The 527,020-nt window shown below is 38.9% G+C and overlaps 3 protein-coding genes, 1 long non-coding RNA gene, 4 other non-coding genes and 1 pseudogene across 13 annotated transcripts; 2 read left to right on the top strand and 7 right to left on the bottom strand.

Moving 5' to 3' along the window:
• Positions 1-23,898: 23,898 nt before the first annotated feature.
• On the top strand, positions 23,899-213,784 carry CRH (corticotropin releasing hormone). 3 transcript variants are annotated; one of them, XM_032591932.1, is made up of 5 exons: positions 23,899-23,998; positions 85,588-85,828; positions 101,397-101,541; positions 211,653-211,954; positions 212,731-213,784. In XM_032591932.1, exon 5 carries the CDS (start codon positions 212,745-212,747, stop codon positions 213,339-213,341), a length of 597 nt encoding a protein of 198 aa, XP_032447823.1. In that variant the 5' UTR covers positions 23,899-23,998; positions 85,588-85,828; positions 101,397-101,541; positions 211,653-211,954; positions 212,731-212,744; the 3' UTR covers positions 213,342-213,784. The 3 variants fall into 3 exon arrangements, with proteins under 3 accessions (XP_032447823.1, XP_032447824.1, XP_032447825.1); XM_032591933.1 differs by having other exon boundaries at positions 85,588-85,773; XM_032591934.1 differs by lacking the exons at positions 23,899-23,998; positions 85,588-85,828; positions 101,397-101,541 and having other exon boundaries at positions 210,713-211,954.
• On the bottom strand, positions 42,870-44,169 carry LOC115506276 (annotated as a pseudogene).
• Positions 213,785-215,479: 1,695 nt separating the features above from the next.
• Positions 215,480-258,703, bottom strand: TRIM55 (tripartite motif containing 55). Of its 4 annotated transcripts, XM_030304178.1 has the most exons (11): positions 258,205-258,703; positions 257,450-257,622; positions 251,113-251,278; positions 248,818-248,913; positions 237,130-237,363; positions 236,762-236,784; positions 236,534-236,658; positions 234,993-235,261; positions 233,356-233,643; positions 231,961-232,048; positions 215,707-215,772 (listed from the first exon to the last, which is right to left on the bottom strand). In XM_030304178.1, the coding sequence occupies exons 1-11, from the start codon at positions 258,370-258,372 to the stop codon at positions 215,762-215,764; spliced, it is 1,641 nt and encodes a 546-aa protein (XP_030160038.1). In that variant the 5' UTR covers positions 258,373-258,703; the 3' UTR covers positions 215,707-215,761. The 4 variants fall into 4 exon arrangements, with proteins under 4 accessions (XP_030160037.1, XP_030160039.1, XP_030160038.1 ...); XM_030304177.1 differs by lacking the exon at positions 231,961-232,048 and having other exon boundaries at positions 215,480-215,772; XM_030304179.1 differs by lacking the exons at positions 231,961-232,048; positions 233,356-233,643 and having other exon boundaries at positions 215,480-215,772.
• A 9,660-nt stretch (positions 258,704-268,363) lies between these two features.
• TRNAA-AGC lies at positions 268,364-268,436 on the bottom strand. The gene has a single exon. It is a non-coding gene; the product is annotated as a tRNA-Ala (tRNA).
• A 137-nt stretch (positions 268,437-268,573) lies between these two features.
• Positions 268,574-268,664, bottom strand: TRNAY-GUA. Its single transcript is given in 2 exon segments — positions 268,574-268,609; positions 268,628-268,664. It is a non-coding gene; the product is annotated as a tRNA-Tyr (tRNA).
• A 529-nt stretch (positions 268,665-269,193) lies between these two features.
• On the bottom strand, positions 269,194-269,286 carry TRNAY-GUA. Its single transcript has 2 exons — positions 269,250-269,286; positions 269,194-269,229 (listed from the first exon to the last, which is right to left on the bottom strand). It is a non-coding gene; the product is annotated as a tRNA-Tyr (tRNA).
• Positions 269,287-269,644: 358 nt separating this feature from the next.
• On the top strand, positions 269,645-269,717 carry TRNAR-ACG. The gene has a single exon. It is a non-coding gene; the product is annotated as a tRNA-Arg (tRNA).
• A 12,405-nt stretch (positions 269,718-282,122) lies between these two features.
• On the bottom strand, positions 282,123-344,889 carry DNAJC5B (DnaJ heat shock protein family (Hsp40) member C5 beta). Its single transcript, XM_030304180.1, has 5 exons — positions 344,779-344,889; positions 338,820-338,947; positions 304,099-304,312; positions 300,018-300,189; positions 282,123-283,351 (listed from the first exon to the last, which is right to left on the bottom strand). Exons 2-5 carry the CDS (start codon positions 338,936-338,938, stop codon positions 283,257-283,259), a joined length of 600 nt encoding a protein of 199 aa, XP_030160040.1. The 5' UTR covers positions 338,939-338,947; positions 344,779-344,889; the 3' UTR covers positions 282,123-283,256.
• A 72,605-nt stretch (positions 344,890-417,494) lies between these two features.
• Positions 417,495-448,079, bottom strand: LOC115506266. Its single transcript, XR_004343187.1, has 3 exons — positions 448,047-448,079; positions 445,328-445,380; positions 417,495-420,688 (listed from the first exon to the last, which is right to left on the bottom strand). It is a non-coding gene; the product is annotated as an uncharacterized LOC115506266 (long non-coding RNA).
• Between the last annotated feature and the right edge of the window lie 78,941 nt (positions 448,080-527,020).

Here is a 527,020-nt window from a genome sequence, read left to right on the forward strand (position 1 = left end):
TTGCCACTTGAAATTCGCAGTGGCATAATGTGTGGTATTTGTAAGAATTTTGAAGTATGAAATGTGATGGGCCAAATATCAACTCAGCAACTTTGGATATCAGCAGTATTTTTATTTTTTGCTAGTATTGTGATAAAAAATGGTATTACTTTTTAATTTGCATTTTTCTGATTAGTAGTGAAATTAACATCTCATGATATATTTATTATCTGTATTTCTGTATCCTTTGACTATTTTTCCATGGATTTTTTTCTTTTCCCTGTTTTGAAGAAGTTTCTATTAATGTATATGTGTGTCTGTGTGTTTAGGTGTGTGTATATGTGTATGTGTGTGTGTGTAGTCTAGCTTGTGGATTATGTTTTAACTTTCTTTTTTTTTAATTCTTTTTAACATTTATTTATTTTTGAGAGACAGAGAGAGACACAGCATGAGTGGGGAAGAGGCACACAGAGAGAGAGACACACACACACACACACACATACACACACATACACACACACATACACACACATACACACACATACACACACACAGAATCCGAAGCAGGCTCCAGGCCCTGAGTTGTCAGCACAGAGCCCGATGCGGGGCTTGAACCTGCAAACGGTGAGATCATGACCTGAGCCGAAGTCAGATGCTCAACCAACTGAGTCACGGCGCCCCTGTTTTAACTTTCTTTATAGTGAACTTTATGGGCCATTCTTCATTACTGTATAGTCATATTTATCATTCTTTATGTTTTATTAGTGATTTTTGTGTCTGGTATAATAAATCTCTACTCTGAGGTCATAGATTTACTATATTTTCTTTGAAATGTTTAAAGTTTTGCCTTTTATACATGAATATGTCTAGAAGTGATTTTTGTGTTTGGTGTGAAATAGGAATCCAATTTTATTGTTTCCTTATAATCAGTTGTTCTAGCACTATTTAATTAAAAGTCCATTCTTTCCCCTTATAACCAACAGTGCCATCTCTGTCTTTATCATTGTAATGTATACAGAGTTGTGTTTCTTAGTTTTCTACTGTTTCGTTGTTTATTTTATCTCTCCCTGTGTCAATAGCAATACTATCTTAATTAGTATAACTTCCAAAAAAAAAAAAAAAAATCTAACCACTAGGAAAAATCCCATTTCATTCTTGTTAGCAATGCCTTGTCTAATTTTGGGTTTTGCTCTCTGATATATATTTTAGAATTGGTTTTTATAAAAAAGCATTGTTGAAATTTTTGTTGTAATATCTGCATCAGTTTGGGAAGAAGTCATGATATTTCAACATTTTTGAATCTTTCTATGTAGTAACATGACACATCTCTCCATTTACTTAGGCTTTCTTTAATGTGTCAACAATTCTTCATAAATGTCTTATTCAGCTTTTTTCAGATCTGTTTTTAGGTACCGTATCTATTTGTTTCTATTATAAATGATATTAATAAGCTATGTTTGAAAGTTGCTGTTGTGTAGAAGTACAGTTGATTTTTGAATATTTTATATCCAGCAACCTTGCTAAATTCTTTATTAATTCTAATAATTTATTTTTATTTATTATGTATAAAGTAATATCTTCTGTGAAAATGATTATTTTTGTTTCTTCCTTTACAAACTTAAACTTTTTATTGTTTCTTATTTTACTGCTGTTGTTAGGACCTTCAGTAAAATGTTTAGTAGATGGATAATTGTAGGTCTGCTTGTCTTCTTCCTGATTTTCAGAAGAATTCTTCCATAATGTTTTACCATAAATAATCATGCCCTGTACAGGGTGAGGAAATTCTACTCCTAGCTTACAGTACCTTTCTTGATGAGTTAGTGTTGAATTTTATCAAAACTTTTCTGTATTAATTAAAACTTTCATATAGTTTTTCTTCTTTTAATCTGTTAATGTGGTGAATTATATATATATGTATATATATATTTATATATATATATATATATATATTTGATAGATTTTGCATTCTGGGATAAACCCAGCTTTCTCATGATATACTATCTTTTTATACTGCTAGTTTGGGTTTGCTTACATTTTGTTTACATTTCTACATCTATGTTCATGGGTGAGGTGGGCCTGTAATTTTTCTTCTTTGTATATCCTTGTTTTCTTTGGATATGACTATTATATAGTAACTTCACTGGCTAAATTGGGGAGTAGTCCTCTTTTTCTGATCTCTGGTGGAGTTTGTGTAAGATTGGAACATCTGATTATTTGGAAGTTTGGTAGAATTCACCTATGAACTTAGCCACCAAGGTGCCTCTTAAAACAGTTTTAGTAGGATATATATTTCTAGAAATTTGGATATTCTTACATCTCAAATTTATTGGCATAAAATTTTTATAATAGTCCCTTTAAAAAAATTCTTCTCTTTATCTGAAGTTACAGCCATCATCTCACTCCTAATATTATTTTATTTATTCTCTTTTTTTCTTGATCAATCTTACTAGAGGATTTTCTATTTTATAAGTTTTTACAAAGATCTACTTTTCAGCTTAATTGATACTCTCCACTGTATCTTCATTTTCCATTTTATTAATCTTCATTCAACTTAGATTTTATTTTGTTATTTTTTTAATTTAATTTTTTTTTTTTTTAATTTTGAGAGAGACAGACAGAGACAGCATGAGGGGAGGAAGGGCAGAGAGAGAGGGAGAGAGAGGATCTTAAGCAGGCTCCACGCTGCCAGCACAGAGCCCAGTATGGGGCTCAAACCCACAAACTGTGAGATCATGACCAGAGCTGGAACCAGGAGTTGGACATGTAACCAACTGAGCCACCCAGGCGCCCCTTGTTAATCCTTTTTTTTTTAAACTTCTAAAGTTCAACTTAAGTTCTTTAGTTTTCACACTTTATTTTTTAATATGTAAGTATTTGAAAGCTGTATCTTTCCCTTCAAGTAATGCTTTCACTGCTTCTTATAGCATTTTGATTTATGATACTTTGAATTTCATTTATTGCTCTGTATTTTCCTGGAATATATTTTTGTTCCTTTTATATTCAGTTTTTCTATGTCTTTATGATTTAGGTATGTTTCTGGTGAGTAGTATATAGCTGGAATTTTAAAATCCACCTGACAGTCTTCATCTTTTAACTGGGAAATTTAAGCCATTAACATTCAATGGAATTTAGTATATATTTGCATTTGTCTTAATCTGCCTTTTAAAAATTTGTCCTATTTTTCTCCTTTCTTATCTCCTCTTGCTCTTCATTTTGAATGATAGTGTATTTGTTTTCATTTTTCCATTTTTTCTCTAATTATTTAGAAGTTAGGCATTGTTTTTCTTTTCAAGGTTTTATTTGGATTTTTTCCATTTATATGTATTAATGAAGTGTGAGGTTAATCAATGTCTTAACACTCCTGACTGAATAGTAGAAGGCTCTGAACTTTGATCACCCTCCATCAAATTATTTACTATTCTTGGCCAGTATTTTTGCTTGCTTGCTTGATTTATTTATTTATATGTTTATTTATTTTGAGAGACAGAGAGAGAACACATGTGAGCGGGGGAGGGGAAGAGAGAGAAGGAGGGAGAGAGGATCCCAAGTAGGCTCTGCGCTGTCAGTATGGAGCCCAACATGGAGCTCAAACCCATGAACTATGAGATCATGACCTGAGCTGTAACCAAGAGTAAGACGCTCAACCAATTGATCCACCCAGGCACCCCTTAGTTTTATTTTTTTTAAACTCCTAAATTAGAGATTATTGTATTAAAGATGATATGTTTAAATTTATCAGTTTGTTTAGATGTTTACCAATATCTTTGCTCATTTTTTTCCTTTTGTCTCTTAGAACTTCTTTTGGGTCCATTTTCTTTCTTCCTGAGTACATTTTTAAAAATTCCTTCATTAAGTTTTTCTAATGGCAAACTCTTATATTTTTTTAATCTGAGAATGTCTTTAGTTTACCCTAGCTAGTAAAAGATAGTTTAGTTGAATATGCAAGTCTCAATTGACAGTTACTTTCAGCTCTTTGAAGATATTGTTCACTTTGACTTTTGGTTTCATTCTTGTTCTTGAGAAGTGTGCTTTCTTATACAAACATAATACCACCATGTATTTTGACATAACTATATATTTTGCTAGGTTCATGGGCCCCATTATTTCTTCTACTTTAGACCCCTACAATGAATTTATTATTTAGTTTTAATTGTCTTTAAATTGAGGTATTCTGTCATTAATGATTTCCTCAAAAAGTATACTTATGTGGTATAAATTCTGAATCCTTTTATGTTTGAAAATGCCTTTTTTCAACTTCTTATGGTTTGGCACTGCCCACTGCTAGGCCCTCTCTTCCCTCATTTAAAGGGATTCATGTCAAGACATACCCCACCAGAGCCACAACAGCAAGTAATTCAAAGGTTTATTACTCACTCAGGCATAGGCAGGTTGAGGGAGGCCCCAGGGAGAGGGGACCCACCAATGAGAACTCTCTCCAACTTCCATATAAATGATATTCTGGCCAGGCATAGAATTCTTGGATTACATTCACTTCTTTCAAAAGTCTCTAAACAGTATTCCTTTTCTTTTTATTCTCCTGGACTCTAGTACTATCAATGAGGATTGTGATAGCAGTTCTGATTCTCTTTCCTTTTTAAGTAAACTGATCTCTCTTTGAAAGTTTATATAATTTTTTAAAAAAATCTTTAAAGTTAGGAAATGTCACCAGAATGTGCCTACATGTGTCATTTTTCATCAATCCTGTCTGGTACTTGGTGTGCTCCTGCTATTTGAAAAGTCGTTTTTTTTTCAGCTCAGGAAAACTCTCATTTTTCCTTTTTATTTGATTGTAGTTTCTCTTCTATTCCTTTTCTTCCTTCTGGAATGCCTTTATTTTCTTAAAAAACTTTTTTTAATGTTTACTTTTGAGAGAAAGAGAGTGTGAGTGGGGGAGGGGCAGAGAGAGAGGGAGACACAGAATGTGAAGCAGGCTCCAGGCTCTGAGCTGTCAGCACAGGCTTGAACTCAAGAGCTGTGAGATCACGGCCTGAGCCGAAGTCGGATGCTTAACCAACTAGGACACCCAGGAGCCCTGGAACGCATATCAGGCTTCTTGAAACTGTCTTCCATGTTTGTTTTCATGAATGATTTCCTTTTATTTGTATTTTTCTTTTTGTCATATTTTTTCCATTTGATCTCATAGATCTTCTGGCTTACTACTCATGATGACTACTTTGTATTTCAGCAGTACTAGTTTTTGGATTATTTTTGTAGGTGTTAAATTCAAAAGTGATGTTTATTTTTTAACTTGCGCAGACATGTTTCTTTCCTTGGAATAAATCTACTCAGGAGTTGTCTTCATCAAAATAAAAATCTTCTGTACAGTGAAGGAAACAGTCACCAAAACTAAAAGACATGGAATGGGAGAAGATATTTGCAAATGACATATCTGATAAAGGGTTAGTATCCAAATTATATAAAGAACTTACAAAACTCAACACCCAAAAAACAAATAATCCAGTTAAAAAATGGGCAGACATTTTTCCAAAGAAGGCATCCAGATCGCCAACAGACACACGAAAAGATGCTCAACATCACTCATCATCAGGGAAATACAAATCAAAACTACAATGAGATATCACCTCACATGAGTCAGAATGGCTAAAATTAACAATACAGGAAACAACAGTTGTTGGCGAGGGTGTGGAGAAAAGGGAACTCTCTTACACTGTTGGTGGGAATGCAAACTGGTGCAGCCACTCTGGAGAACAGTACGGAAGAGTTGTCATTATGTTTTTATTAAAATTCTTCTTAGGTTTCTTCTGCCATTAAATCTGCCTCAATAGGAGCCACCTATTCAGGTATGGTCCACAAACTCTGCTCATATCAGCTGTGGAGGGAGATGGAGTTGAATCCAGTGTGGGTCAGGATTTGAAGTCTCTTTAAGCAGTGTGGTTCTCAATGGTGGAGAGGTTCAGTGGGTTCCAGCTCTGGTTCTTCCTTAGGCATCCTAGCATTGCCCCATGCTTGGTCAGAAAAGCCAATTTCCTCTGCAGTAGCTGGGTCCTCCTGGAGTTATAAACAAGATGTGTCCTACACTGGCTGCTCTGCTCAGTTTCCTTGGGAGCTAAATATCTCAGATGAAGGTAGGATTGCCTCTGTCTTTAGCACATAATCACATACACACACCCTCTTCCCCCATTGGCTGTTTTGCTTATTAAATGATACTGAATGAAGCATGACACTTGGATGTATTTATAAGCCACCCCAAACCTACCTTTCTGGTCTCTTTTCCTGCTTCTCTTTTTATGATACAAAGTGTTTCGTAAGTACTGATTTATCCTTCTGTTTCCTGAACACATGGTATAGTTTATCAAAAGTGGGAGAGATAACCATGAGAGTGTTAGAAACATACACCCAGGCTGAAATTATCCCAGAATCTATTTTTCCAAGCACATTTTTACAAAACATAAGGAAACATAGTCTTGTTCAGGATCACATAGCTAATTTTAGTTAATATTAAGTAGTGGAATGTGAATCTTGACAGGAAGGAGACTGGGGGAACAGTGTTCATAGAATATTCCTGCCAGTGAGATGCAGAAATAAAGGCAAGGTATTTTGTGAGGGTTGTTTGTTACGCATTCATTTAATATGTATCAGTCAGAAGAACTTCACACATGAATTAGGAGGTGACAGTAGAAATGGGTGAGAAATATTTTAAACAGGGTAGCTCCATTAAAGACCAGAAATGTGAAACGCATTGTGTGTTTGAGAAAACAACAGTTTTGCTGAAACACTTGAGGGGATAGCAGAAAGTGAGGCTGCGAAGGTTAGATGGAGCTAGATTGTAAAGGGGTTTTCATGTTAAACGTTGTGCTACATTTATTCGGTCATTTACTGAAAACTTGTGTGCCAGGGGCCATGACAGCAATGGGGATACAGGAGTGAGAGAGACAGTGTTTCTGTTCTCTGGGAGCTGTAGGCATTAGGGAGTTGATGCAGTGAGGTGATTTAAGGTCTTGCTGCATCTCAGGTCTTGTTTCTGCTTCTGATGGGCTTTTGGAGAAAGAGAGACAGAGAGAGAGAGAGAGAGAGAGGGAGAGAGAGAGAGTCTGTGTGTGTGTCTAACTACCTATCTTGCCTCCCATTGCTTGAAGCATTGCATCAGTATTTCCAGTAAACACAGGATGTTGTTAGCTAGGTTAGAGTTCACATTCAACTAGTTAATCATAATTGACTTATTGGATATGGTCCTGTGGAGAAATTAAATTATTTTCAAAGTTTCTACTAGAGCAGTTGGAGATTCCTTTGAGGTAGTTCTGTGAATTATTTCACAAAGCTGTTGTAAAAAGAATTGCTAAGTAAGGCAATATTGTGTAATTGTATGTATAAATATATATAGTCTGAAATTTTTAATGACTACTAGTTTTTGTTGTCTCTGTTGTCTTTTATTTATTTATTTTTTTTTTTAAATTTTTTTTCAACATTTATTTATTTTTTGGGACAGAGAGAGACAGAGCATGAACGGGGGAGGGGCAGAGAGAGAGGGAGACACAGAATCGGAAGCAGGCTCCAGGTTCTGAGCCATCAGCCCAGAGCCCGACGCGGGGCTCGAACTCACGGACCGCGAGATCGTGACCTGGCTGAAGTCGGACGCTTAACCGACTGCGCCACCCAGGCGCCCCGTCTCTGTTGTCTTTTAACAGCTATAAAAATAAAGGGGAAATGGCAACTGCCATTTTAACAAAGTATATTTTACCAAATATCCTTTCCCCTTTCTTTCCTTCCTCTTGGAATCTTGTATAAATCTGTTTTCTTATAATATGCAACGAACGGATTTATTTCTTGACAATATATTTAATAACAAGATGATTTAGCAGACACTATGGATACCTTCTAAATCGTAATTTTTCAATTTCTTGTAAGCAAGTAAGTGTTGAGAACATTTTGTTACATTCTATTTTTCTTCCTGTTTACAGCTCCCAGATTAGCCGTGTATGTAAACTGCGCACCACAGCTTTTCCATTTAACATTCATGATAGCATCCCATGCTACTTGCAGCTTTGAAAATGGACACATGATAGGTGGGATATCTTTATTTTTTACACTTTCTAGTTTGCACCAGTCATGAATCAACAAATACTTGGTGAATGTCCAATGCAACAGAATACCAAGTGCCATAGAAAGATAATAAGATGCCTATATTGCAGGGATTGTTAATCCAATAGAAAAAACAAAATGCCATTATGGGAAGGCATATAAAAAGTGTGGCAGTAACTCCCAAATAATGTAGTGTACCGTGGTGCATGTATTTGCTCCGTTCCTTACATACCCCCTTACTGGTCCCAGTACTCTTCATGGCCACGTGTTTCCTACTTGTCATTTGTGGAAAGAAGGGAAGTCACGTACCTCACTATTTTGGAAATAAGACCCAGTACCTACCAGGAGGAAACAAGATCTGAATGAAGTACCATCTAAATAAAGTGGAGGATAGAAGTTTGAAAGGCTATCTCAATATTTATGAAGTCCTTTCTGATCTGTTCAGTAGTAGCCAGTGCAAAATAAAAAATGATATAACTTATAAATTTACTGCCTGCTAAGAGTGATAAACTTGTAAGTTTAAGTAGAAAAAGTCAGTGTTTCCTTATTTGATGCTGCTGCCCCTTCTGGTTACGTTCAGAGAAGAGGAATGACTTCCCCAGGGAACCTTGTCCTCTAACTATTGTCTTTGGCCTGGAGCCTCCACTGTGCTCTCCTCTCACCTGCATCAGGGCCCAGGCAAGAGCAGGTGCTTAGGATGCTGCCAGAGAGTCATCAGCACTTTCTGACTCTGCAACATTTGCCCTCCCCCTTCCTGGGTCCTGTTCTCTTTGGGTACAAAGGTCAAGTCTGAGCCCATTTGGGAGATGCTCTGGGCCTGCAGTCTGGGACTCATATACCACATGGTCATACATTCTTAGGAACTCTAATTTCTGTTTTGGACTTTCAGTCTTTGTATACTCTTGCTGCATTTAGGTGCAACCTATCAAACTTACTAATGTTTTCTGTAATGAAATTATAAAAATTTAATGTGATATCATTTTAGAATTGAGATAAATGAAAGTGACAACTGTAATTTAAAATGTAAACTATCTGTCCAGTAGAACTGAAATCAGAGATACACAGAATTTTAGAAAATAAAACCTTGAGATACCACAAATACGGGTTTTATAATTTAAAAATGGTCTAAGACCTTTTGTAGCAACGTGGATGGAACTGGAGAGTGTTATGCTATGTGAAATAAGTCCTACAGAGAAAGACAGATACCATATGTTTATGTGGATCCTGAGAAACTTAACAGAAGACCATGGGGGAGGGGAAGGAAAAAAAAGTTAGGGAGAGAGCCAAACCATAAGAGACTCTTAAAAACTGAGAATAAACTGAGGGTTGATGGGGGGGTGGGAGGGAGGGGAGGGTGGGTGATTGGCACTGAGGAGGGCACCTGTTGGGATGAGCACTAGGTGTTTTATGGAAACCAATGTGACAATAAATTTCATATTAAAAAAAAATAAAAATAAAAATGGCCTAAGAACTTTCTAAAGATTCTCTGATACCAGATTCTCCATAGCATAGCATACTTAGTGTTTTTTTGTTTTTATTTTTGTTTTTTGATACAGTGTATTGAAAATGTAGCTCCAAGATCTTGAACCTATGAGAACAATTGATGTAGGTTAGGAATGGTAACTCTAGTAACCACAGGGCCATTCAGCAATGGACCTGAATGAAGCCCTTTGCTCACACATTATTACAATCTATTTGAAGTGATCTTTGGTTTATGGCTTTCTTGGTCTAGAAATTTTGAAAATATCACTTAGTTACTATAGGTTAATCTGGGCCTGGAAATGATTACTCAAGAAACCTCTTAAGTGTGTTAGCACAATCTCCTAGAACTAGCATTTCTGTGAAAGGGTACCTGGGTAGGCCTTCCAAGTGTCTCGTGTGTTTTTTTCTCTGAGTAACCAATCACTTTGAAAGGACCTTTCCAGTTTCTGAGACTATAATATAGTCTCATGTACTCTTAAACTTTATCAGCAAGTAAAAAATAATTTAAAAAAAAATCAAGATTACAAAGAACTGAAAAACTGTCATGGGAATACAGGTTGTTGAATGTTGACACCAGAAAATCAGATATGGTGAGAAACAGCAGCATCTTTCCTGAAACAATGCTCATATGAACCAAAGTTGTTAGAACTTAGAGCAAGAGAGATCTTTTTTTTTTTTTTTTTGATGTTTGTTTATTTTTGAGAGAGAGAGAGAGAGAGAGAGAGAGAGAGAGAGAGAGAGAGCCCACGAGCAGAGGAGGGGCAGAGAGAGAGGGAGACACAGAATGCAAAGCAGGATCCAGGCTCTGAGCTGTCAGCACAGAGCCCAACGTGGGGCTTGAACTCAGACAGGGAGATCATGTTCTGAGCCAAAGTTGAATGCTTAACCAACAGAGCCACCCAGGCGTCCCTCAAGAGAGATCTTTTTTTTTTTGTAAATGTACAAATGTATCACTATTTTTATTTGCATTTAAGCCAAATTTCTGTGAGCTAGAAAGTTAGACAATGTATAATCCATATTTTATACATTAACACAAATTTCAAAACATAAAGTATAGCAATATTCTCTATTATTCAAATCCACATTTTTTAAAATCTAGAATACAATATTTATAAAACTTAACACCTCCTGCAACAAAGCCGACATTATTAGGAGAGTTGTTTGAGGAGTTTTTAGTGGTTGCAGCGGAGACAATTTTCCTCATTAAGTAACTGTATAGGGATTTAACACATTCTTTTTTTTTTTTTTTTTTTTTTTTGGATTTAACACATTCTTTAAGTTGCTTGAATGCAACCTAGAATGTGGTAATGGTAACAAAATACATATCAATTCAAACATTCAAGACAAAAAGACTTATTTTTTACTTAAGCCAATAATGAATTTTGAAAATACGTTAAAAAACACCCTCCCAGCCACTGTTAACACACTCCTTTATGCTTTCACAGCATGTTCCAGGAGTTACCATTTTCTGTGCCTCCACAGGTCTTTCTATTGGGACAGTTATCAATCACCTTTCTCATCTTTGCATTAACCTGTCCGTCTGCCTAGCTCGGTACCTATCTCTAGCCAGCATTACAGTTTCTTCATTATTTTGCCTTGCAGACTTGTTCCTCACCTCGTGTGGTCCCTCTTGTTCTTTGCCCATCTCTTGGCATTCCTCTGTGAATCTATGTTTTGCTGCCAGTGATGTTTCAGAACTGGAGGGTTTCTCTGAGTTTCTTTCTTTGTCTCTGTTTCTCATTTTATTGGATCTTTCCCAGTCAAGAAACCCAACCTTTGCCCTAGAATTCGGGCTGCTTTCTTTTTTGTCTCGGTTTCTTTCTGGACTGAACACTTATTTCTTGTTGTTCTCTATGTCTGTACGTATCACTGTTTTCGTATCTTTCTTTCCTTGCTTTCGCATGCTCTTCTTTGCTTTTCTCAAGAGAGATCTTAAAGGCAAACAATCAAGGTTTCAGGAAATGATTCAGAATATTACCCATGAATATATTTCTTTGAATATTGATAAATTCCATGCAACATGAATCAGTCTATGGCTATTACAAAATGAATTGGATATCAGGGATTCCTGGTGCCTCTGTCTTTAGGTTCTTTCCATCATGTGTAGCCTACACTTATTGCCATTAAAGTGGAAACTACCAGATAACACTATGCCACACACACAAAGTGTTTGAGTTACATACACAAAGTGGGTGTTTTTCAGACTTGCATATGTGTGAGAATCACTAAGAGTGTTTGTTACAAAGGTTGGTTTTATTCTGATTCAGGGGATCTGCAGACCACGTTTTGAGACACATTGCTTTAAAATGAAAGAATGAGAAACAGCATAGAGGTTTCGGTTTGTTTTTTTGGTTAAAGGTCTTGTTCACACTCTTTGGAAGTCATTCTTGTAGTTGCAAAATGTTAGTATTCGTTCAGGAAGGGAAAATAGGTTTTTTCATTGTTCAGAGCCCATTTTTCATATTACATGATGAAGTTTATACTCCTAATCGAGAACTTTTCTTTGAACTCTAGGTGTGTATATCTAGCTGTCTGCTGGAACACCTCTACCCAAATGTCTAATAGACTCCCACCTCACTCAGCCACACTAAAATCCTCCTTTCAGGCCTGGTTCACATGCAGTTTTCCCAATTTTGTTTAATGGCAAAATCAGTCTTCCAACTGTCGAGGCCAAAATACTTGGAATTATTCAAAGGATTATTTTTTTAAATTTTATTTATTTTGAGAGAGAGAGAGAGCAAGTGAGGGAGGTGCAGAGAGAGAGAGGAAGAGAGAATCCCAAGCACACAGCCAGCACAGAGCCCAGCGTGGGGCTCAGTCTCACAAACCATGAGATTATGACTTGAGCTGAAATCAAGAGTTGGACGCTTAACTGACTGAGCTACTCAGGCACCCCCCCCCTTTTTTTTATACTCCACATCCAGTTGACTGACAAATGCTTTTGCTTCTACCTTCAGAATATATCTAGAGTATGATCATTTTATCCCTACCTCTTGCTACATCCTGGCTCAAGCTTTTAACTATCTTTCATCTGAATTATTGCAAGTCTCCTTACTATTGTTGCTTCCATTCTGATTCCTTTATAATCTGTTCTCAACCCAGCAGCCAGAGTGTTCTAAAATTAAAACCACATCATGAACTCTGCAGTGGCTTCCTGCGTCACCCAGAGTAACAGCCAAAAAACTGAGACCGACCTACAAAGTTTGAGATCTCTCTGATCTTTTCTTACATCTCTCTCTTTCCTGCTTACTTTCTTGTAGGTCCACTCTGTTCCACATTATTTCTTGAAGCCACAGGGCCTTTGTACTAGCTGTTCCCTCATTGTACTAGTTGCCTGGAATGATCTTCCCCTGGGATATCTGAATGGCTCCCTTCCTCACCTCCTTCAAGTCTTTGCTTTAATGTTGCCTTCTCCAAGGACCAACTCTTACTCCTTTATTTATTTAAAACTGTGATCCCTTTTTCCTCCTGCCCATCTTTTCTACCATGAGTCCCCTAATCCCCTTTGTCCTGCTCTGGTTTTCCAAAGCACCTCTCCCCTGGTAAAATTCTAGATTAGCTTTTTTTTTTTTTTTTAATTGATTGATTGATTATTTTTCTTTCTCCCACACTGGAATGTAAGAGCCACAAGGAAGCAATTTTTAGCTATTTTGTTCACTGAGGTGTCCCAGTTCTTAGAAAGGTACTCAATAAATATTTGCTGAGTAAACTCAATGAAATGTTTATGGAATAGTTACTGAAAGTCAAGTGCTGCTCTGAGTTCGAGGAGCACCACTGTGAATAGACAGGACAGTTCTGCCTTCTTGGAGCTTACATTCCTAGTGGGAACTAACTGCACAATAGCAGAACTGCAGAATGTGCAGCATTTTGTGTGGAGACCAGCACAGTGGGGCTGATAAAGTAGCCACAGCAGTCAGAGATGGAGGAGAATACCTAGTAGCGCCCTCTGCAAAATACAGAGTGGACCGCAAAAGCTGTGGTATGCAGGATAGTGAAAACTTCCAAAAAACAGAGAGTGAATTACAGTATACGAAAGCATAAGAATTACAGGAAAAAAAAAAAAAGTGAACACAAACAAGAAAGCATTTGTGGGGGAAAAAGAAAGAAAGCTATGTAAACAGCATATAATAGAAACTCCAATAATAGTGGCTTAACCACACAATGGTTTATTTTATCACATAAAAGAAATCCACATGAGGGAGCCAGGTGCCGGGTGGAAGCTTCAGGATTCCACCAGTGACTGAGTGTCCCATCTCTTCCACTACCCTCAACACATGCCTCTGTCCTCAAAATCACTTCCTGGAAGGAGGCAAAAGGAAAGGCCAAAGGAACCTTCCAGAAAATGACATAGTTCTTATGGGCTAGAACTTGATCACCTGGCCACACCTAGCTGCAAAGGAGTCTAAGGAAACTAGTCTTTTATTTTTTTATTTTTTATTTTTAATTTTTTTTCTCTTTTTATTTTTTTAATTTTTTTCCAATATATGAAATTTATTGTCAAATTGGTTTCCATACAACACCCAGTGCTCATCCCAAAAGGTGCCCTCCTCAATACCCATCACCCACCCTCCCCCCCTCCCACCCCCTATTAACCCTCAGTTTGTTCTCAGTTTTTAAGAGTCTCTTATGCTTTGGCTCTCTCCCACTCTAACCTCTTTTTTTTTTTTTCCTTCCCCTCCCCCATGGGTTTCTGTTAAGTTTCTCAGGATCCACATAAGAGTGAAACCATATGGTATCTGTCTTTCTCTGTATGGCTTATTTCACTTAGCATCACACTCTCCAGTTCCATCCACGTTGCTACAAAGGGCCACATTTCGTTCTTTCTCATTGCCACGTAGTACTCCATTGTGTATATAAACCACAATTTCTTTATCCATTCATCAGTTGATGGACATTTCGGCTCTTTCCATAATTTGGCTATTGTGAGAGTGCTGCTGTAAACATTGGGGTACAAGTGCCCCTATGCATCAGTACTCCTGTATCCCTTGGGTAAATTCCTAGCAGTGCTATTGCTGGGTCATAGGGTAGGTCTATTTTTAATTTTCTGAGGAACCTCCACACTGTTTTCCAGAGTGGCTGCACCAATTTGCATTCCCACCAACAGTGCAAGAGGAAAACTAGTCTTTTAATCCAGAGCATCGTCACCACAACTATCTTTGCCATAGTAATAAATGGGTAAATTGCAATTTATTTGAAGAGAATTCAAGATTAAAATACAGCACATACAAGAGCTGGAACCAAGACCTTGATTAAATCATATCTGGTAGGAAGGGTTGGTAGTTAGAATTGTACTGTGTGCATAACTTGATATGCATAACTTGATATATCACTAGTTCTTTGTATTAGAGTGTTGAGGGTGATTAACAAGGAGGGAGATTTAAAAGTTACGAAACTGATGTCCCTTGAACAGATGGTGAGAATTTCAAATTGAAATGGTGCTTTTGTAGTTATAGGCTTTATGCCACTGACATGCAACATTGACTGTTTTTATGTCCTTTGAATAAAGGAGTATAGAAACCCAAGAATTGGTGTATCTTTTGGATCACATTTAGGGAATGTTTGTAAAGAGTATCAGAAGTCCTTTGTTTTAAAATTTAATATTAGTATTTTTTAAAAAAGGAATGAATGTACAGTGAAAAGTACATCATTTCCTACCCCAGATCATTATATCCCTAACCCTCCAGACTTTCAGTGTCTCTCCCCAGAAGCAACTACTCTCACCAGTTTCTTGTATAAGAAGTCACATAAAACTCATGAACCTTGAGAAAATGAATGCTTGGTTCTTACTGGTAACAGTGATGACTCTGATATGTAGGCATTAAGAGGAAGAGCAACCTGAAATGATACCAGCTCTAAGAAACCCATCCTTGGTTAGGCCAGGCAGATGTTATCACTGCCTCTGAAACTCCTTCGCGTCTTTTTATAATTATCATCATTTTTTGCTGTGGTAAAATATAACAAAGTTTGCCATTTTAACTGTTCTTAAGCATACAGGTCAGTGGCATTGAGTGAATTCACGTTGTTGTGCAACCATCACTGCTATCCATTGCCAGAACTTTATCCTCTCCCTCCCTCCCAAGCCCCCCACCCCCACCTGCTGAGCCCCTGGTAACTACCACTCTATTTCATTTCCTGTCTCTATCAAGTTTCCTATTCTGGGTATTCATATAATTGGAATTGTACAGTATTTGTCCTTTTGTGTCTGGCTTATCTTAGTTGGCCTAATGCTTCAAGGCTCATCTGTGTTGTAGCATGTGTCAGCATTATCTTCTTTTTAATTCCATTGTATTGATATTCCGTGTTTTGTTTATCTGTTCATCTGTTGATAAACATGTGGGTTGTTTTCACCTTTATACTGTTGTGAAAATTGTTGCTATGAACATTGCTGTACTAGATTTGTTTTGAGTTCCTGCTTTTAATTCGTTTGTATCCTTTATGTCTTTTTATAACGTACTGTGGTTTATTGTAGTTGATACACAGATGCTTTAAGTTACCCATTAGATTCCAATCCCTTGAGAGCGGGGCCCATAATTTTTTTCCACTCGCAAATGTACTCATTTGGTCATTCAGCAGTTATATATTGAGTACCTGCTGAGTACCAGGCATTGGGGTAGACTCTGGGGACACAGAGTGCTATGACAAATATGACCTCTATCTTTTTGCAGCAAAAATCTAACGAGGGACATTTTTTTTTCTCATTGCATAGAAAAATGACTTGTACATTGTAAATATTCAACAAATATTTGTTGACTTGGTTAACTTACTGACTTCACATGTCCTCAGTGATTCTTGAGGGTATCATATCAGTGACTGGATAGCAGTAAACATTTGGAACAAATGTAAGCTCTGTGAGATTAGGAATCATGCCTTTCTTGTTCACTGTTGTATTTCTAGCAAATAGGATGGTGTCTAATACACAGTATGGTCTCAATAATTTTTAAACAAATACTGATGACATAATTTGTTCTAATGAACTCTGCCAAGTTCTAATGAACTCTGCCCATATATTATGGTTGGAAAAAAGTGAGGCATTTAAGAAAGCCATAAGAGTAGTGACCAAGTCAGGAATAGAACCTGGGTGTCCTGACCTTCAATTGATGCTTTATGCCCTTGATCACACTAGTATATAAAATTAGAACTGATGTTCCACCTTTCTGCGAAAGATGTGAACTTTAATTAGCTATACTCACAGTATGGAGGTTTAAGGTCTTTACATTTCCTAAAAATGATAATGAATCAGATTCCAAAATAGGCTTGTTAAATGCTATTCTTAAATAAAAAAGATAGTAGCATATGACGATGAATTGCTATTTCTGCTATGAAGGATGAGGTGTTACTGTGCCGTCTGCTTGGGAAGGCCTCACCAAGCCATGTCTAACTTGATATGTCATTTCTTTGCTCATCCAGCTCAACCCCATTTTGGGGGTTTGGAAATGATACCCAATTCCTGGCTGTCAATTAATTATTTAGGCCTTTTGGATCTTTTGAGCAACCTGGTTTGGAAATATTTAATCCTATGTTATAATGAGTTAAAGTTTATCTTGTTAGGAATTCTTGTTACATTTTTCATGAATGAGAAGGCTGAGTCCTTTGATTATTTTTAAGTTTTTGGATTTTTTGTGGATCATAAAGCCAAGCTATTTTTAACATTTCAGATATTTCCATTTCCAAGAAGCCTCCATTATTTGAAATGTGCAAATTCATTTCATAATAAAATCTAAGAAGAGTATAGACTAAATTTACACCCAGCGTTAGCTGATCAAGCTCTGAGACCCTCAGAATCTGCTGATAGTACAGGAAATAGAGGACCTTAATTCATAAGGTAAACAATTTTGTGTAAATATGTAAAGAGTTTGACAATTTAATAAGAATGAATTGAGTAGAAATTCTCCAGAAGAACTTGAAGAGAGTAGGAATTTGTCCATTTCTTCCAGGTTGTCCAGTTTGTTGGCATATCATTTTTTCATAGTATTCCCTGATAATTGCTTGTATTTCTTAGGGGTTGGTTGTAATAATTCCATTTTTGTTTGTGATTTTATCTATTTGGGCCCTCTCCCTTTTCTTTTTGAGAAGCCTGGCTAAAGGTTTATCAATTTTGTTTATTTTTTCAAAAAAACAGCTCTTGGTTTCATTGATTGGCTCTACTGTTTTTTTAGATTCTATATTGTTTATTTCTGCTCTGATATTTATTATTTCTCTTCTTCTGCTGGGTTTGGGGTGTCTTTGCTGTTCTGTTTCTAGTTTCTTTAGGTGTGCTGTTAGATTTTGTATTTGGGATTTTTCTTGTTTCTTGAGATAGGCCTGGATCGCAATGTATTTTCCCCTCAAGACTGCCTCTAGTCTTGAGGGGACCCTTTGCTGCATCCCACGGGGTTTGGATTGTTGTATTTTCATTTTCATTTGTTTCCATATATCTTTTAACTTCTTCTCTGATTGCCTGGTTGCCCCATTCATTCTTTAGGAGGATGTTCTTTAACCTCCATGCTTTTAGAGGTTTTCCAGACTTTTTCCTGTGGTTGATTTAAAGTTTCATAGCATTGTGATCTGGAAGAGTGCATGGTATGATCTCAATTCTTGTATACTTATGAAGGGCTGTTTTGTGACCCAGTATGTGATCTATCTTGGAAAATGTTCCATGTGCACTCGAGAAGAAAGTATATTCTGTTGCTTTGGGATGCAGAGTTCTAAATATATCTGTCAAGTCCATCTGATCCAATGTATCATTCAGGGCCCTTGTTTCTTTATTGATTCTCTGCCTAGATGATTTGTCCATTGCTGTAAGTCGAGTATTAAAGTCTCCTGCAATTACCACATTCTTATCAACAAGGTTGCTTATGTTTGTGATTAATTGTTTTATATATTTGGGGGCTCCTGAGTTCGGCGCATAGACATTTATAATTGTTAGCTCTTCCTGATGAATAGACCCTGTGATTATTATATAATGCCCTTCTTCATCTCTTGTTAGAGCCTTTAATTTAAAGTCTAGTTTGTCTGATATAAGTATGGCTACTCCAGCTTTCTTTTGACTTCCAGTAGCATGATAGATAGTTCTCCATCCCCTCACTTTCAATCCGAAGGTGTCCTCAGGTCTAAAATGAGTCTCTTGTAGACAGCAAATAGATGGGTCTTGTGTTTTTATCCATTCTGATACCCTATGTATTTTGGTTGGAGCATTTAGTCCCTTTACATTCAGTGTTATTATTGAAAGATATGGGTTTAGTGTCATTGTGATGTCTGTAGGTTTCATGCTTGTAGTGATGTCTCTGGTTCTTTGTGGTCCTTGCAACATTTCACTCACAGAGTCCCCCTTAGGATCTCTTGTAGGGCTGGTTTAGTGGTGATGAATTCCTTCAGTTTTTGTTTGTTTGGGAACGCCTTTATCTCTCCTTCTATTCTGAATGACAGACTTGCTAGGTAAAGGATTCTTGGCTGCATATTTTTCCACTCATCATATTGAAGATTTCCTGCCATTCCTTTCTGGCCTGCCAAGTTTCAGTAGATAGGTCTGCTACTATCCTTATGTGTCTGCCTTTGTATTTTAAGGCCTGTTTATCCCTAGCTGCTTTCAGAATTCTCTCTTTATCCTTGTATTTTTTTCCAGTTTCACTATGATATGTCGTACAGAAGATCGATTCAGTTACGTCTGAAGGGAGTTCTCTGTGCTCTTGGATTTCAATGCCTATTTCCTTCACCAGATCAGGGAAGTTCTCAGCTCTTATTTGTTCAAGTACACCTTCAGCCCCTTTCTTTCTCTCTTCTTCTTCTGGAATTCCTATGTTACGGATATTGTTCCCTTTGATTGAATCACTTAGTTCTCTAATTCTCCCCTCAGCCTCCTGGGTTTTTTTATCTCTCTTTTTCTCAGCTTCCTCTTTTTCCAAAATTTTATCTTCTTTCCAACGTTTATTTATTTTTGGGACAGAGAGAGACAGAGCATGAACGGGGGAGGGGCAGAGAGAGAGGGAGACACAGAATCAGAAACAGGCTCCAGGCTCTGAGCCATCAGCCCAGAGCCTGACGCGGGGCTCGAACTCCCGGACCGCGAGATCGTGACCTGGCTGAAGTCGGACGCTTAACCGACTGCGCCACCCAGGCGCCCCCCAAAATTTTATCTTCTAATTCAGCTATTCTCCCCGCAGCCTCTTCAATCTGTGCTGTGGCTGTCTCCATTTTATTTTGCACCTCATTTATAGCATTTTTTAGCTCCTCATGACTATTTCTTGGTTCCTCAATCTCTGTAGCAATAGATTCTCTGCTGTTGTCTATGCTTTTTTCAAGCCCAGCAATTAATTTTATGACTATTATTCTAAATTATTGTTCAGTTATATTGCTTAAATCGGTTTTGATCAATTCGTTAGCTGTTGCTACTTCCTGGAGTTTCTTTTGAGAGAATTCTTCCATTTCATCATTTTGGCTAGTTCTCTGTCCTTTATGCATTTTAAAAACTTGTTGTGTGCTCTACACCTGGGAGCATTGCTCTATTAAAGGATGGTCATACACCATCCAGGGGCTGGCCCTTCAGGAGGTGTTTTTTCAGAGATTGTTACTTGCTCTCTGTTGTTGTGACTTTGGTTTTTTTATTACCCTACTCATAGTGATATTTTGGACCCTCCAACAGGTGTGCTTTGATTTGTTCCTTGGAGTAGCCCTGTAAAGGAAAACAGACAAACAGGAGACAAAAACACGCAAACACACAAACAAATAACACAATAAACAATAGACAAAAACAAAAAACTAAAGACTAAAAACAAAGAACCCAAAACACCAACTACAAGTAAAGAGGAGGGTGGAGGTGGTGCTGATGGAAGAGCACATACAGGGAAATGAGGGTGCGGGGGAGAGAAAAAATAAACATCGATTAGGCCGGGAGACTGAAAGGCTTAATCCAGAGAGAGAGAAAGGATAATAAGAAAGGGGGCAGGGAAAACGAAAGGAGGATAAAGTTACCCAGACAGAGAAACTATATGGCTTGATTATTCTAGAGAGAGAAAAAGGAGGGTAAAGAAGGAGGTGTAGAACACTATCAAGACAATGGATTAAATATGTCTGTTTAGACAGACCAATAACCAGAGTAACCAGCCTAGGGATGGGAAGAGATAAGGAGGAGAAGTGGGGGCGGGGGGAGGATATATCTATATATCCAGAATTGATCCAGAGTCAGTCCAGGCCATGCTGCAGAGTTTGTCGGGAGTAGCTGTCTGCAGGGTCTGTGCCGCTCTGGTGGATGCGCAGTTACCCAGTGTGAAGGGGCATGGTGTGGTGTAATCTGGACCCACCTCCACTGTGGGCCCTGGGAGTGATCCCTGAGGCCTCGCCTTCCTTGGGGGGGGGGGTGGGGAATGGTGACCCCTCAGTCTCTTCTCCATGGAGCTGACCCGGAGGACTCCGTTTGAGTCATCCTCCCTGTGCCAGGGGCGCAGACAGGGCAGTCCTTCTCGCTCCGCCAACTGCCCTGACCCTAGGCTTGGCTAGGATTCAAAGTCCCGTTCCGTGTGTTCTGGCACTGGGGAAGCGCCTCTCAGTGTGGCCAATGTGTGGTCCCGGCTGGCTTTGTCTGTGCCACCGCACTTCAGGGAGGACCGCCTTCTCCTGCGGAGTGAGAGCTGCCACCCTTGCCGTGAGCCCCTGGGGTTGGTGGTTGTGTTTTCCCACAGCACTCCAGGGAGACGGCTGCCTTTTCCTACTGCAGGCTGTGCCCTTGGCCCAGCCACTGAGGACGCAGGCAGGCTTTGTACTATCACGCAGCCCTCCGGGGAGGGAACTGCTTTTTCCAACTGTGGTCTGAGCCCCTGACCTACAACTACACCCAGGCCCCTGGCTCCCCTCCTCCCCAGGTGCGCGAAAAAGGAGCCGGCCCCAGTCGGAAGAAAGCCCCGCAGTTAGAGATCGGATCCCTCTCAGTCTCAGTCCGAGGTCTCTCTCCTGTCCAGATATGGTCCTACACTTCCCTAGCCGCTCTTTCTCTTCCCTTTGTCTCTCCCCAGAAGGGGGTTCCTCCCCTCCGTGCCCATGCGGCCTTTTTTTTTTTTTTATCTCCCCCAGTTTGGAGTTACCCACCCATCTTTTTTCCAGCTTTCCCATTTTCTTCCTAGTAGATTCAATCTCTTTTCCTCCCAGGCTCTGGTGTTCAAAGTCCTTTGGCTTCTGCACTTCTTTGAGAGACGAGGCAAGTATGGATCCCCCAACTTCTCTGCCATGTTGGCCCCTGCTTTCATCTCCGGGCCCTGCTCGAAGCTCTTGGGGCATCCTCCTCTGACACCCACACCTGCACCTAGGGCAGTGCAGGATCCAAGTGGTACTTGAAGATAATAGAGTACTACCAGTGCTCACCCCAAAGTTAAAAAGGACTGGGATGATGTTGGAAAGAGAATAAGCCTAAATATCAGACTTGTTGTCCTTGCTTGTAATATTTTTTTTGCTTAAAAAAATTGAGATATAATTGACATATAACATTGTGTGAATTTAAGATTACAGTATGTTGATTGGTACATTTATATATTGCAGTATTATTACCACTGTAGCATTAATGAACACCTTCATCATGTCACATAATAATCATTTCCTTTTTGTGGTGAGAACAATTAAGATGTAGTCTTTTAGCAACTTTAAGTTTATAAAAAGTCAACAATATTGTTGGCTAGAATCACTATATTGTGCATTAGATCTCCACGACTTGGTTATTAGTTGCAAGTTCATATCCTTAAACAGTATCTCCCCAATCCTGCCCTTCCCCTCCCCCCACCAAGCCCTCACCCGTGTGGTCTCTGTTTTTATGAGTTCAGCTTTTTTAGATTACAGGTCTAAGTGGTATCATGGACTATTTGTCTTTCTCTGTATGTCTTATCTCACTTAGCATAATGCCTTAAAGGTCTATCCATATTGTTGCAAGTGTCAGGATCTCCCTCTTTTTCATGATTGAATAATGTTCTGTTTTGTATACATATCACATCTTCTTTATCCATTCATCTGTTGATGGACACTTAGGTTGTTTCCATGTCTTGGCTGTTGTGAATAATGCTGTAATAAACATGGGAGTGCAGATATTTCCTTAATTTCCTGTTTCATAACTCCTAGAAGAAAACATAGGGAAGAAGCTCCTCGACATTGGTCTTTGCAATGATTTTTTGACCATAATACCGAAAGCACAAGTAACAAAGAAAAAAATGAACAAATAGGACTACATCAAACTAAAAAGCTTTTGCACAACAAAGGAAACCATAAAAAAAAAATGAAAAGGTAGCCTATGAAATGGGACAAAATATTTGTAGCTGTATATTGGATAAGGGGTTGTTGTCCATGTTGATGTTCAGACTTTTCAGATAATGAAATTTGTTTTTGCCTTTATGACAACAGGAAATGCCTAAAACCTTCAGACTTGCTATCATTGTCATAAGAATGCAGGTATTCCATCAGTTTTGTTTTTGTTCTTATTGTTGCTTAAGAATTTCCATTCATACACTTTTTTAGAGTCAAGAGTAGAAAGATAAAATGACCAAATGGTAGCTCATGATGTTTGGTCCTTTACTACCAACCTTACATGATTTGGAAGAAATATCTACAAGTATTGTTATAGGGAGGGCCAGAGCAATAACTAGAAGCCATAAGGTAAAATCAAGGATCTGAAAATGGATTTTGATCAAGTTGTCTTTGTAACTTACTCAGTATTGGTGTATTGGTTTTCTTGGTACTGTCCCTGTTTGTGTTCCAAGAAGGATGGGGGATCTTCCTCTAGTAGGCCACCTTTCTCCCTGCCCAACTATGTGTTAATGAAAGCAGGAGTTGAAGTGGAGAGCCTTCTTGCCAATAAGCTCCTCTCCTGATCCTGCCAGACAACTATCAGAGTCCTTGAGAAGAGATATCAGTAGTTCCCTTTCTTTCTTTTCAGTAGTTCCCATTATTTTGGTCACTTACATATATCCTTCAGAAGAAGGTTTGACTTTTTTTAATACAGGTGGAGAGAAGCTGTCAGGATAGGGTGAATTGCAGCTGGAGGTGGGAGGAACATATGGGATTACAAATCTAGGGTGGAGTATTTTCACCAACATCTAAGACAGTGAACAGAGTCTAGACTAGTAAACAGAAAATTAATGCTTTGGCAGTCCTAGCCTCTACTAACACGAACAACTTATTGAGGGCTTGTATACTATGCTAAGTGCTTTGCAGCTAGCACCTCACCTCATTAAATTCTTATAGTACCCCACGAAGTAGGCGTTATCCTGTATCTTTACTTTATAGATAAGAAAATTAAGATCTGCAGAGACTTACTCTGCTAAGATTATGCAGCAAGAAAGAGTAGGAACCCAGAATTCATACTCAGTTATGGTCTGTCTATAAAACCACTCTGCCATTTTGCATCTTCCAGAATAAAATCTGTCCTTTCCTCAACCTGTACAGCTTCACAAAAAAAGGCCACTTATGGTCTGAAGACTGCCTCCCTAAGATTAGTCAACTGGCCAGCTGGAGCCCCAGGCCAATCTTGTGCCTCCAAAGGAGTTTGGTAAGTATGGATGACTAGGTTTGGATTCTGAATATATGATTTTTCTTCACATCGTGAGAATTGATTTTTAGAAGATCTAGGCTCCTACTGTCCAGCAGAGATTGTGCTCCTGTTAGAAGAGAGAAGTTTGCCAGACCTCTATTTCACAGTTTCACATATTCTTGTGCAGTTGTCATCAAGTTGTTATTTTAATACCACAGTCAGTCATACATAATGTTACAGCAAAACACACCTGACATGCTCATTAAAACAAATATCACATTTGCATAATCGCTGTTGATGGAAAGATACACACACAGAGGCAGCTGGAAAACTAATGAGGTTTGTTTAAGCAGCAGCCGCCCTCCTCATGCACACACATTCTAGGAACTTTCATGGGACTTCCTAGTCTCCTCCTACCTTCCTACCCTCAATTCTCTTAGAAGAGTCTGAACTAGTATCATTACTTGGAAAATTGTAGCAGAGAATGGAGGGGAGTAATCTGATAGAAACTGAAGCTAGTAGTGAGAGGAAGTGACATTGGAAAAAAGGGGTAATTCAGAGCCGACACTAAATAGGAGTGAGGCCAAAGGAGGGTTTTCAGATAGGGCAGTCTTCTGATATGATGATACGATGGTTTCATATATTTGAAGAAGGGGGTGATTTATTTATTGTAGCTCCCAAGAGCAGAAATGAGCCTGTCATACCAGGGCTCATCCACGGTGGAATGGGCTGGAAGGTCTAGGGCCTGCCATATGATTACTGGAAATGGAGAATGCAAGGAGGCCTAGGATATGCAGAATGATTTCCAAAGTGCTTTTAATAGGTCATCTCATTTGATCATCCTGACCACACTGTGAGATAGTTATTACCCTACTTTTTGGATGAAGACTCTAAGGCTGCAAGCAGTAAGCAAACTGCCCAAGCTCACATAACCAGGAAGTATCAAAATGAGGACTGGAACTTAGGACTTCTGGCTTCAAGACCAAACTGATGGACATTCTAACAGTGTGCAAGCCTTACCTGACTTTGGGAGGAGGGTGGAGCTCTATCAGCAGGAAATAAAGGGTGAGTTATGGAAGTAGGATTTGGTGGTAGGTTTTGAGTCTCTAGAAGGGTCCCAGGTGGCAAGTAAGTATTCCAAAATCCCATAACCATATCCTGGGACCAAGGTGGGAAGAATGGAGAACGTGACAGCTGTCAGTTTGATAAAGTGCTGTGCTGGCTTTTTAACAATCTTGTGAAGGCAGGATTATGATCTCTGTCTAAAAGAGTAGTTCAGCATTGAGGCAGGGCTAGATTTATTTGGGTAGTAGTAAAGTGGCCTCTGCCACAGTGGCAGGAACATAAGCAGATCATCCCAAGTCTACTGAAGTAGTTTATTGACTGGGCTCCGTGTCTCTGATTTGATCTCTAGTCCAGTCTCCACAGTGAGCTTTCCAAAATACATCTCTGATCCCATCACCCCCTTGCTTAAATCTTCAGTGGATTATATCCTACTGCTCTGAGGGTAAATATCAGAATCTTTGAGGAGACCCACAAGCCATGGTCTGGCCCTTTCCTACAGGGCCAAACCTCATATTTTACTTCTTCCTCTGTGTTCCAGCTATGCTGATAGGAGCCACGTGCTCTCCTATTCAGTTCAGTCTCCAGATATTATAGATGAGACAACAGAATGAGGGATATTAAATGGTTTGCTTAAGGTCAAAGCAGACTCTTGTTTTCCAGGTCAGTGCTCTTTCTACCACACAGCCTTCACTGCTTTAGTTCATGAGTGTTATCCTATTCTAATGTGACCAACAGAGCCCCACAGAAAAGAAGGAAACAAATAGTGTGTGACTGCTTATTCAACTCTAGTGGAACCATTAATTTTACCTAATTAAGTTCTTTTTAAAAATTCAGGGTAGAGTCAGAGTCTGGTAAAGCTAATAATAGTGTCTTTCTTTGGATGAAAAGTCTTTAGAACACCTTCAGTCCATCAAATCATATTTGAAAAATGCTCGTGTATTATCCTTGGCTAATGATAGGATGATAATGTGAAGTAAAGATTAAAGGTCAGTTGTCAAATGTAGCTATTAGCCAGAAAAAAAGTCTTCCAGACAGTGTTTCCTGAAACCTTTTGAGCCCTGACATGGTTGATGAACAGAGCGGGTCAGAGCTGTGAATCATCAGAGCCTCCTGTCCGACAGTGTTTCCTTGGGTAGCAGCCTGGATCTGTTCAAGTCCTGAGTTATCTGACGTTCCTTTGTTAAACTGCTTCAGAGTGTACTTTGTCACCCTATTATTGATGGAAGACCAAAAATGACACTGCTCAATTGTGAAAAGCTTTGGAGACTATTATAGGAAGTGCTTATTTCATGATTTAATTCCCTTTGCTGCCACGGAGAACTGAGTTAATACTTTCACTCAGTTGGGAAGATATGGACAGTCTATAAGAATGATCTTGAGGTAGGAAATGATGAAGTGATCATTGTCAGAGGTGTAATGCATGTCGTATTGTGAATAGCTGTGCTCTATTCGATTGAGTCCACGGTAAGGCATTGAAGAGAAAAGCATTTTCAGCTCCTTTATCCTCTACAACTTGTAAAAGTTCTAGAATTTTAAAAATAAGCTTTGGAAATGACCCCTCCAAAGTACATTTCAAGTTTACTAAAGATTACCATGGCAACTAAATTACTGAATGACTAAAGGAAGTGTGTTTAATGATGTTTTCTCAGCTCATGTACGAGTTCCCTGTTTATTAAAGAGGAAATGCCAGGTATTGATACAACCATGCTCTTTGTAAAGGCAGAGAATGAACATTCTCTGGGGGAGGTATATTGCTTAGCAATATGAAGGAAGTGTGTCAAAAGCCTCCGTATTCATTTTTACAAAAGTACCTGATGAAATTGTTCAGTGGGACACCATTGCTTCTTACATGAGAGTCACAAAGGCAGAGTTTTTACTTTTTAATTGAATTAATTATTATTATTATTATTATTATTTTTTTTTTTTTGAGAGAGAGGCAGAGAGAGAGGAAGAGAGATCATCTGAAGCAGGCTCCATACTCAGTACAGAGCTCAACACAGACTCTGTGGCACCTGAGATTGTGACCTGAGCCAAAGTCAAGAGTCAGATGCTCAACCAACTGAGCCACCTAGGTGCCCCAGATAGGCAGTTTTAACTATAGGAATAGCTTTGAGATGATCTGGTGGTAGCTTCTTTCTTACATGCATTTTTGTGTTCACCTATGCTCACTGCATTGAATTTCATACGTTACTGGGTGATTTCTTTCCTGGTCTGAAGGTGAAAGGAGGAACCAAAATCAAGCCCCCCCCCCTTTTTTTTAATTTAAACTTCCAGTATAGTTAACATACAGTGTTATATTACTTTCAGGTGTACAACGCAGTGATTCACACAAAGTCAAGCCTTGTTACACGTTTTCAGAGGACATTATATAATTGCTGTTCTGGGATTTCACTTAAGCTTTTATAGACCCAGTCTTTTGTTTGTTATTTATGTATATATTCTTAGAAAACTTGTTTCTTTGTAATATACTGTAAGCATTTATCATTAAAATATCCTGCTCTATTACTTAAAAAAAAATGAAATCTTTAAAAGATTTCATAAAATCTTCATAAAAGAGCATGCAACTCTTGATGTCAGGGTCATGAATTCAAGCCCCACGTTGGGTGTAGAGATTACTTAAAAAGAATCTTTAGGGGTGCCAGGGTGTCTGGGATTTATTAAGTGTCTGACTTCTGCTCAGGTCATGGTCTCACAGTTCATGAGTTCAAGTCCTGCATCGGGCTCTGGGTTGACAGCTCAGAGCCTGGAGCCTTCTTCAGATTCTGTGTCTCCCTCTCTCTTTGCCCATCCCCTGCTCGTGCTCTCTCTTAAAAATATATAAACATTAAAAATTTTTTAAATAATCTTCAAAATACAATACCTTGGTGAAGAAAATAGCAACAAAACCATTTGAAATGGATGTTTTCATTTTACTTTCTAAATTAAAGTGTTTATAGTAAGTACACATGTGTATCATTTCAACCTGGGTTCATTTATTTATATACTCAAGTGATGTTTCTTCCTTGACTCCATTTGAAATTACCATACCATTGTATAGATAGAAGTATAGATTCTTGTGGTTGGCAGGGACTTTAAAAATAATCTAGTTTAACTGCCCACACCCACCTAACTTCAGTTCTGATACTTCCACTGACAGGGCCATTGCTATCCCCAAAGACACCCCACCCCATTACTAAACAGCAATAATGGTTAAAAAATTCTTTCTCTTATTAAACTAAAAATGGATACCATAAAACTTCACTCTGCTGAACTTGCTTCATTCTCTGGACAAATGAAAATACAATATGTCCCAAACAGCAAAAATGAGAAGACTCCCTTTGGGTTATTTAGCTGCCAGTGGGACAGAACTTTTTAAAGCCTTATGTAAAAAGAAGTGAGATTCCCCTAGAAGAAAATTGGGCTGCCTTTGGGCTAGACATTGAAGGAGGTGATAACCTTGTTTTGTGCTCATAGCTTCCTCTTCCTCTTTCCCCAAATGAGAAACATCTTTGGCTATTTCCGTTTTATGAGAGGAGAGAAGGGCAGTTGGCATAGGGAATATAGGGCAAAAGTTGAAAGCTCCGATGATCCTGGAATTTGGAGATACAGGATTTTGGTCTTTAGATTTTTGCAGCCTTGGAGTAAACTTAACTAGTGAGACATTCAGAGAGAGACTCCACAGAGTGGAGGGGGCATTAGAGGATTTTCACTGATTCACAAGAGTGTCAGAGTAGTTATGGAACTTCCCACCACTAAAAGATTCACCACTTTCCATGGCAACAGCATAACTTTTGAACTGCTTATTGAGCATTCTACCTATGTTGAGTTAAAACCATTTGTCCTCTTGTAACTTAGAGTTATTGGTCTTCGGTCCTTCATCTTTGTGACAACCTTCAAATGTTTGAACATAGCAACCCCATGTTCTTTTCAAGATAACTCTTCTCCCAGCTAAATCTTCGTGGTTTTATTAATAATTTTTATATGAAATGAAATCAGGGAAAATTCACTGTCTTATATCCTTCATTGCATTTAAAAGTGTTTAAACTATTTTTTGGGAATCTCACCTTGGCTAAACATTGTGTTCAACGTTTTACCTTTAGATTACAGTAAATATTACTGGGTATTTTCTGATTTAATTTTCACAACACTCTCATGAGATACACATTACTAGTATCAGCACTTAGCCAGTAAGGAAACTGAAGCCCAGAGTGGTGAACCAACATGCCTGAGGTGCTGGAGCTGACATTCTAATCCCTATCTTTTGAATTTAGGATTCCATGTTATTAGTCACCACAATAGATCGGTTCTGATTTACCAATGAACCTATTAAAGGGCCATATCTGGTCCCAAATACATGACTTTCGGTATGATCTCACTTGCATGGAGCAGAGCAGAACTCACTTTATTTTGGAGACTTTGCTTCTGATATTGTAGTCAAGATCTTATGAGTTCTTTGGCAAACACATATCATGCTATTGACAAACAATTCTTTGGTTCTTAAAATATGTGCTCTTATCAGGGTATGTCTTCCTAGTTATACTTGTGTGGTTTATCTTTTGGACATAAGTGTAGGAATTTGCATTTATATTAACTTTAATTTTATTTAAATTCTGACATCTAGCACCATTGGTTTTTTTCTTGGCTTCCCACAATAGGTCAGGGTGCCCCTGTAAGTTTCAGTGGTATGTTCTTTATTATATTTTTATTTTGATGATAATTTAACAAATAGGAATACACATTTTCTGGCTAATGCCATTGACCATCTTTTTGCCAAAAACAGATAAGTAATCTCAGAGCCCGCCTTTGTGTAATACTTTGTTATAAACTGATGGGCATAGAATAGAGGAAGACAATGGACAAATGATGCATTTCACCTCAGGAAAAGGTCATAGCCGTCCTGGTGGACTGGGCAAATGCAGTTTTCCCAGTAGTCAGAATATGATGGGTAATCTGAGTCATCATACAGATAGTAGTATAGGTATGTGAGACTCAGCCTGTCATGGCTCAGTACCATATTCATGTTGGTTATTTGGTTTCAGCAAAATATCATGTGTCACATTATATTCATTCAATTTGCATTTTATCTGATTTCATAATAAAAGTTATTGATTTTGTAATAACATGAATCATTAATACTTTACATGGATTATTTAATTTAATCTGGAAGCAACCTATATAATAGGAATTATTGCTCCTATTTTACAGTTGAGGAGACTAAAGCCTGAAGAATTTAAATAACACTCAAAAGATATAATTTATAACAGGTAGAATTAGAGTTTGAACTTAGACATTCTGATTTTTTTTTTCAACGTTTTTATTTATTTTTGGGACAGAGAGAGACAGAGCATGAATTGGGGAGGGGCAGAGAGAGAGGGAGACACAGAATCGGAAACAGGCTCCAGGCTCTGAGCCATTAGCCCAGAGCCTGATGCGGGGCTCGAACTCACGGACCGCGAGATCGTGACCTGGCTGAAGTCGGACGCTTAACCGACTGCGCCACCCAGGCGCCCCTAGACATTCTGATTTTAAGTGCCCAGTCTCTTAGCTGTTCTGTTTTATTTCATGAATTTATTTTGTTTTTATAGTTGTACAGGAGATAGGATATAATATACTTATAACTAGTTTTGTATTTGTATATATTTAAGTAATGTATAATCAAAATAGTTTAATTCAGCTTTAAGTATTTACAAGCACTTTTTTTTCCCCACCCAGGAGAAGTCATTATATATATTTGATAAACTCTGTCAAGTGCATATTTCACCAGAATTCTCTCTATGACAAGCAGAGCTCAGAGTATGAGACTTGGGTGGGGATTGGAAGTCAGGGCCATGCATTGGAGAGACAAGGGACTGGCCATGGCCACAGACTGTGCTTTCCAGGGAGATGGTTCATTAGGCCATACTAGGCCATACTAGGTCCTGAGCCTCCTGAAGTCAGGACCATAATGACAAAAAAGGACTGGAATGAAGGTGGGAATTCTTTGCTGATTAAATGATCAATCAGAATCAACAAGGAGAGGTTTACTCTATATAATTTGTGAAGGCATAAAATATATTTTAGAGGGATTTAATAGGGACTAAAACATTAAACATTTTATTAATAAAATAAAATTCACATACATAAAACAACTTGATCCACCTTTGGTCCACCAAAATTTGTGTCCTACACAAGTTGTAGCATTCTTTCTTTGGAAGGAACCTTGTAGCTATTCTAGTGGTGTGAATCTCAGGTACACAGTTTTGGATAGGTTTCAGGCTGCCTGCAAGGGGTGTTCTGTATTCCCAGCCTCCACTGTGGACATTACTATTTTGTAGATATGGGGTGGGATCTGGGAATTTGTACTAAAAACCAAAACTCCTCAGGTAATCAAGATGTGTAGCCAACCTTGGGAGCCCTTGACCTTGCCTATCCTTCACTAGCTATGACTGAGATTCGTACAATTCATCAAATATTTTCATTTCTTCCTCCTTCCTGATTACATGGTGGGATTGCCATTTCTGGCCTTTTTGTGATTATGGTGAGTAAACTATGAGTAGAAATGATCTGTGCCACTTTAAAATGGGAACGTTTAATATGTGGTACTAGACCTTCAAGGGTCTCTCTTTGCCTTTGGATTGAGAATCATAAGCATTCAAGAGGATGACTCTCTCATCAGTCTGGGTTCCTGAGGGACCACAGTGAACAAAGCCACCCTAACACCTGCAGAGAACATGTATCATGGGCAAGAAATTCATCTTTGCAGTGTTTAGCCGCAAAGCATAAAATAAATCCATTCTGATGATATCATAGTATTTATTTGAATAATGTTAGAATTTTTTATTAAAGCAATCCATACATAATTAAAACATCAAATGGTGCTAAAAAACATATTTTTAAAAAAAAAACCTTTCTTTTGGGGTGGCTGGGTGACTGTCGGTTGAGTGTCTGACTTCAGCTCAGGCCATGATCTCACGGTTCGTGAGTTTGAGCCCATGCATCAGACTCATTTGCTGTCAGCGCAGAGCTTCAGATCCTCTGTCCCCTTTTCTCTCTGTCCCTCCTCCGCTCTTTTTCTCTCTCTCAAAAATAAACATTAAAAAAAAACACAAACAACTCCTTTTTTCTTCCCTTCTCAATCTCCTAGTCTGCTTCTGAGAAACAGCCATTTTAATCTTTCACCTTGTTATATCTGTTTTTTTCTTTGCTTTCATCTATCTAAACAATGTTTATCATGTCTTTTCTTGATTTGCCCTGTGTAGATGTTAATCTTTTGTTTCAGTTGTTGAATACTTAGCTCTCTTATATCATGATCATCTCATTTTTTTTTGTGCCCCTAAGCTCCTATATTATAGATTTTGATTAAAGAATCAGTTTTTCATTATAAGATTAGGAGCTAAGAAGTGTTGAGCTAAGAAGTGTTCTTCAATTGTATTTCCTTTCTTAAACAATGGTATCTTTTTCTCTCTGGAGTTGATAACTACCTAAGTTTTTTTGTTTTTCATTTGCTTAGTTTTCTATGTATCTATGTCTATTCCTGCCTTCTCCCTTTTTACAATACTCCATGTATCTGGCTTAGCAGTAGTTTTTCCAAAATCTCTAGCATATTAAACAATATTTTAGTTTCATCCCTGCTCAAGGTCCCTCTCCCACAGTCATTTGGCCTCTTGCTCTGATTAGGACTGATGTTCTCTAGATCTCATCTACCACAGTCAGCCTGGGACTTCCTTTGCCATTTTCTTGTGTTGGATATGGTATCTTCATTTTTCTTGGAGCTCTCTTAAATTGCAGAAGACCCTACTTGAGTTGCTTCCCAAGAAGAGGTGCATGAGAAGTAATTTTTTGAGTGCTTCTTTGAAAATGTCTTTATTCTGCCCTTACATTTGTATAATAATTTGGCTGGGTATATAAGTTTAGGTTAGATTTGGTTTTCTTTCAGAACTCTAAAGGTACTTTACCTTCTAGAATACAATGTTGCTGTTGAGACTTTAATGAGTTTTGATGATTCCATTCCTTTGAATATGATTTTATAAGGAACTTTACCCGTGATATTCTGAAATTTCATGATGATGAGCTGTAGATTGGATTTTTTTGAAAAATGCATTGTGCTGTGTACTCTCTGGTAGACTTCTGCCTAATTCTGGAAATTTTTCTTGTATTCTTTCTTTGATAATCTCCTCCTCATTGTTTTCTTTTTGGGGAACTTCTATTGGTTGCAGAGTTTCTGAACTGATCCTCTGAGTTTTATTTTTTCACTTTTTATTTCCAATGACTTCTCTTTTGGCCCCAGTTTTAATTTTCTGAGTGATTTTCTTCCTTCAACACTTCAATTAAAATTTTCACCTGGTTATAATTTTTAATTTCTAGCGGTGCTTTCTTATTTTCTGGTGCTTCCTTTTCACAGCCCAGTTTTACTTTATAAATATGATGGATTCTCTTATTCTTTGAAGATATAGATTTTTAAGGTTTGTTTCATTTTCCTCTATTGCTGTGTGGTTTTTTTTTTCCAGTCTTCTTTTCCCTTTTGTTTGCTTTGAGTTTTCTTTCCTTAAGTGTTTTAAATCTTTGGCTGTTCATTTTTACTTAAAAGGGAAGCAATGAAACGATGATTAAATGCTCTGGGTGCTTGTTGGGGGCTTGTCAACTGGTGAGTTTCATTTCAAGAGTGAGTTCCAAATGGCAGCATATTAAAGTATTTCAGGAGGAGACCTTCAGTTCCCTCACAGAATGTTACAATATCTTCCTTTCTTGATTGTGTGTGTATGTGCATGTGTTGTGCATGCATGCGTGTGTATGTATACCTGTCTAAAGATATTCTGGGAGTGGGGCGGGGCAAGGGGACTTTCATTATTTTCCTTCCCTCTCACGGTGTTTCTTCTGTCATAGCAGTGTGGCAGGTATACCCAAGATTAGAGCTTCTCAGGTTGTTTCTCTGGAGAATAATCTTCCTGTTTTCTTTGGGGGAAGGATTGTCACTGATAGGGCTGTTAGTGAAGGAAGCTAGAGATCAGCTAATTAGCACAGGTTTTTAAGGTATATACCTGTTTTTAACCATACCTCCAACTCTTATTAAAAAAATTTTTTTTCTAATCTTTTTTTATTTTTGAGAGAGAGAGAGAGACACAGAGTGTGAGTGGGGAAGGGTCAGAGAGAGAGGGAGACACAAAATCTGAAGTGGGCTCCAGACTGTTAGCATACAGCCTGGTGCAGGACTGAAACTCACAGTGAGATCAGACCTGAGCTGAAGTCAGACACTTAACTGACTGAGCCACCCGGGCATCTTCTTCCCCAACTCTTACTTTTAAGTGCTGAACTTTGCAGGGGCTATGCAAGGCACATGGCTCATTTCTGGCCATATTCCCTTTCTGTGGGTTCTAAGGTTGGAACAGCATCCACTCTTTAACATAGTTTTAGACAGTTGCTTTCCTCCTGATTTCCATCTTCCAAAAATATGTTGAAATCTCTCATCTGCTGTTGTTTTCTCTCATTCTCTTTTTTTTTTTTTTTTTCTGATCGGATATCATTTTATTTTTTTTTAAAGAATTACTTTATGGGCTTTGGGAGGAGCAGAGATCAATGCCAGTCCTCCAGGTTTAATGGGAAGTCTACCACTCCCTCACTTTTCAGAGGAAAAGGAAGCCCCGGGAGGTTGAGGGACTTTCACAAGGTTATGCACTCACTGTAGCAGAGAGGAGAGCACAGACTTGAATCAGAAAGCCTGATTTTGAATCCTGTATCTGTGGAATACTACTTATTTGATTACTCAAAATTTTAGTTTCTCATCTATAAAATAAGGATAATAATAGTGCCTGCCTTTTAGGGTTGTTGTGAGAATTAAATGAACTATGTCATATAAAGAGTTCAAAACAGTGCCTGACTGAGTAATTTGTGCCTAATATATGTTAGCTATTGTTATTATTACTATATCTTTGTAATTATTATTTACCCCTGCCTTCCCAAAGCTCAAAAACTACTGACAGGAATGTAAAATTCATTGGACATCGTTAGTCCTTTTTCTACTGATAGAATTAGAAATATACATGTGGACCATCTTTTTTATTTTAGTGCATTTTATTTTTTACTCATTATAACAGAGCCAGAGTCATTCCCTTTTGTTGAGCCAGTCATAATTAGTTTTAGACTTCTGTTTTGTGAATGTATATGGGTACTAATGGATAAAATTACCTTCAGAGTGCAACTAAAATTAAGTGTGATAGAAGAACACACAAGGCATGTAAGGATTTGGGCTTAAACTGTCCCTGGCTAATAGGTGACTGTAAGCAAACTGGGCTGGTCTGCTTGATGTGCTGATCTGGCCTGCCCTCCTTACAAGGTGCTGAGGGAAAGAAGGTGTTTCCTGTGCAAGCTGTCTGCAGAGGTGGAGGGACTTCTTTTCTTACCGAAAGGTCTGAGGGTGGTGTCGTACTTCTTGGAAGGCATGCTCTGGCACTGAGTGCTTGGTCTCTATGGTGAGTCTAGCTGAGGCCAGAGGAGATCCTGGATGCCTGACTGGGAGAATTAATCCAGTATTGGTCAAAAATGTTTGCCCTTAGTAGTGAAGTCCTGAGGTATTCAATGAAATACTAAAAACAACCCTAGCCTGCTAGGGAATGGAAGTTCCTGGGAAAGGCAGTAAAGGAGAGATAGGATTAGAAAAAATCAGAGAATCCCCCAGGGAAAAAACGGAGCAGGAGTGGGATGCTTTTTGCTTCTTGTTCTTTTTACATTTGCTCCCACAGCCTGGGCTTCATTCCCCTGCCCTGGTAAGGAAACATAGGAAGAAAAAGCTGAAGACTCATGATGAGTTTGGAAGAGCCAGGAAATGGTCCTTGTGTCATCTGCTACTTGAAGAGATTATTGCTTTCACTTTGTTTGTTGGTTTTAACCTCATGGTTTTGGCATGACTGACCATCTTAATGTAGGAATGATTCCGTACTCTAATATCTAATTCCCCTTTCCTTTACCAGCACATTTCCTAAAAACCAATGATAATATTCTGACAAAATCAGAACCCATATGTTATTCATATTCTGTATCGTGGTATATTATCTGTAGTGCTAATATTTGATTCTTGACCCTTGAGGTCATGGCATGAAGTATTGGTCTGTTTCTCATCAAAGAACCTCTCTGGATGTAGAATTATTCTTCCCTGACAGCAAAGCCACATGTGGGCTCCTTGTCAGTGAGGAAACAGAAATCATAAGTGCCTTATTTGTGCTCTCCTGGTGAACCATCAAGAATAGATACCAGGGGGGCGCCTGGGTGGCGCAGTCGGTTAAACGTCCGACTTCAGCCAGGTCACGATCTCGCGGTCCGTGAGTTCGAGCCCCGCATCAGGCTCTGGGCTGATGGCTCGGAGCCTGGAGCCTGTTTCCGATTCTGTGTCTCCCTCTCTCTCTGCCCCTCCCCCGTTCATGCTCTGTCTCTCTCTGTCCCCCAAAAAATAAATAAACGTTGAAAAAAAAAAAAAGAATAGATACCAGGACCACTAGCATTTATTTTCCTATTTGAATTATTAGTATAAATATTAGAAATATGGAATCCAAAAAAATTCATGTGTATTGAAGAATAAGTTTTTTTTTAAGATTCTCATCCATATGCTACACTTTATTTATTTATTTATTTATTTATTTATTTATTTATTATTTTTCTATGTAAATATGGTACACTTTAAACATGTATCAGTGCTGAACTGACAGTTCCATTAGAAGTTGGGGGAGGTCGTGTTTGTGTGCCACCTAGGAGCTTGTGTACTGAGAAAACTCTCTCAGAACTTCTGGGTCTGCACTGTTCTTACTAGCTTTTGTTTCTAATTTGCCCCACTGATACATCGTAAGAAAGCCAAGAGAAGGAGAAGGACAAGTGAGAGGGAGAAATGGAGGGAAGGAAAGAGAGATACTGATTCATTGTTATTTTCCTTTGTGTGCTGTAATTTTCCCATAGAAAAGTTAAAACTTCTGAGTTACTTGAATAAGGACATTGAGTGTACAGTCAGCCATTTAGAGGGAATGGAAACCTTCAAATTTGTCAGCATGCCTACATTCAGCCCACACTTAAGCAGTGAGTGATGGAAGATGAACAGGAGAGAAAAGCATATGGATTGGTGGGTTAGTTATGGAATTATGAATAATGAATAGGTATATCTCAGGGTATTCAAAGTACAGAAAGCTGTATTTTGGGGCCTAATGTTAGTGTATCTACACTACACTAGTGTATCTACAGATATTAGCCAAAGTTTTAATTTTTTTTTCTCCTTCCAAAATTTGGGCAAAAGCATGGCACAATGTTACTTATGCTTAACAACAGTTCTTCTTCTTCTTCTTCTTCTTCTTCTTCTTCTTCTTCTTCTTCTTCTTCTTTTAAGTTTATTTATTTATTTTGAGAGAGAGTGCAAGCTGAGGAGGGGCAGAGAGAGAGTCCCAAGCAGGCTCCATGCTTCATCATGGAGCCTGACACAGGGCTCAATCCCATGAACTGTGAGATCATCCCATGAACTGTGAGAACAGGGCTTGATCCCATGAACTGTGAGATCCCGTGAACTGTGAGATCCCATGAACTGTGAGCTGAATTCAAGAGCTGGATGCTTAACTGACTGGGAAACCCAGGCGCTTCTATGCTTAACAGTTCTAACAAATGTTTGGTGTAAGTGGAAGCAGAAATAAATAGCTAAGATGAGACTATAGAGTGATTTGCAGCTTTCTTTCTGTCTGTTGTTCTTCCTGGGAAGACAGTAGAGAGTCCAGAGTAAGAGCTTGGAGTCAGACAACTTGGTCCAATCCTGGTGTTGTGGGTGGAGGGGTCTCTGGATACTGTTTGGTGTGCAGAGTATTTATTGCTACCAACTCTTGTGGACAGGAGAGGGAGGAAGCAGGATTGGGTAGAGGGAGGAGTGGAACTATAGCGTAGGTCCAGCATAGCATCAGTACCCGCTGGTCTGTTGGGGAGTCCTTGAGTGTGTATGAGCCATTACACCTGTCCCTCAGAGATCCCAAAAGGTCAGACCTTTATACCTCAGTGGTACTCAGCCATCGGGCTTGGGCTGCCCTGGGAAGGGTGTGGTTTTGAGTGAGGTACTGTCTGCAGCTGAGGAGTATCCTGAAGGAGCTGACAGCTTGAGGCTGTCACTGATAGCACTCTCAGGAGCTGGGAGAAGTCCTTCCTTGAAGGGAAGGGGTGGGGGGTGTCTGGGTGGCACAGCTCCATGTCTGCTACACATCTCCCTTTTTAAAAGGTATACAATCTTGGACATGTTACTTAAAACCTCAGTGGGGACTTAGTTTCCTTATCTGTTAAATAGGGATAATAACTACCTCTCTCTTAAAGTTTTTGTGAGGATTTAGTGAATTATTGAAAAGCCCTTAGAACTGTGACTGGCACATAATAAATGTTAGCTATTATTCTATTTAAGTAATCTTCCCCTCCCCTAATGGTGTCCCATTTAATGGAGAAAGGTTGTAGCATTTTTCAGACTTTGTAAGATATAGTTCACACTCTGGGGAGAAGGTCACAGCAGCCCTTTTTAAAAGAAATCATAATTGGGATACTTCATGTTCTCTCCTTGTCACTTGATGTTATGTGATCTATACTGCTAGCAGAATGTGCTAATGACCTCTGAGTAATAGAATATTAACAATTCCTAATAAGCTGAACATCATAGAGAGCTATTTAAAAATGATTTGTAAATTACATGATTCTGTTCTTAATACTTGTGCATTCCCCTCATAAAATAATATTTTAGGATTGATAATTAAAGGATTTGGTCTTTAACCCTCTAATGATTCATAAATGCTCATTTTTACTGTTTTGTTAAAGTCTAAATGGAAATTTAAGGCCTATTGGAGTTTTTTTAGGTCCTATAGTTTTGAATTTTTCAAATTTTCTTTGAAAAGCACTGAATATGAAAAAAAAGAAAAGCACTGAATATATCAAATAAAGCCCTTTAAATTCCATTCATGACTGAATTTGAAAGGATTATGCTCTCATCTGAGAAGTGGCAAATTACCAATGATGATGATGCTATTGAATTATCAACTAGGGAGAACTACTGAAGAAAATGGGTGGGGGATAAGGCGATGGGGAAAGGAGAATCTGCTAGAAATAAAGACCAGTTACTTCTTTCCATCTATTTGTTCACTGAAAAGATATTAATCTAGCACCCAGTGTACCCTAGGTAGGATGCTGGGTGCTGAGGTAAATAGAAAACAAATCCTTCTTTTGAGGAGTTTATGGCCTATTAGGGATTACAGTTGGTGGGGGTGCAGCAGGGAGATGTGCACAGTGTTATAAATGTCGTAATAAAGATACAAGGTGACATTGAGGTGGGAGACCTGCATTTAGGGTCTCACCTGGGGAATGGCAAAGAAGGAAGTGATGTCAGAGATACCATGGATGAAAAACAAGAGGTACTTGACCATCAATCTGCTGATGGAATAAGACAAGGAACTGACTACTTAATAAGAGTTAGACTTTCAAGCCCAGGTGGTAGGAAGAATGGGAATATCCTTGGAAAAATAGGATATTTGGGGAAGATGACAGATTTGGTTTTAGACATGTTAGTTTTAAGCACATTGGAACATCCAGGTAGAACTACCTATCAGGCAGGTATATCGGCTTGTGAGGGAATTCATGGATCAGAAAAGAAAAGAAAACAAAGTTTGCATTGATGAGTCAAAAACAAAGTATATATTCAGTCGAACAGTTTGAGATCAAATGTGTATTGTGCATCCCAAAGTAAAATTTTCATAATTCTATTTTTTATTACATTGAATTTTGTTCAGTTGAAATGCCTGAAATGAAGCACAATGATTATATGCTTAATGCTTCATTTGCTAGTATGTCTGTATCTGATTTGCTTCATTATTCTGTGAGTGGCTAAGCTGAAAAGTATGAGGCCTGCTAATCTTTCAAAAAATATAAAATATCACTTGCTTGTCAAATTCAACTAATGGAGAACTATATAAAGAGTGAAAGTCTGCTTTCTTCAGGCCCCAGCCCATCTTGCTCCCCAGAGCTACTGACTGCTAGTGTTTGGTTTATATCATTATGGTCTTTTAAATGCAAATATAAATATGTGTCTGAATATTTTATATAAATGGGTTCATACAGTATATGCTTCCTTGCATCCTTTTTTTTTTTCACAGAATAGTATATCATGGATCTGTTACCTTTTTGAAACATATATATCTTATTCTTCTTACTGCATAATATGTACCTGTGTACAGATGAATTCTAACTCATTTGACCATTCCTCTATGGATGTATGTTTACTTTGCTGTTTTTCCAGTTACATAGTATATCTGCAAACATCTTTGTGTATACATCTGTATACTTGTTCCAGTGTCTTAGAAATGGAATCACTAGTTCAAAGGGAATCCACATTTTTTTAAAGTAAGCTCTATGCCCAACGTGGGGTTCAAACTTACAATCCCAAGATCAGGAGTTGCAAGTTCTATCATTTAAGTCAGCCAGGTGCCCCAGAAATCTACCTTTTAAATTTTGATATATTCAGCAAATTGAATCTAAAGAGGTTATACCAATTTATATTCCCTTAAAAGTTTCTTTTTTTTTCTTTCAGTAATTACAGCTGATTTTCATTGTGTACAAAGGAATTTGTATACATTATTTCATTTAATCCTTAAAAGAGTCCTTTGGGGTAGGTGCTATTATAATCTTCATTTTGAGGCATAGGGAACTGAGGCTCAGAGAAATTAAATATGATGCCCAAAATCACATAGCTTGTAAGCAGTAGAGCCAGTATTTGAAACCAGTTTGATATGGGAACTCATGCCCTTAACTACTTCCTGCCCTGCTTCTCCAAAGGAAAAAAAGACCACAAATTGCAGACAATAGGGACCTCTAGAATACTGTGCTTGAGCCTCAAATTCGGTTGATTTTCTTGGGTGCCAAAAAGAAAGGAAAACAGTTCTTTAGAACTAATGTTAAAGACTTCTTTTGAGTCAGATTGTCATTTCCCTGTACCTGTACCTTTCCAGTCATCTTGTCTTGCATCCTGCTCTAGAAAAGCTCAAAGATTCTTTATCTAATCTCATCCCCAAAGATTTAAGTTACTGAGGGACTAGAGGGCTCAGGCCAATGTTGGCTGTATTCACTGCAACTGTCTTCAGCATCTGCTGACAGTGGCATAGTTTGTGTTCATTATTCTGATGCAGTGGGGTATCTGAGCAAGGGGCACAGAGGAGAGGAACATGGCCAAGACCCAGTGGCTCTCCTTGTGAATATTTAAAAGCCATTTAAATAGATTTCTTTTTATCTCCTAATTTCCTATTGATGACAGCACTGAAACTACTTGTCTCATTTTTCAAATTAAAGCTTCCTAGAGCAAAATGGCCTGGAGACTGAGCAGCTCTTGAGGCTCTATTAATCACACGGGTGAGGGTGGGGAGCCCAATAAATTGTTCAGGGAGTGGAAAAGTACTTGAGACTTATTAAGACCACCTTTCCCTTCAGCCAACCTCTTCACACTTGCTTCTTTGAGGCTGGTTTCTTGTGAAGGGTCTTTTCGTTTTTTTCTTCAGAAATGATTTCATAAGTACCTTTTTTTCAACATACACCTACTGATTTCTCTCAAAGACCTTTGCTGGAGTCAGGCAGCTGGCCCTGGGCCCTTCTGATGCATCTGCTCTCAGAAGACATGACTCTGAGAAGGCATCATGAAGTCCTAAGCTGTAGTCTGCTCTGGGCCATTGTCTTCCTTGGGTTTAGGAACCAGAGTGATGTGGGATGGAATCCTGACTCAACCACTGTTAGTTATATGACACTGGACAAGCAACTTAACTTATATTTGCTCATCTGTAAAGCCTTGGTGTGTCCCTATTGGGATAATATCTGTCTCCCAGGGTTATTTTTAGGATGAGTTATAAGTTGTCTCTCTTTTGTCTGTAACTGGAAAATCAAGTACCAGCTTTGTCCTTCATCTATTGTGTAGCTATAGAATTTCCAGAGCAGTTGAGCTAGGTTGGTAAGTGTTGGGGCTTTGAGGCTACTTTTCAGAGCTCTATACATAAGATCCTGAGAAAGCACCATTTACTCATTTCAAATCTAGGATTGGGGTGCCGGTAGAGATATCAGTGGGTAACAGTGGTTATCCACTGTTTATCAATGTTAGCTCCATAAAATTTGTGCAAGTTACTTAACCTCTCTCAACCTCTTTCCTTTGTATTTAGATTTTTTCCTTTGTATTTAGATATTTAATGATGTACAACATAATACCAAAAAAAAAAAAAAAAAGAAGGAGACTAATTTCTATGACTTGATGTTGCTTATTGCATCATCCTAGAGCAGGGAGCTGGAGGGAGAGGCTGTTCTCCAAGTAGAACTGAGGTGGAGTTAGTGCTGGACTACTGAAATCACAGCCTGTTTCTCCCCCACTCAATGTACTGGGAAAGGGCCAATGATTTCTTAAACTGATGACTGTTTCCTAAATCAGAGGGCTCCAGAATCTTAGTAGCAGAGGATTGTTGTCCAAACCAAGCCAAAAGAAAGACTGAGGCGTGGAAGCATAGTAACTGACTGGCAGAGAGGCAAACTCAATACCCCATGGGCAAAAGGACATTCTTTGCATCACAGAGACGTTGCAGGACCAGTGTAGCACTAAGAGACTTTGTTAAAAGGAGAAAAAAACAAAAACAAAAAAATGCTGGGAGAACCTTTCACTAGCACTAAACTTAGGTTAGAGCTCAGTCCATCAGTGCAGGGGAGGGAAACATCTAGCCCTAAAGCAGCACTGAGTCTGGCCCTCCCACCCCTTCTCCCTGACTCCTTTTAACAGCTGGGCCAGGTTTCTGTTCAGGATGTACAGACCCCAGAAGGACCAGGAAATCTCTCTGAAGGGCCGAGGTGGCGAGGACACTTCTCAAAATACAAATACCTTTAATATGGAAGGAGCCAGAGCAGTTCTGGAGGCTTTCATATATCCAAATCTTTCCTACTTTCTCCCCAGCTCAGAGACAGGCAAGCACAGTCTCCATACCTTACCCTCCACCCTCAAAAGAAAATGGTAAGTGTGCTCCTTCCTCCTTGTACATTCTGTGCACCTAGACAAGACAGAGAGGGAAGGCATCCGGGAGATCAGGTCTGAGGGAGTCAGGGTTGGCACCTCTGTGCCACTGTCTGTGTTGAAAGCTGAAGCCTAAGAGTATAATGCCAACTGAACTCACTGGCACTACTTTGGGTGCAAGGCTTTAGGGAATTCCAGAAGGTGCCATTATGGAGATTGGATGTGTTATGGAAAGTGCTTGTCGGCTTGGCTGTCTTCTGTGTGCTATCATCAGAGTCAAGTTTGGGGAAGAACAGGGATTTGATATTGCTTACTGCAGGAATTGGGGGGAGGGATACTTTGAAAGATAGTGACATCTCATAGTTGCCCAACTGTGTTAAGGTTATAAAGCCACTGGATGTGTGAAGAGGCTTGATATCTAGGGTTGCCTGCTCCAGGGATGCCAGGACTTCCTCATCCTCTAACACCGACCCAGAGCCTCCTCTGGGCAAGTTATTGTCCAATAACTGAGCCATAACGGGTTCAGTGGTTCCTACTAGAATGTTTCTCAGCTCTTCCCTTCTCAGTAGTTTTAAACTCCAGATTGTCCAAAGGGTCTTCTTCACACTTAAAGTCAGCAGGATTGAAATCTGTCTTTATGTGAGGTGGGCTGACAACTTTTTGTTTCGTGATATTGCTGCTGACCCAAGGCAGGGTGAGGATGCTATGTTGTAAGCTGTCAAGGAAGGGGGTAGATAGGAGACGGCAGTGTGGCTGTACTGTATGTCTCGGAGAAGCTCGTTTTGCTGTCACCCGCTGGGCCACTCTTAGAATTCACTTTAGCTACTATTTCCTCAGTCTTGTATACTCTGCTTCCTGCTGGTCTTCTTGGATTTTCTTAATATCTTCAGCCCATTCAATAGTTTTCTTTTACGAGGAGAAGTCATATACTGTACTTCTCCAACAATGTGTAAACAATCAGGCAAGGAGGAGCCAATAGGTAGACCAACTTTAGCTGGTGTTTTGAATTTGTCTCCTGTCTTAAATGGGACATCATCAAGGTAACTGAAAATCTCATGAAAATCTGTGCCCAACTTCTTAGAAGCCATTTAGAACCTGAACGCCGCTGCCATCCCACAAGCTGAAAGGTGCTGGCACTGGCTGGCCTCCCAGGCTCAGTCTCCACTGAGCTCCTGATGGTCCCTAGGGAGAATGACCACCACCACCTCCAACTCTGTCCACCCTGGGCTAGGCCATCACCATTGCCAGTTCTGCAGCCACCATGTTGAAGTCCTCTCAATTTTTTCTTTTTTCTTTTTTCTTGGAAAAAATGATATAGTACAAGTCTCTATTGGATATAGTTGCTGTGAGGTTTAATGAGAACTTCATATCCCAATTGCCTGCTTTATTTTTCCATTTAGGTACCTTTCATGATTTTACGTCACAGTTTCCTTGTTTATCTTCCTTGTTTATCTTCACGACTGTCTCTCTTTTCCAGTGTAAGTTCCATAAAGCCAGAGATTTTGTCTGTTCTTCTTTACTCCTCATTTTGCCTTACAAAGTGCCTGGCACATAACAGATACTAAAATATTTTGTTGAATGAATGAGTATGTAATGCATGGAATAGTGCCTGAAACATAGTAGGCACTCCATTAATGTGAACTTTAAAAAAAATCAGTAGCTACTATCTATAAATTGAGGGTAATAAAATACCTATCTCATAGAATAAAATAGAATAGAAGAGCAGAGCACACAGTAAGCCTTCAATTAGAGGCAACTGGATTATGTATGAATAAGTTTTAGTCATTTTCAGCTAAAATATTTTGTGAAGAAAGCACTCCTACTACTCTGTGTTTCAGCTTACAGCTTTTTAAAAGCTTGACTTCACCCTTGTGTGAGGGATGAAGAAGGGTTCAGGAAGAGGCTTGTACAGGCAGTGGGTGTTAGGCAATTTTATTTTATTTTTTTAAGTTTTTATCGAAATTCCAGTTAGTTAACATACAGTGTAGTATTAGTTTCAGGTGTAGAATTTAGTGATTCTTCACTTACATACAACACCTGGTGCTCATCACAACAATCTTTAATCCCCACCACCTATTTAACCCATGGCCCCCACCTACCTCCCCTCCAGTAACCTTCAGTTTGTTCTCTATAGATAAGAGTCTGTTTCTTGGTTTGCCTCTCTTTTTTTCCCCCCATGTTCATTTGTTTTGTTTCTTGAATTCCACATATGAGTGAAATCAAATGGTATCTGTCTTTCTCTGATCAACTTATTTTGCTTGGCATAATACTCTCTGGCTCCATCTATGTCATTGCAAATGGCAAGATTTCATTCTTTTTGATGGCTGAGTAATATTCCATTATATATATGTACACCACATCTTCTTTATCCATTCCCCAGTCAATGGACATTTGGGCTCTTTCCATAATTTGGCTATTGTTGATAATGCTGCATGAACATTGGGGTGCGAGTAATCCTTCAAATCAGTATTTTGTATTATTTGAGTAAATACCTAGTAGTGCAAATGCTGGATCATCAGGTAGTTCTATTTTTAACTTTTTGAGGAACCTCCATACTGAGTGGCTGCACCAGTTTGCATTCCCACCAACACTGTAAGAGGGTTCCCCTTTCTCCACATCTTTATGTTAGGCTATTTTATTTTATTTTATTTTCAACGTTTTTTATTTATTTTTGGGACAGAGAGAGACAGAGCATGAACGGGGGAGGGGCAGAGAGAGAGGGAGACACAGAATCGGAAACAGGCTCCAGGCTCTGAGCCATCAGCCCAGAGCCCGACGCGGGGCTTGAACTCACGGACCGCGAGATCGTGACCTGGCTGAAGTCGGACGCTTAACCGACTGCGCCACCCAGGCGCCCCTATGTTAGGCTATTTTAAAGTGAATTCATTCATCCAAAAAATATTTAGTGAGTTTTTAATTATATTCTTAACACTGTACTGGGTATGGAGATTGTGACAAAGAAAGATGACAATGGCTTTCTTTCACAGCTAATCAGGAATCAGCAGCTTTTCAGAGCTGCAGTGCCGGTTCTCAAGGGCAGCTGTTGGAGGTATTGTTTCTGGAAGGCTTAAAGTAACCTAGCAGTTCTTACATAGGAATTTATATTCTAGATATCATCAGTGATACATACAAAGGTACATACTCACCTACCTACTCATGAATATTCATCACAAGATTAAAAAAATTTAAACCAATCTAAATATCCTGCAAGAGGGGGTTGTATAAATAATGTGTTCAAATGGTGGGATATTATTTGGCCATTAAGATAATATGTGGGGGGCACCTGGATGGCTCAGTCTGGTTGAGTGTCTAACTTTTGATTTCAGCTTAGGTGTGATTCTAGGGATGTGGGATCAAGCCCTATGTTGGGCTCTGCACTGAGTGCAGAGCCTGCTTAAGATTCTCTCTCTCTCTCTCTCTCTCTCTCTCTGTCTCTCTCTCTCTCTCCCCCCGCCCCCTGCTTCTCTCCCTTGTTTGTGTGCTCTCTCTGAAAAAGGGGGATAATATGTGGAAGTATCTATTACTATGGAAATATGTTCACAATATATTTATTTAAAAAGGTTATAGTATGATCTGAATTTTGAAAGAGTGTTTGCAGAAATAATTGATTTTTATAGATACTAAAATTTTTATCATTTTATTTATCTTATTCTAATATTTAAGGTATACATAACTATTAATGTAGGCACATAGAAATCTGGTATGACACACCTCATGCCAGTCAGAGTGGCTAAAATGAACAAATCAGGAGACTATAGATGCTGGCGAGGATGTGGAGAAACGGGAACCCTCTTGCACTGTTGGTGGGAAGGCAAACTGATGCAGCCACTCTGGAAAACAGTGTGGAAGTTCCTCAAAAAATTAAAAATAGAACTACCCTATGACCCAGCAATAGCACTACTAGGAATTTACCCAAGGGATACAGGAGTGCTGATGCATAGGGGCACTTGCACCCCAATGTTTATAGCAGGACTTTCAATGATCGCCAAATTATGGAAAGCGCCTAAATGTCCATCAACTGAAGAATGGATAAAGAAGATGTGGTTCATATATACAATGGAATACTACTTGGCAATGAGGAAGAATGAAATCTGGCCATTTGCAGCAACATGGATGAAACTGGAGGGTATTATGCTAAGTGAAATAAGTCAGGCAGAGAAAGACAGATACTGTATGTTTTCACTCATGTGTGGATCTTGAGAAACTTAACAGAAGACCATGGGGGAGGGGAAGGGGAAAAAATAGTTACAGAGAGGGAGGGAGGCAAACCATAAAAGACTCTTGGATACTGAGAACAAACTGAGGGTTGATGAGGGGGTGGAGGAGAGGGGAAAGTGGGCGATGGGCATTGAGGAGGGCACCTGTTGGGATGAGCACTGGGTGTTGTATGGAAACCAATTTGACAATAAATTATATTAAAAAAAATAAGGAAATGTGGTATGACATACATCCAAAAGTCAGTAGTGTCAGAGGGATGATTCTATTGTCTTCTTATTTGTTGCTCTTGGTTATTTGTATTTTCTAAACTAAATTTTTCTTCATTATGTATTAAGTTTTAAAAATTATTGCTCCATCCATAATTGATCTCTAGGTGGTTACGTAAGAAATTGTTAACATTTGTTTCCCCCAGGGGAGGGGGCTGGGTGTGGGGACAGGGGTTTGAGGAGTTTTCATTATATACTGTCTGTACTTCGGAATTTTAAAATACATGAATTCAGTACTTATTGAAAAAAAGAACAAAATAAAAAAGATTATAAATAGTGGCCTGAGAAATTGTGGTGGGTCCCTTGGCTGGACTTTCTGTATGGGTAAAGGAACTCTCTTAGGCAAGTGGCAGCTCCCACAGGTGGGAATGGTGGTTGGGACCATAGAGACTGGCTTGGGAAAGACGTATATGCTCCTTGTGGCAGGAGAGACAAGGCAAACAGGCAAACCAAATGTCTTGAATAAAACTATGCTGCTGACTCTGCTAGTCTCTTCTTCCCTTTGAAGAATCATCCAGAACTTTGGGTATGTCTGAGAGCCCAAGATATGTATCTAATAAATTTATTAGTTTTTTTCTTAATACAAAAATAGTACATGTTCATTGTAGAAGTTTTATAAAGTAAAGACAATGAAAAAATACTTGTAATCCAGTTATAAATATACTATTATGTTTTAATGACAGCCCTTGATTATCAGTATGTATAAAATATGTGTGTATACACACATGTGCATATAGGAGGTTACACAATGAATACTGCTTTGTAACCTTCCTTTTTCCAGTGAAGATTTCTTTTTTGAGGGGCTGGATAGAGAACAATGACAAAAAGTATCCTAGGATTTCTTCTTTTAATGTTGCTTCTGAAAGATATAAATATTAGGATAGAGAATTTTAGTCATTGAACAGATTCAGTCATTCATTCACACATGTATAACCTAGTCTTCCTCCATCTTGATTAGCCAGCGTCCATGGTCTCAGTTCTCATTTACTTAATAAAACTGAGCCCTCCAACACCAGAGTTTGTGACCCTTGGGCCCCTGAAGACTGATTCTTTTTTTGCCTTGTATCTTCTATCACTTCCTCTCCACTGGATCATTTCCATCAATATTCAAATATGTTCAAACTTCTCTCATCTACCAGTCATCCTCCTAAACCTGCTCTGCCTCAAACATTTTCCATATCAGTCAATGCAATATGCCCAGTTGCTCAGGTCAGAAAGCTAGGAGTCATCCTTAATGCCTCTTTTTCTTTCTCCTTACATGTAATCCCTTGACAGCTCCTATGGACTTTATCTCCAGAATGTACCCCAGATTCATCTACTTTTCTCTATCTTCACTCTCATTGTTTGACTAGATATGGGAACAGCCTCCTTATCTGGTCTTCCTGTAATACATTCTCTACACAGTAGCCAGTGAAAACCTTTGGAGACAAATCCGAATCCAACTATCCCTTTCCTCTGCATAAAGCCCATTGATGGCTTCTTCACATTTAAAAGAATATCCCCTTTCTTATGATGGCCTACAAGGCCCCTGGCCCTGTCTGCCTCATCTACTTTCCCCCTTTAGCCACTCTGGCTTTTTCCTGTTTCTTGAACACTCTTGTATCTCTTGCTGCAGAGGAAGCTTCATGAAGGCAGAGACTATGACTATCTTGTTTATTGCTGACTTTTCAGTCTGTCTTGGTTCCTTGAACATAGTAGTAGGTATTGCATACTTATATTGAGCAAGTAGGTGAATTTATGAGCTAATGAGGATGATGAAGACAAATACGCTTTAAATGAAAGCCAACTGTGGTAAGAGAGGCTTGAACTAGGTGCCTGGAGTTCATGGAGGGGATACTTACTGTAGTCAAGGAGGTCACGGAGGTCATATAGATGAGGAAATGTTCAAGATGGACATCAAGCTTAGACGTAAAGATTTTCTAGGTTTAAGAAAAGGAGTAGGGTCTGAAGAGAATGATGAGTAGTAATTCTGTTGAATTGGGACATAAGGTATATGTAATAGACCTACACAAGTTAGGGATGCAAAAGTAATTCTGGATCTGATCATGGGGGATCTAGAATGCCAGGTTAAAGTGTTTAGATAGTTTATCTGACAGGAGACCTACCCCTACATTCCAGGAAACAAAATAATCAGAGTCTTCGGAAGGTAAATTGGTCCATGGTCTTAGGTGGTCAACAGTGGAGATGAATGAAAAAAAGAGGGAACAGATGTGAGGAATACCCTAAATAAACTGTTGATACAAATTGATAACTGATAACTGAATATGAGATGAGGAAATCAATGCAGATTTGAACTTGAGTGATTCAAAGAATAGTGGGACCAATAATAGAAATAGAAAATCATAAAAAAGAAGATATTTTTTGAGGGGATAGATAATGAGTTTGGTTTGTAACCTGTTGAATTTAAGGTACTAATGGAACAGGAACCTGCAGTTTGTGATGGAATTTGGGACTAAAGACAGGATTAGAGATGTAGTTTTCACTTATTCGTTTGTCCAGTAAATATTTATTGAGTACCTAGCATATGCCAGACACTGTTTCAGACATTGGGAATACAAAGATGAAAAGCATAAACCGTGACTCTGCGATTTCCTTTTTCCCATACCCAGCTTTTTAACCCAAGACCAAGAGAAGACACTCCTCTGTTGATAATTATAAATTATCAAGATTGACAATATAACTGTTGTAATATGCATGATTGTTTATATGTTTAACCTCTTTTATGATTATAAGCTTGTATTAGAAGGGGTTTCATCATGCAAACACAATTGCTTATAATTTATAACCTAGGGTTCAAGGAAATGCTGACATGATGATTAGAGGAAACAGTTTAAGGATGTATAGGTGTCTTTGATTTTGACCAATGATTAGGTCATTTCATCTGCATATCTAACACAGTAAACTGGCACTGGGAGAAGAGCTAAAAATACCAACTCCAATATGCTGGAATTTGGAAGAATTCTGTGTCTCAAAGGGGTAAATTCTGTGGATAGTTTTAGGAGGAGTGTCAGTCTGAAGCCATCTTCAAAGGGGAAACAGTAGTACCTACATTCAACCTTGGATGAAGCAGGGACGACTATTTAATGAGGTTCTTGTTACTGTTTTTCTGTTGGGTGAGGATGGGGTATTGAAAGCAAGGTGAGGAAAACTGTAGGGAGAAATGCAGAGCAAACAGGGAGAAAAGTCTTAAGAAAAGGGGATACAAGTTATTTACAATCATGCACTTTAACTGCTTTATTATCCTATTTTATTTCCACAACGGCATGCAAGTTTGAAAAAGAATTATCTTTTCCACTTTATAGAAGGGTTAAAAGGACAGGACTAAAAGCCAGCAAAGCTGGGGCTTGACCCAATGGTTTTGAGTCCAAATCTACGATTCTTTGCACTGTACTGAACTGTTGGGAGATGCTGTATGCTCTGGTGTTCTGTCCCACTGCTGTATTTGCTCAGGCTAGTGGTTGAGCTTAAATGTCCTTCACTCCTTCTCTGAGGTCTAAACCCTACTTATCCGCACATGTCAGCACATGTCACCTTCTCTGTGAAGCTTTGTCAGATTCTGTCAGCCTTCCAACAGCTCTTTGTCTTTACCTCTCTTATGGAGTCTTTCTTTCTCTATGGATTGCCTCACATTCTTTCTTGGCATTATAATGTTTATTTATATGCATGTTTTATCTCTGCTTGTAGACCTTAAACGCCTTCAGGATAAGCCCTGGATCTGAATCATCTTTATTTTCTAACAGTACTTAGCACAATGCCTCACAGGCATTTAGTAAATATACATTGAATGAGTGGATGAGTGAGCGAAAGAGTCTTCAGGTCTCCTGAAGCAAGTGTGAATCAGCTGGATAACTGCCAGGAGTCTCTTTGCCTCTCCAACTGGAGGCAGGACTGATGTCTCCTGCGTGTTATGGAGGGGGATAGCCAGATGAAAAAAAGAAGGTAAAGTTTGATTTGCTTTATGCAGGTGAAAATAGGAAGATGTAAAAGTAGTGAATGGATAAGTTGAGAACTGAGATGTAATCTGTATGATTGTCTGAAGGTTTTAGGAAGAAACTTCCAGTCCCTTAGTTCATGTAAATTGGAATAATTGGTACTCTCGGCTGTGTAGATGTGCTACTTGGCACAAAGAGAATAAAAATGTATTAAGTGTGTTATAGGGAGATGAAAAAAGACTGAGAATAAATCAGGATTGTAGTCTTTTCCAGTCATTTTCACTTTGGGCTGAGGTCTGAATTATCCATTTTGGAGTCACATGTTTCTGTCCGCTGCTAGACTGCCCGGTATGCTTGGAGCAAAGTCAATTAATTCAGCGACTCCATGGCTCACTTCTAACAGACTGTAGTGGAGAAGTTTAATTTAGCATTATCAGTGAGAGAGAACTGAAGATTAAGGATGAGGAAACAAATGGAACTATTGCCACATCCCTGGATGAAATCATCCTTGTGCCAAAAAGGTATTACTCTCTCAGCTGTCAAGGGGAGATGCCCAGGGGAGCAACTCAACTTTAGCCTCTGCTATAACAGTTTTGAAGAAGAATGAAAGACTACTACTTAACTTTAAAGCATGGGACCAAGTAATGTGGGCTTGAAGTATGAGAACATGGTAGCCATGCTTTTAAGGAATCCATAAATGTGTTGTGAGATACTTTGTAAGACTTAAAATATTACATAAATTCTATTATTAAACATTATTAATGTTATATTAATAATGGGTATATTAATTTGAGTGTTCTATAAAGCCTATACAAAATAGAAGTTTGTTATGTTAAAAATTTGAATTATAGTTAATATGCTACTTAGAATAAACAATATTAAATATCTAATTAGTGATCATTTTTCTTGAAATTCTAAGCTTGCTTTGTTATATTTTCTTTTCTTTGAAAAAGGGGATAATTTGGGGGCACCTGGGTGGCTCAGTTGGTTAAGTGTCTGACTTTGGCTGAGGTCATGATCTCTTAGTTTGTGGGTTGGAACCCCGCACTGGGCCTTGTGCCGACAGCTCAGAGCCTGGAGTCTGCTCAGATTCTGTATCTCCCTCTGTCCCTGCTCTTCCCCACTTGTGCACTCTCTCTCAAAAATAATAAACATTAAAAAAAAATTTTTAAGGGGGGATAATTTGAATGATTTATTTCATTTTTTAAGTAATTGTTTTTATTTTAATGTTTATTTATTTTTGAGAGAGAGAGATATCACAAGCTGACTGAGCCCTCCAGGCGTTCCTAGGTCATTTCTAAAAACTAGAATTACTGTTTCCTTTTTTTCTTAATTTCTGATGGTAAAGTTGATAACTTAAAATAATTTGGTTAGGACTATAGTTTAAGTAGCATATGTTCAGTTTATATGGCTACTTTTAATGCTCCCCCCCCCCATTTTCTGAAGTAGAAGGACTTTCACTCCTTACTACCTGCAGTCTTTTCAAATGTACAGGTGTTATCTAGGCTAGTGTATTGAGAGGACATTCATTCATTCAGCAAGTGTTTTATTGAACATCTACTATATGCCAGACACTGTAGCTAATGGCATGTAAGAGTGAACAAGATGGACAAGGTGCCTACTTTATTAAAGTTTATGTGTCAAGAAGGAAAAAATGTCAATGAGATAGAGTGACTGGGTTAGGGAAAGATGTGTGTGTTGGGAGCCATGCAGATTAGGAGACCAGAGAATGATTCCTGAGGAGGTGGTATTTACTCTGTTATTTGAAAGACAAAGAAAGGTCAGTCATATGACAATGATCTGGTAGTAAGGGACTCCAGGAAAGGGAACCACAGCGAGTACAAAGGCATTAGGACAAGGATGAGCCTTGCCAGATAAAATACAGGATGCCTAGTTAAATTTGAATTTCAGATAAATAATGAGTATATACTATCTTAGTATAAGTATGTCCCAAATATTGTATGGGTCACACTTATACAAAAAATAATTCATTTTTACCTGAAATTCAAATTTAACTAGGCATCCTGTATTTTTATTTGCTAAATTTGACAACGGTAGCCTGAGGTATTTAAGCAACAGAAAGAAGTCCAGTTTTGTTGAAAAAGAGTAAGTGGGTGGTAAGTTTGGAGATTTTGGTAGCAGCTGGATTGTTCAGAGCTTTATCAGCTAAAGTAAAGAGTCTGGATTTATCCTAAGTGGAAAGAGAAGCCACTGGAGTATTTTAAGCAGGGGAGTAACAGTCTATTAAATACATGGATAGATAAGAAAAGGATGGCCACATATTAATTATGTCTTAAGTTTTTCTCTTCTTGGTATATGTAGGGGGATACCTTTACAAATGAATTTCTTTTATGAAAGGGAAATTTATGCCCTGCTTTTAGTCAAATAGGAGTGCAGAGAACTCCTCCCGTGTCTACTGCTTCTCAGTTACCTTCAGCTCAAAATAATCCTTACGCCAAAGTGGCATATTTTGAGGTGGCATATTCTGATCCCCTTCAGTACATTTTATAACCAGTAAGTCCCTGTGCATCTTAAGGTGTTTTCTTGGTAAGAACTCTTTCAGGTTTGAGATCCTGGCCCTTTTTAAATTCAAGGCAATCTGTTGTTTGAGGCTAGCTAGTCCCTCTCTGCCCTCCCCACCCATACCAGTTCTCCTAAAGAGTCCTTATTAAAAGCAAAAGAATTAAGTTATCAGAAAAGGATTTTAGTAGTCTGGGGAACCTGATTATATAGAGTCAGTCTGTCTTTTTGGAGAGTTACTGAGTTATCTTAAATGACATAAAAATAAGTTTCTAAATCAAAGTCACATTCACTGCCCATTGTCATCACTCTCTCCCCTCTCCAATGCTTCCTCTTCTGATTAGATTGTATCATAGGCACTGAGTCAGGACACTGTCCCTGTAATCTTAATTCCTGTTGAATACTTGCACTTGATTCACTGCAAGGGGGAAAAGCCATGGTTCTCTTTGACACTTTGAGTCCCTGAGCTCTTTCATCAACTAATTATCAGCAAAGGACCTGAGGAAGGAAACGCAGTTCATTGGTTCATTAACTCGCACCCTGTAGATCTGTGGGGCAGATGGGGAAAGCTCCAATTAAAGCCTGGGGATTTAGGAAGGCTTTCCTGTCAGTCGTGAGCTGGAGCAGCAATGGTGATGGGGAGTGGGACTGCTCAGTGTGCCTGGGCTGAGGCTTTCTCCTTAATGAGGGTGAGGTTCCCCGGCCTCCCACAGTGCAGGAAGGAGGCAGAGCCCAGCAGCTCTACACACCCACTTCCTTTCTGTCCTTAAAACTTGGTTCAGTGTTTCTTTGTGATATATACATCACTTCTCCTACCAGCTGTGAGGGCAGGAGCAAGAGCAATTAAGGGCATTATTAATCACCAAGTTCTCAGTGAAAGGGGTCAAACTGCAGCAGGATTTGACAAAGCAACAATTCTATCAGCAGCGGAGTTATAAAAGTAGATAGCTCAACATTTTAGAGCTATATTTGGGCTTGTTCTTTCTTGGCCCTAAAAAATCTTATTGAAAGTGAACAACCCAGAGGTGATTAAAAACTTGCCTTCCTTTGAGTTTTGGAATTGTTTGAGTTCTAACAATATTTGAGTTTGGCAAGCTTTGAGTCTCCTTTGGGAGGTTGCAGCAAAGTGAATTGGAAAATGTATCTGTGCTTTTACAGAAGAGAAAGGGTCTCTGCCTTTTATTGTAACATGTGTACTAGAATTTCTTCTTCACTAAAAATCCGTGGAAAATGAGAAAAACATTTTATGGAATTTGTTTTGTAAATGCATTTAAAATATCTATTGAAATTTTGTTGATTTTATAGGATTAATACTATTCAACATTTTTGAAGCAGGCAGTGTTTTTCTTGGTGACAACCCTTCACCCAAAAACAACACTCACAGAGGGGTCCGCTGATGACTGCCTCTGGGTGATCAGACTGTTCTTTGTGCTGCACTTTGTGTGGTTCTTTCATATTAATTTTCTCATTTAATCAGTCAAGAAATGTTTATTGAGCATCTATTATGGGCCAGGGATACAGTAGAGAATAAAGTAGACATAGTCTCCTTCCTAGTAAAGTTTATAATCCAGCAGGGAAGACAAATACTAAATGATTAGACTTATTTAAACATAAATTATAGCTATCACATTATTTTATCTTTAAAACTGTGAGTATGTACATCTAAAAAATAATCTCACATTTTCTTACCTGGGCTTCTAATTATATATTATCTGTGATACAGGCAACAAATAGGTGGTTGGCTTATATGCAAAAGACCAGTCACTTCTCAATTATATCAGTGGCTCTGATATGCTTGCCTCAACTGGGGTGAAAGCCTTGGCAATATATGTTTTGCCATGTGAGAACACTGGTTAAGGTTTTTTAAAGAGTATTTTTGGGAATTGTTTCTGTTGAGATGGTGGAATGGGGAGTGGGGAAGAAGGAAGAAAACTAAGTATGAAGAACTTTAATTTTATAGCCTCAACCCAAATACCCTAAAAGCAGATGGACTTGAGGAAACATGAGAAGGGAAATCCCAGGGAGAGTCAAACAAGTGTTCACTGGAGCAGCAATTACAGCCCTAGGCAGGAGGAGGCTCAAATTTCCCCATTACTAGGGCTTTTTCTTTAATTTATACCCTAAATGACTCTTTTCTGGTCTCAGAGGGGACTTCACAGGGGACTATGAGAAGTAATGAAGTGTTTCAGTAGCCCCTTGAGATCTACCTAGGGAATGTACAAGGTAAAATATAATAGTTTAAGGTTGAGATCAGCCAACAATTTAGCTGGGGCAACCTTTGAAAAGCAACTTACCCAATAAGGAAAAAGTGTTAGCAGAATGCCTAGAGAGAAGCTCAAAAGACAAAGGGTTGAATGGACATTGTTAAGTCCTAGGCTACATCTGGATTAATACTTCCTTTCCATGGTGCCCCAAACCACCTCCTTTGCACAGTGTGCAAAAAGAAAACCACAGGCTCAAAATGGAGTCACTTATGCTAGGCAAAATCACCAAACCAGGGCTTAATACCTAACCTAATTGCAGTTTCAGTCTGCAGAAATAGATCTGGTCAGCAGCAATGAGTAATCTGTTGCATGAACCTTTCCATCCTTCAAAGGAAGATGAGGTCGTCTACCTAATAAGACCCCTGTTTTTCCCCCTAAGGGAAAGTGACCTTGCCTGGAACAATCCTTTATTTTCTTTTACTAATAACTTCCTTATACCATCCTCCTTCCCATAAAAATCTTCCATTTTATACAACTCCTTGGTGTATCTCTCCATTTGCCAGATAGTATGCTGTTGGATTCATGAATCATTGAATAGAGCCAATTAGATCTTCAGTTGAATTTTTGTTCTTTAACAAGGGCCAAACAGAATAACTCAGCCAAAAAGTACTTCTCTTGTTTCTCCTAAAATAATAGTAATTTTGCTCAAATCTTAACCATTGCACAACGTTTAACCAGAAGTGTTAAGATCAGTTAAGCCTGTCCCAAACCCTGGTATTGAAAAAGTTACCAAGAAACCTTTTACTCTTTGGTAACATTGGCTCCTTTAGATCATTAGTGACCAATCAATACTTGCTTATTTCTTTGTGAGGAGGATCAGTACTTTTGACATGGGATTTGTCAGTTTGTATTTCATATTATGGCTTGATTCAAAGACATTATGTTATGATGTAGTGGTTAAAGGCATGGTCCTCAGAGCAGACTGATTGGGCTCACTATTTCTCAGCTGTGTAACTTTGGGAAGATTGCAAGATGGGATTAGCTATAGTACTATGGTATAGGGTTATTTTGAAGACTGCATGTGCGTGTGTGTGCGTGTGTGTGCACGCGCATGCCTGCGCTTAGAACAGCACTTGGCGCGTGGCCAGTCCCCAAAAGGGTTAATTAAATATTATCATTTGAATTGTTTAGAGTAACTTTTCTGCTCTTTGGAACAGACATGGTCCAACGTTAATTTGGCTGGTAGTTGTGACTTCTGTCAGTTGCACTGATGGGAGAGGTGTGGTCGTGTGGATGAATCTTTCCTTAAGGACCATTTGTTTGGTTTGTAATAGAGTAAATGTATCCTTTGGGTCTCTTGAAGGACCCACCCAGGCTACATCATAATAAAAACACTTACGTGTCAGGCACTTTATTTGCATCATTTTATTAAATCTTTACAGTGGGCTCCAAGAGGAAGTACTATAATTATTCCCCAGTTTACAGTTAAGGGAACTGAGACATAGAGAGGTTAATGAAGAAAGTGCACAAGATCAAACAGCTGGTAAGTGGTAAATGAATTTTCACGCCAAAGCCATCTGATTCCAAAGATTGCTCTTAACAGTGATGCCATGCTGCCTTGACCTCTTCTGAGCAAGCCCTTGCCCAGAAATATGAGAGAACACCTTCTCTGGGACTCTTGGAAGCCAACAGCAAGGCCTCCACTTGCAAATAAAATGCACATAATGTCACAAAAAGAACTTGTGCCATTTAATGGAGGAGAATCATAAGTTGAGGACATGCAAGGACTAGAGATAGTTCCTCAGGTAACTTTAAAAATTAAGTCCTTGGGGCACCTGGGTGGCTTCGTTGGCTAAGCATCCAGTGTAGCCGACTTCAGCTCAGGTCATGATCTCATGGTTTGTGAGTTCGAGCCCCACCCACATTGGGCTGTCTGCTGTCAGCGCAGAACTTGCTTCAGATCCTTTGCCTCCCTCTCTCTCTGCCCCTCCTTTGCTGTCTCTCTCTCTCTCAAAAATAAATAAACATTAAAAAAATTAAATCCTGAGATGGTATGCAACAGATTTCAGTAATCCCAGTCTTTCAAGTAGTCATCAAGGTCACTTGCTGCTGGGCCTGGGGGTGACCTACCACAGGACTGTCCAGGTCTCCTGCTGCTTGGGATTCCCTTCTGAGCTTCTCTAGCAGTGTTCATTCACTCTGTGCTCAGCTGGTCCCTTCCAGCTCTTGCCATACAATTCTGAAGCTAGTGTCTTATGAGAGTTTAGGAATTCTCTTTGAGCAAGGCCCTTATTAGTAATTGTTTCCAGTGCTGCTGTGATAAATTTTCACAAACTCGATAGCTTAAACAACATAAATGGATTATCTATAGTTCTGGAGGTTATAATTTCCAACATGGGCCTGCCCTAGGCTAAAATCAGGGTGGTGGTAGAACTACATTCAGTTCTGAAGGCCCTAGGGGCAAAATCTGTTTCCATACCTTTTTCAGTGTCCTTGGCACGTAGCCTCCTTCCTCTGTCTTCAAAGCCAGCAATGGCCTGTGGAGCCTTCCTCATATAGCCTCTCTCTGCAACTGTTGTACCATCCGTCTCTGACCATAGCAGGAATGATGCTCTGCTTTGAGGATTTGTGCAATTAGATTGGGCCTGCCTGGATAATCCAGGACAATTTCCTGAGTTTAAGGTCCTTAACTTTAATCACATCTGCAAGTGACCTTTGCTATGCAAGGTACCACATTCACAGGTGCTAGGGACTAGGACATGGACATCTTTGGGAGGTCATTATTATGCCTACCACAGGAATGAAATTGAAACTGGGGTGTATAATGCCATCAGTTTAGAATACGAAAAATGTCACCCTGTACTGGTTCCCCAACTGCTACCCTTGAACCCCCACCAGCCTTTTTAGCCAGAGATCCTGGGTGAGGTGAGGCTGGGAGTGGGCCCTCCTGTGATCAGTCCATGAACACCAGGAATTTAATCCAGGGGGTCAGCCTCAGTTAATATACATGTATTTTATTCAGAGAGAGTGTGCATATGCGTGCAAGCAGGGAAGGGGCAGAGAGAGAGAGAGAGAGAGAGAGAGAGAGAGAGAGAGAGAGAATCTTAAGCAGGCTCCATGCTCAGTGCGGAGCCTGCAGTGGGGCTCTATCTCAATACCCTGAGATCATGACCTGAGAGGAAATCAAGAGTCTGATGTTTAACTGACTGAGCAACCCAAGCACCCCAGTCTTAGTTAGTATTGCCTTGCAGGGAGGAGGGTGGTCAGTACTATAAGAGTACTGTTCTAGCCTGCTGCTACTCCTACCCACTGGTGGTGTCACTGCCCTGTCCTGGGCATCCATTCTGCTTATTCAGGGGCTCTGCCACAGAATGCGTGGCAGTATTGAAGTTGCCAAATACAGAGCTTGCTGCCATGGCCATTGCTGCACTGGCCAGAACTGACTAGCACAGGATGGGGAAGGAATTCTTCCCTCACCCATGGGTGCCCCATGCCCAGGCAGCCCAGGTTCTCAATAATTTCCTTTAATGAAATGGTCTTTTCCATCTGTACTTGTATCAATAGGATTAGTTGGGGTTAGCTGCCTTCAATACCTGGTGAGATCCCTTTACCTGAGCCCTGACCTCAGGGCGATCTTGAGGAGTATTGTTGAGCTTACCTGCCTCCCAACACAGGTGACAATTATGGTAACTTTGAAGCAGGAAGCAAAGGAGGTAAGGTTCTCATTTCCTTCCTAATGACCCCCACCTGAAGCCTTCAGGCTTCTTACACAAATTCACTACCCCTCATCTTGGGCAGTGTTTAAGCTTAGTCTCTCAATGGGGTGACGGTGAGGGTGAGGGAGTTGGACCATGTTGCCAGAACAATGTCTATTAGTAATTCAAGGGCATTTTGGTGACTTGGCCAGGAATGTGAAGGCTTCAAGGCAACTCCTTGTGGCTACCATCAGAAACCAAAGAACAACTAGCAATTTCCAAATGGCAATTTTTTTAATAAAAAAATATTTAAAATTCCATTTCACTGGGCATAATGCCAGGGTTATCAGTCTTCAAACATTTTTGTTTCAGGACCCCATTACACTCTTAAAAATGATTGAGTCTCCCAGTTTTGGTTGATGTGTGTTCGATCTATTGATAGTTTCCACAGTAGAAATTAAAACAATTATATATCAATTCATTAAAAAAAACCCATTAGGTTAATATAATTAACACATTTTTATGAAAACTAGCTATGTTGTCCAAGACAAAAACATTTTTTTTATTAAAAAAAATTTTTTTTTAAGGTTTATTCATTTTTAGAGACAGAGAGCATGAGTGGGGAGGGGTAGAGGGAGAGGGACACATAGAATCCGAAGCAGGTTCCAGGCTCTGAGCTGTGGGGCTTGAACCCATGAACTGTGAGATCATGACCTGAGCTGAAGTTGGACGCTCAACCAACTGAGCCACCCAGGTGCCCCAAGACAAAAAAAAATTTGAGAGAAGAATTGCCTTGTTTTACTTTTTTTTGCCAATTCCTTATGTTTGACTTAATAGAAAACAGTTGAGTTTTTTATATCTGCTTCTGCCTTCAGTCTGTTCTGATATCACAGTTTGGACCAGCTATCCTGGGGTGATTTCAAATCCTATGTGCAAAAACGCTTTGGAGATGGTAAAGCACCATAAAAAATGCTAGGTGTTTGCTGTTTCTATACAGGGCTGCTAAAAGAGGGAGTAACAGGAAATTCCTTCTCTGAGGCTCATCACACCTCTTTGATTAAACACAGGAGAACTCAGCCCACCCAGAGATGAGGTGTTTCTTTTTACAGAGTTTCAGAAATAACATTCTCACAGAAACTTACATGGAAAAAGTCCATCAGTTTACCAGATACTAAAGTAAATCTGACTCCATACTAGAGAAACTGTAGTTCCAAGATCCAAGAGATACAGTTGGGAAAATTGACATGACTCTATACTACATTTAAAAAAGAGTTTTTACATACTTTCTTTTTCCCTCCCAAATATGTATACCTTTGAGAAGTAGGCATTCTGAGGCCAGAGAGATTAATGGCAAAATGACTTACCAAAATGTCACACAGTTCTGATAAACGGTAAAACTGGGAATCCAGTCTAGGTTTTCTGATTCCAAAATCAGTAACTTTATTCCATTGCATTACAATGCCTCTGGGTAGTTTATCTCATGCTTATGGGGCCCTAAAGAAGAGGAAAGTAGGAAAGACATGTCTACTTTGGAGGGAAGAACATAGGGAACATTTTTAACCATGGCTGCAGCACACACAGCTATGGGAACTATTGCTTTCAGGGATAATAGTGTCTTGGGAGATGGAATGGGAAATTGTAGGACACTAGATCATTGGCAGCGGGTAGGATAAGGATACCTGAGTCAGATTTTCTCCTTCACAATTATATCAAACTCTGTCTCTGATTGTAATGTGGTTTCTTCAGCAATCTCTGACAAAAAAATAACCTGAAGATAGAAAATTAGCTCAGCATTAGGTATTATTATCTGAATGCCCCCAAATAGAGTTGAAGATGCTATTCTTTTGCTGCAAGTGGCCCCCAAAGATCTTGAGTGGTTTATCCATCCAGCTACCAGCCAGGCCTACAATAGTGAAGGACAAGAAATGATTGTTGAGTTTTTTATTTCTCTTTAGATGGCTCTCTTTTGTCTTCCTCAACAACCCTTAGAAACGAGTATTTTACTTTTCCAGTATGGCATAATCAGATGGATACTTCCTAGTCATTGTCTTAACTGACTTATCTACATCAGAAAATCATGTGAAAAGACTGTCTTTAGTTTCCTTTGAGTTCTCTGATGCCTATGTGCCTTAGCTCCTTCTTACCTCTTTAATGAATCATTTCAGCTTTTTCTGCAGGCTTCTCTTCTAGGCTAGCACTTAAATGATGATGTCACATGAGACCCTCTGCTGTTTTCTTTGATTCACTGTTCCTAGTCAATGCATTTAGTCTTTTGACTTCTGTATCCATCTATTTACTGGTAATTTACAAAGCTCTATTTCGGGGTGCCTGGTTGGCTCAGTTGGTTAAGCATCTGATTTTTGGTTTCAGTATGGGTCATGATGTCACAGTTTGTGAGTTTGAGCTCTGCATCGGGCTCTGTGCTGACAGAATGGAGCCTGCCTGGGATTCTCTCTCTCTCCCTCTCTCTCTGTCTGTCCCTCCTCTGCTTGTACTCTTGCTGTCTCTTTCAGAATAGAATAGAATAGAATAGAATAGAATAGAATAGAATAGAAACTCTATGTCATGTCCAGATTTCTTTCTAGCTTCAGATCTATTTATTCATTTGCGTTTAGGAAGACCTACATTCTCTTAAAACCAAACATGTCCAAAATGGAACTTATTACTGCTGTCCCTCAACTTGTTTCTACTCTGGTGTTCTCTACCCAGCAAATGGCACTACCATTTATCTAATTGTGTAAATCAGTGGCTTAGAGTTACGCTGGACACTTCTCTCTCTTTCACCCTGTAAGGGTAAACTATTTTTCTCCTCTGTTCTCAATACTTCTGATACTAGATGTGTGAGAGTTTCACACCATGCAGTTCTCTAATTCTCAATGATACTGACAGGGTGTCCTACAAATTTAATTCTGACACTATTATCTGAAGATAGATTTTGGACTCTGTTTCACAAGATTTTCCACACTTGCCATGGAAAGTATTTTTCCATACTTTCCATACATGCCAACCTCAAGTCTAGGTTGCTACCTGTACCTCTGGCTGATTGGCTGTAAATTAGGGTTCCTAGTGGAGCCTGGGTGGCTCAGTTGGTTAAGCATCTGACATTTATTTATTTATTTAATTTAATTTAATTTAATTTAATTTTATTTTATTTTATTTCATTTCATTTCATTTCATTTTATTTTGAAAGGATGGAGGGGCAGAGACAGAATCCCAAGCAGGCTGTGCCCTGAAGCATGGAGCCCAATGCAGAGCTGACAGCACAGAGCCTGCTTGGGATTCTCTCTGTCCTCCCCTCCGCCCACCTTCTCTGTTTGTCTCTCTTGCGTGTGCGTGCTCTCCCTCTCATAAATAATAAAAAAATCAGGGTTCCTATGGGCGCCACCCCCCAGCACCTCCATATGTTCACTAACCCAGAAGCTCACCAAATCTTGTTCAAGAATAATCTACAGCTCCTCCTTCCCAGTATTGGTGGGTGGAGCTGAAAGTTTCAAACCTCTTATCACTTGGTCTTTCTGGTGACCAGTCCCATCCTCAGACTATCTAAATAGGTCCTAGCCTAAATCACTCATAAGCATAAATCTGGTGTGAATAACAAAAAGACACTCCTGTCACTAAGGAGGTTCCAAGCGTTCTATGAGTTCTGCCAGAAACTGGACACAAAGACTAAATATATTTTTTATTATACCACACACCCTATATACACAATTAATCACTAAGCTTAATTCTGACATAATATTAAGCTGGGATTATTGCAGTGATTCCTAGAGTGGAGAGAGAGAATTCTGAGACTCTGGTCTTCTTCCCACCAATCCGTGCTCTATGGCCTTGTGTTCTGAATGTAGACCTGATCATGCTACTTTACCTTCTAAAACTCAGTGGGTCCTCTTTCTTAGGGCATAAGAATGAGGACATAATGTTATTTTCCCACTTCTTTTCTTGCCACTCTATTTCCTTGCATTCTTCACACCAAACCATACTAAATTTCCTTTAACTCCTAGAATGAACTGTGCCCTTTGTCTTGCTTCCTGATTTTACAAGTGCGGTTTACTCTGTCTTGGAACAGTTTCCCCTTTTCTCTACCTCTGTGCGTGTCTAACTTGATCTTCAGGTTAAGCCAAAATATCAGTCCTTCAGGAAATCTTTTCAGCATCCCAAGGGAAAGCTAATTACTCCCTCTATGTGCTTGCATAGCACACACAACTTTACCTTGGCTCTTATCACAGTGTGTTGCAATTGCCTATTTCCTTGTTTGTGTCCCTATCTGTGGTATAAGTTCAGTTAAGGCAGGAACCATGGTTACGTCATTCAAGGTTATATCTCCAGCATTTGGCATTATTTTTGAGATACATTATAAGTGATTTTAGGCAAGTTTTTAAACCTTTTTTTGTCTTTCAGCTTATCAGACTGTAAAATGGGAATAGAAATAGTACCTGTTTTACAAGGTTGCTCTGAGCAATGTCCATATATTTAGAGCTTAGAGTGAAATAATACTCAGGGGCTGTCTCAGTATTCATGTTTGAACAAATTCTGTCATCTAACTTTGGAAACCTCCCACCTTGGCTCACAAAATCAATGTAGAGACAGCAGAGCCTAATAGTTAAAATATGGATTCTGAAGCCAGGTTGCCTGGTTCAAATGCAGGTTCTTCTGTTTACTAGCTTTGTGACCTTGGGTGAGTTATGCCTTCAGTGCCTTCTGATTTACTCATCTATAAAATGGGAATAGAAATTGTATCTACCTCATAGCGTTGTTGTGTCCCTGGCACAGAGTAAGGACATTGTAAATTTTTAAGTGAAGTAAAAAATAGTAGTAAAAGTACACAGACATTTGGCATCATGTGATTATCAGTGACAGTTGATATGGAATGACTTCTCCCTGGGTCATTGAGCTCCTGCTCGAACACCAAAGCAGGCCAACATCAGTGGCTCATTTATTGGCTATCCACACCTGCCATTGAATAGGTTCCAAGACCCAAACTTTGTAATGGAATGCAGCCAGTTCTCTAGGGGAGTACAATGTCTGTGAAGCGGGTGGATGAGTATTGATGACTCTCAGGTCAGGATTCACATAATTGCAACAATTTGCAATGCCATTTAATGGCAGCAGGTGTAGGGGATAGAATAGGTTTGAAGGGGCCACCACAGGTGGGCTCTCCACAGATGTGAACTTTGTGTCTGGGGCTTGACAGACTTCAGGATTATTTCTGACAGTGGGAAGAACAACTGCCCTTTGCCTAAACTCTTGTCACACTAAGTCTGAAGACAAATGCTGACATATTTGTGATAGCTCAGTTCATTTACCTTGGAAAGCACAAATGTTCATAATTAGCTCCCAGTTATTCAACATGTGGCCTCTCTTCTGTTCTCCCTCCTACTGTCTAGCTTTTGACAGTTTCTGTATGAAGTAACTCATGCATAAGGAGACCTTAAATTAAATATGTCCCTCTTACTGTTCACTGATAGCTTTGGTGAGAGGATTTTAGGCCAGAAAACTAAAACCATTGGCCAGAACAGAGTTTGAACTAGCCTTGTGTTTTAGGTTGAATTGTATGCACCTCAAAAAGATATGTTGGAGTCCTAACCCCCATTACTTCAGAATGTGATCTTATTTGGAGATAGGATCTTTACAGAGGTAATGAAATTAAAATGAGGTTATTAAAGGGCATCTGGGTGGCTTGGTTGGTTAAGTATCCGACTTCAGCTCAGGTCATGATCTCACGGTCCATGAGTTTGAGCCCCACATCAGTCTCTGTGCTGACAGCTCAGAGCCTGGAACCTACTTCGGATTCTGTGTCTCCCTCTCTCTGTGCCCCTCCCCCACTCACACTCTGTCTCTGTCTCTCTCTCTCCCTCAAAAATAACCATCAAAAATTTTTTTAAAAAATAAAATAAGTTTAAAGTAAATAATAAATGAATTAATGAATTAATAAATTAATTAAAAATTAGGTTATTAGAGTGGACCCTCATCCAATGACTGGTGTTATTTAGGAAAAAAAGGGGAAATTTGGGCACAGAGATAGACATACATAGAGGGAATACAATGTAAGGAGATACAGGGAGAAAACAGCTGTATGTAAGCCAAGTAGAGGAGCCCAGATCAGATCCTTCCCTCTCAGCCCTCAGAAAGAATCAACCTTGGCAAAACCTGACCTTGAAAAATGTAGTTTCCAGAACTGTGAGACAGTACATTTCTGTTTGGTACTTTGTAATGGTAGCCCTAGGAAACTAATACTGGATTTAAATTGTTACTTAGGTAAGTTCTGTATAAAAGGAACCTATATATCTGTTGGGCCAAACATTTATGAAAGGTGTTTCACCACAGAACAATTTTGTCATATAACACATGGAACATCCTTTGGGAATTACTACCCATAGTGTTTTTGATGTTCTAGGAAAAGATCAAGGAGACTGTTCAAGTGGAAATCAGGATTAAGACAGTGGGGTGGGAGACAGAGTCCTTAGAATTTCCTTAGGATGGACATTATAGTCATTAATCTAAGGCAGGTGATGTCAGACTAGATAATTCTTTGCTGTGGGGGGCTATCTTATCCATTATAGGATATGTAGCAGCATCCTTAGCCTGTATCTGGTAGATGCTAGTAGTGGCTACCTCCCACTCATGACAATATAAGTGTGCCTAGGCATTGCCAAGTGTTCCATTGGGGAGCAAAATTTCTCCTGGTTGAGAACAGGTAATCTAAGGTTACTTAAAAAGTTGGCAAATTAACACTTATTTTCCATATTAAAAGCACCAAGATTTAGAAGTGAGTCAGGAGGTTGAATTGAGTGTGTGTGTGTGTTTGCATGTGTCTTGGGGAGGGATAAGGTAGAAAGATGGGAACCTTCATGGAGTCATTTGCAAAGAGATGCAGAAAAGAGGTACAAGACAAATCTAGGCCCCTTTTACTTTGAGATCTCTGTGAGTTTACTGGTATCTTAGTGACTTTCTCATTTTTGTTGATTTTGTTATTGATTGGGTATGCCTCATTATAGCAAGTGTTAGTAAAACTCTTATGACAAAAAGAATATGTGTGTTTTAAGGAACAAAAACGATGAACAAAGGTACACACATAAATAATCTAGACTTGGTAGAAGACTTGAACCAAACCAAGCTCCTTTTTGCCTCAGAATCTTTGCATGGGCTACTCACCTACCTGGAATGCATTTATCTTAGGATCTTCTCAAACATTGCTTTCAAGGAAAGACTTTTCCTGACCCTTCTCTCTAAAGTAATGCTCCCTGAGGCATAAATTTATTTCCTTAACCTCAGTGGTTAATTTTATTCCAATCAAGGGACAAAGATTTTTTTTTTGAATTTTATTTTATGTACTTTCCTGAAAATATTTTCTTGTCTGTTGTGTGTATGTTAATTTCACCCATGTTACTAAAAAAATTGGTATCATAAAGTTATGTATGAAATAAAGAAAATCCTCTTAAACCTAACATCTCGGGGGAAAATATCAAGTGGGCCATTTAGTAATTTATATATTTTTAATAGACTATAATACAATTTCTGGTTTGAATCAAACATACACACATTTTGCCATTAGTGTGTTTTTCATAAATTAACAATCAGTTATTAGGTATAAAACATTGTGTTTTTCAGAACCAGGCTCAGTGATTTGTTAAAATTATAACCATGTCAGTTTATATTTTTTTTGTGTATCATTTTATATAATTTTCATAGTAGTTGCACTGAGTGTGTCAGTATGCAAATGTGACTTACCACCATCTAATGGTATCAGCATTTACCACTTCCCAGTGAAGTGTCGAACCCTCACTTCTGTTTAGGTCCCTTTCCCTTTTCCCCTTTTAAATATCATCGTCTTGAGTATCAGATAGTGTTATCATTTTTGTCTTAATTACCAAATATAACTTAGAAAACTTGTAAGAAGGGTAATCTATTCTGTTTGCCCATATTTCTGTTCTTTATATTGTTTCTTCTTCCTTCCTGATGCCACAAGTTTCCTTCTTCTGTCATTTCCTTTCTGTTTGAAGAACCTGCTTTAGCTGTTCTTTAAGGGTAGGTCTTCCAGCAACAATTTTTTGTTGTTGTTGTTTTCTTTCATCTGAGAAGGTCTTTATTTCCCTTTTTATTCCTGAAGGATAGTTTTTGCAGATATAAAATTCATGGTTGACAGTTCTTTTTCTTTCTCAGCTCTTGAAATATGTTCTCCTTCCTTCTTGCCTCCATGGTTTTAGATGAGAAATCTGAGAGATATTCTGCCATTTAAGTTGGTGTCCTCTATAGGTAATATAATTTCCCTCTGCTTTTGGTTTTTCTTTGGCTTTCAGTTTTCAGAAATTTGGCTTCAGTTTGCATTTATTTTATTTAGGATTCACTCACCTTTTTGACTATGTGGCTTTATTTATTTACTTTCATTACCAAATTTGGGATTTTTTTAAAAAAAAATTTTTTTTTTCAACGTTTATTTATTTTTGGGACAGAGAGAGACAGAGCATGAACGGGGGAGGGGCAGAGAGAGAGGGAGACACAGAATCGGAAACAGGCTCCAGGCTCTGAGCCATCAGCCCAGAGCCCGACGCGGGGCTCGAACTCACGGACCGCGAGATCGTGACCTGGCTGAAGTCGGGCGCTTAACCGACTGCGCCACCCAGGCGCCCCCAAATTTGGGATTTTTTTAGCCATTATTTCTTGGAATACCCTTTTTAAAATTTTTTTTTAATGTTTATTATTTTTGAGAGAGAGACAGAGCATGAGTTGGGGAGGAGCAAAGAGAGAGAGGGAGACACAAAAACAGAAGCACACTCCAGGCTCTGAGCTGTCAGCACAGAGCCTGACGTGGGGCTTGAGCCCACAAACTGTGAGATCATGACCTGATCTGAAGTCGGACACTTAACTGACTGAGCCACCCAGGTGCCCCTTGGAATACTCTTTTAGCTATTCTCTTTATTGTCTCCTAGGACTCCATATATTGGATCTTTTGTTGTTGACCCACAAGTTCTTGAGACTATTTTTTGTTTGTTTTTGTTTTGCTTTATTTTTAGTCTATTTTCTGTTCATATGGGGTAATTTCTATTAATCTAGTCTCAAGTTCACTGATTCTGTCCTGTTGTCTCCACTTTGCTACTGAATCTATCCAGTCAGATTTTAAACATTTGGTTATTGTATTTATTAGTTCTATAATTGCCATTTGGTTCTTTCCTTTAACTTCTAGTTTTTTGCTGAGATTTAAAATTTTTTTATTTGTTTAAAGAGCATTTTTAATTGCTTACTGAGGCATATTTAAGGATGGCTGCTTTAAAATCCTTGTCGGATATTTCCAACATCTAATTCATCTAGGTGTTGGTGTCAGTTGATTGTCTTTTCTCAAGTTGTGATTTTCTTATTTCTTGGTATGATGGTTTGTATACTGGATATCTTGGTTATTACATTAGGAGACTTTGAATCTTATTTAGTATTTTATTTTAGTGGGTAGTCACCCTTTTTAGGTTTAGCATGAAAGTCCTGGCCTACTTTTGTAGGCTGTGATTTCAATGAAAATCTAATTTTCAGAGCCTTTGTTGTACTATTTTTGGTCTGATTGGTGCACTTGTAGTTTTAACAGAGCCCTGCTGGTGCTGCCTGAGTGGGTTGAAGAAGCTTCCCCAGGCTGCAAGGATTCCTGGTAAAGACAAAAAGCACTTCCTGGGTTGACCACTTGTGTCAGAATCCTGTCTCCTTCAGAGAAGGTTGTCTTAGGCCCAAGGAGGAAGGAAAGTCCTTGCCATTAATGCCAGTATAGCTCCAGATAGATTCTTCTTGCTGGTTCTGTAGGTTTGCTCAACCCAGAAATTTTGTATCATAACACCCTATTTCCTTCATAGCACTTGCTGTCTGAAATTGTATTTATCTATTATTTTGCTTTTAGTGTCTGTTTCCCATACTAGAAATAGCTCAGTGAAAGCAGAGTTTTTATTTTTATTTTTTAAAAATTTATTGCTGTTTCTCAGAACCCAGACAAAATAAGTTCTCAATAAATATTTATTGAAGGAAAGAAGAAATCCTAAGAGGTAGAGAAGATAATGACAGCTATAAGGAGGAGGGAGAGCATACTGAAATCTTAAAATATATTGTCCATTTGGACAAGAGGGCTGAGATTTTTTTAAAAAATTGTTTTTATTTTATTTTGTTTTTTTTTGAGTAGGGATTTAAATTTTTATTCTATTTATTTCTTGATTAGCTCAATAAATACTTATTGAGTACCTATTAGGTACCAAGCACTGTGCTGGGGATTTAAAGGTGAGAAAAGAATTCTGTGCTCTGTTGGGCACCACAGACTATGGAGGAAAGACAGGAACTGAAAAATAAATGACAATGCAGTGTAGTTTATGAAGGAGAAATGCAAGTTGTGGGGCAGCAGGTCTTATCAGGCTCCTGTGGGTGGGGAGGGGTCTCCAGTCTTTGACATCCGCATAGTGGATGGAACACTGGGAACTCCATAATCTTAGAATCCTCACCATCACTAACGCTGTTTGAACACTTTTTAGGTGCCAGGCACCCAGCCATTGTTTTCCAAGTCCTGGCATCTTCTCTCTCTCTCTCCCTCTTTTTTTTTTTTTTTTCCTTTTTTTAAGTAGGTTTCACACCTGGCATGGAGGTGAACATGGGGCTTGAACTCATGACCCTGAGATCAAGACCTGAGCTGAGATCAAGAGTCACATGCTTAACCGATGTAGCCACCCAGGTGTCCCTTTAAGCCCTGGGTTCTTTAACCCCCACACCAATCTTTTATCAAGGGTTCTCTTATTGTTACTCCCCTATTTTATAAACAAGGAAACTTGTCCCTTGCTCCCTTGTTCAGGGAGGTCACCTAACTGGTAAGGAGTGGAGCCCAGTGGCTGCTTCCAGGGCCCATGCTCTTAAACCCCACCACTCCCCCCCACCCATGGGGGAGAGCTCATCTCTACCTCTCCTCAGCCTTGTGCACTTAGGTCAGATTCCCCCTGCCTCCTTGGTGTGCTGGTTGCCTGAATTGCCTTTCTGTAGCTTCATTTGTACAGAAAGAGTGACATGAACAGGTTCTCCTGACCCAGGATGGTTTTGATGGAAAACAAAATGCTGTTCATAGTCAATGCTGGGATCAAGAGGATCCTCTTCTCTAGGAACTGAGCCCTGGATAATGGTCCATCTGAATTGCCTGAGGTTCTTTACCCCTCTAATGTCCATAGGTGTGGAGTTAGTACTGGGTGTTCCCAATCTAATGGGCTATTCATTTCACTGATGGCTGCTCCCTTCCTTCCTCAGGTTCTTAGATTCATCTTTTTTTTTTTTTTTTCCAACGTTTATTTATTTTTGGGACAGAGAGAGACAGAGCATGAACGGGGGAGGGGCAGAGAGAGAGGGAGACACAGAATCGGAAACAGGCTCCAGGCTCTGAGCCATCAGCCCAGAGCCTGACGCGGGGCTCGAACTCCCGGACCGCGAGATCGTGACCTGGCTGAAGTCAGACGCTTAACCGACTGCGCCACCCAGGCGCCCCTCTTAGATTCATCTTTGAGACAACCATTCCAAAAGAGGGATTTGATGATGTAGAGATTAAGAGGGCAGACTCTGGAGCCACATAGATGGGCTCAAAACCTGGCTCTGTCACTTATTGGTGATGTGACCTTCTGTGGCCATGTGATTACACAGCTCACCTGCAGGTGATACTCTATGTGGTTCCTGTGGCACAGGTGGAAAGTGAAAGGACCACTTCAATACTAATACAAAAATACCTATAGCTGTTGTTTATTGAGCACTTACCATGTGCCAGGCACTGGGCTAAGTAAGTACTTTCTATCACTGTTTCATTTTATATGCATAGTCATCCTAGGTAGGTGGCAATTTTCAAAGATAACTACCCAGTGTTTTCCATCCCACATGCTGTTCTCACAGGGTGGTAGTATCCCTTCTCCCTGAAATTGGGTGGACCTTTGTGATTTGCCTTGACCAATAGAGTACAGCAGAAATGATACTATGTGACATCCAAAACTAGATCATAAAAATGCCATGTACTTACTTTGCTCTCTTGGGTCACTTATTCTTGAAACCTGACCACTTCATTGTGAGGAAGCCCAGGTCACATGCAAAGGCCCCGTGTAGGGTATTCCAGCTGATAGCCCAGATTATATCCGACTAAAATGCCAGCATTAATTGCCAGATTTGTGAATGAGGATGCCTTCAAGGTGTTTCCAGCCCAGTCACTATCTGATTGCAATTGCATAAAAGACTTTGAGTGAGAACTACCTAGCTGAGGAAACTGAGGGTCAGCAAGGTGAAGAAGCCATGGTCACGTGGCCAGTAAGTGGCAGAGCTGGGATAAGAACCCAGGATCCTTAAAGTCTTGACTGGAGAAATGATGCAAGGGGATGATTTATGCACAGACGCAGACTTCATCTGTTGTTCCAGAGTGATCCAGCTGGGACCCCAACCTCAGGGGCTATTGACAGATTTATTTCTACACATTTATTGAGTTTCTCTTCTAAACCAGACACTCTGTTATGACCTGTGAATTCAAATTCAAAGTGAATAAACAACGGCTTTTGTCCTCAAGGGGCCTATGATCTAGGTGAAGAGACAGACTGTTGATTTCTTCATTCTTGTGTATTTTCCAACATTGGCAAAGACCAACGGGTGGCTATATAAAACATCGAAAAGATTACCTGGACCAAGACAGTCTGTTCTACCTCCTCAACTTTGAATTTCTACAAAGATATCAAAATGAAATAGGAGTAGCTGTTTATTTCCGTATTTAAACAAAGGTTCTTCTTGCATGACTGCTCTGAAAAGGAGTTCTAAAGACCTTAAGCCTTTTTACTTGAGTGGAAGAAATGGTGTCTAGTATACCAGTAGCCATCAGAAGAAGGAGGTAGGTGGATTCCTTCCTCTCTGCTGTATTTTCACATATATTTGTTGGGTAGCAATCATATGTACTAGGCTAGAGATACAAAAATAAGACAAGATCCTTGCTCTGAGTCTAATGTGGAGGGAGATGTGAAAAGTGTTATGAGACCGTAAGATGGTCACTTCAGTGGAGGTAAGGATAGGTGTTGGGGAAAGACAGAGGAAGAAGCTCCTCCATCTGCGGTGGAGTCAGGAAAGGCTTTCCAGGGAAGTTAGGCTTTGAACTGGCCATAAAGAATGACAACTTGCCAGATATCCAACCAGGAGAATGGCAGCCTCCTGGAGGCTGGAGGAAGGAGGAGCCTGTGTAAATAGTCAGGGAGGCATGACATGTTTGAATATCTATAAGAAATTTAGTATTGTTGGTTTAAAAAAATGTAAGAGGGCCAAGAGGTGGAAAAATAAGTGGAAAGTGAAGTCTGGGACCAGAATACAAGGTCCACTGTGTAGGTACAAGTATTTGTCTTTTATGGTTTGGTGTGCTGGTTCTCTAGCTGCAATTAATCTGGGAGCCTTTTTAGAAAAGACGAGTGCCTGGTCTCAGTTACAAAGATTTTTATTTAGTAGGTGTAGGGTGAGGCCTGAACATTAGTATTATTTTCAAACATTTTATTGGAATGAATTATACATGTTTGTCTCCATTGTGCTGTTCTTGTTTCTCCCCATGTATCTTTTCTTTTGTGCATTATTTTTGACCCTGTTTCCCTAACTCTTTTTTTTTTTTTTTTTTTTTAATTTTTTTTTTTCAACGTTTATTTATTTTTTGGGACAGAGAGAGACAGAGCATGAACGGGGGAGGGGCAAAGAGAGAGGGAGACACAGAATCGGAAACAGGCTCCAGGCTCTGAGCCATCAGCCCAGAGCCTGACGTGGGGCTCGAACTCACGGACCGCGAGATCGTGACCTGGCTGAAGTCGGACGCTTAACCGACTGCGCCACCCAGGCGCCCCTGTTTCCCTAACTCTTGATTGGCCATCATGACTCCAATCTAGCATCACTTACTTCAGGAAGCCTTTCCTGATCTTTCCTGGCTGAGTTATGAATCCTTTTTTGTTGTTCCATAGCACCTTGTACATAATTTTCAGTGAGATTGGTGTCCAGTTGACTTAGTTTGGTTTTGGACATAATACCATGACTGAATTATTACATCCAGACTGGCTCCAGTGGAGGAGGCAAAATTGGATGCTAATATCAGAAGGGTGGTGGCTACTAGGCATCAAAATAGCAAATATATTTTTCAGTCTTATATAAACCTGCATTGTTCCTGAAAATACTTAAAATGGTTGTCTTTCTACTGGAGTAGGAGTTCCCTAAGCACAAATACTATGTAGTACTGACCTTTGTAATTTTTTAAATGTTTATTTATTTTTGAAAGAGAGAGAGAGAGAGAGAGAGAGAGAGAGCGAGCGAGCAAGCACGCAAGCAGGGGAGGGGCAGAGAGAGGGAGACACAGAATCCCAAGCAGGCTCCAGGCTCTGAGCTGTCAGCATAGAGTCCGACGTGAGGCTCAAACTCATAGAACCATGAGATCATGACCTGAGCTGAAGTCGGACACTTAACCAACTGAGCCACCCGGGCAGTCCTGTGGTATCGACCTTTGGATACTTAGCTCCAAGTCAGGTTCCTGGCCCAATAAATGTTGAATAAATGGTTCCTGCTCTCAGATTCAAAAATGTAGTTTATTCTGAAGTCTGCTCTGAATACCATTCATCCTTTCTAAAAGTTAGTTTCCACTTTATTCTTTCATGCCCCCAGGACTTCAAGGATGGGGGAAAAATTTGCACAATGGCTTTTGAAATTATCATCAACCAGAAAACATCTCTGAGAATTTTATTAGCTCCTTTCCGTTTGGCCTCCTGAGAAATGCGAGGATCAATGATAGGAGAGAGGCAGGCAGGCCCAACAGTTGGCATCCAAACCCAATAATTCCATGGACAAGTACCCTTTGTCCTGGCCAGAATTCATGTGATGATAAGCAGGAAAGTAGAAGTTCCTGGACTCAGGTTGAGAGGTGCCCAGCACAAATTAAATTGATTGGGTCAGCTGGCACTGTGGAGGTAGAAAATGTTGTTTTACTTCTGCCTTATCTGCTGAACTTTCTCTAAGGGTCTCTTTTAACTTATATTTTAAAATTGGAGGGAGAAAAAAGCTGGCAGGCAAGGAAGTTTACATTTAATTGCTAGTTTGTAAGCAATTTTCCTAAGTCCTAGGTCATTTCAAAGTTGCCATTTAATGGGTATCGTAGTGTTTCCCTGGAAAAAGCAATGTATTCCATCAAACTCACTCTCCTTCGGGGCAGATTGGATTTGGTTTTATGAATATAATGAGTTTTCCATAAGGTTTACTTTGCTTTCCACATAGGGTAGTATGATTCATAAAATAAACTTTTTATGCTTTCATTATTCTTTCCAGAATAAACCCTATTTCCTACAGCTATAATTCCCATTGTAAATCAGCTAGGTCCTTGTGCATAATACTGTGCATTGGATTGTTATCTTGTGTAGCCACATTAAATGTCACAACATGCATTGGAATAAGATGAAAGGGAAGAAGGGAGAGGAGTAGGAGGAGAGAATAGATGGCAGAGTAGCACCTGGGGGACTGAATCTCCCCCTGCTCCACAAAGACAATGTCTCCAACACCCAGATATCCACTGGAGCTCTGGCAAGGAAGATGGAACAGATGGTTGAACTTTTTTATTGAACTGACCATCTCCAGAGACGTTTCCTCCGAGTGATCAAATCACTCTTTCCAGTGCTAAAGAATGAAGGGTTTACCTCAGAGCTACTGTCTCCTTTCCTCCTCTGTCCCTCATTGGCCAAAATTTATCTGGGCAGATTGGATTGCTGGACTGCTTATTTAATTTGATAGAAATTATGAGTGCTTTAGTGGCCTACCTATCATTCATTCTTCATGTGCCCTCTCACCCCCATGGTAGCAGCACCTTTATTTTCCCTTGGAGTAAGGGAGGGAGGCAGGTAACCAAGAAAACTGCTTACCTGCATTTCTCCCATCTGAGACCTCACAGCTGGCTTACAGGAAAGAGTCCAAATTCTTTGGCATGGGTTACAAATAGGCAGCATAATAAAAGGATATTTTGGGAATAATAATTTGGCAGCCAAAACCAGAGACAGGGAGTAAATTAGTACTCAATTAGAACAGTTTGGCAGGATATGGGCCTCAACCAGGAAGATGTTGTGCCAGAACTATTATTTATTATTTAGAGAGAATTTGGCCAAAGAATATACATACACTGAGAGCCCGTTAGGAACCAGGCCCTATGCTAAGTGCTTTACGTATATTATCTCATTTATGACAAAAGTAATTCCCTCTTTAAGAGCACCCACACTTTTTTGCTGTGGCACCTTTTACAACTGGTAACTATATATTTATTTGTGTGCTTAGTTTTAATGTCTCGCTCACTCACTAAGTTTCTTTTTTCTTTTTTTTAATATAATTCATTGTCAAATTGGCTTATATACAGCACCCGGTGCTCATCCCAACAAGTGCCCTCCTCAATGCCCATCACGCACTTTCCCCTCTCCTCCATCCCCCATTAATCCTCAGTTTGTTCTCTGTATTTAAGAGTCTCTTATGGTTTGATCCCTCCCTCTCTGTAACTATTTTTTTTCCCCTTCCCTTCCCCTATGGTCTTCTGTTAAGTTTCTCAGGATCCATATATGAGTGAAAACATATGGTATCTGTCTTTCTCTGACTGACGTATTTCACTTAGCATAATACCCTCCAGTTCCATCCACGTTGCTGCAAATGGAATGATTTTATTCTTTCTCATTGCCAAGTAGTATTCCATTGTATATATAAACCACATGTCCTTTATCCATTCATCAGTTGATGGACATTTAGGCTCTTTCCATAAAAGCACTGCTGTAAACATTGGGGTACATGTGCCTCTATGTGTCAGCACTCCTGTATCCCTTGGATAAATTCCTAGCAGTGCTATTGCTGGGTCATAGGGTAGTTCTATTTTTAATTTTTTGAGGAACTTCCACACTGTTTTCCAGAGCAGCTGCACCAGTTTGCCTTCCCACCAACAGTGCAAGAGGGTTCCCATTTCTCCACATCCTCTCCAGCATCTATAGTTTCCTGATTTGTTCATTTTAGCCTCTCTGACTGGTGTGATGTCGTATCTCAGTGTGGCTTTGGTTTGTGTTTCCCTGATGATGAGTAATGTTGAGCATCGTTTCATGTGTCTGTTGGTCATCTGGAAGTCTTCTTTAGAAGAGTGTCTATTCATGTCTTCTGCCCATTTCTTCACTGGATTATTTGTTTTTTGGGTGTGGAATTTGGTGAGTTCTTTATAGATTTTGGATACTAACCCTTTATCTGATATGTCATTTGCAAATATCTTTTCCTGTTCTGTCGGTTGACTTTTAGTTTTGTTGATTGTTTCCTTTGCCGTGCCAATGCTTTTTATTTTGATGAGGTCCCAATAGTTCATTTTTGCTTTTATTTCCCTTGCCTTCAGACAAATGTCGAGTAAGAAGTTGCTGCGGCTGAGGTCAAAGAGGTTGTTGTTGTTTTCTCTCCTAGGGATTTGATGGTTTCCTGTCTCACATTTAGGTCTTTCATCCATTTTGAGTTTATTTTTGTGTATGAAAGTGGTCCAATTTTATTCTTCTGCGTGTTGCTGTCCAGTTCTCCACCATTTGCCAAAGAGACTGTCTTTTTTCCATTTGTCCTGCTTTGTCAAAGAGTAGTTGGCCATACATTTGTGGGTCCAATCCCAGGTTCCCTATTCTGTTACATTGATCAATGTGTCTATTTTTGTGCCAATACTATACTATCTTGATTATTACAGCTTTGTAGTAGAGGCTAAGTCTGGGATTGTGATGCCTCCCGCTTTGGTTTTCTTCTTCAGTATTACTTTGGTTATTTGGGGTCTTTTATGGTTCCATACAACCTTTAAGATAATTTGTTCTAGCTTTGAGAAGAATGCTGGTGAAATTTTGATTGGGATTGCATTGAATGTTTTAGATTGCTTTGGGTAGTACTGACATTTTAACAATATTTAGTCTTCCAATCCATGAGCATGGAATATTTTTCTATTTCTTTGTGTTCTTCTTCAATTCCTTCATATTCCTTCTTCAATTTCCTTCATAAGCTTTCTATAGTTTTCAGCATACAGATCTTTTACATCTTTGGTTAGGTTTATTCCTAGGTATTTTATGGCTCTTGGTGCAATTGTAAATGGGATCAGTTTATTTCTCTTTCTGTTGCTTCATTATTTCCACCCACTAAGTTTCTATCTATGTGCCTGTCACATAGTAGATGCTTGAAAATGACTATGTCTTAGTTACCACTCTTGTGCAACCTAGATTCATGAGAAGAAACTTCATGGAATTCTAGGAAAACTGAATAAGGACACAGAAAGGGGCTAAGCCAGGCAGCTCTGGGAACCTCACCAACTTGATCACTAGAGAATTTGGCCATTAACTTGACAGCTCCTAATGCTTCCACACTAGCGCTTTCAGTTTGAATTCTTGAGAGAAAGATTCTGACTGGCCCAACCTAGGTCAGGTGTCCACTCATGATTCAATCAGCTCTGATAAAAAAGGTGAAGTAACATAGTAGGTGCGTGTTGGCAAGATTCTGCCTGTGTGTGTGTGTGTGTGTGTGTGTGTAGGCATTTCTCAGAAGAAGAGGGTTACCGGGGCTGTGAAGGTAACCTAAATGGTGTTTACTATGATACAGTACTGGAAGGAAGAATGTGACAACAATGTATAGAGATGTTTTTGAAAAGAAATGCATTGCAGCACTGTGTCTGGATTCCAGGGTTCCATTCCTAGACCCGGTACTTCCTATGTGATCCTGGGCAAATTACTTATCTCTCAGTCCTTCATGTCCTTATCCACAAAGTGAGGATCATGACAGTATTAGCTACTTGGACTTGTTACAAGTTTTAAAAGAAATAATGCATGTAAACCATTTAACAGTGCCTAGCGCTGTGAGCACTCAGCATATGTTAGTGAGCATCATTCTTGCAACGGAAGATTAGGAATATCTTTTTTCCTCTTAATGAAATAAAGAATCCCATCAGGACTCTTCTAGGGTAGTTGACTTCTGGGACAGAGTAGGGCTTAGTGTGCTGAAGAATTTCAAATTTGGAGAGAGAGGATTTCAACAAGTCCCAAATGTTCATAAGATCATTTGCTCTTCAATTTTAACTGTTTATTAAAACTGCAGAGCAGATTTAACATCAGTCTCCACAAAAGCCCTTAAAAAAATCGGTTTTCTTACTTGCTGGATGCACTGGCAGCAGAGGACAGAGATTGCAGTTCAAAAGCATAAGCTCTTCACCCAGACGCAAAATTGAAGGCCAGGACCCAGAGACCTGTGCTAATAGGGAAGTGATTGAGTTAACCATTTTGGCTGTTCGAGGCTCCTGACCTAATCACCTACTAATGCTTTTTTTTTTGTTTAATGTTTATTCATTTTTGAGAGACACAGGGGGCGGGGAGGGGCAGAGAGACAGGGAGACACTAAACCCGAAGCAGCCTCCAGACTCTGAGCCGCCAGCACAGAGCCCCCAGCACAGAGCCCTACGCAGGGCTCAGTCTCACAAACTGTGAAATCATGACCTGAGCCACCCAGGCGCCCCTCACCTACTAATGCTTTATGTACAAGGTGAAAAATCTCGTAATCTTGTAGCTGTTATAGCAGGCAAAACAGGCAATTGGATATGCTTATGGATCTATTTGAATTAAAGATCATTGCTTTTATTTTTTCACATTTAGCAACATATTATAACCTGAAACACATATTACAAATGTCAACCTGCACTTCTCAAAGCCTAATGAATTACTTTATGAAGGTCACAAGGGGCAGTGAGAAACAGCTTGGATAAGGGCCCTTCAGAAACTTTGTGGAGTGACTGTACTATCAAATGTGTGGTTTTCTTTCAATTTAATCATGTCCTGCTTTTTGTTCCCTAAGGTCTGAGTTCTTGTTTTACATGCTGAGGGATTTATTGATAACAACCTGCATTTTAGGTCAATTTACATAAGGGAGATTAAAATTATGATAATTCCTTTGCAATTCTGATTGTTGTTTTTTTTTTTTTTTTTTTTTTTAAAGTAGGCTTCATGCCTAGTGCAGAGCCCAGTGCAGGGCTTGAACTGACAACCTGAGATCAAGATCTGATCTGAAATCAAGAGTCACAAGCTTAACCCACTGACACCCAGGTGCCCCCGATTGCCTTTTGATTATATTATTTTCTTTGGTTGTCAGGTCATTTATCATTTAAATGCAGGTCAACGCAGGTTGAGCATTAAGGTGAAGGATTCTCCTTTAAAAACATTTCACTCGAGGGGCGCCTGGGTGGCTCAGTCAGTTACGCATTCCACTTCAGCTCACATCATGATCTCTTAGTTCCTGGGTTCAAGCCCTGTGTCGGGCTGTGTGCTGACAGCTCAGAGCCTGGAGCCTGCGTCTGGCTCTGTGTCTCCCTGTATCTCTGCCAGTCCCCTGCTCATGCTCTGTCTCTCTCTAAAAAATAAACATTAAAAAAAACCCTAAAAAAAAACCAAAATAAAAACATTTCATTCCAAGTTTCAGTGTTAGTACTGGAAAGCAATTTAGAGATTGCTGGCCCACACCCTATGTACTGAAGATGAGAAAACTAGACACCTGAGAAGTTACATGATTAATTCAAGGTCACTCATCTGTGTAGGGCAAGTGATGGACTCTGGATTAATAGATGAAAGGTGAATCCGCTGAATGTCATGATCAAAAAAGAAGTTATACATCCTATAGAAAAGTTGGTTACTGTGACGATTGTTTTGTTTTACACTTTGTGGCTTTGATGTTGTGTAGACAATTCAACTTTTTGTATTTGTTCTCCAAGGTGCTTAGAGATCTCACGAGTATACTTCTATGTAGAAGGTTCTAGATACTTCTACCAGATACAATTTTATGCATTAACTTTTGTGGCTCAGATATGGTTTTGTCTAACTTCATGATTCCCATCTGCTAGTTTAAACCAAAAAACTCAGTATTAGTTACTGGATTGACCAATATAATCTCATTTGGTTACTTCCATTTCATGGATGGGTGTAAATACATTGTATTCATTACAGCTTTTGCTTATTTAATTGTGAGATAAATAAAGCCCTCCAACTCAAATATAATATTAAGAAAAAGCAAATGAATTGATGTATGCTCTTATTAAAGTGGTAATCATTGGGAAAAGCTAAAAAGCCTCTTTGCAGATAGGTCTTGCTTGCCTTCCTTTGCCCATTTCATATAGAAATCTTACTTGGGGAGCATTCTGACCCTTCTAAAAAACATTAAAATTTTCTTTTTATTATAAAGTATACCATATACGCAGAACAATGTATATAAACCTATGTGCATAGTTCAAATAATTGTAGTAGTTTTGCCTTTTTAAAAATGTGTTTAAAAGATTTTTTTAATGTTATGGGGTGCCTGGGTGGCTCAGTCGGTTAAGCGTCTGCCTTTGGCTCAGGTCATGATCTTGTGGCTCATGAGTTCAAGCCCCATGTCAGGCTCTGTACTGACAGCTCAGAGCCTGGAGCCTGCTTCGGATTCTGTGTGTGTGTCTCTCTCTACCCCTCCCTGGCCCTCACTTTCTTTCTCTCTCTCAAAAATAAATAAACATTAAAAAAATTAAAAAAAATTTTTAATGTTTATTTATTTTTGAGAGAATTTTTTTTAATGTTTATTTATTTTTGAGAGACAGCGCCGTGTGTGCGTGTAAGTGGGGTAGGGGCAGAGAGAGAGACACAGAATCTGACACAGGCTCCAGGCTCCAAGCTGTCAGCACAGAGCCTGACACCAGGCTCCAACTCAGAACCTGAGCTGAAGTCAGACACTTAACTGACTGAACCACGCAGGCACCCCCAAAAATGTTTTTCTTTTTAATTTATTTTGAGAGAGAAAGAGAGTGCACACATGCAAGCGAACACACATGGGGAGAGGGAGAGAGAAAGAAACCCAAGGAGGCTTCATGCTCTCAGTGAAAAGCTCAGTGTGGGCTCCTTCTCACTAACCATGAGATCATGAGCTGAGCCGAATGAAGAGGTGGACACTTAACCGACTGAAGCCACCCAGGTGCCCCATTTGGCTTTTCTTTATAGAATCACACCTGTTTGTATTCTTCAACAAAAAATGAAGTATTAAAAACTCTGTGTTTTATAAAATGGGATCATGCAGTGAGTATTCTTTCATTCTACACTACATTTGCATGTTATCTTTCATTCTACACTAGTGACAGTCATTTGTATTGTTGCATGCAATTGTAGTTTAAAAAAAATTGCTGTATGGTATTGCAGTTATGTAACTGTTCTACAATATATTTACCCATTCTACTAAGGATGGGTATTTAGGTTGCTTTCAGTTTGTGTCTATTATGAATGATGTATTACAAATAAATCTGTATATATCTTCTGCTGAACACATACAAGGATTTCTTTTATTTTTTAATTTTAATTTATTAAAAAAATTTAATGTTTATTTATCTTTAAGAGGAGAGAGAGAGTGAGCAGGGGAGGGACTGAGAGAGAGAGGGAGACACAGAATCCAAAGCAGGCTCCAGCTTCTGAGCTGTCGGCACAGACAGAGCCCAATGCGGGGCTCGAACCCACGAACTATGAGATCATGACCTGAATCAAACTCAGATGCCCAACTGACTGAGCCACCCAGGTGCCTTTACACGATTTCTATAATGTTTACATCTAGGAGGGAATTGCTGGGTTACAGTGCATGCTCATAATTAAATTGATTTATAATAATTATTATAAATGCTCTTTTCCAAAGTACAGTTTATCTTATTTGCAGAGTCTGCATTTATGATTTCTCCTACTTGACAGAATTCATCTGTAACTCCAAAGTCTATACTCATGCTGTTTTCATGGTGAATTACAGACAGGTGCAGGGTGGTAAAATATTTTGAGTTGCCAGTGTGCACACTCCCAGCTGAGGCTAAATAAGGTGACACTGCCTTCTTGTTTCAGCCCTCTTACTATAAACAAGTATCCTTTATATGTCTGTTAGTGCCAAGTTTTTCATATTTTTGTGCTTTTCATTGATTTCACCATTTAAAATGGCCCCCAAGTGTATGCAGTGCTGAAGTACTGTCTAGTATTCCTAAGCACAAGAAAGCTATAATATGCCTTACAGAGAAAATATGTGTTTTAGATGTTTCCTTTAGGCATTAGTTATAGTGCTATTAGCCATGAATTCAATGTTGGTGAATCAACAATATATATTAAATAAGGTGTCTTTGAACAGAAACACACATAAAACAAGTTTATGTATTGATTGGTTGACAAAAACATTGTGACTAGAGACTTGCAGGGAACTATTCCTTTCCTTCCCCCAGGAGCAGTGGGTTCACCATTTGCTAATTCAGTGTTTGTGGCAACTTTATAGAACATAACTACTCCCGATAATGAGAATCAACTGTAGCTGGATATATTTGCACTTCTACCAGCAATGGATGAGAGTTCCCAGTGAGCCACATTCTTTTATTTTTTCCAATGGGCCACATTCTTGAAAACATTTCTTAATGTCAGATTTTTAAAAATTTTTCCCATCTTGTACATGTGCAATAATATTCCATATATATGTCCTTTTAAGTTTATTTATTAATTTTGAGAGAGAGCATGAACAGGGGAGAGGGGCAGAGGGAGGGAGGGAGGGAGAGAGAGAGAGAGAGAGAGAGAGAGAGAGAGAGAATCCCAAGTAGGGATTCTCTCAGCAGGAATGTCAGTGGGAGCCTGACATGTGGCTCAATTTCAAAAACTGTGAGCTATGTCCCGAGCTGATATCAAGAGTCAGACCCTCAACCAACTGAGGCACCCAGGGGCCCCTCCATGTATATATGTTTTGTGATAATTTCTCCCAATCTGTGACATGCCTGTTCATTCTTACTAATTATGTGTGCGATTCTCTTCCTTTTCCTTCCTCTTCTAATGGTAGCAGTTATTCCCTTATGAGGCTGCCATAAAACAGAAAATAGAGGGTATAGAAATCAGAGACTATGCATGATTCACCTCCTGTAGGTTTCTGTACTCCTTCAAAATAAAGATTCTTATATGTCACAAATTCACTTTATAGACAGTAAATTCAGATTACATATTAGAGTTATACTGATCCACAGCCTCAGTGTTTTTTGTTGTTTTTTAATGAGCTAGTCAGGGGCCAGGCACAGATCTCTAGTGAAATTAACAGTGAGCATTTTCCGTTTTTGGATTCGTGGGTTTGATCTCTTTATTCATGGATCTTGTCAGTAGCACCTGTGCTTTAATTTATTTCTATGACCAACCAGGTAGTAACTGAAATCCTGCTGTTCTACCTATGCTAGGTGACATGGGGTAGGCAAAAGACGTATAGGATTTGGCTTTTGCCTGCTGTAATCTGATAGCACACTTGAACAGACAGGACCTGTGTGACTGCAACATACTATAGAATATCAAAGTGCATAGTACAGACATTTAGAAGAGAATTTAGATTTAAACATGTGTCAACCATTGATACACAACAAGTGCACAGTAAGTAAAAAGGGAGATTCTTATTCCTTATTTGGAGATTGCATTATCCACCTTTTTTCAGCTTTTATCTGAAAGTACTATTTATGTATTTATTTGCTTTCTTACATTTTTGTCTGTCTACCCATATGAATGTAAATTTCATGAGCTGCTCAGGTTTGCTATGAGGAGAACACGTTGTAAACAAATAGTTACACGTTTGTGGGATAAACGATATATGAAAGGGGTATTCTTTGTGCTATTGAAACATGGGCGAGCCTGTGGCCTGGCCTCAGCGTACAGAAAGAACTTTCTAGATGAGCTAACGTTTGCCCTGTGCAGGAAAACCTCAAGCATACATTTACTGAAGTGGGTAGATGGATCAAAAGGAGTGCATATTTAACATTTTGTTAGATATTGCTAACTTGCTACATTGTGTTTTGAAGAAAGAGTAGGAGTTTATCTGGCAGAGAAAGGTACAAGAAGGATGCTATTCTAGGTGAAGGGAACAGCAGGGGCGAAGACATGGCGTGTACAAACAATTGTGCAGTTTGGTGGGATGTGTGGTGGGGAATGGCCAGACACAGGACTGTAAAAGAATTTAGGGCCAAGTTAAGACTTGGGTGCGCTAAAGGCAGTAGGGGCAGATCTCTCAGTGGAAGTAATTTACATCAAACTTTAAAATGTGAATAGGATGTGAGGTAAAGATGAGCAGGGACATGGATTCATTTCTGTGGATTGTATCTTACCTCCCCCCCCCCCCCTTATTTCCTGGATGCCTGCCTTACCTTCCCACCATTTATTGAGTACCTGTTACATGCCAGTCACTATTCTAGGCACTGAAGAGAACGAGGCAAAGTTCTGCTTTCATGGAACTTGCATTCTAGCGGAGGAGATACAGAATGAACAGGTGAAAGAAGGAGAGGAAGGAAAGAAGGAAATCCAGATGATGCCATGGAGGAAATTGTGAAGTGAAGTTCGAGTGCAGGGTGAGAGGAGAGGAGGGTGGCTCAGACGGCCTGGAGGGCAGATGTGGCACTTACCTCCTGCCACAGCCCTGCCCTGCCCCAGATGGTTGCAACCTCACTGATCGGCCAGGATATGATTTCTCTCCTCTCTGAACTCACCTTCTGATCTCATGATACCATCTCTTGCTGCCTTCTACTTTTCATTTTTCATCTCCTGTTCCTTGTAAACTCCTTGAGGACAGGCTGAGCTTTTCCATGTTTGATCCCACACTAGAGCACAGTGCCTTGAAGCACAGAACTCTAATTTTAAAACCATTGCCGAGAAACTTAGCAAATTACATTTGTGTTTTTTTTCTCTTCTCTTGATTTTCAGGTCATTGCATGAAACATGGTCACTGTTGCATCCTTTTGCTCCAGCTGAGTCGTGCCCACCTGCGTCTTCAATCTTTGCGTTGACAGCTACATTGTTTCACTCTCCAAAAGACGAAGGACCTCTCAGATTGTGCTCCTTACCTCATAATGAGAATTAGCAGCAGGCCTGGATGGATTCGTAAGCAATGTGAGCCTGCTCTCCTGCAAATGTCTTTAATAATAGATGATGAGAAAGGCAGAAGGTGCGATATATTCATTTCTTTATTATAGAATGTCCCTGTGGGTTTTCAGTGCCTAAATTTAAACTAAAAAAGAAAGAAAGCTACAATTTTGGGCACTTTGTTTGCAAGGAAACACTTTCAGTGTGGAGTGCAATAATGGCTCTTTTGGTTTCAGATGGATTTCCAGAGTTTATGGAGGCAACTTGTTTCTTGGTTTAATTGGAGATATTTTTAATAAGGGTGATGTGAGATTATTTGTGACCAGCTGATTTAAGCAGGAAATGGATTATTATTAGAAATACGGGTTAGATCCATCTTGAAACCTTCAGAAAATTATAACTCTAGGCCTTTGTAGGAGAAGTTATTTTTTTCTAATATGGCAGTAAAGATGTGGTGGTACCAGCTTTTAGAAACATGGGGTGTTAGAACTGGAAAAAGCATTACTGATCCAGCCTCTTCATCCAGTAGATGTGAAAATGAGATCCAGAGCCATAAAAGGACTTACTGAGGATCGCTTGTCCCAGGCAGTGATTGAGGCATGCTGACAACTTAGGTCTTTTAACTTGTGCACATTTCCCTCCATCTTTGATATGTGATAAGTAAAAGAGCTTGGTGGACTGTAAGATGTTATACATATGTGAACTGCTATCATCCCATCATCTCAGTGTGCTGCCTCTTATCCTCATTTGACCACTGTGGGCCTTAGCTTACTTGTGTATAAAATAGGTGACCTTAGTTGATATCCCACTTCTCTTCTATGCCTAGAATTCCATTCTTTCATGACTCTTTTTTAAGAAAATAGAGATTGTGATTGGGAGAACCTTGGAATTCACCAAGAACCTCTAGACTTTTGCCTCCATTGACTCTTCTTCTGCAGTCTCACCTCTTGCCACATCATGCCTATCTCATTCCCTGACCTACTGGCTGAACTAAAAGTACAGCTCCCCAAGTGTCCCAGGTTTTCTCATTATCTCAGACCATCTGCACATGATGTGCCCTCTGCTGTCTCTGCCCTGCTGACTCCTGTTTGTTCTTTAAGGCTCGGTTTGAGCATCAGCTTCTCAGGAAGCCTTTTCCGATGTCCTCTTATAAGCTTCTCCAGAACCCAGTGCTTCCTGTAGTAACTGTCTACTTAGATCTCTCATTCTCTCTCCTTCCAACCTGTGAACTCTTTGGTCTGAATACCAGTGTCTGCACTGTGTCTGGAATATAGGAGAGGCTCAATAATTGTTTGTTTTTAATAATACGTAGATAGATTGCTGATTGGTTTTCTCCAGGAGATGACGAGCAGTTCCACACTAATGCCCATGTCTTGTTTTTCAGCAGAGTTTGATTTCTGGGTACTGGATGGTGGGCACAGCCCATCTATGTCTTGGATGGAATAATGAGGGTATTACGATTCTTTTTCATGAGCCACCTCTGAACATTGCCCCTGTGAAGTCCTTTGGTACCATTTATTGGTGGAAGAAGCTCAAGGTGAATGAATTCTGAACCTTCATCACTGAGGATAGCATGAAGCTAGTCACTTGCCATCTGGCATGGCCTAAGCCCATGTTTCATGGAGGGGGGCTCCGGAAAGATATGTTGCAGACCCAAAAAATGAATGGCTCCTTGTGAGTTTACAAGATCTAGTGTACATTAGCAGTCTCTTTAGAATGCTGAGGAGATAGGTATAAGGCTTCTCTCTGCAGCTGGAGGATGGGGAAAGGTCAGCCATTCTCCAAAATTCTGAGATTTCTCCGTCTGAGTTTGCTGAGTTGCTTCTAAAGTATGTTAACTCAGGCTGCTGCTAATTGCTGCTAGTTACTGGTAAATTGCTGGCAGTAGCAAGTGGCTGTCCTGGAAGAAGCAAAGGCATATCTTAAGACAGCAGGAGTGGGGATAGAACACTGTAAATGGCACTAAGGTGCTAGAAGACCCAGAAGCCTAGTCCTAGGCAGCCCAACAGGCCCATTAGCAGGGAAGCCTAGAAGGAAAAGCCCAAGGCCACTGAGATTATGGGAATGGTGTGATTCTGGGAGGAACGGGGATTCTGGTGTGTTAATTTTCACACAATGAATGAAAGCTGGCCACTAAGCTTGAGGAAAGTTGTTTCTCAACACCTTAGTGTGTCTGAATTCTGAAGGAATCTAGAATAAAATAAGATAAATAATACCAGATGGAAATAAGGAAATTCAAGATTGTGAAAATTAATGGAGGATATGTACACAACATGCAATATAAAAGTAATTCCAGACTGTTGAAATTACTTAATTGTTGGCTTTCTCCTCCTCTCTCCAGCATAGTTGTGAGGGAAGCTTTTCCCCTTCATCTCTTCTTTTCTAGGCTGGGGTGGGGATGTGGATGTGGGCATTCCTTTCTATTAACAGAGGGAGAGAGAGGGAGAGAGAGAGAGAGAAGACAAATGAACATTGCTAACCCAGAATTCAAGCAGTGAGGCTCTTCTACCCTATCTGTACCCTATCTAAATGTGTTAAATTACCCTGATCACTTTTCTCTTCTTTCTCTCTGTGTGTTATAAATGGATTTTTAACAAACCATTCCACGACTTCCTCATAGTATTTTTGGCATTTTTGGTAGCCTGAAATGGCATCAAGATAATTTTCTATAGGACACTGGTAGATATTGGCTATCAGAACCTCAGTGGGACCCTTGACAATTGTGCATGAGATCCTTGTGGGCAGAGATAAGCTGGGAAGTACTATAAACAAAGAGACTTCTGTTTGCTGTTGGAGCAGTAATCTGTGACTGGTGCTCCAGGTAGGAGGTTTCTGGTCATGCTCCATCTCTATGGTCTGTTCTGGTGATTAGGTGAAGACACACAAGATAAGCTAATCAAATTTAAAGATGTGGTAAATATTGAAAGGTTTTCATGTTGGAGAGAGATTTCATCTGTTCTGATTCTGAGTTGAGTTGTGGGAAATCAATTCCATTTTGGGCCCAATGATGGGATGTAATGGGGAGGGGCAGTGTGGGGACTGGTCATGGAATAGAACAAGGTGCTGTCGAGTCCACAGAACTCTGAGTGAGGTGAGGTGGGGAAGAATGAGAACAAGGCTCAGTCCTAAAAGGTGTGTATGGCAGAAGGGAGGTAAGAAAACAAGTCCCAGATGAGGAGTTCCACAGAGCAGGTGAACAAAACCCAAGGTACCCTAGTAGAGAGGATCAGTGATTTCCCTGGAGAATATGAAGGAAACTGCTAACCCCCAGCATACTGGGAACCAGATCTTTCTAGTATTTAGGGTCTTCTATGCCTGTGATAAGTCAGCCTGGCTCACTACATACTATTCATAGATATAGGGAGTATGGATACCCCAAACCTGTTCCAGCAATCACTAGAGATTCTGCCCTCATACTGTTCCTAATCAGTTCCCATCCTGATTCCTTCAAACGCTGAATCACTGTGATGTGAACCTTTGGGCTGAGATTTTGAAACTTGGCTTTTTTAAAGAAGTGTTTTTCAAAGTTGTTTGACCTTGACCCTCAGTAATATATATTTTCACATCACAATCCAACATACATACATTAACATATACATATATATGAAACCAAACCAAGAGTTTAATGAAACTAACCCTTATCACATTAGATGAACTCTAATGTAGTCGATTCCATTTCACTTAAAAAACTGCTAATCACAGCACAGTAAATTGATGTGCATCCCACTAATAGGTTGTGACCCATAGTTGGGAAAAAAATAGTGTTAAAAGATTCAGGCTTGACTTTTGCTCTTTTTGCTGTGAGGCTACTGTGCGGCCTTGGGTAGCAACCTCTGACCTTTATCTCATGGAACCCAATCCCTGACACCAACCAAATGCCTAAATTTCTTCCTCACAGATGACCACAGATGAATGGGAACTTGCTAGGCAACCCAAACACTTATGACCCAAATAATTTGCATGTATTTCTTCATGTGATTCTCTTAATCATCTATCCATTTGAATATTTTTTATTTTTCAAATTGTTTTCATTTATTTATTTATTTTTAATATTAAATTTATTGTCACATTGGTTTCCATACACCACCCAGTGCTCATCCCAACAGGCGCCCTCCTCAGTGCCCATCACCCACCCTTCCCTACCTCCCACCCCCCATCAACCCTCAGTTTATTCTCAGTTTTTAAGAGTCTCTTATGGTTTGGCTCTCTCCCTCTCTAACTTTTTTTTTTACCTTCCCCTCCCCCATGGCCTTCTGTTAAGTTTCTCAGGATCCACGTAAGAGTGAAAACATATGGTATCTGTCTTTCTCTGTATGACTTATTTCATTTAGCATAACACTCCAGTTCTATCCATGTTGCTACAAAAGACCATATTTCATTCTTTCTCATTGCCAAGTGGTATTCCATTGTGTATATAAACCACAACTTCTTTATCCATTCGTCAGTTGATGGACATTTAGTAAGTGTAGGGAACCCAAACACTTACGACCCAAATAATTTGCATATATTTCTTCCTGTGATTCTCTTAATCATCTTATCCATTTGAATATTTTAATTCTTCTTTCACAAATGAGGAAAATGAGGAGCAAAGATGTTGTGTGATTCATCAGTGTTTACAAAGGTAGTAAGTGGGATAATTGGGACCCATAATTGTTCAACTATAGTTTCATAATGTGCCTCTCCTTGTACCAATGAGACTCGTACCCACTAATCTCTCTTATAGAGCAACTCTGGAGCTTGAATTCCTTTTCTATTTTCCCTCTTGAATCTCAAACCCTCTCTTTGCTATATATGCCACTGGAGTAACTCAAGAATGAAGATATTATGTAGCAAATTTTTTTTGTCTTGTACACATATGTTTGGTGACTGTCCTCAGTCCTGTGGGTAACGGTATATATAACCTTGTCTTATCCTGACAAGTATTTCCTAAGCAATATTTTGACTAATGCAAAAGGTGGCATCACAGAAGCAGCTGTCTGTTATGTTGTCTCCAATGACATATGCCAATCTTCTTCCTTATATTAGGAACAGGAGGTATATATGATTTATATCCTCAAGCCATGCCTCTCCAACAGGTGAAGTCTCAGTTGTTAGTATTTGACATATCCTTTATAAAGCCTAATGTAAGTACAGCAGAATGTGAATGGTAAAATGGCAGACAAACCAGGATCTGGTAAAATTACTTATTATCCTATATCTTCTTTTTTGTTTTAATGTTTTTATTGATTTTTGAGAGAGAGAGACAGACAGACAGACACAGTGTGAACTGGGGCGGAACAGAGAGAGAGGGAGACACAGAATCTGAAGTAGGCTCCAGGCTCTGATTTGTCAGCACAGAGCCGCATGTGGGGCCCAAACTCATGAACTGTGAGATCATGAACTGAGCCAAAGTTGGAAGCTTAACTGACTGAGCCACCCAGGTGCCCCCCTATATCTTCTTTATGGATGAAATAAATGTGCCAATACATGGAATATGGAGAGATCTAGAATTTTAGAGCTTCAATGATTTGTGTTCAAATTTGGGGTCAATGTCTTTGTGCTTTAAGGATATGTGGTGGTTGGGAATGGTTTTATTGCTAAAAAGGACATGAATAAGTAGACAAGATTGTAGAATTATTTCAAGAGAATGGAAGCTTGGTCACTTAGAAAAAGACAACCTTTTTTTCTAATAGAATGAATAGACATTTATTATAGACAATTTTGAAACAAAAAAATATAAAGTAGAAAATAATATACCCTTAACACCCAAAGTTGAAATAAATGTATTGGCACATTTATTTCATCCATGAGTCTTTTTTTCAGTTAGTCAGAGAAAGACATGTATCATATGACTTCACTCATATGTGGAATTTAAGATACAGAATAGATGAACATAAGGGAAGGGAAGCAAAAATAATATAAAAACAGGGAAGGGGCAAAACATAAGGGACTGTTTTTTTAGAGAGAGAGGGAGCAACTGAGGGTTGAGGGAGGGGTTTTGGGTTGGGGGGATGGGCTAAATGGACAAGGGACATTGAGGATGGCACTTGTTGGGATGAACACAGGGCGTTATATGTAGAGAATGAATCATTGGATTCTACTCCTGAAATTACCATTGCACTATATGCTAACTAACTTGGATATAAATTTCAAAAAATAAAAAAATAAAAAATAAAAATAAAAAATATATACACATATGTTTGCAAAATTGGATCAAACTGATCATTATACTGAAATATAGTTCTGTACCTCTGCTTTTTAAAAAAAATTAACATTCTATAAAGAACTTTCCCCTATGCCACTATATATTCTTTGGAAATAAATATTTTAAAATTTATTCCTTCTTGGACATTCTGGCTTCTTTTTAGGACACTGAAAGTATAGTCAATATTGCTATGCTTTTACACACAAAATTGTGAAATCCCTACCTATAGGAAAAGCAATATGAGAAGCTGGAAAACGTTAAAAGCATAAACAGTTCATGTAAAAGCAGTGTTAACATTAACATTGCCTGCTTCCCGTGGTTTGACTTACGAGGGCTCTATAGGTACACTGTTTTGTTTTGCTTTTTGACAGCATAGGTGTTTGTTTACTGTACATATATTTGACTTTGTGCAGCACACTTCCTCCAAAACCTTTCCTTCTGTTCTCTGATTGGAATGCTACCCAAGTACCCTCAGTGATTGATGCTAGCTGATGATGCTGATCAATTAAACTATTGGTGTCAACTTTAGAAAGTGCACCTTTCATTAATTAGCATTTGTTGACTAATAGATTTCTCTTTAAATGTCATGTTTCCATAGTAAGATGTTTAAGTAAGATATAAAATGTTTCAATAAATTACTCTTTTTAAGAAAGTTTATTTCATAAAAAAGGGAATTTCCCCTACCTTTTCCTATACTGTATTACCATTCGCCTTATGACTCAGTGAAGCAGACACAATAGAAATCACCCTGGCCTGGGCTTCGTCTTTGGCATCCTAAAGACTGACACTCATGCTCTGGATCCCAGGACCGCCTGTGGTGGCTGCCCTTTAATTGTTTACCATGCCTGGAGACTTTTGTGCTTCTGTTTCCACCTAGTATTCCCCATAGAGATCTGATTTTCTCTCTGTGTTATGCTGTTAATCTAACCATAGCACAGTGATTTTCAAACTATGTTCCACAAAGTACGAAGGCAGAGATCTCCCAAGCTACTACAAGTTTGTTAAATATGCTAGTCCTGGACCTTAATTCTAGAGATTCTGATGTAGTAAGTCTGGTATGGGGTCCACATTTTGAGAACCACATTTTGAGGGGACTAGGTCGTGGTAGGCAGATGAGTGGGCTTTAACAATCCTTCCCTATTTTCTACCAGGATATAAGTTTTTTAAAAAGCCTGAAAACAGCCTTTGTAAAGAATGCTGTGTTTATCCCACCCTAATATGACTTTCAGAAACTCAAAGAGACTTGAAGAAGTGACTCTATAACACACGGTAGTTACCAGCTGCTCCACTTCTGGAAAAACTGTAAAATGCTTTGTCCACTACTTCTTTCTTCCCCCTGTCCTTTATTTCTCAATGGTTGAATTCTCTGTGATGTGTAGGGGGATGCTAATGGGTATTTTCATGAAACGATTGATTAAAAAATTTTGGAGACACTCTCCCACTCTTGCATGAAAGGGGTATCAGAAGCCTTCCCCCTCACATATGGGGTTGGTACCTGAGACTTGAATACAATAATTGTGTTCCTACAATTTAGAAGATTCTGGTCACTTGAGGCTGATTGAGAGATTAACTGAATTTTGCCTCTAGAATTCATATGTTACTGGAAAAAAAATACAAGGTATGGTTAGAGCATTGAGGAAGACAGAGGCTGGGGCTTCATCCAGCTAGAAAACAGGTTGCTTTCTTGCTATCTGCTATTAGATGCTTGTATTTTTATCAGAAGGTAATCTGAAAACTTTATCTATAACCTGCCACAAATTAAAGGATTTATTAACAAGCTGATACAAAAGTACTTTCATATAAGAACATTTATATTATCAAGATTACAATTGATCAATCTTTTGAATTATTAAAATGAATCATTTCACATTACAAGAAAACTCCTTTTTGTCTTAAAGATAAACCAAATTTTCTGATAATAATCAGAATAAATAAAGGTTCAATTTAAACTTTATGATAACTAATATATATTTATCTAACAATAAATATATTTATTTGATAATGAATATATTTATATGACAGTGTAATGGCTAGCTGGTGCTTTGTCTTTTCAAAACATCCATGCCAATAGTCCTTCAGTTCTTTTAAGTGTTCTTTATTAAACAGCTAAGGAAGAAGCACTTAGCACTTCTGGGAAGATGGAATAGACATACTTTCCCCTATTTCTTTGATTAAATATAATACAAACCCTGGACAGTATATAGAAAATGCACATAAGGAGATTATGAAAGGTAGAAGGAAGAAGGCAGAACAGTTAGGAACCTTAGTACTCAAGGACAGCGTAATGGTAAATTCCCTGGGTCTTCTTTTTGTCTCGTAAGTCTCATAATTGGAGCTTGATAAGCCAGTAACCTAGAAACACCAAATGCAGACAAAGAAATCTCCAGTAGAAGCTTGCTGTCTGTAGCCAGAAGACTAGGAGAGGGACAGTTTAGGAAGACAGAAAATTCTTAATTATTTATTTAAGAAGAAAAGTTTTAGATAATAATTGCTCTACTCTAGTCAAACATCACAGAAAAACTATGGCCCTACCTTAACCCATACTGGAAAAGACTCTGACCTTCTTCACATTTTAACAAGGAAACCCCTTTGCTGGAGTGCTGTCAGAGGAGACCTAGTGGAGAGTTAGGATTTTCATCACTCCTCAGTGGTAAGGAGACCACCTCCCTGCCCCCATGGTATCAGTAGAGGTATAAATTATCTATATATAATGTAATACCTTGAGCAACCACTAAAAAACTCTATAACACTAAAAAATGTTTAAGACAGTCAAGAAAACAAATGGAAAAAGAAGAACAAAGAGAAACAAAAGATATAATGGCAGCTTTAAGCCACAACATATCAATAATTACATTAAATGTCAATGGTTTAAATATACCAACTATAAGTCAGAGATTGACAGAGTATATTAAAAAACAGCCCAACTATATGATGTCTGTAAGAAACTCATTTCAAATATAATAAAATAGAAACATTGAAATTAAAAAGATGTATTATGCAGACATTAACCAAAATAAATCAGGAGTGGCTATACTCATGTCACAAAGTAGAAAGAAAAGAAAATATGGATCAGAAAGGAACATTATATAATTACAAAAGGTCAGTCTCCCAAGAAAAGATAGTAATCCTAAAAGGGTATGCACTATGTGACAATAGAGCTGTAAAATGTGTGATGTAAAAATTGATAGAACTATAAGGAGAAATTGTCAAATCCACAATTATAGTTGGAGATTTCAGGACTCCTCTATCAATGTTGATAGAATAACTAAATAGAAAAATTAGCAAGAATATAGAAGAATTCAACATCATCATCCAAGAAAATCTAATTGACATTTATAGAAAGCTTTGCCCAACCACTGCAGTATATACATTCTTTCCAAGTGTCCATGGAACATATACCAAAATAGAACATATTTTAGGCCATAAAACAAACCTCAACAAATTTAAGAGAATAGAAGTCATAAGTATGTGCTCTGTACACACAATGGAATTATCTAGAAATCATTAGCAGAGGAATGACAGCAAAATTTTCAAGCATTTGGAAATTAAGCAGTGCAATTCTAAGTAATCCATGGGTCAAAGATTATATTGAAGTAAAAAGAAATTGAATTGATGAAAATGAAGATAGAACATAATAAAAATTTGTGGGGCATAGCTAAAACAGTACTTAAAGGGAAATTTATAGTACTTAATGCTTTCTTTCATTAGAAAAGAGGAAAAGCATCTCAAAAAATTAAAAATAGAGCTACCTTATCACCCAGCAATTGTACTACTGGGTATTTATCCAAAGGACACAAAAATGCTAATTTGAAGGGGCAAATGCACCCCAATGTTTATAGCAGCACTGTCAACAATAGCCAAGTTATGGAAAGAGCCCAAACGTCCATTGACTGATGAAAGGATAAAGAAGAAGAAGATGTGTGTGTGTGTGTGTATCTATATGTATATAAGTATACATATATATATATGCATACCACATCTTCATATATATATGTATACATATATATGTATATATACACACACACATGAAGGAATATTACTTGGTGATAAAAAAGAATGAAATCTTGCCATTTGCAACAACATGGATGGAACTAGAGTGTATTATGCTAAGGGAAATAAGTCAGAGAAAGATACCAAATGATTTCACTCATGTGGAATTTAAGAAACAAAAGAGATGAACATAGGGGAAGGGAAGGAAAAATAAGACACAAACAGAGAGGGAGGCAAACCTTAAGAGATTCTTGAATACAGAGAACAAACTAAGGGTTGCTGGAGGGGTGTTGGATGGGGGGATGTTGGCTAAATGGATGATAGGCATTAAGGAAGGCACTTGTTGGGATGAGCACTGGGTGCTATATGTAAGGGATGAATCACTAAATTCTGCTCCTGAAACCATTATTACACTATATGTTAACTAACTTGGATTTAAATAAAATGAAAAACAAACAAAATTAAAATAAAATACTAACAATGATTCTAAGAAAAAAAAAAGAGGAAAAGTCTCAAATCAACAATATAAGTTCTCAACCTCATGAACCCAGAAAAAAAGCAAAATAAGTCCAAAGCAAGCATAGGGAGTGGATAACAAAGATAAGAATAGAGAAATCAATGAGATTAAAAACAAAAGAAGAGAAAACTAATGGAACAAAAAGTTAAAATTGACAAATGTCCAGCAAGATTAATAAAGAAAAAACAGAAGATGCAAATTACCAAGAGCAGGAATGAAACCAAAAATATTTTTTTAAGTTTTTACATTTTACTTATTGTATTTATTTATTTTGAGAGATATAGACAGAGGGAGAGAGTGAGCAGGGGAGAGGCAGAGAGAGGGAAAGAGAGAATCCTAAGCAGGCTCCATGCTGTCAGCGCAGAGCCAGATGTGGGGCTCGATCTCACGAATTGTGAGATCATGACCTGAGCCAAAATCAAGAGTTGGTATGCTTAACTGACTGAGCCACCCAGGTGCCCTGAAACAAGAAATATTACTAAAGGTCCTGCAAAAATTAAAAGGATAATAAAGGACTAATAACAAGTCTACATACATACATTTGACAATTTAGGTGAAATAGACCAATTCCTTGAAAAATACAGACTACCACAACTCACCCAATATGAAATAGACAAGGCCCAATATGAAGGTCCCTATAACTATTCAGGAATTTTAATTCATAATTAATAACCTCCTAAAATAAATCTCCAGATCCAGAAGTTTTCACTAGAGAATACTAACAAGTGTTTAAAGAATTAATGCCAATTCTACAAATCTTTTCAAAAATAGAAGAGAAGGGAACACTTGCAATTTATTTTGTGAAGCCAATATACCTGATACTAAAATCAGACAAAGATTGTGCAAAAAAGAAAAAGAAAACTATGGACCTATTTGCACTATGAATATAGACATAAAAGTCTTTAATAGAATGTTGGAAGGAGAATTTGGCATTCCATAAAAACAGTTATGCACCACAACCAAATGGGGCTTATTCTAGTTATTCAAGACTGGTTTAACATTTGAAAATCATATAATGTAATCCACCATATTAACAAGCTAATGAAGACAAATCACATGATCATATCAGTAGATGCAAATAAAAAAAACCTCAACATAAAATTTTTTTTTTTTTAATTTTAGAGTGTGCAAGCAGGGGAGAGGGGCAGAGGGAGAGAGAGAATCCCAAGCAGGATCAGCATGGAGCCTGATGTGGGGCTTGATCCCACAATCCTGGGACCACGACCTGAACCCAAATCAAGACTCAGACGCTTAACAGACTGAGCCACCCAGATGCCCCCCAAATCAACATTTTTTTATTTTTTATTTATTTATTTATTTATTTATTTATTTATTTATTTTCAACGTTTATTTATTTTTGGGACAGAGAGAGAGCATGAACGGGGGAGGGGCAGAGAGAGCGGGAGACACAGAATTGGAAACAGGCTCCAGGCTCTGAGCCATCAGTCCAGAACCTGACGTGGGGCTCGAACTCACGGACCGCAAGATCGTGACCCGGCTGAAGTCAGACGCTTAACTGACTGCGCCACCCAGGCGCCCCAACATTTTTTTAAATTAACAAAAGCCCTCTCAGAAAAAACAGTACTAGTGGGGAATTCCTCAGCTTGATAAAATGAATCTACAAAATCCTAAAGCCAACATCAAAGTTAATAGTGAAAGACTGTATGCTTTCCCCCTAAACGTGGGAAAAAGGCAAGGATATGAGCTCTCACCACTCTTATTTAGCATAGTGTTGTAAATTCTAGCTAGTGCAAAAAGCAAGAAAAGGAAATAAAAGGCATACATATTGGAAATGAAGAAATGATATATCTCTATATGTAGATGACCTAATTGTCTATATGAAAAATCCTGAAATCTGCCAAAAAAAGACTCCTTCAAAAGACATGCTTAGATAAATGGGCTGTGGCACAGAGAGAACTAAAATTCCTAGGGGATGTATTAGAGTGTCTGGGTCCTTTGGGTCCTTCGGGTTCTGCCTGGTTGCCTGACCTCCAAATCCAATAGCGGTTCCAGGGGTATCTTTAAGTGTGAAGTGACTACCTGGAGTGATCCCTCCTCCATGGAACCCACACCTTCATGGGCTCTTGAATCCTTCCTTGGGATTTAACCAGACATCGGTCCAAATCAAACCGGTAGCATCCATAGCCCCAAATGATGCTGCCCTCTCAGTAACAGTGCATTTCTAACAGGAGATGAATGGTGGTTTTGAGGCAAGGGAAGGTATTTAATGTGTGCTCTCTGCCTGATTGCTTTTGAACCCTGGGGGTCTGGGCTCTTGCTATTTGTCTGGCTGCCCTGATGTCTTAAGCTTCAGGAGTGACGAGTACAATGTACTGGATTGGAAAGGTCAGCCTTGCCAGAAAGAGATTCTGTCCTTGTTAACATCTTGGCTTGATTAATCTCTGCTGTTTCTGTTTTTCCCTGCATTTTTTGTTCACTGAATCTTTGGTTCACCAATTATTTTATTTACTGAAATTTGCAGGGTGGAGACAGAAGAAGAAAAGATTTTTAAACCTCGAATTCTCTCTGTTTGGGGTTCAGCACATGATTTTTTGATTCAGATTGGAAGTATTTGGATAAGGCCAAATTTTAATTTTCTCTTTAGTAGATATCCTTTTTAATTTATCATTGCTAAAATTCACTGTAAGTTTGTGTGTATAAGGATTGCTTTGTATTGCAGAATTCTTCAGGCATGAGTATGCTTATTTAGTCAATTGTCTTCAGTATCCATAATACACATATAGATATTAAGTCTTTCTTTCTTTTTTTTTTTTTTTTTTCAACGTTTATTTATTTTTGGGACAGAGAGAGACAGAGCATGAACGGGGGAGGGGCAGAGAGAGAGGGAGACACAGAATCGGAAACAGGCTCCAGGCTCCGAGCCATCAGCCCAGAGCCCGACGCGGGGCTCGAACTCACGGACCGCGAGATCGTGACCTGGCTGAAGTCGGACGCTTAACCGACTGCGCCACCCAGGCGCCCCTAAGTCTTTCTTTTTAAGTTTATTTATTTTAAGAAAGACAGAGACAGCACGAGTAGGGGAGGGACAGAGAGAGAGAATCCCGATGCAGGGCTCAAACTCATAAAGCCATGAGATCATGACCTGAGTGGAAACCAAGGGTCAGACACTTAACTGACTAAGCCACCCAGGCGCTCCAGTATTCATTTTTGATGGTAAAGCTTCCTAGGATGAAGAGTGGCATAGCTGTTCATTGTGGGAAGTTCTGGTTGGTGGAAAATAAACTTCATTTCTGTAACAATAAAACACCAAAGAAAATAACCACCTGTCATACTTATTTATAAACTACAATCCCTTATAGGATCTTAAACAATAATGAAAAGAAAAACAGAAATGAGAACTTGCCCCTCCAGAGAGTTAACTTTTTTCACTCTACATTCCCTAGCCGGAAACCTCAATTTTTTAATCGTGAGTTTTTAAGAAGAGCATCATTTTGCATTTCCTGGACAATATATCATGCAGTGACTCACAGAACTGGGGTGTACAGGGCAGGCACATCAGGTTGCTCTACTGAGAACAAGACGGCATGATGTCACAGAGTCATCTCCGTGTAATGCGTCATCCACACAATATTACCAAGCAGTTCTTGGCTTAAGTCTGAATCTCAGAAGATGCTGCAAAATGCTGGAGGGAAAAAAAATCTGTCTAATGGGATTGTCTACTTCACGCATAACATAAAAATCATTTTGATCCTTTGGAGGTACCTTTATTCCCAAAGGATCCCAATGTACTCGGCTCCTGCCCCAGGAGTATTAGTCATACATCTCTGAAACATCATCTCCTCTGTGCTAGAAAAGACAGGCCCCCTCTGAGGCAGCCTTCTCTGCAACAGGTTTTATTTTGAATGGGATATTAAATAGTATTTCCAAATAAATGATGGGTAATTATATGGTGGCAAAATACAGTTTCCCCTGTTGGAATTTGAACAAGACCTTTTGGTTAATAATCCTCCTTTTCTTAGAGGACTGTATGGTTTAAGAGGAAAGTCCCTTCTTTATTGCAGAGAACATAGTGTGAGTTCACAGGGACTTGGATGGGATGAAAAGGTCAGAGGAAACAGGTGAGAACAGTTGAAGGAAAAGTAGACAGTAGTCAGTAACTCGGAGAGGAAATCAACCAGTAGGTTTAAATGGATGAGAAAGCTATTAGGTCATTGCCTATAGGAAAATAATGTGTCAAGTGTTTCAGAAATGTTTGTTAGAATTGAATTGGCCATCAAATGACAAAGTACAATTTCCTTTTGAAGCTCTTAAATGTCCAGCTTCTTGAATATGGAGAGTCTTTAAAAGACCATCTGCTCCATCTTTTGCATTCAGGTTAAATTTAAAAGCATCTCAGCAAGATGAGTGTCTACCCTACCTAAAAAACAGTTCCTGGGAAAGAATACCAGAGAACAAAAGTTAACATATTATCTAACCTAAATTCCTCAGGTTTCAACTAAAACCAGGCTCTCCTTGTTCTTTGTTAAATGAAAAGTAGCTTCTCGCTGTGTGAAAGCCATTCCTACATTTGAAAGATATTATTGTGTGGCTCTTTGCTAAACTCTAATTCCATTTCCTTAAAGGTTTTTCTAAGTTTGTTTCTTAATTCTGACTGTGAAAATTAATAAGAGGTTCTGACACTGAATGGGAAAGCACTTGAAACCTGCCAGAACTTCACTTATTTAAAGCACTATTATCATTATTATTATTATAACTATTATTATTATTACTATTATTGTTATTATTTTATTATTTTGTATTCATTCTAAAGAATCCACAGAGCCCTTCATAGAGAATATGACTGAGAGCTGAAGAACTTGACCGCATATGAAGGAGCCAGTGTAATCTTTGAATTTTCTTGTCTGTGTAGCATAAGAATCAGAGACATGTTGTAAACTAACTATAGGAAATGTAGCACAAAACCAACTTTGATTGAATTGGGCTTTCAATTTTTGATAGGTGGCACCTGCAAAGTGCATCAGACACAGCATCATTGGAGACTCTTGCCAACACCAGTTCTCCTGGTCCAGTCACCAGTTGTGACGTTTCAACATGGCTGCTCCTGTTTTCCTCCCAGCGCTGGTACCAAATGGCTGTCCCACATGTACTCTTTCCGGCAGTGGTTAGGATCAACTCCTCATGGAACAAGCGCCATCACTCCATGGGTTCAGGTTTGCCAGGGTAATGTTCCAGAGGCTGTTGATTTCCTCCTTTGTAATTTGTCTGTGATCCACATAAGTTGCACTAGGTGGCTGGTAGTGTCTGGCTTTGGCTTCTTTCTCTTGTGTGTAAATAACTGTGTTAAAGGTGACACCACATGTTAATTTGGCCAATTTTAAAACCAATTAAAAGAGTACAGTTATTTGTCCAAATAACATATAGTCATAAATTAAAAAGCCCGGTGCCTAAATATGATAAAATATAATTTTTACTAATTTAAACTCACTTCAGTTTCTACTAGGGCTAATCCTGATTATAAGAAAATATTTAAAAACCATTCAACAAATTGCTTGAAGCATCCTTTGGTACCATGTACTATGCTAGGCATTGGGGTTGCAGTAATGAATAAGATAAAGTTGAAATTTGTCCCCAGAGAGATGATAGTATGCAGGAATGTGGTCTTTTTTAGGGATTGGAAACCTTCTCTGGAATTGCAGCTCTTTAAGGATGTGTATGGTGCCTGGGGTCTGACTGTAGTTCCCAAGAGTTTCAGAGCAGAAAGTGTGCTAAAACCCTTGTAAGTAGGAGAGGAGTCAAAAATTAAAAATGGACCAGGTGAAGGCAGGCTTCCAATGGTCTGCTTCTAGTTCTCAGAAGATAAGTGTTGTGTGATCCTTTGTTTCCCTGTAATAAAGCAAAGAAGAGAAAGGAAAAATGTGGGGTCATATCCACAGCATAAAGTCTCATGATTTCTTTTTTTTCCAGAGGGCACTTGCCCTAGTAGCTTCTAAGTCACTTCAGCTTTCCCTCATCTTTCATTGGATGACCGGCTTAGTTTCATATAGTGATTTTCTTACCTACTTTTTTCTGATTCCATGTAATTTTTATAGTGTATCCTCTGAGGCCACTTACTTATATTTTAAAATAAGTATCTATTATAAAATATGTTCATTAAAAATTTTACATGTTCATTAGATTTGGAAAACACAGGTATATAGAAAAAAAGGAAAGAAGTGTATACTCCCACTACCTAAACATACCCACCATATGTGTTGCAGTGAACTGTCTGCCAGACTATATTTTAAAATGTGAAATCATAACATATATTATGCATTCTTTGGTTCCCTTTGTCATTTGACTTAGCATTTCATCTTAAGCCTTTTCCATAGTATAACATTCTTTTCAGAATCCTTGTTTTAATTATGTCAGTATTCCATTGAGTGAAGTCACCTTATTTTAACTATGTTCTCTCATATATAGACTTCCAGTTTTTCATTACAAACAGTGCTAAAGTGAACATTGCTGTGCACATTATTTTAATCTAAAGCTAAGAAGATATCAGTTTATATAAAAACTAATTCATCAAGGGGCACCTGGGTGGCTCAGTTGATTAAGTGTCCGACTTCAGCTCAGGTCATGATCTCGTGGTTTGTGAGTTTGAGCCCCAGGTCGGACTCTGTGTAGACACCTCAGAGCCTGGAGCCTGCTTCAGATTCTGTGTCTCCCCTCTCTCTGCCCCTCCCATGCTCCTGCTCTGCCTCTCTCTGTCTCTCAATAATAAATAAACATTAAAAAAATTTAAAAAAAACCTAATTCATCAAATGGTTTTGAATAAGACATAAGGCTTTAAAATAGAACTCTAAACTTTCCAAATACCTACTGTAAGCTTCTCTCTGGTCCCCCTCTCTTTTCTATGAGGGGGGAAGTCTTGCTGCTCCTATAGGTTTCTCCTTTCTCCCATCAACTATGTCATTTCCCCAATCCAGTCTTGCCTGAATTCAGCCCTTGACAGTCAGGTTTTTGAATGACCAGACCATCTTTCTGGAATGGTTCAATCAGACTGTGTGTTGCTGCCTCTAAGTGAAGCATAAACTTTGGCAACTGTCTGATAAATTTGCCTCAAGCTTCCTAGAAAAAATTTAGGTCTGAAATATCTAGTTTGGTTGGTGTCAGAGACGTCGTAATTTAGTGATAATTGATGTTTTGTCAAAGGAGGGGGCCAGGACCTCTCTTTGGCACAGTGTGGAGGAATGGAGTGAGATGACTGGCAGGAACAGTGGGCACGGAAGCGCCAAGAGATGTAGCTTGGAAGAGGGGGGACATCCTGGGAGAAGGTCGATGAAGGAAGGCTCGGTAATTAGTCATCTGAAGTCAGCTTGCAGCATGGCCATGAATGACAAGTTTAGACATGCTCACATGCTTGGTTGAATGTCTTGTTGAGGATCTGAATTGGAAAAAGAATCTCATGCAGCATATTATCTGTTTTGGTTGATATTTCCTAAGATGCTCAATTGGAACCTTAAAGATTTGGGGGGCCAATCTCATGCTTTAGAGCTATACAATGGCATATAATTAATATGATACGTTGAAATGGAAAGTAAGATACACATGATTTAGATAATTTTGTCATTTGATTATAAGTTTTGAGCTTGACGGTTTAGGCAACAACCAAGACCAATGAGTAAGAGGATGTGAAACATCACTGCCATCTCATCTACCCGTGACTATCCAGGACTTCTTCCTATGTACCATAGCACCACACACAGGAGCTGCTTCAGGTTCAGGAGGCAAGAACAGGGTGTGTGTGTGTGTGTGTGTGTGTGTGTGTGTGTGTGTGTGGTGCATGTTACTCTGCTCTGAGTACCTAGAGGCCAGACCCTCCTGGGCAGAATCTTAGAATGGGTCATTACTACTGTTCTATGTGCCCACATGCTGATTGATGGGTGTGACTCTGTAGACCTGTGTACCCAACTATCATTGGAGCTTCCTTGGAGGTATCTGGATTTGGTCAAGGGTATTGCTTGGCCCCATGTAAATTGTCACTTTTACCAGTCAGGGCGTCCTATGTCTTCTCTTACCCATCTGCATGATCTCCTTGCTTAGAAAGAAGTGGGCAGTAGTTGGACACCAAAGAGACTGATTTTCAAGTACCAAACAATTTCAACTCCTTACTTTCTTGAGGTTATGCTAGGGCCCTGGAAAACATGTGAAATTGTATCTTACCTGCCATGTTGGGTATACAGCTTTTCCTCCCACAGCTTCTGCTTCAAGCAGGGAATCACACTACTGACCTGCTCTGTGACTGTGTGGGAGGAAACTCTATTGCTTTCTACATACACAGCTCTTATGTTACACAGAGACCAAGAAATAAAAGGGGGTTGAAGTGAGGTGCAGGCTCAGTTATACACATGTGTATAATTGCAGTTTTCTTTGCAGTACTTCTTCCCATTAGGATTTAATTGCTCAGAGATAATTGAGTCATATACAGGTTATGAGGGCCTTATAAAGGGAGACTGGATCACCCCACCAACAGCTGTTGTCATTCCTGAGGCATCTTCTTTATCCTGACTCTGTACAGTGGGGAATAAATGAACGATGTTATGTTTTGGTGCTAATAGAATATAAAGAATCTGGGATATTATTCATGGTGCCTAATAAATTGTCTTAGAGAAGTGCCAAAAGCTGTAATGTCCGCTCAGTTCAATTTTAGTGAGGAATTAAGGCACTCTACTAGGGTACATTCTAGTTTAGCTGCTTTCATGAGCCAAACTGACCAGAATTGACTCAATTCTCCTCTTTACTTAGCATATGAAATCTCAGCCATGTAGCTACCCTGAACCAGATATCACTTCTCACCAAGCCATTCCCAAATGTTACCCCAAAATGGATTCTGTGTAACTCTGAGGAAGAATTACTGATGATTGGAATTGTACCATGGGCCGATGAAGGTCCAATGTAAGATGGGGAGAACTCATTTGAGAAATGCAGCTGAGATGGGTGGATGACTGTGATGTCACACACCTTGGAGAGGAATAGCTGCTGCTGGCTTTTTGTTTGGGTTTGTGTTTTTATAAGGGAGGAGGAGTGGTGTCGGAAGCAGCAGTAGGAAGTAGGAAAGGAAGAATGTCCACCTGTCTTCATGGTGTGTGGGAAGCAAGTGAATGAGCAGCCTCCACTGAGAGGCCTTCAAGTAAGACGATATCATTACTCATTCAGTAAATAGGTGTTGAGCATATCCAAGTGCTGGGGAAGCAATGTGTCTGTGCACTCGTGATCTGGGGAGGTAAATGTGGTATAGTACTGAAATTGATGCTCTTCTGATCCAGCTTTCATTCAAGTCAGGGAGGATCAGTCAGGCAGAAGCCCATCTCCATGGAGTCTGAAGGTGTCCAGTAATTCATTTACAATGGACAGGAATCTAGACCAGGAGGGAAAGTGTTAGAGAAAGGGAGCAGTGTGGGTCTAGGTGAGGGAACCCAGCAGGTCCCTCTCTTGTCACTGTTACTTACACAGCTGCTTCCAGCTTCTTTTTTCCACACACTGGCTTGCTCTGCTCCTCAGAAATTGGCTGAAAATGGGTGTCCTCAAGGCCCTTGGACGTTGTCTGCTCAAGGGACCAGCCCAGATTAAAACTGGACACTCTTAGCCCCAATTCCAAATATCCAGCTCTGGCCCAACACAGGTCACCTGTAGCCAGGAGGGTAGGGCACAGAGTACAAATATGCCTGAATGCCTAGCTTGGCAGAGGATGTTTTCTGGGGAAGGGAGACTGTTGAGAACTTGGTGAAGAGCCTAAAGGGTATCTTCTCTCGACCACTTTTCAAGGTTGGGGAGGATGCTGGGTGTGAGTCCTCTAGTGTAGAGTTTGTGCAAAGGTGGCTGCCACAGTTGGGTTCACTGGCACATTGTCAAACAACTCCAAAGGCGGAAAAATGCCAAAATATTCTCCAGTCTAATTAGATTAACCTTAATAAAGAGACAGCTTACTCCACCGCTCTAGTATTATAAGGAATCTACATCGGGTTTCCATTTCCTGAGCAGTCGTTGTTAATTGGCAGCATGGTTTTGTTTGTAAAGAAAATGTAGTGTATCTTTAATCCAGATGAAAAATGCATATACATCTAAATGACAAAGTAGCAGTTTACAAATTTCTCTCAACCTGTGAGAAGCTAAGCTTCATATCTGTGCAGTTCTCATCTTGCTGAACAGGAGACCTCTTTGCTTCTTAGGCATGCTCTTTGTGCATCCAAGGCAATCCATCAGAGCTGGTGCAGCTGCTGGTGTCCCTGAGCTACTGGGCCTGCATCACTCTTCATTTCCTGGTGCTGACGGCACGATCAGCCCTGTTATTGATGATGTCAGGCTTGGCCTTTGGTGTCTGATGGATGGAACCTTGGCCTGGGTTTATGGATTATATTTTTAGTGGGAGAGAGTCAAAACTCAAAGAATTTGAGTGGATCCTTGTCTTGGCACTCCCTGCTTGGACAGACCTGCCAACAAGATAAGAGGGATCCATTTTTAGAGCAGATGGAAGAGACCTCTCAGAGGCAGAGAGAATAAACCAAGCTTTATCCCTAAATTCATTTACTCCATTCATTTATTAATTTGTGTTTTCAGTATGATATTGCTCACTTGATGCACAGTAATGACACAGTGATCTGGCTCCTACCCTCAGGGAGCTTTCTGTCTGGTAACAAGCAATTTCCATCAGCATGAGTGCTTCAGTAGGGAGCAGAGGTGTTAGGAGAGAACTTAGAAGTGTCTGACCTGCACATGGAGGGAGCTCAGAGGGCTCCAGGAGGAGGTGGTAAGTAGAGATGTGAATGACGAGCAGCTGTCAGCTGGTAAGGCGGGCATGGAGGTAATGTTCTGGGTACAGGCACAGCTACTTTGCAGACAGGAGAGCAAGATGTGTTAGGCATATATGGAAGCTCAGGAGCATGGGCATGGGGTGGCTTGAGGTTAGGGTAGGAGCCACATTGTGCAGGCCAAGATGCTGTGACTTCCACCCAAAGAGAATGTAAGCCATTGAAAGGCTTTAAGCAAAGGAGATGCAGGCTCTTCTCCTCCTTTAGTGCCTCCAGCTTCTCCTGCAGGGTCAACAATGCTTTAATTAAGTGTTATGATTCCAGTGTGGTAAATGTTCCCAGGCCCATAACTATCTTATCCACATGCATGAATTAGAAGTGAATTAAAAAAAATATCTGTTTGGTCCTGTCCGCTGGGGTCAGCTGAGGCCATGTCTCAGCTTCCTCTCTTTATGTACCCAGTTCCTGCAGACCTTTGGGACTCAAACCCTGGACTGCTGTCCAGACTGGCATCTTGCCTTGGTGGGAGGATTGACTTCTGTAGGATCCCATGACATATGTTTGCCTTTACTCGCCTGGTGGGAGCTGGGTTACTTTCCTTGTGAGGCATATAGGAACCTGTGTCATTTCTGCATAGTCTGTAGAAAGTGTGGGGACAGGAGCCTGTGGGGACAGCTGTTCCATTGCGGCAGTGCAAGTATCCCCACAGGGTCCAATATGCTGGAGGTTTACTTTGGTGCAGGGAAGTTATTTTCATCTCTTTGGAGCTGCTTCATTCTCTGCTTCCACACAGTCTCCTTGCCTCATCCCACCATGTGCGTCAACAACTGGGGGTGGCAGGGGATGGAGGAGACAATTGAGGGAGATTCCAGTTATGTCAGTAAGATCAGTTTATGTGCTCTGTGCTGGAAGTCCAAGAGGACAGAGTTAAGTTTTGTTCCATTCAAAGTTTTATTTTTGACTGTGTTCTGAAGACCTGAAGGTGTAAAAGGTGAGTTAGCAAGAATATGGGCCCAGGAATTGAACACATCCAGGCTGGCCTGCTGGCTCTGCCACCTACTGACCATATGTGCATTTGGCAAATAAGCCATCAGTTTCTTTTCTAATAGAGTGAGGACAAAGGTTCAGAGAGTTGCTGTGAGGGCTTTTCTTTTCCAGTTGTACTGAGATATAGTTGACATACAATATTGTGTAAGTTGAAAGTGTACCATGTGATGATCAGATCAGTAAAAGAAAGGACAAGAACCATATGATCCTCTCAATAGATGCAGAGAAAGCATTTGTCAAAATACAGCATCCTTTCTTGATAAAAACCCTCAAGAAAGTAGAGATAGAAGGAGCATTCCTCAATATCATAAAAGCCATGTATGAACGACCCAACGCTAATATCATCCTCAATGGGGAAAAACTGAGAGCTTTCCTCCTAAGGTCAGGGACAAGACAGGGATGTCCACTCTCACCACTGTTATTCAGCATAGTATTGGAAGTCCTAGCCTCAGCAATCAGACAACACAAAGAAATAAAAGGCATCCAAATCAGCCAGGAGGAGGTCAAACTTTCACTCTTTGCAGATGACATGATACTCTATATGGAAAACCCTAAAGATTCCACCAACAAACTGCTGGAACTGATTCATTAATTCAGCAAAGTTGCAGAATATAAAAATCAATGCACAGTAATCGGTTGTATTCCTATACACCAACAATGAAGCGACAGAAAGAGAAATCAAGGAGTCGATCCCATTTACAGTTGCACAAAAAAACCATAAAATACCTAGGAATAAATCTAACCAAAGAGGTGAAAAATCTATACACTGAAACTATAGAAAGCTTATGAAAGAAATTGAAGAAGACACAAAAAATGGAAAAAGATTCCATGCTCCTGGATAGGAAGAAAAAATACTGTTAAAATGTCGATACTAACTGGAGAAATCTACATATTCAATGTAATCCCTATCAAAATAACACCAGCTTTCTTCACAGAACTTGAAAATTTGTGTGGAACCAGAAAAGACCCCGAATAGACAAAGCGATCTTGAAAAAGAAAACCAAAGCAGGAGGCATCACAATCCCAGACTTCAAGCTATACTATAAAGCTGTAATCATGAAGACAGTATGGTCCTGGCACAAGAACAGACACTCAGATCAATGGAACAGAATAGAGAACCCAGAAATGGACCCACAAATGTATGGCCAACTAATCTCTGACAAAGCAGGAAAGAATATCCAATGGAATAAAGACAGTCTCTTCAGCAAGTGGTGCCAGGACATGCATAGTGACATGCAGAATGAACCTGGACCACTTTCTTACACCAAACACAAAAATAAACTCAAAATGGATGAAAGACCTAAATGTAAGACAGGAAGCCATCAAAATCCTCGAGGAGAAAGCAGGCAAAAACCTCTTTGATCTTGGCCGCAGCAACTTCTTACTCAACACGTCTCTGGAAGCAAGGGAAACAAAAGCAAAAATGAACTATTGGGACCTGGTCAAAATAAAAATCTTCTGCACAGCAAAACTAAAAGGCAACCGACAGAATGGGAGAAGATATTTGCAAATGACATATCAGATAAAGGGTTAGTATCCAAAATCTATAAAGAACTTCTCAAAGTCAACACCCAAAAAACAAATAATCCAGTGTAGAAATGGGCAAAAAACATGAATAGACGCTTCTCCAAAGAAGACATTCAGATGGCCAACCGACACATGAGCATGAAAAAATGCTCAACGTCACTCATCATCAGGGAAATACAAATCAAAACTACAATGAGATACCACCTCACATCTGTCAAAATGTCTAACATTAACAACTTAGGCAACAACAGATATTGGTAAGGATGCAGAGAAGAGGATCTCTTTTGCATTGTTGGTGGGAATGCAAGCTGGTGGAGCCACACTGGAAAACAATATGGAGGTTCCTCAAAAAACTAAAAATAGAACTACCCTATGACCCAGCAATTGCAGTACTAGGTATTTATCTAAGGGATCCAGGTGTGCTGTTTCGAAGGGACACATGCACCCCCATGTTTATAGTAGCACTATCAACAATAGCCAAAGTATGGAAAGAGCCCAAATGTCCATCAAGGGATGAATGGATAAAGAAGATGTGGTATGTACACACACACACACACACACACACACACACACACACACACACAGACACACACACACACAATGGAGTATTACTTGGCAATCAGAATGAAATCTTGCTATTTGCAACTACGTGGATGGAACTAGAGGGTATTATGCTAAGTGAAATTAGTCAGAGAAAGACAAATATCATATGACTTCACTCATATGAGGACTTTAAGAGACAAAACAGATGAACATAAGGGAAGGGAAACAAAAATAATATAAAAACGGAGGGGGACAAAACAGAAGAGACTCATAAATATGGAGAACAAACTGAGGGTTACTGGAGGGGTTGTGGGAGGGGGGATGGGCTAAATGGGTAAGGGGCATTAAGGAATCTACTCCTGAAATCATTGTTGCACTATCTGCTAACTAATTTGGATGTAAATCTTAAAAAATAAAAAATAAAATTAAAAATAATAGATTTTAAATATAAAATAAACTAAAGTATGATGGCTGGACAAGATGATTTTTAAGATTCTTTTAACATCTAAAATCCAAGGGATTTTATTTGCATTTCTCTGATGATTAATGATGTTGAGTACATTTCCATGTACTATTGGCTACTTTGTATGTCTTTTTTGGAAAAATGTCTACTCAGATTCTGCCCATTTCTTAATCAGATTATTACTATTATCATCATCATTATTATTATTTTGCTATTGAGTTGTATGAGTTCTTCATATATTTTGGATATTAACCCCTTATCTAGTATATGATTTGCGTATATTTTCTCCCATTCCATAGATTGTCTCTTCATTCTGTTGATTGTTTCTTTTGCTGTACTGAAGATTTTTAGTTTGATATAGTACTACTTATTTTAGTTTTGTTTTTGTTGCTTGTGCTTTTGGTGTTGTATCCCAAAAATTGTTACCAATACCAATGTCAAGGAGCTTTCTCCCTGTGTTTTCTTATAGGAGTTTTACAGTTTCTCATATATAAGACTTTGATCCATTTCAAGTTAATTTTTGTGAGCAGTATAAGATAGAGGTCTAATGTCATGTTTTTGCGTGTGAATATCCAATTTTGCCAGTACTATTTATTGAAATGACTGTTTTTTCCTCATTGAATACTCTTGGCTCTTTTGTGAAGTATTAGTTGACCCTATATGCATAGGGTCTTGATTCTGTTGTATTGATCTATGTCTGTTTTTATGTTAGTACTATACTGTTTTGATTACTGTAGCTTTGTAATACAGTTTTTTCAATATATGAAGTTTATTGTCAAATTGGTTTCTATACAACACCCAGTGCTCATCCCAAAAGGTGCCCTCCTCAATACCCATCACCCACCCTCCCCCCCCTCCCACTTCCATCAACCCTCAGTTTGTTCTCAGTTTTTAAGAGTCTCTTATGCTTTGGCTCTCTTCCACTCTAACCTCTTTTTTTTTTCCTTCCCCTCCCCCATGGGTTTCTGTTAAGTTTCTCAGGATCCACATAAGAGTGAAACCATATGGTATCTGTCTTTCTCTGTATGGCTTATTTCACTTAGCATCACACTCTCCAGTTCCATCCACGTTGCTACAAAGGGCCATATTTCATTTTTTCTCATTGCCACGTAGTACTCCATTGTGTATATAAACCACAATTTTTTTATCCATTCATCAGTTGATGGACATTTAGGCTCTTTCCATAATTTGGCTATTGTTGAGAGTGCTGCTATAAACATTGGGGTACAAGTGCCCCTATGCATCAGTACTCCTGTATCCCTTGGGTAAATTCCTAGCAGTGCTATTGCTGGGTCATAGGGTAGGTCTATTTTTAATTTTCTGAGGAACCTCCACACTGTTTTCCAGAGAGGCTGCACCAATTTGCATTCCCACCAACAGTGCAAGAGGGTTCCCGTTTCTCCACATCCTCTCCAGCATCTATAGTCTCCTGATTTGTTCATTTTGGCCACGCTGACTGGTGTGAGGCGATATCTGAGTGTGGTTTTGATTTGTATTTCCCTGATGAGGAGCGACGTTGAGCATCTTTTCATGTGCCTGTTGGTCATCTGGATGTCTTCTTTAGAGAAGTGTCTATTCATGTTTTCTGCCCATTTCTTCACTGGGTTATTTGTTTTTCGGGTGTGGAGTTTGGTGAGCTCTTTATAGATTTTGGATACTAGCCCTTTGTCCGATATGTCATTTGCAAATATCTTTTCCCATTCCGTTGGTTGCCTTTTAGTTTTGTTGGTTGTTTCCTTTGCTGTGCAGAAGCTTTTTATCTTCATAAGATCCCAGTAGTTCATTTTTGCTTTTAATTCCCTTGCCTTTGGGAATGTGTCAAGTAAGAAATTGCTACGGCTGAGGTCAGAGAGGTCTTTTCCTGCTTTCTCCTTTAGGGTTTTGATGGTTTCCTGTCTCACATTCAGGTCCTTTATCCATTTTTTTTGTGAATGGTGTGAGAAAGTGGTCTAGTTTCAATCTTCTGCATGTTGCTGTCCAGTTCTCCCAGCACCATTTGTTAAAGAGACTGTCTTTTTTCCATTGGATATTCTTTCCTGCTTTGTCAAAGATGAGTTGGCCATACGTTTGTGGGTCTAGTTCTGGGGTTTTTATTCCATTCCATTGGTCTATGTGTCTGTTTTTGTGCCAATACCATGCTGTCTTGATGATTACAGCTTTGTAGTAGAGGCTAAAGTCTGGGATTGTGATGCCTCCTGCTTTGGTCTTCTTCAAAATTACTTTGGCTATTCGGGGCCTTTTGTGGTTCCATATGAATTTTAGGATTGCTTGTTCTAGTTTCGAGAAGAATGCTGGTGCGATTTTGATTGGGATTGCATTGAATGTGTAGATAGCTTTGGGTAGTATTGACATTTAGACAATATTTATTCTTCCAATCCATGAGCACGGAATGTTTTTCCATTTCTTTGTATCGTCTTCAATTTCCTTCATAAGCTTTCTATAGTTTTCAGCATACAGATCTTTTACATCTTTGGTTAGATTTATTCCTAGGTATTTTATGCTTCTTGGTGCAATTGTGAATGGGATCAGTTTCTTCATTTGTCTTTCTGTTGCTTCATTATTAGTGTATAAGAATGCAACTGATTTCTGTACATTGATTTTGTATCCTGCAACTTTGCTGAATTCATGTATCAGTTCTAGCAGACTTCTGGTGGAGTCTTTCGGATTTTCCATGTATAATATCATGTCATCTGCAAAAAGTGAAAGCTTAACTTCATCTTTGCCAATTTTGATGCCTTTGATTTCCTTTTGTTGTCTGATTGCTGATGCTAGAACTTCCGACACTATGTTAAACAACAATGGTGAGAGTGGACATCCCTGTCATGTTCCTGATCTCTCAGTTTTTCCCCATTGAGGATGATGTTAGCTGTGGGCTTTTCATAAATGGCTTTTATGATCTTTAAGTATGTTCTTTCTATCCCGACTTTCTTGAGGGTTTTTATTAAGAAAGTTTGCTGAATTTTGTCAAAGGCCTTTTCTGCATCGATTGACAGGATCATATGGTTCTTATCTTTTCTTTTATTAACGTGATGTATCACATTGATTGATTTGCAAATGGTGAACCAGCCCTGCATCCCAGGAATGAATCCCACTTGATCATGGTGAATAATTCTTTTTACATGCTGTTGAATTCGATTTGCTAGTATCTTATTGAGAATTTTTGCATCCATATTCATCAGGGATATTAGCCTATAGTTCTCTTTTTTTTACTGGGTCTCTGTCTGGTTTAGGAATCAAAGTAATACTGGCTTCATAGAATGAGTCTGGAAGTTTTCCTTCCCTTTCTATTTTTTGGAATAGCTTGAGAAGGATAGGTATTATCTCTGCTTTAAACGTCTGGTAGAACTCCCCTGGGAAGCCATCTGGTCCTGGACTCTTATTTGTTGGGAGATTTTTGATGACTGATTCAATTTCTTCACTGGTTATGGGTCTGTTCAAGCTTTCTATTTCCTCCTGATTCAGTTTTGGAAACGTGTGGGGTTTAGGAATTTGTCCATTTCTTCCAGGTTGTCCAGTTTGTTGGCATATAATTTTTCATAGTATTCCCTGATAATTGCTTGTATCTCTGAGGGATTGGTTGTAATAATTCTATTTTCATTCATGATTTTTATCTATTTGGGTCATCTCCCTTTTCTTTTTGAGAAGCCTGGCTAAAGGTTTATCAATTTTGTTTATTTTTTCAAAAAACCAACGCTTGGTTTCGTTGATCTGCTCTATGGTTTTTTTAGATTCTATATTGTTTATTTCTGCTCTGATCTTTATTATTTCTCTTCTTCTGCTGGATTTAGGCTGTCTTTGCTGTTCTGCTTCTATTTCCTTTAGGTGTGCTGTTAGATTTTGTATTTGGGATTTTTCTTGTTTCTTGAGATAGGCCTAGATTGCAATGTATTTTCCTCTCGGGACTGCCTTCGCTGCATCCCAAAGCGTTTCGATTGTTGTATTTTCATTTTCATTTGTTTCCATATATTTTTTAATTTCTTCTCTAATTGCCTGGTTGACCCACTCATTCTTTAGTAGGGTGTTCTTTAACCTCCATGCTTTTGGAGGTTTTCCAGACTTTTTCCTGTGGTTGATTTCAAGCTTCATAGCATTGTGGTCTGAAAGTATGCATGGTATGATTTCAATGCTTGTATACTTATGAAGGGCTGTTTGTGACCCAGTGTATGGTCTATCTTGGAGAATGTTCCATGTGCACTCAAGAAAAAGTATATTCTGTTGCTTTGGGATGTAGAGTTCTAAATATATCTGTCAAGTCCATCTGATCCAATGTATCATTCAGGGCCCTTGTTTCTTTATTGACCGTGTGTCTAGATGATCTATCCATTTCTGTAAGTGGAGTGTTAAAGTCCCCTGCAATTACCACATTCTTATCAATAAGGTTGCTTATGTTTGTGAGTAATTGTTTTATATATTTGGGGGCTCCTGTATTTGGCACATAGACATTTATAATTGTTAGCTCTTCCTGATGGATAGACCCTGTGATTATTATATAATGCCCTTCTTCATCTCTTGTTAGAGCCTTTAATTTAAAGTCTAGTTTGTCTGATATAAGTATGGCTACTCCAGCTTTCTTTTGACTTCCAGTGGCATGATAAATAGTTCTCCATCCCCTCACTCTCAATCTGAACGTGTCCTCAGGTCTAAAATGAGTCTCTTGTAGACAGCAAATAGATGGGTCTTGTTTTTTTTATCCATTCTGATACCCTATGTCTTTTGGTTGGCACATTTAGTCTATTTTCATTCAGTGTTATTATGGAAAGATATGGGTTTGGAGTCATTGTGATGTCCGTAGGTTTCATGCTTGTAGCGATGTCTCTGGTACTTTGTCTTACAGGATCCCCCTTAGGATCTTTTGTAGGGCTGGTTTAGTGGTAACGAATTCCTTCAGTTTCTGTTTGTTTGGGAAGACCTTTATCTTTCCTTCTATTCTAAATGACAGACTTGCTGGATAAAGGATTCTCAGCTGCATATTTTTTTCTGTTCATCACATTGAAGATCTCCTGCCATTCCTTTCTGGCCATTCCTTTCTGGCCTGCCATTCCTTTCAGTAGAGAGATCCGTCACGAGTCTTATAGGTCTCCCTTTGTATGTTAGAGCACGTTTATCTCTAGCTGCTTTGAGAATTTTCTCTTTCCTTGTATTTTGACAGTTTCACTATGATATGTTGTGCAGAAGATCGATTCAAGTTACGTCTGAAGGGAGTTCTCTGTGCCTCTTGGATTTCAATGCCTTTTTCCTTCCCCAGATCCGGGAAGTTCTCAGCTATTATTTCTTCAAGTACACCTTCAGCACCTTTCCCTCTCTCTTCCTCCTCTGGGATATCAATTATGCGTATGTTATTTCTCTTTAGTGCATCACTTAGTTCTCTAATTTTCCCCTCATACTCCTGGATTTTCTTTTCTCTCTTTTTCTCAGCTTCTTCTTTTTCCATAATTTTATCTTCTAGTTCACCTATTCTCTCCTCTGCCTCTTCAATCCTAGCCGTAGTTGTCTCCATTTTATTTTGCAGTTCATTGATAGCATTTTTTAGCTCCTCCTGGCTGTTCCTTAATCCCTTGATCTCTGTAGCAAAAGATTCTATGCTGTCCTTTGTACTGTTTTCTTGCCCAGCGATTAATTTTATGACTATTATTCTAAATTCACTTTCTGTTATATTGTTTAAATCCTTTTTGATCAGTTCATTAGCTGTTGTTATTTCCTGGACGTTTTTCTGAGGGGAATTCTTCCGTTTCGTCATTTTGGATCGTCCCTGGAGTGGTGTGGGACTGCGGGGCACTTCCCCTGTGCTGTCTTGAATAACTGCGTTGGTGGGCGGGGCTGCAGCCAGCCCTGATGTCTACCCCCAGCCCACCGCCAGGGCCACAGTCAGACTGGTGTGTGCCTTCTCTTCCCCTTTCCTAGGGGCGGGATTCACTGTGGGGTGGCGTGGCCCGTCTGGGCTATTTGCACACTGCCAGGCTTGTGGTGCTGGCGATCTGGCGTATTAGCTGGGGTGGATCGGCAAGGTGCACAGGGGTGGGAGGGGCAGGCTCAGCTCACTTTTCCTTCGGAGATCCATTTTGGGAGGGGCCCTGTGGCACTGGGAGGGGCCCTGTGGCACTGGGAGGGAGTCAGACCCGCCGGAGGGATGGATCCACAGAAGCACAGCTTTGGGGTGCAAGCAAATTCCCTGGCAGGAACTGGTTCCCTTTGGGATTTTGGCTGGGGGATGGGCGAGGGAGATGGCGCTGGCAAGCGCCTTTCTTCCCTGCCAAGATGAGGTCTGTTGTCCGGGTCTCAACAACTCTCCCTCCCGTTGTCCTCCAGCCCTCCCATTCTCAGAGCAGAGCTGTTAGCTTATAACCTTCCTGATGTCAAGTCCCACTTGCTGTCGGAACACACTCCGTCTGGCCCCTCCGCTTTTGCCAGCCAAACTCGGGGGCTCTGCTTGGCCGGCGGGCCGCCCCTCCGCCCCAGCTCCCTCCCGCCAGTCCGTGGAGCGCACACCGCCTCTCCGCCCTTCCTACCCTCTTCCATGGGCCTCTCGTCTGTGCTTGGCTCCAGAGACTCCATTCTACTAGTCTTCTGGCGGTTTTCTGGGTTATTTAGGCAGGTGTAGGTGGAATCTTAGTGATCAGCAGGACGCGCGGTGAGCCCAGCGTCCTCCTGCGCCGCCATCTTCCCAGGATCCTCCTGTAATATAGTTTAAAATCAACAGGGGCGCCTGGGTGGCGCAGTCGGTTAAGCGTCCGACTTCAGCCAGGTCACGATCTCGCGGTCCGGGAGTTCGAGCCCCGCGTCGGGCTCTGGGCTGATGGCTCAGAGCCTGGAGCCTGTTTCCGATTCTGTGTCTCCCTCTCTCTCTGCCCCTCCCCCGTTCATGCTCTGTCTCTCTCTGTCCCCAAAATAAATAAACGTTGAAAAAAAAAATTAAAAAAAAAAAAAATAAAATCAACAAGTGAAATACTTCCAACTTTGTTCTTCTTTCTCAAAATTGCTTGGAATATTCAGGGTCTTTTGTGTATCCATATAAAATTTGGAATTTTTTTCTCTGTATCTATGAAAAGTGCCATTGGAATTTTGATAGACAGTGCATTGAATCTATAGATAGTTTTTGGGTAGTATGGACATTTTAACAGTATTAGTTCTGATCCACAGACATTGGATATGTTTCCATTTATTTGTGTCTTCTTCAGCTTCTTTCATCAGTAAGTTAAAGTTTTCAGTGTAACAGATCTTTTACCTTCTTGGTTAAATGTATTCCTAAGTATTTTATTGTTTTTGATGCTGTTGTAAATGGGATTATTTCTTTTTCTTTCAGATATTTTCATGTTGATACATAGAAATGCAATTGATTTTTATGTTAATTTTGTATCCTGCAATGATACTGAATTTGTGTATTAGTTTTAACTATTTTTTGGTGGATCTTTGAGTTTTCTATATATAACATCATGAATTCTGCAAGCAGAGACAGTTTTAGTTCTTTCTTTCCAATTTGGATGCATTTTATTTCATTTTCTTGCCTAACTGCTTCATTTAGGACTGCTGCGAAGGCTTAATGGTACTTAACAGATACTTAATAAATGACCACAATTATTATTAATGAGATGATACACAATATAAAGCTAGCCATTATTAGTATCACAATAAGTGGTGGGAAGCAAAGGCTCTAAGGATGGGGAATCCCTATTCTGGAGAACATTAAAGAATCTGCAGCATGGAAGTGGCAGGATTCTTCCTGAATGACTGTGTTTCCACCTTTGTTGCACTGGTCCTCTCAACCTGATCACATCCTTTGCCATCACCATAGGGGATCTTAGCACATCAAAAGGATGTATATAAGAAAAATTGGAATTACGCTGCCACAAACCCACCAGAGCACACTGGGAACAAAGGAGTGCATTTAAACAAATGTTCATTAACTAGACTCACTTGGGTGAGAAGCCCTGCACAGAGGCAACAGCCCTGTTTCACAGTCCATTTAGTTGGAAATGAGAGAGTCAACACAGGCACAATCTTAGGCATGGCAGTTGTTGAAGGACAGCTGTGACCCATGCTTCCAAATGAATCTTCACTACTATTACTGTAACCGAGGTGGAAGATAGTGGTTTTTAATTTCAAAACTTGCTTTGAGGAAGCCAAGTGCAACATACAGAAGCAAAGGAGCTGGCACCAAGCACTGCTCTTGGCTGCTCTAGCCACAGCAGGGACTGAGGCCAGCTCCAGGTAGCCTTTGGCGTACAGGGGGTGTGGATGTGAAGAAGCAATGACTTCTCCATATGCTGGAGGGGAAGTGAGCTGCACATTGTAGTCCTGAGCCTACAGTTGCTGTTCTACCTGAAGGATCTTTGTCTAGAAGAATGGGTCCACAAGGCTCAAAGAAAGGTCAGTAAGAAAAACAACCAGAAAAATAAATCCTTCTTTGTTTTTGGCAACCATTCATGAATAGAGCTTGAAAGATGGCGTTCAAGGCAAAGGTTTGGAGATCCTGAAGTTTCACCCCATAGGTCCCTGTGTTTGCTGAAGTTTCCAGCTGTCAGGACCATGCTGGTATGAGACAAATGGACTGAATTTTCCAGCTCACCTAGTTGCCCTTGAGGCTGGAGTCTGGACAGAGGCCACTCAAGCCTGCTGACCATGTGTTCCCTTGCACTCCTGTGGTGAAGGAAGGTAATGGGGCCAGCGGCACAGCTTGCAAAATCCATCACCATCTGTGTTCATTCATCAACGAACGTTTGATGCCCATGATGTACCCAGCAATGGGCTGAGGAGGACCTGGAACTACAGAGAGGAGGCTCTTGGTTCCTTTTCTCAGAGTCGTGGTAGGGTGGAGGACACAGACAAGTAGACTTTACAGTATGATATGACAGGGACTAGAGAAGCATAGGGGCAGGGGCACCGAGCCCGGCTCAGCCAGGAAATGACGCCTAAACTGTGGCTTTAAGGACTGGTATGAGTTGAATAGTGTCCCTTCTGCAGAAGATATGTGGGAGTCCTAACCCCCAGTACCTTAGAATGTGACCTTATTTGGAGTTAGGGTCTTTATGAGGTAATCAAGTTAAATTGAGGTCATTAGCATGTGCCCTAATCCAGTATATATCCTGATAAAAGGGGGAAGATTTAGACACAAAGACACACACACACATACACACAGGGGTAATGCCACAGGAAGATTGAATTATGCCGCCACAAGCCAAGGAGCTACCAGAAGCTAGGAAAGAGTCCTGGAACTGTTCCTTCCCCTAGCGCCTCCAGAGAGAATACAGCCCTGCTGACACCTTGATTTCAGACTTCTGGTCTCCAGAACTCTGAGATAATAAATTTCTGTCCTAAGCCAACCAATTTGCAGTATGTTGTTATGGCAGTAACAGGAAACTAATACCTGGACTTGGGGTTATCCAGGTGGAGAAAAAGGGGGAGGGAGGCCCCAGCCCAGGCAAGGAGACAGGGACATGATATATTGCTTGTTGGTACAACTGGGGCATAGGAACAGGGTAAGGCCATGGTAGGAGCGGAAGTGTAAGAAGACTGAAGGGGCCCTTCCCTGCCTTCTCCACCTGGATAATCTCTGATTCCTTGAATTAGTTTCCCACTTCCTACTATAAAAAGGCTGGAGAAGAGGGTGTATTGCTTAAATCATGAAGATCTTGGCCTATGCCATACTAAGGAGTTTGGGTTAATTCCAAAAGTGATGGGGAGCTATGAAGGAACTCTGTCACGGCCAGCATGGCAGCATTGCAGAGATGTATTGTGGCCTGTGGGGCTTAAGGAGGGAGGTTGCTGTGGCAACCTTGGCAGGGAGCGATGAAATCCAGAATCAAGGCAGTGGGTAAGAGAAAAGGGACCAGGAGGAGGTGCTGCTGAGGAGATGGTGACTGGCTGTCTGTGGCGCAGAATGGAGGGGTCAGGGAATACCAAGCATGGTGGATGCTGCTGGTCTTCACTGAAATAGGGAAGACAGAAGAGGAGCACTTGCCTGCTGGGGAAGATTGGTGCTGTTCTAGGCCTTGCTCAGTTTGAGGAGCCAGTGAAACATCTCAGTAGAGAAATCCGGGAGGCGCCTGAATGGCTCAGTCGGTTAAATGTCCGACTCTTGATTTCAGCTCGGGTCATGATCTCACAGTTGGTGAGTTCCAGCCCTGTGTCGGGCTCCTCACTGGCAGTGCAGAGCCTACTTGGGATTCTCTCTTTCTCTGTCTCTCTGCCCCTCCCCTGCTTGCTCGCTCGCTCTCTCTTTCTCTCTCAAAATAAATAAATAAACTTAAAAAAAATTGTGCAGAGCGCACTTGTGGTTGTGTGGTTGTGTGGTAGGTGTGGTCCCTTAGGGGACCCTGTCCAGACTCTTGCCTGGTGTAGAGTCATCTGTGAAAAGTGTGGAGAGGAAGACAAGGCTGAGCGTGGCCTAGAGGATTCTCCCCACCCTTTGCTGTCGTCAGAGGGGCTGTGTTGCAACCTGAGGGGGCCCCACTCTGGGATCCCTGGTTCACAGCAGACAGACCTCATCTGGCCACTCAGTCTTGCTGACCCAGGGCTGGGCTAAGAGGTGGATGTGTTTGGTCATAGGGCGGTCTTTGGGGAACGCATCTTAGAGATCTGAGCTAGTCTGGCAGTCTGAGCCTAACACCTCCTAATCCAGATACCTCATTCTTCTGATCTTACTGATCTATACTATCCTTCATCACTATAATTTTGAGACACAGGCTAATGTCAGTGGACAGAATCCTGAGCTGTAAATCTGGAGACCCCCTCGTGTAGGGTTTGACTTTTACCAGGTGGATTGTGCAGGCAGCTTCATTTTGCTTAGTCTCCCTATGCCTCAGTTTCCTTACCTCAGTCACAGCCGTAGTCATCCAAACAGATTGTGGAGGGCAGATGTGAGACAATATAGAAAAATACTTTGACCTCTCTGAAGGAAAACTACCTCACAACTGTACATTTTTAATCTTATCAGTGGTATTAGGTATATCTTGCCTGCTAGAAGGACCACTGTATTGTTTTGGGCTCTCTGCTGGGAGGTCAATGCTTGGTATTTGGTACCTTACATTTTCTCAAACTGGCCCTCTTTTAAAACTTACTTTCAGATTACCTTAAGACAGGTTTTCCATTGGTGTTTTTCTGTCACCTTTTCAAGTGACTCTTGCAGCACTTGATATGCTTTTTTTGAAGAACTCACTTTCTCCCAGCCTGAGCTGAGGGCCTGGCCTCTCTCCCAGCAGCTGCTGGCTACATTCAGGAAGGTTATACTCATTTTCCTGCCTCATAACTAGGTGAATTATATTATATTCAGCTCAAGACCTGTAAGCCAACCATTCACAGTGAGATGGCAGGACTAGATTCCTCAGTAGAAGATACTCAGAAGGTTTAAGGGAAAGGCTTTATTACTGTTAATATCAGCTAACATCTACCAGATGATCACAGGGCACAAGGTTCCGTACAGCACAGAGAATGGCACAGCTTTGTCATTATCCAGAAATTCTGGGCCATTGACCAAATAAAAGAGAAAATCCTCATATGGATTCCAATAATCAAGAAATCCTTAATATTGGATACTGTGATTCCCCAGCCTGGCTGTACATCAACTCCCTAGCCTGGACGTACAGAATCTTGGAGGCTGAGATCCAGAAAATCAATATTTTTAAGAAGTCCTCCAGGGTGATTCAGGTGCATGTTTAAGTTTGAGCCCTGCTGTAGTACTCTCCAAGTACTCCAAAGTCCACACTTTGATGGACTGTGCCATAAGGGACTTCAAGCAACTTGATTGCCCTCACCCTCACCTTCCGCTGTGCTCACTCTTATTTACTTAGTCAACACGTATTTATTTTATTGAGGGCTGGCTCAGGTCGGATGCTGTGCCTCATGCTCAGTGCTCCAGACAATACTCCAATGAGTAGAAAGGACGTATAGTCCAGGCTCCCAGGAATCCAAAATCTTCTGTTACCTCACTGAGGCTTGGCTAGATGAGAGAAGGCCTGGAGTTTTACAGATGGGAGGCAGAGTCTTTGTGGCTTGAAGCATGAGGAACTGTACAAATAGGGGAGATCCAGGCAACTCCTCTATTCTGCCTTTCTTGCTTTTGCCTTTCTGCCACAAATATTAACAGAGGCAACACTTTATGATATGGAGGTTCTGGGTCGAAATGTCATCCACAGGCACTGTGGTGCCAGGCCAGTCCCTTCTGTGACATGGGGCCTCCTAGTGTAGGGAGGATAGCATGAAGGTGTGGTTGTGTGGTATGAAATCAATACTGGGACACAGTAAGAGCTTGATGAGGTAACGGGACAAGGTCCCCCTCTCATGGAGCTCACATTCTGGCAGGAAGAAGCAACATAAACAAGAAAACAATGAGGAAAAAATAAGTTCAGATGGTAATGCTTCCATGAAAGAAATAAAACCAGGTGGTGAGATGGACAATGTATCTTTGGGGTTTGGGGTGTTAAGGGTGACACTACTGAGGAGGTACTGGCCTAGCTGAGATCTAATAGCCAGCCTTGCAAAGAACTCAGATAGGGGACATCTCAGGCTAAGGAAGAGCAGGGTGAGCTCAGCCCTTTAGGTCATGAGGGGGCTCTGGTAGCTGAAGCACAGTGATGAGGGGAGAGGGTTGGGAGGTCACTCAGACAGAAAAGGGCCATACCCTTGTAAGGTCTGGTAAACAGGGGATTTTATTTCAAGTGAAATGGTAAGTGATATATTTTTTTAAGCCACCTAGGCACCCTGGTTTATTCACTTATTTATTTATTTTTTATATAATTTATTGTCAAATTGGTTTCCATACAACACCCAGTGCTCATTCCAACAGGTGCCCTCAATGCCCATTACCCACTTTCCCCTCTCCCCCATCCCCCACCAACCCTCAGTTTGTTCTCAGTATTTAAGAGTCTCTCATGGTTTGCCTCCTTCCCTCTAACTTTTTTTCCCCCCTTCCCCTCCCCCCTGGTCTTCTGTTAAGTTTCTCAGGATCCACATATGAGTGAAAACATATGGTATTTGTCTTTCTCTGCCTGAACTTATTTCACTTAGCATAATACCCTCCAGTTTCATCCATGTTGCTGCAAATGTCCAGATTTCATTCTTTCTCATTGCCAAGTAGTATTCCATTGTATATATGAACCACATCTTCTTTATTCATTTGTCAGATGATGGACATTTAAGCTTCTTCCATAATTTGGCTATTGTTGAAAGTGCTGCTGTAAACATTGGGGTACAAGTGCCCCTCTGCATCAGCACTCCTGTATTCCTTGGGTAAATTCCTAGTAGTGCTATTGCTGGGTCATAGGGTAGATCTATTTTTAATTTTTTGAGGAACCTCCACACTGTTTTCCAGAACAGCTGCACCAGTTTGCCTTCCCACCAACAGTGTAAGAGGGTCCCCATTTCTCCACATCCTCTCCAGCATCTATTGTTTCCTGAGTTGTTCATTTTAGCCACTCTGACTGGTGTGAGGTGGTATCTGAGTGTGGTTTTGATTTGTACTTCCCTGATGGGGAGTGATGTTGAGCATCTTTTCATGTGTCTGTTGGCCATCTGGTTGTCTTCTTTAGAGCAGTGTCTATTCATGTCTTCTGCCCACTTCTTCACTGGATTATTTGTTTTTCGGGTGTGGAGTTTGGTGAGTTCTTTATAGATTTTGGATACTAACCCTTTACCCAATATGTCACTTGCAACTATCTTTTCCCATGCCATTGGTTGCCTTTTAGTTTTGTTGATTGTTTCCTTTGCCGTGCAGAAGCTTTTTATCTTGATGAGGTCCCAATAGTTCATTTTTGCTTTTGTTTCCCTTGCCTTTGGAGATGTGTCAAGTAAGAAATTGCTGTGGCTGAGGTCAGAGAGGTTTTTTCCTGCTTTCTCCTCTAGAGTTTTGATTCTATTCTATTTCATTGGTCCGTGTGTCTGTTTTTGTGCCAATACCATGCTGTCTTGATGATTACAGCTTTGTAGTAGAGGCTAAAGTCTGGGATTGTGAGGCTTCCTGCTTTGGTTTTCTCCTTCAATATTACTTTGGCTATTTGGGGTCTTTTGTGGTTCCATACAAATTTTAGGATTGCTTGTTCTAGCTTCGAGAAGAATGCTGGTGCAGTTTTGATTGGGATTGCATTGAATGTGTAGATTGCTTTGGGTAGTATTGACATTTTAATAATATTTAGTCTTCCAATCCATGAGCATGGAATGTTTTTCCATTGCTTAGTATCTTCTTCGATTTCCTTCATAAGGTTTCTATAGTTTTCAGCGTACAGCTCTTTTGCATTTTTGGTTAGGTTTATTCCTAGGTATTTTATGATCCTTGCTGAGATTGTGAATGGGATCAGTTTCTTTGTCTTTCTGTTGCTTCATTATTGGCGTTATGAAAATGCAACTGATTCTGTATATTAATTTTGTATCCTGTGACTTTGCTGAATTCATGTATCAGTTCTAGCAGACTTTTGGTGGAGTCTGTCGGGTTTTCCATGTGTAGTATCATGTCATCTGCAAAAAGTGAAAGCTTGATTTGATCTTTGCCAATTTTGATGCCTTTGATTTCCTTTTGTTGTCTGATTGCTGATGCTAGCACTTTCAACACTATGTTAAACAACAGCGGTGAGAGTGGACATCCCTGTTGTGTTCCTGATCTCAGGGGAAAAGCTTTCAGTTTTTCCCTACTGAGGATGCTATCTATTAGCTGTGGGCTTTTCATAAATGGCTTTTAGGATGTTTAAGTATGTTCCTTCTATCCCGACTTCCTCGAGGGTTTTTATTAAGAAAGGATGCTGAATTTTGTCAAATGCTTTTTCTGCATCGATTGACAGGATCATATGGTTCTTATCTTTTCTTTTATTAATGTGATGTATCACGTTGATTGATTTGCGAACATTGAATTGGCCCTGCAGCCCAGGAATGAATCCCACTTGATTATGGTGAATAATTCTTTTTACATGCTGTTGAATTTGATTTGCTAGTAGCTTGTTGAGAATTTTTGCATCCATATTCATAAGGGATATTGGCCTGTAGTTCTCCTTTTATGCTGGGTCTCTGTCTGGTTTGGGAATCAAGGTAATGCTGGTTTCATAGAATGAGTCTGGAAGTATTCCTTCCCTTTTTATTTTTTGGAACTGTTTGAGAGGGATAGGTATGAACTCTGCTTTAAATGTCTGGGAAGCCAGACCCCTGGGAAGCCGTCTGTCCCAGGACTCTTATTTGTTGGGAGATTTTTGATAAGTGATTCAATTTCTCTACTAGTTATGGGTCTGTTCAAATTTTCTATTTCTTCTTGTTTGAGTTTTGGTAGTGTGTAGGTGTCTAGGAATTTGTCTATTTCTTCCATGTTGTCCAGTTTGTTGGCATATAATTTTTCATAGTATTCCCTGATAACTGCTTGTATTTCTGAGGGATTGGTTGTAATAATTCCATTTTCACTTGTGATTTTATCTACTTGGGGCCTCTCCCTTTTCTTTTTGAGAAGCCTGGCTAAGGTTTAACAATTTTGTTTATTTTTTCAAAAAACCAGCTCTTGGTTTCATTGATCTGCTCTACAGTTTTTTTAGATTCTATATTGTTTATTTCTGCTCTGATACTTATTATTTCTCTTCTGCTGGTTTGGGCTGTCTTTGCTGTTCTGCTTCTATTTCCTTTAGGTGTGCTATTAGATTTTGTATTTGGGATTTTTCTTGTTTCTTGAGATAGGCCTGGATTGCAATGTATTTTCTTCTCAGGACTGCCTTTGCTGCATCCCACAGGGTTTGGATTGTTGTATTTTCATTTTCATTTGTTTCCATATATCTTTTAATTTTTTCTCTAATTGCCTGGTTGACCCATTCATTCTTTAATAGGATATTCTTTAACCTCCATGCTTTTGGAGGTTTTCCAGACTTTTTCCTGTGGTTGATTTCAAGTATTGTAGCATTGTGATCTGAAAGTGTGCATGGTATGATCTCAATTCTTTTATACCTATGAAGGGCTGTTTTGTGACCCAGTAAGTGATCTATCTTGGCGAATGTTCCATGTGCATTCGAGAAGAAAGTATATTCTGTTGTTTTAGGATGAAAAGTTCTAACTGTATCTCTCAAGTCCATCTGATCCAATGTATCATTCAGGGCCCTTGTTTATTTATTGATTCCCTGTCTAGATGATCTGTCCATTGCTGTACGTCGAGTATTAAAGTTTCCTGCAGTTACCACATTCTTATCAATAAGGTTGCTTGTGTTTGTGATTAATTGTTTTATGTATTTGGAGGCTCCTGAAATCGGTGCATGGACATTTATAATTGTTAGCTCTTCCTGATGGATAGACCCTGTAATTATTATATAATGCCCTTCTTCATCTCTTGTTACAGCCTTTAATTCAAAGTCTAGGAGCGCCTGGATGGCTCAGTCGGTTAAGCGTCCGACTTTGGCTCAGGTCATGATCTCGCGGTCCATGGGTTCGAGCCCTGCGTCGGGCTCTGGGCTGACAGCTCAGAGCCTGGAGCCTGTTTCAGATTCTGTTGTCTACCTCTTTCTCTGACCCTCCCCTGTTCATGCTCTCTCTCTCTCTCTCTCTCTCTCTGTCTCAAAAGTAAATAAACATTAAAAAAAAAAATCAAAGTCTAGTTTGTCTGATATAAGTATGACTACTCCAGCTTTCTTTTGACTTCCAGTAGCATGATAGATAGTTCTTTATCCCCTCACTTTCAATCTGAAGGTGTCCTCAGGTCCAAAATGAGTCTCTTGTAGACAGCAAATAGATGGGTCTTGTTTCTTTATCCATTCTGATACCTTATGTCTTTTGGTTGGAGCATTTAGTCCCTTTACATTCAGTGTTATTATTAAAAGATATGGGTTTAGAGTCATTGTGATGTCTGTAGGTTTCATGCTTGTAGTGATGTCTCTGGTTCTTTGTGGTCCTTGCAACATTTCACTCACAGAGTCCCCCTTAGGATCTCTTGTAGGGCTGGTTTAGTGGTGATGAATTCCTTCAGTTTTTGTTTGTTTGGGAAAGCCTTTATCTCTCCTTCTATTCTGAATGACAGACTTGCTAGGTAAAGGATTCTTGGCTGCATATTTTTTCCATTCATCACATTGAAGATTTCCTGCCATTCCTTTCTGGCCTGCCAAGTTTCAGTAGATAGGTCTGCTACTCCCCTTATGTGTCTACCTTTGTATGTTAAAGCCTGTTTATCCCTAGCTGCTTTCAGAATTCTCTCTCTTTATCCTTGTATTTTGCCAATTTCACTATCATATGTCGTACAGATCAATTCAAGTTACATCTGAAGGGAGTTCTCTGTGCCTCTTGGATTTCAATGCCTGTTTCCTTCCCCAGATCGGGGAAGTTCTCAGCTATGATTTGTCCAAGACCCTTCTGCCCCTTTCTCTCTCTTCTTCTGGAATTCCTATGATACAGATATTGTTCCATTTGATTGCATCGCTTAGTTCTCTAATTTTCCCCTCGTACTCCTAGATTTCTTTATATCTCTTTTTCTCAGCTTCCTCTTTTTCCAAAATTTTTTCTTCTAATTCAGCTATTCTCCCCTCTGCCTCTTCAATCTATGCTGTGGCCACCTCCATTTTATTTTGCACCTCATTTATAGCATTTTTTAATTCGTCATGACTATTTTTTAGTCCCTTGATCTCTGTAGGAATAGATTCTCTGCTGTTGTCTATGCTTTTTTCAAGCCCAGCAATTAATTTTATGACTATTATTCTAAATTATTGTTCCGTCATATTGCTTAAATCGGTTTTGATCCATTCGTTAGCTGTTGCTACTTCCTGGAGTTTCTTTTGAGGAGAAATCTTCCGTTTTGTTGTTTTGGCTAGTTCTCTGCGTTTTATTTTTATTTTTATTTTTTATTTTTTATTTTATTTATTTATTTATTTATTTATTTATTTATTTATTTTATTTTTTTTTAATTTTTTAATGAAATTTATTGTCAAATTGGTTTCCATACAACACCCAGTGCTCATCCCAAAAGGTGCCCTCCTCAATCCTTATGCATTTTAAAAGCTTGTTGTGTTCTCTGCACCTGGGAGCACTGCTCTATTAAAGGACGGTGATACACCCTCCAGGGCCTGGACCTTCAGGAGGTCCTTCAGGAGGAGATTGTTATTGGCTCTCTGTTGTTGTGACTTTGTTTTTTTTATTACCCTACTCATAGTGATATTTTGGACCCTCCAACAGGTGTGCTTTGATTTGTTCCTTGGAGTAGCCCTGTAAAGGAAAACAGACAATCAGGAGACAAAAACACGCAAACATACAAACAAATAACACAATAAACAATAAATAAAAACAAAAAACTAAAGACTAAAAACAAAGAACCCAAAACACCAACTACAAGTAAAGAGAAGTGTGGAGGTGGTGCTGATGGAAGAGCACATACAGGGAAATGAGGGTGCGGGGGAGAGAAAAAATAAACATCGATTAGGCCGGGAGACTGAAAGGCTTAATCCAGAGAGAGAGAAAGGATAATAAGAAAGGGGGCAGGGAAAACGAAAGGAAGATAAAGTTACCCAGACAGAGAAACTATATGGCTTGATTATTCTAGAGAGAGAAAAAGGAGGGTAAAGAAGGAGGTGTAGAACACTATCAAGACAATGGATTAAATATGTCTGTTTAGACAGACCAATAACCAGAGTAACCAGCCTAGGGATGGGAAGAGATAAGGAGGAGAAGTGGGGGCGGGGGGAGGATATATCTATACATCCAGAATTGATCCAGAGTCAGTCCAGGCCATGCTGCAGAGTTTGTCGGGAGTAGCTGTCTGCAGGGTCTGTGCCGCTCTGGTGGATGCGCAGTTACCCAGTGTGAAGGGGCATGGTGTGGTGTAATCTGGACCCACCTCCACTGTGGGCCCTGGGAGTGATCCCTGAGGCCTCGCCTTCCTTGGGGGGTGGGGTGGGGAATGGTGACCCCTCAGTCTCTTCTCCATGGAGCCGACCCGGAGGACTCCGTTTGAGTCATCCTCCCTGTGCCAGGGGCGCAGACAGGGCAGTCCTTCTCGCTCCGCCAACTGCCCTGACCCTAGGCTTGGCTAGGATTCAAAGTCCCGTTCCGTGTGTTCTGGCACTGGGGAAGCGCCTCTCAGTGTGGCCGATGTGTGGTCCCGGCTGGCTTTGTCTGTGCCACCGCACTTCAGGGAGGACCGCCTTCTCCTGCGGAGTGAGAGCTGCCACCCTTGCCGTGAGCCCCTGGGGTTGGTGGTTGTGTTTTCCCACAGCACTCCAGGGAGACGGCTGCCTTTTCCTACTGCAGGCTGTGCCCTTGGCCCAGCCACTGAGGACGCAGGCAGGCTTTGTACTATCACGCAGCCCTCCAGGGAGGGAACTGCTTTTTCCAACTGTGGTCTGAGCCCCTGACCTACAACTACACCCAGGCCCCTGGCTCCCCTCCTCCCCAGGTGCGCGAAAAAGGAGCCGGCCCCAGTCGGAAGAAAGCCCCGCAGTTAGAGATCGGATCCCTCTCAGTCTCAGTCCGAGGTCTCTCTCCTGTCCAGATATGGTCCTACACTTCCCTAGCCGCTCTTTCTCTTCCCTTTGTCTCTCCCCAGAAGGGGGGGTCCCTCCCCTCCGTGCCCATGCGGCCTTTTTTTTTTTAATCTCCCCCGGTTTGGAGTTACCCACCCATCTTTTTTCCAGCTTTCCCATTTTCTTCCTAGTAGATTCAGTCTCTTTTCCTCCCAGGCTCTGGTGTTCAAAGTCCTTTGGCTTCTGTACCTCTTTGTTTGAGAGACAAGGCAAGTACGTATCCCCCTATTTCTCCACCATGTTGGCCCCCGATAAATGATATTTTAAGTGAAATCACTGTAGGGTTTTAGGCTAAGGGGATACATATATGATTTAATTTATGTTTTAAAAATACCCACCTTCCCTTGTGCAATGAAAATGTCACCAGCACCTGCCTAGACCTGAAGTTAGGTTTGTTTCTGGCAAAATTTAGGTTTCACCATGCACTGGTGACACTTGCCTTGAAAAGGCAGCAAGATTTAAGGTAGACTCTGTGTCTCTGAAACAATGCCTAAATCTTGCTCCCTGTTGTTTCTTGGGATGGGGCACCTCTCTTCTGCCTTGGGAGGTGCTGGTGGCTCTTGGGTAGGCACTGGCCTTCTGAGAAGCCTCTGGACCTTCTTTCAAGCCTGTATCCACCTGTGGTCACTGGTTCTATTTTCCTGCCCCAGTTGTACTGTTGTACAAAGTTAGGTGGTGGCTTCTTCTTCTTCTTCTTCTTCTTCTTCTTCTTCTTCTTCTTCTAAGTTTATTTGTAATGGGAGAGAGAGAGAGTAAGAGAGAGAGAGAACACATGAGAGCTGGGGAGGGGTAGAGAGGGAGGTAGGGAGGGAGGGAGGGAGAGAGAGAGAATCCCAAGCAGGCTCCATGCTGTCAGGACAGGGCCAGATGTGGGGCTCAAACTCAAAATCTCACTCCATGAGATCATGAGCTGAGCTGTAATCAAGAGTTGGATGCTTAACCAACCGAGCCACCCATGTGCTCCATAAGGTTAGGCTTCTAAACCTCTGTTTCTTCTCTGTCTCTGGTTTGCCTGGAGACCTGTGTCCAGGACAGTCACAAGCTCATTCACAACTTCTTGAGGCTCAGTGAGGCAGTTTGGTGTAGCTTTGTTGTGAAGGTGTGCAGTTTTCCTGTGTAACTCACCTGGCACTCAGCAGGGACTTGGGCTAGGATACAGGGCTTCTGTTTCCTATTACAGTGCTTTTGTTGTGAAGTGTTCTCTCTAGATTTTCCTGGGGCATTCAAGTGAATCCTCTGTGGTATATGTTTGTTGGCTTATATATCATACTCCTACCTTACTCCAAACATGCTTTAAGATTTCTAACAAACATACATAAAGTACAGACCAGAAAAAGTTGAGAAAAAAGAAAAAGGGTAGAAATAACATGGTACAAAAATGAGGCCAATTTAAAATGCAGACTGGAAATTCTTTACACTTGCTTATGAGTGGGTGACAAATTTGCTTCTATTACAAGCCACATGAAGGACAGCCCTGCCCCTGCCTACCATGGGCAGTCTCCGTGGCTGACAGATTCATGAGGGGTGGAGGTGTGCTGGGTCTCAGCCCTGACATGCAGGGTAAAGTTCTTTCCAATACATGTCCCTCCAGGGGACAATGCAGACAGGGTAGGCAGGTGTTCGTGGGTCAGGGCTTGCAAAAGTAGCAGGACTGAAACAGAAAAGATTGTGTGCTGTGGGGCAAGGTACATGTCAGTTTTAATCCTACTGCTCTGCTTATTAGCTGTGTGATGTCAAGCAGGTTTCTTATCCTTTATAAGTATCAGTTTCTACATCATAAAATAGGGCTAATAAAGCTTACCTTATGAGGACTGAATGATCTATGTAGACTCATAGAATGTGTACCACAAGCGCAGCCATTAACATTGTCATCACCAATAAGAGCATGTTGATTGACAGTTGGCTGATCTTTATTGAAAGTCACCTATATGAATATCTATGCTACCTTACTTATCCCCACAACAACCCTGGAAGGAAGGCATGACTATAGACTCAGCGAAGTTAAGGAATTTGCCTGGAATAACCAGCTTTCATCTACCTTGCCTCTAAGGGCTTGAAAAAAAAGTACTTCTATGAGAAACTTCCTGCCCAGGGAGTACTAACAGTAAAATTAATTATAAAAATGGGGGCTCCTGGGTGGCTCATTCAGTTAAGTGTCCAACTCTTGATTTTGGCTCAGGTCATGATCTTGTGGTACATGGGTTTGAGCCCTGCATTTCATGACAGCATGAAACCTGCTTGGGATTCTCTCGCCCCCTTTCTCTGCCCCTCCCTCAACTCGTGTACTGTCTCTCTCAAAATAAACTTTAAAAAATTATTAAAAAATCCTTACTGGACACTTTTTTTGTGTTAGGGGTTATGTTAATGTATTTTACATGAACTATCTTACTTAAGCTTTAAAACAACTCTCTGGTATATGTATTGTTGTTATTATCTTTAAAGTACTGCAGCTTAGAAAAGTTACTGTAGCAAGTTGAGAATCCAGAATTCTTTAGACAAACACAGGAGACTTTGTTCATTTCTTTGTTCAACAGCTAGTCATCAAATAGCTACTATGTTCCAGTCTGAGAATTCCATGATATACAAAGCAGAAAGGGTCAGTGCTCTCAAGCAGCCTGGGAATCTTACGGGGGAGACAGTCACATCCAGTAGAGCAGGGCTCAGATATTAGTCTCTTGTCTCTAATTTTGGGTTTGTTTCTCCTATACTACATTGGGAGCTATAGGTCACCTTCCAGCCTGCTGGTCTGATTTTAGGCCATTCATATTTTTGTAAAACTAGATGGAATTTCATCAAAGCAAATGGCCTCATTTTATGGGTTGGTGTTTTGTTTGTTTTTATTTGTTTGTTTTAGCTATAGACCTCTTCCTTCAAGTCGAATCTTTCATAGAAGCCCTCTGTAGGCACAAGCAGTTGTCCATGTGACTATGTGTATATAGACATATATATACACATGCCTGTATGTATACGCATACACTATATATGTGTATAAATACAGTATACACACGTATAGATTAGTGTGTGTATAGGGGAGGAAAAAGTTTGCCTCTACCCTCTTAGGTTCAGTGTTTGGAGACCTTCAAAATTGAACTGGCAAGACAGATTAGTGACAGATTACTCATGTAAGTATATGCATGGGAGTTCACAGAACAATGTGACTCAAAGTGGTCATTAGAATTTGGGGCTTATTTACTATCTTAATAGGGAAAAGTAAGAGGAAGAAGCGCACTTATGGAAAACAAATGACTTCTTAATAGGGGAAAGGGTGGGGATTAAAGGGCATTTAAGGCAAAACAAATGACTTTTTGGAAAGATAAATGGGCTTTTGGGAAAATAGATAGGAGATACAGTTTTTTGACAATGTCTGTTTGGGTGGAAGAGTGAATCTTCCATGGCTGCTTCTGGGGAGAGGATTTATGACAACTGAGTTCTTTTGAGTCTTTTTTAGTAGTTCTGCTTTTAGCCAGAAAAAGCATTTCAGGAATTCAAATGCTTTCAGCTCAAAATAATTTTTATGCCATAGTGGTGTATTCTAGATCCCTTCATGGTATATATGCTTCCATGATTCATGCCCATATCCCATCAGGCGCAGAGATAAGGATTGGTGAGAGGGCATCGAGAAATGGTATCATTTCTAGGTTTCTTTTCTTGGTCAGGGGTTTAGGCCTACTTTGAGCAGAGGTCATCCATTTCCATAGTGTGGGATTCACAACCTTCCAGGTGTGTGGGAGAGCTGGAAAATCCATACTTACCACATTTGTCTCCCCTTCTGTTCATTCCATAAAGACTTCTTGATTACTTGCCAATTGCCAGCCATGGTGCTAGCAGCTGGGAATATAAGAATGAAAAACATCCTCACTTTAAAGGAGCTCACAGACTAGTGGGGAGACAGTAATGAAATTAATAAGTAACTGTTATGTGATAAATATTAGGATAGAGAAGGGCCCCATGGTGCTATGAGAACTAGCAGACAGTTCTCCCCTCTGCTCAGGATGGGGGAGAGAAGTGAGAGACTTCACAGAGGAGATGGCTGAGGAGATGAACTGAGTTTGGAAGGATGGGTGGGAGAGCACCAGGGGTACAAAGAAGTTGCAGGCAGAGGGAATGTGTGCAAAGGCCTGGGAGCAAACACCCCACAGTGTGTTTGGGAATTGCTAGTGATTAGAGCATAGATATGTTACTGGGGTTGGGTGTTATGGGGATGCAGATGATGAACCTAGAGGGCTGTCCGAGGCAGGCCAGGAGAAACCTTAGAACACCCTAGCAAGAGAGTAGGTTGAAGGGAGAAGGTGCTGTAGACAAGAGGCTCAACAGCAGAAGTGAGAACGCATTAGGATTAATCCTATGAACAGGCAGCATTTTCATGCAGGCACTTTCACTATCCACCTGGCTGGGCCAAGGGGAAGGCTGAAAGTTAAATAGCCTCCTACAGCATGTTGGAAAAATGCTCTGGAATATCTTCTTTGGCATCTAGCTTTGATTATTTTTATGGCACATGTATAACCAGGAAGAAATTACACATATGCATTTCCCAGTGGCTACTGCTAAGCCAAAGGGAAAAGAACATTTGCATTTCTTAAAGAATTGATTGAGATTCTAAAGCTACACTGGAAAGTTAATAGTAAAATGCACAGCTTGAAAGACTGCTTTTTGGCACGAGAGTGCAGACCAGATTGACGCTAACTGTGACACAGTTTTTAATTAAGTGTTTATAAAGAGACATTTATAGCCACTCAAGAGGCCTTTTTGGTCCTTTAGAAAGGAGACATTAAGGAGGAGATGTTTATGGTTCTAACAGAAATTAATATATAAACAGACTTCAATGGGGGTGCCTGGGTGGCTCAGTTGGTTAAGTGTCTGACTTTGGCTCAGGCCATGATCTTACAGTTTGTGAGTTCGAGCCCCGTGTCAGGCTCTGTGCTGACAGCTCAGAGCCTGGAGCCTGCTTCGCATTCTGTGTCTCCCTCTCTCTCTGTACTTCCCCTGCTCGCTCTCTCTCTCAAAAATAAATAAACATTAAAAAAATTTAAAACTAATAAACAGACTTCAATGTATATTTAGGAAGAATCAAATAGGAGGAAGCACTTTGTGAGGTGAAACTTGTCACACAAATTAAAATTGAATACAATGGGGAGAAAACGTGGGAAACATACTGGTTAAATGTTTTGCTCCAAAGTGTTTGGTACTGGAAACCAGCGTTATTACCGTTAAGAAAATTAGATAACATTTCATGTTCATTAATTCACATTATTTTTGATTTGATAAGCATTGTTAAGTAAACACCAAATGTTTTGTTAAAGCAGTAGAACTAGAAATTAATTGCCACGAAGTAGGTGCATCTCTATTTCTGTGAATTCATTAAGCTCTGGCCGTGGCTTGCATCCACAGTGACAGGACAGGCCAGTTAAACAGGGATTTGACTAAGGAAACTAGTCAAATTAGTTTCAAATCTAAACTAGTCTAGATTAGGAAGTTAGACTAAGTTACGTTATTAGTAGCAGGAGTGAGCTATAAAATAGTAACTAAATTTCCTCCTCCTTGCTTCATACCTCTAAGCAAATGGTTTCAAGCTCTGCTTACTGCTCTTATTTCTAGGTATGTCTCTCTTTTTTTTTAATTTTTTTTTTTCAACGTTTATTTATTTTTGGGACAGAGAGAGACAGAGCATGAACGGGGGAGGGGCAGAGAGAGAGGGAGACACAGAATCGGAAACAGGCTCCGAGCCATCAGCCCAGAGCCTGACGCGGGGCTCGAACTCATGGACCGCGAGATCGTGACCTGGCTGAAGTCGGACGCTTAACCGACTGCGCCACCCAGGCGCCCCTAGGTATGTCTCTCTTAAGCTGGGCTGTGTCAATGAGAGGAAGGATCGGTGTCCAAAATTTGTGCTTTGTTTTGTATTTGGCATTTATGCCTATTTAGGAATCATAGTGTTGGCTCAGTTCTTTCCAACTAATACTTGGCTGCCTTTATGAAGACCTGAGGTTAAAAAACAAACAAAAAGAAAGATATTATTAAGGAAAGCTGCTTGAACTGGCTAGACCAACTGATGTTTGTAATTATTACACTAGTTCCCATTTCAGACACAGCAAGAAAAATAGACTATCTTCTAGAAAACAACACCACAGTGAATTCCCATTTGTGTGGCCACACAGTGCTAATATTCTGGGAAATAAGTAAATATCCACTTCCTTCAAAACTGTACACCCTGGCTATGGTCCTTCCTACTCTTTTCTTTCCAGAAGCAACCTGCCTACTCCTGGAGGGTTCTCAAGGGCTTAGAGCATTCTTATTTGTCCTAAGTTGCACTTTCTCTGCCCTAGTGCAGGGGATGATTAGGACCTGAGAGCCATTGGGAAGTGAACACTGTTTTTATTTGTTTGTTTTGTTCTGTTCTGTTTTTTGTTTTTAACCTCTCAGAAACACAATTTTTGAGAGTGCACCAGTGTCTTTCCCTGCCAGATTACTGACCAGAGCTCAGCAATGAGATTGTTTACCTCCCGCCTCAACATTGAAGTATACACAGAATGAGATAACCGGTATAAAAAAGCCACAATTCTCTCTCCTCTTTTCCCTGCTCCCTGGGTTAACATACGCCATTAGACAGCAGGTTCTGCACTGAGCTCAGGTAGAACAGCTCAGGGAGTTTTCACTAGATCTTTAGAGAAAGTTCTGTTCAATTGGAATTGCACTAAGAAAGCTACCCTGTGGTACCCTGCACTTCCTAGTACTGAGGGCCTGGAACGCTCTTTCCTCTAAGATGTTGGAATATGCTTTCAAGTCTTTGCTCTGCTGAGATCTTATCACTCAGTATAAAATTGCATCCTCCCAGCACAGCTCCTTCAGCCTACTGGACTTTTCTCTTTCCCACAATACTGTCATTTTGTAACATATCATATAATTTCTTTATTATACTTTTTCCTCATTATCTGTCTCTTTCTCCTGACTCCTATCATGAAAACAGGCATTTTTCCTTCTTCTCGTCTTTCTCTTCCTCTTCTTTCACCTTCTTCATTTCCTCTGCTTATGCTGCTTCTTTTTTTGTCTGTTGATGTATCTCAAGTACCGAGAATGGACAGGCCAGTATGCAAATATTTATCTTGAAAAATTGTATGCCTGTGAAATTATAACCTCAGTGAAGACATAGAACTTTTACTTTGCCCCCAGAAGTTCCCTTATGTCCCTTTGCAGTCAACCCAGAGGCAACCAATACCACATGTCTTGATTATTGTAGCTTTATAAGAAATTAAAGTCAACTAGTGTGAATTCCCTAACGTTTTCTTCTTTTTCAGTGTTGGATTGACCACTCTACATTATTTATATTTTCATAGCATCAAGTTATTGAATCTTACAGAAAAGCTGGTGCAGATTTTGATGGGGATTGCATTAAATCTATAGACTAGTTTGGGGAGAATTGAGATTTTAACAATATCAAGTCTTCTAATCCATGTACATGGCATCTATTTCTATTGATTTAGGACTTCTTTAATATCTCTCAGCAATATTTTATAGTTCCAATATGAGGTCTCACCCAACCTTTGTTAAATTTATTCCTAATTATTTTATGTTTCTGATGCTATTGTAAATAACTTTTTTGCTTTATTTTCTAATTATTTGTGACTGCTATATAAAAATATAAATTTTATATTTTGACCTTCAAACTTTACTTATTCTAGTAATTTTTGTAGTTTCCTTAGGATTCTCTATTTACACAATCATGTCTTCTGTGAACTAAAATAGTTTTCTTCCTTTCCAGTATTTGCCTTTTTATTTTCTTGCCTTTTTGTTTTACAGTACTTACTGGAGTGTGTTTTTTTCCCCTTAGATTTACTGAGATATGATTGACATATAACATTGTATAAGTTTAATATGTACAAATGTGATGATTTGATACATGTGTATATTGTGAAATGATTACCACAAATAAGGTTAAATAACACATCTATGACCTCATATAATTACAAATTTTTCATGTGGTGAGAACATTTAAGATACATTTTCTTCCTTCCTTCCTTCCTCCTTTCCTTTCCTTTCCTTTCCTTTCCTTTCCTTTCCTTTCCTTTCCTTTCCTTTCCTTTCCTTTCCTTTCCTTTCCTTTCCTTTCCTTTCCTTTCCTTTCTTGTTTATTGTTTGTTTTTGGGAGAGAATCCAATGGAGGCTCCACAATGTCATTGCAGAGCCTGATGTAGGGCTCGAACTCATGAACGATGAGATCATGTGCTGACCCAAAGCTGGACACTTGACTGACTGAATCATCCAGGTATCCCTAAGATACATTTTCATAGCAACTTTCAAGTATATAATACAGTATTATTAACTACAGTTACTGTGCTGAATGCTAGATCCCCAGAACATATTCATCTCATAACTGGAAGTTTGTACCCTTTGACTGCATCTCCCCAATTCTCCTACACTGCAGTCCTTGGCAACCACCATTCTACTCTCTGTTTCTATGAGTTTGGCTTTTTTGTTTCTATATATATTTTTAATATATTTTATTGTCAAATTGTCTAACATACAGTGTGTACAGCGTGCTTTTGGTTTTGGGGGTAGATTCCTGTGGTTCATGGCTTACATACAACACCCAGTGCTCATCTCAACAAGTGCCCTACTCAATACCCATTGCCCCTTTCCCCCTTCCCCCCCCCATCTACCCTCAGTTTGTTCTCTGTGTTTGAGAGTCTCTTATGGTTTGCCTCTCTCCCTCCCTCCCTCTCTGATTATAACTATTTTCTTCTCTTTCCCTTCCCCCATGGTCTTCTGTTAGTTTCTTAAGTTCCACATATGAGTGAAAACATGATATCTGTTTCTCTGAATGACTTATTTCACTTAGCATAATACCTAGCAGTTCTATCCACGTTGCTGCAAATGGCATGATCTCATTCCTTCTCATTGCCAAGTAGTATTCTATTGTATATATGAACCACATCTTCTTTATCCATTCGTCAGTTGATGGACATTTAGGCTCTTTCCATAATTTGGCTATTGTTGAAAGCACTGCTGTAAACATTGGGGCACATGTGCCCCTATGAATCAGCACACCTGTATCCTTTGGATAAATTCCTAGTAGTACTATTGCTGGGTCATAAGGTAGATCTATTTTTAATTTTTTGAGGAACCTCCACACTGTTTTCCAGAACAGCTGCACCAGTTTGCCTTCTCACCAATAGTGCAAGAGGGTCCCCGTTTCTCCACATCCTCTCCAGCATCTGTTGTTTCCTGAGTTGTTCATTTTAGCCACTCTGACCGGTGTGAGGTAGTATCTGAGTGTGGTTTTGATTTGTACTTCCCTGATGGGGAGTGATGTTGAGCATCTTTTCATGTGTCTGTTGGCCATCTGGTTGTCTTCTTTAGAGCAGTGTCTATTCATGTCTTCTGCCCATTTCTTCACTGGATTATTTGTTTTTCGGGTGTGGAGTTTGGTGAGTTCTTTATAGATTTTGGATACTAACCCTTTACCCAATATGTCACTTGCAACTATCTTTTCCCATTCTGTTGGTTGCCTTTTAGTTTTGTTGATTGTTTCCTTTGCCATGCAGAAGCTTCTTATCTTGATGAGGTCCCAATAGTTCATTTTTGCTTTTGTTTCCCTTGCCTTTGGAGATGTGTCAAGTAAGAAATTGCTGTGGCTGAGGTCAGAGAGGTTTTTTCCTGCTTTCTCCTCTAGGGTTTTGATGGTTTCCTGCCTCGCATTCAGGTCCTTCATCCATTTTGAGTTTATTTTTGTGAATGGTGTAAGAAACTGGTCTAGCTTCATTCTTCTGCATGTTGCTATCCAGTTCTCCCAGCACCATTTGTTGAAGAGACTGTCTTTTTTCCACTGGATATTCTTTCCTGCTTTGTCAAAGATGAGTTGGCCATACATTTGTGGGTCTAGTTCTGGGGTTTTTATTCCATTCCATTGGTCTATGTGTCTGTTTTTGTGCCAATACCATGCTGTCTTGATGATTACAGCTTTGTAGTAGAGGCTAAAGTCTGGGATTGTGAGGTCTCCTGCTTTGGTTTTCTCCTTCAATATTACTTTGGCTATTCAGGGTCTTTTGTGGTTCCATACAAATTTTAGGATTGCTTGTTCTAGCTTCGAGAAGAATGCTGGTGCAATTTTTATTGGGATTGCATTGAATGTGTAGATTGCTTTGGGTAGTATTGACATTTTAACAATATTCTTTCAATCCATGAGCATGGAATGTTTTTCCATTTCTTTGTATCTTCTTCAATTTCCTTCATAAGCTTTCTATAGTTTTCAGCGTACAGCTCTTTTGCATTTTTGGTTAGGTTTATTCCTAGGTATTTTATGATCCTTGCTGAGATTGTGAATGGGATCGGTTTCTTTATGTGTCTTTCTGTTGCTTCATTATTGGCGTTATGAAAATGCAACTGATTCTGTATATTAATTTTGTATCCTGCGACTTTGCTGAATTCATGTATCAGTTCTAGCAGACTTTTGGTGGAGTCTGTCGGGTTTTCCATGTGTAGTATCATGTCATCTGCAAAAAGTGAAAGCTTGATTTGATCTTTGCCAATTTTGATGCCTTTGATTTCCTTTTGTTGTCTGATTGCTGATGCTAGCACTTTCAACACTATGTTAAACAACAGTGGCGAGAGTGGACATCCCTGTCGTGTTCCTGATCTCAGGGAAAAAGCTCTCAGTTTTTCCCCGTTGAGGATGATATTAGCTGTGGGCTTTTTATAAATGGCTTTTATGATGTCTAAGTATGTTCCTTCTATCCTGACTTTCTCGAGGGTTTTTATTAAGACAGGTTGCTGAATTTTGTCAAACGCTTTTTCTGCATCGATTGACAGGATCATATGGTTCTTTTCTTTTATTAATGTGATGTATCACATTGATTGATTTGCGAACATTGAATCGACCCTGCAGCCCAGGAATGAATCCCACTTGATTATGGTGAATAATTCTTTTTACATGCTGTTGAATTCGATTTGCTAGTAGCTTGTTGAGAATTTTTGCATCCATATTCATAAGGGATATTGGCCTGTAGTTCTCCTTTTTTTGCTGGGTCTCTGGTTTGGGAATCAAGGTAATGCTGGTTTCATAGACTGAGTCTGGAAGTTTTCCTTCCCCTTTTATTTTTTGGAACAGTTTGAGAGGGATAGGTATGAACTCTGCTTTAAATGTCTGGTAGACTTCCCCTGGGAAGCCGTCTGTCCCAGGACTCTTATTTGTTGGGAGATTTTTGATAAGTGATTCAATTTCTCTACTAGTTATGGGTCTGTTCAAATTTTCTATTTCTTCTTGTTTGAGTTTTGGTAGTGTGTATGTGTCTAGGAATTTGTCTATTCCATGTTGTCTAGTTTGTTGGCATATAATTTTTCATAGTATTCCCTGATAACTGCTTGTATTTCTGAGGGATTGGTTGTAATAATTCCATTTTCACTTGTGATTTTATCTGTTTGGGTCCTCTCCCTTTTCTTTTTGAGAAGCCCGGCTAGAGGTTTAACAATTTTGTTTATTTTTTCAAAAAACCAGCTCTTGGTTTCATTGATTGGCTCTACTGTTTTTTTAGATTCTATATTGTTTATTTCTGCTCTGATCTTTATTATTTCTCTTCTTTTGCTGGTTTGGGCTGTCTTTGCTGTTCTGATTCTAGTTCCTTTAGGAGACTTTGCCATTTGTATTTTTCTTGTTTCTTGACATGAGCCTGGATTGCAATGTATTTTCCTCTTACGATAGCCCTTGCTGCATCCCAAGGGTTTGAACTGTCATGTTTTCATTTTCATTTGTTTCCATATATTTTTAGATTTCTTTTTTAATTGCATGGTTGACTCATTCATTCTTTAGTAAGATGTTCTTTAACCTCCATGCATTTGGAGGTTTTTCCAAACTTTTTCCTGTGGTTGATTTCAAGTTTCATAGTATTGTGATCTGAAAGTGTGCAAGGTATGATCTCAATTCTTTTATACTTATGAAGGGCTGTTTTGTGACCCAGTATGTGATCTATGTCTGTCGAGTCCATATGGTCCAGTGTATCATTCAGGGCCATTGTTTTTTTATTGATTTTCTGCCTAGATGATCTATCCACTGTTGTAAGTGGAGTATTGAAGTCCCTGTAATTACCACCTTCTTTCCAATAAGACTATTTATGTTTGTGATTCATTGTTTTATATATTTGGGCGCTATGAATTGGGTGCATGAACATTTACAATTCTTAGCTCTTCTTCATGGATAGACCCCACAAGTTATAGACCCCACTTGTTATTGCCTTTAGTTTAAAATCTAGTTTGTCTGATATAAGTATGGCTATTCCAGCTTTCTTTTGACTTCCAGTAACATTATAGATGGTTCTCCATCCCCTCACTTTCAATCTGAAGGTGTCCTCAGGCCTAAAATGAGTCTCTTGCAGACAGCAAATAGATGGGTCTTGTTTTTTTGTTTTTTTGTTTTTTTAATTCATTCTGATACCCTAGGTCTTTTGATTGGAACATTAATCCATTTACATTCAGTGTTATTTTTGAAAGATACATATTTAGAGTCATTGTGTTATCTGCAGGTTTCATGCTTGTAGTGATGTCTCTGTTACTTTGTGGTCTTTGCAACATTCCACTCACAGAGTCCCCCTTAGGATCTTTTGTAGGGCTGGTTTGGTGGTGATGAACTGCTTCAGTTTTTGTTTGTCTGAGAAAACCTTTATCTCCCTTCCTATTCTGAATGACAGCCTTGCTGGATAAAGGATCCTTGGCTGCATATTTTCCTGTGCAGCACATTGAATATTTCCTGCCACTCCCTTCTGGCCTCCTTTCTGGCCTGGCCTTGATCTACTGAAATCAAGTTTCAGTAGATAGGTCTTCTGATCCTGTTATGTCTATCCTTGTAGGTTAAGGCCCATTTGTCCCTAGCTGCTTTCAGATTTCTCTCTTTATCTTTGTATTTTACCAGTTTCATTATGATATGTTGTGCAGAAGATCTATTCAAGTTACATCTGAAGGGAGTTCTCTATGCCTCTTGGATTTCAATGTCTGTTTCCTTCCCCAGATTGGGGAAGTGCTCAGCTGTGATTTGTTCAAGTACACCTTCTGCCCCTTTTTCTCTCTCTTCTTCTTCTGGAACTCCTATGATACAGATACTACGTTTCATTGAATTACTTAGTTCTCTCATTCTCCCTTCGTGGTCTAGAAGATGGTCTCTTTTTCTCAGTTTCATCTTTTTTTATCTTCTATTACACTTATTCTCCCCTCTGCCTCTTCAATCCTCGCTGTCACCACCTCTAGTTTATTTTGAACCTCATTTACAGCATTTTTTAATTCATCATGACTATTTTTTAGTTCCCTGATCTCTGCAGCAATAGATTCTCTGCTGTCTTCTATGCCTTTTTTCAAGCTCGGCAATTAGTCTTATGACTATTATTCTAAATTCTTGTTCAGTTATATTGTTTGTGTGTTTTGATCAATTCTTTAGCTGTCATTTTTTCCTGGAATTTCTTTTGAGGAGAATTCTTCTGTTTCATCATTTTGGCTAGTTTTCTGTCTCTTATGTGTTTTAAAGGCTTGTTATGTGCCCTGCACCTGCAAGCACTACAAGGCATGGCCCTTCAAGAGGTGTTTTTTTGGCATGTGTTACTTGCTTCTCTGTTGTTGTGACTTTGGTTGCTTTAGAGCCCTACTGGTAGTGATATTTTGGACCCTCCACCACGTGTGCTTTGATTTGTTCCTTGAAGTAGCCCTGGAAAGGAAAACACACAAACAAACATACATACAAACAAACCAAAAACAAGAAACCAGAAACACCAGCTATAAGTAAACAACAGGGTGCAGGTGGTGCTGATGGAAGAAGCCTTATCCCATACAAGAAGAGAAATGACAGGGTTGGGGGAAAAGAAGAAGAAAATTGACCAGAGAACCTCTAACGGTTAATCGAGAGAGAGAGAGAGAGAGAGACAGAGAGAGAGAGAGAGAGAGAGAAGAGGAAAATAAAGAAGGAGGTGTAGAACCGGTATAAAGAGAATAGATTAAATATGTCTGCTTAAACAAACCGACAACCAGAATAAGCAGACTAGAAGAGGGAAGAAATAAGAAAGAGAAAAAGGAAGGAAAAAATAGATATATAATAAGAATTGTCCGAGAATTAAATAAGAAATGCAAAACCACTGGGTGCCTTGGAACCGGTGGCAGTGCTGGTCTGGAGGTCAGCGTCAATCAGGCTCCAGTAGATATGCACCGAGGGGCGTGGTTTCATGTAGGTGGGTCTCGCCTCCACTTTGGACCTGCTGACCGTTCCCTGAAGTCCGACCTTGTTGGTGATGGGGAGAAAAATGGTGACACCCCAGTCTCTCCTCCACAGACCGGGTATCCCAAACCACTCTGTTCAGGCTGTCCTAGCAGTGCTGCAGGCAAAGATGAGGCGGTTTGTCCCGCTCCACTGACTCTCATGCCTCCCTGGCGCTCAGCTGAGATTTAAACCTCAGTATCTTAAAGGGTCCTGCTCCGTGCAGCCTGGTTCTGGGGAAGAGCCTCCCTGAACTGCCTCACAGTGCCACAAGTGTGGTTTGTCTCACTCCACTGACTCCCACGCCTCCCTGGGGCTCGGCTGGGACTTAAGCCCCCATGTCTTAAAAGGTCCCGCTCTGTGTGCCCCAGTTCCAGAGAAGTGCCGCTCTGAGCCACGGATATACGGCCTCTGGCTGGTGGGCGCAGGCAGTCTTTTTCCTTTGAATGGTTATATACCTTCTTCCCATAGCACTCCAGGGAGGGGATTGCTTTCTCCCACTGTGGACTGTGCCTCGAACTAGTAACTGAGACTGGGACTGGCTCCCTTCCTTCCCAGGTGCACAAACAGGGCAGCTGGCCCCAGTCTGGAGAAAGCCCCACAGTTAGAGATTGTATTTTTCTCCTTCCCAGTCTGTGGTTTTTCTCTCGTCTGGATAGAGTCCTACCCTTCCCCAGCCTCTCTTTCTCTTCCCTTTGTCTCTCTGCAGAAGGGAGTCCCTCCCATCCGTACCTATGTGGCCCATTTTATCTTTCCCAGTTCCCATTTATGCACCTATGGCCCGTCAGGTTGTCCCCGTGGGTCCTTGGAGGTGTTTCTGTCACTTTGCAGTCTGGATTCTTGGAGTTAAAAGTCCTTTGGCCTTAACACTGCTGTGTTTGAGGGACAAGGGAACTTTGGGTCCCCCTACTTCTCTGCTATGTTGGATCCTGAGTTTGGCTTTTATAAAAAAAGAGTCCACACACAAGTGAGATCATATAGCATTTGTCTTTGTCTGACCTGTTTCACTTAGCATAATGATTTCAAGGTCTATCCATGTTGTCACAAATGGCAGGATTTCTTTCTCTTTTATGGCTGAATAGTATGCCATTATATATATATATATATATATATATATATATATATATATATATATATATATATGTGTATATATATATGAAATAAATGTTTTATTATTACTTATATAATAATAAATATATACAATAAAACATTTATTATATCATATTTTTGTATATATATCTTATGTGTGTGTGTGTGTGTGTGTGTGTGTGTGTGTGTGTGTGTGTATCACATTTTCTTTATCCATTCACCATTCACACATTTCTATGTCCTGGCTGTTGTAAATAATACTGCAATGAACATGGTATGAGGATGCAGATTCCTCTTTGAGATAGTGATATCATTTGCTTCGGATATGTGCCCAGAAGTAGGATCATATGGTAGCTGTATCTAAAAATTTTGAGGAACCTCTGTACTGTTTTACATAGCAGCTGCATAGGATCCTTTCAGGATCTCTGGGTGCATGGATGGGAGTGTCTCTTGCTGGGACTTTGGACCCTCAGAACTTCTGGCAAACTGGCAGACTATGGCTGTAAGGAAAGTGCAGCCATATAGAGGGCCGTCTCTGGATCTCCGGAAATGCAGATAGGAGCATCTCGTATGAGGTCCCTGTACCAGCAAGACTGTTAATGGACCTGTGGCTGGGTTGAGCTAGAGTCAGTTACAGGTACTTTTCAGAATTTACAGTCTGTGATGAATGTATAAAGAAGATGTGGTGTACACACACACACACACACACACACACACACACACACACACAATGGAATATTACTTGGCAATCAAAAAGAATGAAATCTTGTCATTTGCAATGACATATATGGAACTAGAGTGTATTGTGCTAAGCAAAATTAGTCAGAGAAAGACAAATGTATGACTTCACTCATATGTGGAATTTAAGATACAAAACAAATGAACATAAGGGAAGGGAAGCAAAAATAATATGAAAACAGGGACGAGGCAAAACATAAGAGACTGTTAATACAGAGAACAAATTGAAGGTTGCTAAAGGGGTGTTGGGTGGGGTGATGGGCTAAATGGGTAAGAGGCATTAAGGAGGACATTTGCTGGGATGAGCACTGGGTGTTACATGTAGGGGATGAACCAGTGGATTCTACTCGAAATCATTATTACACTATATGCTAACTAACTTGGATGTGAATTTAAATACATACATACATACATACATACATACATACATACATACATACGAATCTGCAGTCTGACTGAGTTTGACAGGCTCCAGGGGTTCCTGGGTCATGGCCTAGATGGAGTAGGGCTGGTTCATGGACCACTTCAGGGTCCACAGCCAGGACCAAGACCTGTATGTCTATTATGATACACATGGGTTGGCACGACTCCTCCCAGATCCCTTGGCATAGGGTACTGGTGACAGAACCAAATCTAAATGGGACTATATTTGTGTTCTTGGGGGTACAGAGCAGTGTCTGAATCTGTAGCCAGGACCCTGGTAGGTGTGAGGAGAGCTCACTGTACTTAGTATTGGACTGCATTGGGGTTTTACAGTCTCCTACCTGGATCTCAAAGCTCCACCAAAGGCCCTTGTGTGTATGAATGGATGCCAAATTTTTTTTGTTGAGGAGGGTATATGTAGGAGGGACTGTCATAGACTCTGGGTCTGGAGGTCTCTCTTGTCCAGCAAGACAGCAGGCACAGGATTAAAATGCGAGAGAGGCTAATGTCTGGGAGGAGACAAGAGACCCAGGTAAGGGTCCTTGCTCTGTTTTTATTAGGATCCGAAGGCTTACAAGCGTGATGCACGTGTACAAAGAGACAATGAAATAGTGAACATTAACTCTTGGGTGTGAGGGAAAGGGGGTTTTGAAGATATGCAGTGTTAGGGGTTTGGGTTAATGCAAAACAAAATCCTGGCACCTGATGGATGTTTGTTTACAGCAGACATGAGACACCACCTCTGCTTACCTAACCTTGCCTAGGGGACAAGAAAGAGCATACTACGTCAGGGTCAACAAGACACCTTTCTTTTGCTAATTAGCTCTGCTCTGGGCAACTTTGCCCTGTTGCTGTCTAAAGTCATGTTTTCCTGTTTTTGTCCTTCCTTCCTGTGAAAGCAGCATTCTGCTATTGTACTAAATTGGGGGGTGTTTCTGCCCTGAATACCTAATCTTGTTTACCTAATCTTGGATACTTTCATCCTGATATTTCCTGTTCCTATACCTTTTTCCTATACTGGGAGCCTCTGCGCGGTTTACCTAATCTTGTTTGCCTATCTTGTTTACCTAATCTTGGATGCATTCATCCTGTGGCTATTTCTTTATGCCTTGTGAACCCATCAGGGCAAGCTCAGGGAATTCCTAAGTTTATTCCCCACAAGGGTCATCTTTTTTTTTTTTTTTCTTTAGTCTATATTTTAAAATACTGAGGTACAAATGATGTATAATATTATATTAGTTTAGATGTATAACATAATGATTTGGTATTTGTATGTACGGTAAAACTTTGGTTTCTGAACATATCCATTTAGGAAACACGCTTGAAATCCAAAACACTTGCATATCAAAGTGAATTTCCCCACTGGAAACTCAGATGATTCGTTCCACAACCCAAAAATAGTCACATAAAAATGCTTCCAATACTGTAATATAATACAAAATAATAAAGAAAATACAAAACATAAAAAAATATAAACAATTAGCCTGCATTTAACCTTTGAAATTCTTTGCGGCTGGTGTGAGGGAGACGGGAGACGAGAGAGGAGGGTTATAGTGTAGGACTACTTTCACTATCACTAATAGAATCACTGTTGTCTATTCGCTCAATGGAATCTTTTTCTTTTCATGCAACTTTAACAAGGAACCTATCCAATGACACTTGCTTTTGTATCTTTTTGAGGATTTTGGGGAAATGTGGCATTGCATTGTCTTTAAACAGATTCACTACTTGAACTGCTACAGGCTTTTTTGGGTGGTGCTCTTCTACAAAATTTTCACGGTTTCCCACATTTTACACATCTCCCTAATCTCATTTGAAGGGAGAGATTCCTCTGCCTTTTTCTCCTCTTCCCCTACAGAGGAGATGCAGACATAGACTTATAAAATCTTGTACTTTTGGCCACTTGCATACCTCGTTTGTATTTCTTGATGATTTCCTTCTTCCATCGTAATCATCTCCTTCTTCTCACCTCCTTTCTTTTCAACCTTTGTCCGCATGGGGGACATTGTATACACTCACATGGATGTTGATTACAGTACAGTATTAACAAACTCTTGTCATATACTACATTTAATGTGACTGGCAGTAAGGCAGCAGAGGAAAGGCTCTGTATCTGCAGGCAGCCTGACCTAGAATGAAGCAAAGCATTCCTAAACTTACTCTTGTATGGAAAAGCAAAGGACTGTTCATAGGCGCTGTGAAGTCACAAAAAATACACTAATGCCCGTTGTGGGCACCTTCCAATGTTCTGAAGAATCACTGATTTCTGCCAAACACCACGGACTGAGACTGAGCATCCAAGTATGGGAGATGATCTCCCACAATCCTGCAGTGAGAGAGAGAGAGAGAGAGAGAGAGAGAGAGAGAGAGAAGAACCATTGGCTTAGTTGTGATTATGTGATGTTCAGCATCACATACTGCTCTTATTGCAAGACATTGCTCATTTATCAAGTTAAAACTTATTAAAACTTTGCTCATCTTGTGGAACACTCACAGAACAAGTTACTTGTAATCCAAGGTTTTGCCATATTGTGAAATGGTCATCACAATGAGTCTAGTTAACATCTATCACCATACATAGTTACAATTTTTTTTCCTGTGATAAGGACTTTTAAGATTTACTTTCTTAGCAACTTTCAAATATCCAAAATTAGGCACTATACTATTAACTATATAACTATGCTGTAAATTACATCCCTATGACATATTTATTTTATAGCTGGAGTTTGTACTTTTGACCACTATCACATATTTGTGCCCTCCCATCCCCACCCAAGCCTGGTTCTGGCAACCTCCAATTTGTTCTCTGTTTCTGAGTTCAGTTTGTTTAGATTCTACATATAAGTGAGATAATGCAGTATTTGTCTGTCTGATTTACCTCATTTAGCATAATGCCCTCAAGATCCCTCCATGTTGTCACAAAAGGCAAGATTTCATTCTTTTTTATGGCAAGATAATATTCTTTTGTGTATGTATATATCTATTCATTTGTGTGTATTTATTTATTCATTTATCAATGGACACTTTGGTTGTTTCCCTATCTTGGTTAGTGTAAATAATGCTGCAATCAATGAATATGAGGTGCATATATCTTTTTGAGTTAGTGTTTTCATTTTGTTTGGATAATATCTGGAAGTGGGATTGCTGGATCTTAGGGTAGTTCTGTTTTTAGTTTTTGGAGGAATCTCCATCCTGTTTTCCATAGCGGCTATACCAATTTACATTCCCATAAATAGTGTATGAGAATTCCCTTTTCTCCACATATCTGCCAACACTTGTTAACTCTTACCTTTTTGATAATAGCCATTCTGTTAATCATGTGTGAAGTGATATCTCATTGTGGTTTTGCATTGCATTTCCCTGATGATTAAGTGATGTTGAGCACCTTTATGTGTACCTATTGGCCATCTGTATGTCTTCTTCAGAAAATGTCTTTTCAGATACAATGCCCACTTTTTTAATTGGATTTTTTTTTTTTTTTTTTTTTTTTTTTTGCTATTGGGTTGTATGAGTTCTTTATATATTTTTGGATAACTTCTTATCAGCTATATGATTTGCAAATATTTTGTTCTCATTTGGTAGTTTGCCTTTTCATTTTGTGGACAGTTTCCTTTGCTTTGCAGAAACTTTTTAGCTTGACGTAGTCCCAACTGTTTATTTTTGCCTTTGTTGCCTTGGATTTTGGTATCAAGCGAGGAATATCTTATTTGGCCATTTTGCTCTGTAATGTTGAATGGAATTAGGAAGAGTGGATATTCCTGCTTTGTTCTTGAGCTTATGCACTCTTTCCATTTCCCCAACTGTGTGTACCTCAGAAGACATTTCTTCCTTTCTCTTCCTATCTTTGGGTTGGTGCTTTTAGCTATTGCTGTTGATGGCTAACATTCCTGCTTTAGAAGTAATGGAAATTCTGCTTAATCCTGGAATTTCTGCCAGTAATACAAAACTGAGCTCAAATATTCATGGAGCCTTCCCTGATGTCTCAAAACATAGTTTAGAGACTCTCTTTTGTATGTTTCCTCATAGTTCTTTACATATCTGTGCTTTGTCAGTAATCATATTGCATTGTAATTATTTGTCTCTCTGTCTCTCTCACTAGACTGTGTCCTTGAGGCACTGTGTCTTACTCACCTTTGCATTCCCAGAATTGTGCTTAGTGCCCCCCAAATGCCCACGGATGAATATATGAAGAGATGGAAGTCAAAGTTTTATAGGTGAATATATTTTCTCTTTTCTATTTGCAGTGAAAATGGTTCCTTCTCTTTCTGATGATACGTGTGTGTGTGTGTGTGTGTGTGTGTGTGTGTGTGTGTGCACGCCTGTACACCTCTACCCCTGGAGATATTTCCTTCCAAATCTTCTCCTCTTACCTTTACATTGGTAACTATGTTGCAAATTTCTGAATTTATTGAAAAGAAAAGATTCTGTGTAGAACAGAGTGTAGATTTCTTTTAGATGGTGACAAGGTAAAGGGGCCAAATTTGCTGTTTAACTGAAATAAAAGAAGAGGTATTTGTTCAAGATTTAATTTGCTTCCTTTATTTCTTTGTTATGGGATGTCATGTGATATTGATGTTTACTTTAAAATGAAATGGACTGGGGCGCCTGGGTGGCGCAGTCGGTTAAGCGTCCGACTTCAGTCAGGTCACGATCTCGCGGTCCGTGGGTTCGAGCCCCGCGTCGGGCTCTGGGGTGATGGCTCAGAGCCTGGAGCCTGTTTCCAATTCTGTGTCTCCCTCTCTCTCTGCCCCTCCCCCATTCATGCTGTGTCTCTCTCTGTCCCAAAAATAAATAAACGTTGAAAAAAAAAATTAAAAAAAAAAAATAAAAAAAATAAAATGAAATGGACTGAAGAATGTCTTGCTGAAATAGGATACAAATTGTATTTGGATTCTAAGTGACAAGGTAGTTTATTTATGAAGGTAGAACTCTTCACTGATGAACCTACAAGTTCTTTTTTTCTTTCCTTTAGTATTCACTACCACGGTAGCGATGATCTGGAGAAAGTTCTAGGTGAATTATTGAGGCAATTTTGCATGAAAATACTTTTTTCTCTCTAAGAAAAAAAGTTCTTTTACTTTTGTCTCAATACCTTGAAGAATTGAGAACATATTTTCTTAAAAGATTTCAAATTAAGGGCATTTTTTTTCTAGCTTAAACTCTCTCTTTACTTCTTCTAGAGAAGGGCCTGTCTTCTCTTATGGAAATTTTACATTATGTCATTTTCTTTTCTCAGACTTAAAGAATAGAACTGAGAGAAAGAGCTTAAGAAAGTCAAATTAGCCATATATCTTCCCAACAAGAACCATTGTCTGATTTGCATCTTTTATTTCATTATAATATTCATTGGGCATGTAGCAATTTTGATATGATAAAGAACTTATCATTTAAAAAAATTTTTTTTAAGTTTATTTATTTTTGACAGAGAGAGAGAGTGTGGGAGTGTGAGCTAGGGAGGGGAAGAGAGAGAGGGAGACACAGAATCTGAAGAGGCTCCAGGCTCTGAGCTGTTAGCACAGAGCCCAATGTGGGGCTTGAACTCACAAACCGCAAGATCATGACCTAGGCTGAAGTCGGACACTCAACTGACTGAGCCACCCAGGCTCCCCTAAACTATCATTTTTAAATATAGAAATTAGTTAATCATATTCATGGCAGACAAAATTTACTTAGACAAAAATTTAATTATTTATTACATTGGTAATGTATCTGTAAAATTGATGTATTAATTGTTAAATACAAATTAAAAATAAAGTATAAAACATAAAGTGAAAAATACTTAATTATATTTTATGGGCTCATAGAAATGTAAAGTTTATTAGGGAAATCAGATAATCTAGTCAAAATCCTCATTTTATAGATAAGGAAATGATAATCCAGAGACTTTAAGAGGCAGAACTAATATGTTCCAGGGCTTTTTATGCTATTGTATTTCTCCCAAAAGGAGATAAAATTTTGATTGTTTGAATGTTGTTGTTTATGAAATTATAGAATATTGTATAAGTGGTACATAATTACATTCTTGTAAAAGATTAAAACAATAAATAAGGATGTAGAATAAAATATGGCAATCTTCCTTTAAAACCTCTTCTCACCCGAACATACACATACACACATACATTCCCCTATTCACAGTTGAGAACATAATTCTCTAGTCATTTCACTGTTCTTTAATACATGTATATGTACATACATACATATGTCAGTATAGTGATTGTTTTGTTTTTGTAAGGAAGCATCTGACACTTGCTCATTTCCAGGTGATCTATTTTACAGATCTTTTATTCCTGTACAATTGGTCCACTTTGTTCTTTTTAATAAGTGTATAGTATTCCATAGCATAGATTACTGTAATTTGTTTAATCATCCTCATATTGATAGATACTTAGTTTCAGGGCTTCCCCTTTAAGTTCTTTCTATTACAGATGGTGTTGAAATATTCTTTTACATATGACAGGGTTTAGGACATGCTATCACAAAATATGGTAGGTTGACGTTTTGAAAATTTTAAGTCGAAAAAATATGAGAAATGGCAGGTGCGTGAAAAACTCTTTGATCAACCCTTTCTACCTCAAAGCAAGTCATAAGGTCCTCATGTGAGAGGTGCTCTCCTTATCCTTGGAGGAAAGACACTCTTATCTCTGAAGATGGACGGATGCCAAGAGGAATCCAAACAAACTGGCCTTGTTGAATTTCTCCTGGTTTACTACCCTTCTGTCATACCCTTTTGTCCTCTATTTTCTTACAACTTCTACCCTTCAAACCTAGTGTAAAAACATTCATATTTAACCACTTCTTCAGGTCTTCATTCCCTATGAAGGCTTCTGTGTCATACACGATTTATATTAAATACATTTGTGCTTTACTCTTATTAAGCTCTTTTGTCAGTCCAATTTACACGGCCCCAGCAGAGAACCTGAGATGGGTAGAAGAAAAGATCTTTCCTCCCCTACATCTCACATTCTCAACTATTTATTTATTGAATATTCTGTTTCAGTCCTCTGTCCCTGATATGAAGTGTCACATCCAATAGTAGCCAAACTCAAGAGTGTGCTCATGCACACAGGTATGTGTGTGGCGAGGGATGGGAAGGAGTGACAGAGCCTACTATATCTGCATTTGTTATTATTCTCCATTTATTTCTTAACCCATGCTATACTATTTTAATATTAACAACCTTTTAGTGTTTTTTGAAATCTTATAGGAAAAGCTGTTGTTTTCTGTTTCAAAAACATGTTGGCTGTTTTTATATTTTTTTCTTTCATGGGAATTTTTCCAACCATTTTGTCAAGTTCCCTTAAAAATATTCTGTTGGGATTTGTATTGAGATCACATTGAATTTACAGATTGATTTGGGGGGAAACTGACAATTTTAAAATAATGGTTTTTCTCCTTATTTATTCCAATCTTCTGTTATGTTGTTCAGTTAATTTTTATAGATCCTATGTTAGTTTATTACTAGGTTTGTTTGTTTATTGGTTGCTAGTTTGAATAGAATCATTTTTTAATGACCTTTTAAAATTGATCATTGTTAATATGTAGGGTTGGGGGATTGTTTATATCCTGCAATTTTAGTGGTTTCATTAATTCTAATAGTTTTCAGTAGATTCTGTTGCATTATATAACATTATTTTGTACAAATAATGATAATTTTCTCTCATTCTTTCTGCCATCTTAATGCATTGGGTAAAAGCTGCAGTATGATATTGCCTAACTGTCTGCATTTTTGTCTTCGGATTTTAGTAAGAATTATTTTAATATCAACTCTAAGTGTAATACTTGCTCTATATTTCTAGAAGACATATTTTACCTTAAGAAAGTCCCCCCCCCATTGCTAGTGTATTTTTTTTAATTCAGAAGAGGTTTTTGCTTTTATCAAAAACTTTTAGAGTAATTTGAAATTATTAAATTTTTCCATATAATTTCTTAATCTTGTTAATTTCATCAGTAGACTTCCTAATAAGGAATTTTTGCAATCCTGGGATAAAGTCTGCCTGAATATGATGCATATTCAATAATTATCTTGCTGATTATGTTTTCCAGTATTTCACACAGGAATGTTTATTGTCACATTCATCAGTGAGAATGGCCTGTAGGGTGTGTGTGTGTGTGTGTGTGTGTGTGTGTGTGTGTGTATGTGTACGCGTGCATGCATTTGTTTTTGCTATTTTTACCCAATTATGGTATTAGGGTTAGGATAGACTAGCAGAATGAGTTGAGAAGTTACTTATTTATGCTCCGAAATAGTGTAAATAACATGATATTGTCATAGACTCTATGTCTAAAGTTCCCTTTTGTCTAGCAAAAGAGCAGACACAGGATTAAAACGAGAGACGGCTAATGTCCTGGAAAAAGAAAGGAGCCCCGAATAAGGGTCCTTGCCCGTATTTATTCAGATCAGAAGGCTTGCAAACGTGATGGGCATGTACAAAGAGACAAACTAGGATGTGAGGGGGAAAGGGGGATTTTGAAGATATACAGTATTTGGGGTTTGGGTCAATATAAAACAAAATCCAGGCACGGGGCAGATGGGTAGATGGTTTTTAACAGCAGACAGGAGGCGCCGCCATGCCTGTTTATCTTTGCTAGCCTAGGGATGAGACAGATAGGGGGAATAACCTCAGGGTTAACAAAACACCTTTTATTTTGTTAACCATCTCCACTCAGGGCTGCTTTGCCTGCAGTGCAGCAGTCCATAGTCCAATTCACCAATTTACCTAACCTGGTCCTGTTCTCTTATGAAAGCAGCTTTCTGCTATAGTACTAAATTTGGGATGCTTTCACCCTGAATATCTAATCTTGTTATTCCTATGTATTGGGCACCTTTGCGTCATTTCTATTTCAGGCCTTTGCCTCTCCCTCTCTATTCTGGGGGCTCTGCACCCCCTCTCTATTTTGGGGTGCCTTTGTACCTCCCTATTCTCAGGGTGTCTTTGCACCCCCCTATTCTTGGGGTGCGAATCTGGTTTACCCAAACTCGGGTGTGAGCATTTTATTGACTTTGTATTTCTTTGTCCTTGTTAACCCATTGGTGTAAGCCCGGGGGATTCCTAAGCTTATCCCCCACATGACATTAATGTGTTCCTTAAGCATTTTGTAGAACTCAAACCTTGTCGCTTTAGTACCTTTTTATTAGGGTCAGATCTGTGACTGCTTTTTCATTTTGCCCCAAAGTTACCTATCTATGCAGGTTTCTGCTTCCTGAGTTAATTTTGATAATTTGCTTTCCTTAAAAATGACCCATTTCATCTAGGTTTTTACATTTATTTCCACAAAATTTTTTATAGTATTTTCTTATAAATTTAATATTGTTCTATATATCTCTATTTATAATTATTTTCTCTTTCTAATTTTTAATATTTTTATTTATGTCCTTTTTTGTCATCATACTGCTAAAGGTTTATTTCATTTGTTTGTTGAAAGAACTAATTCTTGATTTAAAAAAAATTTTTTTTAAACATTTATTCATTTTTGAGAGACAGGGAGAGACAGAGTGCAAGGAGGAGTGTGGCAGAGAGAGAGGGAGACACAGAATCTGAAATAGGCTCCAGGCTCTGAGCTGTCAGCACAGAGCCTGATGTGGGGCTTGAACTCATGAACCATGAGATCATGACCTGAGCCAAAGTCAGACACTTAACTAATTGAGCCACCCAGGCAACTCTAGTTCTTGATTTTGTTGATCATTACCACTCTTTTGTATTTTCCATTCTATTAATTTACCTGCATTATACTATTTCTTAATCCTTTCTACTTCTATTGATATAATTTTTATGCAAAATTTTTTGTGTGTTTATTTATTTTTGAGAGAGAGAGAGAGAGAGAGAGAGAGAGAGAGAGACCATGAGCTGGAGAGGGACAGAGAGAGAGAGAGGGAGACACAGAATCCAAAGCAGGCTGATATGGGTCTTGAACTCTTGAACCCTGAGATCATGACCTGAGCCTAAGTCGGAGGCTTAACTGACTGAGCCACCAAAGAGCCCCTATTGATAACATTTTTTAAAATGTTTAATTTATTTTGAGAGAGAGAAAGAGAGAGCAAGCAAGCACAAGTGGGGGAGGGACAGAGAGAGAGAGAGAGAGAAAGAGAGAGAGAGAGAGAGAGAGAGAGAGAGAGAGAGAGAATTCCAAGCAGGTTCCTCTCTGTCAGCACAGAGCCCAACACAGGACTCAGACTCACAAACCTTGAGATCATAAACTGAGCCAAAATCAAGAGTCGGTCAGTTAATCAACTGAGCCCCCCAGGTGCCCCCGGTATTTATTTTGTTCTATTTATAGTTTGTGAATTTGATGCTTAGTTGATTTTTTCCCCAATATATAGGAGTTTTAAAAGAATATATATTCCCCTTTGTGGTATATGAAGTGATATTTTATTAGATTTAGCTTGTTATTCCATGATTTCCAGGCTTATTTTTGTCTGTATGACTTGTCAACCTTTTAGAGATAGACTCCTCCCACTATGATTATAATTTTGCTATATGTTTTTATTTTCTCAAGTATATATATGTAGATATTTTAATGAAGAGTTGGCAGAAATTGTGATAGGACCTTTTAGCCAGGTGCTATTAAAAACTCTGTTTGGCAAGTTATTTCTTAGTGACTCCACAAATATTGTTGTTTTACCTAGAAGTAGTTTCTACTAAATCATACCAATTCTTTAGATTTAAATAAATCACAATAGTGTCTTTTTGCTTAATAACCTTGTCTCTACCTTGGCATTCCACCCTATCACTATGGATAATTTGTGATTTTTGTTTTTTGCCCTGCCTAGATTGTATGTCCTTAGAGCAGCTTTTAAATGCTTTTAAAAATTAGTTGGGTCTAAAGACCCAGAACACATATATATAAATTATAATTGTAAATATAAACATAAACATATATATATATATATAGTCTTTTAATTGTTCTCTTTGCTCTCTCTTATAACCAGTTCTTAAAGAGCTGATGAAAAGATGATGTCCTCCATCCTCTCTCCCTTGCTTCTTTCCTTCCTATTATTATTATTATTATTATTATTATTATTATTATTTTGGAAAAAAAACCCAGTTTATAGAGGATAATAAAAGATACAGATCAACAGCCAGATGAAGAGACACATAGGTGGGGTCTGGGAAGGTCCCAAGCACAAAAGCTTCTGTCCCCACAGAGTTTTGAGTGTTTCCCTCTTGGTATGTGGATGTGTTCACCATTCCAGAAGCTCTCCAAACCCCATTCTATTGCGATTTTATGGAAGCTTCTTTACATAACTACAATCAGTTATTAACTCCATTTGTAGCCTCTTTCCCTTCTCTGAAGCCTGTTTAATTGGGCTGAGAAATCTAAGTTTCTCATCTTGGCTTAGTCTTTCTGGTGGTCAGCCCCATCTAGGAGACATCCAGGAGCTCACCCAGAGTCACCTCATGAGAACAGAAGATGCTCCTAGTATTCTTATCACTTAGGAATTTACAAGAGTTTCAGGAGCCCTGTGTCAGGAACTGGGGTCAAAGACCAAATATAAGAACAAAAGATGCTCTTAGTGCTCTAATCACTTCTGAATTTTGAGAGTTTAAGAACTCTGCCAGGAATAGGGAAAAGACAAAATATATTTATTTCTTATTATAAATCATGCATCACAGGTGTATAATATCATGATAGTTTTATTCAACTTATCATTGGCTTGGGTGCTTTATTTTCAGGCTTTGTTTTCATTTTGCTACTTGTTACATTCTGTCATCTTCTACATAAGAATTCATAATGCAATCATATTAGCTCAAATAAAATATATGTTCTCATTATTATTTATATAAGACGGGGAGCTGGAATGTGCCATTGCATTTATTATAAACATTTCCCCAATTAATATTAATGACTATTTTATTGAATTTACTGTGTGACAGACACCCATTTTATAGCAATTCTCACAAAGATTTCCTTGTGTTTCTCAAATTAAGGTAAACTTATATTCTTATGGGCATAAAAAGAATAATCACTATGAAAAAGAAATTTGGATAGGACTTAAACCTGAATTCTTCTCTTGCCTTCCCAAATCACGGTTTTTATCACATTCTCTCTTACTGGAGAATCAGCAATCAGGATAGAACTCAGTTTTTGTTTTGTTTTAAGTTTATTTATTTATTTTGAGAGAGAGAGAGAGAGAGAGAGAGAGAGAGAGAGAGAGAATAAGTGGGGGAGGAGCAGAGAGAGAGCAAAAGAGAGAATCCCAAGCAGGCTCTGCATTGTCAGTGCAGAGCCTGATGCTGGCTCAAACTTACTAAGGATGAGATCATGACCTGAGCCAAAACCAACAGTTGGAAGCTTGACGGACTGAGCCACCCAGGTGCCCCTAGAACTCAGCTTTGAAAGGCCAAAAGCTTATATAATTTTGTTATTTCTTATTAAGAAAAAGAATACAAAACTAGAAATTCAAAATTAGATACAGAATTATGTATACCAAGAAATCATAGCAAAGTACAGATTTTAAAAGAGCTGATAAAAACAAATGTCACAAAATTAAATGCCTAACACATTGCTATGGAACTTTTCGCCTACATTTTTGGCTGTAAATTCTTTACCATTTCTTCCTATGACAACAATTTTGTAATGTTTTCTATAGCAAGAATGGAAAGACAATTCAGTCTTTTTATCATGGTTGTTAAAATGTGTTGTTATTATTATTATTATTACTGAAAAGTTTCTCTCAGCTTCACAACTTGTTGTCATTATCATGTAAATTTTTAGAACTGTTGACAAATATGAGAAGCCTCTGTCAATTTTCTTTCTATGAACTGTCACAGATGTGCTTGCTCTGTGTAGTATGCTCTGCACCATAGATCAGGGACTTTGTGTATTGTTTTAAGGAAGCTGGGTATACGTGAGCTAGGGGAGCTGTTCCGAGCACAGGGATTGATGCTGACCCTTGAATGCAGTGCCAGCATTCACTGGATGTTCTCAACTTTGGGTTATTAAACTGTTCAGATAAAGATTAGACTACAAAGGGCTTTGAAGCCAGTTTCTTTTTTATTTAAATAAGCTTTTTATTTTGGAATAGTTTGATTTACAGTTTTAAACCACTTTTCACTGTGTTATCTCATGTAATCCTCTTAAAATTGTGAGATGAGTATTTTGAAGTTTAAAGGGATATAAGGATCTTACCTAAAGTGACAACACATGTCAGTTATGGGCTCCCTGCTAAAGAGACAACGTCTGTGTTAACAGCTTTTATACAACAAACATGATTAAGGGGCAGTAGCAATAGTTAAAAGATCATTATGTGACTAATAAAAGCAATATCTTTTTTTATTTAAAAAAAAAAAAGACCCTCTTTCTTTTGGTCAATCCATTTTAGTTGGGTCAAGTTCTCTTCATGAATTTCATGAGTTTCCTTGACAATTTATTTCTCTGTCCAGACTTTAAAGTGCTTAATAAAGTCCTCAGAGGATCACACACCCCACTTCTCTTAGAATGACTGTCTTTGGGCCCAGGAGAGCACTGAGAAGCTGATCTGACCTCTTGCAGATTGGCATTATTTAGTGACCACCCAGGAAAAGAAGGTACCTTTGCGGCTGACATTGTGCATCTGTTTTAATGCAATAACTTTCTCTCAATAGACCTACTATAATTGGTGAAGGAAAATCAGTTCGAAAGGAGGAAAATATATTATTAGAACAAATCGACATGTACAGGAATGGTAATTGTCTGTTCTCTGTCACCTAAAATGATATTAATACTAATGGAGTGAAGAGTGAGAGGGAAGAAAAGGATAGAAAAGTTGGCAGAGCTGTTTGTTCCAGCTTTTGAAAAATTTTAGATCATTAAAAAAAACAAAACGTACTCACTGTGCTAAGATGTCTTTGTCTTCAGCAGCATGACAGGAGAATGAGCAAAGGCTTTGGAGTAAGACAGAACTTGATTCAAATTCTGGTTCTGTTGCAACTGACTATATGATACTGGGTAAGGTATTACAACTATTAGAAACCTTAATGTTTTTAGTAGTAGAAGAGAGACAGTTGCAAGCTGGCAGGATTGGTGGGTGTTATCATGGTGAATGTATGCAAAATACCTAGTATACTATCTGGTATATTGCATTCATGTAACAGTATTAACTATATTATCATTCACACGAAGTTGGAGTCTTTTTTTCCTTTAAAAAAAAATAAATGAAAGGGATCTACCAATTCCTTATTGTGATTGCAGTAGACAAGCAGAACAAAGCAATCATTGTTTTTTCTGGTGGAATAAGCTGTACATGGAGCTAAGAAGACAAGATATAATAAAAATTGTATTGAGGTGGTATTTACCTGTAACATAGTGTGATATTTAATTTTGTCTATCAACTTGGCCAGGCCATAGTAGCCAGGTATTTGACCAAACACCCATTGGACTGTGTCTGTGAAAGTATTTTTTAGATGAGATTAACATTCAAATAGACATTTAAGTAGACTTTGAGTAAAGCAGATTGCCTCTATAAGGTGGGTGGGCTTCATCCCATCAGTTTGAGGAGAAAAAGACTGAGTTATTCCCAGAGGAAGAGGGATTTCTGCCTCCAGACTGTCTTTGGACTCAGGCTGTAGTATCAGCTCTGCTCTGGGTCTCTGGTCTGCCAGCATTCCCTGCAGATTTTGGACTTGCCAGCCTCCACAATTGTGTGAGCCACTTCCTTAAATCAATCTCCTGCCCTTCCCCCGTCATTCCCATTGGTTCTGTTTGCCTATAGAATGCTGACTTATACACATAGATTAAATATTGATCTGTGGTGACATTGCAATAAATTTGGTTGGGGCCCTGCCTCTCTGGCTTATTTTTCTTTTCCTTTTTACCCTTATTTTGATTTTCAGGTTTTTAGAGGATAGAAACCTATACACCTTTGTTTGGTATTTGTTCTCTGTTAGGCATCTATGTTGTGGATGATCAAGAAAAGTCAGAAAAAGCAAATGTTGGGTAATTTGTAACCATTTAGAAGGTATGTTCATACACATTATTTAATATTTACACCAATGCTGTGGGATAATTAAAATTATCCCTGTTTTAGATACAGAAGGATAACAATAAAAACAATATTGAGCATTTATTGAGTTCTTCTGCGCTAAGCATGTCCCAGGAATAATCTCATGTAAGAATCACAGTTTACTACTCCTAATTTACAGATGAGCACACTGGTTAGAACTTGAACTCTGATTTACTGATTCCAAAGGAGCCTATGCTTTTTTTCTCATGTGGAGAGGTGCCTTTTTAGATCCCCTCCCCCAAAGTGGATAGGACACATCTCAGAGCCCTTTTGTGGCATGGGTCTCTGAACTACTATCATTTCTGGAACTCAGCTAAAACTCTGGTATTCAATTAGGACAGAGATCGAATGACTCTAGGCTGCAAATGCAGAGCCTTGCCACTCCTGAGTTAAAGATTCTCATTAATGGCTATTAATATTGAAAGGGATGAGGTATATCTTTGTATCAGTCATCAATTTTCCTCTGCCTTTACAGTGGAACTGTAGGACAATTCTGGGGACAATTCAAGGCAACTGAGGAAGTAAGAGGAAATAGAATTAGAGGACTTAAGGGCTATAGGGCTTTTAGCTTCTTATCCTTCTCCCTCCTTTGAGAGACAAGGACACTGAGTCAGAGGAGCTGAGGCACCTGCTCAGGTACATTAGACTGGTACATTTAAGGTGCACATGAAATCACCTGGAATCTTCTTAAAGTGTAGATTCTGGGGCCTGGGAGTCTGCATTTTCTAACAAGCTCCCAGGTGAAGCTGATACTTCTGGTCAAGGGGCTATGCTATTGTGAGTAGGAAGGAAGACTGGGCATTATGTTAGGATAGAAGTGGAAGGAGGGAATGAGGTCTTAATAGGTACCGTAATAGGTGATAATTGGATAGGCTGGTCTCTACAGTGTTTGTTAACTCAAAACACTAATACTCTTTCAAAAACACTAATTTATAAGTGATCACATGATTTCAAATGCTACCATGAGGTTAAGAACTTTAACAGGCTGGAGCAATAGACTGATTTTTAATATGTTTAAAGTTAAACAGAATGAATATGATTTAAAAAAAAGCCACAACTCTTACCAATACAGAATGTGTGAAATACAATTTAATAATGTGATAAAGACCTAGGGATTTAAGTTCTTATAAGTTTATTGAGTCAGTAGCATGATGTGGTTGCATTAACGGAAGTATATAGTGTGTGGGGAGTAGGAGGTGATGGTTTTCTTCCACATTGTACAAGTCATAAGATACCTGGAAGATGTGTTTACTTTAGGGTGTGCCACATTAAGAGGGATATTAGAAGTGTGTCTGGGTGAGCATGTTTGGGGACATCTGGGGATTGTGCATTGAGGAATTGCTGAAGAAAGTGGATGTTTAATCTGGATGTTAAAATGTCATAGAATAATGTAAGACCTTATGCAAATATTTGAAGAGACATCATGTGTGTAGTAATATTAGGATTATTCTGTGTTAACTAGAATCTGTAAAAGTGGACACTAGAGACTGATTCCAACATAATCTAAGGCATTTGGGAGAAGACTAAGGAATAGAACTGGGCTTGGAGTTGAATTCCAGCTGTATGGCAGTGAGCACATCAATGGCCACTCTATCTCAGACTCCCCATTTTTAAAATGGGAAAAAAATCTTCCTCCCTGGTCATTATAAGGAGTCAATGAAATCATTTGTGAAAAACATGGCCAAGTATGGCAAAGAGTACTGACTCAATCACTTTTTAAAACATCGTAGTGTTAGAGTAGTCTAGCCATAAAATGACTACCTCAGGAAGCAGTGAGTTCCTTGTCACTGGAGGTGTGCAAGCCAAGGATGATTAATCTCTTGGGAATTTGGGGTGAGACCCTTGCACAGAGGTTTGCTACCAGGCAGGAGGTTGATGTACAATGGATATGATTTATAGGGTTCCTTCCAGTTTTAAGAGTCTGCGCAGGCTGGCCCACCAGTCTCTTTCCTTAGTTATTAAAAATGCGGGTGGAAAAATGGCTTCATTCAATTGTAATACTACTCACTTTTCAGCCTAAGATAGGCAGAAATGGGCTTTATTTTGAGCAGTTCTTTCCCTTTCCCAAACCATTTTTTGAATTATAAAATAGTACTATTTCCATTTTATGGGAATATCAAGGGCATATGTGTCATATAGAATAGCTTCCTATATAGTATGATTTGAGGAGAGTAAAGAAGACTCAATTGCACCAAATTATTTTTTCCATTGGTTCTGTTATACATCTTAAAATTACTGTTATTGTCACATCTTTGTATAGAACTATCAAAATGTGAATGTTATTTAGAGTGACTAATGCCTCAAGCCATTATCAGTCATTAACATCTTGGCCAGACTTAGTTTGGTCATTAGTGCATTATTTGGTGCTCATGAAAATGCACTGCTCAGATCTCCTGCTGTCGGCAGCATTGTTAACTGGCAGACCCAGCTGCTAGCTTGCTGGAACTTCTGCCATGTTTATACATGTCATGTTTCCTGTGGGCCACTTGCAACGAATGACTGACCACAGCAAGGGTAGTAATGCAAGACTGTTCCTGAGAGATGTGGGTCTCTAGCAACTTTTACTGGAAGACTCCCTTCAGCCCAACTGAACCCTTCTAAGAATTGTGCTATAGTCCTAGGCTCTTCCTACCCAGACCCCTCCCGTTCCCTTTCCTTCACAGGTGTCAGACCCGCATTGTGGTTTAAGGCCTTCCCTGCCTTCTCCTGCTCCCTCACCTTTATCCTTCATAGGCACTTCCCTTAACAAACCTCTTGCACATATAACCCTTGAAGGATTCAAACTAACACAAGTGGTGCCAAGAGTGGTCTGAGGAAGCAGGTGGTAAGATGGATTTGCGAAACAGGCTTCCTCATAGCTCAGCAGGCAAAGAGGGTACCATCCTGAGTGATATAGTGCATGGTAATCCTTGGCACAGGGTGGAGGCCCAGACGCTCAACTTTTAACTTGTGGTGACCTGAGAAAATGCTCTTTTAGTAAGGCGAACTGAAAATCGTGGGGAGAGAGGGAGATGTCTGCAAAAGTTGGTTACTACTTAGTTGCACTGATGCCCTGGAGAGAATGAGATGGGGGCCTTTCTATGAGAAAGTGAGGGCCTTTGACAAGAAGTTAAAGGCTAACTGTGAGAGCCAGAAGCTGTCTTTGATAGCTCACAAAGAGACCCAGCTGAGCAGTATCTTTAGACAGAATTGCAGCGCTCAGAGACATTCAGAAGTTCAGCTGAGGCAGATCTGTCATATTAAGATCAGGGCCCTGGTTGAGAAAACCTGGGATCTGGATGGATGTTTCTTCAGACTTCTCCAAATCCTCAGAGTTCCCCATTATACATGGTAGCACTTGCCCTGCACTATGAGATGCTGTGGAGGCCTCACCTCCACAACACAAGAAGAGCTGTTTTCACTTCCTCACCTGGCTGCCTGGTGGATAACAGGTTAAATCCCAGCATAACCTGACTGAGGACATGCTGAGCCTGAGGAAGAAGGAAAGAGACTGAGCACAAAAGGAGCTTCAAGAATTAGCTAGAATGTACCTGCCATCAAGGAAATACCTCTTGAACTAGATTTGAGGACACTTGATCTAGGGGGCTGGAATGTCTGGCTAGATTAACAAGAATTCATTTTCTTGGGATGTGGGATTTAACACCTGGGAAGGACCAGGTGGTATAGACTGAATATTAACCCCCCCCCCCCAAATTCATATGTTGAAACTTGAATCCCCAATGCGATGATATTTGGAGAAGAGGGCTTTGGGAGGTAATTAAGGTTAGAAAAAGTCATGAAGGTGTGTTCCTTAGGATGAGATTAATGCCCTTATAAGAAGGAGAGACATGCACATACCCAGGAAGACCGTGCACAGGAAGGCCAGAACTGGAAGAAGGCCTTCACCAAGAACTCGATGCTGGCCCCTGACCTTGGAATTCCAGCCTCCATTACTTTGAGAAACAAATGTTTTTTGTTTTAGCCACTCAGTCTATGGTATTCTGTCATAGCAGCCCAAGCTAAGACACCGGAGAATGAGGCAAACTCATTGCTAAGGTGGCTCATAGCAATCTGGAAAAAGCTATGGCAAGTGAAAATGCATGTGTTTCTTTAGCAGACAGTAGAGGAAGTAATAAAAAGGCATAGACAGGTGGGCATGTTGGAGTGGATATATTATGTGATACAACCAGAGGATTATATTCCATGGGAGTTCCTGAGGACACAGCATTCATCAAGGCCATCAGGGAAGAGAGAGAGAGGCAGCAGCATCAGTAAGATGTTCACTGGTGGCCCTCCTCTACAAGCCAAGGTCATAGTAGAAGAGATAATCCCCAAACTAGCTTTGGTAACATCATGAAGACGAGGCCCCAAAGTAACGGAGGGTAGGTGGCAGTGCTTCCTGTAATGATTGGCCAAGTCAGGGGGGCAGCCATGGGCTGGTTCCCCAGGGAGTATGGGATGGTTAATAGAACATGGCCATCCTCAAAGTGCAGCAGCTGGGTAGCCTACAAGGGTGCTAATTAATCTACAAACAGGGAAAGGCAAGAATTGAGGAACAGGAGGCTGAAGGCAGTATTCTAATAAAAAGTCAGAGTCCCTTGCTCAGTTTTCAGACCTAAGCTCATTACAGATCTAGAACCCTATTGACTGAGTTTGAAATTGTCAGTGATGGTAAAAGATCCAGTATGGAGCTTATGGCAAGTCCCAGTGGGAGAATCACAATGCAGGTTCCTAAGAATCTAAGATTTGGCTGTAGACAATTGAAATGCCTTTTTTAAAAGGCTATATTGAGGTATAATTTCTATTTGAAAACTATTTTGATAGGTTTTTTTTTTTGATAGGTTTGGACATATGCATATACCCATAAAACTGTCACCACAATTAAATTAATAAACATATCTTATCACCTCTAAAAGTTACCTCTTATTTTACCCCCCCTTTTTATGGTGCTAGGAACAGTTACTATGAGGTCTACCTTCTTAATTTTTTAAGTGTGCTATACAGTATTGTTAATATCTTTTGAGAAGCAGTTCCTGGTTTGTTACTGGGCCCTGGTAAAGATGGATTGCTTGGCCATATGGCACCAAATGATTATGCATCTGGAGCTACTCATTAGGAGCTGGGGCCTGTGCCCTCCCAAGTCATAAAGTAGATGGGCCCACTAGCATTTCTTTGAGAGATGCAAATCGTGCATCTGGAGTCAAGAGCAAGCAGCACTTGAGGGCCCAAGTGAGCTCCATAAGTAGGTCGCCCAGATCTCTGTGTAGCCCAGCACTATTGCCCTGGCACCTTTTTCCCTGCTTGAATCAGTGACCCTGTAGGGTGTCCTGTAGGAGGACCAGCTGAAGGAGGAGGAAAAGGGCCTATCTTGGTTTAGAATGGGTCAACTTGGTATGTTGGTACAGCTGAAATTGACAGTGGCTGCGTTACAGCTACATTCAAGGATGGCTCTAAAGGACATGAAGAGAAAAAGGTCTTCTTGATGGTGAAGCTGCAGGCAGTGTCCCTGGTCATCTGTTCTCTGTAGAAGAAGTGGCTCAAGTTGAGAATATATATAGATTTCTGAGCAATGGCCAATGACCAAGACATTTGGCCAGGGATTTGAAGAAAAAGGATGGGATGGTTGGAGACAAGATCTGGACTAAGAGGCCTGTGAATGGAAGTATAGAAGTGGGCTGAAGTGGGAAGGCTTTTATATCACACATTAACACTCACCAGAAGACATCCGCCACAGAAGAGGCACTAAATAGCCAAGGAGACGAAATGGTTTGGCCAGTTAAGATTAGCAGCCTTCTCATCAGTCACCAGACTGGCACAATAGGCATATGAATGTAAGGGCCAAGGTGGCAGGGATGAAAACTTAGTTTGGGCCTAATAGCATGGACTCCCACTTACCATGCATGAGAGTTATTGCTGCCTCCCAGTGTCCAACCTTTCAGCAACAGAGATCAACCTGAGCCCTCATACATGGGTCTAGAAACCAGAGGTAGAAGCAGGAATGGTTCCACTTTCCATCACTCCAAATGATCCACTAGGGGATTTTGTGCTTCCTGTTCTCAAGATTGAAAGTGTTGGTCCCCAGTGGGTATATGCTCTTGCCAGAGTGCACAACAAAATTTCCATTGAACTATAAGCTAAGATTGCCACCAAGGCTCTTTGGACTCATCTCCAAGGACAGCAGCAAGCAAGGGTCATTGTCCTGGTAGGGGTAATTGCCACTGATTGGCAGGAGGGGTTAGGGCTGCTGTTACACACAGGGGCAGGTAGGACCACAGGCAGAGCCCAGGCAATCCACTTGGATATCTACTGATAACACTTCTGCCCCGTTTTGACTGTGAATGATCACATGCCAGCATCCTATCCTAAGGAGGATGTTGTTGCCAAGGCCTCAAACCCCTTGGGAATGAAGATTTGCATGAAACTTCCAGGCAAGCCACCAAGCCCTTTGAATGCATAGTGGGGGGAGATTGCGTAGGAGAACCACACATGATCCCAAGACCAGCTGCAGAAATGGGTACTGTTGTTCATACACCTACCTCTTTTGTCCACATTTCCCCTCAGGAAGAGAGGCCTCTGGGATACATGGAGGAGCTGCTTCGACCTCCCATGTAGAGAAGTAGATCAGGCCATGAAGTGGGGTGACTGTGGTAGCCATGAAAATTCATAACTCAAATCTCCTCCCGTGGGAATGTGATGATCTGACAGCACCAGCTGCTGCTTCTCTAGATTCGCCCTCACATTCACACTGAGGCCAACTTCCCCAGGCTGCTCCCAGCCAGTGGCTGAACATGATGCAGCACTGGCACAGGTCCTCTCCTGAGGGATGCAGGACTCCTCCAGCTGGTGACTTTGACGCCAGACTCCCCATCAGACCTGCAGTCCGAGGCTCTTCCTACCCAGTTCCCTCCCTCCCCCTCTTCCTCACGGGAGTCAGACCTGTCTCTCCATTGGAAGGCCCTCTTGTCTGCTCCTTTCCTTAAGAAGGTTCCTCCAACACACTCTTACATGTTTAATCTTGTCACCATGTCTGCTTCTCAGAGGATCCAGACTAGCACATATACACTAGAAAATGATGGCTTTTGACTCAGACCTGGATTAGAATCTTATTTTGCTGCCTATTAACAATATGACTGTCCTTCAGTCTTTCCTTATTTTCCTCACCAATAAAAGTATCTTATGCCTAAAGTTCTAGTGAGTATTAAATGGCTTATCATTTGAGGAGTACTTGTGATGTGCCTCCTCTGTTGAGTACATGATTGATTCCTTTCTCATCTCTGTGATTTAGCAAGACAGTGAGGAAGTGGGATGTTACGCTCCCAGCCTATCCAGCTTTTGAGTTCTCAGGAGCATGAAGATACTGGGTGCCTAGGGAGGGAGGAGGGGGGAGGGAGGAGGGGACACAGATTAGAGACTGAAATTGATCATTTTATTTTAAAGCCTGTCCCCAGTTCTATGTAAATTCTCATATAAAGTTTTTCAGAAGAACATTAAAAGCAACCATGAAGAAAAGTGACTCTTCCTGGCTGTGCAGTGCTCTCTATGCCTGACCCCCTCCCCACCCCCCTGCTGGGAACACATGCCTTCCTCTTAGGACCCTTCAGAGCCTCACACAAAGGGCCATACATAGGATTTATGCTCTGATGAGAGCAAGTTCATGGAGCAGAACAATGTGACTGTTGTGTGACTGATGGCAGTGGAACTTTCTGAAAAGCCCTGAAAATTTAATTATCATCAACAATTTAGCCCATTTCAAATGAGGTTTTCGCAAGCCCACATACTTCAGAATTTGTTTGATAACATGAAATAAAGTTTTCTATGGCGTTTGTAATGTGTCAGGGACCCCACTTAAGCTGGGCCTCCCTGTGAGCACTGTCTGGGCTCACTTACAGAGGATACCCTCTGTGAATTTTGTCCCTGAGGTGTGGTTGGGAATAAGGGGGAGGGAAGGAATTGAAATAGGGAGAAGATGTCAGGACTTTAATTATTCTCTATTATAGGTGGCCTTTAAAGCTAAGTCAAAATGAGATTTTAAGCCCCTGCTCTCACTGGCCTGATGTGAGGATTAGATTGAATGTGAGAACACCTTTAAAGCACATAGAAAGTGTTTGACATCTAAGTGTTCAGTAAATACCCATTGATAATAACAGCACCATCATCTTTTTCGTGTTGCCCTTCCTCCTCCCCATAGTACACTCCCTTCTTCTTCTCACCTGCCTAATCTTACCTGTCCTCCCGCTGCCTCCTTGAAGTCTTCCTGCTATGGTCCAGATGACATTAATAAGTTTTTTGCTTAATGCCATTATAACTTCTATCTCTACCCTCATTGGGCACAGACAACATTTGCTTGTATTCTGCTCTAGGGATGTATCTTCTCTTGCTTGAGGAGAAAAGTAAGGCAGTGTAGGTAGTGATTAGACCATGGGATGAGGAGCCGGAATAACTGAGATTCCATGATTTATTACTTATATGAGCAAGTGACTTAGCCTTTCTGAGCCCTGGCTTCCTTATTTTTAAAATGGAATCTATAACTTACCTTATGCATTTGTCATGAGGATTTGGAGATAAATATGCAAAACTCATGATACAGAGAAAGGAAATTATTTGTTTGTTTGTTTGTTTGTTTATTATTTTGCCCTTTTATCTGCCAGAGAATCTAGCAGGAAGGACTCAGCATTCACTTCATAAATATTAGAAATAAAATTGAACCCTTTTTGCAATCACTTTTTTAGATAAAGATTTTTATGAAACTGGTGCTTCTCATACCTTCCTGAGCCTATGAATCCCTTGGAAAATCTGATTTGATAGATCTAGAAGAGGGTATTTTAACATGCATCTCAGGACATTCTGATGTTCACGCCACTTGGGAAAACTGCTATAAAGTAAACTCAGAGCATGCTTTAAACCCTCAATGATTATGTAAGGTTATCTGTTTCATTAAAAGAATGGAGTTATACCAGCCTCTTAATAATTGACTCACATTGCTGCCCAACTGATTTGGGCAAAGTGACCACCATGAAGAGGTGGGTATGTGTGGATAAGTAGCATTGCCATTGAGCTACCATTAGGTCAGAGCCATTAGCTGCTATGGTGGATGCTGTGTCTCTAAGTGGGATCTAAATGTATTTTCTTAATTGAATGAAATCCAAAATTTCATTTCATTTCAAAGCTGCATAATGTGTAATTAGAAACCTAGTTACATCTAATGCCCTGAATGGAGATCCCAGGGTTGTCTCACAACAGTCAAGAGGCTTGAGCAGATAATTACAAGCACTTCACTGTGATAATTGCCAACCTCAGAGAGCTCTAAGAAGAGAATGCCTGTGAAAGCAATGGCTTTGAAAAGGTGAAACACTGTTCCAGTGTCAGGTATTGTTATCAATAAAGAGATTTTGTCTTTTATGAAGCTGGGATTGTTAGGAAAGAGGTTCTTTTACATGTCATTGGTTTCCTTACCATTCATCAGTCCACAGTGAAATGGTTTTAATGAGGCATGGAATGGGCTGAGACCAAGATGAAAGCAGAACCAGGGCCAACAGGGAAGAAAAAAAGAATATTCAGCCCAGGAGCATCTTCCTTTGTGCAAGGAGATTTCCTAGTGGAAGCATTTGAGATTTAAATAGCAGACTTGAAAGTTAAGCTCTTTCTATTTCCAGGCATCAGAGGAAATATCTTTAGAGTTACCCAACTTATCTTAATATTCAGATAGATTTAAAATGAATTTCATAGGGTATAACTCAAGCACCCTCAAGCAAGTAGTACTCAATCTGCTCAAACCTCAAAGGCCAGAAGTACAGAGGCTGGGTTGAATTCTTGGACTAGAAACTGAAAGACCAGCTCACAAAGCAAAGATATATACATACTTGAGTTACATGTACTACCTCATAGCATACAGTACTTGACATCACTCCTTATCAAAAATATCCCTTCCTTTCTAAGTCTTAAAGTGAATGGTGTTATCTTCAATAAAAACTATATTGAATTAACCGAAAAAATTGAAGTTCTCCTCCAACCCATTAAACAAATGCTGAAGACCAGAAAACCCCATATTTGATCCCTGTCTTACTTTATAGAAAGTATTTAGGAATATTGATGATATCAATGTCACATTCCTCAGCTGGTTGTACATATGAGATATGGTTGTTACTGAGGGAGTCTTTTTTGATAAGAGAAGTCATATAGTGTGAGTGGAGGTAGCCTGGAAGTTGAGATATTACATCACAGGGAGCAAATTCCGTGTGTCATATTTCTAGACTAGTATGTGAGATCAAGACCTTCAGGTAGTGAGTTCACCTAGCTGACTGCCCAGACCTCTGCGTCTTTTGTGGCGTTCATAAAATAAAAGAATTAGAATTTTTTGTGGTTTTTAGAAAAAGATTTGAAAGAAAGGTAGCCCAGTGTTGCTTATAGAAGTAAAGAGAAAGTTGTGGTCGAAGACAGTTATAGTTTAAGAAAACAGAAGTTTTGGGTAAATCAGGCAGTGGAATGTGAAATTTAACAGTGACCCTGTTCTATGAATATAAGTAATTCACCATATATTCTCCACAGAAAGAAGAAAAAAGTACTTTGTGAAACTATTTCAGCTGGTGTCTCAGCTAGTATAAAAATTGCTCATCAAGTGAGAGATAAAATTTTAGTGGAAATTGAAAAGACAATTTGTGGTATAATGATATGCACGGAAAGCCTATGTCTGTACAGAAAACTGATTTGGGTGAAATCCAGAATTTACATAATTAAGATCTTGGGGATTTGTGAAAAACTAGATACTTGTCTTTCAAATGCATTAGGTATACAAAGAAATTTATATCTGTCTATCTATCCATCCATCCATCCAGTCATTCTTGTTTGAAAAGCCGAGTATTCTGTGTGCCAGGCATTGTGTTAGGAGGAAGGATACTGAGTTTAAGGGACAGTGACTCCTAAAGAGGTCTAAGGCATATTGTCATGGAATACCACTTATTATGGAAAAAGGACCAATCTTGATATAGGATTGGAGAGAAGGTAGCCCTTATGGTTTACTTATTATCCATTTACTACTCACTCTACTTTTCTGCATTAAGCAATTTCACAGCTAGGCAAATCCACTCAACCTTATCTACCCTTGATTTTTTTTCCCCCCGAATGTTTTTCAAATAATCCTTGATTATTTGGCCCTACAAATTATACATCACAGGGAAGCTTGTCAACAGGTTATAACAAAGCATATACAGTAATAAAAGCAGGAGATCTCACTTTGGTTTTATGTGACTTCCTTTGGGTTTCTGGTGACTTGAGAGCAAGCATTAAGGGCTCTTTCTTCTTGCTGAATGTACTTTCCACACAGATGGGAGGACCAGCATGGATGCTGAAGTTTAAAGTGGTTTCAGAAGGAGGATCCAGAATCTGGGACTAGCTTTCTATCTTTCAGGGTCTTGGTTGTCCCATCTTATTCCGCTCTTTTGCTCCCTTTCCCACACTAATAACAAACAATAAAAACACATTATGGCACAGTTATTATACGGCCTTTTTAAAATATTAGCTCATTTATTGACTTCAACTATATTAGAAGATAGATGTTCTTATTGTCCCCATTTTACAGATGAGGGAAAGGGGCGCAGAGAGATTGTTTGAAATTGCATGGCTAGTAAACTGCAGAGCATGGATTCAAACCTACCAGGTTTGGTCCAGACTATAAATATACTGCCTCTCACACTAAAGTTAACCTGATGACAGAAATGTCTCTCATTCATCATATGTTCAGTCACTATTGTGTGTGACAGGAGACTCAAAGAGGCCTTCCTCCCATTGGACCTTCTATTGACCGTTCATGTCCATCTCATTTGATTAACTCATATGGAGAAAGGGCAAACATTAAGAGCTATAGAGCATATTTCAGTTGGCTGGGAGAATTTTGAGACCATTTCCAAATATGCTCTGGTTGTGATACTGTCTCCACATCCATTGGACATAATAAAGACAGTTGAGTTAATAAAAGGTTTGCAATAGCAGACACTGTGTTCTACTGGTTGCAGAGCTGGTTGAGTTGCTGTCTGATGAGCAGAAACAAGGAATACTGTTTGGCTTTTAGGGGTTTCAGTCTCTCCCATTCCTCACAGATGACTAGTAGGTGCTGCATATGATAGACAGTCTGTGGAAGTCCCAGACCAAACTCCTTCCCTAACTGAACATTCCCAAATGCCTTTCACTCTCTCCTTTTATTTTTTTTTAAGTTTATTTATTTATTTTTGAGAGAGAGAGACAGAGCAAACGGGAGGGGAAGAGAGAGAGAGAGGGAGAGAGAGAGAATCCCAAGCAGGGTCTGTGCCTTTAGGGTGGAGCCCAATGTGGGGCTTGAACCCATGAACCATAACATCATGACCTGAGTTGAAACCAAGAGTTGGCTGCTTAACTGACTGAGCCACCCAGGTACCCCTCACTCTCTCCTATTAAAGCAATAATAAAATTTATCAGAAATAAAAATCAAAGTATTCATCTTAGCTCACAAAATGGTTAAACCAGATCCATGTAACTTTCACCTTTTCTCTTTCCTGTGAGACATTTTTGGAAACTATTTTAAGTTGTTGAAGGAACATTCCACTTGAAGAAAAGGTTAAAGTAGTCGTGACTGGGCTGAAGGGACAAAAAGCCAGGAGAATGAGCTAAAGTTCCAGGAGCTTCGTTGACCTATTTCTGCCAGTTTTGCAAAACAGTACAACACCCTCACCCTTCACGTGGTTGGATGACAGTCAGGGCCGTCCATCACAGACACAGACAGAATTGTTTCTCTGCTCATCTGCCCAGGTGACCACTCTGAGGGACCATTGTGGCCAGGCTGTTCTGAACATTGGACAGCAGGAAAATGCCTTCCTCCACCAAACATATTCTCTCTGCCTTTTACTCTTTTTCCTTTCCTTTGAGTCCTGGAAGGGTATATTTTAACTGAAGGGAAAATGAGTCCAGAAAGTGAATTCATCTAGATGTGATCATGGGTGTTTTTGTCCCAGCTGTGCTAGATTTGATCTCATGGGATGCCTTGGGCCACTGAGAGAATGTGGAGCAATTGCTTGGATTCATAGGACCCAATCACAGCTAAATTTCACATTTCACTGCTTGATTTACCATAAACTTGTTTTCTAGGTTAGAACTTTAACTATCATTGACCTCAACTTTCTCTCTGCTTCTACCAGCAAGGAAACTCTATTGTCCCTTTTTCCTTGTTTTCTTTATTTTCTCTCGTTTTCCTAATCAAGACACTTTCTTTTGAATAATTCAACTTTGGACTGAACTAAAAAGATGTTTTTTGTTTTTTGTTTTTTTTTTAAATTTTTTTTTTCAACGTTTATTTATTTTTGGGACAGAGAGAGACAGAGCATGAACGGGGGAGGGGCAGAGAGAGAGGGAGACACAGAATCGGAAACAGGCCCCAGGCTCTGAGCCATCAGCCCAGAGCCTGATGCGGGGCTCGAACTCCCGGACCGCGAGATCGTGACCTGGTCGAAGTCGGACGCTTAACCGACTGCGCCACCCAGGTGCCCCTAAAAAGATGTTTGTTTACATGTCTGAATCTTTAAGGCCATAAGACTGAGCCTTCCCAAAGTGACACAGTAACACAGAGTAGAATTCAAGAAATGTCCATTTAGTAAGCAAATAAACATTTTGGTCACTGGTGCACTGGACCAGTGCACCAGCAAATAAACATTTGGTGCACTGGAAACCAGCTGCAATACATCCATTCTTCCCAATGACTGTAGTAAACTCCTTGATTCTTGGTGCCATTTCCTTAAGTGTGAAGCCTATGCTTTACTACTATGAACTGTGTGATTCAGGGCAGGTTTCTTAACCTCTTAGTTTATATTTATAAAAGTGACCCCAAAATAGGACCTACTTCCTTGGGCTAAGGATTCCATGAGATAGTCTACATGAAATCCTTTACGGCATTGCCTGACTTACCGTACCAGTTATTCCAGGTTCCATGCCCATGCTTCCTGCAAAATACCCAATTGAGTTACTCTTTTCTGTGGATGGACACTCTGTTGCTGAGCACATTTTCAGAGCAGAGATGACTGGTCTGTCTTTTGTGTAGTATAGACTGAGGTCCCTGGTCTCAAGCTGCTGTGCCTGAAACTCGGATGTCTCCTGCTCCACTTACTATCAGGATGCGACAAAATACTGCAAACTTAGAAGCATAAAATAACTCCAGCTTCACACATTCTGTGGGGCAGGAATTCAGAAATGGTGCAGTGGGGATGGCTTGTTTGTTCTACAGCGTCTGGGTCCTCAGCTGAGAAGACTCGATTGGCGAGGGGCCGGCATCACTGAGGGCTTTGTCACATGGGTGTTTGGCACCTGGGCTGGTGTGTTAGTTTCCTAGGGATGCTGCAAGACAATACTACAAACTGGGTTGCTTAAAACAACAAAAATGTATTCTCTGACAGTTCTGGAGTCTAGCAGTCTAAAATCAAGGTGTTGTCAGGGCCATGTTCACTCCAAAAGCTCTAAGGGAGGATCCTTCCTTGTGTATCCCAGCTTCTGGCAGCCCCAGGTGTTCTTTGGCATGAGGCAGCATAATTTCACTCTTTACCTCCATCTTCACATGGCCATCTTTCCTGTGTGTCTATCTTCACATGGTGTTCTCCTCTCTCTGATAAGGACGTGTTAAGGGCCTTCACTACTCCAGATGCTCTCATCTTAACTAATTACATTTCCAATGGCTATATTTCCACATGAAGTCACATTCTGAGGTACTTAGAGTTAGACTTCAGCATATCTTTTGGGGCAGGGGGACACAATTCAATCCCATAACAGCTGGGATTCAAAGGCTCGGGCTGAGCTGGCATTATTGACCAAAACACCTACATGTGGCCTCTCCAGGTGGCTGAGGTACCTCACAGCACGTATCTAGATTCTGAGAGGGAACATCCTGAAAGTGATCATTCCAAGAGAATCAGATGGGAGCCACATGGCCATTTATGACCCAGCCATGAAGTCACACGTATCACTTCTGCTGTAGTCAGTTGGTCAAACCAGTAACAGTCTACCCAGATTCTACCTGTTTAGGGGAGGGGACATCAAAGAATTTGGGGACCATGTTTTAATTTTTTTTTAACATTTATTTATTTTTGAGACAGAGATAGAGCATGAATGGGGGAGGGTCAGAGAGAGAGGGAGACACAGAATCCGAAACAGGCTCCAGGCTCTGAGCTGTCAGCACAGAGCCCGATGCAGGGCTTGAACCCACAGACCTTGAGATCATGATCTGAGCTGAAGTTGGATGCTTAACCAACTGAGCCACTCAGGCGCCCCTGGGGACCATGTTTTAATCACCCACTTTCTGCCCCTACCACACACACAGCCTGGGAATAGTTTTTCTGAATTTTCTCATTTAGTTTCCATATTAAAATACAGAACACAGGATCTTCTCTAAGACAATAGAAAGGTTATTCTCTTGCACATTCCTGTAAAATATTTTTCATTGTCATTTTGAAGATAGGATACTAGACTGAACTGGTTTATCTTTATATTTTAATTTAAAAATCAAAGAATTTTAAGGAAGAAAATTTAGACTTGAAACAAAGTATTTTTGAAAAAAAAAATTTATATGAGCTGAAAATAGACGACATAACTGGGGTGATTACGAGCCGTTGCCAGGAGGAGGGAAGGGTCTGTCAAGTGAGAATGCTGTGATCCTACAGCAGTAGGAATTAAGGCTGCAGCTTAGTGGTTGTTGCTTGATTTTAGAGAATAAACTGCCAAAATATTGTGGAGAGCTGATGTGAATGTCTAATCACCTTATTTTTTTCTAATAGATTTCTAAATACACCCAGCATGTACTCTCTTACCGAGCTTTTTTAAATGTGGTCTGGAAGAATAGATAAATACATGATCATCTACTGCAGGGCCACACATTATAGGAAAATATGGCTCACTATGTATGTTTATCAAAAACAGGTATCAAGATGTTCATAGCAGCACTATTTGATAGGCCTCAACCGGAAGTACCAAAGTACCCATCACAGCAGAGTGGATACGGTGTGGTATGTTTATAGTGGGATACCATAGTCCACAGCGATGAGAATAATCTACAGCTACACCCAACAGTAGGGATTAATCTCACTAATAATGGTGAGAGAAATAACACAGATACAAAAGAGAATATGGTGTATGATTTCAGTTTTCTAAAGTACAAACCCAGCAAAAACTCATTTATCCTGTTGTAAGGCTAGATAATAGTTGCTCTTCAGGGGAAGAGTAGCTGAAAGTGGTGAGGGAAAGAGCTTCTGGTGGTTTTTGGTTTCTTGATCTGGGTGCTGTTTGCAGGGTTGTGTTCAGTTTGTAAAGCTATGCACTTCTAATATGTGCACTTTTCTGGATGTATATTTTGCCAGAATAAAAAAAAAAAGTACTTACACTCAGATAACTACCAAGCTATGACAGAGGAATGAACATTATTAAAGAACACAGAAGAACGCATGTTGAGACTTTCAGTGCTCATGTCCAAATGACTGACTTTCTTGGCTTTTCTGGTGATACATTTTAATTCTGCAAGATATTTTCATTTTAATTACAGTGAAATGGGTAATTTCACCTAAATCTCCAAAAAGTTAATTTCTGGCCCTTGCTTAAAGGGAGAATCAAGGAATATAGAGGCCTTTGGAAACAGAAAATTACTCACTTGTCCCTTTGAAAGTATCCAGGACTGCAGAACAGAATCATTGGCTCCATCAGCTGAAGAGGAGAGGGACTAAGGAAGATAACAAAAATGCCCACAGAAAATATGGGCTTTGCTAGATTTCCAGTATACTTCCATTGCCTTCAGATCCAGGGCTCTCTGTTACCAGGATCTTGCAGAATGCCAGTTTTCACTCCACCATCCCTCCCTCACTTCCGTTACCCATGTCCTACTTCCCAGGATATTCACATGGAGTTCCATGAAAACTTTTTCTTCTTTGAGTATCCTCCTTGTTTTATTTCCTCCACTGGGACTAACGGCCACCTGTCTTAGAGGTCTTGTTGTTTTGTGACAAACCACCCTCAGCAGGTTTCCTTGAGGCTCATTTGCTCAAGGGCCATAGAGTCTTTTGGGGGTGCAGACCAAGCTTCCAGACTCCCTTGCTCTGCAATAAACTAGTCACAGGTTAGGGTGCAGATGGTACACAACGTGTTTCCTGTGCTTGGCAGGAAGAGAATGGGGTTCATTGGTTATTTTGTCAAGCTGGCAGCAGTTCCTGTAGAGAAGACTGTGTCACTTGTGCTGATTCAAAAGAGTACCTTGATGTAGGGAAAAAGCAGTCATGGGCCAAGGCATGAGCTGAGCAATTCCTTGAACGCAGCCATAGAGAATGTTTTCCCTGGCACCACATATACATCACTAGTTTGAACAGCACTCTGCTTTCCCTGTCTTGGTGAGGTGAACAGCACATTTAATTTCAACTCCTGTGGCCTTCTGCAAACCATCCCAGCTCTACTTGATTCCTCAGCTGTGTTTGCTCCTCTGTTCTTGGAGAACAGCATTTTCACTTGGTATAAACTGTGAGGCACCGTCTGAACAAGCAGATTGGTTACTAATAAGGAAACTGGCACTGACAGCTTTTTAGGCTCTGATGAGAGAAAAGAGATATCTTTACCTCAGAATGGTTTAACTCTCAATGTAGCATACCCACTAGTTGAAATTTAGAGAAAGAGAGAGAAATTTAATTGTCAGGCTGTGGTGCATAGTGTCAAAGTTACTTAGATTATGAGAAATAGGACTTTTCAGTAGCTTTAAGGCCACAGCTCATCTTTTTTTCTGGTGTGGGCAGCTCAGACAGGGTCCAGAGGCCCCACCCTATAACTCATAGTTCTGTCAGGCACTCAACAGAAAAAAACAAGAAGTATTTGACTGTAGTGTTAGCTATGGAATGTTCACTGATAGTCATACAATTCTATTATCTCAGTTCATACCTGTAGATTAATAGATATATCAGAAATATTTAGAATTAGAAGGGTCCAGAGAGATAATCTGGTCCCATATTCTATTAAAATTTTTTTATTAAAAAAAAAAACAACAAACCTAAGTTCAGAGAGTTTAAGTAGCTTGAAATATTCTATAAGTGACAGAGCTGGGACTAGAGTTCAGTCTTTTGCAGCTCCTGGCCTACTAAGGACCCTATTCACTGTACCATAGTGATGAACCAGTTTTTATAGAAGTTTTGAAAGTCAGAATGATTTCTTGCTTGAGAGGTACATGTCTCTAGGATAGGACCATTTGAGGGATAACCAGGAAAGCTATTAAGATGAGTTACCCCATGCCCTCCTTTCTTCATGAATCCAAAATGTCAAGGCATTTGCAGCATCCATTGTAGGGCTGGGACTGAATACCAAGGATTTCTAGGAAGACTGATCTAATCTGAAATGACTCCACAGGAGTTGGCTGTACCCTTTATATCTTCCTGGTATATAGGGCCCTACTGGACATTCTGTAGAAACATCTGCAGAGGGGGGGCTGCTCTTATTTAAGCCCAGGCATTCAGTTCTTTGTGGGGTCCCCAATGCCATCTCAATTCTGAGCCATGATTCTCAAATACCCAAGAGAGTAAAAATGTCCACCTTTCTCTCTGAAGTCTTTCTGATGTTGGAAGACCTAGGACAAAGGCAAACTTTTCAAAGGCTTTTCTGCTGGGGTTTAACTTTATGTTTAGCAAACTTTGGACATCAGAGGATGGTAGTATTTACCCAGATAAATTTTCTTTCCCACGGCATTGTTTATCCTTGGAAGACATCCCTGGTGAGTTCAAGAGAAGATTCTGCTATCTTCTGCACTCAGATAAAACCTAATGCTGAGATTTTCTAGGCATGGTTTACAGCCAATAATGGCAGAGGTAAAGCAAGTCACAGGTAGTACTGTACCACACACATTGCAGATCTCAGCACAGCTATATAGGCTGACAATTAATTCCAAGTTTCTGGCCTATCTCCATGACTAGTACAGCTGTTGGAATTAGAGGGACCATCCCTGGGAATCTTGGGGATGCTTTCAAAAGATAAAAGATTTCAGGCACCCAACCTCTTCTGTTTGCTTAAACATATCCTCCAATGTACCTCCTATTCCCTAATTTATTCAACAAGCATTTATTCAACCCTTGCTAGAGTCTCTTGGAACAAACTGGTAAATGAGCTTTTATTAAGCTCCTACTCTGTGCCGAGCACTTACACATACATTGTCTCAGTTGTGCTCAAAATACTGTTGTGCACTAGGTTCTCTTTCTTACAGATCATGAAACTGTGGTTCAGAGAAATTAGATGAATTGTTCAAAATACAGAATTTCAGAGCTGTGGTCTTCAGGATCTTCTGGTTTGGGGTTCTGGGTAGTTTCTACTACATCTACCTCTTCTAATATTGTACCATTGAAATTGTTGACAGGAAAACTGTGTGGTTATTTTTAACAAAAATCACGCACCAAATCCAGTATCTTTGGCTTGGTTAACATGCTAATTTAACTATACTCAATATGTAAGCAATGGTGATTTGGGTGATAAATGGATCCATCTACCTAGAAATTATTAGCATGTCTTCTTGACAACAGATTTGCCTTCACTCTTTGACCCAAACTAATTTTAAAATTATTTTTGTTTCCTGGGCTCGTATTAATTTAGAAGAAAAGTAATCTGAATAGCCAGCAGAAGTCAGCCCGGGACCACTGGTGTGGTCTAACCCTAAAGACCCAAATGGAGGCAACAGCAAACAAGTACAACAGTATTAATGATTAAAAACTACAAGTGAATATTGTTGAAAGTACTGGTATAAACATTGGGGTAGATATGTTTTCACTCTTATGTGGATCCTGAGAAACTTAACAGAAGACCATGGGGGAGGGGAATGGGAAAAAAAAGTTACAGAGAGGGAAGGAGGCAAACCATAAGAGACTCTTAAAAACTGAGAATAAACTGAGGATTGATGGGGGTGGGGGAGGGGAAAGCAGGTGATGGGCATTGAGGAGGGCACCTGTTGGGATGAGCACTGGGTGTTGTATGGAAACCAATTTGAAAATAAATTTCATATTTAAAAAAAAACTACAAGTGAAAAAAAGCAGAAAGCACACACCAGACATCCTGCAAAACAATTAAGTTCTTTAAGGGTCTTACAGTCCTAAATCTGGAACCATCACAGCTAAGAGGATAAGCTTTGGATTCTGAGAAAGCTGATTCAAAACTAGGCTCTGCCAGTCATGTACAAGCTACAAGCAGTCAGGAAGAGAGTTTAACCTTCACTAAACCTCAATTTCTTCTCTGCAAAATGTTGGGGATGGTAGGAGAAGTGGACTCTGATAATACTTCCCTCATAGGATTGTGGGGCATCATAAATGCCCCATAGCACAGGGTGGGGCACATGAAAAGTGTATCCTAAGTAGCAGATATTGTTAGTATTATTAAATAGGATATATAAGGATATGCAAAATAATAACTAGCATTATGCATTTTTACTCAATAAATTAAATTTATATCAGGCAAGCTAAGGAGTTTCCTAGATTAAACATCTGATGAAAGCTCAGACTCAGAAAGGATTGACCTTTACATTCATTTCAACCCTGAGAGTCTTCATTTTATAAGCCCTTGTAGGGATTGAGTGCTAATTCTAAACAAGGTCCTGGTGTCATGTTATTTTCAAGTAAATAAAATGTTAATGAATACGTAAATAAAAAATACTGAGAAAAAAATCACAGATTGAACACATGCATTTATCTCCACTCCTGTGCAAAATCTCACAGTAAAGGAATTTAATATGCATGAACCTGTAAGAACAAGAGAAAGGAGAGATGGTGAGAGGGAAACACTCAATTTTGAAAGTGAGAAAGCAAACAGAAAGGCAGTAACATGCTTAGTAGACTAGGGACAATTGAAAGCTGCATGTCTGCAGGGGAAAGAAGCCAACAAGAAGGAATGAGACCAAGCCAATTCTGAGGTAGAACCTTGGAAAGGCTTAGAGTAGGAAACATATGGAATCGTTGAAGGCAAGGATGTTGAGCAGGGCTGAAAACAGGAGGCTTTGTTGAGTTTGTAAAAGGAATACTTAGGACCCCAGATCTCTCCCTTGCTACTCAGCCAGGTGGCTACCCTCGCCCTACCCCTCTTCCAGCATTTCCACCATCACCTCTGGCCATCTCGTAAGAATTTTTCTGATGTTGTCACAGCCTTCTTTAGTTCACTCTGCTTCAAAGCATGGATATAGAAGCTTCTTTTTATTCACCAGTACTTAGTAAAAGACAACAATATGAGGTAATGATGTTCAACAAACCTTACTACTGAGAAAAGGAGAACCTAAATCAGATACCATATATCACTATTCTCAGATTCCATTGTCATGTCCCTATGAAGACAGTCTTCTACTGGTTCTTTCTCTCCTCTGTAGGCCTTAGCCTCCTGCCACTGAAACAAGGGCCTATTCTTGTCCATGCTTAGAAGTCTCCTTTATCTTATCCTCTCCAGACATACAAAGTATGGGAAAGCTTGTTGACAATGTAACAGGCAGTATATTAGTTGACAGCATATTGATGTATCTTGCCCAGTCTGAAGATAGAATTTATCATTGGTTAGACTAATGAGCCCTCTCCATGTGAAGCCTTTACAGTTGGACCCTCCTTCATTCAGGGTTCTGCAGGGTCAATGAGTAGGTACTTCAATCTATGCATAACTAAAAAAGACACCAAAATGAACTCCCAAGAATAAATGGGGGAGGACTTACCCTCATAGATATATTCCAAATTCGATCCATAAAGCAGATGCTTCTGACAACTCTCTAGAACCAGTTTTTTGTTTTTGTTTTTGTTTTCAAATTCAGATATATCAAGATTGGGACAGAATCTCTGAGCAATAAGAGATTGTTGGGATCTATCTCTAATATATCATTTGGTTTCCCACTTCCTTTCTGATTTCCCTCGACAGTATTTGTTGCTCCCTTACTGGTGTTTTCATTCTTGTATGTTTATGCAAACAATAATAAAATTATAGCTCTTATCATAGCATATTATTGTTCTTTGTTAGTGGGACGCCTACGCTGATAAGTTGTGAGCTATTTGAGGAGTATTTTATTCATCTTTATATCCCTGGCACATAGTAGGCACTCGGTAATGCTTGTGCTGAATTGAATTGGCTGTGGGAAAAGAACAAAATGCTTCTCCTCAGTCAGCATTTGTTTTCCAGGATCCATTCCAACATACTTCCAACTCAAAAATGTGATTTAAGAGATAGGCAGAGAGGGAATTGAGCTGAATGTTTTGCAAAAACACCTTGTCTTTAAAGGTGGGGGAAAAAAATCAGCTACTTTCCCAAGATAGCTATTCTGTCCTGCATCTTGAAGCAATGAAATGATGAGTGTTGTGATCAGAGAGGACCCTCAGAAAATAAATAAAACCCAACCCTAGTAATGCAACCATTAGCTAGGAGGGAAATGACGAAAGATATCATTATCATCCTGATATTTTTAGAAGTTCTTTGGTGACAGGTCAGATTTTGAGAATCAGAAAATGATAAAAATAATCTTGTTATTCCACAAAGGAGGCTCTATATATATCAGGACGATTTTGAGCACTGCTTGAGAAATGTGGAGAAAATATTTTTAAGTGTTAGTGAAATGATAGGCTTTGGGGGCAGACCCAGCCTTGTTTTATAAGAGATTTCTCTTGTGGGGGGAGGAGGTGTTGAGAGGTTCTGAGATGTTGGTGTCATAAAAAATCAGCAGTTGATGCAGGTTTTTATTTCTGAAATTTTCGAGAGAAGGGTCCATGTGGTAGAATTTCATGCAGTATATAGAAAATTGAAAATTGCTTTTGAAGTTATTAGAGGTGCCTGGGGAGTCCTCTGGTCCCCACCAGATGACCATGCTATCCAGATCCTAAGCCTCTTTGTTTTTCTTTATTTTCAAACTACAGGATTCTATAGGATTCCTTTTGCAGCCTCCTTTTGTAGCTATTGGTGAGTGGCCCTATAGCCATATATCTAAAGGGGCTTGGGGCTCCGGGATTAATAGAAATGGCCCTCTATTTATTTGGGATGCTTGCTTCTTTAAATACTCAGCCATCTGACTCTCTAATGGTTTAGGATTAGTCATAAGTTAAGTAGAACAGAGAAAATGTTATAAATAGTTTATTGCATATCCATTCACGAAATTTAGGCTAAATTTGTATATCCTAGCCATTAAAAGAGAGCCTATATGTTTATTTAAAACATTGTGTGGCTCCTGTTTCATTTAGAATATGAAACATGATTCTATAAGATTTATATGTAAGTTGCTCTTTTCCTCATATTTATTTCACTACCTTTTTATGTCTTGTTTTTCTTAGATCTGAATTTGAGCCTTTGAATGTATTCCTTTTATGTCTTTTTGTATTTTTAAAAACATGAATTAAAAATATAAGTCCCTATATCAAGGAAACTGTCGACTTATTTCTTTGGAATGTGAAAATAATCACTATCAATACTCTGAGTTTATTTTACTAAATAGTGTAATTTTGGTAAATTGGGTCTTACTGTGGCCAGAGACCTGACTATGAAACTGAAATAATATTAAATGTAATATTAAGAAATACGTAGAGGCCAAGGAACAATATCTGTAAAATACCATTGACAATGGGGCTTTTAAATGGCCCATGTCATTCATAGTGTGCCCCAGGATGGCTCTGGCACACTGCATCAGTGACATCAGGTGTTGGCTCTTTGAGGTGATTTGAGGAGTTCTGAGTTATTTGCTTCAAAATAGCCACTACATCAGTAGACCTGCCAGAGCCCACATGTTCCTCTATCTGTCAAGCACTTAGACTTAGGCACTGACGGCCTCTTGTGAATGCAAACGTGTTACTGGGAGGGACAGTACATCAATGTATAGCATACAGTGTCATTAGTTATCAAGTTAACTGGCCTGTCTCCTAAATGTGGCCCAGAGACAAGAGGGAAGGAAGAGGAAATCTGGAGAGGCAGTGTTGTTCTGGCCCAAATGGTGGGTGCACTGTGGAGTTCCATCTCTGGAAAGCCAGTGTTGGGGGAGGGGAAAGGAGAACACTTAGAAAAGGAAGGAGAAGGAATCAGGTGGGGACCAGGGGACCACAATGACTTCACAAAATTGCTGCGAGGCTGCAGTTTGCAATTTGGCAGAGCCACTGGAATAAAAAATATTTTCAGGGGAAATTTCTATAAGCTCTCTCCTGCAGGTCAGGGACTCTATTATTATAGTAACATGAAACACACCCTCTTCAGAAACTCCGTAGCCCTGTGGCACCAGGCAGGAGTCTGATGCAGATAATTTGAGTGGTCTCGTGCTCCCTGGGAAGACAGGTTTGGGGAAGTTCTCTCTGGCAGGCATGAGCTGCATCTCACCCAGAATCTTCCTGGAGTGCCTCCACTCCTGACCACTTGTCCTGGAAGCATCCTCCAGATTGCAGCATGACAAAGAAATGTAGGAGTATATCACCATGACTTGGGATTTGCAAAAGTCAAAGTGGGTCAAACATAAGGAAAAGTGCTGCAGTTGGGGAGCCCAAGTGGTCATAGCTAGTGCCCTCTGGATGTTCTACACTACAATGGTGCCAATCACTTAGGTGGGCTTTTCCAGGTCGGTCTTTTGGTAAGTTCTTGAAGCTTTGGTGAAGTGTGCTGACAGATTGCCAATGTTCATGAGCCCAAGTAGAGAAGGAGGCTCTAGTTTACCAGACTTCTCCATTGGATTCCCAAAGGAGCTAACCTGTAATCACAGGGCAGTGCATTTATGTAAACATCTTGCTGAGCTACTGGCTCTTGGGCAGAAAATTATTCTTATTTTTCTCTTTCTGCCCAACAAGAGGCATAATATCATGGGAAAGAAAAGGACTTAGAGTGATGAGGAAACCATGCATTCAACTGCATTCTAGCAATTTAAAGCTCACATCACTCAGGAAAATTAATTTAGTCTCATTGAATCACATCTCTAAAACCCAGATGATTATAATAATTGCTTCATAGAACTACTGAGAAGATAAAATAAGGTCACGAGTGGAAATTTGACATATATCAAAATAATGTTTGTGAGATTTCCAATGGCATGGACTAGCTTCTCTTCAGAAGATAGATAGACTTTCTGAAGAGAAAAATCCCAGGGTTCCTTCTGAGAGGACTAAGATTTGGAAGCACTTCCCTTGGATTTTAGATATTAAAGAATCTTAAAAATCATCTTGTCCAGCCATCATACTTTAGTTTATTTTATATTTAAAATTTATTATTTTTAATTTTATTTTTTATTTTTTAAGATTTACATCCAAATCAGTTAGCATATAGTGCAACAATGATTTCAGGAGTAAATTCCATAATGCCCCTTACCCATTTAGCCCATCCCCCCTCCCACAACCCCTCCAGTAACCCTCAGTTTGTTCTCCATATTTATGAGTCTCTTCTGTTTTGTCCCCCTCCCTGTTTTTATATTATTTTTGTTTCCCTTCCCTTATGTTCATCTGTTTTGTCTCTTAAAGTCCTCATATGAGTGAAATCATATGATTTTTGTCTTTCTCTGACTAATTTCACTTAGCATAATACCCTCTAGTTCCATCCACGTAGTTGCAAATGGCAAGATTTCATTCTTTTTGATTGCCAAGTAATACTCCATTGTGTGTATGTGTATATATATATATATATATATATATATATATATATATATATATATATATATATACCACTTTTTCTTTATCCATTCATCTACCGATGGACATTTGGGCTCTTTCAGTACCTTGGCTATTGTTGATAGTGCTGCTATAAACATGGGGGTGCACGTGTCCCCTTTGAAACAGCATACCTGTATCCCTTGGATAAATGCCTAGTACTGCAATTGCTGGGTCATAGGGTTGTTCTATTTTTAGTTTTTTGAGGAACCTCCATACTGCTTTCCAGAGGGGCTGCACTAGCTTGCATTCCCACTAACAATGCAAAAGAGATCCTCTTTCTCCGCATCCTCGCCAACATCTGTTGTTGCCTGAGTTGTTAATGTTAGCCATTCTGACAGGTGTAAGGTGGTATCTCATTGTGGTTTTGATTTGTATTTCCCTGAGGATAAGTGATGTTGAGCATTTTTTCATGTGTCGGTAGGCCATCTGGATGTCTTCCTTGGAGAAGTGTCTATTCATGTCTTTTGCCCATTTCTTCACTGGATTATTTGTTTTTTGGGTGTTGAGTTTGATAAATTCTTTATAGATTTTGGATACCAACCCTTTATCTGATATGTCATTTGCAAATATCTTTTCCCATTCTGTCGGTTGCCTTTTAGTTTTGCTGATTGTTTCCTTTGCTGTGCATAAAATTTATTTTTTATCAAAGAAATGCTTCATATATTTTAAAAATAAAATATTTGTAGTGAAAAATAAGTTTCTTACCTCCACTCCATCTCAGATCCCACTCTGTAGAAGATAATATCTTGCTGAATTCAATTTTAGACATTATCTTGTATCTAGTGCTCTAATATGTGAAAATTTAGTTCATTATACCTACCACATTCCTATCCAGCCCCCCAATATAGTCTTATCACTTTTGTTAGTTTCTTCATGGGGTAACTTTGTGACTGCAGAAAGTATACCATTTTATTTCTAAATTTATCATGGGGCTGTAATCTGTAATCCTTGACTTCACACTTTAAAAGATGAAGCCAGGGGCACCTGGGTGACTCAGTTGGTTGGGCAACTGACTCTTGATTTCAGTTCAGGTAATGATCTCATGGGTTCATGGGATTGAGCCCTGTGTCAGGCTCTGTGCTGGCAGCATGGAGTCTGCTTGGGATTCTCTCTCTCCCTCTCTCTCTGCTCTTCCCATGCTGTCTCTCTCTCTCTCAAAATAAATAAATAAACTTCAAAAAAGTAAACAAATAAAAATAAAAGATTAAGCCATTGGCACACCACCTTTTCCTTTACCCCTCTTCCCACTTCTCAGTTTCTATCATTTGAAATTTTATGTCTGTGTTGCTAAAGTTGATGACATTTACATTCTGTTTTATGATCATAATTAAGTGTCTCATGTCTTGTTTATAAGATATTTATAAAAGGTTACAAGCAAGTGTGGTTAAGTAAATGTGGTTTACTGTAGAGCCCAGTAGAAGACAATGATTAGATTGCCTCTCACCAGCATTTTGTTCTTCCACAAGTTTCTAATTGACTTTTTTTTTAATCAAAATTTTGCTTTTGTTATTTTCTCATTTCAAAATTTTAGAATTGAATTAGCTATTTTTCAAGTGCTCTTTTTTCCTCCCAGAAACACTCCATTCTCTTCAGATCTATACTAACTGATTTCCAAATTTGTGTTATATTTGTTATTTTGAGATTTCTCTTTTCTTTTCTGGGTTAAATCTCCTATGTCCTGGATCCAAGACTTCAGGTTTTTTGTTTACATTTTTCAAATTTACTTGATGGTCTAATGAAGATCCTAAAAAGAATTTCCTAAATATAGGGCTGCGCCTAGGTATATGAGGCCGCAGACAAATAATTTTTGAGGCCTCTTTCTGCATAAATAATTGTATTAAAAAGTATTATAAAACCCATAGGCACAGGTCAAATGTAGTGTTTTATTGGATCTAATTTAGAATACTGGATAGAGCCTTATATATTTAATATTCAATCAGTATATGTGAAGATTCTTCTTTATTCTCCATGTTCTTTATTGTCAAGTGCATTATTTCTGTCTCCTACCATGAGAAAAAAATAGCAATACTCTTATTACTCATGATACTCACAATACTATACATTGAAGCAATATAGATCTGTATTTCTGCAATTCTGTAATACCATTATTGAATGCTGGTTGTTGTTACTTATGATGCTGTGTCATCCATCAAGGCACTTGTGAATATTGGCTTCTAATGACTCCCTCAGAGGCTTTTGCTGCATTTCATTGATGATGACCACAAATGCATTTCTTATTCAGAGTATGCAGGAAAATGTGAACAATAATTGTGTTCTGGTTGTGTTGAATTTACCACTTGGAATTTTATAACATAAATATAGAACAATATATCTTTCAACTCTGTCTTCTCTTGAATTCTTTATGCAGCAACCACTATATTCCTAGAAAGTGATTATGTTAATGTTAAGTGCACCCTACCTTCCATTCATTGCCACAGGCAGAGAGGACTGGAGAAGGAATGACAAAAGAGGACTTATTTGCACAAGGAATGTCTGTCTCTCAGCAGGCATGGCTTTAGCGACCTGGAAAAGCATGATGTCCTCACACCAATGGAAGCAGGAGAGGACATCAACCAGGGTCACTTAGAATAAAGGATACCTGCTGCCACCCTGGGTTGCCGTTGGGTGCTAATGATCAGACATAGCACCATAAAACAAAGCCAGACAAGAACTGACACATGGGTTCACACATGCAGCTTAAGTCAAGGGTCTGTTGGTGATGAACAAACGTTGTCCTATGTCCAGTGTTTGAAAGTCGCTAAAAATCATCACATCACTGCCATTCTGACAACCCAATCTACATGATTCTATGAAAGGATTTTTGAACCTTGTAGCATGAGCATTCCACTTGTTAGGATGTCCTCCTGGAACCAGGGTAAATCAGGACCTCAGGAAACCTTTTGGCATATGGGGAGGGTAAGATGTTGGAAGAGCACCAGGAATGGGATGAAAGAGGACTAGGGCCCATGTGGATCCTGGTCTGGGCTAGGGTGCCTCCCAGGAGGGTTCTGCTGAACCTGGCTGGTCCCAGGCACTGGAGGAGGCCTTAGGAAGTTTCAAAGAAGACACTTCTGGAGACCAGATCCCATGCAAAACCAGATCTGAGCTCGGTTCTCTCCATCTGGCACGATTAACTCCCAGACACCAGGAGGGGACTTAGAACTTCAAGGAACTGCATTCCTGTAGGGCAGGGATCTCAGGGTCGTATTGCTGACAAGTGTGAAATGTGGTATTTTTCAGTTTATGCATTTGTGGAAATGGCTCTTTTCACCCTAATCCTTGATTGTTGGGTTGAGTATGGAATTCAAGTTTGACAGTCATTTTAACTCAGAACTTTGAAGGCCTTTGGTCCATTCTCTTCGCAGATCTAGTGTAGCTGATAAGATGTCTGATGCTGGTCAGAGTTTTAATTTTTTATAAGTATATTTTAAATTTCTCTTTTTCCTACTGAGGCTTCTTAGTATCTTCTCTTTATTACTGAAATGCCTGGCACTGGGTGTTGCTGAGATGTCCAGGGCGGGCAACAGACTGCCTAGGAACCACTGAAGTATCACCTGCATGGAATGATTTATTGTGCCTTTTTACAAGAGCTATTTTTTAAAAAAGAAACTCAGTACAAAAGGCCAGGAGGGACCACACCATTAAGCATGATGCTGTGTATAGCACAACCACTACTTGTAACCAGGTGTGGGAGGGATGTTACTTCCAAGAGCTGGGCTTTCCAGCCTAAGAGAAATGAGCTGCCACTGTCGCACAGAGCAAGCAGGAGAGAGAAGAAAGAGAAACCAAACCACAGAACATCTGTCCAATTCTGCACAGTGTATTATAATAACCCTCAAAAATATAGGCAATTTTTTTCAGATATAATTCAAATACCCACTTTGCTGCAAAAGATTTTGAGAAGACTTCTTTTGATGGACAGCTTCAACACTGGAATTTAGAATTAGTATTTCATCAATTAATAAATGTCAAATCTCAAAAAAAACTTCTATAATACTGAGTCTAGAGTGTATGTATGCACGTGTACATGCATTATGCGACTTAGGTAGCTTATTGCCTTGGGCACTTGATTGGCATCTGAATTTATACACTCATGTCCTTTGACTTTTGGAAAACCATTGTGATGTTTCCTTGATGATTACTTCCTCTTTGTTTTCTCTCTCTGTCACTCCATTGATTTGGCATGAGGCTTCTTAGACTGATTCTCTATATATCTTAGATTTTCTCTTAGTTTTTCACATCTCTTTGTTCTACTTCGTGGTGATTTTATTAGATTGTATCCATAATTTTTTTGAATTTCAGAGTCATATTTTCATTTTACAATAGTTCCTCCTCATTAGCTATTTATATTTTGCTGATGCAATAATTTTTTTTACTCCTTTTTAAAAATATTTTTTTAATGTTTATTTTTGAGAGAGAGAGAGAGTGTGTGTGCGTGCATGCGTGCATGAGTGGGGAGGGGCAGGGAGAGAGGGAGACACAGAATCCGAAGCAGGCTCCAGTCTCTGAGCTCCGAGGTTGGAGCTGTCAGGACAGAGCCTGACACGGGGCTTGAACTCATGGACTGTGAGATCATGACCTGAGTTGAAGTTGGACGCTTAACTGAGCCATTCGGGCACCCCTATTTCTAAAAATATTAATTAGAAAAATTTTTAAAGTTTAAATTGTGTTTTTCCAAAGTATACCTGTTCCTTTCAGAATGACATATTCTGCTTGTTTATTTTGGCCTCTCTCTTATGTTATGGAATTTCCCGAAAAGTCCCGTGATATTTGGCTATTGCATCATATTTAAGAACCAGACAATAAACTGATCTTGAGGGGTGTGTGTGTGTGTGTGTGTGTGTGTGTGTGTGTGTGTGTGTAAGGGGAAGGGGAGTGGTCAATGCTTTCAGGTTGGCAGTTGCCTTTAATGTGATGTGCAGAAGTGGACAATAATCCTGGGGACCCATAATTCTCAGGTTTGAGGTCTTTTCTCTGTGGGCATTCCATTGCTTTGGAAAAGAATCCTCTTGTTACTTACATAATGGGTATATTAGTTTGCTAGGGCTGTCATAACAAAATACCATGGACCACGTGGCTTAAACAGCAGAAATGTATTTATTTACAGTTTTAGAGCCTGCAAGTCCAAGATGATGGTGTTGGCAGGTTTTGGTTTCTCCTGAAGCCTTACTCTTTGGCCAGCATAAGGTCATCTTCTCACTGTGTCCTCTCATAGCCTTTCTTCTGAGTGCGTGTATCTCTGGTGTTCCTTCCTCTTCTTATAAATACTGGCATATTGGATTAGGACCCACCCTAATGGTCTCATTTTAAATTAATTACCTCTTTTTTAGGGCCCCATCTCCAAATACATTCACATTCTGAGGTACTGGGAGTTAGGACTTCAACATATGAATTTGGGGGAGGATACTTTTCAGTCCGTAACAGTGGGTAGATAGATATCTGTCAGTCTGCCAATAAGAAGAGGGTTTTAAAGTGTGAGATCAACTGTTGGGTCAAGAGCAAGATTTCTTAAATTTGGCACTTCTAACATTTTGGGTTACATAATTCTTTGTTGTAGGACCTGTCCTGTGCATGGAAGGATGGTTAGTAGCATCCCTGACTTCTACTCACTAGATGCCAGTCATGACAACCAAGTATCTTTAGACATTGACAAATGTCCCTGGGGAGTAGGGCAAAATTCCTACCCAGTTGAGAATCAATCTGTGGCTTTCTCTATTTTAGGAAGTCTAAGGGCAGAATATAGATGAGTATGGATGGTCAGTGCACTATATGTAAATTAAAGGCTCTCCTACCTCATCTTTATTATAAATTATAAATGATAAAACTGAGACTTTGAGAGAAGAAGTAATTTGCACACAGTTGCATCTAACAGTAGTAGAAAAGACAGGATTGGAATCCAGTTCAGTTGACTCCTAGTCTCGTGCCCTTTCCACGAACTCAACTTTTCTGCTTCAGCATGATTTGTTCTCTTCAGAGAGATTTCTCCTCTTTAAATTTTTTTTTTTCAACGTTTATTTATTTTTGGGACAGAGAGAGACAGAGCATGAACGGGGGAGGGGCAGAGAGAGAGGGAGACACAGAATCGGAAGCAGGCTCCAGGCTCTGAGCCATCAGCCCAGAGCCTGACGCGGGGCTTGAACTCACGGAGCGCGAGATCATGACCTGGCTGAAGTCGGACGCTTAACCGACTGCGCCACCCAGGCGCCCTGAGATTTCTCCTCTTTAAAGGAAAAAGTCCCCAACAGATTATCTGGATTCCTTGAATTAATAAACTCTAGTAACAGCAAAAGCTTTTGGGAGGAACCCTTTACCTCAAACTTTTGCATGTTTTAAAAAAGAAATTAAACTCTGATCTCAGTAAGAAACTGCTTTAAACTGGGAGGTTGAGAGTAGATGGCTACTGTGTTCTATCCTCTATTAAATGATTACAGATAAAATACTGACTTCATTCATTCATTCGTGTATTATTTATTTCTTCCAACTCTCTGGCTGAGGACAAGCATTGCAGTGTGTGTGTGTGTGTGTGTGTCCGCACACACACTGAGTGCCTGCCTGTATTTGTGTATTGTGGGTGTGCGTGATGTCTGTGCATTTCTATGTGGCATGTGTATGTATGCATACACATTGGGTGCACTAAATTTGGGTTTGCTCAAAAAGGAATAAACAGAATTTTATCAGAATAGTCCAGAGTATAGCAGTATTACCCAGTGCTTCCTCTAAGAACAGCACGCACTCATTTGGTGTTGCTGATTTTTCATCCTTAGCATCCACCAAGCACTCTGAGATCTCTTCTAACACCTTGACAGATGGTGATTTGACCCCCAACCCCCCATCACCCAAGTTGGGCTGACAGTATTGGCAGCCTGCTGCCTGGAGGACTTCTGCTGCCCATCAAAGTCAGCTCTGATGAGGCTTTGAAGACACACACGTGTCAGGTGTGAAAGAGCTTCACAAGTGGGCCCAGACCTTCTAATCTTACTCCCAGGAGGGGCCAAGAACTCTGCCCACTGGAGCCCATGACCTTGACCTTGACCAGCTGAAGACACTGAATCCTGGGCTTGGGAGCAGAAAGAATGCTGTGGACTGTGAGTCTCCAGGGATCCAAGAGAGAGAGAGATGATTGGAGACCAATCTGAAGGGGAAAGTGAAGTCTGGGATGAAGGAGGGCAGGGTTCAGTCACTCTTTTGTTACCATATGGGAAAATTTGTTTCATTTCTTCAAATATTATAAATTCTATGATAGAAGAGACTCCTCCATATTCTTTTCCCATGTCCGCCATAGGGCCCAGCAGAAAGTGTCTGAATACTAGTTGAGTGATACGTGTATTCCATTCTCTGTTTCCGTACTTACACATGGGGGTTTCATTCATTCATGTATTCAGCAAATACTTAGTGAGTGCCTACTTTGTGCCAAGGATTGTCTTAATTCTGGATTACAACAATGAGCAAAACAGACAAAAATCCTTGCCTTTTGGAGAGACAACAAATAAATCTGATAATTAAGATAGAATGTGAACACTAAAGAGGACAAATGGGGGGGTTCCATGTATGTGGGAAGGATGGGTTAAAATTTTAGATAGAGTGGTCAAAGAAGGCCTCAGTGATGATCTGTGTGAAGACCTGAAAGACCTTGGGGAAGAGAAGAGAGGTGCTTTCTGTTTAGATCATTTTGTAGGACTCAGCACATCACTTACAAAGTGGGTGTTTTGTTTGTTTTCTAATGAAACATCTTCACCTCTCACAGGAATCAGTGTTCTCTTGCTTCTGCCTTCGGCCAATCCTTGCACCTACACACTGGGTTCTATCTTTCCTATCTCCTAGAAATGCTTTTACTCATCAGTATGGAACTCACCTTCCTATGGGCTCAGGTTGAAACTTGCTTTAGGGTCTTCCTTCTTAGTACACAAACAAACAAACAAACAATGAAATTCCCTTCCTGAACATTGTATTTACCTCTGCCTACCACTTTATTCTCTTCTCTCTTTTATGGCAAAACTTATTGAGAAAATGGTCCTGATTTACTGTCTTGACTTTGGCTTCTCAACCCATTGTTAGATGGCTTTCCTCCAAACCATTAAAATTCTACTTGTGAGGGTCACTATGCAGATTCAAAAGCCAGTTGCTCAGCCTCAGACCACCTTTCTAGACTCTCTTTTGGGATCCTGGGACCAGGAGTCTGCAAACTCCATTTGTCCTTTGTCATCTGGTTTCCACTGGGTGTTGCTGAGAGGGGACACTAGAGGGAGACTGTCAGGCAGGAGGAGGTGGAAAGGGTTTGTTCTTCCCCATTTGCGTGCTGTTTTGGTCAGCATCTCCCCAGAAACAGCCCCACACCCCAGATGGAGTTGTTGGCTCCAGTCCCCTGCTTCTGCCAGCACCCTCATGCCCTTCTCCTCAGAGGTCGCAGCCTCTGCTCTGCTGGGCCCATCCTTCAAGTTTCTAAGGCATCAGCTCTAGCTGAGTAGGCTCCCTCCCCTGAGTCCATGCTCCCCAAGGCCCTTAAATGAGCTCCAGAGGTATCAGAAGCAGCTGGGCAGCACTCCCTCCTTTGAGGCCAGAGCCCAGCTCCATGGGGCCTCTGCTCCAAGGGCCTGGATTCGAATGGCTCCCACCTCTGCCTTTGTTTCCCTGGCCCTAGAGGAGGTGATTGCTTCCTGCAGTTAAAATCTCTGTGCTTTCTCAGTCTTCCCTTTTGCACTTTCAGCTCTTTAACCCCTGGATTTGGCTGCCAAAGCAAATGGATCTCTCTCCATCTTTTATATCATGTAGCATTTTACCTTTCTGATGGCTCTCTCCTTCAAGAGCTCTCTTCCCTTCTGCCTCTTGAGACCTTTCTTTCCTGGTTCTCCTTCTCACTCTTGAACTGCCCCTTCTCAGTCTCCCCCATGATCTCTGGCTACCCTTTAAATCTTGACTGTCCTGAGCTCCCTCCCTGGCTTCTCTTCTTACCCTGCTCCATTCCAAGCCCTGGCTTCAACCTCTTGTTAAGGATTCCAGTTCTCCAGGCTTGTTCAGACTTCTCTCTAGAGCTCACACTCCTATTTACAATTGCTGGTTAGATCTTTCTTCTGAATATTTCACAGCCTCTTTAGTCTCAGTATTTTTCAAATAAATCTTGTCATCTTCTTATCCCAAACTGCTCTCCTGCTATGTTCACCATCTGCCCCATTGCCTAAGACAAAATGATAAGATCTGTTTGGGTTTCTCCCTCTGCCCTACATCCTGCCTTTACTTGCACTTAACGTTTCTTTAGGCTTTGACTTCCCTCTCCAGCTCCTGCCATAGTTCAGATAATGAGAGCTAACACACAGCACTTAATGTATTCCAGAAGCCATACTAAGGACTTTGTATAGAACTCATTTAATCCTCACAGCAGTAATTCTATGGGGTAAGTCCATTTTTATCCCCATTTTACAGACGAAGAAACTGAGGTATAGAAAATTTATGTGACCGACCCAGTCACTCAGCTAGTAAGTTACAGAGCTTAGATTTGAGTTCAAGAAGGTGGGCTCTTAACCATGCTGCACAACAGCCTCTCACGCACCTTGGATGAATCCCCAGCTTGCCTGAATCAGTTTCCTTCTGTGGAGCTCTTCCCAAACCTTCCTCCTCCCCACTGTCAGAGTAGACTCCCTTCTTTGTACTTACAGACCCCACTTACCATAATTGTTGTTAACACGTCTTCCTTGATGAGCAGTGACTACTTCAAGGGCAGTGGGGATTTTACTTGTTCATTTTTCTCTCCAGCATGTAGTATGGGGGCTAAGACATAGTAGAAGCTCAGTAAATATTTTGGGGACTAGAAAGAATTATTTTCAGTACTCTTTGGCCAGTTGAGTTCAGTGGTTAGAACCTGAATTGGGGTCTTCCTCTGGGCATATGTTTGTCAGCTGAGGGACACACCCCCAGGGGCAGTCACTTATGTCAGAGTGAATTTGGCAAGGTGATCTTGGTTGCCTGACAGTCCCTGCCTGACAGAATAATATAAGAAAACTTTCACAAAACAGTGTGATCTGCTCTTGGCTTTAAAAATTCTACCAAATGGTGGGGAAATAAGAAGCAAGACTCACGGCAAAGGCAGCATGCTAATCAGCTCCGTGTGTCTTATCTCATGTTGTAAGAAAAAAGAATCATGCAAATGTTGTATAATTGTTTGTCTTCATTATGTGAGCTTGTTCCTCACTTCATTATGCACAGAATTTGCAAGTTGCTTTCTGCCTTCCTCCCATTTCAAATAGCTGATTTGAAATTTCAGGAGAGGTACATATTAATTAGCAAACCTCCATATAGCAAATATTAATTTAGAAACTGGTGTGAAGCATAAACATCAACATAACAGCCATTATAGAATGAGAAATGATATAAATGTTTTCAAGGTCCAGACAGATGGGAGGTTGTAATCTATTTTGAAGATCTGGATAAACACATTTTTTTTTTTTAGTAGATTGTCCCCCTTGCTCCTGGGGATGACAGCAAAGGGTGGATGGAATGGAATGTTCAGCATGGTTTATATAGAAGAGGTGTGAGGATTAAAATTAAGGAGGCAAAAACAAGAGCAAACAGCAAATAACTATGGATAATACCTAGGTAAGTTTCCAAGGATGTTCCCATTGAGCCCAGATGTTTTAGTTACTGTTCTTTTGAGTGTAATGAACACAGGCAGTGATATTCCTCATAATCACACCTTGTGGTTAGTGCCAAAGAAAGAGACAAACCAGGAGCATGGGTAAATATGGGGCCTGTTCCTTCAAAACCATGTGTCCTACCTCAACCCTCCCTAGAGCTCCTGGGAGGCCTGAATAAGAAAGGGGAGGAAAGAACAGAGAAACTCTTTGGGGATCCCAGCACGCCTTCATATATTAGGTGGGAGACACCAGCCAACTTACTTGCCCATTCTGAGCCTCTGGTTCTTCATCTACGGACTCTATATAATAACATCTACTTTTTAACAAGGTTCCAATGAAGATTAGAGATAAGGAAGGTAGAGACTTCTAGAAGAAGCATAAAAAGGAGACACTTTCCTTGACCAAAAGGGAAGGAGCTGCAGTGTCTCAAAGGTCCAGATGAGAAGTCTCAGTGGCTAGTTTCTGAGAACCTGCTCAGCTCCTTTCATAGTACCCATCCACCCACAGAAGATTTCTGATAAAATCCCAACAGATACAAACAAGGGTTGACATTTTTATATTTCATTAAAATCTCAAAGCCCCAGTTTTCAGCCACTGTTTATGTTTATTCTTATGTTTATTCATGACCCACTGAAGGTGCTCAGTGTTGAAGAGAACTGACATGGCTTCAGGGGCCCTGCCATTATTTTGGGGATGTGATTGAGACTAGGATAGACACAAGGGCCCTTCTTTGAGCCATCCCCTTCTTGGTGCTCCCAACCCCATCCAACCAGTCTCACCACCCTGGCCCTATATCAAGGAGGCCACCTGTGTATATGGGAATGGACATCTCAGTGGCACTCTGCTTCAAGATCAAGAGCCTCCCCCACGATTAGACACAGAAATAGGAGCAGGAGGAAAATGACAGCTCTTTTACGGAAATCTAAATGACGTAGCTTCAGGAGGTTTGGTGAAAAGCCTACTCTTTGCCATCTTCCCCCACAAAAAGCCCTACGGAAAGTTCAAGCACCCAGGAAGGTGGCTTTTAAGAAAGCCACTGAAGGAGCCAAATAAATATATTTATGCATTTTCTAAATTTAGACCAGTGGGGAGAGACATACTGTTTATAAGTGCTTGAAAGGTGTAAACATTGTGGAGGTAAGAGGAAGCTGAAGGGGTGCACAAGAAACTGTATCTCAGAATATTTGATGGAACAGGATGAACATGCAATTATTAAAGAAATGATATTTGGAAGAGGCCTGCTAGTCTAGGGCTGGCCTCCTGGGAAGATGTGAAGGCAGCCGCACCTATGCTGTCCCCACTGCCTCCCTCTGGCTGAAGAAGGGGGTGGAGGGGTCATCTGGGGATTGAGGCAGGAAAACAGATGAGTAAAAGAAGATTTTTAAAAATTGTGATGAATGATTATTTTTTATTGCTTAACCTTAGAGCAGAAACTAAGAATGAACAATAGTAAGGTCATCCAAGAACATTTAGGGTGTGGAGAAAACAATGGACTCTCAGCTACCTTGATGGAAGTGGCCATCCAGGTCAAATTTGGAGAACCTGGCAGGTCTGTAGCAGCCTGTGGGGCAATGGAGCTCCCACTGGGAAGTGAAGGACTCACTGATCTTAGTATAGAAAAGGGATGTTTATATTCTTGTATTTTATTTTTTATTAGGAATTTTATTGTTGTCTTTAACCCCTCCTTATAATGTAAAATTCACCCTTGAGTACACCTAGTTTCAGTTAAATGGATAAATGATTAAGTTAAGAATAGAAGTTTCAACACAGAAATAATCCTTAAGTGAGCAGACATTTACCAAATAGAGTGACATCAGCCAAACAGATATTTCCCAGCTCAAAATTATGCTATTCTGAAGTAAAAGTGTATCTTTGAGAAGACAAGGAGGAACCTGAAATGCATAGTGAAAGAAGTCAGTTTGAAAAGGCTGCAGACTGTGTGATTGCAACTATATGTCATTCTGGAACAGGCAAAGCATAAGGGCAGTAAAGCCATCAGGGGTTGGAGGTAGAGGGGGAGGGAGGAAGGCATGAATAGGTGGTGCATAAGGGATGTTTAGGGCTGTGAAATGACTCTGTGTGACGCTGTCATGGTGGATACATGACATTATACATTTGTCAAAACTCACAGAATATACAACACAAAGAGTGAACCTTAACGTAAACTGTAGCTTTACATTAGTAATAATGTAATAGTAATGTAATTAGTAATAATGTGATTAGTAATAATGTATCAACATTATTGGCACATCAGTTGTAACAAATGTAGCATCCCAGTGCAAGATATTAGTAGTAATGGGGGAAAACTTAGGTGGAGGGAGAGAGTACATGGGAGTTCCTTGTACTTCCTGCTCACTTCTTTCTGTAAACCTAAAACTGCTCTTAAAAAACAAAAATTGTTGATTAAAAATTTTTTTCTTTTTAAAAGAATTTTTTCAAGTTTATTTATTTTTGAGAGTCAGGGAGAGACAGAGGGTGAGCAGGGGAGGGGCAGAAAGGGGGGGAGACACAGAATCTGAAGCAGGCTCCAGGCTTTGTCAGCACTCGAACCCACGAACCGAAACGTGAGATCATGATCTGAGCCAAAGTGGGACGCTTAACCGACTGAGCCACCCAGGCGCACCCACCCCCCCCCCCCAAATTTTCTTTTTCTAAATCATCTGGGTGGCTGAAAAACCTCCAGTATTAGAAAAAGAACATCTCAGTGATTACATTTATTTTATTTCATTAATAAACATAAGCCTAGTAAATACTGAGCTAATGCTAGGCTCTGAGGAGCTGAGATTAAATAGAATCACTGCCTTCAGCAGTAACAGTAACCACATCATGAGCCCACAACAGCAATAACTAATGTTTATTGACTGCTTCTTCTGTTTTAGGCCCTGAATTCACTCTCATTTAATTCCATAACCCTAAGAGGGGCAAATAAAGAAAGTTACGTTTTATATTGGCTTGACAAATAAGGAAATAAGTTTTGGAAATTTAAATAACTTGCCCAAGGTCACCCCCCTAGGAAATAATAGAGTCAAAACTGTATTGAGGTAATCTGACAACTGCCGTACAGAACTCTAGGGTATATCCCCACAGGAGCACGGAGCCAGGTGTTCTATTTGCAAGGCTGCTTTGAAGAGTTTTGTTGTTCTTAGGGAAATCTCCAAGTAAAGAGAACAGATTCCATTATAAACAGGAATCTGATATGGTTCTGCCTCAAAAAGCTGAGTAACTCTTTTTACAGAAGAAATCTATCAGATTATATAATTGTATTTCCCCATTCAAATTTGAAAAATCCCTTTATTGCAATTATTATTGTTGCTGCGAAGAGTACATTAGCACAAGACAGAACTTTACAGCTATTGAGACTTAAACTACAAGGAAAACAAATTGGAAAATGAGGTGAGGCTCAAGTATGTATCTATATTTAACTTTATATGAATAAGAGGAGCATTAAACTTCACCGCCGCTTGAGGCCATTAAAATCTTTTTCATTATCCTGGGAACACTATTGCTCAGATCACTTCTAAAATTCATGGAAAAGAGAACAGTGACTGTGGCAAATGAGACAGATCCTTTCTTTCCCATACACAGGTTTCATATAGCCATCCTTTCAAGAGTTTGTTGACTCACAGTTGTGAGACCACCTTGAATTAATGTCCTCTTAAGTAGGACATAGTCAATCTAACAACCAAGCAAACACCACATGTAAGTAGTGTACTAGGAGTTACGGGCTACAAGGTGGGAAGTAATTTCAAAAAGAACTAGAACACAGATGAACAAGCACATACACATAAGAAAAATAACTGTAGCTCTCATAATGAAAGCTAGCATCACATTTCCCACAAATGGATGATGGAAGCCTTGGAGATGAAAAGAGCTTGCAGCAAAGTTCAAAAAAGGTCTACACCCACAATGAGAAACAGCATCTTTGAAATCCACAGCTGCTAAAGGTTGGCTACTTGTCATCTCTGTCCATCCTTATGGTCCTCACTGCCTACTACTTCTTGAGTGACTGAATTTTTTTTTGTGAAAAACCCAGTATCACCCATTACAATCAGTTTTGTCTAGGACACTAATGCCTTTTCACACTCAAAGAAGTTCCTCCTTTGCAAGGTAGGCCCACAGATTTTGACTGGGCTAAATTACTGTAGAGACCAAGTCCTTCTTCTCACCAGGAAGTGTACTTGACCATTTATGGGTGGTGAGAGAGAGCTCTACAGCTCTTTCCCAGGTGACCCTTCCCAGGGCAGGTAATCCTGAGAAGCATTGGAAATGGCATTTCCCCATACCCTGAAACCCTCTCTTCAAGGGTAAAAAAAAAAAAAAAAAGTTATCTTTAAAGTTTCTTCCAGGAGTGGTAGAAAATAGTGACTCAGTAGCTCTAATCATGGACTTTAATATGGATGCCAAAGAAAGTGTAGCTGGACTCCACATAAAATGCCTTGAGTTATTGTATCTCCCAACTAGTTCCACAATAAACTTGCTTTGTGGTCAAATAAGTCTGGGAAACACTGAAGACTTGAGGATTTACACTGCAGAAAAATTTTTAAATACTAGAAAATCCTGCATTAAAAAATGTGTTTAACCTTTCTTTACATCCCCCTCCTCCGTCTTTCCCTATGGAACACCAGTAAATTCCTAGGAGAGTTCTTTGAGAAATCTTTCGTTAGAGTCAAGAGATGTTCATGAATATAAATACCTATGCAGGATGCTTGGTTGATGGATTTCTTTCTTATGACCAACCATTGTAAGATGATTAGTTCCTGCAAATTGCCCTTCGTGACAGAAAGTTCACACGCATCTTCTCACTGCCCTCCATCCATTATCTGGAGCCTAAAACAGAAAATTCGATGTATTATGATGTAAATAGAAAGGTCAGTCCTGTCTGTCAACACAAGGCCTTGTTAGAGAAGCAGAAACGTGCCCCTTTTCTGTTGCTCTGAGTCATCTCTCCAGGGTAACTAACTTCCTAACTTTCGGAAAAATAAAGGGACGTGTAACAAAATCCTTGCCATTTTCTGAGGAAAGGAGATGAAGCACACCATGATTCCTGGATGCTGAGAGAATTATTGACTGATGGGGAACTGAAAGGAAGCCCTGCCCCTATAAACCCCCAAACAGGAGTGTAGCTGCCCACGGGTAGTGTCCCAGGCTCCTGGAGCACTCACGGGAGACCCTGCCGTTGTCTTGTACAGCTCCTGTCATCACTGGCATGTGATGTTCATGCTACAGAGACCCAGTGTTAATGACCTGAAGACCATAACTCATTTGTCTGCCTCCATGCCCCTCCAATCTACTCTCCAACACTGTGTTCAGAGAAGTCTTTCCAAAACACATGTGTGTTTACCTCCCCTCCCTCTGAGATTCCATCAAAGTGATAGTATAAACCCAAAATGATAGACTAGGATGAGGACTATATGCAGGTAAGAGGGCTTTACAAACTTCTGAGATAAGTGGAGCAGAGAGGATGAAGGGTCTGCAAAGGGGGTAGCTGAGGAAGGAGAACACAGAAGATGGGAGTGATGTCTGAGGAAGAAGGTAAGGAAGCTACTGCAGAGGCACACAAAGGAACAGGCAGCTGAGGAAGGATCCCACCTACAGAACCAAGGAGGGGCTCAGGACTTAGAAATTCCAAGTATCACCAAAGGCAAGAAAGAGAAAAGGGGTCAAAATAGGGAGGATACTTGAAGGTCTATATTTGGAAGAATCAAGCCCTCTAGCAACCTTTCTCATCCCTTGTGGAGAATGTTGAACATTCAAACATCTACCTGTTAGGCAAAAAGAAAAGAAACATTTGCAAAGTATGTTATTATTGGCCAAATTGCATCCCCCCAACATTCCTATCTTACAGTCAGTACCTCAGAATGTGACTGTATTTGGAGATAGGGCCTTTAAAGAGGTACTTAAGGTAAAATGAGGTTGTATGGGGTCCAGTATGACCCCAGTCCTTATAAGAAGATGAGATTAAGAGAGATGTGCACAGAGGAAAGACCATGCAAAGGCACAGGGAGAAGATTGCCATCTGCAAGACAAGGAAATGAACCTCAGAAGAAATTGACCCTGCTGACACCTTAATCTTGGACTTATAGCCTCCAGAGACACGAGAAAATAACATTTTTTGTTTGTTTCAACCACCCAGTCTGTGGCACTTCGTGTTGGCAACTCTAACAGACTAATACAGGTATTTTCCTTAACTGAAATTGAATAGCTCCAGATAAAAGTTCTCTGTAATTTGACACTGATGATGGGTGACTATTTCACTATCTGATCACCCTAAGAGGTAGGCTGCTTGGTGACAAGATCCTTGTTCTTCACAGAGAGTTCCCAGTAAGCTTTGTATCACCTAATTATTTAAAAAAATTTTTTTTTAATTTAATGTTTATTTTTGAGAGAAAGAGAGAGACAGAGCATGAGTAGGGAAGGGGCAGAGAAAGAGGGAGACACAAAACCCGAAGCAGGCTCCAGGCTGTCAACACAGAGCCCATTGGGGGGCTTGAACTCACAAGCTGTGAGATCACGATCTGAGCCAATATCGGTGCTCAACTGACTGAGCCATCCAGACACCCCTGAAAAATCTTTTTTAATGTTTATTTATTATTTTTGAGAGAGAGAGACAGAGCATGAGCAGGGGAGGGGCAGAGAGAGAGGGAAACACAGAATCCGAAGCAGATTTCAGGCTCTGAGTTGTCAGCACAGAGCCCAATGGGGGGCTTGAACTCAGAAGCTATGAGATCATGACCTGAGCCGAAGTTGGTCGCTCAACTGACTGAGCCATCCAGGCGCCCCTGTATCACCAAATTCTTAAATATGAGAGCGCCACCATTTATACATAGTTTACCTTAAGAGATTTAAGGATAGTCTCCAACATAAAATAGAGAAACCAAGAAAATACATTTTTAAAAATGACCGTGGATGGAACAGATAATTCAGGGAAAGAAGGTTAATTTTTCCTACTTAATACTCTTAAAGAAATTTGAGAAACAGTTAAATTATACAGCAAAAATAAGAGCTATGAACAAAGGATGGAGAAAGAATGAAAAGCCTGGAAGTTGAATATATGTTGTAAAATAAATTTAATTGAAGAACCGTAGGATATTTAAGGCCCTCCCAGAAAGTAGAACACAAAAGAAAGAGCCCTAAAAGGAGAAAATATAATAAACATAGAGGGTCAGCAGAGGGGGAACATCTTATAATAGAAGTCCCAGAAAGAGGGGTGCCTGGGTGGCTCAGTCGGTTGAGCGTCTGACTTAGGCTCAGGTCATGATATTGCAGTTGGTGGGTTTGAGCCCTGGGTTGGACTCTGTGCTGGCAGCTCAGAGCCTGGAGCCTGCTTCAGATTCTGTCTCCATCTCTCTGCCTCTCCCCTGCTCGTGTTCTCTCTGTCTCTCTGCCTCTGTCTCTCTGTCTCTCTCTCTCCCTCAAAAAAAAAAAAAAAAAAAAAAAAAAAAAAAGAAGTCCCAGAAAGAAAGAGCAGAAAGTGGAGGAAATTATCATAGAAGTTAGTAATGCAAGATATTTTCCTACACTTGAAGAGCAAGAATCTCCAAATTAAAATGGATAAGTAAAGAAAGACCCAATAGCATTGTGAAATTTCAGAACATCAACGACAAAGACAAAATACTAAAGTCTTCAAGTGAGAATGAGAGAGGGAAAAGGGTCCTATAAAGAAATGAGAATCAGAATGACATTGGATTTCTCATCAGCAACATTGGATGATAAAACACAGGGAACAGATTTGTCATGATTGAGAATCTAAAAGAAAAATAGGAACAAAATTAAGTCAGTAATTCTAGGAAATTCTAGTAATTCTAGGAAAAATCAGACTGAATATAAAAAAAAGGTGATTTGGTATTATAAAACAAAGGCAAGGAAATGTAATCAAAGTCTATGACTTTTTTTTTTTTAATTTTTTTTTCAACGTTTTTATTTATTTTTGGGACAGAGAGAGACAGAGCATGAACGGGGGAGGGGCAGAGAGAGAGGGAGACACAGAATCGGAAACAGGCTCCAGGCTCCGAGCCATCAGCCCAGAGCCTGACGCGGGGCTCGAACTCACGGACCGCGAGATCGTGACCTGGCTGAAGTCGGACGCTTAACCGACTGCGCCACCCAGGCGCCCCTATGACTTTTTTATTCAGTGCACAATTTTTACACAGTCAATAATTACAAACTGTATTGCTTTTTAACTTTTAGATCAATCTATAGTAAAAATACAGAAGACTTAATGATTATAAAAGTATTAACATGGACAATCTACAGATGAGAAAGCCTGGTAGATCAAGGTGCAGAAAGCTATGTGAAAAGCTGAAGTGATACTAATATTCTCATTTACAGTCTGGAGGGTTAAGAGATGTTGTTTATATTTGAAGTATCAGGAAATGATTCTGTGGATGTACTTAAAGGTACAAGGGTCAGATGTAGATGAAAAATTAAAAAGCAGGTCATTAGGATGGTGATCTACAATGAGGAATGAATAGAAATTGTGGTACATCTCCTTGTAGTCAATAAAATGGGTATCATTTAGATACAGAAACATGTCTGAGATATTTTAAATGAAAAAAATAAATATAAAATTTTAGTTATAAAATGTCCATCTAGTTATTTTTTTTTCCAACATTTTTTTTTTTTTTTATTTTGGGACAGAGAGAGACAGAGCATGAACGGGGGAGGGGCAGAGAGAGAGGGAGACACAGAATCGGAAACAGGCTCCAGGCTCCGAGCCATCAGCCCAGAGCCCGACGCGGGGCTCGAACTCACGGACCGCGAGATCGTGACCTGGCTGAAGTCGGACGCTTAACCGACTGCGCCACCCAGGCGCCCCTAGTTATTTCTTGATGATAGGCTTATAGGTCATTTTCTGTACATTCATTCAACAAGTTTTCTATATAGTTCATCCATTTAGAAGGTTTATTGATTATCAGCTATACGTTTCAGCACTATGCTAGGGGCTGGGAGTAATGAATATGGAAGTTTATAATACTCAAGTCTCTGCCACACAGCTTATAGTCCAGCAAGAAAGATACATATTGTACAAGTAACGATTTGAAAATGTGAGCTTTATGGTGCACCTGGGTGCCTCAGTTGGTTAAGCGACTGAATTAAGCTGAGGTCATGATCTCATGTTTCATGAGTTCGAGTCCCACGTCGGGGTCTGTGCTGACAGCTCAGAGCGTGGAGCCTGCTTCATATTCTGTGTCTCCCTCTCTCTCTCTGCCCCTCCCCCTCTTGTGCTCTGTCTCTCTCTCAAAAATAAATAAAAAAATAAAATAAAATGTGAGCTTTATGGATGGAAGACAATCATGATGTTAGGAGAGCATTGAGCACAAGTCCTAAACCTAATCTAGGAACATGGAAAAGATTGCTTCAACCAACTTCTTTTAAGTTTTAAGTGAGAGAGATTTGTTTTGTTTTTGTTTTTTTAAAAGCAGAGATTCAAAGATAGGAACATATTGTTATCTCAGTTACATAAATGCATGTGCTCAGGAAAAATTCTCAAGGGAAACAGTAAAACATTAACTGAGATTATATTTAGATTCTGGAATCTGAGGAATTTTGTATTCTTCTTTATACGTTTATGATTTTTTCCAAGTTTTCTGCTAAGTGGATGAATGGCTTTGATAATAAAAGTTATTGTTACCGGTGAGGCAGTTACATATTTGTGCTTGGTGATCCGTTCCCTAGTACTGCCTATGGAAGCCGAAGGCAGTTACTAATCTATCTGAAGCACAATTACAGGTGCCAAAACATCTGTCTACCTTAGGCATGTCTTTCTTTTTTTTTTTTTTTTCCAACGTTTATTTATTTTTGGGACAGAGAGAGACAGAGCATGAACGGGGGAGGGGCAGAGAGAGAGGGAGACACAGAATCAGAAACAGGCTCCAGGCTCCGAGCCATCAGCTCAGAGCCCGACGCGGGGCTCCAACTCACGGACCGCAAGATCGTGACCTGGCTGAAGTCGGACGCTCAACCGACTGCGCCACCCAGGCGCCCCACCTTAGGCATTTCTAAAGGCTGTCACTGGAGATGGTAGATTCGTTTCAACAAATATTCCAGTTAGCAAACTTAGAGACTTTGTTTGCATTTTGCTAACAGAAGCACATATTGGGATACTCAAAAGTGCAAGGAGATGCAGATGACAGGAATAAGCCAAGCAGTGACCTATTATTTCTGATACTTCTTTGTTTACTGGGCTACTGTGTCATGCCTCTAAAAATTTAACTATACCCTATAGTATGTTTTTATTGAAAAAATGTGGTTTAAAATGTAAAGTAATCCTTGTTTTTATGCCCATGTTCCTTGGGTTGTGTTTCTGGGTTCTAAAAGCATTTAGATTAGTTTTCCGTGACTACTTTCAAGAAGTTATTCCTACATGTAAAATCAAATCTGTCTGTGGTAATTTTTATGGACTTGGACATTAAGTGTACTGCACATATACGTCCTTTGCCTTACATTATGTCTTCAGTCGCACGTGTATATCATTACTTTGAGAACCACATAACGATATTTTATCCAAAGATCTTTTTTCTCCAACATGAACTAAGGTGGAAAATCAAATTAATGTATCTTAAGTTGGCAATATATATAAAAACCTCATGTTATAACTACAAGATTCAGCTGAAAGGTAAATTGCAGTGTGTGCACCCAGAGATTTAAAATCAGGTTCCAGGGGCGCCTGGGTGGCTTAGTCGGTTAAGTAGCCAACTTCGGCTCGGGTGGTGATATCGCGGTCCGTGAGTTCGAGCCCCGCGTCGGGCTCTGTGCTGATAGCTCGGAGCCTAGAGCCTGCTTCTGTTTCTGTGTCTCCCTCTCTCTCTGCCCCTCCCCCATTCGCGCTCTGTCTCTCTCTGCCTTTCAGGGATGAATAAATGTTAAAAAAAATTTTTTTTTAAAATAAAAAAATAAAATCATGTTCCAGGTTAGGGCGCCTGGGTGGCTCAGTCAGTTGAGTGACTAACTTCGGCTCAGGTCATGATCTCACGGTTTGTGAGTTTGAGCCCCGAGTCGGGCTCTGTGCTGACAGCTCAGAGCCTGGAGCCTGTTTCGGATTCTGTGTCTCCCTCTCTCTCTGCCCCTCCCCCACTCATGCTCTGTCTCTCTCTGTCTCAGAAATAAATAAACATTAAAAAAATTTTAATATAAAATCACGTTCCAGGGGCATCAGCACTTACAGAAAATCTCCTGTGTTCTCATTCCTTAGGAGATTTATTAATATAAGGAAAGGGTAGGAATGGTGTATAAATGCGTCACTTTATCTAACTTCATCTTCTTACTTCTGTTTGTTTCTGTGTCTCTGCTAGAAAGGGGGGCGGGTTTCGAAAGGGTATTGTTATATTATGGAAATAGTACAGTCTGCTAGTCCAAAGAACTGGGTTCTGATTCTGACTGTACCATTAACCAGTTAAGTCACTTAACTTCTCTGGTTCTCATTTAAACAAATGATCTCTCTTAAAAACTGAGAATAAACTGAGGGTTGATGGGGGGGTGGGAGGGAGGGGAAAGTGGGTGATGGGCATTGAGGAGGGCACCTGTTGGGATGAGCACTGGGTGTTGTATGGAAACCAATTTGACAATAGATTTCATATTAAAAAAATAAAAGATTTAAAAAGGAAAAAAAATAAACCAAATGATCTCTTCAAGTCATTTCTAATGTAAATGTTCAGTGATTTGATGAGATCTAACTTTTGGATAAATTGTGGAGAGTAAAGGCTACTGTGCACAGTTCCTACTCCTCTGGGATCCAGACCTTTTGTCGTCACCCCTATTCAGAGCCACTTTGTCCTCTACCAACTACCTACTTCAGGAAAATCTCACAGCAAGGATTCAACAGTGATGAGGGAGCTATAATAAAACAACATCCTCCATATGGCCCAAAGGAGAGAGGTCTTAAGGGGTATGGGTTTAGAGTCCAAAACATGTGTCTTCTCTGGAGGGAGCTCTCAGGCCTCCCCAGCTAAATTCATGCTCTTATCCTTTTCCTAGTTCTTCTTCTGAATCCATTTACCTGAACAATTTCTTCCAAATCTACTTTCAACTCCAGATTGATATCTAAGCTGATTCTGCCAATGGGGACAGTGAAGGGGTCATAAAGGAAAGTAAGCAAAAAAGTCAATATCCATTCAAAGGGGGGGGGGGAAGCCCACAATAACAAAAACCAAGGTTCTGTATGCCCCCTACCAACATAAAACACTGCTTTCCTATAGAAGCTCACCCATTTTCTATAATTCTGATTTTCTTTTAACAATCTGCATCTTTCCTAGAAGACACATTTTTTTTGTTCTCTTATGTACATTCCGTATAAAAGTACATTCCATAGCACAATGAGCAACTATGGGCTGAATTCTCTGGAAACTGCCATCATTTCTCTTTCTACCTTCCTTTTGTTTCTAAGAGCAGTTGTGAATTAGTATAGACCCAAAATAGGAGTTGAAATATGTATTGCATCATTTGTCATGTAGCTACAAAGGAAGCAGCAGAGCTAACCAGAAATGAGCAATGGGAGATTTCTGATAAACAACTCTGATGGTTATCTATAAGCTGAATTAAATCATAGACACCAGAGTTTGGAATTGCATTTTGAATGGCAAAATTAGAGGTAATTGCCTCCCACTTATATGATAGTGTCAATTTAATGTGGAATTTGAGTATGGTTTTACAGACTTATCATTCCATTTTGTGTTAGTGCAGAGAACATTTATTTACTTATCAGGCTTCCATGGAGCACGTTTAAATTTGGAAAAAGAAATGATTAAAAAAAACCAAACACACACCTGGGTGTCCTGATATGGATACCATAATGGATGTTGATAGTATTTAGAAGTAAAATGAATGAGATTACCTTTTTACAGACTCAGTATTCATCAGTGAAAATATGCAAATGATGAATTCAGCCTTGTTATCAGGCAGTTTACGCCTCTCCCAATATAGAACAGGAAGTTAGAATGGATTCTTCTCTCATTGGGTTTTCATCAAGTAGACCAAATGAAGATTGTGTAACTCATGCACCTTTGGCTTGCCTTTTCTCTCTCTAATTTGGGAACAGAAAAATCAACAATTAATTTTGGATTCTGACAGAGACAAAGGAGGAGCAGTGAGGTTCTGGGGGAATTTAAAATCTTGCTGCATCCCCAACTGACCCTGTTTTGGGCCCCTTCATCATGGAAGCAGCTCCTGCCAATCATTTAAAAGACTTGAGTCTTGTTTCAAGAGACTTTTTGGTCTTGCTTCTGCAAACTCACAATTCCTTTATTTACTCTTGGGAAGAAAACGCAGGTAGAAGCTTAAAAGCTGGATGTCCCTGCACTTCCATCTCCTTGTTCATCATCCTTAACCAGGCAGAAAGGTGATGGGACAGTTTGTCTCTAGCAAAAGGATATGTTTAGATGCTGAGGTGTTTCCAGAGACAACTGGTCAGAGAAGTCGGGGAGAGAAAAAAGCGGGATCCAGATCCCCTGTAACTGCTTGCTGCTTTCCCCACAGGACTCTGCATTGATAGACCTCCTGTCCCATACTCTTCCCTTCCCCTCTCATTCGATGTCTCTTTTCTGACCCTAAATTTCACCTTTCATAGTAAGAGGTCAGTATATTTTCATACTTGGGAAATCTCATTCAAGAATTTTTGTCAATGGACAAGTCATAAGAAGCCCTTCCATTTTAGGGCTCGTTGACGTCACCAAGGAGGCGATAAATATCTGTTGATATAATTGGATGTGAGATTCAGTGTTGAGATAGCAAAACTCTGCCCCTCGTTCTCTGGCAGGGCCCTATGATTTATGCAGGAGCAGAGGCAGCACGCAATCGAGCTGTCAAGAGAGCGTCAGCTTATTAGGCAAATGCTGCGTGGTTTCTGAAGAGGGTCGACGCTATAAAATCCCACTCCAGGCTCTGGTGTGGAGAAACTCAGAGCCCAAATCGGTTGAGAGACTGGAGAGAAGGAGAAGAGAAGAAAAAGAGAGTGAAGACAGAAAGGAGAAGAGAAGAAAAACCCTTGAAAAAGCCCCGGAGACTTTCCTCTGCAGAGAGGCGGCAGCGCCCCACTCACCTGCAGAAGCACCTCAGAAGGTAGGGAGCGCCTAGACGGAAATGTGCCTCCAACTTTGCATTGCCTGGGCTGCCACGGTGTGCGAGGCCGAGCCAGGTGTCCCGGTGGGGCCGAATGTTGAGTGTGTGCGTGTATTTGCTGACTGTGCCTCAAGATTCTGATAGTAACTGGGATGTGTCAAAAGCAAAGTTAGACGGTTGCTAATCGTTTTTCAAACTGCCAGTTACTCGTCACTGGCGGTGTAGACGAGCCCCCACCTCCCCCGCCATCGATCCCGACCCCTGAGAGAAGGACTTCAGGGCTAGGATAGAGAAAGAGGAGAAGGAGGAGGAGGAGGAGGAGGAGGAGGAGGAGGAGGAGGCAGTTCTCATTTGGGAGGACAACGCTGAAACATCCGGAAGGCGGGCGGGTATTTACAGCGGGTGAGATACGAAATTTGTAGATCTTCTCGAGAGCTCGGGGAATCAGTTTTGGGGATCGTTAGAAAGGGGACTCAGAGACCCTTCGAGGGTCTCAGAAGGAGAAGGGTCACTCCAGCCTGGCGTGGGGCTGAGTTTTGGTGCTGAGCCTTGTAGGCGTCCCCTTTCCTGCCCCGCCCCGCCCCCCAACTCTAGAAGTCCCAGTTCGGGCGCTTCAGCACCGCGGACAGTGACTGCCCGAACGCCTAAGGCAGGTCCACGGGTGTAAGTGTAGGAAGACCCCCAAGCGCACCTTCCGTTTGAGCTCAACTCTGACCAACTCTTTCTTTCTCTCTTCCCTTCTCTCATTCCGCTCTCCGCCCACCTCTGTGCCGCAGCGAGCGCCCCTAACATGCGGCTGCCGCTTCTCTTGTCCGCGGGCGTCCTGCTGGTGGCTTTCCTGCCCTGCCCGCCATGCAGGGCCCTCCTCAGCCGGGGACCCATCCCGCGCGCCCGGCAGGCCCCTCAGCAGCCCCAGCCCCTGGATTTCTCCCAGCTGCCGCCGCAGCCCCAGCAGCCCCAACAGCCACAGGCTCGGCCCATCCTGCTCCGCATGGGAGAGGAATATTTCCTCCGCCTGGGTAACCTCAACAAGAGCCCCGCTGCTTCCCTCTTGCCCGCCTCTTCACCTGTCTCTGGCGGCAGCGGCAGCCACCTTTCACCGGACGAAGCGGCCGCCAACTTTTTCCGAGCGTTGCTGCAGCAGCTGCCGCTGCCCCGGCGCCCGCTCCCGCTCGACAGCCCCGCAGGTCCGGCTGAGCACGGAGCCGAGAACGCCCTCGGCAGCCGCCAGGAGACACTCGAGAGGCAGAGGCGATCCGAGGAACCTCCCATCTCGCTGGATCTCACCTTCCACCTCCTCCGAGAAGTCTTGGAAATGGCCAGGGCTGAGCAGTTAGCGCAGCAAGCTCACAGCAACAGGAAACTGATGGAGATTATTGGGAAATAAAACTGTGCGTTTGGCCGAAAGGATGCAGTATTTAGCACGCAAAAAAAATAATAAAAAAATCAAATACAGTATTCTGTACCATAGCGTTGCTCTGATACCATTTGTTTATTTTTTTTATAGCTTGAAGCCTAGACGATGTATAGCAAGAGAGCCTATACTCCTTAATTAGCATGCACAAAGTGTATTCACACACAGTAACAGCAGCAAAATGTTATTTGTATTGTCTACTTTTAGTTTCCATTTCCAGGTGTCTTTAATGGTGTTTAGAAAGTATGGACCCAGAATGAAATGTTTTGAAGCAGGCAGAAGTCACTCAATTTATTTTGTTGTGGTCTGAGCCAAAGAGAGTGTCATTCTCTTGGATAGGTGAAACAAAATCTGTAAGCTCTTTGAATCAACCTTCCCTTGTAAACGTTTCAGTAATAAAAACATCTTACCAATCATTGGTCAATTTGGTTGTGTAAGAGAATGTCGAACATTTATATTTTTAATAAAAGCTGCAAAGGTAATCATGACTTTATTTTTCCTTTTCAGTATTCATAGGAGTAAAACTTCCAGCCCCTGGCTTCCTTCGACCTGACAGCAGCACAAGAAGTGCTGAAAACTCTTTGCATTAATTTCCTACTAAAAATACAAACATATGTCAAGTGGCTTACACAGATACTGCAGTCGCCTTGGACTCATCTGTGTACCTTAGGTTACTCCTCTGAGGTTAAGTTAAATAATTTGGGAAGTTGCTTCCAGCTCTAAGACTTGGTAGTTCTATGAATGGTAGATCAATTCATAATAGAAATAACATTTAACCCTGATTAACTATAAGATGTTAAATAATTGGAAAGGGCAGGGAAGGAGGAAAGGAAAAGAGAAATGTTGAGGCAGGGCATTCCTCCAAACTCTAGGGCCAACATGCTGCCTTTTTTTTTTTTTTTTTTTTTTTTGGTATGAGAAAGTCTCACTTTATGAAGCTACTACATTAGCACCATAAAATATACTTCTTCTATGCTATTTGCCAGTGCCTACTTCTAATAGGAGAAACTCAATAGTTTCTACATTTAAATATAATGCTGTGAAATGGCACTTGGGAAACTTTTTATATAAAAAGTATTTTGACTTGAATAACTTCACAAGTGCGCTTCTCATTTATGTCTATACCAATCTTAGTTTAATTCTTAAGGATACAAATTATCTCTAGCATTTCTAAAATGGAACAGGTGCAGCCAATTAGTTTTATAATGCACTTATCTTTGGTAGTTGAGTTACAACTTACAGAAATTCAATTGAATGTTTAATACTTCAAAATTAATTTGGATGTCTGTAGATGCTTCTTCCCGTGGGACCCCTTAAATACACTTGACTGATGTATTAATAAGATAACATGAAACACTGAATAAGTCATTATAAGACTAAGTTGTTAAAAACAGCATTTATTTAAGAGTTCATACAGAATAAAGTTATACTTATGTTTTGAAAGAGGCATCATGGTGGGACAAATAAAGCATGATTTAAATATACATGTATTTTATATGTGTATTGTATGTGTACATATATTTAAATACATGCAGTTATTCTATAGTTCACCAGGTTGGTGCCTCAGTAGATACATAAGGAAAGTAGACAATTGCTGATGGAAATTCTTTTTCAATTTAATTGCTTGATATCTGCACATCTAACTAAGATTAGAAAAATGTCACAAGAAATGTCCCAGGCCTTCAGCCTTCTGGACTATGGAAATATCACCAGAGTTAAAGAACATTTCTGGATATATGAGTGACATCTGTTATGGAAATGAGGAAACCTTTGTAAAATGTTTCATATCTTTGGTCAATGATTTACCTTTTGTCCATATATTGATAAATCAGTCACTTCTGAATTAACACTGAATTTCACTGACCAACTGCACGGTTAAAGAAGAAAGAATATGAGCTACTATGATATAATAACAAAAGCCAATGCCTATTAGAGACAAGAGTGTAGTGTATACTTTTTCAACACTTGCCACTTGTTACAGACACACGCACACATATCACACCTACATACTCTTTATAATGTTTCCCACACAATAAAAGATTTTCATAAGATCAAGTTTCTTTTTTCCAATGCTTTCAGCAACTATGTTTTTCAAAATTGTTTTCCCTCTGGAAAGTCATCTGGAATTAAAGAGGTTTTTGTTTTGTTTTGGTTTGGTTTTTTGCAGAAATCCTGTTCAGAGGTCCCTTTCATCACCTGCATTGTATTAATTTCATCTAGGTTCCCTGCTGCTGGTGTGCATCTCAGCCAGGCAGACAGAGGGCAACAGTTGGAATGAACATCATTCATTCAGGGAGTTCAACCAGGAAAAGGAGAAGACGTGGCGAGCTGGCTCAGAATCAGCTCCATTCCCACTCCCCGAAGCTGCAGCCTGTACCTGGAGGGGAGGGTCCTCAAATCCAGTCTGCAATAGAAGAAAATCTGAATCAGAGGAAGAAGAGCCTAGTCCTTTTGGGTTCGTCCAGTCACTTTTCTACTTAGGAGAAAGGATAATAATAATAATTATTATACAGGGCATAATTATTATTAGGGATAGAAAGCAAGCTCAGGCCCTCTTGGCTATGGCCAAGAGTCCTGAAAGTAATTCACACTCATGATCCAAAAAGGGGCAGCAATAATGCATGCAGTGGAGGGAAGTTCTTGGGAAAGAGTCCAGGCTATTCTTTTTTTTTTTTTAAGTTCACTTATACATAATTTACTGAGGTAAAAGTGGCATTGAACTAATAGGAATTTGGATTTAGAAATGTCTGCAGCATACAACATGATGGCTATAGTTAATACTGCTGTATGACATATTTGAAAGTTGTTAAGAGAGTAGATCCTAAGAGTTCTCCTCACAAGGGAAAAAAAACCACAAAGGAAAAAAACATTTTTTTTCTTTTTGGCACCTCTATGAGGTGATGGATGTTAACTAAACTTTTGGTGGTAATCATTTCATAATATATGTAAGTCAAATTATTTATGCCTTAAATTTATACAGTGCTGTATATTACATATGTAAATAGTATAATTTTTGCAATGCTGCAGACTTAGTTTTGAGCAAATCATGAATGAAAGGACTTTTTTTCTCTAGGTAATAAAATCTAATAACATAAAATTTTATTTTTTATATAGCCATCTCTTTAAAAGGTACCTATCTTTTATAGATACCAGACAGATACAGCTGTGATTTTTGAAGTAATTGATCAATCTAACCGTGTAAGTGAAATTTATTTCTGTTGTTTTAAGCTTAAAAAATAACAATGAAATGGGGGACAATTATAAAGCAGTCTTGCTGAAATGCAATGTGATGTATAAACTCAAACTCCATACATTTAAAAGTACTCTGACAAACACAGTTCTTCCGAGAACTACTGAAGATGGGCTAATATATTCTGATGACTTCACTGGTAAAATTATCCCACTGGGTTAGAATGCCACTGATTTCAAAGCAATGAGGTAGGCACATGCATTCAACTCTGAAGCCCTGAGTGATTTTGTGAAGCTGCTACATGAATGGACACTAGCTGGCATGACAAAGCAGAACTTTGGTAAGTATAGTGTTTTGTTGCCACTTAAAATGGTTTTGAGTGAAAAATGAGTATTTTTCCTACACCTTCCCAGATTTTACCCTAAATATAAGTTTGGGGGTAACGTTTCAAGTTTAATGAATTTGTCCCAGGTCCTTGAGATTATCCTTCCCACTGCCATGTTGTTCGTCAATAGAAAGTTTCAAAGGGCCCGGGTGCCTGGGTGGCTCAGTCAGTTAAGTGTCCAACTTTGGCTCAGGTCAGGATCTCAAGGTTCCTGAGTTCAAGCTCCACATGGGACTCTGTGCTATTAGTACAGAGCCTGCTTCAGATCCTCTGTCCTCCCCTCCCCCCACTCTCTGTCCCTTCCCTGCTCTCTCTCTCTCAAAAATAAATAAACATTTTTTTTAAAAAAAGAAAGTTTAAAAGGGCCATGAAATCATATTAGATACAGTAGAATAAAACTTATGCATGTAGTTTTCCATGAAGGAATAGTTGACACGTCAAATGAAATTGGACTATTGAACAAAGGCTGCTATTATGTTATTAGATTCTGTTGGTAATAGGTTAGATACCTCAGTGTCCTTCAAGTTGATGTGGAGAAAACAACATCCAGACAGAATTCTGTGCCTATTTACGTACCTCAAACTCTTCTCTTCCCTACCGTAGTCACCTTACTCTAATCCTAAAAACAAAAAGCCCATACCAAACTAAAACAAAACCAATAAAAAACAACAACAACAACAACAAAAACCCAAACCAAATGATCTGGGCGTATCAATTGTTCTGTAAAAGATCAGATGATTTCTAAGCATCCTTTAGGTGTGAATACTGAATTTTGCCTAAACAGACCATCAGTGTTCATGTTGTAGCCTCTTTTCCTTGAAAGCAAGCCTGAATCTAGAGGAATCTTCCATGACAGCTGTTCTGAAATATCTAAAGGGCAAAACTAGTTGGGTAAGGTATTTTCTGTAGAGGGATATAATCTTCGCAAAACTTCTGGTAGCTAACAAACCATTTGGTACTGCTTTGGGATTTGTATGTATTTTTATACTTTTCTGTACTTGAGATTAAAATCTATCTTCCATTTAAATCGTTCTAGCTGTTACTACCTAACAACCTTCAAAACTTGGTATCACGTAGTTTGGTTTGTTGCTTTTACATCCCCATGTTTTCATGCAGTTAGTAGATTTTCCTCTAAACAATATGGACAGATGATGCCTATCAGAGAAGAAAGGCCAGTGTCAGAGTGGGTGCCAAAAGCAGAGATTTATCCTGAGTATTTTTAGATGATTACACCATCCCCTTGGTCTTGTTTATGTAAACTTGAGGACCCACCAACCATCTCAGCAAAGTTCTGTGCCAAGAGGTTTAGCCTGGTTTTGATTCCCAGACTAACCACTTCCTATCTGTATGACTTGGACAAGTCAGTCAACCTCTCTAAGCCCTTAGTGTTTTCTTTTGTAAAACAGAGATGAGACCCTATCTCACAAGGCTGTCGTAAGTACTGAATAAATAAATACACCCAAAGCACTTTGTACATACCTCACTTATATTAAGGGCTTTAAAAATGTGTTTCCTTCCTTCCTTCCTTCCTTCCCCCCCCCCCTTTCTTTCTTCCTTCCTCTCATCCTCCCTCCCTCCCTCCTTTCTTCCTTTTTTCTTACATTAGTAAAGAGCCTCCTCTACCATGCGGAATTGCCTGGGACTTCTTATGAGGAACTATACACAGCAGCAGTGACCCTCAGTAAGGAAAGACAATTATATTTGCAATGCTCATCTTTTCAGAATTGGATATTATTTATAGGATTTAATTCTTGTGGCATATTGTAATCATGATTACCTATGACCCTGTTGTGTATCTCCAAGTGGCCTAACACTATATATGGCTCTTTCCTAAAGGAAGAATGAATTAAAGATTTAGAAACCTTCTTTCTGTAAGTACAGCCCATTAAATCATAAGCAGACGTTTTTCCTATAGCCTTCTTCAAATGTAATTGTATATGTGTATTCCTTTAAATAGTTTTCCAAATGCTGGTTCTCCTCCATACAGGAAATGCTATTTCTTAGGAATATAGATGTTCTTTGAAGCCAAACAAAGGACAGAAAATGACAAGCACTGAACTTCCCTCTGCTTTTGAGCTTGTCCTGCACTTCAGTTTACTTTGAGATATATAAAAAGATGAAGAAATGATTATTAGTCTTATATTATTTCTAAATATTACACATTTTCCTGAGGTGACCCAACTTACAAGCATCATTTAACACTGGGCCATATCACTATGGGGCTTCAGATAATTTGAGAGATGAGTTTTAGTCATAAAAGCAGGAAGTGGAATAGGGAGGCAGCATTTTCCCCTGTCTCAACCATGAAATGCAATTTAGTCAAGATCCACAAAAGACTATAGAAGGAGAAGTCTTTGCTCAGGGAAAGACTATTTTTCTTAGATGAACTTGATTAAGAATGCTGGATATTCATGAACCCAACCTACTCAGAAACAGAATCTTGAATTTTTTCCCTGTTACTACCAAATGTTTTGTGAGAGAAAAAAAATTAATGTCAGATTATAGTATGAGGGTTTTACTCCATAGATGAGTAGGGTCATAGATGAGAGGTTCTTCCACCAAGAACTGCATAATGTGCTGGCACCATCCTTGACAAGTTAGGTCATCTAGAATCATTTCTTGTTGATGGGGATTAAGGAATATGCATTCTGTCAGAGGTTTGCAGACATCTGTCTTTGTGCACAGGACAGTTCCAGATTATGGACAGTGTTTACTTGGTCTGAACTGTGTGGCTGAGTGGTATTCTGACAAAAACTTCAATTAGTTGCAAACATTAAAAAATCAGGACCAAGGGTGCTTGGGTGGCTCAGCCTATTAAGCATCTGACTCTTGGTTTCATCTCAGGTCATGATCTCACAGTTTGTGAGTTCAAGTCCCATATCGGGCCATGCACTGACAGCACAGAGCCTGCTTGGGATTCTCTCTCTTATCTCTCTCTGTCCCTCCCCTGCTTATTCGTTCTCTCTCTCTCTCTCTCTCTCTCAAAATAAATAAATAAACATTTAAAAAGTCAGGAGCAAGGATGTAGAGAAATAGAAGCTCTTGTGCACTGTTGGTAGGAATGTAAAATGGTACAGCTGCTGTGGAAAACAGTGTGACAGTCCCTCAAAAAATTAAACATAGGATTACCATATGATCCAGCAATTCTTCCACTTTGGGGTGCACACCCAAAAGAGTTGAAAGCAGAGACACACAGATATTTGCACACCTATGTTCATAGAAGCAATATTCACAATGGCCAAGAGGTGGAAGGAAGCAACCCATGTGTTCATCAGTGGGTGAATGGATAAACAAAATGTGGCATTTGCATATAATAGAATATTATTCAGCTGAAAGGAAGGAAATTCTGACACATGGTACAACATGGATGAGCCTTGAGGCCATTATGCTAAGTGAAATAAGCCAGTCACAAAACAACAAATTCTTTGTGATTCCACTTACAGAATATAAGAAGTATCTAGAGTAGTCAAATTCGTGAGAACAGAAAGTAGAATGGAGGTTGCCAGGGGCTGGGGGAAGGGGGGCAATGGGGAGTTGTTTTTTAATGGGTACAAGAGTTTAAGTTTTGCAAGATGAAAAAATTCTGGAGATTGGTTGCATAGCAATGTGAATATACTGAACACTTGAATTGTATGCTTACAAATGGTTAGGATGGTAATTTTCATGTTATGTGAGTTTTAAATTAAAAATTAAAAAAAATAGGAGACTTCACATTAAAATCTGGATTTGCAGGTTCTCTTGATGAAGAAATGTAGCAATCCAGAACCTACATGGAGAGCTGAGCAGCCCTGTCCCTATAAATTGGGTATGCTCCCTCTATCTCCTGATTTCCATCATGCCCACCACTCCATTTTCCCTCCTCTGCTGCAAGGCTGGTTTCGGTGGCCATTTTTCATTTATAGTTGCTATGCTCAGAATTAAGAGGAAAGCAAACTATAGCTTGTATTTATGCTTTTATTAACATTTTTCTTTTACCTGGCTTGCTTTTTCATTAATGTTGCCTTTTTGGTCTCTATGGGCACACAAGCTTGTTGCCGTTAACCAAAGGGTAGGCTAGTTTTTAGTAGGAAAGTGTCAAAGAAAAGAGAGAAATGATCAATGGGGTCTTTGGCTTGATTTTTATGCTAAATGTAATGATTTGTTTTTTAAGCCAACATGCTTCTTTTGGCAAGATTCTTGACAATTAAAGCATGAAACTGCCTTTAGTGCTCAGTTGAAGCCAGATGTGTCCTTGGGCACATATAACTGGGTGCAGTTTCGAGAACATGCTCTTATTTTGGTGTGGGGGCAATACTAGCAGCCCCCTCTACTAAATGCATCCTGCACCACATGATTCACTGACTGAACAACACTAAACAGATGCTTTCCTGATATTCACTCTGGCACAAGTCTGGGTAGCCACGTTTAGGAGGGAAAATATTTTTTTAGCTGACCTAAAGTAAAAGAGTGAGCTCTTTGACCAGTAACCAATGCCCTCAGGCCTCCTCTAAGCTTCCCAGGGGTTCCATGAGGTGCCAGCATCTGCCTTTCCCCAAATGATCATTCTCTACTCCACCCATGATCCTGATCCGTTATCATTTACCTGCCTGTGTTCCAGTTCCTCAGCTTATCCAGGTGATAGTAATTTATCTGATAAACTGAATTACAGCTAAGACATTAATGGATGATGATGGCTTAATGTACACCCCTGCCACACATAGCATGGAAATGTCCATGTCTTATCCTGAGGGATAACTGTGGTGGACATGGGAGCCACTATGCCAGGCCATTGAAATGATATTGGGGGCAGTGAGGACATTTGTGTCCAGGCCTCCACACTGGGCTCCATTTGCTCTCTGCCACTGTGGATGCCAATCACAAATTCCACCTGACAGAAGGATCTGGTTATTACTACCTGTTAAATGCCAGTCTTTCTTGGCCAATTCAAGAAGACCCTTGCACATTTATAATTAAACTCATTTGCCTTAAAGGAATGTGGATAGAAGGGGTAAAACTAGACCTGAGGCTGCTGAATGGGCAACCACCCTGTCTCTACCCTGAACCTGCTAGGCTAGGTTAGAGGCTCAAAGCCAGATGCTAGAAACAGGTGTGAATAGGATTGCTGAGGTCATGCTTAGAGTGCTTATTCAGAAAGACTAAACTCAAGCACTGGCCTGCCCCCTACAAAGCATTCCTGAACCACAGGCCCTTGGATAGCTTAAACATTATGGATTCCAGCCTGGAAAAGAGAATGCAACCAAAAGCCTGAGCCAGGCAGCAGTGTCTGAAGAATAAGTGAGGCATGGTCTGTAATTCCCAGCTGAGGGTCTAAGCCCTGGAAGTTCTGCTGGGCAGGTTTTCCATTGTGGGCATTTCTTTCACAGGAATACAGACATTTCTGCTTTGTGATGGAGCAACTGGGATACATGAGGAAGCACAGAGCTGTGTAAATATAGCACACTCTCCATGAGTGCTAGAGGAAGAAGAAAAGAGGTTAGAAAGAAAACACCCACTGAAAAGCGTTTTTTTTGTTGCTGTTGGGAGTCTGCCACTGTATACACTAAGTAAAGAAATGAGGGGAGGGAATTGATTTGGGGGCTTCATTGTCACTAACTGCTTCCTTTTTGCTGAGGTAAGACCAGAAACCAGAGTAATTTCCTCAGGCCTATGAAACAAGAAGAAATTAACCTCACTCGCTTTTTCATAACCCAGAGTCAGATTCATGGTGTATACTGTTTGGTGTGTTTTGAAACATGGTTTAGGCATTGATGAGGTCAATGGATGGGGTGGGGAGCAGGAAGAAGCTAAAACATTGGTATCACAGCCTGGCACAAACTTAAAGCCAGCATTCTTCTCAGATATGGACCTGCCGATTATGTGTTCAATATAGAGTGTATGTTCTCACTCTTTCTGACAGAACTGAATTACAGAGAGCTGCTGGTTAGATCATTAATTCCTGCCTTGTGTTAGATAAATAGGCCAAACAGGCTGTCTTCAAAAGCAATGGGAGGTTGATAGTATTATTATGCCCAATTTATGGATGACAAATCTCAGGCTCAGGAAGGTTGAGGAACTTGCTCAAAGTAACTCTAACGAGAGAGCTGAGGGTTATTAATATAAATGACTACAAATCCAAAGAACAAAGCTAGAGCTGTTGAGCATGTGAGACTCAAGGGAGGGGCCAGCTCCACCCTTGGAAGTCAGACTGAGAGCCAGCAGTAGCACGGGTGCAACTAAGGGACTGGAGTGCTGTCACTGCAAGGGTCAGCCACAGTCCTGCAAGCAGTGGAGGCCTAGACACGTCCTCTCTCCGCCCCGTGAGGCTGTGCCGATGCGCCAAGAGTGGTCAGTCAAAGCAGGGGAGCCCTTCGTCGCACTATTTTTGCCTCAGTCATCAATCACCCCGGGGAAAGTGGGGATTCACTCACGTTTCCTAGATGCGGGCTTGGCGAACAGTATACTGCACATGCGCACTCTGTGCCATGGCGGAGGGCAGCGGATCACTGGGCCCTAAGCTCCAGCTGCTCTGTGACCTTGAGCAAGTCACTCCTCCTCTGTGGTCCTCCACTGTAAAATGTGCAAGTTTAACAATTCCTACTTTACAAGACTGTCCTGAGTTATTACTGAGAACCTCTGTGAAAGACTAAATGATAGAGTCATGTACACACATTGGTTACAGTCTTGCCACGCGGCATTGGTTTTTCAGATGCATTAACGATGGTGGATGGATTCCCTGCTTTGTGGGTTGCACTGGGGCAAAAGGCATTTTTCATGGAATCCACTGAGATATGTAAATAAAGACAGAAAAAATCCACAGGATGTACAACACTAACAAGGGTCTTAAGGTTAAATCCGAATAATAAACAGTTTTCAAACACAGGAAGCAAAACTCAACTAGCTGTGTCATAACAACTCCCCCAGAGAGCTCTCCCTGGTGCCTGCGTTACTGTTTTCATGGAATTGTGGAGCTGCAGGTACAGGTTGCCAGGGGGGATGAATTCATTACACTCCTCACAAACAATTTATATTACATTTTCCTCTTTAAAATGGATACATCCATTTTAGCTTCCTATTAAAGTAACCTTTACTAAGGATGCTATTTGATCCTGAGAAATACAGCCTACAGTTTTAGTGTAGGGTTTGTTTGGGGTTTTTTTGCCCTTCTAGAAAAGCCCCCAAATTGACAGTGATTAGAATGTCACTTTCCCAACAGGAAAAAAAAAGCCAGAGAAAGAATTGCGGTTGTAGGATACAAATGAAAAAGCATTAATAATGTTTATGTAATGGTCTCTCCTATAGCTTGCTCTCTCCTATAGTTTTTTATGTAAAATGACTGCATTTTATTATCATAACTTCTTATAATTGCTAGGTTTATTAAGTCCTGGATAGTGTTATGCAGTAAATTTAGGCCAGTCCTGAGCACTGATTAATTTTCTATTTTTACCAAGCTTAAATTCCAGCACAGTCAGGGCGCTAGTATATCAGCGATTTGTAAACTCGAATCTCCTAATTTGTAAAACACAAGCAGTCACTCTCAGCAGGGATTTCTGTTTGAAAATAATTTGACACCTTGAATCCCTCAATTAAATTGAGAGAACATAGTTAAATTTTCATTCATTTCAGTTTGTTTTGGAAAATTAAATAGATCATTTCAAAGAATACAGGACCTATAGTCACACTCATGGGAAATCATGTTCTTAGTCTCCTGCTTTATTTTTAAAAATGTTCTATAATACTTTGTGAGATTAATCTCACTCAGAAAAGCAGCTTTTCAGCCCTCTAGCCTCCAACATCTCTCACCTCTCAGTCTCAAGTGGCAAGTAGAGCTTGCCCCTGAAATCAGGATGAATGGTTTGATCTCAGAGGTCATTTGTGTGAAAATGATTTTATCTTTTGGCCTGTGATACCTATGGAGACCCAGGGCTCCACCTGGCTGCTTTTCTTTGGAACTCTAGCCTAGTGTTCATCCTGGTTTAGGAAAATATGAATATTTTCAAGGAGAGTGAATTTTGGGATGATGAGAAATTTGATAAGGTCTCAAATCGGGGGACACATGTATTGGTTTCTGAGAACCTAGGAAATAAACCCTTCAAGAAGGGAAAAGACTCTTTGCTAGCCGCTGCCTGTCTTTTTAACCATTTAAACCATAGATTTTTTTTCTTCACTCTTCTCTCTCTCTTTCTTCCTTCCTTCTCTCCTTTCCTATTTTTCTCCTTTCTCTCCATTTCTTTTCTTTTCCTTTCCTTTCCTTTCCTTTCCTTTTTTTCTCTCCTCTCCTTTCCTCTCCTCTTCTCTTTCCTTTCTTCCTTCCTTTCCCCTCCCCCATTCTCTCTCTCTCTCATGAAATGTTTTTTTTTTTTATTTTCCTCTGGGAGCACCTTTGTAACCTCATAGGACAACATTTATAGTGCCTGGGTTGGGAACTAAGATAGTATGGGCTGGTGTTCCTTGGTGACACTTTCCCACTGGCCTTGACTTCCACACATCCCTTTTGCTATTTTAGAGTAAAGAGCTCAAATGTGTAGGGGGCCAATGTGGTTCTGATGTTCTGTGAGCTCATGATACTCTACATATGAAGAATCTGGAAACACTTGTACCATGTACACCTGCTTGTTAACACTTGGCTTGGGAATCTTGGACTTCTTAGCAAGAAGACAGCTTGGTGCTGGAAGTCCTTGGCCCATGACAGGGTGGCCTCTGCAGTTCTATAAAATCTGGTTTAGGTAAGATAAGGAGTGACTTAGGGCATAAGTGTGTCATGAAAATATACAGAGACATTAGCTTATAGAGCAATTTATATCAGAACTAAAAATAGGGAACCACAGACCAGTGACGACTAGTCATTGAATCATTAAGCTCAGCTTAGTCACTTAAAATAATTAGGTACCTCAGCTATCTCAGCTCTTGCTATGCTTGGCCCCGGGCATGGCTAGGTGAGGAAGGGGAGACAGGATTGTTGGTTTTGGGCTATGAGGCCTTCCCCATTGCCAGACACTTGGAACATCTTAAAGATTATCAGCACCTTTCTCCTCCAGGCTCTCCCCACTTGCCTTCTAACTTTGCTAAGCTACTTTAAATGATAGTACATGTGTATAAGGACCTTCTTTATACCCATTAAAGCAGGTACACACACACACACACACACACACACACGAGATAGAAAAAGATTTTGTTTAACACTTATCTTGGGATATATTCTTTAAGAAAATGTAACAATGCTAAATGTGAATGCACCTAAACAAAACTTCAAAATGCATGAGGCAAAAGTGATAGAATTGCAAAGGTAAATAGACAAACCCACAGTTATAATCAGAGACCTCAAACTTCCTCTCTCAGTAATTGATGAAACAAGTCAACAGAAAATCAATAAGGATATCAGAGACTTGATCAACTGACCTAATTGACCTTTACAGAACATTTATCTAAACAAATACTATGTTTTCAAAAGTGCACTTGGAACATTCACCAAGATAGATCATATTCTGGGCCATAAAACCTTAAGCTTCTTAAATTTAAATCTTAAATTTAAAAGGACTGAGATCATATAAAGAGTATTGCCTCTACACAACAGTATCAATCCAGAAATCAAACAGAAGGATGTCTGGAAAAATCTCCAAATATCTAGAAAATAAACACTACTCATCTAAATAACTCATGGGTCAAAGAACAAATCCCAAGGTAAATTAGAAAACATTTTGAATTAAATGAAAATACAACATATCAATCTTGTGAGATGCAGCTAAAACAGTGATTAGAAGAAAATTTATAGCATTAAATGCTTGTATTAGAAAATAAGAAAGATTTCAAATCAATAACTTTTCACCCTAAGAAACTAGGAAGAGAAAATCAAATCGAAAGTAAGTATAAAGATGAAAATAATAAAGAGCAGAAATGAATGAAATAGAAAATAGATTTTAAAAAAAGTAGGGAAAACCAATAAAGCCAAATAAAACCAATAAAGCAGGGAACTTAAATTACCTGATTTAATTTTGTTTGTTTATTTATTTTTGAGAGAGAGTATGCAAGGAGGGGAGGAGCAGAGAGAGGGAGACACAGAATTGAAGCAGTCTCCAGGCTCTGAGCTGTCAGCATAGAGCTCAAACTCACAAACTGCGAGATCATGACCTGAGCTGAAGTTGGACACTTAACAGACTGAGCCACCCAGGCACCCCTTACATTACCCGATTTAGAGACTTCTATAAAGCTATAATAATCAAGACAGTGTGGTATTGGTAGAGAGACAAAGATACAGATTAATGGTTCAAAACAGATGGTCTACAAGTAGACCTGAGCATATATGGTCATTTGAATTTCTATGAATCATCAAGGTAGTTCACTGGGGAGAAAAGATAGCCTTTTTAATAAATAGTGCTGGAATAAACAAATATCTATATAGAAAATAAGCAAACAAGATCCAAAACCTTGATCCTTATCTCACAATACAAAAATTAACTTAAAATGATCTTAGACCTAAGAGCTGAAACTATAAAAATTCTAGAAGAAAATGTGAGAGAAAATCCTTGTGGTTTTTGAGTTAAACAAACATTTCTTAAAACACAAAGCATAAAGGGGAAAATGAAAAATTGAATTTTATCAAAACTAAAAATGCTTGTTCTTCAAAATACACTTAAGAACATGAAAAGGCAAGCCATAGACTGGGAGAAAATATTTGCAAAACATGTCTGATAAGGGAGTTTTATGCAAAATAACATAAAGAACTTCTACAACTCTCTAATAAGATAAGCAACCCAAAGAAAGTGGGCAAATACTTCATCAAAGAAAATATTAAACTGACTTAGAAGCACATGAAAAGATGCTAAGCATCATTAGTCATTGGGAAAATGGCAAATTAAAACTATGTACCATATATATCCATTAGAATGGCTACCAAGTAAAAGATTGACACAGTACCAACTGGGATGCAGGGAGGGGATTAACTGCAAAGGCATATGAGGGCACTTTGGGGAGAGATGGAAATATTCTACGTCTTAATGTGGTAGTGGCTATCTAAGGCTACATATTTGTCAAAAGCGATTGTACTGTGTAACACTTAAAATCAGTAAATTTTTAAACCACATATCTTCCATCTCTTCATACATGTATTGTTCTGTTACTTCCTGTATATCCTAATAATTTGCTATACTGGGCAGTGAGGGCTGTAAGTGCCTTTAGATGGACTTCAGAGTTGAACCATCATAGATTTTATGGAGTTTACAGCATCGAAGGGGATAAGTGCAGCTGTGGAAACACTCAGCCAAAGGGGTGCCTAGGAAGAGATTTAGAAAACAGTTTGGGAAATGGACATTTATATAAGAGCTTCAAGGCAAGACATATTTTGAGAAATGCACTGGGCTATTTCACTGAGAACTTGTTATTATTGTCACTCAGCATGGTTTGTGTCAGGCCTGACTCCATAACCCTCCCAATGAAAACATCCTGAAACAATTTATAAAGTTCTCAGTACTAAATTTCTCACTCTCTAATGTGTAAATAGATGAATCTTTTCATTGAGTAGTTGCTTCCTTTTCTCAGTGGGAAGATGAAAGTAAATAAAAGTAAATGCCCAGAGTCAGTGCAGAGAAGCGGCAGGATGGGAACCTAAGTCCTTTTTACTAACTTTAACTTCATTGATCTTTCCAGTGCCCGAGACTTAGCAGAATTTCTACCCAACTTGTTTGTCTGTTTTCAGGCTTGAGAAACGGAATGTGAAAAGTAGATATTCTATTCTTAAAAAAACAAATAGTTATAATATAGTAAAACTTTTAGGTTCTCTTATAATTGTAACTTCAGAGTCTGGTGAAATATATGAATTGTGGTTCTCTATAGAGACAGAAATCATAGAGATTTTAATGTGAAAGTCCCTATCTCCAAAGCAAGTGACTCTCACTGGGATGTGGTGGGGGGGGGAATGGGAGGTCCTGTGACCTTGATTGAGGCAGCTGCCAGGTTAATCCACCAAATAGGAAGACATTTCTCTGGAAAGTCTTGTGCCCTGAATAGCTCCCATTAAACAGCTTGGACAAATTCTTCCACACAAGGCTGCTAACCCTCATTAGGAAGGGAGGAAGGGGAACAGGGGGTATCTTTCACTGTTGCTGCTCCCACTTCTAGAAAAATCACACTGCCACATGTATTCCCGATAAAATACTTGATTGTCCTCGGGTATCGATGATGGGAGTGGTCCCTGTGTTAACACCCGGGTGTAATTTGCATGAAAGTTGTGTAGGAAGAGGAAGGGCAATGGAGGGAAGCAGGTTGGACCCAGAAATGGCCACAACAAGGCATGCCTGGGAGATGAGGCTCACAGAGACTGCTTTCCAAGGACAGCTGACCTGCTTTCTTCTCACCTTATTATTGCCCTGCTGTCTAAGATTGACTAGGGTGGGATGTCACTTTTGCAAAATAAATTTAAAAATTAACACATGAAGTAGATCAAATGTTATTTCCCCCAAACTCTTTTTGCATTGAGGGAGCATACAGCCTAGAAAGGTGGAGACTTAGAGGGCAATTTTGTAGTTCATGCACAGGGGCTTTGCACAATGTGACCTGTGACCTCTTTCACAGGGGTTCCTGGGAGAAATCTGATGTTAACAGGGCTCAAAGTGCATCCTGCAGAAGAATCTCTCTTCTGTGAGATTCAGTTTTTCCACAAGGCTGAACCCAAACCTTGTTGAGAAAAAAAAAAATTTTTTTTTCAAGAATGAAGGCAGGGAAGACAACAGTGCTCCTCTGATCCAACAAAAAGCAAAATCCCAGTTCGCCACTGGTGGAGACTGCTGATGTCTAGTTTTTGCCATGACCAGTTTCTAACACATAATCTGCCTATATGATTAGGTGAAGAGAGAAGGTAAACAGGTTAAAGTAGTGGGTGCCTGGGTGGTTCGGTGAGTTGAGCATCCGACTTCAGCTCAGGTCATGATCTCGCGGTTCGTGGGTTTGCGCCCTGCATCGGGCTCTGTGCTGACAGCTCAGAGCTCAGAGCCTGCTTCAGGTTCTGTGTCTCCCTCTCTCTTTGCCCCTTCCCCTCTAATGCTCTGTCTCTCTGTCTCTCAAAAATAAATAAACATTAAAATAAACAGGATAAAGTAGAGATTATATGGTATCAGAAATCACAGGCAGCAAAAGCAAGTGCAGGTTTCACTATGTGGATGGCTATGAAGAAAGCATGTGGGAACAGAACATTTGCCTTCTTAAAAGTTTGAAGGTGACTGAAGTGAGTTTACAAATCAGCAAGTGGGCCTGAGATGCTTCTGAGATTCTAAGGCAACATTATTCCCTGACATAATAAAGAAAGTTGAGACCATCAGTGAAATCAAGAACTTTTGTATCGCATCCTAAGTGTCCAGGGAACGACTAATGATAAAGTGTGAAATTCCAATAAGCTAACTTTGCATTGAACAAATACTAGTCTAGTGGGTTGGATTCTGAGGTGTTGAAAGTAAATCAGGCCGGCAAAAAATTCACAGAGGCCAGCAATATCTGATACTATGGTGAGATCTCTATCAACCTGTCCATATTCTTTGCAGTACTGAATGTCAATCACCCTACTCCACTGCTCTCCCATCTGCCTCACCCTTATCTTGCAGGCATGTGAATGTGAAGGTGCACAACATGGGCTCAGTGGATGGCAGACGAGAAGCATGACTCTCCCCCTGCAGCCTCTGAGACGCATTACAAAATGTATGGCAACAAAGCCCCAAACCTGAATTCTCAGAATGTAAACTGAACTCTTCAGACAATTATTCAGATCCACAATTATTCAGGATATTCCAATAAAATATGGAGTTTTCTTTCTCTCCATTTGCCCCACTGAGTCCATGGCCAATACTTCTACCCACTGATCTTCACTGCAAATAATGAGCAGACTATAAAGACACTAGGAACATTCTAGGGTACAAAGTGTCTGGCTATTAGACATTGGGGGCAGATCCTACTCACACATAGTTGCAGACATGACAGGGACCCATGGAGATCCTACTGTCATTGCTGAACAGACAGCTAATGAGGCAGAAAGGAGCTATGATGGGAGCTTCCAGAAGAGTCAATGTCAACGCAGGAAAAAGTCAATGAGCCAGAAATAGCTGAGGGCTTTCAGTACCAGTCACCCTGAATTGCTTTTGAGCTACAGGCACAGGGAGCTGGGCATCAGGTCCAGCAGGGTCATTTACTCAAAAGCATGTGAGGTTTGAATCTTTAAATATTGTTAAGCTGATAATATTCAAAAGGCTATTAAAAGAGTAAGATGTTCATCCCTAAGCAAATCTTATAACAGTAATTAAGAAAATGCTTGACTTTGAGAAAGGTGTCTCAAAAATAAAGGGTGTTGGCTTTATGACTCTTCTTTGATTCTCATTCCTTGTGTCTGGTAGATGAACATTGCTCCTTCTGCTTTTTATTCATTCAGAACTGACCTGGCTGAAATCCCCTTGATGTTGCTGCACCCAGGATATCTTTCAGAGATCTCTCTCAGGAAAGACTGTAGAGGTTTCAAAGAGACTGAGAAGTTACCTGGCCCACATTCCCACCAGTGCCAAGAATTTCCTATGTATCTTTGACAGGAGTCATCCGGCTGCCTCCTGGGTGCCTCTGATGTAAGCAAATGAAATGCGGTTTCTTAATCTGTGGAAACCCTGAATATTCCTGAACAAGTCCTTTGCTGGTCCTCCCTCTACTTTAAAAGCCGTGGATCCTCATGGCATTATTGACAACTTTTGAAACTGGCCTGTCCTAATGGCCATTTTGGAGGGTCCACTTATACTGGATTACTGAATAATTGCCCACTGAGTCTCTATTCTGAGTCAGGATTTGCCCCTCCATGCAGGTTTAGATAATGGAGCAATTACCCCTCCGGAAGTCACCTTGAGATGATTACATTGTAGAGAGTTTGAAGCCATTACTATTATCTAGAACTTGGTTCAAATTTTTAGATGGCTGAACCTCAAAGTTGGGGAGAAATTTATCTCTGAGCCTATAGAGTAGGGACATTATGGAAGAAACTATATGAGATGTTAGTTAAGGGAAAAGAAAATATTTCCTACCCATTAAAGTAAAAATCAAGCACTGAATCTGACGCCAGATGTAGTGAAGTATAAGAAAAGCCAAAAGTGCTAGGCAGATTGCTAACTCCTGTGAGAAAACAAGAAGAAAGCTTCACTGATATTATCACAAATAATATTTTTCAACATCATTTAGATGGATTTTGCATATTGGTTTGGAGCCCTATTATATGCTCCTATTATGGGGTATTTCACACGGTTTTCAGAAAACAGCTCTTCCTGACTCAACTTCCACTAAATAGATAAGAAAGTTAATTAACTTTCTAGAAATAAAATTCCCATAAATTTTCTAGAAAACATTATACTCCGTTTTTTAACCTAAAAACTACCTCAAGATGTTTCCTCATACCAATTATTTTTTGTCATTTTTCATTTGTGAAAATAAATATATGACACAAAAGCATGTTACTTTTAGTTTTCCAAACATAATTTCCTTTTATTATCTCATGAAATTAAGGTTTACTTGAGCAGATAGTCAAGACAATGAGTACTTTTCTGATTTTTGAAAATTGCTGTTTGTTGTTCATAATCACCTGATGACCCAGGAGCATGGAAACAGAGTATTTCTTTCACATCCCTTGTCTGAGCAACACTCACATCCACACATCATTTAAGAATGTTCATGGGTATGGAGCAACCATGAGCATCCTTCCTTGTAAAGAAATTGTAGAATATTTCTTCTGTGGAATCTTTGAGCCATGCAAACATTAGGAGTTTCTTAACTCCTTATAAGAAAAAGACATGGCCTTCAAAGTATATTATATTAAAAAAAAAAGTATTAAGTGACCCTTAAAACCCCAAAAGTAGGAAAACCTGTGCTTTTCTGCTCCCAGCAGCACATGTTTAGGAAGCACTGGTTTAATCAAGCAAGACTATCTTTGTCTAGCCATAGCCAACACACTCCCAGAATCCATGAATTAACCAGAGGTTATTTTCCAGAGCAGACTTAGAACTCCGTTCAAACGTGCTCCTTCAGGGTTGCTGGGAATGACACAAAAGCAGGTGATTAGTGTTTAGAAGCCCAAGGAGGACACAAAAGGCTGAGCAAGGGCAAGTGGCCTTTGCGAAGGGAAACCAGTCACTGCAGACAAAGCAGCTTTAAACTGCATGCTTAAGGGCCAGGCTTGCGTGGACCACCTCCCTGGGGAACCAGGTGTGAGGTCACCACATATGGGTAGAGTGAAGTCAATTTTTTTTTCTGTTTTGTTTTATAAGGCTTAAAAAACAAGCCAGAATTGGGGAATGAGTTGTTTCTGTGTTTTTCCCAAGGCCATGGTTTCTTTCTGCCCCTTTGGAAGCCCTTCTTTCTTGCTGTGATTCCAGCAGGACGCTAGATGGCAGGGGGAAGCATTCAGACACAAGAGCATCAACACTAACCTGAGAAGTAGCTGCTGGTGAACTAGTTTCCTTACCACTCACTGCTGCCCTCTCACTGGCTGCAGCTTCTGCCACTTCTGCCTTCTGCACATTCGAATCCTCAGAACCAGGAGGCCCTATGTGTCCCAGACTTTCGCTCCCTGGGGTGGAAGGTGGGTTGGTGGTGGCTTTCCGGGTTTGGCCTTTATACCAACTAGGGTAAAACAAGGGATCCGCAGTGTCCGTTGCTGCAGGGACTGGAGTTTCAGACTCTGTGGTCTGCTGAGAGCCAGTGGGCACAACCTCCCCCTTAATCAGGACAGATAAATTCAAAAGTAAAAAAAAAAAAAGAAGAAGAAGAAGAAAATGCAGTTGATTTTAGTTCCCTTTGGGTTTGAAAACTGTGAGCTCTCTGTGCAGTGTCTGATTTAACGCATGTTTTAGTTCATCCCACCCTCTGCAAGTGCTAAGGGAAGGAAAGATGATAGCACTCCTCTCTCTGGGCACCTGCATGTGCCTTCTCTTTTCTGGGCTTGTCCTTCCCTAGATGGCAGCCTGGGCAGAAAGACAGTGGATGACTAAAATGAAGGTTGCTTATAAAATATCAGATATAGGAGAAAGGTCAAATTATTGGCCACGATTAATTTTTTGACATTCTTGGTGGGCTCCCCAAACCTCTTTCCTAAAATCCCAGATTGGTCTTATTGATCAAATCCAAGTCTTGTTAAGTTACCACACCTCTTTCAAATTCAGTGCAATTTGATTTCAAGATTCTAGGAACCATTAACAGTATTTCAGCCTGGTTTCCTATGGAGACAGGGCATAGAATATAATTCTGTAATTCAGAGTTTCCCCTCTGAGGTTTTGTTTCTATAGATAATCTCAATCCATTTTGAAAGCAGGTGCAAAACCAGGATTCCTTTTTGATGAATCTACATTGTCCACAAACTCCATAGGTTGAGACCTCTCTGCTGAAGGTGCCATGAAGTCAGCACAAAGACTTGAAAACTGGACAGTGACATCTTAGAAGCTAAGAGTCAGCCAATCAGATACAGAATTTGGGATGAGTTATCTCCTAAGAAAATTTTAAAACAATTCTATTAACACATAATCTCATCAAATGACAGATACATAGAAAACTAGATGGCATTTGTTTGCCCACTTAATGAAAGATATGGTTATATTTCAGGGTAGGTGATAGGGACATAAACTAACATGGCTTCTCTGTTTACTTCCTTTTTTATCTACAGAAAATTCAAAGTTCTGAAGGGACATTCATTTTTATTTCTCACCTTAGATTATTTCTCTGTACTCCATCTCTGTATCCAGAGCAGACCCAATCTGCGTGACATGGCTGTGAACTAACATGTTATACACATACCCCTGCCCCATGCACACACAATTTCCAAAGATTGCCTCAGATTCTAGTGGGAAAATCGTGTTAAACTAGGTCTTGCCAACCAGTTATAATAACACCAAACCTGTTGAATCATCTAGAGGACTTTTCTCCCTGACACTGCCTGTGCTGAATTCTTTGGTCTTCCAGATAAAAATGTCTGGCCTTGTATGACCTTTCTCTTAAGGCAGAATAAATTGTTTAGCCTATTCAGCAAGGACACACCTGTGAATCCTGTAGGAAGGCATTTGTGAACAATTACCTGTGTCCCTGGGGCATCTGTGGCAGGTGGGAGGGCCGGAGGTGGCTCCGGGGAGGAAACTGGAAGCGCCCCTGGGGCAGCCTGGAGCTCTGAGGCCAGCTGAGAGGGCTCCGAGGCTTTCTCTGGACTTTCATCCTCTCCTGATGACTCTGTTCGAACATTTTCTACCTCTTCCACTTCTACTTGCTCTCTTTCTTCTTCTCCTCCTTCTTCTCCTTCTCCTCCTCCTTCTTCTTCTCCTTCTTCTTCTTCTTCTTCATCTTCATCTTCTGGTAAGGTAACGTGTTTTTAAAATCATTATAACTACCACTGCAGCTATGATATTAATTAATGGCCAGTACTTCCAGCCCAGATTAAGGTCAGGGCTAGGGAAATCTTCTCCATCAGATACTGGACTGTGGCCCAAGTATGTCATGCTGGGGCTTGTGCTTCTAGTTAAATGTGGGCAGGAGAAAATGATGATGGGCCCAATCATCACCATCCTCCTTGTTTCCCTCTCCAGTACAAAGTGCGTCTTCAGTACCACTGTGCAGAGCCTGGTCACATTTATATCATGCTCTGTCACATCTGCAAGCTCCTGGAGGACTGGGATTGTCACTAACGTATCTCTGCCAAATTAAATGGAAATGCAACTCTCTTCCCTATCTCAGAACGCATACATTACCCATGTCTTCTTTTACTTTCTTACCTCCTCTGTTCAGTGAACGCTGACTTTTGCCACAGTTTATGCCATGAGTCTTTTCCTAACACATTGATCTTAATATTCCCTCAGGCAATATTAAGGAGAGACAATATTAAGTAATTATTTTAGGAAGATTCATCTTGAAGATTTGCTTCTGAAGTTACATCTGTACACACTAATACAGCTTCATGGCATTATTAGAGGTCTAGCCAAGGAGTCTTGTGACCTAGATGGGCTAGGATGAATCAAGACAATCAAAGTTTTGATCAGCTCCAAGGTAATTGTCCTCTTTTTAATTACTTCATGAGGACAAATTTCTAGGAGGGTCTCTGGACCACATGGTAGGGGTGCATTCATAACTCATGAAATATAGCTGGTCACATAGAGCCAGTTTTATTTCCAGATTTTTTTTATTCTATGACTCATTACTATTCTTGCCCTCTGATGTTTGATTAAGTGGATGTGCTACAATATCTATCCAAATGTCATCTACATTTTATTTTTATCTCATCCTTAACCTTGCACTTCATGACACTTCACATCATTGTAGTCAATACCTTGTGTAGGGTTGATGTTGAGACATCATCATCACCATCAATTATTAAGTATTTGACTACCCAGAGTCAAATGCCCAGTAATGGCATTATAATAGGCACTGTGATGTTCAAAGCCAAATAAACACTGTCAACCAACTCTATGAATCTGTAATGAAATGGAGTTTCACATTGGATTATGATCCTTGTATAATTGTCGACATCCATTCTGGAGGTGATTCTGAATCCCCCTTCTCTCCTGCTGAATCCATCTGCAGCTTTCACACACCTGCAACTTTGGCCAAATGGTCACAAGAATAACAAACCTCTGTAAAAATCAATTTCGCGTATTATTTTTTCTTCTCTATTGAGGTTGACTGTGAAGTGGTTCATATTCTCATAACCATGTTCTATTTTCTCCATCTGAAATGCCTTCGATGCCTCAGAAATTCTGCAACAAAGACAAGTTGCCACTTTTTGTCACCATTTAACATTTGATAGCCTTGGGTAAAAATGAAAAGTATGCATTTTTCCATAAAATGAAAATTACTTACTTTTGTAACAGGGTTTTGGCATTCTGTGAAAGCAAACAAAAGACAGACCTACTTAAATTCTTTTCATCAAAGACTTTATTCTTTCCTCCGCTGACTCTGAAAATCTCAGAGCTTAGTTTCTAAATGCCATGAATAACTGCTGTTTTATACCGGAACCCTCTTATATTTAAGCGATATCATGGTCCCTTAAATATATGCTTATGAAATTGTTTAAACAGATGGAGACATGAACACATAATGAGCTTATAGTTTAGTTGGTAAAATAAATCAAAATGCTGTGTGCATAAAATAACAAAAATATGATGACAACTACTTCTCCAGCACCCACCTTCTTGGTTAGTTCCATCAGGTACTGAAAGAATACTTACCTGCAGAAACACTGCCATTTCTGGCTCATCCATGAACTGGATTCCTGATTCAACCAACTTTGACACATTTTCCAAGTGATCAGAATACTTTTTGATCAGAGCACGGACACGTTCCAGTTTCTCCTCTTGGGTTCGGGTAATGACTTGGGTCATTTCATTCTTCCTTTCCTCCAGGATGCCATACAGGTAATCAAACTTCTCACAAAGTTCCTGTTTCTGTTTTTTACAGCATTCCTGTTAGTTGAAGTTAGCTCATGTTAGAAAGTGTTTAAAAGAGTGTGTATTTGGAGAAATCACCTTGGGGTGCCTTGGTGGCTCAGTCGGTTAAGCAACTGCCTCTTGATTTTGGCTCAGGTCATGATCTCATGGTTCATGAGTTCGAGCCCTTTTGTTGGGCTCTGTGCTGATAGCACAGAGCCTGCTTGGGATTCTCTCTCTCCCTTTTTCTCTGCCCACCCTTCTCTCTCTCAAAAATAAATAAATATTTTTAAAAAATCACCTGGATACTTTGGGAGATAAATTTACTTATACAGTATATTTTTTCTTTTCCTTGAAGTTGTCCTTTGGGTATAGATTCCCATTGTGCTGATGTTTTGAAAATCTCACTTTGATACTCAGACAATCTAAAATCAACCAAATTGACTAAATGGACCAATGAATTTTCAATATGTTCTATGTAAATGGGGAATTTCATAGAAATTAAAACAGTTTTTTAAAAAAAATACATATATATTGGTTTTATATATATATATATATATAAGGTTACATATATATATATAAGGTTATATATATATATAAGGTTATATATATATAAAATATAAGGCTTATATTTTGCTTTAGAGTGAGTGTGTGTATATGTGTGTGTATAAGGAAAAACTATGGTACTTCCTGATTTGTACCCTTCAGTCTCTCTCTGCTCCACTTATACTGCTGCTGTTCTAGTTTCAATCTTCCCTTGGAGATTCGGAAGCTGCCCACCAGCCTCTGCATCTGGAATTCCCTCCTTCAAGCAAACTCATACACTACAAACAAATTCATTTTCCTGGAGTACATTTATCTGGGGAATAGTGTTTTTCTCTGACTAATCGTTGTCCAGAGAATAATATTTAAACTTCATAACTGGCTTTCCAGCTTCTCCATGACCTGGTTCCAACTTTCCTTCATAACATGGCACTGTTCTTCATCACATACCCTGTGTCCAGCAAAAACGAACCACTCACTTTCTTTGCTCATCATCATCCCTCTGTATAGAATGTTCTTTCCCAATTCATAGTTGCAAACTCTAAGTAATCTTAAAGACATGGTTGAAATACCACTTCTTCCATAAAACTGTCTTTGATCTCAATGACTGAATGCCGTCTTTTAATTCTTCTGAAATCCCATAATAGTTACCACTTATGCCATACACCTGTATTCACCTGGTCCTCTATTTATCCAATACTGTCTAAGACAGAGAAATATGGGATCTGGTCTTTGATTCCTGGAGAGAAAGGCTGTATGGGAATTCAAACTTGTGCATTTGCATTGTGTGCTGGAAGCACCTCCAGTACCATCTAGCTCCCTTCTCTCTGAGTCCATGTTTAAAACATCATTAACTTTCCAGATGGCCTGGTCATTGTCCTTTTGCTTTTTCAAGTTCCAGTAAGCTTGTTATGTATACATGCCAGTATCATTGGACCTAACCATCTGTGTGTCCAGGAACTTTATAGCTAACAGCAAGTTTTGAGACCTGATGATCCAACATAGCTTTCCTGTCTGGTGGGGGCTTCTTGGGAATGCAGCCAATTGATTTGACATCTCTGAACTTTGTGTAACCCTTATTACATGTTCTTTCATTTTAGTAAACATTGGTCTCTTAGATGTCAAGTATCACTTTCGTATAGTCTCTTTAAGGATAGAATCTGAGTCTCTCTGGGACACACACCACTTCGGACAATAGATGTTCAGTATATATTGTTGAACAGGTTTTTTAAAACTGTGTTTTTAAAAATGTGTTTCATTTCTCCACAATTTTTCTACTATTCTCAGAGTAAGGGAAAAAATGGGTAACCTAAAGCAAATTGTTGATTATGAAGATATTCCACAAATTAACAAGAAATAACACCCCTCACTCCACTGCCTCCTTTGGAACACAATTCTCATCACATTTTCTGACCAATAATAAAGCATGATGGAGACCCAATGATTCTAACCACTTTAATAGTAATTACTGGTTAATGCTATCATCCCGCATCCATTCATTCATTTAGCAATCGGTTCTTAAGCATGTCCTTTGTGTCAAGCACTATGCAAGGTTCTGGGGACCCAACAATGAACTAAAGCATAATTCCTGTTCTTAAGGAGCTCCGGTTCACTGAATGAGAAAGACTATGGGCCAATAATACAATAATAACCTAGTAGGCTGAATAATTTAAATATCTTAGAGCTTTATACCAGGTTTTATAGAAGTATGTGGATGGGGGCCATTCAAAGGGAGCTGGGGTGGGTGGGTGGCTCAGGAAAAGCTTCCTAGTGGAAGTAATGCCTGACTAAAGGAAGAGCAGGAACAGAGGAGGTTGGAGGAGGGGATGAAAATCCATGGAGCGCCTTGGCAGTTGTCAAAGTAATAGTACTAGGGTCCATACAGCATGTCCAGACATGGAAATTGCTGGGCTTGCCAAATTTGCGTCTATTTCCAGCCCTTTAGCATGAGATCTGGACTATTACGAGGCCTCAGAACTGAAGCCAATTAGTAGCTTCCCAATCAAACTTTCTTTCACTGGACTGCTTTCTGTTCTAAGCTTACAGGCAAACTTGAGCCCACTGCATTCCTGAAATATGTCTCTTTGACATTCAGAAGCTCTACTGTTTACTGCAAACATATGATGGTTTCTAGTTTATGAATTGTGCACTTGAAACATATATACTGAGTATTAAGATGTGATACTGGTACAATGTCTTTGTTTCTCAAACGTTTTCTTCTAAGCCAAATTATTTATGAGACTGATGTCATGTGTCATGGCTAGTGTTTGATTTAGTGGTTTAAGTGAAATAGCCACTTTATTTATACATTATTTTCAATTCCAAGTATTATTTTATTTACATTCTGGTTTTCTATTGATTTGTACTATATTGAATGTATCATTTTAATAGCATCTATTATTTACTTATTTACAGTATAGGAAATTCTATCCTATGCATGGCATATGCTTGATTATCATTATTATTATTATTATTATTATTATATGACTACATGCTGTATAAAGCACTTATAATATTACATGACATATTATAGGTACTATATCAGTGCTTATTAAATTTAGATCCAATTTTCCTTGATTTGAGGGAGGGGTCAACTTGGCAGAGAAGTAGGGGGATGCATACTTCCCAGGTCTCTCAAAGAAGTGCTGAAGCCAATTTTCCTTGATTTGAATTATTTAATTGTGGAACTTTGAAGCTGCATGGAATATCAGAAGTAACCTGCTCCAAACCAATCATTTCACTCATGTGGAAACTGAAACCCAGCAGAGTTAAATCACTTTCTCAAGGCATTCTGCCATTTATTGTTAGTTCCTGGCCTATAGCCAAAGACTTTGAACTCCTGGGTCATTGTTACTCCTACCACACCTTGCTGTGAAATACTTGAAAGTAACTTGAAAAAAATTTTATGTGAAGTACTATGAACTGAATATATGTCTTTTAACAAATCTACTCTGTAGTAAGTAGGTTTTTAAAGATGAGAAAACTCCAATTGTTTCAGAATTATATTCATTAGTTCATTCTTTCAGCAAAATTCACTAATTACTATGTACCAGGCATTAGAAGATCTGAAAACCTGCCGTAGTTTCCCAGTGTTCATAAGAAGGGTAGAAAAATTATTATATTTTCTAATCTCTAGTTTAAAAAAAACCCTAACTTCTTTTTTTTCTTCATTAGTGTGCCTTTAGTATAATTCTGTGCAAAATATGCTAAGAGTCAGACAAATTGGTTTCTGAAATAGAGAAAGTATGCTTCTTTCTTGGAATTAAGAAACTAGTACTTACAGACTTTTAGAAATGAACTTGAGATGTTCAGGTTAACCTAATGTCAGATTAAAATGAGAAATAATTCCCTGAAATTAAAATTCTTCTATTTTTTTTATTCTCTCTGAGGTAGTAGCAATACATGAAGACTAAGGTGGGCACCCTTCCATCTTTCTGGACTACAAGACCTTCAAAATGCTGTGAAGGTCAGTTAACAACAAACGCCTCAGCTTATCAACTCCCCCCTCCGAGGTAATTAGGGAACAAGTATATGCTATGAAAGAAAAATATGCTCTTAGAGGCCAGCTCACTAGTGAGTGATTACTCTGAATTTCAGTACCTACTGTGCCTTTGTAAATGTGGACCTGAAATGCTTTCAACAGTGACTTTCCAGTAACCTGAAAAATGGAATGGGAAAAACGTGGACTTCTGCATTATCAAAATGTCTGCAGGTAGCACACTTTAAAGGATGACTGTTACCTGCAAAAGTGTGATAGCAACCGTCTTTATCTCTTCTCCACAAAAACTTCCTCACCTCAAAGATTTCTTTTTGCTTTTAATGTTCTATTTTACTTATTTCAGTAAAAAGGCTGGGTTAAAAAAAAGTCTTCAGTAAAAATTCTTGGCTCTGTACCTTCTCCCTCCCCCAACGTCTCTGGATAGTAATTGAATCAAGATACATACTTTTTAAACTTTCAAGTTTATGTTTTCAAATATTCTCCATTTTCTTCCTTTTGATATCTGTGGTTCCTATGTCCTGTGTGTGTGTGTGTGTGTGTACACATGCACATGTGTATGCATGCATACCTGGGTGAGTGTGTTTAGCAACTGAAGTAACTTCCATCATGAATGCCCTAGGCATTGGCCTCCAAGCATATTCTGATGCATAGCCTCCAGCTGCAACATGACCTACCTCCTGGGTCTGCCAGGACAGTTATATGTATTGGCTTCTTAGAAGAACAAAATAAAAGTTGTCCGTGATCCTTGAATGAAAATAAAATCCATCCCATCTCTAAGGTGAACCCAGTATGGATGCAATATACCAAAAAGGGGTGATTTTATAAAGGGAAAACTATACTGCCCATATTAAAAAGGCAAAATGATGACAGGTAGAATATCTGTTTCTAACCAATGTCATAATATTTGGCTAAAAAGAAAAAAATCAAGTAATCATTTGGTCATTTCCTTCGAAGTGAGTAGGTAATCTTTAATATTCATCTAAAGCCCATTGTTTAGCTGTTGCTTTCATAGAAATGTTAAAACTGACAAGTTCTAATTTTTAGCCTGCTTTATATTTTAATGGTAATAAGATATAAGATATGCAGTTGCAAAAAGGAGCTTTCCATGGAAAAAAATCAACAATAGACAATCTTATACTAAAGAGTAGATAGTTAGACAAGCAAAGTACCATCATCCTGTTGTTTTTAATGGCTAGATTTTCAGTGGCTCACCTTCTCCCCAGGCACTTATTACTCTCTGAGATGATCTTGTTATTTATTTGTTTTATTGTCTAACTCCTGTACTAGAATAAAACCTTCCTGAGAGCAGGAACCTTTTCTGTTTAGTTCATCACTATTTTCCAGTATTATGTGTGCAGAATATGGTGTATAATGCACACCTGAGAAATATGATCTGAATGATTGAGTGAATGAATGAAATATGATTTGTATCTAGGGATATTCAGTCCTCAAAAGTTTCTATGTTCCCAGAAAATAGATATTTAAGTAGATACTCCAAGACTCTGCTTCGTTTAGTGCTCAAAAGAAAACTGTGCAACCTTAGGGAAGCCATTTAATCTCAGGATGATTTTCTTATCTGTACAATAAGGGTTGGGATTGGATGATTGCCAAGGTCCCTTTTGACTACAGTTCCAAGACTCTATGACTTCAGATAAATGTGGGGATATTTCAGTGTCTTAAGGCTCTAAAATGCCTCTTCCTATTCCTGGCAAGTTTCAGAGTGATTATCTACAGTATTAAGACATAAATTATATGTCCGGACCCTGCAATGTCAGTCCCAGCTTGGGAATGTGCCAGGGCTATGACAGGAAAACCTAAGACAATTGTAACCGCTGCTCTTACCATGTAAGGAACATGCCTCTGTGACCAAAATAGAGCTGAAGATAAGCTCTTAGCCCACCATTTGTCACTGAGCAACTGTGGCTCTACCCAGCCCATTCACATACGCACTGCATACCTCCAGCACTCATCCACACACTCTGGTTTGGGGCTGTGGCTCTGGGTCTGGAAGTGCTCAGTCAACTACATTTGAAATACAGTACTTTAGAATTCCCTTCATTAAGCCAAATAGGGTTTCCTTTCCCCACCACGCCCAAAAGAAGGGGGGGAAGCAGATTAATATTACTAAAGAGAGAACTGTATTAAAGTAGAAAGATTCTCCTGAGGAAATCAGTCAACATTTACTGGTAAAGCCCCAATTTCTAGCACTTGGGAGAAGTTCCACGAGTGCAGACTAGGATGAAAAGGTGGGTCTCCACCGGGCTATACAAGAAAAGAGGCAGACAAATGAGGATAACGTGTTCCTTCCAGGCACATGAACTAGAGTTCAGCTCCTCTCCCATCAGCGGGGTCCCCTTGTGCAGTGCTCAGCAGAGCAACTCTACCCAGCAGCCATGGGTCTCCAGACTCCCAAACTCATGCTGTTTTCTACCATATCACATTGCCACCCACTTCATGTTAGAAGAACAATTATGTTCTAATCAATGGATCTCTAAAACTTACTCCTGGGGTTCTTTTCCATATCATTTAAAAGCTCCTTGAGCAAACTCTCTAAAGCAGAGAGCCCAGTGAGCCATACTGACTTGGGTCCTCTGGTTCAGTGAAAGCCACAAGCCCATGGCAAGCTGAGAAGTTGTTTAATTTGCTCCCATACATAGTAGAGAGTCAACTCGTCTCCCAGAAGAGCCTCAGCCTCCCTTGATTGCCAGTATTTTGCCTCTTGGATAAATAATAGGGCTAATATCTCCTGCCATTCATGTTCAGTTTTTCCATCTGAAGGGGGTTGCTTAGCTCTGCATCATAATTACTCAGGACCCTGAAGGTCTTACTCTGATACTGCTTAAAAGATGCTCCAGATGCACCAGTGGTTCAAATGATTATTAGCATTGTTACAATAAGTGTGGTCTTTCCAAGCTATGAGAATAATATGAGGTAACACTTATCAAGCCCCTGGCATGTGCCTCTTACCCCAATTTAGTCATCTCAATAACACTGTGAAGAATGTAGTATTAACCCCAGTGTACCAGTGAGGAAGTTGAGGGACAAAGGGCTTAAGTAACTTCCCAAGGTCATATAGTTAAATGACAGCTAAAAGTCTAACTCTGAAACCTGTTCTTTTAAGCCTATGTTCTATTGCCTTTGAAATGTTGCCTTAAAAATTCTGGAATGCTTATTAAAGTGATTCTTACAATATTTATACGTCATATTTGTGACTTCATGGACAGTGTCCTAAAAGCTATTTGGGTAAAATTATTGTTTTGGAAATACAATAGGTTTGTTGTCATTGAAGAATCATTGGCGGATCTTATTAAAGTCCTCATTTTTCAGATAATGGAAATTCTCAAGATCAAATAGTTATTATTCAACTTGTAGCTGTTTCCTTTAGACAGCATCCATACAAAACAGGATTATTTCTAGGCCTGCTTGTCTGTCAGCCTCAGGAGGACCGGAATTAATAGCCTACTCTCTTGGGTATCTAGTGACATAGGATAAATGCCCTTTGTAAAGACTATAAGACGGAGACAGAGGTTATGATTTTTAGCAATGAGGAAGGAAAGCCAAGCACAGTATTCTGGAAACAGAGAGCTCCCAAGGCAGTGCACTTGTCCACTCCAACCAGCAGCCCTCTTTCTGAGTCCTAGCCTATCCCAGAACATTTCCTGGGCTGGAAAGGCAAGTATAGCTCCAGACCATGCTGGGCTTATATAGAACAGCCTAGAAGGCCCTCCAACCTGCAGTCGGGAGCTCTGGGAACATCTCAGCCTGTGCGACATTCAGCTAGGAGTACTAAAAAGGCTGAAGGCTCCTTCACCCACTGTCAGATCCACAGCAAAGAGAAAAAAAAATGCCACTCCTCCTTTTGACACAGTTCAGATTGCCCTTTCATGACTACAGCCCTTTTCAAAGACACTCTTATAATCATTGTAAACTCATATCAATTGCATACATTATTTAAAAAAAATTTTTTAATGTTTATTTATTTGTTTTGAGAGAGAGAGAGAGAGAGAGAGAGAGAGCAGGGGAGGGGCAGAGAGTGAGAATCCCAAGCAGGCTCTGCAAAGTCAGCACTGAGCCAGATGCGGGGCTCCTTCCCACAAACTGGGAGATCATGACCTGAGACAAAATCAAGAGTTGCACTTAACTGACTGAACCACCCGGGTGCCCCTTTTAGTTTTAATTTTTAAAATGTTACTTATTTTGAGAGAGAGTGAGCGAGCACACATGCATGAACTGGGGAGTGGCAGAGAGAGAGGGAGAAAGGGAAAGCATACGTATTTTTAAAGGATAACAAGGAGTCCACAGTGTGATTTAGCCTAAGCTTGGCAGCTCTCCAGGGCTGATCCTGGGCCAGGTGCCTGACCAGACCAGCCCTGCAAGACATTACATGATCAAGGACAAAATTAGACACGTACAAGGGATGGGCACTCCTACCAAAGGGCAGGTGTCTGGGCCCCATGTGGGAAGAGGCAAGGTAATTGGGGAAGGATCGTGCCCACCCAGGGACTACTCCATTTCCCATCCCTAAGGGGTTCTTCACCAATCAGAAGAGCGACTTCTTTAAACAACAGCTCCCCACCCCCTGGCCAGGAGCCACCAATGGCTTCCCAGAAAATGTTTCCAGGCAGGTGGTGAGCAAAGTCAGGAAGGAAAACAACTACCCCAGCGAGAATGGGAGACACAGGAGCTCTGCTCTGTGACCCTGAACTCTGGTACAGAATTCACCTGCTCTGCAAGGTAGGATCATTTCACTCTAAGCCAAGAACCTCGTGTGCTTCACTACATGCAGCTTTGCAGGCTAGTACTCACAAAGTGAGCCTCTGGTGTTTTGCCCAGGCTCTGTGGGAGAGCACTTTAGTGATTACAGGTGCGCCATGTGGCCATTTGTGGCAGTGTCTCTGTCCTCTATCCTCTTCAAATGGAGGATATTTGCATCAAATAGGGATCATAAAATCAGAGACCTCCATGAGGCTCTGAGCCAATACCTACATCTGCAGATGAGCCACCTAAACTGATCGGAAAGAACTGTGCTTTTCTGAGCAACATTCATTCTATATTTATTTTACTGATTATTAAAAAAATGTCCAGGTCTCTTTACAAAAATGCGAAATATAGGAATATATAAGGAAGACAGCAGTCCCACTGTTCATTACTCCTAACCTTTTGGTTTCTGGAGTTTTTCCCCATATAAATATATATAGGGGTTATTTATGAATATATACATTCTATACTGTTTTATTTCCTTAAAGTAAAATCTCACAAGTGAAATAAATAGGTAAAAGGGATGGACACTTTTAAGACTCCTGCCAATTTACAGCTTCATCTGAAAGCCCTGCAGGGAACAATTACATTTGTCTAGTAGCCTGTGAAAGTACTTATAAAAGTGTGTCATGTTTGATGAATACTTTTATCAGTAATAATAGGAGTAATAATCCTAAACCTCACTGCCTGGAAGTTCCTCATGATATCTGCACTAAATCCCTTCTCCTGACTTAATTTCAAACCTGTTCCTGCTTGTCTTGTTCACAGTGAAAGAAAAAACAGCTGCTCCCTATTGTGCCCCTGACCAGCCTCCAGGAAGAAAACCAGTTGTCAAATCTCTCCCGCCCTCTCAGTGTCCGCCCCCCCCCCCCCCATGCTGGCTACAGGGAGCCCGGTTTGTTTGCATTTCTTTGCTCAAGGCCAAATGTGACCCCCAGAGCTTTTCTCCTGTATGTGTTCTGCAGCCTTGATGTCCCAGACAGAGATCTCTGATGAAGGCTTGACCAGAGATGAGTATAGAGATTACCTCACTTACCCACAAGCAACCCACTCCTATTTATACACCCAAGACTCAACATGGCACCACACTGGAGTGCTGATTCATGGTTTACTGATTAAGTTGTATTTGGCCTTTACTGTAAATAAGTAAAAAGATGAGTTTATATTGTCCATTTTGTAATCTCTTTGGGCTCTTCACCAAAAGAAAACCTCCCTTCTGTAAATGGATCCCAGATTTATCATGATCTTTACAGGAATATAGGTATGGAGAAGAAAGGACATTGATTTTAATGGTGTAGAAATCTAAAACGAGATGGTTATGGCCAATGTCTTGAAGTGATTATCCAGGAACCAGCCTTTGGCTTCTGATAGAATTTGCCTTTCTAATGATAAAATAAAACAGGGTATTTATCAGGCACTCACCATATACTAGGCACTGTGCTAAGCATTTTGCTTATGCTTAATTTTTCACAGTAACTCTGTAAGGTGGGTACTATGCCCCATTTTTACAGAGGAGAAAAATGAAGGATTGAATGTACATGAGAAGGGATCTTTAAAACATAATACATAATTAAAAAAAGCAGAATGAGAAATATAGTACATTACCATTTATAAAAGTAAAAGACGTGCATATAAAATAATCAACATTTTATAAGAGTATAAGTGAACAGAACACCAAACATGTTAGAGTGGTTATGTACAGAGAACAGGACTGGGATATGGAGATAAAAAGAAATAAGCAGATAAGAGGGGCCTTGCCTACAGCAATACAGACAATATGCTACAGACTGAGCAGTACAATGCCTCAACACTGCATCTGAGGTCCAACTACAAGAACCAACAACCCCAAAACTTAAAGCAGGGAGTAATAAATGGCTCCAGGTTACAGATCCAGAGACCTGCACTCAACCCAGCTGTCTTGCACCTGTCCTCTGTGCAGCCTGGCTTAACTAGTCTGTGAATCTTCAGTTCTTGAAAAGGTATCTGCCACATAGCTAAATCTCTTTAGGTTTCAGCTTTTTGCCTTCAGCAATTACACAGTTTATACTTGATCTTGAGGAAGGGTGGATTTACAGTATTTCTTATATGCCAAGCTTCAGTGTGAGCTAAACAGCCAGTCATTTATGCATTTGTTCACCAAGTTTGTATCAAGTGTTTATTATGTTCCAGGCACTGGGCCAGGCAGAGGGCAGATATGAATGAGCCAGAGCTCTGGTCTCAATGAAATCCATGACTAAATCATTCTGTAACCACAGACACATCTTCCTCCTTCTGCTATCCCCTTTGTGGCCCCGCTGTCAGAGTGTAGATATGCAGCTCAAACCTGCACATGATTTTCCAAAGCACTAACTAGTACTTCTTAAGAAATTTGGATTTCCACAAAGAAATAGTACTATAATGGTGGATAACACTTATTTTCATTACTGGGAATTGATTTTTCTTCTAACTAATCTTTTAAAATGGATTGACCAACAAAAAACAGCAAATGTAACAACCACCCCAGTAGATGTGGTAAAATCTGCCTTGTTGACTCACATGGTAACTTCACTTCCTGAGCCAGGAGGAGAATGTTTTAGAGACATATGAGGAAGGCGGTCATTCTATAAGGAAAGATTGTGTGGCACTGAGGCAGCCACAACCCCCCAGGAGTCCAGGCTTGGTGTATATTCAGCTGGAGTTGTTTGACTTACCTCAATAGTTTTACAGGTGTCCTCCAGCTGGCTGATTACTCCCTGGACTCGATCATTGCTTCCCACAAGGACAGCAATGCCATCGCTGAGCTCAGACTAATGAAGAGAAAGGAGGGGTGCAAAGTTTTAGGAGTTTTCTAGTCAGCCCTGATTGTAGATAAATTGTAGTATTATCCTCATGGATTCCTAATCCAGCGTCCACTGAACCCCATAGGAGTAACAGGCTTATAAGGCCTGTGAACCTCCTGGTCTTGTAATAAAATTCTGTCTAGATGTGTATATAAATGTATTTGTCTGGGAAGAAGTTTCATAGTTTTCACCAAATTCTTTTTTTTTTTCAATATATGAAATTTATTGTCAAATTGGTTTCCATACAACACCCAGTGCTCATCCCAAAAGGTTCCCTCCTCAATACCCATCACCCACCCTCCCCTCCCTCCCACCCCCCATCAACCCTCAGTTCTCAGTTTTTAACAGTCTCTTATGCTTTGGCTCTCTCCCACTCTAACCTCTTTTTTTTTTTTTTTCCTTCCCCTCCCCCATGGGTTTCTGTTAAGTTTCTCAAGATCCACATAAGAAGTTTTCACCAAATTCTTAACGGAGACTGAGATCTGACCTTGCTAATAACATCATAAACACTAAATTATAGATTATAGAGAATAGCATATTCAAGCTAAGTAATTATAAGTATTGTTTATAAATTCAGTGGAGTCCAATATGTGACTTCAGAGACCCGAAATGAATTATTTTCCTAGTGTAGCTCAGGATCCATTTTACTAGGGAAATGAGAATAGTAAATATTCATTTATTCACTGACTCAATAGTAAATATTCATTTATTCACTGACTAAACTAATACGCACCTTCTATGTGCTAGGTGTGCAAATACAGACGTACTAGACTAAGTTAGTACAAACTTGAAACTCTAGCATTTGACTGGTTCTAAGGGGAGGGTTTTCAACTTGAAATTCCTCTCTGCTTTCCAAGACTGGCTATCAGGGAGCACTGAATGGGGACTTTGGAGACCTACCTGCTTGATCCAACTCTGCCTTTAACTTGTTTATGATGTTGGCCAAACATGTAATCAATGTGGACCCTAAATTTCTTGGATATAAAGTGGGAAGGTTGGACCAGAACAGTGGTTGTAAAACATTGTAAAGCTTCAGAACCCTTTCTTCAGAAAAAGGAAGCTAATGTGGAATCCCAGTAGATAAGAGTGAAGCTGCTCTGTCCAAACAGGAGTGGGGTAGAAGTCCTGCCAGTCTGTCCTGTCCATCCCACTCGAGTTCCTAGGGCTCTGAGGGAAATCGTGTGAAACAAGTACCATTCAGTTCTAACATGCCATGACTTGAGGGGGATGGGTGGGTGTGGAAGGTTAAGGGGAAATAAACCACAAATGGATTGAAAAATAAATAAATGTTACAGATGTCTTGCTAAATTCTGCTTTTTTGGCAGTTAGCACTCACTGGTCATGACTGGTATTGCCCAAAAGTTTGGCTTTCACATTTGATTCCAACTCTGACCCTCACAGTAAAATATCTACCAAATGTGGGACGTGTGATTCTTCATAGAAAGGAGCTAGATATGGAGCTCCTCAAATTCTAGGTGTGGGGAGTGGCTGCATCTATTTGAGCACACAACTGCACGTTTATTTGCATCAAATGGGCAAGTTGCTACTTGCCATTGGATGAAACTGGGTTGGCAGGTTAGTGATAAGCTGGGGACATGCTGTGGTTGGTCAGGGTGAGGAGGCTGACGCCCTGGCGGGGGGTTGGGACATGTGCCAAACTGAGAGGAGTCCTTTTAGCAAGCGGCCTAGGTTGAAAGCCTAGGAAGCCAGTTTAACCTGGACTTGAAGGCTAATACAGTAGGAGTTGGGGGAGTAAAGGCCTGGGAAGGGTACAGGAAACAGTAGCTTTTTTTAGTGAATGAAGAAAAATTCCTGTGACTGGCGTGAAAAGTTAATCCTTTTCTTATCTATAGTCTAAACTTCAAACAGCTCTGACCAGGTCCCAACACATTGCTTGTCTTCAGCAACCTCCCAGATGCACAAATAACAAGCGACCCTTGCCCTCTGCACACCTTCCTGAGCCTCGGCACCCCTTCCCTCGCTAGCAGTCCCCTTACTCTCTTGGGGATCTAGTGTGTGGCCATGTTTGCACCAGCACTACACCACTCCACGCTCTGAGCCGCCAGGCCTCAGGGCTACGTGGCTTGGGCAGTCCCCTTCAGCAAAGAGAGCCAATCACACAGAAATTCGGAAGGGGCTGGAGAAGAGGAAGAGAGGCTCTGTTACCTTCTGCCTCTGGAACACGTGAGTTAGGGGAGCCACCTGGCAATCCTTGTGTGCCCCAAAGACCTTGCACAGAGAGCAGGTGGGCACTTCACAGTTCAGACAGTAGATGTTGATGCGTTCCTCTTCATGCTCCTCACACATGGGCTGGTCAGACTTCTTTTCTGGTCTGGGAGGAGGTGGGCAGATAAATGTGTCAGCTCCCATTGCAGCAAAGCAGAGTTGGTGGGGGGTGGGGGGGGTGGGATTAGTATTGCTATTCCAGAAAACTTCCAAGGTCCTGTTCTTGTCCTCGGAAACCTCCAAATTCAGTTGCCCTTTGGGGTTAGCAGTGGTGTGCTGATAGGTATCTAATGACCAGCCTGGAGTAGGGGATAGGACATGGACACTCTGATCTGTAGTGTTTGACAATTTCTGTGGTGAGGGTTCCCATCATGGCTGATTTAAACTTATTGACAGTTTAAAACACAGCTAGTAAAATTCCTGAAAATTGTGAGGAGTGTGCTCCAGCACTGTCTGCACACACTTACAAGTCTCTTGAGATACTTTCCAATTATGGGTAAAGAAGGAGTATTTGCTGATAAGCTAAATCTCAAGTTTATGCTGGCTTTGCAGAAACACTAGGTCCCAACTCTACAACCTCCAGCAAACACTTCTCCCACCAAAAGGAAGATAGAGGTGGGCTGGAGGAGTCCAAATCTCTGATTATTAGTCTAGGCACTGATGGAAATAGCTCTGTGTAAGAAGGAACATGTCCGTGTGTGCTTCATTAATTTGTTTGGGTCTCTTCCTGCCATTAAGAAAATTAAATGTAAATAATTTCCCGATTGAGGACTTGGCAGGGACTAAGAGTGGGTACTGTGTGCTCAGTGACTGTGAACAGTAGTTTAAGCAATAAGAAAAATGCAAAATGCTGTTCTGGGACATGGTGGTAACCTTGGAAGTAAGGACCTCACAGATAATCCCCAGGTTTTAGTTTTCCCAGTAGTTCAGCACCAGCCAAAACTTTTCGGAACTGCAACAGGTAATAATGGAGCATTGGGTTTGTATGTGTTAGTGAGACAATGACCAAGCGATGAGGAATTGCAAGCATGAAAGGGGAGTGACAAGTCATTACTATTTAAGAATAACTTGCTGTGGAATCACCTGGAACAGCCCAAGTTCACAGCGTGTGGTGGGGCCCTGTATATTCTCCTAATGATCAGTGTGATTTATGTGTGATGATCAAGATCAAAATTATGTCAAATTGTAGTGCTCTAGGCCCCCTCTGGAGAACATGGTGAGAGATGTGGGTGTAGACTGCCTCGCAAAAACCTGGAATTCTTATACATCCTATCTAAAGACCAAGGTTGTTAATAGTTTTCAGAGGTACCTGAAAAATGTAAATACAAATCCAAAACCTTTCTTCATATTCCCAAACACATATTTATAAGCATCGTTATTTAAAAGATTGGGACTGAATTTTTCTGTTGTTACCAAGATCCACTTTTTAAAAAACCGCAGGTATTTATGGGCTGTGAAATTGATTATTATGGGCCATGAAATCAATTTAGAGGTCATGACCAGCATTGTTAAAATCAAACTAAAATAGACAGTAAATACATGGGCTACACCTAGTAAGAATAAGTAATGATACCTGAAACTTTTGTTTCTGGTGTACATAGACGCATGTGTATGTTTTACATGCATATGTATGTACATGTATCTAAGTGCACTGGAAACAAAAAGTATATATTTCATGTCTATATCTATATCCATCCATGTATGTAATGGTCATTGGATCACAATGTAAAATGTACTTCTAGTGTGAGACATGAATAAAATGGTTTGTAAACCATTGATTCTGATGTGTGGTACCACATACCTACAGCCCCAGAACTCAGAGAAAGGCAGAAAATATACTGATTTATATCTATAAATCACTAGGTAGGAGTCAAGTCAAGGAGACCGGGCTGTGGGGGTAAGACCTGGGTCTGGTGAGGAAATTATATGGGCTTCCAGCTTTGAGATTTTTGTGAAAAGAATTTTCACCTGGTCTCGTAACAATATGGTTTCCATGAAATCTGTGGCTTCCTAACTTGAAATTCTGCCATATCCTTGGAAGTCAATTGAGAAAAGTAAACTCTGCAACCAAGAAATGTATCTTCCTTCCCAGGTCTATCTGTTTCCTCCACAAATATGTGAGTTCCATGAGGGCAGGTTTGTCTTGTTTTTTTTGCTGGATCCCTGGTGCCCAGAACAATGTCTTGCATGGAGTGGTACTCAGTAAATATTTGTTGAATGAATGAGAAATGAAAGAGACTTTGCCAGATGAATGGACAGTATTCCTTGTACTCTAATTCATCTGGGGAAAGCATGTGAAATATGGGGGAAAACCAGGGTCACTTGGCACTCATGAGTGGCAAAGAAACCAGACAACATTCTGAAGACTCCATTTATAAATGACAAAGCCCTTTAAGGTTCTCTAGAGACTAGAAGTGGTTTGCTCTTCGCTTGTTCAAAGGCTTCTCCACCTCCTATACCTTCTGTCCCATATATCTCCACCTCATAATAATAAATGTCAAGCATGTATCTGGAGTATATGTACTGGAAAATGGCACAGGTGATGCCTCTGTGGCTCACTTCCCTGAAGCATTTCCTGAGGGCAGCTTGCATCCGTGCGCTGTTCTGATGTCAGCAGCTGGACCAGAGCTCAGGTCTGTGAGTACATATATGTATGTATACAATATATATATATGTGTATATATATATATATATATATATATATATATATATATACAGTACGCGCAAACACTTTGGAAATGTGGCAACAGCCATAAGGCTGTATGCTTAGTTTTTGGTTGTGATTATTTTTCCATAATGCAATACAGACTGAGAACTATGTCCCATATTCCTTATTAGGTTTTTCTTGTTTAGGTGGTTACACAGGCCCAGAGTCATCCCCACTTAAAAGCGGGTGTATAATAGAGACCTTTAGACAACTTAAAACATATAACAGACTTGGGTCAAACAGGCATGTAGAATAAAGATGTAAATGCACTTTCATGAGGTGAGGGTAGCTGAGCTCACAGTTGTGGCTCAGGACTCAGCTTCAGATGCTGGCAGTGGCCCCTAGCCACTCAGTGCTGCCTAGTCTCCAGGAGTCTGTAGCCTGCTGTCTCTGGTCTCAGGTTCCTGGAACCATCCTGGTGAATCCTGAAGGGTTGGCATCTGGTCTTGGTGAGGCATTACAGGTGGTACCTTTGAAGTCAAACTTATCTCAAAGCTTAATTCCAGCTGAGCTTCTCCGTGTGGTGGTTGTGTGACCTCAGGCAAGTTACTTAACCTCTTTGAGGCTCAGCTTTTATTCATATCTGAAAATTGGCCTGAGGGTCTTCTAATTAAATACAGCAGAATAAACATGTGCCTTTTTTATTTGTGTTTCCTGTGGAAATCCCACTAAAATGAGAGTAGGGAAATTTGAAAAATCGCATTCTAATATAAGTCAAGAAGGACAAAAAATGAGCAACATGACAGCAGATAAGGGATGTCAACCACATGTGGGAAATTGAGAACTTCTGGATGAAAGGAAGTGACTCTTCTTTCTGCTAAGCGCCTGCGGGGGAGAAGGCTGAGAGGAGCAAGCTGAGGGACCTTGAGCTGAGGGACCCCAGAAAGGCTCTGCAACTGCGGCAGCCAGGTATTTCGAAGGCAGGAGTGTGGGGGGAGGCTAAAAAGCGGGGCACTTTTTTGCATATTTCGGAAGATTGCTTGAGGATGTGGTCCATATAAAACAGTAGAATAAACCAACAAAGAGAAAGACGTAGGCTCTAGGAAATAAGGATTCAACCCAGGGAAGAGGAAAAGTAGGTGAAGCCCAACTACGTGAGGGCACTGTCCTGACTTTCTGCAGTGAAAAGTCCATAGAGAATGTCTAAATTGAAAAGTCAGAAATAGGAGTACACAGATCTGTAATATACAGATGTCACCGGGGGATAAAGAACAGAAAAACAGCTAAAACAATGAAAAGTGGTTGGCTCTGGGGAGTGAGACTTGGGGGTGGAGAGTGGGGTGGGAGCGTGGGCCTCATTAGAGGTGTCCTAGTACTATTTGAATGTTTAAATTATGTATATGAGTTAGTTTGAGTAGAATATTCAAAGTTTTTAATAAGGTAATGATAATAATCACAATCTCACAGGATTGTTGTGCAGATTAAAGAATTACATGTGATTCATGTGTAAAGCACCCTGAACAGTGGTTGGCACATATTAGTTTTACTTATTATAAAGTTAATTATGATTTTTGTGATTACTGTTAATGAAATAAATTCCTTCTCGTGTCCACCTCTCCAAACTGTGGCTAGTTCAGCACCAGGCAGTTATTCTAGATAAGGCCAGGTTTTGTTGAGACCTACAATGTCTGGTCTTTCTGTGGGAGGTCAGAGTTGACCAGCCCCTCTCCTTTCTGCCCCCACACCAATGACTGTGAGCCAGAGATGGGTGCCTCTCACTCTGAATATCCAAGGTTATTCTAAGGTTGCCTAATGTTCTCTGAGGCGCAGGGTTCTGGGCTGGCAAGGCTGACAGCCTCCAGGGAACACCTGGGTGTACGCCCAAACATGTACCTGGGCCCTCTGTGCAACTTGTGATTTTACTACCAAGTAAAAATGTCCCAAGGCGAGTCTCAAGTTCAAGAAATAACAGTGTAAGAAGAACTTGATAATCAGAAAAACACCACTGGTTCACCCAGCTATAAGCTTCATTGTTGGAAATTTGGTTCATTACCTTAATACCGTTTGTGCACCTGGGCCCTTTTTTGGCAGATGCACATGTAGACTTTATAGTTAAAGTAAGGACATGTCTTTTGGTTTTGCTAATGCTACAAGTTTTAACATCTTTCTTCTCTGGATTTCATAACATTGTTATTATTTCCCATGTTTCAAGCTCTCACTGTAGCAAGTAGCAAAAGGAAATTATTGCAATAAATAGAACATGTAAGAAGCTTTTTGGTGTTGCTTAATTAGCTGGCACTTATGAAGCAACTATTTTATGCAAGACACTGTACTAGGCACTAAATCAGTTCTTATATCAACACCCTTAATAATTGGTTGGTTATTAGTTGACTTTTTTTTAAGAGACAGTGTGTGTATTCGCATTTTAAAGTAATGTAAAACAATGAAATCAGATCTGTGAAGCAACAGCAGCAACAACAGTATTTTCCTTCTTCTGCAGACACTTTGGAAGCAAAGGAAATAGCTGACTCTGTATCTCTGTAATATGTCATCGGTAATTACTCTTCTTCCCCCACTTCCATCTAGATCCTGGCACTATCTAATTTAGTTTGAATCTTAAGCAGAAACTAATAGCCATAATGATTATAATAATTATATGTTAGATTTATGGAACAGCTTTCCTTCTAAGAGTGCTAGGCTCTTAAAGCCCTGCAGATGTTCCATAAATACATGTCTCCTAATAAGAATCACAATGAGTTCATTTCCAGATGGTCTCAATATTGCTATCAAGCTTTGTGGACTGGACTGACCTGTGTACAATTGAAAAAGGGCTCTTCACACCATACCTTCTAGGAATGAACTACTACGGTGTTGTCTCTAGGAAAGGAACTCTATAGCCAATGTGATTAGATGAGGAAGAAGCCTTTTTTTTTTTTTTTTAATGAATGGATGCATATATTGAGTATCAATCCAACAGGTGAATGCTGAGAGTATGCAGCAAATACAATCTAGAGAGTAGAGAAACATAACCCAAATGCCATCTTCTTCCCCCCACCCACCCATGTCACTAAACTTTAAGTTGCTGAAGGGCAGGACTATGCATTGTTTTGTAACTTCCCAGAGTCCATACAATGATTAATTATGTTAGAGAAATTTGTTTTTTATTATGATCATCTAGACAATTTTAAGGTGAGACTGTTGTCTAAACTAGGAACCGGACTATTTTGGGAAATGCCATTTCTGTTAGTTCTCCTTAAAGTTTTGTACTGTGAATTTTCTGCTATGTAGAATTGGGAGCTATGAAGGACCTGTGAAGTGCAGAAATGTCTAAAATATGCGTAATACAGGGCTGAGAGGGGTAGGCCGCATTATGCCTCTCTCAGTATTACTGAACAGATTAGTGTTAATGAATTACTTCATTCTTAAATTGATGCAAAGTCTTGGGCACCAGCTCCCTTCTCTTTCCATGAGTGATTCTCACACCGGTAAGGACTCACTTGGAAAAACATTTTCCTATAAGACAATGTCTGTGATTGGCAAACGAGCATTGGATAGATTGATCTGTTAGAACAAACAAACAAATACACAAAACCAAGCTTCAGATGGGTGTGACACATGAAGGGACAGTACCTGGTGGACTCCTGCTTATAGATGTCAATGATATTTTCCACCAGCAGGTTCCTCTGAAGGCCATATATCCCATGTCTGTCCAGAACCACTTCGTGTCTACAGGATGGGCAGCGAAACCGGCCCCCTGATGCCACAGTGGTGCCTCCTCTTGTGGGCAAATACGGGTTAGAGGCCTGTTCTTGCCAAGCAAGAAAAGAGGAATTAAGTAATGCCACAGGTAGCTTTTCTGAGACTTCTTTTCACTCTCTGTTACTACAAACAAGATCAACTTCTACTTTAAGCTGGCTATAAGATAATCCCTTAGGGCTTTAGCAGCAAGTGGTCCTAAAATACAGGCCCAGCACTTTATCCACAGTCAACCGCCATGTACCATTTTCAGCATGAGGCACTTTTCCATCCAACATTTTTATTACCAAAAGCTCTAGCCAGAAACTCTAACATTAATGTCTTAGGAAGCAATTCATTTACAATTTTGAAGCAGATTCAATGTTTTGAAGGTTTTGTTTTTTTTTTGTTTTTTTTTTTGTTTTTAAACAAATAGGATTCTTAGTATTTAAGTTAAAACTAGATTTGGGAGTAAGGAGGAGTAAGGAGGAGGCAGACAGCAAAGCACAAAGCAAATCATTTAAAAAAATGGTTTTCTTAAAAATGAATGTAGCCTTATAAAGTTTTCTGAAAGAATTCACCTACAAGGTAAAGACTTGATTCCAAGAAGAGAGAGTCTTTTTTACCCCCTAAATTCCAAACAAACCTACCTGGAAAATATCACTGGCACATTTCCTACACAGGTTATGCTGACAGGGGAGAATGACCACGGGTTTCGTGAACATCTCTAAGCAGATAGGACAGATGAGTTGCTTCTCCAAGTTATCCATGGTCTGCTGCTCTTTGGAAAAAGACTTATAATTCAAAGATGCGCTCATCTCCTGGCCGTCCCCGTGTGCACTGCCAGGGAAAGGGTGCTCCGAATGGTTTCTGCAAGTGTTTCCTGGAAATAATTCCAAGGATTGGGTGATCAAGTGTCCTTTACGGTTTTTTCGATGGAAGACATTGTTTCAGGCCCAGGTTCAGAGGGGGTGCCTGAGCTGTTTTTAGCAGCAGGGGGGGTCACGTGACAGTGGGCTGACTTGTCCATATAAGCCAGTGACAGGAGGATGGATTCTGACAGGTGACAGAGAACAGGAGCCAACATTCCTGCCCCAGGGAGTGAAGAGAGTGAGTGGGAAGAAGGATTACAAACCCCATTTAGACAGAGTTGTGAGGAGAGGGATGTTGAAGCTGACAGTTGTCAACAACAAATGCAAATATGCATGCCTAGTCACTGAGCCATGCCCTCTGTGAGCACTCAATAAGAACGTGGTGACGGGTTTCTCCAGGACTGGGGAGAATGCAGCCCAAGAGTCTAACTGTATAACGAATGCATTTCTGTCTGGAGAATTGAGGAAGCAGGTCACCAAAAGTAGTGTGATCATACCATCTTACATGAAAACAAACAAAACATGTCTCAAAAATCATTTTCCTGACTTCACAAGGGCAATCAACTAAAACGATTTGCTTCACTTTAAATTTTTCATCTTTGCAAGAATGGCGGTCTAGGAAAAATTCAAATTTAAAAACTGATTTCAATCCTTTTCACCATAAAAGTATCTACGAAAAAAAAATCCAAACACCAGTTGATGATCCCATGTTTTTATAAGTTGTGAATAAAATTCTAGTAAATTCTTTTTTCTTCCACACTGTTCTTCCTCCTCCCTAACTCCCTCCTTCATCCTGTATCCCTACAGTCACCTTCCCCCTCACACACACCAAAAACACAAAGAAAATTTGGCAATCTTTTAAAATATAAATTTAGTTTGCAACAATAATCAGTAATGAGGTAGTAATGGCATGTAGGATAACAGACCCATTGTTTCATTTTTCCATAAAGCAGGGAACAGATATCAGTGCTGTTGCCAACCGAAGTGAAAATGGAGCCCTGCTTCCATACCCGGGTTTCATCTGGTCTGAAATACCTATTACACCTCTTTGCATTTGCCCCCTCCTCTTCCAAGTTGATTTTTTAAAATGATAGTTTCCCTAGTCATTTCTGATATTCTTGGTCTGCTCTTGAGTCACAAATAACAATTTTGATATTTGCCAGAATTTTGTGAAACTGTTTCATCAATATAGAGTTATTTAAAAATTAAAAAATCAGATCAAAAATGAAATAGTATCTGTTTATATGTGATTTACTTGCAGGTTTATTTCTCCTTGATTTAAAAATATTCAAACATTGAGCACATCTTGTCAACATATCCCCCGTGTGCACTTAATTACCAGTAAACAGTAGGCCAGTGTGACTGGTTATGTATGGTCTTATTGCTGTGTGCACTGAAAGCTTATTGAGAATCTAATAAACTCTATTAGTTAGTAATAAGTTACATGTGTTCGTAAACATTTCAAGGATCTTAGGAGAATTTTGTTATTCCTTTCAATATCTATTGAGTAAAGAAGGGAATTGGGTGACATTTTTTTATTGAGTTAATTCAGTTCACCTAGCCCAGGCAGTTAACAGTATTTATCATCACATGGGCTATGGAGGTTATTTTCTAGGAAAGATAAAGTTTCTACTGTAAAAGACTCATCAGTCTAAGAAAAAAACAAATAATGTACAATGAGCCAAGCCCATCCTTATTAGAGGAATTCATTCTTTCAAAAAATATTCATTGAGTGTCTATTGTGTATCCCCATTGTGTTCAGCTCTGTGGATTGAAAGACAAACAAGACACAGGTTACTGTCCTCAAGGAGCTCAGTCTAACAGCAGAAATAAGACATGCATGTACAGAACCACAGTACAAAACAAAATGTGATAAAGAGCCACAAAATTTCAGAGTTGGATTCATCAGGAGGGCTTCATAGGTGGATGGTATCTGAATGATCCACTAAGAACTTGGACAAATGGATGTGTAGTTATGTGGGGCATAGTTGGGGCTTTCTAATAAAAGGCACAGAAGCAAAGACAGTGAGGCACAGGAGTGTGGGGAATGCTCAGAGCATATGGTGCTTTGGGCTGGAGTGCAGAGCATGCTGCTGGCACATGAGCAGGTCACAAATACTGGGCTAAAGAGTTTTTAACACTTAATAAATTAGTCAACAGGAAGTTGTTGAAAGTTTCTCACAGAAACATTTCTGTGAGAGCTGTGCATTGGTTAGATTAGTATCACAGTGGTGGCTAGAATACTGAAGGTGACCTAGATAAAGACCAGATGGGAGATCGTTGCCAATGCCTAGGTGAGAGGTCATGATGCCCTGGCACTGGGCGATAGCTGTGGGGAAGAAAAAGAGGAAAGGGACTCTGAGGGTATGAAATTAGAATCCACAGAGGTGAGGTGACTCAGATGGTCTGAGTATGAGCAACCACCAGTGATGCAGTGAGAGGTGCACAGTGAGTCAGGAGACAGGCCTTCTATCCAGTTTCCATGTCTACCTTGCTTTCTCATCTTGGGAAACTGACCTCACCTAGCTGGATTTCTGTTTAATCTGTGAGTGGTGTTCATAACCTAGGCTTAACAGTATTTTTAGGGGAAAAGAAAGAAAAACCCTTGAAATATTAATTTTGACATTGAGAATCCCCAATTCAATTATGTGATGCTAAGTCGATCCTATCCTCTCCTCTGTTTTTCTGTTTCCTACTTTCTGCCTTGTACTTTTTCTTAGAACTGCCACTAGGAGACTACCCAGGAAACTATCAAGAATCTCATAGGAATAAGAGTCAAATCAAGTCAACTATATGCCCAAATTATCGCCTTTCCCTCTTTATCTTCTTTTTTCCATTCTTTGTTCCTCCCCAATCTCAGAGACCAGGAGTCCATGAGGTGGGCATGTGAATTAAGAGTGGGACATAGGAGTAGCATTCTGTTCTAAAGAAGAACCAGAAAATTTTAGTCTGCTCCCAAATCATTCACAAATTTCCCTGAATGATTCTGAAAATTCTGAAGCTGAATGAGATTTGAAGCTAACTTCAAGGCTCTGGGATTTCCACAGACGTGAAAGCCGGCTTAGTTTCCCGAAGTTGTCTTTACTGTGTAGGAGTGATGTACAACTTTCCCTGCTTCTCGTACCCCAACCCGCCACAATTAGGACAGGGGGTTAAAACCAGTTGGGGCAATTTTACATGGGGGATTGGTTTAGTTGGAAGTCCCAATCACTCCTCATTCCTGAGTCCCACCAAACTAGGGCAGGGGTATGTTTACACACATTGAGGAGATGAAGCAAAACCACCATTGCTGTCACCTCCTGGAGGACCAGCAGTTTCCCAATCCCCCCGATAAGTCAGAGGAAGTGAGATGGATCCCTAAGAACCTGAACCTGACTATATGCCCAACAGCAGACTTGGCATTAAGGCATGATAACAAAAAGAGAAGACTTTTGACTTTTTTCAACCTCTAGCTACCAGGCTAAATGGACCCAGACTTCAGAGGACAGAGCATAGGAGTGAAATGTGGATTTCAGTGTGTTGCTCATCTCAGGAAGGAAGAAAAGGGAGTTCTAAAGCCTATTACTTTTAGTACTATGGTTGACCCTTGAACAATAACTTAGGTGTTTTTTTTTTATGGTACAGTACTATAAATATACTTTCTCTTCCTTACGATTTTCTTAATAACATTTTCTTTTCTCTAGCTTACTTTATTGTATATAATACATATAACATACAAAATATATGTTAACTGACTTATCAGTAAGGCTTCTGGTCAACAGTAGGCTATTAGTAGTTACATTTTGGGGGAGTAAAAATTGTATGTGGATTTTCAACTGCACGGGGGGTCAGCACCCCTAACCTCCACATTGTTCAAAGGTCAACTGTATACTGCCACAACAAACATAATAAATTTGTACAGAGTACCAATCACTACTTATAATAGCTCTTTATAATAGGTATTATTTCCACTGAACCAACTGTAACTCAACAAAGTAGTTGCCTAGTCATATGGCTGCTAGCTGTGAAGCAGATTTAGAGACACATCTTTTGACTACAGAGACCATGACCTCACCGGCTAAGCTATACCACACTGCTCTATAGCACACTATCCATTAGAATTTTCTGCAGTGATGTTAATGTTCTTTATCTGCACTGTCTAACCTCTATCCAAAGGTGGCTATTGAGTACTTGAAATGCGTATAATGCAATTCAAGATCTGAGTTTTAAATTTTATCAATTTAAACTTGTGTTTAAACAACCATATGTGGCTAGTGGTTACCATATTGAACAACCAGCTCTAAAATATGTGATATGAAAAAATCTTGGGGAAAATTGAGTGTATTTGAAGGATTCTCCCATAGGAACAAGGTCCCCTTCTTTTGATGAATTTTATACCTTCTGGTCAGAGTGATATGAAAGTCTTCTAAGCCTAGAATAGTTACAAGATCAACATCAACTCTTCATCCCAACTTACAAGACAAGAGAAACCATCCTGGGAATAGGAGGCATTAGAAGAGTCCCAGGAAATCAGTGTCAGGAATGCTAACTTTCCTGAGGATTCTAGAATTTTCTCAGCATTTCATTTACCCATGTTCTCTTTGTCTCTTTAGCCCAGGTAACTGAAAATCCAGGTACTTGAAAATCATCAAGGTTTAACTCAAGGAGCTAGTCATTCATCAAACAGAGCAGCAGACTTATGGTCAGATGGAAGGTGAGCTAAGAGGAAGTAAAAAATTGATTTGAAGCAAAGCAGTGAAGCAGAGACACTGTAGCCCTGCTGGAAGGAAGAGAAAACGAAAGGCACTAGAATGCTGACCTTGCCTCTGGCTCAATGTTTAAGGTAGAGAGGGAGGAGAATTCTTACTTCTTCTACCCACCAGAGGTGAGAAAGTTGGTGGCTGACTAAATCATTAAAACAGAGAAAGAACACTGGATGATGTGGATGTGGAAGCAGAGAATTAGGGACTGCTTAAGAAGGAGGTTTATTTAGCCTGGAATGCTAGGGCATGAGTGGACCAGGACCTTCAGGTCAACTCCAGCACCAGTCACACATCTCTTGAAAGTCAATTTAATTCCATCCCAAAACAAGACCCATTCTTAATATTGTGCAGACCAGGTCCTCTTAAAACCAAGACAATGAGGTTATTAATTGTTCCCTGCAATATCCATCCATCCATCCATCTCTCCCTCTCACCATTCTTCCCTCTATCAGTGAGAGCACTAATATATGACCAGTGGAGATAAGGCAGCACTTAATTTGGGATTTAGATGAGCTGGTGTTCCAAGAGCCAGGCTCTGTTGATCAGTCCTGTTGGATATAACTCATCTGACCACAGGAGGCGTATGTAGAGTATAATGTTATTTCTTTTGGTATTCTGGGGTTCAGGGTGTGATCTGGAAAGCACCTTTGAACCATTATTTAACCATATAGCAACTTTACAAGTTACTTGAAAAAAATATAACCCAGAACTCTATTTCCAGTAAAAGGATTCTTGCAATCTTTTTATACCAAGGACTCAACTCATGACATCTACAAAATACTTAACATTTTTCCTCTGTCTACATTGTCAGTCTCTTCAATTTAGCTATCTGGCAATAGGTAGGTTGGATATCTGATTTAAAAACTTTTAATGAAAAGAAACATTTTACAAAATATAAAATCAAATGAGTTAACTTGAAAAGTACTTTACAGAAGCTAATACCATGGCATTTCTTTCATTAGTTTGCAAACTTCTGGCTGTAAGCTTTTCTTCTTGATAATTACTCCTCCAAATCCATTGTTTATACATTTCAATTTATCATAAATATCTCTCAGGATATATTAGAAAATTAACATATTTTACTTTCCTCTGAACATTTCTTGGCATAATTCAAATGCCAGAAATAAATAGTAACAGCCCCAACAAATAAATCCTTTAGCTTAAGGCCTTCCCAATGGCCATGTCTGAACTTATATAGGCTCCAGGCCCTTCTTGACTCCACCTTCAGCACACACAACCCTCTCACCTTCCCTCCACCTCAGCCCCCTAATTGATTTTTCTGAATTCACTCTTGTTTTCTGCAATCTGTTTCTCATATGTCAGTCCTTATTTAAATTGCACTAATGGTCATATTACCCATAGGATAAAAATGTTAATCCTCATTGTGGTCTCTAAGGCCTGACATGATCTGCCCCTACCTACCTCTCTGACCTAATATCCAATAGAAATAAGATGTGACATACATATATATATATATATATATATATGTATATATATGTATATATAGTGTATATATATACATATATAATTATAAATTTCTAATAGCCACATTAAAAGACAGAAACAAATGATATTAATGTTATTAATATATTTTATTTAACCCCCCAAAATATAAACTATTATTTTAACATGTAATCAATATTTTAAATTTTTTTTTTTCAACGTTTATTTATTTTTGGGACAGAGAGAGACAGAGCATGAACGGGGGAGGGGCAGAGAGAGAGGGAGACACAGAATCGGAAACAGGCTCCAGGCTCTGAGCCATCAGCCCAGAGCCTGACACGGGGCTCGAACTCACGGACCACGAGATTGTGACCTGGCTGAAGTCGGACGCTTAACCGACTGCGCCACCCAGGCGCCCCAAGTAATCAATATTTTAAAAAATGAGACATCTGTGAATAGAGATAGTTTTACTTCTCCTTTCCAATCTAGAGGCCTTTTACTTCATTTTTCTTGCCTTATTGTACTGGCTAGACACCTCAGAATGGATATCCTTGCTTTGTTCCTGATCTTGGGAGGAAAGCATACTATTAGTTCATAAAGTATACTAATAGTTCATACTATTAAGTATAATGTTAAGTGTGTGTTTTTCATTGAGGCCCTTTATCAAGTTGAAGGAGTTCGGTTCCCTTCCACGTTTGCTGATAGTTTTATTTATTTTTTAACGTTTATTTATTTTTGAGACAGAGAGAGACAGAGCATGAACGGGGGAGGGTCAGAGAAAGGGACACACAGAATACGAAAAAGGCTCCAGGCTCGGAGCTGTCAGCACAGAGCCCAACGCAGGGCTCAAACTCACGGAGTGCGAGATCATGACCTGAGCTGAAGTCAACTGCTTAACCAACTGAGCCACCCAGGTGCCCCATGCTGATGGTTTTAAAAATCAGGAATGGATGTTGAATTTTGTCAAATGCTTTTTCTGCATCAAACTAAGATGATCATGTGGTTATTCTTTTTTAGTCTGTTTATTATGATGAATTGTTGATTTCTGAATGTTCAACCAGTCTTGTATTCTTGAAATAAATCCCATGTGGTCAATGCTGTATTTTCCTTTTTTGTATTGTTGGATTTAATTGACTAAAATTTTTACGTTTATGTTCATGAAGGATATTGGTCTGTTGGTTTCTTTCTTTCTTTTTTTTTTTATAATGTCTTTGCCTGGTTTTGGATCAGGACAATGTTGGCTTCATAGCAAGTTGGACAGCATTTCCTCTTATTCAATTTTCTGAAAGTCTGTGTAGAATTGGTATTATTTCTTCCTTAATTGTTTGGTAGAATCCACCATGCAAGCCATCTGGGCCTAGTGCTTTTTTTATGAGAAAAATATATGGGTTAATACAAGTAAAGTAACTAGAACTGTGCTTGGCTTACAGGAAGTGCTGTTAGCTGTTAATTTTTTTAAATGTGTCTATATTTTCCATTAAAGCTTATAATGTGTACTGCAGAAATTAGAAAATATTTTAAACTTTTAAGGAAGAAAAAAATCACAGTGATGCTACTATCCAAAGATCACTACTATTAACATTTCAATTCATTCTTCAGTCTTTTCTACAAATTAATGCTTGTTTATATTGTTATTATTTATATTGCCCTGTATGCAATTTATTAACTTAGCATTTGATTAACATTTCCCATGTAAATAGTCCTTAATAAGTATAATTTCAATGGCTACATATACTCCATTATATGGTCACAACATAATTTAACTATCATTTTGTATTTTTAGAATTGTCCTACTTTCCCTCCACAGTAGATCCAAGCATCTCTTTCCTGTACTCCCATATATATTTATATAAACACACATGCAAACCCTCAGAATATTCCCTCCAGGCCTTCCCTTTATGGTAGTGTTAACATACTCTGACAACAGTTCATGTTTACAGTGTGTCCACTATGTATTAGGCACTGTAATAAGGGTATCATTATTATCATCCCTATTTAACAAACGAGGAAACTGAAGTACCATGATGCCAAGCAACTTGCCCAATGTAACTAGGTAGAGAATGTGAAAGCCAAGAAAGGCCATCAGGTTCCACAGTCCATGTGACTAACCACTATGCAATAGTGCCTCTCAGCTTATACCTTTAGACTTAAAAAAATTTTATTAAACATTTGTTTATTTTTGCGAGACAGAGACAGACAGATCATGACCCAGGGAGGGGCAGAAAGAGAACGAGACACAGAATCCAAAGCAGGCTCCAGGCTCTGAGCTGTCAGCACAGAGCCCAACGTGGGGCTCCAACCCATGAATGGTGAGATCATGACCTGAGCCAAAGTCAGATGCTTAACCAACTGCGCCACCCAGGTGCCCCCCTTTAGACTTTTTAATAAGAATTCCATTCCATACCCAAGTTGCTGATCCTGAGATGTTTGAGTTCTTACCCAGCTCACCTGCCCTAACCATGTGCTCCCACCTGGATTTGGAGAGCATTCCTTCCACTTATTACCCATTCCTTGATCTTTTAGTCATTTATAATTTCACTGTCAGCTCCTCCAGTCAGCCAGTTAGAGTACTCATAATCTCAACTGGAAATTGAGACCTAACATCTGATGAAAGGATTCCTTTTCCTACTTTATAAATTTGTTTTTATGAAAATAATGATATATTTTAAACGAATCACTGTACATTCAATTTAAAGACTTTATTGAAAAGAGTAAAGTGAGATAAAAATGGAGACTGCCCTAGAAAATGAAAGATATACCAATAAAATGCAGCAGGTTGTATACATTAGTACAAAAAAAATACAGGTTGCCTAGAACCCTAAAATGAACATGAGATAAAAGAATTATCATTTACTAATTGTAATCCTCAAAAAAGATAGTATTTCTGCCTTTGTCTTTGTAAATTTATGTTTTGTGTTGAGAACCACAGTATAGTTTCAACAGCTTTTTAAAGGCTATATTCTAGTAAATTAGGATAGGGAGCATATATTTCCAGAAAAGCCTTTGTGTGTGTTCTGCTCAACTTCTGAATCTTTCAGCGAGTGTGTGTGTATTTATTTTGTTTTTGTTTTGTCTTTAACAAACTAGACTATGCTCAAAATCAGCCCTAAGTAAAACTTTTTTCCATTTAATTCCTTTTCAGTGCTGGTCTCCAGTTCTCCAGTTACTCCCCAGGAGGAAAAGGGCATTAGAACCCCTCCTTCAGTAGCCAGCTTCTAGGTTTAAAAACCCTTCCGCTTCCTCGCCTCTCTTCAGGTATCTTTATCCTACCTTAGTAGATCGGCCCAGAGTTGGTCACCCCACTGAAAGTTGATGTGGAGCGGAATACTTCTCGCTTCGGCTTAACGCTAAGTTTAAAGTAGCCAGCGTCCTTTTCCAAGTTCAATGTTTTTTGGGTTGTTTTTCTGTCAGTCCCCCCTTAAATCCGGGCAGTTTAGTATCAAATGGGTCCTTGGAAGTGCAGCGATCGAGTACAAATCACAAAGTGGGAACAGATGGGACTGCAATCTGTAACCATTTTTGGACAGAAAAAGAACCAATTTCGTGAACCTCCCAAAGTAAATGGGTCTAAAATTTTTAAGTTGTAAGAATAAACTCCGTCAGCACCCATTATCCCTCGTCTGGGGAGTTTTAGGAAACGGTAACCTCAAGTTCGCCTTGTCTCTCACTTGCCTGAGAGCTGATTTCAAGTTCTACTTGAGTTGAATGAGAATCGAAAGAAAAACTATTACACGGAATGAGGAGAAAAGGGTTGGAGGATGCGGGCATCGATCCCGCTACCTCTCGCATGCTAAGCGAGCGCTCTACCATTTGAGCTAATCCCCCACCGCTGGGCACGGCCGGTTATCTCTTCCCCTAGAGAGAGGTCAGAGCATTTAGAAATGGAAAAAATGTTTTTCTTAATCACGTTCTTGATCTTGCGTCACAGCTGAGGCCAAAGTAACAAAAATCAATAAACACTCTCCTTCGAGCCGGAATCGAACCAGCGACCTAAGGATGGCTAGGGACATCAGGGCCTACAGTCCTCCGCTCTACCAGCTGAGCTATCGAAGGGAGCGGGGAGACAGAGTGCCGACTTTTCTTTATAATGTTTACTCATTTTCTAAGCTTCGTGTGCTTTCTACCGCGTTTCTTTCCCGACTCCCAGGTTTGCCCATCACAAAGGTACCCTTCTGGTGACTCCACCCCCCCACCCCATCTTCTCATGGCCGCTGGAAAGAGCGTTCGAGTTGCCCCCTCTCCCCGGAGCTCTGAGGAAAAGAGCAGGCGGCTGGCTGGCTCGGGACCTTTCTCTGTATGCTCAGGGGACTCGGGAAACGCCAAAGACGATTTAGAAAGGAGCAGAAGTCCGGGACCTGGCAGCCGCCCCGCAGAGCGCAGACTCACTTCGGCGCTTGTTACTAGGACAGCACGTCCCCGCTTGGGTAATTCACAAAATATTTCATACGAGGGTTGCTGCCATAGGCCAAAACTGGAGCGAAAGTACCAGAATCTCCAAGTGTTCGTTGGAATATTATATTAGGAAAGGAGACCCGTGGAAAGGGCCGTAAATCGTAGAAAGTTGACAAAAAGCGTACTTGTCTCCTTCGAGCCGGAATCGAACCAGCGACCTAAGGATGTCTCCTGCCAGGAAGTCAGCTACAGTCCTCCGCTCTACCAGCTGAGCTATCGAAGGGACGGGCAAACTGTCCGTGCCCCTTGAGACTCAATGTTCAAGAACCCGAGCGAGCACAGCTGCGGGCTAGAGACTGAATAGAGCATGCGTATTCCGGGACGGGGAGGGGAAGGGAGCAAATGCCTGTGTATTGTTTCACGCGTGCGCAGAAACACAACCTGGCTTCCCTTCGTGGGATCCTGACAGACCCCGGAAAGGACCCCCAATGCGTGTGTCCTAGAGCTAGTGGTACCAAGACTCAGCAACTCCGACACCACTTTCCTTTACTTTTCCTTTACCACCCTATATTGGGAGCGACTGCCCGAGTGTGGCCTTACCACTCTAATCTGTATGTCCCCTCAGTTTCTCCTTGTGTGGAGGGCCAGTGGCGCAATGGATAACGCGTCTGACTACGGATCAGAAGATTGTAGGTTCGACTCCTGCCTGGCTCGGCATTTTTGTCACAATGATTTTTTTATAAAGCAAAGATTATTACTTCTTCAGGGTTCCTCAAGTCACAAATGCCGAGAGTATTTTACTGCACTTCGAGTCCAGAAATCTGTTGTGCGTCGCTTCCAGTGCCGCCCCGTCGAACTCTCTCGAGCACTAAGGGGAGGCAGCCGCGGCCGCGCGGCTAACTGCCCGCGAGAGCGTTTCCGACACGGGCGGGGGGAGGCTCTGGGGAAAGCTGGGGAGATCAGCCGCTCAGGAACTCCAGGTAGGAAGCTGGGTTAAGGAAAGTGAAGCCCGCAGTCCCCGTGAGGAAGCTGGTTGAAATGCCAGGGCTGCTTCTGCAGCAGCTTCATTCGTCGGGTCTTGTAAAATAGTTGAAGACTTTAGTCACCAAAGTCACGAGAAAAACTGCCCACGCACACGCCCTGACAGTGGTGACGAAAGAAAGTTAAGGTATTTTTGATTCGGTTCCTGTTTTACATTTCATCTTAATTAGTGTATCGAGCCCCTCCTAGGTTGTAAGCATAGCATAAAAAACATCGAATAACTTGGATTCTGTTCTCAAGGGTCTTTTAACCGAGAGGGAATAATGTTGGTTTGAATACATTGGATTTTTATTTTGAAGTTATTGATCTTATTTGTGGAGGGTAGTTTAGAATTCTCTTAAATTTCCTCAAGGAAAATAGCAATTTCCAAAAGTAAAAGCTTTAAAAAAAAATGTGAAATTCGGGAAGATAGAAGTTAGGGAGGAGAAAACGTGGGGTTAGGAGAAAGGACTAGTTTTTAACTGGGAAAGCAGTCTCCTTAAGGTCACATAAACAGTTAAAGGAAGCTAAAAATTGGGGGGGGGGGGACAAGTACAATTTGAACAAAATGATGGTGGGTTTTATTTTTGTTTCCTAGTGAACATTTTGCCATTTTTGCAGGTAACAAGCTAATATTTGTTTCAAGTTACATAGTATTCCTGAGAGTTTAAAAAAATTACCTCTGTGGGAAGTTGCGGCCATATGTTGCAGGCCTTCTCCCAAGTTTGTTGACAGAACTTTCAAAATGAGTCTCCAAGGAAAGAGCCTCCATCTTATTCTTACTTTCTTCTCATTTTACAAGGGTGACAAGTAAGGGGTTGATTATTTGCAGAGGTCACGGTCATGGCCATCATTGCACTGTGGGAGAAACTCTAGCTTCTTGGTGTATCCCCTTCTTGCACTCTTTCGCCAGCAGTCAGCCAGACCAGAGTAACACCCTCCAAGAGGGCCAAGATGGTGGGTGATCTCTGGCTATCTTACTTGTGACAGAAAACAACCATGCCTGGACAGCCTAGTGAAATGTAAAATCATTGAGGATAAAGATGAAAGCCTAGGCTTTCAGAGATGGGGACAGAAAGAAATAAAACAAAACAAACAAAAAACAGGCTAGCTACAAAAGAATGAAAATCAGATTTTGATCAGATTTCTTATCAGCAATACTGGGTGCTAGAACACAGTAGAGCAAGATTCTTGAAGTTCTCTGGGGAAATAATTGAACCCAGAATTGTATAAACAATCAAAGTAGCAATCACATATGAGAATAAATAGTTCACACTTGCAAGGTGTCATAAATTTAAATCCTATGATTCCTTTCTGAAACAAAAAAATAAACATTACTTGAAGATGTTATACTGATTGGGTTCTCTAGGAAGCAGGAGTTGACACAGAACTAGAGTATAAAATTATACTGGGGAGTAACATCTGTGAATGGAAAAGGAGAGGACACGGTATTAGGTAGGGGTAGTTAGACAGCAATGTGGACCTGATAGGCTTGTTACCTGCAGAGCGAAGATTTCCCTTCAGAGGAGTCCTTAATTGGGTAGGAATGACTAGGTTTTCAGACCATCACTTTGCTCAGTCATAGGCCAAAGACTGAATACCTCCTCTGGAAAGCTGAGGTAGACCCTAAAGGAGGTAACACCTGGAGGCTCTCAGTTAACTATCCTCTCTGCAGCTGGGCAGTTCTTTCTTGAAAGGCAATCAATCTAGCAGCAAATCTCTGTGTCTGCCATAGATGTACTTCAGTAAAAAAAAAAAAAAAAAAATCCAAGAAGAGGAGTACATAGAATTTAAGTAAAAAGGGAACCAGCCAAGAAAGCAATCAGGACAAATTAGGAAAAAACAAAAGGTGTGTCAGAGGGCTCTAAGAAGAAAGGGGAGTCTTTCAAACAGTGTGATTAAGGACCAGGAAGACTTTAGTGATATGATAACGGCTTGTCACTTTTCTCAAAAAGCAAGCCAAAGATAATTAGAAATTTCTGGAAAAAAATACAAAGAGCTTTATAAAGAATTCATGGTCCATGGCACAAAAACAGACATATAGACCAATGGAATAGAATAGAGACTCCAGAATTGGACCCACAAAAGTATGGCCAACTCATCTTTGACAAAGCAGGAAAGAATATCCAGTGAAAAAAAGATAGTCTCTTTAACAAATGGTGCTGGGAGAACTGGACAGCAACATGCAGAAGAATGAAACTAGACCACTTTCTTACACCATTCACAAAAATAAACTCAAAATGGATAAAGGACCTGAATGTGAGGCAGGAAACCATCAAAACCCTAGAGGAGAAAGCAGGAAAAAATCTCTCTGACTTCAGCCGCAGCAATTTCTTACTTGACACATCTCCAACAGCAAGGGAATTAAAAGCAAAAATGAACTATTGGGACCTCTTGAAGATAAAGAGAAAGGAAACAATGAACAAAACTTATAGGCAACCAAAGGATTGGGAAAAGATATTTGCCAATGACATATCTGACAAAGGGCTAGTATCCAAAACCTATAAAGAACTCACCAAACTCCACACCCAAAAATTAAATAATCCAGTGAAGAAATGGGCAGAAAACATGAATAGACACTTCTCTAAAGAAGACATCCAGATGGCCAACAGGCACATGAAAAGATGCTCAACATCACTCTTCATCAGGGAAATACAAATCAAAACCACACTGAGATACCACCTCATGCCAGTCAGAGTGGCTAAAATGAACAAATCAGGAGACTATAGATGCTGGCGATCATGTGGAGAAACGGGAACCCTCTTGCATTGTTGGTGGGAAGGCAAACTGGTGCAGCCACTCTGGAAAGCAGTGTGGAGTTTCCTCAAAAAATTAAAAATAGATCTACCCTATGACCCAGCAATAGCACTGCTAGGAATTTACCCGAGGGATCCAGGAGTGCATAGGGGCACTTGCACCCCAGTGTTTATAGCAGCACTTTCAACAATAGCCAAATTATGGAAAGAACCTGATGAATGGATAAAGAAATTGTGGTTTATATATACAATGGAATACTACATGGCAATGAGAAAGAATGAAATATGGCCTTTTGTAGCAACGTGGATGGAACTGGAGAGTGTGATGCTAAGTGAAATAAGCCATACAGAGAAAGACAGATACCATATGTTCTCACTCTGATGTGGATCCTGAGAAACTTAACAGAAGACCATGAGGGAGGGGAAGGGAGAAAAAAAAGTTACAGAGAGGCAGGGAGCCAAACCATAAGAGACTCTTAAAAACTGAGAATAAACTGAGGGTTGATGGGGGGTGGGAGGGAGGGGAAAGTGGGTGATGGGCATTGAGGAGGGCACCTGTTGGGATGAGTACTGGGTGTTGTATGGAAACCAATTTGACAATAAATTTCTTAAAAAAAGAAGATATTTTTGGAAATTAAAATAATATCCTATAGCAGCTAGTACAATGACAGACACTTAAGTGTTTGATCTAAAGTTGGCACTAATATAATGTCCTTATTTCATGAGTTATTTTTGAAATTAGTACCTATGTTTATTAATATCTATATTCTTGACATGGTTTCTAGCATGCATCCAGCATTAAAAAATATTCATTACAGATCTGCAAAGTTTTGCCAAAATAAAATGCTTGAAGGGAAAAAAAAAAAAGAATTCATGGTGCAAATATAAAGCAAACCAAAATCTGGCACAATTTTGAGAGACTAATGGTGTATATTATGGGCTAATTTTCTCCTACCCCTCTCCAAATTCTAATACTAACCCCCAGTGCCTCAGAATGTTACTGTATTTGGAGATGGGGACCTTTAAAAAGATAATTAGATTAAAATGAAGTCATTAGGGTGGGCCCTCATCCAATATGACTACTGTCCTTATTAGATTAGGACACAGGGAGAGAGAACACCAGACATGTGCATGCATGGAGAGACAACCACGTGAATACACAGCAAGAAAGTGGCCATCTGCAAACCAAGGAGTCAGGCCTCAGAAGAAATCAAACCTGCTGAAATATGCATATGAAAGAACTTTCAAGTTCTTCCTTTCAGTTGAAACTGTTCTGCAGAGCAGGAAGCTCTACCAAGAAATGTTAAATAATTTCTTCAGGATAACTCTTCAGGTTGGGGGAGCAGGGCTGAACTCAGGTTTACTGATTCCTCATCCATGGCTTTCTGTAAATGTGTACTGTTTCCAAGAAGGATTCCAAAAGATTGGAATGAGAACATTTGCTTGTTATGAGAAACCACAGAGATAGCATTTTCAAGGTTAGAAAGGGAACTATTCCGGATAACTCCAGGAGATACAGTTCATTTGTGTTATTTGCAGTAGTTAGGTTCTATATAGTCACCACAAACAGTGGTTTAGTGAATACTGAACCTTTGCTTTTAGGAAAAATACAAGGTTAAGTTCCTGTGAGCCTCTGTTCACAACATTATCTTAAGTGATCAATATGTGTTTTGTGTGTTACTGTTTATATACCTTATTTAATATATATTATTGTGAATGACCATGAAATAAATTTTAGCAAGTAGGAAAATTTGCAAATATGGAATCAGGATGATTAAGCCAAGCTAAATCCTGAATTATAAGCCAAATCACTATATCAGAAGATTTTAATGAGAGCAACCCTTGGCCCCCTACTTCTCTTAAGGAGGTTAAAAGGAACCATTTACACTACAGGGAGATCGCAAGACTGACCCATCCAATTCCCAGGGCTCCATAAGACTGCAAGTTCATTTGCAGTCTTTCACACTCAGGAAAAGTAGAGCTATCATCTTGTTCATACAGTGTCTTTCCCAAAGGTAAGATTTGGAGGACTAGGACTGGGAAAAGATGTTGCAGGGAGATTTTCTTCAGAGATTCATATTTATTCCTTTAATAAACATTTATTCAGTCTCTACTATGTTCCAGGCACTATTATAGTGCTGAGGATGCAGCAGTAAGCAAAACAGCCATAAATTTCTGCTCTCGGAGCATATATTTTGAAGGGACAGACAGACAACAGGTTGACGATAAATAATATCTATAGTAGGCTTAACAGTGGGGAGTGCCAAAGGAAAAAATAAAGACTGGTAGGTCCAGAGTGTGGAGGGTACTGTGCTTTTCACAATGGCAATTTGACATACACAGACTACCAGAAACAAAATAAATTGCTGTGGAACACACACGTTTATTTTAAATGATGGGAGATAAAATTCCAGGTCCTTTAGGAAAAATTAGTTTGCCATGTTGTATTTCCTATGAAGAAATAATAAAGGGTTATTAATTTAGTCATCTGACATAATAATGGTATATTTTTACTAATAGAAACTTCAAAAATTGTACCTTATTTTGCACAATGGAGAAATTGAGTATAATTTCTTTTATTATGAATAGATAATTAAAGTCATGGAAAACTATACATCCTATTGTATAAATGATATTGAAATGCCTTGTTTTTACATATAATAGCAAATGTTCTCATCCCAATCTTGTGGAATCAGAATAATGGAATAGAACGTATTAACTTGGATTTATAGACCTATGGTATTCACTTTTAATAGGGGAGGAACAAATTTGAGTATACTGAGTATAAATGCTGTTTTGATATTAAATAAGTAGTTATATCTGACTTTACAGAATTCAAATGTCTTATGGTGCTATGGTGGTGTCATAATTAGGCAGACAGACCCTAGAGCTAGACTACCTGAGTCCAAATGCTGGTTCTCTTGTTATTAAAGTCACAGGTTAATTAACAGCTCCAGTTTTCCCATCTATGAAATGAGAAATAATAGTACCAACTTCAGAGTCTTGCTGTGAGGATTAAATGAATTAATCTATATTAAACACTTAGAATAGTGTCTGGCACATGGTACTAAATATATATATATATATATACACACACACACACACACACAATAAATACATATATGTACTAAATATATATATATAATATACTATATATATATATATTTAGTACTTACTGTGTACTAAATACTATTTAAAAATATATTAAAAGTTTTCTTAGCACTGTCTATTATCCTGTAAAATTATGGCAGGAACTTTACCAAAATTTTTAGTCAGGATTGTTTAGTAATATCCACAGCTCTAGAATCACTTTTAAAATTAAAAAAAAAAAAATCCAACTTTTCACTCACTTGATTAATGCTGCAGTTATTCATTGGTCAGACAAGAGAAAATGGCAGACAGCTACCAAGGCTACACAGGCTTCCCAGGTAAACAAATGCTACCGGGAGCTGGGAGTGGAGGGAGGGGGGAGGGGGGGAGGAGAAATAGGAGCAGGAGGAGGAGGAGGAGGAGGAGGAGGAGGAGGAGGAGGAAGCAGCAACAGAGGAAGTGTTTGGGAATTTGCTCTTGCAGAATTTGAGGATTTTGAGTCTTTGAGGATTTGCTTTTGAAGAAGGCCCTGAGAATTAAGTGAGGATGATTACTCCAAAGGGCAGTTAAAGAGAAAGATACATAATAGAGTGACAGAAATGAATATTCTTTTGAAAATGAGAGCTCTGGGACGGAGTTGGGCAGGACATGGAGAGGGTTAGTTTTCAGGAAGGACAAATGTAGTTGGAAATCTAAGATCACCATGGAGAGGCAATATAGCGCAGCTGTTAAAACCATGGATTTGAGGACAAGCCTGTTCCACATCTTACTAACTGGATGATGTTGGCCAAGTTTATTTAAACTTTGTGTGGTTTAGTTTCTTAGTGTGGAAATGGGGGAGTGATAATGCTGATAGTACTTGTCCCTTAGATGGTGTATTAAGTGAATATATAAATATAAAATATATCAAGCTAATAAGAAGCTCTTAGGGCAGCTTCAGGTAGTAAGCACTATGACTGTTGGTTATTATTGTTCATTCGACAGATTTATTTTTAATTCATGAAAGAATGAATCATCTTTTAAAAATACAAATGCTCCTGTGATCCTAAAAGCCATCACTTCCCACCTCCTTTCAAATCCTTTAGTTTGAGGGATGGCATGTGCTGAGAAAAGACTTAAGAGAGAACAAAGAAAAGTAGAAAGAAGGGAAGTGAATCACTTTTATTCTTTTTACCCTCTTACTCAGAATAACCTGCATCTTTCAGGTTTCGGTAGCTAAAATTTTATTTTCTGAGTATACTATGTATTGTTTAAAAAACAAATTCCATGCTAAATACAATGAAGCAACTTTTGAAATGAAGGCATTTTATATAAAACTGTTATGCTATAAGTTAATCAATAAGTAGACTTAGTATTTTTCTGTTCCTGATGGCTATCATTTGTTACTTTTAAACCTAGGTTAGCTTTAAAATACTGCTTTCTGCAATTATAATAAATAATCCTGAAAAGTGTCAGTTTAATAATTAACATGCCCAAATAGATCATTCTAAAAATATTTAAGAAAATGTTGGAATTTCATTCCCAAAGTGAAAATTTTCACTAAAAATTTTCTCCCCAATTATTCTTCACCAGAAAATAAAGTGCATTATAGATGACTCTGGACAATGTTTCGGGAGTAGAGATATTTGGGTACCAGGACAGATTACTCAGAAGGAAAAAACCTTCACGAGGTAAGATTCCCTCTTTCTGGGCCTGGGAACAAGGACCTGCCTGGGGTGGGGGGGCTCTCAGGAGCTGAAGAAGTTGATACAGTAATAGGATTTTTCCACTATTACAAAGCTGAGTTGGCAGCCCCAGTAGCAAGCAGAAAGTGTTAACAGCTGTCCTATTACTGCTGATTGGATTCTGGGAATTTAGTTTTGCTTCTTGGGGACAGCCCGGGAACAGCATGAAAGTTCCCGAAAGCTGTATCCCACCCATTTAATACTGAGCATGTTTAGGCCTCTTTTTGGAGAAAGGCTTTTCTCAGAAATGACATGTGTTGTAAGAATTAACCAGTTAATCAAAAGATATTTGTTAGTTCCTACTTCATTTTTAGCACTGGGAAAAATACAAATGTAGACTCTGACTCTAAGATGTCATTCTGGAAATCACTGCTAATTTGAGCCATCTGCAATTTGGAAATGACTTTGTTTTACAGAAACTGGTTATACATAACTTAATCTAAGTTATACTTTGTACTCTAGAACAGCTCAAGAATAATATACAGATAAATGTTACTTAGGTGCTTAGGAGGGGTGGCTGGAAAAAGAGGGGTTTGGAGAAGTGGACTTGTGTTTCTTGGATAAAGGTTTTTCTTTGTTGGGGAAGGACTGGTGCTCTGGGGATGGATTTGCCTTCACATCAGTGAGGAGTAAGGGAGGGCAAGCTGCTAAAATTTTTTAAGATAGCTCTGTAATTGAGTCAGAGGCCTTATTGGGTGCCAAGCTACCATTAATTTTTATATTAAATTGTTCATATTAATATGCAAAAAAATTAATATACTAAGCCTTCCTGAAGGCTAAAGATTCTAGCAGCTTTTGCATTTCTAGCAGGTAGGAATTTCTCTATTCTGTGATACAGGTTAAACATTTACTCATTTAACAAATATTTCCTTGCTGTCTACCATGTGTCAGGCATTATTTTAAGCACTGGGGATACAGCAGAACACAAAAATAGCCCAAAATCGTTGCCTTCACAGTGTGGGAGACAGACAATAAATCAAGACTAAAAAGTATGTTAGTGAAAGGTATGAAGGAAAAAAGTAGGGAATAGGAAGCATGAGGTGGGTTATAGTTCTAGGCATGGTAGTCTGGGAAAGCCTTTGAAGAAGTGACATTTGAAAAAAGATCTTAGGTAAGTTTCTTCATCATCTAAATACATTATATGTTCTAAATTTAATTCTGACTCAGAGCTGCAGTTTAACAAGGTAGCAAGAAATTTCACCTCAGCCAGGTTTTTAGAGTCTTCCCCACTTCCTAGGGATGTATGGGGTCCTCAGGTTTTCTGTCTTCCTCCTCCAAGTGAGTTTCTAGCCCTTCATCTTGCTCCAGCCTCATTGCTCCTGGGGTGTCTGTGTCCAACCCCATAGGATTCCTTTGAGGGGCCAGGTGTGGGTAAAGGAATCTTTTGTTATGGCTAAGAAGCCATGACTTAAATTTGTCTGTCACCCAGCATCCAAGTGCTATCTCATCAGAGGGGCTCTCCCCTGTGGAGATATTGCCAGTAAACTGGGGAGACCCTGGGCCCTGGAGCCTTGACCCAGCCTGTCCCAAAGGTGTTGCTGAAGCTTCTTGGTCTCCTCACGAGAAAGAATTCAAGAACAGACACAACACAGGGATGAATGACACAAGTGGGAAAGTTTATTAAAGCTAGAGTATACTCTTCAGATGTGACAAGCGGGTGACTTAGAGAAAGAGAAGAAGAGCTGTGCGTACTGGGGTTTGGGTTTCTATCTTTTATTGACAGTTACAAACTAGGGGTGGAATATTCATTACTAGGGGCAGGGATTTCTTGGAAGCTGGGTTTTGGCCTTTTCTTCCTTTTTTGGCCAGGGTTTTCGTGTCATGACACCCACCTTCTTGGGCCTGTCTGGTTTGATCTGGCTTCTTGTGGAGTGCTGCCAGGACAGGCCTCTGACTTCCCTGATAGGTGGCCATGACTTCCTCTTTGCTGGCTTCTGGGTATCCTGCTAGAATCTAACTAACTGCTTACTCTAACAGAGGCACAAGTCTGGGCTACTCTGGGAGCTCCCCTCCAAACTTCCAAACCCATCTTTAGTCCAAAGGCCCTCATAACAGGGCTACTTCTCTCCCTCACATTTCTTTCTAACAGCCCTTATAATAGCCCAAGCACCCAAACAAAAGCCTGGGTGGTAGTTTTCTAGGTGTCTCTCTACCATTATATTTAACCTCCAAGGTCACAATAGCAAGGGAGTGACCTTTATAAGATGAATCTCTTAATGTCTCAATAAATTACCTTGCCATACATTCAAATAATGAATGTAGTCACTATGAATTATTTTTCTGTCAATACACTCAGAGAATTGTTGGAAAAATACTTCTGTTCCTCTCTGACCTATCAGCATTATGAGTATCTGTGCTTGAATTTGAAAATATTCACCTTTCTGAATATTGTTACCCAGACTATTGCTATCTCTCCCTCCTGCGCTGGTTGGGGGTAGATTTATAACAGTTTATGTAAAAGACCAGTAAACATGGACATGGCATTGGTAGTGGCCAGCAGAGAGATTAGGAGACTAAAACAAAGGAATAAATGTCAAATGGAAGAAAGGTGGGAGTGGGAGAAGGGAGGAGAACAGGGAAGGAGATGGAGTATTGAGAACCAGGGAAGAGAAGAGACCGAGGAGAAAATGAAGTTAGATACTCAGGATGAAGGAATAAAAAAAAAAGAAAAAGAAAAAGAAATCTAGAATAAGGAGTAAGGACAATAAAGAAACAAGTGAGGAGCACTGATTCAGTGTTAAACTCATATGGTCAGAAGGTCAGAAGTTTGACGTGTGTCACGGGACAAAAATCAAGGTGGTGGCAGAGCTGCATTTCTTTTTTGGAAGCTCTAGAGAAGAATCCATTTCCTTAAAATTTCCAACTTTTAGAGGTTGCCTGCATACCTTGGTTTATGGCCCTTTTCTTCCTCTAACTTCAGAGCATATCTGACCATTCTTCAATCATCACATCTCTCTCATAGCCAGGAAAAATTCTCCATTTTTAAGGAGCCATGTGATTAGATTGTGCCCACTTGGATAATCCAGGATAATCTCCCTATCTCAGAATCATTGGCAATGACATCTACAAAGTCCCTCTTACTGTAAAAGGTAATATATTCACTGGTTCTGGGAATTAGGATAAGTACATCTTGGAGGAGTCATCATTGTGCCAACCACAGAGATTATGTAGCCCTAAGTGGAACCCTCTCTGTAGATCAGAAGATCAGGCAGTGCATTACAGGTGGGTGTATTTTAGGCCACATCAGATGTGTTTTAGCATACATACCATTTAAAATGTAGAAATAGAATGTCATTTATTCTCAAAGAATTAAAATATGTGTATTTTGGTAAACAAAAATGCATATATGTATTTTATTATGTTCTTATGTAAAAGAGGAAAAAATAAATAGATGGACTTTGAAACCTTGTATGAAATCACCTACTCTGATAACCTGAAGCCCAGGACTAGGTGTTAAGCCACTGAAGTGCTGGTTCATTTGACCCTTTATGAAGATCACAGTGAGCATGTTTCCTCTTGGTGCTTCTCTGCTAAGATGCTTATGAATTTAGAAGACCTGCAGGTGACTCTGGATGGCAGCTTCTGTTGATTTCTACAAGATGCCTAAATAGCCTCTCCTCAAATGAAGAGTTGATCCTTGTTTCTATGTAGCCAATGGACATTCTGTAGATTCATTTCCTCATTCATACACATTCATCATTGTAACTGGTAATTAGCCCTTTGTGGGGAACATTAACAAGAACCCCTTCATGAATTTAATCCGACCATCTGATTCTGATTCTGATTCATGTCCTGTTCTCATCTTTCTACTCTTGTACCAGCTCTCTGGATAAGCTGTGAGTAGAAGTAAAGCATTCCATGTGAGAAAGAAAAATGAGGTCTGGGAGAGAAAGAAAGGAACTTTGTGATTTACAGTTGCTCTTCAAAAATAGGCCTGACCTTTTGCTTTAAAAGACTTCAGGAAGGAAATGTAGTAGCTGAAATTATCCACAGACAGGGCTATTTATCTTAGGTTCCCATCAAATGGAAAATAGCACTTGCTTGTTGAATGCAGAGTTCCAAGTACTTGCTGATCACTGGAGCCATTGGTACTGGGTATCTTCCTGGGTTTTGTTGGGTAAGAGTTTATCTATGTAAGAAGTCACATTATACAAACATATACAAATTCACATAAAACCACCTCATATTTGCCAAATACTTGATTCTGTAAAGTTCTTTCACCTCAGCTATTTCATCTGGTCTCACAGTAACTTGGAAGGTGGTCAGAGCAGATAAGAAAATGGAGACACAGAGCAATTAGCCATATTCTCATCTCACTTGGTCACAGGGCTAGGTAGTGAGAGTTTAGATTAGAACCAGCTTTCCTAACTTTCAAACCAGGGCTTTTCCTACTTGATTATGTCAATTAAAAAAAAATCCAGTAACTCAAGAGTTAAAGTAGAGTTTTAATGACTTCATAACTGTCAGAGTTATAATACCAATTTTCACTTACAATGTATATTTAGGCTCATTTGACTGTAATTTGGTGGTAGAGGAGAATAAGAAACAGAGAAAGAAAATGGCATTTAATGCAGTATTATATAAAAACATAATAAGATCTTGAAAGCTGCAATATTATATAAAGAACCAAGAAAAAACAAACACTTTCTGTACTATTTTAGAACATGGTTTTAGCACATGGTTTTGATCACATAATGAATATAAAGATCAAACAGTAAATGCAGACATGACCTTTGAGCTTAATTGTTCAACATGCACAGAGCTGAGCACTTTCTGATCAGTGTAATTAATCCCACCCAAAAAGGGGTAAATGATATGCCTTTAAGTCTAAAGTTAGGCTGTAGAATTCAGAATTCTACCTTTTACCCTATATGTTTCTTTTCCTCACTTTGTCTAATTTAGGTCAGTTGTAGAAAAATTATTTTTACTTAAAAAAATGGTCAACACATTTTTAGGGCTGATTTGGGAATTTTTCTGGATCCAGAAAAACCATAAACTTAACCAGGCTGATATTTTGTTTTTGTTTTTGTGCCAATCTAAAAGTACACACAAAACCTTTCTTCTTGGTTTTACTCAACAATTTCTAGCAAATGACAGTTTTTAATCTTTCAAAGATATACTTCAAAATTAAGTGATTTGTCTTTTTTACCTAATAATTTCTTCCTGCCTCTTGAAATATTTTTCTAGCCATATTGAATATTGACAGGGAAAAGTCTCTACACATACACAAGATTCCTCTTAAATTCTCATATATGTTTTGCTGATGATATTTGTGGCAGATAGGAATATTGCAATTCAGTTAAATAGATGAAAAGTGGCTTCTGTTTGGAATACTACAGTAAGGAATTAGGTCTGGGTCACATAAAGGGCAGGCTCATGAAGCCTGTCCAGTACTACTGTCTTACCTCATGCAAGGAGCATAAAATAACTCTTCAGGCTTTTATTCATCAAAATGGAATGTGTTTCATTAGGAATTCTACTCAAAGAGTGAGACTGCTTACTGAGAAAATTATGTAGCAATCATCTTTCCCTAACCTAAAAAATAAAATACAAATGTGGAAAAGTTCACAGCATTTCATGCCCCCTACCCTGCCCCCCCCATGACCATCTGGAGACATGGTTGAACCAAGAAGATGTATTGTGGACCCTCAGTGGTCTCAATATTAAGAGTCTGTGCAATAACTTCGAGGTTCTTCTCTGATTAGCTGTGTTTTCTCATTTGCATTTGTAGGCTGGAGAACAACTGGAAAGTCCACATCTAAAAATAAACAAAGCAAAGCAATAAACACCCTCTTATTATGTTACATTTCCTTTAATGGGGCAAGTGGTAGATATTTTTGTTGAAATGATGATTGGCAAACCAATTCAGTTCATAAGATATTGAGGATGCCTACCCTTTAAAGGACTTCAAAAGGGAGGAGACACTATCTTTACTCTTCATTTAAGTTCTGTCAGTTATAGAATTATAAAACAAAAGCACTGAACCCAGCTTTCAACTTGGAGCAATTGCTGAACCTGGTGAACTTGAGCCATCTTGTGGGGATGAGGACAGGTCTACCACATATGTCATATAGACTCTAGTGTATATCTGTATGCAAAATGCCCCCTAAAGTTGTTCAGTGCACAATTACATATATGGTCCTGGTTGGGAGAGAGGTCAGAACTTGGAGTTTGCTTAGATGAAAATCTAATAGGAAGCTTCCCACATAATGCTGTACCCAAAATGGTTATCATACTCTAAGTCACCATACCCCTAAATCTATAAGGAAATTTGTTAGGCTTGCGTTTTGGTGCTGAGGTGAAAGAGAAAAGAGCTCCCCTACAAATACTTAATGGCAAGCCAATGAGCATACATATTGGCAGACCAAATTTAAATATCTACGTGTTCCAGGAAACCTCAAGCTGATAATTTAGTTTAAAATGGTCCAGTATAAGATGTGCTCCCAAGCACCTAGCAGAAGAGAATGGCTCCACCTTCAACACAGGTCTCAAAGATTCATTAAAATATTGCTTAAATACATGAACTCAAGGTAAAAATGAATAGAGAGATCGGGGAGATATAGAGAAATAGAGAAAGACCCTCAAAAAAATAACTAAAAAATTGCAAGAAACGTAACTCATAGTGAAAACAGAGAGAGAGAGAGAGAGAGAGAGAGAGAGAGAGAGAGAGAGAGATGGAAAGATTGAGAAGGAGGGAGTGAAAGATTACACACAGAAACAATGCACACTGAGTGAGAGCTAGTAGAAACGATAGGCCAAATCAGACCCACAAAGACTTCAAGTCCTGCACTTTTAAGACATAGAATAAAAAAGAGTTGCATGTGTTTTTTAAGTGACCAAGTAGATTTTGAAACTATTAAAAAAGAAGTTGAGATTAAAACATCTGAAATTTAAAAACCTGATGAGTGGGTTTATAGCTAAAGAGAGAATGAAGTGGAAGACAGATCTGAGGAGGTTAACCAGAATGTAATAGAGAAACAAAGAAATAAAATATGAAAGAGGTTAAAAGACATGAAGAATAGAGTGATAAAGTCTAACATAGCTGATAAGACTTTCAAAAAAAAATTAGAGGCAATATTTTGAAGATTTAATGGCTAAGAATTCTCTAGAAAGACACCAATCCCCAGATTCAAGAACAAGCCAGGATAAATTAAAGATAAAGTTATATCTAAGACATCTTAGTGACATTAAAGAAAACCAGTGGTTTCAACAGCAGTCTTATCTCTGAATAGCAAATGTGTAGGCCAGAAAACTATGGAATTATACTTTTAATATGTTAAAAGAAGTATCTATCAACTAAATTTGTTTACAAACTGTGCTATTGTTACTTTTTTAAAAACCATAATATAAAGGCATTTTCAGACAATAAAAATGGAAATTGTGCTACCAACAGACTCAATTTAAAAGATGTGATTCAGGCACAAAGAAAGTGTTACTAGATGGAAAATTTGTGCTGTAAAAAGGAATGATGATTAGTAAAGAAAATGGTAGATATGTGAATAAAACTAAATGATTATTGACTATGTACAGCAATAATAATTTATGAGGCTTAAATTAAGACCAAACTAGAATACAGCAATGGTGTATAAATCAGAAAGGGAGTGATCAGAATTAAGGTATTACAGAGGTCTTGTATTGTTCAGGAGGGGTAAAGATAAGAATTAACTTTAAACTTTGATAACTTAAGTATGCCTGATAAGTGTTTAGAATAACCCTTAAAGAACAGAGCAAAGAATATAATTTCCCAACTGGAGGAGGAAAAGAAATGAAATATGAAAAAAAAATCTATCATTACAAAAGAAAGAAAAAGAAAAGAGAAACAGAAAAAAAAAAGTCAATTTAAAGTGATAATTAAATATAACTAATTATAAGTAAGTAGCCCAAGTTACTCAGGTAGTAAGTAATAGAGCTGGTAATCAAACGTAGGCAGTATTTCTTAGAGTCTATTCTCTTAAAAACTGTGCTATACACAAAAAGGAAGTATATATACTTCCTGTGCTAGTAGGAAATAATTGAAATATATAGTTAATTATAATAAATACAAATGGACTTAATACTTTATTTAAAAGAAAAACTTTGGGGCGCCTGGGTGGCGCAGTCGGTTAAGCGTCCGACTTCAGCCAGGTCACGATCTCGCGGTCCGTGAGTTCGAGCCCCGCGTCAGGCTCTGGGCTGATGGCTCAGAGCCTGGAGCCTGTTTCCGATTCTGTGTCTCCCTCTCTCTCTGCCCCTCCCCCATTCATGCTCTGTCTCTCTCTGTCCCAAAAATAAATAAACGTTGAAAAAAAAAAAAAAGAAAAACTTTCTCAAACTGAATAAATCCCTCCCCCCCCCCACGTTTATAAAACACACATCAAAGGACATAAAGACAAAAAAGTTGATAGTGAAAAGATGTAAACATCTTACCACACAAACACTAATAAAAAGAAAGCTGATGTGGGGCTCCTGAATGACTCATCTGGTTAAGTGCCTGACTCTTGATTTTGGCTCAGGCCATGATCTCACAGTCATGAGATGGAGCCCCGAATTGGGCTCTGAACTGGGCATGGAACCTGTTTGAGATTCTCTCTCTCCCTCTGCCCCTCCCTGGCTCAGGCGCACACTCTAAATAAGTAAGTAGGTAAGTAAATAAATAAATAAATAAATAAGAGAAAGCTAACATAACTTTAACAGACAAAAAGCATTGATAGAGCTAAAGAGTAACTACATAATAATATAATATTCAATTCACCAAATAACTATAAAAATTCTAAACTTATATACACTAATAAAATAGCCTCAAAATATATGAAGCAAAACTGATAGACTTTATAGAAAAATAGAGAAATCCATCATCATGGTGGAAGATTTGAATGCTTCCTCCAGTAACTGACCGGTGAAACAAACAAATCTTTAAAGATATAAAGAATTTGAAAAGTACGATGTTGTGGACTAAACTGTGTCACACATACCTCTTCCCCCTGCCCCAGCTCATATGTTAAAGTTCTAACCCCCAGTACCTCAAATATGAATCAAATTTGGAGAGAGGGTTCTTAAAGAGGTAATTAAATTAAAATGAGATCTTCAGGGTGGGCATTCATTCGGTATAACTGGTGTCATTATAAGAAGATGTTATTAGGACACAGATACACAGAGGGAAGACCATGTGAAGACATAAGGTGAAAATGGCCATTTACCTGCCAAGAAGAGAGGCCTCAGAGGGAGTCAATCTTAATGACACCTTAATCTTTTACTTCTAACCTCCATACTTGTGAGAGAATAAATTTCTGTTGTCAAGCCACCCTGTCTGTGGTTCTTTGTTAACAGCAGCCCTAGCAAACTAGTACATACAATAAGTTGGGTGTGAGAGAATAAATTTCTGTTGTCAAGCCACCCTGTCTGTGGTTCTTTGTTAACAGCAGCCCTAGCAAACTAGTACATACAATAAGTTGGGTTTATTTAACAGTCATATATGGAACGGTGAACCTAACAAATGTAGAATGTATTGTTTTGAAGCAATGTGGGACATTTATAAAAATTAAGTTCTAGGATACAGAGCAAGCCTCAAGACATTTTGAGCTATTGTATCATGCTCTCCATAATTTCTGATCACAGTGCAGTTAAGTTATAGATGCAAACAATAATAAAAAACCTGAAAAACCCCACAGGTCTACAAATTAAAACTTAGGCCTAACTTAGAGATCAAAGAAAAAATTATAATGAAAATGAGAAAATATTTAGGACTCTGATTATAAGAACAATATAAGAATGTGTGTGTGTGACACTAAAGTGTTACTTATAGGAAAATTTATAGCCTTAAATGCTTAATATCACAAAAGAAGAAAGGATGAAAATTAAGAAGTATAAAATTTAATAAGTTAGAAAACTAACAATAAATTAAGAGAAATAATAAAGAATAGAAATTAATTAAATAGAAGCAAATATACAAGAGAATCAAAACCAAAAGTTATTTGAGAAGACCAATTAAATTTTCAAATATCTCGTAGAATGGCTAAAAAAAAATGGAAATAACCAATACAGGGAGTGAAAAATGGGACAGTAATGCAAATACATGAAAGGTAATAAGAAGAAATTTTGAAGAACTATTTTTTTAATAAAGAAAATCTAGATGGCCTATAGACATTAAATACATTGAATCAGTAATTTAAAATTTGTACAATCACACATTAGCCCAGAAAGTCCTACAAAATCCTGTAGAAAGAAATAAATCTAATAATACACAAACTCTTTAAGAAAAGTTTAAAAAGAAGGAATCGTTTCTAATTTATTTCATGAGGCATAATCTTGATATAGAACCCTATAAGGAAATTTTGACAAAGGAAAATTGTAGACCAACCTCACTTATTAATATAGATACAAACATCTAAAACAACATTAGCAAACCCATTTTATCAAAAAATAGTTAATTCATCATGACTGCATTGGGTTTATCTCAAGAATGCAAGATTGTTTTAACATTGGAAAAATAACATATAGTTCTTCACATTAACAGATTAAGGGAGAAAAATCATGATCATCTCAACTGATGAAGAAAAAAATATTTGATAAACTTTTACACTCGTGACAAAGTTCTAACAAAAAGGAACAGAGACAAAACCTACAGCAAGCCTCATAGTTAAGATGCAATCTTGAAAGCATCTTCTCTTCAACATTTTACCGGTGGTCTCAGCAAAAACAGAACGGCAAGACAGAGAAAAAAAATGATAAGAGATGGGAAGGAAGAATAAAAACTATCACTGTTCATACATGATACAAGCAATTATGTAGAAACCCTGAAGAATTTACAGATAAATAATTGGAAATAGAGAGCTTAGCTAGTTTCTTTAATTCAAAATCAATGTTTAAAAAAAGCACATTTCTGTATACCAAAACAATGTAGAAAATTAATGTTATTTATTTGTAACTATATAAAAATGGATAAAGCATTCAGGAATAAATGTAGCCAAAAATATGTAAGATATCCTTAGCAAAAGCCAGTAAAGAAGGGATATACCATGTCACATGTTAGAAGACACATTTTTTTAAAATGTCAATAGTATGTAACTGATCTACAGAGTCACTGCAATTCTAAACAAGATTTCAAAGGTTTTATTTAAATATCTTTTGTTTAAAAACTTGACAAAACTGATTCTAAAATTTATATGGAAAAGCAAAAGGCCAAGGATACATAAGACTTCCCTGAAAAACAAAGCGGGAAGACTTGCCTAAACAGTACCAGGAATTTTATAAATGGGCCTGGTGTTGCATACAGATAGACAAAATGAGCAGTGAACCAGAACAGAAAGACCAGAAAGTCCTCCATATATCTATTGAAACTTAGTGTATTCTGAAACCAAGACTAGAAATCACTGTGCTCTGACAATTTTTTTCTATATGTAAAACTTGAAACTGGAACCATACATCATATGACATATAAAAATCAGTCCAGATGATTAAACATGTAAATGTGAAGAGCAAAACTATAAACTTTGAAAGGACCACATAGAAGAACCCCTTTATATCCTTGGGATAGGGAAAGATTTCTTAAAATACAAAAATCACCAAAGATAAAGACAACAATTGACATTTTATTACATTAAAACTGAGAACTTTGGTGTATCAAAAGATACCATAGAGTGAAAAAACACCAAGACATAAACTGAGAGAATACATTTAAAAAAATTTTTTTTCAACGTTTACTTATTTTTTGGGACAGAGAGAGACAGAGCATGAACGGGGGAGGGGCAGAGAGACAGGGAGACACAGAATCGGAAACATGCTCCAGGCTCTGAGCCATCAGCCCAGAGCCCGACGCGGGGCTCGAACTCACGGACCGCGAGATCGTGACCTGGCTGAAGTCGGACGCTTAACCGACTGCGCCACCCAGGCGCCCCGAGAGAATACATTTTAAACAAACATGATGAAGAGTTAATACCCAAATATAAAAATATCAGTTAGAAAAAAGTACATGATATAATGAAAACCTGCAAAAGATTTGAATAGGCATTTCATAGAAGGAAAAACTCAAATTAACAACATAAGAAAAGAGATAAAAATTAGAACCACAATGGCATACCATTTCCCACCCACCAGATTGGCACACAATTAGTCTGGTGATATCAAGTGTTGACAAGGATGTGGAACAACAGGAACTCTCATTAACTTTTAGTAGTAATGGAAATTAGTGCAATAGTTTTGCAGAACAACGTGGCATTATGTAATAAAGTATAGATGTACAAACACTTTGACTAAGGTATTTGCTGTTAGCACTTATGCACCAGAAGATATGTATAAGAACATTCATAGAAGCATTGTTTTTAATGGACAAAAAAGTGGAAACTACCCAAATATCTGTTAGCAGTAGAATGGGTAAATAAATTTATGGGATGTTCTCACAGAAGAATACTATACAACAGTGAAAATGAATGAAAGCCAGTCATAATGTGAATGGATCTTAGAAATAGTATGTTGAGGGGCGCCTGGGTGGCTCAGTTGGTTGAGCAATCAACTTCAGCTCCGGTCATGATCTCATGGTTTGTGAGTTCGAGCCCCGCGTTGGACTCTGTGCTGACAGCTCAGAGCCTGGAGCCTGCTTCTGATTCTGTGTCTCCCTCTCTGCCCCTCCCCCACTCATGCTCTGTCTGTCTCTGTCTCAGAAATAAACATTAAAAAAATTTTTAAAAAGAAAAAGAAATAGGATGTTGAGTTTTGAAAAAAAAAAGCAAGTTGGAGGATAATTGTTGAATATAAGCGCATTCACTTAAAGTTCAGAAATATGCAAAACCAAGCAATATATGGATTAGGAATGCAAATTTCTTTATTTGTAATGCTAAAAAGAATATTAAGGAAATTATTACATTATAATAGCCAGGACATGGATGGAGACAACCTAAGTGTCCATCGATGTTTGAATGGATAAAGAAAAAGTGTGTATGTGATAGAATATTTTTCTGCCATAAAAAGAAAGAAATCCTGCCATTTGTAACAACATGGATAGAATGTGAGTACATTAAACTAAGTGAAGTAAGTCCGATAAAGACAAATACTGTATAATCGCACTTATATGTAGATTATAAAACTTATTGGAGATTGGATTTGTGGTTACCAGAGGTGAGGGTAGTTAAAAGGTACAAACTTGTAGTTATAAGATGGATAATTTCTGGGGATGTAATATACAGCATGATGACTGTAGTTAACACTGCTATATGGTATATTTGAAGGTTGCCAAGAGAGTAAATCATAAAAGCTCTCATCACAGGGAAAACCTTTTTTTCTTTTTTCTTTTTGTATCCAAATGAGATGATGGATGTTATCTAAACATATTGTGGTAATCATTTCATAAATATATATAAGTCAGGTCATTGAATACTTTAAACAATGCTGTACATCAAATATCTCAATAAAACTGAAGGAAAAAATGACTACAAAGGATTTAAGATAGCAGAGGGAAAAGTCAATAGGAACTGAAAAGGTAGTGGCATATTCTTTTTATAAAAGGTATAAAGTCAGGTCATAATATTTGTATGTATTCAGTATTTAATAAAAACAATAACAGATTAAGGAATTAAGTGAATTACCCCCAAACCTCAACCAATAACCTATATTTAGGGCTTGAAATGGAATTGTCTGACTCCAAAGCCCTTGGTTGTAGCCATAATAGTATCTGCTCTCAAAGTAGTTGGCATAAAAGGCTAATAATCCACTTTCTCATTTTCCCTTACTTTGTGAGTTGGTTAGGCCTGTGGCATCTTCCACTCCCTGCCATGGGTGAATTTGCAGAGAACAAAGAACCTTCTCCTTTTCTGTAGGAAGGGTATTTAATTTCTTTCTCTAATCAAATTTTGTTCTACCCTTCTCCTCTATGTTTGTTTGTTTTTTTTTAAAGTTTATTTATTTTTGAGAGAGAAGGAGGGAGAAAGCGAGAATCCCAGGCAGGCTCCATACTATTAGAAGAGAGCCTGATACAGGACTTGAACTCATGAACCATGAGAACATGACCTGAGCTGAAACCAAGAGTCAGACGCTTAACCGACTGAACCACACAGGCACCCCTGTGTATTTGTTTAATTGAGGTAAGATTCACATAAAATTAGTCATTTTAAAGCAAACATTTTAGGGGCGCCTGGGTGGCTCAGTTGGTTAAGCGGCCAACTTCGGCTCAGGTCATGATCTCGCGGTCCGTGAGTTCGAGCCCCGTGTCGGGCTCTGTTCTGACAGCTCGGAGCCTGGAGCCTGTTTCAGATTCTGTATCTCCCTCTCTCTGACCCTCCCCCATTCATGCTCTGTCTCTCTCTGTCTCAAAAATAAATAAAGGTTAAAAAAATTAAAAAAAAAAAAGCAAACAATTTAGTATAATTCACCACTTCTATCTAGTTATAAGACATTTCCCCCAAAGGAAACCCAGTACCTATTAGGCAGTTGCTCCCTGTTTCTCCCTTCCCCAGGCCCTGACAACCATCAGTTTTCTGCCTCAATGGACTTCTCTGTTCTGGTTATTTAATATAAATGTATCATGCAATATTTGTCCTTTGGTGTCTGGTTTCTTCCACTTAGCATAATGTTTACAGGTTCATCTACATTGTAGCACGTGTCAGTATTTCATTCTTTTTATGGCTGAATAAAATTCCACCTCTCCTCTACTTTTTGTCCTTTCCTCCTCAGAACCTCCTGGGTTTCTCTTAACTCCTTTTCCCCTTTATCTAGTTAAATTTTACAGCTCTTGCTCTTTTCTAGCAAAATGTCTAAGATTCTAGCTGCTTTCTCTCTATCATACTTTGATGGGATGAGCCCTTATCTGAACAACTCCCATTTTGGGGTTATTTGCAACTGTGATCTCTGTACAACTACTGTTTTACTCAATTCCTTGATAAAACTGTTCAGTAGAACAGCCCAATATGATTTTAACTGCTTTGTCTGGCATGGAGAACATTATTTGCCATCTTATCTACAGGGTGTAGGGAGATACTGTGCCAAACGCTTTGTTGGTATCAAGATTCATCCCTTCTAGGGTTATCCATCCTCATAATCTCCTACACCTCAACTTCTCCTTTTTTATGTCTTCAGCTTTAAATGTCACTTCCTCAGGGAAGCTACCTTTACCTGCATCCTTTGGTTTGCTTTGCCAGGGATAACTGGTTCCCATTTATGCTCTTGTTTCTGTTCCTTGTTACATTGTCTCACAAGTCAGGCCTCCTAGTGTTTATTATCACAGCCCCTGTGCCTCTTCTTTGGTGTGCTTATACTCGTAAATTAGCTAGCTCTTTTGTGTCATTATTTCAATTTGTCTCCCATCTCCTCTGCTAAATTGTAAAATCCAAGATAGCCCAGTCCATGTATTTTCTTTTTCTAGCTCCTACCACAGTTTCTAACAAATATTAAGTGCTCAATAAATGTTTGCTGTGGGAAAACTATCTTAATAAACCTGTCTAGTAAACAGGTTTTTACACTGTTTGTTCACTGAACCTTGGCAGCCAAAAATTGAAGAAACTTTGGATCCACTTTGAGTTTCTTTTGGGTCAGCATTCTGAGCTGACTCACTTGTCCTGGTCCCCTGGCCCAGAGCCTTGATGATGCTTACTTGGTGTATTTATATAAAGAAGAAGTAAAGGACTTTGGATTAGTTAGTTGCAAGAATTTTTTTTTTCTATGAATTAGTTTTAGAAATGGGTCCCTTTTGGTTGGGGGGGAAGAAGGTAGGAGGGAGATTGAGTGGGGGTTGGTGAAAATAGAGAAGGTGAATTTAATCTCTTCCTTGATGCCCTTTACCTGAGCAACAAAGTGTGATGAATGCTACAGAGCAAATGTAATAAATGTCTCAATATCTTGGCTGAGAGCAGGAGTCTAATTACAAGCCATATGGCCTCTTCAGCACAGTGGCTGTGAATTTATTTGGGTTTTATCCAGGTGAGTAACAAGAACAGTTAAGCAATCAATAGATTTTTCTATCACTGAATATCACATGTTTAGAACCAAGGTCAACTCTATAAAATCTTCTACTTAGATATCTTATTCCCTCTCCTTCCAAAAAATGGGGAAATCATGATTGCATGAAAAAAATCTTTAGGGTTTAACTGGGAGTTTTCAGTCCATTGCCTTCAGTTTTGGGGAAAAAAAACCAACACTGAATTTAGCTGTTGTAATCTTGGATTGTTTTACCAGGGTGTTTAGAGATAACTGGTTCTCACTTACTCTCTTGCTTCTGTATTTTGTTTCTCTCTCTCTCTCTCTCTCTCTCTCTCTCTCACACACACACACACACACACACGCAGAGTTCTAGGAAACGGTATCTGAAGATGGTCTACAGAGTTCTCTTAGCTAGCAGTAGTATTCTGATTTCATTGTGGTCTTCAGCTAACAGAGGAATATACTGGGTCTAAATGAGATTGTTTTAAGTATACCACTCAAAAATTCACAAAGTGGAACTTCGAATTTGTGAACATTTGAAAGGAAGGGAAATCACCTGGTATTTATTACCTTTACCTTTCAAGTTTCAAATTTTCCAAGATGAAAAAGAGGGGGCGATGGGCTCCCCCCAGATACTTTCTCTCTTCTGTTTTATCCTAATTGATTCATAAGAATAATAGAATTTCTCTGTGTTCCTAGGATCCCACTGGGAGTATATTTTTATTTTGAAAAGAGATGGATATCTGTTTACAAATTCTATAGTTTCCTGTGAATATTGAAGAGACCACTGGAATTTCCCCCTTTCTTAAGTGTAGAAGCTGGATTATACCTTCTCACATAGTTGAAAGAGACATAATAACTAAAGCTAATCTTTCCTCTCTACTACCAAATCCCACCCTGTACCACTACTCTCAAATAGAAACTGGTACCATTTACAGCATCAAAATGTATCTTAGGCTTTAGCCAGTGTCAAGGAGTAGGTATGTTTGTAATATGTACATAATAAAAAATATCCAAGAAAAATTGTAGACTTTAAATATAAAACTAGAATATTCACTATCTCAAGTCAAGTGAAAAACATCTGTAATGTTTTTTAATAAGTCAGCTGGCTAAAAAAGAGTTTGATATTTTAAATTTGGATTTTCATAAATTAAGAAATATCTAGTATTCTATAACGTGTCCTTAAAAGAGAAGTTTGAGGTGTTTATTCACTGAATTCAAATCACAAATGTATTTCTCTAGTTAGCTTCTTTCTTCTTTGTTAGTCTAATTAGGCATAAGGAGGCAATAAAGCATTAAGGAGCTATAACTTTTAATCTGGAGAGAAGATAATCTCATATTAGTTTTATTATAGTTTTTATCTTGGCATTTCTGAAAATTGCACTTAGAATAATATAAGATATGCTAGCCATAGTTCTTTGAAAATTAATACTCAAATATGAAAAATACATTTTCATTTGTAATATTCATATACTGGTCAAATCTCTAAGTACAGTATAATCTGTAGCATAGCATTTACATTGATAATTAATATAAAACCCTTGCTCCACCTGCTTCTCCCCCCCCGCCCCGTATCATCTCAATTAGCTTCAGTCTTCCCTGAAAGTAGGGTATTATGCTCCACAGGCATTTTGTTCTATTACTTGCCAATGAGTATCAAGCTTGAAATGTGGATTTATAGTCCGCTCAGAGAAATGTTTTATCAGTACTGGCTACATAATTAGCAAAACAGTGCACAATGAAAAATGTGTTATACCTGATTCAAAAGCTAAGAATTTGAAGTGAGGCACCTGGGTGGCTCAGTTGGTTAAGTGTCCAACTTCAGCTCAGGTAGTGATCTCACAGTGCTATTTGTGCTAATAGCTCAGAGCCTAGAGCCTGCTTCAGATCCTGTCTCCCTCTCTCTTACCCCCTCCCCCCATCCATGCTCTGTCTGTCTTTCTCTGTCTCAAAAATGAATGAACATTAAAAAAAATTTTTTAAAGCTAAGAATTTGAAGATGGTGACAGCAGAGTAATAAACCAAGTGTTGGAATTCTAGCCAGTGCAATAAAGCAAGAAAAATAAATAAAAAGCATGTAGATTGGAATGGAAGAAATAAGACTATTTCTATTTGCAGAGGACATAATTGACATCATAGAGAATCCCAAAGAATTCACACATATCAATACAAATTAATGAATGAGCTTAACAGGAACACAGGATACAAAGTCAGTACACAAAAATAATTGTAAATGCTTGTGATGAACAAGTATTTAAGTATTTAATCTGGAAACCCAGATTAAAAGCCAGTGCCATTTACAATAGCTCTCCCCAAAATGAAATAGTTAGGTATCCATTTAACAAAACATATTCCATCTCTGTATTCTGAAAACTACAGAACACTCATAAAAGAAACCAAATGAGACCTAAATAAGTAGAGACACATCCCATGTTGTTGAATTAGAAGATTCAACATAGTACAGATCTCAATTTTTCCCAAACTAATATACAAATTTCATGCAATTTTAATTTTAAAAATTGGTATTTTTCTGTAGATTTAGACAACCTGATACTAAAATTTATACAGAAAGGAAACCAAACTAGAATCACCAAAACAATTTTGAAAAACAATAAAGTTAGAGGAATCACACTAGCTGATTTTAAGACTTACTTTAAAGTTGCAGAAAGCAAGATGTGTGTGTTATTGGTGAAGGGATAGATATAGATTAATGGAACAGAATAGAGTCAATAAATAGACCCATAGAAATATAGTCACTTGATTTTTAACACAGGGACGAAGATAATTCAATGGAGAAAGGATAATCTTTTCAACAAATAGTGTTAGAACAATTAAACTCCATGTGCCAAAAAAGCCCACCAAAGTTGACCTAAGTCTACACCATAAACAAAAATGAACTTAAAATGGGTCACAAATCTAAATGTTAGACATAAAACTATGACACTTTTAGAAAACACTGGAGGGGTGCCTGGATGGCTCAGTCAGGTGATCGTCTGACTCTTGATTTTGGCTGAGGTCATGATCTCATGGGTTCGTGGGTTCAAGCCCCATATTAGGCTCTACGCTGACAGTGTGGAACCTGAGGAGCTTGCTTGGGATTCTCTCTCTCTCCCTCTCTTTCTTCTCCTTTCCTGTGTGTGCATGCTCCCTCTCTCTCTCAAAATAAACTTTAAAAGAGGGGAAGAGAACATTGAAGAAAATCTTTATGACATAAGGTTAGGCTCAAAGTTCTTAGACATGACATTAAAATCATAATCCACTTAAAAATCTGATAAATTTTTCATCAAAATTTTTGCTATGCAAAGAAGCAGCAAAAAATATGTAGCTAGGATAAGAGTTTTGCAAAACAAAACCCATAAATATTTACACAAAAAAATTTTTTAATGTTGTTATTCTTGGAGAGCTTGTGCCAGAAGGTTGGTGTAAACTTGCTTTTGACTCTATAATCCTTCTGTAGTTGTTGAATTTTTGAGTATCTCTCACTTTCATACAAAGTCCCAAACCTCCTCACCATTGGCAGCTTTCAAATGAGGTTAGGCAGCAGTCTGATAAAAAAGTTGTGGAAAGGTAAGGGTTAACTACTCAGATTTCTTCCACCTCTAAAATCCTAGGATTTTATGATTAGATTCAATATAAGGTAATAATTCCCCAAGTGAGAAAATGTTTGCCATGTTTCATTTAATTTCAGAATCACTGAAAAAAAATCTTGAAGTGCTAATATCTCACCAGTGCCTTCTAATGGACTCAAATATTGATGTAAGCTGCCTGTCATTTTTCATGAGTAGCTTGATATCTGCATGATTAGTAGCACCTTTCAAGAATATTTTCTTAAACAACTTTAAATGGGCCCCCTTCTTTTGCAAACCAGAAGATACCACATTAGTTTATTGGATCATAGTCCAGACAGCAGAGTCTTCTCATGGAATCTGCTTTTTCATCTTTACAAGTCTTAGTGTTTATTTTATCTGTAAACATAAAGTCTCTGAATTAGTGAATAAAAATCTGAAATTAATTAGTGCAGCTAGCTACAAATAAGGCATAGATTTTCGTAATGAAATGTTAGATTGAAGAGCAGTGGTAAATTTACTGGATGGTAAATGAGTTTTAGCTTCAGGGACCTCTATCTGTGCAAATCTTTCTAAGGGCCTTTTGGGGCCCTAGCAATGTGCTTATATTTTTGTAGATTTGCAAAAGTAAGATATTTTAATCATAATTAGCAAAAACACTGTCTCTTTTCACTTTGACTTTCCCTCCATCATACTTTTCTTCTTAATGAGTGGCAACAGAGGGGCTATGGATGTTTTGAGGGATTCAGTTAAGAGGAAATAGAGTTAAGTGATAAGTTTCATTTGGACTTAGAGGGATATGTTTTTGTGTTTTGCAGCAACTCTGTTTGTAGTTAATTATTGCTAGCCATACTGGCATGGGAATGGCTCGAGGAATACTATAGCTCCCTATGCCAGTTCACTTGCTGAGGAGACATGAAGATCCATGCCACAGGTGATGTCACACTATATGAATGTGCCCAGGGGGCTCTGATACTGGAAGTATTAGGTGATGTAGAGGCAACAAAGTTGGAAACGTGCAGACTTAAAAAGTGGTCTGTGAAAAATTCTTCCAAATCTTACAACTTATATATGAAATAGACTAGATTAGTCTTCCCAAATTTAAAGCAATCCCTACAAATTTAGACATTATTATTAGTGAGTTGTAAAACCAAAAGAAATTTTTCTACTCTACCAATGAGAGAAAACAAATTTTGATCAAACATGCTAGAGGAAAAACAATTAGTTTTCTACTCTTCCTACAGAAAACGACATTCCAATATTATTATTAAATGAAGAGGCAGTCAAAGAATAATGAATGCATCCCGAAAACATAAGGAGAAAGTACTGTAGAGGTGTGTCAGGCAGTTAATTAAACTATTCACTATTTTTCTAGATTTTCTGATACATGATATTTTCAGTTTTTAAACTTTTAAATTTGTTGTGATTTCATTTTCTCATTCCAAATAAATATTCACTTTCAGATCTAATTTTGTATTTGTAATTTCGTGCTTTTTTTTTCTTAAGAGGACTGCCCAAATAGTGTGTCAGGCCCTATAAAACCTGGATCAACTCTGCATAGAGCTTTTAAATATTTAGCCATAGAATAAAGCTTGTCCTTTTGCTTAAGGATTCTTTGTAACACAATCAGACTTAGTCTAGAATATGACCTCTGCAATGGAATTGGTAGCTCTGGGGAGTCAGAACTAAGAACAGTGAGAGGCACACAGATTTATCACTAGTCACCCTGCAGGAAGGAAACCTGGGTGGAATTTGGCACTGAGGGTAAATTTCTGTTCCAGAAAAGAAATCTTCTGCAAAGGAGGTCTGCTGAAATGACCTGGTAGAGCTTTTATCTAATTTAAAATAGAAAAGATTTTGAGGCTTTTCAGAGAAGTGTGCATCAGTGGATTTGGGATATCTGGGTTCAATTCACCTAGTTTTGGTTTCTGCACTATACAGGAAAAGTTAAGATAAGGTTGACACAGTGGATGATGATGACAATACTCTCCTATCTCACGTCCCTTCCTATCCTCTGTCAATGATAGAGTACTGTACTGGGTTGATGGATGTTATGGGAGATCCTATAGACAACAGAGCCAGCTAATGAGATCTTAAAACAGTTTATCTCCCTTACAAAGGCAGATGGGATCATCATTCCTAAGCAAGTTATGTAAGGTCACTGGCCCTTCCATGGAGAAGAGTTTACATTTATACATTTCTGTTTAACCCATTTTTGAGTAGTGCTGCTTATTTGTTCTTTTTGTATGTATGTCCTCAATAAAAGATTAATTGTCCTTTTATATCCCAAATGAGGCAAAAGACAATGGTAATTGTATTTCACCATGGGCCCACAGTTTGTCTCCAAGGGCAATAACAAAAAATTGTTACAGTAACCCACCTATTTGCCAGACTGGCCACCCAGTGTTCCCCATAGGAAGGGGTCACGGGTTGCAGGAAAATCCCTCAGTCTTCTCTTGATGCTGGTTGAGGCTAGCTCTGAATATATGGATTTGGAAGGAAGCTTCATTTCCAGGGAAGAAAGATCACCCTTCCCCAGCTCTACCCAAAATGCATTACCAAGTAATTAGAAAAGAAAAAAGTCCAGGGTTATTGATGTCCATTTTCTTCTATTTGAATAGAGATCTTTGTTAACAGGCTTGGTTCTCATATCTCTGGGTATTCCCACCCAAACCTCCCTGAACCTCCCTGAACACTCTTGTAACAACATCATGAATTGTACTGGCTTTGCTTTGTGATCAGCATATTTTGTGATTTATTTCTAATGGTGTCAGGTTCTGCTTTTCTCTGTGGCCAGGAAAGGTAACTGTTCCTTTATCCTCACCCAAAAGAGGTACCAAAAGCTGACAATCTGTGGGATTCCCCTCATTGGGTTGTTGGATCTCTGTCACTTCAGTGATAACCATCACCAGGGACCTTGTGCTTGGTCAGGCCTGTGAAGGGACACCCACTAGCTCTGCTGTCATCTTACTCCACCTTTTTCCATGTCGGTCTTGATCTGCTCCTCAAGATCCTCTGGGGACACATAAAAGTCCTCTTCTGGCACTGATGATTTGGGCCGGCAGCGTCCACAGCAGCAGTTGCAACAGCAGCACAGGCAGCAGCAAAAATAACAGCCAGTAAAGAGTCCAATGATGACAAACAGGGTCTAGGGGAAACAGAGACAAACCAAAATAGGGGTGAGGAATGGTGGCGTGTGGGAGAAACCAGAAATTAAGTGTGCATCCATGTATCTTCAGAGACCTGAAGATGTTGCAGTTCCCCCTGAGGACCACATATTCACCCGCATCCTTATTCCATGCAAGAACTAGCTTTTTAGTTGCCTTGGAAACAAATTCCTTATAAAGTTTTGCCTAACAAGTTCACAGGAAGTGACTTGTAGCCACAGTAATGAGGTGTGATACTTTCTTCTTTATTCATAAGCTATGGTGATCATTATTAAGAGGAGAACAAACAAAACAACAAACAGACAACCTCTACAGGTCAAATGAGCTAACCAAGGGGATTGAGTCATTCTCACCAAAGATAAGCTATTGATAGCTCTCCCTCACACCTCCTCATTTCCCTTAGTCACTAAGTCTTGCCAGAGTCTCTTTAAGATCTCTTACACCCTCTCCCTTGTCTCTCTCCTGACTGGTAAGGACTTTAGAAAGATCTCCTTATCTCTGCCTTTAACACATCAGTAGCCTCCTAACTAGCCTCCCTGCCTCCACTCTTGCCTCCTATTCTACTCTGCACATTGTTGTTGGAACTTACTGAAATACATTTCTCTTGAACCTATGCGGCAACTTTCCTGCCTCTCAGGAAAGACTGGAACTCCTTATTAATGGTCATCTGGCTTCAAACCTTTCCCTAATTAGCACAGCCCTATTCCTGCCATACCTTCCATAGCTTTGCTCTCCTTGTGGATTCATCTTCCCAGAGGCCTCCTTCCATTCCTCAGCCATCTAACAAATGCCAACTCTGAGTTTAAGATTCATCTCAAAGATCCTCTCTCTGACATCTTTCCTGATCCCCCCACTCTAGAACAATTACTCCCTCCTTTGTGCCCCAGTTGTACTCCACAGAAATTTCTCCCATGGTTCTGTTGTTGTTGTTGACACCTTAGGACATTTATCTGTTTACAGGTCTGTGTCACATTAGACTGCGAGAGTTTTGAAGGCTGTAACTATATGTTAGTCATCTTTTAATCCCTCCTACCTAAGGATTTAGTACCTGGAATGTGGGAGACAATAAATACCTACTGAATTAATGAATGTATAAAGTAATTAATAGATAGATGAATAATTTTTTCCTTTTAGTGAACAGCCAGAACCAGGATTTCCCCACAAGCATATGAAAGATTTGTTTACTAAGTCTGCCATAGCTAAAATGAAAAGAAACTCTACCAACCCTCAATTTAAGTTAAAATAAGCCAAATTTTTTTAATTCAGCAATATAATGGTTGTAAAAAATATGTTATTTGAAATAGGAAGTGTTTTGAATAAGAATGCAGATTTTATCTAAAAAGAACAAAGAGGATAAAGATCACCTTGCGTGTATGCAGTTCTTCAGTAACTTAAGGTAGAAATCTTTAATGTTGATGAAACTCACCTGGCTCATTCCTGCTTCTTTCTGACTCTGGCCCCCATTATGGGGTGGAGCCTACAGTGGTTTGGAGTGAGGGAGCTTTGGTCACACTCTCGCACCTATAATCTTTTTGCTGTGGATACTCTATATTTTCATAGACTTAAGAAGATTACTCTGCGAAAAAAGCTGCAACACTGTCCTCACCAGCTGCCTCCAAAACCTTCCTATGCAGTATTCCTGAGCTATTGCCTCAACCAGCTCCTCCTTTCTCTACCTATTTTTGTCCTCTTATGTCTTTACCATGCAATTCCCATATTTACTCTTCGCTGAAAATTTTCTTTAATTCATATATTGTTTTGTTCTTTAATTAATCCAACTAGATTGGTTGCCTGCTACACAAATAGCCTTGACTTACATACTCATAGTACTTAGCACACTACTGAGCATAAGTAGGAGTCCACTATTTTTTTTTTAATGGGAAGATTTATTTATTTTTTTAAATGTGTATTTATTTTTCAGAGAAAGAGTGCAAGCACGGGAGGGGCAGAGAGAGGATCCAAAGCGGGCTCTGCGCTAACAGCAAAAAGCCCAAACTCACGAACCATGAGATCATGATCTGAGCTGAAGTTAGCCACTTAACTGACTGAGTCACCCAGGTGCCCCAGGAGCTCAATATTTTTGAAATACATATTTTCAGTGGTACAATAAATCATTCATTTAATGCATACTTAATACATTATCATATGCACCGGACCACTCTGATGGAAATGGTGCAGTTAGGCTTTTGACATAAACAGAAGAAGGTACATTTTTTTGTGGCCTTACTTTTAAAGAGCCACATCAGAAATTATTTCATATATTTCTTATACTGCTGGACAGCGTCTGTTTTTCTATATGAATTTTTATCAACTTTGTCAACTTCCTCAGTAAGGAAACCTATTTGTTTTTATGCAGGCCAGCCCTAATATGCAACCAGGTATTAGTGTGTAAATTATCTAGAATGTCCGATATACCTTCCCAGGGAGAGAATGTCACACCTGGAGGTTAGGTTCCCAGGCAAGCCCCCCAAAGCCTACATTTTATGTGAACATTAAGTCAATCATAAGTGATATTGTCAGTATGTACACTCTCATTCCAAGGTCCAAATCCACTCAGCAGGAACTTGTCTCTCTCCCAGGTCTTCAACAATAGAGAAAGGAGATTTCAAATGGGAATCCCAGTTATCTCTAGGAGAAGACATTTTTGGAGACTGTAGAAGACAAATGTGGCTTTAGGTTGTAGAATCGCCATGCTTATGTGCAAAAATATATTTTTTCTCTGCTTATATAAAACTCCTCAATTTAGCAAGATTTATTTTAGTGGAAGAAAATAGCAATCAGAATCCTATTGACCATGCAACCCCTTTTTTTGGAGATCTGCAGTTTTTTAAATTAATTACCTCTCATATGAGTGTGAGTTCATATGATTTCACAAAATGTATGAATTGTCCAAAAATATCCTGATGGATCATATGAATGCTTTGTATGTAAATATGCTTTTGTCAAAAGATAAGGGGGTGCCTGGGTAGCTCAGTCAGTTAAGCGTCCAACTTCAGCTCAGGTCATGATCTCACAGTTTGTTAGCCCGAGCCCCGTGTCAGGCTCTGTGCTGACAGCTCAGAGCCTGAAGCCTGCTTCATATTCTGTGTCTCCTTCTCTCTCTGCCCCTACCCCACTTGTGCTCTGTCTCTCTCTGTCCATCAAAAATAAATAAATGTAAAAAAAAAAAAAAAAAAGGTAAGGACATTAAAACTCATGAACAAATGCATAACCATCACCAGACATATACCAGGTATTCCTAGGAAACCACCCAAAATTTATTGTTAGAAGTGAATTCTGATTGTACTAAGTCCTTAAAAATGTTGCCTTCTTCTTGACCAGACATCCTTTTTTCCCCTTTTGCCTCTATGTCTCTCCAACACCTTGTTCAACACTACTTAATTCTCACTTTTTCCTCCTCATTTCCTTCTCCACTACTTCAAGTCAGGCTGCACGTGAGCCTATGACATAATTACCACACATTCTCCCAAGTACTGTGTTTGTTCATGTAGCCTATGCTATAGATAGTAAAGTACATGGCTAAATTTGTCCTATAATAACTTACTAAGCAGTTGTCACACTAATAAATTATTTTTGTTTTTGAGCAGTGAGTCAGTTCTTAATTAGTCATGGGTCGAGGGGGGGGCCAGTCAGAATTAACCTGAAGCCTCAAATTCATTTATAATTAATGTCTAGAGGTATTTTAAGTCATGCTGTATTTTATGATTATTTAATGATCTAAAGCAAAAAATGATCCTCAAATAATAGCTTTTGATTAAAGTGATACCTCTTTTTATTTGTAAGAGTTTAATAATATAGTAAGCTTAGGTTTTCTCTGAGATGGAGCCTAAAAGAGTGAATAATATCATGGTTTTTCTAGGAAATTGTTTTTGAAGAAAAAATTGATTTACCTTTGCCCACCAGCTTGACAGCATGAAGTAGGTATTAACATTTTCATCTCCAAATTGCTCAGCCACATAGAGTCCCAGTGATCCATACTTGTCATATATGTTTCTCTTTGACATGTCGGTAAGTATTGTGTGGGCGTTGTTGATTTCTTTAAACTTTTCAGCAGCAGCTGGATCATCTGGATTCTTGTCTGGATGATGTTTCAAGGCCAGCTTTCTTTTAAAATAAAAAAAGTGAGGGAAAGTATTATTTGACAAGAATTGCAATGACATTTTAGGGGGGCATTATTCATTTGTTCATCATTTTTACATGCAATTACTGTGAAATGATAAGTTTCACAAAAATGTTGATGTGACTAAGCAAGTTTCCATTAGATGTTGTCTCTTGTTTCTATGTGCAGGCACAGTAGTATTGTTTCTTTCCTCACATCCTCAAAGGAATTCTCAATAGCTGCGTAGTTGTTGAGTCCGAGCCATTTTGCTGTTGGCAGATATGTGAAGTTTATTTTCACCTGGCAGCTGATCAGTGGCCCACTTCAATATGCAGAGGCCTTTCAAGTGTTTGAGCAATAGAGTAAGTTTACACCAAAATTCCATTTAGAACTGGAACAAGTTTCTGGAATTAACAAAAGTTCACACCACATATTCTAAAAGTTAAATGAAAAATTGTCCCAAAAAATCTGATTCATACTCCCTTGAATAAAATTATGACCTTTTTCACAAATCTTCCACAAACCCTTCTTCACTCCCTTTTGTCTTTATGAACAGATACTATGACTTTCCTTGTTGTCAAATGTATATTTGACTTCTTTTTTTTAAATTTATTTATTTTGAGAGAGAGAGAGAGAGAGTGAGCAAGCAGGGGAGGGGCAGAGGGAGAGGGAGACAGATCCAAAGCAGGTTCTGTGCTGTCAGCGCAGAGCCCAACATGGAGCTAGATTGCATGAGCCGTGAGGTCATGACCTGAACTGAAATGAAGAGTCAGATGCTTAACCAAGTGAGCCACCCAGGCGTCCCTATTTGACTTCTTTTAAAATAGGTCTTTCCACTTCAAATAATCTGTAGAAATTTAGTTGTGAGTAAAAGGGCCTGTCTTCTCTGTGGATCATGAATCAGTTCCTGATGAATATATGTATGTGTTGTGTTGCAGTGTGGTGTGTGTGTGTGTGTGTGTGTGTGTGTGTGAGAGAGAGAGAGAGAGAGAGAGAGAGAGAGAGAGAGAGAGAGAGAGATTTGAGGGTAATTTATTCTTGTTATACTCAAGTATTAAAAAACCTATAACACGAATGTGAGAACTGGGCTATGATAGTCAGGGTCTGGCTGGTGGCCATTTCCTTCACTTCCCTTTGCAGACAGATTTAAATAATGATTAAAGCAGTGTTCAAAATTGAGTCTGTAGTAATTTTTCCACTAAAAAGTCAACAAATTTTATGACTCCGTACTGGAAGTTTTATGTGACTTGTTCTCTCTGCTGTGTCCTTTATAGCTCTATGTACGAATATACCTTAAGCTTTTATTTTGGTTTAGATTAAACAGTTTCATTTTAATGCAATAATAAAAGGCCGTAGTAGAACAACAAAGTAAAGTCTACTTTATAAGTCAATCTATACAATAAGCTGGAAAAAAAATCACACATATTTTAGGAATTAAAGTACTGCTGGTTAGGAAGTAGGTGATTAAGCACCTCAGCATCAGTACCAAAATACTTAAAAGTGTAAATCATGGTATAAAAGCGATTTCAACTCTGAACTCAGAATAAACAAAAAGAATAAAACAATGATAGTTCATTTTAAATTTGTTTAACTAAAACATTTTCATGCTTTTTGAGAGATGTTTGGGGTATCTATGTTTTTTTATGTGCAGAATTCATAATGAAATCTTGTGCTAATAGCATAAAATGCCTATTTTGTCATTTAAAAGATCTTTTATAATGTTTACTATGTGCTAGCACTATTGTAAGCATGTTATAAATATTAATTCATTAATATTTATCACAACTCTATGAAATAGGTATTATCATGATCCCATTTTACAGATGAGGAAATTTAGCCACCAGAAAGTTAAGTAATTTGCCCAATATCACACAGCTAATAATTACAGCCAGGCTTTGAACACAGGGAATTTGACCTCGAGCACATGCTCTTAACCACCACTAGGCTGCCTTTTTTATATTTTTAAATTTAAAAAGTAAGGCACACAGTGTTAGTAGACCATTATAAAAGGACTTTGGCTTTTGGTCTTTAAGGTGATGTGGGAAGCCATTGGGTTTTTTTGAGAAAAAGAGTGGTATGATCTGACTTTAGTTTTAGAAGGATTACTGACTCTTGGAGAGGACAAAGACCAAAGCAGGGAGACTCTTTTAGGAAAAGTCCATGGTGGTTCTGATCAGTGTGGTAGTGGAGGATATAATGAGAAGTGGTTGGATTCTGGATATATTTTGAAAGCTAGCTGATGAATTGGATGTGGGATACAAAAGAAAGAAATGAGATGGCACCAGAGTTTTGGCCTGAGCAAATAGCAGTTTGTAGTTACTACTTAATGAGTTGGCAAGAATTTTTTTTCTTTTTTTGGCAGTAGGGAATGGTTTGTTAGGATTTAGAGTTTGTATTTTAGACACATTTGAGATGCCTATTAGACTTCTAAGTGGAGATGGAGGTAAGAGAGATATATGAGCCTGGAGTTTAGGCAAGAATTACTGTAGGAGATGCATGTTTGGGAGTTCTCAGCAAGTAGATGGTATTTAGAGCTATGGAAGTGGAAAAGATTCACAAGTGAGTGGGTCCAAGAGAAATCCAAAAACTGGGCTTTGAGAAGGAAGAACAAGCAAAGGAGATGAAGAAAGAAAGATCAATGAGGCAGAAGGAAAAATATGGAGAATATGGGGTCTTGGGATCTAAGTGAACAAAGTATTTCTTTTTTTTTTTATCATGTTTTTTTTTATTTTTTTATTTTTTTATTTTTTTTTAATATCTGAACTTTATTGTGAAATTGGTTTCCATACAACACCCAGTGCTCATCCCAAAAGGTGCCCTCCTCAATACCCATCACCCACCCTCCCCTCCCTCCCACCCCCCATCAACCCTCAGTTTGTTCTCAGTTTTTAACAGTCTCTTATGCTTTGGCTCTCTCCCACTCTAACGTCTTTTTTTTTTTTTTCCTTCCCCTCCCCCATGGGTTCCTGTTGAGTTTCTCAGGATCCACATAAGAGTGAAACCATATGGTATCTGTCTTTCTCTGTGTGGCTTATTTCACTTAGCATAACACTCTCCAGTTCCATCCATGTTGCTACAAAGAACCATATCTCATTCTTTCTCATTGCCACATAGTACTCCATTGTGTATATAAACAACAATTTCTTTATCCATTCATCAGTTGATGGACATTTAGGCTCTTTCCATAATTTGGCTATTGTTGAGAGTGCTGCTATGAACATTGGGGTACATGTTCTCAGTTTTTAAGAGTCTCTTATGCTTTGAACAAAGTATTTCAAGGAGGAGAGTGGTCATTTGTGTCAAATACTATTAACAGGTCATATATGATGAGGACTAAGAACTGATCACTAGGTTTAGTGATATAGAAATTTTTGGTGACCTTGATACACACACACACACACGCACGCACATGCACATGCACATGCACATGCACATAGACAGTGGTATATATGTCTGTATAAGGAAAAATAAAGCAGAAAAATGAGAAGAAAGAGGAAAATGGAAGTTTATGACCACAATTAACAGTGCTTATAGCTGCACATTGGGATTATAGGTGATTATTTTGTTTTTGCTTGTTACAAAAAATATACATATCGCTTGTGTAGTTTCCTTCCATAAGCATTGTTAAGGTCCAGTTACAAATGTTGTTCTCTTTTAATAGCTGAAAGTTTAGAGTTTGTTCTCTTAAATGACCCACTGACAAATTAGAAGGGGTAAAAAAGGAAGAAAGGAAAAAGTCCTCTAACTTCAGTGATACAATGATCATCATCAAATAACATCAAGTGGATTCTTTAAACACATTAATTTTAATGGCATGATATCCCTGGAATTCTCACACCATGCCCTCGAATACAATTTACAGCATTTCCCCCTACTAGTTCCAGAAATCAAATTCAAGCCAATCAGATACAAGAGCTATTAATTCTGCCTTGAAAAAAGAAACCCCTGCAAAGTGCCTCTTTGCATACATTTGCTTCTTTTTAGGTTTCAGTTGTAGACTGATTATATACTGCCCGAGACTTAGCCAGAGAAGCCTAGCTTCCTGTCATATTTTAAGCTGTTCGGATCTTTGTCAGCTTACAAGGGCAGATGCACCCAGCCATTTATTACACTCCTCTAACAATAGCACTGGCAAATTCAGAGGGCTGGAGCATCTCCATTTGTAACAAATCCAATTCCTGGTCGTCAGCAGCATTTTGACTCCTCTTGGCAGATACTCTTGGCTCTGAGGAATCCTTGGGAAATATGGCTAGCAGAGGCAGCTACCAAAAGTACACAACTGCTCAGGAAGTAATTGGTTAATGACCCACACTTGGGAATTGCCTATAGACCAAGGAAGCATGTGTGGAATTTAGGGTGAAAGAAAGTGCTTGGAGTACGTTTAAATATAAAATTCACCTAATTCATTTTAAAGATCTTTCTTATAATTTCTCATTTTAAACTTAAAAAGTAATAGAATTCTAACCAGAATGTGTGCTTTTTATCCTAAATCTCTCTCTACTCTTAATCACCTAATTAATCTGGTATGGCTATAACTAATGTTAGAAATAGCATCAATGCCTCTCATTTCCGCTTTGCAATCCATTGACAACCGTAAACTGAAATGCATAGTGAATTCAGTTGAGTGGTGGAGAAGATGAACGTGGGGTTTATAGTTGTAATTACTTATGGCCCCTATTTTGAGACAGTGGCATACTTCTAAGAATTATGATGTTTTGCCCAGTTCTTTTCCTCTTAACATCTAACACTCAGATCAGATCTACCTACTACTCTCTACCAGTCTCTACGTCATCTAAGACCTGATCCTGACCATGTTGCCTCAATTCTAGGCCAGATCTATCTCCATGGGGTTGAAATATCAGAGGAGACCTTGTTTGGGAAGGGTGGCATCTGAACTTCAGGGAATTAAGATCTATCCTGGCATGGCTGTGTCTATAAGCTGCCTTTCCCCACTCAACACATTTTCAGCTGCTTTCTCCAATTACCTCCTGTTGTTTCCTATTTCAAAATTTCTCCACTGCAGTGTGACTTTCTGTTAAACTCTCTCAGCCACAAAGTTTATTTCCCCTCCAGTGTCCCAGAAGAAGCTACCTGTTGCCTAAGATGAAAGAGTAGAAGAAGAAGAGTGAAGCATTGATTTCTTCCCATCTCCTAGAACCTTTAAAATAAAGTTAGCATCTACTGCAAAGATAGCAAAACAAAACAAAACAAACAAACAAAAAACCCAAACAAAATATGAGTTTGAAAAAGCTCAGGTAGCAAAACAAAGCAAAATCTGAGTTCAGAGTAGAATTTCTAGAAATATTCTAGATAATATTCTCTTAAATATTATTCTCAGATAATTATTTCTAGAAAAAATTGGCTATAATGGGAAGGAGACTGGTGGTAAATAGGAAAATTAACTGCTATAAACCAGAGTTTGAAGGTGAAAACAACCCCTAGATTAGTAACCCTAGATGTATGGCAAGTGTTGCATAATGGAACTTGATAGCTGTCATAATACTGGAAGTTTGGTGGACCTCCTGTGCCCTCTTGGACTAAATCAACACCCAAGTGAAAACGTAAGAAACCAACATAGGAATCCCAGTGCACACATCTCCCTGACATTTGGTAGTGATGGACATTTTAATGTTTGACAGTTGGATGGATATAGATATATGTATATATGTGTATATATACATACATATATACACATATATACATATATATGTATATACATACATATATACATATGTATACACATATATACATATATATATCTCTTTGTAGTTTCATTTGTATTTTCCTAATTACTAATGAGGCTGATATATATATTCTTGCAATTATAATTTGGATATCCTCTATTTAAGTGCATAATCTTTTGCCAGTGTTTAGTTTGATGTTTAAATTAATTTGTAGTATTTAAAAAATATGTGTTCTATATATGAATCCTTTGTCACTTATATGTATTACATATATATTCTCCCATTCTGGGAACTTGTTGTTATTTTCTTTATGGACTCTTTTGATGAACAGAAATTCTTAATTTTAATTTAGTTGAATTGATCAATTTTAGTCTGAATTCAGAAAGATTCTCAAAGTTTTATAATTTTACCATTTACATCTTGCATATATTTTATTAGATTTATTCCTAGGAACTTATACTTTGTGTGTGTGGTTTTGACATTTAAAAATGTTTTCTTAATTCATTGCAGATATAAGAGATTTTTATATATTGATGTTCCTAAGCTTATTTATTAATGTTAATAAATTACAGATTATTTTGCATTTTCTACATGCACAGTTATATAATATATAAAAAATTGTTTCTTTCCTTTCCAGTCCTTATATCATTTAACATTTTCTTCTTATTATTGTTTTGGCTAAGACCTTGGGTATGATGTCAGATAAAAGCAGTTGTATCAGGGGTGCCTGGGTGGCTCAGTTGGTTAAGCATCCAACTTCAGCTCAGCTCATGATCTCACAACTCATGAATTTGAGGGCTCTGTGCTGACAGCTCAGAGCCTGGAGCCAGCTTCAGAGTCTTTGTCTCCCTCTATCCCTGCTCCTCCCCTGCTTGCACTCTGTCTCTCTCTCTCTTCAAAATAAATAATACAAAAAATAAAAATAAGTTAAAAAAATAAGTGATTATAGCAGCCATCCTTCTCTTTTACTAATTTACTAACAGTGAATGGATGTTAGATTTTAACGTTTATTTATTTTTGGGACAGAGAGAGACAGACATGAACGGGGGAGGGGCAGAGAGAGAGGGAGACACAAAGTCGGAAACAGGCTCCAGGCTCTGAGCCATCAGCCCAGAGCCTGACGCGGGGCTCGAACTCACGGACCGCGAGATCGTGACCTGGCTGAAGTCGGACGCTCAACCGACTGCGCCACCCAGGCGCCCCAGATGTTAGATTTTATAAAATGCTTTTTCTTTATCTGTTGAGAAGACACATTTTTTTTGTCTTTCAATCTGTTTATGTGATTGATTTTCTAATGTTAATTGAAGTTTGTGTTCTTGGATAAACTCAACTTGGCCATTTTGTATTATTTTTTATTTATTGCTAGACTCAGTTTTCTAAAATGTGCATCTAATTATAAATTTCCTTCTAAGTACTACTTAAACTGCATTTCCCAAGTTTTAATATGTGACATTCAGTTCTAGACATTTCCTTTTTTAAAATGTTTATTCTTTGAGAGAGAGAGAGAGAGAAACATGAGCAGGGTAGAGGCAGAGAGAGGGAGACACAGAATCCAAAGCAGGCTCAAAAGCTCAGAATCCAAAGCTGACAGCTCAGAGCCCAATGCAGGGCTTGAACCCATAAACCATGAGATCATGACCTGAACCAAAGTTGGACGCTTAATCGACTGAGCCACCCAGGTGCCCCTGGTTCTAGATATTTTCTAATTTTAATTGTGGTTTATTTTACCCATGAGTTAGTTTAAATTGTGCCTCCCAATTTTCAAACACATGGGAATTTTCTAGTTATCTTATTATTCTTACTGTCTATCATGATCGTATTGCTGTGAGACAACATTTTATTTGATTTAAGTCCTTCAAAATTTGAGGGTTGCTCTATGTCTCATTATTTGTTCAATTTTTATAAATGTTCCATGTGTACTTTAAAGAATATATATTCCATACCTGTTGAGTGCTTTGTTCTTGTAGAAGAGTATTAGATTTTATTTGCTAATTTTGTTTTGTTCAAATCTTCTATATTCTTAACCATTTTACTGATCTACCAAACAAGGTATGTTTCCCACTATGGCTGCAGGTTTGCATATTTCTCCTTATAGTTGTCACTTGTTGCTGTATGTATTTTAGGCCATGGTTTTTGAAGCATACAAATTAACAACCGTTATACATGACTAGTGAATTGAACTTTTATCATTTGAAATATGCCTCTTCACCTCTAGTAATACTTTTTGTCATTACTTTGATATGAATAAGCAACACCAGCTTTCTTTGGGTAGGCATCTACCTAGAATATATTTTTCTTTACTTTTATTTTCACATTTTCTGTATACTTATGTATTAGATGTGTGTTTTGTGAATCCCATATTATTTTTTTATTTACAATGACAATCTTTCTCTTTTAATTGAAGCATTTAGCCTATGTTTATTTTTAATATAATTATTGATATAATTCAGGTTAAATCTACCACATCATTATTTTTTTTTGCCCATATAAAAATATATTTTTCCTCCTTTTTGCCTTCTTTTGGATTAAGTCTTTATAGTTTTCCTACTTTTTTCCATGGTTGCTTTTGGAAATTATACATTTTTAAAATTCCTCTTAGAAAATCCTTATCAAAGTCCAATATCAAGATACTTTAGTCTTCCTTCAAGAGAATATAAAAGTCTTAGGACATGAACACTATTACTTTCCTCCTAACATAAGTGTTGTTGGTAGCATGTATTTTAATTCTCTAAGTCTCTTAGTCCCTCAAGAATTGCTATTTAATACAATTATTATTTAATGATCTTTTTCACAATTAGTGTTTGTGTGCATTTACTCGCATATTTTCCAATTATGTTGCCATTGATTGGAACATCTTACATCTCTGACTATCCATCTGGAATTATTTTCCTCCTGAATATTAACACCCTTTAGTATATCTGTATAGATCTGCTGATAATTAATTCTTACGATTTTTGTTTAACTTAAAAATGTCTTTATTTAACTTTCATTTTTGAAGGGCATTTTCCTTGGATATAGAATTGTAAGTTATCAACTATTTTCTTTTTCACACTGAAGATCTCAGTCCAGTGTCTTCTAGATTCCATTATTTCTGTTAAAAAATCTGTTACAAGTCTATTGTTGTTCTTTGAAGATAGTTTGTATTTTTTTTTTCTGGTGGCCATCAAAGCTTTACATCATTTTTCAACAGTTTTCCTGTAATGTGCTTTGATACAGATTTCTTTCTATTTGTTCTGTTTGGCTTTTATTTGGCTGCTGGTATAAATGGATTGATATTGTTCATGAGCCTGGAAAATTCACAAACATTGTTTTCAAATAAGTTTCCTCTTATTCTCTTTCTACTCTTCTTTTCAGACTCCAGTTGCATTTATCTAATGGATCTTCTTCTATGTGTTTCATCTTCTTGCATTGTTTCCTGTCCTTTTGTAATTCTTTCTTGCTATTTTCTTCTGGTCTATCTTCCAATCAGCTCTCTAACCTGTTAAACACTGCCTTTGAGTTCTTAAGTTTGGTTGCTGTATTTTTTAGTTGTGAAACTTATGTTTCATTTAAAAAATCTGAAATATCCCTTTTCATAATTTTCAGTTTTCTGTGAAAATCCTCAATCTTATATTTTATTTTTTGATCATAGTTATTTTAAAATCTGTATTGGATAATTTTAATACCTGAGGTTGTCTGTGGTTTTGTGTCTATTGTCTCATTTCTGCTGATTCCTGTTCATATTGTCTTGACTTCTGTGCTTGTCTCTGTGTGCCAAATACTGTATTTTTAAAACTGTAAAAAGAGTATTATATGTAGGAAAGTTGTGAAAGAGTAAATCCTAAGACTTTTTATGGTAAGCAGAAATTTTTTTCTCTTTTCTTCTTTTGTATCTATTTGAGATGATGGATGTTAGTTGAGCCTATTGCAATAATCATTTCACAACGTATGTAAATCAGACCAACATGCTATATAGCTTAAACTTATATAAAGATGTATGCCAATTATTTCCCAATAAAACTAGGAAAATTTTTAAAGAAATAGTTGGACTGCCAAGAGAATATTGTCTTATACCAGAGAGCACTTTTATTTCCTATTTTCAGATGCCTGGAAGCACTTACTAAACTGAGGTCATCTTAATCCAATATTAGGGATTGAGATTTTTTCAGTCACCTAGGTGGCTCCAAGTTCAGTTATAATCCATACAAAACTGGTGTTTTCCTTTATCTACTTCTGGGTAACAAGCTACAGTGAAATTTAATAGCTTAAAGCAACAAAAATTTTATTAATTTGCCTACAATGTTGTAATTAGGCAGAACTTAGTGGATACAAGTCCTGTTTGCTTTGGCTAGGACTGCTCAATTGGAGCTGAAGGATTTGCTTTCAAGATGGCCTCACTGACTTGCTGGTAAGTTGGCACTAGCTATGGCTGAGAGCTCAGCTAGGGCTTGTTGGCTGGGAACTCTGTTCTTCATGGGGCTTCTCCACATGGCTAAATGAGGAGCCCCAAAGTATGATAATCTCAGGATATCCATACTTCTTAAAAAGTGGCTAACTTAAACCATATTGCAGAAGCAGAAGCTGCTAGGCCTTTTTAGGATTTAGGTCCACCATCACTTCTGCCACATTCTATTGGTTAAATTAGATCAGAGAGCCAGCCCAGATTCAAGAGGGTTATACAAGGACATGAATACCAGGAAATATGGTTTATAGAGGACCACAAAAGTAATAGTGAACCACAGATGATTTACTTCCATTTTGTCCTTTGTCCTGGGGTGCAGCACTTCAGAGTATAAATAGAATTGCAAGACTCTCATTCTTGTTGGCTAGGGTCCCAAAATTTTCTCCTTTCTCTGTAGAGTCCTGCTCAGCCTTTCAGCTTCTCTTCTTCCTTATCATGACCTAGTCAGCAGTAATTCTTTAATATCAAGTGCTTTTCAGATGTATATATTAAAAGATAATTTTTATCCAGTTTTTCTAGTTTCTCTCAGGGGAAAGGAAAATGACCCAAATTACCTAGTCAATGATAACCAGAAACTCTTGGTTATCTTTTATGTCTCCATTCTTCTCTTTCAAGTATAGTTGACCTTTTGAACAATGCAGGAGTTGGGGTGCCAACCTCCCACAGTCAAAAATCCATATATAACTTTTGACTCCCCCAAAACTTAACTACTAATAGCCTACTGTTGACCAGAAGCCGTACTGATAAAGTAAATAGTCAATTAACTTATATACTATATTCTTACAATAAAGTAAACTAGAGAAAGAAAATATTATTAAGAAAATCATAAGGAAGAGAAAATACATTTATAGTACCATACTGTATTTACCTTAAAAAAATCCACATGAAAGTGGACCAGTACAGTTCAAACCAATGTTGTTCAAGGGTCAACTATATATGTTAATTCTACCTAAGGCCTCTGTTCTATACCACTGTTATGTAAATGACCCATTGTTTCTTTACTGCAAGCTGAGACCCATTAGCTCAAAAGCCCACCAAAGCTAGACTCAAATTTTTACATGTTTAATTATTTTAAAAATAGCTGAAAGAAGCAGATTATCAGCCATTTGGAGCCTACCTACTTTATATATCTGCAAGACCTTGCTCCATATGTGCTTAAGAGCCTTGAGGTTCTAAGAATCCAACCTGCCATGGCCCTCTGGAGCTGTCTGGCTCAGAGACTTCCCACTATGCTCCTGAGTGACATCACCTAGACATGTAAGCCCCCTTGCCAATGCCCCCACCTTCCCTTCTCACTGAGTTCCCTTGCCTTGCTCCCCTTCTGTAAGTGGCTCCCTAGCTAAAAACCTCTGGATTGTTTCATGCTATGAGCATCTTCCCCTCTCAAGCAATAAAGCCCCACCCAATAAAACTTATTGTGGGTTACTGCCTCTTATGGTCATATCTTTTCTCTTGGTCAACCTCTGAATCCCTTGAACACTTTACAACCACTTCACGCATTTGTACCCAGCACATTTTTTCTCCCCACAAGAAACTTGATACAATCTACTGATGAAAGAAGGCCAGAACAAGAATGTTATTGGGGCTTAAGGAAGAGGAGCCACTGGGTGAGGATTAGTACAGAGTCCTGCAAAAGGGACAGAACAGCAATTTCAGGGCACCATTTGGCTTCAGATTGCAAATAATGATGCCAGTGCTACCCCTGCCATGTAATTATTTCTGAAACACCTGCTGCCATAGTATATGATTCAAGTATTTTGATCACCAAGCCACCCAGGGCCCTCTGAAGGCCACATTACACAGTCCTATGATTTCCTCACATTTGCAGATGGAATATCAGAACAGCTCACCCCAGCAATTGTCAGGGTGTTCTCTAGTTCTGTGTGATCCTCAGTCACATTCGTGATTCAAGACAGATGGCATGAGATAACAATAGGAACCATAAATGATGATCTGTTTTAGAGAATTGACCTTTTCGCCCCATCACATAAAACCTGATGGAGAGTCAAGTGCTGACCTCTAGTGGCAGTCAATGCATTGATATCACTTCACAATAATCTTGTCAAGTTTTTACTAGACTATGTAATAATTTGACTTTATGAGGCATTATGCTTGAGTATTTTTTTTTAATTTGAGAGTTAAAAATATTTAAACTTTTGAAAAGTTTAAATGCTAATTGATAATTCTTTGTTTTAGATAGTTTTCTGGTCAGAACTCTTAGGCTAATTTTAAGAGCCAGCTCTTTACCTCCCCTAATAAGGTAGAATAGACTAGAATATTTGTACAAACACAGATAAACTGTGCCCAATATTAGAAGTATTTATCTACACCAGTCATAAGAGTACTGCCTTAAGGAATGAGGACCTGATATTCTGAAACCAGTAGGCCACTATAAGCCTTCAAACCTTCAGCAAGCCACTAAGATCTCTGTGTGTTACATTTTTAAAATATTTTTTTCTTACCAGCCTAAAGCTTGTCCAGAATCTAAGAGCTGCATACAACTTAAGATCTCTGTATTTGGCTCAGGTTTCCAACAAAAGTTTCTGGACCTCTAATCTTACTATGTTTCTTAGGGAAATGTTTGCATTTTTTTAAGCCAGCAATCTTTACAGAACTGTGATCAATCATCAAGGGAGAGACCTGGAATGTAGAAGAAACAGCTATACAAACTTTGTCTCCTACCAACTGCAGCTCCCACCACTTGTTCTAGTCAAAGCCCTTAGCAGGCACTTGCTCTCTGTAGACCCTCCTACTGCTGTCTGATGGCTCAAGTGCCAGACATAGTGAATTGTGTCAAAGCTACAAGCAGTTCCTGGTGATTTCCAGTGGTGGTCCAGGCTGGTAGTTCTTATAGGGTCCCCAGTCTCTTTATCTTCTAGGTTTCTCAGTGAAAATATATATAGTATAACTCCCAGATACATCTTTGTATTAAGTGCTCACTTTCTTGTTCTCCCCTAAACCCATTCCCGACCCCCCACCAAACCCATTTTTTAAACTTACCAGGACCTGTTCTTCCAGACTGGCATCTCACTGACTTAATTTCCTTAACTATACAGTCTGACCCTTGCAGTCATGCACTTGAGTGCTACTCAAACCAAATTACTCAGTTGTTTAAATGTTCTGATTTCCTGTCATATCCTCAAAGAAATTATTCTAGTCTTCAACTGCTTCCACTCCCATTTCTGTAATGACCAGCATTGCTGGAGAAGATTGCACAACCATGCAAACTAGAGCCAATAAAGGCCTTCAACTTTCTACCTCAGCTGGTCTTCTATTCAGCTTGTCAATCCTTTTGCTTGGCCTCAAGTTCCTTCTTAAGTCTCCTGTGGCAAATATTCCAGCTTTTATGACTTATCCTTGATTCCTCTTCCTCATTCCCTCACCCTACCCCTCAACAAGAAACCTCATTTCCTACTTCAAAAGAGGGGAAAGCTTCATTAGAAGGAAATAATTCTGCACAATTGCATCATCTTTCCTCTTCTTCTTATTTGGAGGGAAGAAGAACCTATTCTCTTTAAGATTAACCTTTCCAGTGTTTTCTAGGATCTACCTCTGCACCTTCCTGAATCCTGGTCCATTGGTCATCAATCCCTACCCTCAACTTCAGTACCTTCAGTAATTTCTCTTTGTTTTCAGCAAAAAAACATGCCCATCATTTTTTAAAAAGGAAACCTATTTTTATGTCCTTGCCTCCCCTTCAAATTATTGGACTGTTAATTATCTCCTCCTTCCCTTCTTCATAATACTTCTTCAAAGCAAAGTTTACACAAAAAAGGTTGCATCCTCAATATCATTTACTCTTCAACTTGCTGTAATCTAATTTCTAGTTCTCAACTTACTCTCCATTCCATGACATCCTAACCCTCATTCTATCAGACTTTTCTACAAGGTTTGTTGACCACACCTTCTTTTCCTTTGGTTTCCAGGATGTCTTCCTTGATTCTTCTCCTGCCCTGACTGGGGGGCTGCGCAAGGTAGTTCAGACATATGTGGGTCCCTTGGGGCCAAGTTTGGCAGAAGGAGTACGTCTTATCCAAAGTGACCAGTGCAGCAAAAGCAAGCAAATAGTCAAACACCAAGTAAGGATAAGACAGACAAACAACTGGGAAGCCAGGAGCAGGAACTTGAGAGTAAAGTGGACATGTCAGAGACAGGATTTTATTCATTCTTCATAAACCAAAGGAGGGCCACTTCTCATAAAAAGGACAAGGAACAGAGTAGACAATTTGAATGTGTTGCTACAGTCATGTATGTTTATAATTTCTCCTGTGCTCACCAGTTAAATCCGTAGTTTTCAACATCTGATGCTCAGAATCATCTGTGAATGGGATGTTGTTTTTAAAAACTCATGTGTCATGGCTCTACTATTAGAGGTTCTAATTTTGTAGGTCTGGGACATCTGTATGCTTACAAAAGCTCCAAAGTTGATTTGGCTGTGCATCAAAGTCTGGTTTTGAAGTTTTGCTGCTATTCTACTTGACACATGATTCTTTGTCTTTCTCCTTCCTTCCTTCCTTCCTTCCTTCCTTCCTTCCTTCCTTCCTTCCTTCCTTCTTTCCTTCCTCTCTCTTTCTACCTTCCTTCCTTCTTCCCTCCCTTCCCTTCCTTCCCGTCCTTTCTTAAATTCTTTCCCTCCCTCTATCCCTCCCTCCCTTCCTTTATTTTTTCTTCCTTCCTTCCTTAATTGTGGTAAAAAACACACACAACATAAAATTACTATTTTGATCATTTTTAAGTGTACAGATCAGTACCATTAGCTATATTACTGTTGTTGTGTAACAGATCTCTAGAACTTTTTTACTTTGCAAAGCTGAAACTCTGTATCTGTTGAACAACTTCCCATTTCCCCCTCCCTTTAACCCCTGGAAACCATAATTCTAACTTTGTTTCTATGAATTTGGCTATTTATTTATTTTTTTTTTCAACGTTTATTTATTTTTGGGACAGAGAGAGACAGAGCATGAACGGGGGAGGGGCAGAGAGAGAGGGAGACACAGAATCGGAAACAGGCTCCAGGCTCCGAGCCATCAGCCCAGAGCCTGACGCGGGGCTCGAACTCACGGACCGCGAGATCGTGACCTGGCTGAAGTCGGACGCTTAACCGACTGCGCCACCCAGGCGCCCCTGAATTTGGCTATTTAAATAGAACTTTGTTTTTGTTGTTTTGTTTTGTTTTCTGTTTTTTTAAATATACTACTGAATTGTCAGCTTCAAAGCTACTTAACACTTTCTTGGCAACTTTTTTGGAATGTGATTACACTATTAATTATTTGATGCTTTTCCCCTCCATGGTAGTTAAATATATTGTGCAATATTTATGGCATAGCATTGCATACACATACCATCATGTTATGGCAATTTGATCTTTATTAAACATGTATAGCCTCCTTTTGTTTATTTTATTTTTTTATACAAGAGTTATTTATTTTATAACTGTAAGTTTGTACCTTTTGACCTTCACCCCTACCCCTCTCCTCTGGCAAACACCAATCTATTCTCTGTATCTATGTATTTAGGGCTCTTTCTTTCTTTCTTTCTTTCTTTCTTTCTTTCTTTCTTTCTTTCTTTCTCCTTTCTTTCTTTTCTTTCTTTCTTTCTTTCTTTCTTTCTCTTTCTTTCTTCTTTCTTTCTTTCTTTCTTTTCTTCTTTCTATTTCACGTATAAGTGAGACCATGAGTACTGGTCTTTCTCTGTCTCACTTATTTCACTTAGTGTAATGCCCTCAAATCTCATCCATATTGTTGTAAATGATAGGATTTCCTTCCTTTTTATAGCCCAACAATATTCCCTTGTATATATATGCTACATTTTATTTATACATTCATCCATCAATGGACACTTAAGTTGTTTCCGTGTCTTGGGTATTGAAAAAATGCTGCAGTGAATATAGAAGTACATATATCTTTTCCAGTTAGTTTTTTCATTTCCATCAGATAAATACCCAGAAGTGGCATTGCTGGATCATGTAGTAGTTTTGTTTTGTTTTTTGAGGACTCTCTATAATGTATTCCATAGTGATTGCACCAACTTACGTTCTCACCAACAATGCACAAGGGTTCCCTTTTCTCCACATCATCACCACACTCATCTTTTGTCTTTATGATACTAGCCATTTATGATAGGCACAAAGTAATCTCATTGTGATTTAAACATTTTTTATTGAGGTGTGTTTGACACACAACATTACATAACAATATTATGTTAATTTCTAGTGGACAACTCAGTGATTTGACAACTCTGTATGTTACGCTATGCTCACTACAAGTGTAGCTACCACCTATCATGATACAATGCTGTTATAATACTATGGACTATTTCCCTGTGGTGTGCCTTTCATTCCCATGATTTATCCATTCCATAACTGGAGACTTGTACTTCCTTCTCCCCTTCACCTGTTTTGCCCATTATGCCTCCCCCGCCCCCCCCCCCCCCCCCCAACAATCATCAGTTCATTTTCTGTAGGGGTTTATTTCTGCTTCTTTTGTTTGTTTGTTTGTTGTTTGGTTTTGTTTTTTGGATTCCAAATATAAGTGAAATCACAGTATTTGTCTTTCTCTACCTTATTTCCTTAAGCATAACACCCTCTAGATCCATCCACGTTGTTGCAAATGACAAGATCTCATTCTTTTTTATGGCTGAGTAATATTCCATTATATATGTATATACATATATGTTATATACACATTATATATGCATCATATCATACATACATATATACCATAATATATATACATATATAGTACATCTTTTTTTGAGTTTCTTTAATATGAAATTTATTGTCAAATTGGTTTCCATATAATACCCAGTGCTCATCCCAACAGGTGCCCTCCTCAATGCCTATCACCCACTTTCCCCTCCCTCCCATCCCCCCATCAACCCTCATTTTATTCTCAGTTTTTAAGAGTCTCTTATGGTTTGGCTCCCTCCCTCTCTAACTTTATTTTTTCCCCTTCCCCTCCCTCATGGTCTTCTGTTAAGTTTCTCAGGATCCACATAAGAGTGAAAACATATGGTATCTGTCTTTCTCTGTGTGACTTATTTCACTTAGCATAACACTCTCCAGTTCCATCCAGGTTGCTACAAAGGGCCATATTTCATTTTTTCTCATTGCCACGTAGTATTCCATTGTGTATATGAACCACAATTTCTTTATCCATTCATCAGTTGATGGACATTTAGGCTCTCCATAATTTGGCTATTGGTGAAAGTGCTGCTATAAACATTGGGGTACGTGTGCCCCTATGCATCAGCACTCCTGTATCCCTTGGGTAAATTCCTAGCAATGCTATTGCTGAGTCATAGGGTAGTTCTATTTTTAATTTTTTGAGGAACCTCCACACTGTTTTCCAGAGTGGCTGCACCAGTTTGCCTTCCCACCAACAGTGTAAGAGTGTTCCCGTTTCTCCACATCCTCTCCACATCTATAGTTTCCTGATTTGTTCATTTTAGCCACTCTGACTGGCATGAGGTGGTATCTCAGTGTGGTTTTGACTTGTATTTCCCTGATGAGGAGTGACATTGAACATCTTTTCATGTGCCTGTTGGCCATCTGAATGTCTTCTTTAGAGAAGTGTCTATTCATGTCTTCTGCCCATTTCTTCACTGGATTATTTGTTTTTTGGGTGTGGAGTTTGGTGAGTTCTTTATAGATTTTGGATACTAGCCCTTTGCCCGATATGTCATTTGCAAATATCTTTTCCCATTCTGTTGGTTGCCTTTTAGTTTTGTTGATTGTTTCCTTTGCAGTGCAGAAGCTTTTTATCTTGATGAGGTCCCAATACTTCATTTTTGCTTTTGTTTCCCTTGCCTTTGGAGATGTGTCAAGTAAGAAATTACTGCAGCTGAGGTCAGAGAGATTTTTTCCTGCTTTCTCTTCTAGGGTTTTGATGGTTTCCTGCCTTACATTCAGGTCCTTCATCCATTTTGAGTTTATTTTTGTGAATGGTGTAAGAAAGTGGTCTAGCTTCATTCTTCTGCATGTTGCTATCCAGTTCTCCCAGCACCATTTGTTAAAGAGACTGTCTTTTTCCCACTGGATATTCTTTCCTGCTTTGTCAAAGATTAGTTGGCCATACTTTTGTGGGTCCAATTCTGGAGTCTCTATTCTATTCCATTGGTCTATGTGTCTGTTCTTGTGCCAATACCATGCTGTCTTGATGATTACAGCTTTGTTCATCCATTTATCTATTAATGCATATTTGCATTGATTCCATATGTTGCCTAATGTAAATAACTGTAGTAAACAGGGATGCATGTCTTTTCAAGTTATTGTTTTCATTTTCTTTGGATAAATACCAGTAGTGGAATTACCGAATCTTACTGTATTTTTATTTTTAATTTCTTGAGGAGCTTCCATGCTGTTTTCCACATTGGCTGTACCAATTTACATTCCCACCAACAGTGCACAAGGGCGGTCTTTCTCCATATCTTTGCCAACACTCGTTATTTCTTGTGTTTTGGATTCTAGCCTTTCTGATAGGTATAAGATGATATCTCATTGTGGTTTGGATTTGCATTTCCATGATGATTAGTGATGTTAAGTACCTTTTAATGTGTCTGTTGGCTATCTGTAGGTCTTCTTTGGGGGAAAAAAATGTCTATTTAGGTCCTCTGCCTAGTTTTTAATTGGATTATTTGTTTTCTCATGTTGTGTTGCATAAGTATTTATATATTTTGGATATTAGCCCCTTATCCAATATGTCATTTGTGAGTATCTTCTCCCATGCAGTAGGTTACCCTTTCACGTTGTTGATGGTTTCCCTCACTGTGCAAAACCTTTTTATTTTGCTGTCATACCAGTAGTTTATTTTTGCTTTTGTTTCCCTTGCCTGAGGAGACATATGTAGAAAAGTGTTGCTAGGGTCCATGTCAAAGAGATTACTGCCTAATTTTCTTTTAGGAGTTTTATGCTTTCATGTCTCACATTTAGGTCTTTAATTCACTTTGAGTTTATTTTTGTGTATGATGTGAGAAAATGGTCCAGTTTCATTCTTTAGCATGTAGCTGTCTAATTTCCCAACATCATTTATTGAAGAGATTGTCTTTTCCACATTGTATGTTTTTGCCTCCCTTGTCATAGATTAATTGACCATATAAGCATGGGTTTTTTTCTGGGCACTCTATTTTGTTCTATGTTGTATTATTTTTGAGCCAGTACCATACTGTTTTGATTACTACAGCTTTGTAGTATATCTTGAAATCTGGGATTATGATATCTCCAGCTCTGTTCTTCTTCCTCAAGATTGCTTTGACTATTTGGGAGTCTATAGTTCATACAAATTTTAATATTATTTGTTCTAGTTCTGTAAAAATTCTGTTGGTATTTTGATAGGGATTGCACTCAACTTGTAGATTGCTTTGGGTAGTATGGACATTTTAATGATATTAATTCTTCTAATACATAATCATGTATATCTGTCCATTTTTTGGTGCCATCTTCAGTTTTTTCATCAAGATTTTATAGTTGTCAAAGGTCTTTCATCTCCTTGGTTAGGTTTTTTCCTAGATTTGGGGAGGCTGTTAGGTGCAATTTTAAATGGGATTGTTTTCTTAATTTCTCTTTCTGCTACTTTGTTATTAGTATATCATTGTGGTTTTGATTTGCATTTTCCCAATTATTAGTGATGAACATCTTTTCCTATAACTGTTGACCATCTGTAGATCTTCTTGGAAAATTATCTAATCAGATCTTCCCATTTTTAAATTAGATTGTTTGGTTGTTTGCTATTGAGTTTTACATTTTCTTTATAAACTTTGGATATTGATCCTTTAGTGGACATATGATTTGCAAATATTTTCTTTCATTAGGTAAGTTGACTTTTCATTTTGTTGATGGTTTCCTTTGCTATACGCAATCTTTTTAGTTTTATGTAGTCCCACTTGTTTATTTTTGCTCTAGTTGCTTTTGCTTTTGTTGACAAATCCAGAAAGCATCACCAAGATCCATGTCCAAGAGTTTACTGCCTACGTTTTCTGCTAGGAGTTTTAGGATTTCAGGTCTTACATTCAGATCTTTAATTTATTTTGAGGTGATGTTTGTGTGTGGTGTAAGATGGTGGTCAAGTTTCATTCTTTTGCATGTAGCTTTCCAGTTTTCCCAGCAGTATTTGTTGAAGAGACTGTTCTTTCCCCATGGTATATTCTTGCTTCTTTTGTTGTAAGTTAATTGGCCATATGTGCCTGGATTTATTCCTGAGCTCTCTATTGTATCCATGAATCTGTGTTTTTATGCCAAGATTGCACTATTTTAATTATTATAGGCTTTGTAAACATAGCTTGAAATCACAAAGCATGATACTTTCAACTTTGTTCTTCTTTCTCAAGATTGCTTTGGCTATTATGCATCTCTTGTGCTTCCAAACAAATTTGAAGATTTTTTGTTCTACTTATGTGAAAAATGCTATTGGAATTTTGATAGGTATTGCATTGAATCTGTAGATTGCCTTCAGTTGTATGGACATTTTAACAGTATTAAATCTTCCAACCTATGAGCATGGAATATCTTTTTCTTTTTTTCTTTACAAATTTTTATTTATATTCTAGTTAGTTAACATACAGTGCAATATTGATTTCAGGAATAGAATTCAGTAATTCATCACTTACATTCAACACCCAGTGCTCATCACAACAAGTGTCCTCCTTAACACCCTTCACCCATCTAGCTTATCCCCTACCCAACTCCCTCCATCAACCCTCAGTGTGTTCTGTATCTTTAAGAGTCTCTTATGGTTTGTTTCTCTCTCTTTTCTTTTTTCCCCCTCCCATATATTCATATTTTGTGTTTCTTAAATTCCACAAATGAGTGAAATCATATGGTATTTGTCTTTCTGTTTGACTTATTTCACTTAGCAAAATACACTCAAGCTCCATCACATCGTTGCAAATGACAAGATTTCATACTTCTTGATGGCTGAGTAATATTCCATTGTATATATACACCACATCTTCTTTATCCATTCATCAGTTGATGGACATTGGCGCTCTCTCCATAGTCTGGAAGAAGAAGAAAATCTTGTCATTTGCAACGACTTTGATGTTGTCCGTATTTTCAAATAACCAGTTTTGGGTTTTGTGGATTTTCTCATTCTTCTATTCCCTATTTTATTTATTTCCACTCTAATATTCACTATTCTTTTTTCCCTCCTGCTTTTGGTCTAGTTTGTGATTCTTCTGGTTTCTTAAAATGGAAGTTTAAATTATTTGAGATCGTTCTTCCTTTTGAATGTAGGCATTTGCCATTCTAAATTCCCTTCTGAGAATTGCTTTCACTGCATCCCATATGTTTTGGTATGATGTGTTTTTTCTTTCATCGATCCCATAGTATTTCCAATTTACCCTGTGATTTCTTCTTTGACCCATTAGTTATTGAGGAGTGTATTGTTTAATTTCTACATGTTTCTGAATTTTGCAAATTTCCTTCTATTATTGATTTCAAATTTTATTCCATTGTGACAAGAGAACATTCTTCGTTTGACTTAAATGTTTCTGAATTTATTGATACTTGTTTTGTGGCCTAACATTGTTAAACTTGGAGAATAACCCACATGTACTTGTATTATTGGGTAGAGTGTTCTATAGATGTCTGGTAATTCTAGTTGATTTATAGTATTGTACAAGTCTTATGTTTCCTTGCTGATCTTCTGCCTAGTTGTCCTGTCCACTATTGAAAGTGAGGTGTTGAAGTCTCCAGTTACAATTGTTGAACTATCTGTCTCTCCCTTGAGTTCCATCAGGTTTTTCTGCATGCATTTTGGGGCTTTGTTGTTAGGCATATATCTATCTATCTATCTATCTATCTATCTATCTATCTATTTCTTTGTTTCTAATGTTTATTTATTTTTGAGAGACAGAGCTTGAATGGGGGAGGGGCAGAGAGAGAGAGACAGACACAGAATCTGAAGCAGGCTCCAGGCTCTGAGCTGTCAGCACAGAGTCTGACATGGGGCTCGAGCCCATGAACCATGAGATCATGACCTGAGCCAAAGTTGGACGCTTAACTGACTGAGCCCCCCAGGCAACCCTAGTTCTTGAGTTCTTTCTCTGGTCTTTCCTGAGTGTGTGCACACCTGTGAGCAGGTGAGGAGCTTCTAGATTCCCTGGGATATGTCAGAACTTTTCAAAGCCCTACTTCCCCAAAACATCTCATTCCTCAGCCTTTTCTCCCAAGTTTTTTTTAGTAAGTTTACTGTTGTGCCAACTGTTATCCATTACCTCAGGTATCAATAACTAAAAATTTTCCTATAAATATTTTCAACAAATATCCCCCCTGCCCTCTCATGTCAGCTTTAGCGCTGACACAATTTGATTTAGGTGAGAAAAGACAAGCCTTTTGAGTGGGTTTTTCAGAGAGCCCACACAGATTAACAAATGATAATTATTTGAAAATTAGGTCTTTTTGCAATCCTCTGGTACCACTACTAGTATTCTTACTGGGAGTGCTAGCAGTTATTTTCAAGTTTACCACTGAGCTGAGAAGCAGGGTATGGGACTAAGGCAAACTAAAATGCCCTGAAAATCACCATTCTTATCAATAGTTAATGTTAAAATATATATAAGTACAGCTCAATTGCCATAGGCTTTTGGTTAATTTCCAGATTCTGAAAAGTTTGATTCTGACAGTTCTTTTCAGATTTTTAGTTGTTTTTATGGAAGAGCTGACTTTTAGAGTTCCTTATTCCACCACTTTCACTGTCATAATCATCTACTGATAGTTTTAATATCTATACCAATTTCAGTAAAATGTATTGAAGTTTATGGAAAACATATTCATTTGAAAGTATACTTGGATTATTTATGCTTCTGTTAGGAGAATACTGATAGACATTAAGAAGATTTAAGGAATATTTTGGTACCTAATAGATTAACAATTTTTAATGAAGTCTAACAGTGTTGTACCTTCATACCCCTACTTTTAAATTTATGTTCATGTAATTTCTTTCAATTACTATATGAGATTATTTGGCTCAATTCCCATTGCTAAAGCACACAAGAAGGCAAACATTGCTTTTTCTCATTTATGATTTTATTCATGCATTTATTTATCAGTTATTTATTAAGCACTTAGTCCATCAGGCATAGCTAAAGGTGCAGAATATTGGAAGGTAACATATGCTGAATGATGACATGATTTTAGTTTATCAACAGATGACTTAAGAAGCAATTGGACTTAATAGTATTGCCAGGAAAAGGTGCATTGCCTTACCTTATGACCTATAAGGATTCCTTGGCAGATCTTACTCTTTTAACTATCAAATATACAGAACCTTGCTGTCAGTACCAAAAGCTACTCTGTCTAGTGAAAGGACAGATATCATATTAGCTGGGATGTACAGTCATTCCCAGGCTGTGCCAATAGTGGACCCACTTACCCACATTGTTTGTAACTTAAACCTCTATGCTCATTCTGGATTCCTCTCCCTACTTCCATCTTTAAATCCCAACTGGGGATAAGAACCCTGAATTTCATCCCTAGACTTTCTTCTCAGACATTAACCTTTACTCCATTTTCCAGAATGACTCATCACTCAGAATCTGGTCTTTGAATCTTTGGGATTCATGGGAGCTGTTCTAAAATCAAAGATATAGTAATTGAAAGCAGTGGGTTCTAGAGTAAGACAACCCAGTGCCAGTATTAACTCCACTATGTACTGCTGTGTAACTTTGGACAGCTACTTAACTTACCCTTATAGGAGGTTGAGAAAACTGTAAAATGAATATAACAAAGTACCTACACTAGAGATGTGAGAATTAAATAGAAAAATGAATACAAATCACTGAACACAGTGCCTGGCACATAATAAGTATTCCATTTATATTGGTTATTTTTATTATTCTTGTTATCATTGCTTCATTGTGGCTCCTGGGCTTGCCTTTCTGGCTTTTTTTTTATTACCTTCAAGAAATTGGTGTAAATTGTAATAAAATCAAGGCAGTATAGAAGTGATGTCACCAAGATGTTGACATAGGTGGTTCCTGACTTCACTTCCCCTTGAAAAAACAACTACTAACATCTATTTTAAAAAAAAGACAACACTGAGAGAATCCTAGAACATGGGGGTGAGGCTGAAGCACTCCCCTGTACCTCAGACCAAGACAAACTTCATTAGAAGGGAAGAGAAGTGGTTACACATTAACCACAGTGCCCCCTCCCTAAGACAGCACAACCCCAAGTGGAGAGGTCTCCCTGAGCCTCAGGTTCCTCCAGTGGATGAAGAGAACCCAGGGGGAGACAACCAATCTCCCCCAGCCTTGTGGGTCACTTTATAGGAGCTCTCCTCTAGTCTGGAATCACAAGTATTGCAAGGGATTCTTTGGGGCCCAGGCACTGGGAATCTTACTGTAATGATGAAGGAGTAAGGGAATTACAACAACCAGCACATAGAACTTGGGAGACTGAGTTCATACCTGCAGTGCCCAAGTTGTAATCCTAACCAGCAGTTTTGCTCATCTGCAGAACTAAGTTGGGGGTGCACTCTGACCAGGGAACCTGGCAGGGTCCAGATTTGCCTGATTTGGATCCTCAAATGAGGAGTTTTGCCAGGCCTAGAGATTGGTTTGCTTTTACCCAGGCAGGGTGCTGAGTCACAGCCTCACTTTCTGTGGGGAGTGCCTTCATCCCCATCTGATCAGAAAGGCTGTTGACAACTCCTGAAAGCTGTGTAGCCCAGTGACACTCGAGCCAAGAAGTAGACAGGCAGAGCTGATCACCTGCAGAGCAATGCCAGTACCAGGCACGGAGCCTTCCTGTGTTGTGCACAGGCAGGCATATTAATTGAAAGGAAAGGCTAAGGGTAGTACCTGGCCTCTCTCAACTAGAGTCTGTTTGGGAAATTGAGAGGAGCCTGGATCATCCACCTGTCTCAGCAAGGGGGCTGAGATATAACCCCACCCCTTGTGGAGAAAGTTCTCCAGCCCCATCTGACCAGAGGGCCAGCAACAACTTGAAGCTGTGCAGCCTAGCACCGTTTGAGCAGAGAGAGGAGAAGACAGAGACAATAGTTTGCAGGGTAAATCCAGTAGCCTTGTTTGGCTGGGGAGCTTGGGGAGCTTAGGTTGACTTAAGACAACAAAGAAATGTACTAGTTTTAGAGCTACTCCCCCTACTGTGCCTGTTCAGGAAATCTAATTCATAGACCTGCTCATCACTAAATATAGCATTCAGCCTGTCCTACCAAGGAAGCTAACCAGAGCACACAGAAGTTGCCTAGTACATTCAGTAGCCCTCTGTACAGTGGCACTTGAACAGGGAACATACCCTGAAACTTCTATCATCTGTGGAGCAAAACCAGTGGCCTTACATAACCAGGGAATTCAGTGCACACTCAGGCTTGATTTGGGCCCCCAAAAGAGCTGTATAAGCCCTGAGCCCTGGTCTGCTGCTCTGCCAGGTCAGGGAAGCTAATTCATAAACCCATCTACCACTGAATACAATGCCCAGTCCTGACCATTTAGTAAGCCTGACCAGAAAATTCAGACAACTGCAGAGCCTATTCTACACCCCTTGATTGGGTAGCAACCAAGCCAATGGTCCCATTCAGCTGTTCTTAGCCAGTGGCACAGACCCTCTTGCTTGTCCTCAGAGCCCAGACAGTGGCTTTACCCCCAAATAGGCCATAATAGGAGGCCCCACTTGCTCAAAAACATCATCAGCAGATACACCCAAACTTAGTTGACTGGTGAAAAACTGTTTTTGCCAAAGCAAACCTGTAAAGTCTGGAATAGGAATCCCACTACTCAAAGGCACAGGTACCAAAGAAAGGAATCAAGGATCATGAAAAATCAGGTAAATATAACACCATCAAAGGAAACTAATAAAGTTCTAATAACTGATACTAAAGAAATGGAGATCTATGAATGGTCAAAGAATTTGGAATAATCTCTTTAAGGAAGTTTAGTGAACTAAAAGAAAACCTAAACAAACAAAATTAGGAAAAGAACACATGAACAAAATGAGAAATTTGACAAGGAAATAGCAACCATCAAAAAATCCAAACAGAAAGCTTAGAGTTGAAAATACAGTAACTGAACTGAAGAATTCAATAGAGAGTTCAAAAGTAGACTCAACCATGTAGGAGAAAGAATCAGCAATGTGGAGGATAGGACATTGGAAATTATCCAGTCAGAGGAGCAAAACAAAAAAAGAATGAATAAGTGAAGAAAGACTGCATTCACTTTCTCAGGGAAGACTTCCATACTCCTGAGTCCAAAATTAGCTTCTTTGTTATAAATTCTCATGGAGCAATGCTTTTTTTCCCCAAAATATTTTATCTCATTGGTAATTATATACTAATTTTTATCAACATTTGATTCATGTCTGTTTCCTGCATTATATCTCAAGTTACATGAGGTCAGTGACAATGATTTCCTTATAGATACTGGCACAGTACCTAGGACAAGAATGAATGATGGAATGAAGCATTCACTTTCGTTTAAATGATTAATATGAACTCTATACTCAAGTCAGTCTATTTTACTCACCACAGTCTCCCTTATTTTGCTTGTCATTCTGTATATCTTTTAACCTTACTAAGTCTAACTCTTTATAAGGTAAGATTTTTAAGTGGTACAAATTACATGTATTCAGGTAGTTACAGATATATAGATAGATATTTATATTCATTTTCTCATAGTATAATATAAATAAGTATCCAATACAAATAGGCATTGAATGAATGAATGGAAAGAAAAGTCATTGATCATAATGGTTGTAGTGCCTAGGAACAAATGAAGTTGCATGAAGAACTGGGAGGACCAAGTAGATTTTCCATGGGAGAAGGAGGATATGCCCCTGACCTGAAAGATAACTGACATAGCCTCATATACTCTTCTTTTTAGTGGAAGGTTTTAGAACTCAGGAAACAAATTAGTACTGATAGAGATTAATTTCAGTTTATCTTGTGAGCTTGAATCATCACTTTGCCTTGTAAATATTTACAATTCTTCTATTAGCTATGCATTCCCCTGACATTTACACTTTATTCATAAGCAGCCTCTGTTTTGACCTATAATTGCTAATAAAGATGGATAAGAGCACCACAGATTGAGGTTGCCATAGATCACTATGGAAATGACACACTTTCCTGCTTCTTGTGAACATAACATTTGCCTCATGTTGGTCTACTCTGAGAACTCACCTCTTCAGAGATGGAGGATGATTTCCAGAATGTTCCATGTGAAATTGAATGCAATAGAAAAATCAAGTCCCTGCTGCCCTGTGAACCAGGATATTTGGTACCTCATCAACAAGGATAAATTCAGCACTTTCATGAAGCACAGAAACCCAGGTGCTAATGTATAAAACTAGCTCACTCTGATTTTGTGGTATTCTGAGGGGCTAAGGAAGGGCTAGATCTTTGTCTGATTTCTCATCTAGTAGGCCAGCACATTGCTAGGCTCTTGTCCCCAAAACACTAGAAGAACCAGGTGGCTTCCTTTTTGGGCATATTAATCTATTCTTAAAATAATTTTGAGAAATTGTCCTTTCAACATTTTTAACTTGTTACTTAATCTTGTAACTTAATCTTGTTACAAAAATGCACACATCAGTGTAAATAAAAACTAACATTTAAGCTGCATATGAGATTTTGAATACTCAAGACTCACATTTTCTATATTACATAACTGGCTCTATTTTCTCAGAGTTTTCCCTTTTTTATCCCCTAACTACATTTTACCTGAAGGTCTTATAGCCATAAAAAAATGCACCATGTCCCAATCTGAAACTATGGTCTTTCTTTGGTGAGCTGTCCCTCTCTTTACTGGGTCAGTGAATGACTCCCCGTTCATCTAGGTGACAAAACCCTTAAGAAATGGTCCTGAAGAAGCTGAGAATATAATTAAAGAGACACAGACATATACCACAGGCAAAATCATTTTGTTGACCAAAGCATTTTTGAATTTGGTAAATATTAGCTAGAACTAATAAAAGTGCAGTGGAAGACAAGACATAATGCCTGACCTCAGGGAATTCATGGAATGTGAGAGGGAGAAAAGAAGACTGAATTTCACAACCTGTGAGGGTTTTATGCTCTGATTGAACAACATCGGACCTACAAAGGGCCTCAGGGAAGGCCCTCAGGCCTCTCTCCCAAATTTACCTATATGGCTCCTTGTAATCATTTTGGGTATGATGTTTAGGTTTCTTTCTCTTTCTCTCTCTCTCAATTATATTCTAATTTTTTGCTTATGTGTTCCTTAAAGTAATTTTGAGAAATTGTCCCTTCAACATTTTTAACTTGGTATCTAAATTTTTTGTAAGATAAAACAGATGCAAAGGTGTAATTTTCAGCATATTACAGACATTAACATGTTAAAATAGTTGTTAACACTCTTTTAAATGTATTCACTAGAATTTAAATGTCACAGAATCTAAACACACAGTCACCCATATGCACATACACACATGCACACACTCTCACACATGCACTTGGAAGCGTGCACACGCGTACACACACACACACACACACACACACATATTCCTTGGAGAGTCTCCTTGTATTCATACCCCAGCTAACTTTGAAGAATGCCATTCTATAGGCCTTTTTCTCTGATGCCTTATGTATTTTTTTGAGACGCCCAGTAACTGTGTCCCAAAACTTGGCTAAACACTTTACATGTATCACCTCATTCAAACCTAACAACCCTCTGAGGTCAGTACTGTTATCTGCATTTTACTTATGAATAAAATGAGGTTAAGAGAAAGGGTTTGAATCCAGGTCTTTCTGACTTCATACCCTACATTCTTAACTGCTACTTTATACTTAAAATGCACTGCAACAGAAGGATTTTAGTGTTAAAATCAATACTACCTGCTTCACTTTTCTCCATAGTACTTGCCAATATCTACTAGGCTGTATAGTTTATTTAGCTATTTTTAGGCCTCCCTACTCCCCCAGCCCAGAATATAGGCTTCAAGAATGTAGGGATTTCATCTTTTTTCACTCCACTTTTCTCAGTGCCTAAAACAGTGCTCAATAAATATTTGTTGAATAATGAACTAGACTTGTTGTTATGAAGTCATTAAGAATCTAAGAGAGTCTAGACATACTACATGCTACATGCTCTGATCAGCCTTCCTGGCTTCATTATAACTGGGTAACAGTATGTGTAGATCAACAATCTACTGGATTTGGAGTGAAAGATTTTTATGTGTCAGTCAGTACCAAAAAAAGAAGGATCTAATTACACACCTGAAGTGCTTGCTGAGCAGCAGTAGAATGGTGAACTATATTACCTCATTCAAGTTACCAAAGAGAACACAATCAGGTAGCTTTGTTTTAGAGCTATGATAGGGATGCATCTTGAGCCACCACAGTCTACTATTCAGGGCTGGGAGTCTGGGTACATAAGGGCATCCTTGGAAATCTGGTGGCTAGAACCTCAATGAAATCTCCCAGAGCTGAAGAGCCTTATTATAGTGTTTTGAAGTGTATTACTTTGTATAGTTTTCTTAGTGGTTGAATATATATATATATTGAATATATATGTATATATATATATACATATATACATATATATATTCAATATATATGTATATATATATGAATATATATACATATATATATTCAATATATATATATATATTCATATATATATATACACAACTCATCACATTCTACTGATAGCAATGTTTTCCAATTTGAGCGAAGTGCAGAAACTTTTCATTTAGGTTTCCATATCCTCCCCACTTTTAAATATCATTGTCTTGAGTATCAGATAGTGTTATAATTTTTGTGCCAATTGTCATATATAATTTAGAAAATTTCTGGAGATAGTATATTGTATTTACCTATATTTCTGCCTTTCCATTGCTCTTTCTTACTTCCTAATGATGCAAGATTTCTTCCTTTATTATTTCTTTTGTAATATGTCCTTTAGCCATTCTTGAAGAATAAATCTGGCTAAGTGACAAATTCTTTTAGTTTTCCTTCATGTGAGAATGTCTTTATTTCCCCTTAATTCCTGAGGTATAGTTTCATCAAATACAGAATTTGCAGTTTACAGTAATTTTCTTTCAGCACTTGAAAAACAGTGTATCACTTCTTCTGGCCTCTGTTATTTCAGATGAGAAATCTGTTGTCTTTTGAATTGGCATCCCCCTATAGGTAATGTGTTGTTTCTTTCTGGCTGCTTTCAAGATATTTTCTTTGTCTTTAGTTTTCAGAAGTGTAATTACGATGTGTCGGGGCATGGATTTCTTTGAATTCATCCTATTTCTAATTCACTTAGCTGCTTGATCTGTGGATTTATATGTTTTGTTGTATTTGGGAAATTTTCAGTCATTATTTCTTTGAATATTCTTTCAGTCCCATTATCTTTCTCTTCTTCTAGGACACCAATGTTACAAATGTTGGATCTTTTGTTATGGTCTCACAGGTTCCTGAGGCCCTGCTTGTTTGTTTTTGGTTTATTTTCTCTCTGTTGTTCAGATTGGGTAAATTCTATGGATCTGTCCTCAATTTCACTGATTCTACCCTCTGTAAGCTGCACTCTGCTATTGAACTCATCAGTCGTTTTTATTATTTCTATTATTTTTTCAGTGCTATAATTTTCATTGGTTCTTTTTTATAATTCCTACCTCTTTTCTGAAATTTTCCCTTTTCACTTGTTTCAAGAGCATTTGTAATTGCTTGTTGAATTTTTCTTATGATGGCTACTTGTCAGATAATTCTAATCTCTGGTTCATCTCAGTGTGGGAATCAGAGGATTATCTTTTCTCATTCATGTTGAGATTTTCTTGTTTGTTTTATTTTTTTGTATGATAAATGATTTTAATCATATCTGGACATTTTGGCTATTAAGTGAGGAGACTCTGGGTCCTACTTAAATTTTTTATTTTAACAGACCGTTACTCTGTTTAGATTTAACATATTGGTTATAGCCTACTTTTTATGGGCTGTAGTTCTTTTTTTTTTTTTTAATTTTTTTTTTTTTTGAACGTTTATTTATTTTTTGGGGGACAGAGAGAGACAGAGCATGAGCGGGGGAGGGGCAGAGAGAGACGGAGACACAGAATCGGAAACAGGCTCCAGGCTCTGAGCCATCAGCCCAGAGCCTGATGCGGGGCTCGAACTCACGGACGGCGAGATCGTGACCTGGCTGAAGTCGGACGCTTAACCGACTGCGCCACCCAGGCGCCCCTATGGGCTGTAGTTCTAATGATAGTCTAATTATCAGAGACTTGATAGTACTATGTTGGTCTTCTTGGTTTCTCTCCTGCCTCTGGGACCCCCACTGGTACTTGTTGGTACTAGTTGAGAAAGTGAAGGAGCTTTCGGAGATGAGTGGCCTGGTGCCTTTAGGTGGGGGAAGGGAATCTCCAGCCTGCAGAGACAAGAAGCACTTTTGGGACTGGGTGCTTGTAGTGGCAGGAACCTGCTTGCTAATGTCCCCTGTCAAGTGGAGTCTCTGGGTTGGGAGAGGGGAGTCTCTACCTGGTGGGAAAGTTCTTTGGTGGGTTATTGTTAGGGGAACATTTAGTTGGTTCCCCTTGCTATTTCCTCTAGGCTAGAATTATTGGCAGGACTCTTACTCAGTTTGGAGGAAGCATAAAGCTATTTGGCCGCCTTCTCTTGCTAGATTTGGTGTCAGGAAAGGCTGGGTCTGGGTTACTTTCTCTTGAATGCCATGCCACTGTGTTGTTCCCTTGGTCCTCTGGTCCCTAACTAATTCATCTTCCTCCTTCTACCTTTTAGTTGTCTCTTATGTTATTTCCAAAGCTTTTAGTCATGCTTGGCAAGAAGAAGCAGAGACAAACAAGTCTACATCATTTTGCTCAGATCAGAAGGTCTCTATGTAAGCTTATATAGGCCTAAAATCTCTCTAGACAGGTACACAAAAATTGCCTTCCCTAAGGAGGGAATCTGGGGAATATGAGGCAGGAGAGAAACTCTTTTTTGTATATGTGCTTGCATATTTTCATTTTAATCAGATGAATATATTATCTAGTCAAAAATAAAATGTAAAAGAAGAAGGAAATCTTCTAATTCAGATTTGCTTTCAGGGGCACAACCAAGAATTGCAACAGTGGTCAAGCAGTGTATGGATTCAATAATTTGTAATTTTATTAACTTTCACTGACTTTTTAAAAATTTTTTTTAATGTTTATTTATTTTTGAGACAGAGAGAGACAGAGCATGAACGGGGGAGGGGCAGAGAGAGAGGGAGACACAGAATTGGAAGCAGGCTCCAGGCTCTGAGCTGTCAGCCCAGAGCCCGACACGGGGCTCAAACTCACGGACCACGAGCTCATGACCTGAGCTGAAGTCGGACCCTTAACCAACTGAGCCACCCAGGCGCCCCAACTTTCACTGACTTTTAATTTCACTGTATTGTGACTGCTTTGATCCCGATCTCTAAATGTAAGAATAATGTTCTCAGTGGATTTTCAGCCTGCTCATACATTTTGAATAACTTGCAGAATACAAATGTGTAATTTAGATAGAAGTAGATGCTTTTGGCAGCATACTATCACCTTAATCAGCTGAAAAAAATGATATTTGTATGACATTAAAACAAAATTAATAGCAAGACGCTGATTACATGAAAAGACTTTAGGTTGTAATTATTAAACTTGCAAACAACTCAGCATAATTAGTGCCTTAATTAGGATATGACCTGAAATTTTAGCTTACAAAATTAATTGAGGCAATTAAAAGTCACATTTGTAAAGTAAAGTGGGTTTTAAAGTTTACAAGGTAGTTAGATATCACTTTTTTTCTCATTTTGGGAAGCATCTTTAGAGGTAGTAAGCTTGCCGTGCAATTGCTTTGATTCCAAGCCCCCACCTCCAGCATAGTGTCTCAGCCTGAAGCCTTAAGGGTCAAGTTTAGTAACTCTCAGCTATGGGTTTCCACCCACAGGAGGCTGAGCAGCTCCTAGGCACACTCCTAAATAACTCTGGGGAGCAGTGAAACAGTGAAGACTTACTGTCCCCAGCACCTTAAGTGAAATGTAAACTAGAAGATTGATACTGACTTTGATTAAACTCCTTGACCATTTTCATGTAACTATTTGGATACAAATGGCAATTTCACCTCTGTCATTTATTCTCCAGCACATGCTTCTTGAAGGCATTTCAGGTACCACAGTTTAGCACATGGTGAAGGTTCCAATCCAAAGCCAAAGAATTTCCCATCAGTAGGTAAAAACAGTGAAAACAATAAATATTTGTGGGCTAGTGATTTGTGAAAAAATAAATCTAGACTCCTACCTTCATTACTTACATCAAAATAAACTCCAAATGGATCAAAGATTTAATATAAAAATAAGTTATAAATGTACTGGAATAAGACATGGGTTAGTATTTTTATTGTAATTGAGAGTGGTTTTTTAAACATGACAAATAAAACAAAACCATAAAGGAAATTTGCCTACTTAAAAATTCTAAACTGCAATATGTCAAATAAAGTACAATAAGTTTTAAAAACCTAATTCAAAGTCAAATCAAGAGAAACTTTCTTTTATATTTTCATTTATTTTTTTCTCTCTAAAGGCAGATCTTTATTCCTCAATAAGAAAATAATGAAATACTTGGAAATAGGCATCATGATTTGTGTACAGGGATATTAAGTATGGGGAAAATTAAAAGAACTTAAACTTCAAAAAATATCTCATAAAATAATTACAGAATAGCCATAGGCTGCGGTCATTAAAAAAATCAATATTTAATAATACCAAGATATTTTCATGATAGAACCTTGGAAAAGATAGAGGGTATCAATGAATCCAATCTTTTCTAGACAAAAAAAAAAAAACGAGAAAAAAACAAAATATCAATAATTACTGCTAGAGATAGAATTATGGATAAATGTTATTGTCTTCATTTTGAGTAATTTCCAAATTTTGTGCTGTAAGTAAACTATTTTGTAATCAACACTTTTTTTTTATTCCTTGGAGCTTTAAAGAAAAACATATTTGAGTTTTTCCCAAAAATAGCTAACTTGGAACAAGATCAGGTATGAAAAATCAAAATTGAAGACTTGAAAAGCATACTGTATAATATAGGAATAGTGACAAGCCTCCCTCCCTGCTCCCCCCACTCCAGCTTTTTTAAAATCCCTCTACCAGATTCCATGATGGTCTATCATTTGGGTTAAGTTAAAACTCCTGGTCATTCTCCGTGACCTCTCTCTCTCTCTGACACTGCAGGCCTAGAACACAGGCTTCTGTTTCCTAAGGCCCCAAATCATGAGAGCATTCTTTTTAAAAGTCAGTGTCACACTTGTCTATTCCTAACTGCCTATTTTGTAGAACAGGGAACATCAGGTTCAAAACACCGATGACTTGGTTTTGGCAAGAAGTTTATGTCTTTAATTGGGAGCACATGCCTATCACAAAATAATTATCACTAGTAGTATAAGAAATGTCATCATTGAACTTCCTCTGTACCTGTAAGTTTTCTTTATTTCTTCATTTGATGCTCCCTTTTGCAGACCAAGGACTTCATATAGAGCTTCTCCAGATGTAGACATAGTCCGCTGTCTTTGGTTAGGTATGTTACATGCCATTTTCTCAGGCTGTAAAACAAAGAGGGGAAATAGCCATGAAGGTTATGCATACTGGATCCCACTCTCTAAAGAAAAGATAGTTTATTTTTAACCTTTTGTAAAATGACAATCTGAAATACATTTTTGTGCCAGCCACAAAAGAAGAGGAGAAAAGGGTTAGGAGAGCCAAAAGTGGAGCTTCAAGTCAGGGTGTTAAAGGCTATAGGCAGCCATGCAAATGGAATATGGCTTTGTCCACATGGTTAGAAATGTAATCTAAATACCCAGCTAGTTCAGAATTGTTGAAAATGAATCCTCACAGGTCAGGCATATGTAGATTTTTTTGTTTGCCAGAATTTGCATAGCTCCTTTTATGTATGTTTTCCCGATTTAGCTAGGCAATGGAAATAATCTTCCATTTTACAATAAAAGACAACTTTTATAAATATCAGGGGGAAAAATCATCTGAGTGCCAGGTTAGAACTTCTCTGCAGCTATGGATGCCAAAGACCCCACAGTGCTCATGGGTTTTGCACTTGAGATAGATCCTTTCCCTATGGTTTATAAAGAAGGGGCTGGGCTATCTGACCCAAGGAGCCATCTACCTGCCATGCTTTGGCTCTAGGGAAGGTGAAAAGAAGCAAGCATACCTGGAGGCATACCTGTATCCACCACTTAATCTCTCTAAACCTTCATTTATAAAAGGATAATAAAGCCCACATCACAGGATAGAAAAAGATAACTACTTTTATTAAAAGCAGCCCAGTATGTAATTCTGAGAGTGCACTGTAGTCGATTTGGCCTGGCCATGACCAGCTGCATGACCTTCCCTATCTGTAAACTGGAGATAGAAATGTACCTAAAATCATGGAGTTGCTGTAATAATTCAGTGTATTCATATATTAAGAAACAAAGACATAAACCATTGTTCATAGCACCATTGTTCATAATAGCCAAAAGGTAGAGACAATCCAAATGTCCATCAACAGGTGAATGAAAATATGGTACATACACAAAATGGAATATTATTCAGCCATAAAAAGAAATGGAATTTTGACACATGCCACAGCACAGATGAACCTTGAAAACATTATACTAAGTGAAATAAATCAGTTACAAAAGGACAAATATTGTATAATTCCTCATATATGAGATATTTTGAATAAGTAAATTTATAGAGACACAAAGTAGAATAAAGGTTATTAGGGGCTGGGGGACATGGGGAATTAGTATTTAATGGGCATAGAGTTTCTGTTTGGGATGATGAAGAAGTTCTGGAAATAGTAGTGATGATTAGAAAACACTGTGATTGTACTTGATGTCACTAAATAGTACCCTTAAAAACAGTTCAAAGAGTAAATGTTAAATTTTGCCACAAAAACAAAATAAGGAGAATAAAAGCTACTTAGATTGTAAGCTCCCCTGACTAGAAGTTCCTTGAAAATCATTGTCCATTTCTTGGCGTTGGGCCTTGTACAGCGAGTGCTGTAAGAGTGAATGCCCCTACCCCACTTGCGCTCTCTCTCAAGAAAATAAACTTAAAAAAAAAAGGAAGATCGAGGCAAAAATCTTGCCTAGAGGCACCAAGGACAAATGCTTGTTTTGTGGCACAGCTCATTGTTCCTTCCTCAATTAGCAACCTGTGAAAAGAGTGTCCCTAGAGGCCAGAAGGAGCCTCGTCCCAAATTCCTGGTTCACCCAAGGACCTTCACCAAGAGGAAAAGGAATCCTTACTTTGCGAGCTACAAAACAAAATCTAACTGATGCTCATACTGACTAGCAGCCATTCAGTAAATTATAGCACTTATTTTCATTGCTGTGCTAGTTTACCTTTCTTGTCTACCCATTACAACTTCCTAGGGAGTAAGCATTTCAAGACTTGGGGTATGCCATTCATCTCTGTATTCCAGGCTGACAGGTCAGCCCTATCCTGCAACCACAGACCAGCTGATTATTCACAATTGAAGGAAGAATTGCCTGAGTAACTGACACCCTCCCTACTTCCTTCTCTGTCTCCTCTGTCCTACTGCCACCACACAGAGATATGCTCAGGATACTGATGCTCTGCACCATTCATACACCTGTGGTTGCCAGGAATGAAGGCAACCAGTAGGCTTCTACAAGTCATACTAAATGCCACAAATGAGTGGGTTTGGAAGGTAGGGATTTCTGTGTGGCTTTGTGGACAAGGAGTAGGGCCACAGTCATCCTACTTGTCTCTCTGAGATTTTAAGATGTCACTGGTTAGCAAGATCCCCAGAGTCACAAACTAAGAATATATCAACTAATGATTGAAATTTTAGGACTGTAAGATATGGAGTTAGAAATCATCTAAGCCAACTTAACAAATGCTTTTTGGGAAATTTGGGCCATAGACCATTGTAGCAGACTTTACTTATTAGTGTACTAGTTGTCCTTTCTCTGAGGAATGCTTAGGTCCCCATTGCAACATATGCCTTTCCTGACACTTGCCTCAGTCTTACCTGATCTCAGTTGAGTAGACCAAGAGTGGGTACCAAGGCAGACCAATCAGAGTCCTCCCCTAGCATTTTTTTATATATAGGACAATCTCACAGATGATAAAATCAGTAAAATGTAAAATTTAGGTATTGTTGGCTGGCCTGAAATGAGAGAAATTGAAATTGATTTGAAGAAGAGGAGCAGTGGCTAGAAGATGGGGAAACAGAGCCAGTAGAGTTCAATCCCGTGGTTCTAGTTGTTTCAGGGTGCACTTGCAACTCTTCCACTCCCACAGCTTGTCAATCAACTCTTCCTCAGATGGAACCAATAAAATTCCTCCCCATACCCAAATTTACACACATGTTTTTTCTTTTGAGCATATTTTAACTAGGTTTTGGTCACTGTTAACCAAAATTCCTAAGTGTCATGTACTCTCTCAATTAAACACCACCAGGGCTTCCCCAAGCACTTCCAAAGGAGGCTAATCTTAAATTATTGCACCTACTCATCCTTTAAAGTGAATGTGGCTTCCTGATACTTGGGAATTAATACTTTGGGGGAAATAACAATAATATACTAAGATATTCTAACAGATTCATTTATATATATTGTGTAAACATTACTAGTACAGATAAAAGGAGCAGTGATAAATCTATCTTAAGACCCTTTCATAAAGAAAGTTTGTGGAGAGCTATTCAGGAACACTAAGAAGAAATAAAAACAAGACAAATAGTTACTTTTGTTTTATCTATTTATCTTTGTATTCAGCATTCCAAAGAAATAGTTTCAATTTGAGGAAAAAGATGTATTCACTCTTCACCCATCTCTCAGATGCCATGGCTCCCATAAATCAACAGATGGTCCTAAAATCAATTTTAACAAAACGTGCACAATTTCCACAGTTGTGAGTATCATGCTGCATGACCAGCTTTGATTCCTTCTCACTTGGGTCTTGCTGTCACGAATCCAGGAAAAGGATTTACAGGTTATGGAAGATAATCTTTTAAACAGGTTATGGTAATACTCACAGCAGAAGTTCAGTTGTTTAGTCAAAGCCTGCAATGCAGGCCAAGTCTTTAGGGAGATTTCAGACTAACATGAGATACAAAACTGTAAGCCAATAATGAAACTACTGTTCAGAGGTTGAACAAGCACTGAGGATAGATGAAGGAATTTTCTGGAAGACAGGGATTCTGTTTTCTGCCAACAGAGGCCCAACATTGTCCCTGGGATATATTAGGTGTGTGATAAATGTCTGTTGGGTAACTAAATCAAAAATGAGTGGTTAACTTGAATGAGAATGTTAGGGAGAACTTCACAGAAAAGATGAAATCTGAGCTGATAATAATACTACCACTTATTTCTGTAGAACTTAGCATATATTTCTATTATAGTTCTCGCATGTAAGCCTAACCTTGGATCTGCATAGACGTGGTAGCCATTGCCTTTCTTGACCATTATTTGCATAAATCAACAGAAAAGAAGACTTCTGTGTTTGGGGGCTGAAAGAGGAGGCAGGACATTCTGACATTGTGACTGGGACTTTTTTTTTCTAAGACTACTCCCTTCAAACTTATCCCAGGTATAGAAAAGAGAGATTGGGTCAGTTGGGGGCTACCCTTAATCCTTTCCAGAGAATAGTCATGGAAACAGCCTAGGATCTATCCTTCTATACACATTCCTCCTCCTAATGGAAAAAAGGAAGACAGATTCTATCTCTCAAATAATTTCATACATAGAAACTCACCAGGAAAACTTGCTATTACTTTGGTTTATGTATTTTTTTCAAATCATGTTTTTTTCTTTTTTAGAAATCCAATAACACTGTAATCTATTCCTACTAAATAAAATCCAGTAGCTGACTTGCTTTATGGTATGGATTGAACAATATTCAGAGTGGGTTGTTGTAAAGAGTTTGGAAATTATTATGTTTCACCTTCTTTGCCCTATTCCCAAAAGATTTCCTTTCAAACAGATGAAGTCTGTTGATTAAAGTACTAAAAAAAAAAAAGCGCTTTTACATCAGGACTGTAACACAAGAAAAAGATAGTTGGTCAATAGTTGGTCACTGTGGTGAGTTGTTAGCGGACTCTACAGACTATAACATAAAGGGACCAAAAAACTGCAAACTTGCCTTCTGTACATCAAATAGCAACAACATGGCTCCTTTCCTGTCTCTATGCTGATATAGAAACCAGACTTCATACATTATTGATGTAGATGACATCTAGTTTCAAATGCAACAGTGTAATTCAGTGAAAAACTTAGTTGTATAAAAATGTATAAATATAGATATATGCCCTGAGAACATACTAACTACAGAGTGATAGTCAAAACATCTAAAAACTCTCCTTAAATAACCTTAAACTAAATAATGGAGCCATACCTTTTTTAAATTCCTTATGTAAAATATAATATTTATGAATTCTTTTTTTGTAGCCTTTTGAATTCTAATACTCCAATGTAAAATTCAGGTCTTTATTATTTATTCATAGTCCCTCATCTATTAGCCATCCAATGTAGAAAAAAATGTTGTCATGCAAAATTATTAAGTAATTTAATTTTGATCATCCAGTACATGATATTTAATCTTCTGAACTTAAATTACTTTTTGGTACATTACAATTCCATTAATATCATAATTTCTTAAAGCACTGACCACTATTCAGTCACATATCCTCATCTGTCTTTTGATAACAGATATAATTGAAAGAAGGTTCAGCACTCTGATGATGATGGGTATACAATTCAATATAAATACTTATTTCAAAGATTCTAATTCCAGGAGTTTTACAAATGCTGTTTTAAAATTTTCATGTTGACATAAAATATTCTTTTCAAAGCAAAAGATGCTTCACCTATATCTATTATGTCAATTCTGAAAATTGGAAAAAATCAAGCTATACCTTTCTTGAAAGCATTCCTTCAAGACTGAGAAAATGATGGTGGGCAAGGAAAATTAGATCATTAAACGCAGCAAAAACACTTTCAATGGCTGTCATTGGTGAAACCAACATGCTTTGCCATTTTCTTATTATTTTTGTGATTCCTCCATTGAAATCTATTTAGTGAAGTAAAATTTCCTTATTCAAATAACATTGTATCTTAAAGCTAAACACATATCCAAAATGCTAACTAAGCCTATGTTTAAAAGTAATAATTCTCCCTAGCATAATTACTCATTATAGAAAAATAATTATCTCTTAATCACATTGATACTTATATAAACAGCGACTTGAAGATGGGACCACTTGGAAATGTTAGAAATAACCCACAGTACCTGTTCCTATAACTCCGATTCTGTGTTCTCAAAACAGGAACAACTTGCTGTTTTTAACTGGTCTGGAAATAGATGTGCAAAGAAATAAAGGAAGGCAACAATGAAAGGAGCTATTCCATACCTGTTCCACTGTTTCAAAGCAAAAGGCTACTCCTTTCCATTGTTCTCATCCAGGGTTAAGCGGGTCAGTGGAGTTAGATTACTTTTCATTTGTTACTTCATCAGCCAATTGGTTATCCCTCTGGAAAACATAACAAAGAGAAAATAAAACATGCATGATAGTAAAGGCTGCCATTACAAGGCACCAACTGATACCAAAATATATGCTACATTTACTGTTGATCATTAGTCAACTGGTGCTTGGCTCAACCAAATGCTGCTATGGAACTGCCTCCAGGTTTCCCTCAGAACTTCCAATTAAGAGAATATGCAGAAATAAATAGTGTTGATGAGGATATAGAGAGAAGGGAACCTTTGTGCATTGTTGGTGAAGATTTAAATTGGTTACAGCCACTATGGAAAACATTACAGTTTCCTCAAAAAATTAAAACCAGAAATACCATACCATTCAGTAATTCTACTTCTGTATTTACTCAGAAAAAATTAAAACACTAATTCAAAAAGATGCACCTCATGTTTACTGTAGCATTATTTACAGTAGCCAAAATATGGAAGCAACCTAAGTATTCATCAATAAATGAATGGATAAAGAACACACACACACACACACACACACACACACACACACACACACAGAGGAATATTACTCAGCCATAAAAAATGATGAAATCTTGTCATTCATGACAACATAGATGGACCTAAAGGGTATTACGCTAAGTGAAATAAGTCAGACAAAGACAAATACCATATTATTTCACTTACATGTGGAATCTAAAAAAATAAAACAAAATTAAAACAGGAACAGACTTATAAATACAAAGAACAAACTGATGGTTGCCAAAGGGGAAGGGATAGGGAGATAGGTGAAAAAGGTGAAGGGGATTAAGAGGTACAAACTTCCAACTGTAAAATAAATAAGGTCACAGTATGAAAAGTATAGATAGGGAATATAGTCAATAATATTGTAATAACGTCATATGGTGACAGAAGATAACAACACTTGTATTATGACGATTTCATAATGTATATAATTGTCAATTCTACATCTGAAACTAACATAACATTGCATGTCAACTACAATAATTTAAGAAATACTGGAAAGAACATGTAACATCAATAAGGAGGAGACTTTAATTGCTCACTACATGAATCCAACTGTTTTCATATTTGAACATTTTAGTTGAATCTTGGTCAATTGCCTTGGTCAAGAGGCACTGAGCCATAGTGGTAAATGTGGTAGTTTTAAGAATGAAGGAATTAGGGTGTCTGAGTGGCTCAGTTAGTTAAGTGTCCAACTCTTGGACTCTTGATTTTGACTTAGGTCATGATCTCATGGTTTGTGAGATTCTCTCTCTCCCTCTCTCTGTGCCCTACTCCCATGTGCATGGGAGCATTCTCTCTCTCTCTCTCTCTCTCTGTCTCTGTCTCTCTCTTAAAATGAATAAATAATAAACTTTTAAAAAAAGAATGAAGGAATCTCTTGTTAAAACAATGCTCTAGGGGCACCTGGGTAGCTCAGTTGATTAGGCATCTGACTTCAGCTCAGGTCATGATCTCATGGTTCCTGAGTTCAAGCCCCACCTCAGGCTCTGTGCTGACAGCTCAGAGTCTGGAACCTGCTTTGGATTCTGTGTCTCCCTCTCTCTCTGCCCCTCCCTGCTCTCTCTCTCTCTCTCAAAATAAATAAACATTAAAAAATATTTAATAAAAATGCTCTAACTTTCATATGCAACAAAAAGTCAAACCACGAGGACAATTCTTATGATTTTGACTAAGATCCTATGACTGAAAAAGTCTTAAATGAGACAGGTATTACTCTGAATTTGGGACAATGGGGTCTGGTTCCTGAGGCTGAAGGCAGAGTTTAAGCGTGTTGCTTGGCACAACAGGTAGGAAGCCTAGGGTTATTTTGTGAGAACATTTCAGAGAGCAGTCTTGTCTCTAGATAGTATTGATTTTTTAGATACAAAGGAATAAAAGGCTATTTCCCATAGATCCTGACTTCCAGCCAGAGTTTAGGAAGCAGCCTATCATCACTCAGAGAAGTGGGTGGGGAAAGGGAAGCTAAAGACATTTAAAACTAAAATCACGTCAGCTTAAGGACAGCATCCTTTGATGAAATGAAAATAATGGCTATAATAATATTATGAGATTATGGGTGACTGTTTTTAAAAAGTACAGTTTATGTTTCAAATTCAGTTTAATATTTTTGGTAAAATTCATTATTTTTGTATAATTAACCACTTCTTAAATCTTCTTAATCATTACTTTTTAAGTAATGCAAAAAAAAAAAGTAAGTATTGCAAAACTCCTGTGTGAAGTAGAACTGTAGCTGTGCTTCATAGAGAAAACAGAGTTTCTATTTCATCTAGTCATTTAGCAATTAGTCACCTATTAGGTCCAGGCACTGGGCTAAATACTATAAATACACTGGTAAACAAAATCAAATGTAAGCTCAGGGTTTGTGGGTCACAAAGTTACAGCCTACCAAAAAAGGCAGATATTAATCAAATGATCATCCAAATAAGTATATACAAGAAACTTTGGAGAGATGTTACAAGACCATGTAAATCAGTGTAACAGAGGTCAAAGAAACCTTCCCTGAACAAAAATAACCAAACAGAGATCTGAAAAGAACTAGATGAGGGGTTGCTGTAGAAACAAAATATATTCTGGGCAGTTGGAAGAGTATTCTCCACTGAACATATTGTCTCTGGGTGCTTAAATTGGAGAAATAAAGAAACATGCTGACATGTGCTGTCATACATAGGATATCAACACATACCTATACATATATGATTTCTGATATATCATCTAAAAATATAGCCAAAGGTTAATGGGATCATATACCACTTAACCAGGGAAGGCTTTCTAGAAGTGATGAATTTCAAATAATGTTTGTAAAAGGAAATAACTCATGGCAAGCACACACATAATTCCTTGATGCAAAATACACTAAGTGTATTGTAAAAGTATTGCCAATTGAATCATTCAAGGTTGAAAAGGAGAGCTTAGACACAACTGGACAAAAGTGGTCTCTCTGGAAGGTAAAAATTGGAAAGAGAACCATGTATGTGGTGAAGAGGGAGTAGTTTACATGCCAGTTTTCCCTGTGTATTCTATTTATGAGGTCTTCACCATTCCCTGAGGTGCTCCTAGAGACCTTTTACCTACCTCTCTCTGTTACTACATGGGGTTAGTGTTATTATAAGAAATGACTAGTACATCAACAGAGAATCTGCAGCAGGTACCAGATGACTTTGGATATTCAACCAAAATAATCTATCAATCATAAAAATTAGAGGGGAACCTGGCTGGCTCATTCAGAAGAACATGCAACTCTTGATCTCAGGGTTGTGAGTTCAACTCCCATGCTGGATGTAGAGAATACTTAAATAAATAAAAATTAAAAAAAAATTTAATATAAAAATTAGAGTACACAGTATTTCATTTATTTTTTTTATTTTTTTTTAAATTTTTTTTCAACGTTTATTTATTTTTGGGACAGAGAGAGACAGAGCATGAACAGGGGAGGGGCAGAGAGAGAGGGAGACACAGAATCGGAAACAGGCTCCAGGCTCTGAGCCATCAGCCCAGAGCCCGACGCGGGGCTCGAACTCACGGACCACGAGATCGTGACCTGGCTGAAGTCGGACTCTTAACCGACTGCGCCACCCAGGCGCCCCTGCAGTATTTCATTTAAACGTCACATCTCTACAGGTGCAACTATCACTCATTTTTGAACATTTGATGTGCAAGGGCACATAGCCCCAACAAATCCTAATCGAAAGAGCCCAATACAATGAACAAAAGGAGAATTATCAATATTATGGTTACTATTTTTATTACCTCTCTACATTGTATTGTTATTACAGTGTATGGAATTCAGGCTATCATTCTGTAAATTTCATTTTTTTTAATGTTTATTTATTTTTGAGAGAGAGACAGAGACAGAGCTTGAGCAGGGGAGGGGCAGAGAGAGAGGGAGACACAGAATCCAAAGTAGGCTCCAGGTTCTGAGCTGTCAGCACAGAGCCCGACTCTGGGCTTGAACTCATGGACTACAAGATCATGACCTGAGCCAGTCAGACACTCAACTGACTGAGCCACCCAGGCACCCCTCATTCTGTAAATTTCAAAGGGAAGAGTCTTTGGGGCAAGCTTCATTCCGTTAAGTGAATTTAGAAGGGAAAAAGACAGTTGATTGCTTGATCATGTAAAATGAAGAGGCTGTTTGCTACACCAGTGGTATCTCAGACATAATTGTGGAATAATCCTGGAATTTCTTTTGTAAAATCAAGTGTTTATATATGTTTTAGAGGAACAAATTAATTCCTGTCATGTTTCATAATTTTCCAAAATTTAAAAATGTCCCTTTTATACAGAAGTTACCAAGGGCATGGCATTTTAATGTGCCTAAATCTATAATCTACATAGAAAGCATTAGAATATAGAATCATAGGAGACTATGGAGAAAGAACTAGATGGAAGCTCTTTCTAGAATAGCTTAGAAAGACTTTAAGAATTCTGGTGCATAGGCCCCACCAGATTATTCCAAAGCAAAATCTCTGAGTTATCTTGAAGTAAAATCTCAGAGTTGGGCTACACTTGGGCATTTTCAGGGCTCTAGGTGTTTCTAAATAGCTGCTCAGGTTGAGAGCCACTGTTCATCCCTTCCCTTATACACCAGATCTTATGGGCAGAGACTCCTCAGTTCAGTAACATGGAAAACAACCAAGTAGCTCTCTGGAGGAATTTTCCATTCCCTGGATATCCTAAGAAAACATTTACTAAAGATAATGGTATCTGTGTTATTAAACACAAAATAGAACTTGACTTTGCCTAATTTAACTTAGGAAGAACTATCCAAAGACAATAAAGACAATATTCCTATTTCTTAGACTTTGGGAAAGTCACTATAAGCCTGTGTCTTCTCTGTAAAACAGTAATGAAATATGAACCTTTTTACTTCTCAGACCTTTTATCAAAGTCTACAGTGTGCCAACATTATGCCAGGAACGTTTATAAATACAGATCTAATGATTGTTTTCTAGGGTTAGGGTTTGAGCAACTGTTAAGAAGTTACTCTCTTGCCCCCTAAAATTGGAACACAGTACACTGGTAGTGCTTTAAGAATTTGAATGTGCAATCCTGGTAGATTTCATCTGAAATCTATAATTCATTAGTAGGTAGAATCAGTTGTACAACAAAGGGAAATTGCTCCCTTGTTACACAGTGCAGAGTACTATATTGGAGGTTGTGAGGGATTCAGAGGTGGTGGTGGTGGTGATGATGATGATGATAACTAACTTGTTAACTAGATTATCTCATTAAAATCCTACAAAAGTATTAGGTGGTACTTTCATATCCTTATTTTACAGAGGAGGAATATGAAATTATTTTAGAGGAGAGGTTAAATGAATTGCCCGATGTCACCAACCAGTAAGCAGTAGACCCAGGCTTTGAAACCAGCTCGCTGTTTCGTGATCTAAGCTCTAACTCATTTCAGTATTTTGCTTCAGAAGCTTATAGTCTAATTGCAGGAGACTACTGCCTGCAATACTCCCTTGCTGATCAATCTGTGACTGAACTAGATGGTGTATGTGTTAAAGCTCAAGAAAAAAAATTGTTGGAATAATGACTTTAAACAAGGAACTACCATAAGCACATTCATTAATGAGGTTTACTGTGTATGTAGTTCAGCATCAAGTACAGTATCTATTTGGTTAAGTAAAGCCTTGAATCTGAGACCTGTGTTACTGAAAAAATATATATATCAACGAAGTCTTGTCCCCTGAGTAGGAAACACAATATGTATTTCACAGGTGTGAAATTTAAACACCTTGTCGGGGTGCCTAGGTGCCTCAGTCGGCTAAGCATCTAACTCTTAATTTTGGCTCAAGTCATGGTCCCATGGTTCATGAGTTCAAGCTCTGCATTGGGCTTTGTGCTGACAGTGCCGAGCCTGCTTAGGATTCTCTCTCCCCTTCTCTTTCTCTGCCACTCCCTCTCTCTCTCAAAAATAAACAAACATTTAAAAAAAGGACAAACAAACCTAGTCACTTACAGTAAACAATTGCTGTAATAACCAAGGAGGCTTCAGGTCTAACAGAAGTATTTTTTTTTAACAAAATGTCTGTAAGCAGACTCTTGATCCTTGTTTTTACCAATAATTATTCCCTGTTCACATTAGCCCAAGATGTCTGTTAAGTTAATTAGCTAAAAAAGATAGAAGACAAAAACTTTTGCTTGAAGCAAAAGTCATTTTCAATAGAGTTTTCAATAAGTGATCATTCTACAAATTGTCATCTGAACGTGGCTAAACAGCCTATGAAAACAATAGAGTACACTGAAACCAAAATAGTTGTCATTCCTATTTGTTTAGCATTTAGATGGTAATTTAATAGTATTGACCTTAAGATAAATCTTTATCTTAACTCTAATGAAGCCCCCTTTCAAGTGAAGCCTCACCCCACCCAGGTAACAGACAAATATTTGAAAGGGAAGGAATTGCCAAGGACTCCCTCTAGAGACTTTGTAACTGCACTTATATCACACTTGGTAATTTCCTAAGTGTTTTCACGTGTCATTACATTATTTGATACTCAATGTTCATTTTAAGAAAGAGATAACTGGCTAAGTGTGGTCATGTGACTTCCCCCAAGAACGAATACCTACAATTGATGAGTGGTAAGAAGCAGGAACCGGAGTAAAATCTAAGTGCTCTGCTTCCAAATTCTGTGGTTTTATATCCTCATTAAGTAAAAAGGCTGTATTGAGCAATATAATTGTAAATGACAAAGATAATCTTTTTTTATCTGGTCACAGGCCTGAGGAAGCAGAGCAGTCCTCTCTGCCTTCTGGGTCCACTGCACCAGGCAGATTATGGCCTTGCACCAATTTCTAGTGTCCAAAGTGGATCTTCTCACTGGTACATTTCAACTTATTCATCAAAATAATAACAATTACCTTGTGCCTTCTATTTTAGATACACATTCTTCCCTCATTTTGTCAAAGTATTCTTTTTCAGCTGGCCTACTAAATTCCAATCAACCCATTAGCACAACTTTCGGTCTACAGGACCTTGTATCTTGTAAGGTAAATGGTGCCTTGCTGTTGACAACATACCAGACAACACATCATTGCTAAGAGCAGTCTTAATCTCTGCTGAGTGCCATTGGAGGTGCTCAGAGATGAATAGCTAATGCTTAGCCAACCTCTCCAAGGTGGCAAAAGTAGACAGATCCCATTTTGAATGAATCATGTAATTGGGTGCAGATTTTTCTGCAACTGCACACACATGTGAATGGATTCCAGATATGCAAGGTTAGATGAGAATTGATGCTGGTGGTCTTCTCCCTCCTGCCATCTAGGTGAGCACCTGTCCAACTTGGGCTCTCCTTACAGGCCTCATAGCTCCAAAGCCAAGCCCTCACCTACATGTTGACCTAGTCACCCTTTCCCAGGGCCCTCACCACCACTTCCATAGGCAAGCCTCCTAGCCTCCCCAACTGCTCTACACCTGCTCCTTCCAGACTCTTCAATGCACTGTAGAGTTTTCTGTGTTGCTCCAGAAACATGAACATTCTGCTGGATGTCCTCACTATCAGAGGTTGGTTAGAGCTGGTCTAAGACCAAAGACACAAAGACTGGTCAGTGGCTACCATCACTAGAGCTCTGCTACCATCTAGGTAATAACTGTTAGGACCTCTGCATTTCCTCCACCCTGCTCACAGCATCTCCTTCTCTCAGTCTTCTCCATTCTCTTAGGGCCAGGCCTCACCTCCAGATACTAAGTAGAACAATCCCATGGAACCAATTTAAAAAGGATAGCTCCGGGGGCGCCTGGGTGGCGCAGTCGGTTAAGCGTCCGACTTCAGCCAGGTCACGATCTCGCGGTCCGTGAGTTTGAGCCCCGCGTCAGGCTCTGGGCTGATGGCTCAGAGCCTGGAGCCTGTTTCCGATTCTGTGTCTCCTTCTCTCTCTGCCCCTCCCCCGTTCATGCTCTGTCTCTCTCTGTCCCAAAAATAAATAAACGTTGAAAAAAAAAAATTTAAAAAGGATAGCTCCGGAAGTGACATGCTGGGTCCCTATACAAGGTTGGTCTTACCTGAGACACAGTCTAAACCCTCCCACAAAACTGACTAGAACTAGACAGTCTCTAGGTGGAGTGAGAGTGTGACAAGTGCTTGCCCATAAGGGAAGCAGCAACCCTGCCCAACCCTGCAACAACCCTTCAGAGGGTCTCCCTGCCCCAGGTCCCCGGGCTTGAACATTCTGTAAGCGACTCAAAGGCCTTCTCTGTAACTTTCTCAGAGGCCTAAGCAAAACAGTCAAATGTACAAATATTCAATTCAGCCTTTGTTCTAATATTAAAAAAAGAAAATCCTTGGTTCCCAGGATTTCAGTCCTGAAGCAAGGCAGACTGGCTATTTAGTGTAGATGTATCGCCCTCTGCTGTTCAAAAGGAAACGGACTGTAAACAGGAGTTTCAACTTCAAAATATTCCTCACCCCAAATCACCCTCAATTTTCAGTATCCCTGATGCCTCTCTCTCAGCCACCTGAGATTTCAAGAATTGTGAGAAAAACACTCATGGAAGCACCAGGGTAGGGCCGTGTCTAGAGGGGCGCCGCCCTTTTACTGCATTCTTCTGAGGCTGAAGTTTTGCAATAGTGTCAAGTAGTTAGTCAGTTGGGGGATTTACGTTATAACCTGACAAAAATTTGTGTTGAAGCTTCTGTTTGGAAGCAGAAACTTTGGGGCAGTTGTTGAACTTCTGAGGTCTCAGACCCATCCACTCGTTGGCTGGGTCAGGACAGAAGATGTAAGAGATCCAGGCAGCAAATTCACAGTGAATATGTGCCAGCCAGCTGCTACTGGGCGGAGGCAAAGGCCAAGAGACATTCCCCCTCCCTCAGGCACATCCCAGAAGTCCCCAGATGGCAGGTCTTAGTCAAGTTTTCCTTGACCAGCAGGGTGAGGTGTTTTTATTTAAAGGCAGACACACATTGCAGCCAGAAATGGTTCCCCTGGCATCACATTTAGCAACTTTGACCCATGAGGCATCTGAATTTACAACCTCTGGTTACCACCTAGAAGAGAAGGAGGCAACACGTCTATACTTAAAAGCATAATCCACAATACAAGGCAGCTAACAAGAAGGGCCAGAGGATGGTACAGAAAATACATGCTGGAGGACGTGGGAGGGGAGGATCCTCTCCCTGGAACCAGAGCACAGGGAACAGGGACCTTCCCTTTGTAGTTCACATTGGGGAACTTCCACTTATTTTGTGTCCAAACTTGATAGCATAACAGATATCAGTTTCCTAGCACTGCTGTAAAAAGGTAGTATAAACGGGGTGACTTAGGACCACAGAAATGTACTCTCTCACAGTTCTGGAGGCTAGAAGTCTGACTGAAATCAAGGTCTTGGCATTTTTGCTTCCTTTTGGCAGCTCTGAGGGAAAATGTGTTTCACAACTTCCTCTTAGCTTCTGGAATTGCAGGCAACTCTCAGGGTACCTCAGTCTCTGCTCCCGTAGCCATGGCCTTCTCCCCTGCATTTGTGTCTTAATGCGGTGTTCTGTGTGTCTCCTCTTCTTATAAAGACACTAGTCAAATTGGATTAAGGGCCCACCCTACTCCAGTAGACTGTACCTTAACTTACATTTTAGTTGCATCTGCAAAGACTACTTCCCAATAAGATCACAATCACAGGTACCAAGGGTTTGGACATATCTCTGTTAGTAATACAATTAAACCACAATGACAGGGCTATAAAGTTGGGCAGATTTGGATTTTGTATTTAGGCTGAAGTGCTGGGAAATGTTAGTGTTCATCTGATAGAGAGTTCTCAGAGCATTGGCTGAAACAAGCCCATTTACTCTCAGCTCCTGTCATATAATTCACAAACTCTGGAAACAACACTAGTGATACGATGGAACCAGATTTTTTCAGGGAAGAAAAAGCCCTAGTTTATAGTATTTGCAGATTTTCATGGTGTAACTATTCCCTCCCAGGCCTATTTCAAGCTACCAACATGACACCTCGCTTGCAGAATTCCAGAGAATTTAACAATATGTGGCTCCCATCCGCTGGTACTAACTAACTGGCTCCAGCATGCCACTGGGCCTATTATTTTTAAAAATGTTAATGGTTAAAAGGAGTTTCCCATTAAAATTTATTTTAAATATTTGCATATTGAGGTCAAGATTCCCCTACAACTTTTGATTATCTATGTGTAAAATGATTGGTTTATATATAATTCATATCAAATTTTAAGTCAAACATGCCTCTGGGTCATTCTGTTTTCTGGTTCTCATTTACCCTGAAATAGCTTCAACATTCTCCTCCAAGCCCTTCCAGACACTCTATCCCTTACATTTGATGTGTCTACCATCCATAGTTTCCCTGTCCTCCCCATATCTATTCCTATATCTGACACCTCGCTCATATTCTCTCAGGACTCTGGCAATCAGCTCTCTCTAACCCAAGTCCTGTCACTGACCTGGAGCCCTTCAGTTCCCATGTGGTTTTCCAAGCCAGCACCCTTTCCCTCATGGCTCGCTGCCCTACTAGGATAGCTGGATGTCCTCCAGCTCTCAAACCTTGAACTCCAGCCTCACACCCTAAACCCATCATTGCCCACCTCACCAGCTAGCTCATCTGTACACACAGCATTTACATCTCACTAACACCTCCTAATTCCCCAAATCTATCAGCCATGTCCCTTTCTTTAACCCTTTACCTGTTCAACTTAGACTCTGGCATCACCATTGTAACTATTGTTACATTGTAACTATTCCTTTGTCAATACCCCTAATTCCTTCTACTGCCCCAACCAATATTTAATTGAACATCCACTGGTGAGGTGAATGTTGCCATCACAGATCCATCATCTCCAAACCCAGTTGCAACCCTGCCCTGCATGCTTCTCTGTGTCCCAGAAAACCCTAGTCTTTTTACCATGCTCCAACATTCTCCACCAATCTCCTGCTTCACTTTCAGCAAAAGACATTATGTCTGCATCACAGGAAAATATAATATAGAGAGCACACTATTATCAACAAAGTATTTTCACATAGGTTCATTTAACGTACACAACAACAGGGACAGGTAGGCAGGGAAAATGTTTTTATTCCCATTTTACAAATCAAGAAACAAAGGTTCAAAAAAGTAACACATGTCAACATCAAATAGTTACTAACAGAGCCTGGGTAGGATCACAGGTCTCCCAGTTCCAAGAATCCCAGGTCAAGCAGTGAAGTAGGTGATTTGCCCAAGGGCACCAATGAGGTCTTGGCAGCCAGGATGAACATCCAGGTCTGTGGGTACCTTCCAAAGTCTTTACCCACCTCTAGAGTGTGCTGCCTTCTCAACAATTGCTTTATTGCTCTCAAAGCACCTGGAATTCATGTATTCTTTGTTTAAAAATAAAAAGTAGGATGATCTTGAAAACAGTTTTATTTTTCTTTCTTTTGTGAGTTGTTACCACCAATGATTGTTTCCTTGTGTTAGTGTTTATCTGATAGAGAGTTCTCAGAACCTTGGCTGAAACAAGCCCATTTACTCTCAGCTCCTATCGTATAATTCACAAACTCAAAACAACACTGGTGATGAGATGGAACCAGACCAGGGCTCTGATCTGGAAATGTCATCCCATGAAGCCCAAATGCTTGCCTATTGGCCTACAAAGGTGTCATGGAGAATTCACTGGGTGAATCCATGCAGACTTACCAGCTGATTTTCTATAAACACACGATACAAGCCAAAGCCACTTCCATTGGGAATGGGGGCCATAGTGAATCACTTGTTGCAATTCCAGACAGATAAGAGTCTCATATCTTTCCTGGGCCTTCCAGTGAAGCATGAAAACCAAAGGGAATTTGCTTCTGTTGATAAAAAAGGACTACTCTATCCCAGTTGTTCTACCAATACCTTGCTTTGTTCGTGCTGTACCTACATCATTGTACACGGTTGTACATAGAGGCAGCCATGCAAAAGAGTTACTGACCTCCCTTGTCATCTGGTACAGCCTGCATATCTGCCTCTCACCTTGGGGATATGCTGCTCTTCAGCCTGCCTCCAATGGATTGGACTGAACCCCACCCATCAGAACTGATATCTGTGGGGTACACCAGAAACACTGGACTGGGAGACGGATGACTTGGCGTCTAACTGTGAACTTGGATAAGACACATGTCTTCTTGATCTTGATTCCTCCTCTATCAGACAAGAGGTTTGCTGTGGCCAAAGCTAACTTAGTAACACTGTGAAAACTACTTATGCTGTCACCACAAAGAGAACTTCCAGGGAAGAACCCAGAAAGTGTTGAAGGAAGAGAGGACAGAGGAGTCTCCTTTAAATAAGATTGATTTAGGGACTTACAATAAGTTTGCCACTGGACAGTGTTTCTTGAAAGTGCCAGAGGAGATGGAAAGTGAGGAGCAGCAACATGTTAGTTAGGCTACGAAGAGCAAACCAAAGGAAGGGAAAGCCCAGGCCTGTTCCATGGGTGAATCAGCAGACAGCACACACCTGTAGAATTATTGATTCATGCATGTTGTAAGCTGTTTTTATGGACATAATTGGGGATGAGTGTAACAGAATGTTTCTGGCCCATGGGGACCTTGAAGGCAATGTAGGGTGCTCTTGGTGGCTCTGAGGACAGTGGTTTAAGAAGGTGTTTCACAGTCCCTGCCCTTGGAAGCCCACGTTGACCATGTCATCCCTACCCTTCCATGGGAGAGTGGGGTGGTGGGAAGAGCACAGGGTCATTGCAAACATTAAATGAAATTATCCTGATCAAAGCACAAGCACATAACTTTTCAATAAAGGGTAGCAACTGTTAATGTTCTATGGCTTACTTCAAAGGCAAAGGAAAGTAAAGCTCTCCTAGTAGCTCCAGGTTGCACTCAAGTTCAATGTATTCAGACATGTGAAGACAAAAATGAGCCTTCCCGTCCCCACTGCTGCCCCTGAGCTTGGACCAATAACTAATACCTTCAGACCTGTCCAACTACAAAGGGGGCATCTCAGTACCTGTGGGGAATGATGCAACAGCACTGGGAGGCAGCTACCACACAGGCTAAGAGCACCAGATTTCATTCTTTCTCATTGCCAAGTAGTATCCCATTGTATATATAAACCACATCTTCCTTATCCATTCATCAGTTGATGAACATTTAGGGTCTTTCCATAATTTGGCTATTGTTGAAAGTGCTGCTGTAAACATTGGGGTACATGTGCCCCTATGAATCAGCACTCATGTATCCCTTGGGTAAATTCCTAGCAGTGCTATCGCTGGGTCGTAAGGTAGATCTATTTTTAATTTTTTGAGGAAACTCCACACTGTTTTCCAGAGTGGCTGCACCAGTTTGCCTTCCCACCAACAGTGCAAGAGGGTTCCCGTTTCTCCACATCCTCTCCAGCATTTATAGTCTCTTGATTTGTTCATTTTAGCCACTCTGACCAGTGTGAGGTGGTATCTCAGTGTGGTTTTGATTTCTATTTCCCTGATGATGAGTGATGTTGAGCATCTTTTCATGTGCCTATTGGCCATCTGGATGTCTTCTTTAGAGAAGTGTCTATTCATGTCTTCTTCCCATTTCTTCACTGGATTATTTGTTTTTTTGGGTGTGGAGTTTGGTGAGTTCTGTATAGATTTTGGATACTAACCCTTTATCTGATATGTCATTTGCAAATATCTTCTCCCATTCTGTCGGTTACGTTTTAGTTTTGCTGATTGTTTCCTTTGCTGTGCAGAAGCTTTTTATTTTGATGAGGTCCAAATAGTTCATTTTTGCCTTTGTTTCCATTGGCTCTGGAGACGTGTTGAGTAAGAAATTGCTGTGGCCAAGATCAAAGAGGTTTTTGCCTGCTTTCTCCTCTGGGATTTTGATGGCTTCCTGTCTTACATTTAGGTCTTTCATCCACTTTGAGTTTATTTTTGTGTATGGTGTAAGAAAGTGGTCCATGTTCATTCTTCTGCATGTTGCTGTCCAGTTTTCCCAGCACCTTTTGCTGAAGAGACTGTCTTTATTCCATTGGATATTCTTTCCTGCTTTGTCAAAGATTAGTTGCCCATACTATTCTGGGCTCTCTATTCTGTTCTATTGATCTGAGTGTCTGTTTTTGTGCCAGTACCATGCTGTCTTGATGATTACAGATTTATAATACATCTTAAAGTCCAGAGTTGTGATGGCTCCCACTTTGGTTTTCTTTTTCAAGATTGCTTTGGCTATTCGGGGTGTTTTCTGGTTCCATACAAATTTTAGGATTGTTTGTTCTAGCTCTGTGAAGAATGCTGGTGCTATTTTGATAGGGATTGTATTGAATATGTAGATTTCTTTGGGTAGTATTGACATTTTAACAATATTTGTTCTCCCAATCCATGAACATGGAACATTTTTCCATTTTTTTGTGTGTCTTCTTCAATTTCTTTCATAAGCTTTTCTATAGTTTTCAGTGTATAGATTTTTCACCTCTTTGCTGAGGTTTATTCCTAGGTATTTTATGGGTTTTGGTGCAATTTTAAATGGGATAGAATAGATTCCTTGATTTCTCTTTCTGCTTCAGTATTGGTGTATAGAAATGCAACCAATTTCTGTGCTTTGATTTTACTTTCTTTTTATTTATTTATTTTTTTAAATTTACATCCAAGTTAGTTAGCATATAGTGCAACAATAATTTCAGGAGTGGATTCCTTAAACTGTGCACTGATTTTATAGTTTGTGAGTTTGCTGAATTCATGGGTTGGTCTCAGAGTTTTTTGGTGGAACCTTTAGGTTTTTCCATATAGAATATCATGTCATCTGTGAAGAGTGAAAATTTGACTTCCTCCTGTGAAGCCATGTTTGACTTCAATGTTCATAAGTAGGGAAACTTGTGAGTTAACTGTAGGAGTATTTTCAATGTAGGCATAAAAAGAATGAAGCACACATCTCCATGAGGTGATATAAAAAAGGGTATAAAAATGCAGTTTCACATTTTTATAAAAAAGCAAGGCATAGAAGTATGTGTATAGTAATCTTATTTTAAAAAGTGGATCCATATGTGTGCATATATACATAGAGAGCATGTGCATAATACATACTTGTACATGTTTGTTTATGCATAGAAAATTTCTGGAGAGCATGTAAAATTTGTCTCAAGTTCCATGGAGGGAAGGGACTGGGGACTAGGATACAAGGGAGAATTATTTCATGGCATAAAGTTTATACTGTTTAAATTTTTACTGCATGCACATATAACTTTTCAATTAAAACGTATTTATTTTTATTTAACTGCACTTGGGGCAGGATCACCAGTGCTGAGAGGGGTTCACTTGCTTTGAGCAGCTGTGCCATCAGCATTTAACACCCACCTCAATGACTTTGCTTCCTGTCCATCTGCAACCAGTCTTCCCCTTCTAGCCTTCTTCCATACCATCTCCAGTGTTCTCTTTCAAAAATGTAGATTTACCTAAGCTAGGAAATACTTGTTGCTTCCTGTTTCCTACAAGATAAAGTCTGATCTGCTTAGTGGGGCATTAGTGGGAAGTGATATTGCACCTAGTACAGTATCATTCCTGGGCCTTCCAGAAGTCCACTGCCTTCCTCTCTTTTCTACTGTCACTACGCTAGACCAAGCTTATCATCTCCTTGGTTTACCCTGCCAGGATCCTAACTGACAGTCTTTTCTCCAGTTTTTCTCCATTCCCATCTGTTCTCCATAAATTACTTTCTTTTAAAGTGCAAATAATATCTATTGCTCCCCTGCTTATAACCAACCCTTTAAAACTACCTACCCACCAGGGGCACCTGGCTGGCTCAGTAAGGAGAGCATGCAACTCTTAATGTTGGGGTTGTGAGTAGCCCCATGTTGGATGTAGAGATTACTAAATAAATTTTAAAAATAGATAGATAAACTTTATAAAGAGGAAAGAAAGCTGCCCACTGATCTTAAGTTAAAACCCCAGCTCCGTGGCAGGTCCAGTGCCATCTCTCCCCAGTTCTTTCCTCTTTGCTTAGATTTGATTTCTACCAACTACTGTACACTGCTCAGTTCCTTGAAGATGCCATTCTCTCTTTACTCTGAGTCTTTGCACATGCTATTTCGGGTCTTAAGAAACTCTTCTCTCTTCTTCTTGGTCTTCCAACCCCACCTGGCTCACTCCTTCAGCCAAAAGGGTCATAAAAATAAGAATGCCATGAGAGGGGCACCTGGGTGACTTGGTCAATTAAGCATCTGACTTCAGCTCAGGCCATGATCTTCCGGTTCTTGAGTTCCAGCCCTGCATCGGGTTCTGTGCTGACAGCTCAGAACCTGGAGCCTACTTCAGATTCTGTCTTCCTCTCTCTCTCTCTCTCTCTGCCCCTTCCACTCACACTCTCTCTCTTTCTTAAAAATAAATAAACATTTAAAAAAAAGAATTCCATGAGAAAATCATAAATGAAGGAAGAAAGAAAAAGTCACCAATCTGAGGAGGAATCCTGTAGGAATTCAGCTGTCAGAAGAGAACTGTATGAGTAAGACCATCGAGGAAAGAAAGGGCTGGGCAGTCTGGAGAATGGAAAGTAGAGGAGTCCATCTGGTTAATAAACTGGGGAAGACTGAGTGAATCGTTGGCGGAGAATGGCTAGAAAAAGTGAAAGACCTTGAAAGCCAAGATAAGGAGTTTGGTCTTCATTTTTTAAACAGTGGGAAAACTTGAACCATTTTTAACCTAGCAAGTGACGACCTCCAGTATTTATTTTAGAAAGATGTAAACAACAGAGATCAGAGCAATGAAGTTGGGGAGATGGGTAATCTTAGGGAAAGAGAATGAGAGCCTGGCCCAGGGCAACAGCAGGCGGAACTGGCAGAAGAAATGGACTTGAAAGAGATGTGGAGATAACCTCCTGGGCTTCATAACCAAGTGAATGGGAGGAGAGTCAAAGGAATCAGAAAGCACTCACCACCTCGTCAGAATAACTGGGAATATGGTAAGGTTATTGGCCGAGATGGGAATCACAAAAAAGGGAGAAGATTTGGAGGAATACAATGAATTAGGTCTGGAACATGCCAACTTTTGGGTGGGGGATCAGGAAGCCCATGTCCATAATTAAAATCAGACACAGTTCAGGGTACAGTATGCTGGGCCTTTCACAGAAACCACATGTTAAGGTTGGTTTAATCTTTTCTCGTGTGGCATGTTTCCATGACTCCTATTTTCCATATCCCAACAAAGCCATGTGAATTGTTTGTTCGCCTTGCATGCAAAAACGGAATTGTAGAAGTACAGGGAGAGTGGAGATAAGGTCTGTGAATAGGAGAAGACCTGTTGTTCCAGGACCAAAATCTAGAAAATGGTTTTTCTCTTTAAGCCTACTACTTAAACAGCACGCTACTATTTCTCTTCAAGTCCCAACTCTGCTATGATGAGCAACCTGGGGCAACTTCACCTCTACTCTTCCCTTAGCCCCTGGACACTTTGAAGTCCACAATACAAATATTTTTCATAGTTATGCAGTTTTTAAACTCCTTTTTGCTTTTGAACTCTTCAAAGGTGTATATCTTGTCTCCCTAACTAAATTCTTAATTCTTAAAGAGCCAAATTTATGCCAGACATTTAACTTTTTTATTGTCACAGAGCCTGGTACATATTGAGTTTTCAAAAACCACAAAGTGGATTGAAACTGATACTGAATTCATTTGGGGAAGAAAGGAGAACCACCTTGAAAGGACAGAGTACAGCAAGAGGTAATATGTTGGTTAGAGGTGTGAGGTGGTATCAGTTCCTAACATAGAAAAGAACCTATTCTAACATAAAAGAAATCCTTCCTCCATTTTCTAATAAAAATGACTTTGTATTCTAAATATGTTCTAAAGAAAGGAAAATACTGGTAATTGTCAAGTAAATTACCTTCTCAACTTGCTAAAAATCTGTTTTTCAGGGACTACCTTTTGTTTGTAAGCAATATTGATAAAATACAGAACTTGTCCTTTATAATTAATTATATTTGGTTGTTCTAAACAGTATAAGACTGAAGAGTAAGTCTTTCACTTTCTTTTAGTTCTTCCTTTTAGAGGTCTACTTGTGTGACCATTATGATTGGGCAACTTTTTTTTAACAATTTATTTTATTTTATTTTATTTTATTTTATTTTATTTTATTTTATTTTATTTTATTTTATTTTTGAGAGAGAGAAGTGTGAGTAAGGGAGAGGGGCAGAAGGGGAGAGAGAGAGAGAGAGAGAGAGAGAGAGAGAGAGAGAGAGAGAGAGAATCTTAAGCAGGCTCCATCCTCAGCACAGAGCCCGACATGGGCCTCAATCCCACAATCCTGGGATCATGACCTGAGCTGAAATCAAGAGTCGGACACTCAACTGACTGAGCCACCCAAATGCCCTGATAAATGGGCAACTTAAAAGACGCTTATTCCTGACTCAGCTCATGACAGAATTCCCTGGGCAGAAGAGGTAGGACAACCTCAAGTATTGCCAATGGGCAGATTGTGTATTTGCCATGATGGAGGAAGATGTATGTGGGGGAGGTGGGGAGAAAAGTTTTGTGTTGCTAACTGACAAGTACCAATAGGGTAGGGCTCTGATCACAAAGATCTCTCCAGCTGTCCCGCCAACAGCTCCCACCAATCTGTCATCAATATCACTGTTTAATATAGAACCTCCATTAGGATCACCCATCAGCATTTATAGAGCTGCTGGAAGAATGAACCTACTACTCATAGCTTTCAGCAGGGAGTGTAATTAGGAGTAGGAAAGGAAGTGGTTCAAAAGTGGATCTGAGACTACTCTTGGGAGCAGCATGAAACATGACTCTGAAGGTTGGCAAAGAGAACAGGGAAAAGACACTCGAGTGATTGCTTCATTGTCTTGCCAAAGGCTCCATTCCCACTCCTTTTAGAGCATACCTTTCCCCTTCTGAGATTCCCCCAGGCACCAGGTGAACAGGTAGGAAAGCTCCTTCTAAGCCCTGGTGGCAGCAACGTCTGTTGGCTCTGTGTCACATTCCTTTCCAGACTTCACAAGCCTCAGGTTACAAAGGTCTCATTGCACAATTCTTAGGAGAGTGGGTATGGAGGCTGGGCTGGGATAAAGGAGAGTCCTGTATGTGTCAGAGATCCAGGTGTGGCCAGATGCCAAGGCACCCCAGGTGGTGGCAGCAAGAGAAAGAATCAAATGCCTTGATCTCTGGCAAGGTAGATTTCTTTGCTTTTTTTTCCTCCCAAAGCTGTTAAATAAAACTGATCAGGATGCATTTTCTTGGGTAATTTGATGGAAAACATTTCAAAAGTTCACTTGGCATACCTGTGTTTCAGTTTACTGTAGAGATGAAAATGCAAAACCCACAATGAAGAATCTGAAATTAAAGCTCTTTTTATAAAACCCTCCATTTCTTACAATCAGCTTTCTCATGAAGTTTTATGCTGTAGTATATGCAAAGTTACTCAATATATTACACAACCTTTGAAATTAATGTGGAAGCTGAAAGACATTACTACAACCCATTTAAACCCTATGTCATGATGGAATGTTCTTTTCTATTAGTGATCATTTAATAATTCTCTTTTATGAAAGATAATCTGCATGGATAGCTAGAAACATATGGAAGTTCCTTACAGGATATACACTTTTCAGTTGGTTAAAAAACAGTCTAGCAGCCTAGAAAATATTCATCAGATCTTTGGCACTGATGACTATGAAAATGAGATCTATATTTATATTTAGCAATTTCCTTTCAGATTTTGGGACTTTAGACAGATATTAATATATTTGCAATGAATTGAATAGGAAAAAGCTGTGAATATCTGTATCCAGGGAATGCCTGGGCTCAGACTTACAGGTTAATTAGAGATGCAAGACATATACAGCTCTACGTAAAACAAACCCTGGAAAAATCTAAGGCAGCTCATAATTACAAGTAAAATATTAATTCATGGGAAGAGTCAGGAGAGGCTCATAAAGGAGGTATATTAGGTAGTAAGGATAGGTTACCACAGATGATGTAATAGCCACACCTGCCAGATGAAGTGTTCACTCATACATACATCTATGGAGTATACATATATATGATATATATACAGAGTATACACACTCATACACATAAACAAAGTGATCTAGCTAAACTGGAAAAGGCAAGGCCACAGAAAGTCTGCATATTTATTAAAAAGCAGAAAGGTTGTTAATGTTATAAATGCCTTTTTTCTTTTCTTTTTCTTTTTTTTTTTTTTTTTTTCAGTGAACTACTTCTAATCAGGCCTCAAGGCAGAATAACCTGTCAGTTTCCCTGGATTTATTTTAATTGTTATCTCAGCCTTTTGGATGGGGTCTTGGTTGCCTTTTCTTGACCTTGACCAAAGCTTGTTCTATTTGGAGCTATAAAGGGTAGGAGAGTTTTGGTGACTGGTGTCACCTATATAGAGTACTTGAATTTACTAATAACCACTCCAAGGGTATAAAATGAGATTTCCTTTCTTAGGATATTCTAAAATAGGTCAGATATGAATAGTTAATTCTTTCAGCATGAATTAGGGGCAGGGAATATTGAAGACACCTGGCTGAAAGTAAGAGGACTTAAACTATGTTCCCCAAGCTAACACTAACTAGCTTAATGACCTAAGTCAAGACACAACCTCTCTGTGCTGGTTCTCTCTTGTAGAAATGAGGACATTGGAATGTATGATCTCTTAGTTCCCCTCCAACTCTAAAATTCCATGGTATGTGACTAACACAATGCTCAGAGAACATTATAGTCAAGGAATATAAATGTAGACAAGTTAGGACACTATGTTTTTTGGATATTATTTTAAGTTAAACCTAAACTTGGTTTTCAATAACTATTAATGAAGTCTAAAAGTTGGACCGTTGAGGATTTAATTTTCAAGGACCTAAGAAGTTGGATCATAATGTAACTGTAGGGGCACCTGGGTGGCTCCGTTGGTTGAGCATCTGACTTCGGCTTAGGTCATGATCTCATGGTTTGTGGGTTCAAGCTCTGCATCAGGCTCTGCACTGACAGCTCAGAGCCTGGAGCCTGCTTCAGATTGTGTGTCTCCATCTCTCTCAGTCTCTCCCCCACTCACCCCTGTCTGTGTCTCTCTCTCAAAAAATAAACATTAAAAAAACATTTTTTAATAAATAAAGACTGTAATTGTAAAAATCATGATGGTTTCTCTAGAGGGAGGTTGAATATATAGTAGAGTTAATGTACAAGTACATTTTGTTTTCATCTGGACCTCCGGATTTATTGACATGCTTTAGGTTATTACTACTTTTATAGTGTATAGAGTATTGGTCTTACTGCTGAGATATATTTATTCCTGATGTTGGAGGTCATAGTGTGTTAAAATTGTGTCCTGTGGTTAGAGATTGGATCTCCCGTCCCCTGGTCTATTGCTATTGGAGTCCCCTGTGGGTAACTAATCTACCTGTCAGAACACTGGACTGCTGCTTCCACTGAGGGAATGTGGCAATAAACTTAGCTCTTGCGGGCAAATCTCAGCGTGCTTGCCTGAACAGTCTTGTACTCAGCTCTGGGGTCGCAGTGTGTTGAGACACGGAGGGAGGCCAATGGAGATGAGTCAGGACCTGGCGCTCATCCCATGCTCCGCCCTACTGGTAAACAGAACAGCTATTTGCCGTCACTTGAGCCTCTCCGGGCCCCAAGACTCCAGGAAGAAACAAATACTTTAGAAGCCAAAACCCCAAGGCAAGGTAAAGAAAACAGAAATGTCTGCATCCCCAGCGATGATTTCACTGGCATGAGTTCTTTAGAGGGGGAGGAGCTGTAGATGGTTCCAGCTGAACTGTTTTACCTACTTCTCAACCATAAGGCCCTTCTCTTTCACTGTTTATAGGAGATGATGGCCTTTTGCCTTTTAAGCCTTGAAATTTCAAGGCTTTAAATTTAATCTTGGTTGCTAACCCATAATAAACTTATTTCTCCTCTTTTTATTACTTTTGTTTCTATCTTTGTATTATCTTCTATGAAAATACTTCTTTCAGTTCTTTCAGTTAACTTATTTTTTGTTAAGTCTATTCTTCCCTTTCAATGTTGGGAAGAAGCTATTAAAAGAATAAACACCACCAGGCAATAAATGTAAACTACTCTACAAAGTAATTTTACACTGACTTCTTCGAGGTAACTGTTGCTTTTGCATTTTTGCCATGGTTGGGGATAGACCGGTGAGGGGTTAAAAGTCTTGGAAATATCTTCATCTGGCTTCATGACATTAAATAAGTCTGGCTATTAAGAGGACATAACACAACTCGCTTTCTGGTGGGACTGCCTTTGGCCTTTTTCTGATCATTGGGAACCTTTACCATAAAGTATGTGGTGCGTAGTCTCTATGCTTATCTTATTCCTAAGCCTGGAGATATACTCATCTCCTGGTCCTCTCTTTCTATTTTTTTAGATAACAGCAATTTCTATTCTAAGCTTAGCAATTGTTACATACCTGAACTGGAGGCATGGCTAGCTGATTCCTTCTAGCTCTGTCCGGTAGTGTCCTGCCTCTAATATATCAATAGCTGAACCTCCTGTTACTTTCTTCTCAGTGGCCAAGTTGGAGCCTGGGCTGAATATTGTGATGTCACAGAGTAGAATCCTTGCTCCTCCCAAACTCCCAGCTGAGACCCTCTGGCTTCAGTATTTTCTGTCTTGCCCATGGTGGAAGGTTGGGAAGGTTAATCCCTTTATTTGTTAACTGACCTATAGAGCTATAGAATCTTACTGTGAACAGAGACCTTAAAGACCTTGTGACTAGATTCTAATCTAACTCACTTATTTTACAGATGCGGACATTCAGATTCTAGGTAGTTCATGGCAGAGCTAAATCTAGAACCCAGCTGCCTTCAGGGTCAGCCCCCTACCCTTCTGAACACACTGCACTCACAATGGGCTCTGCTCTCTGGGTTTTATCAACATCATTGTTCTCTGGTAGGCAGCTCATTGGTTGATTTTTACCTGAATCTACCCATGACAAGAGACCATTCAGATAACGTGCATCATGGGAAGAGAACAGAGTCTCAGGGAAGATCATTAGTTTTTCAAAAAATCTATAGGTACCAGAAATAGCTAACTTTGGTTCTGGCCCAAACTCTGAAATTCTGAGCCACCTGACCAATTCTAGATTAACAAGTAATGTGACTTTTGAGTAACTGATGCTTTCAATGAGATTTAATGATAAGAAAGAATGCTCAACCCAGGATTAGTGTTGGCTGCAATGCCATACAAGGTTCTAGTGCTTGCTGAGGAGAGAATGGGAAGGAATAATCAGTAACGAAATAGGCTTTCATTGGAATTTAATTCTCTTTCATACCCTCCACTTTTGCTATATACTGTCCCCATATGACATTAAAAAATTGTCTGCATTGCACGAGATGACCTGTATCTGTGAAGCCTGAGAATTGTACTTGCAAAATCTCTCAGGTGGGGAGCATATATTGTACTTTTATAACACCAGCTACTAACATTTTATATCATGTTTTAGCATTTACAAGCCATTTCCACATATTTCATTTAATCTTCACAGCTCAGTGAGGTAAACACTGTATTATTTTTAGTATGACTTTATGAGTGAGAAAGTTATAGCTCAGAGAGAGGTTGTGACTTGCACAAGATCACAAAGCTAATTAAGTGGAAACAGTAACATCAACTACAAATCAGATCTTCCAACCAACCATTTTCCCTACCACAGGACTTCCCCAGGGTGGGAGGAATTGTCATGTGGTCCTGGAACACACTTGAAGGTAATTGCATTAAGCAACCTTTTGATTAACAAGAAATTATTCCTCTGGGTCATAAATGTTGCTTTGCTAACCTCCTACATGTCTCAATAAAAACTTAGAGAAATGGTTAATGAACACTAATTTCAAACTTTAAAATAATATAATCATTGCCCTTCCACCTGACAATTCCACATCTGAGAATTCTCCTAAGGGAATCATCATGGATATGAATAATATTTAGCTATAAGAGGTTCTTTGAAGCATTGTTTATAATAGAAAACAAATTAAAAGCTCAATATTAGAAAAGTGGTAAAATGGATTATGCTTAACTCATGAAAATAATGTTGTTGGTGAAGTTTTCCAGAACTTTAATCATTCATGTGCTATCTTTAGAATATTGCCATCTGCGCTAATACCTACTTAATATCTTCTTTATTTTTAATTTATTTTTCTTTTCAAATTTTTATTTAAACTCTAGTTAGTTAACATACAGTACATATTGGTTTCAGAGGTAACATTCAGTGATTCATCACTTACATACAACACCCAGTGCTCATCATAACAAGTCCCCTCCTTAATACCCATTACCAATCTAGCGCATCCCCCACTCACCTTCCTCCATTAACCCTCAGTTTGTTCTCTATGGTTAAGAGTCTCTTGTGTTTTCTTTCCTTCTCTTCTCTTTCCCCCCTTTCCCATGCGTTCATTGTTTTGTTTCTTAAATTCCACATATAAGTGAAAGCATATAGTATTTGTCTTTCTCTGCCTGACTTACTTTGCTTCGCATAATACATTATAGCTCAATCCACGTTATTGCAAATGGCAAGATTTCATTATTTTTGATGGCTGTGTGATATTCCATTTCATATATATACCACTTCTTCTTTATCCATTCTTTAGTTGATTGACATTTGGGCTCTCTCCATAGTTGTGCTCTATTGTTGAATGCTGCTATACACATCAGAGTGCACATGCCCCTTTGGATCTGTGTTTTGTATTCATTGGGCAAACACCTATAGTGCAATTGCTGGATCATAGGGTAGTTCTATTTTAACTTTTTGAGGAAACTCATACTGTTCTCTAAAATGGCTGTACCAATATGCATCCCCACAACTAGTGCAAGAGGGTTCCCCTTTCTCTGCATCCTCACCAACACCTGTTGTTTCTTGTGTTATTAATTTTAGCCATTCTGACAGTTGTGAAGTGGTATCTCATCGTGGTCTAGATTTGTATTTTCCTGATTATGAGTGATGTTGAGCATCTTTTCATGTGTCTGTTAGTACTCTGGATGTCTTCTTTGGAAAAGTGTCTTCTCATTTCTTAACTGGATTGTTATTTGGGTGTTTGGTTTGATAAGTTCTTTATAGATTTTGGATACTAACCCTTTATCAGGTATGTCATTTGCAAATATCCTCTCCCATTCCATAGGCTGCCTTTCAGTTTTGTTGATTGTTTCCTTCACTGTGCAGAAGGTTTTTATCTTGATGAAGTCCCAGTAGTTCATTTTTGCTTTTGTTTCCCTTGCCTCTGGCAATACGTTTAGTAAGAAGTTACTCCCACGGGCTGAAGTCAAAGAGGTTACTGCTGTGTTCTCGTCTAGCATTTTGATGGTTTACTGTATCATATTTAGGTCTTTCATCCATTTTAAATTTATCTTTGTGTATGGTGTAAGAAAGTGTTCCAGTTTTCTTCTTCTGCTTGTTGCTGTCCAGTTTTCCCAATACCATTTGTTAAAGAGACTGTCTTTTTTCCATTGGATATTCTTTCCTGCTTTGTTGAAGATTAATTGAACATATAGTTGGGGTCCATTTCTGAATTTTCTATTCTGTTGATCTATGTGTCTGTTTTTGTATTAGTACCATACTGTCTTGACTACAGCTTTGTAATGTAGTTTGAAATCCAGAACCATGTTGCCTCCAGTTTTTTTTTTTCTTTATCAGGATTAACTTTTGCTATTTGGGGTCTTTTGTGGTTCCATACAAACTTTAGGTTTATTTGTTCTGGCTCTGTGAAAAGTGCTGTCGGTATTTTGATAGGGATTACATTAAATGTGTAGATTGCTTTGGGAAGTATAGACATTTTAACAATGTTTGTTCTTCCAATCCATGATCATGGAATGCTTTTCTATTTCTATGTGTCCCCTTCAACTTCTTTCATAAGGGTTCTACTTAATATATTCTTTCAATTAACTCTCACATTTTACTGAAATAAGAGAATTTAAAGGTAATTTTTTTTATCACTACATAAGTAGAAATGTAGTACAATTACCTTAAATGTCAGATAACCATAAAAACAAATATAACAAAATCAGGCTCTGAGTCAGTCCCACCCACCACTACCCCCTCAGCAGTCATGATTCTGCCACAACAGAAAGGTACATATGGCCCACAAATAGGATACCCCTGGAACACCTGGTTCTGATGGCCAGGGTGATTGTCCTTCTTGTCCCCCACAGGACATCTCCTACATAAGGACACTCCTTTAAGTCTGGGAGTTACAGCTGGACTACCTAATATAGAAGAACAAACACAGATTTGGGCAAAATGAGGAGTATGAGGAAAAACTTGCAAATGAAAGAATAAAACAAAACCTCAGAAAAAGAACAGAACAAAACAAAGATAAACAATCTATCCAATACAGTTCAAAGTAATTGCCATGTTTACTTTATGAGCTCAAGAGAAGATTATATGAAAACAGTGTGAACTGCAATAAAGAGACAGAGTATAAGAAAGTATGAATCAGAGCTATAGGATACAGTAACAGAAATTAACAATATACCAGAGGGAATAAACAGCAGATTAAGTGATACAGAACAGTGGATCAATAATCTTGAAGATTTAGTGGAAATCACCCAAACTGAAAAGACAAGAGAAAAAAGAATTTTTTAAAAGTGAAGATAGTTTAAGGGACCTCTAGGAAAACATCAAGCATACTGACATTTGTCTTTTAGGGGTCCCAGAGACAGAAGACAGAGAGAAGGGGGCAGAAGAATTATTTGAATAATTAATAGTTAAAAACTTCCCTAACTTGGAAAAGAAAACAGATATCCAGGCCAGGAATAATAGAAAGTCCCAAACAAGATGAACACCAAGATACATTATAATTTAAATGTCAAAAATTAAAAGCAAAGAGAGAATCTTAAAAGCAGCAAGAAAAGAGCAATTAGCTGTATATAAGGGAACCTGCTATAAGAGTATCAGCTGATTTTTCAGCAGAAACTTTACAGGCCAGAAAGCAGTGACATGATATATTCAAAGTGCTGAAAGGAAAAAAAAAAAACACAACCAGGAATACCGGGCAAGTTTATTATTAAAAATTGAAGGGGAGATAAAGAGTTTCCCAGATAAGCAAAAGCTGAAGGAGTTAATCACCACTAAACAGACTTTATTGTAAGAAATATTAAAGAACTTCTTTAAGTGGAAAATAAAAGGCCAAAACTAGAATTAAGAAAATATATGAAAGAGAGTTCTGGGAATATGGCAGCATGGGAGGACTCTGGGCTCACCTCGTCCTGCTGATTGCTTAGATTCCACCCACATCTTCCTCAATAACCCAGAAAACAGCCGGAAGACTAGCAGAACAGACTCTCCAGAGCCAAGCATAGACAAGAGGCCCACGGGAAGAGGGTAGGAAGAGTGGAGAGGCGGTGCGTGCTACACAGACTGGCGGGAGGGAGCAGGGGAAGTGGAGGGGCAGCCCACCAGGCAAGGCAGAGCCCCTGAAGTATGGCTTGCAAAAGCGGAGGGGCTGGACTCCGTGAATTCTGACAGCCAGCGGGACTTAACATCTGGAATGTTAAAACTCAACAGCTCTGCTCTCAGAGAGCAGGGAAGGTGAGAGGACACCGGGAGGGAGAGTGGTTGAGCCCCCATAGGACAGAGCTCAGCGGGGGAACAAAGGTGCTGGCAAGTGCCATTTCCCTCTCTCATCCTCCAGCTGAAATTCCAAAGGGAACCAGTTCCCATCACTGAACTTGCTTGCACCGCACAAATGCCCAATGCTATGCTTCTGTGGATCCATCCCTCCGACAGACCTGCCTCCCTCCCAGTGCTGCAGGGCCCCTTCCACAGGGGACCACCCATGGCAAAGCTGGCTAAGCCTGCCCCTCCCGCCCCTGTGCAACTTGCGGATCCACCCTGTCTAATATGCCCTTGGCCAGATACCATCGAAGCAGCACCACAAGCCTGGCAGTGTGCAAGCAGCCTGGACAGGGGCCACACCACTCCACAGTGAGTCCTGCCCCTGGGAGAGGGGAAGATAAGGTACACACCAGTCTGACTGTGGCTCCAGTGGTGGACTGGGAGCAGACATCGAGTCTGACTGCGGCCCTGCCCACCAACACAAGTTACTCTGGACAGCACAGAGGAAGTGCACTGCAGTTTGGAGCTACTGCAGGGACTACCCAAAGTGATGAAACGGAAGAATTCTCCTCAAAAGAAACTCCAGGAAGTAGCTACACCTAATGAATTGATCAAAAACGATTAAGCAATGTAACGGAACAAGAATTTAGAATAATAGTCATAAAATTAATCGCTGGGCTTGAAAAAAGCATAGAGGACAGCAGAGAATCTATTGCTACAGAGATGAAGGGACTAAAAGATAGTCATGAGGAATTAAAAACTGCTATAAATGAGGTGCAAAATAAAATGGAGGCAGCCATAGCATGGATTGAAAAGGCAGAGAAGAGAATAGGTGAATTAGAAGATAAAATTATGGAAAAAGAGGAAGGTGAGAAAAAGAGAGATAAAAAATCCAGGAGTGTGAGGGGAGAATTAGACAACTAAGTGATGCAATCAAATGGAACAATATCTGTATCATAGGAATTCCAGAAGAAGAAGAGAGAAAGAAAGGGGCTGAAGGTATACTTGAACAAATCATAGCTGAGAACTTCCCTGATCTGGGGAAGGAAGCAGGCACTGAAATCCAAGAGGCACAGAGAACTCCCTTCAGATGTAACTTGAATCGATCTTCTGCACAACATATCATAGTGAAACTGGCAAAATACAAGGATAAAGAGAGAATTCTGAAAGAAGCTAGGGATAAACAGGCCCTAACATACAAAGGTAGACACATAAGGGTAGTCGCAGACCTATCTACTGAAACTTGGCAGGCCAGAAAGGAATGGCAGGAAATCTTCAAGGTGATGAACAGAAAAAATATGCGGCCGAGAATCCTTTATCCAGCAAGTCTGTCATTCAGAATAGGAGAGATAAAGGTTTTCCCAAACAAACAAAAACTGAAGGAATTCATCACCACTAAACCAGCCCTATAAGAGATCCTAAAGGGGACTCTGTGAGTGAAATGCTGCAAGGACCACAAAGTACCAGAGACATCACTATAAGCATGAAACCTACAGACATCACAATGACTCTAAACCCATATCTTTTAATAATAACACTGAATGTAAAGGGACTAAATGCTCCAACCAAAAGACATAGGGTATCAGAATGGATAAAGAAACAAGACCCATCTATTTGCTGTCTACAAGAGACTCATTTTAGACCTGAGGACACCTTCAGATTGAAAGTGAGGGGATGGAGAACTATCTATCATGCTACTGGAAGTCAAAAGAAAGCTGGAGTAGTCATACTTATATCAGACAAACTAGACTTTAAATTAAAGGCTGTAACAAGAGATGAAGAAGGGCATTATATAATAATCACAGGGTCTATCCATCAGGAAGAGCTAACGATTATAAATGTCTATGCACCCAGGGTGCCTGGGTGGCGCAGTCGGTTAAGCGTCCGACTTCAGCCAGGTCACGATCTCGCGGTCCGTGAGTTTGAGCCCTGCGTCGGGCTCTGGGCTGATGGCTCAGAGCCTGGAGCCTGTTTCTGATTCTGTGTCTCCCTCTCTCTCTGCCCCTCCCCCGTTCATGCTCTGTCTCTCTCTGTCCCAAAAATAAAAAAATAAAAACGTTGAAGAAAAAAAAAATGTCTATGCACCCAATACGGGAGACCCCAAATATATAAAACAATTACTCACAAACATAAGCAACCTTATTGATAAGAATGTGGTAATTGCAGGGGACTTTAGTACCCCACATACAGTAATGGATAGATCATCTAGACAGGGAATCAATAAGGAAACAAGGGCCCTGAATGATACCTTGGATCAGATGGACTTGACAGATATATTTAGAACTCTGCATCCCAAAGCAACAGAATATACTTTCTTCTCGAGTGCACATGGAACATTCTCCAAGATAGATCACATACTGGGTCACAAAACAGCCCTTCATAAGTATAAAAGAATTGAGATCATACCATGCACACTTTTAGACCCCAATGCTATGAAACTTGAATTAGCCACAGGAAAAAGTCTGGAAAACCTCCAAAAGCATGGAGGTTAAAGAACACCCTAGTAAAGAATGAATGGGTCAACCAGGCAATTAGAGAAGAAATTTAAAAATATATGGAAACAAATGAAAATGAAAATACAATCCAAATGCTTTGGGATGCAACAAAGGCAGTCCTGAGAGGAAAATACATTGCAATCCAGGCCTATCTCAAGAAACAAGAAAAATCCCAAATACAAAATCTAACAGCACACCTAGAGGAACTAGAAGCAGAACAGCAAAGACACCCCAAACCCAGCAGAAGAAGAGAAATAATAAATATCAGAGCAGAAATAAACAATATAGAATCTAAAAAAACTGTAGAGCAGATCAACGAAACCAAGAGTTGGTTTTTTGAAAAAATAAACAAAACTGATACACCTCTAGCCAGGCTTCTCAAAAAGAAAAGGGAGATGACCCAAATAGATAAAATCGTGAATGAAAATGGAATTATTACAACCAATCCCTCAGAAATACAAGCAATGATCAGGGAATACTATGAAAAATTATATGCCAACAGACTGGACAACCTGGAAGAAATGGACAAATTCCTAAATACACACTTCTAAAACTCAAATGGGAAGAAATAGAAAATGTGAACAGACCCATAACCAGCAAAGAAATTGAATCAGTTATCAAAAATCTCCCAACAAATAAGAGTCCAGGACCAGATGGCTTCCCTGGGGAATTCTACCAGACATATAAAGCAGAGATAATACCTATCCTTCTCAAGCTGTTCCAAAAAATAGAAAGGGAAAGGAAACTTCCAGACTCATTCTATGAAACCAGCATTACTTTGATTCCCAAACCAGACAGAGACCCAGAAAAAAAAGAGAACTATAGGCTAATATCCCTGATGAATATGGATGCAAAAATTCTCAACAAGCTACTATCAAATAGAATTCAACAGCATATAAATAAAAAGAATTATTCACCATGATCAAGTGGAATTCATTCCTGGGATGCAGGGCTGGTTCAACATTCGCAAATTAATCAATGTGATACATCACATTAATAAAAGAAAAGATAAGAACCATATGATCCTGCCAATCGATGCAGAAAAAGCATTTGACAAAATTCAGCATCCTTTCTTAATAAAAACCCCTTGAGAAAGTCGGGATAGAAGGAACATACCTAAACATCATAAAAGCCATTTATGAAAAGCCCACAGCTAATATCATCCTCAATGGGGAAAAACTGAGAGCTTTTCCCCCGAGATCCGGAACACGACAGGGATGTCCACTCTCACCACTGTTGTTTAACATAGTGTTGGAAGTTCTAACATCAGCAATCAGACAACAAAATGAAATCAAAGGCATCAAAATTGGAAAAGATGAAGTCAAGCTTTCACTTTTTGCAGATGACATGATACTACACATGGAAAACCCGACAGACTCCACCAAAAGTCTGGTAGAACTGATACATGAATTCAGCAAAGTCACGGGATACAAAATTAATGTACAGAAATCAGTTGCATTCTTATACACTAATAATGAAGAAACAGAAAGACAAATAAAGAAACTGATCCCATTCACAATTGCACCAAGAATCATAAAATACCTAGGAAAAAAACCTAACCAAAGATGTAAAAGATCTGTATGCTGAAAACTATAGAATACTTATGAAGGAAATTGAAGAAGATACAAAGAAATGGAAAAACATTCCATGCTCATGGATTGGAAGAACAAATATTGTTAAAATGTCAATACTACCCAAAGCAATCTACACATTCAATGCAATCCCAATCAAAATTGCACCAACATTCTTCTTGAAGTTAGAACAAGCAATCCTAAAATTTGTATGGAACCACAAAAGACCCCGAATAGCCAAAGTAATTTTGAAGAAGACCAAAGCAGGAGGCATCACAATCCCAGACTTTAGCCTCTACTACAAAGCTGTAATCATCAAGACAGCATGGTATTGGCACAAAAACAGACACATAGACCAATGGAATAGAATAGAGACTCCAGAATTGGACCCACAAAAGTATGGCCAACTCATCTTTGACAAAGCAGGAAAGAATATCCAATGGAAAAAAGACAGTCTCTTTAACAAATGATGCTGGGAGAACTGGACAGCAACATGCAGAAGAATGAAACTAGACCACTTTCTTACACCATTCACAAAAATAAACTCGAAATGGATAAAGGACCTGAATGTGAGACAGGAAACCATCAAAACACTAGAGAAGAAAGCAGGAAAAGACCTCTCTGACCTCAGCCACAGCAATTTCTTACTTGACATATCTCCAAAGGCAAGGGAAACAAAAGCAAAAATGAAGTATTGGGACCTCATGAAGATAAAAAGCTTCTGCACTGCAAAGGAAACAATCAACAAAACTAAAAGGCAACCGACAGAATGGGAAAAGATATTTGCAAATGACATATTGGACAAGGTGCTAGTGTCCAAAATCTATAAAGAACTCCCCAAACTCCACACCCGAAAAACAAATAATCCAGGGAAGAAATGGGCAGAAAACATGAATAGGCACTTCTCTAAAGAAGACATCCGAATGGCCAATAGGCACATGAAAAGATGCTCAACGTCACTCTTCATCAGGGAAATACAAATCAAAACCATACTGAGATATCACCTCATGCCAGTCAGAGTGGCTAAAATGAACAAATAAGGAGACTATAGATGCTGGCGAGGATGTGGAGAAACGGGAACCCTCTTGCACTTTTGGCAGGAATGAAAACTGGTGCAGCCACTCTGGAAAACAGTGTGGAGGTTCCTCAAAAAATTAAAAATAGATCTACCCTATGACCCAGCAATAACACTGCTAAGAATTTATCCAAGGGTACAGGAGTGCTGATGGATAGGGGCACTTGTACACCAATGTTTATAGCACCACTTTCAACAATAGTCAAATTATGCAAAGAGCCTAAATGTCCATCAACTGATGAATGGATAAAGAAGTTGTGGTTTATATATACAATGGAATACTACATGGCAATGAGAAAGAATGAAATCTGGCCTTTTGTAGCAACATGGATGGAACTGGAGAGTGTTATCCTAAGTGAAATAAGTCATACAAAGAAAGACAGATACCATATGTTTTCACTCTTATGTGGATCCTGAGAAACTTAACAGAAGACCATGGGCTAGAAGAAGGAGAAAAAAAAATTCCAGAGAGGGGAGGAGGCAAACCATAAGAGACTCAAAAAACTGAGAATAAACTGAGGGTTGATGGTGGGGGGGAGGGGAGGGAAAGTGGGTGATGGGCATTGAGGAGGGCACCTTTTGGGATGAGCACTGGGTGTTGTATGGAAACCAATTTGTCAATAAATTTCATATATATAAAAAAAAAGTTAAAATTTAGTATCTCTCAAAAATAATTGAAAAAAAAATAAATTTCAAAAAAATAAAAAGAAAAAAATAAAATATATGAAAAAAACCTCACTGGTAAGGCAAACATACAGTAAAGGTAGTGGATCAACTACTTATAAAGCTAGTATGAAGGTTAAAAAACAAAAGTAGTAAAAGTAGCTTAACTGCAATAATGATAACACCAAATAAAAATGTCTAATATGACATCAAAAACATAAAACATGGTGGAAAGAGCACATAAAAGTAGTGCTTTAATAATGTGTTCCAGCTAAAGTGACCACCAACTTAGAGTACTATATACATAGGTAGTTACATATAAACTTCATGATAAGCATAAGCCAAAAACCTGTAATGGATACAAAAAAAAATAAAGAGAGAAATCTAAACCTAACACTTAAGAAAAATCACCAAATCACAAGGGAAAAGACCAGACTGGAAGAAAGGAACAGAAAAGAGTTATAGCTCTTGTGCTCAGGCCCATGGTGCAGGCAGGATGGGCAAGTGTCATGGTCTTTGTACTGCCAGGAAGTTCCCGTAGTCACTGACAAGATCAGAAGTGGCATGATAAACAATACAAGAAAATCCATTTGGGCACAGCCCTGAAGTCCAACCCTTTTGGGGGTACTTTCTATGCAAAGAGAACTGTGCTGGAAATAGTAGGGATTGAAGCCAAACATCCATATTCTGCCATCAGGAATTATGTCAGGTCCAGCTGAAGAAAAACAAAAACAAAAAAGATTGCACTGTAATCCACACATTTTTCATAAAGTTGATTATCACTGTGTTTCCTTCTTTAGCCTTGTTATAAGCAAGATTATCTGTAAAATTACAGGCTCAATATTCTATATTTTTCAGTTACTCATAAAAAATGTAATCACTAAAAATGTTTAAAATGTGGTCATGCAACACCAAAAAATAATCTCACACATCAACTGTGGCACATATTACATATCATGCTTTAGGAAATACAGGGTTTCCAATTCTAAAGATAGAGAAGAATGCCCACAGATATTAGTGAGGAAAAAGGATAAGCTGTAAAAAATAGTTACCAATTTTCATAAATACACATCTTGAGTAAAATTAGAAAGAGCTACACCAAAATATCAACAGTAGTTACCTCAGAATGGGAGATTATGTGTGATTCAATTCTTTTGCTTGTCTACCTTTTCTAAATGTTTTAGAAAGGATGTTTATCCTTAAATTAAGACAAATAGGCTATCTGAAATATATATACTTGGAGATAAAATTGGAGAGAGCTATGGGTCGCATATATTCATATACATCTCTGTCATGTTTGTCTTCTTTAACAAGCATTACTTTTCTTATTAAAAAGTCTAATAAAATGAAAAATAAAACACAAAAATGTTGAAAGGAATATACTTGTAAATATAATGAATGAGTTGAACCAGGAATATTATAGTAATAAATTTTTATATCATAACTAGCTAAACAGTGTAGTACGAAACCAGTATAAGCATACGTCTTTCTTTTTATTTATTTGGTATCCAAAAATTTACATTACCATATTTCTCCTGCCACACAAAGTGGGAAGACCTGTAGAGCAAGCAAAGATTCATTAGAAGAAGCATAAAGTGAACCAACATTTTTCCTCCTTTCATTAGTATTTTTAGTAGTGTCCATGGATTAAATAAGTAATTTCCAAAACTTAGTTTAAAAGTCACCTTCATAGAACAAAGTATTCTCATGGCAGGACATGTAAGGATTGAGCTCCCTTTTCCTAAAGTGATCTCCTTCTAGTTATCTCAGGGAAAAAATTAGATCCTCACTTGTGTTTTATCTTGTCTGAGCATATAATTAGTATTCTACATTCTGCAGATGTATGGACTACATCACTTCTTTTGTGTAAGCTTCTGTAATGAAACACATACTGCGCCTGTGGAAGAGGTGGGCAAAACCTCACAGATGGAGCCCACAAAGGTTTCAAGTCCCTCAGGCAGTGGGAGGAGGGAAGCCTGTAATGAGGGAATCCCACTGGAAGCAGGCATTCTTCAGACTAAGTAAGTTATAGATGATTGGAAGTCAGAGTTCAAATGTTGCTCAGTTGTGGAGGGGAATTTTATGGGGAAAAAAAATACTCATTTTGTCGACACTTGAATTTCACTTCAAGCCAGAATTTTCAAATCGTGGGCCACCTAAATCAGAACTATCTACTATATTTTTAAAAATTAATGCATATTCCCACATAACTCCCTGGATTTACTGCCACTTGATCTTAGGGGCTGGATTAGGGACCCATGTTTAAGCAAACACTCCAGGGGATTCTACTGCACAGAAATGTTTGAGAACAATTGCTTGTAGGCCAGAGGTTCCCAAACTTTAGAGCAGAATGTCAGAGTTTTAACAAATCCTTCAGATTTGTTAAAACACAGATTGTTTACTCCACCCTCAAGTTTCTAGTTCTGGAGGCCTAGGAGAGGCCCAAGACTTTATATTTTTAAGAAGTTCCCAGATGATGACTAGGATTGGGACCACACTTTGAGAACCCCTGTGCTCAGCCCAGGAAACTAGGGAGATTCTAAAGGCATTTCCAGAGACCTAGGAAATGCAATTTGAGACTTTGAGTCATTTTATTAAAGACTCAGAAAAGAATTTGTGTGTCAAAGAATTTTGTCCTTACTTTGGTTTTTATTTTAATCAGAATTTTCCCCCCACAAATAATGTTTATTTTTTCATGTAAAATGTTTGCAGTCTATGTCCATCCGTTCAGGATTCTCCAAGGCTAAATAGCATCATTTTCCCTTCATTTGTACCTTTTATATTTGAAAATGTTGATAAATGAATGCAATTGATGTTTGATTTTTTAGATGGCTGCATTAATTTGATTTCAGTGACCCACTGAACACCAGTGTTAGCCTAACAACAGTTACCAGAGCTAAAGCTACAAAATAGGGAAGGGATTTGAACAGCCTATGTGCAAGATTTTAATTAAGCCTTCCTGGACTCTTCTTTAAAGGATGTTATGAGGGGCGGCTGGGTGGCTCAGTTGGTTAAGCGTCCAACTTCAGCTCAGCTCATGATCTCGCAGTTTGTGGATTCCAGCCTGGGTCGGGCTCTGTGCTGACAGCTCAGAGCCTGGAGCCTGCTTTGGATTCTGTGTCTCCCTCTCTCTGCCCCTTCCCCGCTCATGCTCTGTCTCTCAAAGATGAATAAATGTTAAAAAAAAAATTAAAGGATGTTATGAGAATTCAACATAATTCCAGAAAAGTAAATCTAAATCTATATCTTTTTCGAAGCCAAACTACTTATGCTAAATAGAAATATAAGCATGCTTGGAAAATAAGAAAGATACATATTTCTAATGTTTGTTGCCATGAGGTCCACCTCATGTACTCACAAAATCATAATATCTTTTTGAAACAAAGGTCGTGCTGTACACCTCGACATAATTCATTTTATTTTATTTATTTATTTTTTTAATTTACATACAAGTTAGTTAGCATATAGTGCAACAATGATTTCAGGGGTAGATTCCTTAATGCCCCTTACCTATTTACCCCATCCCCCCTCCCACAACCCCTCCAGTAACCCTCTGTTTGTTCTCCATATTTAAGAGTCTCTTATGTTTTATCCCCCTCCCGGTTTTTATATTAATTTTGTTTCCCTTCCCTTGTGTTCATCTGTTCTGTTCGACATAATTCATTTTTAAGCAGTGCTAATGACATTAGTAAAATAAAATGTCAGCCAAACTGCAATAAAATATTTCCAGCCCAATGAAAGTACTTTGAGTTGAACGCTTTAAAATTTTTGACTTTGAAAGGTTAAAATAATAAATGATCACAGATCCAAAACATACAATGCTAAAGTTATTACCAGATACATTTTTTTCTGTATTGTAATTAAAGCCTCAGGAACTTCTCAGTTCAGATCCTGTAAGGTGATCCCTATAGGATTCCTTTGCTGTGTGACTCCTCTCTGAAGAACAGGAAGTTATATAGAGGACCGATAACAAACATGTTAGGAAATTTAAGAAAATATTTATATTTCCAGCAGAGTTGTTAAGATTATCATTTTTTAAGTTAAATCCTGAATTCAAATTCTTTCCCAGTTTCCTCATCTAGAAAGTGAAAATAATGATTGCTGCTTTGCAGGAGAGTTGCAAAGAAAAAATGAGATGGTGAGTTTAACACGGTTGAAGCATGGAAGTTCTCAGTGATAAGTCAGTGTGATTTTGGCTATTATTAGCTTTGTTATTATTATAGAGAGAGAAACTACACACTATGGATTTAAAGGAAAAATAGATCATATGTGCTTAGGAGACTCAACAAAGTCTTTATTAAGTAGGTGGCCTTTGTGAAGAGCCTTGAAGTTTGCATGATATGTATTTTAAGGCAAGATGGAAGAGTTGCATTTTTTTACAACCTTGGCACATGAACCCTGACTCTGCCAGTGTAACTACTTTAAGAGACATAGGCAGAGATGAAACTTTGTACATGTTAAAAGTTATAGTACTTATTTATGATTGCACCTAGTCAATTAATTCAATAAATTCCTGTTTCTATCTTTGATTTGAAATAGGCAATGCTTATTGAGGTGCTCTAATATAATATTCAAAAAAGCAAGTTAAAGATATTTTGAATAAGTGTTATTGTGAAATAATTTCAAAAGAGCATGCTTGTTATTAATGGCAGGCAATGTATTATGTACTTTTTGGCTTGTCATCTTGTCTATAGAGTACATGTTGTAAAGGAAGAAAAGTGGGTAATTATATTTCACATGAACATCAAATTGAGTGTTCCTTCCTTGTAGTTTTGTAAAGTAGAATTGTGGCAAGATTGTCCCTAGTTAATGCCAGGAAAAATGGAAAATAAATGTCTTTTTAAAAATGTCTCTTATATAAACAAGTAAAACCTGTTAAAGTGGTTTGCAGTCATTGAACATAGGTCAGTTCCCATTAAAACAAACTCCATGGGTAAGTGAATTATTTTGTTGTGTTGGTATTTTGTTGTATCAAATATTGCTTAGCATGAAACTAAATATGTAAAGGTTGTATCACAGCAAAATAAATATCAATATTATTATTAATTAAGTCATTGTTGGCAAATAATTTTGCAGTAAAGGAGTTTTAATTCTACCTGTGTTTATCTTAGCAGGTACAAACTTATGGCTCAAAAAATGAACAAGTTCTTTTTTTTTTTCAACGTTTATTTATTTTTGGGACAGAGAGAGACAGAGCATGAACGGGCGAGGGGCAGAGAGAGAGGGAGACACAGAATCAGAAACAGGCTCCAGGCTCTGAGCCATCAGCCCAGAGCCCGACGCGGGGCTCGAACTCACAGACCGCGAGATCGTGACCTGGCTGAAGTCGGACGCTTAACCGACTGCGCCACCCAGGCGCCCCGAACAAGTTCTTTTTAAATGTTTCTTTGATATGTATAGCAGTTAATTTTTGCCTCACATGTCTATTTTAATAATTGTTTTCAAGATATTATCAGAAAAACACAGTTGAGATTGTGTCATTAAGATTTGTATACTCTACATTAAAATGATCTAAGAGGTTCTAGTATTCATTAGCATTCTATATCTCAAACTCATTTCCAAGGGGTTTCTTCATTATAAGAGCTTATTTGGGACTATAGTTATTATCTAGATTTTAATGGTATCATTAATTATTAAAATTTGACATACAAAATTCTGGATTCTAGTCATTTGAGACACTTTTTTTTTAATTTTTTTTTTAACGTTTACTTATTTTTGAGACAGAGAGAGACAGAGCATGAACGGGGGAGGGTCAGAGAGAGGGAGACACAGAATCTGAAACAGGCTCCAGGCTCTGAGCTGTCAGCACAGAGCCCAACGCGGGGCTCAAACTCACGGACCGCGAGATCATGACCTGAGCCGAAGTTGGCCGCTTAACCGACTGAGCCACCCAGGCGCCCCTATTTGAGACACTTCTAATATCTCCTGTGAACATATTCTACCCTGGAATATCTACCCTGATTTTGGAGATAAAACGGATTATTATCTGGAAATGCCCTACAACTTTCTCTTGCACCTACTCCCTTACCTTTATTATGCTCAAGTCCCATCTAGAGCCATTCCTCAGTTCTTGGGAACCTTTGCTATATGTATTAATCAGCTTTTATTGTGTACCAAAATTTCTCAGTGGTTTCCAATAACAAAACATTTTTATCCTACTTACAGGTTGGCTGGGCAGCTACAGCAGCTTTGTTCTGAGCTGTGGGTCAGGTTCAAGTATATTCCATGAGTCTCCATTCTAGGACTCAGGTTAAAGGAACAGTGGCTTCTGGGTAAACTCTTCTTAAAATAGAGGGTGGGAACACAGAAGGCAGAGGGGTCAAGTCAAATGGTGCAAGCACGTCCAGAGTTTCTGCTCACATTCACTGGCCAAAACAGCTCATTTGGCCAACATCAATGTAGAGGATAGAATACTCTTTATATAAGTGAGAAAGAGGAGACAGAAGTGAATATTTGCTGAATAGTATTCCCATTCAACATACCATACTGGGACAGTGACAGGAGAGGAAAAACAAATAGCCATTGGAGAAGGGGGAAGCAGTCACTGGTCTGTAGCAATTCTGAAATCTCACTCTGCAAATGTTGCCAAGTTCCTAACCTGGAGGTAGGAAGTGTTCTTTGATTAGGCTCCAATTCTGTTCCTTGGGAATAGCTTTTCTTTTCATCGTTCTCATGACTCTTGGCTCCATCTTCTGAGAGGTAATTTTCCACTATCCTTCTTGGGCACATCTGAAGGAAAATAGGTACCCCCTGGCCACTGAGCAGTTTCCTTATCCTGCTACCTGCCTGCAGAATGTTGGGGACCCTAAGGTCTTTAATTTTTAATGGTTCATTTTTCTTTCTTTTTTTAATTATTAAAGTATAGTTGACATCTGATGTGTTTTATTTATTTATTTATTTAAATTCAAGTTAGTTAACATACAATGTAGTATTTGGTTTCAGGAATAGAACCCAGTGATTCATCTATGACACCCAGACAATGCTCATCCCAAAAAGAGCCCTCCTTAATGCCCATCACCCATTTAGCCCATCCCCCCACCCACCTCCACTCCAGCAACCCTCAGTTTGTTCTCTGTATTTAAGAGTCTCTTACGGTTTGCCTCCCTCTGTGTTTTTACCTTATGTTTAATTTTCTTTGGGTAAATACCCAGTAGTGGAATTATTAGATTATATAGTACATCAATTTCTAATTTTTTAAGGAACTCCATACTCTTCCACAGTGACTGCACCAATTTACATTCCCAGCAACTCTGCACAAGAGTTCTTTTTTTCTCCAAATCTTCACCAACACTTATTATTTCTTTTCTTTTTGATATTAGTCATTCTTGCTGGGGTAAGGTAATATCTTCTTGTAGTTTTTATTTGCATTTCCCTTATGGTTAGTGATGTTGAGCATCTTTTCATATGTCTGTTGGCCATCTGTAGTCTTCTTTGGAAAAATTTCTATGCAGGTCCTCTGCCCATTTTTTAATCTGAATGTTTGGTTTTTTGGCACAGAATTGTATAAGTTCCTTATGTATTTTGGACATTAATTTCTCATCAGATATATTGTTTGTAAATACCTTCTACCATTCAGTAGGTTGCCTTTTCATTTTGTTGATGGTTTCCTCCACTGTGCAAAAGCTGCTTATTTTGGTGTAGTCACAGCAGGTTTTCTTTTGTTTTTGTTGTCCTTGCCTGGGAGACATACCCAGAAAAATGTTGCTAAGTCTGATGTCCAAGAGATTACTGCCTATGTTTTCTTTTAGGATTTTTATGGGGGGACTTGGGTGACTCAGTCAGTTAAGTGTCTGACTTTGGTCATGATTGCAGAGCTCATGAGTTCAAGCCCCATGTTGGACTCTGTGCTGACAGCTCAGAGCCTGGAGCCTGCTTATGATTCTGTGTCTCCCTCTCTCTCTGCCCCTCCCCCTCTCACGCTCTGTCTCTCTCTGTCTCTTTCTCTTTCAAAAATAAATAAACGTTAAAACATTTTATTTAAAAAAAGGATTTTTATGGTTTCAGGTCTCACAGTTAGGTCTTTAATCCATTTGAATTTATTTTTGCATATTATGTAAGAAAGTGGTCCAGTTTCATTCTTTTGCAAGACTTGGATAGTATTTAGCTATCTAGTTTAACCAGGATAAACTAGAAGAGTTTACTGAAAGAGTTTACTGAAGAGACTCCTTTTCCCATTGTATATTCTTGCCTCCTTTGTCATAGATTCACCATATAAGCATGGGTTTATTCCTAGGCTCTCTGTTCTGTTCATTGATCTTTGTGTTTGTTTTTGTGCCAATACCATACTGTTTTGATTACTATGGCTTTGTAGTATAGTTTGCAATTTGGAGGTGTGATACCATTCTTTCTCAAGATTGCTTAAGCCATTTGGGGGTCCATATGAATTTTAGTAAACTTTTTTCCAGTTTTCTGAAAAATACTATTGGTATTTTGATAGGTATTGCATTAAATTTGTAGGTTGCTTTGGGTACTATGGATATTTTAACAATATTAATTCTTTCAATCCATGAGCCTGGTATATCTTCCCATTTGTTTGTGTCATCTTCAATTCTTTCATCAATATCCTATAGTTTTTAGAATACAGGTTTTTAACCTCCTGGGTTAAATTTATTCCTAGGTATTTTCTGTTTTTGATGCAATTATAAATGGGATTGTTTCTTCAATTTCTTTTTCTGCCACTTTGCTATTAGTGTATAAAACCACAATAGATTTCTGTATATTAATTTCGTATCCTGCAAATTTCTGAATTCATTTGTTAGTTCTAATAGGTTTTTGGTGGAGTTCTAAGGGTTTTCTTTGTATAGTATCATGACATCTGTAAACAGTGAGTTTTACCTCCTCCTTACCATTTTAAAGGTCCTTTCTTTTTCTTGTCTGCTTGCTGCTGCTAAGACTTTTAGTACTATGGTGAATAAAAGTGGCAAGAATCAACTTTCTTGTTTTGTTCTTGATTTTAGAGGAAAAGCTTTTAGTCTTTCTGTTTTTTATATAAAATTTTAATTGAAAATAGTTTTAGATTTACACAAAAGTTGCAGAGTTCCATGTATCCAACACCTAGCTTTTACTGTTATTAAATCTTACATTAGTCTGGTATAGTTGTTACAATTAATGAACCAATTTTGAAACATTATTATCCTGAGGCCTTTTTCATGGCTAATAGAGTCATAGTCTCTCTCTCTCTCTCTCTTTTTAATTTTTTTTAATGTTTAATTTTTTTGAGAGAGAGATTGAGACTGAGAGCATGGGGGAGAGTTAGAGAGAGAGGGAGACACAGAATCTGAAGCAGGCTCCAGGCTCTGAGCTGTCAGCACAGACCCCAACGGGGGGCTCAAACTCTTGAACCATGAGATCATGACCTGAGCCAAAGTCCGAAGCTTAACCCCCTGAGCCACCCAGGCATCCGTAAGTCACAGTCTCTTTTAATCAGGGCAACTGTGTTTTGGGAGTTAAATTCCTCTCCAGAAACTATTTTTAATTTTTTGTGTGTGATTTAGTTAACTCCATGAGACAACCATAGCCACAGTAATTTTCAAGTCATGCCTCTATTTCTCTCTAGGTGTAATTACAGAGGGTTTGAGCTTATTAGGTTAGTGGAACTTAGTCCTCATCTCTTTTCTATGAGCCATTTTGTCCAGATGAAAGAATTTACTGGGTGCTCTCTTAATACATTTAAACGTTTAACAAAACATATGACAGTGATATTTATTAGATCTTTGTCTTGAGACTTGGTCTTAACTAGCATCAATCAGATTTTGTGGTTTTTAGCATTTTTCATGTTTTCATTTTTCTATTTGAAGATGAGAAACAGTTCTATTTTTAAAATTTGCAAGTCCTGGAATTTCTGGAGTCACTCTTTACTCTTTCATCCCTGCTTACAAGCAGGCCAGTTCTTTCTTGAAAGGCTTTAATCGAAGGCAGTAACCAATTCATGCTAATAACAGTCTGTCTTAAAATTTTGTCACCCCAAACCACCCATTCATGAGGTATGTTTTCTGTCTTCAAATTATTGCAGGTTTTACCAAATTTTTGCTTCTACATAATCTTGCTACTACTACAAGATCATAATGTTTCCAGTCTTCAACACTTTCTTGCTGCCTGCTTTTCAGTCCCAAGGCAAGGACAATATTTTAAGTTCTTATTACAAAGCATCATACTTTTAGGGAATAATTTGTATATTAGTCAGCTTTTGCTGTAATAATGCTGTGTAATAAGCAACCCCCAGATTTCTATGACTTATAAAACAAAGATATTTTGCTCATGAGTCTGAGGTTGCCTGCAATGGTTCTGCTCCAGCCTGCAGGTGGTTCAAGTATGCTTTTCTATACTCTGGGACCCAGGCTTAAGGAGAGGCCTCTATCTGTGGCAAAGGGCAGGAATGCAAAAGGCCACACCAAATCACAGGAGCACATTTTAAATCCCCTATGCACATTTTATTGGCCAAAGCAAGTCAAATGTGACCAGACCTAATGTCAATGGAGGGAGGAGAGGAAATAGCAAATACTTATATGACAATAATACCATCTACCTCACCAGGCAAAGGTCTGGCCTCTGTTATTCATCATTCAGGTGGTCACTAAAATGTATGAGGAGCAGGAAGGTGAGGGATGAAATATGGTTAGGGGAAAAATTTTTTTTAATGTACACCCACTTAAAATTCAAGCCCCCTTTTTCCTCCCCATTAAATAGTTCCTTTCCCTGAAAGACCAGCTAGGGCTGGGCTGCATCAGTACTTAATATCCCTAATATCTGACTCCAATTCCATGGCTGGTTGCTCCTTAGTGCTCTCCAAGGGCAGCTGTTTTGCTCTTCACCAGTTGTCCAGCTCCTAATGACCCAGAGATTGCTCTTTCCAACCCTACTACCTCTGCAGCAGATGAGACAGCTAATCCTTTTGTCTTTTAAAGGAATTTACAATATCCTGATAAGTCTCCAAGTTCTTTACTGGCTTTAAGCAGAGAGAACTGAAAGCAGAGTTGTTCAGGCATGGTCCTAACCATCCCATCCCTTTCTTCAATGCCAAAGTCCTAGTACAACAGATGTACCCTTACACCTGCTCCTCCTGGAGTATTGGACAGCAGGCCTTAGCCACACTTGTAATCCTTCCATTTTTCTCATTGCCTTCCTCTTTTCATTCCCACTGACTCCAACTCATTTGGGCCATCAAAATCTCTAGCCTGGTTTCCTGCAACAGCCTTTGAGCCTGGCTCTACTCCAGCCTGCCCACCTCCAAACCACTCTCCACTCAAAGTGATTCAGAGTGGTCTTTCTGGGATGAAAATTTGATCTTGTGGCCCTCTTGTCTTAAATCATTCAGTGTTTTTACATTTTGTCTCTAGTAAATAAAAAGGGGCTTTTCCATGTATGCCCCCTCTTGTCCCAAAATATTCAGCCTTGGTAAAAATAAATCAAGCTTCTCCCACCCACTCAGACTCTCACACCTTCAGGATTTTGAATAAAAGTGAAATAATCCTGGTAATTCTGCTGGATGGGCCTACTGGGCAGCAGAATAGGCCTGAAAGCTGAAGTTCCCACAAGGTTGCCCCATCCCAACTCAGTTCCTCCATGTGCCACCCCTGACTTCCCCAAAGAGGGAAGTAACTGCAGACAGAAATTTATTCAAACAACTGGACACATGATATCAGCTCCACAAATTGTGAAACTTAATTCCTACATCTACTTGATCTTGTCTGTGTGGTATCAGGAAGTAAGTAAAGAGCTGTGGAGAAGTTCATGGAGCTGGAAAAAAAATTAACATTTCAGGAAATTTGAAATAATTCTCTTCTTTAGCTTCCATAAACTAAAAGATAACAATTCCTACCTCAGGTAAGAGTATATGACCTCATGAGGTACCTTCTTAAGATTCTCTGGCAGCATTACTGGGAGGTAGAAGCCATTCTTCAGTATCAGTTCTGTTTCTTGTATATGAAGAGGTGAAGAGACACTAGCATAGTCACAAAGTTGATATAACTGTCAGGATGAATTAAACATAAACATAAACAAATCTCTCTTCCCTGAACAAAATTGCTTTTCTCTTTTGAAACTATTTTAATCAAGGATTTTTTGTTTTCAAGTAACAAACACATACCAAACTAAGTCAAGCACAGCAGTGTGGTTATTGTAAGGATTCTAGGGTGTCTTATAAGACTCAAGGTCAAGATAGTGGGTCTTGTAAGTAACTAAAATGAGGAATTGACTAATACAGTAAAAATTGAAGCCAGATCTGAGCAGTATGTGTTGGTGTTGATGTTTTCATAAAATTATTAATGCCACTAGTTCGGGAGACCAAATGCTGAACTTATCAAATGCCAGCTGTATCCAGCCTCTCTTTCTCTCTATAAATGGCCCTCCCACCACTTTCTGTGCAGAGAACCAGCATATGATTTTTCCTTACACACAGCAGCCACTGGTAGAACCAGATAAGGGCATATAATCCAAAGGAAGCTTATCCATTGCTGGCTAGAAACTCATGAGGTTGACTCAGTGCAAAGGTTTCACCCTAATAGTATGAATGGCAGTTAACCAAGTCAATTAGTTTAGGATCATTTGGATTGGGAAATATTGAAGGAGTAGCCAGTGAGTTATAAATGTAAATGAAACGAATTTTCAGAGAGACACAGATGCCATAGCTAAGAGACCATGTTGAATCAGAGACCTGGAGAGACCTGGCCTCTAGAAGTGTCTTTCCCAGTTCTAGTTTATAGATGCCTATATTACTTTGCTGGGGCTGTCATATCAAAGTATCAAAGACTAAGTGACTTAAACAATAAAAATTTATTTTCTCACAATCCTGTAGGCTAGAAGTCTGATATCAAGATATTAGCAGGGTTGGTTTCTACTTCAATCAATGATGGCTGTCTTCTCCCTGTGTCTTCACAATGTCTTCCCTCTGTGCATGTCTGTGTCCTAATCTCCTCTTTTCATAAGGATACTAATCAGCTTGGTTTAGGGCCCCTGATAATGACCTTACTTTAATTTAATGACCTCTTTAAATAACTTGTATCCAAATGAGAATCATATTCTGAGGTATTGGGGGTTAGGACTTCAACATAAATATTTGAGCAGCTCAATTCAGTCGATAACAGTGTCCTCTCCCTTTTATTTAAGTGTTTTGTGTCTATGCAATCAAAACAACATGACAAACTATATTAAGACTTTCTGTTATCAGAGGCAGAAAATACAATTCAAACAGCCTTTGGGAAAAAGAGAATTTATTTGGCTCAAGTAACTGACAAATCAGGAGTATCACTATCTTTAGGCATGTCTGGATTAAGAACTATAATAATGTCATTTTATCTGTCATGGTCCTGGCAGGAAATAGACATCTCTATCCAGCTGGGTTTTAAAAAGAAGGCTAATTACAAAGATGGAAGCAGAACTTAGGAAAGTTATAAGGGATACTGATATATCAGAGTAAGTAATAGTGGGACATTGTTACTATCTCCAGGCCTGAAGGAGCAAACCAAGAGTGGTTACTGGAACCTGAAGGCAGAGAGTTGTATGGAGAGGATTTCCTAACAGGACTTGTAGCCTCCAATAGAGGGACAGCCATCCTGAGGAAACCCCACAGAAAGGGACTGGGAAATAACCTAATGTCCCTGATCTCTTCATAGCACTCCCACCTAGAGTCAGTGGGGAAGAGAGATTGATAGAATTAATTTAGTCATCCAGTAGTGAAGAGGAGAGGGAAGATCTGGGAGCAAGTGGAAAAAGGCAACACCACCATTAAGACTTGGTCTTGCTCTCTACCTTCTGTGTTGATGTCTTTCTAACAGGATCTCAGCTCATCACCCTTACAGCTTTCAATCTGTAGAAGGAGAGCTTCTCTTGCCCAAGTTTTTCTAATAAAACCCAAGAATTTAATCTCACTGGCCTGGCTTTTATAACCAAACTCACCTCTATTTCTATCTGTACTTATGCCATCTCTAAATCAATCACTGTGGCCAAAGGACAACTAAGCAGGTCTTTATTACCTAAATATCCTTGGAGCTAGCAGAGTGGGGTCAATCCCATAGAAACACATAGTGTTAAATGGGAGAGAGTGACCCCCCAAAGGCAAGTTCAGGTGTTGTTAACAGAAGAAGGGAGAATACATAGAAGCTGACAGACAAAAACAGTGTACATACACTACATTACCCAGAATATTCATAGTTCAGTCCTTGGTAAATATGTAATGATTGATTGCATTTATTGGATACAGTATGTTTTGAGAACTATTCATTGTACATAGTTGTAACTGAATCAATGTTTACAAAAATTTTTTGGAATATAAATGTTAATAATCGATGGACAGAATTATTTTGCAATTGACTAGGAAATGTTTCTGAATATGGAGGATATTTTTCTACTCCAATCTTTATAGTGATCCTTATGGATATTAACTTATGATTATTAACTTCTTGTTTGTAGAAATCTATATTTATATCTCAAACACTGCCTCTTTCAGTGTTCTGAATTATTTTGTAAACCCTGTTTGTTTGCTTTCATTAGACCACAGTCTTGAGAATTTCTGGCTTGTTTACACACATCACCAAGTATATTTTTAGACTCATTTAGCAAAAGATCATCATGAGAGATGCAATAAACTGAAGTAAGATTAGTGAACAATTTAAATTTAACTGTTAAAGGTTTCTTTGTTCCTGCCCATTAAAGATGACTATCAATATTGCTAAGAGATGTTTATTAAACCGATAAAAATGAATATTGTCTTTTAAAAGTCAAGCTGCCTTTATCTGATCTCAAAGGTGTGCTTATAAAATTAATCATTCTGGTGTTTGCTTGTTATTCAAGCATAACTTTTCTTCTACCCACAGCCACTGGTTTTTTTGTTTAGCTCCATCAAGTTTTTGGCAGTAGTTCTGTCAATGTTTCTTTGGATAAGAAGCTCTGCCAGTAGGGCTTTACCAACATTTTGCAGAGTGGGAGTGGGGAGTTGGACTGGGCTGACATTGAAAATCAAAGAATTTCCAAAGTGTAAGAATCCCTGGGACGCCTGGGAAGTTTAGTCGGTTGAGCGACTGACTCTTGATATCAATTCAGGTCAGGATCTCATAGTTCATGAGTTTGAGTCCTGAGTCGGGCTCTGCACTGACAGTGTGGAGCCTGTTTGGGATTCTCTCTCTCTTCTTCTCTCTCTCTCTGCCCCTCCCCTGCTTATGCATACTCACTCTCTCATTCTCTCTCTAAATAAACATTTTTTTAAAAAAATCCCTGTTTTAAGGGTATAATTCCATTGAAAATTTCAAATAGGGAAACTTCCCCTGTCTGTTTCCTGTATTCTGGAGAGCAAGGATTTCACTGTTTTATCCATGAATATTTATACAGTGGACAAGAGAAGCATGGTCCCCACCTTAATGGAGCTTAATCTCCAATGAGGGGGTACCCTAATGCATGGATGATGGGGTTTATCATGGTGTTTGCAGGTATCCATGTGTAAATGAGAGCAAGGGAGTATACCTGCTGTCCATTTATCTTTGCATAGAACATGCCATGGAGAATAGGAGAGAAAGCCTGAAGTTATGAAGGAGCCACTTTTAAAATCATCTGTGTCCACAAAGGCAAGCAGCAATGTAAAGAGATGCCCAAATCTCATGCATTCAATTGTGGAATAAATAATACACAGTAAGAGTGGAAGATTTAACTTCTTTCTCATCTCTTACATAGACATCTCATCTATCTGAATTCCTGCCTCTTCTATTAAGCCTTTCTGATCATTCCAACTCAGAATGATCTTATTTTCCCCTTTTCCTCAACTCCAGTAGAGCTTTGACTTAAATATATAGTCCCTCATAATAGTATCTGATTTTTATATGTCTCCCTATGTTCCTTGAGGGAAGGAGCCAGATTTAATGCTCTTTTATGTTCCCCATGGCTTGTAGTCTGGGGTAAAGCAAGAGCTATATAACCACTGGCTAAAAGACCAGGAATGCGTTGCTCAGGTTAATATTAAACTTAGTTTGTATTCTCGGGCCATAAACCACGCAGTAATTAGAGTTATTTGTGTAGAAGCAGCCTTGAATGTAACTGTAATGGAATAGATCCTGTCTGATAGTTGGATGAAATAGACCAGCCTAATAAAAAACTAATAAATTAGGTCAAAACTGACCCAGAGACCATCAACACTGGAAGAGTTTGTACAAAAAATCATTTGTTGTACAGCTCCTCATTTTACAGAAAGGAAACCAAGGCCCTTCGATGTTGTGGCTTGCTTGAGGTCACCCTGAATTAGGGATTGAACCCAGACCAGTAACTACAGTTCTTGACCAAGTTGTTGGGTAAAATGTCAGGTTGTATGTTAAGTCAACGAGATGAATACTCAACCTGTGTTTGCCAAGTCATCATAATAGTAACTGCCATTTTTCAAACCACTTTTTAGTGTTTCTGGCAACCATGTCAGGCACTTCCCATAGAGAATACATTACTTTATTTAATCTTCACAACCCACCAGAGGGAGATGCTGCATCAGTCAAGATTCCTTTTGAGAACAGAATCAGTAGGAGGCACAAATTTAAGAGATTTGGTGCAGTTGGTTTATGTGATCATGGTGGCTGACAAGGAAAGTCCAAAATCTGTAGAGAAGAGTAGTCTGGGATTGAAGTTGCTGTCCACAGGTATAATTTCTTCTTCTTCAAGGAAGCCTCAGCACTACTTTTAAGTTCTTTCAACTGATTGAAGCAGGCCTGTGAAGATTATCCAGGATAATCTCCCTTACTTAAAAGTCAACTGACTATGGACTTTAATGACATCTGCAAAACACCTTCATAGCAACACCTAGAATAGTGATTGAATAATTGAAGACTTGTAACCTAGACAAGTTTACACAAAAAACTGATTATCACAGGTACAATTATTCTTAACTAGTTCCCCAAGTGACAGAAGTGGTTAGTGGCAGAGCCAAGTCCTCAGGCTTTTTCTGCCTATCTCTACAACCCATGCAGCCATACAGTGTGCAGTCTCTGAAAGCAAACCTGAACAAGTTCTCATACCACTCTGAGCCCCAGATTGTTTCCTCTGTGAAATAAGGAAAATCACATCCCTGGCACAGAGTTGATATGTGAATTAACTGAGAAAAAGTGAGGTGTTAGCACATAGTAAAGATCCCACAAATGTTAGTTTCCTTTCCTTCCACTTTGTACTACATCACACACATACACACACACACACACACACACACACACACACACACACACACACACAAGCTGTGTTCCCATTCATTCCACAATCAATGCCTCAAGATGGGCTCTGGCTCAGGTGCAGGTTTCTTTCTGAAATATTACACAAACACTGCAATTTCAAGGAGCATAGCTATGACCTCCATGAATCCTTGGGCATTCTTTCTGATTCACTCCATCTCTCTTGCCTGCTTTGACTCCTCTCTGCTGGAAGATTAGTTTGCTTTCTTAACTGAATGAAAAAAGGACAAATTGGTTGATTCTGGCTCTTGCTCTTTTATGTTTGCTTCCACCTTGTCTGAATTCAGATCTCTCTTCTGAGAAAAAATATTTCTGCCTTTATGCAAAAATTGTAAGAAATAATCTCATGTGTGTGGACACTTTGTAAGCAATTTCCCCAAAGTCACTGTTCTACTACTTCCTGGTATGTTAGAAGTTGTCTGCAAGGGCAAGAGGATTATATCTGTTGGAATTCTTTTGTCCCCGTGACTTGGGTAGGGCAAAAAGGGAATTGATTACCCCTGCTGTATCCTCAAGATAACAGCAGTCACAACCTGAGGTCCACTAACCAAGTGGCACCACCTGATATTTTGCAGTTTATTTGCCCAAAGTTAAAACCAACAATTTTAGAAGACCTTCATGGCCTTGACTAAATGCCATAACTAGACTTCATTTGACTAAACTTCACTAAATGAAAACATTTCTTCCTGCTAGAAAATCACAACTGCATGATTTTCTGTACTACTAACCTATATTCTTTTGCGAGGAAGCAGGCATTGAATGCCTCATGTGCCTCAAACTGCTATCCTTGAATACATCTAATGATAGCATCTCTGCACCTCATGCAGCTGCAACTGAGAAAAATATCCTATGAGTCTCAAATATACTAGGTGTCTCCAACATGTGGTCTTATAAACATGAACCTTTGTGCCATTTATCTTGTCCCCCTCTCCCATTCTATACTGTCACTATTCCAAACTTCTCCCTATGTCCCTCTACCCAACTCCTCCCTCCTTATACCTCACTGTCAGTGGATGACCTTACCAACTTCTTGCAGAGAACTTGAGGGCTAGCAGACAGAAACTCCTTCAACTTCCTGATTGATGACCTCCTGCTTTCCTACTAAAACTTTCCTTCCCTCTACTCTCAGAAGAAAGCATAATCCTACTTCTCTTATTCCAGGTGAATCCTTCAATCTAAACCTGCCCTCCCCCCACCCCTTCTCTATAATTTCCTTTCTGGACTTGTAGACTCTTTCTCACAAGATCTTACCCAATAGCATTTAAAGAGATTCAAGTCTTGCCTATCAGAAAGGAAAGAAGGGAGGGAGGGAGAGACAAAAAAGAGAAGGAGGGAGGGGAGAGGGAGAAAGGGAAGGCACAAACTCCTCTAGCTGTTATGTTGTCTCCTATCCTCAGACAATATTCTCAGGACAGTTGTCCTCATGTCCCCAGTTTTTCATTTTTCACTGTGAATACACTGCAATTTGCCTTTTGCCTCTACCATTTCATTGAATATGCTTTTGCTAAGGTTATCAGTGACCTCCCAATTGCCAAATCCAATGATTACTTTCTATTCCATATCAAATTTGATGGTTATGAGACATTTGACACTGTATCCTTGAAAAAAATGCATCCTAATTTCCAGGACACCACACACTCCCAGTTTTCTTTTACCTCCTGACAGATTCTCATCAGAATCCTTTACTGACTTTCTCCTTCAACCTGCTCCCTAAGCTTCTGTCCTGGCTCTTGTTTTCTTCTCACTTTATACCTTCTTCCAATGATGTTCAGGCCTTACCAGAAACTTTAATAGTTTCTTTCGCCTTGTACCAGAGATGACTACAACATATCCAAGTTGCTGCAGCAGTTGCAGCAGCCCAGGGAATTTCTCTAGGAAACACCTTTCACCCATGGCTTAGAACCTTCTTCACTTTTTGGTTTCCATCCCATTTCCTGGAACAAGGATCCTTGCTCTCTGCTGAGCTTCTTTGCATGCATGACTTATTTAGATGATCAGCCTGGCTTTTGAGTCTACTGTAACAAGAACAAAATTATTAATGCATAAGTCCTTCCAACCTTTCTCCTCTTCCTGGCCTCTAAAACGATACTGACTTTGCAGGTTTCATTTGTTCTCCTTCCCCACCCTCCAGAGAAGCTCTTCCTTATCAGACTTATATTTGGGGATTTTGTGATGTAGAATAAGAGAAAGTGTGAAGGACATAGGAATAGGAAATGTGGGGGCTGGAAGTAGGGGAAGGTTTTTCAGGACATGGAGGAGGGTTGAAGGAGCAGTATGTGATGAGAGGGAAGCAAATGAGAAAGAGACAGGGATTTTAATAAGTACTGCTGTGGTCTTTTGTATTCATTCAAAATGTCTTCTAAAATGCAAGCAAATAAGATAACATATAATTTTGACAGTACTTTTTTGGTTTATGGCAGGTTTTCCTTGATGCTAATTCTGCCATGAGGACGGACCACAGGGTTTCCCAAGCATACCACTCTTCCCCACAAAGACTCTGAACCAAATTGTGGATTTCCCTTGGACACCACCCCACGCCCCACACTTTCCCATTTGCCTTGAGGTCAGCCTATGTGAAGGAAAGATCCGAGTGCTCATCTGGTCTTACATCTGAGGCTCTGGGTTCTGAACCTGAATCTCCAGGTCAGTTCTTTCTCCTGAGCTCCAGACCAGTACATTGAACTGCTTACAAGACATTTTATCTAGGTGTTTCACAGAACCCTCACAGTCAACCTGTCCCAAAGTTGCCTCTTTATCTTCGTCATCCCTTCTTCTTAACATCCCTTCTCTGTGTCCCTCAGTAAAGGACATCAACGTCCACTGAGTCTTTTGCTACAGAAGCCTTGGTGTCATCCTTCTCCTTGCTACACCTTCTTATTCAGATGGTCACCAATCCTCTTCTACTTCTTAAATATATTGACAAGCTGAGCCACTTGATGTTTCCCGAACTCGTGAAGTTTCTAAATTTTTCACATCATGTCACTGGCTACTCATTGTTTTTGCATTCGCAGTCTTTCCATTCCCTATCTCTGCTCATCTATTAAACATTCACTGATGCTTAAACTTCATCTCTTCTTTGAAGCCTTCCTTGATTGTCCTAAGGGGACACAATCACCTTGTACTATCTTGAACTTAACAGTATTAAGGCAGTTGTCACAATGTATTATAATTATTTTATACTATCTCTGCTCCTAGACAATGAAATCCATGAGGAAAAACATTGTGTCTTATTGTTGAATCTCTAGCACCCAGCATGGTATCTGGTTTCTAGGAATTGCTCAAAAATCAAACATTTATTACTTATTTGAATGAGTGAACAGTAAATTTGTAAGGTAGTTAGGAATCCCAATTAAACAGAAGGTAGACTTCATGAAGTTAAATAATTTGCTCAGTGTTACATAGCTACTAAGTGAGAGAGCAGAGTTTGAACCTGGTCTGTTACTACAAAGTCCATGTCGGTTTTTACAACAATTGTACTAGCTCATAGCTGGTCGCTCTTCTCACACTTCAGAAGTTTATACATACATACACTTTCTTTGAAGTTTATACATACATATACTTTCTTCACTGATAGTGATAATGTCTCTTTATGGCGACATTTTAGGGAATTCAATCATTCTGTTTTCATTACATATTTTTATGCTCATCTTTGAAGTTCCCCCCCCCCATCAAGCTTTTAATGCCTTTTCTTCTACATTTATTTTACAAACCCTAGGTGGTGATATTGGTGGAAAGTAGGTCAGAGTTGGAATCCCCTAGCTCCATCCATTGTCATTTTTGGAAGTCCAGTCATCAATACCAAGGGTAACCTGAAGCAAAGGTAACTAGAATTTTTTATTCTGAAAAAAATTAAGGGACATAGTAGAACCAATTTTGGGAGAGAGGGTGGATTTAGTGTTCAATAAAACCTCACTATTACTCAGCAAGGATATTTCTGTGGATTTCTCAAAAGCAGCCACCACCAATGCCCAGTGAATATTTTTCTTGTATTCATTTCTGAATCTGTATTCTACTCATCTTCTGTAATTGCTACCTATGGCAATGTAGCATGTAATGTCTGGACATATTATCTCAGAAAGAAAGCAGAAACAGTTGGCAGTCCACACTGTGTTTTAAGAAAAAAAATAAAATAGGGGCACGTGGGTGGCTCAGTAGGTTAAGCATCTGACTTCAGCTCAGGTCACGATCTCATGACCTCTGGGTTCAAGCCCCATGTCGGGCTCTGTACTGACAGCGCAGAGCCTGGAGCCTGCTTCGGGTTCTGTGTCTCCCTCTCTCTCTGCTCTTCCCACACTCATGCTCTGTCTCTCTCTCAAAAATAAATATTAAAAAATAAAATAAAACAGTTGGTTTTCCCCAAATGGAGGGTGAATAGTATGCGAATCAAATCAATGGTCATTTTGGTTTTGTTGTTGTTGTTGTTTACTCATCTAAAGTATCTCTTTTATTTCATCTGATAAGAATGTTGGGTAATATATGGTCAGTTTTAGTCATTTAAATTATGCCACTTTCCTAAGTAGTTCAAGGCACCCAAATTCTCTATAAGCAGAGCACAAGGAGAAATGTAGCAATAACCATCGATCAGAGTTGTTACTGAATTTTTAAATATGCATGACCCCTTTCCTCCAAGGAACTAAGGCTCCTCACTAAACTTTTGTTGCCAAATATGTATTAATCTTTTTAATACCCAAGGAAACAGGAGAAAGTGTACACTTTGTCAACATTATTTCACCAAACTATTTGGGGAGAGCAGTTAGCAGCTCACTTGAAGATAGAGTATGTAGGGGAATGTAATGAAGATTCTTATTAATTTGTTCCACAACATTTACTAAGCACTTTGTAAGCATCAGGAACTATACTATATACACATAGTATGTACTGTGTACTAGGGACACAAAGAGTAAACAAATAAATCTGGTCTGTACTATCAAGGCACTTTCAGAAGAATGGAGAGTCATGACAGTTGTATACTGACTGACTGATGAGGGCCATCATGGCTCCAAGCACTGAGACCATGGGAACATATTGAGAGACATCTTGTTGTAGGATGGGGATGAAGAAAGACTGCCCAGAGGTGTATTTGGGCTGGGTCTTGACAAATAAGAGATAGGCTAAGAAGCAAAATAAAGGCAGAGAGGTCAGCTCTTTAATAAGCAAAGGAGAGAAGACAAGACTCCTTCAGGGAATTGTGAAAATTTCCCTGAAATTTTCCCAGGGAGCTGGGAGCAGTAGTCCTGTGAAGGGATGGGGAGCAGATCAGGTAGGACAAAGATATGAGCAAGGAAAGCACAGAGAGGAGTTCCATAAAACTGCTTTCAAAGATCTCTGTCCAGCTTTGGTTGAGCCAAATGTATGGGACACAGCCTTTTTCTAGATAGGCCCACCTCTCAGAAATTGTTCTGAGAGAGTCATGCTCCAAAGTTCACAGAGCCTGTTCTTCTGAGCTCAGGGACTCTAGAAGGCAGGGAAATGAGCCCCCTTTCACTATCCACCCCAGGAAGTACATACCCAGAACCTTCTTAATCCCACATACGAATGGGCTTCCTGAGAATCCAAACACTTCAGGTCTTTATTCTTAGACTATCAAGACCAGCCACCATCATCAATTCAACAGCAATGGTTCCCCAAGGTATGGAATAACAGCCTGCATTGCATTGCTGTGTGATTGTACACCCAACTGGGCAAGGGACCACACACACAGTCTCTTCCAGCCTGTTGCTTCTGATAATTGCTTAGTAAATCCACAAATACATGTTGACTCTTCTGAAACTATTGTCTGATGATAATTGATTGATGCTCAATAAATATTTACAAGTAATAATTATAATTGGGCTTTGTGGTCAGGGAAAAATAAAGGAAAAGAAAATGGAGCAGAGAGAAAAAGTGAGGGTGCAGAAAGAATGTGGAAGAAATAATCATTAATATGATTAATCTCCAGTTTAGCACATATGTATATTATCTCATTTAATATTTACAATGACCTATGATATACATTAATATTATATTGGCTTAACAGGTGAGGAGAGTGAGGCTCAGGAAGTTGAGTAACTTTCCTAAGGCCAAGGAAGTGGTTTTCTGATACAGACCAGGCTTCTTATTTGTTAAATCTAGCTTCTGGAAGAGAGGGAGAGGCCTCACATCTCCCCTGTAGAAATTTTACTACCAGTGTATACTTGAAAAAGAGTGGCTCCTGCCTTGTTTCAATAACTAAGGAATAAAATTTTAATCTTGCTTTGGAAGCTTAAAAGAAGTCTACGGACCTAACCACCATTCAACCACCCACACAATTTTCTCGGGACATTCAGGATCACCATTATTACTTCCCCTTCTTGCTCCCTCTGCACTTCAATTGTCCTGACTTTTGTTTATAATCCTTTTATATCTATTTTGATCATTAACTTCCAGGAGTGACTTTTCTGGGTGCTCTGACTTAGCAGGGGCGCCAGAGATTAGGATCTGGCATCTATTATATGGTATCATGACAAATGCATCCTTTCCCATGGTTTGGGCTTGGGACTTACCATTAGATGTGGCAAAAAAATTTTCAATAAAATTATCCATGAATGAGTAGTAGGTGGCTTTAAAAGCATTAGTTCATGGGGCGCCTGGGTGGCTCAGTCGGTTGAGCATCCGACTTCGGCTCAGGTCATGATCTCATGGTTCATGGGTTCAAGCCCCGCATGTCCGGCTGTGTGCTGACAGCTCAGAGCCTGGAGCCTGCTTCGGATTCTGTGTCTCCCTCTCTCTCTGCCCCTCCCCTGCTCATGCTCTGTCTCTCTTTCTGTCAAAAATAAATAAAACATTAAAAAAATTTAAAAAAAATAAATAAAAGCGTTAGTTCATAAATGCACTTTGGCTATCAGATTGTCAAAAGCCCCACTAGAAAATCCATTTAAAAATTAAACATTAAACATGAGTGTTTTTTAAAGTGGTCTGCTTTTGCTATTCCTAACATGTGTCTATACTATTTATACTTTTATGATTTATTATATGTAATCTAGGAGGGAGATGTTCTTATTTAGCCTATAGATAAAAGATTGTTGAGTAAGCAGTAACATATTTTAGAATAGGTTCATGAGGCTCAAAAGGGTAAATAAAAATGAGGAAAATGTACTCCATATCACAATGTTTATAAATATAAGCATAGTTGGCACACATGGGTAGCTCAATTGGTTGAGTGTTGGACTCTTGATTTCAGCTCAGGTCATGATCCCTGGGTCATGGGATTGAGCCTTACATTGGGCTCCATGCTGAGAGTGGAGCCTGCTTGGGATTCTCTCTCCATCCCTCTCTGCCTCTCCCCTGCTCATGTGCACACTCTCTCTCTCTAAAATAAAATATATATATATATATATACACATATATATTATATATATGTAAATATATATAATAGATAGATTATATAGATAGATACATAGATATAAGCATAGTCTGTAGTTAAATATAATAGAATTAAATACAGTAGGCTATTTTCTTCATAATTCCTTATCTGTTCCAACAATAATGGTTACCCATTGAACTGAAGTACTGATTAAGAATGTAGTTTGGGGGTGCCTGGTGGCTCAGTTGGTTGAGCATCTGACTCTTGATTTCTGCTCAGGTCATGATTTTATGGTTCGTCTGAGCTGACAGCATGGAGCCTGCTTAGGATTCTCTCTGCCTCTCTCTCTCTCTCCCTCTCCCTCCCTCTCTCTCTCTCTCTTTCTCTCTCAAAATAAACATTTTTTAAAAGAATGTAATTTTAAGCATCAGATTAAAAAGTGCATATTTAAGTTTCCACCTTGAATTACTCATTCAATGAAATAGTTACTGAGCACCTGCCTTATACCAGGCACCATTCCAGTGAGTGAGGATACAGTAGTGAAGAAAACAAAGGTGTTCCCTCATGAAGCTCATAAATTCTAGCAGGAGCAGACAAAAATGGACCCATAAACATATGATGTGTCAGGTGAGAGAAAATGAAGCAAAGCAAAAGATCTAGAGAGTGGTGGGGTGGTGTTATTCTAGATGGGGACTCAGGGAAAGGCCTCCCTGTTGTGGTGACATATGATCAGAGACATGGAGGAAGTGAACATACAAGCCATTCAAGAAACTGAGAAAAAAAACCTTCCAGAACACATGAGCCATGCAGTAACTAATGGAAGAACATTTCTGACAGAGGGAATATCAAATACAAAGGTCCTAAAGTAGGATGCCACTTGGTGTGTTTGAGGGACATTGAGGAAGCCAGGGTAGAACAGTTATTAGGATTTAAATCCCAATTAACTATAAACATATAAATATTTTCACTTAAAAAATTTTTAATAAACTGCTGATTAAGCAGAAACATCTTTTTGTGTCAACCATATTAAAGATATTTTCTAAGTTTCCTATTTGGGGTAAATAATACATTACAACTTATTTCAATTTTTTCTTTCTTTTATGTCTATCCTATACCAAACATATGTGGACACTATTAGGTGCCAGGCAAGCAGCAGTGACCATCACAGATGTATTCCAACTTTGACCAAGTGTACAGTTGAAGAACTTGCATTCCTTGAGATCTTAATTTTCATTATACAGTATGGAAAGGCTTAGGAGCCAGGATTGGGAATTCAACTAGGAAGAGGGATTGGTGAGGGTGGATCCTGAGAAGTCAGTAATAGAAAGGATCAAGGAAGGTTTGTGGGCAGACAAGTTCCAGACTCTGAGAGGACAAAGAGGAGGAATCATATGAAGAAACCTATTGGCTAGAAAGTCCGTGACCCACCAAGCAAAGAGTTTGGGTACCAAGAGGCAGGAGTCCTTGCCAAGCACTTCAGTCAGCTTCAAGAGATCTACGTGAAAGACAGCAGGCACCCACCACAAGAAAGGAGCTGAAACAGCCTGTTCACTGATAGGATTCAAGATTTGGCCTAGGGAATTCTCAAGCATTTTTGCCAGGGCCAAAGGACAAGATCTTAATTTTCCTGTTGTGCTTAGCCCACAGTTGAAAAGGTGAAAACCAGGGTTTGATTGTATTGTTCATCATAGTTTGAATTGATGCATGTTTGCTAAGTTGAATTGCCTAGTTCTGGACTCATTTCCTGAAGTGGACCCATCTGCTTTCTAGCACTGGTGTCCTCTGATGTCCTCACAGGTCTCTTAGGCCACCACTGTCGGTTGTCTATACCCTCTTTCCCAGCTATCTCTCCTCCCCCATGCCCTTAACATCTACTCTCACTGTAGAAAGTGCCAGAGTACAAAATAATGGCATTTCCCAGAAATCTCTGATATCAATTGGACCTTTCTACATGTCTTTTTTTTTCTAGAAAAAAATCCAGAAAACTTAGCCTTTAATTTTAATTCACGTATGGATAATCAAGATTTTTTGTTATTTTATGTTCTTTGGGATTTTTTTTTTGTAACTTTTGCCCCATTTAGATTTTTAGGAGGCACACACACTTTTTCCCCATACATGGATACATACATCTTATATCTTTTATATAAACAATGCATCATGTAAATCCATATACAATCATATCTTATACACATTCATAACCATCCTTACCTATGACATGAAAACAGGGCTCAAAATATAAAGTGAAATAGGATGTGAATGCTGGGCTCTGGGCTTTATATAACATGAAGTGAAAGAAGTCTGGTAGCTGACATTCATAAAATTAGTTTAGGTGTTTGAGTCCCTACTGCATATTTGTTGGTTGCCTTGGCAACTCAGTGTACAAATAAACTCTGAGAAGATGAAAACTCTGGAAAGAAGTTGAGATACTCACACTGACTTAACAAAAACTACACTGTTATAAGGAGGATTACATTCACCTTGTTCTGTCTCCTTCAAAAAAATAAGAATATGCTTATTCGGGGTGCTCAGAAGTTTTTCTTATTAACTCTTTTTCTAAGTAAAAAGGGAATCCTACTTTATACAGAAAACTTGATGAACACGTATATTTCCTCTACCTCTTAACTGAATCCTCTCAACCTCAAACCTAATGACTCCATGCAGGGAGATCATCTTTAGCTCAACTCAAGCTTCAGGCAGCATCACCTCTGCAGCAACAGGCATGGACAGATGAAAATAGGCCTTGTAAAGAAAGCATTCTGAGATGTCTGTTCTGAGTGTGTCAATTCTGGCACATCTTGACTATATTAGTTCCCTTCTACCCAGATTGGTTATCTATCTGTAACAATTTAATATAGAAGTTCTTTGACTTAGGGATCTGACAGTCTGTTCCGTTGGAATGACGACACCTTTTATTTTTTTTTTTCAACGTTTATTTATTTTTTTTTTTTTGGGACAGAGAGAGACAGAGCATGAACGGGGGAGGGGCAGAGAGAGAGGGAGACACAGAATCCGAAACAGGCTCCAGGCTCTGAGCCATCAGCCCAGAGCCCGACGCGGGGCTCGAACTCACGGACCGCGAGATCGTGACCTGGCTGAAGTCGGACGCTTAACTGACTGCACCACCCAGGCGCCCCAGGACGACACCTTTTAGAAAGAGAACTACTCCTAAAGTTTACTAAGCAAGTAACTTAGATATAAAAATACAGGTGATTCTGAATACTCTCTAGTTACTTCTCACTCAGAAATTGGTGATAACAATTAGTTGGTGTGTTTGTGAGAATTGTCCTAGCTGTTATATAGCCTGGATTCTCCTCTCCCTAGTTTGGGGATATACTTCTGGATATTTCATCCTACTGTCATGAAATGTACACTTCTTCTTTTGAGGGCCATTATTACTAATCTCAAAAAGTTTTCAGGCCTCACTTGTACTGAGTACAGACTATATGGAGAATTATTTGCCTCTCTCTGCAACACTTTGTAAACTCTCCTCAAGGAAACACTATCACATTTCCTCTGCTAAATATAACCTGGGAACCAGCACCAGAGATGATTATTCAATGTCCAGTGTCTTGTGGTCTGTATATTATCTGTCTGTTATATGTTTCCATTGCACATCCTTCCACCTCTGCCTCAAACTCAACATCTAAACATTAACTAATCTTCTTGCTAAGATGAGCTCCATTCTTGATTTCCTGTATCTATTACATATCTTCCCAGTTATCCAGGCTTTAAGCTGAAAAGTGATCTTTGATGCTCCCTCTTCTTGGTCCTCTATTAGTCAACAGGTCCTGGCCATTTATATGTTATGATCTCTTCCATAGTCATACTTTTTATTCCATATGAGGGCTACTATTCCCATTCATGTCCACATCATGAAGGGACCACTGCCATGGTCTCTTAGCCTTCTCCTTCAGTACATTCAATGCTCTGGCCAGATTATTGGTGCTCTAACAGTGCTTTAAGCATGTCATTCTTCTACTCAAATTTCCAGTGGGTCCCCGTTGTTAAAAGGATAAATTCCAAACGCCTTCATTTGGCAGGTGGGGTCCTGGTGCCAGCCTGTCTTCTCTAATCTCATCTCTTAATTCTCTTCTACCCTCAGCTCCAGTGAGATATCATCTACTTGCCCTTCCTCCAACATACCTGTACATTCCACCCCCAAATCATTTCTTTCACCTGATTGGCTAACTGAGTTGTATTCCTAACTTCCTTTTTTCTTTTGTCATCTTTTGCTATAGAAGATGAAAGAATATCCTTTTTGCCAACCTCCCTTATAACTTGGGTCATTATATGTCACAGTTGAACTCTTTGAATGTCATCACACTGTTGTACTACTGTTCTGTTTTACTTCTAGAGAAATTATAGTAATTAGCATAAAAATATGGATTCAATGAAATGTCATGATGGGGCTTAGAACCAGAAGAGGAGTAGTGTTACAGTTTCTAGTTTACTCAGCTTGATTAAAGATTCTCATCTAAGAAACATGGTACCTATTCTTGAGACACTGTTAAATTTTTCCTCGTTTGACTGTTAAAAATGTTTGCATTTTCTTCAATCATTAGTTCCTTCCACCCTTCTTTCCTTCCTTTCTTCCTTCCTCCATCCCTCCCTCTATTTTTCCCTTCCTCCCTTCCTTTCTCATTCTTTAGTTTGATGGGGAAAAGAGGAGGGAGGTGAGATTATTTGTTTGATGTCCTAGAAGTAACAGAAAAGTTTAAGTCCTCTCCTTTACCTTTGATAATGTTTTTAAATGGCAAATTTAATAACTAGAAGCTACATTTTATTTAATTGATTATGGCCTGGCACAGGTGTGCTATTAACTTGTAGTCATAAAACTGAAGACTTCTTATTTACTTAAATTTCAGCAGATCATCACAGAGATGTTAAGTTGTTTTTTTCAGATTCTGCTTAGGGGATTACCAAGTCAAATTGTCAAATCCACAAACTGTTGAACTTTAGTTCACAAAGTAGTAGCTATAGAAACCGAAAGGGTCATTTGGAAATGCTATGTACAGTTAAAGACACCTGTGGTTAACAAAGAAGAAAGAAGGAAAGCCCATTGACCTTCAATCCACTCAATGAACAGTTTTACTTCTCTTTCTTAACTGTAAAGTATAAACCAGTTTTGGAGTAAAATGTCCAAATACAAGAATTGATCAAGCTCTCCCTTTGGATAGGCAAATACTATTTGGTGCCTTTGCACATTTGACCAATTTGGCTTAATGATCAATACTTTTCTAAAAGTCCTTGTAAAAATATTCCCTAAAAGATTTCAACCCTGGCATTTGTGAGGCACAGCAGCTTCTAAAAGGAAATACGTTTCCTTTATACACTCATCACACATTTAACCATGGTAGAGTTAGGAGCTCAGTGTTTTAGGCAGTGCATCCTTTTAAAAGCCAAGTTCTATCTCCCACTCCCATTATGGAATGAATAAGTCACAGGAATAAGAGGCACAGCATAGAGAATGTAGTCAATTATATTGTAATAGTGTTGTATGGTGACAGATGGTACTTGCTCTTGTGAGCATAGCATAATGTATAGAGAAGCTGAATTACTATATTATAGACCTGAAACTAATGTAAAATTGTGTGTCAGCTATACTCAAATAAAAAATTGTTTTTCAAGCCAAACTCTAATCTTAAATATATCCCATTGTGTATAAGAAAAGTGACCATATTTATAACCAACAAATGAAGAACCAAGGGCAGAAGGGAGGAAGGGGAGGAAGGAGAAAGCAACTGGGGATATGTAAAGTAGGAGGGAAAAGCACAAAGCAGCGCTCAAATCTCCATTCCTTCCCACTTCTCCTGCAGTTCTTTCATCAATTCAAAAATACATAGGCCCTGTGCCAGGCACAAGTGTATGGGGGCTAAAGGGATGACCTCTTCTCTTTAGGGTCTCACCATCTGGTGAGGGAGGCTGACCTAGATAGAGAAGTCTGATGGAGAACTGGCCTTGATAAATATTTAAATAGGTTTCTGATGGTAACAGAAGAACCAGAAAACAGAAAGTTTCCTTCCTGCAGGTGGGAGCAAGGATGTTCTGATGGCAATGGTGAAATTTTAGCAGGGTCTTGAATGATGAGCAGAATCATCAAAGATGGAGATACATGAAAAGCAATCAGCCAGACATGGCTGTGTGGGTCATTCCTGGAGAATGGCAAACGTACTGTCAAACTGGGCCACAACTTACATGAAAGTGATAATGATCCAGTGAGAAAGCCAGGCTCAAGTCAGATGCTAGGCTGAGACTTTCATCCTTTTTTGTCCTGAAAGGTAAGGTGTCTGCGACAGCAGCAAGAAGGAGAATAATTTGAGCAAAGGTTACAGCTTCTGGTTAAAGCCCTACCCTGCCCTTTCTCTGTGGTCTCAGCCTGAGCCCTTACTATGGTATATAGCACAAAATGTCCCTCCACCTCCTCAGTTTCCCCATCCTCACTGCTGCTTCCATGTTGTTCCTGCAGTGGACACCTAGTCTCTTTTTCTGCCCAGGGCCCTTTTTTCTGGGATTTCCTCCTTCTCTTTGGGGAATTCTTCCTCCCACCTCTCTAAGCACGTGGATCTAGTGGAGTCAGCCAGTCCCAGCACTCCAGAGTGTTGGGCACAGCTGGTTTGTTAGAACTCCGCAGATGTGAGACAAGCCAGTCCTGAGATTTTTCACACTGGACATAGGCAAAGGGATTTTGGCTCTTTGGTGTTAAAGGTATAAAGGTAGAAGCTGCTGCTAATGAATGAAACTGATAAGAGAATAAAGCTGAGTGGCACCTGGGTGGCTCAGTCGGTTAAGTGTCTGACTCGATTTCAGCTCAGGTCATGACCTCATGGGGTTGTGAGGTTGGGCTCCACACTGGGCATTCGCTCTCTCTCCTTCTCTCCCTGCCCCTCCTGAGAGAGAGAGAGAGAGAGAGAGAGAGAGAGAGAGAGAGAGAGAGAGAATGAATAAAGATGAAATTGGGCATGGGGGGAGTAGAGCTAAGAACCCAAATGACAATGTGGGTTTTCCTGAGGTTCAAATGCACTCATGCACTTTCCACTGAGACTTCCAATAAATCTCTTTTGTCTCAGTTAAATTAGAATAGGTTCTGTTACTTACAATCAGAAGGATCCTGACAAAATGATGTCTGTGCTTGGCAGTCCCTCAATCCATGGCCTCACTCAGCTCTGTGTCCCCAAAGGCTGACTGCGTGGTTTACATCCATGGGCACCTTTATCCTCCTGCTTCCAATGAGAGTCATGCAAGAGATGGAAGGAGAGAGAAGAGTGAGGCTGGTCACTTATTCCCCTGGTTGTGTTCTGGCCAAGCCCATGCAGTTTGCCTGCAAGCCTCTCCTGAACTCATGGCTTCTATCAGGAGCTGTGTCCACACAGCAATCTCCCAGCTTTGGCAACTGCTCCCTTCCCTGACCCTTTCCACTGAAGTATAGAAATGGCTCCCTATTCTAATTAGCATAAAGTAAGCCACATCTTTTGTTTTTCCCTCTTTACACCCTTTGCAAATAGTCATTTTACTAAAATCACCTCAATTATTCAGCTAGAGAGAATCCTTTCTCTCAGAATTCTGACTGCTACAAGTTCCTAGGTGATTGGTGAGGGTTGTGAATCTTTCCTAGACCAGGACTCTTGAGATCTAAGTATCTAAATTAAAAATAAACTGCTAAATATTCTGGAGTACTCAACTTTGAAACAAGAATTCTCAATCTTTCAGTTTAGCCTAAGAGACCAGTCTTAGCCCAGGGTCAGCAAATTCAAGACCATTTCTCATTCCCATACCCTTGTATGCGTTCCCTAATGAGAGCCCATCAATCACTGCTCTGTCCACAGGGCCTGGCACAGCACCAGAACAGTTTCCAACACAGCCCAGCTCTTAGCAGTCAGCAACAGTCAACTGTGTGCCTCTCTGGCATTAACCCCAAAGCAGAACCAATCTTCCAGTCCTGCACTTTGTCTTGATATCTGTCATGCCCAGGACACATCCGCACAGCATAGGATGTGCTGGAACAGCCAAGAATCCTAGGCCCACACCTGGGCCCCACTTCCAACTGAGAATCCTCAGGCCAGAGCTAACACAGGAATAATTTCCCTACAAGGGCCCAATCATGATTTCCTGTGAGCAATTATTGCTCCTGACTCAGGCCCTTAATTAGGGCATGAGTGCCTTGGTCACTCTGGTCATACATTCCATCTTGAACAATCTTATCAAAACACAGATTACATGGCTAAGACATCAGGACCTTTAGTGAAGATTAGGGAACTTGGTGATGAACTTTGCAGATGTCTAGCCAGTCACAAAGTTTCACAGTCAGCAACCCAAATTTCTATATAGCTGTGAAAAAAAATAGATGTTTTTTTTTTCTTTATCTCCATTCTCTTTCTGCAGAAGACGTATCTCATACTGGATACTACATGGGACTCACCCAAGCATTGACATACCCCTACAGATTTATTAATCTCCTGGGGCATTTGGAACAAAGTGTTATGGATTCAGTGGCTTGGCTTAGCACAACAGAAATTTATTATCTCACAGTTCTGGAGGCTAGAAGTCGAAATTAGGATGTTGGCAGGGCTGTGCTCCCTCCATGCCTTCTAAGTGGGGAATCTTTCCTTGCCTCTTCCTGGCTTCCAGTGGCCCTAGGGATTCCTTGGCTTGTGATAGCATAATTCCAATCTCTGCTTCTGTCTTTACACACCTGTCTTCCTCTGTGTGTTCCTATCTGTTCATATGACATTCTGTTTTTACAAGGACACCAGTTGTATTGAATTAGGGGCCCACCCTTTTCTATCCTATTACATCAATTACATCAAACCAATTACATCAAAAGGACTATTTTCAAATGAGGTCATCGAATTGGGCAGTACTAGAAGTTAGAACTACAACCAGAATTTTTTGGAGGAACACAATGCAACCCATGACAATGGTTGTATCTGAGATTAGTCACAATTCCCCAGAATATTAGCTAAGAGCCTTTCTCTGTGATTCAAGAAGGCAACATTGGAACACAAGCAAGGCTTATGTTAGTATAGAGTTAATCTTGAATCTGTTCTAATTATTTTTTAAGAAAATATCATAGGTATTATTAACTGACAGCTGACAGACACAATGTTTTGTAACTTTATTAAAATGTACTACCCAGAGACTTGGTTTCAAGGACTAACTTCACTACCAGTAGTTGACTTTTATTCTTTATTTATTAATTGTAATACTTACTTATTTTTTATTTTAAAAATACTCCCTTGTAGAAAAAATAGAATAAAAAATAAAATCAAAAAAATAAAAATACTCCCTTGTACAAAATTAAACTCAATATGGCATTCTCTTTAATTCACAGGTGATTTGCAAAGTCCTTCTCAAATATTTGCCCCAAAACTTGAATTACACTGGAGGAAATTATGTCTCTAATAAACAGAATAAGAAAAGCTATTCTATTTTACTTCCTCTAGGATAGGTCTTTTCAGTACTTAATAGATTTTATGAAGATTAACAGCCAAAACAAAAAGACAATCTGAGAGCAAGTACATGCTTTTTAGAGGACAAAATTATGAAATTCCTCTATTAATCCACTCATTATTTATTGGGGAACTTATACCATAGGAAATCACATTTTTGAGGATTGGTAACATTTTCCTTCTAATCTTAAGAAAAGCAGAAGCTTCAAAAAAGCCTACATCTACTTTTTGTTTTCATGAGTCATTCTTTAAGGTGGCCAAATCTTAGACCTGTCTTGAAGAACCATTTTCCCCATTAGAATGAGTGGTATCCTGACTGGCATACATACAAGCTGGCATGAGGCCTGCCTTCCACATTGGAGACAGTGGCCAGCTAATTTATCCTAGAGTAAAAAAAAAAAAAAAAAAAAAAGGAAACTAGTTCCTTCAGTCATTATAGCAAAATTCTTTGTGATGTATTTTAATCTATACCTGGAAGGTGTGGATTAAACTAGAAAATATTAAGTGTATCCAATAACTTTCAATTTGTGCCAACCTGATTCTCCCTTCGATCTTTTTCAATGGATGAATTCTTACCAGTAGAGCATTGTACTGCTCTGCACTTTCCTTTGATATGATCTCTAGTGGCCATGAGGGTAACCATTGCTAGCTTGTTTGTACTTGTCTTGGGGGCTAGGTAGAGGAAATTGGACACAATAATTAATTCAGATTCAATGCCCAGGGGTACGTCAAGAAACCTGAACTGGAAGCTCAGGTTGCAAAAACGCAATTCAAAGAGAACATGATATTCCTTCTCCCCTGGTGTTTTGCTGATAGAATTGTAAAGCTAAATGGAAGATTACCCCCTACTATATTACATTCATTTTAAACATCCTCCACTTGAAGAATAGCAAAACTACAAGTAAAATGATATCACCAATGTACTTCCTTGATTTAAAATACTATCAGCATAAATTCAATTTAAACTTTTTAAATGATCTTTGAAAAACGAAAAATGGATCCTTGTACTGACTGCTCCTATGTTAAAAACACACTGAATGGTGGGACTGCTAATTTTTTTCTTCCAAGAGCAATTTTATAATGGAAAAACCTTGTGACCTTAACCTTTTGAAAAGTTAAAAACACAGACACACTTTATATTGAGCATAAACAAAAATACCTGACTACCAGGTTTATTTCCTGGCCAATAAGCATTTGATGTGTTTATGAAGCCTTGTAAAGTATTACAGCAGCTATGACTATATGGAAAGTCTCCTTGGGCATGTTAGTACATGACCTCAGTCTTATTAGGGTTGTCATCAACTCCTTGTAGGATTCTGGCTTTGAAGAGCGGTCTATGATCCAGTTATGCTTTCCAGAGTGCAGTCACCAGCATCTGTATGATTGTTTCACGGATTTATGGTGATGCTTATTGAGTACTTATATAGGGAAAATTTTTCATTTGACTACAAACACCAGAATATAGTTTCTCCTCTCTTCCTTTCTTCTTCTTCTTCTTCTCCTCCTCCTCCTTTTTTTTTTGTAAAGATTTTACTTGATTAGAGTAAACTCTATACCCAACGTGGGGCTCAAACTTATTACCCCAAGACCAAGAGTTGCATGCTGTACCAACTGAGCCAACCAGGGGCCCTCTATTCCTTTCTTCTTCTCTTCCTCCTCCTCCTCCTCCTCCTCCTCCTCCTCCTCCTCCTCCTCCGCCTTCCTCTCCTTTTAATTATAAAGACAATATATATTCTTTTTTTTAATTTGGAAAAATACAGAAAAGATTTTTTTAATGTTTATTTATTTATTTTTGTGGGACAGAGAGAAAGAGAGGCAGAGAAAGAGGGAGAGAGAGAAGCCCAAGCATGCTCTGCACTGTCAGCGCAGAGCCCCACGTGGGGCTCGAACTCTTGAACCATGAGATTATGACCTAAGCTGAAATCAAGAGTCAGATGCTCAACTGACTGAGTCACCCAGGCACCCACAGAAAAGATTTTTTCTTTAAGGTATTATTTAAAAATTTTTTTTCAATGTTTATTTTTGAGAGAGATAGGGAAAGAGAGACAGAGCATCAGCAGGGGAGGGGCAGAAAGAGAGGGAGACACAGATCTGAAGCAGGCTCCAGGCTCTGAGCTGTCAGCACAGAGCCCAGCACAGGGCTCAAACTCACAGACCGCAAGATCATGACCTGAGCCGAAGTCAGACATTTAACCAACTGAGCCACCCAGGTGCCCCAAAAAAGATTTTTTTAAAGAAACTTTTATCACCTCATCACTGCTTACCTCTACAGTTAATATCCTGATATATAATCTCACCACTTGTATGCATTAGTTCCTATGTGACAATGCTGAGTAATTACACACAGTATACGATTTTGTGTTCTACTTAAAAAAAAAAAACATTTTCTCATCACTTTTGTTCATTTTTAGTCATTTTAATGACTGTATACTATTGTATAAAGTGGTGGCACCATAGCTTACTTAACCATTAGCTATTTAGTTTGCTCTCAATTCCAACACACTTTGTTTCTGCTATTAAAACTCTGTAATGATTGTCTCTATGCAAAAAGAATAGTGAATTCCAAAAATGTAATGAGCCAAAAAATATTTATATTTATAGTTCCTGGGTCAGCATGCCAAATGACTTTCCAAAAGGGTTCTATTACTTTATACAGACACTAGTTATGTGCAGAGTACCCAGTTAGTTTACCACACCTTTCATTGCCAGTGGAGTTTGTGGTATTTTTAATGACTTATCTAATTTAATAGATATTGGTGATAGTTCCCAGTTATGATTTTCATTTCTTTGACTACTAACAAAGTTATTGTTTCCATAATTTGGCTACTAGCAAAGTTATTTTTCCTCAAAACTTGGTTTACTATTTGTATTTCTTCTCATATAAACTGCCTCTTTGAACTCTTTCCCACATATCTATCAGTGTCTTCATGTTTTTCTTATAGATTTGTGAGAGCTTTTACTATTTAAAACGTTGGTCTCCTTATTTGCTATAAACATTTGCTTTGCTTTTAAACTATACGCACAGAATTTTCAAATTTCCCTGTAGCAAAATCTGTGTATTTTCCCCTTACTGACTTCTGTTTCGTCTAAACTTAGGAAACTCTACTCCACACACAAAATGGACAAATTTGATTCCATTTCTTCTAGATTTTCTGTTTAAAGTGTTTAGCTCTTTAATTTATCTTGAATTAGTGTTCATGTAGATGTATAGATCTAAACTATTTTCTCAATTACTAGCCAGTGATCTCATTCTTTTGAATATTTATAAAATTATATAGTATAGATGTAATTCTTACATCTGAGGTTCAATCCATTCTGTTTTACTGAACTATCAATTTAACACTAAAGCTGAAATGATTATAGCTTTAAATACAGACATAACCCATATGTATCTACAGGTAACAGTTTTTTCATTATAATGTTTCTTGAAGCTAGAACAAGCAATCCTAAAATTCATATGGAACCACAAAAGGCCCCGAATAGCCAAAGTAATTTTGAAGAAAAAGACCAAAGCAGGAGGCATCACAATCCCAGACTTTAGCCTCTACTACAAAGCTGTAATCATCAAGACAGCATGGTATTGGCACAAAAACAGACACATAGACCAATGGAATAGAATAGAAACCCCAGAACTAGACCCACAAACGTATGGCCAACTAATCTTTGACAAAGCAGGAAAGAATATCCAATGGAAAAAAGACAGTCTCTTTAACAAATGATGCTGGGAGAACTGGACAGCAACATGCAGAAGAATGAAACTAGACCACTTTCTTACACCATTCACAAAAATAAACTCAAAATGGATAAAGGACCTGAATGTGAGGCAGGAAACCATCAAAACACTAGAGGAGAAAGCAGGAAAAGACCTCTCTGACCTCAGCCACAGCAATTTCTTACTTGACATATCTCCAAAGGCAAGGGAATTAAAAGCAAAAATGAAGTATTGGGACCTCATGAAGATAAAAAGCTTCTGCACAGCAAAGGAAACAATCAACAAAACTAAAAGGCAACCAACGGAATGGGAAAAGATATTTGCAAATGACATATTGGACAAAGCGCTAGTGTCCAAAATCTATAAAGAACTCACCAAACTCCACACCCAAAAAACAAACAATCCAGTGAAGAAATGGGCAGAAGACATGAATAGACACTTCTCTAAAGAAGACTTCCAGATGGCCAACTTCCAGATGTTCCAGATGGCACATGAAAAGATGCTCAACATCGCTCTTCATCAGGGAAATACAAATCAAAACCGCACTCAGATATCACCTCACGCCAGTCAGAGTGGCCAAAATGAACAAATCAGGAGTCTATAGATGCTGGAGAGGATGTGGAGAAACGGGAAGCCTCTTGCACTGTTGGTGGGAATGCAAACTGGTGCAGCCACTCTGGAAAACAGTGTGGAGGGTCCTCAAAAAATTAAAAATAGGCCTACCCTATGACCCAGCAATAGCACTGCTAGGAATTTACCCAAGGGATACAGGAGTACTGATGCATAGGGGCACTTGTACCCCAATGTTTATAGGAGCACTCTCAATAATAGCCAAATTGTGGAAAAAGCCTAAATGTCCGTCAACTGATGAATGGATAAAGAAATTGTGGTTTATATACACAATGGAGTACTACGTGGCAATGAGAAAGAATGAAATATGGCCCTTTGTAGCAACGTGGATGGAACTGGAGAGTGTGATGCTAAGTGAAATAAGCCATACAGAGAAAGACAGATACCATATGTTTTCACTCCTATGTGGATCCTGAGAAACTTAACAGAAACCCATGGGGGAGGGGAAGGAAAAAAAAAAGAGGTTAGAGTGGGAGAGAACCAAAGCATGAGACTCTTAAAAACTGAGAACAAACTGAGGGTTGATGGGGGGGTGGGAGGGAGGGGAGGGTGGGTGATGGGCATTGAAGAGGGCATTGAAGAGGGCATTGAAGAGGGTGGGTGATGGGCATTGAAGAGCACTGGGTGTTGTATGGAAACCAATTTGACAATAAATTTCATATATTAAAAATAAATTAAATAAATAAATAAATAAATAAATAAGTACTAAAAAAAAGAAATGATAAATTATATGACCTGATGGAAGTGTTAGGTAATGCTATAGTGATAATCATATTGTAGTGTATAAATGTATCAAATTAACGTATTATACATCTTAAAAAAAAGAATGCCTCTTGAATTTTACTACACAAACTTCATTGAACATACTTATTTATCAGTAGAATATTTTTTCACCACTGCTTATACAAAAATTTCATATTGTTTGCAAAACTCAATACATTTTTAACAAAAGTCTAGATAGACTGTCTTAAGTTAGTAAAGTAATAAAAATAAATAAGTCTTGAATCGAATACAATTAGAATATCATCATCATAATGTATAGATGATTTTAAAGTACACTAAGTGACAGCAAAGGGGATTATATCTTGGATGTCACATACAAAGCAAAAGTTTGTTAATAACTATATTAATTTGTTATCAGAAAGTGACATTTTAACCGTATTATGTACTAACATGTTTCTTATACAGAGATGCACACTTTATTGTGTTTGATTCCCTGTTAAGTAAATTAGTTGGGTGCTTTTTGGTGGGCTTTTTTTTTTTAAGATTTTATTTTTAAGTAATCTCTACAACCAATGTGGGGCTCGAACTTACAACCCTGAGATCAAGAGTTGCATGCTCTACTGACTGAGTCATCCAGGCATTCAGGTTGGGTGTTAAGTTGATGTGCCGACCATATAATTTTTCTCATCTAAAATAATGGAAAATAGGCTCCTGTTCAGCACTTCAGGGGCAGTAAGTCTGATTATCAGGAACAGATCATTAACCTAAGTGGGAGGTACCTGCTCTTTATGGTCTTCTAGGACCAGAACTGCCCCCTACCATTAATATTCTTTACTTTAAATTTTTTTTTCAAACTTTTTAAACACAGAACCATGGAGAGTAAGTTTCCTACATGATGCCTCCAAACCTCCAAATACTTTAATATGTAATTCTTATAAGCAAAGACATATTCTACATAGCCATAATACAACCATCAAAATTGGTAAATTAACACTGATTTACCATCTAATCCATAGACTCTATCTAAATTTTGTCCATTGTATAAAACTATAATCCATTCTATTAGATAATAGTCATTCCCACAAATCATTTTGAGGTAAGTTCTTCTCTGCCTTTGGCCTTCTGCAAAATTGCTTAAGGATGAAACAATATCCTTAAAATTATTAGAAACTCTATTGTTTAATAGAGGGCCTATAAAGGTATACTCTTAAACTCTTTAGTCCATTATTTTACACCAGCAAAAGGATCCAATCCAGAATTATGTTGTATTTTGTTGTCCTTTCTTTAATCTTCTTCAAACTACAATCGTTTCTCAATGTTTCCTTGTCTTTCATGACCTTGACACTTTTGGAAAATTTCCTTCAATTTGTGTTTGCCTGATATAATTAGATTCAGGTTTTGATTTGGGGCAGGAATGTCACAGTGTCACTGTGTTTTCATTATATCATGCCACAGAGAAATACTAAAAGTTAGTTTATTGGTTTCATCCTCAAATTTATAAACAAGAATAAAGAAAAGTACCTAAAAGTGGGCAGAACAACCAATACTTTTTCATTTCATTCTTAATTAGCAGTAAATCAAATGGAATGCAATTGTACCAGTTAGCTATTGCTGTTTAACCCACTTCAAAACTTACAGCTTTAAACAGCAACCCTTTTTTAGTTCATGATTCTTTGAGTTGACAATTGAGGCTGGGTCCAACTGGGAGAGTTCTTCTGGTCTGGCCTGGGCTAAGCTGATCTCAGTTGAGCTTGTTCATAAGTTTATGGTTAGCCAGGAGCTCAGCTGGAAGGTCATCTGGGATGACTCATTTCTTCAGGCTCCAGGGTTTTGAAGAGAAAGTAGAAGCCCAGGGTCAGTACTTAGACATCACTTCTGTCACCTCTACCGGCCAGAAATCATAAGGTCAAATAGATTCAAATGTTGTATAAATAATAATTTTTATGAATGTGAAGAGCAAATGGTTTTGCTTAAATAGTGAATTCAGGGGTGCCAGGGTGGCTCAGGTGGTTAAGCATCTGACTCTTGATTTTGGCTCAGGTCAGAATCTCATGGTTTGTGAGATCAGGCCCTCTGTAGAGCCTGCTGTCAGTGCCGAGCCTGCTTTGGATTCTCTTGGCCTTCTGCAAAATTGCTTAAGGATGAGACAATATCCTTAAAATTATTAGAAACTCTTTTGTTTAACAGAGGGCCTATAAAGGTATACTGTTAAAATCTTTTGTCTAGCTGATAGAGTATATGACACATCAACTTAAATTTTTCTGAGATCTTATCAAAGATATTTATACTTACAGCTTTGACTTTACCTTTGCCCTGAGTCTTTGCTTTACTATCCTGGTTTTGATCTTTACCTGAGACTATTTTGTGCTTTAAAAATGTTTTCTTAGCTGGGAAACAGATAAGAAATAATTACATTTTCGAAGCCAGCAAGTCTTGGTTCCTATATATTTCTTTAAGTTCTGCAAAAAAATTAAATAACTTCCTTAGCTTATTTCTCCCTATGCATATTTTATCATATGCAGATACAGGAACCTGTTGTCACTTTTAATAACCTACTTATCAGGATCCATTGGCTTGTCAGGTCCATTTTATGTTTCCAAAATACTTCAGCTGATAGTTTTGCTAAACCTTCTGCAACTGCACAAATGGGTTGCCCTTATGCCAAGCCTCAATAATAACCTCCTGTCCTTCAGGTATCCATTAACAATCTCCTTGAGCCCTTTTTAGTCTCTGCCCACTGTTTAGTCTCAAAATCCATGCCATAAATTATAGGTTTTTATAATGGTGACACACCTTTTCTAGGTACCTATATATCTTTCCCTATTATCTGTTGCAGCTTAACAAACTAGCACAAAATTTAGTATCCCAAACAACTATTTCATTTGCTCAAATTTTGGAGGTTGAGAATTCAGGCACCTTCAGGATGATCTCAGCTGGGCAACCTGTGTCTGATCCATTTGTTGATCAGCTGGGGTCCTTGGAGCTGGCAATCCATTTCAGAGATGGCACATATGTCTCATGGATACATCTAACACCTCAGTGCTCCTTTGTCTCTCTTGCTCCACAGGGTATCTCATCCTTGAGGGCCTTTTCATAGGCTTTGGGTTCTCACAACACATTATTCTTAGGATGGTCATACTTTTTCATGGAGGTTGGCTTCCACAAATGAGTGTTACAAGTAGCAGGAAGTAGAAGCTGTCAGTCTCTTATGGCCAGGGCCCCCAAACTAGCAGAGTATCATTTGTACCACATTTTATGCAATAGAGCAGTCATGGAGCCCACCTAGTTTTGAATGGAGAAGACATAAACTCCACCTCTCAATGGGAGAAGTGTCAAAGATTTTGTAACCATCTTTAATCTACCATAAAGATGAATCTATTGATCTCCATACTTTAACAAACCAGATTTGAAATCAGACCAGCCAATATTCTTGATGCCCAAACCTAGTCTCCTTTACTGATGTGTTTATTATCTTGCTTCCATTTTCCTTCTCTGATTCTCAGTCTTCTCATCTGTAAATACAATAAGACACGAATATTCCATAATTTAATATTCACGGCTACATTCATATTAGAATCATCCTGAAGGTCCAGGACATGAAATGTTCTGTCACTTGTTCAAAATATCCATTTAAATCATATTTATTGTGAGGCTGCTGATCCTGGTCAACTTACAAAAATCTACATACAACTCGTTAGAGCTTTGTTTTCTCTTTGATGTCACTTAAGCAGTAATTTTCATGGTTAATTTTAAAACATTGTTCCTTAGGGACGAAAAGTTTTTTTAAGTTATACTGGTGATGGAAGAAAAACCAAAGACAAATAAAATATTCAGCTTTTGACAGTTTTGAATACATGAAACAGAAGGATGTTTAATTTGATAGAGTCTCTAGTGCTATGACAAGAATGAATATGCCATCAAATTCAATATTTCATCTCTTAAGACAAGGATGTCCACTCTCACCATTACTATTTAACATAGTACTGGAAGTCTTAGCATTGACAATCAGACAACAAAAAGAAATAAAAGGCATCAAAATTGTCATGGAAGAAGTCAAACTTTCACTATTTGCAGACGACATACTCTATGTAAAAAACAAAACAAAACAAAACAAAACAAAGAACTCCACCAAAAAAAATGCTAGAACTAATACATGAATTCAGCAAACTTTTAGGATATAAAACCAATGTGAAGAAATCTGTTGCATTTCTATACACCAATAATGAAGCAGCAGAGAAAGAAATCAAGTAATCAATCCCATATGCAATTGTACCAAAAATGAGAAGATACTGAGGAATAAACCTTTAAAGAGGTAAAAGATCTATACTTTGAAAACTATAGAACACTTATGAAAGAAATTGAAGAGGACACAAAGAAATGGAAAAGCATTCTATGCTCATGGTTTAAAAGAACAAACATGGTTAAAATGTCCATACTACCCAAGGCAATCTACACATTTAATGCAATCCCTATCAAAATACCACCAACATTTTTCACGAGCTAGAACAAATAATCCTAAAGTTTGTGTGGAATCACAAAAGACCATGAATAGCCAAAACAATCCTGAAAAAGAAAAACAAGATTGGAGGCATCACAATTCTGGATTTCAAACTACATTATAAAGCTATAGTCATCAGGACAGTATGGTACTGGCGCAAAAACTGACACATAGATCAATGGAACAGAATAGAAAACTCAGAAAAGGACCCACAACTATATGGTCAACTCATCTTTGACAAAGCAGGAAAGAGTATCCAATGGGAATAAGACAGTCTTTTTAACAAATGGTGTTGGGAAAACTGGGCAGCAACATACAGAGGAAGGAAATTGGACCATTTTCTTACACCATACAAAAAAATGAATTCAAAATGGATGAAAGACATGAATGTGAGACAGGAAACCATCAAATTGCTAGAGAACACAGGCAGTAACCTCTTTGACCTCAGCTGGAGACACTTCTTTACTAGACACGTCGCCAAAGGCAAGAGAAACAAAAGCAAACATGAACTATTGGGACTTCATCAAGATAAAAAGCTTCTGCACAGCAAAAAAAAAACAATCAACAAAACTAAAAGGCAGCCTACAGAATGGGAGAAAATATTTGCAAATGATATATCTGGTAAGTGTCCAAAATCTCTCAAGAAGTTATCAAACAACACCCAAAAAACAAATAACCCAGTTAAGAAATGGGCAGAAGATATGAACACTTTTCCAAAGAAAACATCCAGATGGCTAACAGACACACGAAAAGAAGTTCAACATCACTTATCATCAGGGAAATATAAATCAAAACCACAATGACATTGCACCTTATACCTGTAAGAATGGCTAAAATTAACAACACAAGAAACAACAGGTGTTGGTGAGGATGCAGAGAAAGGGGAACCCTCTTGCACTGGTGGTGGGAATGAAAACTGGTACAGTCATTTTGGAGAACAGTATGGAGGTTCCTCAAAAAGTTAAAGATGGAACTACTCTACAATCCAACAATTGCACTGCTAGGCATTTACCCAAAGGATACAAAAAATATAGATTTGAAGGAGTACCTGCACCCCAAAGTTTACAACAGCATTATCAATGATAGCCAAACTATGGAGAGAGACCCAATGCCCATTGACTGATGAATGGATAAAGATGTGGTGTATATATACAATGGAATATTATTCAACCATCAAGAAGAATGAAATCTTGTCTTTTGCAATGACATAGATGAAGCTAAAATGTATTATTCTAAGCAAAACAATTCAATCAGAGAAAGACAAATACCAAATGATTTCACTCATATGTGGAATTTAAGAAACAAAACAGATAAACATATGAGAAGTCAGGGATAAAAAGAGAAGAGAAGGAAATAAACCACAAGAGACTCTTAATGAGAGAGAATAAACTGTGGGCTGACAGAGGGAGGTGGGTAGGAGATGGGCTAGATGGGTAATGGGCAGTAAGGAGGGCACTTGTTGTGATGAGCACTGAGTATTATATGTAAGTGATGAATCACAGAACTCTACTCCTGAAACCAATATTGCACTGTACATTAGCTAACTAAAATTTAAATAAAAAGGGAAAAATAGAATAAAATACAAATTTTTTTGAAAAATTTTGTCTGTTAATTTAAAACACATAAAGAGGGGTGCCTGGATGGCTCAGTCAGTTGAGCATCTGACTCTTGATTTTGGCTCAGGGCATGATCTCACAGTCAAGAGATCAAGCCATGTGTCAGGCTCTACACTGGGCATGGAGCCTATCTGAGGTTCTCTCTCTCCCCCTCCCTCTACTCCTCCCGTGCTCACATGCTCTCTCTCTTAAATACATAGATAGATAGATAGATAGATAGATAGATAGATAGATAGATAAAACATATAATGAAGAGTCTATTTCTCTACTATATTTTCAACTTTGAAATTCACAAAGATCTCCACATGTATTTATTGTGAATGAAAGGGTCTACTAAAATGATACATCTAAAATTAAAATTGAGATAATGTGTGAGTTGCTAAAATGTATATAAAAGTAATAAGTGAACTGAAAACACTATTGCTTCACTAAAATGTGGATTCTTCAGGACAAGAACCATAGTATTTTTGTCTGTGTCACTAGTACAAAGCATACTGCTTGGCCCATGTTAGTATAAAATTCTCTTATTGAAAATGAAAGAAATCCAATTCAAATAAGCATAAGCAAGAATGGGAATTTCTTGCCTCACTGTATCCATGAAAGTGTGATACAACTGTGGGGAGAGCAGCTGTATCAAAGGAATAACTCGAAATGCTCATATCTACGAAGAACTACATCTTTCATTTCTTTTCTCTTTGAAATGATTGCATTCATCTTCCAAGTCTTGCGTCTCACAACTTTCAATATTTCTTTTTCCAAGCCCAAAAATCTTGGATTTTATTTGTCAATCTTAGGTCAGTTGACAATTTCTGTAGCAATCAAATATGAGTTGAAGTTGAGGAGTTTTTTAATTGGTCCAGCTGGGTTCATGCTTCCACTGACAAACCAATCCAACATGGCCAGAAGGTCATGTAAAAGCATTGTAGATTTCCAAAGTAGTCACAAGGAAGACACAGTGTAAGTAATAAGATGAGAAAGAGATTTGGAAGTGGTTTCCCAAGAAGACAATCCTATAAATATCTAATAATCTAGGTATTTGACAAAAAGTTACTTAACAAGTGTCTGCTACTTCATTTCATAGCCCAAAAATATACTTTTTTTTTATAAGAGAGAGGGGGAGCACACAAGCAGGGGAGAGGGGTAGGGGGAGGGGGGTGGAGAAAGAGAGAGAGAGAGAGAGAGAGAGAGAGAGAGAGAATCTCAAGCAGGCTCCATGCTCAGCATGGTGACCGATGTGGGGTTTGATCCCATGACCTGGGATCATGACCTGAGCCAAAATCAAGAGTCACACACTCAACCAATTGAGCCACCCAGGTGCCTCATAAAAATATATTCTTAATGTCATATCTGTGTCAAGGACCATTAAGACCTTAGCACTGGTTGCACAATCAGACAAGACATTATCACAGTTACCACGTAACTAGTTCCCTCCACCACAGGAACTACTGCCTGGGCTTCTAATCTCCCTGTCTCACTGTTCTATCTTTAAGGCTAGGAAGTCAGCAAGCTATGGTAAAAGATTAGGCATTTAGGATTCTTCTCTGATGTTCTGGCAAGGAAAAGCTGACTCGCTTATACATCAGAATTTCAATGGCCTATTAGGTAAAAAAAATAAGAAGAAGAAATTCTGGAAATTATGACCCATTATTGGCACAAAAATACCACTGCCATGCAGGTGAGGACTGTAAACTATAGTTAGATTTTGCTGTTTTAGCAACAAACCACTCAACTGTCACTTATTCAAGAAACATTTATTAAGCCCTTCATTCAGGGAAGGATTCCCTCATCCATTTTGCTGTGTGATCATTGGCTCTGTCTTCCAGAAACATTTATTTAAGCAATGTTTATTCAAGAAACATTTATTGAGCATCTCCCAAGCCCTCAAGACCAAACTACATATAAATCATTTTAATACAAAGTGATAACCTTTAAAAAAGTGATAAGCTGGATGATAGATGTGCAAGGTTTGGAGGTGGGTCAAGTAGGAATGTTTAATCATCCATGCAGTCAGCACAGACTTCTCTGCAATGACACTTGAATTAAGTTTTAAATAATTAGTAGAAGTTAGCCAGGCAAAAAGTAGGAAGGAGGTGATTGCAGGAAACTATGAATAAAGAGAAGCAGCATGGTATGAGCAAGAAACTCAAAATACTTTGGTGTTCCTGAAACATAAATCATAAGAAAGTGGCAAGAAATGGGGCTGCAAAAGAAAACAGGAGTCATATCATGAATAACCTGGGATACTATATTAAGAGAGCTTAAATTTTATCTTAGAGGGAATGGGAGGCTACAGAACTGTTTCAGTAGCAAGGTCTGAGCAGTCTGGTTGATATGTGGAGGACAGATATGGCATATTCTAATAATGACCTATACCAGGTTTGATTTGTTTTACTATAACACATAGTGTCATGTCCCTGGTGAGAGAAGTATCCATAAAGGGTTATGTTCTGAGAAATAGTCCAATAACAGTGTACCTAAATGTAATTCCAAATTTTATTCCTTAACTAATTCCAAGGAGAATCTAATTGGTTACCCATAACTTCTCATTCCCTTTGTTCTCAATATCTCTACCATCATTCTGCTGCTCTAATATTTTCTCTTCATGCCTTAATATTATCGCTCCACTAAAATTTGGGAAAGTGTGGTAGATACACAGAAGTCATTTAGATTCTGAAATCTTACTGGATCAATGTAAAGGTCTCCTACACAGGGGCAAAGAATGTATTTTGATTCCATTATCCTCTTCCTTGACCATATCTGAAGTAAGCATTGGAGAATATGCTTTCCTTGGACATAGTCTCCTGCCTATCAAAAAGTGGGGAAGGTTTTTTTAAGTCATTCCAGGTCTTGAAAGTCACAGACTTTTAAAGTTCTGGCTTGTGGTTCTCTAGTTGTAAAAGTTAAAATTTAGTAGGAGACGCAAAGATAGAGACAGATAGATATAACAAAAACAACCTCTAGATACAATTAAAGACTGGAATTACTACTAACTTCTCTGGGAGCTTAATGAATGCAAAAATAAGTGAACCAGTGGGGTCGGGCACACAGAAACATAACTTCTTCCTTAAACTATCTTCTCCTTATTCTAGTCTTTGTGGGTTTTGGAAGGTGGTTGGGACCACACAGATGGGTTTTGTTTGAGTGCGTTGGAATGCTTGAACTGGAAAGAAACAAAGAGTAAGATAGTAGTCATGATAATATTGTGGTAAAAGAAACATAATAATATTTTACAAATTGTTTTAGAATGCATTGTTTCATTCAATCTCTGTAAGAAGTCTTTTGAGGTACAGAGGGTAGATGTGATTTCCACCTCTGCTTTTCAACATCAGGGAAGGTAAGTAACAATTATTGAGTACTAGACATTGGTCAAGGTACATTGCATGTATTATGTCATTTAGCCCTCAGAAGCACTTGGCTACTCTGACCCTTGTTCTACAAATGAGGAAACTGTGTGACACAGAGAAATTAAGAGACTTGCTCAAGGTCACATAACTAGCAAGTGGGAGGCTGGGACTCAACTTAGGTCTTCTGATCCAGAACCATGGTGCATTCTACTCTCTCCATGATCTCCACTGGTCTGCAGTGATGACCCACCTCATCTGTGCATTCCTTGCCTTGAATGCAGACGGGCCTGGTAACATTGTGTTCTACAGGCTGATCCAGGAGGACCCGGAGTTTTCTTAGGTTGAGGATGGTGTCTTCCACACCTTTCTATCCCTGTGCCCAGTACAATGCCAGACACATACACCTCAATGAATATTTGTTAGGTAAATGAGTTCTCCAGTGCACTAAAAATCAATTGTATAAAAATACTTTTATGCTTTTATGCATCCATAAAGCCTAAATTCTCTGGGATTTAAGCTGGTGATAATAATAACCTTTCTTTGATAGAGCATCGCACAGGAATTATGAGAGCTCTGTTTCAGCTCTGGCTTCACCATTTATTAGCTGTGAAATCTTGGTTTCCTCACTTTTGGGCTTAGGGGCTGGTCTGCCGTGGCATCTGTATGAACAACGCTGAACCGGTTAAATGAACTAGCTGTAGGATTAATGATGGAGTGGACATGAGAGCTGTAACCGTTATTGAGTCAGAGCACCAGGGAAGGTCAGGAAAGGGAATCCAGTAGCTGCCTACCAATGGCCAGGAGTGCGCAGCAGGCTTCACGTGCTTTTTTTTTTATATATAATTTATCGTCAAATTGGCTAACCTATAGTATATACAGTGTGCTCTTGGTTTGGGGGGTAGATTCCTGTGATTCATCGCTTACATACAACACCCAGTCATCACCCCAATAAGTGCCCTCCTCAATGCCCACCACCCATTTTCCCCTCTTCCCCACACTGCCCCCCCCCCGCTTTTTTTTAAGTTTTTATTTATTTATTTTGAGAGAGTGAGAGAACAGGAGGGGTAAAGGGGCAGAGAGAGAGAGGGGGAGAGAATGAGAATTCTAAGCAGGCTCCACACTGTCAGTGCAGAGCCCGACTTGGAGGTTGGAACTCATGAACTGCAAGATCATGACCTCAGATGAAATCAAGAGTAGGATGCTTAATGGACTGAGCCCCTCGAGTGCCCCCACATGCATATTTTTGTTTCATCTCATGATAAGCAAGTTGAGAGACAGAAAAAAGAAACCTTGTTTTATCTCAAGCTAGTAAAACTAGTTTCAGCCTTGATATGTTGTGTTTGTGTCTTGTTTGTGCCTTGATATGCTAGTTATGGTAAGGCTGAGTATGAATCTTCCGTGTCAAATGCATTTCCTAAATTTATCTCTATGTTTGGTATTGATAAGCAGTTAATAAACCTCTGCCATATAAGTCTCCAAAATTTGGGCAATCTTTATTTCCTTTTATTTCTACTTTCAAATCTCTTCTGAGCTCATTTTTTTGGCAATACCTTAATAAATATAGTCGACAGCAATTAACACATGCTACTAACATTTTGTCATCCAACCTTTTTCCCTAAAACTTTAAGTGCATGTCATACATCCTCTAAGTTTTTTAAAAAAGTGAGAGATTTACCAAATGTTTTGCCATTACATAAAATGAATTACTATCCTTCTAGTGGATATTAATTTCTTAGCTATCTATTGCTTGGGCCCTGAGATAACACCATGTATTTCAATATATTGTTACACCAGTACTACACACCTTTCCCCAATTTTTACATCAGTCATGATAGGTTATGCTGTAACAGACAACCCTCAAGTCTCAGGGACTAAAAACAACAAAGGCTTCCTTATCACTTTTGCCTAAATATCCATTGTGTCATTGTGGCCTTTGCTCTGTCACCCTCTCTAGAAAGCCAGGTAAACAGAGGGCTTGTCTCTGTGATTTCATGATGGCTAAAGTCTGTGCTGTCCAGTATGGTAGTCACTGGCCATATCTGTCTACTGAGTCCTTGAAATGTAGCTAGTCTGAATTGAGATGTCAGTGTAAAATACATACGAGATTCAAAGACTTGATATCAAAAAAAAGGAATGTAAAAATGTTTTAAGAGTAATTTTATTTTTTTATTAAAAAAAATTTTTTTAACATTTATTTATTTTTGAGAGACAAAGAGAGCGTGAGTGGAGGAGGGGGCAGAAAGAGAGGGAGACACAGAATCCAAAGCAGGGTCCAGGCTCTGAGCTGTCAGCAAAGAGCCCAACGCAGGGCTGGAACTGGTGAACTGCCAGATCATGACCTGAGCTGAAGTCAGTGCTTAACCAACTGAGCCACCCAGGTGCCCCAAGAGTAATTTTTTTTTTAAGTTTATTTATTTGGAGAGAGATAGAGACAGCATGAGTGGGGCGGGGCAGAGAGCGAGGGAGACAGAGAATCCCAAGCAAGCTCTGCGCTGTGAGCGCAGAGCCCAATGTGTCTTGAACCCACAAAACCGTGAGATCATGACCTGAGCCGAAATCAAGAGCCAGAAGCTTAACCAGCTGAGTCACCCAGGCCCCAGTAATTTTAATATTGATTACCTATGGAAATGATATATTTTATATATTGGGTTAAATAAAACTATCACTAAAATTAATTTTACCTTTTCCTTTTTACTTTTTTTATGTGACTACTACAAAATTTAAACTTCTATATATAGCTTGCATTACATATGTTTCTGCATATGGTGCTGGCCTTGGCCAGAAAAAAGGAAATGTGCCAAAGTGTACACTCATTCTTAAGTTTGTACCTGGGAGTAATACATATAACTTCTGCTTATATTTCTTTGTCCAAAACAAGTCACATGGTCATACCTGACTTTTTTAGAAAAGAGGAAGTATATCTGAACCATATGCACTCAGGAGACCCAGAATGATTTAGTCTACAGCACTAAATGGCAGCCACGGATTCCTTCCTTAAACAATTTTATTAATGCTCTCTATGCGACAGACTTAATATTAAATGTCAGTGAAGGCTGGAACCTCATCAGTTTATCATTCTCAACCCTTGCCTTACTCTTTACATCCTCTGGCCGAATGCAGGTTTCCCGAGAAACTCTGACTGATGAGCTAATGTGAAACAGATGTTCCTAGGACAAGACAAAGAAACACTTTTAAGAATCAACTGCAAACCTGCTTAGGAGCAGTGGTACACATTAATGCTGACTACAGGGTAAAAGATGCAGGAGGCAGACTCTCTTGGTGGGGAGCAATCAGAGATGGAATAGATATCGGTGAGCCAAAATGTCATGAAGTATATAAATAAGGACATAAAACCACAGCGTCCAGGTATTTAAAGCACTCACGAAACAAAAAGCAGTCTGCATGTGTGTTTTATATGTCGGCAGAGGAACTGTGGGTGTGGTGACTTAGCATAAAGACAAGCAGGAAGCTGGGCTAGGAGAGCAAAGAACATGCAGAAGTTGTGGATCTGGGCTGCACAGCAGGCCTGCAACCTGACGGGGAAGCAGGGGCCCAGATGCATGTACAAATCAAGCCTCAGGGCAATGTTGTGAATCAGACCACCAGTCTGAGCAGCACAGCAATTATTAGTCTGGCAAAATAGTGGGCTAAACACCAGTTAGGAAGGTAACAAACAAGTGGCCTTAAGCACTACAGAGAAAGGCCAGGAAAGTGGCCTGACACTGCACCGGAAGGAAAAGGGCAGGGCAAAATGAACAAAAGGAGAGGTGCAAATCTCTAAAAGGAAACCTCAATGTTGCGGGTAATCTACAGCCACAACAAGGACACTTCCTGTTTGCTTTTTTCTGGTGTAGGAATTAGTTCCCAGCTTAGTCTGGAAGCTGTTGGTGAGAGAAGGTAAGAGGATAAATCTGCCAGAAGTAGGGAGTATTCACAGAGAGATGAGAGAATATCTTGACCATTTCATATTAAAAGAGCAGATAATTACACATGAGGTCTTTGAAGCTCACGCACCACCCAGAAAGATATGTGATGTCTTTACAGGTGCATGTTGGCTTCGTGACCCATTTTCAATGGAGCACATGCTCATCCAGGAGTGATTGTGGTTGGCCCAGGCAAAGCAGAGCAGTCTGGAAGCATCATTCAGTCCAGAGCTAACAGCAGTCGAGCATATTATCTCTCAAGACCTGGCTAACAGGGTAATCTTCCTGAGAGCTCACACAATAGTTTTGCTTGTTGATTACATTGCTTGGCTGGGTGGTGATGGTAGTGTTGTTCGTGGTTTCTTCCTTCCTTTTATCTTAGCACGAAGATCATTCATTTACTTGGGTAGTAGGGGTAGGAAACTCATCTGAAAGTGTAAGACAGAGGTGTGGGGACAGGCTTAAGGACTGGGCTTTCTGAGAGGACAAATGGAGTTGGCTCACTTTGCACAAAGGCCATTAGGCTTCTTAGTGAGAAGAAAAAAGTGTACTGCACCTTGCTTATGAAGCCTAAAGAAGGGAGGATGAGGACTCCTGGAAAACATTTGAGTGGAGGGCCTTCTGTCCTCTGTTTTCCCTACCACACACTGCCCTGGGGACCTCATTCATTCCCATGGCTTGAAATGCCCCCTGTATGCTGACAACCCCCGGATCCCTGCCTCCAGATCAGACCCACGGCTTCCAGGTGCCTCAGTTCTCATTTTATACTATTCTCCCCCTTGCTCATTATGCATCAGCTACCCTGATTTTCTTTCCATTTCTTTAACATACTGACCTCCAGGAAATTTGCATATGCAGTTCTTTCTGGCTGTAACACTCTCTCTTCAACTGCTTGCGTGATCACTGCATGATCTCTCTCTCTCTCTCTGTCTCTCTGTCTCTCTTGCTCTCTCTCCCTCTTTTGGTCCTACTTATGTCACCTCCTCAGAAAGGCCTTTCCTGAGTGGTCACTCGCCCCTATTATTCTGTCTCAGCCTCTTGCTTATTTCATTCAAAGTACATTTCACAATTTATAATAATGTCTTAATTCAATGCTTTTTTGTTTGAACTACTAGCGCCTAGTCTGTGCCTTGCATATAGAAGACACTCAGTATGTTTTATTGTTATTGTTTGTTCCATCTGTATTATACTTGAATTCCAACATCATAGTTGCCAAAAAGTCACCTGATTGTCTAGAGTGTGTCTGTTCAGTAGACTGAGGGTATGGCCTCTACAAGAGTCACCAAGAAAATATCCAGAAATTGTACTGGACTGAAGGGGTTAACATGTTAGAGAAAACTGCCCCACACATAAGTGGGAATATTTTTCAGTCTGTAGTTCAAGACCTCATTCATTAGCAATTTACTCATCATGTAAGAGGAGAAATCCCCTGCATATGTTTTAGACCTTGCTCAATGCATATCTGATCACTGCATGAAGACCCTCCTCTGAGAACACAGCAGGACATACATAAATCCTGGGGGTCTGCAGGAAGCTTGGTAAGGTAGACAGAGTTCCCAAAGCGTCCTTTGGTGCTGGTTGGGGACACACTGGTACAGCCTGAGCTTGAGTCAGAGTAGAGTGAATAGCTCTACTCCATAGTAATTAGAGTGTCGGAGTCCCATACATCAGACTGGAACAGAATTGATGAGACCTACCTTCTTAGAGGGGCAACTTAAGGAAGGAGGAGGGTCCAAAGCATCAAGGGAAGCTAAAGAAATATTACCTACAGCAGTATGAGAGTATATGCAAAGTGTTGAAGTCAAATCATCTTAGGAAGAGAGGCCCAATCAATGAAGAGTCAGGAGAGACAGGAACATGAGTCAAGTAGAAATGATAAACATGGGCCAGCCTTGCAAGGTGCAATGTGGTCAAGCTGGGAAGTTTCTCCTAGAATTGCCTCCACATCCCAGGGCAGGATACCTGCTTTTGTACCTCCAGTCTGGTAGGGTGCCAGAAATTCCACCTGCTCTGCTCTACTTAAGAACTGTGTGCCTGAATGGCCATAAAATTCCCCTGCAGTTTTAAGAATTTAAGAAGTTGCATCAGATTTCTGGCAAGGCACTCAGATAGAAACATAGGTCAGGAGGGAAAGGGGAAAGGCAAGATGTGGCAAGACAGTATACTGTGGAATGGCTACATGAGTACCAGGTGTGGAGTGTCTGCCCTCAGGGCCAGTAACTCAATCCTTGTCTTTACCAAATGATTCATTTAGGTTCATCCCCCATCACTGTAGTGGAGATATATAGAGATCACAAGGTTCTAGGGAGGTCTGCTATTATATCATGTTGGATACCCCAGGTATTTATATTAATGCCCAGGACGCTGGCATTTATAAAGAAAAAGAACTATATTTGTTTGTAGACCTCAAACAAATGGAAAGGCAAAAATACAATTTATTCCCTCAAAAAACTATAAGGTTTCAGAGTAGAAAACTTCAGGCATGAATGTTCTACAGCTCAAACCTCCTCATCAAAAGCCAGCCTCTTTTCCTTGGGTCTGCCTTCATTCACAGAGTGTCCCCATGTCCAGGCTTACTTCACTTCTCTTCTAAAGAGAAAAAAGAGCTTTTATTTCTCAGTAGTTCCAACAACGTTCTCAAGACTGGCTCTGTTTGGACTTATGGCTCGTATGGCTATGGGCAAACTAATCATTATGATTAAGGGTATGGATTACACTGGTTGGCCAAGACCTGAACAGTATAGGAAAGAAGTTTTGTTTCACCTGAACCATGGCCTAAGGAAAGGAGAAGAGTAATTTCCCAAAAGAAAAATTAAAATATTGTTAACTATAGTGAGAAGGAGGAACAAAGCCTGGAAAAAGAAATACAAGATAACAAGGGAACTGGGATAAAGATGGGTGTACATGGGGCCAAAATAGAGATACAGTCAGGAGAGTCATGGTACTGAGCTGAGTGAAATTGGAACGTGAATCAAAAAGGGCAAGGAGAGGACCCATATATAGCTCAATAAGCAGAAGGGTTGGTAACTGGGATTGTTAAGGGCATGGATCTGTGAGTAAGGCTTTGCCCAGGTTCGCCAGAAAACAGAGCCTAAGGCAACACTTAATTGCTTATGCTTCATTGGGAGATGCAATCACCAGGCAGCAAAAGTGAGGGAGAACAGAAGTGACTATAGGAGCCGACACAAGAGGTGTCACTCTTTGTGAAGAGACACAGAGGACCTCTTCTATAAAGGGGACATCTCCTTTATACTGCACTGGAATGCCATAGCTCAGAACAGTCCATTGTAGGGAGGGACAGAGAAGAAATTTATCTGCCTTCAGAGTGTGTCCCCATAGAGTTAACTCCCCTAAACTTCTGTGATGTTGCCTAGCCCATTCGGTGTGTGAAGCCAGATTTATCTAACCTATGGCATGGTGTTTCATCCACGTGCATGTGGGGAGGTAGTGGGAGGTGCAAAGATTCTGGACATTGGCCTCAGGCAGTAAAACAGTATAGACTGAGTGGAACTCAGGGAGGGAGCTAACTGCTACAGAAACAGCTGAAGAGAAGTGACAGAGGGCCCAGAAGTTGCAAGGCTAGCTCTGTACTTGGCACATTGCAGGCCCTCTATAAATGTAGATAAATAAGTGACTGAATAAGTGCAAGACATTAAGTTATGTGTTTGGGGACACAACAGCAAGGAAAGCATAGATTTCAAGCAGATGAATTCATTTAGGAAGGTCAGGGATCAGTTAGTTTATTTTGGAGGGAGCTTAACTGGGTTGAGGGCAGGCTGGAGTTTTTGAAGATATAGTCCTGACTTGGGTTCCAAGCTGTCATCACTGAAACATTTCCACATAATAGAATTTGGGGGATGGCCTGAAGATCACTGTATTGTATATATATTTTTGGTTTTCTGTTATGATATTTTGACATCTTAAAAAACCTTTCTAGCAGGGGAGAGATTGCTCTTCTCTGACCTAGCCAATTCTTGGAGATAGCAAAGGGCCCAGCCAGAAGCATGTCTTTCATGTGCAAACTAACCAATCTAGAGTCAGACCTCATATATCTAGCCTGGCACCTCAAGAGGCAATATTCCTCTGCCTTACTCATCCCAGAGCCAGGTATCAGGCAACTAAGAACAATCCTTGTAGCCCAAAGTCCATGAAAATATTCAAACTAGCCAATCCTAAACTGTTACCCTGCTCTGCCTCACCTTTCCTGGGAAAATCCCAACAAAGATCCTGGCCTAAACCTTCTCCTTGCTCCTGTCTTCTGGCTCCTCACCACCCCGGTACCCTTGTGACTCTGAATGGTGTGCTGTGTCTTCTGTCTCTAGGACTTTGAGTATAATAGACTGTTTTTTCCTGAGTATTTCCTGTGTCTCCTCTTGTGGCTGCACCTGACTGACCACCTCAGAAAAGATACAAAACAAACACCAATTTATGTGCAAAGCATTACATAATGATTACATATGTTGTATCTATACATATGTTATCACATATGTATCCATATGGATAGATCCACATATACAGTGTTTATTGATCTGATATCACAGATGGCATGTGTCACTCATAATTTTTAGATGTAATTATTAAAATGTTTACTGACAGCCACTCCTATAAGAAGTTATAACTAACAATCATGTAGCATTTATAAGTCCCAAACCCTGCTCTGAGTGCTTTACCAACGTTAACCTCATTTAATTTTCACAATTTTATGAGATAGTTAGTGCATAGCCCACCAAGAGATCTTAGGCTCCAACAAATTCTCAGACCAAGTGACCATGAGCCACCAGCCTATTCAGAAAGATATAGGAGAGGAACCAAAGCTTGCCAGCAGGTCAGCTTCAGAAATTTCTTTTCAGTGGCAATTCTTGAAGCAGGCCTACAGCTCAGGGCAGGAAAAAGACCCACATGGGGTACGTTCAGGATCCACCTGGCTTAGAAGCCTCTTTCTCCAATTTTGAAAAAAATTGAGCAGAAAGTACAGAGGTTTCCATATACCTCTTCAACGCTCTAAACACACACAGTTTCCCTTATTATTAAAATCTTGTATTAGTGTGCCACATTTGTTACACTTGATGGAGGAACCAATGAGTCTATAACTTATATTAGGGTTCACTCTTAGTTCTGTACATTCTGTGGATTTTGACAAAGGAGTAATGTCACCTATCCACTATTATAGTATCATACAGAATAATTTCACTGTCTTAAAAACCCCATGTATTCCACCTACTCACCCTCCCTCCCTCTTCCAGATCCCGGACAACCATCAGTCTTTTTATTGTCTCCAAAGTTCTGCCTTTTCTAGAATGTCATATAGTTGTAGTCATATAACAGCCTTTTAGCCTGGCTTCTTTTACTTAGCAATATGCCTTTAACATCCCTCCATGTCTTTCCAGGTCTGTTAGCTCATTACTCTTTATTTCTGAGTAATACTCCATAGTATGGATGTGCCACAGTTAGTTTATCCATTCACCTAATGAAGGACATCATGGTTACCTCCAAGTTTTGGCAATTTTGAATAAAACTGCTATAAACATTCATGCATAGATTTTTGGGTGGACATAAGTTTTCAAATCATCTGAGTAAATACCAAGCAGCACAAGTGCTGGGTCATATGTTAATATCTTCTGTGGGATTTTTGTGTTATAGATACAAGGACCCTGCAAGGTACAAGCCTAGTTTTAAGAGTCACCATACTTACAGAAGCCCAAAGCCTGGCATCCCCTTCAGTTATTTATAGTTCCTTTCTAATTCCTCTCAGTCCAGATGCAGTTTACCACTCAGGACTCATTTTTACCATAAACAACGTCTAGTAACATAGATGACATTTCTACTTTTTCCAGGTTGCTGGCAGAACAGAGCAGGGTAGTCAACCAATGGTTAAGTCTCACAGAGGAATAATAAGTTTTGTTAAACCCTTTGCTCACAGATAAGTACTTTTATTTCCTCCATTTTTCAAATGAAGACTCTGAGGCACAAAGGGCCAAATAACATACTCAGTATCACATAGCTAGTAAAAAGTTGAGCCAAGGATCAGACCCAGGCATGTGGCTCCAGAATCTATCCTCATAAATGCTACATTATGCTACCTCAAGAATTATTTGCTTTTCTTATAAATAAACTGAGGTAATGTAAATAAGTCATGGGTTATTATTTCTAGAATATTAGATTATAAGCCTGTGACCACCAAACTTGCTGTAATGCTGAATTTATCTAAGGGCCTCTCTATTTCTGTTCTCTGGGGGAAATTTTCTCAAAGCCTTTAATTTCCAAGGGGTGGGGAAGTCCCCCGGATTTCTGGGGACTCTCACCAATTTAAGGCCTCCAGCTCTTCTCTGACTCAGGCCCCTGCACCAAAGCTTACTGTCTTAATTTTATTTACCACAAAAACCATGATGCAGAACTTGACCACTTTATTGGTTTTCAGAAGAAATCCAATCCACCTCAAGCTTTTTGTGATTTTGTAAAATTTCCTGAATGTGCGTGAGATCACTGACAAGATTCACCTTGCTTAGTTCATGGTATTCCACCTAACATGACATTTGCTCATGTCTATTGTCCTCCTTTTCCTTTCTCTCTCCCTCTGCCCCACCCCAAATGCAAATAAATTTCTCTTTTTGTCTCTCTTCCTCCTCAGAAGACTTCAAACCATCTGAATCTATACTCTGCAGGGAAGTATTCATTCTTTACAGGTTTCTCAAGGCTTTATCCATAAGAAAAGTGGGTCTCCCCCAAGGGAAACCTGTTTCTTCCATCTCATTATATTGTGATGAATTACCTGACTAGCAGCTTGTTCTAATAGGCCTTCAGTGACTATATTTGAGAACAGTAATATAATGACTAAAACATCACCAGAAATGTCACTAAAGATCTTTTAGTCTATTACATTCTTTTTTTTTCTTACTTTTAACTTTCCATTCAGTATAGCCAACCAAATAGTAGAGACAGCAATAGCAATTTCTTACTTCTCATTTAGCTGGGAGTGTACTTTTCTCATAAACCTCAAACTCTACAGCCTAGGAATCATAACTAGTTGTTCTACCCTGTGTCATCAAATGTCCATAAGTTTTCACTTAAACAGGGCTTTATTTACAGTGCCTGTCTTTGTTAATGATTAACCAATGCCTTGGTTGGCAAATTAACACAAATTGAAACATTTCATCTCTCACTCTTGAACTAGTATTTTCAGATTTTCCATGTGATGTAATTTAGGTCAGAGCTATCAATTGAGATATTGTATTCACTAGGCTTTAATTCAATTCAACTCTACAAATATTTTGAATGCTTGCTATTTGCAAGGCACCATGCCAGATGATGGGAGAGATACGAAGACAGTATGGCTCTGGAAGGAAGCCTAGTAGGACATATAAGACATGAACCTAGTAACTGCAAATAAGGTAGAACATAGCTGCCAAAAGAAAGAAAAAGTTACAAATACTGTGCTATGAGATTTAAGAGGAAAGATCTATCACATCCAGTTGGGAAGACTGGGAGACGGCATTAGAGTCAGTCCTTAAAGGCTAAGTAAAAGTTTGAGAGTTCAGGATGATGGGGAGAGTAGTCAAGATGAGAGGCCCACAAAAGCAAGAGTGGGGAAGCGCAAAAGTAAGGGGTAGAATCAGAGATCAGCAAAGTGCTCTTGTTTGTCAGGAACACAGGATATTGAGAGAGGACTTTGGGTGAAAAGGCTGGAAAGTTAAGACATTTGAAGATGCTGAAAATCTGCCTTAAAATAGTAAAAATAGTTGAGGGTGGAAAACCTTCCAGTCTTGACGTTATAAGCAGTTTCACCTCTGGGATAGACACTGGAATTTACCTTTGGGGCCAAACTGCTAAATCAGGTTTTGTAAACATCACTTCAATGGGCCTTTTAATTGTGTAGGTATAAGAGCAAGTAAGTATTCACTGTTTTTCTTAAGGCCAAAATGCGATGAAGTGACCCAAATGCAAATACCTTGAATAGTCTATTTAGTAATGTAAATTGGGTGTATCTTAAACTCACTTATGCTCCTGCAGAGTTATAATTTTTTTCTCAATCTAGATTTAGAATTTCTTATGTCTGAAAATTGCTGGTTGGTCTTGGGAGATGTGGTGATTGATTCTTACCCAAGCATTAGTTTACAGGAGATCAGGAATGAAAACCTGGCTGTAGTAGGGGTATGAAGGACCATTCTTCTCGTCACTGCATGCTGGAGGAAAGGCTGTAAAGGAATTGTATTTGGTTTGCGGTAATGCTTCCAGGCTGCATTCTTGGTGGCCCACCTGTGGTAATATAAAACTAGACAGTCTAACTTTAGTAAATGTGGTCTAGGAAGATTGGACCTGCTGAGCCATTGAGCCTGATTAATACTTAGAAGCGAGGTTCCCAGGTAAGGGGATGGATGTCCTTAGTATCTCTTAACATGGGAAGACAATCCTCCTATCCTAAATCAGGAAATGAGGATATCGCGGACAATGGTTTACTCCCTCCAGGCCTGGGTACCCCCTGGTTCTGGACTCCCTACCATGGACATTATGGGAGCATTTGTGATGGAGTGAACTGACCCTTCCATATGGAAGCAGGAACCATTTTATTTAAAGACCCTGAGGTCACGTTTTAGCCTGTGGGCTCTAAGAGTAGCCAACTTTTAGTAGCAGTTTATTCTCTGTGTTATGTTTGTGTTACCCTCAAGCGTTGAATAAAGTTTTGTTGAAAAGCTACTACCTGGCCTCAGGTGTGCTGTGAGGAATTAAGGAATGACCATTCAGGGTTTGGAGTGACAGGCCATGGGGCTGCAGTGCACTTTCTCAGAGGTCTGATTGGATCTGAATGGTGGCTGTCAGCAGAGAGAGAGCTGGGCCTTCTTTCGAAGAATGCAGGAGCAGAAGTGGTGGGCAGTGAAGTTTCTGAAGACAGACAGACAGAACTGGAAGGACTGGCTTCAGATCACACATGAGGCAGTGCCCTGGGGAACTCTGAAAAATAACTGGGGAAATAATGAGAGAAACCCAACTAAAGGACGTTCCACAAACAACTAGCCTATAGTCAAGAATGTGAAGTGCATAAGGGGCACAGAGAGGCTGAGAAACCATTCTAGAATAAAGGAGACAAGAGACCTAACAACCAAAGAAATGTGTGATTCTGGATTGACTCCTGGATCAAAAAAATAAATGCCATTGGGGCATCTGAGTGGCTCAGTTAGTTAAGCATCTAACTTCAGCTCAGGTCACGATATCATGGTTTGTGAGTATCAGCCCTGCATTGAGCTCTCTGCTCTCAGTGCAGAGCCTGCTTCGGATCCTCTGTCTCCCTCTCTCTGCCCTTATTGCCATCTCTCTCTGTCTCTCTCTCAAAAATAAATAAACATTAAAAAAAAGGAAGAACTACCATAGAGGACATTTAATTATTGGGATAATTGGTGAAATTTAAAGGGGGATGTATGTTGGATAATAGTAATATATCACTATTAGATTTCCTGAATTTGATTAGTGAATTGTGGTTATGTAAGAGAATGTTCTTGTCCTTAGGAGGTATTTAGGTATTTAGGAGATATCTGGTATTTAGAAGTGAAAGGTCATGATACTTACAACTTATTCTCAAATGATTGAACCACAAGATTAATAGTAGTAATGTGTGTGTGTTTGTGCACACATATATATGTGTATGTATATAGAAAAGGAGAGAGAAAAAAATCAAATGTGGCACTGAAGAGCAATAATTTCATGAGTGAGAACTCAATGCAAAATAATTTATTATCAGAAGTGTGACTTTATTTGATACATCAAATAAATACTTTGCTAAGTACATCTTAGCAAAGCCTGGGACATACAGACAACTTCATTTGGTAATCACATCTTGGTATACACTTAGTCATATGTTTATAACACTTTGTGCTACATTGATAAGGACTTAAATAAGCATGCATACCATGTCATAATGTATCCCTTTTCCTTTTGGTGATTTAGAGATAGAACTTGCTAATTGCTTCATTTTATGTTATGGTACAGAAGACGTGTGCTGGTTGGCATGCCTGATTCACTTGGTACCCTGAAAACATATTGACCTAACTCATTTTTGCATCTTTAACATCTAATAATGTCCTATTAATGATGCTGAATGAATTAACTAAATGAATTGAAAAGCTGTATAAATAGCACTAAAAGGAGGAAATGAACTTTATGAAATATACAGTATGGACAAAAAGGACAAACCTTCCTGATGAGATCAGTTGACAAATCCTGTCTAGAAACATCTCATTCCATTTGTGAGCTGTGGTATCTTCTTTAACCCAGAGTAACATCTGGCTTTAATCCAGCTCTTCTATGACTTGGAGATGTTCCAGCCTTGTTATTTCCTACTTGGGGATCTCAGCAAATGGCTCTCCTATCAAGTTCAACCTTGTTTTCTGGCACTTGCTAAGTCTATTTGATGCATCCAACCCTTGAGTAGGTAAAGATCTTGACTTCTGCCATTCAGTTTCCTCCCTTGGGACTAATAAGTTAGGGACCATATTTAGTTGAATGTCAAGCCCATTCCAAATTATTGACCAAAACATAGACTTCTTGGCTGAGAAGAGATAACTACCAAACCATATTCGCTGAGCATGTATTACAGTGTGGTGTGGTGTGGTGTGGTATAGTATGGTGTGTGTGTGTGTGTGTGTGTGTGTGTGTGTGTGTTGTAGGCAGAATAGGCAAAGAAGCAAGAATTGGCAGATGTTAGCCAAAACCAAAATAGAATATCTGTCCACTTTAAAGACTAAAATCATTATTTTTGCTTTATTCCCCATTTCTGAGGTTGCCACATATATATATCTATATATGTATATATATAGATATACACACACATACACAAATAATTCAAAATTCTTAAAGTATTAAGGAACATTTATTAACTTACTCTTCTCTCAGTATTCTGACATTATTAAAATTGTTTTTTAAATGTGATTTTATGAATAAATGAAAGAATGAGACCTTAGGCCTAGAAGTATTCAGTTTTAAGTGTATTACCCCAACATAGTATTGATCTAAAGACAGACTCCATTTCATAAAGAAAAATATTAAGGGCAATAAGAGTAGTAATTTATGTTTAGAGATAAGAGATAAAGAATATAGCAGTTATAAGTTCATATCTGGCAGTTGGTAAAAAGTTCACAGATTTAAAAGGGAACTACTCATTTTCCATTTTGCTTTGTGTTCTCTGCCCAGGTAATGATCATCAGACTGGAAAGGCTAATACAAAGACTCTCTTTAAGCCTTAGTTAAGAGAGGATATTATGACAACCCCTGACTGCCAGGAACACAGACATAATTGTGCCACTATCTATAATCACTGTGAGCAAGAAGATAGGTGTTAGATAAGGGCAAATGGTCTCCTGTTTTTCAAACAGAGGAAGATCATGGATAGTAGAAAGATATTTTATTGCATTTATTTAGCAAAATGTTATTGAGAACCTTGTTATGTAATAAGCACTGTGCTAAGTACTGGGGGTAAAAAGAAGTAAGACATGATTCCTAAAGAAGGGAGATACTTAACTAATATAAGAAACATTTGGAAAGTACAATGATATTGATTTGCACAGGATACCATCAGGTGACCAGAACTGTAGTTAAGATCATAGGCTTAAAGGATGCCTGGGTGGCTCAGTCGGTTGAGCATCTGACTCTTGGTTTCAGCTCAGATCATGATCCCAGGGGTTGTGGGATCAAGCCCTGCATTGGGCCCTGCACTGAGTGTAGAGCCTGCTTGAGATTCTCTGTCTCCCTCACTCTCTGCCCCTCCCCCACTCACACCTGCACATGCCTGCGTGCTCTCTCTCTCTCTCTCTCTCTCTCTGAAAAATAAATAAATGACCATTAAAAAAAAGAAGTGAACATAGTGTTAGTAGCTTTTCACAAAGCACACAGCAAAGTCTCCTGTACTACTCCGTGAGGAATTTGGGAAAAGTAGGTTAAGCCAGGTGATGGTACAGCTAGATGGATTTTGCTTGTGGTTGATGACTCTTACCAAAGAGTGATATAAACCTGAAGAGAAGTGTATATGGCCGTTGTTTTGCCCTTCCAGTTCAATATTTTATGAACAAATTTAAAAAGACCTTTGATGGTAGTCTGACAAAATATGACTTCTCATTAGAAGAGATAAGTAATATGTTTCATGATGGGTTCAGGACCCCAAAGGAGCCCTCTCCATAGACCAGAAAAACAAATCTAGGATCCTTAAATATTTTGCCTATGTGTAATCTTCAAAATAGTCATGATTGTTGTAGACTCCATGGTCTGATTCATAGAAAAAACAATAAATCTTAAGTACTCTACTACAGACTAAAAGCAAGGAAAATGTTAAACTACCCATCTCACATTACATTAGAGATGTATTCCTTCTACGCAAAGACCATGCTGCAACTCCTACACTATGTCACTATGTTATACTAATATGCATGTGATATAATAAGAATTTAACTCATAATAAGAATTTCTTGATGTCCCAGTTTTATCACTTTGGTAAATAACTAAAGCTACATTTTGGTAACAAAATATAAGTTTTGTCTTTGAATATTTTGATAATCTTTGAAATTATACATAGACTTTACCCTCAAAATTAAAAGTATTTCTCCTAAACCAGTTGATTACTCAAACTTTGCCTTTAGTGTTTAATAAAATTGACATGGATGATTGCATAGCATTATGCCTTAAACAAAAATGTCTTTGATTCTGTTTTCATGAAGACAGGTTATGCTGAGCTGAAAATATATGTTGTCTCAATGGAGAATATAGGGTGTACTTCAGTGAGGCAGATACTTGCTACAATCTTTCTACTCTTGGAATCTCGATAAAAGCCATTATAAACATGAAAAAGCCAAGTGAATCTACACAATAATCTATGCATAAACAATCCTTACAGTGGGTTTAACTTCTGAAGGAAAAGTAACTGTTGAGGTGGTGGTCCAGGCCTGTTGGTTCAAAGCCAGTAGTGATCAGCTTTTGTGTGCTCACATGAAAGTTGTAATGGGTAGAATAATGACCTCCCCCACCCACCAACCCACCCAAATTCATGTCTCTCCCAAAATCTCAGAATGTGACCTTATCTAGAAAAAGCATCTTTACAGATATAATTAGTTAAGATGAGGTCATATTAGAGTAGGGTGGGCTCTAAATTCAAGCTAACTGATGTTCTTCTAAGAAGAGAAGAGACACAGACATGCACACAGAGGGAAGATGATGTGAAGACAGAGACACACAAGGAGGAAGCCACATGATGACAGAGGCAGAGATTGGAGCGATGCATCTATAAGCCAAGGAATGCCAAGGATTGCTATAATTATCAGAAGCTAGGAGTGGAAGGGATTCTCCTAAAGGCCTAGACAGAGCCTGGCCCTGCCATCACCTTAATCTCAGACTTCTGGCCACCAGAAATGTGAGAGAACACATTTCTATTGTCTTTAAACCATCCACTTTGTGATACTTTGTTACTGCAGCCCTAGGAAACTAATATAAAACCTGAGGTGCCTATGGAGAATAATTTATCTTATGAATTTGTGAAAAATAAAAATTCAAGGTGCCCCTAGGGTTTCATAAAGATCTGATGAGGCTTCACAGAATAACAGATAGAGCCTCCCATCTTGCCTCATTTTGGCTGGTCTTGCCCCACTACAATCTGTTCTCTTGGCAGCCAAGATGATCTTTCTAAAAGCCTAAATCTCATCTCTTCATTCCTCTGCATAAAACACACCAATTGTTTTCCCTATAACCCTCAGGATAAAACCCCAATTTCCCATCGTGGGATCTTCCAGATCTACCCCCAACTTACCGCACCTGGTGCCAACCCTCTAGCCATCTATGTTTCTGGGTGCTCCTGCTCTTTCTCCCATCTGGCCTTTGTGCTTTTACACACTCTGCCTGGAGCACTCTTCCTCCTCCTCTTTTCCTGGTGCATCACAGTATCCTTTCTCCTGGCTAATGCATCTCATTCCTGACTTGGAAATCTCTTCCCAGGAGCCCTTTCCCCCAATCCCCAAGTGATTTCTGTGCATTCACTGTTTGGCCCAGCATTGCTCATCCCTGTGTTGCACTTGCTTGTTTATTTGTGTAGCAAGTAGGGATTTTACTCTTCACTACTCAGGTGCAGAAAATGTCACATTCCATTATTTCTAAAATTAAACTAAATGTGCTTCTCATTCTCATTCTCATTCTCTTGAATCATAAGAATTCAGTCTATGGGCTTCCTGCCTCCCTTCCTCCCATGAGATCACCCAAGAATTCTGAATTCAGGCAATATCAGAAAACTGGTTCTCCAGCTGCATGGTGTAGCAGTTGCATGCTGACCTGTTGGGTACTGGTCATCTGGTGAACTCAGGGACCAACCCCAACTATAGCAATCTCCTCCACCAGCTGCAGGAGGATACAGAGCCTTCATAGGCACTCAAAGCCTTAGCATGGATTGGCCAGGATTCATTGACTCCCTACTAAAGCAGAGATTCACCCCACCTTATATGGCTCACTTCATCATACACAGAAACCCCTCAAACTCCTTAGTTTCATTTACTTCTAGGGAAACCTCTGTTCTTTCCTCTCTCCTTGCACGCATATACAGCTAAGCATTCCTGTCTTTCCCACTTAAGTCTCTATTCCTTGCCCTGAGTCAAACCAAAATATCCCTCCTCAGTCCACTAGCAGCAGAAAAGGCGCATGCTGACCTGTTGGGTACTGATTCTCTGGAGAACAAGGAACTGCCCTTAATACCACATGGCATAGGATGGGTATAAGATGATTGGATTTTATAAGCACAACATAGGGCTCTCACCTAGGTAGAAATGGAAAAAGATCTTTATTCTCATTACTGCACATTCCCCAAAGCTGCAAAACAAGAGCAATACAAAAAATAAAATTCCAGTTAATTTTCTGAAAACACTCAACCTATGATACAGGTTTTCTTCCTCACTAAGAGTAGAAGTTTCTTGAGGAGAAAGAGAATACCATGTTCACCTTGAAGTACTTGCTCTGTAGTAGCTATTTTGACCATTGTAGTGCACTGGTAGATAACAAACTGTCTTTAGAAAATGGGCAAACTGGCTAATAATTAAATAGCATAAAGTAGGGGTAAATAGCATGAAATAGACTAATCTGGATTTGAACACACATGCCTTGCTATTTACAAGCTTGTGACTTTGATGTTTCCAGAGCATTTGACAACCAGAGTAATCATTATCTTTAACATTCTCTCCTCCATACAACAGTTATATTCAGTAATCCTCATGTAATAATTGGTAAATGATCATTATTTTCTCAAATTAATTCTTCAGTTTTAAAACAATTAACAATTTTACAAAGTAAGTTTCAAAGTGAGAGGTATTCAAACTCATCCAAATATTTGTACTTAATAAAAAAGATTATACCACACAGTTGACCACTGTTTTATTATTTAAATCTTAAAGAAAAACGAAACTCAAAATTATTCACATAGAATGATAGCACTGGTAACTCAGGTTCTGTTCTTTGTCTTTATGATCATTTACTATCATTGTTTATTTTAAATTTAGTTATTTAAACAGAGGAATGCATAATAGGGGTTCAAGATATGAATTGCAGTCAAAGCAAGGTCAAAAAATTTCAAACCCTCACAAATTTATTCTCTAAATGAATAAGGATGGACTCCATAACTCCTGTTCTTGGAATTAACTTCTGTGTAGAATCCAGTGTTTATTAAAGGAAAAATAATCTGTAAAATGTCCTAATTTTGAAGCATACACTGTTTTTAAAATGCAATAATTCCCACAATAGTTGCTTAAAATTTGAACCAAAAAAAATGTTTTTTTCAGGAAGGATTATTTTATTGCTGCCATTATTTAGAATTATGGGTATGTAATGATTTAAACACACACACACACAGTACATACACCCACGATACACACACACACACACACACACACACACACACACACACACACCCATGTTCATAGGAGCATATTCACCATTGCCAAAAAGTTGAAGCAACCCAAGTGTCCACTGATGGATGAATGGATAGACAAAATGTCATACATCTACACAGTGGAATATTATCCAGCCGTTGAGAAAGGAGGGAAATTCTGACGTGCTACAACCTGGATAAACCTTAAAGACATTATGTTAAGTGAAATAAGCCAGTCACAAAGGACAACCCACTTATCTGAGGGACTTAGAGTAGTCAAATCCATTAAGACAGAAAGCAGAATGGTGTTTGTCAGGGACTGGGGGCAGGAAGGAATGAGGGGTTATTGTTTAATGGGTTCAATTTTTCAATTTTGCAAGATGAAAAGAGTTCTGGAGGTGGATGGTGGTGATGGTTGCACAGCAGTGTGAATGTGCTTAATACCACGGAGCTGTATATTTAAAAATGGTTAAGACAGTAAATTTGTCATGTATCTTTTTATCACAAATTTTTCAAATGCTTTAAAAAAGCAATCAAGGTAGTCTGATTTTTAGCTAGTTTTATTATTATATTTAAATTACCTGCAGGGCAGACCACATCCACATCCATCCCTTGTTCTCCTGGACTTTGGACAGGTTACTTAACCTCTTTTTTTTTTTTTTTTTAATTTTTTTTCAACGTTTTTTATTTATTTTTGGGACAGAGAGACACAGAGCATGAACGGGGGAGGGGCAGAGAGAGAGGGAGACACAGAATCGGAAACAGGCTCCAGGCTCCGAGCCATCAGCCCAGAGCCCGACGCGGGGCTCGAACTCAGGGACCGCGAGATCGTGACCTGGCTGAAGTCGGAAGCTTAACCGACTGCGCCACCCAGGCGCCCCATTAACCTCTTGGAGTTACTTAAGGAGTAAGGAGTCTCAGTTTCCTTATTCGCAAGATGGAGATGGAGTTGTTGAAAGAAAAACTGTCTAAGGCAGGTAGTAAATGCTTAGCAGTGCTATTGTTGTATTAACATGTAAATGATATTTAGGTGCCATGACATCAGTTAAGCCAGGGAAGTGATAGAAATGTCGTCAGAACCAGAAACTGGCAGCATAATAAATGGGTCCTTTTTTAGGAGAGAATTCTGGCCATGTGTGACAAAGTGTCGTGTGCAATTTTGACCTACTATTTCACTTTGGGGAATATACGTTTCTATGAGGGTCCAGGACCACCCCACTGCCTCTAGTGACCACCCAAACCCAAGCAAGCATCTTCCCCATCCTTGAAATTAATAGGAGTCAGCCGAGCAGATTTAAGCTAAACCGCACCTGACAGGTAAACTGAAGCCTCAGCCCCAGCAACATCTTTTTGATCTTCTTACAGCTCTCCTAGCAAAGGTTGGGAACTTGGAAGTTAACATGAAGTAATAATAATGTTTAGTTGTCATTAGGGCTTCCTCTCTTGTAAAGTTAAGTTAGAATGATAGTTTTGTGAATATTTTTCTGTGTGGAATTTATTCATTCTCAGAGGCAGCTCCTGCTTCTGCAGTACGAAGGAAGTTGTACTGGTTCCTTCAGAAACAGGATATCATTGACCACATCTGACATGACAACACAGAGAGGAAATTCGGTACCTTTGGTAAGCGTTCATGAGGCCAGCTGCTGCTACAAGAGTTAAAAAAAAAAAAATTAGTAGGATAGAATAAAAAGCCACCCTAATGTACAGAGCATACACCACACAAAATAATTACTGTGGTGTTTTTAATTTTAAAATTAAGGACTAGAAACTTAATGTCCTTTTGATTTTGTTGTTTTTATTAGTTTTGAAAAACATTTGTTCCCTATCACAGCATAAAAGGCAAGCTTTTTCCCACATAAGTCTTATTATAAATGACAACTACCGATGGGAATTCTGAGATCTGAAAGCAGTAGTGTCTCCAGAATTTAGTAGGAAAATGAATTCTTTTTCTAAAGAGTAAGTAAAAAAAATACTAAGCCTTATTTTTCAAAAGGAAGTAACGACAAGAAGTGAGACAAAGAAATTATCTTCAGAGTCTTATTTGACACACTACAAACAAGTTTCCACAGTGAATCTAGGCAGAAGATTTGAATTGAAAGACATTTTAAAAGGTTTCCATTTAAATGACTAAATGAGTTTTAAGCCCACACCACCACCACCATCATGGTCCATCTTTTTTCCTGAATGTTGGTGTAAGGTGTAGAAGGGGATGTTTTAAAGTGAACTCAAGTTTGGAGAACAGACAGAAATTACATTAACCTTAATCAGGCACAGGTTTCTTGCTAACAAGAGGGAGAAAAAGGAAGGGATGAAGAAAGGAAAAGAGATAGAAGACAGAAATTAATTACTCAATCAATTAATTACAGGCATACTTCCTTTTATTGTGCTTCACTTGATTACACTTCACAGATGTTGCATTTTGTACAAATTGAAAGACTGTGGCAACCCTGCGTGGAGCAGGTCTATCAGCGCCATTTTTTCTACCAGCATTTGCTTGCTTTGTCTTTCTGGGTCACATTTTAGTCATTCTCATAATATTTCAAACTTTTTCATTATTATCTTTGTTGGGTTTTTTTTTTGTTTTTTTGTTTTCATTATTATCTTTGTTATAGTGATCTGTGATCAATGATTTTTTATATTACTACTGTAATTATTTTGGGGTGCCACTATAGTGCCCACATAAGGTGGTGAGATTAATCAATAAATGTGTGTGTTCTGACACACCCAGAGGTGATTCACCTGTCTCTCTCCCTCTCCTCAGGCGTCCTATTCCCTGAGACACAAAAATATTGAAATTAGGCCAGTTAATAACCCTACAATGGTCTCTATGTGTTCAAATGAAAGAAAAAGCCCACTGATGCAGCAAACTTCATTGCTGTGTTATTTTTATTTATTTATTTATTTTGAGAGAGAGAGGGACAGAGAGAGGAGAGAGAGAATCCCAAGAAGGCTCCACACTGTCAGTGGAGTCCGAAGGGGTTCTCGAATTCACAAACTGTGAGATCATGACCTGAGCCAAAGTCAAGAGTCGGATGTTTAACTGACTGAGCCACCCAGGCACTCTCAATGCTGTGTTATTTTAAGAAATTGCCACAGCTACTCCAACCTGCAGTAACCACCACGCTGATCAGTCACCAGCCATCAGCATTGAGGCGAGACACACCCCCCCCCCACCAACAAAAAAGAATATGACTGGCTGAGAGCTCAGATGATAGCATTTTTTAGCAATAAAGTAGTTTTCAATAAGGTATGTACATTATTTTTTGGACATAATGCTGTTGCACACTAAATGGACTACAGTAAAGTATAAACATAACTTTTATATGCACTAGGAAACCAAAATATTCATTTGACTCATTTTATTGTGATATTTGCTTTATTATCATGGTCTGGAACCAAACCTGCAGTATCTCCAAGGCCTATACCTTAAATGTCTTTTAAATCTCTATTATTCAAATTGTGGTCCAAGAACTGCAGAATTCAAATCCCTGGGGACTTGATAAAAAATGCAAACTTTGGGCGCCTGGGTGGCGCAGTCGGTTAAGCGTCCGACTTCAGCCAGGTCACGATCTCGCCGTCCACGAGTTCGAGCCCCGCGTCAGGCTCTGGGCTGATGGCTCAGAGCCTGGAGCCTGTTTCCGATTCTGTGTCTCCCTCTCTGTCTGCCCCTCCCCTGTTCATGCTCTGTCTCTCTCTGTCCCGAAAATAAATAAACGTTGAAAAAAAAAAATGCAAACTTTTAGTTCTACCCACAACCAGACCTATGGAATCAAAATCTGCCTTTTTTTTTTTTTTTTTTTTTTGAGAGAGAGAGAGAGAGAGAGCAGGAGCAAGCAGGCAGAAGAGGGGCAGAGAGAAAGGGAGAGAGAGAATCCCAAGCAGCCTTCACACTAAGCACCGAACCCGATGTGGGATTAGATCCCACAATCACGAGTTCATAACCTGAGCTGAAATCAAGAGTCTGCTCTTTAACCAGCTGAGTCATCCAGGCACCCTCAAATTTGCATTTTCATAACATCCTCCAGGTGTTTTGTAGTGTATTAAAATATGAACAGCACTGTGTTTCAGAACTGTACCAAGGCCAGACGGTGGCAGGGCCTCAGCCACAGTCTCCTCCACACTGGGATCTAGTGCCCCAGCTAGAGAAAGCAGAGACAGCCCAGGCTAAGTGCCAAACTCAGGAGGCAGGGAGGTTAACAGAGCTGAGAGAGGGCACAGGCATGGGGCCCAGGATAGGCAATATCCTGGCTACATGGAAGGCACAACAGAAGGCATAGGCCATGGGACTGAAGCCTGTGCCCAGAGATGTGGCTGGAAACCAATCCCAAATCCCTTCTGCTCTGAGGACTCTGTGGTTAGAAATCACCTCTGGAAGCTGAAGGACTGAGTAATACGTTCCCTGTGTCCCTGGTTATCAGAGAAGGAATTTTGTTGTGAATTCTGTTCCTCACACAAAAGGGCTTTGGAACTGAGGTTACTCTTGAAAGTATCAGGTGAAATTTTTAAAATTAAAATAAAGCCAGTTAACAAAGGCAACTATGCTGAAGTAACAGAGATTTTAGAATGGAGTGCATTAGAGGGCTCTTTACTACTACTTGAGAAGCAGATTGTCACAGAGGAATAGGCAACTCATTGTCAAAGACAGGGCCACTGCTGTTTCCTCCAATGGATACATCTACCAATAAACCTGAAACTCCTGAAATCCCCTTGCCTTCTCCAGCAGCCCTGTATAAGGGATATGCCAATAAGAACAAACAAGTGAGCCCTCCATTCCTCCTGACAAAACAGGATATTATTCTACTGATGATTACTTTAGACACATAGAAAGGGAAAAACTTTACACAGGACAGTTAATCAAATGATACTTCAGCAGATGAATTCCCAATCCAGCAATTTTGACATAACCAAGATAAATAAACTGAAGTTCTGTTGGACAAGGAAGGATGCTGACACAACTTAAAATCATTTGTTTTACAGAAAATATAAAACTCTCCCTTTTCTGGAGGCCCAAATTCATGTGGTTAGGGATCCCGTGAGCAGTAGTACAAGGTTGGCTCCATTGTCAGAGTAACCAAACATGCTGAATGGGACACCCTTTGTTTGCCTTAATCCAAGGCTAGATTTCTCTTTATAGTAAGAAAAAAATCATTTTATTTTCTATATTTATTTTATTCTTTTGGAAAAAAATCATTTTAAATAAATCCTATGCAAGGGATAGAATTGGCAGGCATCTTAGAAAAAGATCCCTTCCAATAACCAGAGTACAACGCGAGTTCTTGGAACCTGCTGCTCCCTTCATATTTGGCATTAACCAGCTTATTGTCCTTGTCTAGACAAGTGCTATGGGCTGTGTAAACAGTGAATTGCTACATAAAACCTCTATTCATCCAGAATGAAAATGTGTCAATGTGCAGCCTTTTAAGGTCCAAGAGGGGCCTTTGTGCAGAGAAAGAACTACTTATAGTCACTTTGGTTTTAAACTAATATTTACTGATTAACATTATAAAATTCAAAATCTAATTTCCTTACATTTTAAGTGCAATCTACCAGTCATGTAATTCTATTTATAATTCTAATAAAATATGAATCATTTTTACTTACTCTTTTTACTAATATTTGATTGACTCAAGCTAAAGAGGCTAAATTCTTTTTGTTTTTTACTTTTTATCTCTTTGTTTTTACTTCTTTATTTTTATTTATTTTTTTACAAGAGATATTTTATTTTTATCTATTTATTTTTGAATTTTATCTAAATCCAAGTTAGTTAACATATAGTGTCATAATGGTTATGAAATTCCGAGTAGAATTTAGTGATTCACCACTTATATGTAACACCCAGGGCTCATCCCAACAAGTGTCCTCCTTAATGCCCATCACCCATTGAGCCCATTCCCCCACCCAACACCCCTCCAACAACCCTCAGTTTGTTCTCTGTATTTAAGAGTCTCTTATGGTTTGCTTCCCTCTCTGATTTTAGCTTAGTTTTCCTTACCTTCCCCTATGTTCATCTGTTTTTTTTCCTTAAATTATACATATGAGTGAAATCATGTGATATTTATCTTTTTCTGTCTGACTTATTTTGCTTAGCATAATATATTCTAGTTCCATCCAAGTTGTTGCAAATAGCAAGATTTCATTCTTTTTGATTGTTGAGTAATATTTCATTGTATATATATACCACATTTTTATCTACCACAGTAGATATATATCCATGGTAGACAAAGAGGCTAAATTCTTTGTAATAATTATTCCCATTTATTCCCCAAGTTATTTAGTTACTTTCTTTTTTATTATTTTTATTTTTATATTTTTTTAATTTTATTATTATTTTTTTTAATTTACATCCAAATTAGTTAGCATATGGTGCAACAATGATTTCAGGAGTAGATTCCTTAGTGCCCTTTACCCATTTAGCCCTAGCCCATCCCCCCTCCCACAACCCCTCCAGTAACCCTCAGTTTGTTCTCTATATTTATGAGTCTCTTCTGTTTTGTCCCCCTCCCTGTTGTTATATTATTTTTGTTTCCCTTCCCTTATGTTCATCTGTTTTGTCTCTTGAAGTCCTCATATGAGTGAAGTCATATGATTTTTGTCTTTCTCTAATTTCACTTAGCATAATACCCTCCAGTTCCATCCACGTAGTTGCAAATGGCAAGATTTCATTCTTTTTGATTGCCGAGTAATACTCCATTGTATATATATACCACTTCTTCTTTATCCATTCATCCATTGATGGACATTTGGGCTCTTTCCATACTTTGGCTATTGTTGATAGTGCTGCTATAAACATGGGGGTGCATGTGTCCCTTCGAAACAGCACACCTGTATCCCGTGGATAAAAGCCTAGTACTGCAATTGCTGAGTCATAGGGTAGTTCTATTTTTAGTTTTTTGAGGAACCTCCATACTGTTTTCCAGAGTGGCTGCACCAGCTTGCATTCCCACCAACAATGCAAAAGAGATCCTGTTTCTCTGCATCCTCCCCAACATCTGTTGTGGCCTGAGTTGTTAACGTTAGCCATTCTGACAGGTGTAAGGTGGTATCCCATTGTGGTTTTGATTTGTGTTTCCCTGATGATGAGTGACGTTGAGCATTTTTTCATGTGTCAGTTGGCCTTCTGGATGTCTTCTTTGGAGAAGTGTCTATTCATGTCTTTTGCCCATTTCTTCACTGGATTATTTGTTTTTTGGGTGTTGAGTTTGGTGAGTTCTGTATAGATTTTGGATAATCACTCTTTATCTGATATGTCATTTACAAATACCTTCTCCCATTCTGTCAGTTGCCTTTTAGTTTTGCTGACTATTTCCTTCGTTGTGCAGAAGCTTTTTATTTTGATGAGGTCCCAATAGTTCATTTGTGGTTTTGTTTCCCTTGTCTCCAGAGACATTTTGAGTAAGAAATTGCTGCGGCCAAGATCAAAGAGGTTTTTGCCTGCTTTCTCCTCTGGGATTTTGATGGCTTCCTGTCTTACATTGAGGTCTTTCATCCATTTTGAGTTTATTTTTGTGTATGGTGTAAGAAAGTGGTCCAGGTTCATTCTTCTGCATGTCACTGTCCAGTTTTCCCAGCACCACTTGCTGAAGAGACTGTCTTTATTCCATTGGATATTCTTTCCTGCTTTGTCAAAGATTAGTTGGCCATACGTTTGTGGGTCCATTTCTGGGTTCTCTATTCTGTTCCATTGATCTGAATGTCTGTTCTTGTGCCAGTACCATACTGTCTTGATGGCTATAGCTTTGTAGTATAGCTTGAAGTCTGGGATTGTGATGCTTCCTGCTTTGGTTTTCTTTTTCAAGATTGCTTTGGCTATTCAGGGTCTTTTCTGGTTCCATACAAATTTTAGGATTATTTGTTGTAGCTCTGTGAAGAATGCTGGTGTTATTTTGATAGGGATTGCATTGAATATGTGGATTGCTTTGGGTAGTATCAACATTTTAACAATATTTGTTCTTCCTCTCCAGGAGCATGGAATCTTTTTCCATTTTTTTGTGTCTTCTTCAATTTCTTTCATAAGCTTTCTATAGTTTTCAGCGTATAGATTTTTCACCTCTTTGGTTAGATTTATTCCTAGGTATTTTATGGTTTTTTGTGCAATTGTAAATGGGATTGATTCCTTGAATTCTTTCTGTTGCTTCATTGTTGGTTTATAGGAATGCAACTGATTTCTGTGCATTGATTTTATATCCTGCAACTTTGCTGAATTCATGAATCAATTCTAGCAGTTTTTTGGTGGACTCTTGGATTTTCCATATAGAGTATCATGTCATCTGCAAAGAGTGAAAGTTTGACCTCCTCCTGGCCGATTTGGATGCCTTTTATTTCTTTGTGTTGTCTGATTGCAGAGGCTAAGACTTCTAATACTATGTTGAATAACAGTGGTGAGAATGGACACCCCTGTCTTGTTCCTGACCTTAGTGGGAAAGCTCTCAGTTTTTCCCCACTGAGGATAATATTAGCATTGGGTCATTCATATATGGCTTTTATGATCTCGAGGTATGCTCCTTCTATCCCTACTTTCTTGAGGGTTTTTATCAAGAAAGGATGCTGTATTTTGTCAAATGCTTTCTCTGCATCTGTTGAGAGGATCATATGGTTCTTGTCCTTTCTTTTATTGGTGTGATGAATCATGTTAATTGTTTTGTGGATATTAACCAGCCCTGCATCCCAGGTATAAATCCCACTTGGTCGTGGTGAATCATTTTTTTAATGTATTGTTGGAGCCGGTTGGCTAATATCTTGTTGAAGATTTTTGCATCCATGTTCATCAGGGAAATTGGTCTATAGTTCTCCTTTTTAGTGGGGTCTCTGTCTGGTTTTGGGATCAAGGTAATGCTGGCTTCATAGAAAGAATTTGGAAGTTTGCCTTCCATTTCTATTTTTTGGAACAACTTCAAGAGAATAGGTGTTAACTCTTCCTTAAATGTTTGGTAGAATTCCCCTGGAAAGCTATCTGGCCCTGGACTCTTGTTTTTTGGCAGATTTTTGATTACTAATTCAATATCCTTATTGGTTATGGGTCTGTTCAAATTTTCTGTTTCTTCCTGTTTCAGTTTTGGTAGTGTATATGTTTCTAGGAATTTGTCCATTTCTTCTAGATTACCCATTTTATTGGCATATAATTGCTCATAATATTCTCTTATTATTGTTTTTATTTCTGCTGTGTTGGTTGTAATCTCTCCTCTTTCATTCTTGATTTTATTTATTTGGGTCCTTTCCTTTTTCTTTTTGATCAAACTGGCTAGTGGTTTATCAATTTTGTTAATTCTTTCAAAGAACCAGCTTCTGGTTTCATTGATCTGTTGTACTGTTTTCTTGGTTTTGATAGCATTAATTTCTGCTCTAATCTTTATTATTTCCTGTCCTCTGCTGGTTTTGGGTTTTATTTGTTGTTCTTTTTCCAGATCTTTAAGGCGTAAGGTTAGGTGGTGTATCTGAGATCTTTCTTCCTTCTTTAGGAAGGCCTGGATTGCTATATACTTTCCTCTTATGACCGTCACCTTTGCTTCATCCCAGAGGTTTTGGGTTGTGGTGTTATCATTTTCATTGATACTTCCATGTACTTTTTAATCTCCTCTTTAACTTCTTGGTTAGCACATTCATTCTTTAGTAGGATGTTCTTCAGTCTCCAAGTATTTGTTACTTTTCCAAATTTTTTTCTTATGGTTGATTTCAAGTTTCATAGCATTGTGGTCTGAAAATATTCACGGTACGATCTCGATCTTTTTGTACTTACTTAGGACTGATTTGTGTCCCAGTATATGGTCTATTCTGGAGAACATTTCATGTGCACTGGAGAAGAATGTATATTCTGCTGCTTTAGGATGAAATGTTCTGAATATATCTGTTAAGTCCATCCAGTGTGTCGTTCAAAGCCATTGTTTCCTTGTTGATTTTTTGATTAGATAATCTGTCCATTGCTGTGAGTGGGGTGTTGAAGTCTCCTACTATTATGGTATTACTATCAATGAGTTTCTTTATGTTTGTGATTAACTGATGTATATATTTTTGTGCTCCCCATTTGGCGAATAAATGTTTACAATTGTTAGGTCTTCTTGGTGGATAGACCCTTTGATTATGACATAATGCCCTTCTGCATCTCTTGATACAGTCTTTATTTTAAAGTCTAGATTGGCTGATATAAGTATGACTACTCCGGCTTTCTTTTGTTGACCATTAGTATGATAGATGTTTCTCCATCCCTTTATTTTCAATCTGAAGGTGTCTTTAGGTCTAAAGTGGGTCTCTTATAAAGAGCATATAGATGGATCTTGTTTTCTTATCCATTCTGTTACCCTATGTCTTTTGATTGGAGCATTGAGTCTATTGACGTTTAGAGTGAGTACTGAAAGATATGAATTTATTGCCATTATGATGCTTGTAGAGTTGGAGTTTCTGGTGGTGTTCTCTGGTCCTTTCTAATCTTTGTTGCTTTTGGTATTAATTAATTAATTAATTACTATATATATATTTTTTTCCTCTTTTCTCCCCTCAGAGAGTCCCCCTTAAATTTTTTTGCATGGCTGGTTTAGTGGTTAAAAACTCCTTCAATTTTTGTTTGTCTGGGAAACTTTTTCTCTCCTTCTATTTTGAATGACAGCCTTGCTGGATAAAGAATTCTTGGCTGCATATTTTTCTGATTCAGCACACTGAATATATCCTGCCACTCCTTTCTGGCCTGCCAAGTTTCTGTGGATAGGTCTGCTGCAAACCTGATCTGTCTTCCCTTGTAGATTAGGGACTTTTTTTCCCTTGCTGCTTTCATGATTCTCTCCTTGCCTGAGTATTTTATGAATTTGACTATGATATGCCTTGTTGATGGTCGGTTTTTGTTGAATCTAATAGGGGTCCTCTGTGCTTCCTGGATTTTGATGTCTGTGTCTTTCCCCAGGTTAGGAAAGTTTTCTGCTAAGATTTGCTCACATAACCCTTCTACCCCTATTTTTCTCTCCTCCTCTTCTGGGACCCCTATGATTCTGATGTTGTTCCTTTTTAATGAGTCACTGATTTCTCTAATTCTTAAATCATGCTCTTTTGCCTTAATCTCCCTCTTTTTTTCCATTTAATTATTCTCCATAAGTTTGTCCCCTTTATCACTGATTCTCTGTTCTGGCTTATCCATCCTTGCTGCCGCTGCATCCATCTGTGATTGCAGCTCAGTTTTAGCATTTTTAATTTTATTCTGGCTATTTTTTACTTCTTTTATCTCTGCAGAAAGGGATTCTAATCTATTTCCAACTCCAGCTAGTATTCTTATTATCGTGATTCTAAATTCTGGTTCAGACATCTTGCTTGTATCTGTGTTGGTTAAATCCCTGGCTGTCGTTTCTTCATGCTCTTTCTTTTGGGGTGAATTCCTTCATTTTGTCATTTTGAAGGTAGAAGAGGAATTAATGAGGTAGAAAATTTTAAATTTTAAAAATATTAAAATTAAAAAATTAAACACACACACACGCACAAATCAAATAAATGATGCTAGATCATAGGTGTGTTTTGGTCTGGGTGTTGAAAGTGGTTTGACAGATTAGAGAAAAAAAGGGGGGTAGGAGAAAAAAAAAAGGAAATCGTTTGAGAATTTGAAAAAATGAATACACTAAAATAGACTAAAATGAGATGATGGAGGTAAAATAGAATTTGAAAAAATATACATAGAAGTAAAGAATATAGTAGAAAAATTAAAGAAAATATTTTTATTAAAAATTAAAAATAAAAATGAATTTTTCTTTTTTATATTCAAGAAAAAGAAAAGAAACAAAAAAGAGAAAAAAGAAAAAAGAAAAAGGGGAAAAAGGGAAAAAAGGAAATCGTTTGAAAATTTGAGAAAGTGAATACACTGTAGTAGACAAATAAAATGATGGCAGTAAAATAGAATTTGAAAAGATTTACATAAAAGCAAAAAATATAGTAAAAAATTAAAGAAAAATATTTTTAATAGAAATTGAAGGTAAAAAGGAAGTTTTTCTCTTTCTGTATTCAAGAAAATGAAAAGAAATGAAAAAAAGAAAAAAAAGAAAAGGAGATCATTTGAAAATTTGAAAAGATGAATACACTGAAGTAGAATAAAATAAAATGGTGGAAGTAAAATATAATTTGAAAAAAAAATTCACAAGTGTAAAAAATATGGTAATAAAAATTAAAGAAAAATATTTTTAATAAAAATTGAAAATAAAAATGAATTTTTTCTCTTTCTGCTGAATTCTGTGGTTCAGGTTGTGCAGATTGTTGTGTTAATCCTCCAGTCAGTTTTCTAAGTGTGTAGGATGGTTTAGTGTTGGTCTGGCTGTATTTCATGGATGTGAGACACACAAAAAGCTTCCATGCTGTTCCGCCATCTTGGCTCCTCCCTTAGTTACTTTCTTAAATACATTCCTTAACTACGTTCACAAATTTAATGTATTTACTATTCTCTTTTACAACTTCAAATGCTTGGCAGGGTAAACCCAACAATCCTTACGAGCAAAACAATTCCATAAGTTAATAAATTGAACATACGCATATATACAGTGAATCTCAAAAGTTATCTCAAATAATTCTTAAAAATTTAAGAACTATTGGGGCGCCTGGGTGGCTCCATCATGGGCATCTGACTTCAGCTCAGGTCATGATCTTGCGGTTTGTGAGTTCAGGCCCCGCGGCGGGCTCTGTGCTGACAGCTCAGAGCCTGGAGCCTGCTTCAGATTCTGTGTCTCCCCGTCTCTCAGCCCCTCCCCTGCTCATGCTCTGTCTCTCTCTGTCTCTCAATAATAAATAAATGTTAAAAATTTTTTTTAATTTAAGATCTATTGATAAAATTAGCCAAATTCTATCCCTATCAATTTAAAACTATAAGTCTGAAATCAATAATGTGGGTAAAGCCAAAAGCACATGGGTAATCTGTCTTAAGTATTACACTTTAACAAATAAAAGATATTACCCAGTGATAACTTCTTCCTATACGTTACATAAAAGTATTATTTGTGGGATGGTTAATTTTATTACATCTAAATTGCATTCTAAAACTCCATATGGTTGGAAGGACACTTAACTGGACAAAAGTGGAATTGTAACATCAGGAAAGTTGAGGTGATTGCACTGGCCCTGAGACCCTGAGATGGTTGCTTATCAACCAGATCTCCAAGACAGGGATACAAACCTGAAGATACACACTTGCAAAGAGAAATGTGACAAAAGAGAATTCTAATACTTGTTCCCTGGGTTTGTTTTTTATTTTTTTTCAGGTTTTTTTTTTAATCATCATTATGTCTTGATTTTAGTAGATAGAATTCTACAAACCACCTTTTGCATTCCTTTGTTAACCCTGTCTGAATTAAACTAATCCTTTCATTGCATCATTAAGTTTACATTCTTTTTAGATCTTTTGTAGACAACAGTTCTCCAGCCCTGCTGATGTCATCTCTTAGATCATAAATTCTTTTCAATCCTCTGCCTGGGTCTGTGACTACAAATCTAAGAGTCATACCAATGGCAAAATTTTATAATAATCATTTCTATATTCCAAATAGAATCTCTGAATACCTTCAGGAAGATTATTAGAGAGGTTAAGAGAATTTACTAGCACCATTTACTAGCTATATGACCTTGGGCTGTGTAACACAATGGATTGATGGTCCAAAAGCCATTGTCTTCCCCCTTGTCTTTTCAACTATAGAAGCTCCAGAACTAAGATATTTAGTTCAACCTCCTTTGAAGATGAGAGTGATCACAGACCGAGTTCTGGCCAATGAGAAGGAAATGCAATTTACAAGGAAGATATTCTGGGGAAAGATTTTTTAAAGGGATAAACTTGGCATATATCCCCTTTACCCTTTGCATTCCATCTTCTACTCTTCTCTCCTCCAAGAAACAATGTCTAGAGGCCTAAAAGGATCTTGTAATTCTGAGACTAAATGCTGCACACTAAGGATGGAAAAGAACAAAAATGCAAGGAGTACCAGTCCTCTTGATTTCTGTTAATATGCAAAAAATTAAGTGCTAAATGTTTCAGCCCATGATAATCTGGTTTTCTGTTACTGGTTTCTATTCCCATTCCCCTTCCTAATTGAAACGTGCAAATTACTTATTCTATCTATGCCCTAATTTTTTCACATATGAAATAAAGATAATAGCAGTATCTATCTCATAAGAATATGAAGATTCTATCAAATAATAAAGGGAAGGGGTCTGGCACATTGTAAGTGCACAGAGTTGTCTATCATCATCATCATCATCATCATCATCATCATCACCATGTGGAAAGTGTTTGAAATATAATTCTATTTCCTGACTGCCCAAAGTAAACTAAAGTTAGGTCTCTATCATTTGATTCATACAATTATACCAGTGACCCATTATTATAACGTATTGGTACGTACTGGTGTAATGTACTGGTATAAACTTTTCTACAATATTGTTGTTCCTCCAATATTACTATAGGCAGCCAAGAGGGCATGTCAGGGAAAACATACTTAAGCTAAAACTACTAAGATATTGTATTGTGTTGTATTTTAATTTTTTTATTATATTAACAATACATAATCATTAAACAAAATTTGGAAAATAACTAAAAGATCAGTTGTTAAGACTTTGCATATTTTCTTCCAGTCTTTTCTCTTTTAATATATAAAATATATGTATTCAAAAAACCCTGTACATATGCATGATATAGAAATTTGGGGCTATACTGAAAATATTTTTAACTTGTACCTTTATCAGCTGTTATATTATGACCATTTTCTTATGTAATTAAAATAGTCTTCATAAATGTGATGACTGTTGGGAGTTCCATTTCTGGAATGGAGGAAGAATTTGCTCCATTGACCCAGGCCCCAGAAAAACAGCTATATCTTATGAAAATTATAAAATAAACAGCCTTTTTAAGTCTTTGGAAATTGCCCTAAATGCATACAGCAAAGAAACACTTAATTCAAGAAAATCTACTGAATCGCCATAAGAACAGCAAGTCTGTGACACTTGAACTATGACTCATTCCCTTCCTCCACACTCCCACCTTCCAGCAAGATGTTCCAATCCAGGTGAGTATGGTCAAGAAGGCGGGGCTGCCCCTACCTTCAGCAACTAGTTAAGGGATTGAGTGTCTCCCTGGGAGAGGCAGGCCCACCAGAATTTCTAATCCTCCCAGATTCAAGTTCCTTGGTGAGTGTGGCTAAGAGAGTGAAGGCTCCCTTCTTCCATCCAGCCTCCACATATATGGTGGAAGCTCTACTCGAGGGATGATGGCAAGCCGAGAATACTGGATTCCAATTGACTTCACTGGAGAATATCCCCTCCCTCTATGCCCTGCTCATAAATTAGGAGTGTCACTCTGATAAAAGTGGGCCCCTGCCCCTGTCCCCAGCTCTGGAGCTGTGGCTTAGACATTTTGCCTAGGAGGTAGACAGTCCATAAGAAAAGAGAGCTCTGAAGTACTGCCCAAAGGAACTAACTTTATTTGAAACAAAGAGCATATGGGTACTCTTGAAAACAATAGAGAATTTGGTGGTAAACAGTTAGGAGAAAGCTGGTAGCTCCATGAGAGCAAGAAGCTAAATCTTGGCCAGCTGGTTTACCAGAGAAAACCACAGTTATGAACTCTTAGGTTTCATAAAAAATTTCAAAAATTGGTCTCAAAAACTACCTCTGCAAAGGATCTTGGATGTAATTGAGTTAGACTATGGAGAAATTTATGCCCCAGGATATTGCTGAAAACAATAAAGCAGTCAGCCAGCAATTAATGGAGCCTAACAGCTAGGTGTGATACTGACAGAGGCAGATGGTGCAATAGAGAGATCAAGGGAAGAGATAGTTAAGGAGTGCACTGCTAAACCCACTATCATCCCAGGGACTGCTCACATGCTCAAGGACATGCCCTCTGAGGGGCAACATCACAGGCTTCACACTGTAGGAAAATAGACTTGATTAATATAGTCCAGCCTAGTTACTAAACAAATAGGCAAACAAAAACAAAAACAAGCTCCCAGGATGGGAGACAACAGTATCTGAAGTTGCTGCAGTCTACTACCAAAAATTACAGTTTTCTACAACAACAACAAATAAGACATGTGAAAGAAAGAAAGAAAAGAGAACAAGAGAAAAGGAAAAGGAAAAGAAAAAGAAAAAAGAAAAGAAAAGAGAAGAGTATGTCCTACACATGGTGGTGGGGGGGGGGGTGGGAAACAGGCACAGAAACTACCTATGAGAGTACCCAGATGTCAGATTTAACAGATGAAGACTTCAAAGCATCTATTATAAGTATGTTGAAAGAAACAAAGGAAGCCTTGCTTTAAAAAGTATAGGGAGGTAGAATGACAATGTTTCATCAAAGAGAATATCAAAGAAAGCAGTTATAAGAAAGAAACAAATCAAAATTCTGGAGTTGAAAAAAACAATAGTTGGAGTGGAAAATTCATTAGAATCAACAGATTTTAAGATAAGCCAGTAGAGATCATATAGTACAAAGAATCAGAACAAAGAAAATAAAGCAAAATGAATAGAGCCTCAGAGAAATGTGGGGTGCTATTAAACACACCAACATACGTGTAATGGGAGTATCAGGAGAAGAGAAAAAGGAGCAGAAAAAATATTCAAAGAAATAATGACTGAATACTTCCCCAAATTGATAAAAACATGAATCTCGAGAGTCTCAAAAAATTTTAAGTACAATAAACACGGAGAGATCCACATTTATAAATATCATAGTAAAAATGCTGAAAGAGAAAAAGGAAATTTTGTAAGCAGCAAAAGAAAATGACTCGTGTAAAAGGGAACCCCAATAAGATAAACAGCTAGATTTTCAGCAGGAACAATAGAGGTCAGAAGGAAGTGGGATGAGGGGTTGTGGGAGGGGGGATGGGCTAAATGGGTAAGAGGCACTAGGGAATCTACTCCTAAAATCATTGTTGCACTCTATGCTAACTAATTTGGATGTAAATTTTAATAAATTTAAATATTTAAAAAAAGAAGGAAGTGGGATGACATATTCAAAGTGCTGCAAGAAAAAAGATTAAGAATGTTATATCCAGCAAAACTATTTTTCAAAATAGAAAGCAAAATAAAGATATTCATAGATAAACAAAAATGGAGAGAATTTGTTGTTAGAAGACCTGGCTAATAGGAAACACTAAAGGAAGTTCTTCAAGACAAAGCAAATGACTCCAGATAGTAATTCAAATCCACATGGGGAAAAAAAAAACAGTAACAATAAAGGTAATAATGTGATTATGAAGTGCACTTTAATACATATTTCTTCTTCTTTCTTTTTTAATTGATTTTTTAATGTAATTGTATAAACAACACTATACATATACATAAGCATATGTATATGTTGCTGGACCCATAACATATAGAAATATAATATATTTGACAATAACAGAACAAAGAAAGTGGGTGGGTGCAAATCTGTATTGGAATAAGGAAGTGACACCAGATGGTATTTCAAATCCACAAGAACAAATGAAGAGAACCAATAGTGGTAAATAAGAAAGTTGATATAGCAAATTCTATAAATATATGCCTGTTCTTTCTTCTTCCACCTAATTTTTTTTAAACTATTTTTTGAGCAGGTTTAGGTTTACAACAAAATTGAGAGGGAGGTACAGGGATTTTCCACATACTCCCCCACATGCATGCATAGCCTCCCTCATTAGCAATAACACTAACCAAAGTGGTACATTTTTTACCAAGGATAAACTTCACTAGCAAATCATAATCACCCAAAGATCATAGTTTACTATGTGTTTACTAAGTGTTCAATCTTGGTGTTTATATTTTATGGGTTTGGACACATGTATAATGAAATATATCTATCATTATAATATCATATAGAGTATTTCCACTGCCCTAAAAATCCTCTATGTTCTGCCTATTCATCTCTCTACCCCCTCCAACCCCAGGAATTACTAATCTTTTTATTGTGTCTGTAGTTCTGCATTTTCCAGAATGTCATATAGTTGTAATCCTACAGTATGTAGCCTTTTCAGATTGGTTCTTTCACTTAATAATATGCACTTAAGATTTGTCCATGTCTTTTCTTGGCTTGATAGCACACTTGTTTTTAGCACTAAATCACAGTCCATTGTCTGACCACATTTTATTTATCCATTCACTGACTGAAGGACATTTTTGTTGCTTCCAAGTTTTGGCAATTATACAAAAAGCTGCGATAAACACCCACATGAAGGTTTTTGTGTGAATGTAAATTTTCAACTCCTTTGCGTAAATACCAAGGAGCACAATTGCTAAATCATATGGTAAATATATGTTTAGTTATGTAAGAAACTACCAAATTATCTTCCAATGTGGCTGTACCATTTTACGGTTCTCATCAGCATCAGTTCCTCGCCAGCATTTGATGTTGCCAGTGTTCTAGATTTTGGCCATTCTAATAGTTGCATAGTGGTATCTCATTGTTGCTTTATTTGTATCTCCCTGATGACATAAAATATGGAGCATCTTTTCATATACTTATTTTCCATCTGTATATCTTCTTTGCTGAGGCATCTGCTAATGTCTTTAGTTCATTTTAAAATTGTGTTGTTTTCTTGTTGAATTTTAATAGTTACTTGTATATTTTGGATAATAATCCTTTATCAGATGTGTCTTTTGAAAGTATTTTCTCTCAATCTATGGCTTGTTTTCTATTAACATTGTCCTTCACAGAGCAGAAGTTTTAAGTTTTAATGAGGTCTACTTTATCAATTATTTCTTTCATATATTGTGCCTTTGGTGTTCTTTGACCAAACTCAAAGTCATCTAGGTCTTTTCCTATGTTATCTTCTAGGAGTTTTATAGTACTATATTTTACACTTACTATATTTTATAGTACTATATTTTACACTTACTATATTTTTACACTATGGATCAATTTTGAGTTAATTTTTGTGAAAGGCATAAGGTCTATGTCTAGATTCATTGTTTTGCATATGGATGTCCACTTTCACCTTCTTTAAAAGATATCAATAAGGGGCACCTGAGTGGCTCAGTTGGTTAAGCCTCCAACTTCAGTTCAGGTCATGATCTCTTGGTTCATGGGTTCAAGCCCCACATGGAGCTTTGTGCTGACAGCTCAAAGCCTGGAGCCTGCTTTGGATTCTGTCTCCCTTGCTCTCTGCCCCTCCCCTGCTCACGCTCTGTCTCTCTCTGTGTCTCAGAAATAAATAAATGTTAAAAATTCTTTTTAAAAAGATACCAATTAGGGGTACCTGGGTGGCTCAGTCGAGTAAGCGTCCAACTTTGGCTCATGGTTCGTGGGTTTGAGCACCACATCAGGCTCTGTGCTAACAGCTTGAGCCTGGAGCCTGCTTCAGATTCTGTATCTCATTCTCTCTTTGCCCCTCCCCCATTTGTGATCTGTCTCTCTCTGTCTTTCAAAAATAAATAAATGTAAAAAAAAATTTTTAAAGACACCAATTAATCAATCAATAAAAGTATATTGTTGAGTTTGTAACATATATACATGCAATACATAAAATAATAGTATCACAAAAAAGGTGGAAGAAGGATTAGAGTTAAATAGAAGTAACGCTTCTATATCTCACTGGAATTAAGTTAGTGTAAATCTGAAATATTTTCTAATAATTTAAGATGCATATGATAAACCCTGGAGCAGTCACTAAGAAATAACTGAAAAATTAGTGAAACAATTATTAAGGGAATTAAAATACTATACTAGAAAATATTCATTTAATGCAAAAGAAAGCAATAAAGAAGGAATAGGGGAACAAAAAAGAAATGGGGCATATAGAAAACAAAAAAATACAATGACAGACATAAATTCAACTATATAAATGAGAATATTAAATGTGACTGAATTAAACAATCCAATCAAAGGTCAGAGACTATGAGACTGGATTTAGAAAAACCAGATCCAACTTTTTGATGCCTCCAGCACACTTTAGATTCAAAGATACAAACAGATTGAAAGTAAAAGAATGGAAGAAGATATATCAATGGGTCAGAGGAAACTCCTGAAGGAAATGATAAAATACATTCATATGGATGAAAAATGAAGATACAACATACCATTACTTATGGAATGTAGCTAAACAGTACTTCAAGGAAACTTTACAGCTATAACTTCCTATATTCAAAAAGATGAAAGATCTCAAATGAATAATCTAAGCTTCCACCTGAAGATATTGGAAAAAGAACAAACTAAACTCAATGCAAATAGATGGTATGAAATAATAATGATTAGAGCAAAAATTAATGGAATGGAGACAGGAAAACAACAGAAAATTACTTAAACAAAAAGCTGGTTCTTTGAGAAAATCTACAAAATTGATAAATCTTTAGCAGGATAGGCCAAGAAAAAAGTAAAAAGACTCAAATTACTAGAATCAGTATTGAAAAGAGACATTACTACTGACCATAGAGAAACAAAAAAGATTATAAAGAAATGCTATAAATAATTGTACGTTAAATTAGATAAAATGGAAACATTCCTAGAAAAACACTACCAAAACTAACACAAGAAGTAATAGACTATTTGAATAGGTCTTTAACAAGTAAAGAGATTGACTTAGTAATCAAAATTACCCAGAAAGAAGAACCCAGGCCTGGCTTATTGCTGAATACCAAACATTCAGAGAATTAATACAAATCGTTTATAAACTCTTCCCTAAAATAGAAAAAGAGAACACATTTCCCTAACCATTTCATGAGACCAAAATCAGACAAAGACATCACAAGGAAGGAAATATTACAAACCAACATTGCTTATGAATATGGATGCAAAGATCCTTAACATAATACCAACAAACAGAACCTAGCAACATATAAAAAGAATTTTACACCAGGACCAAGTAGGATTTTTCTCAATGATGCAAGATTATTTCAACAACCTAAAATCAACTCATATAATTTATCAATAGGGACAGAAAAAAAAAAGCATTTGACAGTTTTCATGGTAAAAATACTCAATTAAATACAAATAAAAGGGAAGTTCCTGAATCTGATAAAGGGACATCTATGAAAAACCCAAAGCTAGCATCATGCTTAATTATGAGACTATATGATTTCCCCCCTACAATCAGGAACAAGACAAGAATGTCTGCTCTCACCACTTCTGTTCAAAATTTTACTGGAGGTTCCAGTTAGAGCAATTAGGGAAGAAAAATAAATCAAAGACATACAAAGGAAAAGGAAGAAATAAAATCTTACAGATGACATAATATTGTATGGTGATGCTAAGGAAGATACTCTGAGGACTAATAAATGAATCCAACAAGTTTACAGGATATAAGATTAATATAGAAAAAAAATAATTTTGTTTCTATACACTTGCAATCCAAATATAAAATTAAGAAAACAGATCCATTTATAAAAAAAATTTTTTTTAACGTTTATTTATTTTTGAGACAGAGAGAGAGACAGAGCGTGAACAGGGGAGGGGCAGAGAGAGAGGGAGACACAGAATCTGAAACAGGCTCCAGGCTCTGAGCTGTCAGCACAGAGCCCGACGCGGGGCTCGAATTCACGGACCGTGAGATCATGACCTGAGCCAAAGTCGGACGCTTAACCGACCGAGCCACCCAGGCACCCCAACAGATCCATTTATAATAGCTTCAAAAAGAATAATGTACTTGGGAATAAATTTAACAAAAGAATGATAAGACTCTGAAAACTATAAAACATTATTAAAAGAAATTTAAAAAGACTAAAAAATTAGAAAAATATCCCACGTTCATGGATCAGAAGATTTAATTCTGTTTAACTGGCAGTACTCCCCAAAATGATCTAGAGAGTCAACAGACTCCCAGCTGATTTTTTCATAGATTTAGAATCAGCTGATTATAAAATTAACATGAAATTGCAAAGGACAAGATTAGCCAAAACAGTCTTGAAGAACAAAGTAGGAGCAGTTATGCTCTCTGATTTAAAAACTTATTACAAAGCAACAATAATTAGAACAATATTGGTACTGACATAAAAACAGATATATGGATCATTGGAATAGAATTTAGAGTCCAAAAGTAAACCCATATATCTAAGCCAACCTTTTTACAAGGATGCCAAGATCATCTAATGGAAAAGAACAGCCTTTCAACACAGTGCTAGGACAACTGAATAGCTACATCCAAAAGAATGAACTTGGGCCCTTCCTTCACATCATATACAAAAATTAACATAAAATGGATCAAAGACCTGAATGTAAGAACTAAAACTATAAAACTTTCAGAACGAAGGGCTAAATCTTTATGACTTCAGATTTGGCACCAAAAGCACCAGCAACAAAAACATAGAACTAAGTTGCACTTTACTAAGCTTAAGACTTTTGTTCTTCAAAGAACACTATCAAGAAAGTAAAAAGACAATCCACAGAATGGGAAGAAATACTTACAAATTATATATCTCATAAAATACTTGTATCTAGAATACATAAAGAACTTCTACAACTCAGTAGCAGAAAACAGCTCAGTTAAAAAATGGGCAAAGGGGGGCGCCTGGGTGGCGCAGTCGGTTGAGCGTCCGACTTCAGCCAGGTCACGATCTCGCGGCCCGTGAGTTCGAGCCCCGCGTCGGGCTCTGGGCTGATGGCTCAGAGCCTGGAGCCTGTTTCTGATTCTGTGTCTCCCTCTCTCTCTGCCCCTCCCCCGTTCATGCTCTGTCTCTCTCTGTCCCAAAAATAAATAAACGTTGAAAAAAAAAATTAAAAAAAAAAAATGGGCAAAGGGAAGCACTTGAGTGATTCAGTCAGTTGGGTGTTCAACTTTGGCTCAGGTCATGATCTCACGGTTTGTGGGTTCAAGCCCTGAAGCTTGCTTCAGATCCTGTGTCTCCCTCTTTCTCTCTCTGCCCCTCCCCCACTCACACTCTGTCTCTCTCTCAAAAATAAACAGTTTAAAATTTTTTTAAAAAAATGGGCAAAGAATCTGAGTAGATATTTCTTCAAGGAAGATATACATATGACCAATAAGCACATGAAAAGTTGCTGTATGTCCTTCCCATCATGGAAATGCAAATCAAAATTACAATAAGATACCATTTCACACTCACTATGTTGGCTATAATTTAAAAAAAGACAGATGATAAGAAATATTAGTAAAGATGTGGCGAAATTGGAACACTCATACCTTGCTGGTGGGAATGTAAACGGTGCAGCCGCTATGGACAACAGGCTGGCAATTCCTCAGGTGTTTAAACATAGATTACCATATGGCACAACAATTTCACTCCTCAGTATATACCCAAAAGAACTGAAAATATATGCCTTTAAAAATCTTGTACAGGAATGCTCATATTCATAGCACCATTTTTCATTACGGCCAAAAAGTAGAAATAATCAAAATGTCTGTCTGCTGATAAATGGATAAACAAAAAGTGATATATATCCATGCAATGGAAAATTATTCAGCCACAAGAAGGAATGAAGTACAGATACTTGCTACAATATGGATAAACTTTGAAAGTTTTATGCTCAATGAAAGACATAAAAGCCCACTTTTGTCTGATTCCACTTATATGAAATGTTCATAATAGGAAAATCTATAAAAATAAAGAATTAGATTAGTTGCTTGCTGCCTATGGCTGGATTTGAGTGGAAGGAGAGGATTGGGGAGTGACTGCTAAAGGTATCCATTTTTTTTAGGGTGGTAAAATGTTCTAAAATTGATTGTGGCAATGGTTACAAAACTCTGTGAATATACTAAAAACTGTTGAATTCAGCAGTTTCAATGAGTGAATTTTATGGTATGTACAATATATCTCAGTAAAGCTGCTATAAAAACAATGGCTACAATAACCTATAAACCTACAAAATAATGTCTTGTGTGGATATGATAATCTATAATAAATTTAACCATTACTCTCTTTTGCACAATTATGTTGTTTTTAAGTTTAAACATGATAATGTTATTATAAGCATTTTTATACATAAATTACATCATCTCTGATGATTTCATTGGCATAAGTATTTCCACAGATAAAAATCTAAAGAGGAAAAATTTTACAATATTAACAATTCCTATTTCTGAATGGGGGAATTATGGATGATTTTTTTATTTTGAGAGAGAGTGTGTGAGCTGGGGAGAGGCAGAGTAAGGAAGAGATAGAGAATCCCAAGCAGTCTCCATGATGCTGTCAGCACAGAGCCCCAGAGCCCGATGAAGGGTTCAATCCCATGAACTGTGAGATCGTGACCTGAGCCAAATCAAGAGTAGCATGCTTAACTGACTGAGCCACCCAGGTGTCCCAATGGGTGATTTTTATTTTTTCTACTTTTCTCCATTTTTTATACTGGATAACATTTACAATTAGAAAGGAATTAATATGATAGCCTTTGCATACACATGAGCTTGGAAATATTTAACTAGTTTACTATAATGTACATCCAGAAATAAGTAATACTAGAAATACTTATATTTTCTATTATTAATGTGAATAAAGAGTATACCTTCCTCCAGAGACCATTAAAGGATATAGAAACTGCAAATAAAAAAGGAATCCATGATGACTAAGTTCCTGCTGTGACACTAGAAATGTGCTAAATTTTGTAACACATACGAGTGCCTGATAAAAGGGTCTATATCTAGAAGGACTAATTTACTTCAGTAATTTGTAACTGGGCTATGGAAAGAAGAATAAGAAACAAACAAAGATGTATACAAAACCATTTCAAATGACACATGGTTAGATTATGTATTTCCTGAAGTCTTGGACTGTACCTGACACTTCCTTTTATCTCCCATAACATTTACTAAGCACTTAATCATATTTGTCCTTTTTTTTTCAAGTGTCCAATAGTTTATAGGCTCAAAATCTTCTACCAATGTAAGGCTATATTGCACTTTCATGAAGAGAGACTTTAATATCATAAGTCATCGTAACTATACATACTCATATAAACATAGCTATATCCATTAACTATTATCCCATTAAATATTAGTCTCTAGTAACAAAATGAGAATTGCCCCACATTCCAAGTAATACTTTATCAGCGTATAAACACTCCTTCTATAAATGTTTCTCTAGATTTTTGTTTGGACTTCTGATCCTTCCAGAAGCAATCAGCAGCAGTATGTGTGGTCAGGAACCCATCTGCAGGAAGATCAATTGCCCAGAGAGCGTCAGTAGTATAGTTGCCTGGGAGAGGCCATACCAACTGAGGGTGGTTGGAGCAGCAGTAAGGTTATAGAAATGGGTTAGGCCAACCCAGCTGCTCTGGAGGCAACTTTCAGCCCTAGGATTTAAGAGACATTCCAGAAAAGAGAAGCATTGAGAGCTTTTCATTTGGTGGATGGGAATTATTAATCATGAGGACTTAAGAGATAAACAGTGAATTTTGAAAAAGAGAAGCAAAGCTGGAGGTATCATAATTCTGGATTTCAAGTTATATTACAAAGGTGTAGTAATCAAAACAGTATGGTACTGTTGGTACATAAAATAGACACAGGTCAATGGAACAGAATAGACAAAACAGAAATAACCCCACAATTATATGGTCAACTAATCCTTGACAAAGCATGAAAGAATATCCAATGGAAAAAAAACAGTCTCTTCAACAAATGGTGTTGGGAAAACAGGACAGCAACATGCAAAAGAAAGAAACTGGACCACTTGCTTACACCATACACCAAAACAAACTCGAAATTGTTTAAAGACCTGAGTGTGACACCTGAAACCATAAAAATCCTAGAAGAGAGCACAGGCAGTAATGTCTTTGACACTGACCATAGCAATATTTTTCTAAATATGTCTTCTGAAGCAAAGGAAATAAAAGCAAAGATAAACTATTGGGACTACCTCAAAATAAAAAGCCTTTGCACAGCAAAGGAAACAATAAATAAAACTAAAGGCAACCTACTGAATGGTAGGAGATATTTACAAGTGATATATCCAATAAAGGATTAATAACCAAAATATAAAAAGAACTTAGACAACTCAACCACCCCAAACCAAGTAATCCAGTTAAAAAATGAGCAAAATACATGAACAGACATTTCTCCAAAGAATACATTCAGGTGACCAATAGACACATGAAAAGATGCTCAACATCACTCATAATCAGAGAAATGCAAATCAAAACTCAATGAGATATCACCTCATACCTGTCAGAATGGCTAAAATCAAAAACATAAGAAACAAGTGTTGGCAAGGATGTGGAGAAAAAGGAAACTTCTTGCACTTTTGATGGGAATGCACACTGGTGCAGCCACTCTGGAAAACAGTTTGGAAGTTACTCAAAATGTTAAAAATAGAAATACCCTACAATTCAGTAATTTCACTCCTGGGTATTTATCCCCAAAATACAAAATCACTAATTAAAAGGGATACATGCACTACTGTTTATAGAAGCATTATTTATAATAACCAAATTATAGAAGCAGCCCACATGCCCATTAATAGATCAATGGATAAAGAAGATGTGGTATATATAGATACATATAATGGAATACTACTCAGCCTTATAAAAGAATGAAATCTTGCCATTTGCAACGACATGGATGGGGCCAGAGAGTATAATGCTAAGTGAAAAAGTCAAAGAAAGACAAATACCATATGATTTCACTCATATGTAGAATTTAAGAAACAAAACAATTGAGCAAACGCAAAACAAAAAGAGAGAGAGACAAACCGAGAAATAGACTCCTAACTCAGAAAACAAACCGATAGTTACCAGAGGGGAGGTAGATGGGCGGGGGGCGGGGGGGTGGTGAAATAGGCGATGGGGATTAAGGAGGGCACTTGTCATGATGAGCACTGGGTGATGTATGCAGTTGTTGAATCACTGTGTTGTACACCTGAAACTAATCTAACACTGTATGTTAATTATACTATTAAAATTTTAAAAGAGAGAAAGAGAGAGATAAACTGTTAATTTGACCTTGCTTAGGATCTATAGCCTGGTGGCTTCTAGAGATATGATAAATTCTAAGCCCCTCAGCCTGTCATACAAGACCCTTTAACCTGGCTCCCAGCTTCCTCATTGGTCCTATCTCCCACTACTCGTCAACTTAGGTAGTGACATTTCTCGTAGAGGTGCAGTCTAGAGTGGTCATGAAGAACACACTCTGTGGGGCTATGTTGCCTGCTTTGTCACTCCTTATCTGAAGGACCTTGGGCAAGTTGTTAACCCTCTTTATGCCTCAGTGTCCTCATATGTGTAATTAGGAACAGGATAATAATCACCATATTATCCTCATAGGATTAATGTGAAGGTTAGATGAGTTTACTAGTTAAATACCAAGAATAGTCAGCCATTATTATTCTCCTTAATAGTTCTTTTACACCTCTACCCTTTTGTTAGTTGTATTTGCTCTGTCTAGAATTCTCTCCACTTTGCTCCCTCCTTTCTATCTCCCTCCTTTGGTAGCTACATAGCAATCAGACTTTAAATTTCAATGAAAAACTCACCTCTCTTAAACCCTTCTCCATTCTACCAAAGTATTCATTTCTCCTCTGGACTTCCAAAGCATTTATTCATTACTTTTGCCCTCTTTGCATAAAAAAAGAACAGTTATAGTACAGCTGTGATGGAGGCATAAGGGCTCAAAAGAGAGAGACTCAAAGAGCTTCTATCAGCATATTGCAAAAGAACATACATTATGCCTCAATTGTGAACTTGAAGCAACTAAAGATGGAGAGAATAAGAGTTTTCTGCAATTTGGCAGAAAAGTCCTGATTACTTCCTTCTTAAAGACATTTCCAATGCCTTCTTCTCACATGGAGAACAAGAAACAGAAACTTAAATTTCATCTTTGATCTAGGAAACATCTGTAACCCCAAACCACATTATACTAGGAGGGAAATCAGAGAAATGATAAATGACTTAGCACAACACAGGGAGGTCTTATCTAAGTGCCTGCATTTGTTGGCCAGAAGCAAGCCAATTTGACTTGCAGGATGCCAGTGTGGCTCAGAAAGTAGAGATACCAATACCCTGAAGAGTAAGGATGAGTAGTATTAATAATAAGATTGTTGAGAAGTCTGTAATAAGAAAAAGTGGATCCTCACATCTTCATTCCCAAATCTCTCAGCCTAGTAACCATCCCTCTGGAAAAATTTGAACCAGAGAGGATACTAACAAAGAATGGTGAGGTAAAGTGCAAGAGTGAAAACAGAATTTTAAGTAAAAATCTGCATATTAAAGCTTGAAGTACCCTGCCAGCCCCCATCCTTTGCCTGTTCTAAATATGAGCAGTTAGGTATACCTTCCATAGGGGAAAATTCTTCCCTGGAGAAACTGATCACATAACCAGAAAAACGTCCTTTAGCTATTGATATAAGGAGTCCACGAGGAAAAGAGTATGTTGGTCAAACCCAGGGTTTCTTAACTTATGCACTATTAACATTTTGGACCAGATAATGCAGGGTTGGGGGCTGCTGTCCTTGTGCATTTTAAGATATTTAGCAGCATCCTTGGCTTCTACCCACTAGATACCAGTAGTATCTTTACATAATCAAAGATATCTTTCTCCATGGCCAAATGTCTGTCAGTGGTAGGGGGTGGGGATGAGAAATCACCTCTGCTAGAGAACCACTGACCTACAATGAAGTTCACCAGTTTGCAAGCCAGTCCCTACAGAGTTTCTAATCTGCTTTCTAGTAGATCACCAGCTCTGTGAGCAAGCATAGACTCTGACACGAAAGACAAAGACCAAAACAAAAAATAAACTGTAATTAATATCCCTAGAGACGTAAGAGATGTTTCATATTGAAACAAGACTAATATGTTACATGATAGGAACAGAGAACAAGAAAGAACTCTTAAAAAAAGAAAGTATTATCAAAATAATTTTTAAATTTTGACATAAGGGTTAGACAAAAAAGTGGAATGAATCTCACCAAAAGTAAAATAAGACAAAGACTGAACATAAAACAAAAGAGTATTAGAGTACCAGCCCTAGAAGATTGACATCTAACTAATAAGTGTTCCAGGAGGTAAAAAGTAAAACTAAGTTATCAAATAACTTAAGAAAATAGTTGGAGGGGTTGGGAGTGCAGACAAAATAGGTGAAGGGGATTAATAGGTATAAACCTCCTTACAAAATAAATAAGTCATGGACATGTAGTGTACTGCATAAGGAATAATACTGTAATAACTTTGGTAACAGAAAGTAACTAGACCTATCATAGAGATTATTTCATAATGTATAAAAATATTAAATCCCTATGATGTACACCCGAAACTAATAGGATATCGTAGGTCTATTATACTTTAGTAAAAAAAGAGAGAAAAAAAGAAAATTGTCTAAAACTTAAGGGCAAGAATCTCCAGATATTAGTGGCTGGGTGACTAGTAATATAGATTTTAAGAAAGTACCCATATCAACTTCACTATATTGAACTGTAGGGGAAAAAAGATATTAAAACCAAACAGGGAGAAAAATAGATAAATACAAAAGATTGGGAATCACAGTGACATTAAACTTTTCCATAGCAAGATTAGAAACAAAAAGACAATGGATCAATGCATTCAAAAATATTTTGGTACGGGTGCCTGGGTGGCTCAGGTCATGATCTCGTGGTTTGTGGGTTTCAGCCCACATTTGGTTCTGTGCTGACAGCTGAGAGCCTGGAGCCTGCTTCAGATTCTGTGTCTTCCTCTCTCTCTGCCCCATCCCCAATTGCTCTCTCTCTCTCTCTCTCTCTCTCTCTCTCTCAAAAATAAACATTAAAGAAAATTTGGTGGGGGGGCGCCTGGGTGGCTCAGTCGGTTAAGCACCCAGCTTCAGCTCAGGTCATGATCTTGTGGTTCCTGAGTTCGAGAGCCCTGCCTCAGGCACTGTGCTGACAGCTGTGAGCCTGGGGCCTGCTTTGGATTCTGTCTCCTTCTCTATTTGGCCCTCTCCTGCTCGTGCTCTGTCTGTCTCTCTCAAAAATAAATAAACATTAAAAGTTTTAAAAATTTTTTAAATCTTTTGATAAATAATTTATATCTGTGAATTTTATACCCTGTCAAATTATCAATCAAGATGTTTATGATAGGTATGAAATGGTAAGATTTAGTCGTAGGTTCAAAGAAAACTAAGAAAATTAAAGAAAGCCAATTATCAACTGCAGGAAAAATAGGAAAGAAAAGGTAATCATAGTATTTTCTTTTTTGTTGTTCAGCATGAATATTTTGAATATTCATGATTATGAACATTTTCATATTTGATGAAATATGTGATGAAAATATTCAAATATTTTGAATAACTAGTAATGAATATTTTTATAATCAAAGCAGAAAATCATTGAATATAGAATAAATACACAAAAAATGAACTAAACTAAAAACCCCTGTTAATACAATATCAAGAGGATGGAGGGAGGAGACGAAAAGGGTATAAGAAAGAGAAAAATTCTCACTTGCCATAACAGGAAAAAACAGAGGACCTCCTCCATTTCTAGTAATATAGTGGTTATATGCTGAAAACAATTGAAAAGTGGTGGGTAAAAGGTAAAACATCATCTTCTTAAAAGCATTAATGAACTGATAAGGAAGAAATGAATTCTCAAGCCAGATCTTCAGTGGAGGCTGGAACTCAGGTTAAGTGGAGAGGCTGACTTTTGCTGAATTTGGCAAACTTGCTTTTAAGCTTTTGGGGGGAAAAAGAGATGAAGCCCAGATCCTAGTCAGGGTGAGTCTAATTGATGTTACTCTTCTATAAGCCTGGGATTCCAAAAGGGTACACACCCTCAGAGTGACGTGAACTATAAATAAACCTTCACACTTTTCCCCTCAGGGACTCTGAGAATCATCTATTTCAAGTTTTGACACAAACAGAATGGGTATATACCTAGATCCCAGCAGGAAACAGCACAAGTCAACTGGGTAATTGAGGAGAGTAATAATTGGTCTATTTATAAAGGTGTAGGCAGGTGTTAGGGAAACCAACATAAGATGGGGAAGAACCATGGTGATAGCAATTACAGGAAGTTTTTACCACCTCTAAATGTGAAGAGTATGGTTGCAGATCCCAGAGAAAGTAGCTGTTTGAAGAGGGTTGCCGGAGAACACAGCCAGTCCATAGCCACCCTGCAAGGAGCAAGCCAGGGATTCCACTTCCATTCTCCCCTGCTGCTGTTCTACAGGTACCTCTCTATCCAGTTCTGAGAACTTTACTGTGAGCAGTTGTTTTTTTTTCTTAACATTTATTTATTTTTGAGAGAGAGACACACACAGAGTGTGAGCAGGGGAGAAGAGAGAGAGACACAGAATCTGAAGCAGGCTACAGGCTCTGAGCTGTCATCACAGAGCCCGACGTGCGGCTCGAACTCACGAACCATGAGATCATGACCTAGGCCAAAGTCAGACACTTAATCGACTGAGCCACACAGGTGCCCATACTGTAAGCAGTTTTTAAGGCAGGCTCTGACCTTCAGTGAAGCAAGGTTCTTTACATAGTGCTATGAGCCTACATCAGACCTTTTCTCATGGGTGGCGATAAAGCTCACAGAGAAGGCTTTCCCTGGAGTCTCTTCCAGGACCAGAATCACATTCAGTACATACTTTAATGTCAAATCTTATGATTCCTTTTGGGAAGTTCCTATCTGAGACATGCTTCTAACATGAAGCTCTTTTGTAGAGATCATTGACATCTTAAAGTTCAAAATTGATCAGCTCTGGTTTTTAGGTTTGTCCTTTTATGTAGAATTTGATTACTTGCCACCAGCAGATATCTCTTACAAAATGGTCACTAGTTGTAATCATAACTTTATTATATATATGATATATATAAATTATATATAATATTATAAACACATATTTCCCACCAAGGGAAACGGAAGATCATTTCCTCCAAGCTTTACCTGTATTTTGCCTGTGGCACCTCACTTTCTTTACCTGATGTCTTAGTTCAGGCTGCTATAAACAAGATGCTATAGACTGGGCAGCTTAAACAGCAGAAATTTATTTCTCACAGTATCAGAGACTGGGAAGTCCAAGATCAGGGAGAGGACTCTCTTCCTGGTTTGCAGGTGGCCATCTTCTTGCTGTGTCCCCACATGGAGGACAACAGAGAGGAAGCAAGCTCTCTCAAGTCTCTCTCTTTTTTTTTTTTTAAACATTTTTATTCATTTTTGAGAGACAGAGACAGGGCATGAGTTGGGGAGGGGAAGAGAGAGAGGAAGACACAGAATTGGAAGCAGCCTCCAGGCTCTGAGCTGTCAGCATAGAGCCCGATGTGGGGCTCAAACCCACAAACCATGAGATCATGTCCTGAGCTGAAGTTGGACGCTTAATTGAGCCACCCAGGTGCCCCTCGAGTTTCGTCTTGTAAGGGCACAAATCCCATCATGAGGACTTCACCCATTGACCTCCCAAAGGCTCTATTTCCAAATACCATCACATTGGAGATTAGCGTTTTAGCATAAGAATTTTGGAGGGACACATTCAATCTTTAGCTCCTGACCTCTCTACAATCTGGACAGCTGAGTAGCTTACTAAACTTAAGCAGTCCCTGTAACAAACAATCCACCAACAATCAAACAGATGAGGCAATTTGAAATACATATATGCGAAAATACAGTTCTATCTCTACACCGTGCACAAATGAATTCCAAATCGATTAAATGAACAAATAGAATAACTTTATAAACCTGAGTTAGGAGAGGCATTCCTGAATAAGGAAAAAGAAAAGAATCATGTTTTTTGCTATATACCACCTAAATTTTATCCACAAGGCATTATTGCAAAGCACCTATGGTTATGACATTTTAAGGGACACTGATATGTTTTAGACATGGAAACAAAAATGATACTGACTCCAAAATTTTAAAACATCTAATTAAATGTTTAAAATATAGGGGCACCTGAGTGGCTCATTTGGTTAAGTATCCAACTCTTGATTTCAGTTCAAATCATGATCTCATGGTTCATGGGATGGAGCCCACATCAGACTCTGCCTTAACAGCATGAAGCCTGCTTGGGATTCTCTCTCTTTCTCCCTCTTTCTCTACCCCTCCCCCGCTCATGCTATCTCTGTCTCTCTGAAAATAAGAAATAAACCTAAAAAAAATTTTTTTTTAATTTTTTTTAACGTTTATTTATTTTTGAGACAGAGAGAGACAGAGCATGAACGGGAGAGGGTCAGAGAGAGGGAGACACAGAATCTGAAACAGGCTCCAGGCTCTGAGCTGTCAGCACAGAGCCCGACGCGGGGCTCAAACTCACGGACCGTGAGATCATGACCTGAGCCGAAGTCAGCCGCCCAACCGACTGAGCCACCCAGACGCCCCAAACCTAAAAAAATTTTTAAATAAAAATAAAATATAATATGTCAACTGGTGAACTGTAACTCATCTCAATGTTCATATATAATCATTTATATAAATATAATACAATTTACATCATGACAAAAAATAATTTATACCTAATAAAATTAGAAAACTATAGATTTTTTTGTCTGTTTTTTGAATCTTATAAGAGAACACACTTCACGTGGGAAATGGAAGCAGTTTAATGAGGCTGATTGGATACGGGAAAGATGATGGATCTTGGTTTGGCTTAGGGCAGCCCTGGTCACTCCCAAATGTCGTTGTTGTCTATTGCCCAGTTCCAGCTCCATCTGGCCCTCATCCATGTTCTCCTCTGAAGACTTTACACATCAGTGGTATTAATCTGAAAAATACAGAACATCTCCTTAAAATGTGAAGACGTTTTCTGTCTCTGGACTTACATTCTTCTTCCTAGAGTTGCACTTTCCTTTGCCCCTGAAAGTAAACCTTCTAGAAACTGAATGATACTAGGCAGTTTTATGCATAATGCATGCTCAGTGAAAGCCAGTAAAGCCCAAATAAAATCAGCTTCATTTTCTCTATTCTGATGTTATTTCCCCCTAATAACCTTGTAGGGAAGCAGTAGCTGATTTTGTAACTTTTTTTTCCCCAATTATCTTAATGATTCTACATACCAGCAATTTATCAGGATCCATAACTGACAGTACCAATTATTCATAATTGTAACTTTTTATAACCACATTTACATTTACGTCACTTCTATTTTGCAGTGAGGGAAAAAAAAAGACAAATTATAAAGAACTAGTTTCTCTTTTGATTCTCCCCTGTAAGTACAAGAACAGTAGATAAAAGATATTTTTAAATCCTGAAGGCACTAGTTGTATATCTTTTATACTTAGTTAGACTCTATATATCTAAGCAGTTATTTGAGCGTTTGGAGCATATTATATCAAAATGAAGATCCTTAATTCCATGCTTCTATTATAGCATTTCTCACATTGAATTGCAATCACTTTTTCCACAATCATTTCTGATTGTAAGTTCTCTAAGAAATTCTTACCTAGCTTTATGTCCTAGAAATAGCATGTTCTTATCTCCTGGAAGATGCTTAATATGTGGTTTTTAAATAATTAATTTGTACAGCTGCATTACATTTATATAGAAATGATTAAAATGTATCATTACTTATCCTCAAATAGTAAACTGCCATTTACAATGCATTTCAAGTCTATTGGAATCCATCTCCAGTAATTCTCTTCTCTGTGTACTACATCATAGTTTTCATTTCTATTGCACTATCTTCATCAGCAATGACATGTTCTGATTTCTTCTTATCTTAAAAAAAATTATCTTGATCTGTCTTCAGCCATTTTCTCTCTTCAGCCATCACCCCAAACCTCTGCTCCCCTTTACAGAGAATCCCTCTAAATGTTTTCTGTATTATTGTCCATAACCCCAGTTGAGGAGTGGGCAGTAGTGATGTCTTGGCTGGTTAATTAATTCCTGGAAGCAGCAAAACTGGAAAATTAGAGCGAAGGAGGTCTGGGAAAATATATGTAGATAGATTTCTGGGAGTAGGCACAGAGAAGTAGAGCTTTTTGGTTTGCTTTAGTAGCCACCAGAAAACACCCACTGTAGATGAAACACTGCAACCGGGTGAACTGAGTAACTCTTCTTAGCTGACCCAGTGCTTGAACAATGTGCCCACACACAGGGTAGCCATGGTGGCAGCACTGGAAGTTAAAAATGGGCACAGCATTACAGGCTCTCTCCCATAGATGCCACTGCTGAATATAGAACTGGGAAGCAACAAATGGAGACCAAAGCTGTGTTCTCAGTATAGTAGCCCCTGAGGAGCACCTGGGTGGCTCAGTCAGTTAAGCATCTGACTTCAGCTTAGGTCATGATCTTGAGGTGCATGAGTTCAAGCCCTGCGTTGGGCTCGGTGCTGACAACACAGAGCCTGGAACCTGCTTCAGATTCTGTGTCTCTCTCTCTCTGTGTCCCTCCCCCACTCATGCTCTGTCTGTCTGTCTGTCTCTCTCATAAATAAACATTTAAATATATATAAATATATATATATATATATATATATATATATATATATATATATATAGTAGCTGAGAAGACCAGCTAATCTCTTGGATAAACTGATTATTGTGGATCTTTTCAATCCTGGAGGAGCAGTAATTAGTCTTTGACTAAGGATGAATAAGGATGTGACTTCCCTGCCTGCAGTACTTTTTTTTTCTTAGCTATTTTTTTTTTTTTTGAGTAGAGTTGACACACAATGTTACATTAGTTTCAGGTGTGTGATGTAGTGATTTGATAAATTTATACATTATGCTGTGCTCACAAGTGTAGATACCATCTGTCCTGACATGTCACTATTACAATATCATTGACTGTATTCCTTATGCTGTGCCTTTTATTCCTATGACTTATTCATTCCATAACTGGAAGCCTGTACCTCCCACTCCCCTTCACTCATTTTGCCCATTCCCCTACCTCCTTCCCTCTGGCAACCACCAGTTTGTTCTCTGTATTTATAGGTCTTATTCTGCTTTTGGTTTGTTCATTTTTTGAGGTATTTTTAGATACCATATGAGTGGAATCATATGGTATTTTGTCTTTCTCTGACTGATTTATATCACTTAGTATGATACCATCTAGGTCCATCCATTTGGTCTCAAATGGCAAGATCTCATAATATTTTTAAGTTTATTTATTTATTTTGAGACAGAGAGAGAGAGAGAGAGCGAGCACAGGAGGAGGCAGAGAGAGAGGGAGAGAGAATCCCAAGCAGTCTCCACACTGACAGAGCAGAGTCTGAATGATCTCATGATATTTTTTATGGCTGCATAATATCCCATTGTATATGTATACCACATTTTTCTTATCCATTTGTCTATTGATGGACACTTAGGTTGCTTCCATATCTTGGCTGTTGTAAATACTGCAATAAACATAGAAGTACATATACCTTTTGAATTAATGTTTTCATTTTCTTTTGGTCAAATACCCAATGGTGGAATTATTGGATCATATGATATTTCTATTTTTTTTTTAATTTTTTTTTCAACGTTTATTTATTTTTGGGACAGAGAGAGACAGAGCATGAACGGGGGAGGGGCAGAGAAAGAGGGAGACACAGAATCGGAAACAGGCTCCAGGCTCTGAGCCATCAGCCCAGAGCCCGACGCGGGGCTCGAACTCACGGACCGCGAGATCGTGACCTGGCTGAAGTCGGCCGCTTAACCGACTGCGCCACCCAGGCGCCCTGATATTTCTATTTTTAGGTTTGAGGACCCTTCATACTGTTTTCCACAGTGCTTGTACCAATTTACACTCCCACCAACAGTGCACGAGAGTGCCTGTTTCACCACATTCTTGCCAACACTTGTTATTTCTTGTCAGTTTGATTTTAGCCATTCTGACAGGTGTGAGATGATATTTTACTGTGATTTTGATATACATTTCCATGATGGTTAGTGATGCTGAGACTTTGTCAAGTGTCTGTTGGCCATCTATATGTTTCTTTGGGAAAATGTCTATTCAGTTCCTCTGCCCATTTTTTAATTTGATTGGGTTTTTTTGGTGTTCAGTTGTATAAGTTCTTTATGTATTTTGGATATTAAGCCCTTATCAGATATATCATTTGTAAATATATTCTCTCATGCAGTAGGTTGTCTTTTTGTTTTAGTTTTGTTGGTTTCCTTTGCTGTGGAAAAACTTTTCATTTTGATGTGCTCCCAAAAGTTTATTTTTGCTTTTGTTTTCCTTGCCTGAGGAGACATAGCCAGAAAAATGTTACTATGGCCAGTGTCAAAGAAATTACTGTCTGTGTCCTCTTCTAGGATTTTTATGATTTTAGGTCTCAACATTTAAGTCTTTAATCCACTTTGAGTTTATTTTTGTGTATGATGTTACAAAGTGGTCCAGTTTCACTCTTTTACAGGTAGCTGTTCAGTTTTCCCAAAACCATTTGTTGAAAAAACTTTCCCCCATGGTATATTCTTGCCTCTTTTGTCAAAGATTAATTGACCATATAATCATGGGTCTATTTCTAGGGTTTCTATTCTGTTCTATTGATCTATGTGTCTATTTTTTTGCCATTACCATACTTTTTGATTACAACAACTTTGTAATATATCTTGAAACCTGGTATTGCGATACCTCCAGATTTGTTCTTCTTTCTCAGGATTGCTTTGGCTATTCAGGATCTTCTGTGGTTCCATACAAATTTTAGTATTATTTGCCCTAGTTTGGTGAAAAATACTGTTGGTATTTTGATAGGGATGGTATTGAATCTGCAGATTACTTTGGGTGATATGGACATTTTAACAATATTAATTCTTCCGATTCATGAGCATGGAATACCTTTGCATTTGTTTGTGTCATCTTCAATTTCTTCAATGTCTTTCATCAATGTTTTATAGTCTTTGAAGTACAGGACTTTCACTTCTTTGGTTTACTTTATTCCTAGGTGTTTTATTCTTTTTTGGTACAATTGTAAATGGTGTTTTTTTCCTTAATTTCTCTTTCTCCTACTTTGTTATTAGTGTACAGAAACACTACTGATTTCTGGTTATTAATTTTGTATCATGTCACTTTATTGAATTCATTTATTCTAGTAGTTTTTTTGCTGGAATCTTTAGGTTTTTTTATGTATAGTATCACATTGTCTGCAAATGATGACAGTTTAACTTTTTCTTTGCCAGTATGGATGCCTCTTATTTCTTTTTTCTTTTCTGATTGCTGTGGCTGGAACTTCCAGTACTACACTGGGTAAAGCTGGCAAGAATGGACATCCTTGTCTTGTTCCTGACCTTAGAGATAAAGCTCTCAGTTTTTCACCATTGAGTATGATGTTAGCTGTAAGTTTTTCATATATGGCCTTTGTTGTTTTGAAGTATGTTCCTCTAACCCCACTTTGTTGAGAGTTTTTATCATGAATGGATGTTGAATCTCATCAAATGCTTTTTCTGCATCTATGGAGATGATCATATAATTTTTATCCTCGTTTTGTTGATGTGGTGTATGACATCAATTGATTTGCAAATATTGAACCATCCTTTCATCCCAGGAATAAATCCCATTGATCATGGTGAATGATCTTGTGAATGTATTGCTGTATGCAATTTGGTAATATTTTGTTAATGATTTTTGCATCTCTGTTTATCAGGGATATTGGCATATAGTTTTCTTTTTTTGTAGTGTCTGTCTGATTTTGGTCTCAGGATAATCCTGGCCTTGTGGAATATATTTGAAGCTTCTATTTTTTGGAATTATTGGGGGAGAATAGGTATTAACACTTTTTTAAAGGTCTGATAGAATTCACCTGTGAATCCATCTGTTCCTTGACTTCTATTTTTTGGTCATTTTTTTTATTACCAATTCAGTTTCATTACTTATAACTGTTCAGATTTTCTATTTCTTCCTGGTTAAGTTTTGGAAGATTGTATGCTTCTAGGAATTTATCCACTTCTTCTAGGTTCTTTAGTTTGTTGGCATATAATTTTTAGTAGTATTCTCTTATAATCGTTTGTGTTTTTACAGTGTCAGTTGTTATTTCTCATCTCTCATTTCTGATTTTGTTTATTTGGGTCTTTTCTTTTTTTTTTTTTTTCTTGTTGAGTCTGCCTGCAGTAGTTTTGACAGCACCACTCTCTAAGGGCTTATAAAATGTACTTTACCAATATGAGATCCTGTGAAACACTGTCACAGACTGAAGAAACCATTTCACAGCAAAAGGGTGTGTGACCATAGGCATATGGCCATGGGACACACTAATTCTGCACATACCACATTCCCCAGAGCATCAGCCTGATAGATCTTTGGAATGGCTCAGTTAAGGTGCCAGCTTGGAGACAAGGTCCCACAGTGTTGCTGCAGAGTCCTTCAGGATGTGATATATGCATTGAACAAATGCGTGATGTATCGTACCTGCTCTTCAAAAGTGCATTACACAAGTCCAGAAATCAAGCAACAAGCTCCTCTCAGCATCACTTTCATGATCCCACTTGCAGAATATATGTTTCCCACCTCTGCAACTCTGGATTAGATGTCCTCATTCCCAAAGAGGAGGGAATACTTTCACCAGTCACATAATGATGTTTCACTGAACCCACAACTACAGCTAATGCCTGGTCACTTTGGACTTCTTGTGTTCTTGGGTCAACAAGCAAAGAAAGGACTTACTCTATTGTTTGTAATAATTGACTGTGATTACAAGGTTGCTGCTACTTTCTGGGTCAGGAAAGAGCTTGCAACTTAAAGGACTAATAGGAACATCCCTTAGTGTTTCCATTCCCAGTGAATAATAATAAACAGTGAATGCACTAACTATGGCCTGATGGAGTAAGACAGTCAAAGCCTCAGTACCCCCAGAGATGAAGGTATTGGTGATTCCACCAGGCAGAGAATCCAGAGAGGCTGAAATAATGGCCAAGTATAGGGAAAATATTAAACGGGTTGAGGAGGAGAAGGATGAAGAATACAAGTTGTAGTCTTGCGAACAGGTGCAGGAACAGGAACTATGACTTGTTTCACTGACCCTCCCATTGTAAATCTGTTCTTTAAGAGATTATGTGCAACCCCCATTGTAAGTGGTTGGTTGTCAGTAGAGCATATCTCAGTGGTGCACGGATTCAACTCTAACAGACATTTGTGGTACCTTGTACACATGCTCTCAGTTCATTTGATATAAATGTAGCTATGATGGGACAGTTCTACTTGGTATACCCTCAACTTATACCCCAGCTTTTCTATCCTTTTCTACCTAATGGGATACCAAGTTTATCAAACTAAGTTTTGTTTTGTATTTAAATGATTCAACTGCCAATGAAAGTGTTATGAAACAGATTAATGTTCAGGATTTCACTTAAAAGTTGATATTCCCAGCACAAGTGACAACAGCAATGAAAAGATAAATTAGACATTATCCACATTAAATTTTTTGTGATTCAAAAGACACCATCAAGGACGTGAAAATGGGAGAAAATTTTTGCAAATCATATAGCTGATAAGGGAATTGTATCTGGAACATATTAAGAACTCTTACAATTCAATAATAAAAAGACAAATAATTCAATTTAACAATGAGCAAAGGATGTGAATAGACTTTTCTCCTAAGAAGATATACATGTGGCCACCAAAGCACAGGAAAAGATGCTCAGTGTCATTAGTCATAAGGGAAATGCAAATCAAAACCACAATGAGCTTCCAGTTTACACCCTATAATCAAAAGAATAGCTCTAATAATAAAAAAAAAGAGACAGATAATAATCCCTTCTACACTCCCAGTAGAAATGTAAGTAGTAGTCACTTTGGAAAACAGTCTGGAAGTTCCTCAAAATACAAAACATAAACCTAGCAATCCCACTCATAGGTATATACCCAAGAGAAATGAAAATGCATGTCCATCCAAAACTAGTACACAAATGTTCACAGCAGCATTATTCATTAATGGCCCAAAAGTAGAAGTAACCCAAATGTCCATCAATTAATAAATGGATTTTTCTGGTATGCAAACTGGTGCAGCCACTCTGGAAAACAGTATGGAGGTTCCTCAAAAAATTAAAAATAGAACTACCGTATGACCCAGCAATTGCACTACTAGGTACTTATCCAAAGGATACAAGTATGCTGTTTCGAAGGGGCACATGCACCCCAATGTTTATATCAGCACTATTGACAATAGCCAAAGTATGGTAAAAGCCCAAGTGTCCATCGACTGATAATGTATAAAGAAGAAGTGGCATATATATACAATGGAATATTACTTGGTGATTAAAAAGAATGAAATCTTGGGGCGCCTGGGTGGCGCAGTCGGTTAAGCGTCCGACTTCAGCCAGGTCACGATCTCGCAGTCCGTGAGTTCGAGCCCCGCGTCAGGCTCTGGGCTGATGGCTCAGAGCCTGGAGCCTGTTTCCGATTCTGTGTCTCCCTCTCTCTCTGCCCCTCCCCCGTTCATGCTGTGTCTCTCTCTGTCCCAAAAATAAAATAAACGTTGAAAAAAAAAAAATTTAAAAAAAAAAAAAGAATGAAATCTTGCCATTTGCAGCTATGTGAATGGAACTAGAGTGTATTATGCTAAGCGAAATAAGTCAGTCAAAGAAAGATAAATATATGGCTTCACTCATATGTTGAATTTTAAATATAAAACAGATGAACATAAGGGAAGGGAAGCAAAAATAATATAAAAACAGGGAGGGGAACAAACATAAGAGAGTCTTAAATATAGAGAACAAACTGAGGGTTGCTAGAGGGGTTTTGTGGGGGGATGGGGTATATGGGCAAGGGGCATTAAGGAGGACACTTGTTGGAAGGACCACTGGGTGTTATATGTAGGATATGAATCACTGGATTCTACTCCAGAAATTATTATTGTACTATATGCTAACTAACTTGGATGTAAATTAAAAAAATAAATAATAAATAAATAAATAAATAAATAAATAATGGATTTTTAAAAAGCTGGCATATCTATACTATGGAATAGTATTCAGTAATAAAAAGAAATGAAATAACAATACTTGGTAAAAGATGAATGAATTCAGAAAACATAGTGTCAGTGAAAAATGCCAGTCACAAAGGACCACATATTGGATGATTCAAAGTATGTGAAATGTCCAATATAGGCAAATCCAGAGAGAAAAAAAGTAGGCTAGTGGTTGCCTAGGGTGGGAGGAAAAATGCCTACTAGTAGGTACAGGTTTTTCATGGGGGAGAAAATAAAAATGTTCTAAAATTGATTGTGATGATGATTGCACAACTCTGTGAATATACTAAAAGCCATTGGAGTGTATACCTTAAATGGGTGAATGGTATGGTATGTGAATTATATCTCAATAAAGCTGTTATTAAAAATAATAGGGTAAACTAAGGATTGGGGAAATTGGAAACTGTACTATCTTCCCAATTTTTCTATAAACCTAAAACTATTCTAAAATAAAATATTTACTTAAAAAATAACTATGTCACCAATCCAAATTGTTGGTTAAAATAATGAAAGCCCAGTTTGGAGAGGTCTGTAGTAAACTGACAAAGGATTATTTGTTTTAGTGTATCTGTCAGAGTTCAATCAGAGAGGCAATACCACTAGGATATACATATATACATAAGAGAATTGGTTATAGCAGTGTGATATTATGTAATTGTAAAGCTTAATAAATCTCTGTGGGGCTGTTGTTTTCTGCTTCTGATGCTAAAACTTGAAGTCTACAGGACAGGCAATGGGAAGGGGAAATTGACATAAGTGTAGGAAAAGCAAATATGAGCTAGAGTTCATACACATGAGCTGGAGTCACTGTGAATGTTCTGAAATTTATGGCAGTTGTTGTTGCTTTTGATCTTGATAGTATGGGTGTCCTATAGAAACCAGTGGAAAGCTGAGCTAGCACACATGCCTTACACAAACCAATGTCCAATAAATATTTGTTGAATAAATCAATGGATTTAAATAATGTCTATGAAAATATTTTTGTGAACTATAAAATTTTATATAACTGGCATTGCTTTTATCATTAATACTCTGATTGCTTGAAATTTATCTTGTATTTTAATGATGTCGATGATAAATAACTCCATTTCCATTTTCTCAATAGCCGTTGAAACAGTTTACTCCCCTCTTTTTTCCCCCTGAAGTCTTTTTTTCCTGATGTTCAGAGAATTGATGAGATTCTGGCATGCCCCCTCAGTTGTCCCAGCATCGTTTGTTAAAAAATTATTATTCCCCCATTGAATTATCTTGGCACCCTTGTTGGAAATTAATTAACAATAAATGTCAGTGTTTATTTCTGGACTCTCACGCTATTGCATTGTTATCCTTATGCCTCATGTTTCTTAAATCATTTTGATGATGGAAACAAAAAGCATAACAGCACCTAATGTGGTGCTCAATGTATTGTAACATGTAAGAAAACTATATTTAAAAAAACCCACCTATATTTAAAAGGTGGAGAGGGTAAAGAGGCCTAAATAGAAGTATGTTTTCTCAAAGTGGGAAAACATTTATACCAGTAGGTTATAATAAATTATATATGTATATTGTATTACTTAAAGCAGTCATTAAGAAAACTATATCAAGTGATGTACTAAAAAAGACAATAATAAATCAAGATGGACTCCTAAAAACATTCAAGTAACCCAGAGGAGGGTAAAAATAGAAACAGTGGAATGAGAAACAGGTAACAAGTAGAAAACAAGTAATAAAATGGTAGACTTAAATCCTAACATAATCAAAATTACTTTAAATGTAAATCATCTAATTATACCACTTAAGAGACAGGGATTGGCATAATGGACTTAAAAATATGATCCAATGGTAGGCTATCTATAAGAAACTCACCTCAAATACAATTGTACAAGTAGGTTGAAGGTTAAAAGATGGGAAAAGATATATCATGCAAGTGCTATATTAATATCAGATAAAGTAGACTTCAGAGAAAAGAAAATTACTGGAGACAGAGACATTTTATAATGATGAAAAGATCAGTCTACTGGGAAAACGTAATGATTCTAAGCATAATGGCTCACTCATATGTGGAATTTAAAGAACAAAACAGATGAACATGTGGGGGAAAGGGGGAGAGGGATGGCAAGCCAGGAAACAGACTCTTAACTATAGAGAACAAACTGAGGGTTACTGGAGGGGAAGTAGGCAGGGGGATGGGTTAAATGGGTGATGAGTTAAGGAGGGGCATTAGTAGCGATGAGCGCTGGGTGTTGTATGTAAGTGATGAATCACTAAATTCTAACACTGTATCTTAACCAACCAGAATTTCAATTAAAAACTTGAAGGAAAAAAAATAAATTTAATGGCACCAAACAACGGAACACCAAAATACATAAAACAAAGCTATCCCAGTTGTCCTGTTTCTATCCCAGGAAGGGGGTTTGCTTCTGTAGGTTTGAGACATAGGCTTACATGCCTTATTATCACTGTTGTGCAAGACCCATAAAATAAGAAAACTATCACACTCAAAAGAGAGCTCAAAGGACAGAGCCAAAGATACATGTCTAGAGTAATGACTACAAAAAGGAAGACCTTAGAGGATAATGGAGTCAAGGACTCAGAGAGCTGGGGATATAGAACACAGAATTGTAGGTTGAAACAGATAAGCAACAGCTTGAAAATCAAGGCAGAATGAAGAATTTCTTGCTACAGTTGAACAAGTAGCATGTCCAGATAGCATGTTGCATGAAATCTATGAATCCTTTTTTTAATATTTTTTAAGTTTTTATTTTAATTCCAGTTTGCTAGTATACAGTGTAATATTAGATTCAGGTATACAATATAGTGATTCAACACTTCCATACAACACCCAGTGCTCATCACAGCAAGTCCACTCCTTAATCCCTATTACCTATTTCACCCATTTCTCCACTCACCTCCCCTCTGGTAACCATCAATGTGTTCTCTACAGTTAAGAGCCTGTTTCTGGTTTGCCTCTCCATTCCTTCTTTTTCCCCATTTGCTTATTTATTTTGTTTCTTAAATTCTACATGTGAGTGAAGTGATATGGCATTTGTCTTTCTCCAACTGACTTATTGCACTTAGCAGAATACTCTCTAGCTCCACCCATGTTGTTGCAAATGAAAAGATTTTATTCTTTTTTATGGCTAAGTAATATTTCATTGTGTGTGTGTGTGTGTATATATATATATATATATATATATATATATATATACCAAATCTTTTTTCTTTTCCCCTCAGATCTAAGGTTAAAATTTAGTTTAGGACCAGAATAATGATTAGTGTTAGGGTTAGGGACACTGTGAGGGTATGTACCTATTATCAGTTCAGAGACCTCTCCAGAGGGATAACTTTAAGGTTAGAATTAGGGTTAGGGTTAGGGTTAGGGTTAGGGTTAGTGGTTAGGGTTAGTGGTTAGTAGTTAAGGGTTAGGGTTAGAGTTAGGGTTATGGCTAGAGTTTGGGTTAGGATTAGGGAGAAGGTATCTGGTATCCTTCAGTTTCATGAATCCTTTTAAAAGGCCTAGTGCAGGGGCATCTGGGTGGCTCAGTCTGTTGAGCGTCTGACTTCAGCTTAGGTCATGATCTCGTGGGTCATGAGATCTGTGTTGTCAGCACAGAGCCTGCTTCAGATCTTCTGTCCTCCTCTTTTCTAACCCACCCCAGTCACTCTGTCTCTCACACACACAAAAATAAAAAAAAAAAATTTAAAGGCCTAAGGCATAAAATTTACAGATAAATGTGACATAACCCAATCTTTTTTTCTTAACTAAAGAGTATCACTAATATTGGTTGAGCACTTACTATTTTTCTGGCAATAGTAATAATATGCATTAGCTCATAATTTTCACAATAGTTCTATAGTGTTAATTTTCTATTGCTGCAATAACAATTTACCATAACCTTGGTGGCTTAAAATAACAGGTATCTTCCTGTTTTTTAGGACAGAAGTCTGACATGGGCCTCATTGAGATAAAATTAAAGTATTGGTAGGGCTGTGTTCCCTCCCATACACTTGTGGTAAGATCTGTTTCCTTGCCTTTTCTAACTTCTAACATTGCCTACATTGCTTGGCTTGTGGACCCCCTCACCCATCTTCAAAGCTAGAAAATTCAATCCTAGTTCTTTTCTCACTGCACCATTCTGACCTCTTCTCCCTTATCCTTTTATTTTAAGGACCCTTGTGATTACATTAGGTATTCTCAGATAATCCAGAATAATCTTCCTGTCTTATGGTCAATTTATTAGCACCCTTATTTTGTCTGCAACCTTAATCCCCTTTTATCATTAAAGTTACACATTTCTATTTTCCAAGCACCAGAATGTGGGCATCTTCAAAGGTATGAAGTGGGTTCTATAACCCAACACTTAATATCCGAAGCAGTGAATCCTAAAAAGGGGTGATTTACTCTATTGAAATGTGCAATGTCTGGAGACATTTTTTATTGTCATGACTAGGGGGAACTGATACTGGCAGCTAGTGGGTAGAGATGCAAACATCCTACAATTCATGGGAAATTTCCTCACAACTAAGAATTATTAAAATGTCAATAGTGCCACTGTTGAGAAGCCAAGGTCTAAGGAAATGGAGACTTGGAGAAGTTAGGTATCTTGACCACAGTCATAGCTAATAAGTTTCAGAACCATGATCTGAACCCAGGTCCACCTGTCTTTGGATCGTGAACACTTTCCAGCTTTCCCACACTGCAGCACTATACCATGAATTGTCTGTGACAAGCAACGCTGAATGTCCTCCTCCATGGATCTATTGATACACAACAAAATGAGGACTTTTTTAGTCTCATTATTCTGAACATGCACATGTCCAGCTGCAAGGGCCTTGAAGATTTGAACAAAGCAGTCTTGTTCAGTAATTAAAGTAGGTGTAGTGCTTTCACTGAGTATCGTTCATCCAGGCTTTAAAAGTAATAAACACAGGTGTGGAGTAGCATGCTACCAGTAGTAAAGGAATTAGGCCTGGGAGATGAGATGTCATGTCAATCTTTTTCTTCTTTGCTCATCTCTCTAGTTCCTGTTGTTCCAGTTACCATCACGTCAGTTACTGACAGTATTCAGAAATATGTGTGGTCTGTGAGGAAGGATAAACACCAGAGTGTGTGCATTCTGAGTGCACTCTAAGTGTGAACCTTGGAAAGTTCTATTCTGGTGTATTTATATAGGTGAGGAACCGTATATGAAAACAATACATGATATTTATCATACACATGAAAAAAATGCTTTAGCATATACAACAAAAAGTAGAATGCTCAGTCACAGATTTTTTAATGATAATGGAGTTTACTGTTTTCAACAATCACATCATTAACAACCGGTTGCATCTGAACATTACTATTGCATAAAATATTACATCATTAAATACACACTGAAAATAATTATAACAACATTATTATTTTCTATAGCCACATGTTCCCTGAAGCACCAAGAATTATTTTAACATAATTATGATCTAAACTGTACAAATATCAGCATGATTTTAAAAGACTTTAATTAGAGAACACCTTTAATTTCCATTGGGTAAACAGTTTCATTCTAACATCAATAACAGCAATTCATGTAATTACATATTTGTGTACAGGGTTTACTTGGTCTAAATGATTTAAACAGTTTGGAACAATTTTATTACCTTGTAGAGTTTCAAATTCAAGCTATCACAGCACCGCTGTAAAAAGAAAACAGTATCAGCTAAATGGGACATTCCATGTATGTGAAGAAAGCTGAACACCCTTAAAAGTGGTCATTAATGATTTAAGGCTCCATAAAAATAGATCACTGTGCTACCCCCCCTGAGTTTTACCAGTTAGAAAACTAACCCATTCTCCAAGAAGTCCAAAAAGCTGGTGACTCTCTCAAGGTGACCCAACTCCTGAAATCAGCACCAAGACAAACTCTCAGGTCTCCCAGTTCTGAGCTCCTTGAGATAAGAGATCACATCCTCATTCTTGTTCTACCTACCCCAAGGGGCTTAAGCAGTGTCAGGCAGAATAATGTGTCTGCAGAATTGATTCTCTAATACTCTATTTAATTACCAAACTCTTACAAATGTCTTGTTTTACATTCAGCACTGAAATTCAATTAATTTCCTGATCTATCTACCCCTCCCCCACAACCCCTGGAGCAGTCCGTAATCCAGGAAGTAAAGGGAATTCACTGGCCTCCTAGACCCTGCTGCAGAGTCATAGTCAGTATCCATTCTGAATACTGAATGTCCTTTAGCTGCTGCTAAAGGCCATGAACATCATCCTGGTTTATATCTAATTTTTTTTTTAATGTTTATTTATTTTTGAGACAGAGAGAGACAGAGCATGAGCACGGAAGGGACAGAGAGAGAGGGAGACACAGAATGTGAAGCAGGCTCCAGGCTCTGAGCTGTCAGCACAGAGCCCGACACGGGGCTCGAACTCACGAACTGTGAGATCATGACCTGAGCTGAAGTCAGACGCTTAACCAACTTAGCCACCCAGGTGCCCCTATATCTAATAAATTTTAAACTTGACTTTGAGTAAACTACCTAACCTCTCCTCTCTCCTTAAAATGAGGGTGAAAATAATAATGGTTCTATTCATGGGATTGTGAGGATTATATGAGATTATTTGCACAAGGTTCCCAGCACAGTGTCTGGCATATAATAAATTCTTAATAAAAGTTAGCTATTGTTATTATTTTGCTAGAATGTAAGTTCCTGAGGGCAGAGACTTGGTCTGTTTGGTACACAGAACAGAACAGAAATCACTTAAAAAGAGCCAAGGAGTAGAGAATACCAGGCTTTGAAGAGTTGAAGTTGGAACTAATAAATTAAAATTTATCTTAATGTCTTAGCGACTATGGCAGAAGTTGGAAGCATCTTGCGTTACATAGTCTATGTTTTCTGACAAAAAAAAAAAAAGCAAACACATTTGTCTGCAAACACATACTGTCTCCTGGGAACAAGTAGTACCAGAAAAATTGCCAAAATTCTTCTGGATTAAGTGTGAATCTCTTAGGATTGACTCATCATTTTATGAGCAAGAGGTCAGGTGAGAAGTTTAAATCATTTCTATTTGGTTAGGATTCCTGTCACAGTCGAATGAAAATCTGCCTGTCTTTGCCTGGTTAACTTTTGCCCTTCTTATGCATATCGTATAAAAAACCATCAGGTGTGCTAAAGTTAGGATCAGCTATTAAAAGAAAATATATTACAATTAATTTAACATATACAAATTCATTATTTATCATCAACATCATTAAAATACAAGACAAATTTCAAGCACCAGAGTATAAATAATGATAATAGCAATAGCACTTATATAAAACTTTACAATCTACAAAACTATTTTCGCAGACATTATTGAAATCCATTGATTTATTCAACAAATATTTATTGGATTATGTGCAAGGCATGTGTGCTAGGAGACAGTAGTATAAAATAAAATACCCTACTTGCCTTCTTAGAATTCACAGCTTAGTGGAGCAAGTTACACCTTGAAGAAATAATCAACCAAATAATTAATTATACTATAAGTGCCATGATGGAGAAGTACAGGGGATTATGAAAGTGTCCAACAGGGGAGCCTGACGTGGACCAAGGGGTTAGGGAAAGCTTCCCTAAGGAAGTGAAATTAAGGGTGAGGCCTGAAGAAGGAATGAATAAACATAAGCCAAGGAAGAGGAGAGTGAGCGTTAGAAGACAAAGAAGCAGCCTGTGCAAAGGAGCTGAGTTGGGAAGAGGCACAGCCTATCTAGGAAGTGATAAGAGAATGCCACGGAAGCTGGGCATCCAGAGCCAAGAGCCAAGTCACATAAGATGACAGAATAGGCAGGGGGTCCAAGGGTCACATCATGCTGAGCCTTGTACACTCTTCTAAAGATTTGATCATACGACCTCATAAATTAATACATATTTGTGGATAGTACAGGGCAAAGGCATCCATAATGATGGGTGAATTCCACATGGTTTTATGCAGTCATGTTAGCAAAAGTTGAATGCCCCAAATAGCAACCCAGCTGGCTCCAAACTACTACAGCCAACAGCTGTAAAAGAGTTACCTTGGCTTTCTAAGCACCTAAATGACTTTAGAGACTAGTCTGCCAGAACATTAGCAGTGAACAGTCAAGCCTTTTCACCCTCATTCTGACTCTGACTCACTGCTTTATGACTGTGTACAAATTTTTAGGTACTTTGAGCTTCAGCTTTTTTATTTACAGAATGGAGGTAATTTTTGCCTAACCTGATTATTGTGAAGATTAACAAAGAAAGCACTTTGTGATGATAAGATAGATCTCAATGTTGATAGTTATATGATTCTGAATCATGCTTTCCTTAGTGAAATTCTTAAGTAACATTTTATTCTGGAAGGTTTTAGAATGCCTTCTTTCATATGCTTAAAAGGTAGTTTGGTGTAATAGGAAAGGCTTTGGAGATGGAAACACCTGACATCAAATGTCAGTCCTAGCACTTCCTAGGCGGGTGACAATGGTGCCACTTGAGCCTCTGTTTTTTCATCTGCTCCTTGGTAACAATAAATTCTACCTCTATTGTTATATTAAGTATCATATGACAAAACATTGGGGAGACTTATAGTACCTATTACATAACAAATCTGCAGTAAATATTTGTTCCCTGCTTTTAGCTCCCTTTCTCTGAGAAGAAAAATATTTCTGTGTTGCATTTAAGAAAGTAGCGTAGATCAGCGCTTCACAGACTTCGAACATGCATAGGAAACACTTGAGGATTTGCTAAAATGCAGAGTTGGAATTAGCCGATCTGGGATAGAAAACAAGATCAAGCATTTCTAAGAAGCTTCCAGGTGATGCTGTCACAACTAGTCCATAGACCATACATTAAGTAGCAAGGGTTTAGATGGTCTGGCTAGTTTACTAATGTCATCAACCTGCCATCCATATCAGAATGAGAGTTAGCTGATATTGGGATGTATCTTCGTAGATCTCCATGCTTCCTGGAGAAAGGACATAAAGTCTAGGACTTCTTATTGTTTGATTTCATTTACATTTCTTGACCCAGAAAAAAGGAGTATTCTTACCATAGAAAAATCCACTAAGAAACATTCTTAACACAGAGGTTTGCTTATAATTCACTCAAGGATCTGTTAGAAATGCTAACGAAAGCTAAACTTTGAGTTCCAAGAAGGCAAGAACCAAATTATATTTTATACTACTCTCTTCTAGCATACGTGCCTTGCATATAACCAACATCCAATAAATATCTGTTGAATAAATCAATGGATTTCAATAATGTCTGTGAGAATATTTTTGTAAAGTTTATATAAATGGTATTGCTATTATCACTATTCATACTCTGATTACTTAAAATTTATCATGTATTTTAATGATGCTGATGATAAATAATTCAAATTCCATTTTCTCATTACTTTTGAAACAGTTTACCCCTCTTTGCTCCTCCCCAAAACCTTTTCTTCCTGTAGTTCAAAGAATTGAAGAGATTTTGGCATAATCCTTCCTTCTCTGTCAGTTGCTTCCTTGATTCTTCCCATCCCAGGACAGTGGCAGATCCCCCAAGGACCAGTTCTCAGCCGTCTGCTCCTTTCCCCAGCAACTCCCTCAGAAACTTTGTCCAACATTATGATGTCAGCTGTCACACTATAAAGACCCAAGATGTAAGCAGGACTGCTCCTCAGCTTCAGTCCCCTAGCTTCAATTGCTGGAAATTTCATTTCTGATGTCCAGCAATCAGTGTTATCTGTAATTGAAATCGTTAACCTAGTCCAAAGTGCCTCCATCTCCAGACTTCCTGTTTATGTGATGGTATTGGCAATCTCACCCTACTGAAATTTGACATCACCCTCATACCAGTGAGCTTTAGTATATTCACAGAGTTGTGCACCCAACCAGAATCTAATTATAGAATATTTCCAGACTGACAGAAGTCTGATAACCTAGCCCTGGTAACCTTTAATCTATTTTTTTGTCTCTGATGATCTGCCTGGACATTTCCCGTACACGGAATCACACACTATGTGGTCTTTTGTGACTTGCTTCTTGCACTTGACATAATGTTTTCAAGTTTCACCCATGTTGTAACATGTGTCAGTACCTCATTCCTTTTTATGACTGAATAATACTCCATTGTGTGATACACCACATTCTGTTTATCCACTCATCAGTTGATGGACGTTTAGGTTGTTTCTACTTCTTGGCCATGATTAGTAATGCTGTTAAGAACATTTGTTTTGGTGTGGACAAAGTTTTCATTTCTCTTGCATCTACACCTAGCTGTAGAGTTGCTGGGTCATATAGTAACTCTATATTTAACATTTTGAGGAGCTGCCAAACTGTTTTCCAAGTGGCTGCACCATTTTGCATTCCCATCAGCGATGTACCAGGGTTCTCATTTCTCCAAATCTGTACCAACACTTGTTATTTTCTGTCTTTTTTTTTTATCTTAACCATCCTAATGGGTGTAAAATAATGTCTCATTGTGGTTTTGAATCATTCTTATTTTTGGCAAGAGGATACCAAAGCCTTTGAGTCTTGTTGCAGTGAGTCATGGGCAAAATATTATCTACAAAACTCTGTTGTCTGAGAGAAAGATATGGGAGAATACCCAACTGTTACTCTTGGTTACTAGAAGGAAGGAGTTAGGAAAGCAAGGAGGGAGAGACTACTAACATTTTTCTTTATGTTCACTCATTGTTCAAATGAGCATTGTGTGTATATGTATTGATTTAATAATTAGGACAAAAATATCAAAAAACAAAATGAGAAAATCCATGTCTTTTTAAAAAATTTTTTTTAATATTTACTTATTTTTGAGAGAGACAGAGCATGAGTGGGGGAGGGGCAGAGAGAGAGGGAGACACAGAATCCGAAGCAGGCTCCAGGCTCTGAGCTGTCAGCACAGAGCCCAATGAGGGGCTCGAACTCACGAACTGTGAGATCATGACCTGAATTGAAGTCAGATGCTCAACTGACCAAACCACCCAGGTGTCCTCAAAATCCATGTCTTCTGATTTCCAGTTCTTTTGTTAATTCCTTAGAGGTTTACATTAAAATATTTTTGTGCGTAAAAATCACATATATACATATATTTGTATGTATAATATTGCTATTACATTATGAATGTATAATGTTATACATATATAAAATCTCACTTAAAATATTAGCAAGGTCAAACTTGGCTAAATAGAATCTGAGTGTTCTATGTCAAGTGTTATACATGGCTAATGATTTGCTAGAATGTTTGAATAAACGTGTTACACTATCAGTGTTTTTCAGATTATGGAGTATTTAACTGGAAGAAATTTGGTTTTTTGTGTGATTAAAATGCAATAGAGATATGGTGGGTCATATTCTCCTTGCATTCCTTGAACTCAGTTTAATAAACAGAAAAGGCTTATGACTTGATAAGCTCAAGCAAGCACCAGGTTGTGACATTTGACAGATTTACTGCCATGCTTCTGGGGACTGATTATTCAGATCTAGTGTGACACCTAATCCACAGAAAATCGTTTGTACTAAGTTAACAGTTCACAAACCTTCACTGAGTCATTCTTCCAACACTAAGAAAACAATACAGTTATTTCAAATGCTTAATAGCAATAAAGCCAACTTGTGATTAAATACAGTTCTTCAAGTACATAAAACTTATGAATTTTTTAAAAATAAAGCCCAATGTATCTTCTAGATAGTGTCTCAAAAGTTTTTTGATATAATTTGTGTATACCCATGTTGTACTTAGGATGTGCAAACAACATGACAGATACAATCTGTTTTTCATAATTTGATTTTCTAAAAACTATGTTGTGCTCCTTTCCAATTTTGGCAAAACTGTCTAGTAGTTTTTTAGCAGAGCTCAAGTGAAAGGGAGAGAAAGACAGAAGCAGACAGAGGAGGATCCTAGTGATCTTCTCAATGTAGTCAACTATATACTGACTATAAGATTTATATCAGAGAATTAAACCTAATGATAAACACTCTGGAGAAACAGGGTCTGACTCAAGAATGCAAAGATTAAAATTCAAGCTGTGAAGTAGAAGACAGTTTCTGCATGCTTTTCCTGCATATCACTACCCATCTTTACGAAAGTCAGTCAGCAAGAATGAATAGGATTCTGTGAGGATGGGGGTATCTATTTGGGATAGATGGGGTCAGAAACTCCCCAATCTCCAAAGGATAATAAGGAATGCAAATTCCTGAGACGAGAGTCTACCACCAACAACGTGCCTCTGCTTGTCTCAGAACTTCAGGCATTTGTAATGAACAGTGAGAATTAACTAATCATCATAACAAGAATGTATAGAGGCAGCACCAAGAGAACTGGTTCTAGGATGCTGTTACAATCTATTGCCTCACATGCCCCTGGCTCCAGCTACGTGTTCTAAGGAACTGAATTTGTAAATGCACTTGAGGTGAAATGTAAGGTCCCCTGAAGAGAGCTTTGGCTAAGTGGGTAAGGATGACAAGTCAGTTAAAAAATACATTGAGTGACTTTTATATATGTTTTGGGGTTGTGCCGTTTAGAGAAAAACCCTCTAATATAAGGGAAGGATCCATTAAAAAAGGTCTAGGTGACAAAAACCCACCTCAAAACACCGCTGAAAAAAATGTTTACCGTTGTTATTCCACCGGTGCTGAACAACTAATAGGATGTTTCAGGATGGGAGACAGGGAGTGAATAAATGCAATAAAAGCAGTAAAAATTAAAAATTATAACCAATTCATATGCTTTCCCCTAAGTAATGTCATCAAAACCTGTGACCATCATATCCACCAACAGAAAATGTTATTGTTTAAAAAAAAATTGCTTCTGACCTTCACTATTTTACCTGTTCTTATGAGCTTCATTTCTCATTTGATTAGCTCATTATGTCAGATGTCAAACAGAGATCAACTTGACTTAGCTCATCTCATCTCACTCAGAGGCATACCCAGGTTTCATACAGACAGAAGCTTATATAATTTGGGGGGGCCTCTTTATTTTTTTTAAGTCTTTTTTAATTGAAGTATAATTAACATACAGTGTTATATTAGTTGCAGATGTACAATATTACGGTTCAATAGTTCTATACATTACTCAGTCCTCACCACAGTAAGTATAGTCCCATCTGTCACAAAACAATGTTATTGCAATATTATTGATTATATTCCCTATGCTGTACTTTATATCCCCATGACTTATTTATTTTATAACTGGAAGTTTGTGCCTCTTAATCTCCTTTATTTATATCACACATCTCCCACCCATCTCCTCTCTGGCAACCACCAGTTTGTTCTTTGTCTGGAAAGACTGGTGGTTTTTTGTCTCTTTGTTTCTTTCTTCTTCGTTTTTGTTTGTTAATTTGTTTTGCTTTTTGGATTCTACATATAATTGAAATCATATGGTATTTGTTCTTTCTCAGTCTGACTTATTTTACTTAGCATTAAACCCTCTAAGTCCATCCATGTTGTTGCAAATGGCCGGATCCCATTCTTTTTTATGGCTCAGTAATATTCCATTATATATGTATGTATAATATATATATATAATATATATACATACACACACACACTGTATATATATAGTGTGTGTGTATACAATGGAATATAATATAATGTATATAATGTCTACACACACATCTTCTGTATCCATTTATCTATCAATCAGTGGACACTTGGGTTGTTTTGGTATCTTGGCTATTATAAATAATATTGTAATAAATACAGGAGGGCATATGTCTTTTTGAATTAGTGTTTTCATTTTCTTTGGGTAAATACCCCGTAGTGGAACTACTTGTTCATATGGTAATTGCATTTTTAAATTTTTGAGGAACCTCCATACTGTTTTCTATAGTGGCTACACCAGTTTATATTCTCACCAACAGTGCACAAGGGTTACATTTTCTCCACATCCTCATCAACACTTGTTATTTCTTGACTTTTTGATTCTAGCCATTCTGACAGGTATGAAATGATATCTCATGGTTTTGATATACATTTCCCTAACGATGAGTGATTTTGAGCATGTACCTATGGTCAGCTGTGTGTCTTCTTTGGAAACATGTCTTTTCAGCTCCTCTGTCCATTTTTAATTGGATTTTTGTTTTTTTGTTGTTGAATTGTATAAGTTCTTGATATATTTTGGATACTAACCCCTTATCAAATATGGCATCTGCAAATATCTTCTCCCATTCAGTATGTTTACTTTTCATTTTATTGATGATTTCCTTACTGTGCAAAAGCTTTTTTATGGGGGGGGGGGAATCTTTAAACAAAAGAATATGTAATTACAAATGCAAAGTTAGGTAAAAATTTAGAATGATAATAGAATTCTCAAGAAGTTTAAATTTTTTTAAATGCTGACAAATGCCATAAGTAATACAAACTCCAGGAATATTATATAATACTTTTATTAATTAACTGCCTGATATACCATTATAATATTCCTACATGCTTTGGTTTTTAGTACCCTTTGGTAGCTTCTTCATACAATAGCTATTTTGTAATATCCTCTCCTATAAAGAGTATAGAAAAGTAATTCAGTCTTTCTTGCAGTATAGTTGATCAAGATTTGTTTTACATATTGAGGTCTGGGATGCATAAATCATTCCAACTTGATACAAAGACATGTTCACTGTTTTTAGTACTGCCTGAAATCAGAAATAGGGATGCTTGGGTGGCTCAGTTGGTTAAGTGTCCAACTCTTGATTTCAGCTCAGGTCATAATCTCAAGGTTCGTGAGTTGGAGCCCCACATCGGGCTCTGTGCTGACAGTGCAGAGCCTGCTTGGGATTCTCTCTCTCTCCCCCTCTCTGCCCCTCACCCCAACTGCATGAGCGTGCATGCACACATGCTCGCTCTCTCTCTCTCTCAAAATAAATAAACTTAAAAAAAAAGAATTTTGAATAATTATGTTTCACACAATTCCCATTGCAAAAGAAACCATCATATATGATATATGAATGAATATATGACTATATATGACTATGATATATGAATATATTGTGAATATAACCATCATATATATATATCCCAACTGAAAAGCTACAGTTATGCCTAGGTTTTGATGCAAACTGAATCCTCTGCTTACAGTTTTATACTTGTGATATTTGGAAGAATTTTCCGTAAACTAGCTTGGGACCCTTTAGACACATTTCTCCCCCACTTACATACACAGTCCTGGTAAGAGGACTGTGATAGAACCCCTGTATGTTATATAAATCTTGGCTTTATACCTTTATATCATGATGCTGGGTAGGTCAACATAGTGAGAGGTACAAGTATTCCCAGAAGCTATTCCTTCATCAGGACACCTAGCAATAACTTAACTAATCACAAAAATGACTGCAAACCACATAAGCGTATTCTATGAAACCTAAACTAAAACTATCACTGATTGAACTTCCCCTTCCCAGGATCCTGTAATACCACAGCCACTCCAAAATACCAAACTCAAGTGCAAGTGCTGCAGAGGGGAAGTCAAAGGGGCAAGAGAGCCCTATTGACTGAGGGTAACTACGATGACTTTATTTTGCAAATTTTGCAAAACTTATGACATGTAAGCACATTGCTAAGGTCTTTCTCAAAGACTTGGAAAGACCTGCACAGAAAAAAGAAAAAAAAAAAAAGGACCTGAAGCTTCAGCATCCCCAGCTTCGGTCACTCTGCTCCTGATCCCATCTTGTCTCACTACTGAATGCTCATCATGTGAGCCACACATGGAGAAGCACTTACATCTCCACACAGAAATAAGTAGTGTGATTTAAGACTACTAAAGACTACTAAAAAGAAGTAGTCTTCTTCTCCAAAAGAGAAAAAAACTTTCATATTGGAACCACATTCCTCTGAGTCTTCAGGAATCTTCAATAGAGTTGTCTAGGGACAATGAAGGAAAATTACGTAGTTTCAAAAACAAGGAACAAATACCACGGACATGAAAGCCAGGCTGAATCAGCAAAAATGTTCTGAGTGCCAGCTCAACCAGCCCACCTTGAACACTTGCCCAGGGCTGTTACCACAGGTGTGCGGCAGGCGGGGCAGCAGGTCGGGTCTGGAAGAAAAGAGATCCCAATAGGCGAAATGGAAAACATCAAAGACAGACTGTGCTATCTTGACAGTTTATGCCTGGGACATATCTTACTGAGTGCCCTAAAATAAATCTATATGGAGAATCTGAGACTTGCCCAGCAGGTTGGATTTGCACAAACAGAAATAAAACATGCAGTATTAGAAAAATGTTTCAGCTCCCAACATAAAATCTATTCTTCCAGATTATATCAAGACGTACTTGTACCAGAAGGCAGGACTGATTAGATGACTTCTTAAGGCCTTCATCACTAACTACTCTATGATATAAAATGAGAGACAGAAATGTATTCTCAGAGAAAGATGAATGACAGATTTGTAGATTTGAGGACTATTCTTTTAATGGTCTGTATAAATCATATAGGCTATTTTAAGCCTTTCAGTATTTCAGATGGTATAATTTTCCCTCTTTAGGAAAAAGAAAAGAAGCATCGAGACAATTTTAAATATACCTTAAAACACAGAAAAATAACCAAACTATTATTCCCTAATGTATTTTCTATAGGTCTTCTCCAGTAATTTTCCATTTCTATTTGAATAGGAATATACCAGAATTTTGCAAGTATGCCTAAGTATTATATAAAATCTAAATTCATAACAGGCGATTAATCTAGGAAAAGCACCACTTCTTTAGCAGCAGTCTCTCAAGATAAAAATTACAGAATGATCCTTAGAACACTAAATTAAAAAATCATGGAAGTTCAACTGTACCTAATACTATTCTTTCCTAGGAGATTCAACCTCCTGGCAAGGTAAGGCTTTTCTTTCCTTTCTATTTCTCCTTTGTAAATGTGATGCTGCAGCTAATTTTTCCAGATTCCTTGGCCTGCTGATGTCACTTATTCCATGGCAACACTTTGCCAGTCTATCATAAATAAGCTAAGCAGTTCTTGGTTGCTTTTCTTTCTTTCTTTTTTTTTCGTTGTTTTACCAAACTTGTATGGAATTGTTGAACCACTGTATTATACACCTGAAAGTAGTAAAACACTGTATGTTAACCATGCTGCAATTTAAAATTTTTTAAACTTAAAGAAAGGAAAATATTATTGTAACAAAACAATTGTTGTATAGCTCCTTAAAATGTCAGATATTATATCTATCTATTTTCTCACAAAGGTAAATTAAATATTGGGTGTGGGATATGTTAAAGCATAAGCATAACATGAAATTCAGGTCAAAATGGGAAGGTCAAAGAACATGCTAGAGACTTTAGTAATCAGTGCCAAGATTATGTAATGACAATGCTTCCCTTTCTGCCCCTTCGCACTTGTTTATGAGCACAGGCTTAGTAAAAGTCACCTAAGGAGGTCCTAAGGAGGTACACAGCAACAGTGGCTTTTGAAAAAAAGAGCTTTCAAACAATGTTATTATTTCAAGAAAGAGGCTCTGAAATTGCAACCACGTAAAAAATATATTTACCTACCAACAGGACTGGAAGTAACCTGAGAAATGAAAATAAGTGGAGTGCTTCAGGGGTGAGTGAGTAATGTCTTCTTCAAAATTTTTTAATCTTGTTCCCTCAGCACCTTGATGACAATGGTTTGAAAATGGGTATATCATCCGGTTAGAAAGGAGAGTGATGTAGTGACTTTGCTGGCAGGGGATGAGCCAGAACTGTGGCTGTCAGCCTCTTGCATATAGAGCCAGCAAAACAGTAGCTGTGCTCTCAAAGGAAAAATAAAATCTGGGAATTTATTTCGGTGCCTCACTATGAGGGAAGCAATAACAGAAATAATTTTATAGCACTTCTCAAGACAGAAGACCAGAGAGTAAACTACTGAATTCTCTCCCCCAAACTGCCCCCAGAGGTTTCCTTTCACTTTTTATCTTTGAAAGAGAAAGACCACAGCCATTCCCAGTGATGGCTGTCTATGACAGAGGCCATGTGCGGCTTAATTCCAAATTCTAGAATGCCATCTGCAAACTTGGGGATTTTCCAAGACTTTGGCAAAATAATAAATTGTCCATTTCACTCTATAAAGTTTAGAAAAGAGAGGACAGCACTGAAGAAGTAAAAATGGCGTTGTCTCATCTTAATGAAGTGTATTCTGAATGTAAGAAATAGATACAGTGTTATTTCATCCAAATTGTATTAATCAAGAGTTAAGCCTTGGGACAGCAGAATGATATTTGAGTTTAAAACATACTCTATGAATTGATATAGACTTTGACATCATCACAAAAGATTCAGAATGGTTTGTAGTGTGCTTCCCAAGTCTTACCTGTTTCTAGAACATTTCTGATAGTTTAACCTCTTCTTAAGATGATCTACTTAGAACAGCACCACTTTTACATTTCCTTTTTTTCTTTTTCTTTCTTTCTGTATTTTCTCTTTCCCTACTCCTGTCTTCCTTCCTTTCTATTTATTATCATCTAGCTAGCTAGCTTTTTTCTTTTTTTATATAATTTTTTAAATGTTTTATTTATTTTTGGGAGAGAGACGTTGAGGGAGAACACATGAGTGGGGGAGGGGCAGACAGAGAGGGACAGAGGATCCAAGGTGGACGCCCCTCTTACAGCAGAGGGCCCGATGTGGGGCTGGAATTCATGAACCATGAGCGAGACCATGTCCTGAGCTGAAGTCGGATGCCTAACTGACTGAGCCACAGGTGCCCCACTAGCTCTTTTCTAAGGGACCAGAAAACTGGGTTAATGCTGTGGCTATGTTAGCAGTTAAAGTCTGTTACAGGAAGAAACTGTTCTTAAAACTGGCATTTGTCCCATCTAACTTTACCCTGTATTGACGCTTTTTTTATTGAGGTATAATTAACATATAATATTATATCCATTTCAGGCATACAACATAATAATTCGATATTTGTATATATTGCAAAATGATCACCACAATAAATCTAGTTAACCTCTGTCACCACACATACTTACATTTTTTTTTCTTGTGATGAGAACTTTTAAGATTACTCTTTAACAACTATCAAATATAACAAGACAGCATTATACATAACATCACTATGCTATGTGGCACATACAGCATATAGCTATAGTCACAATGCTGTCACCATAGTCACTTGCATCCCCAGGACTTATTTATTTTATAATTGGAAAATTTTTTAAATTTTTTTATGTTTATTTATCTTTGAGAGAGAGACAGAGCATGAATAGGGGAAGGGTCAGAGAGAGAGGGAGACACAGAATCTGAAACAGGCTCCAGGCTCTGAGCTGTCAGCACAGAGCCTGACACGGGGCTCGAGCTCACAAACTATGAGATCATGACCTAAGCTGAAGTCAGATGCTTAACTGACTGAGCCCCCCCAGGTGCCCCTATAATTGGAAATTTTTACTCTTTAATCACCTTCACCCATGAGAAATCATGCCCCCAAAAACCCCACCTCTGGAGGGGAAATCATGTCAAGATTTCATTCTTTTTATGACTGACCAATATTCCATTGTATATACATACACCACATTTTCTTTATTAATTCATCTGTTGATGGACACCAAAGTGTTCTGTGTCTCAGCTGTTGTGTATAAGGCTGTATGAACATGGGGGTGCATATATCTTTTCAAATTAGTGTTTTCTTTGGACAAGTACCCAGAAGTAGAATTGCTGGATCGTATGGTAGTTTTATTTTTAATTTTTTGAGGGACCTCTATACTGCTTTCCATAGTAGTTGCTTGTATTGATTCTTGTAGAGAGTAATAAGTAATAAAATAAAAGCTAAATGTTTCAAATATTTCTATCTATATGCATCCCCAACCAAACATTATGTATCATTATTCTGGACACTCTAATTTTTGAGTTAAGGAGATGAACGTGTGAGAAAAAGAATGAGAGGTTTTTGGCATTGATAAATGTGGAAGAAAACTTGAGGGAAGGACAGTAAGAAGGGGCCTCGGGGAAAGAAAAAAAATAGAGAAAAAGTAAGTGAGGAAATAAATCACCTATGGGCCAAGGAAAAGGAAAGTTACTGAAGGAGAGAAATAAGAAGATGATGACAAAACAATTGAGGACTGATTAGCCTCGTGGAAAAGGTCCTTGGAAAGAAGTTGCTGTGGCACAGATCCTGAAAAAGCAATATCTATGCACATAATAGTCAACAGATTCTCTTTCATAGAATTATCTTGTTGCAACTTGAAACTCCTAACTTTTGATGAATGAAAATTTGCTTTTCCTTGGGCTAATAATTTCTTTAAGGTTGGTTGTTAATAGAAGGGACAATTCAGTGGCTTTTTATTTTCCACCAGCATGATTAAATTTTTGGCATTGAATTCTATTTCAAAAGCAATATGCCCAAATAATTCAAATGCCATTTCCAGTGCATAATAATATTTTTAAATGAAGTGGATGCCAAAAACATCTTAACTGGGCAAATGTAAATGAAATCAGGAAAGTAAAACTCACAAAACCAAAATAAAGTATATTCTTGAAGCAGAGAACAGAAACTATAACAGTTTCCCACCAAAAACAAAACAAAACCCTCTTTGTAAAAAACCTTTATGTTGAAGGCTACTTACCAGAACATGGGCCTGGCACATCAGCAAGTGAAGTGAGTTCCCAAGGGTATAAGTTACTCTTGAGACTTTTGTTGTGTCATTTTTTAGAAGGTTCCATTTTGAAAGACAGTATATATAATATATCAATCTTAATTGCTTTACTGGAATTTAGAGTTATAGGCAGTCTGATGAAAATACATGCCATGATCTGCCATAGTAATCTTTTTTTTTTTTATGTTTATTTTGGAGAGAGAGAGAGAGCACAAGCCAGTGAAGGGCAAGGAGAGAGGGGGACAGAGGATCTGAAGCAGGCTCTGTGCTGACAGCAGAGAGCTCAATGTGGGGTTCGAACTCATGAACCGTGAGATCATGACCTGAGCTGAAGTCAGACACTCAACTGACTGAGACCCCAAGGCACAGTAATCTTAATGATGATTGTCAGCAATACTGCGACTCTTTCCTTGAAGCAAAAGGGAAAATAGTTTAGTTTGTAATTCAGATCTTATTAGTATCTTTTGGACAGAATTGTATACTACAAGGTCAAAATATGATAACTAGACATGTGTTTCTAAGCAGCCTAGCTTAGAAAGCTGGCAAGTATTGTTAGAATCTTTTATGTCTAATTTAGATAATGTTAGAGAAAATAGCCCTACATAGTCTTGGACAATTCACTAAGCCTCTTTGAGGCTGTTCTCTCGTGTGTAAAATGTGAACAAAAATACTTACCTCAGTGGGTGCTTGTAAGAAATAAATTAGATGTTTACAAAGCACTTAACATAGAAATGACTTCAAGAAGTGGGTTAACTATATTATGTGAATAATCAAACTTGAGCTATCTTGCCTCACAAGGACTGTTCTCTGAAAATAGTTTTGGAGCAGATGACTCCTCTAAGTCAAGAGGGGAATTCAAGAGAGCAGACCCATGATATTGCTGGGAAGTTAGAAGCTCTCATCTGAATAACATAGAAGAGGCAGCAATCCTTAGGCAGGAGCAAGAAAAAAGATGGGAAGGAAGAATCATAATGAATATTTTCAAGACTTATAACTACTTTTTGCTAAGGGATGCTGGACATACTCTGGATTTTGATTATAGATTTTAGGAAATTCTTAAGGTTAGAAGAGGACTTAAAAAGATCATTTCTGCAATTTTGTTTTACAGATGAGGAAATTTAGGGCTGAATACATAGGAAATTTTTTTAATGTTTATTTTGAGAGAGAGAGCTTGCACATATGAGGAGTCGAGGAGCAGAGAGAGATGGAGAAAGAGAATCCCAAGAAGGCTCCTCACTGTCAGCACAGAGCCCAGTGTGGGGCTTGATCTCATGATTGTGAGATCATGACCTGAGCCAAAATCAAGAGTCAGACGTTTAACCAACTGAGCCACCCAAGTGCCCCTGGACACATGAGAAAATTTAAAACTACACGATTGGTTAGTGAAAACACTGGGACTCAGAACTGCTGATTTCTATCCACTCTTTTGTTTGGTTTTGTTTTCTTTTCACAACATCCTCTGTCACATAAAAGTGAGCAAGGCTTTAGAAGAGTTTCAGAAATGTCCAAAGGAATATTTGCTATTTGGAAGGGACAAGGAAGAAAATCAAAGGACTGTGAGATTGGAAGAGTCATGTAGACCCTGGTTCATTTCTTTGTTTTTTTCTCATATGTTAATGAAAGGAAAGAACAAAGCATAAATATTTCCAAAGAGGGCTCACAGTAATAACAGATTTACAAATGTACAATTGGTATATATGGTGGACTTTCAGGGAAAACTTTTTAATAATCTCAGTGCAAATGATGTGTATAAATTTATGTAAATTTCAAAGGGAATTCAATATATAAAACACTTTAGGGTAATTATCAGAACACCCCCAAAAAATCCTAAACAATAAGGAATTTGGTATAATTTAAAAATCATGAATGAAAGCAATTTTATAGAAAAAAAACTAATAAGTCTTAGATTTTCTCATTACTTCAGATTAACTTATGGGGTGCCTGGGTGGCTCACTCGGTTGAGCATTTGACTCTTGGTTTCAGCTCAGGTCATGATCCCAGGGTCATGGGATCGAGCCCTGAGAAGGGCTCCACTCTGAGTGCAGAGCCTGCTTGGGATTCTCTCTCTCTCTCTCTCTGTCCCTCTCCCATTCACACACCCTTGCATGGGCTCTTGCTCTCTCTCTGTCTCTCTCTCTCTCAAAAAAACTAACTTAGATATTTGTCAATTTACAAAATGCATTTGTTATGGTCATGTGTTTACACACTGTTTAATATTACGTAGTACTTTCCATACCCTGTTACATTAAAATCCACTGGACCAGCTTGAACTCTGAATGGATGGATCATTTCACCATTGTATGCTTTTGTAAATCATGCATTAGTCATTTAGAGAATACTGGTTCATTCTGTATGCGGATTATCCAAATGTTGGCACATTTCGTTACATAATATAAGAAAGTACATCCATTAATAGCACCACTGGTATCATCAGAAAAATCTTTAAGAATTAGCTCATGGTAGTGGATGAATTGCAATATTCACTTGAAAGTTTGAAATTTATCACTGACGACAAGTACTGTCAGTTGTTTTCCTTGAAGTGACCGGCTCATTTACTTCATTTAAAGAAAACGTCTGTCAAATACCCAAGTCATGATAAGCAGAGTTTGTCTGTCAGTCATACTTTCAAGTAAAATGGTGTTTTCTTGAAAAAATCAGCTACTTTAGTTGACAACGCAAACGATGGCAGAAGTCTTTTGCCTTGGGACAACGAGCAGACTTCAGCATGTAGCACAAGCACTTTACGCACACGGCTCATTTCATCACACAGAATATGAAGAAGATGTGGTCTCAGGGGTTGAGATATCATGAGAACAATAATTTTTACTTCAGTGACATGCAGAAGCTGAAATTGGCATTTTTTTGAAGTAAGTGCGTAGCCATGAAGAACGCAGTGGCCAGTAGTGCCGTTTGCTCTGTGCTCAGGCACCAGCAGTTTTACTGACCATTTTTTTCCACACCATCATTGCAAATATCAACGCAGTGGAAAAGGCAAATATCATCTTTGTATTCATACCAAAATAGTTTTGAGCTTCTGGATCTCCCCCAGGAGGGTCTCCAGGACACCCTGGGGTCTGAGGACCACGCTCTGAGAACCCCTGCACTACACCGTTTTGATGACGATGGCATGGATCTAATTGCTACCATTTATGTGTTTGATGCAGGCATCCCTCTAAGTCCTTAAGATGTACTTTTCCTGTCTTATTAATCAACTCGTCCAACAAATATTCTGTGTGTTCTGGTTACTCAGTGAACCCAGGAAATGGCTGCTGCTTAGAAATAGCATAGAATATTCTAGAAAAGACAAACCTTTAAAAAAGAAGTCAGAAATTTAACAAATCTGAAAAATTTAAAGGTGTTGTGGGTCATTTAAACTTGAAAACAAACAAGATACAAAAAGGTAATTAGAGACACCTTCAACAAGGAGAAGTGGGAAATTAAGTGAAGCATGACACAGCTGAAGAAAAAGACTGGTGTTTTTTTTTGTTTGTTTTTGTTTTTTGTTTTTTTTACTGCTAGCTATCTAGTGCATTAAATGGAAATTTGATGTGAGGAAAATTTATAAAGTAGAGTTGCTTAGACTCTGGAAATGAGAACAAATAATAAAGATTTATGGTTAAGTGAGGAATGGTAGGTATACCTTTCAACAACATAATTTGAATGTTTTATTAGCTTTAAGTGCTTTCTTAAATGTGTTAAATACTATAGTGGAAAAAAGCTATAAGAATGTAGTGAAACGTGAGTGAATGTGTGTAAGACACCGTGGCTTCTGTGCTTTAAAAGGGTCATCATTCATTCCTTTATTTGACAGATATTTATCAAGCTTTTGCAGAAAACATCAGAAATTTTTAAAATCTGAAAAATTTAAAGTGGCATGGAGCAGTTTACACAAGAAACTTTAAGTCAAGATAGTTACGATAAAGTTAATAGAAGAGAATGTTCTCAACTAGAAGTGCAAGGAGCTTTTTCTAGGGACTGCAGTGGATACAAAAATGAGCCAGACATGAATTCTGCCTTCCTGTAGAAGAGTTAGGACATGGCCACAGGACAAGGCCATTGGACATGATAGTGGACATTTGTTGCTTTGTTTTACTACCTAGTATCTGTATTTTAAAAATACTGGGACTCTCCCATTATAAGAGTCTTTGGAAGAGGCAGTTTTGCAACCTCCTATAAAAGTCAAGGCGTCGGGTATCCTGTGTCCTCAAACCTTCTGGGCACATAACCTAGGATTAGCCAAATGTATGTGCCCACGTAGGACTTTGATCCTAAGCAGGTGATGAAAGATGAAGGATGGTTAGGAGATTGTATTGGCTCCTAGATCCATCAGCAGTAGGGTGTGGTGACAATAAAGGTGGCAGCATCCTTGCAAATTCCTTCTGATTAGCCTACAGATTAGATGACCTGCCTGTTTTTTGGTCTCCCAACCATTCTGAGTCTCCATCACATCACTCAATAAACCATTTTTGTTGCTCTTTTTCTTTAAAATATTCAAAGTTGGCTATTGCTGTTTGCAGCCAAGAATTCTGAGTATTTCAGAAACCTGAAATTTTCCTTTTTTGGAAAAGTTCATGGAGGGTAAAACAATTGAGTTGTACTGTGAATAATGGAGTAGATATTGGCAACATGGTACAAGAACATTCCTAGATAAGAGAATTGTATGAGCAGAGGCATTGGCTGGGGAGAATTATTCATTCTTCCAATATGTAGTTACTGATTTTCCACGTTAGGTAAGACCTCCTTCTGGATACTGTGGCTAACAGTGGTGGACTAGATAAGATAGTCATTGGAAGTTGGAAGAAAGGGAACTGGGTGAGAAGAAAGGGTTGAAATGACAGCAGTATTAGCAAAATGAAACTGACAGGAGTTTGTAACTGACTGGATATGGGCAGGGAGGATGGATGAGGGATTTTGCACCCAAATGACCAGGGAGGCACTAGTGTTGTTAACATAAGGAGTACAGAGGAAGAAAGTTGGGCAGGAAGATGATAATTTCCACTGTAGACTTAATGAGTGTGGGATTTAAAGGGGCAACTAGGTGCAAGCAGTGAGAAATGAGGGATTGAAATTTGAAAGAACCATAGGACTAAAGATTTTGGAGTCATGTTCACAGAAGAGACTGTGAACCATATTAAATTGTTAATATGGAGGTGTATGTGTGGATATGTGTGGATATGGATGTAATGAAGACTGACAAGAGAAGAGGGTCCAGTAGAGATCTTTGGAGAACACCTGTGTTTAGGAGTCCAGAGAGATCATATATGTACATAGGTAAATATAGTACCTTGCAGAGAGGGAATGCCTTAAGAGTAGTGCAGATGGTCTTACTGGACTTGATAAGAGAGAGATTGCTTCCAGCTCAATTGTTCAGGAAAGACTTTACTGAGAATGAAGATTTATATAGGGTCATATGATATGTGGGATTTCAACGTGGGGAGCCTAGAGACTGGGAGGGGAGAAGCGGGTGTTCAATTCAGAGGTAACAGGATGAGCACATACATGGAGATGAAAGGGCAAGGCACTTGTGGGAATAGAAGTTTAGGATGCTAGAGGCACCGGGGTGGCTCAGTTGGTTAAGTGTCCGACTCTTGATTTTGGCTCAGGTCAAGATCTCATGGTTTGTGAGTTTGAGCCCCTTGTCAGGCTCTGCACTGGCAGTGCAGAGTGTGCTTGGGGTTCTCTCTCTTTCTCTCTCTCTCTCCCTCCCTCCCTCCCTCCCTCCTTCTCTCTCTCCCTCTCTTTCTCTCTCTCAAAATAAATAAATAAATAAATAAATAAATAAATAAATAAATAAATAAATAAATATTTTAAAAAAGAAGTTTAAGATGCTAGAGTAAAAGCTTTGATGATATGAGTAATTCCACAGACTCCAGTGTTATGTGGGTTTTGCAGAAGCCAGGGCTGTTCCCCCCACTGCCATTTCTGGTCACTTGTTTTCCAGAATGAGTGATATGTTTGTTTCTTCATTGATAACTTTTATTCATGCATGTGCAAACATTTTTGTTCCTACTTCATTGTGAATTTCCATCATCACTGCATTTGTTATAAATCTGGCAGTCTTTGTGATTTCACTTAAACATGATGCACTGAAGGAGGGAAGGCCATCTGAGGATTATTTGGCAAATGAAACTCTCCACAGATAAAGAAAAACATTTCTCCAGTTATCTCTTTCGTGTGACTAAACTTTGACTAAAGTAAGAGCAACTTGTTTCTTGTGGCTTTGTTCCATAGTTTTTTAAGACATTTGATTGCTTTTGGTTGTTGGTTAGGAGGGCTTTTTTAGTAAAGCATTCTTTTGGTTTAAATCTTGTATTAATATTTGTGTTTACTTTACAATTTATCAGTTTCCTTGTCTTCCCACCTGTGTACTACAGTGTTACTTGTGGTGTCGCCTTGTAGGTGTGTGGTTTATCATCATTGCCAGCAGATACATTGCAGTTACAGCATTTTGCCTGCTGTGTTTGGACAGATTGCTCAAACCAGGAAACATACAAGAGCTGAGTTGTCAAGGCATGTTGTTGCCAATGAAGTCTTTAGGCACTATTGACAACATTCATGTCACCTACAATTGGACCAATCTGAATTTAAAAATCAACATATGGAGGGGTGCCTGGGTGGTTCAGTCAGTTAAGCAGCCAACATCGGCTCAGGTCATGATCTTGGAATTCGTGAGTTCGAGCTCCGTGTCGGTCTCTGTGCTGACAGCTCAGAGCCTGGAGCCTGCTTTGGATTCTGTGTCTCCCTCTCTCTCTGCCCCTCCCCTGCTCACAGTCTGTCTTTCTCTGTCTCTCAGTAATAAATGTTTTAAAAAAATCAACATATGGAAAGCATTAAGGAAAATCATCAGTGTGCAAATTTCAACTCAGAGAATGACTCAGTCTTTCTTGGTCAACTATGAGAATATTTGAAATGAAAAGAGAAAGCAAATGTCATAGAATACCTGAAAAGTTTTTTTCCAGACTTTCCAGAAAAACAGTAGAGGAAAAAAAATGCATAATAGGAATTCTAATGAGAATTAGAATTAGAATTAGCCCAGGCTCTGCTACCTGCAGTGATGGGATGCCACCGCCATGCTCTATCAAGCCCTATTTCTGAAGCTAGATCCACTCTGAACGTTGAAGGGGTTGGGCCTTCAGAATGAGCGTGGTGACTTGTGTCCACACATTTATTCTAGAGCTCGGAGACTGGTTGGCTAAAGCAATGAACTGTCATAGCACATGCTTTGTTCCTTTCTGTCGTGGTAAAATATGCCTAACATAAAATTTACCATTTTAACCACTTTTTAGTGTACAATTCAGTGGCGTTTAATACAATCACAGTGTTGTGCAACCGTCACCATTTCTAGAATATTTTCATCATATCAAACAGAAACTCTGTACTCATTAGATACTAGCTCCCCATTCCTCTCTTCCTCCAGTCCTTAGTAGCAACTACTCTATTTTCCATCTCTGTAAATTTCACTATTCGAGGCACCTCATATAAGTGGAATCATATAGTGTTTGTCCTTTTATGTCTGATTTATTTCACTTATAGCACAATGTCACTTTCAGTTTAACTAAATTTTGAATGCTGAGTCCTTCCACTCTAAGAATTGTGAACATTTACTAATTCTTCAACAATTTTAAGATTCCTATATGCTATAAGTAGAAGAATTTAGTTGCATTTTAAAAATTGATTTGATATGGATAATATATATATGTACATATATATTTAACTTATTTTGCTATACCTTGTAAAATTTTGATTATATTATGTAAGTTATTTACCTAAAAAATTAATCCTGAGATCTTCCAAAAGTAATCTTATTTTTATCCCTTAACTTTAGGGTTAAGTTTTGAGCTGTAAATAAGACCTTCAAATGGATATTAACTGCTTTATCCAGAAACCCCTTGCTAGTTTCTGGTCTAAAGTGGTTCAGGACTGGGGCGCCTGGGTGGCTTAGTCCGTTAAGTGTCCAACTCTTGATTTTCAGCTGAGGTCCTGGTCTCAGGGTTCGTGGGTTCAAGCCGCACATCAGGCTCTGCACTGTCAGTGTGGAGCCTGTTTGGGATTCTCTCTCTCTGCCTCTCCCCCACTCACACTCGCTCTCTCTCAAAATAAATAAACTAAAAAAATTTTTTAAAAATAAAGTGGTTCAGGAGATGTAGAAGAATCCCAAGAAGCTATGGTTGTGAACTTGAAAAGGGAGTGACATTAGGCTTAGATGATTATCTATAAATTTGTTCTGTATAAATTTGCATAGTGCCACACCCAAAGATGCTCAAAGGCACCTCCATCACCCTTTCAGACTATTTAAAAGCTTTTTAACTGATTTCATTGCTTCCATTCTTCATCTAGAAAGTATTGTCTACAGAGAAACTGGAGAGATCTTCAAAATGTATAAATCATATAATATCTTTTCTCTGATTAAACAAAAGAAGCAACCAACAAAACAAAACATTCCAGTGGCATCCCATCACATTTAGAATGAAATCCAAATCCTTAACCAGGCCCACAGGGGCCTACATTGGTCTGATCTCATCTCCCTTCCCTGTTTCTCAGGCAGTAAGTTCCCTCTACATTGACCCCATTTATGCACAGAACATGTGTACTGGTTCCCCTTATCAAGAAAGTACTTCTCTACCCCGAATCCTGGCCTAGCTTACTTCCTTACCTCATTCAGCCTTCTGCTCAAATGTCATCTTCTCAAAGAGGTCTTCCCTGACCTCTGTATCCCACTTTCTAGTATATTTCCCTCCTTTATTTTTCTTCATAGCACACCTAACATTAGCTTATATTATGTTATATTACATTATGTATCTGTTTTTTTCTATTCTTACTTCATTAGGATTTTCACTTCATTAAGGCAGGGGACCTTTCTCTGTCCCCTTTTTTTTCTTTTTATTTCCAGTGCCTACAGAGTGCTTAAAAGTTAGTAATCAGTCAAGAAATATTTAGTGAATAAACGAATGAAAAAACTGGAATTGAAAAATCTTTAAAGAACTACCCTCTGCCAGCTATCATAATTTTGATAAAATTCTTAAATATTCATTCCCTAAGGCTGCTGTCCAAATCCCACAAACTGAGTGGCTAATGATAAATTTCATGTTATGCTGTGTAAACTAGGTGGCCTGAAACAAAATAAATTTATTCTCTCACAGTTCTGGAGCCTAGAAGTCCAATATCAAGGTGTCTGCAGGGTTAGCTCCTTCTGAGTGTTCTGGGGAAGAATCTCAGAAGAAATCTGTCTCTTAATTTCTGCTGACAGGTAGCAATTTTTGGTGTTCCTTGGCTTGTAGACGCATCAATCCAATCTCTGCCTCCATCTTTACAAGGTATTCTCCCTGTGTCTATGCCTTCATATGGCTGTCTTGTTGTAAGGACAATAGTCAAAATGGATTAAATACTCATGCTAATTCAGTATGACCTCATCTTAGTTTAACTAATTATATCTGCAATGACTCTATTTCCAAATGAGTTCACATTCTGTGGTACTGGGGGTTAAGATCTCAACTGTATCTTTTTTGTTGGTGGGAAAGAGGAACAGATGGATTTCAACCCATAACATCCTGGAACCAAGTGCTTTAAGATCTTCACACCCTGGGGCACTTGGGCGGCTCAGTCAGTTGAGCATCCAACTCTTGATTTTGGCTCAAGTCATGATCCCAGGGTCGTGGGATGGAGCCCCCATGTTGGGCTCGTGCTGAGCATGATTCTCATCTTTCTCTCTTTCTTAAGGTTCTCTCTTTATCTTTCCCTCTTCCCTGCTCATGCTCACTGTCCTAAAAAAAAAATTAGTATCTCATTACTTGAACGATATTAAAGAAGGTATTGGACCCCAAGACAAGGCACTGGAATCAGAAGTGTAGGAAATGTAAATAATGTAGGTGTTTTCTTTAATTCTGTTACTATTTCATATAACAATGTTGTTAGTTGGAAAAAATGTTTAATGATCAATTTTTAGATATATTGTAAAATATTTTGCTTTTCTGAGTAATATTCATTCTATTCAACATTTTACACTGTTACTGTGTGAAGTGTAAAGAAAAGAAGCCTTTGTTCTTTGTAACTATTCTTCAGAGATAGCAGGAAAGAACTGACATTTTTAAAAACAGAAAGTAAACCTCAAATAGGCATACACTTAAATATTTATAACCAGAGACCAAAATTTGTGTTTCACATTTGCCAGTCCTCCCACATCCCTTAATTGAACAGATGGGTTTTATACTGTGCCTTAAAAAAAAACCCAGCTAACTTGATTAGTTGTTGTTGTTGTTGTTGTTGTTGTTGTTGTTGTTGTTGTTGTTTTGAAGCCTCAAGTGTGGAAATGAATTTAGAAGAATTGACCCTCTGTGGAACATCTCCTGCTCTAATTCAGATACTCAGAAATTGAGTAAAATGATTGTATTAGCTTCTTTGGGCTGCTGTAACAGATTACCATAAATTGGCTTAAAAGAACAGAAACTTATTCTTTCAGAGCTCAGGAGGCCAGAAGCCCAAAATCAAGGTGTTGGCAATGCCATGCTCCCTCTGAAGGCTCTGGAAGAGAATTTGTTTCATGCGTCTCTGGTGGGTTGTTTGTCTCTTGGGGTTTGGGCTTGTACACATATCACTCCAGCCATGGTCTCTGTCTTCACATGGCTTTCTTCCCTGTGTGTATTGCGCTTCCAAGTCTCTCTCTTCTTAAAGGACACTAGTTGTGGGGTATAGGGCCCACCCTAATCTCATATGACTTTATTTAACTTGATTAGATCTGCAAAGACCCTATTTTTAAACAAAGTCATAGGTCCCAGGTATTAGAACTTAACATATTTTGGGGGGACACAATCCAACCCACTACAATGAGTACTTTTTTAAATGAGAAACATAATACATATACATATTTTTTTAATGTTTATATTTGAGAGAGAGACACACACATACACAGAGTGTGAGCAGGGGAGGGGCAGAGAAAGGGAGACACAGTATCTGAAGCCGACCCCAGGCTCGGAGCCAACAGCACAGAGCCCTGTGTGGGGCTTGAACTCACAAACTGCGTGATTATGACCTGAGCCAAAGTCGGACGCTTAACCAACTGAGCCACCAAGGTGCCCCTATACATAGTTTTTAGAGTTCAGTAGTCCTACTATGTTATAACAAACCTAGCAGCCTCTTGTTCCATCTCAATAATCTACCAATTTCTGCTTTGCTGACACAAGAAATGGTCAGTTTTTAGCTGTTTCTTATGATATTTCACTTCATGTATTAACTCACATTTCAATTTTTGCTATTACCTATTAATGTCTTACTATGGAAGATGAAAATTTGGCTTTCTAATACCCAAATACACATTTTTCATCTTCTTCCACTTCTCAGTATAGTTATAGCACTATATTTTTGTTAAATGAATATTCAGTGCTTATATTATTGTGACTACGTAACTATTATTTATAAAAGGGCCATATAATGAACAGTAATTAAGTTGATTTTCTTTTACAACTTTTTATTCATGGTGTGAGTAATTGAATCTCTTTTACCCCCTTAATATTCTATGTAATAATAATAAATTTATTCCCAAATTCTGCCAGAGCTTCTCACTCTGTGTTCAGCCTCTTCAGGACATCTGTTACTTTCACTTCCGTCACAGAGCCCCCATAATCCTGCTCCCATATGGCCTGGTTTCTCTCTAGGTATCCTCTGTGGCTGTGATCTAAGAACTATAATTCTGAGGCTTTCTTTCTCTCTCTCCTGTATTTAAGATCCTGTTGGCTGGATCCCAATATTTCCCTTTCTGGGTTTCTTCACTCTTCTTGCTAGAGCACATCCTGTAATAATCACTTCCTGAGAAAAGGTATAGTAGGAGTGAAACACTTGAGTTCTTCAATGTCTGAAAAATATCTGTATTTTTACTATCATATTAAATTGATAGTGTGGCCAGGTATACAAATTCCTAGATGGGAAATCAAATTCCTTCACAATTCTGAAGGTTTTATATCATTATCTCCTAGCTTCTAATTCATTGCTGAGATGGCTTTTGCCATTCTGATCCACAGTCCTTTGTACATGAGTTATTTTTATTTTTACTCCCTGGAAGATTTTAAATTCTTATTTTTGTCCCCATTATGCTGAAATTTCACTATATGTCTTGGTGGAGGTCTTTTCTCTATTCATTATTCTAATTACAAACTGGACTGTTTCCATCTGGAAATGTGTGCCCTTCAGTTCTGCTGAATTTTCTTGAATTATTTCTTTCCTACATTTTTCTCAATTCTTTCTTTTTGACATTATCCTTATTTGGATGTTAGACCCCCTGGACTGGAATTCCAGTTTTAATATCTTTTCTCACATTATCTGTATCTTTAATTAATCATTTTACTTTTGGGAAGATATCTTCAACTTTATTTTCTAACCCATCCAATAAATCCTTAATTTTTGCTATCATAGGTTTTAATTTTAAAGAACTATCTCATTTCTCCTTTTTATATCATCCCATTCTTATATATCTTTTCATCTCTCTAAGGATTTTATTGGTTTTGGGGGGAGGGGGGTTCTCTGTATTTTTCTGTTTCCCCTTGTTTGTTCTCTGTCTTGTACTTCTCTGTTTGTTTCTATTATCTCTCATGCAATGGGATTTATTCAAATTCTGGTAGTGCTTGATTTTTCTGTCATATTTATGAATGGGATATTGATAATGAACTCCATGCACATGGGTAAAACTTACCTTAAAATTATGTGTAGGCCCATTTCTTTGGTTGGATGACCCCAAGCCAAAGCACCTTTAAGCTTTTTCCTAGGGTGGGTCTACTTTTCTAAAAGAGGAATCTTCCGTCCTCTTGCCTCTAGGATAAAAATTTGGCTGTCAACAGGTAGACAGATTCTCATTTATCCTGCTACTTTTCATATGGTACTATAACCCCACCCTCACCTCTGCCAGGTTAACCCATGTCCTGAGACCATTTGGTTCAATCCATCCACTTGTTTGCTGAAACAAAGGAGAGCAAGTTACTTGTCTGGGGTTCTAACTGCTTGTTTTAAAGAACTTTAACTATTATTTAAATAGTGCCCAGGTGACTCAGCTGGTTAAGTGTCCATCTTGATTTTGGCTCAGGTCATGATCTCACAGGTTTGTGAGATTGGGCTCCATGCTGATAACACAAAGCCTGCTTGCAATTCTCTTTCTCTCTCTGCTCCTCCCTCACTCGTGCTCTTCAAGTTGAAATGAAAGGATGCTAGAGCATAACTCAAAACCAAATTAAGATATAAAGATCTCCAGTAAAGGTAAACATATGAACAAATATAAAAAAAAGTATTATTATAATTTTTGTTTGTAACTCCACCTTTCATTTTCTATAAGATTTAAAAGACAAATGCCTAAAAAATAATTATTAATTTATGTTAATAGGTGTACTATATCCAAAGATGTAATTTGTGACATCAATAAGAAAGTGGAGGAAGAGCTGTAAGAGAGTATAATTTCTGTATGGGATTGTTATTAGGTTGGTATAAACTTAAAATAGATTGTTACAATTTGGGATGTAATGTACTGAACAATAATATAGATGAATTGGACCTAACAGACATACATAGCATGCAGAATACTCCAGCAAACAACAGTAGAATACACATTTTTCTCAAGTGCACATTAAAGATTCTCAAGGATAGACCAAATGCTAGACTACAAAACAAGTCTTAATAAATGTAAAAAATATTGATATTATACAAAGAAACTTCTCCAACCTCAGTGAAATGAAACTGGAAATCAATAGCAGAAGGAAAATTGAAAAATTCACAAGTACGTGAAAATTAAATGATACATACCTAAATGATCAATGGTCAAAGAAGAAATCACAAAGAATATTAGAAAATATCTTGAGACACATGAAAACAAAAACACAACATTTCAAAACTTATGGCGGGCAGCAAAAACAGTGCTAAAAGGGAAATTTATAGATATATTAAAAAAAGAGATCTCAAATCAGTAAGGTACTTAACACTTTAAGGGACCAAAGAAAGAACAACAAACTGAAACCTGAAGCTACTAGAAATAAATAATAAAGAGTAGAGATATATTAAATGGAGAATATAAAAGCAATAGAGAAAATCAACTAAACCAAGATTTGGTACTTTGAAAACAAAATTGACAAATCATTAGCTAGAATGACTAAAAAAAAAAAGAGAGAGAAGATTCAAATTACTAAAGTCAGAATTGAAAATGAACACATTACAACATATTCTACAAAAATAAATAGGATTATAAAAGCATACTATGAACAATTGTACACCCACAAGTTGGGTAACCTGCATGAAATGGAGATTTTCTGGCAATAGAAAACCTACCAAGACTAAATCCTGAAGAAATAAAAATCTAAATAGACACAAAACAAGTAAGGAGATTGAATCAGTAATCAAAACTTCTCACCAGGGGTGCCTGGGTGGCTCAGTCCGTTAAGTGTCCAGCTTTAGCTCAGGTCATAATCTCACTGTTCACGAGTTCAGGCCCCACGTTGGGCTCTGTGCTGACAGCTCAGAGCCTGGAGCCCGCTTCGTATTCTGTGTCTCCCTCTCTCTCTTTGCCCCTCCCCTCCCCTGCTCTCTCTTTCACTCTCCCTCTCAAAAATAAACATTATTTTTTTTTTTTATGTGGGGAAAGGATTTGAATAGACTTTTCTCCAATGAAAATATAAAAATGGCCAAAAAGCACACGAAAAAATGCTTAACATCACTAATCATAAGGGAAATGCAAATCAAACCCATAATAAGATACCACTTCACATCCATTAGCATGGCTATTATCTAAAAACAGGATACATGTGTTGGCCACAATGTGCGGTTGAAACCTTTGTGCATTCTGGATGGGAATATAAAATGGTGCAGTTGATGTGGAAAACCATATGCCTGTTTCTCCCAAAATTAAATATAGCATTTCCATATGATCCAGCAATTGCACTTCTAGATATATATCTAAAAGAAATTGAAATCAGGAACTCACACAGATATTTATACACGCGTGTTCACAGCAGCTTTATTCACAGCACCCAAAAGGTAGGACAACCCAAATGTCCATTGACAGATGGATAAACTGCATGTCTAAATACATTCATATAATGAAATATTACTCAGTCTTAAAAAGGAGTGAAATTCTGTTACATGCTACAACATGGATAAACCTTGGAGACACTATGCTAAGTGAAATAAGACAGACACAATAGGATGAATACTGTATGATTCTACTTTTATAAGGTACCTAGAGTAGTCATATTCCTAGAGGCAGAAAGTGAAATAGTGGTTACCAGGGACTGATGGAGGAAGAAGGGGTGAGTTATTGTTTAATAGGCACAGAGTTTCAGTTTGGGATGATGACACTTTCTGGATATGAGTATGGTGATGGTTGTAGAGCGTGAATGTAGTTAATGCCACTGACTTCTATACCAAAAATGTTAAAATTGCAAATTTTATGTTATGCATATTTTACCACAATACAAAAAATTAAATATTGGGTGGAGCTCAGAACAAGAAAAGTCTATGTAAGGAATCCATATTGCCACATAAGCTTCTCTGTCATTGGGGCCATGTGACCCAGCAGGTATGATGCTGAAGTATCTGTGATAGGTTAGTGATACTGTAGGAAGCTTTTGATAATCTTCTATTATTAAATCTTATATGGGCTTTTAGGACTTTGTAGCTAAGTTATGTCCTCTTCTTTACATAACTATTCCCTTTTTGAGAAATTGTTTTGGCTTACTACCAGGCCCTAGTAGAAACTGAACGTTTGACCATGAGCTAACAAATTACTTTGTGACCTGAGTAGCTCATAATATACTCAAGGTATCCTGATACACCAAACCATAAAGTTGGTTGTGCCCAGGAGTACTCCATCATTAAGTAGAAGTGGCATGCATGAGATCAGGGTCAAGCAAGTCTCTCTCTCTTTTTAATGTTTGTTTATTTATTTTGCGAGAGAGAGAGCATGAGAGGGGGAGGGTGGAGAGAGAGAATTCCAAGCAGGGTGCATGCGGTCAGCACAGAGTCCACTGCAGGGCTCAAATTTATGAACTGTGAGATCATGACCCGAGCCAAGATCAAGATTTGGAGGCTTAACCAACTGAGCCTCCCACGTGCCCCTCAAGCAAGTCTTTTAAGGCTCAAGTAAATTGTATGAACAGTGTCCCAGTTGTCCATAATCTCTACTACTACTACATTGCCTCCTCCCTCTCAACTTTCATCCAAGGCATTATTGTTAGCCCCCTATGTCCTGCTGAGTGACAGAAGAAAACTATTTGGGTCTGACTTAACAGTAGTTCTGTATTCTATGGTGCAGAAACTAGATAGCTACAGCACTATTTCTACTCTTTGGGTAGTCCTAAAGGTGATGAAGGGAAATACTATGATTGGGAGAAAACTTAGAACAATGCACCTAATTGCTCACTTTGTCTGAAAAGAAAGATAGCTAGGTGTATGGATCATACTGATTCATGGGCAGTGTCTTACTGGCGGGATAGTCTGGAACTTGGAAGGAACATGATCGGAAAATTGATGACAAAGAGGTCTGGGGAAGGGGTATATGTGGATAGATTGAACAGGCAGAGTGTGTCTCATGTGATTCCAAAGAGAAATTTCATTAGAGGATGATCATAATCAGTTGGATGAGTGATACATTCTATGTATGTTAGTCAGCCTTTCCCCCCATTTATCCCTGGCCCTGACCAACAGACTCATGAACAAAGTGGCCATGATGGCATGATACAAGTGAGATGTGGGTTCAGCACATGGATTTCCACTCAATAAGGCCAATCTGGCTATCACTATTGCTAAGTGCCCAATTTGCTAACAGCAGAGTCCACAACTAAGCTTCCATTTCCTAGAAGTGTCTCCCATCCACGAGGTACATTGAATTGGGCTACTTTCATTATGGAATGGGCAGTCCTTTTTTCTTACTGAATAGATACTTCTTCTGAAAATGAATTTCCTTCCCCACACACAGTGCTTCTATCAAAACCACCAGGTATGTTAGATTTATGCAATGTTTTACTCACCATTGTGTTATTCCATATAGCATTACTTTTAACCAAGAAACCCATTTTACAACAAATAAAGTCAGCAATGGGTTCATGCTCATATAATTCACTAGTCGTATTATGTTGCTTATTATCCTGAGATAGCTGGCTTGATAGGATGATTGAAGGCCCTCTTTCTTTTCTTTTTATTATGATAAAAATTTACTATTTTAACCATTTATAATTGTACACTTCAATGGCATTAAGTACATTTACAATGTTGTGCAGTCATCACCGCTATCTAGTTCCAAAACTTTCATCACCCCAAAAGAAAACCCCATACCCATTAGGCAGTCACTCCCCATTCCTCCCTCTCCTCAGTCCCTGGCAACAATTAATTGGCTTTCTGTCTTTATGGTTTGCCTATTCTGGATAATTTATGAAAATGAAATCATACACTATGTAGCCTTTTGTATCTGGCTTCTTTCACTTAGCATGTTTTCAAGGTTCATCCATGTTGTAGCATTGAAATGGCCTCAGAAGACTCAATAATCTCTCCATCTGAGTGACAATACCTTGTGTAGCTAGGGTAATGTCCTCCAAGTTTCGGCGTATGTTCTAAATTTAAATATATATTCATGATTCAGGAATCAAGAGGTGGGACTGGAAGTGGATCCTGTTTTATCCCTAGTCAATCAAATGTAAGATTTTGTTTCCAATTACTGTAGCTTTGGGTTTGCTTGTCTAGAGGTCTTAGTTCCAAAGGAAGGATGCTTCCACCAGGAACATCTTGAACTCTTGAACAAAGCAAGAGTTCAATTAGTCTGTAAATTGAGACTGCCTTATGCTATTTAACCAACATGCAAAGAAGGGGGTTACTCTCCTGCCTAGAGTGATCGATTTTGACTGTTAAGCTGATCTTGAGTTTCTGTTACATGGGAATATGCCTGGAATGCAGGAGATTCTTTGGGGGTGCTTCTTAGTATTCCCATACTCTGTTATATAGGTTAATGGAAAAAAACACAGCAACCCAGTAGAAGTAGAACCTCTAATGGTCCAGATTTTTCAGGAATAAAAATATGGGTTGCCACATAAGTGAAGAAACTATTATCAGCTGAGATGCTTGCTGAAGGCAAAGGGTATATTAAATTGGTATTGGGGGAAAAAAAGAAAGTAGTTATAAGTAGTCATTACGATTACATTGCCAGTTGCAGATACAAGGACTATAATAGTTGTGAACATTTTCCCCTCATTTTGATATGAATACATTTGTGTATGTATTAACCGATTATTTTCTCCCCCTCCCCATTCCCCTAAGATGTGTTAATAATGGCTAACTTTATATCTTAGTGTTTAAGTTACAGGACATCAAAGGAATAATATGACTTATCAAGAAGAGGGATGAACATCATTCAAAGACTCTATCCTCTTTTGGGGAGGGAGGGAGCTGTCTCAGGCTGTATGATAGTTGCATCATATGGACATAAGC

This window comes from Lynx canadensis, chromosome F2 (genome assembly GCF_007474595.2).
Source record: "Lynx canadensis isolate LIC74 chromosome F2, mLynCan4.pri.v2, whole genome shotgun sequence".
Taxonomy (NCBI): Eukaryota; Metazoa; Chordata; class Mammalia; order Carnivora; family Felidae; genus Lynx; species Lynx canadensis.

Excerpts from the sequence above, each read along its gene's own strand:
- CRH (XM_032591932.1), top strand. The coding sequence starts at position 212,745 with ATGCGGCTGCCGCTTCTCTTGTCCGCGGGCGTCCTGCTGGTGGCTTTC.
- TRIM55 (XM_030304176.2), bottom strand. The coding sequence starts at position 258,372 with ATGAGCGCATCTTTGAATTATAAGTCTTTTTCCAAAGAGCAGCAGACC. Across the intron at positions 237,364-248,817 it reads ACACCTGTAAAACTATTGAG|GAATGCTGTAAAAAACAGAA; the intron begins GTAAGTCAAACA and ends TTCAACTAACAG. Across the intron at positions 236,785-237,129 it reads AAATGGCAGTGTTTCTGCAG|AATGCCAAAACCCTGTTACA; the intron begins GTAAGTATTCTT and ends TTGCTTTCACAG.
- DNAJC5B (XM_030304180.1), bottom strand. The coding sequence starts at position 338,938 with ATGGCATGTAACATACCTAACCAAAGACAGCGGACTATGTCTACATCT. Across the intron at positions 300,190-304,098 it reads TGTCAAGCTGGTGGGCAAAG|ACCCTGTTTGTCATCATTGG; the intron begins GTAAATCAATTT and ends TGTTTCCCCTAG. Across the intron at positions 283,352-300,017 it reads CAAGACCGACATGGAAAAAG|ATGTGGACTTTCCAGTTGTT; the intron begins GTGGAGTAAGAT and ends GTTTATTTTTAG.